The sequence below is a fragment of the Siniperca chuatsi genome, linkage group LG11, assembly GCF_020085105.1.
Source record: "Siniperca chuatsi isolate FFG_IHB_CAS linkage group LG11, ASM2008510v1, whole genome shotgun sequence".
NCBI lineage: Eukaryota > Metazoa > Chordata > Actinopteri > Centrarchiformes > Sinipercidae > Siniperca > Siniperca chuatsi.
In genome coordinates, this window is record NC_058052.1 from 8,975,232 (window position 1) to 9,507,694 (window position 532,463).

Sequence of the window (532,463 nt, forward strand, 5' to 3'; positions counted from 1 at the left end):
GGAGGGAAGCGTGTCGTGAACTCTGCGGCTCTAAGCCCAGGGCTCTGGCAGTGGCGGCCTGTGATGCAGCCACAAATTCAAACCGGGTCCCCCGGTCTGGAACATCCTGCTGGTGTGTCTCTTGCTTAGATGGGAATAGCACCCAGATGTTCGTATGTATTATAATGCTTTGGTTTACTCGCAAGTCATGGTATCGATTTTCTCCCTTTCCTTGCTGATATATTCATCTCAAAGGTAACCTAAATGCACCTTCAGGCCCCCATGAATCATTACTTCCTGTATTTCCTGCTACTACTTTCATAGTTCTGCTTCTCTTTTTCACTTCAACTCAGAATGCAGAGATGCTTCATTGGTGCGAATAATTTTGCCAAAGGGGTTTACACCATGGAAATATTATGTTACTGTACTGCATAGCAATTATTTCTGTGTCAAGCTCCCAGGAAATAGCGTTGGTCTATGAAGCGATTTTGGTGTAGTGGCCACACTCTGTCTTGCAGGATCACATGATGCACACTGGCCCAAAAAAACTTTATTTTCCCATACACAAATGTGAAGGATACAGGGTACACATAAAAATTGAGAGAGCAGGTAAAGGTGGAAAAACAGGGCTTTTATTCACCCAAAGTAATACAAAAATTTAAGATGGGTAACAAAACCAAGCAAAAGTGATACAAAAAAATATAACTGTGTATAAAGTTAACAGAACTGCTCTACATTCCAAACACAGCTCAACTAAACAGAACTTAGTTAAACCATAGTGACTGCTCCTATAACCAAGAGACAATGTCTCTTTCTCCTACTGCAGGATTACATTTAATCTATGCTGGCCAGTCCATAGTTAATGGCAGGGGAGAGAAGACATTCCTAAGGGGTGGCGTAGATGGAGTAGCTCCTGAGAACACCCCTCTGGCTGTGTCCGAATGGCACAGTCCAATTATCCAACTCCATCTACTTAGGCTGGTGTGATGCAGCAGGTCACTCTTTTGCCATGTTGCAAGGAGGATGGTAGGCTCCAAGACACTGACAGGAAAGTTTTTATATATTTACACCTAAGTTAATTTAACTAAATTGTGTGCTCAGAAAAATAAAGTATGTGTCTTTCTGATGTTAAACAAAAAAACTGGAAAAACATCACCATTACCTTCATTATGCCTGGTTGATGGTGTGGGCTGGTAGTTGCAGCCACAACAGCAAACATTAGGAAAGGATGGGCTGTAAAATAATGAATACATTTTTCTGAGCGTTGCAAAAAAAAAAAAAAAAAAAAACGAATGACTTTGTTATCACAGGAAGTCAGCAGGTTCAGAAGGCAGAAGTCTCAAATGTGCATGCTGATTTGCCAGCATCAACTGGTTTGACGAGAGAGACTCGCATGCTCTATGGGGCCAGAAACATGGAAGCCTGAAAAACCTTTTTGTCGTATATGCCCAGTGAGCAACTTTCATAGGCATGAATGGGGCAACATTGGAAAGCAGTTTTCTTAATACACCCATGGTTTGTCTTCATTACTCTATTTCTCTTCAATCCACAAGTGCATACAGTATATTAATTTGCTTCTTACTGTTTCACACTTGTATATCTCAGCAGATGAGTAGGCTTTAAAGTTTATCGTTGGAGCCAACCTACAGCACAATACTGTACAGCTACTACAATGTTATTTTCTGTATGCATTGGTTTAAACAAAACATTTTTTCACCCGTGTTTCATGTCCCCACACACACTATTGCATTTCCTGCAGCAAGAAGACACTGGTCACTGTAGTTTTCAATAAACAAGGTGGTCTTTGACAAGTTCAGCTCAGAAAATGCTTGTAATAGAAGTTAAAGAGAACAATTTAAAGAAATCACAAATGTTATAGTATCCCTTTCATCACTATAATAACAGTTCAAACATTCCTTCAAAATGAATAGTTTAATATCTCCATATGCAAGTACTCAGTGACATCTGTCCCTGCCACTTTTAATGAATATGGATTTAATTTTACAACAGGATCAATATTTAAGTTTTCCTGTTTCTCTGAATGTGCTTCGTTTGTTTAGCACGCCTGTAAAGTTTAAATATTTTGTCAACAGCAGGGTGGTAAATGGTTTCATTTTGAAACATTCTGCGGGATATATGAGGAATGTTGACGAGAGAGGAAGAAGAGAAGCAGAAAGATTTATGAAGCCCCCCCTAAAAGTCAATATGGGTTTCAAGTTACATCTATGGCGCAGTGGAGATTTATGTTTAATAAGCTTCAGGTGTTGGCTGGCTTGGGTTTGGACTAAGGAGGGCAGGTGGGGGTTGGATTGCTCGCGGGGAGTGGAGTGGGTGACTGTTTCTCACACACACACAAATTCTGCTCTCAGCCCATTTTTGCTGTCAAAGTCTTTACCGATGCTTCAATTTGCACGGCTGCCTTGCGTCTGGAAAAACAGAGCTACCTTTGTGCCCACCTCTCAAATGGTTTCATGTGGCCGTCCGCAGCACCCGTATGACAACACACAGCCCATCAGGGGTGAGCAGAGACAAATGGAAAAGCTAATATACGACTAATAACCAAAGAAGGGGAGGAATGTGCAGGAGAGGTCAGAGGGGAGATTGACAGCAGGTATTAACCTCCTTCTCCTTCCATCTTTCGCTTTCTGCTGTGTGTTTATGTGAGTGACAGGCACTTTGTGCAGGTAGGAGCATGAAACAAAGGTCAGTCTGTATGTAGAAGGTGTGCCCCCTCCACCAACTCTACCCTGTAGCTGTGGAGGCAGGCACGATGGAGAAGAGAGGATCCCAAGAGCATCACGAGGTGTGTGATGGTGGTGTCAATGGGGTGTTTGGCACCTACACAAAGATGTATTTTACCAAGACTCCTTTTCCACCTCCACCCACATCTGTTTGGTCTTGCCCTCAGACCCCCCCACACACCCTCTATTCTTCCCCAAGCCCCTCATAGATCCTACCTGTCATCTATAAGCCAATTCTAAATCATCACTGCGAGCATTCCTCCTGACACCTGAAAGTGTCTCGACAAGACGGACCAAAAATGCATCTGGCTATGATACTTCTGAGTATGTGTGAATGTGAAATGGAAACGTGAAATTCAATAGCAGAGAATGAACTTGCCTATGGCTGTAGAGCCTCCCACCCTCCCTGCTGCTCTCAATTTTATTTCCCAAAGAGAACCAGCTGTAGTTATATAGAAATTCTCTATCTTAAGAAATATGTCTCTCATTCTCCTTTTCCCACTTAATCTCACATTCTTGTCTTTTGTCTTTCTGTGAGGGTAAACATTAGTTTAATTAAAGCCATTGTGAGGACTGAATTGGGCCACCCACAGCAACAGGTCATTAAGGTTGCAAAGCTGAAAATGAGACAAATTAAAAGTAGTCTCTACGGTAAAGAAGTAAATTGAAGAAAACAACTTAATTGTGTTTCTCCTTGGTTCTTCACCTAATCTGAGGTAGCAGTATCTTCTCGTTCACTCTGTATTTAAAGAAAGGCACAACAAATCAATTGTGTTTGTCAAAAAAAAGCATCAGTTGTTTTGCTTCACAAAATATATAGCTTTTCAATGCCACATGTTTTTCATGGAGAGGACCAATGGTATGTAGTGTTCATATGCTATCTTGGTATTGTTTAACAGGGGGGTTGAGGTGGGCTGGGAAGTGATAATTGCAGGTTTTGTACACAAAGTCACAGCACAGGGAAAAAAGAAAAGCCTGTTGATTCGACTAGTTCATCCTGTGGTGGTGTTATTGTATGTTGTGTAAAATGGCACAAGTGGTTCTTATTCAGCGGACACACGCTGGAGGGCCCTGCCTTTCTCCTCGGAACAATGGCCCACAATTCCCTGGGCAGTTCTCAGGTGGATCGCCTTACCCATACTGCCTTGGTGGCTCACCTGAAGACCGGCATGTTCATAAACACAAGCAAAGACACATTCACAAAACACCTGAGAGTGACTTCACACTACTTGTAAATTGGGGTTTAAGCTGCTATAACAACTGGAAACCCCCATTCTTGAATACATGCATACACATGCTAGCAATTATGAGACATTAGCAACACACTTTCAGTGCATGGAAGCAGTGCATCCAACTGTGTCAAGGGAGAACTGTACACTGTCACCCAAGCTGCTGCTGTAGAGTTGCTTTCCACTCTCCAAGCCAATCGACGGCTTTCCCTCCCGGCTAACTGTCCACGTGCTCACTCAGCTGAACTCTCGGATTCCTGGAGAAGATTGAAACATGACGCTTTCCCAAGACAACACGGCAACCCAAAACTAAACACACATCACATATACACTCATTATCAAGTTACACCACTGGTTTCTGCAAACAGCCACACCACCAAACGACTATATGGGAACACACAGACACACACATGCACACTCAGACACTGTGTTTGTTGACAATTAGCTTGGTATGTGGCTTTTTCACATGTCAGTGGAATATATTCAATACAAGATGTGCTGCTTTTCATCACATCAACCCAGCAAATGTTTGGAGTGATTATTCTTGGCATCTAACAGTCAGCATGCCCATTCAAGCACTTCGCCTTCCCCTGACCTTTATTGGTTTAACATCAGGGCTTGGCAAGAAACGTGGACTTGTACCCTCCACACATTATAAACATAATTTTAAGGGGATTTTATTAGGCTGGTCTGTCTATTTTGGCCTGTATCGCCAAACAGTTTCTGTACAGCTCAGAGACATCTTCCTCATGTACAGACACAGATAATTATCCACAGATCCACACAAGCTGAACTGTCAGAGTCTCTGCCAGCCGGAATTTACTGCTCACTGTGGCTCCAGAAACAAAGATGTACAGGAATCAAAGGAATAAAAGAAAGAAAATGTGTCAATGTGGAGGGGCTGAGTACGTTTTATGTCAATGATCAGATGTATTCTGGCAATAATCATTTATATTATATTGTTCTATTTTACTATTACCATTTTATTATTCTATTATTCCAATCTGTTCTATTCTATAATATTATAAATTACATTTGGTCTCATATTTGGCCCTCAGGACTTATTTATCTTAAAACAAGACACAGTTTGGAAAATTAGGTGAGAAAATTTGAAAAAAATTCTCTAATTTTCTCAAAATTTTCTAGGATGCCTAGTGTCTTGTAACAAAAAAAGGATATGGCAGATTGCTGCACTAGAAACAAGAAAATGGCACGACTGGATAATTCTTATAATCATAATGTTAAAATAATGTCTAACATCACATTTCTTCTAAACAAAGTGAATGCCTCACAACAAATAGTAGTTTGTAAGTAGTAGTAATCAGGAAGTATTAAGCAAGATAAAAGAGAGAAAAGGGTTGAACCAATAATAAAGAAAATCTCTATATAAAAGTGAGCTTCTAAGAAAATAAGCTTATTTGCTTTCTTGTTGAGAGTTAATTCTCGGCAAGAAAGCAAATAAGCCTATTTCCCAAAATGTCCAGTTATTCCTTTAAGAACTGGCTTAAAACATGGTATTGATTTCGTTAGCTTAACTTCCTCAGGCATCTTATCTCTAGTTGTTCATACAACTTGCTTTATTACCCAAGGGTGAGGAGCCTTTTTGGTTCAGTTCCCTAAGCTGTGGAACTTCCTGCCTGGACAGACACATTCTCAAGTACACTTGAAAGGGACTGCACAAATATCCTGCACAATACAAAGGTGTTTGAGCTGCTAAAACAACCCCATTCTTGAAAACATTCATGCACATGCTAGCAATTATGAGACATTAGCAGCACACTTTTAGTGTATGGAAGCAGTGCATTCAACTGTGTCCAGGGGAAACTGTACACTGTCACCCAAGCTGCTTTTCATTCTCAGGCAGGTAGGTCTGTTGAAACAAGATGATTTGTATTAGAATAAAATCTCACTCCAGTAGAATTTTACCTTGATTTAAGAACACACGATTTTGGGACTCAATCAAAATCACTTAGTGGTAATAAGTAGATTATGTGGAGGGGGGGATGATGAGTAATGTACATGCACATTAATGTAGAATGTATAATCAATATTATGTTTTAATATATAGCTGAAGAAAAAGGTTTGGTATGTGAAAGTGGATACAACTGGTAAAACATGCACAATAGAAGGAGAGGGATCAGGGGTATTACAGTCCAGATATCCCACCATGTGGACCAGTTTAAAGAAGACGAGGGGATTTGTTTCAAAGTCCTACACACAGCATCCAACAGAGCTGATTTACAAGCAGTCTGAACTGACATTAAAACTAAAGACAGTGTGATGAATCAAATTTCTACTAATGTCTCAATGTCTGGCCGAATTCAACAAAAGCGAGTGTGTGTGTGTGTGTGTGTGTGTACTTATGAGAAACAGTTTGAGCTTTTAAAGCTTCAGAATGGGGATGTTTCTGTAAAGTGATGTCATTTTGGCTAAAGTTTATGATTTCATTTACTGTAGAATTACAATATGGTTTGGGTACTTACTGCATATTCATATTTACAAAGATAGCCATAAAAAGTTACTATTAATTCTAACAATAAATTGTGACATAAGCATTCACACTACAACTGTGTGTGTTTTCCGCAGAAAAACCTGCAGTGGAGTACTGAATGCCCCCACCTCCTAGTTTCTGCCAAGGTTGTGTCTTCGCTGATGACAGAAAAGTTCAGGGAGGCTGATTTTTCCCCCCGACTTTCACAGATGTGTGAAGTGTTGTTATCTTAAGCAGGGTTTTTTGCCACCCCTGTTTTTGAATAGGCTGTGATACTGTAGTATTAAAGACATCGCAAAACAAAGAAAAATGGACAACAACGTCTATTCAGTGACTGGTCAGTATGGATACTTACAACTTTCATTGAAGGGCTTATTCTGAGACTTTATCAAAATAATCACAATTAAACAAAACTCATAGCTGTAGGTGTAATCTGTTATGTTTATATTATTATTGCTTTTGATTTGATGTATTCAAAAAATTTTTGTTATCTGTATAGTATGTTTCTGCATCATCCTAAAGGTCTTATTGTGAAGGTTTATTTGCAGTTATGTAGTGGTCTAGGGTTAGGGTTTTGAGGTGAGGGACTGAATGTAGTAAATGGACCTCACATGTGTAGAAAAATGTATGTACGCATGTGTGTGTAGAGAGAGAGAGAAAAAAGACAGATTACAGAACATCAGCAAGATTTACTATTTCTAAACATTTTGGACGTCTCCAGACACTCTGGAGTTGATGGATCTGAACAAGCAGGGATTTGGACTGATACTTGATTCTGTCTGGAGTCTGTTTCAGCACTCCAATTCACCTCATCACTCCCACAGCACCAAGATCTCATTCACCTTTGAACTCCAAAGAAACCCCCTCGGTGACTCCCAAGAGCTTAACAGTTGCCCGTTTCCAACCAGGTGCAAAGCTCCGCTTTCTTCCATCTGTAAGTGTGGCGTTGTGGCCGATGACGTAAAAGTTTGGTGTTTTCTTGAATCCAGCCAGAAAGTGGACAGAGATAAGGAACAGAGTGAGAGAAAGAAGATAGAAGATTGGAGGAGGCAAGGTTCCAAGCAAAAGAAAGATTAAATGAGCAGGAAAATAGATGAGAGGAAGTGAAGGAGGTTGGAAAAGGTGTAGGAAACACGAGGGACAGTGCATTAGTCACAGGGTAACTTTAGCTCGCTTTGTGGCTGAACGGAGAGAGATTTCTCATCAGTGATTTGGCTGGAGTAGACTCCAGAAACACTATACATGCCAGACGTGTCATTTGTCCATCTCTCTTCTTTTATGTCTCTGTTTCTGTGTTTCTATAAGCTGTCTCCACCCAAAAAGATCAGTGCAGGGCAACAAACATTTTTCTGCCTGGGTTGTGAATTAATTGAGACAGATCACGTGTTTGATTGATTTAACCACTTCACCTCTACTTACTTTGCTCAGTATTAGTCTGTACATTGTCTTCTTGCTGTTGAAAATGCTTATTATTGCAGGTTGTATTTAAAGCCACCAACCATTTTAAATCATACCATAAGTTTAAAGTTAAATTAATTTCAAGACTTCTAAATAGCAAATGGTTGCATTATTACAATTAAAATTAACTTGTAGAGCAAGTTATTTTTTGTAAGTGTTTTATTATTATGATATTGGTATTGTTGTGCAGTTACCAACAGGGCAAATTATACATGGTCCTTGACCATGTTTCTGCTTGCAATGAATTATCCCTCTAAGATAAGGAGACATAGCATGTTGATTTACATGGAATGAATGAAAAGCAAAGTAGGTTATCAACCTAAAAACATGTGGAATGCTTTGAAAAATGGTCTGCAGCAGGTTAAAAGCTAAAATCTCCACTGGTGGGGGCCTTCAACAGAATCAGACATTCACTGGTGGGTCCAGTATATTGTCATGTTTGTGTATTGATATACTGTTACTGTTATGTCTGCAGACTGGGCCTGTTGGGGTTTCTCTCTTCTTCTGTTATTGCAGTGAGGGGCTGCAGTTGGGTGAGTGTAGTGGAGGTGTGTGTGCAAGTATGTGTGGGGTTTGTGTTGTACATTGTATGTGTTTAGATGTGACCTCATTAATTAAAGGACATTGAAAATCAAAGTGTCTGTCTCTTTCTGTTTTTCAGTCACTCTCTGTCCTGTTTACCTCTCTCCCTCTGCCTGAATCTCCTCATCACAGTCTCTCACAATCTCAGGGTGCTAGATTGGTGTGAAATGTGTTTCTCTGAGTGGAAACTTCCTGTTTGTTCATGTGGATGTATGTGCGCTTATGTGAGTGTGTGTGTGTGTGTGTGTGTGTGTGTGTGTGTATCCTTGTGTTTTGTGTGTGAGTTTTTCCCCTGTGACTCCATAGTCCAGAATAACTGTCATCACACGGCCATAAAGCAGATGCCTGTTGCCCCATGTGACCCAAACAGACCCATAGAGGCGATTAACTCGGACCACCATCCATACAGATCAACACACTGTCACACACACTGGCGTCAAACCCTGAATTTCCTCAATATTGTCGGTTTCTTCTCCCCATCACTTGTTTGTTCCTCTCATAACACAAAGTGAAGTGTGTGGAGAAAGATGGAAAAAAAACTTTCTTTGAAGTACAGTAATGGCTTTGCAGCACGCAGGTAGTCATGACATGGAGTATTATTTGACGTAGCATTGTAGTGCATTCTGTGGTGTGTCTGATATATTGTCAAGCTGGCTTGGGGGAAACACACCAGTATCCCTGTGACATGCCATTTAACTGCAATTTAAAAAAGCAACTTCAAATGCAAAACTTGGCCATGTCAGAGGTCTGACATAGTGTCTAATTGTATGGTAAGAATACATAGCGGACATAACAACACTACCTGGATGAAATCAAATTTGCTTTAGCCTGATTGGAGGACAGACAGACCACATCAGGACAATTGGCATTGCGCCAAGTAAGTCGTTGCTCATTGAAAAGTACACGAAACAAATGTACCTATTTGAAATTTACTTGGCACTATCTGGGACTATTTCTTTGATAAAATGTAAAAACTGTTCACAGTGAGCTCTGTGGATTTTCCTAACTAGACTGTTTCTGTAAAGACAAATTGGTGTTGAATTTTTCTAAATGCATTTTTTCAATTCTTTGAGCGCTTAAAAAAATCTATTGGGCTAACAGCAGAAATCTCAGAGACATCTTAAAGGAATAGTCATTTTGGGAAACACGCTCACTAGCTTTTTTGCCAAGAGTTAGTTGCGAAGATCAATGCCACTCTCATGTCTGTACCCCAAATATGAAGCCACACCCAGCAGCCGCTTAGCTTAGCTTAGCATGAAGGCACTTGGGTTTTTGTACGGATTGTACAGATAGTGCTGGTGAGCTTATTTTGTTACCTTCGGATAGAGCCAGGCTAGCTGTGTCCCCTTGTTTCCAGCCTTTATGCTAAGCTAAGCTAAGCTAATTGGCTGCTGGCTGTAGCTTCATATTCAATATACAGACATGAGAGTGGTATTAATCTTCTCATCTAACTCTTCCCTTCTCAAAATGTTATCACTATTTTGATAAAAGCAGGGCATATAAAGCTGAAAATGCTAGCTAAAAAAATATTGAGATTAGGTGAGAAAATATGTTATCATGATTTGGGTGAAGGGACTCTTTAAAATGGTAAACACAACAATTCAGTGACAATTCAATACAATGACAATTCTCCCGCCAATTCTTCCAAGTCTCCCTCTTCCTCCTGAGCACTTTTACTCAGTAGGAAAGTATTGTTCTTCTTTTGGTGTGTGTTTACTGGTGAGGCTGCATGTGTAGTCTTGCAGGATGACTTAATGCCATCACTGGGTGTTCTCATTATGTCTTGGTGCTGGCGAGCCTGGCGGGCTTTTCAGAGTGTCTCTGCTCTAGGACTTTTTGGCAGGTCCCAAACAGCAGAGAGAGACAAGGCTCCACTCTCAGGAAGACACACATGCTGCAGGGCAGAATTAAAGATAATAAATAAACCACTTGGAGGAGCTTCACTCAAGTTGTTCTTTTTATAGCAGTGTCCCAGCCTGGCAGGGTCATTATCCCACCCTGCAGTGGATGTGTGCAGCACCTATTCAGTGTTAATCTTCTCTGTTTGTCCTCCAACAAGTTGGAACACCTCAGTCTGCTGTGTGTGTGTCTTTTGGGTGCTAACAAAGGTTGTTCCAAGGAGTTGAGTAACAGAGTTTCTCCCCCAGATGCAGCAGTGAGCAGGTGTGGAGTTGAATTCTTCACTCCTGCCTCCACACTGACTAATCCTCTTCTCGTCCCAGTGGCTGAAGAAGCATTTTTATTGTAACAAATAACTCCTTTACTTTCAAAACACCTTCATCATTGAGCTGAAGGTGGTAAATTTGTCCTGGCTCGTGCTCAAAAATAGGTCATAGGTTGCCCCTTTTATTAGTTTTCCAGCATTTAAAATAAAGAATATGCAGCTTCTTGCTACATTTTTGTTTTGTGGCAGTTTTTTATTACTGCTGCTGTAACTGATGGGAAGGTGAGCCATCATGTGCCTACTTGTTGAGAAATAATATGAAAGCTGTGAGGTAATGTGAGAGGAAAAAGCAATAAAATACATTAAAGTAAGTGTTGTTGTAACTTTAACAACTACACCTGTTATGAAACGACTTTGAAAAGCAGGCTGCAGCAGGGTAAGACTGCATAAAACTCTGTTTTTCAGTGACACCATCTCAGTGTTAACATTATGACAGATGTCAGAATAAAAGACAAAACATGCAACAACTGCACTTTCAAACACGGTCATATGCCCATGATGGCTTTTTTTACACACCTTAAACCACAAAATACTCTTTGCATTACTCCTGACATTTTCCCTCCATTGGTTTCAGTTTATGTTTATTATCACCCTGAAAAATCAATTTGCAGATACTTGAAACTTGTTTTAGATGGTTATTGCAACCCAAAAAACTCACTTGCAGGTGTACAATAGACACTTGACAGTTGGTTGCCAAACACTAACTGTAGCAGAATCGTGCTCCCATGAGTTCCCTTGGCTCTGAGACACATACTGAGACAACGCTTGTAGGTTACATGCTTTATTGTTTCCTTTTACACACAAGTTTTCACCCAGCATCAGCAGTTCATCCTGACCGCCTCTGCTTGCCCGGCTACGACGCTGGTTCAGCTGCTTCCTCGTCTCGGCCAGCCTCCCTGGCTGGTTGTCGTGGATTGGGTGTGTGTGTCCCAGGGCCACCATGCTACTGTGTATTTAAGGAGAGCATAATTAATCAACCAGTTTCAGCTGTGACAATTACCTCTCCCTGACTGCTCACCTGAGCCACTCCCCCACCTCTCCCTCTGCAGCTGACAGCTACCCATGCCCACCTCTGCACTAACCTTTTGAATCTAAGGTATGATCATAATCACATTACTCACACTCTTTAATGTACATTTTTACTACTTAATGGTTGTTGTTCAGGTTTTAGTTTCTTGCTCGTGAATGCAGCGCTCATTGGCCATACACAAAAACGATAAAGGCAACAAAATATTTACTGTGAAAGATCATCTTTTAACATGTATGATTTGGTTCTGTAACGTCAAATCTCTGACTCACAATAATCACTCTAGTTGGAATTCACCTGCCACTTGTGCTTATATGGCCGACAGCGGCAGTAACTCTTGCTGGATTATGACTGTTTCAGGTGAGAGGACGATCTGATCGTCCACCCCTCCCCTCCTCTCACAGTGAGCTGCCAAGCAGTCAATAAAGCAGCCCGACCTTTCCTCACTACACCCTCGGGTGAGAGTGATCTGCTGTGCAGGCTAGTAAAAATGTTTTTCTGTCCCTCTCACTCTCTACTTTTCTCCCTCTCCATCCCTCTCCACCTCCTCTTGTCTGTTATTATCATCAGCCAGGTACCTCTGACTCACACAGAGGGACATGCCTTTCATCAAGAGCACTTGGCATAAGCGTGTGTGTTAAATGTAGTGCATTGTATCCTAATGTCTGGTGTCAGAAGTGTGTGGATGTGGACATGGCTTGGCTGTAAACAACTTTAGGCTACTGTTCTGCAGACAATCTGTATGCCTAGCATGTTCAAGACCACTACTTACTTTCTGCCACATGATGCAGCAGCTGAGTATCAACAAGACTCTGTACTGTTCAAATAGTGTTACCCACCACTGCAGTCCAGGACACTGCAGCACACTGAGACTAACCATTTAGCAACACATCCATCACTGTGCTGCAAAGCCACAGAGTTAAACAAATCGTTTTGGTTTTCTTCTCTAAGCTCTGTTTTCCTCTCGTTTGCCTTGTTGGCTTCATAAGCTACTCACATCACCTGCTTTCTGATCTCACACAACAGCATCCTGACAGGAAACAGCAACGACTATATTCCACATATCTTCAGTTGTCACAGGATTTGGTGATTTATAGAGATACTGTAAATTTTAACTGGCACAGTGGTGGGAAAGGGGTTCTCTGATCTCAATCGCCCTCAGAGAAGAGGGCTTTAAATTGATGAATTCCAAAATGAAACCACACAAAACCCAATAATATTAAACAATGGGAAAACATGCAGGCCTGCGAGTTCATGCACACAACCCTACTGAGAGTTGCTAAACCACTTGCAGAAATATGAGTGATGATCCACACTCATAAACTACACTGTTATCAATTAGTGCAGCTGGTTTGGAGCATCATGACAACACAGGCCGGCGTAAATCATGTGTGTGAGAGAGTGTGTGTGTGTGTGTTTAGTGGGATCAGTAAGAGTTTTGTTCGCCAGAATCAGCCTTCATGTGGATAGGCTCTCCTCTTGGTATACCAAAGCTCCCTCAGCAAAAGTGCTGTTTGTCAAATGAGAGACTTCCACTGTGGGTTAACTGGAAACATCAGGGCTCCGGTCAGAGTTTCAAGAGACACGGAGACGTTGCTTTCTGGGAGACAAAACAAAAAACATGTCCTGGGAGTGAAAGGGCATTCATTGAAGCAGCACGGGAGGAATACATGCAGGTTTTACACGATTGTTTGAAGGCGGTGAAGTGGTGAAGTGAATAAAGCTTTCCTCCAATCAGGCTGTTGTTGGTTTAACTTAACTCAATCCAGCCGTCAACCCTTTATCAAGATTAAAGATCAAGTTTCCGTGTTCACAGGCAGCTTGACCTCTTTGTCTTCATCTACTCAAGAACTTCTTCCTCTTCTGCTCCCTCTCAAGTGGCCAGCAGCCTAGTTTCTGGGATTTAATTCTCACAAGGGCACAAAATTCACTTGAAAACACAAGCTGAACTCTGAAACGTGTTATTGTGCTTTTGTGTGTCACTGAGCACAGAGATGTTTGCCTTTAGGCCTGAAAGGACATAATACAAAGGAATGCAAAGTGAGGCCACACCATGGCACGCATTACTGTCTTGTGGCCAGCCCAGGGCGGTGTGCACACAAACACCTTGCCAACACCTTGTAATGAAACTGATGACGAAGCGCTTGGCCGACACAACAGGAACTAGGCACTTTTTAAAAAAATCATGAATTCATCCTGATTATGCACAAGACAAGGGAGAAAGGCTGATTTCATACAGTAAATGGGTGGCAGTGGCTACAGTGCAGGTGTTAGCATTTTAGTGGCTGACTTTAAATACAGTGTTTGTGTGACATGTGTGTGATCTCACAGCATGAGGTAATGGGCATGGAGAGGTCAAAGCCGAAACACAAAAAGTGGAGTAAGTGAATAACTATAACATCACTTTACTACAGACCCATATACTATAAAGACAGGAATACAGATGCAAACATTGCAAAAACACAGAAACTTAACTATGGGACAGATTTCTTTGCACACACGCACTCACACAGAGAATTTCACACTTTGATTTGTGACCTAATACCTGCAAAACTTATGGCACTACCACCAGGCTCAGCTGTACTTTGTGTTTAGTGCTAATAAGCAAATGTTAGCATGCTAACGTGCTAAACTAAGATGGTGAAAATGGAGAACATTATCTACTTTTATCACAATATCATCAAAGCATTGCCGTTTAAGTACAGCCTCAGAGCCGCTAGCATGGCAGTAGACTAAGTCTTGTTTTTTGTGAATCCAAGCTAACTACAAGCTCCGTTCCTCCACATAGGCATGCCAAACTTTTTTTATTTTAATCTATTGGATAGGACAATATGGAGGCAGACAGGAAACAAGGGAAGAGAGAGGGGTATGACATGCAACACAGGTCCCCGGCTTGCAGTTATGTGGTATGTGCCTTAACCATGCGGCTATCAGGACGCCCCAGGAGCAACAAACTTTTTAGAGCCACATTTTAAGCCCACAGGTGGTAAGTATTTGATACTGAAAAGATACATTTTCAGTGGAGTATTCCTTTAATATGCAGAAGAGATGTTCTGTGACAGAGAAAAAAGTTTCTCTACTTTCTCCTTCAGTTTACTTTTTGAACCAAAAACGCTGAATTAATTTGATCTCACGCTCTTAACTTGCCGTGTCGGCTCAGTCACATTCATGTGTCCAATCCATGCCATTTTAATGTGACTTTACATCACTGAGCTTTATTGTTTAACAGCATCCAGCTTAGCAGATGTTTAATATAACCATTCTTGCCTTCTCTCTCTGCAGCTACATATCAATATGCCGCAGAGACAGCCAGCTCTGAACAGGTGTTCCTGCTCATGCTTGTGAGATCATGGCTTGAGAGGGAGACATTACAGCGTTGAATAGCGAAGATGGTGTCTTTCTTCCACACTCCTCCTCCTCATCCTTCATCCCTCGCTTTCTCCATCTGGAGTTCTATCTGTAACCCATCTTCTATCCATTACCACATCATCCATCAACAATAATGCCAAACAGTGTCTGTCTTTTCCCTTGTAATGCAAACCTAGCAATACTACTGCTCTGACATCCTCGCTGCACATACACAGAAACACACACATTGCCTCGCTCACTGTCACCAAATCCATCAACCAAGTTATTTTCATGTTAATCACAGAGCCTTTATTGCCTCTGCTGCCCTCCTTACCCCCGACCAACCTGCCCACTCACCTTGCTGCCTGCTCTGAAAAGCTCTGATTGTCACATAATTTTCGGGTGCCTTTGGGTGACTGTGGGACTGCATTGTTAACCTTCAGTTCCTGAGACAGGATCCATCCAGCCACCCAGTCAGTTGCTTATCTGATACAATGGACCATTGATCACCTTTTAACCTTTCAATGAATCAACTCTCTGTTAGTTAAGTGGAGAATCGTCCACTTGGTAACCTAAAACTAACCTAATATATTGCTGCTTCAGGTTCACTGGACCTCCGCTTGTTGGTGTACTCCTGTTTCAGACAGCATCTGTGTATAATGCAAGGTGGATCAGATTCAACTGTGAATAAAATGGGATGTTGCATTTGATTTGAGTTGCGTTGATGCATGTCCTGTGCATGAGTTCAGACGTGTAGCAGTATATACTGTATGGCAGCACTTTAGCTGATCATCCCATCAAAGCGACGAAGCCAGTGACGTCACCTGAAAATAAACAGAAGATGTCAATTTCTTCTAAATTCTAAACTCTATTTTATAAACCATTCTGTTTAAGAAATCCCCCCAACTATTCCGATCCAACCCGTCTCATCCTGAGAAGCCATCATAAACCTGATGAATGACTTTTCATCTGGGCTGTAAATATTTATCCATTGCACAAATCCAAATTCCATTAGGGGAATAAACATAAATATATTTCTTTCTTAAACAGGCATATATGAAATTAAACAATGTAATGCTGACAAAGAGTTCAACTAAGTGCCACCATATGGTCAATGGTGGCTCTCAGAGCTGCATTGTTATTTGTGTGCGCAGTCTGTTTCTGACAACAGCTTGGCTCTCATCAGCCCTTCATCTCTAAACACACTGCATGTGGTGCTCCCACCAATGTGCCCCAGCTAAACCCCAAACACAGGAATGGTTTGTAATTTGTCATGACTGTGTCAGAAATGTACTGATGTGTTTGGGGTTGTGTAGAAGATCTATTGAAGGGAGGAGCCGATGAATCAGTTGGTTTGTTGTGGATGTCAGTGATACAACAAATGGTTCACACACACTTACATGACGTCCACATCCCTTTGTAACTAGGTTTACGTTAGCACTAAGAACCACAGGCCCGAAGGGTTCCAAGAAGTGGTGGAGCGGAGGATAGTGGACTTTTTGTTTGTGTTTGGCAAATTATTTCTCTCTTCTAATGATGTGCATCATTTTCATATAAATGAATGTCAATTTTGCAACTCTATGACCAATTTATGTAACACAGCTGTGGTTCAAGCTATACCCTTTTCTTGAAAGTTTGACATTGTCCGTTTTGGTTCTTAGAACTTCATCTGGTGAGTGGGAAATAATTTTTCTGCAGCAATAACAAGAAAAGGAGAAAAGAAAGTCCAAGGAAGAAGATGTCACAGTACTAGCCACCATATCTGATAGATAATTGTCATATAATGTAGTACAAAATACTGCAGAAATCACTGTGTTGCAACAAATATATTACCTGTTAAAAAAATGTTTGAAGCACCAATTCCTGCATCAAGTTCAAATATTCCCAGACTGATCTTCAGTGGCTTTCCAAGGACCCTGTGTGTATAAGTATACCTCGGGGAGCTCTGCAGAGGAGGCAGGGGGATGTGGCCCACACCACATGCTCCCATTTGTGCGTTAGGGAGCTCATTAGCCACCACTCGGTCCATTACTGGTTCCGGACCTCGTGGCACCAAACTGTCTGCACTCTAAGAGGGTGGAGGTTGGAGGGTGAAGGCTAGAAGTTGGTCCCCTGTGCTCCCCTAAGCCTGAGCAGATAGCATCACGCCAAGAACAGCAGCAGTTAGACCCAGAAACCTAACCACCACCGCCACCCCACCCCCCGACTTAATTAGGCCATAATTTTACTGTATGCCACAGTGTGGCGATATCTGCTGTGTGGGGAGAGGGAGGTGGGGTGAACAAGGGTTTAACAGTGGTTCCAAAAGTCCCATTAAAGGATTTCAGCAGCTTTCCTGGGCTCAAATTGTCATTCTTTCACCCACAAACGTTGTGTTTCAGTGCAGGTCAGCATTCCTTAATACGATCAGTGGTTTTAGATCAATAACTGTTTGAAAGTGGCACCCCAACAATGTAATTCTTAAATTGAAAATATGGTTTTGCCATCAGCTTGGAGAAAGTGCTTAATGGCTTCCCCCCACAGCAGTACACTGAGGTGAGCCGTACCGCTTCAAGAATGTGAAAATGGGTAAATAGATTACCATCTCGTACTATTTTCATTGGAGCCCTTCCAGCTGGCTTATTACTGAAAGAAACAATGTGTCCAGTGTGTAAGTATTGCCTCGTCAAAGTTTGGGCAGCAGGGTGACAAATGTTTGCACACACATATACTTTTCACACTTTCGCACATCGGACCGCTCTATTCACACTCACACAACTGAAAATACACAAGCACACATGTGGGGTTTGTGCACACGCTGACAAGACTGCCATTTCGTTATATCTTGTCAGTGTTACTCAGCAGTTTATTTCTCCAACTGTTCCTCAATCTGGCAAAACGCAGATAGGTAAAAGAACCCAAAACCTCACACCTAAAAGAGGAATGTTTTTCTGACCAATGGGGGAAAAAAGCTGTTTTGCCCTATAATTCTTTCAGACACAGCTAAAACCACAATCAAGCACACCAGTCCCACTTTTGGTCAAAATGGTGTATTTTAATGAAGCCACATAATTAACAATGCATATATTATACCATAGTAAATGGGCTAGGCTAACCTCTACAGTTAATGGTTTTTATACTCTGCACATTCTTTCATGGAAGGAATGGAACAGGGTGCTAATAAAGCGCCAAGAATTACATTCAGTCTCCCAAATCCTCTCTCTCTCTCTCTCTCTCTCACCACTCTCTGTACTGTACAGTATCCTCTCTCCCTCATCACACATCTGAGTCAATCAGTCTTTGTCCTCGACTTTGTGGTTCACAATTGAAATTCGTACAAGCATGCATGCATGTGTCTGTATTCAAACTGTGTGTGCGTATGTTACTATTTGCGCTGTGTTAAACAAAACATGCTGGTCTCTTTTATTGCTTACACATATTTCACAACTTTTCCTGCCCTGGAGCCAGAGGAAGACCAAACATCCTCCATCGTAAATTTTCTTCCCAAGCACAACCTGGAGAGTATGCCATACAGGAAACCATACACACACATGCATAAGCACACACACACACAGGGAGAGAGAGCATCATATATCACAAGCACAAATAAAGATTTTCATTTCAACAGAGAATATTTACCATTTTAACACCTATTCAAATAAAAGGATTCCAATCACAACATGGTTGTTTAAAAAGTTATTTAAAACAAACTCAATTGATTACCTTATCCAGATAAAGCATTTTAGCCCATCGCTCCTCATATGAATAAACATCATATCAATCACAGTGGATGGCGTGATGTTTGTGACTGCCCCTCTTCACTTCACCGGGCTAATGGGAAATCAAATCTGGGGAATGTCTTTTGCTCATTGCTCATCTTCAGGACACCTGCCCAATTAAATGGATTCAATTTATCAGTCATGATTCATCCCCAACACAAACTCATATTTACCTCAACTGTGATTGATGAGGATCATTATGATGATTCAATTTGGTCCAAATGTGTTCGTATGACAGCCCTCTTTTTCTTCACAAAGGGTCTCTGTCTCTCCCTCTGTGGCTCTGCACTGTAAATGAATTTATATGTCTGTATGTGTGGGTGAAGACAAAAAAGACAAAAAACGGGAGTTGTTAGTTTTTATTGTAGGTAGGTAGTGTGTACATGTGTGCAGTATCAGTATCATGTGTGGTGTGTATTTGCCATTAAGGAAATGGACTCCATTTTCTGTGGTCTCGCATGTTTCGTGATTTTGGTTTTGGACTCAAGGCAGTGACCGATGACTGGACACTCTTGGGAACTTGTGGTCAGCTATTTTGTTACACATACAAGTTTTTAGCTTTCTCACACCAAGGCATTGGTGAGGAGCCAGGACAGCGTGTGTTTGTATTGTCCAGTGTTTATTTGGTTTCTGTTTTGAGTGGGTATGTAGATGTCCATGATTAAAATGCAAGGGGTAGGGGAAAAATTTTTATTTCCGTCCAAAGTTGAGTAACACACTATTTGCTTTTGTGACAACATTCATGTTGGGAAAGGCAGTTTAAGCAGTGGAGTCATTGCTCGCTGTTCATTACGTTCATTTTAGCTTGTTTATTTGTCCTGGGAAAAGACATAAAACTGGTCAGACTGACGCCTGAGACAAAAGACAAGGGGGCAGCCCCATCTATGCTGGTGCTACAGAGATGGTCGAAACACATACACAGAACCATACATAAACTGTATTTACACATATTCCCTTATTACTGCCGTTGTGTTAAAACCTTGCATCTCCAAAACCTTTCAGGAACTCGGGAAGCAGCCTTGTTTTAAGCTTGCCTGCAATCTCGAGATCATCCAGTAGCTTTGTGAAAGACTGGGTAATGTTCTCCTAAAGACAAGCATGGTATCTTTCAACAAGTTTAAACATAAAAATGGATGCAAAAGGTTTTGGTCTTGCAACTACAATGTACATTACACATACGCATGCCACGTATGCATGCAAATGTACAGATAGAAATACAGATCTCTACACATACAGTTACATACATACAATAATATATACTGAATAATTTGAGTAATGCATGTGATGTGATATGAAATCAGATTGTCAGATTGTTTTTATTGTTGCATTCCATCTACAGAGTTGTCTCCCCACAGCCACATATAAATTAGAGAAGTGCTGTTGCCAGAGAGTATAAATCCCCCCAGCTGAGCACTAATTGCATGATTTAAAGCATAGCTGTGAACACCTTGGAGAGGCCCCGCATTGGCTTTGTTTGGACATTATACAGGCAGACCTTCACAGGGACCGGAAGACAGAAAGTGGGGGGAGGAGGAGGAGCTGGTGAAGGAGGGGGTATAAAGAAGTTACAGTTGCTGATATGAGACCTCAGTGCTAATGGGTAGCACCTACCTGATTAGATTACCATACGACCAAAGCCCCTCCTTTCCTTTTTCTCCTTTCTGTCATGTGGATTTCCCAGTCAGTCCCTCATGCCGATTTCTTTTAACAGTTATATTATATTGCACGTCATATAAATGACTGCAGTAGCACATGCTGTCCTGTGTTGTGTGACCTGCAGAGCAAGTGGAAACCATTTCAGAGCCACAGGTGAATTCACTCTCATTTCTATGGTGTTAAACTGATAAGACTGTTGCCTTCCCTCTGGTCTGGCCTGGCAAGTGTATGTGACTGTAACAAAGACCTCAAGATAGTCATTCATTTTTGGGAATAGTCACACTGGTTGAGTTTGATTTATGGTCACAATTATATAGAGGGGCAGAGTTGCATGTATTTTTTATCAAATTTAGAATGAGCTAAATACAAAATATTAGGTGTATAATCTTTTTGCCCTTTATGCTCTAGTAGCTCTACTTTGCATTTCTTGGCAAACTGCCACTGAAGTTCTTTGACTTTGCCATTCTGTAAGCCTATACTTGTAGAAAGAGGACAAAAGAGAAGGAAAAAAACAGGAATAGGAGAATAAGTCAGATTAAAGAGTTTCCCAGTTTGCAAGCTGAAGTTCTCTGGAGATACTCTCTTGTCACTAGCACTAAGTGCTGGTCCTGGAGGAGTTCTAAAGCTCCCACAATCCACCTCACCACACTCATAGCCATGAGGCCTGGGAAGACCATAAAGCCTTTTTACAAGGTGACATGACATAAAAACGCAGGGAGAACAGAGAAAGAAGGGGGTAATATCCAGGAAAAAAGACTAAAACCTTTTTCATTTGCTCTCTTTCTTTCTCTATTGTTTGCACTAGTGCTTTCTCATTGGGTATGTGTGTGTGTGGAGGGGGGGGGGTGTCTGAGAATGAATATATGTTTTCACATGTGTGTTTGAAGCTGCGTGGCTGGCTAGAATGGGTGGGCTGGTGAGCCGTTCCTTGTCTGCCATCACCCATGTCCACTTACACACCCTCTGGGCCTCAGTGGGAATGAAGAGGGGATTATGGTTCTGACTGATCCTGGAGGGGCACGCACTTAACACTACTGTAAACAACAGGGCCATTTGAGTGGTTCACACCAAGCTGAACTTTGGAGGTGAAAGCTGGGGGACACAATCTGACTGCATATAGAGGCTTGTGGTGGTCTTATGAAGATTACTGATAAGTAGAAAAGCAGTGGTGTTGAGGAGAAAGAGCATCCTTTGTTCATCTGTAGTTTTGCTGATTTTCATGCTTTAAAGTTAGAGTGCGGGACTTTTACATATAAATGAACGTCCATTACATTCAAGCCCTTGCCAAATGAATTCACACAATGTTGATTAAGCCTATCAGGGCCAGGTAAATCTCTCCAAGACATGACGCAACTCTCTCTCTACATGGCTCTGGGACAACTGTAGCGACGGAGTAGGCTACAGCAACTCTCCTTCTTGGAGAGCGCTGAGAGAAGAGAAGGGACTGAGGGCAGACATAGATGCCACATTACTGCTCTTGGACAGGTTGGTACAATATTTGGAGTAGGCTATGTAGCTATTACATTTACTCTACCTAAAAAATAGATTTTTGTCTTGGATCTATGGAAATTTCTCTGTATTTTTGTAACTATTTCTGAACACGAGTCTGGGGCGAACACACTGAAGGCATACATCATAAGCACGGGTTGACAGCGTTTGTGTAATTACTCTCACTGCCAGAAGGAGAGACAAACGTTCCGCACTCCAGTTTTAAAGAATAATTGCAGTTTAATACAACTTGGGTCTTGTTTCTCGTATTTTTGGTCATCATTTGTCTCAGTGCAGATAATATTGTACTCACCAAAGTGATTGCTGAGATCTGGGAAAATGACATTGCTACAACAAGCCCCAGTCACATGGGGCAAGAAACATGACTGGTTAGATTATCAGATGGCTTGTAAACAAGCCACAACGTTTAGCTAAATTATCTTTAACCACTTTATTTGGAGGTAAAACCACAGGTGAGTACTAAATGTTGGTGAAATCCCTCAACTGCACCGCAAAACTATGGTAAGTACAGAAGGTCAAAGTTGAAGCAAGAAGTTGCCCCATAAACGGTGATGGGAGACTCTTGAGGATCACATGACCGTCAGTACGCCAGCAGTTTAGCTTGCTAGCAGTGGTGCTAGAATCTCAGTCGGTCTCGTGACTCTCACCTTGCAGGTTGTGGCGGTCCCTCCCAAACTGTGATGGATATTTACAATGTACCGTTTGGGTAATATTTTCCTGTTTGCCTTAATTTTCTCTTCCAAATACATTTGGCTAACCTGGGGGTTCGTCTGAAAACCCGTCTGATCGTCTGACTGCTCATGTTTCTTGCCCAATCAGACTTCTTTTTAGTGATTCCCAGTTCTCAGCAATTAACTTGGTGACTACATCATTGACTATATCATTCATATTTATAGCATGATGGCCGTAACTAGAAAAACAATGCCCAAGTTGCAAAAAGAAAATGTCCTTTAATAATTGAATAACTTTAAAATTGTACTGTGTGTGTCTCCAAAGGATGAGAAAATAATTTTGATATGATAGTTATGACATGATAGTTCCAGCTGTGCTTGGGATTGCTTGGAGGTTTGTGACTCAACTCCAAAGCCTCAGAGAGATGATGATTTTTGAATATATTGATCGATCACTGGGTTACATTGTCCAGGCCTATCGATGTGACTTGCTTGTTTTTTGTTTTGCATCAAATTCTCTGAAGTGGTCTCTGCAGGGCCTGGGCTTTTGCTCTTTTGTTTGTTTTCTCTCCCTTTCGATTAGGGAGGCCTCAAGGATTCAACATAATGGCCTCACTAGGATGAATGGGATAAAACAGGGCCCGTTCCAGGAGAAGGAGAGCTAGAGATGGGGCTTACTGATGTTTTTGCGTGACAGAGGTTCATATAAAAAGATTTTGGTCCATAATTTGCTTAGCTTGGGCCAGCTCCAGAAAGGCAGAGGAATTTTATTCTGTTGCAGGAGTTGGGGGATGGGGAAGTACAGAAACCTGCCCCACTAAAACAACCGGCACAATATGGTTCACATTTTTCTCCCTCATACTAAATGTACCATGAATTATCTTGCTTTCCAGTTGAAAGGGAAAACTTTGATGTAGCAGTGTGGCTGAAACGCAGCATTGAGCTCTACAGTATATGCAATCCACAGACCAAATTTGAATCTATGGGTTTGACTGCCAGGCCTCTCACTCTGCCACTCCACATGTCTCACTCCTTCTTCAGACCTACGTCTCCTGCACTATATATGTCTGGATCCAAAAGGTAAACAAACCCCATGAGTCAGGAGTCTGCCTCTTAATTGTGTTTGCAGCACCACGTAGTGTGTTGATCATTCCCATTTGTCTCTGCTGATGACAGCCAGGGCACAGACTTCAATGAACATAATCACTTTTGATGACAATGACTCATCTCACACCATTTATTCTTTTTTTCCTTCTTTTCATCAATTGTCAAGGCATTCTACACGGGCAGCCAAATGCAACCTGAGCAGGTTTCTGAGTGCAATTCAAACATCATTATCATCATCATAATCATCCAATACAATCATCAACAAGCCAGATCACATTCACGGATTTGTTTTAGAGATCTGTGCGGTGAGGTTTCTGAAGTAGTTTTGTGCTGTACTCTGCTGCTCAGTGTGAGGCCACTCTTCTGCTCTCCCATGAGAATGATCTTCAGAGTTAAGGCTCTGGAGCCAAGGAATTTTAGCAAAGCACCAATCGTTTATTTTTGCAGCCCTCTGTGGTGTGTCTCAGCCTAGCCTAACCAGCTCAGCCCAGCCTGGCTCTGTGCAGCTCACGGAGCAGTTCAGGAAGGGCCCGTCACTCCAGATGGTAGTTCAGTCCCTGCCAGCGAGAGGGTCTGAAGGCCTGGCTGCTAGCCTAGAACCACAACCTCTGACAGGCTAAAGCCTCTGGCCCTTCTAAACCAGCACAAAGCGCCTTTTCAGGGGCCCTCTCTCCTTTTCTCCCCCCTCTCACTGCTCAGCCAGGGGCCAGCCACCTCGTTGAGCCTGGGAGGGAGTGTATTCACCGCAGAAATTAGCTGAGGTTCAACCTACGGATTCATATGGTCTCAGCTGGGACAGATGGAGAAGACCAGACAGACTTTAATCAGTTCATAGGCCGTGTATACATAATATCAGAATATAGACAAGTTCAGTGTGCAGAGGAGGTAGAAGCACAGCAGCAATGCATTATTGATCAGCATCATATTGATCCAGGACACAGAGTGAGACTTACTGCAGCAGCTTTAACTCACTCAAGAACCCAAACTCTTTCCTGGAAAATGTGAGAAATGGACAAATGTTTCGGGCCTAGAGGAGATGGATGGTAACCTGCGAGTGAACCCAAAACTCACAGTGCGTCTGAGTTTAAGCCTGCAGCACACCTTGAACTGTTTGCCCTTCTCTGTGCATGTACGAACTCCCATAACCGCAACACTCTGCCCACACCCGTTATTGTCTCTGAATGAAAAAAGTAACAATCCATAATGTTGCAACACTTTACTATTAGCAGGTGGCGGCAAACCTGAAAAGAGAAGGCGCAGAGAGGCATAGAGGCAAGAAGCTGTAGAACTAAAGGGCTTTGAGGTAAGTGATTAAGTCAGGAACTATAATTATCCCATCTTGCCTGGGCAGGACAGAGCGGGCTCTTGTTGTTTCTGAGCAGACAGGCAGGTATAGAGGCACGTCACTCACTGCACACTTTTATTTAATGACCTCCTTACTGTAGAGAATTAGAAAAGAGAGAGAGAAGTTTCCGTTTACCTGCCCCCAAACTTTCAGCAGCACACAATCATTCGAGCCATTCAAGTTAGAGGGGGGGTGGCGTGAGTGACCAGGGGAAAAAAGAGTGAGGGAGGAAAAGTAGGGAGACGCAAACACAGGCAGAGAAAGAACCAACAAAATGTTGAAAGCATATTTGAAATTGACAAATTGAGTAGAGGGGGGTGAAGGGAAATGAGCTGTGTTGGCATTCAGAGAAACAGTGGACTTCTTGTTAGCTGGAAAGAGTGATGCAGGTGAAAAGGGGAGGAGGGTCTTGGTGATGGTGATTTATTTCCCATGTGATTTATATCCCCTGTCTGTCACCATGGCATTGTCATGGTGATCATTCGTCATTTAGATTGTGAAAACAGTCCACCTGACAAAGGTAGGCGCCAACGTTTGCAGCTGAGTATGTATAAACTTTACTCCTGAACTCCTGGTGGGAAATTTTATTCAGTACGTATAACGTCACTTAAGCCTAGAAATGTTGGGAGAACATTGCGTTATGGTAGATGAAAATATTCATCTTATTCAGAATGACTAGAAGTTAAATATTAAAATTTTAATGGCTCCTAAGGAAGCAGTTTTGGCTCTGACTCATGCATTTGACAATTCTCTCTTCTACGTTCACTTTTGGAGACCAAAACAATCCTAACCTCCCTTTTCAATCAATCCTAACCTCCCTTCTTCCACTTCCTGCTCTTCTTCCCCTTCCTCCTCTTCCTCCTCCTGCTCCCCTTGCCCCAGCGCCAGTGTGTGTGTGTGTGGACTCCTGGGAGCCATAGCTCTGACGAACTGCCCTCCTGCACAGTTTCAATTAAACATCATTTATGGGCACTCTTTTTTTTTTTTTTTACAAGCGTTTTTTTATTGGCCTGGGCCTGTGTTTACTCATGACAGTAACAGTGCTGGAGTGGTTAACTGTCCTGTGTGTACATTGCAATATATCTCCATCCAGTCTGTCTCCTGACACGGAGGCCAGAGGAAGCAACAGACTCTTTACTGTCTACGACGCACTAACAGCCACCTTTCTGTCCTCCTGTCAGTAATATACTGCACTTCCAGTTCAGCTGAACTTGTGTGAGGGAGGAACTGAAGTATGTCTCTATACTTTACCTCTGATTTTGTTGTTTGCTATTATCTACTTTTTTCAGACACATTTAATATGTGTATAGTACAGTACAGTAACTCCAAGAAACATAATAATGTAAATAAACTGTAGAGAATCTCTGCTGTGACTCTGGTCACACAGCTGTCAGCGAAGCATGAGAGAAAAACAGATAAAACAGAATACATGAATTAATAACTTCTATCATGAAATGAAGCCCACTGTATGTGAATATAAACTTTGAATATAAATGGTGTCATGGAATCAACTTAAGGCATAAAGAAATTTTATAACTGCAAATAAAAAAATTCAACTAAAGGGGCACTACACCAATTTTACATGTCAAAATCAATTTGTAAATCACATGGAGTAGTTTTCAGCTTGTGAAAACAGTTGTATAACGTTTTCTGTGGCTCTGAAGGAGCTTTCTAAAGAGATTTACTCAAGTGACATCACCTGAGTTTCTCGGTCAGGGCTTGTGGAGACTGCAATTTTTTAATGGAAAGGCTGTGTTACAAACTGGGGAAGGTTTAAAAGACGTTGGTGTTTACCAGGCAGGGAGGACCTAACGATAGGCACTATTGCGTCGCACTGTGGGAAATGTTTTGGGTTTAACCTATATTATTATATCTCGACCTCTGCTGCATTCATTTTGACCGCTCTATAACTTTATGAAAGTGCAATTCTAAATTGCTGGTGTGCTCTTTTAAGCTCAGTTTCTTATAAAACACTGCCTTAGTCACGTGCTCGGTCATAAGCCCAAATAAATCTTTGCTACATGAGGCATGATTTGTTTGTGCAGAGAATAAAAATCTTGCCATTGGAAAACCCATGTTTGACACCTTGGCAGGACAGCATTAGCATGCGTCAGGGTTTATGGCTTTTGATGTCACCAGTGACATCATCACTGCAAGACAAGACATGGGGGAATAGGGCTGACCGATGGGGTGAGTGTTGTGATTGGCATCACTGGGCAGGGAACATTATGACTAAGCTCATTTATAGAACACACCCAGAGCTGTAAAACATGCCATGTTAGCCCAATGTAACAAACCTCACCAGTTTAGAGTGCAAAATAATTTTGCAATGTGAAATTCTGTATGTATAGATCAACACTAGCACTATTTCCTAGTGTGTGCAATGTTTAACCTACTTAAATCTGACTAAACACTATCAAGTGGAGCACATTATTCCCGTCTCCTGTTTAGTCGACAAACAAAAGCAGTCTAAACTCTACTCAAAGATGTTAGTTCTTGAGTTCTGGCAATTCTACCCTGTTATCCTCCTCTAAACAATTTAGTTTCAGTTCTTCTTTTTCCACTGATTACACTCCAAGAGCTGTTACCTCAGACCTTTAGACATAGCAAAGTCAGCATATAAACTAACTGGAAGTGGAATCTGTGAATTACAACTGCTCAGACACAATTGCGCCATTAGTGAATGTTTAGAAGATCCCACAGGGCAACAAACCACACACATCCTCGCTCACACATGCACAACAGTCCACACACAAACACACACTCGACTTGTTTATCCTTCCATGCAGAACCAGACACGGTGCCTTGCAAGCCCTTAATCAAACACAAGTAGACCCCTCCCTCTCATGACCACTGACCTAGCGATGAACCATTCATTATCTGCTATTCAATGCAAATGGTAGGTTGAGGAGCGCAGCCTTGACAGATGCATACTGACCCCATTGGTCAATGGCAAAGAGTTTAGAGAAATATCTGCTTCAAATGCAGGAAATACAATAATAAGATTGACATGGGGGGTGAGATTTTGGCTCCCTAGTAGCCTCACTTATTGGACAAAACTGGTTTGGTGAGGGGAGACAGTTATGTTAAGGATTAAGCCGTGGGTATAGCGGTCACTTGGCCGCTAGCTTAAACTTTAAGTCACCCTCTAAGTACGCCCACCAGCCTCCCACAGTCTGACCCCTCCTCCTTTCTCGGGGTTGGTGGGGTCTTATCTCCAGTGAATGTGGGCTCCTCTGGCTTCACACAAAGCCTTATGTTGACATTCCAGAGGGCCGAGCCTTGTGCAAACACACCAGGCCCCACCAGATGGCTAGGCGAGGGAGGACAGGGCTGGGACGAAGGACGCAGAGGAGGACTAGGAAGGACGAGAAGAAACGAGAAAATCACCACCAAAATGTCAGGCTACCCTGGCAATTCATCACACACTGCCAGATGGCTTCTGATCCTATCCTCTGACAAATCTGTCAAATGTTTCTTGTTAAAATAGCTGACATTTGTCCCTCACATTCAATTCAATACATACACTACTGAACAAAAAGTGTTCTACTTGTATCCTCCAGCTAGTACCCCATCTCCCTAAAGTGATTCAAAGCTAATATTTGAGGGTCACTGGGTTAATCTTGAGGGCTTTAGGAAACCATGGAGTAAAAAGCTCTCCAAATGAAAAACTCATTTAGGGCTTTGACTGAGCGTGGTGGGCCGTGTTTATCAGTGGAGGGCAAAAAATGATCACTGCTCCATGAGTCCTTGGGGCATATGTGTAGGAGTAAAAAATATCAGAATGCATTCACATTGAAGTAAATATATACCAATAAAAGTTATGCAAAACTATGTCAGAACATGTGCAATCATACATTTTAAATTTTAATTTTAATGGATGAGGGAACTGTGCAGCATAGAAAGAAGGTTCATGGATTGTGCAATACAGTGTAACCACATTCATAGGGTGATCTAAATTCATGTTGTAAATTGAAGTAATAATATGTTGTGTTTTGCTGGAGTAAAACTCACTGAGGGTTGTCTGTTTTAAATCAGTTGTTATTTGATGACCGAGCTCATAGGTAACCCATCTATTTATTTACCGCTACATCATTATCAATATGTAAACAGAACTGACAATTTATCTCTTGAAAGAACTAGCTTTTAGTTAAGAGCCATTGCGTCACATTACTGACATCAGATAAAGCGTATTTGTCTCACATAAATGCAATGGCAGCTCAGAGGGCATTTTGTCAAGATGGAACAAACTAATACTCTATGTGGTCTCCCTGGAGTTTATCCCTCCCTGGTCCCTGTCTGTCTGTGTGTGCCATCAGCCTACAGCACAATAGACAGCCGCTCTGATAAAAGTGTGCAATAGCCAGTGTGGATATCCGGCTGCCTTTCTCTCTGCTTACCCTGACCCCCCCTTAATGAGGGCATATGGTGCTGTGGTTTATCCTGCCACTCTTTCTTTCCAATCCCCCTCCAATCCTCTAGGGCTGTAACTGCTTTCTTCCCCCTTATTCTATGGAAAAAGAGGAATGTTTTCTGACTGACTTTTCCCTCCAAGCCCCTTTCAGGTTCCAGAGACATGAGGGGACACGTCTATTGGAGGAAGACTAGGAACTGGTGTGTGGGTATGTTTATTCAGAACAAGTTCAAACCTGGTAATAGAGGGGATCAAGATTTATGTTAAAGAACACTTTTTTTAAGTTAATACTCACCTTGCCAAGAACCCATATTGCTGCTCCCAGTTTGCCTGTTTTAGTGTACATAGTGGTAGTGCTCTGTCAATTTGTCCACTTTGGTCCAGAATTAACTATCTCATCAACTATTGGATGGATTGTACAGTCAAGACATTCATGGTGCCCAGAGCATGAACCCTGCTTACTTTGGAAATCCCTTGACTTTTTATCTAGTGCCACCCACAGGTCAAACTTCTTACTTACCAGTGAAATATCTCAGCATCCACTACATAGACTGCCACAAAATTTTGTACAGACATTCATGGTTCCCAGATGATGTATTGTAATGATTTTCATGAAATTTGATATGGACATTCACGTTCCCCACAGGATGAATTGTAAATACTTTGGTGATACCTTAACTTTTCATCAGGTCAGAATTTTAATTTGTGCAGAACTTTTGTTTATGACCAAATCCCTTTAAGATTAATAACATTCCCATCATCCCCTGTACTTGTGTTTAGTGCTAATTAACAAATGTTAACATGCTAACACACTAAACTAAGATGCTGAACATTACTTGCTAAACATCAGCATGTTAGCATTGTCATTGTGAGCATGTTAGCATGCTGTCGTTAACATTTAGCTTAAAGCACCGCTGCCTAAGTACAGCTTCACAGAGCTGCTAGCATGGCAGCAGACTTGTTAATTCTATGCCTCTTATTACATGAACCTGCAACAGAGAAATATTTATAATGACTACTGATATGAATTATATCAATACAGCTGTTGTTTCAGAAGCTCTTCCTAATGCCATGACCTGTTAGCTCTATCATTGTCGGACTATGTTTTGAGAACATTCTTGCTGTGTAGTTGATAAGCAACCCCCATTACTAATTACGACCACATCCACGGCTGCCACTATCAATCACACTCGCTAATAGATCAACTTTGATTAGCTTACATCAAATCAGATAAATAAACTACTCACTCTGTTGAATTGAATCTGTTCTGATAAGCGAGAAAAGGGAAATCAATCAGCTAACAGAGCACCTGTTAGTCTGCCAGGAGGCTAACAAAGACTCTTTATCTGATCAATTCAGACATATCGAGACACAGAGACACACTATCATGACAATGATGAGTTCCCTGTTCATTGACAAAATTGCTTTGACCACTGGCATAAACTCGGTATCTAACTTTGATCCCATTTACTCTGTGTTTATGCTGAGCTTAGCAGTTTTGCACAAAGCCTTGGCCTATCAGGACAACTGAAGAAAAACATTACGCCACTCTTATCAGAATAAACTAGTCTGAAATACAGAAAAACGTCCTCTTCCCACTTATTGAGCCCCTGCAGTTTTGTCCAGTTTCTCTGAATTAATTGCAGATACGATGGAAAATCCCTCTCCTGGCATATAAGTAAAGAATCAAAACATACAAAGCATTCTAGTAATGACAGCTAAACCATCTCCGCCCATATCAGATAATGAGAAATTTAGCTCAGAGGAATGTGCAGTTTAATGATAACAAATTCTTCCAACTTAGAAAAATAAACAATTGCAGCCACAGTTATCTCTGCCATTCACTGCAAAAATGCACAACTTCATACTTACTTCAACTTTAATACCCAACAAAGTCAAAGATCAGGACAAAAATATATTTTTCCATCATTTATTTCGCAAATGTGGCATGAACACTTGCATAAGAACATCTTAAAGTTGGTCCAGTAGAAAAAGACAAAAAACACTTGAATGATTTAATACTTTGTTTTTCAGCTTTCAATTGTGTCAAGTAAATTTGGAGTCTATATTTAGTCTAAAAGAGGGAGCGGATTGCAAGTAGGTATTTCCAAAATCTTTTTCTTTCAATCATATATAAATATCCAGAAATCAATCTCGTTTCCTAAAGCAAAGCTAAGAAAGAGTAAAATGACTGGATAGAAATGGCATCAACATCTACATAAGAAAGGGATTAGCTGACTATAAAATGTACAGTTTTTAAAATTTAACTTAATATTCACATTCATATATAAAACTTACAAAACATGGATCTTTCAAACCCACTGAAAATAGCTTTTTTTCTGTTACTGCTGAAAGATCATTTTAAATTACCATACATTTAATGGATTATTTATGTATTATCAGCATCATTAATGTCATAATTTTTGCCATATTGTTTTTGTTCTTTTTTCCAGACTTTTTTGATTCATCTCAAAAAAAACATAAGTCAATAAATTAACATGCTACCTCAGTCCCTGAAAGCCAATACTCAACTGTGTTACTGAGTGAGAGTAAGACAGGTGTTTGTGTATATTAAAGTGTGTATCCATGTCTGTATGTGTGAGTTTGTGTGTGAAAAGAAATATAGGACACATAACCGTTAGCATACCTGCCTCAAACTCAAAGTAGGGTAGGGAGGGTTGGGGTTATTTCGGAGACCATACAAAAAATAATTCATTGTAAATATATAATATATATTTATACATATTTGAATATATTTACAAATATACCCAGCACTATACATTCTACTGTGTATTTTTTTTTCTCCAGAATAATTGGGAAGGTTTATCAAGAGAACTGAAAAAGAAATGCATCAATATTACAAAATAAACAGGAGAGCAGTTTCTATATGTGCTCTCCTTCTATTCCTCTGTTTTGTTAGTTGAAGCTCTGCCTCTCAGTTATTTTCCTATTTGTCCTCCTCTTCTAGTCCCTTGTTTTTTAAGTTCACATCGGTCCATACATTCCTCCAGGAGCAGTCTTGGAATGCCAGCCACTGGAATGGGATCACCAAACAAGTAACGTTGTGAATTGTATAAAAAAAAAAAATCCTCTGGGTACAAACATGAGAACCAAAAGAAAATTCTGTGTGTTTATATGAAGGGAGAGGAGGAGGAGGGTCCCCAGGGAACGTCAATTCATTCAGTCAGTAAAAAACAGCTTCTGTAGCGTCCCTGTCCTCTCCTTTAAGACCTCATGTGAGCACGTAGTGTATGTAGTGTGTGTGCATGGCAGTATGAGTGTGTGACAGCAGCGCTGCCACCAGCCCAGTCCCGTCTGGGTCCATTAGTCCACTGGGAGCCAGAGGGGTGTTGGGGGGGCAGGAGGTTGGGAGGATTTCGGAGAGGGTGTCTGTGCTACGTGTGTTTTGGGACGTTGAGGGGTAAGACTGGGGCAGGTCTAGATGGGAGAGAGGGCGAGTGGGGGCTCATGTTTTGACGTTTCCATTGATGTGCTGGTACTTGGGGAGGCAGGGCTCGTCCGGTAAGGGGTCGTGGGAAAACACAGAGTCATCACCGGAGGAGCAGGAGCTGCGAGTGTCGGGGAAGCTGGGGGAATACTGCTCTGCTGGGGCGCACAGGTCCAGATACTCCTGTAGACACAGACAACGGAAAGAGAGGGTTGGGTGAGATAATTTACAGACACAAGCTCATATGTTACAAAAGGGACAGACGCTTTGCAAGAGTGAGAGGCGAAAGACCTAGAACAAACAGGATAACATACATGTAGTGCTGAAACCCAGTCAAAAAGAACAGGGATTTTCCAGAAGAGGGTGAGAGAGGTGGCGGAGGAGAGTATCACCTTCATTATGATATTTATCTAAACCATACCAAATCACCCTGAAAGGATTTATGAAACAGAACCAAAGAAATAATCTTAAACTGGATACTGTATGAAAATATTTGCAGGAATAGTAGGTAATAAATTGAATGTTGGACTGCTTGCTGATCCAGTGGAGCTTGAAGATAAGAGGGTTGACCTAGTTGTGGTTTTGGTCCACTTTAAAATGGTTTAATGTGGTTGGGAAGTTGGGGAAAAGGGGATACATTTAGACCAGAGATGTGGCACCGTAGCCTTTACAGCCTCCTTTCACATCACTCTCAAGTTCAGTCCAATCGAATCTGACATCTGACACTGAAACACCCAACATAAACACTATAAGATGGCTGGAAAAAATAAAGAAGCTGGCAAAACACAAGGCGCACCCCCTTCCCAAACAAAATGAAGATGAAGAAAAATGAAAACCCCAAGAAATCCTGTTATTAATTTTTCTCGGTCCAGTGTTGTGAAGTTGTTTTGGTCTTGGTCTTGGCTGAGGCACCCTTTTTTCCCCTTCTGCTTGTCTTTCATGGCTGTTATTGGGACTAGTTGTGAGGAGGAAGAGTTCTTGGGGTTTTCTAGAAAATGAGTGCTGGCTTCCATTTTCCCAGCTCAACACGAGAAGGCTCACATTACTAAAGACCTCCACATCTGCCAGCGGTTTGGGGCAGAGGGAAAGGAGAAGGGGGGGCAAGAAAAAGGCGCTTTATTACATTTCAGAAGTTCAAACTCAAAGTTGGGCTTTTTTGGCATAAATTCATGAAGTTCCAGCTCCAAAGTAGACGAGTCTTGACAGCTTTCCATCGACGGCCTCTTTTCAGGTCGGCACGCGGATATCACATCAGACAGGAAGGGGAATGGAAAGAAACGCAGGCTATTATAAGGAGCAAGGCATGGATGTGATGATTGGGCAACTTCACTGGGCCGTAGCGGCCATGTTGGGCCTGGATCAAATCATCCGGCCATTTTTTCGGTCACCATTTAGGCCTTGTGTCAGCAACGTGGCTGCTAATGCTCCTAAAGCTTTCAGCAACATTCTGCTGAACCCTGCATGCACTGGCAAGAGTGTGATTTAGTTTGGATTGAGAAACATGTTACTGTGTGTAGGAATGTATCATATTATTCTATTTTATTGTTATGAAATACTGGACTCCTATTTGCCAGGAAATTATAGGGTTAGTGTAGCACGAATTCTGACCACCCTGACTCCAGGAACTTTATGGAATAAGTGTGAAGAAAGAGCTGCACTCACCTCATTGGTGTTGAGGGTGAGGATGCGATCCAGATCCTCTACTAGCTGCTTGAAGGTGGGTCTCTGGGATGAAATGGCATGCCAGCAGTCTTTCATCATCATGTACCTGAAAGAAAATTAGAATCTGGTTATTAAAAAAGAAGAGTGGATTAAGGGAGACAGAAAAAAGTAATTCAGGGAAGTGTTGGAGGCATTATTTAGTCTGTCCAAGCTCCAGCTGTGCCACTCCTCATCTACCTTGTGTTCAAGTTTAAAAATTTGCCAGCTGAAATGATTTATGCCTCTGGACTCTGGTGTCTCTATATCAAAGCATAAATCAAAACACCAGAGTGTTCTCTGACACCATCTCATTTTAAAATTTGAAATTTATTTCGGCCTGCAATCAATAACAGAAACAATAAGTCGATAACAGAGGCAATTTTTATGACCTGCTGCTGATCACAAACATGTCTCCCAGTGTTTTGGACTTTTTAAATACTATAATGTGTGTGTGTCATGCACTGCTATTGTGTCCGTCTGGCACCGTAGCAGAGCTATGCCATTGTCCGCTGACTGCAGAGGGCTCATTGTGAATGAGGACACCAATAGCAGCCAGTCACAGCTGTGCAGAGGCCCGACAAAGTGGACACAGAGCCCGGGTGTCATGGATCTGATGGAGACTGGGATGGCATTAGAGTCTGTGTGAGCTAGTGTGTATCTGGGAGACAGTGTGGGTTTGGGAGGATGTAAGTTTGGGAGAAAAAAGCAAAGCTAAGACTCTTACAGCTCGTTGGTGCAGTTGCCAGGCTTGTCCATGCGATGTCCCTCTTTGAGCAACTTGAAGAGCTCTTCAACAGGAATGCCAGGGTAGGGGGAGCCCCCTAGGGTGAAGATCTCCCACATCAGCACCCCAAATGACCAGCTGATAAGACAGAAAAACACCGATACACATTATGAATATAGTCAAGAATGACAATGAAACAGCAGTATTCATCTGTAAATACTGTTCAAGAGCTATCAGTCTTTTTAAATAACATTAGGCCCAATGAGTGTCACTTTCCTACAGATAATTTACATAGAGTCGCTAAGCCAAAGTTTGGAAACAACTTCAACAGTGTGACTGCAGTGGTGTCAATGCCCTCTTTCTGCCGTCCGGTGGCTTGTGGTGCGAACCCGCTCCCAGTGCCACTCTGGCCCTGATCTCAATGATGGCTTTTGTGCCCGACTGGCCCGTCACACAGGCTGGCATTGTCCAGTCACACCACACCAAAACAAACAGTGGACCACCCACAGCACACAAAAGAGGAGGGAGAGGTCCAGAGATTGCTAGTGACTATTAACTATTAACTACTTCCTCATCCTAGTGCCCGGTCGTTAAGTATCAATGATTCCATGCCGCAGCTCTCCATCACTATCACGCTGCATGTTTATTTTAGAGACTGTGGATCCACGGCATCTCCAATCAATGAATCATTCTTGCACTGACAGCATGCTTGATTCACAGGCAGACACGCTTACAAACACTGATGAGCACGTACGCATTCAGGCAGCATGTTAATGGTCCCACCAGGCAAGTAGGCACGGACAGGCAGGTTTGGCGTTTATCAGTTCCTCCATCTGTTTACACAACCAGCCGTGGGTTCGCTCTCTCCTCTATCACTGCGTTGAATCTCTTCACTTGTTGAAACACTCATCTCTCCTTTCTGTGCTACTTTGTAATCGTCTCTCAGTGCTTGTCAACCTGTTGCTCTGTGCAGGTTCGTGTCCAACGGCAACCAACCTTGACTCACCAAATAAACACGCAAACCAACATGCTCCGGGTCACTGACTGGCATTTGGCCTTACTAGAGTGTACTTATGTATTCCAACCGACTAGATACATAAACTACACTTGAACAAATCAACCAATCAGTATGAAAGTGGCTCTGTACTAGCAAGCTTCATATTCTGGAGTCGTATTCATGGCTCATTACATTCATATCTTAGTTATGTTCTCTGATGCTGATATCGATTGAAAGAAACATGAATATAAATGTCGGAGTCAATACATGTACATGCATCAGTGGATCTGATCAAAATGTGAAGATTCAAGGCTCTGTAGTGTGGCATAGGAGCAAGCGCTAAAGGAATACATTTGTTCTTCTTCTTCTTCTTCTTTCTTTCTTTTTTTGTATTATTTGGTCAGGGGGAGGGGTCAGATCCCCCACATTTCCTCCACCAGGTCTGGCAATGATACAGTCTCTCTGGGCTTGAGCCACAACTCTTTACCCTTACCTAAGCCAGCCAGAGCCGAGTCCCCTGGGCCCATTTGTCAAAACAACAAGGAGAGAGTTTCATTGGAATTCATGTATTCATTTAATCTGATGTCATGTATGGATCGCATACGCGTCCCTCCCCAACGCCTCTTTTCATCTTCCTGTTCCCTTCATACGCTATGTGAAAAAGCCAATTACTAAAAGTGAGTGATGAAACGTAATTAGCAGTGAGCTGACAGAAAGGAATACAGTCGCCACTTCATGCCTGCACCACCCCCATTCAGCCCCCTGTACTCCCCCAGGTTATTGACTGGTGCTGCACCATGAAACATGAAGGGCATCATGTGCACGCACACATATTATTTATGTGCACACACAAGTACACACACAAACATGGACAGCAGAAAGACTCGCTATCCAAGTGCTTAACTGGATAAGAGCTATGTTTAGTGTGCTACTGGTGTATGACTCACAGACGCACACAAAATCTCCTTTCCTAGGGGTCAGCATGCAAGGCATTTACCTAATTGCCACATACACTTTCTGGCGCCCGTGTCTGGAGCAGAAACTTCAAACAACGCTGTCAGAACACATGAGACTCAAACACCAAAAAGAGAAGGATGCTCTTCCTTTGTTCTGTTTTTAGAATGAGTACTCTGGAACTTAAAAAGAGAGCCCGAGACGGGTCAGCAATTCACATACCAGATGAATGAAAATAAGAACAGTGGGGCGAAAGGAGGAGGAGGAGGAGGGGGGTTATACTGATCATGGAGCAACTCGAAAACGATGAGCCACATGTTCAAAGTGTTGCTGAATGAGGAGAGGAGAGTGAAGAGGGGATGACAGGGTGTTAAAGGAGGAGGGTGTAGGAGGATGAGGCCCGCACTGGAGGGCCGCAGCATTGTTGCGTTCAGACATGTGTGGAGGCCCAAAAGGAGGGGAGACTTCCGAGCTGAGCCGGAGAAGCGAGGGGTGAGTTGGTGGGGGAGGAGGCGCTGGTGGGCTCCGGGCTCCTTCCAGGGCCCTTTGAAGCCGGTCAGATTAGTAACACGGCATTGGCTACAAGTCTAGCGTGAAATCCTCACTTTTGCCACAGACCAGCCAGTGCTGGACCCCTATAGGCAGCCACCCCCCACCTAACACTCACCAGCACTGCACCAAAACACCTCACCCACTCCCTGCTCCTATACTCCTGAAAAACAACCATCTGAATCTGACAGCTAGGCTCAAACTTAAATCTTAAATATAGTAGTGTTCGTGTGTTTTACCGTATGAGTTGGTTTACTTGATTCACTGATGTGTGTAAATGGATTTTCTATCATGTATTTGTGGTTGTGGGACACAAAAGCAGCTTGTTATATACTTACACATCACTCTGGTGTGTGTAGACCCGGTCGAACAGCGCCTCTGGAGCCATCCATTTTACCGGGAGACGACCCTGAGGACACACACACAGCTGAGAGGTCAAACAAAATCTACACACAACTCACTCCTGGATTTCTTAATTTCTGGCCTGATAAGCATGTTTGAATTCATTCACTCTCTGGGAGATCTCATTACTCCTGGAAAGGCTGATATGTGAAAGCAGCCTGGGGAATAGAGCACTAGAGCGAGTGTCTGGGAGGAGGATTTCCCAGAGGAACATTTACATTGTTAAAGCAATACTGCTGATAAACAGGATCACAGATAAAGGAGACAGTTTATCTCTGTGGGCCATTAAAACACTGGCCGGGGAGCTAAGCATAGTTGACAAGGCAACCTTGGTCAATATCTGTGTGTTAGAGGAATGGCAAGAATAATCTCATCAGACACTCTGAATTACTAAATAGAGGGATAGCACCTAAATAAGTCCTTATGAAATGCATGTTTACTAATACCAAAATAAGAAATATGCAAGAAAAATGGTAATAAACGCATAATGTATATCAAAAAATTGTATTGTAGGTTTTCATTCATTACATAATACAATAATAAGGCCACTTTAAATTATTCCGTTCCTATCAGATTAAAGAAAAAAGAAACAGAAATAAAACTAATTTTGCACTACAATGATGGCTCTGTCTAGATTGGTTTAACGCAAGTGATAATCATTGTCGCTGCTGTCATTGTCTTCATCATTACCATCAACATCATAGCATATTGTTGTTGTTGTTGACAGCTAGTTCTCAGCATGATTGTGCATGCGATGAAAAGCCATCCATGCATACTAAATGAGGATGTGCAGGCAATACTGCCCTGCGGTGGGAAAGAAAGACACCACTGGGCCACTATGGAGATGTCAATTATGTTTAAGCCGCTCCCCTCTCCCTCTCAATCTGTCTCTCTTTCTGGCTAATTGTATAAGTGTCTATGGAACTAAAGGAACAAGAGACTGAGGGATAAACAAGGCAGAGTCTCCAGAAGCACTACATTCACAGGCTGCCTGGGAACCTGCAGCTTCTGCCAAGACACCAGCAGAGGGAAAGAGTGAAATAGAAAGATGAGGGAAGGGAGGGAATTAGAGAAATGAGAGAGACGGGTGGACTAATGTCACACTGCGGCTCTCAGAAACATTCCACTCCCTTAAAGCACACATCCCTCAATGTGCAGCATGCAGGTTGAGGACTCACATTGGTCGTCTTTTTATAGTAGTCGATGTTATGGACATCCCTGGCCAGGCCAAAGTCAGCGATCTTCATGACGTTGCTCTCTGTGACCAGGACGTTCCTGGCTGCCAGGTCTCTGTGTATACACTGGAATGGAGAGAGTGAGGAATGGGGGGGGGGGAGGTCACAGAGGGGAAAAAGAGAGGGGGAAAGAAGAATAAGACAGTTACCTCATTCCATAAATAAATCAACTGAAACAGGTGTGTACTTAATTTGGAATGGTGTTAAAATGTTTGTGGTGCATGTAATCATCGAGAAATCTCCTGCACAGAGGTAGCACTTGACTGCGTAACTTGACACCACAATGACTGCGCCATGAACACATCCGGATAAGTAAAAAATTTCTCACATAATTGCCACATATATGGCCGAGGTTGTTTCTGTGCATCAGTGGCATGTGTAAGCATGTACGTGTGTGGGTGTGAGACAGTATGCTCTGTCACATTCCAACAGTGAGCGGGAGCGTGAGGCTGCCTTTGGCCAGCATGGCTGTACCCCCATTGTGAAAACCTCACAATTCTTCTACACAGAGGAGCTTTTGTCGTGGAATGGGAGACAATGCAGGGATTGGGCATGGGGTCAGAAGAGTGTTTTTAGGAGACAATATTCCCACAGTGACGCACAAGCAAGCTTCCTACGTAAAAACCTTCCTGGATACAGCACAACATGTGAGTTTGTGTGTGTCCTCCTCTTACCTTCTGAGATGCTAGGTACTCCATGCCCCGTGCCACCTGATAAGTGCAGGAGACCAGATCTTTGAAAGTAAGCTGTTCGTCTGAGACACGGGCGATGTCATAGGAGTATTCCATGCCGGGCGGCCGGCGGGCTCGGAGATACTCCCTAAGGTTGCCTTTGGAGGCGTACTCCACTATCACATAGAGGGGTCCTGCAGCGGAGAAAAGACCCACATTACCTCTTCAACATGGTCATAAATGATTCCCTTTGAGAGAAAGTGACACTGAACAAAAATCAGAGTGCATTTTTAATGGAATACAGTACATAAAGATGAGGCACCTCGTTTGAATGTTAAGAATTAAAATTAAATAATATAAATAATATTAAATAATATAATAATAATTAAAATTTCTGTTATGAAACACGAGGAAGTCTGTATGGAAAACACCTTCCAAATGGCCAGACTGTCCAGTGCTGCATCCCAGCATTTATGTACATTTTGTGAATAATTTTCCACAGGGACTGAAAGGTTGTGCTTAGGTGTGAAAGGGGGCATAACTGCAAGTGTACTGCATATTATTCCTTTTCATTTTCACACAATCATGGCTCCAGTGAGCTTCATGAATAGCTCTGAGGAAAAAAACTTTCTTAGTGTGCTCAGCTTCATCCACTCTTCCCATCCAATTAAAACCCAACCTCTCCATATGACATACAAATGGCTTCTAGCTAGCTCCAAAAAGGTAGAGCACCTTGTCCTACACTACCTGGCTGACGTGGTCTGATGAAACATTTTATGAATTTGTTTGAAGTGTACAGCAACCTTTATTACAGCATTATACACCAAGTTAACAAGGCAGATCAAGCTGCCTCGGCAGCACCTTAAAAACACAATATGACACTGAATACTAAACCAACAATACCTTGCCATCTTCTAAGTGTATTACTTGCAAAAAAAACATGTGTGATTCCCTTCTTTAGGTGGTACTTTATGATGTTGTGTCCCGTCCTACTCACCGTCTTGTGTACAGGCCCCCAAAAGATTAATGATGTTCTTATGTTTGCCAATCATCTTCATCATTTCCATCTCTGACACCAAGTCAGACAGGTCTTTCTCTGTGGCGTCATCTATTAACAGAAGAAGTTGGATTGGAGGTTGTCAGGAAAATACACCCTAGTCCTGTCTTCCCTTTAACCCTTGACTAAGGACTCAGTAGCTACTCTGTGTGACAACACCTTGTTTTGTAGGTGCTTTTGATTAAGTGCAGCTGACAGACAATGTGGGCTAAAATTACGGCAGTGAGGGAAGCGCCTCACACAGACTACAGAGGCATCCTTTCAGTGCCAGGGGGAGGGAGGGGGAGGAATTAAAGACGTTCAATCTGGATTCATTATCTGCTGCACAGGCTCCTTTTTCATGGGACGGATTGAGCCAGTAGTGGTATCCAGACTGGCATTGCCTGCATTCCTCTGCACCATTGCCTTACCTGGAGTCGTTATCAAGGTTGCTCCACTAGCCTGCTGCTGTACCTGATCTAACTGCCCTCCCCCAACCCCAAAGCAACCCAGTGCCCCTTCCTGCTGCTTTCATTAATCATAGCAGCGCTGCTAGTGTGACTTGCCTCTTTGTGTGGGTGCTAACTGAGCTCCAACCAGCTGCTGCTCTGGGGTCAGGTATGTGACCGCCCCTAACCCTTACCTGTCCAACCCACCTCCCCCTAGCCGTCACTCAGCAACCACCAATAACGAATAATAATGACAGCCCCGGGCTCCGCCTTGCACCTTTGCTGAACCCTCACTGGAGCATAAATCACCTATAAAATGTACTCAGGTTGCCCACAAGACATAATGAAGCAGTGTACATCTTATCCCAGAGGTCAGACGTTTACCATTACAACTTCACTGTGATTGTGCAGTAGCAGGAGACCCACTTACCTTTCAGCATCTTGACAGCAACAGTTACAGCCTCCTTGGGTTTGTCCTTATCGATGCCCAGGGCCTCTGCCATTACAACTTGGCCGAAGCAACCTTCACCTAGGGGCTTGCCCAGGGTCAATCTGCAGCCACCAGACAGCAAACACAGAGGGGGACACAAGAAAACAGACAGAAAGCTGTTTAGCTGCTGAAACAAACTAAAACTCATCAACCTGATCTGACTGTGGCATCAATTCACTCCCTATGCAGAAGAAAGCAGGTTAGACAGAGTGTGAGAGCGAGAGAGGGAATGAAACCAGGCACCCAGCCAGTTTCTCAACCTCACCCTGTGTTTTGTTTTGTTTTTTTACTAGATCTCTCTCTCTGCTTCAATCAGATTGTGTCTGTGTGAGTGCTTTATTGGCGCGGTGACTGTAGCCCGTGCCAGGGCAGTAGGTAGGAAGGCAGACAAGGCAACGATAATCACCTGATAAAGCCAGGGAGAGGCACTCATTTCTAAACTGTTTACCCTGCCTTGGCATGTTCCAATATACACTCTTTACAAGTCATTACACAGGGCTTAGCTTAGCCCTGACACATTAGCCTGTGACAGATGGAATGCTGGTTTTGCGTTGCCATACAGGTGGGCCTCATTATAATACCAGATGGAAATTTACTATTTTATTGTAAGCCATGTCACAATGGCTGGTGTGTTAAACTTTATGTCCAAACTATATTACACTGATTGATATAGTGAAAAAATTATACTCAAGTACAAGCTCTTTCACAGCTATCGGTCAGAGCCACAGCACCTATCTGACCCCTGAACTAGCTACTAACTACCTTGGTGCGTTTACATTTGATTGACAGGTGTAGGCCCCACCCCATAAGGCCCAGTGTCCTGGCTATGTAAACATTCTTTGCAAAGCCTAGGGCTTGAGGCCGGCGCCCTGCCATAGTAACACAATCCCCTATCTGTCCACACACTGGCCACGCTCAATGGCAACCATTCTGTCCATCCAGCCACACATAATCAATGTTATTTTTCCTCCACGCAAACCGCAAACGTTAGCATTCCTCAGCTTTCTGCAATCCCAACATGATCCCTGAGGCACTGGGAGGACAGGCGAGGGCTAAAGACCCAAACAGAGAGGCACACAGAGATTTATTCAGCCTAGACAAAACATCCCATTTGGTGGGTTCACCAATTAAAATCTAAATTTTTCACCAGAATAACAGATGAGTGATGACAGAATTTATGATCCAAGCTCTTTTTACAACCATTTTAACAAAAGACAGGCCTTCATGTTTATGGTTCGGGATTTTTCCTTTTCTTTCAAAACCAGAGGCCTCAAGTGGTTATTAAACTATTCTAACCTTTGCTGTCCTATTAAATCCACCCTAAAGCTTATCACTGGCCACTGCAACTGTGACTAACCGAGACCTCAGCGGTGCTAATTCCTCTTGTATGAAACCAAGCAAACACTCCTAGCCCAAACATGCAGATGAAAGCCGCGAGTGCTAACCAGTAATTAGCACAGCTCCATTCCTTACCATCAGAAGCATGTGTGTGGCTATGTGTGAGTGAGAGTGTGACGTAGCAGCAGCTGTACTGATGAGGCAAAGGGGCAGGGAGCCAAGTTCAGGTCATTTTACTACTGCACCAACAGATGAATCAGTAGCCTTTATCTCAGCCACCACAACCATTATTCACCAGTTAGTCATTATTGCCTGCTGTCTATCAGTGTTAATAGCACTCTTTCACATAGAACAATAGTTATCTAATCATTTGACAGTCGAGATACAATCAGACAGATGCTCATTGTGTCGCAATCTTGGTGTTATCAGCTACTGTAATGCACCCTGTTAGCTAAAGATGGTTGAAGAGACAATGATCGCGCTGAAAGTTGTCATGCATACTGTCAAACAGGTACTGTATGCAGGCCTTCATTTCTGAGTGTGTTATTAAGAATACCCCCTTCAGATAAAAGTGGCACTGCATAGCAGATCGACATTTTAAAGGTTTTTTTATGCTTTATGCAGGAGCTGAATACTAATATTTACATTCGGCCAAGTTGTAACCATTTTGCATTTTGCAAAATGGTAGGACTTGCAATAATTTCTATTTTCAATGTAACCAGCAGAATCACTAAATCATATTACCTTCAAAAAAGTCTGCCATATAGTTTCACTTGTTTCTGATACAAAATACCTTCTGAATAAATAACACCAGTGTGCACACGACACTGTCAGACAGGATGGTGGATGTCACAGGAGAAGGCAGCAAGTGATCATGCACATGAGAAACAGACAGCCCTCACCTGTCCCGGGAAAACTCCCAGCGTGGATCCTCAGGAAGGTCATACTCAGGGATTGGCTCATCATGCGCAGAGCTCCGCCGTGTTGTGATGCGTACCAGCGGCGTACTGGAGTTCATGGAAGAGCTTGAGTCTGCCGACACCTATAGGAGGAAAGAGATTGGCTGATCACCGCAGTCTGGGTTCATAGGTCAGATAAAGCTCCTAGGCATCACTAGAGGAGTCCGAGTAAATGTCTGATTGACTGTGGTACTTTTATTGAAAATACCACAAATGTTGGTAGGTATGGCACATTAATATGAATATATCCTTAATTTCAGAGATCATTAAGAAGTGAGCAACAACAGTAATTCTCCATCCTAACTCCTCTCTCCATCCTAACCTTACCTTGACACAGGAATCAGGCTCTCCGCAGAATGTAATCCAGCACTTTTTGTACCTTTTGGAGCGTACCATTTGGTTTCCCTTGAGGGAAAAGCATGGCTCACACAGAAAAAACTCTGGCTGTAGTTTCAGGCAGCAGTGCTAACTTGCTCAGAAATGCATTCCTTCTAAATGAGGCTGGAGGTACATTGTTTAAAATACCATAACAGTAATTACTATGGTGTGTGGATTCCTTTTTGAATACAAAATTCAATGAATAAGTACTTTGAAAAATTAACCGTGCATCATACATTTTTCAGCCTTAGCCACCTACGTATATTTATTTATGAAATTAATCTAGAGTGTGTTGTCTGTCATTGTATTTCTGCAGCATGTCTGCAGTGTGTGATTTTTCTCCTCTAGGGGTGTTAGATGCCATTAGAACTCTTTATCTACTTTCTGTTACCTGGCGGCGCAGAGGGATCTGCTTGCTCAGTTTGTGGACTGCCGGTTGGCCCCCAAAGTCGGGTTTCTTTGCAGTGTTCCTCATTCGGCAAACCACCACAATGCCCACCATGCAGGCGATGAGGAAGACTCCCGCGCAGTATATTGCAATCTCCACATAGTCTGGGGAAAGGGGCCCGGGGGTTTTCTCGAGGGCTGAGGAAAATAAAGGGTGAGGTCAGGTGAAGAAAGCTAGAGGAAGACTCTCACTGATCACCCTCACACACACGTATGGGTGACACACAAGCACGTTCTCCATTTGAACAGACACACATGGGTATCAGACAGGCAAACACAGAGACAGATTCTCCGGAGATGACTCATGCGTAAATGTTATCACAATCGGCAGGCAAACTAAACAGAAATGATTTTGCAGCATCCTCCTCTCTCTCTTCTTCCCAGGATACCAGCACACCTATTTTTTTTTCTTTTAATCTAACAGGTCTTTACAGGGCTTAACAGTCTCAACAGGTTTTAAATCTTGACTCAGCCAGTACAACCAGGCCTGCATATGTCTGCATTCTGTGCTAATGTTGGAGACACGCGAGCACAAACACAAACACACACCCACGGACGATGGAACAATAAGCGCTTCACTTCAGATAGCAAACAAGGGAGAGCGGTGTCCTTCGTGGTTGTATATGGCCTGAACTTCCTGTCGAGGAAATGGGCTGAGTTTGTGTCTGTGTGTGTGTGTGTATGTGTGTGTGTGCGTGTGTGTGTGTGTGTGTGCTATAGAAATGGACTGTTCCATAATGCATAGCCCTCCAGACCACAAACAAGGCTCTTGTGCAGCACAGCCAACCAAGCAGCCCGTCAGCCAGCTGGAGGTGAAGCTATATGTAGGAACCTTTCTCCTGTCTGCCATGTATCTGCTGGTCCAAAAACCACAGCGCAAACACAGAAGCCACAGCCTCGAAGGCGCCATCAGTGCTGAAAGAGCACATCAAGTGCAATAAATATTACATATTACTCAAAGAGGAAATGGCCCGCCTGTGATCATTATACTATATTGTTTACAGACAAAACAAAACCATCATCTGGTTCCGACATTAAGGGAGGGTTGATAACGGTTGTCTGTTTAGGGCTGCAGACAGTCAACTACTCTTATCGATCATATTTAATGCCCACCCTACTTTCAGCTAGAACTTGAGCAGAAACATTTGTCTGTTTAGCCCGGAGTGAACTTGTGCACTGACACTAAGTTTTATGTATTTGATCTTCACTGTGCATAATTACAGGCTAGACATACAGCAATGGAAAAAAATAGGATAAATCGAGTTGATAAATGAGAACACACAAGAGGACAAACATTCACATGCACAAGTCATTCACTGTGTAGAAGCGGAGAGGTTTGGCCCTGATAATTGAGAAAGTCAAGCCAACTTGAAGCGAGTGTTGAGCTTTACCTTTCCATCTTTATTTCAAGGAGAAATAAGGATCTTAAAAGAAGCCAATTATCAGAGCCAGGAAAGGGGTGGAGAACATTTTAAGGCGTAAGTGAAACACGTGGAGAGAAAAAACAGATTTATTTGACATGCAAGCTTAGAATCAAAATGTGGCACTGAAAGACTTTCCGCAAGGAGCAGGAGGGAGATGTAACAGAAGGAAAAGAGAAAGCGGGCAACAAACCCTCCCCTCCTTTTGGAGTCTGGAGACACTCGAGCTGCTCTGGGAGATTCACTTCCGTCTCAGAGTTATAATAACTCGTCGGCAAACTACCCCGATATCTGCTCTGAGCTTTCAACAGCTCTCCAATGCAGATAATATTATAGAATATATGCTCCCTGCGCTTACGTTACATTGTCTTGGATGTTGACCAGGCTGGTTCATCGCAGTAATCTAATATTTGAGCTGTATGCCTCGGACTCCGGAGGGAGGACTTGCCTTCCACAGAGGTCATTGAAATGACATAATCCAACCATTTTAGAAAAGGCTGGGAGAGAAAAAGAAAAAGAAAAAGAGAGGACAGTATATTGTGTATATACCTGGAAGCACCGTCAACCAAGCAGTGTGATAGGAGATCCCAATAGAATTACCCGCCAAGCACGTATACTCCCCAGCATCTTCAAATGTTACATTGGGCAAGTAGAGAACTTCTATCTCCTTATCTGTAGTGTTAACACCTGCGGTCTGGGGAGAAGGAAAAGCAGAGGAAGAGGAAAAGGGGGAGGTGGAAAAGAAGAAAGAGAGGGTCAAAGATAAGTGCAGAGGGGGAATGGAAATCAGAAATGGGGAGGACAAGTCACAGAGAAAGGGGAGAACAGAGAGAGATAAAAAATGAGACCCAAAACACCAAGAGAGAAATAAGAGGAGCTGGATGGCATCCATCGTTGAGGTCCCATCTACAGCAAAGGATGTTGGGACTTTCCATGGGTGAGGAAGAGGAGGCCTCATAAACAAAGACATGGATAGAGCCCAGTATGCCACCAAAACATGAGAAAATAGAACCAATACACCAAAAATAAAAACACAAAAGGTTCCCGTCACCAACAGAACCTGCTAATAGAGGCCAGTCTAATCCACACATTGGACACATGCACAAACAAACACAAAGAGCATGGAGAACACTGCACTGCAATACCATACACCATCTTGACACAGCTTGCAAGAGAGAAAGAGATGTGAAAAAATGTGAGAAGTGCACAAGCTGTGAAAATTTCAGTGTCTAGGTATGCAGGTCCAACCAGTGCTTCCATGGCTGCACCTGTCTCAGCAGTGGAGGCAGCAGCTGAAACACATGGGTCTAACATTAGGGGAGAGAAGGTCTGTGAGCCCCAGGGACACCAAGAGACCACCATCAGGACCACCACAGCAGGGACCCAGTTCAGGAAACCACACCAGGGGGAGGGAGATAGGTAGGTGGGGTCAGGTCTCAAGGGTTACCTGGGATGACAGTCAGCCAGCCTGACTGGTTGGCCTCGCCTATATAATTGGAGACTTTACAGATATACTCTCCAGCATCCCCCTCCGTCACGTTGGGGAGAGTGAGAATCTCCACGTCTGAGCTGTTAATGCCTGAACGCTGCAATCCACACATACACATACTTAGACATGAACATGTAAAATCAGAAAAATAAGTAGAATTAATCACACAGACATCATGACTAAAGCTGTATTTGGATCTGCAGGAGAGAGCAGGAATCACCACCAAGAGCCAGCATGGAAAAAGACCTATCAGTTCATAAGGAAGGAAATATAATGATTAGCTCCTTATATGACTTTTGAAATTCATCTGAAACACCTGCAACCACTGGCAAAACACCAAGAGAAAAAGAGAAAAAGATTTGCCTCTAATCAAGGGAATAAAATCTAAAAGAGGAAGTGCAGGAATGTACCTTTAACACTCGGACATAGGGGTGTCCGTCGGGGCCATAGCGACTGCCATTCTGAGTAATGTGCTTCAACCACTGGATGTGAGGTTGGGCGTCGCTGTAGACCTTGCAGACGAAGCGCGCGTCCTCCCCAACGTTTACAGTGGTGTTGGCTGGGAGACCAGCCTGGAGAATAGGCCGGTGAGGGGACCGTTCTGTTGAGAGGGAGGGAAATGTTAGTTTTAGGAGGCTGGTTTATTACTTAACAGATACGTTGACCAACAGGGAAGTGTCTCAAAAACTCGGTATTTCCCTTTCCGAGTTTATCTTTGCAAAAGCAGAACTTCACGTACTGTGAATGTTTCCCAGCAACCGTGAGAGGTAAAATCATGACTGCGCTGCTTCTTTCTTATCTTAGCATTTAGAGGCTTCACACAAAACAAAGAGGCGGATGCATTTATCACTAAAAGATAAAGAACTCAGGTGGAGGAGGACCTCCGTAAAGTAGGGTGTATATATATTGCATGTGAGTAGTGGGTTAAGCAAAGCTTTGTGCCAGTCTTGGAAAGTGAAACACCTTCATAGCACCCCCACATCTCCAGCTATCTGCATTCTTTTACAAGCAAACACTTGGCCTGTGAATACAAACAGAGCGAGACCTGTTGAACAATGCCCCCTTTCAAACACTACCCGTCCTTCACAACCACAGTGAGGAGCCCACCAACCCCCACACTGACAGCAACCACCCGCTGCCACCACACACACACACACACACACACACACACACACACACACACACACACACAAACACACACACACACACACACACGAAATGACATCACTCAGCCTGGGTTGCTGCATTGCCTTTCCAAAACAAAGCCTTAAGGTAGGTGCAGTGAATTTGTTTTATGTGTGTGTTTGTGAGTGTGTGTGTGTGTGTGTGTGTAAGGTCGGGGGTGGGTCGGGGAGATGGTCAGAGAGTGAGGCTGTGTGATGAAGGGTGGAGGCTGGGTTTAAGAAGGAGGGCTAAAAAAGGGGGGAAGAATTAGCAGGGTGAGTGAAGGGAAGATGGATGGAGAGTGCAGAAACTAGGCAGAGACTTTTTCGTCTGCCTGCCTGTCTTCCTGCTCCATCTTTCTGAAATCTGTCAGATCAGATGATTCCCACCCCTCCTTCATCTCTACCCATCTCCCTCCTCCTTCCTGCACATTCCTAGGACTCGCCTTGTTTATTGTCTCTCTTTCTCCCCCCCTCCTTTTCTCTCCTCCATCTTTCACAGGCCTTCTCACCCTCTCAATCTTTCCCGAACAGAGAAAAGTGATCGTCTTAAATCTAACAGTCCGTCGCCAAACGCTCTCTTTGTAAAACCTACCAAACAGAATACTGTCTGGCATGATATATATTTACTAAAACAGGAAAAAGGGAAAAAGCAGTCATGCAGAGAGAGACATGTTGGCAAGCCAAAAAACTTTTGGAGCTGTCATTTTTTAAAAATTAATTCTAACCTTCATTATAATCCATCCAAATGTCAGCTGGAGCATTTAGAGCTGCATAGCCGACAACTCAGACCAAATGACAGAATGAGTGTGCAGTGCGAGAAAATAGGCCACATCATGATTATGGAGAAACCCCAAAACAATAAAAGTTTGTCGAGCAGTTCCTGCTTAAATTAGATCAAGGACTATCGTGTGTACGTGTGTGTGTGTGTGTGTGTGTGTGTGTGTGTGTGTGTGTGTGTGTGGGCATGGGCATGGGCAAGTGCAGAGAAGCTCCTTTATGGCCCATCAACCTCACACAAGAAAGCTATACTTAGGGAAAGACATGAAGGAAGATGGGATATGAAATAGTAGTCCTCTCTGTCTGCAGCATGAAATGAGGGAATGGCGACAGAAAAAGTTAACGGGTGGTTTCCATGTATCCAGTGGTGGAATGTAGCAAAGTACATTTACTCAACTACTATACTTAAGTACAATTTTTAGGGACTTGCACTTCACTTGAGTGTTTCCATTTTATGGTGCTTTATACTTAACTCCACTACATTTCAGAGGAAAATTTTGTACTTGTACGACCATTAGGTTGGGAACCACTGGACTAAGCTCTATATAAAGTAGTTAAAACTAGCTCCACCTCGAGCAGCTACGACATGCTGCTTATACATTAATGTGTCAATATTGACATTCTAACAATGTCATATAAATTAAAATATCAATCATAGAGGACATTTTACTGCAGAATGAGTACTTTTACTTTGCTACTTTTAAGATATATTTTGCTGATGATACCTGTACTTTTACTTAAGTAAGGTTCTATATGAAGGACTTGTGACAGAGTATTTTGACATTGTTGTATTAGTACTTTTAGCTAAGTAAAAAGAGTACTTTCTCCAAACTGCATCTGCAACTGTATCAAATAAAAAAGAAAGAGCAGACCCTGCTGTGCCTTATTATGTTTTGCTTTGACCGATATATAGTGACCCGTTTCAAAACTGAATCCATTTATCAATTAAGTCATTAGTGGAGAAATTTGATGGCAGCAGTGGTGGGATAGAGGCAGAAAGAAGCGTGAGGAGACGGACCAGGGGCATTCCATGGTGTCCCATGCGAGACCGGTGAACTCTGGGTAACCTGGCGGCTTGGCACACAGGGCCCTAAGGGTCAGGGAGGAGTAGAGGCACAGGAAGAGCGCGGCACGGCACAAGATGGCATGGGGCTACCAACAAAGTGCCGCATTGCCACTGGGTGCCACAGTTCTGATTGAAAGAACTGGCGTTTGTTTTGACTCCTCATTTGTGTCTACTCGTGGATGTTCAACTGCGGCCCTTTCTCCAGAGGCCAGTTTGAACCAGAAAAGGCTGGTTTCTCTTGGTTTCAATAGCTGATCCTGCAGGTCATTTGGGCAAAAAACAAAAAAGGCTGATAAGAACAGTCTTCTCTGTCTCTGTATCCCCTCCTTTTCTCTTTCTCCCCCTCTCCTCCCTCTGTCCACCCCACTATAATGGAGGAAAATGAAGCAAGAGGTTGCAGGGGGCAGTGGCTGTGGAGCCAGACGTGGAGGGGGTTTACTGCTCTGCAATAAAACAGAACAAAAAACTGAAATATGCAGCCTGAAGGAGAGCTTTACCTAACTCCAGAGGGGAGCAGAACAGGGGGCCGGAGTTGGGAAGCGTGTGTGTGTGTGTGAGTGGACCTTCATGTGTTTGTGTGCATGTGCCTGTACGCTCATTGTGCAAAAACCCTCAGGTATTCAATCTCCATCTGATATAATGAAAATAATACTCCTTATTACCATGGAGACGCTAATCAAAACACAAGTGTGTAATTACAGTAGGTCTGCTTAGGACAATGGAGACAGTAGGAGAATAATTCTACATACAGACATTGAAGCACGGAGTGACCGGTGGCCCCTAAATGCTCTTCTGTGAATCAAACTGCTGCAGCTGCATGTCTGTCCGGGTTATCTGTGGATTATTGACTGGCCTTTAGAAGAATAACTGTGTCAGATAAACTTTGATGTGTACTGATTGCTTGTATAGCGGTTCGAGTGACGCCAAAGGAGAGCGGGTTTGCATCAAATTAAGGGCAAAGTTGCTGTATGCTCTCAGACAAACACACATGCACACATTGATCTACTATCTTTATTCGCCTCTCCTTGTTGTCCCCGCTATTTATCGATTCCGCAAACTGAGCAGAAAAACACTCTTTGCTGTCTGCGCTCCAAAGGTCATAGTGAGGGGTTGACTGAGCTGGGTCTGAACTCGCTGTAATAACGCTGAGGCCAGCACTCTGTCCTCAGAGTGACACTAAATGATCATCCGCTACTGGTTTAAGTCCCCATCATACCTCAGCTGACCTTAAAGGGTCAGTTCACCCAAATCACACAAAAAACATCTGTCCCTGTCTGATATTGCGCCATGCAGATAGTTTCTGTTTTATTAGTCAAGGTTGTGGTGCTCAAATCATGGAAAATTGCATTTGGAAAACCAACAACGTGTGTTTTTACACACATTTAATCAGGATATTCCACAGACTTCATTGTTAGCAATTTTCTGAATAAAAAGTAGTTCCAGTGAAAAATATTTTTGTGATTTGGGTGAAGTGACCCTTTAAATCGATCTTTAAAAATAATTATTTGAGTGAAGATGGGGGATGGGTGACAAAATAACCACCAAGTTGGTGTTACAAATATATTAAAACAACTACAATATGTCATAAGACATAATAAGAAGAATAAAGAATTACAAAATTATATAAATAAATAGAAACTACATTCAAACTGTTGACACGTGCATCTTTAGCTTCCATACACTTGGCAGCAGTCCTTGACCTGCACCTGCATCTAGAGTGCACCTGGGCAATCAAACAGCACACACACACACACACACACACACACACGCACGCACATACACACTATTCTCACCGTGAGAACTCTTTCTGGCCTCCCCCATCCTCTACCTCTCCCTCCCTCTATCCCTCCACTCCACCTTTGTTGGCCTCACAGGTGTACTCTGAGTCTGAGTGTGTGTGTGTGTGTGTATGTGCATGTTTTGTGCATGCATGGTACTGACCTACTACATCCAGGGTGTATGTGTGGTTGATGGATCCAAACTCATTCTCCACCAGACAGGTGTAGTTGCCCTTGTCCGACGGCACCACGCTCTCCATGATCAGGGTCCAGTGCTGGCTACGCACCTGGGTACAAGAGGCAGGGGTTTCTTGTTATGAGTGGACAGAAACACAGACACATTCACTGATACACATGCCAATAAACGTGCAAATACAGAGAAATGACAGACATAATAGCTAGCGCTACATGAGAAAGATGACAGAGGGGATTTGGTTGGAAGAATGAAAGATGAAAGCTGATGCTGTGTGCTGGAAAACAATATTGAGGCTGATGACAGGCTGATTCCACCAGAATGACTCCACAGCATCAGAATATTGTCTTTATTCCAGTTACATCAACTGCTGGGAAAAATATCCCAATTTCTTTTATATTATTAGTTTTTGGTCATATGGGGAGTTCTGAAAAGTAGATGTCACAGAGAACTGGATAAAACAGAATTGGATACAATTTTTACAAAGGTAAAAAATAAATTCAAATACACCACCACCACCCCCCCACCCCCATACTTCCTTGTAGTCTTCTAATTCTTCTGTCAGTCACTGTTATCTTGGATAGTAAACCCCACCCTTATAGTCTAAGCACAGCTATTCATAATTATTGGCAAAAATAGTTTCACCGCAGGTGTGAGCTAACATAGTGTTTCCGTCTGCACACTGAAGAGAGACTGTAGCTACTGCTTGTACAGGCTTACATTTCACACAATGGAGATATTATGCCACAGGGCTGGGCTCAGGTACAGGCTTTGTCCAATATTTGTTGACAAAAAGAAAGAAATAAGCTGCCCACAGTGTATCTGACAGCCTGACTGTATCATTTCCGTCACGTCGTGGCTGTTTTTTGTCTACGCTGTAATGAGCCTGCTGAAAGCCAAAGGGAAGCGACATTAGCAGCTACATCAACATAATCTGCTCCTAAACTTTCCTGGCAGGGAGATGTGTTTCCTCATAAACTGTCAGTCATTAACCAGGAGCCTTAGACTCGTTCAGCATCACCGGATCTTTTCTTAAATTTATTTCACAACTGTCTGTTTAAACAGTTATTCCAATCTATCAGTACAGCTCTAGTATATACAGAAAATGCTGCTTGTTTTCAGAGACAAAGAGAGGAATTTAGGAGCAAACATAACTAAACTGTAATCCAAATAGATTCCGTCACAGTGGAGGAATTCTTCGCATTAAGACTAGATGTAGCCGTTTTCAGGTTTTTTTATACAAAGAGGAAATAAAACACAGCAACACTAGCTTTACTTTCCCATGACATACAGAATCAGGTATTTTCAGCACATATATATCAACTCAGACTGTTTTATTTCCCGAAACGTGACTAGGGCAAGAGACAGTTTCACAAGTTAAACAAAGCTTTTTTGTTGGAAACAGTGTACTATGCATAGAAAGTCATACTCATTTAAGTCTACTATTGAAATGGAATTAAAGTTATGACCACTTTTCTTTATGCAGAATGTTATAAACAGAGAGAGAGTTAGTAAGCTGCACAGCACGTCAAGCTCCTTCAGTTTAAATTTTAACCAGCTCAGCAACAGTGTTTGTGAATCGCATTTCATAACAATAGAATCACATGCTAGATTCACATAGTAGTTTCTGACCAAAGCCAGTGGGACCTGTTCTCCCTGATTGAGTTACCTCAGCATTCTCAACTCATTTCAACCCTGACACTACCTACTTTCTCTATACCTTACTGTCTGGGGGCATTTAACCCTTAAGTCCCGGGCTTAAGTTTCTAATTGTTGGGGGTAAAGAACCATTTCGAGTTACAGTGAGAGGCTCTGCAAAGTATCCTGGTGAGAGGAGGCGCACGGATGAGCAATTCCAATTTCACACCAGAAACCCTGCCCTCGTTTCCTCTGTCTACTCTCCTCCCGTCTCTCCACTGAAGGGTGGAAAGGGGGTGAAAGGACAGCCAGGGAATGATTGGAAGTAGGAGGCTTGACGTCCCTTGTAAATACATTCACAAAATGGCCAGAAGTACTGTAGCACAGAAAGCAGTAAAAAAAAAAGCAAGAGAAGGCAGAGAGTTGACATTTGCAATAAAAAGTATGATGTATTACTGTTTATCCTACCTTATACCCTCCCATGCGGTCCTCTTGGCGGAAAGGCCTGCTGTTTTTAAGCCAGCGCAGCTTGGGCCGGGGGTTGCCTCCTGCAGCACAGCGGAACTTGACTGTGTTGGCAGCTGGCACCGCATGCAGCTTCTTCTCCATCTTTGCTGACAAGGTCCAATATGGAGCGCCTACAACCAAAGAACAGTTGGTCTTCAGTCAGGGTGAGATTTCCTAATCATGTCCTCAGCATTAACAGTTTGCAGTTTGGCTTCAGGGCCTTGGACTGGCTAAGACAGATATACATGGAAGCGTGACCGCAGAGGCAAACCTGAACCATTCCTAACACCCCCCACCCGCCTCTGGCAACACTGACTGACCTGCCGTCTGCATAACACAACCCAGAGCTCCACACTCACACAGTTAAATAAAAACACACACTTTCCCTGTAGGCTCGGCGGGGTGTTGCAAAGGGGGAAAAAACATCAGCTCTGAGGGGAGAATGTGCCTGGGCGTTGCCAAGAGGGTAACTAGACCATCACATTCAATTTCATCTCATTCCACTTAGCAGCTTTTTTTCTCCCTCCACTTCCTCCAATTACCATAGCTCCCCTGTTTATCTGCCTGTCACTTGGCTAGATATGGACGGCAGGGCCAGGGATGCTTATCACCCTTGGAAAATCATTATGTGCCGTCAGGGGAGAAAATGAATGTCACGTTTAACGAAGGATTTCAGAGTTCTCCACGCACACTTTTGTCCAGATTTTATCAACGCCAAACTGTTACCATTTTTCCTACTGAAATCTGTCACCATTTTTCCTACTGAAATCTGTCACCTTCCTTGTGTTTTGTCCATTCCCTGGTTCCCTCTTTTCTCCCAATTTCTGTCTCTCAGTCAGCTGGATTTTCCTCAGAGCCCCCCACCCGCCCTTTCTCTCTGCACCTGGGAGCGTGATTGCCTAAGCAGATGGGGCTCAGAGGGGAAGAGGAACTCAAAGTCAAACAACAACCCAAACAGTCTTCCACACAATCACTTCCTCTCCATATAGCAGGCGTACAAGCAACAGAAGGAATACCCATAGATAAGACCCCTACTGACTTTCGTATGACCCTCAAAGATAAGTTTACATCCCAGGAGAATATTTGCTTCCAGTGCCCTCCCTCCACTCTATCCCGCCCGTCCAATCTGCATACTATCAGACACCTCCCATCATTTTCTCTGGCACGCACAACCGGACAAGTCGCGCATACTTGGATAGTAAAGTCAGTAAACAGTGCTCTTCCTTCATGAATGGATGCATATGGTGCTTGCTCAAACTATAATTAGGCATTCCCCTTTCTTCTTCTTCCTTCTCACTCTCACTATCTGTGCTTCTCTTCCTGCATCTTCACCTCGCAGTCCCCTCCACACAGAGACAGATTAGGTGGAGACCATTGCGAGGCTGTCTCTCTCCAAAACGACCTCTGACCCCAAACTGGCAGCCAGGTTGGAGGATGAGGTTGGGACATGAAAGGTGAGCAGTGCAGTTTCCCATGCTCTCCTTCAAACGAGACAACCCTCAGACCTCCCTCCAGATGAAGCCAAACTCTCACTGGCCCAACTGCTGTGGACTCCAGGAACCCCCGCCTCCCCCAAAGCCCCGTGCATCCGGATCCCCACTCACGGCTGTTTATCCTAAGCTGGCCTGGGGTGAGCTGAGGTTATCTAACTCCTTCACTATGAGTCAAGATTCCTCCGGAGAGCTAAATCCATCAGTGACCCAAAGTGGTATTTCAACATTGAAACGATTTCTTGTTAAACTGTGATATCCTCCTCTTTACCATGTATCTGTGCAAGCTAAACAAGGCAACTTTGTACAGTGGATTATGACGGCCACTGTTGGGGAAACAATGGGAGTTTCAAGAATACAGTTTCAAGAGTATTGGTCCTGTGAAAACCATGTATCTCCAAAATGTTCCAAAAAACTTTTCATGAGGAGGGAAACCCTTGTTTTCAGCTTTTTTTGCTAATCCAAAGGGTTTTTAAATTGTTTGAAAAGCTTAAGAAGTAGGATAATTTTCTCCACCCCCAAACGATCACTCGATTGTTTTTTCTGAAAAATTTAAAAGCACCAAATTTGGAGATACATGGTTTTCTTTGAACAGCGACAACTATGCTAATGAAGTTATAACAAGCTTATAATGACCTATAACTTTAGATCCTGCATGTCCCTCATTTTGACATGTAAGCCGATAGACTACTCTCACCTTTAAAGCCCCTGAAAAAATTACATATTCATAACTAAATACATAACTTTCAGTAAAAAAAACTTTTTAAAGTTATTTTATATATAATCATTATTGGCCTGGCAACATAAACTAACAACCCCACAACTGTCACCAAATTTTGATTCAAGGATTGTTAAATCTTGATTGGTTTATGTGGCATCAACTTTTTACTTTATTGAGTCCCACTTCAAACAAGTGAGTTGAGCTCAGACAAAATAAAAATACAGAAACCGCTGTTGTGAAATAGCAAAACTGTTCAAACTTAGAGAGAAAATTGATCCATGTAGAAAATCATTACCCATTGTAAGAAGCTGATTGAGTAAATAGGTTTTTAGGACCTTTAAAATGTTTTTGTCAAAACTTTTTTCATAACATTATGACTTTTTTCTTGTAACCATAAAACTTTATTTCCATAAAATTTGGACTTCTTTCTAGAAATTATGACTTCATTCTCATACTACAATATTTTTCTCATAAACGTACAACTTTATTCTTGTAATATGACTTTTTTCCCACAACATTATGACTTTATTTTAGAAATCTCTCATTTGTTTTCCAACAGTGGCCATAATCTTCAACATAAAGTTGCACACTGGAGGACCCAAATACAGTTTATCTTTTGAATAGATAGATTTATCACTTCAGTACCCATAACATATAACAGGACATCAGCAAAGAGTTAACAATTTTCATTAACAGGAGACAAACTGTTCTCTCTGAGCTGCGCACGAGTGCTCTAGCTGCATGCTTTATGTTTCAAAGTGTTCTGTCACTTTTATTCCTGACTTCAATTATGCTGGTGAGATAACTCTATTCTTCCATGAAAATCCTGACATGTGCAGCTTTAACTAAAGGGGAGCCACAATGACAATGAGTGATGATGTAAACAATAATGAGTAAAGTCGTCAACTGGACAACATCAGGACTGAATGCGGAAAGCAAAGGTCCACGTTGCTCTTTAACTTCATCATGACATCAGTGTTACCCTCCACCACTACCCCCACCCTCACCCTTCCCCTAAACACAGCTCCCCTCACAGATCCCTGCAGAGGCTCGTCCATGTCTCCTCCAATAACACCACCCACTGCTGATGATGGACAAACACTCTGGACTCTCTCCCTTTTTAGCTTTTTTCACCGGCTTATGTTGTTCAATCTTCTATACAAAGTCAAATCAAAACGCTCTGCTTTTGCGGTGGCCTGATGCCCAACCCATTCTGAGCGCTCCAGAAGAAAAAGAAAAGCCACGAATATAAAGCTACACCCCGCACTCTCCGCTCTCATTCCCTCCCACGCCTACATGCACCCTCCTCCCTTGCTCCAGTCCTCGGCCCTCAGCCAAGGCTCCACGCCATGCTCAGAGAAGTGTTGGTACTGATCCAACAAACTCCCCCTCCTCTCCCTGCCTATTTTCCCTCTCCTCTTCTTCCCCCTTTCTTTTAATAATAATCTCGGTTTTGAATTTTCAGAAACACACACAGCGAGAAAATGCAACTGTACTGCCAGAACAGCTTTCTCTTTGTTTTCAAACAGCTTATTACCACCAGAATGCCTGGATCTTTTCCCTCTCCCCCATTTTTTTCCTCTTGCTGAGTTCCTCTCTCTCCCCCATATTTAATGGATTTCAGGCAATTACAGTCAGCCCAAAAGTGGAGGAGGAGGACTCACGGTGAGACACAATGCGTGTGGAGAATTTTAACAAGATGTGGAAGCCCTCATCTTTTTTGCTTCAGTGAGCGTATGTGTATGTGAATGCATGTATGTGTGCACGTGGCTACATAAACACATTACTACCCCAGATACTCACCAACGCTTACACAAACTTGGGTAAAAACTTTCTCTTTCTTACACACATGCACACACACACACACACAGACACACACACACACACACACAAGCCCATCAGGTGGGTAACTGGGTCCAGATGGGAGTCTTTCATAATGGATGAGCCCAGCTGACCGACTGGCTGGCTGGCTCCACGAGGCCTCACTACCTGAGGGACACTAGCTAAAGGAATGTCAGGAATCTCTGTATTCCCTGGAGACACACACACACACACACACACACACTATACAACACACACTCCAAAATCTCAAAATAAAGTATAGACCTAGACAGGAATGTGAAGGTATAGAATAGCAATAGAGATGTGGGTGCAGGGCAGAGCTGAGAGTTTTGGCATTGCTAACAGCTGTCTCCTCCCGATCCTGAAAGAATAGAGACCATCCACTTTCTCTCCTGCCTGAATCATAATCTGAACTGTGCTAATAAACAATGACAATGGTAAGAAGATTAATTCACTTAGGGATTAAGTCTTTGTAAGTGTTTGGCTATCACAATCAGCATTCCAGACTTGACATTCTGTTAATTATTCTTTTGGACCAGGATATGACTTAAAACAAAGGAGGTATGTAAGATTTTTAGAGTTTCTAAGCTTCTTAAGCTTTAGATATGGGGAGATGTGTGACTTTAAAATGTAATTTTTTTAGGTTTTATCTTCAGTGTGACATCGCTGCTGCTTTCACGGAAATCTTACCTATGAGAAACTATTCGCATTGTGATGTAGCATCACTGAATCATCATACATGAAACAACTAGAACACCATCACAACATGCTGACCATATAAAGTGAAGGCACACAGGCAAGTTTACACTGTGCGGCTACATATTTATTTGCTTTTATTTCTAAAATGCTACTGTATAACTGTGGTTATTTTCTGTAGAATGAGGGTCATGCATTTATTACTTTTACTCAGGGAAGGTGCTGAAAAAATAGCAGTAGCTGCTAGGAGAATGAGGGTTGAGTTTACTATAGAAACAACATTTAACAGACAGAGAAAGTGACTGTGGAGAGAAAACAGGGTCAGATCAGTGCACCCGCAGGCTTCTACTGTCCGCTTAATGTGCCTTGCTAAAGGGCGCCTAATCTTTGGGAGTTGGTGAGGAAGGGTAGTGCATCATTGACTCATTCATCCCTCCTTTCGTTCCTCCCATACTCACTTATCTGCTCTCCGTCCGCCCCAGCGTCCTCCGATCGCTCTGTATCGTCTTCATCATCCCCCGACGAGATGGCATCTGCACAGAGTAACCACGGTTACTGCCACCCTCTCGCAACCCGCATACACACACATACACTATTGCATGCAGAAATTTTCATGCAGTCGCTATCTCGTAAATTTGCACACACAAATTTGTGAAGAAAATAGAGTGGAGCCCTTTTTAGACAAATCTGGTCATGTGCTGCTGTAGTTGTACATACACACACACACACACACACACTAGACCCCAGAGTTGTTCAGAAAGAACAAAATTCAGGCTGTTCATCCCTGGCCATATCTTCTCCATGGCCACTTCCTGGACTCAACCAAGCTCATACCAACCCTAACTTTCCGAACTCCCTGTCCCATCCTGACTGTCTTCTCCCTGACTCACCTGTGACATTCACTATGAAGCAGACCGTGTCTTTGCCCACACTGGTGCAGGTGTACAGGCCCGAATCCTTGGCCGTGGCATCACGGATCTGCAGCACCTCCTGCTCTATCAGCGTGCGGTTGTTGGTGCCCAGAGAGCTGCCGTCTTTGGTCCAGGTGATGGTCCCAGTCGACGGCAGAGGGCAGCTTAGCTTCAGCACCTCCCCAGGGTGCACTGAGCACACCGTGGGCTTAGAAATTTGGTATTTGTTGGATGCGTCTGCAGAGCGAATGGGGTTGGATTGGAGGAGGAAGAGGGTGCAGAAGAAGGAGGAAAGAAATGTGGGAGAGGAAGAAACAAGCCATAGTTTAAGAATCAAAAACACCACATAACCCCTAATGGATGCACTTAAATCAACAGGAAGAGCAATACAGAAAAGAGTAGGCCCATTTTTTAAACCATCACACCAACATGTCGTTACCACAAACTCACAGTCACTGAGCTCTTCATTTGAAATGGAGCCCTTAGAAAATACCACTATTCTGTCATCAAGTGTGCAGTGTGATTGGCATTTATAGATTCAGAGCATGCAGTTACGGCCATAGGAGAATGTGTACAGAAAAAAAAACAACAATTGATGCTTTGCGAGCAGGTGAGAATTGGATATTACTGTGTTGAGAGACAGCCCCCCAACCCCCGCCACCACCACCCATCCCTTTTAGCATAGATGCCAAGCAGTCAGTGTGTGTGGGTGAGTAGGAGCAGTACAAACAGATCTCTGCAGCATAAAAAAAAGTAATAAAACTCCAGCACGTCTGCCCATCAGAGAGGAAAGCAGCCAGAAAGGTCTAGGACGGAAGCAGTTGTCAGGCAGGGGAAAGGAGAAGGGGGTGGGGGGGGCGCTCTGACTTTTGGCATTTCTCTGGTTTTGACTATGCACCTAAGCTCCGAAAACCTTGATCTGGCTGTAGTCTGACTCTTCTGTTTTCCATCTCTCTCTTCTTCGTTCTCTAGCATAACACGGCCATGGAGGATCTACAACACCCTGCACAGATTCTGCCGGCCAAGGCAGAGAGCAAGAAACTCTGCACGACTCCAAAGTGCATAAAACCTTCACTTCTGGGAGAAAATCCAAGTCCGCCTGTGAGTGCATGTGTGTACACCGTGTCCTCTGACTTGTACAACTGCACAGGGAGAACGAGGTGAATGTTCCATATATGAAAGGGAATTCGGAGCATCCGTGGCTGAGACTGCATTTCTACATCAGGACGGATCCATGCAAACTCTAGACTGTGACTGAATGTTGAGCAAAAGGTGGAAAACCTGCCTGAAATACAAGCTGGCTTCTGCCATATTTATATCGAAGCCAATTCCAGTCACCCTGAGGCTCTTGCAGCAAGCACACACAAACACACACACACACACAAACACACACATTCATGCACAAACGTGTACATTCACTAAGCTCAAACATACATAGATCTTGACACTCTGTGCAACCATCCACAGTGAGAAAACACTGGAAGAAATTCCGAGTTATCTTTATTGCAGTACAAAAATGTCCATAACTGTGTGTGTGCGTGTTTCTTCAGAGGGAACTGAAGAAAAGGGGCAAACAAAAAAGAGGTATTAAAAAGATTTGAAGCGGGAAAGTAGCAACATTGGAAAAGCATCCAAGCCAGTGATGAAGGTATATGTAGTGACTGAAGGCTGATAGGTGTAATTATAGAGGCAGTGGCACTCCCAGCCTTTCCTGTACCTCAATACACCTTTTCAACAACATTACACCCCTATTATGTGTGTGTTAAATGTAAAGTATACACACACACTCCCCTCGACAGGAAAGGAAAGTCATTCCGCCACAATCCAGTGGTCGAGGCATGTGTGCAAGCCTCTAAACGTTCCCCTTAGGCAAGTAGACACACAAAGGTACAGTTCCTGTATTGTCTTTTTTTTCTCTCTCTCTTTCCGGAAATAATTAACCCCTCCTTCGCCCCCCAGGACTGAATGTGTGGTCTGATAAGAGGTGGAGCACCTGTGCTGATTGATGGGAGCTGTCTCCGCTACCTTTTTACGACATGGTTTTCCACACCGGAGGCTACTGCCTTTGCTTTGACATTATTTCTCGCTTCAGCTCTTCCTTCATTGTTTATTTTAGGATTTTAGAAATTTAGAGATGTCGTAACTACCAGGACACAAAGCAGTGTAGGTATCTCCTGGGAAGCTAGCAGGTATGGACAACTTCAAGATGGTGGGCCCCTCAATGAGGCTAATGTAGCAACGCAACACCTGGAACGTACACACACACACACACACACAGACACACATACACACAGGCTGCATTGTCTGTCAGCACAGTGAAGAGAAAGGGAAGGCACTGCTTCATAGAAAGATGACACTCATACAGACGCATGGATGTGTGTGAGTGTGTGTTACACTACAAGGAGACGGAAGGAGAGATGGAAGGAGGTAAAATAAGTACAGAGGAGAGGAAAGGAAAGGAATCTCTCCAAATGGTACGTCTGATTAAAGAAAGCACACGTGTTAGTTCCTTCATTATTTTCTTATCTCTGCTGTGTTCATCTGTCCCCCTCCATCAACTCCTCCCCTTCCTGCTGCTCCTTCGTTTCACTCTTTCACCTTCCCTTCAGCTTTGCCTTCTCCTTCCCCCACACATCTTCACACCCGCTCCCACCCTGCTGACCCTGCTGACCTAACCCTGACCCTTCCCAAACCTGTTGACACCTCTGGCATGCCTGATTTTTCATGGGAACCTGTGTCATGTACACACACGTGCAAACAGGCACACACACACACAGTAAACCTAAAGGAACTTTATACACACTTGAGAAAATACAGAGTTGCACCTTAATAAATGCATGTATAATACCGTGCACAAATCAAGAGGCCTCGACACACACTTACACACACATCTTGCTCCACTTGAGTCCAGGGATGCATGCTGGGTTGAAGAGTTGAAACACTTCACTGCAGATTTTTCCTCTCTGCAAAGTTTCATCCCCCTCTGCACCACAGGAGGGGGCGGGAAGCCTCTCTATCTCACACTCACACGCACAGACACACACTTTTGCTCTATTTCTATCAAACAGCTTTCTCCTCTTCCCTCCCTCCCTCCATCATCACTATCATTTTGCCTCTCTTCTGCTGAAGCACATCTCCATTTCAAAACCCATCTCTCTCTCTTTCTCTGACAGCTATTACAAGTGTCTATCAGGTGTGATAGATTCAGGCTGTCCACTCCTTGCTATCTCTTCGTCCTCATTCGCACCGTCTTGGCTGGCAATAATTAGTCTTGCAGCCTGAGTGTCTGCGGCAAAACGCAGCAAGCAATTCTCACCAACGTCCCCCAGACGTCTGCTCGCCCGTCTGTCTGTCAGCCAAGCAGCGATGCTGGCAAAGTGGCAAGGTTTACGATTTTTTTACGTGAATGATCTTATGAATTTACTTCTGCAGAGAGGCACATTCGGCTGCAAGTCTACTCTAGCCATCTCCTCCCCGTCGCGTTCTGCACAACGGGATAGGTGGACTAAATGAAATGACTGCCATTTCGGAGGCACGCACTCAGCACGCATGCAGACCAACAGGCACACACACAGACACACACACACACAGCCAAATCACATTATCTCTGCTGCCTTTCTTATCCCTCCTTTTTTCCTCTCCTCTTTCCTCGGTATCCTCCTCACGCAGTCAAATCCCAGGACTTTTCTCCCCTTTTTTGTCTCTCCCTCTTTTCTGATGTCCGTGTCCTTTCACATTCAAATCCCTCCTTAGCTTTTTTACAATGACAAAAGAGCAGCTCTATGAACTGGCTCCTGCTGGCGTCCATGGCAACAGCCCCTCCAGTTCGCCCACCCCTTCACCCCTCATCAAGGCATTCCATGAACCCCATCCGACCCCTTTAACCCACTGGCTACCCCTTATCTTCAAAATCTTCTTAGGTGGAGGTCTAGTGACCCTCCAAGTAGACCTTCCCTCTACTTTGCTCTGGCTTCTAGAGATTCATCTTGAGAATTTAATACTAAATCATCTGAACATATAAACTAAGGCTGCAACTAATGATTATTTTCATTATCGATTAATCTGCCGATACTTTTTTCAATTAATTGTTTAGTCTATGGCTTGACAAAAAACAGTGAAAAAATACCCATCACAACAACAAAGTGACATCTTCAGATGTTTTGTTTTGTTCAACCAACAGTCCAACACCCAAAGATATTCAGTTTACAATCATATAAAACAGAGAAAAGCAGCAAATCCTCACATTGAAAGCTGGAACCAGAGAACCAGAAAACATTTGACATTCTTTTCATTATTTCTTACTTGAAAAATGACTGAAAAGATCACTTTATTATCAAAAATGTAATTTAATTGAATCGTTACAGTTCTAATATACACATTTGCATTATAAGTGACACTTTTCCCAGAAAAGTGAGCAGACAGGAGCCTCAGTTCCTTGCACAAAAACACATTGAAGGATGATGTAAGGCTGATGCAGGAATCAAATCTGTGACTTTTTAGATCTAATATAAAAGCACCAAAACTACTCTAAGCAATATATACAGCAGGTGCAACATTATCTAGTTAACATGCATCCTAATTGAAAATGGTAACAAATCTGCAGCTTCACAGAATTAGACAAGAAATTCCTTTATGCATTTCATGATTTTGTTTTTATTTTAATTGGGAAATCGCATCACTATTTTTCGTCAGTGTCTAGTCTCTTAACCAATATATTTTTTATTTTATTAAGTGGTTTTAGTCAGTGTTTTTCCTCCTTTTTCCTACTGCATCCCATCAATGCTGGCTCAGATTCCTCTAAGCCTCCTGCCGTACACCGGACAGTCCACTGAGACCTGAGGCACAAGCTGGCACAGGCAGCAGCTCTTCCCAGCCTCTTATCAGACAGGTGTGAGATTGAGCGGTGGAGCGACAAGGTATTTTCTGGCACATCAGCCAAGGCAAATAACAGTCCACAGACACACATACACTCACAACCACCAACACACTCAAACCTTCAAGATTAACACCAGCCTACGGCAGGCTAATAAAAGTCATTGTGTGAAGGCCGTATATTCTGCCCAACTGCCCCCCGGGCACACCACCGGCCGACACACTGCGTTTGTTTAGAGTTCAGTTCCATTGCCATCGCCAGTCACACACACACACACACACACTCTATGCCATTAATCCTCCAGCTGACACTTTTATACTTTTACAGCCGTACAGCCTACTGTGTAGATAGCACAGTATTACAGATAGGTAATAAGCCAGCAACTCCTTGACATTTTCACCATCACACACAGAATCACACACTGACATATAACTACCAACAGTCTACTGAAAACTATGATCTTAATTAGCAGTCTATAATCACCACGACTGTTAATGAAATAAAGGCAATTGCTACTCTGTTTAACATAAGCTGACTCTGTACCTTATTAAAGAAGGTACAGCATACAGGTGGAAATTTGATTAAGAGTAGAAATCATGCAGCAAATAAATATAGAAATGTGCCAAGAGAGCAAATATGTTCCTACTGTACCCAAAAACTCTTTGAGAAATAAAACGTGTCTTTTGTTGACAAGCATCCATCCTTTTTGAGCATGAAAGACTCATCCTTGACACATAAGGTAGCCTTTCTTTATTTAACCACTCAGCTGTTTTGAAGTTTGCCTCCATGCTGATCTGAGCATTTTTTGAAGAACAGAGTTTGGCAGGGAGTACACGAAAGTACAGCCAAACCATGAGGTGACTTTTGTCAGCCTGCGTTCCAATGTGCCTGGTGCCACGCTTCTTCCACATTATATGCAAAGAGGGGCCTGAACAGACCACAGAGCAGAGAATATCTATGTTAAAGACACACATACACACACACCTTCTGTGTTTGGTAGCATTGTTATTCAGCTCAGTCAGAGTATTTTAATCACTGTGCAAACGGAGACTGTAAACGGTGTCTGGACAAGGTAAACACTCCCATAGATACTGACGTGGCTACAAGGACAACAATAGGCCTGTTGTGGAGGCCTTAACTGGTGTGCTCGCTCTACTTCTACTGTTACAGCAGCCACAGGTAAACAAACTAGCAAGGCCACCAGGAGTGCAGGCGTGGGCTCTATAGAGACAACATCGATATGCAATCTGATGAATCTACAGCAATTACAGCTCCCACACACACAGGGAGCGGTGCGGCCGAGACTGCAGGGCAGAAAGGGGGGTGGAAATCCTAAACATCTCTGTAGGGGGGTGTTATTAGGACAGAGAGGGTGGGACCAGCCAATCTGTCTCTCTACATCGACGCCCTACAGGTGACACCAGTGCAGCCCATCAGGAGACCACAACAAACTGGAGCTGCGAACACGCTGATTCAATCACACACAGCTGCGTACAAATCTGTGTTTGCCATGTGCAGCAGAGAAAGTGATTCGGGATCAGATAAGCAGGCCAGGTTCTCTGCGCCCCCTGTTGATCCCTCATCATGTGACCCCACAGGTCTAGCGACTTAATCTCCAGTCACATGACTTCACCGCTTCACCAGAGAAGTCAAATATGCACAAATCCTCTTAAACCTTTCCTGGAGGATTGTATAACTCTGGAAAACTCTCCCTGTCTCCCTCCCTCTGTCCTCTCTGTGGCCATGTAGCGTAGCGTCCGGCCCTATGGGGCTCTGAACCCACCGGCTTGGAGCCAAACAGTCTGCGACAGAACAACAAAAACATCAACAGGAGAGGCGAGCTCAGGCGGCCTCTCATCAAGGTAGCTAAGAATGATACTTGACCTCTAGGGCAAAGGGCAAGACAAGGTACAGTGAACAGAGTGTATGTGTGTGTGTAGAGAAAGAGAGATGGGGGAGTTGGCTTAAAAAAGTGATGCTCTGTTGTTGGCCTAACTTACAATTAGCATGCATTTTAAAGCCCGAGAACAAAAGGCTTTGGAATGTGAGTTACCATCCATCACATAATTAGCTAGTCTCTGACCAGACTGAGAGGCTGGAGACAGAAAATGGAGAAGCTTCAAAAGAAAATTTTTAAAACAATAAAGCTGTCTGCACTATAGAAGAGGACTGCCTTTCACAAAAGGTTTCTCAAAAGTTTTTTGTTTTGCCAATAAAAAATATGGCTTTCAAATATTTAAAATGACAAACTTTGCAGAAAACGCAGCACAGGCAGAAACAAAGCAAAGCCCTGAACTCTGTATCTTAATTTCTCCCTTTCCCTCCCTCTTTGTGCTTCTTCCCAGGCAAGCAGGGCATGAGAGAAATGCCAGCATAAACACTGTCCCACCCTCCTTCACAGATCCCACTTGTCCTCCCACACGGGGTCACAAACCTGCCTTTAACACTCAAGTATACCACAGACATCGGCAAGAGAAATACAACAAAAACGTGTGAGTCACACGCCACACTGTGAGGAAAACAAAAGGGTTGCCATGCCGGGGTTAGTTGTTCCCCTTCTGTTTATTTATTTGAATCCCCCCTAAAATCTTACACGAACTCCATTGTTTTTACTTGTTAGATTTTTCATGAAGTTTAAATGGATAGAAGGGCTCAAAAAAACAGTTTTCTCTGCGAGAAATTTCAAATACTTTCAAATACTAACTTGTAAGTGTGCAAGTAACAGTGGAAACAACTTCAAATCAGAAAATTCATTCCCATGTTATTTTGTTACTGTTATAACTTCAGTGGATGAAACTGTTGAAATCTAAATATCCCTGTTTTGCTGGAGGCCAAATCGTGGATTTTTATCCATTGATGTTTAAGTTAGATAAGGACAAGAATTCTACGGAAAGGATGCAAAAGTTAACCAAAACTCTAAAAGTCAGGTTTAAGGGGGGGATACAAACTTGACAGATCTACACCTGCTCTCTAAAAACAAACCAAACAAATGTTTTTTTCCCCTGCTCCACCTCCCAGGCCCTTCTTTTCTGTGACTTTCCTTCCCCTGCTGTTTACCTTCAGGTTCCAGAGTGGCCTCCTCCTCCTTGGTGGCGGTGAGTGGCGGCCGGGCCACGCTGACGGTCAGCAGGGACAGCAGGACGGCGGCCAGCAGCCAGGCCCACGAGGCCATCCCGTTAGTGGGGGCCAGCGCTCCCCATACCCCCCTTCTCCACCTCCCCCTGGACACTGATCCCATCTGAGGGAGTCCGCCCAACCATCAACTGCTGCCGGGTCGGCCTGTCACTCAGTGGAATTCACCCAATCACCTGGGCTGAGAGGTGAATGAGAGAGAGAGAGAGAGAGAGAGAGAGAGAGAGAGAGAGAGAGAGAGAGAGAGAGAGAGAAGGAGGAAGGGAAGGTGGTGGCAGAGTGATGATTGAAGTGTGAACAGAAAGGGAGTGAGAAGAGAAAAAATAGAGAAAATATGTTAGTGTGGAATAATAACTCATACTTCAAAGACTTTGTTTCTGCACCATTTTTCCTCTGACTTTTTTTTTTTTGACAAAGTGAGACAGAAGAATGAAGCGAGAGAAAGCAACAGAGACACAGTGTTTCAAAATGCTGTCAAACAAGCCATGCCACAGACATACCGAAGCTGTGAGGCACCAGCAGTCAACACACAACCAACCTGCATCTACCTTTACTTCTCATCTATAATCATATGCAATGAAATATGTTTTAGAGAAGCCAATTAAAATACATTGTAGCTCTGTAAGTCTTAGTATTCACAGTCTAACCAGTTTGGTGTTTCCCTGAGTCAGTCACACAACTGCAATATAGCTGAAAGATCAGACTTTTTGTGCCTTTATTAAAATGGAATTTCACACAAATCTGATGTGGAGAAATGTTTACTCTCCACATATTCTCCTCTATCGTTTTACCATGCTGCTTCTATTTTTCCCAACAAATTAATAATTAAATATATTCTTAACTGATGAGTCACAATATGTTTTGAAAATATCTCTGGCACAGGACAGACAACACATCAGCCAATATGGCACCAATTAGGTTTAGTTGGACATCGTTTATTCCCGTGCGCAAACAGATGCGCCAAACCTGTTGCCCATGCTGCTGCATCTGTGTTAATTTTATTCGTAAGGGGCTCTTATTGCGTCTCCGTGACTTGATTATGAAACCAGTAAGGCTTTAATTGAAATGCAATATTGCAATATTGGGACACACACACACACCAATCTGTTTAACCAGACATCTGCGGTTCAACCGCGCTGAAGTGTCTCTGGAGGTTTGGTGAAGTCACGCTTCCCTGCGCTCCTTCTGCTCCAGCTGGACGGATCGATTGGTTTAACCCGCAAAGACACATGTAGTTTGACTTTTAGAGAGCCAACCTGAAAACGTGCAACCAGATTTATCTTTGATTCGCCCCTCGGGGGCCGCACGGTGGACGCGCACATGCTGTCTGGATGATTTGTGAATTTATCCCGCCATCCTAACTTTATTAGAGAAATGCACCGATTTGATTTGTGCAATTAAAGCGAATAATTCTGCATCGTTACAGCTCAGGCGTATGAATTATTAATGAACTGTAAACCAATCAGTGCACCAATCAAACACCGGGCTTCCCGCTGTCTAAAAACTTCAGCAGGACGAATAGAGACCAGAATTACCCAGAAACCTCCATTCGTTTTACTTCATTTAAAAATGTGTAATGTCTGGAGCACGATAAAGAAAATTATTATTATTATTCTGCAGTTATCAAATGTAACCACACTTAAAGAACCGAAAGGGTGAAAGGAAAAAATAAAATCTGAAAACACACAAAACTAAACTGAAAAAAAAAAGATTTTAAGAGTTGATCTAATGTGCTCTCCATGAAAAATCTTGTTCTTTATGCATGTTGCTGACGACATGACATTTGGACACATGAGGGACTTTTCTCCATACATGACCACAGCCTTCATTTAAACCGGGCTTTGAATGAAATGTCTTGGCATTGATTGAATTCCTATTGAAATTCAAATCAGTTGGCTTTGCCACAATGGGGGCTCATTTGGAGCTGCTCAGTGATTTAGGGCTCCGGCACCAAGCAGTGAAAAAACAACTGCGGTCACGGGATAATTGGCACCATAAATGCAATGTAGAAAATTAAGCAAAGTAATAAATAACCAGGACACTTGTTAATGGGCCTTAAAGTGATGATGCAAGGTGCTGTATAGTTCTAAAATAAACAAGGATATGTTTCACTGAATTAACTTTAGTGAAGGATAGCAGAACACAACATATAAATAACGTGCATTGCATTATTTTGTTGGGTGTAAATTTAAGAAAATCTCAAATAACAAACTTTATGGAGAACTTTGAATATTTTATAGACTTCTGAAAAGTCTCGAAAAAGGAATTACTGGCTAGAAAACGCTGTAAATTGAACTATAAGAAGAAAAGTGTTCTCTTTTTTTGTCATGCAGCCGTAAGAAAACCAAATAGTACAAACCAAGAAAAAAGCGCAAAGCATTTCTACTCTCACGAAGCCTGTTTAACATGACAGCCGAAACCTTGACAGATGAGACTCTGAGGAAGCTTTAGACGTAAACAGAAAATATTTACCAGGGAGGAATAAAATCGTGGAGATCTCTGTTTTGGCATGCACAGATAAGGGAGGAGAGAGCATGAGCTGAATCCAAAGGGAGGAATGTCTCCAACTCCTCAATGCACCAAAAAAAAAAAAATCTGCGAGGCGCTGCCTTTTTCAGTTTACTATTCCACAGTCAGCCGGCATCAACTCAGATCAGAAGATATATTCCAAACGCGACTGGCAGCGTAGTCCAATGCCATGCAAAGAAATCCGAGTTTACACGCGTTATCCTTCCAAAACAGCCCGGAAAACCATACCGCTGTCCCCCCCCGAAACTTTCCTCCCCCGTCACCAAGTTTCTTCTAGGGCGCAAAACATGCCCAGTGTTCCCGAGCAGCGCACTTGTCAACTAAATAGAAAGTTTGCAGCTACAAAGGGAGGTGGAACGGGGTGTAAAAGGTAGGCTACAAGTGGATAGTTGTCCGATGCAAAATGTCATAAAATCCATCAATGTGCGTTCCCCTAGTGAAAAGAGCGTCTTTCGCGTCTGTTTCTATTTTTCCGCCGACAGTCCTCGCACTGTTTCTCAGACGCTTTGTCAGGTTTACAAGCTTTTTTCTCCTCCTTGCGTCTCTACACACTGCCCTCCTCCTTCACTCCAGTGGGTGTCATTCCCCCCGCGAGCACCCCCGGTGTAATTCGAGCCGCTTCCTGGCCGCAGTGTCTTTGGGCCCTGCCTTCCTCCGCCCATCAAACTGCAGCGCTGCTTGTCTGCTGCCTGCCTGCCCGCCCTGCGCTCAACTTGCTCAAACTGGGTCCAATGCGAGGGCCCCTGCTCCGCTCCGGAGCTGTCAGACCGCAGTAACAACGCCCCTCAGTGGCCGAGGCATGACATCTGCGGGAGGAGACGCACAGAACACACCACACACACACACACACACACACACACACACACACAGACCCACAAAGCATCCATACAGTAGGCCTATATTTCAGAATATTTAGATGTTGCAGTGGTGGAAGAAGTATTCAGAAGTAAAAGTAGAATGTAAAATATCGTCCTGCATTTAAATACTAAAGTTTTATCAGCAAACTGAACTTTGCATAGAAAACATATAATCAGCTTCTAAAATATGAAATACTGTAAGTGAAGTACTAGAACATCAAAATTGTTCTTAGATAAAGTATCTGAGTGAATATTTTCCACCACTGAGATGCTGCATGAGGTTTGACCAATACGATTTCAGAATCAGAATCAGAAATACTTTATTGATCCCCGAAGGGAAACTCTTTGTTACAGCAGCTCGCCTTCACGTCAGTGCACACAGGAGAAAGTACTAGCAAAAAAATATAATACAATACACTATAAAAACAGGTCAGAAAATAAATTACGTACCAGGTGGGTATAAGTATAAAATAAAATAAGTGTGAAGTACCAAGTGGGTTTACCGGTTGATGATGATAATGCGGTATAATAATACAATGTAATAATATAAGTAATTTATGTAGCACCTTTACAGAAAGTCAGCTCGTGTCTTGCTCAAGGACACTTTGGCAAGCCCACTAACTACTAACATGTCATCTGCCACACGCTTTTACAAGAAGGGCAGCTGGTCAGTGAACTCTGTCTTTTTTTATAGCAATATGCACATGGAAATGCATCAAAATGTAAAAAAATGAAAGCAAGGTGTCATATATTTAGTATTTGTATTTAATGTGGAATAATGCCTTTGCATGATGGGGAATATACACATTTGGATAAAGAGTGACTTACACACAGTGGCGCAATGTCAGATTTTGAGGAACTTGTACTTTACTTGGGTGTTTCCGTTTGATGCTACTTTACTTCTACAGGTTCCAGGTCTTCTGCAGGTTAATTTGACACACAACACATGTGATCAGCTTATAAAGTATGATATAGTACCTAACAGTAGATTAAATAGTCTTGACCAGTTACACCCTTAAAATGCTGCCTACATTCTAATGCATCAGTGATAATAATCCAATAATATAATATAATAATATAGCACTACAAAACACTGAAAGTGGCCCTATGTCAGCATAATGAGTACTTTTAATTTTGGTACTTTCTATAAATTTTTCTGTCAATACTTTCATACTGCAGATGAAAGTTTTGAATGTAGGACTTTTGCTTGTAATGGAGTATTTTTACAACATGGTATTGTTATTTTATCTTACGTTTGGATCTGAATACTTCTTCACCACTGCTTACACATGAACAGTATATATTCATTAAATATCAAATAACAAACATTATATTATATGCATCCAGTATTGCAAAGTAGATTACAATGACAACATGAAAGCAAAGAGCAAAGAAAAGAAAAAAGCTAAGGTTAAAGAGAGAGGTAGACAGATTTTTTTCTATGATACGGTGCAGTGTTGCAGAATTAGGAGTAACTGAAGTTCATAACTTTTCTACAAATGAACAGATCAGTCCATACCCAGAGAGAGACTGAAGGCTGGCCCCCTGTAGCTCGTCCCCCACTGCTTCAAGCTGTCTCCTGCATTGGTTCAGGCGTTCAAGTGCTCTGAAAGAGACACAGGGGAGGGTGGAAGACTCTAATCTCCGCAGACTTTTTATTTTTGTCTCACTTCCACTGCTGAAGCCCTCTTTTTTTAAACAAGGGAGGGAAAACTCTTCCATTCATTTTGAAAAGAGGCACTAACAAGGCTTTTTTTTTTAGAGGCAAAGGTTTGGCCTGTGAATGGAGAGTTCTACGTCTGTTTTTCTCTCCTCTCCCATCTCTGCCTCCACCAGTAAAGCCATCAGATAACAGTGGATCTGACAGGTTGGCCAGAAATAAAGAGGGAGCGAGAGGTGAGGAAGGAGAGTTTGACTCATTTTTCAAGAGAGGCACAAAATACCCCCCACTGTTTCTCCCTCTCTGTGTGTCTCTTTCCTCCCACTGCATAAGTCTATTTACAATCGCCCAATTTATTTTCTACTGCTCAGGCATCCCACATTTGAAAGAAACCTCATCAAGCAGTCTCATGGGTCTTTGACTGAGAACTGGATGGACTCAATGCCCTTGCGCTGTGGTATCCGTCAACCTGTCATTGTCCCTCTTCATCTCCAATCTTTTCTTCAGTCCTATTTCTTCCTTAATCCCTCCTGCGCCAGCAGCCACAGCGTTTTGAATTAGGGAACAGAGAAAGAGGAGAAGAAAGTGACAAGCTAATAGCTCGCCATCAGCATCTTAGATGAACATATTGATTCCTTGTCATTGGTGATAGAAATCATCAGAAGGGTAGCTTATTGGAGAAGTTCTTCAATAACCGCGTGTTTTATGGTGCAAATTCCTCTTACTGCTGTGACAATTGAAGCTGACTGATGTCTGAGGCAGAGCCACTCACCGGTCATTAAGCATGCCTCCTACTGCTATGCAAATTTAAGATGCTGTTGAAGTGAGCTAATCAACAACTAGCCTTTACTTCCCTTTGTCCATGGACCGGCTAATTGGTTCACATAAAGTCCCCCTACAATACAAAATGTGTTTTGCTTATTGTTCACTTCACGTGGATGTTTGACCTTCACTGTACGAAATGATGTATGCGCAGAGTTTGACACTAGAAGACTGTTTTCACAGTCATCTGCCGATGAGGGAAAGTTTCTCTGTGCTCACCTTTAAGACGTGTACGTACAAACATGGTTTTGTGACATCACAACTAGTTTGGAAGCCAATCGGGCTCCAGTATGCAACTTGTACAAGTGTGATGTGGAGACTTGAAAAACATACACTTTTCAGTGAAGTAGGGGACATCTTGCATCCAGCAATTAAACTTTTGAAAGGAAAAATATTTGCACATTCAGACACAAATTATTATTCAAAGAAGAGTATTTTTCTATGTATAAACATGTCTGGAGGGGACCTTTATGCCTCATCACTTTATAGTGATAATATTTTACTTGGTGCCAGTCTACCTTTGGCTCTATGGATGGCAATGTCAGTCTGTTGGTTGGTCTGCCAACCACTTTGGTTCAAACTGAAATATCTCAACAACTATTGGACGAATTGAAATGAAATTTTGTACGGACATTCGTGGTGCCCTGAGGATGCATCTTAATGACTTTGGTGATCCCTTGACTTTTCCTCTAGCGCTATAATCAGGTCAAAAGTTGAATTTGTCCAATCCCTTCTTCTGTTTATGAACAAATACCTGTGAAACTAATGTAATTCCCATCAGCCTCAGCCATACGTTGTGTTTAGTGCTCATTAGCAAATGTTAGCATGCTAACACTTTAAACTAAGATAGTGAATATGGAACATTATACCTGCTTAACATCAGCCGCACGCTTAGTCCTGTTTCTTATTCTGATGTTATCAGAATCGGAATCAGAATCAGAAATACTTTATTGATCCCCGACGGGAAACTCTTTCATTACAGCTGCTCATTATCACGTCAGTGCACACAGGTATAGAAGTACTAAGCAAATCAAAATATAATACGCTATAATACAGCTAAGATAAATTAAGTACAAAGTGGATATAAGTATAAAATTAAAATAAGTGTAAAGTACAAAGTGGATTTACCGGTTGATGATAAGTATGTACGGTATAATAATACAATGTGATAATATCAGTAATAAGTAGTAGTGCATGTACTGTCAAGTTAAGTGTAGCTTATTAAGATTATTATGAGACGGTGGCTATTGCTCAGCAGTAATGGAAGTATGCATAAATATCAATAAATTAAACTGAAAACTGCACAGCAGTATTAAACATAGAATACGGCACAATTATTTCAAGTATTGCAGTGATGTTAATGAGCCAATGTCCAGTTTAATGACTTACAGGGAGGAGTTAAAGAGTTTGATGGCCACAGGCAGGAATGACTTCCCGTGGCGCTCTGTGGTGCATTTTGGGGGATGAGTCTTTTGCTGAAGGTACTCCTTTGTTTGACAAGCACGTCATGGAGTGGGTGGGAGACACTGTCCAAGATGGCGTGTAGTTTGGCCAGCATCCTCCTCTCTGACACCACCGACAGAGAGTCCAGCTCCACCCCCACAATGTCACAGGCCTTACGGATCAGTTTGAAGTTATGAAGGTGTTTCTAACTTTTCTATTCCAGCTCACGGAGGGTCATGTCTCAGACAAGTCTATTTTAAGCAGCCGCAGTCACCGCAACAATCGTTCTCAAATCCCAACAGTGCTATATTAGTGATAACATAGGCAATGGTTGTGGTGTACGCCTCTATTGGAGTCAATCAACCATTACACAGTGCTTTTTTACTGCAGTGGCACATAGAGCATCCACTCCCTTACAGTGAACAGAGCCAGAATGACGAAACCCCTCCCTCTGTATCTCTGAATGCTATAGAAGCCTAACAGGGATATTCACTGTTTAGACTCACTGAGTACAAAACAGACTTGTTCTCCTTTGGAAGATCATTCTTTCTTCTTCCTTGAGGGTGCTGCTGTTAATCATGACTGGCAGTGATATGTTATTATAACTTTACTATGCCAAATCCTAGAGAGACCCCTCCTTTTTCTCCCAATATATCACTGACACTGTATAGTTAAAACAACAAATGTGGGTGAGTCATATCCTGTGCAAAATATGAAACAAATGCATAGAGCTGTGTGTGGTGGGGGAGGGGAGAGATTGGCGAGAGAAGTATGAAGTAGACGCACGCCTCAGGGTCTAATTTGAACCATATACTGTAGCTTCTCCGCAGGCCATGTGGCGATGTAAGAGGACCCTGACAGAAAGTACGAGAGGAAAGTTTAGGTGTTAGAGAGAGAGGGGCAGGAGTCAGTAGTAGCAGTACAAGAAATGTATTTGAAAATGGCTAATTATTCTGAGCAAAACCTCTTATTCTCATCATGTGGGCACTCTGGACATCTCCTCCATCTAGGAGGCCAGCTCTTACTGCTGAACCCTCCCACTCCGCCCAACATAAGCAATCTCACACAGCGGAGTCCCTCTGCTTTTAGCTCAGGAGGCATCGCCCCATAAGTCAGCGGGTCTTCCTCCTCACTGTCACTGATACGGCGTAATAACCTCATTCATACAGTCGGGCCTCCGCTGTCCTCTCCTCCCCCTCAGCAGGTAACAGAGAGCAGGGATAAAGGGAGTGGATGGAGGAGGAGTGGAGGCTCAATCATCCAGATTCCTCACATGTTTCCACCTCAGTACTCCAGAGTGTTTGAAATAGCTGGGATGCCTGCAGATTGAGCTTGCAGTGGAGCTCAGCTGAAAGGGGAGCACAAGGAGAAGGGGGGGAAGTTGATGTTTCCAGCTTGAAATTGGGAGTTTGGTAGTTTCAACTCCCGTAAGCTGCAATGGGAAACAGCAAACAGCATCATGTGAAGCAGAAACATGGTGCCCACTGCAGTTTTGCAGTATAACTCCTGATCAAAATGTCTGCTTTCCCTCCCACCTGACTGGCACCATTACTTCTAATAAAAATAACACAGGGCATTTTCCAGGGAGAAACACAGAGAAATGCTGAGTGGAACTGACAACTTTATACCTCGATATAAAATGAAGAATGAATAGATCTTTTTCCAGGCATTTTAACAGAGAAAAGGATTTGTCTCTCCCTCTTCTCCCTCTGTCTTTGTCCATGTCTCTCTTTTTATTTCACCCTTCCTTTCTCCCTTTTTTCCATGGTTCAACAGTCAACACAACACATAAGCATTATGCTCACACACACACACATACATACAAACACATTACACAGCTCATTTGGTTCAGAGAATAGGTCACTTCAGTCATTCTGGATATGACTCATACTTCAGCATGTGCTGACACAAGTTTGGTTTGTTTTTGTCCTCAAGCTAACAGTACATTAAGAATTACCTACAATAGCTCAATATTCCTCTTCAGTCAACCTACACATCCTGACTATGAGTTGTAAGACTTACATCATTGCAAAGCCAGAGATTCATTAGCTCACAGTGACTCAGGGCTCAGTGTTACTACCAGCCGTAAAGAGCTTGGACAGAAAAGATATTTAGTTAGTCCTTGTGTCGCTGTTGAAAGTCTTGAGTAGTGAAAGGTTATTTTTTTAAATCTTACAAAAAGTGAACAAATAGCCACCTATTTGTTACTGATGCTATTTCAAACTCTTCTTAAATCAAGTGACAATAACTATGAAATGTCTTAAAATGAACCTATGGAACACAAGTGACAATTACATAATAATGATAAATGCTAAAACTTAGTATAACAGTACCGCAAGTAGAGAAAATAAGCCATCAAGTCAGTAAACTACCTCATTAATATCCATTTTATAGAAACATCTACCCAAAGTTTGCTAACATTAGCTACCATACTGGTCATACCTGACCAAGTAAGGATGTAGCCACAAAACCTTTGAGCAATGGTACGTTTTTATTGCTTATGATTCATTCTTTTCATTTTTAGGAGCAAGAAAGTGTTATTTCTTCTTTAAACATTACATAATCTTGTTTTAAAGCAAAAGTTTGTCATTTTGGGAAATACACTTATTCGCTTTCTAGCTGAGAGATGAGAAGATTGATACCACTTTTACATCTATATGAAGCTACAGCCAGCAGCTGGCTGGCTTAGTATAAAAACTGGAAACAGGGGTAAACAGCTAGCCTGGTTCTATCCAAAGGTAGCAAAATCTGTCTACCAGCACCTCTAAAGCTCATTAACTAAAACTGAGGTGTATAAATGTCAGTTCGCCATTTTACTGGGGGTTGGGTGCTGGGCTACTTCTTGACGTATTGAACATAGAAATAGGAGAGTGGTGTTGATGTTCTTATCTAACTCTCTGCCAGAAAACAAATAAGACTATTACCCAAAATTTCAATTCCTTTAAAATGCAGGTTCTTAATTTTAAAAAGTCCATATAAAAGTTTGAAAGAATTTACTATCACCATTGAAATAAAACAAATTTCACTTGTTTAACAGTGTGAAAAATAAGACTTAAATGCTTAGTGTTAGATTACTTGTTTGAATGTATACAATTTGCAACCTGGTCCTGCTTCCCTGTTGTCGGAGGGAGTTAGACATTAGCGGTGACTGCAGTGATCCTTGTGGTTCCTCTGACCGGAGCAGCAGGATGTCAGGTTAAACATTACCTGGTGTACAGTGCCGAACTGTTCCCCACAACCACCAGCAGCGCTGAGTGACAACTCACTCGCTTTGTAGTACATATAATCTGCTGCTCTTACCAACAGCACTATCCGCTGCTATGAGAACTGATGCTATCTTTGACGATGTCCTCATGGACTCTCTCTTTAAGGCAGAGGGGTGTCTGAAAGACTTTCACTGCATTTTGAAGACAGGTGTTTTCTATTGTGAGTCTTTACGCCATTTGAAGATGAGCACTGCCTGTAATCTGGCTGATCTTTAGAAAACATTCAATGTCGCAGACAGTGATACAGTAAGGACTAAAGAAGGCTGAAGAAACAAACCAAAAGTATTTAGGGTCTCTCTGGAGTGCCCACCTCAGCGAGAGTCATACATTCCCAGCATACACATAGCTTTCATTGTGATTATAGATTGAGGGAGGCCCAGGGAATAAATCACAAGGTCAGTGAATGGGCTGTCTGACCTTTAACCCCCGGGCCGAGAAAAGACTCTGCTCTGTGTCCTGATGTCATCAGCAAGTCATTACCGCCAAGGCTCTCAACACCTCTACCATCCCACCCTAACTCACACTGCTGAGCTGCTATTGGACAAGCCCCCTGGCCACAGCACCTAAATCACTGTAGAGCGGCAGTTATAGACTTGACCTTGGCTTAGTGCTGTTTTCCATTCCCTGCTCCCACATTTAACTCTGTTTATTGTTTCTCTGTATCCCTACTTACTGCTCTGTCCAGTGGCAGAAGCACAAGAAATAGTAAGTTATGGGAGCAGTAAACAATATTGCTCCAACATGTTTTATTTGGTCCTGTTAGTTACATCTAACAACTGTAGCCTTAGTAGAGTTCCTAATTATTCTGAAAATATGTCCACTGGCATGACTTGTTCTTCTTTGTGCTAATATGGGTATGGGCAACTGTTTATCCATGTTTAGACATGTGTCAGTGGTCCTTTATGGCGAGGCATGTTTGCCCTTGTGTGGTTGACATAGTTTGTTAAAACGAGACTGAGGCATTGAGGCAAAGCATATGTTTTCTTAAGGGGCGATGAGGTGAGCTGAGGTTAACTATTTTGACCGTGAACGCCAATCTGAGGCCTAATTTGAGCTGAGCAGTCTCGTGAGAAGTCACCTCTTCACCAGGGCCCTGACCTTTCACCCCCTCAAGCTGCTTCTGCACTACATCCAGAGAGATAGATAAAGTAAGAAAGGGAAAGTGACTGAGAAATATGTCTTATTAAACATCTCTACACCCTGCATCCTGACAAATAACCCTTATGCACACGTGACAGTACCACAACTATCATAATACAAGTTTTAAAAAGCACAAACTTAGATTTCCACTATTTTTTCTCTGTGTGCACTTGTGCACACAGTTTTCCCCACTGTTTAGGGTTTCCCGTACTCAGTAACAGAGGAGCGACTGTGAGCGAGCTGGCTTGACTCAAGACTTCAGGTTGCAGCATGCCCACCTCCAGAGCACAGACTGACAGATTTACATTGCTGTCTACCACATTGTTCTGCACTTGCAAGTCCTAATCATGCTGTTGAGCAATGGCATCCCTGAAAAACCCATCTCTCAGCGTCTACCAGTTTCTATTTCTCCCGCCCTCTTGCCCACGGCAATGGCAGAAACACTGAGCTGTGCAAAGCAGGGCAGATTAAAAACTCCTACAAGGCCTGTAAAATAACCAAGTACTTATGAAGGCACCTGGATATACTCCTCTGCAGAACTGAATGCCCCTCAAGACAAAAGACCTATTGACTAATTCATTTATATAAAAGATTATGCCTACACCAACCTTGGAGGCTTGCCGGGGAAAAGTCTTTACAATTCTTTCTTCATGTAAACAGACATGTATGCCTGAACATGTGGCGACTAATGTATACTTCATTCTCGTTGAAAAACTGCACCGTACAAATAAATTAATCAAGCTGAGTGCTACACTTACTTTCAAAGCTCTTAGCAGTTTGGGTGCCCCGTTAGTGCATATTCCATCAATCATGGTCAAATCACTCTGGAAAAATGGGACGAGGCCAACATTCAGAACTGTTCCAACAGAGCAGCATTTTAGCAAAGAATGATGGAATTGTAAATGTGGTTTGTGTTGAAAAGTACAGTATGGATAGAGAGCAGCAAAGAAATACATCTGTGAGTTGAAATGTAATGTAATGTCTCTAAGTAAAGGATTTAGTTTAGTTTAGTTTAATTTGTGTCACTTTCTAATGAGATATTATAAGGTGGTTCCCATTTTGTAACTAATGGCATTATTAATGGTTCATAAATCATTTATAAATGCCTTTCAGATTAGTAATAAGCCATTTGAAAGAACACATTTTTGTAAAAAAAAAAAAAAAAAAAAAGTTTAGCAGTTGTATATCCTCTTTCATAATAATTTCCTAATTTCCTTTGTCTTCTTAGTTAGCTACTTAATTAATCACCCCTCCAATTGACTGTTTAACCACTTGGCCTCTGGAAAAGACTTGCACTTTCTAACTTCAGTTATCAGTTATAAATGAAGTAATACGTTACTTATATGAACTTATAACTTCAGTTATAAGTTATAGCTTACAACTGCAGACTTGATTGACTATAGTTTTGGAAGAACCCTTTATTAATGACTACCTCACTTTCTAAAGCCAACAGTTCTGCATTTATAAATGTAAAATGAATAAATGAAATTGCAGAAAGTAAGTGGCTGAATGCACCTTTACAGAGCTAGCTTTAAAAAACAAGTTGTGCAGGAAGAGGACATGCACCAGCAAAATGGATTTTTTTATTACATAGGGCAACACAAAAGTCCTTATTAATGGCTTATTGCTGATCTGTAAACATTATTAAACTATTTATTAATCATTAATAAAGCCATTAGTTACAACTTTTACTTACAACATTTTATATAGATGACATACTGTAAATAAAGTATGTCTCATAGAAAATGGTAATGTTTAGTTTGGGCTATAGTCCCTTTAATAGCATATACACATACATGAATATACACAAACCATGTATAGATAATAGGATAATTCTAAGAGTTTTAACAAAATCATTTTCTTGTATATTTTTAATGTACTGGTTAGTTGCCCCCTACGCATGCTACAGTTGAAAAGGTAAACTGTCAATATAAACAACCTGTAATAAAATGTATGTATTCTTGTAACAAGATGACATGCCTCATCAGCCTGGAAAAGCCACAAATAATCCATCATCCTGTGGTATCGGAGTGTTTCCTGTAATTAAATGTACAAGCAGTGCAGTGCATCAGTGTGGGAAAACCTCAGCTTGTATTTACTGTAACAGTGAAAGTCAAGGAGACACACCTTGTAAACTGATCCCTGAGAATCCTGATGTTCACACTGAACGCCACTCCCCTGTCTCTTCCCCCGGCTGCACAGCTAAGCTTGGGTAAAGTTGTAGGAGAACGCTCCCCCACTCCAAACACACACAAACACCCATCTCAGCCCCGGCCCGGCCTCTCTCTCCCTTGCCTGTGCTACCCAGCACGAGCTGTCACTCCTTTAGTATGTCACCGTAATTCACAGTGACAACAAACAACTGGCCATGCTACACACTACTAGCTGTGTGTGTGTGTGTGTATGTGTGTGTGTGTGTTGGGGGGGGGGGCAGAGAGAACAGAAAGAGAGCATAGGGTAGAAAGACTACAAGGAAAGGGTCAAAGGGGAGGGGAAGCTATTGTCATGTATATAAACCCATTATCTGTCATATTTGTTCAAAATCCATTTTAATATTTCCTTCCACATTATGATGTCCTGCTGCGTTGCTGCAGTGGAAGAGTAATCTGTTGTTATTCCAAAAAACCACAATGAGGCCGACAATCAATATAGTCCTGTCAGAGGGGTTGATAGGTAGAGGAATAGTAGGCTGGTGACCTCTGACCCCGAAGCATAGGAAAAAGACAGAGGTGGAGTGAGTGGGGGGGCAGTTTGAGTTTCACACCCCTTCTCAAATGCAACGCTTAGTTCGAGGTTTTGTACAAGTGTGAGGGCATTTTCTTTCCCTGAGAGACCTTAAGTACTTAAAAAGTGGACAAAAAAGCCAGGGAGGGAAATGGAGGGAAATAGGAGCAAAGGGAAGAATACCAATAAGTAGAGAAATAGGAATGAAATGGAAACAGGAGGTTAGGGGGAAGGCTAGGCGAAAAGAGAGGGAGAAAGAGAAAAAAGGAACATGACACAAGGTTCAGCTGAAGACAAGGCATAAATCAAAGATGGCGTGAAAACATGGCACCTTTGGGCTCTCTGTTTTGCTTTTCAACCGAGGAGCCAAAATGTTCTCTAGCAGAGCACAGCCACTTCTGAGGCTTGATGTGCTAATAGTACTAATCAGTTGTTGTTCATCTAGCATTACTCAGAAGAGATAATCAATCACTTTGTAAACATTAACCAGGGTGCAGAGAGCTGGACGGTGAGAAACTCTTTCAGGGAAAGAGAAGGAATTCACTCACACACGGCATGACAAACAGGGCAACTTCTCAACCAAATTACCCAGAACTGCAAACAGTGACTGGAGAAAGTCCTTACTGTTTCTATCAGTTTAAAAGGAAGTTCCCACAGAATGTGAGGAAATTACCAAATATTTACAAGGTGTGTAACATGTTTTGGTCATGCAACCCTTATCTGTTCAGTTTCTCAAGTATATTCAGTGAATATGATGGCATGAATTTCAGATGTCACAGTAAAACATATTTATTTGAACAAGACTTTTGACTCCACTATTTATTAAAAAAACATTTCGCTTAAACAAATAAAGCATTGTGATATAGTAGTTCTTAGACTCCAATACTATAAAGAGTTTCCCCTCAGGGATCAATAAAGTATTTCTGATTTTGATTCTAATAATAATAACATTTTCATTTAATCAAATGTGTTTTCCTTTATTTTTCCGGTTATTCTGCCTTGATTCAAACATGTTTTCACAAAACGTCCTAAAATTGAAACATAATTTATTTTTTAAGCTCAGGCAGATTTTTTCACTTCTTATAAGAGCAACAAGTTCTTAAGAAATTGATGATTTGTTAAGATTGGATGTCTTGTAAATTCTAACATTTTTATGCACTAAAAAGAAATGATCTTTACCAATGATAACTCATTCAGTGGTAAACTTCCTCCTCAGTATGCTCTTACAGCAGTTGTGCATGGGGTGGTGGCATGTGTGCCATGTGTATTTCTTTGGATGTCCTCTGTTTCCGACCATCACAGTTCCCAGTCAGTCTAGACAGGGAACTTGTTTATTCAACTGCAACAGCACAGAGATGCATACAAGCAAATTCTCCCATCTGTAACATTTTTTCCTGTGGTCAGCAGTGACAGTCAGCTGCCCACAATGATTTTGAATAGAAAGGATGTTTAGAGCTGTTTAGATGTGGTTATTGTTATTGATTTGTGGAACATCAGATATGTACTTCCTTTAAGACAAGTGTCTGTGTGCCAGTTTGTATGTGTGCACAGTCTGTATGTTCATAACTGACAGTGTATATTATGCATGCTACACAGTAGAGTTCTGCTGAAACTGAAGAGATTGCACAATAGAGAAGTTAAAAAAAGAAACAGAGTATAGTATATTTTAGAGTAAAGTAGGGTAGAATATAGTACAGTAGAGTAGAGCAGAAAGTAGCAGCGTAAATGCAATAAAGTAGAGTCAGTCTAGCATGTAACAGTGCAGAAGAGTAGAGTACAGTAGAGTGCAAAAAGTATAGTAGAGTACAAGACAGCACAATTGAATAGAGTAAGGGAGGGTAGAATAGAGGAGTAGCGCAGAGTAGAATCAAGTAAATAAGTAAGTACAGTAGTAAGGAATAAAGTGCGGGTGTGAGTAAAGAAGGCGGTAAAGTAGAGTAGAGTACAGTACAGTACAGTAGTAAAGAATAAAGTGTGGGAGGGTGGGTGTGCGTAAAGAGGGCAGAAAAGTAAAGTAGAGTAGAATACAGTAGAGTAGAGAAGAGTAAGCTAGTATACAGTAAAGTAGTACACAGTGGAGTAGAGTAGTGTACAGTAGAGTAGAGTAGAATAGTACACAGTAGAGTAGAGTAGAGTAGTATACAGTATAGTAGAGTAGTGTACAGTAGAGTAGAGTAGTGTACAGTAGAGTAGAGTAGTATACAGTATAGTAGAGTAGTGTACAGTAGAGTAGAGTAGTGTACAGTAGAGTAGAGTAGTATACAGTATAGTAGAGTAGTGTACAGTATAGTAGAGTAGTGTACAGTAGAGTAGTGTACAGTATAGTAGAGTAGTGTACAGTATAGTAGAGTAGTGTATAGTAGAGTAGTGTACAGTATAGTAGAGTAGTGTACAGTATAGTAGAGTAGTGTATAGTAGAGTAGTGTACAGTAGAGTAGAGTAGTATACAGTATAGTAGAGTAGTGTACAGTATAGTAGAGTAGTGTACAGTATAATAGAGTAGTGTACAGTAGAGTAGTGTACAGTAGAGTAGAGTAGTATACAGTATAGTAGAGTAGTGTACAGTATAGTAGAGTAGTGTACAGTATAATAGAGTAGTGTACAGTAGAGTAGTGTACAGTAGAGTAGAGTAGTATACAGTATAGTAGAGTAGTGTACAGTAGAGTAGTGTACAGTAGAGTAGAGTAGTATACAGTATAGTAGAGTAGTGTACAGTAGAGTAGTGTACAGTAGAGTAGAGTAGTTCACAGTATAGTAGAGTAGTGTACAGTAGAGTAGTGTACAGTAGAGTAGAGTAGTATACAGTATAATAGAGTAGTGTACAGTAGAGTAGTGTACAGTAGAGTAGAGTAGTTCACAGTATAGTAGTGTAGAGTAGAGTAGAGTATAGTAGAGTAGAGTAGTATACAGTATAGTAGAGTAGTTCACAGTAGAGTAGAGTAGTGTACAGTAGAGTAGAGTAGAGTAGTTCACAGTAGAGTAGAGTAGTGTACAGTAGAGTAGTTCACAGTATAGTAGAGTAGTGTAGAGTAGAGTAGAGTATAGTAGAGTATAGTAGAGTAGAGTAGTATACAGTATAGTAGAGTAGTTCACAGTAGAGTAGAGTAGTGTACAGTAGAGTAGAGTAGAGTAGTTCACAGTAGAGTAGAGTAGTGTACAGTAGAGTAGTTCACAGTAGAGTAGAGTAGTGTAGAGTGGGCCATGTCTCTATTATTCCCAGAAGTCAGTGGATCACGCAGTCTTCAGAGAAAACAAACAGAGAACACATTGATGACAGATGAGTTGATTTAATTTCTTCTGCCTCACGCTAGAAGATGGACAGCGAGCGAGCAGCCACCATCTGGGTGTCAGGCTGCTTGTCTGTCTGCCTATGGTGTGGGGGTCTGTCGGGGGGTGTCGGGCCATGTGTCCCCTCTGAGGGGGGCACAGGGGTCCTGGTGGGTCTTGTAGCCTGTGACCATGATGCCTGTTCCCGTGACCCAGAGCACCACCCCTCACCCCAAACGAGACGCACGCATCCAAACACACATGCGCACAATACCAGGTCAATGGCCACTTTGGCCACCCAATCCATTAACACTCTGTTAGCTTTTATATGAGCTTACAATGTCATGAAAAGCACATGTCCAAAGGTTGCAATATAATGGAAAAGCTGGTGACCAGATTCACACTCGGGGTCTGGTAAAAGTTAGCAATGCCAAAATACTGTTCAACCACTAAACAGGACAAAATTAGCAATTTGCTCTGTTCATCAATGCTCCCTTTCTTATTTTACAGCCTTAGTTTGAGGTTTTCAGCTTTTAGAATCCTATAAATCTATGTTAAAACATAATCTTCCCTACCTGCATATGTAGGTCCCATCTTAAAACATAGAAACCCATAATCACTGGTGTTTCAAGCTGGATGAGATGAAGAACTGATTCCATTCTCTCCTGCAAGCAATGAGGCTCTACCAAAGAAAGCCCCAAAACACACCACAGACTTCCCATCCCAAACATACACACATGTAATGCACATTTCAGCAATTAAGACATGTAGAAAAGATGATGCAGCTACAGTTTAATAGGACATCATACTGTATTTTACTGTAAAATCCACTTTACCTTTTTCACCAGAATCACAATAAGAATACAGTCTCAGTCAATGTGTTCTCTCTGTTTTTACAGATTTGTCTGTACATTTTCCGTTGAGGTAGTATTTTTGTGTTTTTGCCAGACTATATAAAATAAAAAAGGGAGTCTGACACAAGCAAGTGAAGGTTAAGGACTATATGAAGTTACAAAAGAAAGCTTAAAACCATTCCACTTCTTAAAAATCAGTAACAATGCCAACAGCACTCTGCACCACTCCAAGACATATATGAAGCAAACAACATGCACAGTACAGTTGTAATTGGGCTTAAGAGTATAAGAGCGGGTGTGGGCCCATCTGCCCCTGGTATCCTGCTGCTGGCGTGGAGTCTGAATAGACCGGCGGCTGAGCTAAGAGAGCTGTGAGCACATGGCCTCCATGGCTAATCTGCTAATGTATTCCAGAGGTCAGGAGGGTTTCGCACCAAATCAATGGAGGGATTTACACAGCTTTCCCCTGGAATGTGCTCCATCCGCACTCTGCTTCGGGGAAAACATCCACCTCTGCTTTGCCAGGCCGTCCAATTTTCCGCAGCATTTAACCACAAAAGAGGAAGAGCGAATTTGAAACAAAACAGAGAGGTGCAGTGAAGCACTCTCTTACCCATCCCTTCTCTTTTACATGTCCACCACAAGTCAGCAGCTCAGTTTGCTGCAGAGATGTTTTGGTGCCCCTGGCTCTTTGTCCAACCATATGCAACCCCTTTGGTATTTAAGAGTTCACTGACACAGAGATGACTGAGCAGAAAGATAGCACCAAGCTTTTACATACGGGGGGAAAGGTGAAAGGACAGCAGGAAAGGAAGAAATAAAGAATGCATAAGAGCGGGGCGCCCCGGTAGCTCACCCGGAAGAGCATGCACCGCAAGTACAAGGCTGAGTCCTTACCACAGAGGCGGGCCTCGAATCCAACCTGCGGCCCTTTGCTCATGTCATCCCCTCTCTCTCCCACATTTCCTGTATCTCTTCAGCTGCTCCTATCAAATAAATCTGTTATTTGAACTGTGTATCCTCTCTAATCCAAACTGACTATAGAGACGCCTCAGTACCTTAAAGGAAAGTGAAGAAGCAGAGCTTTGATATATCTGTTGGAAACCCAAGACCAACTGAGAAAATCTGTGTACCATCAGTAACTACAGTACGTGTAAGTATGTACAATTTAGTTAGATTGCTATATAGATATTGTGTGACCCTCCTTCATTCCTGCAACACTCCCTCTCTTCCATCAGGCTGTGGCTGTAAATAAAAATGTGTTTGCAGTCAGTTGCCTGGTTAGACAAGTGTTAAAAAACATTCAAGACCCGGTTTCCTATAAAGGCAGAAGTCTTTATATGGTTTTTGGAGATGAGATGACACCCTTAAATGGTATTTCTGTTGCAGAATCAAATATCTAGATGAGGGGTTGTGAGAAATAATTTTTAAAAATGGCATTCAGTTTCAGTCAGTTATTTAAGGTAAATCCTGGGCCTGTAAAACAGAGCCGTGACCCTGAAACAGATGCCTACGGCGATCACTGCACAAAGAAAAAAAGGGGGGGGGGGGGGGCAAATAGTAGGGAGGGAGAGTGGCTCACTCTACAGCCTAGCACTCACAGTTTCTGATATGAGATCATGGGAGATATTTCCATCTCCTTATCTGTAGTGGGTCTGTCTGTGTTTTATGCGAACGTGTCATGTGCGTCAGGTCTTATGTGCGTAGGAATGCACCTGGGTTATGCGGCGCTCGATCCCTCCTCTCCTCTCTGTCTCTGGCTGTTGGACCGGGCCCGGCTCAGGTCATAAATAAGCCCGCCTGGATAGAGGAGGACGCCCGAACCCAGACACAAAGACGCAGAGTACAGGGGCCCTGGCCTTAAATCCAGACAGCCCAGCTTGGACCAAACCAACCTAGACACACACAGAGAGAGAGAGAGAGAGGGAGGGAGAGAGAACCAGGGCAGCTCACTTTCACTGCCCTTAAACTCAATTATAGAGGTCACAGGTCAGCTTCATATAAATGTGTTTCAGTTCCATTCGCTTTGAAAGGGAGATTGATGTTCAGCTCTACAGGGACTTCTTACATTATTATTCTTTCACATATCTGTCTCCCGGTGAGATATGTAACTCCCACATGGAAGGTTGATAAAAGGAAGAGTTGTATGTGAATAGTGGCTTTAGAGTGTATAGATCTCTGGGAGGGATGATCCATAAAGGCAGATACGGATTAAGATCTTTGCCCGATATTGCATTTGTTTTAATCTGACAAGCATAAGCCTCACACTTGACACTCTGCATTACATGTAACATCATCATTTCTCTTAAATCATACAGCAAGTATCACATACTTTTCTGAAACTCTTCAAAACTTATTCTCTCCCCTTCTCTTGTCAAACCTCCCCCTCCCTCTTACTAACTTTGGCCGTCCTTCTCTATCATCGAGCTGATCTGTCTGCGACTGCTCGCTTCACTGCTGCAATGCTACATGATCTGTTTACCAATACTGTACTTAGCTGCCGGGTAGAGGGAGAGAAACGACAAAAGTCTGCTGTGAGGGGATCGGAATTGCCTCACACAGAACCTCAAGTTCAGTATCTGACTACAGCACGCAGACGACTTGGCGGTCTCAGGAGAAGGAACATTTGAACACATAGTAGAATTTATTTGTCATTTAATCTACACAAGAGTAGTTTGAAAGAATTGTTTGACATGCTGGGAAATACGCTTATTTGCTTTCTCGCCTAGAGCTAGATGAGAGGATCATTACCACTCTCATGTCTGTACAGTAAATCTAAAGCCAACGCCAGCGGCTGGTTAGCTTAGCACAAAGACTGGAAACAGGGGGAAACAGCTGGCCTGGCTCTATCCAAAGGTAACAAAATGAAGGAGTTCAGTATATGTATGAACAAATCTCTAACAACAAACCTTCAAACTGAACTTACTATACTGAATCACCATGGTTACTGACCAAATCAGTAGCTTTTAGCAGTGTAGCTCCTCTCACTGGTGACTGAAAACACCTTTTTTTTTTGTTGTTGTTCTTCAGTTTTTGTATGGAATAAACAAATGAGTTACAGTGTTAATTAGTGAGATTTAGAGGTGCTGGAAGATTAATTTTGTTACCTTTGGACATAGCCAGACTAGCTGTTCAACTGTTTCCAGTCTTTGTGCTAAGCTAAGCTAACAAGCTGAATAAGCATATGTCAAACTATTCCTTTAAGCTGTTGCTTTAAGTTGTTCAGTATATGAATTTCTACATTTTAGAGGTTAAACTGAGAGAAGGATGCGCTTTATCCTCCTGTCTGAATCTCCATCCCAACCCACCCACAATTCCCCCTTGCTCATCTTCCCCCCCTCCACATGACTCAGCCCCACCCTGCCTCTTGTCCCGGGCCCCATCCTCCTCATTGACTTGATCTCTCCATTTATCTGCCAGAGAGTTTCCTGTGTACGGGGTGATGGGGGGTCAGCAGTTTGATGAACCCATAAAAGGCCCCCAAGTTAGCCCATGAAGGCCCTGGATGGCCTCTGTCACTCGTTCCCACAGCCCGCCTGTCTGTCAGCCCCTCTGACTGACAAGCCCTGTCACCCCACACCCTGACGCTCACACCCATTCCAACTACATCCACCCCCCCAAAAACCACACACATAAAACAATCATTCAGTCTGGCCTGCCATTCATTAATATGACAGACAAAAGCTTCGACCTCACACTCTTGGCCCTTGTCAGTCCACAAGTGGGGGGTGAGGGGAGGAGAGAGTGTGGGCACGGTGCCCAGTGACTCCACCTCATCCAGTCATGAACAGGGTCTCTTTCTGTCTTTTCCTCTGGCCCTCCACTCTTTGAAAAGGAAGAATACACCATGCTAAATCTGTCCACAAGGGATGGTGGGCGGTGTTAAAAGACTGACACTGATGCCACCCTCCCCCTGGCACAATGACACAGATGCTCCTGGCAGGAGGCTAGGAGCACAGCCCCGTGTCCTACAACATCACAGGATATTTAGTATTTGGTAGCAATTTGGCTACTGAGTATCAGGCTCAGATGTGTTTTTATACTTTTCAGTTGTTATTAACCAACACAAGTTGGTTTCAGTAATGACTCAAGGGACAGATTGAAGATCACACAAGGGAGCTGACATTCCCAACATAGATTCCCTTCTATATTTTGAAACCAGGACATCTCTGTCTGAAGGCAACCCTTTAACTCACCATTTAAACTTTGTGTATTTTCCAGGCCACCCTCTGTGTGTCTGTAAACTTCACAGTATCACCAAGCGCTGTTATTCAAGGAAGAAAGGACATGCATGGGTCAAAGAAATCACTTAGTCTTTTTGGGATTGGAGGTTTGTGAATTGAGATTACTGAAGCATTTATAGTCTCACTGTGCAATGCCAAAACTTTTTCTGGAAATTAACTGTTTTTTGTTTATGGTTAGGTTACCTTATTATAACTGCTGATATTTTCAATCTTACCTTGTTCCCAAAAGGAGACAGTTACCAGAAATGTTCTCTATCTCTCCATCTGTCCAGGTCTGCACCATACACCATGTAGGTTCTTGACCGCAACCCCATATCTCACCCCTACATTGAGGGCTGGGGCTGGGTATCCCAGCCAGCAAAGCCCGGTCCTGTCTCCAGACACACATCAGTGTGATGGAAAGTCGCCTTAACAGGCCAGGAACTCAGCTCACCCTGTCTAAAGCCAGCTGCTTTAAAGAACCAAAGGAGAATTAAGAGGAAACTTATGGGAGGGAGAGAGGAGGCTTTCTGTCAGAAGATGAGATAATCTGAAGGGGCAGCCTCACACACACACTCATACACACACAGGTTAATGCAGTGGAAAAACCACGGCAAGAAAAATGTATTTGGAAGAGTCGCATGGGGTGTTATCTTAAAATGATAATGAATATGTCTTTCCCTGCGAATGAGAGCGAGTTTCAGTGTCTAGTTTGTGATGTTAATTTCCACAGAGACGACAACCTGGTTCCAGTGTGGTGACCAGGGATAATGCAGGTCATGCATGACTGTTTCTGTCTTTTTCTGTCTTTGTATCTCACTCCATCTGTCCGTCTATCCAGCGACACCAGTTATTATTATCATTATTGTTTGTATTGAAAAAAAGGAGTCTATAAAACAAAATGTAAAATACAAAATCTTTAATCTAATTTGCATTCTGCTGCTGTTTTTTTTTAAATTGTTTGTAAGTCCAGGGGGCACAAAAAATCTGTTTGCCTTCATCCATTTCTCAACTTTGTACCACAGCCATACACCCAACCCGACGCTCTTCTCCTCCTCCCTCCTCACTTCTAGCTGCTGTATCCTGTGTGGTGAAGCTGGCACCAGGCTTTGAGAGCTTTCCTGCACAGACGTTTTTGATTCAAGCGCTGAAGTTTCTTGGGTTCTCTACATGTGTGGCGTAGACCATCTTCTTCCCTGCTCTGTTTACTGAACAGTAAAACCCAGCGGCCACAGACCGACGGGGCTCACTCTGAGGCTCCTCATTCCCACCAGAAAGGAACCCATTTCATGAAGAATAATACTAATAATGTGACCAGAGCCCAAAACACTTCCTTTACCGCAGCATTGCAGATCAGGTTTTTGTTATATTATTCTTCATATTGCAGTATTGGCTGCCAGAGTGCCTCATGAACAGTAACCCCAAATAATCTAGTGCTTTTTCAAAGTGATGCACTTGAGAATCTTTCTCAGTCCAAGCTCACACCAACAGTAGCATTTATTCTAACCCCAAACAGGCTGAAACAGTCCCTCTATGCAGGATGCTGGGGTCTGTAAATGAATTAGAACTGCCTTGAAAATATCCTTGGGTGATCAGACGATAGAGGGAACAAAGAGAGAGAGAGACGAGTGAGACGACAAGGACAGGAGACGATGAGAAGCAGAAAATTAGCGAAGAGAAGTATAGGATGTAGTGGGTGAGAGAAATAGAGTGAAAGAGATGAAGAGAGGAAGAAAAAGAGGAAGGAAAGGCCTGGTTTTCTTTTCCCTAACTCTGGATTCCTGGGTAATGACCGGGCTGTAATGGTACTGAGCCTCAATTGGCCAAATGAAACAAGAGGCCCAGCCAGCCCGTTGATGTTTATTTCTCTCCATTTTTCATCTTTTCCTTTTTTTCATTTGTGATAAATATATATATATATATATATATATATATATATATATATATATATATATATACAGAATCTGCATTTAATTTGTATGGCAGCCCACTGTTTTCTTCCCTTTTCTCATCTGCTACCCGCTATTTTTTCTTGCACATTGAGCAAAGTCCTCTGGCAAAAGCAGGGATTTGTGGCTTGCTAACCAGCGGAGGGGATATTTTCTGAGAAATCCCCTCTGCCAGCAGCTTTCTTCATCACGGCTTCATATGCTGACCTGAGCAAACGCCTTTTGAATCACTGCTGAAAGAGACTTTGGTCCATGCTTTCTTTGTTTAGCAGTGACCTAGAGTTGGTAGAACAGTGTCAAAGAAAAGAATTATGAAATATTTCTATTTAATGTAGCTGTATTTTGACTTGAATGAGTGCTGATGTGAAGAAATGGACAGTGAATCCCCAATCATGCATCAGCAAAGTCAGCAATAAACCTGCGGAGAACACTTTAAGCCTGCACACTCACGCACATTCAACAACCCCAACAACTGTGGAACAGTTCTGTGAGACTGATCAGCTCTGCGAGCCACCGATGGGCCCCGATCCAGCGGCCACAGTGGCTGGATGAGAGCAGGCCAGGCTGCATGCCACGGGGGATTTCTGGGATCAGTGAATCTCTCCTTCTATCTCCGTATGGCTCAGAGGCTCCGGCTTTTGGAGCGAGCATGATTTCTGGCCACGGTCCTTATTTGGTTCGATTTATGGGCGCCATGTAGCGACCGCAAAGTCAAAACCCAGACATGAATTCTCTCTCTGCGTACACTGTCCAAGCAAACCACATCAACCAAAGTATTTAATACAACTGTGGTTTATAGTGATGTTTTGGCTGTTACCTGAACTCACAGCACATGGCATTTTAAATAGATTGGCATAGTTTCACATCATTCTCCAGCAAGTTTTTGAGGATACACTTACAAAATAATTTACCGAATTTATTATGTAGAAACTTAAAATAATAATAAACTCTACTCACAATGGTGGGTAAATATTCCCTTCGCAGAGTCTTTACATCCTAACTGTGGCAGCTATGAACACACCACCACTTATGCTATTTAATTTCATAAAGATGGTCATCAAACTTTATATGCAGCTCATGAGAAATGCTGTTACACCTTTTTCCCAACTGAAGTCTTTTCCAGACTCCATTTGAGAAATGCACTGTGCTCCTCTACCCCATCCATCCCCCTTTCCTCATCCATCCACACATGGCAGCTCCACCAGCAGCCGCACCCTCGCACGGTTGTCCCGAGCCAGGCAGTTTGATGGCCTGTGCCCACTTTTTGCCAGAAATAAAAATATTTGTTCAGTTAAGTGTTTCTGCAAATGGCTTAACGGTCTCATGGGCTGTTGGGCAAATGGAGTTCAGGTGGTCTGGTCCTTAAAGATGGACTGATTTCAGTTCGGGCATCTGATTTCTCAAAGAAAGACATCAGTTTCGCCTTCCAGGCATGATTCCTGGATACATCGAGGGTAGCAGAAGCTGGCTGAGGTTTCATCCTTGAAACCAAATAGTGGACCCATGGCATGCAGCGCCTCCCCTCTGAACCCTTAGCTCCTCGGCCCGTAGCCTTTATCAGTCTTGTACGGACGTCTGACTGCACCAGTTGAGCTGAGACAAGGCGCATGAAACATTTCTGACATTTCTCGAATGTGTGGCTAATCAGGAATGGCTACTCAAGTGTGGAGGATTCTCTAACTGGGGGAGATGGGGAGAAAAAAGGGGGAGGTGATGCTGTACAGCTGTATAATAATTTGGGGGTAGAACACACATTTCTGCACATGATCTGCCGGTGATTTATATATTTTGATAGGTTTGTAGGCTGTTCACTTCAATATAATTTTATGAAAATATGAGTGTATGGGTCAACCATGCTGTGAGTACATAAATCCTCGTAACTGTATTATTTCTAGTGATATGGTGTAACAAAACCCTTTTTAGCCACTTTGACAATTAAGAACCTACTTTATTAGTACCTAGTTGAAACCTAATCACAAAAACAATTGTTACTAGTGGAAGAAATGGATTATAAAGATATTATAGGCTATTAGGAGTAAAGATTGTACTCTTTACTGGTTAAATTTGAGGGCCAACTGCATTTGGAGCATGAGACGAGGTGTGAGTAAAGGAGGAAAGTGAGATGCTGAGTGAATACTTGAATGCTTGTTGCTTTTACAGTGAAAGTAGTTATAGAAATTTCATCTACCTGGAAATTTGGTCTACTGTCTACTATGACACCTCTGCAAGAAAAACACCATTGACGACACAGTGAGGGAAAACAGTGTCAAAAGGATCCAGTTTTGCTGCTAGGACTTCTCTCGCACCGCTGGAGTTGTGTGGCCTGCGTAGGCCATAAATATCAGCATTTTTATAATCTTAATTATACAGAAATTTTTCTGTTCTCCTCCACGAGCCAGCTCCCCCTCAGACCCAGCAGGTTGCCGTGACGATGCCAAGCACTCCCCTCCACAACAACAGCAGCATTCAACAGGCAAAGATTTAGAGCTCTGCAAATATTGGCTGCACTGGCTTTCATGGGCCAAGAATGGGAGAGATAGAACTTTAGGAGGGGGTTGGTGTTGGTTGTGATTCTTACCTCTACCTGTTTTCTAAACTTCTGGAAAATATATTTCCCACATCCAATAGAAACTGGAGGGGACAGGAGACAGGGAGAGGGACATTTCCATAGTGGAGATAAATGAGATTGAGGCTAAAGAAGCAGCAGGTAGAGAGCAAGCGAAATAAGATTTAGATCCCCCAGGAGAGACAGCGCACATATTGAAAGGTGGATCAACTCCCACCACCGCCCGAAAGCTTTACTCTATTCATACTGACACATTAGTATTCTAATGCCAGTGGGAATATGTATGACCGCCTCAAAGAGAGAGATGCACAGGCCTGTGCCAGAGTAGCAGGAGAAAAGACAAAGAAAGGAGAGCGACATTAGTGACAAGAGAGACATTAATGTGGTAAAGACCTGTAGGGAGAGAGAAGGGAGGGAGAGGAGAGAAGCGCTAACACATAGAGGGGGTTTATATGATGATGACATTTATCTCTCTGCAGTCATTTTCTGTGTCTCCATGCCTACGCAGCAGCACTTTAAGGCCAGAGGGGCTCTCTTCTTATGCCTGTGCACTCTGGTTCAACTTTATAGTCAGACAATGAATTGATAATGATGAAGTGCAGTACAGCTTTTATTCTACAAAATAGATTTTATCATGTGTTTTTTATGTAAAATCTTAATCTGAAAAGCAACTAGTAATCATACCTGTCAAATAAATGTAGTGGCATACAGTATACAAGAACAACATTTCTCTCTGAATTATAAGTAGAATAAAGTAACATAAAATGGAAATGTTAATTTATATTAATGAGTAAAGAAAAAGTACCTCAAAATTATACTTATGCAAAGTACGTGAGTAAATGTACTTAGTTACAGTCCACCACTGGCGGTGAAAGGTAAGTATTCCCAATAGAAATAAAATGCACATTACATTTTAAGATAACAGAAAACAGCTGATTTACTGTTTGAGGCTCCTGTCCAGCCATGTAGTAGAAAATAAGGGAGCAAAATTCAGTCATTGATCACCACAAAGCATGCAACCATTAATATAAATCAAATGTATTTATGCTTCTTCCTTTCCCTTGTATTTCCTTATGAATTGTAAATCACTTTGACAGTAGCATCACACATTTAAGATTCAAGAACTTTATTATAGTCACATGTGCATGTAGGATGTGCAGTGAAATGAAAATGAATGCAATGAATGTAAACTATTTTGCAAATATATCAACTGAGCTTAAATAGTTTACTCTTGACTACATGCCTGCATCAGTACACTTCAGAATGACTAAACATATGTACACAACAACCTGATCCTTGTGAATGTTTTCACCATGTCCAACAGCGAGTTGGATCAACTTGAAGCCCCATGTCAAAATGCATTTTCTATGCTCCCTTAATAACTCAGGCTAATCACTTTAGCATTGTCTCTAGGGGCACAATGCCTCCCCTCATGTTCTGTATCCTAGCGAGGGGGCTAGGGAGCGGTCTGGTGACGGTGTGTTGAATTTGGGTGACAGGGCCCCAGTGGGAGTGGGCGCCCCCCTGTCCCTTAGATAATCCCCAAGAGAAAGGGCCTGCATTTAGGGTGCGATACGCTTAATCCGGGGGGGCCTTGTTCACAAAGGAGCCCAGCACTTCCTCTGGCCTGGGAGCTTCCGCTGGTCCGGGGGGCCTGGCGTGGGTGTCAGTACAAACATGCGCCAATAATACACGTCCGCATTACAGTGGAACAAACAACAGACATATAGAAACACACACACACACACACACACATACATGCAATGGTGGACAGAGGAGTGACCATGGGAGAATCAAAAAAACAAACTTGTAAATTTACACTGTCCTTATGGGGAGCCAATCCAAACAAGCAGCCCACGCACACAAGGGCTAGCAAGTAAACACAGTGCGCACACACACAAACACACATAAAAACACACACACATACTACATACTGTGGGCAGAGGCAGTGTTTACATTCTGCCCCCGGGTATGATGAAATGAACCTTGTGTGTTCTGTAGAAAGATTAGCTCAGTGAAGAACTAAAAAAGAGAGAGATCAAACAGCTTACTGCCTACAGATAAATTCATATTTACAAACAGGAAGACAGTGTCATGTAATAGCCTCTTCAGATGCAACACGGAGTCCCGGCTTTACTCATACATACAGTAGATGTGATCAGGGGATGCTGGTGGATGACGCATACACTTCAACTCCATCCCCTGGCAGCATTTGTGTTCCTACGGTAAGGGAAAATGAAGATTTAAAAAAGATAAAATCTGCAAAACTGTTCTTTTCCTAAACACATTTTTCCCTCTTATTTACCACAAAAGCAAATAATACTCACTAAGGCAGCATGTAACATTTAGAGACATTTACGTAAACAGCTGAGGGATATTATTCCATATTTCTCTGACATGATTCCACACGCAAGTTTGGATTAGACGTGGAAAAAGAGAAAACGACAGGCATGGTGTCTCATTTTCCTCATTTTCAGACTTTTCCTTCCCATACCATTTCACGCTGACACATCCTCTTTCCTCTGTGGGTCCCCTGGCATTTTCATCTGGCTACAAGCTACAGCAGATAGCAGTAAGTGCAGAGGAGGAGGAACATTTTGTTGTGTAACAGAACAGAGATACAAATACTTATTTACTTGAGCTTAAACTGACATTTAAACTGCTGCCACTGCTTACACAACCACTGACACTTCAACTAATTCTGGCACTAGAACTTCAACTGAAATTTCAGTTGCTTTCATCTTTTATATCTCAACCAACATTTTAAGTTCTTTCATCCTTTCCTCTTTAAATAACAGCTTATGGGCTTTCATGGCTTACACATTGACTGACATTTCAACTGCTTTCATCTCTTACTCTTCAGCTGACTCTTCAACTACTTTCAGTGCTTACACACAAACTCTTAATTCAACAGCCTACAAGCCTTAAAATTGAAACTAAATTTGCAAATGATTTCACTAATTACACTTCAACTGATTTCACATGCTTATGGCTCTGAAAATTCAACACTCCTTAACTGACATTTCAACTTCTTTAAGTGCTTCAACTGCGACTCACATACAACATGTCACATGCAAATAATTAACATTTTATATTATATGTTGTGTGCAGTTTTGAGTGTAAGCAAGCACACTTAAATTATCTTGAAAACTTAGCCGTCTCTGGTTCTAAATGTTATCTTACTACAGGGTCATACTCTCCTTTCCCAGCTTATTGGCAGTCTCTTTATTTTCCAGTGTGACAAACTCCACCCATTTGGCACAAACACAGCCTAAAATAAACCATAGAGTATTTAAACCATCTCTGTGACTCAGGTCTGACATGAAGATAAAGCCTTCTCTGCAGGCCCCTTTATTCTCTGAATGCTGACCTTTGGCTGAACGGTATTTCAGCAGCAGTGCGTGGTCAGTACAGACCTCATACTTAATAAGAATTATGAGCAGTGACACAATTATATATCAGCGTAATGTCCAAACCCTGCCATGCTGTGTCTTGCAGCATTATGGACTCATTATAAAATAGCCAACCGGTCCAGGCCACTTGTTTTGACAGAAAGAGGTCCACCACAGCACTGGCACATGTCCTTATGTGTGGCGTCCACCAAGACTAACTACTTGTGACAGTGCCAGGAGTGTGTGTGTATGTGTGTGTATGTGTGTGTCTGTCTGTGTGAGTGCACATTAAGTCTGAGGGGAAGCATGCCTAATGTGGGAGAGAAACAGTGAATCCAACATGGCCACTAGCCAGCATCAGTGTTCCCTTCTTGGAGAAATGGCCTGTCAATCCATCCTAATTCCAGAGGACACAGGCTGCTTTTAAACCCAGGTTGAGTTTAAACTGGAGAGACTGACTCTCTCTCAACTGTTTTCTCAGGATTGGGTGCAGACAGGCAGGCTGGCAAAATGTGTGGCAGGCCACACCGGAGAGCAGAGCTGCTGCACAAATACAAGTCTAGTCCAGGGTCAAGATGACAGGTTACACTTTTCGCTCAGTTAGTTGCATGACTGTGTCTCTAGGTAAGCATCCAGAAGAACAGGATACTCACCTGGCATGGTTAGAGATATCACACACACAACATGGCTAACCATCTCAGAAATACATTTATGTGTTCAGGAGGATTTAAAAAAGTATATTTACTGGGCATTGTTAATGTTGAGATCATGGTGGAAGAAAATGGCAGTGGGATCATCATCTATGTTGAGTTTCACCTGCAAACTTTACACCATTGTTAATGTTTGTTCAGAGATTCTAATGTTGAGCATGCAGTTGACAAAGAAGCTATTATCGAATACTTTCATTTTATGCTGTCATCACAAGAACAAATTACAAATATTGTGAAGGTATGTACTGCATTGCCATAGAAGTTCCTATTGCGCTGTAACCTTGGATTGTAAGACAAGTCAACTAAAAAAACATCTTAATTTGATTACTATCAAGGCAAGATTTGAAGTTATAAGGGCCGTCTTTTATATGATTTCTAAGTGGATTTATCAGTGATGAACATCATAGATTTGAGAGAACCTGGAAAGAGTGAGTCACACTGAGCGTGTGTTTGATGTTTGATTTCTAAATTGCGTCAAGCTGGTTCAAAGATATAGTAAATACGTAAATTCTATACAGTCTGAGAGTACTGTAAGTCCCAAAAAGGCACATCAGGTACAACATTTAGACATCTAGAGTTCCTTTGGAGCTAACAATAATACAAGGGTATCCATTAAATAGCTAGCTTAACTAAATTTAGCTAGTTACATGGAGGCTGCAAAGACGGATCTCTGATGGCATTGAGACATCCGCTGCCCGGTACTTCTTCTCCGATTAAAATTAGCTGAAATCATCCAAAGCACGTTAAAACCACCAACATTTACTGTAACTACTTAACTGAGAAGTAGCATTAAGATCCTGAGCTGCTGCCCTGAACACCGTAGCTTGTGTAGTTAAAAGCAAATATATTTAAGACCTGAAGCCTGCCTGCTGACACCAGCTCAGCCGAGCCCTGCCCTGGCTGAGGGCTGGACTGCTGTTGACACTCTGTTGGGGGGTGAGAGGCCATTCGCATTTGTGTTCTGCCAACTCATACATCTAACGCCTGTTGCTTGGCTCAATTCAACAAGTCCAACTCCAGCACTTATCTCTGTGTGTGCATATGTTTTTTTTGGAGGCGTAAGCTTACTACTGTATGTGTAAAAATGTACACAGTTTGTGCCAGCATGAGGACTCTTGATGAATTATTGTTCCCAATATCCCGCTGCCAGTGGATTCAAGGTTGTGTTTGATAGTTAGCATGCAAAGGAAAGTCACAAAGTTCAAGCAGGGAATATACAACCCCTTTATTTAGTTTAACCAAAAATAACAGTGTCAATATTAAAAGAAAAGCAAATAAAGCTATAAATAAAACAGACAAAAACATTGAAAACAGTGAGTTTTTTGCTTCACATAAACCCAGTGGAAAAAAAATGTTGTGGTGTACTGACGTTTTGGGATATAATGTAAGCAACTGAAAACCACCTTCAAAAATCACTGAACATTCAAAGGAGAACATGCTCTTCAAGATCCTGACATAAGTCTAAACCTGTGTCAGTTCAGAGGAGAGCTGTCGCCTGTGCGTAGCTAGATGCTCTTTTATGACATCATTATTTAAGCAAACAGGATTGAGGATGGCGCAAAAAAAAATCAAAGCGATGAATATATGATATCAAAATAACGTTCAAGGGACTGGTCCCTTTAGGGAGTCAAATTAAACAAAAAGATGCACAAGAATTGATGGTGCAGTATTAATTGATGAATGAAATTTTACTTGTAAAATAAATATTAATGAGACATAACTGATGAATGAGGCTGATGGGTGAATGGATATATATATACACAGTAGATAGTGAGTGGCATTGTTCCAGCCGGTGTAGAGCTAAGCATGGTGAGACTACGGGGAGAGGCAGCAGAAAGCACTTTCACAGACAGTGAGGAGACACACAGACGTACAGAAACAGAAACAGACTGCTGGGAAGTGCGTATTTACGTATATTAAAAAGGTGCAGTGGTGTGATGCTGTATGTTTAGGCGCGGTAGAGCAAGATCCTTTCAGCACAGTCCTGGCCAACCAAGCTGGCATACTGCTGCACCTCCGTCTCGTCGTTGGAGCCTTTGCGTTTGCGGGAGTAGGCTGCATAGGGCATGACGGTCCGTCTGTATAGCACCAGAGCTCGGCCCACATCCTTCAGCACCCGAGCATCTCCTACGATACAAACAGGCACACATGAGAACATAATAAGGACCAGTGTAGACACATCAAGAACAATAAACATTGTCCTTATTTTCCCCTCATTCTTATTAACCTCTGAGTGACTTGGCAAGGATACACCATTATTCCGAGAAGCTGTTGGAGGAGCAGAAAGCATTTTCCCCCCACAGCACTAATTCCCCTATGCCCTAAACCTGGAGTCATGGTGGTGCGTGAGCAGGCTAGTTAGCTGGCCTTGTTTAACGGGGGCCTTGCTCCCTGCTGGCTTGCCAAACCCAGCATTTCATCAGGTCCTGTGTCATACACTGCCAGCTCCCATTAGACCAGTGAAAACACTGCTAATCTCAAAAGTGTGCGTGTTCAGCAGCTAAGAATGGTCCTCTGGAGAGTCGGATGGAAAAAGGGTAAACCCCCACCCCACCCCCCCCCAAAAAACGATGACCCTTGCTCTGACACTAAAACCACTGCCTCTAGGAGTGAGAGATTGGGCCAAGCTGCCCACAGCTGGCGCCAAGAGGACATGTAAGGGGTACCACAGCAGGGAGTATCAACTGAGCCAACCTAACCCAAACATACTGCACATAATGTGTGAATGCAAGTGGGTCTCAAAATCCATCGTGCACTAATCACCTTCCCACTTGATTTGCTGTCATTCACTGGAACTTCAATAAGTATCTTATGTCACCCTCTCCTCACATCCCTGCTCTACTCACTCTAATTGCCCTGTTAAAATGCTTTTGTCCCTCTCCTTAGCTCTTAGCTAAGTCTTCTCCAAGCATTTTGCTGTTTCACCAATTGCAAAATGCCTAAAGTGTCAAATTTTATTGTGCCTTCTGAAATGCACATCCCCTACACATTCTACACACAATATTTCATCCAATCGGCCTGTCCTGTCTGGAGCAATCCTGGTCTGGCCTAGCTGAGAGGAAGCAGATGAAAATAAACTTCAGGCCAGGCTGTGGAGTAGAGTAGCATGCCAGGCCCATGGCGACACATCAGTCAAACAGGAGCGAGTTAGATTTGGTATTAATAGAGCTCACAGCCTCCCACTCGCCACTACCGCTCCCCCTGACAATACCCATGTGGCTCACAGCTGAGCACCCAGGTGCCCCGAGTGATGTGAGTGCACATATTTCTGTCTAATTCCCAAAATATTCACCATAGCACTGCCAAATCGCACCTGATAAACTGGAAAAACAAGACAATAGAGAGAAAAACTGCAAAACTGTGATGTAATGCCACAGACAAAGGTCTTTTCTCTTGTGCCAGATGTTAAAAGGGATCCCCAGTTTACAAAGGCACTCTGGACTGGATCTTGGCTGGATGTGATCAGAAACTTGATACATGCAATATGAGTCAACCAACTTTGCTGATGTGGTCAGTTAAAATGTTACAGGCCTCAAATATCACTGAAATAGACAATGACTAAATCAGGACAGAAGCATCAAAGGAACATTTTGAGATTCCACCAAATGGACTCAAGAATGAGAGAATGGTGACAAGGGTTTAGGTAGACATAAAGTAAGTAAATGTCCCAACTATTCATGCCATACCACTATGGCATCAAACTTGAACAGACACTACCTAAAAAGCAAGCCAGAGGAAAGAAGAGAGCTGAGTATAAACATAACCCCCCGAGGCTCCTTAGCGCTCACTCCCCCATCTCCATAAAGATATTTTCATATTTCAACTTTTTTTCCCCAACCCACACTGTGGATTCATCTTTTATTTATTAGCCTCATTTCCCTGCTCAGTAATGCCCTAACCACTGTGTCTTTCCCCTTCTCTAAAAACTGCTGAGTCACATAACAGAAGAATGTTTGAGACAAACTTTTAAATGAAGAAAATCAGCAGTATGTTGAGTCTCACCATGTGGGGAAATGGGTTTTAAAAGATGTAAACATGTTATGTAACTTCCACATGACCATAATTTTGGTCCATGAAGAATGAATGCGTCCTGATGGGATGAAAGCAAAAATATTTAAACGTTCGATGCTTCTTTAATAACTTAAGCTGCCTTCAGCATTGTCTCTCTAAGCACTATGTGCCTCCTCATGTTCTTCATCAGTGTGACAGCCCACTTACACAACAGTTACACAAAGTTACACTTTGTCAACTCAAATGTGTGACACTGGTTTAAAGCACCACTGTCCCCTTGTTCACGACTTAATATCTTCACATTTTACAGAGCAAAATGGATAGCAGCATGCAGCTTTAAGATGGTCTATTAACCTCAACAGTAATACTGAGCAGAGGCCCTATCTCTCTTTCTTACTCAAGGCAATCCAAACATCCGCTCCTCACATAAACAACTTTCATTTGGTCTTCACTCACACCGTCCTCCATCAATGTCCCCTCCTCATTTTGAGTAGCTCCAGACCCTGTTCCCATCAGGCCCACCGGACATTCAGTGACACGCCGCTCTGAGGTCACAGCTCCTCGGGGTCGGGGTTCAAGGGTCGGGGGGAAGAGGAGTGGTGAGGGTCGGTCGGGGAGTGAGAGGGTCAGGGCCAAGGCTAGGGTCCTTGACACCTCGCCACGCTCCTCTCTCTCTTCCCATCCATCTCAAACTTTCGAAACACTGCTTAACACCAGACACTGGTCAAAGGCCGGCCATCAGGTTATGACCACTTCCTATGACCCAATGTTGCAAATTCAAAATAGGGCTTACTTATGAAAAGAAAAAGGCCAAAACGGAGGTGTAGTAAATAGACTGCTCTTTGACTGGAAGACCTGGGTTCAAGCCCCTGTGTTAGCACACATCCGTCCAGCTGAAAGCGAGACCGAGTCTCTGTCGCTGACCATGAATTTTTAAAGCACCAAGAGAATTCCCCTGGATTATAAAAGGATATTATCAATTGTTATTAAAATTAGGGAACGGTTCTTCCACAGCGGTAAATGTGCAGCAGATCTGGGAAAAAACACTAACTGCATTACAAACACAACAACACAGAGGGGAGAGATTTCTGTCTCCCCTCCACTCTGAATGGGAACATTAGTGCAGGACAGGCTAAGGAGCAGAAAGCCTGGTGAAGAGCAGAGCAAAGTGGCTCTGACAGTGAGACAAGATATGAAAGTGTACACTGTAAAAGATAGAAATATAGTGGAGAAGGCAGGGGGCTTGGGGGTTATAGGTGGGTGCTGTCAGACACTGTCTTCTCCACCTAATGTTTTGGCTTCACTTTGCATGGCTGAAAGCACAGGTACTGTAGATCTCACAGTCAATCAGCTTGATGAGAAATTAATGTGTGTATTCCTATGAGACATGAAAGAGAGACCAACAGAATGAGAATATTCTATTTCAACAGTTTAGATATTTTAATAAATGCAACTTAGTGTAGTGTGTGTATGCAATATGTAACTTTGTGCGTCTGTGTTAGTGCCTGCTGGATGCACTTAAGGTCCAGGGGGGTAACTACTTCTGTCACACATTTTTGCAAGTGTTTATCCTGCTGAGCTGGTACTACCCCTACTTTTCTTCTCTGTCAAGCAAACACTGATTATGAGTGCGAGAGATAGTACATATGCACTATGTAGAATGTGTGTGTCTATGTGTGAGTGTGGCCCTAGGGCCCTTGATGTGTCAGCAACAGGCATGTAATCAGTGTGAGCCTCCTTTGGATAGAGTTTTTGTAAACTTTAGATTAGCTGTCTTTACGCACCTCATTAGGACAGCTCTGTAACCCGGTCACACTTACAATCTGAACGCACAACCAGCACCCCAATTCTCATACACCCCTGGGTGAGGCTTGGAGTTCGAGGCAGGGCCTTACAACAAGCCTGAGTTGAAATTAATGGGGAATGCTGGAGGTTTTGGTGAAAACTGAAATTTCTTAAACATCATTTTCTGTCAACTTGTGTGTTTATCTTTACACATTTTTTGACCAAAAACGTTTGTTCACAGTTCTCACTTTCAAGAATGGAAAGTTGTATTGTCACCCTGTACACTTTTCAGGACTTGACAACCAACCCAAAGGTAGTTGATATAAATTATATATTCTGTTGAATATTTGTTGTTAGTGAACAGAACAAAGTGGATAAATTAGGAGGTTGTCCATTGAACCAACTGCTGTTGACAGTCAGCTGCTACACTGGCATATTGGATATCTACTGACACATAGCAAAGTCAAGAGTAGACCAACAAAATAGTGTGGCACATATTTCATGCAAGTATAGTGAGCAATAAGGCCAAAGTACAAAATGTCATAATCACAGCACACCACAGCAGCTATATAAATGGGACTACAATAGATAGTTACTTCCTAAAAGATACATAGGAGATTCCCCTGGATTACATGCAGTCAGGACTTCCCCGGGACTTAAAAACAGATTGCAACACTTTATTTAGGCCAAAAACAAGCCACACATTGACAAACTGCCAATTAGGACTGTGCCACAGGCCTCAACAGTGTGCCATGCTGCTAACCTGACGATGACGCAGAGCAGGCTGACCTGGTGACTGACCACTGGGTGTATCAAGAAAGAAACCTCCACACCACCACTAGTCTGGCACCCCACAGCTTGGCAACAGACCTGAGAGCTAACCATCAAGACAGCTAACACTGAAATGTAGTGACACTGTGTTTGGACAACTGGGCCTGAAATAATGTCTAGACTCATCCAAGAACAACAGTCCATGTAGGAATGGAGGCACCGCAAGAGCCACAGACACACAAACATACTCTGGCCACAGTGAAAATCGCTAACTCTGAGACTGCCACTTTGTCCTCAGTAATTTGTGCCTACTCAGGGATTAGTGGTATGACTGACAAGAAATGGTCAGACCTACGACTGGCTAAGCTGTTAATGGCAATGTTGTAAATGACCAGCCTACTAACGGTCTTTTAAATGCCCTTATTTGTCCTGGGTGTGGTGCTTTCACCACTACTTGTGTCACTAACCAAAGCTAGCCAGGAAACCTTATTTCCTCAAGTCATGTGTTAAGATTTTGATTCTTTAGAGATGGTGCACTCAATGCCCACAAACCTTCCTTCATCACGCAATCTGACCCCTGGTATAGGGTACAGGGGAAAGGGGCATCCATGCCAGAGAACATTTTGTTCTTTCAGGTTCATCATTTGCGTTTTTACCTCTCTGCATGGCACCAAGTCCAAGTATGACCTCACTACAACAAACTCTTAAGCTGTCTCTCCACATTCATATATTGCTCTTTTCTCCTCCACCACCCTAAATCAATCAATCTCTCATTTTATTGTACTTCTTTCTCTTCTAGTGCCAGCATACAGCCACCAGCCTCCCTCCCTTTCTCTTCCCATCTCTATAAAATCATTTTTATCATGCCCACTCCCTCAATCTATTCTTCTATTACTCCCTCTCTTACCCTCCATCCATCAGTCCCAGTCTACTTGACAATCAAATTCTTGTCCTCTTACATCTCCTATTACTGTCTATCAGTGGCTCTTTCCTGTTTGGTGCCTGTTTGGTGATGCAGATTAATGGGGAAGAGAAAACGGGCCCCTGTACACTCAACCACTAACGTTACTAGCACTTGGAATATCCACAGCATGTGTATGTATGTACGCATGTCTAAACCCATGCACAATGTGCACTCATATCAACAATCTCCAGTGATTTAAGAAATAAGGAGACAGAAAATGTATCGGTCTCTCTGCCTATGCACCTATGCAGAAAATCATTCAAAACTTTCAAACTCACTTACACTCTATTAAACACTCTCCCTGGCCCCCATCTCTCACCCCACCAGTCCAGGCAATGGGCGTCTGCCAGTCTACCTTCTGCATGTGGTTTATTATTGCTGATATCACTATTCATCTAATGACAGCACTGGCTCTGCTCTGACCATGCTGAAGGATCATGGGGAGAAAAGTCTGTGTGATCAGAGCTGCCAGCCCTCCGTTTACCCCTGTTCAGTGAATGCACGCTGCCTTGGAGCAAGCCCTCAGTTTTCAATATACCATCACAGTGAAACCGGATCAGATGTTAACACAAGGTTCGTGGGCTCATCCAAAACAGCGCGTACGAAAAACTGGAGGATCCAAGACCAAGCTCACAGCGACAGGTCAGTATGTCAGCGATGTTAGAAATGTATGCAATTGTATGAGGATAAATGCAGAAAAATGCTGTTTCCGCCAGTTTCATACATTAAATGCCCTAAATGAATAATGATAAAACAATAGAGTGGAGTGTTGCATAGTCTAACCTGCATCAGGATCCTGGTTGAAACGAGCATAGCGGGAGTTCTCCAGCTGGGGTACGCATCGCTCTATTGGTACCCAGACAAAGGTTTCTGGGCACAGGAGGTCTGAAGGCCGGTACTGCCCCTGGGAAATGAAAAGAGAGGGTTACACCTCCTGCTAAAACAATTTATTATTTATTATCCTTTAATTGATCAACAGAAAATGTCAACAATCTTGAAAACTGATTCATTATTTAAAAGGAAAAAATACCAAATATCTTCTTATTACAGCTTCTAGCTTTTTTTTTTTAATATTGCCATATTTTTTTTTTCTGTTCGTCAGACACAACAAGCAATTTGAAGACATTGTCTTGGTTTTTCAACATTATTATATTACTATTTTCTTACATTTTTTAGACAAATTTATTACTCTGCAAACATTACTGACAGATCGATAACAAAAATAATAATTTGTTGCAGTCCTAGTAACACCATTTTCACACTACACTAGTGATCCTTTAGAGTTAAAGGTTTGATAAGTTGCAAGCTGACCTCAGGATCAGGATCAGGATCAGGGTTGAGACCTGAATCAAACCCTGCTTTGTTAAAGTTCTTTGTTTGAGCCATGCTTCTCTGTCAGGAGTGTTATGTTGTCCGCATATTGTAATGTGCGCTTGTGAAATAGGTCAAATACAGACTTGTACCCAACATTTTGGATGGAAAGTAAACAAAGCTGAACAAAAACAGCTGCAGGGCAAAGAAAAAAAAAAGAGTGAGGGGTTGAATGAACAGAAAGGAGGGGGAGAAAGAGCCTCCATTATCAGAGACCTGTGTTCTATCACATGGCTCCAAACAAACACAAACTGCCGAGATAGCTCTGTAAACAAGCAGGCGCCTGCAACAGGCCCGCTGCACCATCTCAACACACACAATAATATTTAGAGGTTTTGAGACATTAAACTGAAGGACAAAGACTCTGCCATTTCATGAACACACTTTTTTATAAACAACTGAGGTCAAAAAGTGCTGGATGCTTAAACTTAGAACAAAAAGAAAAAACACAGATGTCATTACGAACTCATAATAAGCAAGACAAAGGAAATACCATTCCTGGAAAATGCTGTTGCTATACAAGCGCTCTGACCACGACCCATCTGTCAGTGGGCCTATGTGGAAAATATGCTGCCTGTTTTTACATGCAGGATAGGATGCCATAAGAATGAACTAGGCTGCTTTACAGCCCTGAAAAATGAAAAACAGCAGAATTTGGGAAATACACTCAGTCAGGCTTTCCCCTCAAGGCGGGGTCTTCATCTGTAGCCACCCTTTTGCTCTGCCACACAATTAGGTAAAGGGGCACAAGAGAAAGGCCAAAATGAATGTGTCACTAATTTCATACAGTTGTGCAAAAAGTGTACAGGCCAAGACTGCGGTACAGGCTGTAAGGGGAAAAAGCAATGCAGAGTGAAGCAAAAGACACTAACATGCTTTAAGTGCTTCTGCTAACAGATGGATGGTGGTGGAATGCTATGCATCTGTAGCTGCAATGGACACACACATTGATCGGATGCTCTCCATGTCCCAACGACCTACAGCCTGTCAGCACAGTCAGCCTGACACTCTCACACTCTGCCTCACCTCTATAGACTCCTTCAACACCGCAGTGGGACACACCTCTATATGCATAACACACACACCTGCACGGCAGTAGACACAGTGAGACATACATGCTTCCTGCTATATGCCTCTGCATCCTGACATTGCACGTCAACTCAACCTGGATGCATAGAGAGAGGGTGGAAGGGAGAAACAGAGGTGTGAATGGAGTAGCTAGCCTTTAAATAGAGAGAGTGAGAGAGATAAAACAATAATGAAAACATGCAAGGACAGACCTTTGGATAAGCTATTGTTCCATGAAGAAAAGCAGTTACGTTTTTGTGTGTTTGTACTTTGTATCAGTGTGTATTTGTAAAATACATAAAATGGATTCCTGATTTCTAAAGGCCTTTGTTTTGAGTCCACAGTCCAAAATGATATATCTAGTCCTTTGCTGTAAAGTTTCAACAGAAAGAGAGGCCTATGTAACCAAAATGACAGGCAGAGTCTGGTCATGGCACAGGCACAGTTCCTCAATTCTCCCCCTGAAAAGAGAAAAGGATGAAGAGAAGGATGGAGGCGTATGAGATGACACAGCTATTAGTGGTCTGGACAGAGGAGAGAAAAGAAAGAAGAGGGGGAAGAAAAGCATGGTTTACCACAACCTATCTGTCAGCTTCTTTTCTTTATTGGACTGAAAGTGAAGACTGAGCTCACCACTGACTTTCTTCCCCAGGTTGGCCCTGTAAATCACAGCTACCCCTGCAACTCTCTTGGCTCTTCTTCAGCCCAGTGTTTTCTGCTTTTGCGTCAGCTTGCTCACAATATCCATCTCTTTATCTAACAGTTACTTATACCAACAGAGAATGCAGTAATGGTTTCCTGAAACGTAGATCCTTGAGAGAGAAGACTGATGTGCAGAATCAAACAGCCAATCTAATAGCTGGAAGTGAAACGGCCTATTCCTACAAATCAAGTTCCTGAGTGGCTGTTAGTTCAGCAAGTGGCGTAAAGAGGCCATAGGAAGCGATAGTGACGCTTTCCAGACGAAGAACATCTTTTTGGTTTGGTCCTCCTCTCTTCAGTGGCTCTGTTACTCCCTTTCTAAATGCTCAAAGCCTCCCACACAAACCAATCTGTCACCATCCCTCCAGCCTTCCCTCCTTTCTGTGCTCGCATGTTCAGACGGATATGGAGGTGATGCCGATGACTGACAACCTCTGAAAGGCTCGTTTAGAGAGACAGAAAGAGAGATGGGGATGAAAAACAAGTGGAGAGAGAAGAAGACATGTACAAACTTCAGCAGATAGACTTGGCTGCCGTCAGAGGTGTTAGAAATTAGATGGAGATAGGAGGGAGACAGGGAGCGACGAGAGAAAATTAGGTGCAGATGAGTAAAAGGATGGTATTTAACGTCACTGAGACATGGACTGAGGCAAGCTGATGGAAGTGATAGGAGCAGTCTGAGTGCCAGGACGAAGGGGCCCAGCACTGAGAGAGGATGTTGGAAGCTGGGGATGAAGAGGAGGGCTTGGAAAGAGACCGAAATGGGGGAAGAGCTAAGTAGACAGAGGGTGAGACGGAGACGAGAGGAAAAACAGACAGATCAGAAGAAAAATAAAGAGCTGCATTCGATAGTAGCCACATAAAGGGGGAGAAACTTAACAAAATGGAAACTGTACATTTACAAGTGAGAGAATGCACTCAAGACATTTGAATCTATTGTTTTGCTGTGCGTCTGTTAATTAATGCGCAGAGGTCACTGTTTATAGGAATGCAATCTTCTTCGGTGCAGGTTTCCCAATGAACTGAACTTTAACAAGACAGAGGGGGAAATTACTCAACCTCATTTGAATAGCAAGCTGCCCCAGTGTAAACAATTACACAACCTCAATCATCAGAAGTAAATAAACATATATATCCACAGGGCTTGACATGCAGTTTCACAATACTTTGCAGATCTATTATCACTCTGAGCCCCTCTGTGAAACAGCATCACTCATTCTTTTTAGGCCACACAGACTTTACACACACACAGATAGCAGGGGCCCTGCTGTCAGAGTGAACTTTATTACCAACTCACCAATTCAAACATAACTGTCACCTTGTTCCTCTCCTTCATTGTGCACCTTTTCCCCCATTTCAGTCTTGTTTTCTCACACACCTCAAGATAGGGAGCGATGCCCCGGGCCCATACCTATGATTTATATGTAAAGCAATTAATCAGACACATAAATCGAGTGCTTCACTGCAGCCAAGGAATCCTCATGAAAACCTACACCTCTTTTGCCTTCTGCTTCTTTTCTTCCTCCCTGCCTGACTATGAGTTTGGTATGTCTAGAGTTGAAACAATTTTCATCAACCGAGAGGCCGTGAGCCAAATGCGTCTCTCACATCTCAAGTTCGTCCAAAACGGTGGACAGATAAAAACACCAATTCACATCAAATTCAAATTCTGACTCAGTTTATTACCAGTTAAATAGTTTATTAAAACTTTAATATTTTGCTACTGTAAAAACGTGCGTCAGGCCAGTTTTGATCAGAACACATGCTCTGGAGCAAGGAAGTGAAGTGTTTGATGCTTCTGGCGACAACAAAATGGGTTTGTATAGCGCAAACAGAGGAAGAACTCTGCAGTTAGCATGAGTAGCATGTAAATGTTTAATCGATTAATCTGAAAACTAAATCAGCAACTCTCTAATCACTATTTTGATAATCGATTACGTCATTTAATTCCAAATATTTTTCTGGTTTCATCTTCTCAAATGTGAGGATTTGCTGCTTTTCAGTTTTATATCATTGTATATTGAATATCTTTGAAAAGAAAAGTCTACTTGAGCTTTAGGAAATTGTGTTGAGCATTTTTCACTTTATTCTGACATTACAATACATTGAGAAAATAGAACATGTATGAGGATCTAAGGCCAGCAGAATTATATCACTTTAAACACTTTTTTTTAGAATTTATAATCCTAACTTGATGTCTTGCATATCATTATTCTTACCCTTCGTTCTTATGCTCCTTTTTGTGTTTTCCTCTGCTTTCTATTACTTTTCTGACATTGTCTTTTATTATTACTCCCAATATTATAAAATGCACCAATATGCTAATATGAGAGGAAATCTAAGATACTATCACATCTTGCATTAGAGGGAGACTTTTTGAGGATGAGGTCACTCATTGCTTCGCAGTTGCTTCGCAGTGTCATGGTTCAAAGTGATCCTGTTTCAGGCTTGGTGGAGGAAAGACCAGAAGACAGGAGGTGAACTTGGTGTCCTAGTAAGAGGGGTTCCCTGCCTCCATCTGCATTGCTTTACACCACATCTGCTGCACATTTCCTGCACATATCTCCAGTTGAGTTTTCACCCACCCTACCCTTAGCTGAGGTGTCTCTTTATGTGTGTGTGCAGAAGTCAGGCACTGTGCAGAATGTCTGAATGCAGTCTCAATGAATCTATTCTTCTTAACAGTATCAGTACAGCTCAAATCTCTACAGGAAAGAGCATTAAGTTATACAGTAATCTGCTGGTCCACTAAACACCTACTTGAGTAGACAGAGCGGCTCCAAGAGTGTGATGTAAGGCTGGTCGCAGAATAGATGAGGTCACTAATGTTAGACCTTGCTCTGTTTGTCTCTGGCAAAAGATATATCATCCAAAAATAACATGCAATACAAGAAGGAGCCGGTGTTATACTATAGGAGGTTGAGCATGAACACAATTGCGAATGGGATATTAATTCTGGATTACGCATATGTCAAGCACGCTCCACAGAACATGGACATTTGACCGAAACAGACAAATATGGCCACCCTGTCACATTTGTGGTCTCTTCACAGTACGTTATTCAGCTGGTTGTCACCCAGGGCAAGTCTGAACTCGGAGGGTATACAAAAGAGGCCTAGTGTGACCCAGAGTCAAGCTGACCTAACCTAGGCTGGCCCAGGCCAGCACTCTGACCCAGGGTCACATTCAGTCAATCTTCGTCAAAAACCAATAAACACAGGCCCTGATCCCTACATCCGTAGTCTCTCTCAAACATACAGCTCTCACAATACACCCCCTCTATCGTCCTAAGACTGTTGAAATACATACATTGATTCTGCCCAGACAAGGGGGCATGGCCGGGGGCCTCTAGCTGCTGATGGACACACGTAAACAGCGCAGCTCACACAAACACACATGCAACTAGACAAATAACACCAAAACGCAAGCAGGCTGGACAGAGAGACAGCACCAATGAAAGACATGTCCAAACAAGCTGTGTCTCAGAATAGTGGCCCACACAGATGCACTTTCACCACAGTCTGTGACAATGTGTACGTGTGCGTGCGTGTGTGTGAGTGTCTGTGTTGAGGTCTGTGTGTGAGTGACCTGAACATGTCTGGGGTCTGCGTTTGGGGAGATTTACGCTAACTGCTGCTGTTTAAACACTCGGGGGCCCACCAAGGCCTTTTCACCCTACTCAACACATTACCACAGGACGACCTTCAAATAAAGCATCCAGGCTTGGGCCCCTAGACTATCCCCTCCACCCACCCCACTCTGTCCCAGCACTCCCTCGCCTGGCTATGCGTCATGGCTCCACGGATGACAGGTTAATGAGGAGAAAATATTTTTACAGGATCGCATTTCGACGGAGCCCTGAGAACCAATGGCAGCGCTTTTATGGGCATCAGCTCACAGACCGGGCACTTTATCTCTCTATCTCCTCTGGTCTTCATGGGCAGGCGAGCTGTTACGCCTGTCTTACACAGACCACAGCTTACTGACTTGCAGTCGGAGCCGCAGCCCCTAATCTTAAAACCCCACCTCAAACCTCTGCAAGACCAAACCTGAAGCCCTCCACCCACACTCTATATAAATGTCTAACTGCATTTATGAAGCAAGCTCATTCTGTCCAGTAGTGCTTATCAAAGAGCTGAATGCATTCCCTCACCAAAAAGAAACCAGGCGTTTCAGACAAAGCGGCGCAGCTGCAGCAGGTTTGAAAATAAATAGTGGCAAAAGTTAATGGCAAAGCAAACACCTCAGGCTGGCAGCTAGAGGGCTCTGGATCTGTTCAGCATGACACCATCTCCAAACTCTCATTTGCGCCCTTGTGACCTTCACACCTTCCCCTCGCTCCTACCCCTCCTGCCACCCGCAGCCCCCCAACTCCGTCCTTCCACACACAGTAAGACTGAATCGTCTGACCTGACCTCTTGAACTCTGCTCCCTCAGACCCTCACCCTGTCAGCGCTCCTCCTAGGGGGTGCCAAGCAGTGGCTGCCCCCAGACTGTGCTGTAACCTGTTAATGATTTGTTAAAAACACAACCATGGCAGGACACAAGGGGGGGAAAAAAGAAATGATAAGGCATAAAAGAGAAGAGAAATTATCAAAAACTTTAAACAAATGTTTCTGCTGAGAGGTGCACTGTTGGTGGTCTCCTGTCGAGCTAAATCAAACAAAACTGTTTCTGTCAGAAAGGCTCCCATTTAAGACAGGGGGAGGGGGGAGAGCTGGAAGGCAGCAAAAGGGGTACGCTTTAGCTTATAAATTTCACAGAGAGTGAAAATGGCCATTAACATGAAGATTGTTGGAAGGTAATGCAACTGGCATAGTAGAAAAATACCTTCTAAAAACCAACTGAATATTTCTTCTTCTAAGAAAAATAACACAGGGCAAAAAGAAAGAGACGGCTAAAGAAATAAAACTATTATGGTAAACATAAGAAAGGCCGTCAGTTTCAACATGGAACACTGCACTCACCACAGTAACTTTATACTACCTTTATCTGAGCAGTCATGCTTTGCACATCTTAGCATGCAGTTATGACAATTGTAGAAACAGGAACCTCAGCCCTGCAAAAGTACACATCACTCCTGCCTGCTAGCCCAATAATAACATCAGACTAAATGAACAATTGTGACGCCATGTTTTATCTCTGCATGAAATCAGTTGAAAGTTTGTTCAGTCTGATCCCTTCTCTCTCTATCAATCTTTCATCCCAACCAGCATGGTGGCTGGTTACTTGAACTGTTTGCTGAAAGAAGAACGGAAACAAAAAGAGGGAAAGAAAGAGGAAAAAGAAGTGGCTGTACTGTGCCTGGACCTGCAGGACCGGTGAAGCGTAAACCCAGAGTTCCACACAAACATCGCCATTCACTGTAAACCTTTTCAATACAACTCATCAAAATCTATCAAATAATAAATATAATAAATAAAACTTTATTTATAGAGCACTTATCAAAACAAAGTACAAAGTGCTTCACAACAAGAGAAATAAAATACCACAGTGAATGATGAAATATAAAGAAATAAAATACATAAAATGCACAAAAGCAATAAAATAAACAGCCAGTTCAGGTAAAATCAGGATATGCTTTCAGAGAAAAATGTGTTTTGAGAAGAGACTTAAATGAAAACACTGAGTCAGACAACCTAATTTCTTCGGGCAGGTTGTTCCAGAGGTTCGGGGCCCTGATAGCAAAAGCTCTGTCCCCCTTAGTTTTCATCCTGGAATCAGGAACAGACAGAAGACCCTTGCCCGAAGATCTCAAACTACGTGAAGGTTCATAAGGAATTACAAGATCTAAAATATAGTCTGGAGCCAGGCCATGAAGAGCCTTAAAAGTAGTCAACAAGATCTTAAAATCAATCCTAAAACAAACAGGGAGCCAATGTAAAGAGGCTAAAACAAGTGTGATGCGATCGTACCTCTTGGTCCTGGTTAACAGCCTAGCAGCTGAGTTCTGTACACTGCAGTCGTGTCAAAGTTTTTTGATTAAGACAAGTGAACAGGCTGTTACAATAATCGAGGTATGAGGAGATAAAAGCATGTACAACAGTTTCTGCATCAGTAAGATTTAAAATAGACCGGATTTTTGCAATGTTTCTGAGGTGATAGAAACATGATTGGACAAGCTTAGTGATATGTTGCTCACAAAGCGTATAAAGTTTATCAAAGGGTTATAAAGTTTATGCCAAAAGCAAAACATAAACAAAATACATAAAAAAAGGAATGCCCTCATGAACAAATCTAACAAATAAAAAATAATAAAATTTTCTGTGTACTGTAGTATGGCACGCATAGGCGGATGGGGGCCTCTGTGAGAAATACCCACCTCTAGATGCCTCAAACTCACTCACTGTCACTCTTAATCTTCCCAGATGTACAACAAGTGACACACAGAATGTGAGGTCACACACGTACACATAACATACTGTCTGAATGGGCCCCTTGAGTGAAAATAACATGAATACAGAGTCCTGATAGATGTGGCTTGGAGCCTTTTTGCATGTCATAACCTGCAGCTGCGTACCTGGAGAGGAGACTGTTTTAGGGAGAGATTCATTACATTAATATACACAACTGGATATTGATGGCACTGCATTGATTCAGAAAGTTTTGCTTGTTTGTTTTTGGGCCACCAATTAAATCACTGAGAAAAGGAATGAAGGGTATGAGAGACCTTTAGTATTGATCACTAGTCAATAAAAAAACATCTCTGTGTGCAGGTGTGTATCAGTGTGTCCTGAGAAAAGGAGGTCCGATGTACATGCCTAAGCTGCGAGGCACTTTGTCATGTCTAACTGATGTCATGAGAACTAAGCTTGTGCAGCAGGTGACAGAAAAGCCTGCAGGCACACACTGATTAAGGCAAACATTAGCATTGCAGAAACTGACTTGAAACCAACATCAAATTCTTTCATCAGCCGTATCCTATCATACTCTTCCACACAGTGGCTGACACCTGGATAGATTCATTTCAGGTCCACTGAATTCAAAAGCTTTGGCCATGTGGAAAACTGCTGGCTGCTGCTAAAGAACTGACCGGCTCTCTGACAGTGTTTGTTGTTTGTGGGCGAGGAGGAGTTGGACTGAAAGGGAACGGAGGTGCAGCTGCCGCGAAAGGGCTCTTTAAAAGTCAGTGAAGTACCGCCGGGAAACGAATAACCCTTTTCATCTTGCCTCCTTTTCTCATTTGGCACACATTTTGTCACTCCTTTTTTCCCTCTCCATCTGTCCTCTTCCTCCTCCTTTCACTCATTTTGCTCACTCCTTCTGTCTTCTTCTCTGTGGAAAATGTAATGGTTTCCTGGGCTCAGAGTGAGACATTCTTTCACTGTGAACAATAATAACAAGAGTAAGAGCCACTTCATCTACCTCTCTCACTCCCTCACCAACTGGGAACAACTGGGTATTCTGTCTGTGTGTGTATTCTGTAAGAGTGTGTGTGTGTGTGTGTGTGTGTGTGTGTGTGTATGTGCATGTATGCCACACTTGAAAAGTGCTTGATCTGTTAAGACCAGGTACTGCAGACTGGTAAAGCCAAGTGGCTGACCGCCTTGTTTGTCATCATCAAAGTCTGCTTATTCAGTACTTAAAATTAATCGACACGAACAAGTGCTCACACATACCTCTGCAAAGTAATGAAAAATCACTACAACATGGCATGGATCTTTTATTCCTTATTCTGTCCAAAATAAAATCTATCAAATTTATCAAATGAAAGCTAATGAAAGTCTGAGTGCATTGTGCAAGCTGCTGAAGCTGGATGGTGAAGTTAGAGGACAAGGGAATAAAATATGGTGAGGAAAATGTGAGTTGAAATGCAGGGTAAGGCACTTGTTTCTGGTTTTAACAGATAAACATGCTAATGCAGATCATATAAAGAGTTGAAATCAACCTCAGGTACTATATAAAAAAAAAAAATTTAGAAACTATGGCTGCCTCTAGATATAGGCCTATTGCAAAATATCTTGCCAGAATACTTACTTACTTACTAATTACTTACTGAGTATGCAGTGACCAGTGATGTTGCTAGGTACGTGTCCTACGTCTCTGACGCATAAAAATCCTAAAGGACGCAGTAAACTCACTATTGATGCCTCCAGGGGACGCACCCTATTTTTTACCTGACAATAGTACATTGTGAACAACAAATACGTGTTGAAATCATGGAAATAAATTAACAAAACCATGTTGTCATATAACTTGGTGTAATTTATTATCAGGCTGCAGCCTCTCACCTGCTCTCTGTGTCGGGGGTGAGCGCACACACAAACAAACACACACACACACACAGAGCACAGTCAGATCAGACAGGCTGCGGTGGAGATTACTCGAGTTGACGACAACTACGCTCGTTACTGTAAGTGCAATAAAACCTTAGTGAGGAAAAAGCCAATACTTTATCAATACACCTGTTCAACAAGCATAAACATGTTATCATGTAGAAAGTGATATTTTAATTTAATCGGCTCTGTCCGCTGTCTGATCCACCGCCACTGTGTTTTACACAACTTTTTTTGTTAGGGAAGCCCCAAGAAATGTGTGTGCACTCTTGTCACCGAGTATCCTCTGAAGGTTGCAGTACTCAGATGTACACTTTCAGTGTTTGTTCACATTTGACCACAATCTAACCAAACAAGCTACAAATATGCTGTTTGACATACCAAGCTAACATCAACATGCCACAGAATTTAGCTCTCTAAGCCACAAAGTCTCAGTTACTCTGTCTCAAGTCACGAGAGCAGTACATTCAGATTACTTTTAGCTACACATGAGAGGAAATGTGAAAAAAGAAGAGTGGCAGAAGGGCCAAGACCTTTGGCCTCATTTAGCCTCCAAAAGCTTCACCTTCTGCTCTCTACAGCTCAACATCAGAGGGCCAGGGAGGGCCAAAGGACCAGGGACAGGAGCCAGGGGCAGGATGTCACGTCTAACCCTGAACCCACCAACCAAACCAGCAAGGCTCTGTGGGACGCTCCGTCCCAGCTTTGAGAACAAAGGAGAGGGTCTGACACTGGCCAGGCAGCCCCCTGTTCCTGGCTGGACTCCAAGTCTTCTAGGACCCTTTAAGGTTGCTCTACAGGACCATGTCCAGGCTTTGGCACTGCTAAGGAGTTTTAAACCCATCACACATGGAGCTGTTCCCCTGGGCATGCAGAGATGTGACCTGGCAGAAAGGACTCAGAACTCAAGAATACTCCAAAATGGAAACACAGATAAGAGTCAGTCCACTCTTAGACTGTAGCCTTACACAGCCAAATCCTTCACACGCATGCAGCAGGAGGATATGAGGAGGCAGGACAGACAAAAGAACAGCTCAGGTAGAGGCTTAAGAAAGTGTTACCTTACTACTACTTTTAAAAACTCTCCAGTACGTCTATGAACAGTATATAGAGTCACCATAAAAAGTCAGTGTCAGTTACATAAACAATGCAATTCCATTGCTCCTCAGGGAATGAAAGTACTGTTTGAACAATCAATCATGTTAAATTCCACAGAAAGGAAACTGGTTTTAGATTGTTTTAGTATTCCTCTCAGCATGTTGAGGTGAGTAAGGAAATCTAGGCTTCCACTGAAATTCATGGAGCCATGTCCACCACATTAGTTCCCACCAGTTCTCGAGTTGAAAGTTTACCTTGCACACGTTTATTGTTGTCACCATTTGGTGAGGACAGTGGCATTTATGATAATGATAGACCAGTTTGAAAAGTGTGGCTGGATACTGACCACACTAATATAATGTACTGATTTGATTGAGGGTCATAAATGCTACATGCTGCCATATTGAGCCCCCTAACCAAATCATTATTTTATAGTCAAGCAGTTGCTGACAGCAGAAGCTCAAAAATACAACACCTGCATTAGGTAAATGGAAGCATTAAACAAAATATCAATATATTTTATATTATTTAAGTACTTTTATTTATCCAAAATTTACAAATATTTCCAAGATGCTCAGATTTTGGGTGTGAAAAGCACCGCCTCAGCATGCACAAAAGGCCCCAATGGAGGGGCAGAAATGGAGTTTTAAATGTATCCACACTAGTGTGTACACAGTCTCAGAGTGATGGGTACAGAGAGTTCCCTGAAGAAGTGGCAAAGGGAGAGGAGGGGGTGGGTGGGGTAGGTGGGTAAAATGGAGAGAGGGAGTGGTGTTCAAGAGGTTTGAGTGGTGTCCAGCAGGGTTCAAGGGCTGGTGTTTTGGTCCTTAAAGAGGCAAGCAGCAGGACTGAGATCCAGAAACCAGTGAACCTCCAACACAATAACAGTGGAGTTTAGGGGCTCGCCATCTTAGCCACTTGAACAATTCCACAGTATGTCTGTGCATTAATGAACTACTTCGGCTCATATGCAAATCAGACAAAGGAATGAGACACTGTGCATGTGCTGAGTATGTGTTTGAGCGCGGGTGTGTTTCTGTGGGAGTGTGAGATCCCAAAGGTGGGAACTGGGCAACCTTCTCACCCTTGTTCTGTGTTCCTCCCCAAGGATAAAATAGGAAGAGTGGGAAGGTTGTGAACAAGACACTGCAATGGCAAACACACAAGATATGGGGATTGGGGGAGTAAATACCACTGCAGGGGGGGTTTGGTGCTGTGGTAACAGCGTTCTCAGACAAACAGCGTGATCAAGATTCAACACACAGACACATAAACAGAGTAAACACACTCACATGCATTCCATACACAGACTCCCAAACTGAGAAAATGGGCAAAGCACAATGCAAACCGCAAAACAAGATGTAAATGGATTAAAAGATGTGGCACTTTGCCATAATCCCCAACAAGACATCAGTCTCCCATGGACAAGAACAAGCTCTGGGAACATCTGAATGAAATAACAGAGAAATGGAGGAATTAGTTGATGAATGAGAGAATGAAGGGATGAATGGTAAATCTTGGCCAAACCGATGGACTTGGAAAGGCTGCTTTCTTTCACCATCCTCCCGAAACTATAGATCTTAAAGTGGTGTTTGGTGTGAATGTGAGCATGTTTGTGAGTAGTGGCTCCTGTGTGCATGTGCGTGCACATATATTATGCATTTGTGTAAATGTTTCCACAGTACATCTAGTGTACTTGTATAAAAATATGCATATATCTGTGCATGTGCACAACTGCCGTCACCAGTGTGACCTTTCTCTCAACCTTTAATGTCTTCAGCAGCCTTGTCCTCTATTCCTTGCCTGTACCTCCCCTCTATCTCATTTTCTCTCACACTGTCTATGTCTGTACTGGTATTCACTTAATCAAATTTACTTACATTTCTCCTTGTTTTTATCCCTCCTAACTTGAGCTTTACTGCGTATGAATCAGCTGTGAAGGTTATTATAATACTCTCTTCCATGTGCATTTGAATATATAATGCATTTGCATCTTCATGTTATCTTGACAGCAACAAAGGATCTCTGACCAGGGCATCCCTGATCTACCTTTGGATTGATACAAACAATTTATCTTTAAGGTAAAGCATCCATCTTTAACCCACTGCTGAACCATTGAATCAACTATTTCCTCCTAATCCTTGATATGTGTCACAAAAGTGACACTGCCACATCAACCTGATGTGCCCATAAAACAGCTGACCTTTACTGCTTTACCGTCCTCCACACATGATAACAGTACAGGACAGATATCTTGATCTCTCATATACAGAGAGATGAGAGGTTGTGGAAGTGAGGCTCAGTGTGAAACATTAAAACACCAAAGAGATAGAGCAGAAACATTTGTCTACTGCAAAATGGGCTTGCACATTAAAATGGCATTTTGGGGAGCATGGCAAAAACTCCTAATGCTGTACATCCATTAAAACTGGTTATCATTAACAGTTTACAGAAATTAAAACTTTAATACGGAGAGGAGGAACACAAATTTAGCAGTGTGGCCACCAGGTTACTTAAGGGAGCAGACAGCAGAGGTAAAGGCAAGGGCCAGTGTATTAAATCAGAGCAAATGTATGCATGGTGTATGTGATATTGCATTTACACTGTTAGGAATATATGTTTAACTCAGACTAGGACCATCTAGTGTTACAGTCTTCTCACTGTTGAGAAGATTAAAATATAATACTATTATAATACCATGTAAAAAAAAATGCTTACGGTGATACGGAAATGAATTTCAATGTAGAAAACATACTGATCAAAGTATCAAACATGTAGGTATACAATTCAGTTTAATCCTTTTAGCATGTGGTTGCTTATGACAACATCAAAGTTATTTGAGCTATTCATATGGAGATGCTGTATATATAAAGGTGAAAAACATGAGAAACGTGTTGTATATGTTAATGTGAGACAATGCATACCTTATACCACATCTTGGGACAGGAGTGAATGTAAAAGCCCAGGTAGTAGTAGGACAGCTTGGGGGACTGTTTCTGCAGCTGCCTGGTGAACGCGATCTCCCTGTGGAAGGAAACACACAGACATGCCTTTTCAGAGAGGTACTGTAAGAAAAGTTTATGCTAAGTACTTTGCATTGTGTTTTAGCTACAAATGTATGTGCATGCAGTTAGACTTTGTACGTTAAAGGGACAGCAAAACAAATGACACACGCCAAAGTTGATTAGAGGTGGTTTTCATCACTGAAAACAATAAGCCAGACAAGTAAAGAGTAATTTAGAATATATCAATTAATATTACAATACCTGTGGTGTACACCAACTAACTTAAAATGTGTTTTTCTTACAGGTTAGTATATCAACAGCATATAAATGAGGGCATTAAGAAATAAAATTGGTACTAGCAGCTCTGACTAGAGCAGTGCCTAAGCTGAGGAAGTAAACACCCACACTCAAAAAGGCAGCTTTTCTTGGTCTCATTTCATTACACAAAAACAACTGCCTTCTCTCTATCAGCATTGAGCCCTCGAGCAGAAAAGAAGGTGGTGAAAAAAAGAGGGAGAGAGCGTGTAAAATAAAGATTTAAAACTTGGAAGATTTATACAGCTTCTTCAAATACAGTAAATGTCTTGCCTGCTTTATTTTTCCCCAATAGTTTCTTCCTTAATTGCATCCTTTTTCTAAAAGCCTATGTTCCCCTTTCCCTTTGCAGTTTCCTTCACTATTCCATAACTAAATTCCAGCTCCTCTTTCTTCTCCCTTTTTGTTTCACTCTTCCTTCCACCTTCTGTGTTTCACCCGCTTAAATGAAGGGTGAGAATTCCCTTTCTTACAATACTTAAGAGAGAGAGAAAGAGGCCTTAACATAAAATAGATGCACTGAAAAATAAGACATGGGACAAAGCAGGCCAAGGCAGGGAGGGGGAGAGATAGGGAGAGAGAGAGCAGGAGGAGAATATAAAAGAGGAGGGTCAAGAAAGAGAAAGGGAGGGAGAAGAGAGGCAACTAGAGCGATGTGCTAGAAGGTCACCCGCTTGCTGCCAGGTTCCTGGGTTCCCATCCCCTCTCCACAAAAGCGCCCGGCAGGCCTGAATTGGGGGAGGGGGGGTCAAGGGAGGCGAGGGGCCCATTCACAAAAAGCCCTGTGCCCCCCCTCACTTGAGGCCTTCACACCCCCATGGCAGCAGCTTGAGTCCGCCATTATCCCCTCTTCAGCCATCTGACACTCCAGCACAAGCCAATTATCAAGCCCTCTGCCCTCTGCTCAGCTTCCCTCATACGGATGTGCATATACACACACACCCAGACACAAAGGGCCCATAACAGTGCATACCAAAAGGTGCTTACTGCAGCCTCGCATGCATGCAGAAACATTTCATTACCAAACACTACAAGAATAGTGAAATAGTGAAATATATATATATAAATTTTAAAAAAAACTAGGGATGTCCCGAGCCGGTCAGCAGGATTAAGAATTGGGCCAATCCAGGCCTTATATGATGGATCAGTATTGGCTACGTAAAGTCTGAACCATTTCCACCCAAATTTGTTTGCTCCAGCACAGCAGCTGTCAAAAATGCTCCATCGGGATCCCTCAAAAATTTTAACTGTACAAAGTTGTGAGCGAGTTAAAGGCAAGTGAACTGAACAAAATAAACAAACAGCAGCCTGCAGTTTCAATCAATTATATGAGAGCATGCGGCAAGCAAGCCATGTGTACAGAGCCTCTATGCGTTTAAAACATTTTTTGCTTTGCATCTGCTACATTTTGCAGGTGTAAAACACCTCTAAAGTGTTGCTGTTGTTTACTCTACATTTGAACTTAAACAGCATTCTTTTCCTTAAAAATTAGGCACAACACTATGGGAAACTATACAAAATATTACTTAAAAAAAATCATTAATAGAAAGTAATGCAGTTTATATTTATTTTAAAAGCTGATCTATCCAAAATCTAAATAGTTACTTATACTTATTCTAATGTAGGCTTACTGTAGACTATATGTCCATCCTGCCATTTTATTATGTACAGAAAACTATACATGTATATCAAAAAAATATTGGATCAGCAAATACTGAATATTTAGGACATGGATTAGGATCGGGAGCAGCACAACATAATCAGGACACCCCCATAAGAAAGTGATCCAGGTTGGACACCAGCTGTGTTTCCTACACACAGTGCCTCAGTGCCTCAGGCACCTCATTATGTACCTCTTTTCTTCTCCTCCTCCTCCTTCTGTCCTAGGGCCTCTGGCAGAGGGAGCTACACTCCTGCAAGAAATTTCTCAACATCCCCCTCTCCTGTTTCTACTGCTGAATCACACGTATACACAGATACTGATGTACAGAGGACCTGAGGTGCTGTACTTGTTTTTGTACTTTTGTAATGCCTAACGTACATATTTAACCACCATTTATGTAACATAATACAAACTTTACATCTGTTTTCCCAGATGATGACCGGGCAAGTATGTCCACACATCAGGGTTCCCACTGAAGCACTCATTCCAAAACTTTCTCCTGTCTTTCCATAACTTTTCCGTGACTTTTCATTAGTAGGAAAAAGCTATGTTCTGCTACATGCATTACATGTAATTCCTCCTTTAAATGCTGTTTTTTTTTAAGGAGTGTACTTTTACATGGCTGAACATCCCGGGGGGTATACATACATTCTGTACACTAAGTTTTTGACAGAGTCAGCCTGGCCAAGCAGACTAGGGAGTGTCCAGACCTGATCAAAGGCCTGGGCTCTGGTGTCTGTAAACAAGCGGGAGGATTTTAGTCCTGCTGGCTCCCTTCTCCAAGGCCTCCTCCACACACCGAGCACTCTGTGTTACTCTTGGAGTCAGACTCTTAAAATAATAAGTGATGGGGAACTGTGTGCTTATGATGACCAGGGTGTTCCCTCTATATGAGCAGAGCCTGTCTGTCCTAACTGCTGGGCTGACTTTGTGTGTGATTACACGAACACACATGAATGAGCACTCACAACTCACATACTAACACCTGTACACGCCAACTTTGAAGCCGAGATCTCCCACATCTGTGCAGAAATATTTTGAAAAAGCCTTTCTCACATTATTGGGTTACATTTTACAGGAAACGCCAGATATGTGCACCCATAGCGTATGTGTGTGTTCTCTTATTTCATCTTGGCAGAAAGAACTGTCGTCAGCTGAACCGCAAACAGAGCGCTGTCTCAACCAATCATGTGCGAAGAAAAAGGTATTTTTCCCGACCTACAGTATTATGGCACTTAAAGTATACAGTTCTAAGGAAAGATAAAATTTGGAAGGAGCTGAAAAAGATCAAGAGTCAGGGAGAGAGCAGGTTAAGAGGAGGGCAAATGTGAGGGAATGAAAAGGTTGAAAGAATAAAAGTGAGAACAAAGAAGGGAATGGTCACCAGTGAGCAGCATAACAATTCCTCTCTTGAAAAGAGCTACATGTTGCATTTGACAAATCATTACCCTAGTCTTTTTTGGACATAGTATAATTACTGTAAATAATTTGGATATTGCTAAAGCTTTACTGCCCTCTACATCAAAATTTGCATTGTGTACTATTGGGTTACATTTGACAGGAAATCTGCTGCAAAAAAAAGGGGAAGGAAGCAACAAAAATATGGTCCTGTTTTAGGAAACAAAAGCACTGACACTATCCCTGACATGCCATAGGGGCTACCAATCATCGCCACGATCATCTAATATACTTACAACTTAAAGGAAGGCTTTCAAAACAACACAAAAGAGATGATGTGGCTTGTCTAAGTTCTGGCAACCAACCTGAGAGCAGAGTAGGAGCCCAGAGACAGTGAGGCAAAGTCTGGGTGGTAGTACAGGTAGACAGAGGACACACAGGTAGGCAGGATATCGATCACCCCCACCGCAACGATGCGCCCGTCCAGCCAGTATTGCTGGTGGAAGGAGCCGTAGCCCACCTCGGGCCCATCTGGAGAATATTCCGCCTGGGGAGAGGCAGAAAGAGAAAAACTATAAGAGAAGTGGTCACTGGTCAAAACAATAGTAATACTCTTGTGTGCAATATAGTTTGTATGTTAAATATATAAATCACAGTGGAATGAGAATGTGGTATTTAATAGGACTGTTTTTACTTTCTTGCACAGATCTACTTTCTCTGTCTTATACACACACACACACACACACACACACACCTGTATGATGGTGTATTATAACCCAGGTTTTTCCCTGCCAGGCCTCACACATTATGAGTGGGGGTGTACAGTAGCCTCATGTTCAGCCTGCTAATGGCTCCCAAATGTGAAGCGAGATCGGGAGGGGCTGGCCACAGAAACACTCCAAGAGAGGGCTTTTTAATAAAAGACCCTGCATGAGCAAAATCCATTTCACCAGGCAGTGGTGGAGTGTTGCCAAGCTTTCTCCTATATGTCTGTGTCTGCTCTCTCCATGTGGCACGAAAGAATGTGGGTGTAGGTGTACACCCGTGTGTTTGAATCGACCCCATTAATAAAACAGTAAAGTGTTTGACACACATTGCGTTTCTCATAGGGATCCACATGCTGTGTTTTTCAATCAAGTCACTTGACTGCTTTTCTTACGGAGGCTTAAGACTAGAGGCTTGGGGTTAGGGTTAAAAGTCATATTAAGCCAGGGTATTGGTTTGTGTGTGTGTGTGTGTGTGTGTGTGTCTTTCTTCAGTGCACGAGTAACAGGATCCTTCTCCTTCACCAACATTCATCTGGACCCAGTTAAGTAGCGCAGACGCCGCTAGTTATCACAACACAGAGAGCTAGCTTGCTAATCCATCGTGCCACTTGGCCCACACCCACACCCAAATTAAAACTGACCAAACAGAAACAAGTCACATACACATACACATACACACACACACACGCTCCCTGCAGCTCTGTGACCCCAGAGGGCTTAACATCACCTATGGGGTGACTGTGTGCCACATTCCATCTCAGCACCACGTAAGGTTTTCTTAGAGCTGGTAGTTAAAATAATATGTCTCTAGCTCAGGCCCTTGGACACTCAGATCTGATTACCTGTCTGACACAATGTATACCAGAGTCCATTTATCTTTGTGTGTGTGTATGGGGGGGGGTTGTTGGGTGGGAAGGGAAGAATAAATTGTCTAAATACTACACATTAGCTGGGACTGACTGGCAGGAAGGAATAAAGGAGGGAAGAATCAAGAAAAAAAAAAGAACAGTTATTTGGAGGGTAGCTGGGGCTGTTGAAAGGTGACAGGCACCACATCTGGAGCAAGCACTATACTCTATGTGGCTCTCTGTGTGTGTGTCTCTGAGGTTGGGGGAACTGTCCGTCTGTGTAAGCAGGCAGCCTGTTATTTCTTGGCACCAGTTTCCCCAGAAACACTGGAGGCTTTGTTAGAGGCCGCTCTGTGTCATTTAAAAGTTGCAAATAAAAGAAAATAGCGAGAGTTGATCAGTGTGTGCGTAAGAGAGGGACATTTTTATTACCGCACCTCAAGTATTCATGCTTGAGGACAATTGCATGAATGTGAATGCCAGTGCAATAGAAGTAATGGCTGTCTGAGTTTATGTGTTTGTTTATAAGTTCATGTTCAAGGCTGATCTTGTCTGACTGACCTGTGCCTCACCTCAGACGACAGCTTAATGGCTGTGTCCTTGCCACTGTGACAACAATCTAAACATTCTCTGGAACACTTCAAACCACCCCAGAGCTGCCCCTGCAGCCCCAAATCGCTCTCATATGGCCTGAATACAGGGCCATGACAGCAGTGTGCTTGACAAAGTGGGGTGGTCTGAGATGGGAGAGAAAGGAACAGACCGTACTTGAAAATACAGCTAACTCAGTATTGATGCTACTAATCTCTCTTTAGTCCTGCAGCAATAATATGAAGACTAACAGCTCTGAGCTCAGTTGTACCTAAATATAATAAAATATCTTGCTGAATGAGTTCATGACTGTATACCAACAAAAACAGTTTGTATTAAGTTTTAATATTAAACATACTTACATGATGCTGTTCCGAATTTTTATAATAAAGGGTGCAACATTTTTCACATGATGTAATAATACTGACAACATCTCCAAACAATAAACAAATTATTATTGTATGTGGCTAAAAAGGCAGTAGACCAATTTGTGGCCCATAGGATTCTGCTACATTAAAGTTAGATGTACAGGTACACATAACATTCTGCAGTGTACTGAAAGTCCCAATTTGGACATTCAGTGTGATCTGATCAAAGCACTTTGGAACATTGTTTTCCAATAACAGAATGGACAATGGCTTGGCTTGTGCTTAGAGAGTTTGGATGTGACATATTAGCTGAAAAACAGACTTTGGAAATAGCTTTGAGTTTATTCCATTTCCTCACAACAATCAGTGAATTACACAATATAAGTGGGATGAGCACGGTTTCATTTACAATTCTTGCTTTTTTTTGTCCCCTGGGTATTGATTTTTATTTCATGTGTTCTTATTTATTATGTTTATTTGTACTCTTCTTTATTTTCTTGCATTTGATTTATTATGTATTTATTACATATTTATTATTTATTTATTTACTATTAAAAACACATGTGGTTTCTTATTTCAATTGTGTTGGACATGTTTATTACTGTTAATTGCTGTGGATAAATAGCACATTCAGTATATTAATTGATGGGTTGCCAAATAATTGCTTTTGGGTGGAAATCAAATCAGTGGAGGATGAGTGTTTAACATGTTACCGCTTGTTTTTTCTTCTTAACCTCAACTCTGCAAATCCGCAGCACTGAGTTGTTAGACCTACTGTAGCAATGATGCTGTTATGATTCTGGTACTGACCAACAACAGATGTCAAACAAACACATTTTAAACTCACTCTCTCTCTCCCTCTCCCCCTTTTGCACTCACAAATGTGCATCCACACACAACTGCAAACATACACAAGAGCAAGTCCTGCAAGCAGGCTACAGGTGTAGCATAGCTCACATCATGAGCACCCATTATTGTCAGTATGCAAAAATACTCATTTCTCCCACGCTGTAAAGGACAAAGTGAAATTTACTACTTTTTCAGAACTGTTCTGTTGTTTTACAGTCGATACAGCTGGTAGACTTTTCTTACAACTGAGGCATGTACAGTGGGGTCTGTGTGTTCACTACTATGGTATGTCAGCTGGTGCATTCCCTGCTGATGTGTATCTCTGTTTCTTTACATGAAGAAAATTCTCATTCTCTTCCTCTCAGGGAGAGAGTTTATGTTTATTATGTTGTTTATGTTTTTATTTCACACATGCTTTGGCTATGTTAATGCCTGTTTCCCATGCCAATAATGCCCCATTGAACTGAACTGAAAGAAAAAGAGAGACCAAATCACAGGAGAGATAGCGAGAAAGTTTGAGAGAGGTAGCCATAAAAAAAAAAAAATAGTGACTAATTGGCCCACACCCCTGTTAATGAGTGTTTGCCCCTTGGTTAGACACATTAGGAGGCTGTAAAGAAAAAGAAATTGAAACAGAATGAGTGCATGAACCCCACCCAGCCCATAAAAACCTAGAGTTTCTCCAGCACATCCTACTTAACTCACCAAGGTCAAGTGCGGTGACAGACACCTGCCTGACTGCTGCTCATCATGTTTGCAGGTACTGATGTGCCACTGTTTATCAGACAGCACAACATGTCTGTTTGTGTGCGTAAATGTAATTTTTTTTTTTTTTTTAAACAGAGGTATCAGTGACAGCTGATGTTAATTACCTCTGAGTTTCAGCACGAATCCTCTGCAATTTTGGTGAAATGGAACACAGCAACAAACAAACAAGTCAGACAACCTGGGTCCTAATTGGCTGCAGTTGGATTTGTAAGTATGCTGTTTGCATACATTTGTATAAACGCAGTCTTACATGTGAACTGATGAACCACACAGTATGCAGGTCCATGTGGTGAGTGTCTGTGTGTGTATTTTAATAGCACTTTGATTGGAGACAGATGGAGGCCAACACGCAGAGGTAGCGCAGAGAGCCGTGCATAATAACTCTGAAATGGAGAGCATTTGGAGAGAGACAGGAGAAGACAGGGAGGGAGATCAGAGAAAGAAATAAAAACAAGTTGGCTGAGAGGAGGCCAAATGAATGGAGACGGCCCCCTAAACCAGTCCGAGAAGAGGGGACAGCAAAGGCAGGAAGATATGTGAGGCTGTGTGCCACAGTATGTGTGTGCACACATGTGTGTATGTGCGCAAAACTGTGTAATTCAGTGTGCCTGGCTGCCAGCCTTGACGAGGTGATAAAAGCTTGTTTCCTATAAACACTAATGATGTTCATTAGAGATGACCTGAGGGGTCCCACGGTGCAACACAGAGTGACTGTGTTTGTGTGTCTCTGTGTCAGTCAGTTTGTGTGTGCTTCTGGACCTCAGTCCTATTAAAGTGGCTGTTATAAGTGCCCATCCTGGGTCTAATTGCTGGTGTAATTGTCCTGACCCAACAGGTCCACTGGTGTTTCTGAAGGCTGTAGCTCACCAGGCCTGCTAAGTGCTCAGTGATGCCTGGCTGCACCAACTTTCCATGGTGCTTAAATGATTATTTCTTTTTGCTAACTAGACTGATTGCCATCTGTTCGGCACCAAATTGATGCCCACGAAGCTGCCAGAATCAGCCTGTAATCTGTAGCACACCACACAAAGTGAAGAGCAGTGGTATGTCCCATTCTGTCAAGACTAGAGGAAATGACTGGTCTGAAGACCTTGTGTTGAACACAGTCACAACGCAATCTGGACACCACATTTCACTGTTTTGCTCCCTCAACACCCCCTTTCACTTAAAAAGGGCTAAATTAAAACCCCTCCAATATGAAACAAAAACCCCTTCCTGAATCCCTTTATCTCCCCAGTTGGGGAGCTCTTGAAGAAAGAGAGCAAAGGTAAGTATGGGCTGGATGAGGGGAACTAGTGTACTAGTGTTTTGAGTGTGTTTGATGAAGAACTAAATACTGAAACGCTGGACATTTTTCAGATCATTATCATCATCATCATCTTCATGACAGTAATTTCAAAAGGAAGACCTTGTCTTGGTTGGGGCAAATCATTACAGGTAACACATATGGATAGAGACATTTAAAATGGGCTTTATTAAACTGTCAACAGGCCAAAGGAAATACATACCTCTAGTGGTGAATCACAGAGAAATCTCCGGAACTGTGGAAGAAAGGAAGGGGGGGATGGGACAGAGAGAAAAACAGTTAGTTCTCTGGGTCACCAACTCTTTTGAAAAGGCATAAATGAAAACCACACACATTTCCATTGTTGTCCTATATAGTTTATCCCTCCCTGTTTTCTCCTTACTCAGGTGTCACATATCAAATGCAGCCCCCCATTCACAAAGGGGCATAAAAGGGAAGACTGTATTTACACAAATGAAAACATTTAGCCTATCAACTCGAGCTCACAGTCCAGGGAGGACATAGTGATAGCTTAAATAATCAGCATTGCTGATGTCAAAACAGCCTCTCTCTGAACACACTTTAAAATGCACATCAGATATCAATTACTGGAGGACTTTATGTCTGTGGAAACATTAAAATCTTTCCTCCATTCTCTCTACTATTTCCTGTGCTCCTTCTTTAGCACCAGGGTTGAGAGCAGTGTGTCTACAGACGAGCCGACTCGCAGGACTGGAGGACAAAACGTAGCATGCTTCCGTGTTTAAGGCCAAAACCATTCTATAATGAGAACCAGCATAGCCACAGTGGAGCAGTGATGGACAGCTTTTGGTTTACTCAGTCTATCTCACCCTCATGCACCACACCACAGTTTCAAGTTCATATTTCACAAGGAAATGCTACAATCCAGCTGTGCCGTTCATTTGTAGATACGTTCAACTTTGGTTCCACTGTCTGGTGAGCAGAACAGGGGTCTAGAATAGCACTACAGTATCATAAACATAAGATAGAGAGGTTCCAGACAGGACTAAATAAACAAGGAGGGAATATGAATTATGTAAAACGACTCATAAAATAGGAGGTTACATAATGACACTCCTTATTAACCAATGGCTGCCAGGGTTTTTTTCTTGTTTTCCCTCACTCAAACCCTGACTCTCAACTAGTGTTTGACTTATATGGGGTTCTATATTAGATAAAACTGATTCAGAGGGCTTTTTCCTGGAATAGTGTTCTTGTCAGGCTGGAATACAGGATTTTGGAAACTAAAAACCACCAGTTAAAGGTGGTCAAGCAGATTTAACTGCTATTTCATGTGCTGACACCACTGAAGCTGTTGTCATTGACAGCGTATTGGAAAATTTGACCTGTTGAGATTTGTAATGAAAGGCCTGTATTTGCCCAGAATATTGTCAAACCAATATATCAATCTAATTGACTCTTCCTGAAGAATGCAAGAATAAACCAAAGCCAATAAAAATCGACAGGCTCACTTGCTTCTCTCACACTCCTGATTTAATTTCTGTCATGCCTGCTGGTACTTGGAATAGGACTAGTCTCTCAGAGTTTCTGTCAATAAATGGATGAATTCAAGTTACCTTGTACATACAACATACTGGGAGGGATTTTAGTATTTCCTTCTTATTAAAACCAATTTGCTCTACGAGTTACTGGAAATTCCCGCAAGCACACCAACATCCTCTGTTTGTGTGTGAGTGTGTCTGTGCACAGCAGTACAGTTAGTAATAGTGATGACTGCTGAAGACATGGTTCACTGGGTGGGACAGTCCTGGCTTAGGTGCAATGCAAAATCCTGCCAGTAGCCTGAACTCATCCAAAAGAGTGTGTGTTTCTCCGTTTGTCTGCCACAGCTGATGTGTGTGTTGGTGACATTAATGCAGTGTTCTCCAACACGGGGGATGTTTTGGCAGAGAGAGGCTAAAGAATGATGCGCTGTCGTCTGTCATTTCTATTACACCTTTGCCTGAAGCAAACTGTTTTCACTTCCTTTCAAACTCGCCCACTTGAGTTGGATTCTAGTCATAAAAATGACTTAATCCACAAAATATTAGTTAAGTTCCAGTCAGAAAAATAAGTGAATCTATAAAATCTGAGGATCAAGCAAGAAAGCAGCTAGTGTACAGAACTCAAAGCAAAAGAACTAAAAAACAATGCATGCAGTTCTTGATGAGAGGTGTTGTTGTGAGCTATAAAAGTCTTACAAACTGCTCCCTGCAGTGCTGAATACTACAACAAGATGGAACACACTGCCTTTACCCTCGACTCAACCTCACACCAGGATGGAGAGGAGCAGAGAGGATAAGGGGATGGACAAAAATGCTCAGACACAGAACAAATATGAATGACGGTTCTCTACCTACAACTGCACTTATGTCATTTTAACTTCACATTCTCCTGCACAAGGCTGTTAGGCCAACCGTAGCTGCAAAATCTTGACATGCAGTTACATATAATCCATGAGCCTACATCTACATCCCAGAAAGAATGTCAAATTTTAAACTTTTGGCAGTAGTAAAATAATGGTAACTCACTGCATGCAATTATACATATCCTTTCATTTACATGTATTTAAATTCACCTGCTAATCAGAAGAGTATTTTGTACAAATTTGACATTTTCCATGACCAATGTGGAAATTGTAGTGACTACATCTGTTTGATCTTTGCCCATGCAAAAAAAATGCTTATCAAGTTCCCCACCTGTGTAACCATACCAGTAAAGTGTAATTTTCCACTCCTAACTTCGCAGTGACTACTGCTTTCCCAGTCAACAAATTACCAACAGCAAAGCTTCCCAATGTGCGATATTGCTGAAGGGCACAAATGAAACTTTTGTTTAAAACTCACAAAAAAACTAAATAGTTTACCAACAGAACAACAGCTGCAGTTATTAGATGACATCATTTATGGAAGCCATGCTACGACACTGGCTGCTGTGTGTGTGGAACTGTGAATCTCCAATCTCCTTGTAGTAAAATGCTGTATTATTTGATTAGAAAAGTGTGTGAACTTTTACGCATTAGAGTGCAATGCATGCAAATGCATACTTGGATGTGTGTCACGATGAGTTCTGATAGCTCTTAGCACCTCCCTTCCTCAGTCCCTCTCCTCCACCTTTACCAGGTACTCATCAGGGGGCTGCTGGGTAACCATACCAAATGGAATGAGCAGTGGAGCACAGCAGCTTTCCACTGCTGCATCAACCCTCCTCTGCTGGGTGAGGCCGCTCTCCTGGAGCCTGGCAGGGTTGACCCTTTTCTAGCCACTGACAAACAACAGACCACATGGCCCTGCCAGGCTGACACAGACACACAATCAAACTAACAGACAATCTCATTCACAGACGCAGACTCTGCACGAGATAGACAGCCTAATGTGTAGGTTCAGTCACTCAGGCATGAAGACAGCAAACATGTGAATACAATCTCAGCTTCCTCTCTCTCTCTCTATCTCTAATACAACAACACATATGCCTGTAATGGGAGCCGTGTCCAGAGTAACGTCTGGAACGTTCTCATCCACAACACATGGAGTTCATCACTTCCTCTCTTAACTCTCCCTTTCCTATAGTAAACACTCATCTGTGTACAATTAGGAGGGCAAGCAGCCGTCTCAAACACACACACACACACACACACACACACACAAGCTGTTGCGTCTTCACTCACACACATACAGTACTTATAAACACACACATCTGCTTAAGCCTAATTGCTACCTAGACCTCTCGTCATTGTGCTCTTTACTCGCTCAAATTGCTGTTCTTATTTGAGCGACAAGGTGCCTGTATTCACTCTCTCTCATATTAAAAAACAATAAAAACAACCAAAATGCCATTTCTTTCTCTCTTCACCTAACTTTTGCTGACTAGATCATTGCTAAACCTAGCTGCAATGCACAGGTCAATGGGTAAAAAACAAAAGATGTAGCACTGTGACATAACAGGAAGTAGATCTATAATGGTAAACATGCTGCTTATAGAAGGTTTTACTGAACCTCGCATTATTGTGCATTAACCTAATCTGAGCCAAAAGTTATTTTCGTCATTCAATTCTTCCAGTTTTACCGATAAATTTTATTGCCATTTCTCAGCATTTCCATATACTCCCCCCCCCCCCCCCAAAGCGTCCTGGTTAAGGTCCTGGCCATCAAGAAGAGTAAATACAGATTTAACAGGATTTGTTTTCCTGAAAATGAATGCCACATGTGCAGGAACTCAGAGTCACGGCTCAGCACAACAGTTAAGACCAGTAAGTGTGAGTTAGAGAGTGTGTGTGTGTGTGCGCGCGTGTGTGTATGCGTGTGTCTAAATAACTGCAAGTACGTGCTTCAACTCTGTCAGGAAACCATGATTGGATGTGGAAGAAATAATGTCTGGCTCCTTTCTACTCATGGTATGACAGGAAATGCATACATCCTTAAACAAACAAAGTCATTCCCCTCTAGGACATCATACTGTCTAATGGCAGTACAATTTTGGCAGGGTAGTTCAACTTGCACACACACACACACAATCTCTCCTATCGCCTGGCTCTGAGCCAGGCTGACGGTATTCCGCATTGTGTCCCTAGGTAATGCTTTAATGGATTAATAAATACCTCCACAAATACTAAATCACCAAACTTCCTAGGTAGCAGCAGCAGGCATAGAATGGCACGGCACCAAAATGTGCCATCACCACATCAACAATGTGTTTCCCATTTCTTTATGAATGCCACAGGACAATGGGGGGCTCTGAGCTTCTGGGAAGAGAACAGGCGAGTTAACCAGGAGCTTGACGGGCAAGAAAATAAAATCAGCTGTGTTTAGTACTGTGGGCTCAGGAGTGGTTGTCACAGCAGTGAGTCCAACTAAGAGGAATATAATAAAGTCAAATTTGTGGGAACAATTAGAGATGACCGTGTATAAATTGACTTCAGTGGGATGAGACAAACAAAGGAGAGGACAGCATGGCATCTCCAGTGCTGGTGTTAGTGTGATACAACAGAACAGCTTATTTATAGAGGCTGATACCAGGAGGATAGAAAACTTGTGCGGTTTATGTCTGTCACTGGTATTGACTAGGGGTGTAAGCGGTATGTGTATTCATCCCGAACCGTTTGGTACAGGACGTTTGGTTTGGTATGCGGTATTCCTTGGATCAGTACACCCTGTGACCCAAACTATTACTGTCAAAATAGTCTATTTATGTCGACTACAAGCCCGCGCAGAACAGAAATTCTGAAGTTTTACCCGGAACGCTTTGGCAGCACCCCAGTTGCTGTCTACCAGCAGTAGCATGATGCTAGTCAGCTTAGCCCGGTTAGTCAAGCTTATGTAGTGTCGCTGCCTCCGAATGGCAAACACAAATGAGAGACCAGAGCTGGAGGATCCCCTGTGACATTTAGATCCACTGTTTGGGAGCATTATGGTTTCCCGTTAGTTATGATGGGCCGACATTGTTCATTGTCGGGTATGTCTGTGGAAACATTTCAAACATGTAATTTACGACAGCATCACCCGAATGTGTTGATTAGCAGAACGAGACAAAACCAGGCTGGAAGGCGAGTTCTTCTCCCCGCAGCGTTCAGGCAGCCTCTCACTGCAGACTCAGACCGTGCCAAAGTAATAACTAATGCTATAGGAGTATTTATTGCTGCAGATATGCGACCATACTCGGTCATTGAGAATACCGAATTTAAGCATATGCTCAAAGTGCTTGAGCCCGCTACAGTGTGCCTTCACGTGTGCATTTCAGTCAGTCCGTTGCGCTGCTCTATATAAACCAGCGCAAGCTGTAGTTGTTCAGGAATTATCAACAGGTCAGAGTCTTACGATGGAGCATTACTTACATTTGTGTTATTTGTTATTTATACCAAACTGTGAATTTTGAGTACCATAACACCCCTTGTGTCGACCTCTAGAATATCTCCATGTAGCACAGAAAATGCGTGCATACGAATTGTACATATCATCTTAATTAAACCCTGTCAAAATGAATATATAATTTTGTTACAATGTAGAGTCCAGTCATTTCTCTATACCACTCCCTAAGGCAGAGATGTCAGGGTGAATTACAATGAATGGGCTCACCTTTAAGACAAATTAACCCAACCTTAATTCACTCTGTGCTTTTACACTGCACTACATTCAGTCAGTATCCAACCTGGAAAGTCCATCAATAAAAAAAAAAACTTTTATATTTTCTGGCAACCCAACAGACAGCAGAGTTTTTAGATGTTATTCCTCTAGTTCTTGAACCCATCTGATCCCAGTACAGTTATAAACCTGACTTGAAGCTGTGCACACAAACACACACAAACACACGTTCCCTTTAATAGAGCTAGTGTTATGGCACTAGGAAAGAATCTGCCACAGTCTGCCCAATCTGACAGCTTTTATTATTTATTAATTACCTTACTTTTACAAGCTGGAGAATTCAGTAATTTACTGAGGCCTGCTGGCAGGAGGGTGGAGGAGGAGGTTGTTTTTCCAGCCCTGAGGGACAAAAGGCCCTCTCAGGTTAGTGAGAATGTCCAGCAGTTCTGCACCTTGACTTAACTTTATTTTCTCCTTTTTTATTTATATATAAAGTGGAGAAACTGAGGTGTGTATACATTTTTATAATATTATTTACTGTGTTTTATAAATTAATTTTTTAACTTTATGAATTTATACTTGGTTACTGTTTCCCATTCATTACTGGACATTACTTCTCATTCACTGCATAAACTAGTGAACTTTCTCTTTCTTTTATAGAGAGAATGTTTACATATTCAAAGAATAACAGAAAAAAACATTTTAATCAGTATAATTATTTATCGAGGACCAGGCTACAATTCTACCAATTGTGTTTACAATGCTTATGTAATGGACCGTAGGATCAACTGATCCAGGTGCAAAGACTGCGACTCCGAAAGAAAATAATTTTCAGATTGGGCAACAAATAGTGATTATTTTCATTATCACTTAATCTGTCAATTATTTTAACAATTACACGATTGTTCATTTAGTCTACAAAATCCCAGAAAATTGTGAAAAATGGCCATTACAATTACCCAAAGTCCAAGGTGATGTCTGTAAAGTGCTTGTTTTATCTAACAGTCCAAAATACAAGAGGAAATCAGGAAGAAGCTGGAACAAGCTTGTGCAGTAGTGGCCTACAATAGGTGCGGAATGATAATCATGCAGTACCTCACTCTCACTACAATCGCTGGGGTCATCACCATGAATGGCCATCTGGTAGCGGGCGTACAGAGCCACCGACTGCTGATAGGACGCTGTGAATTGAGGGTCCTCAAAGCTGACCGGCACTAGCCTCACCTTCAAGCACAGGGTGTGGAGGGGGAGGAGCAATAAGGTGGAGGGAGGTTTTATAAGGGTTGACAATGAATACAAGGACGGTGAGTAGTTAGAAAAAGAACTAAAAAAAGAAGAAGAGGAAGCATGGGTGCTTTGGGGGAATGAACAGTGTAGGATTGAACAATAGAGGTTTTAAACAGTGTTATACAAGTGCTTTGGCATGTTAGGGTTCACATCAGTCTCCTAGTCCTCGAGGCAAGCTGGTAACACAGCACGTCTGTTTTGAGTTTCAGACTTGATTTAGTGATTTTATCAGATAGTTGCGCAAAAAGGACACATGAATGTGAGAAAACAATGGGATTCTAGGAGACTGAAAGTGTGTTTTCAAAATAATAAGATGTCGGGCAACTTGAGGATGAGGCTAGTGCACTGCCCAGCTTTATACCACAGATCGCACAGAGAGGATTGGTAATTCAAGATTCAACACTGTCAGTGCGTGTAAGGTCCGGAGCAGCAGAAATCCAAAATTGTGTCTGAATGGATCATCTCAGCTAGACACATACAGACTCTTCCAACACTGCAGACTCCTCTCAAGAAGGTAAACAAGGTTGAAGAGACTGCACGCACGAAGTAAATTAAAATCTCATTACCACTGCTTAATGATGAGAAAATGAGATCCCAGTTCAGACATAAGGAACTATCGTGAGGGTAGGGTGATGGGGGGGGGCACAGACGAGGTAAATGTGTGAAGGTCGAGAGGGTTCAGCTGACGAACTGCCCCCCAAAAGTGAAACAGCTCAAGACTAACAACCTGGCTGGCCGACCCGGGGCCAACCCAGACACCTGGAGAAACACTGCTCTCAACCGTGGCGTATGGAAACATTTTCCCCTCTATTTCCGCTCCCTTTGACTCTTATACACATACACTCTCTTTAATACCAACACCTTAATTCACTTTTTTCCCCCCATTCATACAGACATTTTGGTTTTCTTCAACTGGCTTCCTATTTCCAGAGAGTGATGTTGCAAAGTTTAAGTGAAAATTATTTATTAATTACAATCTATTTTCAGTCTCATACAGTTTGAAGATATCTACAGTACAGTCCTGACTTTTTTGTTCATTATGATTTACACTATGAAATTAGTCAAATCTTCAAAAAAGTTAAAAAGTGTAAATAATACCCATTACACATTTAAAGTACAAACTTAATTATTTATTGTTACTCAATTATTAACAATTACTAATAAACAGAGACATTCTGCAAAAACTACTACCTGTGTTCTATTTGTTTGAAATATAAAATCACATAAAGAAATTGAGGTAATGATAAATCTTAGTCTATTATATGATATAAAACTTAAACAAAAGGACCAATATAACATATTCATAAGAGATTAGAGCAAGATAAAAATCCTTTTGATGCCTCTGTAGATACCCAAACTGGTCGACCCTCTCCCTCCCTCCCCAGGTACCCCTAGAGCAGGTTGACCTATGCCCCCCACCCTCTGACCTGGCTCTCGGAGGGTTTATCAGGAGGGTCCTTGTGTATGGCCATCTGGTAGAGTTTGTACACCTGGTAGGAGGCATCGAAAGAGGCTTTGAACTGCGGGCTAGGGGGATTGGAGCGCACTAGCCTCACCTTCAAAAAGAATACGGGCAGACAAAGGTTAACATCAAAATGGGTAAAGGTACTGAGAATAACATAAGTGGTGATTAAAATCTTTAAAAAGGAAGATATTATCACAAATCAAAGAGAGAAAAAGTGTGAAAAGAGTGTGAAGGGAGAGAGAGACTGACACACACACCCTCTCCTGGCTGGGTGACACGCCTTTTAGATTTGAAACCAAATAAAATGAATACATTTCCTGTTGTGAAAGTTTTGTTATTCTTCTTTATTAAATGGCCTTGTTTTCACCATTGACAGCTGTTGTTCACCATAGCTGTAGCTTGAAGGGAAAATAAGAACAATACAAAGAGGGTGTGTTGTGTCCATCTCCATCGTGACACAAAAATGTCAGGTGTCACTCAAGATAACAAAGAATGTAACATACATTTGCTGTGATAGAAAACTGTTAAGAACTCGTAGAAGTCCTCAAAAAGAAGAAATAACCATTAGCCTATTTACTTTCTATTTACTGTTCATAATGTGTATATGAGCCCGTTTCCAGTGCTTCACCATGTCGTCTGAGAGTTTTATTCTTGATCCTGATCATACCGAACAGAAATTAGAGTGTGCGGATACTTTTTATCATGTCTGAATGAACAGAAGATTCAGATTAAGGTCAACTAATCTTTTTTGAAGAATTTATGCTCCTTTTGTTGCTCTTTAATATTTGTGTTAAAATTCTTGATACTTTTTGATGACTTGTCGCGTGTCTATATTTGTGTATAGTAGAGCTAGACCAGTAAATTGGCCAGGCCGATATATCCGCCGATATTAGCTTATTGCAGATACATCAGTAACGGTGTATATGTGGGCCGATAATTAATAAGAAATGCAGCATAGAAATGGCAAACTAGGCTTGATGTAATTTAGAAACAGTGTCACCTTTACATAGCTTGTCCACCAGAGAGCACTGATAGGTTGATTTTTGCAAAATGTCCCACTCCATATGTATCTTGGTCACAATTATTTTAATAAACAAATCTAAGGGGTCCATATCATTTCAAAATATAAAATTAATTAATTAATCCATACATACAAATGAGAGATATATACTTTATAAGTGCTATAAATCAATCTGAGCAGGAAAATCACGAGAAGCCTGTGAGTGTTTCTAATGTCACACAAACTAAAAAGAATTCACCTTCCATCCCTGTTTAATTAACTGTCTCTTCGTTTGGAAGCTTTTGTTGGCCACAGAGGCTGTGCCATATGAATCCCCTGGACGGACAGGATAGAGGAACTGAACCTGGGGTTTGTTTGAGTTGGACCCAAGTGGGTTTCTCTCATATGACCACTTGGCATCTATCCTTTAGTCAAACAGAGACGTTGGACCTCTTACATAAAAAGGACAACGCTGAAGTTCGGTCTTTTTAATTTTGTTCTAAATCTAGAGATATATTTTGATAGGCTGAAATCCTTTTGGTGAACCAACACTGCAGCAGATAGTGGACAGCATGGAAATGAAATTTTTAACAATTCTCATAACAGTCTTGAAATTTAACACCAACAGTCTAATACTTGACTGCTTTAAGAATGTTCAAATAAGCCACATAATACCAGTGGCTTTTGTTTAACTTTAATTAAAATAAAAAAATCATGTTTTTTTTAAAGCTTTAACTGAAAGATATGTTGCTCTGAACCTGGATCTTCAAGACCTCACAGTACAGCAATATAAAGTAATATAATACAGGAGACAACGATTTGCCAAACCATTCCAAGTTAGCAATAGGAGAGTTAGAAGTAAGGCTATGAAAATATGAGAAAAGTGTGGAGACAGTAGACAAGACTCTTGAGGGGAATAATGAGTGAACAGTTCCACACTTTCCTAAGGTGCTCTGAATCATGTTCTCACACTGACCCCTGGCTGTGGCTCTTGAAACCACAGCAGCATTTAAGGCCAGAGCAGAGGTAACTAACGGACTATACATACGGTACATCTTAACTTGTCTTCCCTGTCACTGTGACTTATATTTTTGCTATGCATTTCAATTACTTCAAAAGTAATAAGCTTCTCCAAGGTCACAGACGATGGAGAGAAATGTCAATGGAGCAGTTTCCCAGTAAGCAAAGGTGAGCTTATGACAATACCAAAGCAAAGAGATGCTTAGTCACCAAATCTCTCGGTTTCCATTTCCTGTTATTTTCAAAAATATCATATGTAACCTGCAGAGCATACTCTGAAATCTGGCACAGCCTTGTCACATGTTATAAACAGCTAAATGGGTCAAATAGAGGCATCTCTCAATTATTTGACTTGTAAAACATATAATTAACCTTCCTTTGCAAAGGATGACCTTGTGTTCATGCCCACTTAGCGAAATTGAACAATAATTGCAGGCAAACTAATTAATCCAATTGAAAAGAGCTGACTGGGAGGAGGTCTTGCCGGTCTAGTCTCAGGGGGTATATAGACAAGAGACAGAAACTGCCTGGTTCATCACTGCATCTGTCTCAAATCTTGGTCAAGACCAAGAATGACGTTACTCTACCAACCTCAGCTTGAGGCCTTCGCCAGGGATCTTTCTACATTGTTCTGCCCCTTGCCAAAAGTTCATTTCCATGTCCTCTCATACCGGCTGAGCTGGGAGCTGTGGTTTTAATGTCATCAGCAGGGTAACGCGACCCAGTTTGTGCGGTGTGTCTGTCATTTGGTTGAATTCTAACTGGGAAGAGGTGGTTTTTCCACTCTGCTCTGGCCAGCTATCCTCTCCACACACATAAACACATGGTGAAGTCACTGGAGCTGGGGAAGAGGGCTCTATGAAACCAAAGTTTCAAGCTAACTGAATCCAAACATTATGGAGAGAGAAAGCTCAACCAAAAACACTATTTCTTTATGATAGCTGGAATCATCACAATAGGCTAATGTTTATTCCAAGTCACATAAAAAGAGAAAAGAAAGTACCTACTCTATATTTCTGCTCACCTCAAGGCAATGAGAAGAGTTGTCAGGCAATAACTCATTGATGAAATCTTCCAGGGGTTTGGGTTGGTTTGTCTGGGTGGGAGTGGGTGGGGTAGGAGAGACAATGGAAGAGACCCCAGCAGCATCATGTCTCATCTGCTCTTTCTGAAGACGTCGCTCCTTCCTTAAGTCTTTGGCCTTCCGACATGGCGGCCGGCTAGCATCAGCTCCCACCCCTGCACCCCAGAGCAAAGAGAAGAATGGCAGAATTGTCAACAAAACACCATTCTTAATCTATTTTCATGCAAAAGACATGGCATTGCATTTTCAAAGCATTTCCAGGTGAGAATATACAGAAGAAAAAAGAGGCAGTTATAAGAAATAACTCAACTATTTCTTTTTGGATGCGGACAACAAGCTTAGCTTCTATGCTGCCCTCGGAATAAGACTTATCACAGAAGAAAGAAAGGTTGTGACTTCAAGTTGCTGGTTTCGATGAGTCAAATTTGGGGCAGATTTTGTGAGTATTAGACCATGTTTCTTCCCTGCCCCTCTGGGCAACTGGGCTGCCATGTTTACTTTAGTGTACCCCCTGCCTAGGAAGCGAGTTACAACAGAGAGCCCTATGGAAGTCATTTTCTTGTTTCCCTGCTTCAATAGTCTTTACATTGCATCTTTGCTTAGGAGGCTATAAAACAATATGGTCTGTGTTAGTTAAGCCTAAGTGGTTAGCAGCTAGCTGGCGTGTATTTATAAAGGAACACGAGAAGCAAAAGACATAATGAATCCAAGGGTGTTTTTGTTGTCTAATAATGAAGAAACAAAGATAACAGATCTTGGTTAGCTGGTGTAGACATAAGAATGAGTTGCTCTGAGTAGCCCATTCCTGAGGTTGTTACTAACAGAACACACACACACACACACACATACATATACACTTTCTCTGTTTTTCTCTCTCAACAAGACTAAAATGAACATTCTCTGAAGCAACTGAATATCTCCCTGTTTCCCTCTCTCTGTCCCCCTTCTCCTCCTCCTCCTCCTCCTCCTCCTCCTCCTCCACCACCACCTCCTGGGCTCTTGCCAAGCCCTCCAGCTCTCCGGGCATCCCATGTCAACAGTTTACACGCCCACATCCTGTTTGGAGCAATAAGGAAACGAGAGCCATTTCCTGCTTGTCCTGTTGCCAGCCGCCACCATCAGCTCACTTACTAACTTTCCCCTCCGTTAACGTCACAAAGATGAGGGACACCTGGTATTGACAAGGGGAGAGGAAAACTGTGGCACTGGTCAAAGTTCACTGGCAGCGTTCAGCTTCAGCTGACTCAAGCTACTTTTTCTACTGTAAGGTACAGCTTCTGTCCTGTGAATAGGAAAAATGTAAGTTTATGCAGATTCTGGCTTATTTCATGTTTTATCGTAAAATCATGACTGTAATTTCTAATGTATAGGGTGAACTAAAAACTTGAGGACTACAACAACAGCAAAATATTCTAGTATAATGTAACTAAATTTCAATCCAGCTGTGACTTAAGTTTTGTATCTATAACTGCTGTGTTCTTGTGAACAATTTGTTTCACATTAGCACACGAATCTTACTAGTTACTAGATGGAAAATTACCTGGTCCGTGTATCATCTCAATGTCCCTGTTTGCTGTATTAGTCTTTGATGGTGGACTGGATGACTGGAAGCACTAAAGGGGGGAAGAATTTCTGAGCAAGCCTTCTGATATAAACATACAACCCTGGGAGTTATAGCGACAAGGTCAAGGCAGACTGGTCACACAAACAGGAATTAGAGTCTGAACTGTGTTCATCACACTCACTCAACCAAAACCCGTTATGGACGATCACTCTGTCCATGAGCCTGTCTTCCCTCTAATTACACACAAACTTTCTCTCTCTGTCTCACACACACACAGAAACAGGCACTCCTGAGGACAGCGTATGCCGTATGCAGACGTGGTGAAGATAAAGTCTGACAGATCAGTTCCTGTGGAAGACAGTTGCTCCCGCTCCAGCAGTTAGCACTTCATAAAAGCTATGAAACTCTCCCTCCCCGCTTCCCCAAACACACATACAACTCTCAAAATCAGCATAAACTGTCTAGAATTGTGACATACTGCTTTCTTGCATGTAAACATGTAGCGACACAAAATGTATTTACTGTGGGAGGAGGATGTTATCTGAGCAGCCACTAAAATATTAACATGAGGGTATGCCTTGTCATTTTATACGAAGTATACTCCGGGAAACTGTAATGTGTACGACTTTCTGTTAACTCTGCCTACTTAAAAAACACTGTACTGCTTTCTACAATACAGTATACTGCCTCCTGCTTTTAACAAATGCACAGATTTGGGCCATCAGCCATCATGCCACCACTTTAATACCATAATCTGCACAGGTACACTGATGAACACTATTCTTTCATGGAAATGGTGTAAACCCTAACTTGCCAAAACCCTAGTAAATTACTTTGTAATAAAATAATTTTAAATTATTATTTTGTTGTTTCAGCTTACATTTCATTACTGACTGTCTCCCTGGACTTTACTGCAATACTGTCTTCTGAATTGATAAAAGACTTAATTTCAAACTGGAATACAAATCAGGGATGCACCGATATCGGTATCGACTGATATTCGCCTTGTTGACTGCTATTGGCTAGGGGTGGGCAGTATACCAGTTTCGTCACCGGTCACCGGTTTCACTTTCTGCCACGGCATGGATTTTGCAATACGAGACATGGAAGGTAACGTTACGAGCAAAGCATGCCAATTTCTCTGTTGTTGGCTGCAAAAACCAACACAAGTGTCTTCATCTACTCGCATCATCCGAGGAAGTAAGACCCAGTGGATTAACTTTATTTTTGATGGAAATGTCCCCACAACAACTGGAAAACTCATATGTGTGCACTACGTTAACCATTTTACTGCAGACTGCTTTAGCTTTGACTGCTGTAAGTTACAAAGCAGGCTTCGCTTCAAAACTGAAGCTTGAGGATGGATCGGTACCGACTTAAAACTTGGAAGCTGTAAGTTTTGCCATTTTTATGTTGTTTAACTGTTTATTTTGCAGGTTAGCCTGTTGGCATTAGCATGTTGCGGGGCTAATGTGGCTGGCTTTGTTACACAAAAGACCCATCTGCTCTCGCCGGTGTTATGTCCCAACTGGTTTTCAAACTAACTGGTTCCCGTACACATGCATGCGTTGTGTTCACCGAACAGCAGATTACATTTCTTTTTTCATAGGTGGCTGTGATGTAGTGCTCACTTATACAAATCATATTTGCCACAGTAGATATGAGATGCGACTTGAAAATCGTCAGTAATATGTTTGCGAATGTGTGACAAATCTGGTGAGAGGGAGACCACAAGTGCTGCTGTATGTGTGTGTGTTGCTGCCGTATGTAAATGTACTTGATAGATATGCCCTGTGGTACACTGACTATTGTACTTATAATATACTTTGGGTTTTCTGCCAAATAAATGCTGTTGAGATGCCTAATCCTGCAACTTGTCTAACTCTGAGAATGAATCACACTACATTTACTAATTAACCTACATTATGGGGCAGGCTACTCCTCCCAAAACACATGTAGGCCTATACCTCATTTCATTCCTATTTGGAGCCAATAAACATATAACATCTTTTTTCTGTCTTAAGATATGTGCCCTTTTATTATCAATAAAGTGAAAATTGGAAAAATCATGTTTTGAGTGGAGTATCCCTTTTACTTTTGTAGTACTGTGATATAATACCGTCACCATAAAAAAACAACAACAAAAAAATACAGTGATATAAATTTTAGGTTATATCGCCCACTCCTACTATCAGCAAATAAGATGACATTCACCGATGGCAGTGGCCGATGTTTATCTGTTGTGTCGCATTACAAGTGGCAAAATTTTGTGTTGGTTATTCGTATTTGTTGTATAGCAGGCTAGAAAGGCTTAGGAAGCAGTTTTTTGCTTTTGTTTTTTAAAAAGAACGTTTTTCATGTGAAAGAAGGTTATATTAAAGGTTGTTTCCTAAATTTGTATGATTCAATTTATGCTCTTTCAAAGACAGTGTAATGAAGGGCTGAATGACTTTCAAACAGTTCCGTTATTTTTTTATAATGAAGTTTTCTTTGTTTCCCTGGCACAAAAGGAGGAATTATAATAACAAAAACAAAATAAACAAACAACAAAAAACATCAGCAATCGACCAAATTGTTATTGTTAAACATCGGTATCGGCCCAGAATTTCACAACTGGTGCATCCCTAATACAAATACATGTATGCAGGTTTCACTATAGTGATTCCCTAAAAAGCAGACCCTAGCAGAGCTTTGCACAACGCAGCATTCCATATATACTCTTGTATCTGTTTACCTCTGGCTTTGCATACGCTATATGGCAGATGGGGAGTCATGTTTTCTCAAGCTAGAACTGGAACCTGCCCAAATCTATAAAGCGCTCCAGTCATAAAACTAGAGGAAAGATTTGTCCAGGTGTTTTCTGTTGGAGGTGAATAAGGGGGGAGTGGAGAAGCACTGGCCCAACATAGTAAATCCTCCTTGCTTCCTCTTTGCTAGACTCCTGAAAAGGCTTGTTATTTCTGACAGTCTGAGGAAGAAGAGTGTGGTGCTGACACAGGTGTTAAGAGCAGAAGAACACTGGCACCGTTGAAAGGTTTCTCTTTATGTTTATGTCTGCATCTGGATCGACCAGTGCCAATATCAAGCTTTCCTGCTCCAATGTACGTCCTTGCCTTTTGATTAATGAGCGTGGGGCCTGTTCTCATAAGATGTTTGAGAGAGAAAAAAGTGGTTGAGGCCTGAAACATGAACTGTTACAGTTGTTAGAAGTGCTGCTTCCTGTGTCTAATAGGAGTTTATTATCTCTTCACTATGAGTGTTATTTATTCATTACTGTGAGTTGGCTGTGAGGACATCCTGTACTGGAGAGGATGGAGGAGAACATGACAGATAAGCCCCAAAGTTGCTGCACAGCGGAGTCTATTACAAGGTGAACAGTGACACCCTCTGGCAAGCAATGGTGCTTTATCTATTGTAGAACACCACAGTGGCACTCTTACAATCGATTGTAGTGAATCGTCAAAAAGCTACCGTCACTACCTTTAAAGTCATCCCTACTGCAGTTTCAAAGAATACCAGACATCCAAAATAAATAATAAAACAGAAAACAGCAGCAAACAACTTTATGGGAGATAACCAATCATCATTCAGGGGTCCCATGTAAAGCCCCGGCTGGCTAGTTGAATAGTTTAAAGTGACTACTCAGTTCTGGCATTAACCTTTTCCAAAAAAGTACATTCTGTTGCCTTTTGACACATGCTCCAATGAAATACTTATAACTACACTACTTGTTGACATTGACTAAAAAATCCATCTGTTGACACAAAGATGTCTTGTAGCCATTCTCTTTGCCCTAAACCACTTATTAGCTGGCTGATGTGTGCAGCTGCTGTAATGTCACTTTCACACTAAGGTTGCATGAGCAGGTGTACATTTGGCATAAGCTATCCAAGTTAATGGATTCATGTAGGTGTCCAACTAATGATTCTTTTCATTATCGATTAAACTGACGATTCTTTTCTTGACAAATCTTTTTCTATAAAACGTAAGAAAATGGTGAAAGTGCATGTTATAATTTCCCAGAGCCCAAGGAGATTTTTCCAAATTGCTTGTTTTATTTGACCAAAAGTGTAAAATCCAAAAACTGAAAAAACAATTTCGATCGACTAATCGTTGTAGTTCTAGATTTATGATTCAAGTTCTTTGAGACAAACAAAACAAGTTTTTAGTTAAATAAACAAAAACACATTACGAGGTGTCTTAATTAAGGAAAATAATAGTAATAGGTAATGTGTTACATAATAACGAGTAGCTGTAATTACTTTACAAATAAGTAACTAGTATTTTATTACTCTAATGTCAGTAACAGTAAGATCAACACTTATCGTTGATGAGTATTATCAGTCATTTGAAAGGGAATCAGATTTCTTACCTGGTTTAGGAGCTGTGGCTGTTGTTCTTCCATCCGGAACAGAAACTGGATCCTTTCTTGATGTTTCTGAGCAGGTAGGTGCAGCTTCTGCTACCTCCTTCTGAACTTCTGTGACAGCAGGACATTCTGCTACTTCCTTCTGAATGTCTGTGACAGCAGCACACTTCACTTCTGAGTGACAGACTTTACTCGGATCCCGTGGACGTGCTTCTTCACACACTGAGTCCATTGGCTCCCCTAAAAGGCACAAAATCAATATTGCTTACACCACATCCTGTGTACTACAGAGCCACAGTGCCAACACTGTTTTCAGTTTGAGCCCATCTCTAACTGTAGTTTCAACCACGCATTCTGATGCATTTGCAGTCCAATAGTCTAACTGCTTACAGGTGACTGACTGCTGTTTTTTCATGCATGTACTATATATCAATACAGAGACATTTATTAGATAATACACATGCATTAATACCTATTATACAAAAATAAATATGCTCTCACCATCATCCTGTCCTTTTGGCAATTCTCCTTTGGAAATGAATTTGCTAATTTTCTTCAGGATTTTCTTGTGGGATTTGGAAGGCTGGAATTTCAGTGCATGACATCTTGACAGAGAGCACAAATGTAAAGGTTTGGTTAGAACAACATATATGTGTATATATTTCTGCTGTTAAATCACCTATTAAATATTTGTACAACATATCTATGATGTCTATCAAACTACCATGGGTCATCCTTATGTTTTTCTGGTCTTGTCGGTTCTGAAGATAAGATGAAGCATGAATCATAGGAAAACATTCCGATGGGTAAAATATCATTACCTGATGGTATACTGTGGACAGCATGTCTTGTTCATTATGGGCTTATAGACATATTTCCCACTTCTGAAAAGGAAAGAAAGGATAGCCTTCACTAAAATACATTATCAATTATTTGAAATATCCAAAATGATATTTCTCTAACTACATTAATGACAAAAGTCAAAAGGTCCATATGTAATTAAGCAGGGATTATGTGAAGGTAGGAGACAGCTACTTCACCTCCTCCATCCTCGGTCTATGAGGTCCTGGTAGTCCTGTACAGTCATGGTGTGAGACCACATCCCTGTAGAAACAAAAGGAACATCATAACTTTAAAACATTTAATTGATTTCATATGACATTTTATACTATACTTTTGAAATGGAAAGAAACATCCATCAGATCATGCTCTCTAATGCCTAACTTGAAGGAAATTATGTTAGAAACATGTAGAAAAGGGTCTTGAATTAACCCAGCTCTTTTCAGAACGGAATGGATGATGATAAAGCTCAATTAAAGCATAAAAGAGACAATTAGACATATTCATTTTTTAGCCTGAAATAGGAGGCATGTACACAAGTAAGGAATGGTTTGTCAAGGAGCTGCTCAGAGTCTGGTGGGCGGTTCACATTTTTCTTTCAGCTTAAAGCACAGTGTGCCCCAAAGTACATTCCCACAGTGCTTTAAGCCCCCAATGGTAACACACAAATGTATTATTTGTATCCATAGCAGCTTGGATCCTACTTCCCAGAACTGAGGTCTGAGTTCCCCGTTTCAACTCCTGATCTTCTCATCTGCATCCGTATAAACAGTTTGCACACGAACACACACCAAAAGCTAAGTCTATCACAAGACCGCTATCAGTTTACATCTAAAACAACCGAGGGAATTCACTGTATACGAGTTCACACAACACATACTAAGTTTGCAACTGAGTATAATGTTCCATGTCCCAGGAGACTGGTGTTTAGCCAGAGTCCACAGAGACAACACAGTGTGATCCAACAGAGCAACACCACAACACTGAAGAAGGAAATGACTGGAGCTAGTTCTAAGGCCTGCAGATACAGCAGCAAGACTGCAGGTTTTCTTTAAGACTTGCTTGTCAATACATGTCAGTAAAATAATAGATTATATGGGCAATTTGAAGGTTTAAACCACGTTTAAAATGTAAACTGTTAAGCTGTTATTCTCCAACTGAAGACACAGAACAGAAAAGAAAAAGGCTTACAGAATGAAAGGAGAACTTCATGTATTTTTCAGTGATAACACTGGCATGAACAAGAATGAAATCAACCCAAGAAAATACATAACATATATCTCTAATTTAAGATCCTCTGGGAGTTATGTTTTAATACCATAAATGTATGGCCTCACCATACATTTAGAAAGTAATCTCTCAGGGGTTTCTGCCCTATGGCCCCATTTTCATGTCCCAAAATTCTCATGACCTTAGCAATTACAGAGCTGTCAAATTGTCATATGAATTTGAGTGTGGAATACTAATTTTAGTATTCTATTTTAAAAAAACATTGAGTAGGCTTCAGATGAATTATAATGTATGATCAATTTAAAACCGGGCATATAAATGTATGTATAATATGTAAATGTCGGGACAGGCCAGGGCCAATTAAAGGTGGGGTATGTGATTCTGGAGGATGTGACTAACGTTAGCTAGGCTGTGGGTTAGCAAACTGTGCTAGAGTTGCTGTTGCAAAGCTAACAGCCAGAGAGGACGAGACGGTTTCCCAGAGCCAGCACACCAGATCCAGACAGCGATACTCACAACTCTCCTGCTACTATAGCTAACATCACAACAACAGCACATCTTGGCAAACTAGAAAGTAAGCTTTATGTCCGTGGGCAAGTCATTTAACTTTAGAGACACTCAAATCATGGTTGGAATAGTGTTGTGTGACTCGGTCCGAGCCACTTTGTTTGTTTCCCATTTACAGAGCCAGGGCTGTGTACAAACACCGGAGGTTTTTTTCAGCGCACACTGAACGACAGCTAGCGGACCGTGAGGAGATATTCGTTGAATTTGACAAAAAGACGTGTATTGGATTAATTGTATACCCACACACAAAAGCCACAAACCTGAAAAAGCCTGATAACTAGTTAGCCAGGAAGTCCGAAGTTTAAAAAGGTTATAGTTCTAGAGAAGAAATGAATCATGCCATGTGAGCTGCATGTGAGAGAAACAGCTGCTGTCATCATGGCACAACAGGAGTGCCTTTCCATCATTCACACCTGATCCATTTGCCTCCACTGAGGCATGACAGACACAGTAACACAGAGGACGGCAGATGTTGTACTATGTAGTGTGGGTTCGCATTTGCTTTGCATATAAAAACACTGCTGATAACATCACTGTACCAATCCCATAGAGGAAAACATTATCTTATTGAGCACCTGCTTGGAAAGTTTATAGTATAACAGAAACACTGCTCAGATATCTGATAATCACTCCGGTGAGCTGTAGACTGTTCCACGTCTTCTCAGGAAAACACAAGCACTACAGGAAGAATATAACGCGACAAATTATAGAGGAAGAACTACTTGAAAATCAGTAAAGTGTTTGGGTTTTTTGTGTTTTTTTTGCCACAGCCTGAAAATAATCAACTGGACCTTGGTGGCCTGAAATATAGTTGTAAGTCCAGTACACTTTAATTTAATCTGCATTCATACAAGGCATCTATAACCTTTTAACACTGTTACTAATGACTTACAAGAATTACACAGGGAGTTTTCCTTCCTCCCCAGAACCTGCCATGCCCACATGATGTAACATATCCAGATTACCTTACCTTAGTTTACAACAGCTCTCGTCTGTGGGCTCTTAGCCCAAACGCTCATTGACTGCATTAGGAACTGCCTCAACCCTAATTATAGTCAACCTGCCTCACCTCCACTGAATGACACCGTTCTGTCCCACACAGAAAATCCCTTCCCATCTTCTTACACAGTTTTTTTATAGCTCTGTATCAAAGTCAGAACTTCCAAAAATGCACAGTTACATTAACCTTGGTTGCCTTTAAAAGCCTCTTGACGCAACATACAGTACGGCATCTTTTAGTACCCTTGAAGCTCTGCTCAATTGTCCACTTTCACTTTCAAGAGAACGTTTATAAACTTTCATGGCATGTGACTGTCTAGTCTGTGTCACACTTCCTGTGAACAGATTCATGGAAGGAATGTTCCTGGCACTGCAGGATTTTTGTGGGCTAATGAAACTCTACCTCTAAATTAACCTAATATACCAAGCCTCCCTTACTTTTTAGTAAGTATACAGTTATACAGCAGGCAGCGGGTGGAAAGGCTCCTTCCTGGTTTGTCGCTGTCCAAGAATGCAAGACTCAAAAATATAGTCTTAGAACTTTCACTGATTTTTACTAGTTTCCCACCAATTGCCAAATAGCCCTTTATATAATCAAAGTTATGTGCTTGTGCAAGTCTCACATTTACTTGAAAAACTTCCTGACAAACACGTGTAAACAAACAATTTTGTTGTTTCCACTTAATTTGTGATTAGGCATTTGAAGTGGTTTGCTAAGTAGGAGTGTGGCGATATACCGGTATTGACGATAATTGTGCTATTTAAAAATGAAAAATTGAAATCATGTTAATACACATGACAATATCATGTGAATAATCCAGTGCCTCTTAAATCATTTCCGTTTCTTTCCGTTCTGCTTTATCATAGTAGGTGGCGATAATGCACCTTAAAGGGCCAGTTCATCCCAAAATCAAAAATATATTTTTTTTCCTGTTACCTGTAGTGCTATTTATCCATTTAGATTGTTTTAGTGTGACCTGCCGAGTTTTAAAAGGTATCGGCTGTAGAGATGTCTAAAAATGCAGACTGGTACCTTTAAAACGCGGCAACTCACACCAAAACAACCTAGATGGATAAATGGCACTACAAGTAACAGGAAAAATATGTATTTTAGATTTTGGGGTGAACTGTCCCTTTAATGCTGGTTGCCACCCTCCATAAAACATTTTAAAAAACGAAGATGAAGCAACTAGCTAGCTAACTTTTTTTAATTTTCTATAGATATTGCAATTTTATCGTTAATTCCAATCGTGTAATGCAAGTGTGATATCGTGACAGCCCTAATGCTAAGTAAAAAGTGGTGGCATTACATATGAAAATTCGACATTTTGAGGATTAGGAGAAAATATTAACAGAAACTGGCATAAATAAATGCTCGATCCACTGACTGTTTTTGTGTCCTTGTTTCTTTATATTATCACTTTAAACAAACGAATTCAGAGTTCACTTGGAAGTGCGCCTCTGTCTCATGTTTAGGCTCATCTTATATTATAAGCCACATTGACTGTTACACCTGAAAAAATTACAGCCAACACTAAAAAAAAAAAGTATGATAAAGTACTGTAGCTAATGCACCATTCACTAGATGACAATTAGACGATTATCATATTATGTGACTTGACAAGTCGCATATGTGCTCTTACTGACCATCAGATCTGTGCCCTCCACATCAAAATATGTAAATACACGATAACACACCCTGTATTCCCGCATCTCTTTTTACCTGACACGCAAAGGCCTCTAGTTCCAGTGGCACGGCAATGACAGACCACATGAGAGAGACGGCTGCACTTTCGCTTGTGAGTGGTCCCCTGTCCTGCTCTGCTTACTGGCTGTTCGTTAGCTAGCTCGATGCTAGTAGAGATGTTAACAAGTCTACGGCTAAGCTGCTAATGTTACAGCGTTATTCTTGAGTATAACATTATTGAATAGTAATTCAATAACACCAGCCCATTCTTGCTTAATTATCTTAACTCATTATATTTTACGACAGTCTTGGGTTTGTCTCCCACGATGAAAGAGTTGGGCTATAAGATGCTAAGGGCTAAAAACTGATTTAATAACCTGAACACTATCCAAGTAAAGTTAGGTTAACGCTAACTAATGTGTGCACTCAGTAGAATGTAACGTTATTGGTCTTGCAATGTAAGTACAGCAAACATAACTTTAAATAAAAAAAATACTGACATTGGGATTACAGTGCCACATTAGCTAGCCCTCTAACCAGTTAACGTACTATTCCAGCAAGTAGACGGAGCTATGTCGTTAGCATAAACCAGTTCAACGATACCTACTGGCTGTTTCTTCGCTACTTCATTAGCTTACCATGAGAAAAGTTTCCCTTTTCATTTTTACAGTAACCACACCGGTAACCGTCATCCCCGCCGAAATATTCTACTATCGTGTAAGACTTGTTTCCAGCCATCTTTAATATCGAGACAGATAACAGCTGAGCTTGCCCGGTGTCCGGGTTCGGGCAAGCACTGCTGGATGTCACCCCGCCCACACCCAATACGTCACCAGTGCTGCGTGAAGACAAGCGGGAGCTTTGAAAGTGCTTAACATCCAGACCGCTCATATCTACGAAGCTTTGTGCTGTAGATTTGATTTGGTTTAATTAGAATGTATTAATCTTCAAGAACTAAATGAACCACTGTATTGTTTACATATGTCTTCAATCATTGTGCAGTGCTGAATTGAGCAACTGTGTAATAACTAAAATCAGCCTATACACTCAATGCATTTGTGGGACATTATGATGCAGATTTTTTTCATTATTACATTTGTGACAGATAAAACAACATCATGAGCAAAGAACTGTACAGCATATTTATTACATCATCTGTGCAAAGAGGAAGGACAGCAAAATAAATCTGAACTAAGATCCTGCACAAACAACACTTAACAGTAAATTACAAAAAGACCAAGGGAGTTTGTACGTAGAAAAATAAGTTAGAAAAATCAGATTGGCCAATGATTAATTTTTTCTTCTACCATAAAAATGACCTTCGACAAAGAGCTTTGTCCGTTTATACTTTATGTTTCAACGGTCACATACACATAACGGAATTTGTTTATTTTTTATTTTTACCAGAATACATTTCCCTCTCGCCAGCCATGTAACAGACAGTCATGTTCACAAAACCAGGAACTTGGTTGTCCAGTAAAAGTAGCCTCTGTTCTGCAAGCATGTGTCCTTCACCAACATAGTGGAGTGATACTGACAGACACTAAACTTTAAATTAACTCTGCAGACATCAGTTATCTTGACTCCTGTTGATGGCTCTTTGGTTTGACACCTAACTAAAGCTCCCCTGGGGGACGGGGATGTTTTCATGAAGGTATTTCATACTGCCTTGCTCGGAGAAGTCAGCCACAGTGTGCCCTTCGCCTCGAAGGACCCATTTGGTGGTCAGAAGCCCCTCTAAACCCACTGGACCTCTGGCATGTATACGTGCCGTACTGATACCAACCTCAGCTCCTGCAAAATAAGCAAAAGTAACTCTTCTGCCCCATTTTCAAGACAGTGGTAGGTTAGATGCATTTACAAAAGGATGTATATTCTCATATTTTTCTCAGATGGCATTAAGAAGTAAAACCATGCCTGTAACTATACATACCTAGGCCAAAGCGGTAGCCATCGGCAAAGCGAGAGCTGGAGTTCCAGAATACACAGGCGCTGTCCACCTGTTGCAGAAACTGTTCAGCTGTCTCTTCATTTTCTGTAACAATGACATCGGTGTGGGAGCTGCCATATTTGTGGATATGGTCCACAGCCTCCTGCATGCTGTCTACCACCTCAATGCAGCACTCCAGGTCCCCATACTCTGTCCTCAGGGACTTCACCTCAGATGGGCTGAAAGTTAAATAGGATGCAAACCGGGGGCCTGCATGGATCTTCACCTGGGAGAAAGCCACAGCACAATGATTTAATCAATGAAATAATCAAACAAAAATTAACAAAAGCAATTATACTATATTGACCTGAATTAAGTACCAAATGACCTCTCCAGAAAGTTTGTTCCTGTTTCTGGAGCTCAAACCTTCATAAAAATAACCATATAGTTTAATGCTATGTGTAATACTTGTGCCAAAATTATGGAGTGCATGTTTCTTACATGTTCTGTTCTCAGCATATCGATGATCTGGTCAAATATGGGAGTTCGCAGCAAATCTCTGTGAATAAGGAGGGTCTCCATGGCATTGCAGGCCGCAGGGTAGTCACATTTGGAGTCTCTGACTAGAATTAAACATAAGTTAGTATATTCACCCAGCAGTTCTGGGTCACCCCAACAAGTTAATAAACACAACTCTTGGGCAACATGTAAAATCAATTACAGCTGCTAGTTGTACTCAAAACATGAAAACAAGATATTTTCGAGTTCTACAACCTGCAGAACACTGCGACCAAACCATAGCAGAAATGCAATCATCAAAATTCAACTTTCACAGCTACTGTACACACAGGAACCACATACCAACATTAATCGCTTTGTCTATGCTGGCATCATTGTCTATGTAGACGTGACAGACGCCCTCACTGTGGCCCAGTACAGGAATACCCTTTGCTGCCCTCTGGATGTCCCGGACCAGCTGGGACGAGCCCCTTGGAATGATCAGGTCAATCAACTTGTCTAGTCTGCACAGATCCTCAACTTCTTCACGTGTGCTCACCTACACATCAAGGAAAATTTTTTGCATATCACAGAATATCTGAGTTCAACTTGTAATCATGTAAAAAAAAAACAAAAAAAAAAACACAGTGTTTAGATAACATAATGCTTTCAGTTTTTACCAGTTGAACAGCATCTGCCACTCCATGAATGGAAAGTGCTTCCTGAGTGAGTTGATGTAGAATTTTATTGGTGTTGGAAGCTTCTTTACCCCCCTTCAGTAGCAAAGCATTTCCACTGGCAATAGCCAGAGCTGACACCTGAAACACAATATTAAATACATGAAAATGTGAGTTTATCTTTCAATGACAAAGATGTAAAAAGTCTCCCAGACCAGCAGCTAATGGTGATTAAGTCTACAAGCTGGGCGTTGGGGTTGACTGACCTGTGGGAGACAATCAGGACGTGACTCAAAGATGACCAGCAGGACACCGATGGGGACAGTAATCTGCTCCAGCTCTAGGTTGTTGGCCACCCTGGTCCTCCTCAGCACCCGACCCACGCTATCCCTGGAGGACACAGCAAGCTGACGGAGGCCAATGGCAAGGCTGTTCAGCTTAGCAGTTGACAGACTCAGGCGATTGATCAGAGGCTGGGAGAAACGACCTGAGGAAATAGAATAAACAAATAACACTGACAATGTAATACTCCATGCAGAGAAAATCTTTTTGCTTTCAGCATGCAGAGGCATTGTAAAGCAAGAGTGAGAACTTTGCTCATGCAGTTAAAAATAAGTCTCCCTACGCTATGCTGCCTTACAACACAGGGCACAGAATGACTCCCACCAAACTTGTAAATTTACAAGTACTATGCATTCATAAGCCTCTTACTGACACCATGGCTGATGCACATCAGAGCTAAGATAAATGCCAACCAAAGCCAACAAATAGATGATTCAAACATCCTTCATATGCCAGTTTCCCTTAGTGGAAGTGCTATAGACGAGTGATAACCACTGGCAGAGCATGGCATTTGAGTCAGACGATTGCATGCAGCTGTGGATTAACATCAGTGTATCTTCTCTGTGCCTCTGTACCTGATGCTGTTGCTAACTCCATGTCTCTCTTGTTGGCACTGAGAATCTCATCTTTCTTCTCTGTAAGTAGCTCAGCAAGACAGCAGATGATCTCCCCTCTCTGGAAAAACAAACACCCCCCCCGGATGTGATTAACAAATACCAGGATCAGGAGTAATTAAAGATATTACCAGTACAATGCAAAACGTAATGAGTTTGGCGACCCCTTGCATCCTGTTGTCAAAATTATTAATTTTTTCCCTGTTTTATTGTTGATAGGTTTTTAAATGTATTATGTATGCAGAGTGTTAACCAAGAGATGCTCTCTCCCTATTGTAATCTTGTCATTTAAATTAATTTAGGAGTGATATAATGAGGAGGTCAACATAATGTATTTAGGGGACTTAATATTAAGATTCAGGAAAACTTATTGGATTATATCTTAATATATCAGTGCTAAATAAATTGCAATAAATACCATTCTATTGTGTCATATATGATTCTACTGCAAACAAGCCTGAAAACTATTTGGTCCCTGTGAGAAAATTGTCCTCATATACTACTACACTTAGTACAGTTAGCCACAGCACACTGGCAGAGCAAAAAACTCACCTGTTCTGGGTGCAGGGAGGCCAGAGCCCTGCCTGCGTGCCGGGCCATCTCTGTCTGCTGCTCCACAGTTGGACCTGGTGATAATAATACATGCATCAAATATAAAAACACAAACACAACAAGTGGGTAAAATATTCTGTCCAGATGGTTGTACCCAGTACCTGCAGGTTTCACTTCAGAGAAGAAGGTGCCAACTTTCTTCCCTTCCACAATGTCTGTGATTACGTGGCCTGTGACTTTAGGATTTGTGCCGTTGGCAATGACAACAGACGTGCCACCCTGTAGTGCCCAAAGGGCTGCTTTCACCTGATTCAGACAACATGGTTAAGTATAATGCAACTTTTCCATCATTCAACCAACTCAGTCCTTTTTACACTTTGAGATAACATCATCTGTCATGCTTACCTTGGCTTCCATACCACCAATGCCGACTCTGGACTTACTCCCATACGTGATTGACTGCTGGTCTCCAGGATAGAATATATCAATGAGCTTGGCATCATCTGTTCCTGGGGGACTGTCGTACAAGCCTGTGGAATAGATTTTTAGGGTTAATCAGAATCAGAACTAAAGCAGTCACATATTTATTGATATCTCTTGATCAAGAAAAACCTGACCAAGAGGCCAGACAGTATACAGTTTCTATTAATAGTTAACTCTTCGAAGTAAGATGTTCAAGAATAAAAGCAATGCACCATATTATTGCCTAAAAGCTCCAAAAGCACGAGATCCTACTAGGGCTGGGCGCTATGGCCAAAAAATAAAATCTTGATTTTTTTCTAAACTTTTCACGATTCACGCTTTTAATCTAGATTCTTCTTGTTTTTCACTAAACAAACTAAAAAGACCAAGATATAATTCAAATGAGTGTCTTCCTTATTAAAAATTTAAAAAATGAATGAGATCATCTACACATTTTGTGTAGATGAGTGACTTGAGTGGATTGGGGCTTGTTTTACAAGTGCTTAGTTGCTGTATTTCCCTGCATTATAACATTCGTAGTTTAAATCTTGATTTTACAATCCAGCCGTTTTTTTGCATTGATTTAAAACGGAAATTCGATGTAATCGTTTTATCGCCCAGCTCTAGATCCTACATTCCCCATGATGTACAGTAGCTCAATAGCATCTTTCATTAGCTTCCCTCTGCCTTCCAAATACCCACTTCTTTGAAACCCCACACTTCCAGTTTGTTACAGAACTGTCTTCACAGGCTAAGTAGTACTCCTCATGATGAGTAAGCTGAACTTTATGCGTAAAATCAGTAGAGTAGCCCTTTAAGTAATTTTGTATTATGTATAATTACCAAACAATTGTTTGTTACAGTTTCTCAAATACACACATTTGCATTTTCTCTACTTCATATCACTGCAAACTAAATATTCTTGGCGGTTTGGTTGGTGGGACAAAATAAACTATTTACAGATATCACTTTGGGTTTGGGGTAATTTACGATGGGTATTGAATTGACGATGAAAAATAACCCTTAGCTGCAGCCCTCTCAAAACATTTTATAACACAAAGAGAACTAGTGTTAATGCATACATGGAAAGTAAATCATAATCATCAAGTTAGTGGTTATTTCTGTACCTTCAACATCAGACAGGGCAATAAGGAGGTCTGCTTTCATTTCAACAGCCAGCCGTGCAGCCAAGCTGTCATTATCTTTGATGCTTATTACCTGAAATACAAACAGAAATGTCATTAGGCCAAAAGCAAAATCTCACATTATACTGTAGAATAGTCAGAATCAGTTGCTACCATGCAACAAAAGCATCCCAGTCCCATTCAGTTGCAAAGCAAACACGTTCATCTCTTTCCAAAAGGAGATAACACAAGCAGGTCTGTGCATAATCAAAAATGGGAGAAAATATAAGTCTTATAAATAAGACAACCATTACTTGAATCAGTAATGAACATTTAAAGCAGCCTTTAGCCAAGAAGTTATACATTAGTGAGGATGGAAATGTAAGTGAAAAGAAACACATCTTTCATTTATGCATGATTTAAGCAATCCACCATCACAATTCTGGAGCACATTTAGCATTCCCAGCATGCCCTACACACAGTACCCACATTTACCCCCTGCAAGTCACTGTTGGGAACAGGGGGCGGAACAACAGCATCATTTGTGTTGATGATAGGAACTATGTTCATCCGCAGCAGTTCATGCAGCGTGCTGTTCAGGTTGCGACGCTTCTGCTCATCATGAAAATCCAGGTTGGTGACCAGAATCTACAGAAGTGGACAGAAATGTAGAGAATTGAGTGACATTTAACTAATTTGCTGTCAGCGTTTTATTCTGTGACAAAAGTCGGGTACATACTTGTGCAGTGCAGGTGCTGTACTGGGTGAACATAGCTTCATACAACGCCATCAGACCGCTCTGTCCAGCAGCTGCACATGCCCTTGCCTCCAAAACTGGAACTGACTGAAAAACAGAGAGATTTCACTAAAGTTAACAAGACTGTGAAGAAAATAAAGAAAAATGTTTATCTAACATTTAAACATATCTCAAAGAGTGGACTAAAATTCCCAGTGTTCAAGACCATTATTCACCATTTCTTTGAGTTGGTTCTGTCCAGAATGCAAGGCTTGCCTGACGCTCTGAGACAGCAGGATCTCATGTCTCAGTCTCTGCTTCCCAAACGCCACAGCACCACTGGTGACAATCATCATCTCCCTCCCTTGATTCTGCAGCACAGCCACCTGACAAGACACACAAAGATCACTCCTCAGTCCAGTTCATTATTAAGTCTTCCTTGAGCCCACATAATATTATGCTCACACTTACACACACATCATCAACAGAGTTCCTCTCTGGTCTGCATCAACAATATTAATGTGTACCTGCTCTACTATTGAGGCCAGTCGTCCCAGTGCCAGACCGCACTCATCCCGTGTCACCACAGCACTCCCCAGCTTCACTACAATGCGTTTGGCCTGCTTTAACTCACTGCGGTGGGCAAAAGACTTCCCATGGAGACGTGGGCGCAGGACTGCAGAGAATAACAAAGTAACTTTTTATTACACATCAGCATGCACCAAAGAGTATTATAGCATACAGATCAAAAAGATGGTGAGAATAGTGCCCCCCTTCAGGTATGACAAAGATGTTGGCTGGTTACTTACATTTAGCCTGGGAAAACGTTCTGATGGAAACTGGACAGACATTTGACTGCCGGATTCTGGATGGCAGGCGAGAGCACAAGGCCAGCCTGGCAAACATGGCACTCACACTTGAGGACAGCTGTGATGACAATACAAACCAGTGCCAGGTTACTGTAACAGTGCAATAACCTCATCTGAGATAAGCAGCTTTTGGATATGACAGACAGGCTGCATGGTTGGCTATTTACACCATGGTTTAAAATCTAATGAAGATAAAATATCAAAACAAAAAACCAAAATGATTTAACATCATTCATTTGAACATTATTTTAGTCTCACTGGAAAGCTCTGCACCATGTGTCATGAGGTTATCAGCATTGTGTTGGTAACGTGACACAATGACCAAGTGAACATGATGTTTGGATTAGTTAGTATTTGCCATGTGAAATACAGGGGATAGGTGCTGTTCACACAAATAAACTCTAACATATGTGAAGCCACTGAAGTTGTACAAGTTAGATAATAAGGCTAACAGATAGTAGCTAGCTACGTGTCTAGCGTTACTGTTGTCAAAACGTACCTGGGGCTAGCTGACGTTAGCTAGCTTTACCTACTGTGAGCTACCTCACTGCCTAGCTTCGACAAAATGGACAGAAGAAATTTTGTACAAAATAACTCCTTACCTGACAATGTGAAAACCTAGAAAACCACCCACAACTACACTTGAGTGCACTGCAGAAGACACGTAGTCAGCCGGACTGGCGGTGCTTTGCTGCCACATCCACAGCCCACGTTGGTTGGGAAGTGCTGTAACTGAGCTATGCGCGAACGACGTGTACGCAGGATACCCGGATACGTTCATGTAGTAAGAAATGGACTTACAGTAAGAAAATCGGTCTTTACGTACGCAGAAATAGTACTTTTGATGGGTGGACACTTATGTAGCTATGGGAAGTACAAGCACAGAGATAGAAGGTAACAATACACAACACTGGCAGTTCATATTTGAAATTTAGTTTTAGTTTTTATTCACATTGGGAAAACAAACTGACAACAGCAATAGCTGTAAATACCCAAATACAAATAGTTGCGGATAGCCTATCGTAAAAGACATATATAAATTATTAATTACTGTTGTTGCATGATTTAACGTTACATGTTTTATAATGAAAATAATGATTCGATTATATCTCAAACACAATGAATTTATCCGAATGAATTAAATTAAATTCAATGTCACATATTTGTTTAATAAAATTAACTATCACTGAATATTACTTTAGGCACATTTTGTACAAAATAATCTCTAATTTAACTTGTCATGCCATGACATCCGAGCAAACTCCATTTGCTGATGAAGACCTTGAGATGCTGTTGAAAGCTAGTAAGTGGGCCTTTAATTAAGATTATTCTTTTGCAAACTGCTGTTCCCAAAGTCAAGAAGGAACTTTCACACTAAAATGAATTCATTTAGTTTGATTCGATTTTAAATGGTAGGCTACTGCGTTTAGGACAAATAACTGGTAATTTAATTCACTTAATCCAGTTTGTTGGAAATGTGCCATTCAATTGTGTTGTCTCCTGAGAGTCAATGGCTTGAAACAGTTACTGGAAGAACTCATCTTTAGTAATCTGACACTAAAGCACATGAGTCGCGCGTGCATGCCAAGAGAGGCCTGTGAAACATTCATGAGCAGGAAGGCCAGGAGCACAGTGCACACTGAGCTGCCATAACAGGTGCAAGTAGAGCTATGGGGACTGTTGAGGAAACTTTAAAGTGTCCCGTCTGCCAGGACTTCTACACAGATCCTGTGACGCTGCCATGCAGACATGACTTCTGTCTCACCTGTATCCAGGCTGTCTGGGGAACAGATGGGTCTGATGAGGGTCCTTTCTTCTGTCCAGAGTGTCAGATATTCCTCCCCTCTGGCCTCACCCTGGAGATAAACACCAGCCTTCAGACCAAAGTAAAGGACTTCACCACTAACAGGCCATCAACAGCAGGTCTACAGACAACAACACCAAGCAGGGCAACCAAATCATCTTCAACTATCCACTGTGACCACTGCATAGAGACACCATCAGTGGCCATAAGGACCTGTCTGACCTGTGATGCTTCACTCTGCCAGGCTCACGCCCTGCTGCACCAGCAGAGGTCTGCTCTGAGGGAGCACACACTCGTCGAGGTGACGGGGGATCTGCTGTCTCTGAAGTGCAGGGAGCACCGCGATGAGCTGAAGCTCTTCTGTATGGAGGAAAGGGTCCCTGTGTGCTGTTTGTGTGTTCTGGTCGGCATGCACAAGAACCACAAAGTGTTTCAACTCCATGAAGCCTGCGCAGACTTCAAGGTGATTATTAGTATTGTTTTGTCATTTGCTAGAGTGTTTTATTTTTTTCTTGTAAATGTCTTGATCATTGCTTTATGTCTCTGTCGGGGTATTTATGTTCTATAGGCCTGTTGTATTTCTGTCTTTAGAGCATGTTAGAGACCACTATGAACCAACTGCTGAAGAGGAGAGGTGAAGCAGAACATGCCATCACAGACTTGGAGTTACTGTACACGCAAACAGTGGTACAGTCAATGTGAAATACCCCTTTTTAATCATCTATTTTTCATTCACAGAGTCCCTTCTTGTATGTATTTAAATAATGTTTTTTTTTATTTCCTAGAAGTCTGCTGCAGATTTCAGAGAGAGAGTCTCAGACAAGTACAGCAGGATCCGTGTTGTGCTGGATGGTGATGAGCGTCTGATGATGCAAATTATAGATGCAGAGGAGACGCATATGACAGAGTGGCTGGAGGCCCATAGGGGCATCATGGAGGCTCATATCAAAGAGATAGACAGCCTCAGAGCCTCCAGCAAATCACTTCTCCAAGAAACAAATGATCTGCGATTCCTACAGGTAGTTTGAATGATACCTGATATTATGACAGTGTGTTATTGTGATCATGTGAACTTCTTGTACAAATGCAGCTAAAATGTTTTTGCGATTGCAATACATACAGTAGAACATGACGTGTTTATTTTCAACAGCAAATCACAGCACAGAATCTTTGGTGAGTATATTGTCACTATTTTTTTCTATCCTAATTGCGTAATTCTTTTGGTATATAATATTTGCCTTCTAATGGTTTTCGGTTTTTATTGTAGCGACCCTTTGGATTTAGCACCAATCCAGGAAGTAGACAGAGATCTGTGTGACCCTGAGAAGCTAAGAACAGTAGAGAGGCTGGTGGATGACCTCTCAGTGGCTCTTTCCCAACACTTTCCACGAATGTGGTCATGTTAGTACGGAATACAATGTTTTACAATCTAATATCAATCCCCACTATCTCGGTAGTTGTGTTCTGAATGTAGATTTTTATTTCCAGATCTAAGTTCTCCTGCTCTGGACTCCAACACAGCCCATCCGAAACTGGAAATATCCCAGGACAGGAAACAAGTGTACTGGAGAAGGCAGCCAGTCAGTGAAGCTCTGAGCCCTCAGCCATATGACTCCCAGTACAGTGTCCTGGCTCAGGAGAGTTTTACTGCTGGCCGGCACTACTGGGAGGTCATTGTCCAGGAGAAACCTTACTGGCTAATAGGTGTGACCACTGGGCCAGTCAATAAAAAAGATGGCCCAAGTTCCAAGAGTTCCTCCAGGCTGGGTGTGAACAACACATCCTGGTGCATCTACCATGGAGATGGACAGTACCTGGCATGTCATGATACCCAGGAGAAGCAGCTGTCAGTGGGAAAAAGAGTTAGAAAGCTGGGCATACTGGCAAATCTCCAGAAGGGGGAGCTGTCATTCTATGATGCTGATGCTACGATCCTGCTTCACTCTTTCTGTGTGCAGTGCACAGAGCCTCTCTACCCCATGTTAAATCCATGCATTGATGTGAATGGACTGAACAGGCAGCCTCTTACCTTGTTTTGGATTAAGGACCCGTGGGATTGGCATGTAAACACAAATGGGGGTAAAAAGTAAACTTAGAGGACAAAATTAAATGATGTTCATTGATCATACTCTATATTTCTTCTCTACAAATGTTGTCCCATGTTTAGTCAATTTTTGGAAGCTGTAAAATATGTGTGGCTGTCTAATTATATGACAAAAACTATGATCAAGGAATTTACCTACCACTGTATTTAAAGAGAAGTTATAGCTAGAGCTAAAATAGATGACGAGCATACATTTCTCATTACAAGCAGCAATGGGAGAGAGAGCAAGGCTTAAAATACTTTGTTATGGTGTTCTGATATTATATTATTGTGATCCTATCATGCTGATGTTTTATAGAAAGCTGTTAAGTATGGAAAAATAGCTGAGAAGATATTTTAACTTTTTTAGTCTATAGTCGTATAGTGGTTTCTGTGTTACCTTTTCAGTGTCTGCAGTTGTCATGTACAGTAAATATTGTGGTATCAGGTGCATCTTCAAACAGTGCCTTTGTTCCTTGGTAAAGTCTATCTGTTCGGTTAGCAGCTCAGAAGCTCTCATGTTTGACTTGATGTAGTTCAGGAAGTAAATGACCCATCTGTAAACTACTGGCTTGTTCTTTGTACAACTGTCCCCTCAGCTCACCAGACCATGGAGGACATGCATGCTTTCATTCTCACATGTCAGTGGCCCTACAGAGTTGCTGCCCTGCAGCAAACAAAATACCCAGTGAGGCCAAATAACATGAACAGTGACACTGTAAGTCTACAGAGCACAAGAGACTTAGCTCGTACACTCGTATTATTCGTACAGTATGGTTTTCCTCTGTGTATATAAATACCTACTTTCCAAAGAGAGCTGAAAATCCATATCCACCTGTCACCCAGGACATTTTCAAAGACCTTAAAGCTGGAGCACATTTTGTGGCTCATCAACAGAACATAGAACAATAGACAAATCAGCTTTTAAAAAATGATGGGAAAATGTAACCCTATTTGATTTTGAGCTGTAATTTTGTGTTTATTAAGGGGAGACTCTACAGGCGAAAACCAAGGAAACATGACATTTAGATGTACAGTACATTTCAGGTTTTTCTGTTCTAGGCCATTTGTTACAGGGAAAAACACATTAAACTGAAATGACACTGCACATTTACTCAACGACAACACAATTCGATTTTTTTTTTAAATGCTTTGTCAGTTTTTTTAATGGTTGAATTAAGTAGCATTTGAATTTAAAATGATGTTGTAGACCTGAAAAGCAAAATACCAGGTACAACTGTACAAAACCCAAAAGCTAAATCATGATGACTTAGACTTGCTCCATACATAACCAAGTCCTTGCCTATACTGAGGTTGCTTTTGGAGATGCTGCTTGCATCTTTGACTTGATCCACTGCAGGAAGTGAGTGACCCGTGTGTAGACTCCAGGCTTGTTCTGCCTTCCACATTTGTCTCCCCAGCTCACCAGACCATAAATTACATGGCTATCGTTCGGCTTACAAGTCAGTGGTCCTCCAGAGTCACCCTGAAACAAGAGAAAACAGCTGACCAGATAGCAAATGCACTGCTGCATACAGCTATTTTAAGAACTAACCTCAGATAATCAAATAATGACCTTAGTCATGCAGATATTTTGAATAATAGCATTCATTTAACTGGTTAGTTTCCTCTACTAACCTGGCAGGAATCCACCCCTCCCTGTAGGTGGCCAGCACAGAACATAGTATTATCCAGGATTCTGCCATAAACAGTGGGTTCAGAGCACTTTTTCTGGTTGATCAGCAGTACATTGGCCTCCAGCAGGTGGTTGGAACCATAACTAGCTGCAGAGATGAGGTGGCAAAATTATATTTAACCAATATAACAACAAATGCAACAAAGCTGTTTTTATTTTCAGTGGTTGTATGCAAATAAGATTAAAAAGATTCAGGGTCTACAGGGTCCTTTAAACTAAGAAACATTCAACCCTGAAGCGCCTCTAAAAAACAAAAGATCTGAATGAAAATGACGGCTTTTATTTTGTAGCTGAATATGCGAAAGTGGTCTTACACTGCTCAGTGGCACCCCATCCAGAAATGGTACACTCTATCCCATCAGGCAGTTGGCCATCAGGCAGACAGGCTGTCTTCACAAACTGGGTCTCAGTGGCACAAACTCCATCAGTGCCATTCAGCCTCAACAAGGCTTTGGAAACGCAGTTTGGGTAAACATCACAACAAAATAAAAAATGAAATGATAAAGTACTTAACTTCTTGTATTTTTACATCACAATCTCATTACTTCTACTTTTTACTATTTTTATAGTTTAATGCTGTACATTTCATCATTCGTATTACAAATGGTACTATTTGACTCTCTCCCTAATTGTTGACACTCTCACCAATCCTTAATTAATTAAAAAGGATCAAGATACAGAGGTAAGATGCCATCAGTAAGATCTTTGATTTAGATATTACATTTTGATATTGCTGGTAACATCAGTGCTTATTTTATTTAAATGAGAGAGAGAGATGGATCACCTATGTCATTGTAAACAGCTTCAGGAGTCTCCCTGTAGTTCTCATGTAAAATAGCTTCTTCAACATGTATGGTTTGCTCTGTGGGTTCCTCCATATTCAGTGACAGACTCCCCATAACCACCTGCATGTCCTTCGTTTGATCACTGTTCAAACACAAACAACACACACGATTAAGTCCACATGTGAACGCTATTCCACAATCAGTGTTTTGTGTTTTTTCAGATTTGTAGTCATTATGATTGTGCTTACATGCAGTGTCCAGCTGTCAGTACCCAGCAGCTCGCGATGAGAACTCCTCCACAGATGTGTCTGAATGGCTGGTTGGAGTTCTTTGGTCTCACTTGCAAGGACACCTGCCAGGGTACAGCCCCGGGAGCGACCTTCAGACCCCCAAAGATTCGGGTAATGACCTTTTTTGGCTGAGGCTTCCCACAGGTGGAGAACTGTGGCGGTGGAGCAGTGGCACCGGAGATGGGAGGAACAGAAGTGGGTGTAGAAGAAAGTTGTGGAGCCTGGCTGGGCTTCTCAGTCGTTGGGGGTTTGGTAGTTATTGGCTTGGGGATTGCTGTAGGTTCAGGTTTTGTAGGTTGGGGCTTGGGGATTGCTGTAGGTTCAGGTTTTGTAGGCTGGGGCTTGGGGATTGCTGTAGGTTCAGGTTTTGTAGGCTGGGGCTTGGGGATTGCTGTAGGTTCAGGTTTTGTAGGCTGGGGCTTGGGGATTACTGTAGGTTCAGGTTTTGTAGGCTGGGGCTTGGGGATTGCTGTAGGTTCAGGTTCTGTAGGTTGGGGCTTGGGAGCAGTGGGGTCAGGGTCTGTAGGGACAATTTCAGATGGCGCCACACCTGAAAACACACTCAAGAAGATAACAAGGAAATAACAACTGTTTTTGTTCACCACACTCATAATCAGGAAGTTGTCTGAAGCTTTAAAGCCGACCTGTTGGTTTAGGACACTTTGTCACATCACAGTAGTCCCACAGCAACTTGCAGCCTCTTCTGAAGAAACACCAGGGCTTACGATCTCCGTCTGGGTTTCTGTGTTATAGAAAATGTGTAAATGAGTGTCCTCTTGTAGATGTCCTCTGCTATTTGAATGCACTTATTTATTTTCTCTTGACCTGCAGAAGTTGTGAGGCCCAAGTCCATCTTTGTCCTCGAAGGAGTTGAAGGGATCAACTCCTTTCTCCAAGATGAAGTGAGAGTTCCAGAAGAGGCATTCATCGCCATCATCTGTCTCACTCATATTGCCACGATATGACTCTCCATCATCCACATAGCAGTCACCTGGGCCTAAGAAATATACCACATTCAGTCAGTATATGAGTAATGATGATGCATATATTTGACTGGGAAAGGGAAAACAATAATGTAGGGTGTAGTATTTACCAACATGGCAGAAACGTCCTCTGTACCCTGAAGGGCACTGGCAGTCAAAGTCATTACCATCCTTGATGCATATTCCACCATTCCTACATGGATTAGGCTCACAAACTGAAACTTTGGAGAAAAACAGTTAACAATGAAAGCTTGCTTTCAGGAACTGCAGAAACTTGTGGAAAAGAGGTATTCTGTCTTGTTTGGACAAAGAAATACTCCTTACAACTTGTGCAATCTGGAGGCTGGAAGGGCTCCTTGCATTTGCACTCATAGAACGGGAAAGTTGAGGTCAGCACACATTCACCACGCCCGCATTTACCTCTCGTACAAATTTTAGGACCTGAGATCATAACATAATAGTTTTGATTCATTTTTGCTCATTATATATTGTGCATATATGACCAATCTGCAATCCAACCACAGCATGGGAAAAAGGGAATTATTTTCAAACCTCTCTCGCATCTCTTTCCCTTGTAAGGTTTGGGACAATCACATTCGAATTTGCCCTTGCTTTTCTGCTCACACACTCCATTGTTCTGGCAAGGGTTTGGGTTGCATTGGCCTGAGAAATGAGAAAAGTCAAGACGGGGAAGCTTTAAATTAGAGCTTTCCAATGTAATATGGCCTTTTAGGTGACACGAAACCTTGCAACATCACACAGATTGGTATAAATACTTTGACAGAATACCTGAGTGTCAACTCTCTCACCTTCTAGCTTTTGAAGGTCAAAAAGCCAGCCATCGTTATCATGATCATCATCATCGTCATCATCACCAGTTCTGTTTATGATCTTAAAGAAGAAGTCTAAAAAAATGTTTCCTTTATTAGATATGAAGCTTAAAGTCTTCCTCTCTCTCTTACCCTATAAAACTAGATATTTACAGTGAAGCACTGTGAGGACTTACAGGATACTAAATGTCAAATATTGTTCTATTTATAATATGTTATAAAAGAAATAAAAAGAAGCACTTACCCTCAATTATGTCCTTAAATCGTCCTCTTATTTTGCCAGGTTTAGGTTGCCCACATCCCCTATCCCCATGATGCTCAGGTCTCCCATGCCCATGATGCTCAGGTCTCTCATGCCCATGATGCTCAGGTCTCCCATGCCCATGATGCTCAGGTTTCCCATGCCCATGATGCTCAGGTCTCCCATGCCCACGATGCTCAGGTCTCCCATGCCCACGATGCTCAGATGTCCCATGCTCAGGATCCTGATGTTTCTTGTGATTTTTATTTGCCAGCTGAATAATAATTTGACAGCACCACATGACAGAAGAATGTTTAAGTGAATTCATCTTTTTAAACAGAAACATGGACAACAAGCGCAACTGCATTTTATTCACAGCAGAATGCATTATCAAACATTGCAACAGTGTAAACAAGAGCCAATACATTTGCTTATTGCGGCACAATTGCTGTATAATATATAGAGTGAATACATACTTCAGCAGGTATGAGGAGCACCGCTAGGAAGAGCCAAAAGAAGAGGAGCTTTAGGTTCATGATGGAAGTGGACAACCAGGAGAGTAAAATGAGAGTGCGTTGTCTAGCACATCACTCACACTTTTCTAAACATTTGTGTAAGTACACTAACCTTTGATTCGCCGGGGGTGTCTGGCATCCATCCCTGTTGTTGAGTCAGTTTTATTTACTTTAGTTGTGCTCTTGGATAGGGTTTTTTTTTAGGACTAACAGGCAGAACAGTGCTCATGTTACCAAAAACTTATAATGAACAAATAAATGTTGCTAAATCAAAATCACTGTCTCTGCCACCCTTGAAACATTTTTCATATTGAAATTCATTCAAATGAATTTTGATCAAATAGGATAAGTGTGCGCTCAGATGCGACACAAGGGCTCAGAGAGCATATTTGCAAAGTCAATTGTTTGTTTGAATGTAGACTTTGGATCCACCTGCACTAGCTGCATATCAGGATACATTACTGTGTGCTTTTTTAGATTTCTTTATACATTTACAAAATCAAGTGCAATACTTATAGCATGATTGTATGCTGAGTCAAATATACCTTCCAAGTAAAACTGAAACCTTTTTTTAAACAAGACTTTGTCATAAAAAGAGAATATGTAAACTCAATATGCATAAAACACTGTTTTCATGGTCCCTTTTCTTAGTTTAATGAGCTTAGAGATGGGCCTCACTGCTTCTAATATTTCTGTACATTCATCTGACAGTTTAATACACATATACAGTACAGGCACTGATCGAAATGTGTAGTGTTCACATTTAACATGATTCCTTGTAAGGAACTATCTTTCTACTAGAAGTTTTTATCACATTGTGCCTCTATGTAATCTGAAATACATTACATTATTTCAAAGAGGAGCAATTCTGTATTAGCAAGGGTGCCACAATATGAAACCCTTTATAAAGGCTTTATTAATGGTTAATAAAGAATATAGCATGATACTTGCTTTCTCTTTTTAGCAAACCCTTTCATTAAGAAGATACTCCTGGACCTTAGTGGGAAAGGTTTGCAGAGCATCTGGTCCAAAATCCAATCCAATCCAGACAGATATTTCACAACCTGGCAACTTGTTCTTATTGCTCTTTTGACTTTATAAAGCATTAGTAGATGATTTTTAGCCATAGCAATGTCGTCTGCTGTTATGGTCCAGACTGAAATATCTCAAATCTTAGATGGATAGGCATGAAATTTTGTACAGATATTCATAGTGCACAGAAGATGAATCTGACTTTTACTATAGTGCCACCGTGAGGTTGTCATTTGTGGTTTTAAGTGAAATGTCTCAACATCTATTGGAGAGCTTGCCATAAAATTTGGTAGAACCATTCATGTCCCCGTCAGGATGAATTGTAATAACTTTGGTGCTCCACTGACTTCTCGTTGCACCATCATCAGGTCAAATTTTTAATATGTTCAATACTTTGGTTTATGACCAAATACCTGAAAAACTAATGACATTCTCATCAGCCTCAGTTGTACTTTGTGTTTAGTGCTGTGAATGTTAGCATGCTGATGTTAGCATTTAGCTCAAAGCACCACTGTGCATACAGCCTCTCAGAGCAGCATGGCTGTAGACTCAGTCTTGTTTAATTATTAACAAAGCCATTAGTTACAACCTATAAACCTTTAAAATTGGTGCATTATTAGAAAGTAGTGCCTCAGCAAGGAATTACTAAAAGCTTTTCTGTGGAGTTACTAATCAGAGATCACTGGTAGGATACAGAGCATTACAGATTACAATAGGCTTAGCATTGGTGCCATTGTGGTCATGACCAGGACAGAGGGCCAGGTGGAGGCAGTCTGAGAAGGTTCCTGTACAGAAGGAGAACAGCGGCATCATGTTGTCTGCCTCAAGAAACGTCACCAATCCTGCAGGGAAACTACACAAAACACCAATCCGACAGAAGCATTTTGTGAAAGGCAGCTGATGGGGCACCCCTCCGTGCCAGGCTGTATACTCCCCATCAAAGAACTCCACACACCAGGACTCGTCCCCCCGGCCCAGCCAGCAGTCCTCAGTGGTGCCCTTGCGGGGAATGGTGGGATAGGTGACACCCAGCTCCCAGTAAGTCTTCCCAGTCACATCAATCTCCCAGTAATGGCGACCAAAACTGAGGCCTTGCAAGCTGATAACATTGAGGGTGGTGTCAAAGCGTCCAGGGAGGTCAGGAAGTTGCTGCCAGGTGTCTGTGTAGGTGGCACTGTCACCTTGGGGGGAGATGATCAGCTTTGGGTGGGCCGTCTCTGGATCCAGACACACCTCACTGGAATCTGGAGACATATTTAACACATTTTATACAGGAAAATCTACATGTCAAAGAGGTCAAGTTGTGGTTATAAACACTATAGAAATAATGTGTGAACTGACAACTCTTGATGAGTTTCTTGATTATAGGGGTCTGTGAGGAGATAAGCAGAAGCATGTTGTTGGTGAGGCTGAGGATCTGGTCAGCTTTAACTTCGTCCAGGCTCACACTGCTCGGGTCTGTCCTGTTTAGCAGATCCATCACTCTGTAGGAGGCAGACCATAGTGAGAAATATCAGCTGCTGCTTCACTGCTTCATACTGAAGCTGTTGGGTTTTTTTTTAATTGAATTATGATGATCCATACCTGTCCACTGTCTCCACATCTTGCTGCTCAGGGAATGAAAAGAAAGACTGAAGAAAAGCAGAAAAATCAAGATTAAATGAACTTTGAAAGCAAAACGTTTTATATTGCATAACATTTTTAGTTCCCATATGCAAATGAGAAGGTATTCAAATCACATTTGGTTCACTGGATTTTACCACCATCAAGATAATCACCATTGTATCAGGCTCTGTGTCAGTCTGCTCCAGTGCTACAGTGAGTCTGGCCAGGCTCTGCTCTATCTCCTGGATTAGAGAACAGTTCCTTTCCATCAGCCCATCCAGGGCAGAGACAGCAGCCCGCTCCTCCATGTCCAGGTGGGACAGGGTAATCCTTAGGTCCTCGTCCAGGATGGACTGGATCTCCTGATATTTCCGTATGATGCACTCCCTTATCACTGAGGATGTTTTCTGAGTCAGGCAGAATCATTTATCAGTTTATTACACTGCCTGATCACAGGTGTAATTATAGTGTTGGTGTTTTTGTTACAGGATAACTGATGGAATGTTTAATTTTCAAATTTAATGTCACAATAAAGACAGAAAGATTTCATGTTGTGGCAAAATGTAATGTGGCTAGCCTGAACACAACTTACTGTGAGTTCTGATTGCCGTGCTGCCAGTTTTTTCAGTCTGTATTTCACGGCTTCCCTTTGCTTCTTTAGACACTCTTGGTGCTTTTCTAATGTCTCCTGTAGAAAGGGTTGCACAGACATTCAGCACAGCTCACTTCAACACCAGTCATGTTGTTTGTGGTGAAGTGCAGCTGCAGAAGCAGAAGCAGTTTATTATGAGACTTGATGTAGATAGCAACAAAGATTGACTGCCAGGAGTGTGTTTACTGTAACAACCATCTTGTCTTCAGTCTTTCTCTTCGACTGTTTATTAAAAGGCATACCATATGTTCTGTATTATGAGACTGTATTTTTAAATGGTACAGTTTCCTGTAGCAGCACTGAAGGCTTTGCTGTTCTGCTGCCACCTAATTAAAATGAAAATTATGCCCACTGATCTCCTCATTGCCATTACATGTCTGCAGTGTTGTGACCCAAGAGGCAGGCATCTGTCTTCCATATTCCCAGTGTCAGTGTGTGTCAGTGCTGCCTTCTCCAGGAGAAAAATTATGATTGTTGTGTCCACAATGATTAACATTTGCCCTGTAATAATTCCCCCTGTGAATGAATGAGGCCACGGCAGTGATGCAAAAAGTGAAAAAAGTGATGCATTGCATAATAGTGACACTATTTGACTTGTGCAGTTCATATTACAGAGCTAACATGGTCAAAGGAGAACATTTTTGTCATGACATTTTAAGGACTATACTGGCATGTTTGTGCATTTTTTACTACAAAGCACACCATGGTTTTCTACATTGTTAAAGTCCCCCTTCACCCACAGATACATTTTGCTTATTGTTACCTCACTTAGATGCTTCACTGTGCAGAATGATGTATGTGCAGAGTTTGACACTAGAAGGCTGTTTTGACGGTCCTCTGGTGAAGGAGGAAAGTTTCTCTGTGCTCGACCTAAATCTCAGTTTTAGATGCGTACGTACAAGCAGGTTTTTGTGACATCACAACTTGTTTGGAAGCCAATCCAATATGGTCCAGTATGCATCTTATGCAACTGTGATGTAAAAACTCGAAACCTCCAGTGCACATACACTGAAAATGGATTTTTCAGTGAAGGAGACATCTTCTGTGTAGTTAATTTGTCAAATGAACAATATTTGGATATTTATTATTTATATCTGGATTTTTCAGTGAGGGAGAAGGAGTAGATGTAATTTTAAGTATTTGTAACTGGTTTATTGAACTTTTTTGTGGAAAAACCATATCAGACAAACATTATTATTCCCAGCAGATTATTTTATATGTCCTAAAACAAGTCTGGAGAGGATCTTTAACTGTTTCTCCCGCCATCCAGGGAGCCACTGTTTAGTTAATTTCAGTATAGTATGAAAACTTTAAACATGCTTGAGGTAAGTTAACCATTTAATTGAAAATTAGTTTTGTCAGTTACATTATCATTGTGGGGTAAGTAAGTCAATATCAAGCATTGTCTTGAAAAGTCTTCAGAGTAATGCTTTACAGTAATGTTTAGGTGAGAGGCTCTGGCATTTGATATTTAATAAGAGTTAGCAGCTTTACAGCACTGCTTTCATGAATATAATGTTGCCATGTTGTTGGAAACAAAAACCCAGAGGATAAACAATAGGAAAACATGGATAATATAACCAGGAAAAAATGAATTTGGTAGTTTCTTGCATTAAAGAGGTTGCTGCAGCCAAGTCTCAGATGACTTCCCAATTGCACTTGAATGCATCAGTCTGGAGGAGGGGTTCAAATTATCATTGTTTGCAGCTGCATTAACACACAAAAATAACCAACAAAACAAAATGCTATTTAATGTTCACAGTGATGCATTATCTTTCTCAAGCAAGATTCAAATATTTGTGTGTTATATGAATTAAGACAAATAGCTGTTTGGAATGAAGGAAAACCTTATTAGTGTTTGTGAAGAAGGTCAATAGACTCCATCATCGGATTGGTCCCATAAAAGTCAACCAGTCCTCAGGCTACCTCTCATCCTGTGTAACATCACTGAGCCGGTGTGTTTATTGGTGAAATACAGAGAAGAAAACAGAGAACAGAAAAGAGGCAGTGGGTACCTTTGGTATAGCCGAGGATCATATGGTTCATGGTGATTTAAAGCTTTATTGGCTTAGATTTCAATACAACAAATGGCAGTGTGGGTTTTCATTTATAAAACAGTACTTTCAAATACAGTTGCTTCTTACATTAGGTGTTTTATCTATTTGTTGGTTACTGTATGTTGGATACGGCATTAAAATATATTAAGATTTGTACTTCCAATACATGTAAAGGGAAAGAGTCTGGCCATGTTTATGAGAGCCTGAGAAGAGAGACATTTTCTTTTTGTCAGGGTCAGATGAATGTTTGGCATGTACAGTAGGCAGGGGCAGGAGACTGACGATGTGTAGGTGCTTGGATGATTCATTTCCATGTAGATCCGGTAAAACAGTTGATGGGTCAGCTGACTGCTTTCCCAGTGGATTTTTTGTTTAATTCAAAGACTCACTGAGCCGATTCTTGCAAACTTTGGACTAAAACTGTTTCAGCCCAAGCGAAGGAAAGCTGACACATGTTCAAGCTACGAGCATGGACATTTCGTAATGGCGTCATGAGGTTCTACTGTACTTACAAAGTTCCACAGGAATCAACAGCAACAAATAGTAGGAAGAAACAAGCAAGAAAGAAAGGAATGCAGTTCACCTCAAAGCAAAGCAAGAAGTAAAACAAGCGCAGTCAAACCAAATAACATGACCCTATTTATCATTCATTCTCATTCTTTGCCATTTTTGAACATGGAAGAGATTCCCATTCCTTTTTTCCTGTGCAAGTCTGACTGGACAAATCATTCAGCTCACAGTCTCAGGAAGCATCAGAGCAAAAATAGTCCATTTCACTGCTTCCTTGATTATGCCAGGATAAAACAAAAAACCAGAAGAAAAGGAAAGAAACCAAAACCTACATCTAGATTACAGTTGTTGTGTGCTATCTGGATGAATGTACAGTATGTACATGCTGCTCTGAGTGCTAGAAGAGCTTGGCCTTCTTTTTCATGTCGTTGCGTTTCCACAGGGGAAGCCTGTCAAACTCCTGGATCTCCATTCCAAAGATGTCAAAGAACGTTTCAGGTGCTAAGTGGCGCTAGAATTGAGAACAAAGGTGGAGAAAACAAAGGAGGGGAGGGGGGTGTTCGTGGTTAGCACCGAAGCCGTAAAAAGGGTCACTGCAAAAATGACAAGGAGCAATGGATACTGCACATTCCTTGCTACAATTGTATTTGTGTAACATGTTATTTACACAAAGTAGAGAAATCCAGTATCAATTGCGGACACTCAGGTGGAAAACTGATACCTCCAGTCTGGTTCTGTCCACATCCCTGGGCAGTTTAGCTCTCCCTCTACTGGTTATCATGAGCATGTCATAGGGATACACCTTCAGAAGGAGACACTTGTCAGTGAACAGGTCAAAACCACAAGCTAGAGTTAAGCTTCAGAAACTTGTAAACCATTTTTATCAAACAAAACTGTAAAATTTGGATATTTTTGCAGTTCTGACTGTGGCAGAGGGAACACTGGGTGGGAGAACAGGTATGTGACAGGAGGCCGACTAGGAGTGAGAGCTGTTTTTTAGGTTGTCGGGGAAATGCAGGGTGCTATGGTGTGCACACTTTTTTTGGTGTAGAAACGTGCACTAGATTATGTAAGGGCAAAAACATGAAAACACAGTTATGTAACGGGCGGTATTTTTAGAGTAATTTAATGCAAACTAAAAAAAGAACTAACACCAGTAATGTAGGCCAAGTAAATCCACATGGGAATGATTGTCCTGGAAAACTGAGGTGCTTCTACTTTTCTAAATAACTAATCCCATTTGTACAAGAAAAAACTGGCAAATGATAGTTGTTAATTTAGCTGAATACTCAATAATAAGCAACTACAAGTTCTTTGAGGCCTCTGACCAACTCATATCCACACAGTAATATACAATCTCTTATATACTATGCAGTATATAGTGATATGAGTTGTTTGGATGACAGTCTGGGCGTTGGATTCTTCACTGTATGGTGCATACAGTATCCAGCCACTTTAAGTCAAAGCTATGTGCAGATGAGCATGGAGAAGCCAGCATGCTAAGCGCTAGAGTGACTCGGCAGCTCCTGAAGCAGCATGCTAAATCAGGGACCCGGCTAATGTGAGTCTTTCACCTCCAGTAAAAATCTCTTTTAGTTCCCTATTTCTTCCACCAATGTCCCCACACGACGAGGGTAAATACAACATGCTAATTGTTTCATTTCATCCTCCTCTTTTGGGCTGGTCTCTTTTTCTTAGTGGAATTGCCAAGTTTAGACTATCTCTAAATTAGTTGCAAAATGTATCCTTGTTTACAAGTTAAAATGCACTTCGGTGAGTGAACAATGTATACATTTTGTAACATATTTCAGTGTAGATTACAATGTTGTCATCAGTGCAAAAAGAAGAAGATACTTGCTTTTGGTTCCAACATATTAGGCATAGATACTCCCCTGTCCATCCTTGCAAGTGCTGCACGGCCATCCTTAATGTGCTAAAGAATAGAACATACACAAATGTAATATAGTGGAAGGGGACTGCAGGGTTAATGGCAATGAATATGTCCACTAATGACAGTGGGCACAGTTTTCACTGGATGGAGCAAGTAGCTTGGATACTGTTCAGTATCTTAATTAGTATTCAAGATGGGCAGTTGTTTGAAACTGAATGTCTCTGTAGTTTTTTTTTCCATTGTGAATATATTTAAATGTGCCATTTAGCTTGAGTCATAACATTGGTAAACAACACACAAAACAAGACATGAGGCGATGATTGTACATTGCATTTACAGTACACTGGTTCAGCTATTGGGCAGTGCATGTTTGGGCATTTGAAATCATTGCACTACATGCCCTGTAGCTGACATTAATCCAACAGTGATGCAAGCATGTAGCAGGAGTGGGCGGTGTGCATTCAGGGCAAAGTGTCTCTTGCAACCCATTGAGCAAGCAAATATATGATGCAAGGTGAGGAAGCATGCCTTGTGAAAAAGCAGATGAGACACATACCTGAAACTCTGCAGGACAACATGGGACAGAAAATGAGACTCACAGTTAATGGTTTTGCTGTCAAATCCCTTGCCAGGCTACTATCTACAACACTGCTGTCCCTGATGACACATTGTGTGAATCATTATGCAAATATTTCAAAATGCATGTTCATTTATGTACACATAGCAAGCCATTTTTGAATACTGATGCTGAATAGCTCTGGTGAAATTGGCAAGAGATTTCCATGGTGGCCACATTTTGGTAGCAGCTCTCACCTCTGCCTCCTCCACACATGTCACCATAGCTGTTGTACTGGGTGAAATCTGTTGACTGGGGCTGTGGGGAACACAGAAAACAGTACATGAACATTAACATATGGACATTTTGTTGATGATTTAGGACCAGAAAGGGATTTAGTTATAATTACTATGTATAAAACATGTACATAATTAGTGTTTCTGGCATTTGGTGCCAAGATATAATGCACTTAACATGCAATTTCTGCTTCTTCTTAACATTTTTCTGATTGTCATCCATCTGCATTTAGCTGTCTGTGTTACATAATCAACAGCAAACATGTTAGTATGAGTGAGCTCTCACCCGATGTAGCCCATTCCTTCCATAGCCAGGCAGAGAGTTAGTTTTGGTTGGAGAAGTTGGATCTGAAACATAAATGTTATTATATATATTTGGTTTGAGATTGAAAAAGATGTTGACCCAAATCAGGAACATTTACATCAACAGAGAAATGTAAGCAATGTCATAATCTAGACGTTAAAGTAAAACAAATGCAAAGATCTACAAGTGTTATATAGCACAGACCTTGTGTTACAGTACATTGCTGACAACTCGAGAGCATATTAGCTGATGAAGCTGCTCTGTACCTGCGTCACAGTTGGTCTGTTTGGGGTCGTAGCGCTGAGCAGAGAGGCTACGTGCGTGACGCTCCCTGATCTGTTCTTTTTCCATCTCTTCCTTCAGAATGAGCTTTCCCAAACCAGACTGAATCTACACACACACACACACACACACACACACACACACACACATTCAACTAATTTACAGTATATCCACAGATAATATCAATCCTTGACACAATGCATGTATGGCTTTCATCTGATTCATGGAGGATATATCACAAATACAAGAACCAGTGTGTGTTCATGTTGGTATTAGTTGCTCTTAAGTTGAAGAGTCAAGATGATCTCACTGACCTTGCTGAGATGTTCCTCCTGGAGCTGCTTTCTTTTTAAGGCCTCTTCCTCCTCCTCTTCTCTGGATCGTCTCCTCCCTTCTGAACCTACGGGTGCCGTACACAAGCACAAAAAGTCAGACAAAACACATACATATGCACCCATAAAGACACACACACACACACACGCACACACATCTTTCTGGAGGACACCATGCTGCTCATGTACTTGTATAGTACAACCAGATGAAATGCTTCATCCACAGTACAGTTTTTGAGAAAGACAGAAAGAAATGGCTGTTTAATTTGGCTGTAGAGCAGTGAGGAATACACAGTAAATGAGTAATAGGTGGACGGAAGAACACAAATGTGAGACAGAGTTGACGAGACAGACAAACAGAGGGACTTATTATTTGGCTACATTGACATGATGAATGTTTACACTTCATCATTCATGTCAAGATTTTACTGGATGTTAAATACACAGAACAGCACAATGTAAGACAGACAGACAAAAGTCAGTTTGAAGTCATTCTCAGTTATCTCTGTCCAAGTCATTTGTGGCACTATTGTGTATAGCAAGTGCACCCACCATGTGCAGCAAGTGAATGTAAAATGGTGAAACTGATGCTACCTCAAGCAGAAAATAATATGGCAGCAACAGAAACCAAACAACGCTTCTGCTTTGTGCAAGCAAAACTTAAAGACAAATACTGTAATGCCTGAATAACAGCGTGAGCTCTGAAAGAAGCAGGGATGCAGTTAAGCTTTTGGGGCAGCTAGAAGGGAGAAACAAGAAGAGTTAGGTTGTCGTGAGGTGTCTATTGTACCACTAGAAGGTAGCAGTGCAAGCATGCCCATCAGGAACCTACTGTACCTAATACAGTGAGAGAGTAGGGCCAACGGTTGCCCTCACTCCGTGAGCTGTCATCTGGAGAGGGAGCATGGGCTGCGGGGAAGGTGGCGGATCTGATGATGTCATCAGCAGACTTGATTTGGTGTGCTATGGCAGCTGTATCTAGGTTGGTAACCATGGGAACTGATCTATCAGCGTCTGGGTCACAGTCTCAACCACAGGTAAACATCTTAGCACCATATGATCGTCAGGCTCAAGGATCATTTAATCCTGGGTCATTCCGTCTACAATGCAAAAAATGCCTTTCCTAACAAGTCACTGAATATTGATAAAACCTTAAATCTAATCTTCTGAAATAAGTGGTGAGGAACTGCCAGTGGGTAAGAGTCAGTGTGGTTTTAAGGACGTTTCAAGGATGATTTTAGTGACATCTTGCACAAGCAAGATTGCACCTGTTCTGAGAAACATCACTTAATTGAAGAAAAGTCTTAAAACCAGCTGGCGTGCATTGTAGGCCTACACAAGTGAAATTTGCTCTTTCACTTCTTTTTTCAGATCCATTTTAGAGCGAGACTAAGCAACTTTTGACAAGAAATAACACATTCTTCATTCTTGAGTTCATAAGCAATAAAACGCACCCTTGGTCAATTCACTACGCTCAGGGGTTTTGCTGCCTGACCTGTAGTGGTTAATGTTAGCTAAAGTTAGCAAACTTCAGATAAATATTACAGTGTAACTGACATTACTGAGTCAGTTCGCTGACTTTCACTCTTTTCTTCTTGTGCTACTGTTACATTACCTTCTAGTCTGTCACAGATGAACATTTCAATGATTTTATCACAAAAGTAAAACAAGTAAACATATCGTAGCTAGCCAGAAGACATGTTGTGGTGCCATTTCTCTTTCTCTTAGTCAGGTTGACTTTAACGCAAATTACTCATTATATTGTCATTGTCACAAGTCAGCAACAGTTACATAGTCTTGCTTTAAGAATAGACTGACTATAACATTACTACTGTGACTTGTTAAGTTGGACAAAGTGCAGTGTAAAGCTACCGGTCAGACAGAAGAGGATTGGAGACAGACTTCAAACAGTGCTCATACACTGACACTGGGGGTGACTACATGGTTAGATGAATAGCCTACACAGTTTCAGTTGATTAACAAAAGCATTTTCAGTAAAGAGTCCAGCTCAGTAACATAATTACCTAGAGCAATGGTTCCCAACCTTTTTGGTCTAAGGTAGGCTACCCCCACAGCCCTTGGTTTGGTCAGCAATCGTACTACCACTTGGAGTGAAGCTGAATGTTCCAACCATTTATCCATTACTTTTAGCTACCTGTTTAGACTTATGTGTTCGCTTGCTAACTAGTTTTCACCCACTCTTACATAATTGCAAAAGGTAGTGTTCGGGTGTTATAGCTGCATTAATATATGGATATATTCTTTTAATCAAATCATAATTTCTATTTTTTCAATTTATTTGAGCTCCTTCGAAATCTTTCCACGTACCTGGGGTACAAGTAGGCCTACCCCTGGTTGGGAATCACTGACCAGTATTACTCTGAATTAGTACTCAGACAGACATTTTCCCCTTCTCTTCTTACAGTAAAACAGGCTCTACTATAAGATGAAAGGTACCGTGTTGTTTGTAGATGGGTGGTTTTCTGTAGATGTTGCTCCCCTGATCTGAAAACATTCAAATACAGACAGAAAATACATTTACGGAGTATACAGTGCATCTATTATACAAATTAAAAATGTATTGAAAACAACTCAACACCAAGCGATGACGCATAGGGATTACATTGAATTTCGCCCTTTTTCCTGTGATACATCTGTATAGTTGTGAAAGAAGAGTGGAAAAAGCAAAAGCTGATCCCAAATGGAGTATAATGACAGATAGATAGATAGATAGATAGATAGATAGATAGATAGATAGATAGATAGATAGATAGATAGATAGATAGATAGATAGATAGATAGATAGATAGATAGATAGATAGATAGATAGATAGATAGATAGATAGAAAGAAAGAAAGTAGGGACGAGCAGTGACAGGGTGCGCTCCAGCTCCTACCTGGGAGGTGGAAATGTTTAGGGGTCTGAGAGAGAGGCGGGGTGACCGGCCGGCTGTCGGGCCTGAGCGGGAGGGGGGAGCTCCGGCCACTCGGCGGGTCAGTGCCTCCAGTGAGAAGAACCAAGAACAGAACATGAGCAGGGATACTAAAGGGGAACCACAGTCTGAACGGTGCAACACACAGGGACCAACGGGACCAGTTGAAGTCACTTTGAGCGAATGGGAGACATTCTGGTTGGTTTGGATAAATGCAGTTAATGGAGCTGTATACTATGTGCAAGATGAAGGTACAAAAGCGGATCAAACTAGCAGAGTTTAAAATAGCGAGATCAAATGTTTGGGAGATATGTTATGAGTCATGAAGTATAATGTCTGTTAGCTTGTTGTGTAATATGAATTCACAGTTCAATAAGAGTTAAGAAGTTAATACCTCCCAGCATGCAATGGCAAACCTATATTGCAAAACCTTACTTTTTATCTCAGCCTTACAGTTTATTTGGGTCTGGAGACTTATTCTGACAAGGCAAAAATGTCATCCATCATCCAACATTCGGGGAACTGCCAGTTTGGATATTGGATTTGGATTACTAGTATCTCTCAAGTGCATGCAAAGCTGCAAAACACATACACAAAGAGCCTGTCAGCTACTTTGGCAGCTACTTTAGTCAAAGGTGAATAAATGCATGCTAGTTAGTGAAGAATCAGTGCCTTGCCTGCATGGCTTTGACCAAGACATGGGTTTGACCATTCGGGATGGCAGTTATAGTCTAATGAGAAATGGCCATGGATCAAGAATGACAGATGGGGCATTGACGGGAGGTGGCATCCCAGGCGACGATGGCGATGATGTGTTGCCTTGGGGGGGGGGGGGGCAGCGGAGAAGAGTGGAGTGGGGCCCTTACCTTGGCTATGGGGGAGGAAGTGGTGTCTGAAAGGGGAGGTGGGGCGGGAGTCACTATTTCTGGAGCCCACACTGTTACTGCACAGGGAGGAGCAGAGCTTCTGCATGCCTGTCAGAGCCTCTGCAGGGAGGGAGGGTGCGGGACAGGGGACAAAACCCCAGGACCAGGCAGCAGAGGTGGACAATTTGGGGAGGAGATAGAAGGTGAGAAGTTGAGGGACAAAAGAAAAGGAAGATATACAGGAATCAAATGTCGAAAAGAGGAAATAAAAGACACCCATAGTGAGAGGTAAGGAGTATTCAAGATGAACAGTAAGAAACAAGGAAGACCATTACATTTTAAAATAAAACTTTTTAATGGAAATACTAGTAAACTCAAGAGAAATTGTGTTGTTAAAGGTGCAAAATTGACTTTAATGTTGTTATTCTGCAAAAGGAGGTATTGTCCATCATGTCAAAGTATTACAAGAAAAAAAAACAATAACATAACAACCCAAAGTCAATTTTAGTGAAGTTCCCCTTTAAAGTTGTAAATAGATCAGAAGATCTAGCTAAGAGAACCTTAAGGTGGATGGCTCAGTGAACTCATCCTAAGACCAGTAAAGATCTCATCGATCCACTTTATAAAAACCCTGGAATCACTGATTTTCAGCATACATGTGCAAACACAGACGCACATACACAAATGGTCTTTTTAAGTACTCACCTGGCCTGTGAAAATGCTGTGGTGATCGTGACAAAGTGGGGGTGTAACCATGGCGATTATAAACTGGTGATCCTATGGAGCCCTGACTGGTGGACCTTTGGAGAATGCGTTCCCTCCTGTCGTAAGATCCCTGACACAGGCACACACGGGTTATTACACAAACTGCTGGGATTGATGAGAATAGAATAGAATATATTATACACGCATTTACATCGCCTTCAGGGGACAGTGAATTTGACAAAATTATATGCTCACCTCACCGGGTGGGGTTGGCGACATGTTTCTTGAGGACTAAAAAAAAAAAAAAAATATCAAACAAGTCTGAATTATAACTTTGTTTCTCAGACCTTCTTTGAAAACAAGACAGTTTATCTAGATAATATTAGACTGCTCCACAGAGGCAAAATGAGCCCAGACAGCCAGACATAAATATCTATCTGCTGATTTTCCACATTTTTGCAAGCTGTGTACCTACAACGTACATGGTCTCTTTTTTATGTGATGCACACATCTGTTTCTTCCTTTGCAATTTAGGATAATTTATCATCATCAGCATACGGTGATGTATCTTACCTTGTCATCGGGCAAGGGGGAACGCTCTCTCCTGGCAGTGTGGAGCTGCGAGGGACACAGGAGTTCAGTACTGCATAAAAGCTTTTATTAAAGCATGAAAAATATCACAAAATCAGTAAAGACTCCTTTGTGTTAATGGGGGTTTTTTGATGAGGAAAAGTCCTACTAGAGGAAAACCACAGCAAAACAGGGGATAATTTGAGGAATATTTCTCTTAATGCACAGTACTGTGTGTGCATAAAGATGATGTGCATGCTGGAAAAGATGCATGCGGTCTGTGTGTTTACCTCTCCCACACTCTCTTGTCTCTCCTCTCTCTCATCCAGGGAGGTGGTGTACAAAGGTTCATAGGTAATAAGATCAGGGCGCTCAATGTCATAAATGGCTTTGACTTTTGGAATGGCAGCTAGGTCTCTGTAATCAAGGATCTCATTGTCTACTTTTGCCTAGGGAGACAAATAAAGACAAACATGCATACACACACAAGGGTAAATTAAGATTACTACTGTAAACAATGCTATTACCGAACAAGGTGCAACTGTCAAAAGGGACTGTTATAAAAAGGGAATTTCTGACAAGAGAGAAACGCTGTCTGTATCAAAACAATCTATTTAGACATATTACTTCATAACATTTCTTACATAGATCGTGTGACCCGGTGAGCCAGGTATGCTTGAACCAGGTCTGGAACAAATACTCTCGGATGACGACCTCGTAGGCTGTGAGAAGACACACAAGTGGCTGTTAGTCACAAGGTCTGTCAGGCAGTCAGTCTCCCATGATCCACAGCCCCCTGCCATCTGCTAATCACCGTGATTTTTACCCAAAACACTCCAACATTACACCGTTTGGCCTTACTGTATGAGCGATGAGAGGGAATTGCAAACCCTGTATATACGTTTCGTTAATCACATGAAGTACTTTGAAATACTAACATGTCATCTCATGATTAGGTCATTCATTTGCAAATTTGCAAAGTGAATGAGTGCTTTAGCGCTGTGATTTTATGCTCTTAAGAACCTCATGCCTGTTTATGGGAAATGAACAGTTTGGATAGCAGCAGCAGGTCTGAATGTAGCGTAATTAAATGAGCTTTTCACCTAATGGGTAAATGGGGTTTCGAAAAGACAAATTAGTCGTCTGTGATAGCGTGTCAGCTCGTCCAAATGTGTGTGCATCTTTGTCTCATGCACCTTTGATATGAGCTAAGGTGTTAAAAGACAAGACTGAATGGCTCAGTATGACACACAAAGAGGGCACTGCAGGCTGCCTCCAGCAGAGGGCAGCATACAGTGCATCGTGTCCTATGTACATGGTGGAACACAGGATGATGCCATCTCATAGCCAATAGCGAATACAGTACCTGCCTTTCTGTTTTTTGGAGGAATAAGAGGGACGGAGGCAATAGCTGTGGAGGAAGGGAGAGGGGGGTTCACAGGACATCACACAGGGGTTGTGCCTCTCCAGTCCGACTCACAGTTCACACATACATCAAGGCGAACATGTCAACATGTAAATACGCACATGAACGAATATTTATACACACATGCACACATGCAAAGGCACACAACACCACCTCAATAGGCAAGTTATCATTATTATTCAACCACAGTAGGTTAAAGTTTAACAGTTCAGCAAGGGAGCGGTAACAGCCTGTGCAGAATCCCTTGTTACATATTCCGAATTCCTGTCTTTTCCGGTTAAACATTGTCATGAGACACGAACAGAAAGGTGATTTCAGTCAAGACAAAGTCATGGACAATGGCGTCAGTGACGCCCAAATTCCTACCCGCTCCCTGTGTCTCTCCTCTGTTCTAGTGGTGTTCTTGCAGCCAGGATGCCAGACTGTTGATCCTGAGGAGGAAGACAGAGAGATACATTTTGAACAACATGCGGAAATAAACTATATTCACATTATTGAAATATGTGGTTTATTTGCATATATGACTAAATTCTGGATATACATGCAGATGGGTGACAAATCAAAGGACTTAATTAAAGGCTGTCTAACACACACCTGGTAGAGAGTAGATAGGAAAAATTTAACTACGCAAAAGAAAGTTCAAATTCCTGCGCACTGTCAACACTGGGTTTACTGAAAATGCAACATTTCGGTCACATACCTTCATCAGGCATCAAACTCACAATATCAAACAACATCATCTTTACACTAGAGCCACAGGCAGCAACAACTAATCAAAAAGGAGTCAAATTAAAAATACCTGAGACAATTACACCATCAAAAAATGTATTACTAATTATAATCACTTGCCAGTCCAGTATTTTTTTATTTCCATTTTTCCTGTTTGTTTATTTATCAATTATTAATGATTTAATTGTCTCAGGTGTTTTGTGATTTACTCCTTTTTGACTGGTTGTTGCAGCCTGTGGCTCTAGTATAAAGGTTTCATATTTTGAGTTTGATGCCTGATGAAGGTCTGTGACTAAAATGCTGCATTTTCAATACACTTAGTGTTGACATTGTGCAGGAATATTTTTTTTATTTGTCAAACTTTCTTTGACAAATCAAAGGAAAAACCTACAAAAACGATCACATAACAATAGCAGATGCTTCCACACAAGGGGGTCACTGAATGGTGTATTGAGTATGAAAACGATGTGAATCATAAGCTATGGCCTTCGCAGTCACCAGCTCTCAACCCAACTGAACACCTATGGGAGATTTTGGAGTGACGTGTTAGACAACGCTCTCCACCACCATCACCACCATCAAAACACCAAATGAGGGAATATCTTTTGAAAGAATGGTGTTCATCTCTTTAGCAGTTTCAGAGACTTATAGATGGAGCTGGATTAATGCTGTTCTGTCCACTTGTGGTGGCCCATTACTTTACTAAGATGGCTTTTCAGTTCACTTCACTTTCTTTGCCATGTGGCCAGAGTCAGTGGAATTTGTTTTCAGTATAGCATCAAAATAAATGCTCAGTACACAGTGTCAGTATATATACATATATATACATACACAGTATATGTCGTAAAATATGCCATTAATCCCCACGCCAATGGGTTTAAAAAGGTTTTTAAATAGGTTTCATCGCCCTAGGCCATACTCAGCCTACAGAGAAGCATGCAATTCTTCAGTTTCTGTTAAAAAATAACCAAAAGTGGAGTAACAAAGTTTTCATGTGACAATGACAATACGGGTAGGTCTGCTCACCTTGTAGATACATCTCTTCTCCTTCTGTGAACATCTGATTGCACCTGCTGCATCTCGCACAGCTGGGGTGGTAGTGCTTATCTCCTGCCTGGAAAACACAGGGCGCACATAACAGACTTGACATTGCAGGAAAATGAAGATCAGTGAAGCCTGCAGTAAAGCGAGTGAAGCGGAGCTGTGACTTCAAGGAAATAAACCCAGACTCTACTCTCTGTTAGTGCAAGGGATAGTTTCATCAGATCCTGTGTACTGGTAACCGATCTCCCTTCCTTCAAGAACAAGTGTGAAATTGTGGCACTGGGCAGCCGTTAGTGAATACGTTCCCCTGAATCTGGTCTGCAGGCTTCCTGCAAATAAGGTATATCTCAACAGTTCGTGTGGGAATGTGAAATCATTTAATGTATTCCAGTCATATTCTCTTTCAGTAAGAACTTCGAAAAAATGGTAAGATTGTTCTGTTCATGACCACCATGACATCTGCCTGTTTGACACAGTCAACCAGCCTTCAGATATCTGAGTGTTCCTCTTTGTGATAACCAGCACAATGCAATCCAATAAAATGATCTGAAACTAGAGCGCCTGAATTTCCATCTACACTGATGTGGCACTTTGCATGCAGAGTGCGCCATTGGGTGATAAAAACCCAAATGAAATTCTGCCTGCTGTATAACAGCCCTCAGTAACATTTCAGCTGGCAAGTGGCCACTCAGAGATATGGAGCCAATGACTAATATTTGCATTTTCCATTTTACTATATCAAAAAGTCAACAGAATGACTATAGCAGACACTTCATAGCACCTCCTACCCAATACTCTCCTCACGTACACTGTAAAACTGAATACCTCTCTCAAGGATAATAAAGGTACTTATGCTATATGTGTAGTATGCCATTAAATACTCTCCCTTTTTCTCTCCACTTTTAATAGCTGCATTAATTACATCTGCTTTAATAAGCCATTCACATTGCACTCCCAGAGGAGCAGACAATATGCAAACCCAACGATGGCTACACGGTATTTGACCTGGGTCTTGGGTCAGTGATCAGACAGACTGCTATGGCTTTGGCCCCACTGATCCATTGGCAGCAGCTCAGGGGTGAGATGCTGAGGCCTTTTCCTATTGTCATAAAGGCCTGCCTTAGTGCTGGATTACTGTAAGCCTAGCTGGCTGGCTAGCAGTGACATTTTCATACCATCAAATGACACATAACTCAGTGTCTGATTGGATCACTGTCTGCAGAACAGACAGGCTAGCACTTGTTCAAGAGACCAGTGAACAGAGAGAGTGTCAATGGCAGAGGTGCTGCTAATATTTTATATAAACTCGGCTCAGACAACGTTAATAACGCTCAAACAAGAGTTTTATAACAGTTGCATGACATACAGTATAAATGAATAATGATCACTTCTTAAATGTCGGATAACATTGGGTGTTTTATGTAATATTTATATAATTTGCGGCAAAGCAAGCTTCTATGAGTGTGCAAGCATGTGTATTTAGACAGAGTTAAAAAGACCTAAAAATCTGCTAAGAATTAATCTTTTAGTTGAATACAGTCATGTCAAGAGTCTATTTGGCTCTGTGATGAAGAGATTACACCGGAGATTATCGAACTACATTTCACAATTCCACTCCAATGCAACATCCTCTGTCTGTACGGGAAGCAGAATTTAGATGTTGCCAGCAACTCAAAATGTGTTAACTATGAACTTCTATGTACAATATGTAACTCCACATAATGCAAACATTCATTTGAAACGTTAGGTATACTTTCCAAATGTATCTTCTGTGACTGTAGTTCTTAAATAAACCTTAAGGACTCAAATTAAAGTGAAGGTATTAGTTCCCTTAGAATTTTTTCAAACTTACCTTCAGCAGGATTCAAATGAAATCCGGTTGCAATATTAATTAAGTCTGTTTACAGAAGCATATTATACATTCCACATCAGATAGCTGGCTGCACAGACAGACATCTGCCTGTACAAGGGAGCCAATCAGAGGGAGGCAGTTGAAGAATGTGATGTGTGCATGTGTCTGTGTCTTACCTCTAGCACCTTCCCTGTGATGAACTGATGACACGCCTCACACTGAACTCCAAAATGGATCTGGTAGTCCTTCTCACAGTAGGGGGCGCCATCCCTGAGAGGAGAGAGGCAAATCTAAACACCAGGGGACTTGACAGTGAAATATCATATTGTGTGTGAACCTTATGCAGGCCTGAATTTGACCCAAGTAGCCTGTAATTATAGTACAGATCTGAGCTGCTTACTTGCTGATGTACTCCCCGGTCAGCACTTTGCTGCAGGCCTTACACTTAAAGCAGCCCAGATGCCACTGTCTGTCCAGTGCTAGAAGAGCCTGTCCGTTCTTAATGTCTCGACCACATCCTGCACAATCTGTGAAAAGCAAAAGTGGCATGGCTTAAAAATGCATAAAGTGTTCTCACAGCAAAAACTATAAGAAAATACAAAAAGAGAGCAAGAAAATACCTACAGAGTGAATTTATGCTCGCTTGAAGGTTTGTTTCATGTAAAAACACAGCCTTTAATGGGCTTACAATATTAACCGGGGGGTAAATTATTGCATGCAATGAGTGAGACAGCTTGTCAGTTATGACCCAAGACACTAGATGGTGATAGAGGGTAACCAGCAATGTTCTGACAGCTGCCTCGTTCTATCATCCACATCTCACTTACCATGGCTCTAAAAGCTCCATCCATATCCAAGTAGGATCCTGAGGCTCAAAAATTGTAAGAGGTTGGTTTCTAAAAGAACAATCATCTTGTCATCTCATCTTTAATGAACACAGGATGAAAGCAACGCAGAGCTCACTGCAACCACAGGGGACGATAACTACGTAAGGCATAATGAGGTTGCGATGAAGACGTGAGGAGAATCAGCATGCCTTATTTATAGGTGACCTTGTCTAAAAGCTCTTCAAATGCCAACAGAGAGACCAGTGGGGGTGAGAGAGAGAGAGAGAGAGAGAGAGAGAGAGAGAGAGAGAGAGAACAGGAAGAAGAGGAGAGGAAAGAGAAAGAGGGGGAGGATGAGAAGACTTGGAAGAAGAGGGGTTTGAGGGCTGCACATTCTCTGTTCCACAGGAAAGGAAATGCATGGCCATGCATTATTTAGCAAGGCCTTGCTTGGTGGTATTTATAAAGGAGCATGGCTGGTCAAACACAAGGCTGTTTCACGAGAAGAAGAGAGGCGGAAGAACTCCCTGAATGATACCCCTACATCATTCAGTCTTCAAGCATAACTGGGTTGCAGGAGAGCTCCTTACAAAGTATCTTCTGCTATACTTTACTGTTACGTGGAACTGTTGAGTAGTACCAGCTACAAACTGTTTTACACACTTACTTAACCCCTTAACATTTTTCCTTTTTTATTTCCCCCTAAAGGAATAGTTTAATATTTTGAGAAATATGCTTATTCGACAGTACATGCACCTCCGCTTATTAATATTATTTATTACATAAGTAGTTACATTGTACTTTAGACTGTACTTTCATCATCAACCAGTAAACCCACTTGGTACTTGACACTTAGTTTATCTTATACTTATACCGACATGATACTTAATTTATTTCTGACCTGTTTTATAGTGTTTATAGTGTATCATATCGTTTTCTAGTACTTTCTCCTGTGTGCACTGACGTAAAGACGAGCTACTGTAACAAAGAGTTTCCCTACGGGGATCAATGAAGTATTTCTGATTCTGATTCTGATATTCGCTATCTTAGCGAAGAGTTAGAGGATAAGAATGATACCACTTGTCTGTTCAATATGAAGCTACAGCCAGAAGTCATTTAGCTTAGCTTAGTTTAGCTTAGCTTAGCTTAGCTTAGCGGCAGCTGGAAACAAGGGGAAACAGCCTGGCTCAGTTTTCAAAATCTGCCTACCAGCACCCACTAAACCTGAAGACCTAAAACATTATATCTTGTTTGTTTAATCCATACAAAAATCAAAGTGATGAAGTAAAAACGACAAGTTGTAGGTTTGCTAAACTAAGCTAACAGCTGCTGGCTTAAGCTTCATATTTACCGTACAGAATGGTATCAGCCTTCTCAGCTAACTCTTAATGTTCACAATTAAATATTTATAAAAGTTTTAAAGCCTAGATTTGAACATTTTGGTTGGTGTTTAATTAAATTTATGCTAATAATGTGTGGGCAAGATGACTGATGTAGACCTGAAAATTATTCGTCACAGCACAAATATCACAGCTAAAATGACAACAGCGACATTAAATGTCATGCATGAATCATACCTGAAAGCTCTTTTTTCCAGACTTTTTGTTTTTCTAAAACTTTTTTAATTCCTTCAAGTAATCCACTTTCACTTTGAATCCTACTGCAAACTTCCCAATTCTGTGTGGAAGCCAAAATAGCATCATGTGAAAGCGAATGCCTTCCTGTGCATTAAACCTGTGTGCATGTGTTTAATAGACAATGGCTACTTACTGCTGGAGCCCAGGATGTCCTTTGGTCCTGGAGACATGGGCTCGACACAGTATTGACACAGACAGTCCTTCCCGTTAAAGGTCACCCTGTCCCCAGCAGGGAACGGTCGTCTGGAGGCAAAGTGACATCAACAATTGGTCAACAAGACATGAGAACTGTGGCCCCGTGGTAAGCATAAGAGTTTATTAGCTGTGGCTTGCAGGCTGTCTGATTGGGCTTAAGATGACAGGACCTGATGATGTGGATGTGTGTCAACACAGTGTTCCCGAGGAGGCCATTTAATCAGGATGTGAGTATCACTGTATTGAGAAGCTGTACACAAATGCAAGGTAACTCTACAGAGCGGCATTTGTGGAGATTTTGGTCAGAATCGATAGATATAATGGAAACCAATGAGCAAATTCAGGTCAAAGTCAGTTAAAAATATGTTTTAAGCAAAGATTTCTTACTACATTTCTTCCTATTAAAATATTATAGACCTATGAGACTTTCCAAGCCTCTTTAAATGGCTTTTCTCCCTACGTTTTGCCCTGTGTTGGTCAGACTTTTGTACAAAGAGTTTTCCAAACCTACAGATGAATGCCTGTATATTTTGTGATGTAATTATAGTATTTCTACAATTCAAAAGAGTTAAGTGTCGCTGGGTTTCTCTGTGGTTTATCAGCTAATGTAAAATGAGTCGGTGTCTCTTACTTGCAGATGGTGCAGACAAAGCAGGTAGGGTGGTAGGTCTTGCCCAGGGCAGTGACCACTTCCCCCTCCACAAAGTCCCCACAGCCATTGCAGCGGGTGCCGTGCATGCGTTGGTAGTCCAGCGTGCACAGATACTCTCCATTCTTCATGAAGAAGCCCCCCTGGGCGAGGTCACAGCCGCACACTATACAGGTCACACACATTGGCACTCTGCAAGTCAGTTCATTTAGTGCTCTGCCCATATAACACATAAAGCATCCAACAATCGAGCTGCCCAGCTCCTCCACGCATCAATGGCTTTGTTAAGACTTGCTAGTCTGTGTAATCCTGAGAGGTTCACTGACTGCACGAAATGGATGCTGACTTAAAAATCTGTGAAAAATAGATTTTAACAGCTCTGTCCGTTGCAATGTGAAGCGTAACGTAAAATCCTTTCATCAGCGGTGTTCACAGTCAGGAGAAAAAAAAACCTGAACCTTCTCCCTTTGGTGGAACTGTGCACTGAGGGCTCGTGCTGATTAATCAGCACTACTACTGCAAGGTCTTTTCATTGTCAGTGTGGAGGTAGACTGCTCAATGCAACAACAATTCTACAATTGTCTAGCCCAGGAAATGGTCTTGATCTGTTTCTGAAGATAACTGGCTCAAAATACTCTATACTACACTGTCAGTGTCCAAGCTTCCTTCCATTCAAATATAACCTTGTAATCTACACAAACATGAAAGACTGGCAAAGGAAGAAATACCATTTAGGGAACAATTGAGAGTTTGGGATATTTTAATGTTGGTGTGAAGCTGTTATTGGGTTTTACTACTGATCAAATGAAAGATTGACCATATCGGAGGAAATACGGCATTCAAAAATTTTAATGTGGAATACTACAATGGCTTTAATCCCTGCGATATCAAGCGGAGACGCTCAGGGTGGCTTAAGATTGGTGGCTTTTCACTTTTCAGCTGGTCCATCGTGAAACACGGCAGTTTTTAACTTGATAAGCTTTGACCATCACCTGTGTGTGATATGTTCAAATCCAGAAAGCCACGCTAGCAGCTCTGTGAGGCTCTAATATAAGGCTCATCAGTGCGTTGAGCTAAATGCTAGTGACAGCATGCTAACAAGCTCACAATGACAAACCTCATGGTGGCGCTAGAGGAAAAGTCAGGGTATCTAAAATGTCATTAAAGTGACATTAGTCATTGCACTAGCAAACAAGCAGAAAACATTAGTAATAACATTTATAATAATATAATGAATGCATACGCTGTGTAAACTCCACATATGGTTTGTATGATCACTATTCAGAAATAAGGCGTGTCTGTATATACAGTATTTCAACCACATAATGATCACATGAGCCATGTATTCCACTATTCCAGCACCACAGAGTGAGCCTGGGAATTTAATAGCCTTTTAGAAATGCCACAGCTAAGAGGGAAAATATTTTGATGTTTGAGATGACCGCACCTAATCATTCTTATGCAATGAGCCACGCTAAATCCTGGGGATGAATGGGAGCGAGTGAGGGAGAGAATCAGATTTAATTGCATTAGGGCTCAGGGGTGATGAGATTAGCTTGTAAGCTAACTGAGTCGAGAGAAAACCAGCAGTGGGGATTTTTTCTTAATAACCTTTGAGTGTCAATAAGATCAGTCAACCTGGCATGACCACAACTGACAATTATCATTAGATTTCCTACAGTGGAAGACTGACAACAGCACACATACATTTAGAGCAAGGACTAGGACTGTGTGTCTCTTGGCTATTAAAGCTGTCCTTGTGTCATTTTTGACAATTGCTAACACACACACACACACACACACACACACTTGTAGTACCACCGACTCTCTAAAGGCATGTATATCCACTTGTAAAGAACAGAATTAGGTACTAATCTCAGTGTTTGCTTGTGTTATTCTTGGCCCTTGGTGAACTAAGCTAACTCTATAACAGTGTTCCAGTCACAGATTAACTACAAGGGCTTCAGCGGGGCAGGTTCAGCCTACAGGAGTGAGACTGCTTGGTCAGCTGTGGGCGGCTACATCGTAATCGTGCCAGAATGCCAGAAATCCATCAGTAATAAGGCTAAACGCACAAGGATTTGCACTGTCACTTGTCATAGCAGCCTGGATGGTACTTTAATTGGAGCATGTAGGTCTGAGAAATGAAGATGTGTCATGCCGCTATGTATTCCCCTCGTTAGAGGAGGATGGAAAGGACACTGTGGCCTTTAGGGACTTGTACTGCTCCTATCCAACTTTGCGTGATTGGGATGCTTTTAGGGCCAGTCATGGAAATAGAACAATTTGTTCAGTTGCACTTTTGTCTGTTTACCTAAAGTGCCATAAGACATATGGCCCTTCTATACCTGTGAACTATCATACAACATCACAGGGGAGAATCATATTTTAAAAAACACAACTGTAGTCAGCATAGGCAGCATTAGGCAGCATGTACTGAATGAAAGGAAGCAAATGTCCTACTATTGTGACTGTATCAAATTAGCTATGAATTTTAAAACTTCACACCTTAGCTGCCAATTTTCACACAACTCCCACAGCCTTCTTCTCCTATTCAGACACAAATACTCATCTAAGCTGTCTGAGGGCTCATTTTCAAAATTGTAAACAAATAACTTATTTACCAAAGGCTGGTCTTTTTGATCATAATATCAGAGTTGACTCACATGGAGTAAGGCTGAGCCAAATCAGAAGCAGTAAATAGTGAAACCCATTCAACACATGTTTATTAAATTTATGAAATGCCCAATCACCAATTTGCAAATAAGTGTCTGTATTGAAATTCTTGAAAATTGGTTGTTTCATGATTATTTTCATTAATCAGCTGTTACTGTACCTTTACAGGTGAAGCACTTGAGGTGGAAGTGCTTGTTCTGCACCCGCAGCACCTCGCCCTTACATGGCTCCGCACACTTGTAGCACTTAATCAGGGGCTTCTCTGTGGAGTGGTGGTGTGTGTCCTGCGCATGAGCCACTGCAAGAGAGGAGACATTAACATTACGATTGAGCTGAATTGTTGGTGAGTCATCGTGGTCGCTGCATGTGGTAGTCAGTGCAGTTTTTGTAAGTTTTTTTTGTGTGTGTGTTGTGTTCATCTGAGGACACGCTCTGCACAAGAACCTGAATCTGCAGCATCACACAAACATCACAGACAAAGACCAGCTGCTGAGAGCCTGTCAGGGTAAAAAAAGAACAACATTGAGCAGGACAGCACAACTTGGGGTTCACAGCCCAGATAGGCGCCCTAGAGAGCAACGACCTAAATATAGTCTGTCTTGATCAGTAGAGGATGGAGAGTCAAAATGCTGAGTGGGCAGGGCATGGTAAATGGCTAAAAGGATATTGATAAAATCAGTTTCACTATTGAGTTTAGTGCACTTTTATCCTCAAAGGAAAATATCATGGGCCATTTGCTGTCTATGCCTAGCTTATGTTCCCAGAAATGAATTTGCAGTGCATGCTATATATGGTTTCTTTTTGCCATGTTTAAAAGGTACGTTTTAGCGTCAAACAGCATGAGATTAACTCATGCTAACAAAGACATTGAACAAAACAACATGAAAGCGACAAATACGTTTTAAAGCTACTTTTTGGGCTTGTGAAGAGTTCCATTCTTCCCTGTGTATGTCAAGTGTTTGACAGTAAGCAGAGCATGGCACTCAGCCCAGGCAACAATAAAACAGAGCAGGCTTAATATTTGCTGTGATTGAATATCTCACCACACACACTGTGGAAGTTGCAAATTAGTGAATGAACAAAATAGCAGTTGTTAAGGCAGAAAAATGTGCCTTCATATTTCCAACTGCACTGCCTGTGTGCAGATACAAGGAAAACAAGAATAAGCATAAGGTAAGAATGTGGAGTAGATAGGCAACTTTGAACAAGACTAAGTCACAGCCACAGCTGTTAACATTCTGATGTTTAGCAGGTGTGATGTTTACTGTGTTAGCAATCTTCGTTTAGTGTGTTATCATGCTAATGTTAGAAAATTACCATTAAACACAAAGTACAGCGAGTCTGATAGAAATGTCATCAGTCAAAAACTAAATGGACAAATTCAAATTTTGACCTGATGATTGCGCTATATGAAAAGTAACGGGATCACCAAAGTGTTTTCAATTCATCCTGAGGGGAGCAATCCATCCAATAGTTGTCGAGACAAATCACACAAAGCCACAAATGTCAACCTAATGGTGGTGCTGGAGAAAAAGGGGACCACCAAAGTCATTAGGATCCATCGTGTGGGAACCATGAATGTCTGTACCAAATTCCATAGCAATCCATCAAATAGTTGTTGAGATAGTTCAGTCAGAACCAAAGTAGGGGACCAACAGACTGACATTGCTATCCCTAAAGCAACGCTTGTGCTGCTAACATGACTACAAATGGTACTAAAATAGCCTACTTTTGATGGCAACATTAAAATTACTCTAGTTACAAGACTAGCGTGCATAGATCTTAATCTGAGTGAAGATTTAGACATCACTTTCTTAATGTGACGTATTGTGACAGTCCTCATAATTATATAAGACAGAGAAGCTATAATCAACTTGCTTTATCTCTACAAGCAGTATCCAGTGTTATCTTTAGATCCATGATATGTCAGCCTGTGGCCCTCCTCAGTAAAAAGTTTGGGCGTCCCTGACACGGGCAGACATAAATCCAGCGCTACTGTAAGGGATGTAAATACTGCTGCAGTGCTGCACTGCACACCGCTTATCAGCTATTCTGAAACCAGCAGATTATTTCACATTCAGGAGCATTAACTAGCAAGGCTGCCTCTTTCTTTCATCCTCTCATTTCTCTCTCTTTTTCAAACAAAGATATGCACACACAAACATGCACACACACACACACACACACTAAGAATACACATGAAAGGATCTTTGCTCTTTCTGCTCTGCAATGAATCATTAGTCTGCAAGGCTAAAATAAGACACCACCAAAGGCACAGAAATAGCATCATGACCAATCGATGGTCTACCAAAGAGACTCTGGATTATTGATGACTTGGCCTACCTTGCATCCCACTTCTACAGCAAGAGAGCCCAGTCTTCAGAACATTGTTTTCTTAATGAGACATTTTGATTCATCCTCTAGGGGCAGTCTAAAATGTCCTATGCCAATTCTTATGGATACAATTCACAGAGCATCAGTCTATTCATAATTTGGATTGAAAGGGAACTGAGAGAAGTTGCGATTTGTGAACAGTGGAAGAAGAAGATGGGATAACTGGAGGGAGGATGGAAAGAATCTGGGTACGATGGGATGGAGGGTGGAGGATCTGTCTCCCAGGTGTCTCTGATTTGATGACATTCAGCAGGACAATGAGTCATCTCTGGGTGAGCCAAACTACTGTGACAGTGAACTGAGTCTCAGCAGCGCTGTGTTTGACATCGCACCTCCATAGAAAAACACAGGCCATCTGGGTAACTGCACTCTGCAAAACTATCCAATGTACCAAGTCATTTTAAACCTAATGCACACTATTCATCCTGGAACAACTTAAAGGGGAAAAAATCCAGTTTCTTACAACTTGGTTCTAATTTCTTTTATTTTGTTTGGCCATATCAGTAATGATAACACTGTACTCATTAAAGTAATTGCTAAGATTTGGAAACCCAGACATCACTACAACAAAGTCGGACAGGGCGACACGTATGAGCTGTCAGATGATCAGACTTGTTGTTTATCATTAACCACTGTATTTGGAGTGGTGAGAGAGTGAGCACACTCGAAATGTTGATAATTATCCATCAAATTGTGTGTAACCACAACTACAGTAAGTACAGAAGGTCAAAGCTGAACCAGGAAATTGGTCTGTAAATTGTGATGGAAGATTACACTGGAAATTTTGGGTTGTAATTTTACCATTCCCCTGTGCTTTTGCTTTCAAATAAGTTTGGCTAACCTGAGAGTTTGTTAACAACCTACCCGAATGTCTGACTGCTTGTGTTTCTTACCCCGTCTGTTGGGGATGTCGCCACATTCCCAGATCCCTGCAATTAGGCTACTTCGGTGAGTACAATGTTATTATTACTGATAGGAATGATGGCCAAAACTACAAAATAAATAAGAACAGGTATATCCTTTAGACTTGTTTCTAGCATAGTTTCAAATTCAAAAAAAGTTTTAATATTCTTGAAATAAGACAAAATATAATCAAGAAAATTCATGAAAAGTTAAACCTGCATTAATTGATTTTTTAAACACATGGGAGCAGCACAACAAGTTGTAAACATAACATTGACATATTACTTTATGGAGTTAATATAGTGCACGTGTTGCAAACAATTTCTTAGTGACATTAGCATTGATTTGGACAGTGTTGGGGAAGTTACTTGAAAACTGTAATCAATTACTCATTAAACATTCCTTATTCAAAAAGTAATTAAATTACTTTAATAATTACTCAGCAGTGAAAATAATGCGTTACATTACTCTTTACTTTACTTTCGTTGCTCAGCCCAGCTCCATCAAAGGCGCCTTTAAACAACTTCATATCCGCCACACTAAATAAATATATCTGGCTACTATTTTCACCAGCTAGTCGCCAAGTTTGTGTGTCTGTAATTTGGTGCTGGGTTGGTAGCATAAAGAGGGGTTTTAGAGCTTTTTTGTTAAAAACAGCTGCCTATACATGCAGATAAGGGCGGTGAGAGTGAACCAAAATGCTTGCAGGCCGTAAAAACCAACTAAAAAGTTCCATAGAGCTGAGGGGAACTGCAGAGAGAGGTGGTGATAATTCTCTCCTTTCACAACACACGTCATTTTATCCAATGTTAATATAAAAATACTGATTAGAGCACCTTTAAAGTATATATATATATTTCGTTGTCAGTCTGTCTTTGAGCCTGTTTGTATTGCCGACCGCTTACTATTTTTACATTTCATAGAGTGTTGTGTTGTCAGCAGGGACAGAGCAGCATGGAAAAGTCAACACTGCTAACGTCATAACAGGTTGACAAAAATCCAAGACAGATGTTTGAAACTCATGCACAGAGGATCTAAAAAATGAGGTTTGGATGGGAATCTATGAGCGCTGTGTGTTTTTCCAGCTTAACCCCACCTCTTCCACTGTAAAGTGCTGTGTTTGCCTCAGCAGCAGCTGCACAGAGGGAGACTGTGGCAAAAGCAAGCTGAGATGGGTACTTTACATAGTGTTTCATAAAAATTAAGGAAGCCAACATAAACAGGGCTGCTAAATTTGCTGAAAGGATTCAAATCGAATCATTTATAGGATTTGTTTGGACATAAAATCCATTAGTGAGATCTCTTTCAAATGTTTAGCAAGCCCCCACACTTATGACTCTATGTCTACAAAAGCATGACTTCAAGAAATTCAATAACATGGATTTTAAATAAATCCACTAGTGAATCTTTAGGGGTTCTTGCCATAGCAGCAAAATGGCACATGATTTTCTTGAAAGAATATTATATAATGCTATAAATAAGTAAGAACGCGGTAGCAACCTCAGCACTGAGCAACTTACTGTGAAATATACAGTCGTACAAATTTTCCGACTGCTGCTTACATTCCTCATTCTGGGCTGGATGTGTTGGCTGTGCTGACAGAGTGATCTGTCCTGCCTCATCACCAGGGGATAAAGTGACTGATATGAGCCTAAACACACAATGAAAACACACACGCGCACACACACAACCATGGTGCTGAGGGAACAATAACCAGCGGAGCATCCCAAAGCCAGGCGCAGAGGAAAGGGGGCTGCTCTCTCCACCACTATACCCCCCCCCCATTTAAGCAGAGCCTAGCTGCGTTGGCAATAATAAAGGCTGCAGATGATACTCTGGAGGGAAGTGAAGAAGGCCATCTTGAATCCCCTGAGGACAGATTTTCCCGTAACACGTGCACAAGCCACGCTGGTAAATAACAATAGGGTGGGGTTATTGACAGAGAGAGTGGGACTTGCTGAGGAAGCTTCAGACTTTGTTGCCTTCATTTCCTACCATGAACCCAGAGGAATGTAAAGCAATGGTAGTGGTCTGGAAATGCACTGGGAAAAGGGGAATATAATTAAACAAGACAGGAAAAGATCTAATAAAATATTCAGTCGCTCACCGCCTTTGTTACTGTAAAAGTCACAGACATAAGAGTTTCCAGTACAGATAGCCCCAAAGGAGTGTGTGTGTGTGTGTGTGTGTGTGTGTGTGTGTGTGTGTGTGTGTGTGTGTGTGCGTGCATGTGCCTTATTGTGTAATGTGTACAAGTGTGTGCGTGTTACAAAGAGAGACAGAGGGATAGATGAAAAGAGTGGCAAAAGCATCTCTGCTCCTGGCATCCATGCAAATACTTCTGTCCCCAGATGTGTCTGGCAAAATATACACACACACACACACGCATGCACACACTTTTTACTCCGATATGCATCCAATCAAATCAGTTTGGGATAGAATATTCCAAGGGGACTGACCCATGATGAATATCAAAGGGCACAAATATGCCCACCATGAAATCCCAACATGTGATCGGATGAGTATGTGTGTGTGTGTGTGTGTGTGTGTGTGTGTGTGTGTGTGTGTTGTTTGGGGAGGGCGTGCGGAGCTCTTCATCACCCAGACATAACAAGGAGCTCTTAACCCTCCCCTCCATGAATATGTATGGCTGTATTCACTCACTGCCTCCCCGCCCCTCTTCCCTACCACCAGCGTCCCAGACAAAGCACTTCAAACACGGGCACAAATTGCTGGGGGACCCCTATCGGCCTCCACCAGGCCCCCCAAACTTGAATAACTAATCCTCAGGGACCTAGGTTTGGAATAATGACCTGTTCTGAATGGTTGAACGCCACAGTGAGGAGCGTTTGTTGTTGGGTAGGTACATAATAATAATACGCTGATAAACAGAGAGAGGGACTTCCAGTCCAGCCACTTATCTGAGAGGAGACAATGGTGGCTTCATGAACTGCAGAAGCCATTGTGTTTGTAGAGCTGATGAAGGCCTTGGCTCTTTGCCTCTGAATGACGGCCCATTATGGCCCTCACAAACCTGTGTCGTATTTCCTGTGATAATCAAACCGATTGATGCCGGACAGAGAGTCTGTTTGTTGACTGGCACATTGTATACGGCTACAGTCTGTGTTTTTTTCATGTGATACTCATGTCGCTGTTGTTATTTTAGCCTGTATATTTTAGGTCAGTGACTGTCTGTCCCTGGCCGACCACTTATCTCGTCTGTATATTCCGGTCCTGTGTGCCAGCTGTACAAACACCGTGTGTCTATGAGAGTGTGTGTTGCACTGATGTCTGTGAAAGGGTTTAGCTCCTCTTTCAGGGGGCAGACACTGGCAAGCGTCAAAGATGAGGCACCACTGCAGTTGTCTGCAGCACTGCGAAATCACGGGAGGCAGCTACAGAGGCACATGACATTAGACTTTCGTGTCAAAAGAAAATTTTCAGATTGTGAATGCTGAGAGTTCTGGGAGTTGGTGGTTCTTTGCACGAGGCAGGTGACGTATATGTGATGACGATCATCTCATCTCACAGAGTCAGCAGGACTTCTTACGCAATTTAACGCAGAGAGCAGGAGAAAGAGAATAAATGAATCAACTGCTTGTACAAATGTGCACAAATCTCAGAAGCACATGTAGATCAAGGTAAAAAAGATGAGACTGCCTTGGGTGCACATGGTACCAATAAATTACAAACTATGTAAAGGGTATTCTTGGCTTTGAAAATAGGACAACCGCCTGCAAGCTGACAAAACGCTAACACTGCAATCCTTTTATTATGATTTATCATTCTGAGCATACAGTATAATTCAATATTTGGTCAGCTGTGCATCCTGGTGGTACAGAGCCCACCTGGCCTCAGACAGGTTGCATGATGAGATCCCTGGAGAATACATGATGAAATCTTAGGTCGCAAAAGCACTTCGGTTTAGAGGAATGAAAAACTAGAGGCCTCTAAATGTGGACGATAAACCCAGACAAGCCTCCTGCCACCATCAAATACCAAGAGTTGGCAGGCGAGGTAGCGGGTTAAGTCTACGGAAAACTTTCAGAGGGATTGTGGGAGATGAACATGTGGCAGCCAGAGGTTACGGGTGTTCTGCCGGCAAGGGGGACTCGATGGCAAAGGCCTTTTCTTTGTGGCCAGTCGAATCCACATCAAGAGAACAGCTCCAGAGCCGGACGCCGCCTCCAGCCACCAGTGTGCTGTCAGATACATAAACAAACCTACACACTCATATCTGTCAAAAAAATCTGTAAACATGTTTTCTTTTGGTGATAGAAATAGTTTCAGACAAAACATAAAAATATCACATGCCCACACATAGAAGCCAAACTCGTAGCCAAAGTCTACACAAGCTGGAAGATTAAATCATAAAACATCCACTGAACCACAGGAGTAATACATCAAGCTGGTTAACTTGAGACACTATTAAGGGACTTGGAGTATAATGATGACGTATAATGACTTATTATTGTGATTAATTTTCTTTCATAATCAGGTCCAGTCCGGTTGAATTTAATGTGGAAAACGGTGATGTAATAGTTTGCATTTTGGAAAAATTAATAGATTCAGCATATGCAAGTTACATGCTTGTTAATTAAATATTTGTCCTTCATTTTTTTAAGTGGTTGAAAAAGTCAAATTGTTGTCATTGCTTCTTTTTTTGAATATAAACAGGACATTTTACTATAGAAAATTGTGCCTATGTAGCTGCTTGCTGTGAGTCATACTGCCAAACAATGGTCAACCTCCCGACCACATGCCCAAGTAAACTGCCGGGAATGTTAATATCTCTGGAACATGCCCCCTGACTTCACCTGATTCATCCCACACAGCTGGGCGACCTCAGTTATAGGTGGAAACAATCATCTTTTTCTTTCAACAGGACACTATGAATGAGGCCACAGCTGACAACAATGGAGTGTACCTTTTAGATGGTCACCATGGCAACGGCTGCAGACAGAGCGTGAGAGAGAGAGAGAGAGAGACAGCGAGTGCAGGTCCATCGCTCTGCGCAGTGTGGATCCCTACACTAGTGCTCCACTTTTTCTCTCTACATGTTACCTTTTTATTCAGCATGCATGAAAAGACGGACTGTTCTATCCTAGAACTATCTGCACGTTATTGCCCTGAACGTTTTACATTTGGTGCCAAGCTCCTATACAACAAGCCAGATGCTTTGCTCCAGCATACATTTACATAAAGACTGACGCTGCCAAATTAAGCCGACTCCAACCCAAGCATCAGCTGCTAGAGAGTACTGAGAAGGGCGTAGCATGTTCAAGTCTTTAACTAGAGAGAATATGTTGATATGTTGCACATTTATACTGTGTCATCAGTGCAGCACACACCCACATAAAGAAAACCATGTCCACATTACCGTGACTATATCATACCCACACATCTAAAAATAATCAAATCAGAGACTAACAAATCAGTCAAACAGCGAGACACAGCAGTGCAAATCCAACTGGACATGCTGCACAGCTACACACACTGCAGGCAGCACGACAAGCAAAACAAATCCCCTAAAAACACACACATTGACACACACACACACACACACACACACTCTCTAAACCATGACCACTGGAATACCTTTTTCTTTGACCATGACCATGAATCCAGGTAAATCTGCACCAGAAAAGGCTCTGGGTATCGATCACCAGCAACACAGGAGCTGCTAGTTCCTTTTTTTTAGTCAAGACTGAAGAGCAAGAAAGAGAGCCGAGACACCAACGAGAGAAAGAGAGAGAGAGCGAGAGAGAGAGAGAGAGAGAGAGAGAGAGAGGTGTAGGCGCTGCTAAGCTCTCCTCCTGAAAACACTGCTACAGCGTGGGGTTTGCCTCCCGACTGCCTGTTTTCCTCCCTCCCTCTCCTCTTCCTCTGCCCACTCCTCCTCCTCCTCCTCCTCCCTCTTCCCCTTCTGCTCCCTCTCAGCCACTCTGTTGTGTCAGCCGCCTCCTCATTGCAGCAACCAGGTGGCTGCCGCTGCTGCTTCTGTGTGACCAAAAACAGTAACCCCAAATTCCCATTACAGACCCCCTTAAGCACACACACACACACTAGAGTAATAATGCAGGAACACACACATCACATGCTATTAAAGACACACATGCATGTAAAGATAAACTGTGACACAGACTGTTGAGGCATAAGGATCACCATATACATAAAAAATCTGTCTTTTTCTGTAGTAACAGCTTGTCCTCACAGCACATCAGCTTGACATCCGTTGCAAACTGTGTGGTATGATGTGAATTCATGACACCCTAAAAATGAACATAAACTCTATTCCAGGTGTAAAAACTTCAACAAACTGAATTTTGCTGGGAACAACTCTTCACCACATCACTGTACAGTATAACACTCACCTCAACAAAGACTTTGTATCACTACAACAGGGCTGCGCTGAAAGATTGGTTCAGTTAAACAAAACTTAGTGCATTTGACAAATGGACTTAAAGCCTCAAAATCATAAAATAAGGGCCAAAGGAATAAAAGACTGACTTCTTGGAAATGTCGATATTTCATGACAGTAACTGGAGGTGGTTGTAGCACCAAGCACCAAAATTAATAATTGAAATAAAATAAAAGAATAAAAGTATTAATACATTATCCACAGTTCAAAAAATGTTGCCTAAATGCGCTTTTTGAGAATACTATCTACAGTACAGTAATGATAGAAAATAGGGGTTATCTAATCAGATCCAATCAACACTTTCAACCTGATAATATACAGTAAAGCCAGGCTCACCTTGAGTGACAACCTAAGTTGTGAATAATCGCACCGCTTCCAGCAGGCCATGTACTGTATGAGGACTTCATGCGAGGGCAAGAAGAGGGCCATTTAAGGTCGAAGGTCACACTTACAGTGCTCTCTAGCATGAGCTTTGTATTAATATCTTTAGTGGATCCTCTGGAATCCAATTACAGAGAGAACGGGAGAGCATGTTCCCGGCTGAGCCTGGTGAACACACCAGCTCTTATATCATCTGCCGGTGAAATGACCGTATGGAAGAGTGACATTTCTTGTCAACCCTACTAACAAAACAAAACTGAGAGTAAAGACTTTTTGTACGTGATTCGTCGCTTTGTTTTTTTTGGTGCTTGTTATTTGTGCTGTCTTAGTATTATAACCGCACTGCTTATATGCTAAAGCTCATCCATCTGCTCCCCACATATACAAAATGTATGGAATTATTTACAAATAGTATTTCACTCAAGGCTGACTAACTAACCAGTAACACCTCACTATAGCTGAGGGGGAGGAACAGTTTTGCATCAGCACCAGCTCTATAATTGCTGATGCAGGCAGCCCATTATGCATTCAGAATGCATTCATCCACTGCAGTGGCAACTGTGCCACCTGCTGGATACCCAGCAACATGCATCAGCCTCCACAGGGGCGTTTTCTTCTCATCGGGCGATGGAGACATGCCAGTGAGGCAAATGGTAAAAATAGTTAGCAGACATTTCTGCAGCACTCCACCCTTTTTTATTATCAAGGGAGAGAAACATGTAATGAGTTTGCGAAGACCAAAGATTTGAGTGGCTATTTAATCAGACCTGTTTTCCAACTGTTAGCTGTTAAAAAAGCCATCTCCTTAAGAAGATTAGAGGTTTACAGTGTGGCTACTAGCTGCTAAATGCAACACAAAGATGTCCTGTTATTGTGTCTTCTCATAATGCTTTAATGGACCTATTATCATCTCGCTTCTGTAGGAGCTGCTGGACATTCATGCTACATAAGGCTTGCCAAGAGCAATTCCTGAGTAGCAAAGCCTATTATCCATGGATGAAAGGTTTCTACTGTATTTGGCTCACCTGTGGATGATCCATGTCTGACTGTCCATTAATAACCTGGCCAGGGAACTATACACTGCACAGCCTTCACATCAGTGCAGATTAAGCACTGTTATCACATAGCGTGTGCATTTCATTGACAGTAATAAATGCCATTTGATTTACAGTCATAGACTATTGCCTTGAGTAGTTAAGCCAGACTGACATTATAGTGCAAGAGGTCACATTTACAGTAAATAACAGTGGTTTGTGTGGAGTTATCCTTGGGATTAAAGCTAGGATTGTAGGATGCCAGACAACCACACACACACACACACAAATGCATACAGAACATACATGTGCTTCATGTTAGCTACACACCCTATGCACTGGATGACGATTTGCTGATTTTTACAAATCCAACACACACATAGCATGACAGAAAATATTAATAAACAGGATGAACCCCACAACTCTTTTGGAGCATTGACAGACCTGCCTATCTGTCTCTGGATAATGACAAGCACTTAACCAGCTTGTTTCTATTTTAAAATGGGTTACAAAACAGTGAGAACCTTTTGAACAGCAATCCTGTGCAACCAGGTTCACTTCTTCAAAGCGTATTTCACCCATGCTACATTAACATTCCTGTGTTGTAGCTACCCTGAATACACAGAAATATGTTTTCTCTACAACGTTCATTTAACATTTCTTTCTTTTTGTAAGTATTTCGACAATTTACAAACATGTAAACCACATTTGTTAATCTACAATCCACAAGAATATTCTTTGAGGTATCATCGATCACTTAGTGACCTCTGGATAACATCGCACTCAACTAGTAAAATAAAGCAGCATTGTTTATAGTGTAGAAACAGTGAACACAATGTTTCAGCTTTGTTGGTTTACAGTTCAACACTAGAGAGGTTTCAGAAAAGCTTAAGGGTGAATAAAATGATGACTATTGTGTCTTTGTGAGTTTGAAAGTTTTGCAACAATGTTTTTTCCAGACATTGGGTCTCAGAAAAGTCATGGAAAAAAAAAATTAGATATTAGTTCTCACTGAAGAAATGAAATGGCTAACATAAGCCTTGAGCGCTGTGATCTTTGCTCTAGGGTCAGCTGGCAGAGACAAACCTTCTTTTAACCTGGGCAATTAGTCAAAATCAAACTTTAACTCCAAAACAGAAGGAGTTTCTGCTGTCTCGGGTATTTGCAAACAGCTAAGTCCCAAGCAATGATGATTTTACTACTGTGCCTGGCACGCAGTCAGAGAATACATAAGGTCTGGAAATCTCGATTTGTCCTCATGCCCATGTTGTAATCCTGATATAAGCCACCATGTCGCTTCCTCATGTACTGTTGCTTGGCAAAATGCAGCAGGTCTGCCCTTGCATATGGGTTTGCATTATATAACTATGGAGAGGACGGTGATTAATTTCACATTTGCAGTAACACTTTCTGGCGTTGGGGAGTTATGGTTGCGTAACTTGTGCAAAGGTCAGATGTGAAAAGGTGTAATTACTCACTGCCATCCAATTAAAATACAATAATCACTGAGCAACATCTAATCAAGTCACTTTCCAGACACCTACTCACAAAGTACAAAGCAGAGCAGTCAAACTGCAATACAGGACTAAAACAACAGCCCCTCGTGGTATTAACAAACAACTGTTGAAGGGGGGAAAGCAGATGACAGGGAAAGAAATAATACAATTAAATGTTACTTCAATCAAGCATGTCTAAAAGTAGAACAATGTACTTGCTAAATTCATGCAAGAACATTTTTGCATTTTAATGGTCAGTTTTTATTACTCATTGATTAGGCAATCATCATTAAAGCTGACTGGTGTTACAGTTACAAGTCAGCCGCAGCTTGGATGGATGGCTGTAATGAGAGATGGGTGAATCTTTTTTTTTTTCATAAAGATAGATCTAGATACATCTTTTCCCCTGTCCTACCTGTAGCGACATCATTCAGCCTCTCACTCAGATAATAGTCATTTGGGTCGAGGTAGGGCAGCTGCTCCATGTATTGTTTAGGAATGAGGTACAGGACCTCAGCCACATGCCCATCCTCGATGATGGACATGCGCTTGACCGAGCTCTTGCGTTTCACCCGGACGCGGTCGACACTGTGGCTGCGGCTGGAGCTGCACAGCTTGCCCAGGCTGTTGAGATTGGGCAGAGTGGGCATGGTGCCCTGCTCCCCTTCAACTGTCCCAGAGAGAAGAGTGAAGCACTGCAGGTAGACGTCGGCCAGGGTCGGGCTCAGACCCGTTCTAAAATCCAATCGCCATTGGACATCAAGAACGCGGGGTGTTCATAGAGGTACAAAGCGGAAACAAAGGAGCCAGCGCTTGATAGGCGACTTCACAGCAGCGCATCATAAAATCATGGCAATATCCAGTGAGGCCTCCAGTGGAAACTCCTCCTGTTAGGATCCCTGCACCTGTCACTTCAGAAAGGCAATGGATGTAAGAAGTGGAGTGCTGATATCCACCTTGAGGTGGAGACGCTAAACAGCAGGCAGCAGGTATGTCAAAGCACTCCGCTGCAGGTAGAGCAGAGTGGGAAACAGGGAAAGAAGCTTACACTTTGAATGTCTTCAGCCCAACCAGCCTGGTGCCTTAAGCAGCTTAGGGCTGACGTCGAGCCTATGATTATCTTCTGGGTGGGGTTAGGTAGCTCTACATCAGGTTGGCCCAGTGTACGGTGGGAGTATCTACACCTGATGTGACTCATGTGCACCCCAGTCACTGCTCTGCTTATTCACATCTGTCCAAAGAGCTGAGATTCTGTCAGACCTTCCTAAAATAAAAATACATTGTTTTCAGTGTGCTACATTTTTGGTCAAAGTAAGCCCTCTCTGAGAAAGCATTTTAGATGCATCTAAATTCCATTCTGTTCATAAAGTGTGCTTTTGTGTGAATGTACTTTGCTTTAAGGTGGGTTCATGTACAGTATGGAGTAAATGGACGCATATCAGTGTATAGCATCACAGTGATCCAAGACATACTTAGGTAGATTGCCTTGGGAGTCTGCCAGTCCTTTACAAGGTCAACAACCAGCAAGGTCATTCCAACAGCCAACAATGCACTGACCCGCTGTTAATCATCAGCAGGATCCTTCACAATAAAAGATGAAGAGGAAATGCCAGCAGTGGCTCTCCATTATCCGGTGAAATTGTCGGGTATAGGATTTTGGAAGATGTAACTTAGTAAGAAGGCATGTTCTGAGTTTTTAATCTTCAAACCATCTAATGTTGGGACAAATTTGTTTCTGCAATGAGTTCCAGAATGTTTTCTTGACAAGCCAAATCTGTATAACCAACATCTAGCTATTGAATTTTTACAAGCACTCTTTCTTGAGTCAAAGATGCATTCACCTTCCTTGGAAATGTGAGTTCGCCATGAAATAAATTTTGAGTCATCAACATGTCCTGGCGGGAGGTGTAAAGATAGATGATGGAGGGAGAATCTGAGCAAACTCCACAAAAACAAGATAACCCCACAGTGCTCTGATATGTTGTAAAACAACTGAAAACATTTTGATATTTTGAAACCTTAAAAAATTGCGCCGCTAAGACAGGACTGTCTCTTACATACAGATTAACAACTAAAAGCAGAAAAGAAGAAAAACCTTCCATGACATCTGATATTCATCGAACAGATATAGCTAATCACAGCTATCTACTTTCTCCCACCAAAATTAAATAAATCATTGAGGTACGTAGGCATCATAAAAAAAAAGAACAGCAGACAATGACAAAGCACAAAATATCCCTTTAGTCTGGAGATGTCGGGCTTGGCCTGCACTTCAAATTTAATGACTTTCCTCTTTGTCTGAGAGGGTGCACAGAATCAGGATGGCTAGAGCTTGGCTGGCTGAGTTATCTACTATTTACATCAATACAGTATTTAACTCATTTGACTTAATTCAGGTTTCCGCTTACAAGCACACCTTCATCCTCCCATTCAGAAAGCCGGAGTTTCGTTTCAGAGAAAAGAGAGAAGTGTGATAGTGAGGCATAAGCAAGAAGACGCACACTCTTACACCCACGCATGCAGACACCTGAGAGTAACTAAGGACATGCTATTCTGCTGCAGTGAGGCACTGCCCTCCAATTGTCATCCGCTCTGTGGTAGCTTTGACACAACTACCCACACGCTCGCAAATCAACACATACATGTTTAGAAAACAAGGCTGCTGTCGCTGCGCACAGACAAATCTGCATCGCTCACAAAATACATCCCAATCATTTTCATAGCCTCTGCCGTTTCTGCATCTTGCTCCACGCTAGAAGAAACACACCCCCCCCTCCTCTTTATCCGTTTCTCCCTGTCTTACCATCCAGTCCGAAGCAGGAGGTGATTCTTTGGGCGTAGTTGCAGAGCCCATCGTAGCCAGGCTCCTGCCACACTGTATCCCTCTCCCCCATCTCTACAAACTCACACACACACCGTCCTGTCCGGCAGCGCTTTTACTCCTTCCCCTGCTCATCAATTATTCAGGCTTTTGCCAGGACACATGCATGCGCACGCACACCAACCCTCATATTCACACATACAGTATATATAAACACACACACACACACACACAAGACAGAGAAAAGTGCTGATGCAGAGGGTCGTGCCGTCGGAGCATGAGCAGCCCTCTCCAGTGGTCGGATAAGGATGAGGCATCAGATTATGTTACTGCAGAATGCAGCCATGCCTCCTTTTTCATCTACCATTGATCATCCAGATTACACTGCAGTGTAACAGGTACGGTGTGCAGGATGTGCTAACCCTGCTCAAGGAAAAAGCGAGGCAGAGAAGGAGGTCAGAGCAGGGCAAAACTGGAGATGTACCAGGAGTCAGGGGGAGGACTTTCTTTGCTGCTAGTCACTTAAAGCTATCCAGACATCCAAATGCAATGATTACTTTCAGATGTGATTACTGGAAAAAAGCACAACAAGGGACAAAACAGGGAAGCATGGCCCCCAAAGTGAAGTTATCCCCAATTTCTTTACGCTGACATAACTCTTTATGACTTACATTCACCCTACAACTTATAATAAGTAGTAGTGATTTGCAAAGTTACATGAAAATAAGTTATAAATTAATATAATAATGTTTGGCTGCATATTGATTGTTATCACCGTCCTAAACATACTTTTGTTTTAACAATGAAACCTCGTAAACTCTGATTCATGTTGCTGAGATTTAGTTGAAAAAGTCATTAGGAAGAGGGGAAACACCTAAAATACATGAATTCAGCACACTTTACTACTTCACTACAATGCCTTCAAAAAGGTCCATAAAATCATACAATATATGAAATATGACATGCCAACTTATGCAACAGCCCAAGAGTAGCAGAAACTGAATGAACAACGTTGGCCCGCACATGTGAGAACTCTGCCGTCCAACATGTTGTTTTAAGATTCTGCGGTGGAGCTGAGACAAATGTCTTAAATGGACCAAGATGAAGAGTAAATTGACCCACGCATGAATAGCCAACCTAAGCAGTAGAGCAGAACAGCAAACTATAAAAATAAATGAAGAGATTATGCTAAATGGCATAACTGTCCTAGGTTTTAAGGTGATTTCCCAGACCAAGAGGGAGAATGTACTGTAGATGGAGGAATTCGATAAGAAACGCCCTCAAATGCCACTACAGAGGTGACCTTGAACAATGCACTTATCCTTCAGTAGCTCTGGTCGAATTGCTCAATAGCCAATGGTAAGCAGCTCACTGGTTGGAATGAATGTGAAAGCGTTTCTTGAAATAATATACAGTATGTGCTCTGTCAACATCCCTCGGATAATGGCTTTATAAAAAATAAATAAATAATAGTTTTTTGGTTTTTTTAAAATCATGTTTAGAGATTCTAGACAAAAGAAAACAGCACAGGAAATATGATGACAGTGAAAGGCCCAGATTGAGCATTCTGCCCCCAAGGGTGTATTACAGGGCGGGGTGGCTAATGGAAGGACATCACTACCAAGGTAAAAGCTGACGGCCTTGTGCTGATAACAGGGGTGGGGGGGCGACTGCAAGACTGAGAGCACAGTAATGGCTGATGCTTGCTGGACACCCAAGGGAGGGGCTGGTAATCATAAATGTATACTGGGAGGGAAAAGTGTAGTCATTTGAGACATTTTTGTAACTTCCTGTTTCGCTGGGAAGGAAAATGTTTCAATTCGCTAACGTGTTTTACACCCTGCCTATAGATTTCTGGATGGTAGAATATATAGAATAATACAACCGGAGGTCAACGATGAAGGCTGAGGCTGCAACTATATATTGATACCTTGAACATAAAGGGGGCTCAGGGATAATGAACATTCATTCCAGTAATCCACATTAGGGCTGCGACTAGGAATTATTTTCATTTTTAAATAATCCGCCGATTATTTTCTCGATTAATAGTTTCCTCTATAAAGTGTCAGAAAATCATCCATTTCTAAAGCCCAATTTGATGTCTTCTGATTGCTTGTTTTGGCCAACCAACAGTCCACAACCCAGAGATATTAACTTTATTATCACATATGACCAAGACAAGCCGCAAATGCTCACAGTTGGGAAGCTGGAAATGTTTGGCATTTTGCTTGAAAAATGACTTTCAATTGATCGATGATCAAAATAGTTACCCATTCATTTTCTGTCAATCCATTAATCAATTAGACGCCATTTAAAACATGGCAAAAATCACTCAAAATACATTCTGACTGCCCAAAACATATTGGGACGTGCATGCAAATTCTCTTCAAAGTATGGGAAGAAGATACAGTATATTTCCACAAATATTCTGAATTATTATCTACAGAAAAATACTTCTGAAACATGGTGTTTGTGTCAATGTGCCTGATTTATTCTGTGATAATAAATAAATAACCTACATAGACCCTAACCAACACAGAGATAATTGGCACTTCACAATCGTACAACAGTAGGGTGCAGGGCAGTTAATTCTCATGAATAATGATTGGCTGTTTGCAGGGGTTTAAGCTGCTAATCAGATCTATGTACCACAGGGGGGCTGTCAAGCGGTGGGCTCTGAGCTCCATCGATCGCCACCACAGTGATACACAGGCTCGGGCATACAGAGCCGGAAGGAGAGTGACATACTGTACAGCTTGAGCTTCTTTAGAAAAGGTTGATGTTTTACCCAATAACAGGATCAGGCCCATCATGATGAATCCAACTGCGGATTTGACATAATAACCTTGAGGTCATGTTAATATTGCAACTGCTGCTTCTATCCAGCTCTCAATCAGGCAGTCAGACCATCTGATCACAACCTATAGCAGGAACAGCTGGAGGCTCTTTATCTCTTCTGCCAGAGAGCACAGTCGCCTGACACAAATCCAGGACAGCACAAAGGTCCACCTGATGGGAACGAAAAACAAGTCCCTGCCTGCACTGTTTGCAGGTATCAGCTGTTTCATGCTCAGCAAGAAATGAAAACATCTTCAGAACTCAGACAGGTTGAGATTGTTGCACCAAATGTAAATATAGTTTACATTTTTGTTGCTTTTTTTCCAAAAAAAAAGATAGTACTTTTAGTCACCTCACCAGCTTACCCTCAAATTTCACTACATTGTATCACAACCAGTCAATTAAGAATACACACCACTTGCTACCAGTCCTCCATCAAGAGCTTTAATTAAGGCAACAATTAGGGTGTGTGCAGCCTTCAACTTTAACTGATGTGTATCATCCCTGATTAAAGATAATGTCAAATGTCAAAGGAAACAGCTTTTTTTTTTAAAGTGTGATCTATTTATAGGTTGTACCAGAGTGCAAAGTGTTCATATTAACAAAATAAGTTGTAGGCTGTCTACAAAGGGCTGCAGCAGTGGAAGCTGTAGTTTCAGTTATGCACCGGTGTAACCTACTTACAACAACAACGGTGTCATTATCACAGCTTCACTCTCCCGAAATACGACGCAAATGGGCTCTCTTACCCATTGCATCCATCCTTGAACCAAGACCCTCCTCCTCCCCCAAAATAAGAGACTTTTTTTCCTCTATATGTACTGTTATGAAGGCTTCTGCGGCAAAAGATACTCACCTCTAGCAGACATGCCCGGTAGGTAGAGCCTCTCTTTCTTTGCCGAGATTAACAGGAGGAGATGCCCCGGCGTAGCTTTGAAGGAGGGAAAAGGGCCGGTTGACAGACTGATATTATCTGTACTTTAAGTTTTTGGCTGTCATTTAGTGGCATTAAGCGCAGGGAAACAGACAGCCTGCGATTTGGTAGACTAGACTAGACTGCGCGATGGAGAGAGCACTTTCCAGCGACAGGGCGTGTCCTGGAACAGACAGCATCCTTCTTATTTTCCAACAAGTTTATGTCCATATTTGAACATAATATCACCGAATTACGGAGCTATAAATTAAATCATTCTTGAAATTCCTTGCCTGCAATCTGCTGTCGGGTCACCTAAACGTTACACCGGCTAGCCTACTTTATGTCTGGGATGACTGTGCTGTTCTGGACGTGGTAGTTGGGCTAAATCATAAAGTTGACAGGCACTCTGGAGCAATGACTGTTGTTTTTCATTTCCCCCCACTAATCCAGCTACTTTAAGGAAAATATTAGGCAATTTTTTCATCACGTGGACTCCTCAACTTTATCCCCAAAGCAGTGAGACTTTAAGCAAGCATAACCTCAGCAGCACCAAATGGGAAAACACTGCAATCATGTGGGAGCATAATCAATTGATTTAACAGCTTTTCCATATAACCTATATTGCTTGGTAATCCCATACTTGCTTTTATATTGAAGTGGGCTCATTGATTGTTGTTTCGAAGCTGAAAATATTGATCATTGTCCCTCATTGAATGTATTGGTTGCTGTCTTCATTTGTATGCATCGATCGTTGTCATTAATTATAAACCTGTGTCTTGTATGCCTGCGCCCCCTGGTGGATTAAAACAGTGGCGTTTGGCGAGGGAAGTGCCACCGTGTCCAAAGTGAGCGGTCTTGAGTCTATAGACGTCTTGTTTACAGTGGTTGTGTCAGGCCTGTGAAGTCCTGTTGGGGCAAGGAACGTGTTACGGTTTTATTGCTTACATTTATTCTTTCGTTACAAGGGTCATTATATGAAACCTCCAATCTGGATCGAGGCGGTAGCAACAGGAAGAAGAAGATAGAGGAATTCTCTAAGTCTTCTCGGGAGAAACTAGTCCAGTCGAAGAACAAAATGTTCTCCAAATTTACGTCCATTCTCCAGCACGCTGTGGAAGCGGTGAGTTGTTTATTTTATTTTTACTCAAAGACATATATTTATCCGTCGGCTTGCTTGTGGGTATTGTCTATTTTGGTTGAAAGGGGCCTTTGGTCGCCCAGACAACATATCACGTCAGCATTAGGGATACGTTGCTAACTAATTAGCCTAAGCTAATGTTAGCGTTTTGTGTTTGTGGTGTCATTTCGTTTGTTCTTGTTAGCAATAGTATACCTGTGGGTGTGCTTATTGTCTGTTCGTTTATGTTACTAAGTAACATATTTCCTTATTGTCATTTCCTATATTGCAGCAAGGTATCTGTGTTAAAGGTAGTTTGGCAAGCTGAGCTAGTTAGCCGCTAATGTGAGCTCATAACAGCCTCAAGAAGCTAAGCTAATGCCGTAGCTGGCTATCTCGTTTCAAACAGCAGCCTTATGTCGAAATGATTGGACAGCCTTGTTTGATGTTGCGCAAACGTTTTGGCGTTAATATTAACGGGATAGTCTGCGGCTTATCTCGCACAGCTTTTTTGAAAAGCATGATGTTAAACGTTAGCCAGCCAGCTAACGGTAGCGTTAATTAGCTGGAAACCAGCAGTAACCTGCCTGAAACCTGTTCTCAAGCTGCTTCATGCGGGTTTCAAACAATAGACGTTTGTCAGGTAACCCGCACGATTACTTTTGACCTCAGGCGTAGATGTGAGTTAATAGGGAAACGTCTAATATTAGCTTGTTAATGTATTATTCTGCCGCGTGTTTGTGTGTGAGGATACGATCCATGACAAGTGTAAACCTTTATGTCACTCGAAAATGAAAGTTTTACCCTATTATTAAACATTTTGAAACTGCTGCACACAATGATCAGAGTCATTTTGTAGTGGCACAGTGGATCCATTTAACCACTGTAAAGACATTTATTGAAAACTATAAGATTATGCTAGTGGACACACATTATTGTAGAACAAACCAATCTTCTCAGTCTCTGCTTGAACTCAGTTTGAAAGTGAATGTAACATGTCTACATGTTGCCATGATAATTAGTGGTGTCTCTCTGGGCCACCAGTATAAACATACAGTATGCTTATGTTTGCCATTTTTCTTTTTCAGCTTGCCCCTTCGCTGCCGTTGCAGGAGGACTTTGTCTATCACTGGAAGGCCATTACACATTATTACATTGAGACTTCTGGTAAGAAAAGTCTAAAAGAATAAGTTAACAGCTGTTATGGTCATGATATCATCAGATGTAGACTATTTGTTGCAGGTTGCCTTCAAAGTTGTTGTCCTTTTGTACCGATGACGCTATTCTAAAGTTTGAGTACAATGGCAGGAAACAAGGCTTTGTTATAAGTTGTTAATACTGTATGTAACAGTATTATAGTTACAGACAATGATGTAGTCACTGTTGATTAATTGACTTATCATAGTCAATATTCATTATTTTAAAAGATAAGTTACATTACAACTTACCAGATCCAAAAGAATTGCCTTAAACTTGCTTTATTTAAAAGCATGCACATGGCAGCATTTTTACGCTTTAACCAGCTAACATTTCATATTCTTTCTAAACTATTAGAATTAATTGATAATCATATTTTCTGTGTGTCAACTAATTAATCACCTGCTCATGTAGCACCAGTGTATATAAAATGAACACAGGCAGTGCAAAGGGAATAGTTATGAAGAAAATCCAAATGAAAGGGCGGAATTGTGAAGTATGCTGGGAATGCCATGCTGGTTGAGTTTGCAAAAGACTTCAACAACTCTGTCTGGACCAAAGCAGCTCCAGACTATGAGAGCATTTCTTTCGTGTTTGCCTGTTGGATCTGCACAAGTAGAACTCCTACGCTGTGTCTGTGTCAGGTTGCATCTAATGTACTTGGTGGTTAAACCCAGTCATGTAAACTTTTGACAACTTCTGCTCGAACTACTGATGTCTAGTCTTTGTTTATTTTGGGCCAGGAATGTCTCCTCCTATTCTTCACTCTAAGCAACAGCTTCTTTGCAGCTGTTCTCCTAGGTAGGCCAGTTTAACAAAATGTACTCAACAGCTGATGGTGGATTATCTGTGCTTCGAGTATTATGTAGCTGAGCTTGTTTTCAGGAGCATTTAATCACTGGTTTTGCAGACTTGTGACTTAAATGAACTTGATCTTTTATTCTAAGGGCACTTGTAAGCAGCATGACCTTCATCTGTCCACATTATTACTAATTTAAGGAATGACTTGATCATTTTGATGAAAGCTGTTGTGCTGATTTATCTTACAAATTAACCTTTATTTCACAGTGGTTACTGGCCTTTTTTTGGCATTGTGTGCTTAGTTACATTCAGCATGACATACATATGTGTATCCTAACTTGTTATTGATTTAATGGACATACACCTGTTAACTAGTGCATAATTGGTGACAAACAAGGATGGCATACTTAGGCCACTCTTTTAACACTGTATTATTTCACTCTCATAACTGACCTGGACTTCAGTTTTGAAATCCTGTTGCTTTGAATAGTCATTTGATTGAAAAAGAAAAAGCTAATTGAAATTTGAAATATTTCATTTCAGTGTTTTATGCAACATTAATTCACTTGATGTGGCCCGCCATGCACAATATTGCCTTATTTATTACTATTTGTCATTTTCTGGGTTAAGCTTATTGATGTGCAAACAGACTGTTGGCAGAAACTCCCCATTTTCTGCATGTGCTTCACAATAAATGTGTGTACTTGTAAAACCAGTGATAGGATGTTATTGTGAAGCCCCCCTAGGAAAGTGTTTACAATGCCAGCTAGATTAGCTAGCGCTACCAAAAAAAAGAAATATTCTCTCTTGCAAATGTTAGAGTATCAGAATATAACATGGACTGCGTTACATCTTATAAACAACAATGAACTTTTTGCCACCGGATTAAAGCAAACGCTATGCAAGAGCTATCTAGTTTAACAGTTGTGCTTTTGTTTGTGAACCGAAAGGAAAACCTTGCAGAGGGGAAGTGGTTAGCTGAAGGATGCAAACCTCAGATTTCCGAAATGCGTTGAAGATGAGCAAGGCCTTGTCCTTTATGTTTATACCTTAGCAGTTCTGACCTGTTTCTGTGTTTTCCTGTTAGATGACAAAGCCCCAGTTACAGACACCAACATCCCATCCCACCTGGAACAGATGCTGGACATCCTGACCCAGGAGGAAGGGGAGAGGGAGTCTGGAGAGACAGGACCCTGCATGGAGTACCTCCTACATCATAAGATCCTGGAGACTCTCTACACCTTGGGCAAGGCAGATGTAAGGCAGTCATGCTTTGGTAACTACATGAATGATACCTCCAGGAAATACATATCATGATATGGGGGTGCATATATATATATAATTACATTACATACATATACACACACACACTGAGTGTGCAGTCAGCTGCAGTACGACAGTGAATTCAAAAGCTAACAAGTGATTGTATGTGAATGCACGATTTTGGTAGGCTCTTCACTGAATCTGCACTGTGAGCTGCATTTCCACGGTGTGGACTCTATTTTGGTCGACCACCCAAATAAATTCTAATATATTCTGTTTGTATGTTTTCCCATCAGTGTCCTCCCGGGATGAAGCAGCAGGTGCTTACCTTCTACACAAAGCTGCTAGCACACATTCGTCAACCTCTCCTGCCACACATCAATGTCCACAGACCTGTACTGGTGAGAAGTGTTGCAGTCTGGATTTCAGTATATATAAGTCCTTTTCCTCAAAATGGTCCGCTAACCGACAGGTTATGTAACTTTTATTTCTGTGTCTGTGACATTCCTCTGTCAGAAACTGATCCGCCTGTGTGGGGAGGTGCTGGCTGCTCCTACAGAAAATGAAGAGATTCAGTTCCTTTGTATAGTCTGTGCCAAACTGAAGCAGGATCCATACCTTGTGAACTTCTTCCTTGAAGTGAGTTGCTATGACACCAGGGAGAAAAAAAGTTGAGCAGCACATTCATAAATATTTATCTGTATATATTACTAACAAAGGTAAGAGCCTTACAGGATTTTTAAGCATAGAGTTCAGATAATAGCTCTTATTTGTGATGCTATTTGCAGAAGTCAAAGAGACCTGAGACAAAGACTCCTGGAGGGACAGATGTGGTGAAAGAGAATGTGTTGGCTCCAGACACTGGTCAGTCTCTGGCAGAGGAACAGGCTGACCGCCCAGAGGAGCCACAGGCTGCAGCGGCTGCCTCCACCTCTAGTCCAACCACGAACAATAATAACAACAACAATTACAATCTCGTCACCTCCCTGCTTAACCTCACAAAGAGCCCTGTAAGTAAATCCCCATGCAAGGAATTTTGGGTGATTTACTGTAAGTTACGTATGTAATGTCTTTTTCTTCATTTGAGTTGAAAGTTTGTATTTACAAGTTGTATCTGTTTCTCCCCTACTCAGGATGGCAGGATAGTGGTGAAAGCATGTGAGGGCCTGATGCTGCTGGTCAGTTTACCAGAGCCTGCAGCTGCCAAGTGTTTAACTGAAAACACTGAGCTCTGTGAGCTTCTGACTGACAGGCTGGTCTCCTTCTATAAAGCCCTACCACAGTCCATAGACCCCTTGGACATTGAGACAGTGGAGTCAGTCAACTGGGGGTAAATTTCTTTCCAGTATTGACTTGTAACACCACTTGGATACAATTCAGTTGTGTCATCATCTGAAGTTTTGGTTTAATGTGACTTAGCAGGTAGCCCTTAAATAGCATCCTCTGTGAAATGCTATTTTCAGTGGAGTTGCATCAGACCTTTAATATTTTCCCTTTTTTGCCTTCTCTCTCACTTTCAGTCTGGATGTATATAACCTGAAGGAGGATGCTGCTGTCTTCACAGGGAAGAGGGCTCTCATTTCCTTCCTGTCCTGGCTAGATTACTGTGACCAGCTCATCAAGGAGGCTCAGAAGGTCCTTAACCAATGCTGACTCACTGTGTTTTGATGTGTCATATTGTAGTCAGAATAGACAGAATAAAAGAACTTCTCTCCAAAGAAGTTGTTTTTGTGTCTGAAAGCCACAAAAGTCTGAACTACATTTTTGTTTTTCTTCACTGTCTTCCAGTCAGCAGCCGCAGTGATGGCAAAAGCAGTGAGAGAAAGATTCTTTGTGTCTGTTATGGAACCGCAGCTTATGCAGACGTAGGTTTAACTTTGAATCATCAATCAATCATCCTTTTATTGGAATTCTCATTCTTGTCTTAGTATGTTATGTGTCATGAATGCTCAGTAACACGTGGTGTGTTTGTGGGTGCACATAGGTCCGAGGTGGGCATCCTGACCTCCACAGCCCTGCTGAACAGGATCATCAGGCAGGTGACTTCAAATGCTCTGCTGCAGGAGATGGTTTACTTCCTGCTAGGAGAGGAGAGCGAGCCAGAGACTCCAACTACTATTGCACAGAATCCACTCAGACACAGACTCATCGAGCACTGCGACCACCTGTCAGACGAGGTTCTTATCACATAATTGTTATTATTCCGGATGTACCTGGTTCTGGCTGATCAGACTCATTCAGGCCTTTTTATTACACCCTTTCCTCATCACATTAATGTGCCTTCAAAAATGAAAATCATGTATCCATTTTTCTTTTACTCGTTCGATATTCAAAAGTACAAATGGCCATCTGCCCTTCAAGTATTCTGAGTTCCAGTGAATCATATGATTAACCAAAAGCACATGAATTTTAATTAGTATCTAACAGAGCCATTGCACACATTTTAATCATACAAAAGAGAGATGAGTCATCTCTGATGTTTGAAACAGCCACTGCCTTCTTCATGTCAGTGAGCAAATACTTGGCATGTTGCTCTGGGTTTAAAGTGGGAGCTAAGCCTCATTCCTTCTTCTGCGTCCCCAGATCAGCATCATGACACTGCGGCTATTTGAGCAGCTGATCCAGAAACCCAACCAGCACATCCTCCACAACTTGGTGCTGCGTAGCCTGGAAGAGAGGAACTACCTAGAGAACAAACCGCAGGAGGAGCGGGAGCCCCTGGAGAACGGGCAGCCTCATGATGCCGTGTAAGGACCTGCGTCTGACCTTTGACGTCCCTGAGCTGCGAAAAATCATCTGCACAAACACACACCAGTGGAAATAAAGTGAATGCATAAACTAGCTGTGTTTTTCAGCTGTGCCACCAATTCAACTAAACCGTTCCTTATTGTGTGTTTCAATTCGTTGGGATCTTTTTAAACCATGGTTATTAGGAAATGCATGTCAGCCACTGATAACCTTAAATAATCAGTTCTGGGATATTGATACATAACGAGCAATAGCTTGCTTGTTTATTGATGTTTTATATGGCTTATTAGCTTTCATGCAAAGGAATTAGGTCACCAAATGCAGCACTTTAATACTGTGTAATGGTATGACATGATCATATTGTTTGCGTGGGGTGAGGTTGAGATGAGTTCACAGAAGAATGTCAGTGACGTGTATATCTACAGACATACAGTAATATACTTCCATATATATAACATGCTTCTATCCAAGTAAAACTGCATCTCTATGTAGACATTCATTCACTTCCCACATTACACAACAGAACTGGAAGGTGCCATGCAAGCCTAAAGAGCCCTAAAAAGCTATCATCCCATAGCAGGCCACATATTTCCCCATTGTAACTACACACAAGAACAATGACAAAGTGGACTTCTCACTTTTTTCATACCAGAATGGAAATTAAAATAGTGTACACTATTACAACCAGTGGGTCAGAATTTCCTCAGTCATGCATCGTGTTGAGAGATGCATAAATCCTTCAGCAAAAACTAGATGAAAAATGAACATCTTTTGTTACCACTTCAGTAGCACTGATCAAAATCCGATCATGTTTTCATAAATATATATACATTTTACTGAACATGTTCTTTCTACAGAGACCTTGAGGAGGATCCACTGTTTGGTGATGAACCCTCTCCAGACAGCCGGCTGTCTGGTTCTGATTGGCTCAGCTCCTCTCCACCACAGAGTCCTGACCACTCAAAGCCTGACGGGAAGACGGAGGTCCACAAGATTGTCAACAGGTACACCGTCTGCTCACGATACAACATATACTATGTGGAGTTCCTCTGTCTTTAAAAAAAAACAAAAAACTAACTTTAATTATTAAATTCTGTTGCCTGCAGTTTCCTGTGTTTGGTGCCCGATGAGGCAAAGTCATCGTATCATGTTGAAGGCACAGGCTATGACACCTACCTCAGAGATGCACACAGACAGGTATGGCTCATTCTGGCATTCAGTATTTTTAAGGCTTGAGATACACTGGACAAAGTAAGCAGTAAGGTGAGAATTCTGGTGTTTCTTCCTAGGTCTTTCATCAGTAGTCTAATTAGGTAGTGTTGCTCATCACTTTTCTTATGTGTCACTAGTAGAATACATACCAAGTGTAGATGAAATTGTTCTCCTCAGTTCAGGGACTTTTGTGGGGTCTGCCAGCGGTGGGACTGGAGAGGAAATCCAAAGCCTTTTGAGAAGTGTAACTTGGACATCCCATTCTTCGAGGGCCACTTCCTCAAGGTTCTCTTCGACAGGATGGGCCGCATCCTAGATCAGGTCAGTTTGATCCACCATATAATAAACATCTGTAGTAATACTGGCATCATTCAGAATAATTGCATGCTTTAGAGGTTTAAATATCTGTTGCCTTGTTTAAGCTCCATTAGTCCACAAGTCTGAATAGCAATGTATCCTTTGGAAATCACAAATGCAGCTTTGGTTGTGATCACCACTTGAATCTAAAAAGTGAAGGTGAAACGGCCTCTTAGTTGATGGAAATACACACCTAATAAATTACAAAATAATCTTAAATGGCAAGTTTGCAAGGCAAGGTAAACTGGTTAATCTAGCTTGTTATGTACAACCAGATTCCAGTGAATAAATTAAGCTTTGTGCATCCATATCGGCATAAACTGTTATTTAAGGTCAAACTAAGTCAGAGCCATCATTTCTGTTTTTATTGATTCTTACAAAAAACCCTTATTTGTTTTTTTTTTAAAGGAGCAGATAAGTTTTTCACTCAGATGTTCCTATGCACTCAAAAGTTATTTCTTGCTGCAAGAGAACACTGTAAACTGCAATTTAGCGTAAATGAGGTCCTCTAATGGAAAGGGAAGAGAAATTGGGAGAAAATGCAAATGAGCAGCTGATTATTGAGAGGCCTTCTATTTTTTTGAAAAATAAAAACACAAAAATAATGAGCTCTCGCCATCAACTCATTTGACAAATGATGTTAGATGGGAATTGTGAAGATGACTAATAGAGATTCAGAAGCGAACTGCACTTTTTGGCAGCTCATAGTAGCATTTAGGAAATCAAATCTAAAAGGCAGCGCTGTAATAGAGCTTCTGACTACTGTGACACTTTGTGTTATTTATTCATAGCAGTTCTACACATACATTGTAGAACTTCCAGGACATCTTCAGTTCACTCTAATCACCCGTTAATTTCCTGTGAAGTTTTATATCTGATACCCTCTTTGTCCTCCAGCCCTACGATGTCAACCTGCAGGTGACTGCTGTGCTGTCCAAGCTGTCTTTGTTACCACACCCCCACTTGCATGAGTACCTGCTGGACCCTTATATCAACCTGGCCCCTGGGTGCAGGTCTCTGTTCTCTGTCATCGTCAGGGTAAGACTCCTTTCTAGATTACACAGTGGTTATCTTATTCATCATTGATAGCAGACATGTCCAAAGCCTAAAATCACTGTTTTGGGTACTTGCTGGACATCCAGCTGGCAAGGGATTTCTCCCTTGACTGTTGTGTGTAGTATCTTGAAGTGTTTGATATTGAATTTTAATAAATAATCATGTTCACAATTGTTTGCCTTTATCTTACACCTGTGGTATTTTTAGTAGTGTTTCCCGTGCTGTTGCACTTGCTATGAATCTTGTGAACATGCTGCTACTCAACCTGCTTCTTACTGGAAGAACTGCACCTCTGTCCCTATTTTGTTGTGTGAATCAGTCCAACTACTTTCCTTTGAAATCTATCCCAGTAACACACAGTGTAAAAGGCAGTTTAGACGCTGGTGGAAGCAGCTAATTTTCTTGTGGATGGTCTTTGTTTGTGGTAATGTCTCCAATGAGTGTAGTAATGATTTACTGCACCTTTTACCCAGGGATGGAAGCAGTGCTGTTGTGTTTTGGTAATCGCTTTGTGTTCTTTTGTGTGTTAGGTGGTGGGAGATCTCATGTTGAGGATTCAGCGCATCCCAGACTTCACACCCAAACTGCTGCTCGTGAGGAAGAGATTATTAGGTCTAGAGCCAGAGGGCATCACGTACGTACTTCCACGTGGATCTGTGCTCTTATCATCTGAGTTGACTTTTGGAATGCACTTCTCACCTTTCTGTCTATTCTCCCCGTAGTATCGACCACATGACTCTGCTGGAGGGGGTGATCGTGCTGGAGGAGTTCTGCAAAGAGCTGGCAGCCATCGCCTTCGTCAAATACCACGCAGCTGCCTCCTCCTCGCCGTAATCTTCCTGCTGTTCATCCATTTGCCTCGGCCAGGCAGACAGGTCAGGATTAAACTGGGCCTTTGGGGTGTGCTGGTACCGGTGGCACAGGGTCGGCAAAACATTACCACTAACTGCTCATCCCTGCAGGACTGTTAAAGCCCACACGGACGGGTTTCATCGCTCCCCCTCTTCTGGCCTCTCGGGCTCCACCATAAAAAGTCTTTGGTCTTGTTTCTGAGCAGGTCAGAGCACAGACACTGCCCAGCCAGCAGAGGAATAAGAGGAGGAGGATAGAGGTCAAGGTGCAGAGAGATGGTCACTGGACTTTTTCAGCCTCTGCATTTTCTCTCACTCCCCCCATCTTTTCTTTCTCACCAGCCAAAAGATGATAGCCCTGTAATTATTATTTCAAGGAGAAAAGATGTTTGTCTATTTATTTTCTGTCCCAATCTCACCCATTTGTAAATGTCATTGCCTTAATGTGGAATCACACCTTTCAGTTACAGAAGATTGTTTCCTTTTGAAACATTTTTATCTTAACTCCTCACATGTTGTCTGTTTGAAGACAAGAGGCTGTAGAGAACAATGCCCACTACCTTTAACCCCTATATATACACCTGTAGTTACATACATATTGAACTGCAGTATTTACGATACTGCACTCGTATTTTATATGCCAAGTCCTCTTATTTATTTGTTTGCTTTCAGGTTGCCTTTTTAAACTAATGTCATATTAAGATAAAATTAATTTAAAACAGTCATCGTAACCTGACTAAGCAGATGCTGTTTACTTTCCTCGTCTTTTCTCAGTTTGTGCTTGTGCTCTCAAAGCTCATCTGCAATCACCCAAAGATGTAACCTTCCATCACATTTTGTCAAATGAAATGGTGATTTAGCAAATTATGTGAATTTGCACACTGATCTCATTGCATTGCACTTGTTACATTATTCAAGTTCATTCATGCCTTTTTTTTGGTTGGCTTTTTTTGAAATGTCAAGTTGATATTTGTGGAAAGAGACATCTTGTTTTTGATTCCAAGTTAGTTCTTGTTCTGAAATGTTGTTCTCCAGATCCAGTGTTGCATTTCTCACGCACCAGTGTTTATTTTATCCAAGAGATACTGTGTTATTGTGTTTTACACAATTTATAATTCTCAAAATGTGTTTATTCTATTGATGGGACGGATAAAGAGGAGCAAACCTCTTGATTTTATTGACCAGTGTCTTAAATACATCATTGACTTTGGACATACTGTAGCTTCCAGCAAAGGTTTCCAACCTTTATTGGATTTTGATCCCTAAAACAAAGCTATGTCTATTTGGTTGTATATGTCTGCAACAGTTCAACCAATATGTGATTCTAATTTCTTACTTCTAACTTTTTATGGAAATTATCCAGTAATTCATAAGAAAAAAAGCGAAGATTAGAAGAAAATGTGGGAAAAGAAACATGTTTTGTAGCAAAAATAGATCCTCCGATATTGATTATCATCTCGCGACCCCTTAAATTTATCTCATGACCTTTTGGAGGGGTCCAGACCCCCAGTATGGAAATCGCTGGCTAACAGTATCCTAAGAGATCCGAGTTCCTCCGTAGGTTATCATGACTTCCTATGAGGTGTTGCGTTTACTAGCAGTATTATGCTACCTTTTCATCCTGATCTTGAATGATCACAGTGCTGTGCATTGTTGGAACGGGTTGTTTGGTTGTATCAGTGAATCAGTGATTCAATAAGTTTGAATAAGTCAAAATCAATATGCTACATAATATAACGTTGGTTCTTGTGTTATGTTCCCAGTGTGAATGTTTCCATGATTGGAAAGTGTGTTTGGCGAGGAGTTTGTTTATGTGTGAGTGTAATGACTTATTATTGCAGCAGAGAATGGACAGTCATTCATTGAAGCCATGAGTCTTGAGCTGTGTTTTTTTCCCCCCTCTTCTCACCTCAAACCCATCACTCAAGCACCTAAATTACATTATGCAACTGCTTGCATGGAATCAGATTTGCACATTGTCTTTCTTCATCCTTGTTCATAATGTAAATATACGCAGAAAAAAGCTTTTTGGTCCCCCCCCACAAATGTTTTGATTCATAAACCAAAAAAAAAAATCTAGGATGTACCAGGAGCAACATTTCTATTTTAATGGGAACCTTTTTTTAAAATGTCAATCATGCACATTTTTAAATCAACTCTTTCCAACTTGTTCTGTACATTTGTATATTGTATGTGTACAATAGCAATAGAGATATACTACCTGGCGTAAATGCATGCTTATACATTATTTTTCATTGTTTAAAGAAAGTAAAAAGGCAGTCCAGCCATCTGTGATGATTTCTTAGCTGTCAGCACTTTGTTCTTTGAAGACACTGACATGATATGATGCCTTACTTCACACTGCGGATCTCTGAGGACTCCTAGAATCGATGTGTAAGGGGTTTCTGCTTCACTACGGTCTGTTGTGATACTTTTATGCCTATCTCTTGTGTTACATAGACTTTGTTTGGTTTGTGAAGATGTACAGGACTCTCAGTATAGTCAAAAATCGGATGCCAATGGATTTATTTTCTTGTGTCAGCTTAGACCAATCACTGTATGATATTGCTGCATTTCTTTATGTTCATCGCTGCTTTCCTCTGGTGTGAAGTGGGATGAGTCTCATTATACTTCTTCTATCTCATGGCCAGTTTGGTTTTGTGATTGTGCAATGCATAATTGAAACATTAAGGTAAGGTGCATGCTCACTCCTCCTGCCTCACGGAGTAATTTTAAGTGATCACTGCAGTCTCTTGTTCTCTCAGATGCACTGGCTCATTAATTCCTCATAAGCCATCTTCATTTCAACAGCCTTGTGTTTCATTCAGGACAATATGGTTTTGTTTAACATTCTCCGTCCCAATAAAATAAAATAAAAAAGTGGTCGTTCTGTGAACAGTTCATTGTGTTTCATCTTGTTTTTATTACAAAATGTCTGTACAACAAAACAAAAATGCACAAAATAACCATTTCTTTCAACGACAAGGTGAAAACCACAAAATATGTCCAATAAAACCCCTTTTTAAAATAATATTTCTGAAAAACCACCAGATATTATGGGGGGAATTGAATGTCTTTAACCTGTAATTTTCTTATGGAAACAGGCCTGCAGGATGACATGACATTATGTACAGCAACAGACCAGAGAACATGGAGCATGAAAATTACCTCTTGCCAGTGAATAACTGAACAGCAGTCAGCTTGTGTACTTTATCTGCTGTCAAATTCTCTTTGACTCCAATCCAGCCTACACTCAATCAGCTAATTCTGTAGAAATGAGTCAAAAATCTCACTCTTTGGGCACAGCAGAGGATTGTATGACCAAAGTCATGTGAGGTGGTCTGGAAATAAGTAAATCCTACATTTCCCCTTGCCTTGCAGTGATTTATAAATCAGCCATGGAAAAAGAGGCACTATGGTGCAGAAAGAAGGCCCTTTCTAATAACTCTTAACGATTGCTGAGGTACATACCCAGATTGCAGTCAGCTAGGGTCTTACAGTTCTAGTTAAAGGTGTATATTAACATTTTAAAGCACCTAAAGTCACTTTTCCAAATCGAGATTGTTGTTCTTACAAAAATATTCATACTCATTACTGTTGTAATATTACAGCATTGAGACTGCAATGAAAACAAGTGCTTCCCTACAAGGAAACACTAATGCTTTGATTGCAGTATTGAAATGGAACTGCCAAGTCTATACAGTGTCTCATTAAAACAAGAGATTTGTGTCCAATGCCCCTGACTCAAGTCAGTAGTAGCATCACATAATTAAAGTTCTGCAGTCTAGTGGAGGCAAATCAGAGCGACAGGTTTACAATGGATCGCTTTTTAAAACAAATTAGACAACAAAGTTCATTTTTTTATCTGCTGTCATGAAAACCTGTTTGGCACTCTCAGGTTTGTTACCCATAGAAGGATCAAATCAACTATTTAAAAATAAATGCCACAAACTTAAATATCACTTCACTCACTGAGGATAGTAACTGTGCGTGACAGTTCAGTTTTGAAAATGTCAATTGTATTTCTGTGTGAACACAGATGAAAATATAAATGGCATTTTGCTTAAGGCTGAGGTAAAGAAAATAATTTCCATCAGATTGTCATAATTTTAACAATTTCTACACTCAAGAAAGTGCCAGATCAGGGCTTCATTAGGAAACCTCACTCACAGAACTGATGTCACACTGAATGAACATGCCATCGGCTCACTGAAATCTTCCCAGCTAAGGTAAAGAATATTTTAACAGTAAACCATAAATATCTTATGTTTTACATTTTGTGACCCAGCTACTTGATCCTGTTTGAGGGACAGTCCTACAAATGTCACAAATCAAAAAATATAGAAAAACATCCAGCGTTCCTTCTCCATCTTGTAGCGATAACTCCCAACAGCATGACAGTATATCAACATATGATGGCATATTAAATTAATTTACATATACATGTAAATCATTAATTTTCTTTATGCAAATCATTTTCATGTACATACAAAACCACTACGTAAAAAACAACTACATGCCGTTGCACAAACTAAACCAGGCTAAAAATACAAGTATCAATTTAGAAAAAAAAAATATATGTATAACTATGTACATTTCCAAATGTCTCTTTTTTTTAAGTCAATAAGCGTCTCCCCGCCCATTTACAAACACCAGATATGCTCGCACACACAGACACACGCTTGTGCACAAGTTGCTCACACTGGAACATTCAGACAAACAAATGTCTCTTTGGCTGGTGTGAAGCTGTGGCACCTTGCAGTGTGTGTGTACATGTAAATTACACATTTGCAAAGAAACACACGCACACACAAAAAAATAACACCATCTAACGGCATAGAAAATAGGTTCCGATGATGGATGTAGTGATATATTTCCTATGCATTTGCGACTATATATATATATATATATATATATATTTATATACCAAAAAGATACTGTATAAGGGTCAGCCACACACATGCCCTTGAGTGCGTGTATATATATGTACTTTAAAGTCACATTCAGAAGTGTAATGTGAAACTCTGTAGGAAGGCATCAATAAATAGACGTCTGTCTGTGTGTGTCCCTGGGTCAGCCATGTTAAACATCTGTCAGTCGCTCTTTGAGTTCTGTGCTGTGTCCAGGTTGACCACCTGGAGCTCCGTCAGGTTACTGCTGCTGCCGCTCGATTGCTGGCCAATCACCATCTGGAACACAACACAGCTACGTCAGAAGACAGTAAAGACAGCCAATCACATCACACAACACCTAGCACGGCTGGAAATCCTGCTACGCTGCATGCTGTTTATCATGGAGTGGTGTAATACTGTAATAGATGCTTCTGTAATATTTAAGTTATTTTTTCTATGAAATCATGTTCTGTAGAGTGCAATTTAGACTATTAGGATAGATGTTTTTTTTTGTTTTTGTTTTTTTTAAAAAGAGCACACCAAACATAATCTGAAGTTTTATAGGATCTTTCCAGTTGCATATAATCAAAATATCAATTTACATAAATTAATTCCCCTCTGAACTTTATAAAGTAAATTCAAAAAAATTCTAGTTCTGATTTTCATGCACTGCTACAGTGGTGTTTTGTTAAGTCTATTGCATGTGTATTTTGCTGAAAAATCACAGGTAAAAACAAGCTGCCAGCTGATCATTCACATTCATACAAAGAGGCAACAGGTGACAACCCTGTGGCCTCTGTGTGCCAGTGCTCTGTTAGGATGCATTAGTGCGGTCACGTGGCATGCTGGTTGCATAGGGAATATGAGAGTTTCACTTGTAAAATGCAGATCTTGCCGTACTGGGTGTAGCTGCACCGCTGAGACGGGGATCTGCACCGTGCCTGGAGGTGCTGTGAGGAACACCTGAGGGACAGCACCTGGGAAAAACATAAATAGACATGGTTTTTCATCGGCAAACTCTCTAACATTATGTGTATTTGAATTTATTTACAATTAATCCACATTTGTCACCCAGTAAAAGATGTGTGTGTGTGTGTTCGGCCTGTTCAGCATCTCACCTGGGTCTTGGGCCTGTGTGTGTGACACCTGCATGGCTGAGGTGCCCTGGGAGAAGGCGTTGAGCACCGCCAGCCCCCCATCAGTCAGCCCCGGCGTGGAGGCGTACATCACTGTGTGGGGGCTGGGGTACATCATGTGACCCGCCACAGACGTTGGCACTGACGAGGTGACGATGGTTGCTGGGAGACTCACCGTCGCTGGAAGGAGAGCACGGGCGGGAGGAGGAGGGAGAGAAAGCACATGTCACACTGAGGGCAAGAGGTGTGTACACATGTTGGCCAGCAGATGGCGCTTAGCGTCTATTTAAATTCAACTGCTAATTCCTACTTACACAGTGAGTAGTGGCACAATAACACTGTCCTCCAGGACACAACTCATTCCAACAGGAGCAGAATGAAAAACAAAACAGTGCAAGCAAGACAAATACAACACAATGTCATTTTAAAGGATTTTCTTGTAAAAATCTAATGTCAAGTTGCAAGTGGGACAGCAACGCACAAGAGGACCCTATTCCCACTCAATGAGATGCTGAATATTTGTATTTTTAGGCCAAACTACAATTATGATGGTGGGTTTGTACACAAGTGAAACTTCATAAATGCTACTGTATGTCATTAGTACATGAAGTTTGGATACTGCACTTGAAATTTTCCAGTAACCTTTTTCCACCATCTGAAGCACCAATGTGCATTTTTTTTTTAAAAAAGGAGCTGGTTCTCTTAAAAAACAAACAAAAAATCTCTTCCGGGGAGGTGTTTAGGAAACTTTAATCCGGCCTGAAGGAGACAGGACAACAGGAGACACACACCCGTCTTTCTTCAGAAAGGGGATTTGACCTACCCGTGGAGTTTGATGAGGTGTGGGACATTTCGGGGCTGCTGTCGCTGTTGGAGGTGGATTGGGTGTTGTGGACCTGGATAGCCTGGAGCTGCTGGGGAACCCCCGCTCCTGGAGACACACAGAGGGAATACAGCCACTACAGTAAGTCATCAAACACCCCACACAGGGAATAGTAGTTGCAGTAGGAGTATGGGGAGTGGCATATGGCAGCACTGGTAGTACTATTAGCTGAGGTGGAAGGCGTCGTTAGCATTAGTAATCCTAGCATTAGGTGCGTGATTATTGGTCATAGCAGAAGAAGTAGCATTAGCAGTACTAGCAGCAGCAGATTTATGATGATATGATTATTAGTATAAGCAGGCACAGTCGTGGCAGCATGCAGAGCAGGTCACCTGTGAGGGAGACAGCAGCAGGGAAACGGAAGACAGCCTGCTGTCCCTGCTGTGGCTGCGGGGCGGTGGCCAGGGCCTGACCATGCTGCCCCTGGAGGGCCAGGGAGTGCTGCTGCAGCTGGCTCAGAGGAATGGTGGGGGTGCCTGGGGGGAGAGGAGTGCCTGCTGGAGGGGCACACACACACACACACACGGGGGAATAAGACTAAATGCGAAAGGATAGTACAGTTTGAAAAAGTGCTAATAACTTATTCAGCCAGAGTACCTTTCTACAAATGCCTACAACCTTCAGTTGGCCAAAACTTATATAAAATGGCAACAGATGTGCCCCTGTTTAGCTCGGGATGCAAGGTTCACAAAAATGTTTTTTTTTCCATTTATTGATGTTCTATTCAATCAAAACAAACAATCCATCTAATTCTAGATAATTGGCTAGATAACATGACTGCTGCGCAACAAAGCAAGCAGCAATACCAGTGATTTTAATTTTAAGTAAGAGATATTAGTTGCTACTACTAGGTCCCCTGTGGAGGTTTCTTGTAAACAAACAAAAGTTATGTTTACTCTCTGGGTTTCTCATCAGAACACATTGTGTGTAACATTGAGCTCTCACCAACATGTTGAGTGCATTTTCTTCCTCAAAAACATTTGCAAAGCCACTTTTCTAAATATTTAAAATTGTGCATGGTTTACATCCATGTTTACATGAACATTCATCCATGTGTTCTTCCTTTGCTTTGTTGGCGGGTTACCGACACCACTGTCAATCAGCGGAATAGCCTGAAACAGACAGCAGGATGTGAATCGTGCTGCCTGTTGTGTGCACCCTTGTCCATGTGCACAATATAAACAAAACGGGGACCCACTTGCTTCCTAGAGCTACTAATGGTCAAAAACTCCACTCCAGTCCACTACTTTTAAGTGTAACACTGTAAAAAAAAAAATAACGCTAATGTTCAATAACATGGTTGCTAAATCAAGTGACACATACTGTATTAAGTGGTGATTTAAGTGGTTGGCTAGCACAATGACATTTTAGTTTACTTTAAAGCACTCAAACACATGTGTTCAAGTAATTTCTAAGAGAACATGAATCTGATCATGATCAGATTTGCAGATCATGAATCTGCAAATCTGTTAACATATAATATTTAAATACTTCCTAACTGATGAAGTAAGATGTGAGCCCTTTTGTGAACCCCAATTTCTTTTCAAACGTTGCATGATGTTTCTTTCTTAAAAAAAATAAATAAATAAAAAAAATAAAAAAACGACATGTCTCCTTTCAGAATATGACTCTGGAGTTACACCCTCACATTTGGTCATATGCTCCATAGACAATTGCTGCAGTAAAGTGGGCAGACCCTGTCAAGCTGTCAACTGAGGAGGTTTTGGTGTGGGAGGGTGTGTTGTTCCACCTGGCACTGCTGCTATTTGCCAGACAGGTGGTGAAGAGGAGAGAGGGCGTGAGCAAGCAGAAGAGAGGGAGAGGGTGGAAAGAGAGGGAGGGTGAGAGAGAAGGTTGCAGAAGGAAGAGAAAGATAGAGAAAGAAGAGGGGGGAGGCAGAGACACTGCCTGGCTGTCCTTTTAGCTGTCAGTCAAAACAACATACAGGACCCATTAGTGGGTCTATCTGTTCAGCTGTGGCAGAGCGCAGACAACCAACACACTGCAACAACTAGCTACTGCCATTACTGCCAGTGCCTGGAAAATACAACACTGACAAGCACTGGGCCTGTTCAGCTTCACAGTTAAAACATAGACTCTTGTCTACATGATAACAACAACAACATACACCGTAGAAGAGGTTGCACCATCAGCATTTCAGTGTCAACCAGCCTTTTCAAATTGCTCATGTCATGGACAAATAAATGTTCCAGAGCACTGAGCTTCTTTTACAGATGAGATAATATGAATTTATCGTGAAATTCAAATATTTGTCATGTCTTTGGGGGAATAGTGACCTCTTGGCGTCCCCAGGTCCCACTTCGAGACCCACAGATGTAGAGCCAGTATTTCTCAGCACACACACACACACAATGAAAAGGGAGTGTAATGAATAATTACTGTGGAAAGCCAATTTAGAAACACTTTAGGGATCCCCAAATCAGAGCCTGCTGCCCTTAAATCCTCATCGAGTTGATGCGGTAGAGATCCCCTGTGTTTCAGAGTGTGTCTGTGAAGTCCCCCTTAATGAAGGGTCATGTCTAGTTCAGGACCACTCTGTCACAAAGCTCCGGCTCCACAAAGTACACCTCAATTATAATTTCAGCACAAGCCACCGATCCTTCATTGAATATTCATGACTAATTAAGGGCTGTGTTCGTCAGTCCTCATTGCCAGGTCTATTGTGTCCCTCTCACCTAATTATTCCTGTCCCCAAGTGACAGTCAAAGGCAGGCCCAGTCGCCAATAGACATGGCTTCCCTGGATACTGGGGGCTTTGTAAAACCCAAGGGTGTTGAGTGTTGGCGACTGGCTATGAAAGGCTGTTGTGTGATGTAAACAGCTCGAAGACAGAGAGGAACGACCACTGGCTGAGGTCATGGCTCAGTGCCATTCAAATTCTAATCAGCTAATAAGCTAGACAACACGGTGACATTAACAAAACATAAAGGCCTGCAGAAGTGTCAATTTGATTCTAAAGGATGAGGTTAAGACAAACAAACCATAAAGAAAATAAAAAATGTTACAGCTCTGGATGTTGCGGTAAAGACACCCCATGTTTTCCTCTCCTACATACCGGGCATGAAAGTGAAACCGCTGGGCAGCTGCATGACCCCCGTGGAGGCGGCGGTCTTGAGGACGGTACCGTTGGCGCTGACGTTACTGCTGGCCGAGACCGGCGCCAGGTAGTTGGTGATGGGAAACGAAGGTCCACTGCTCACCTGCATGGTGGTGGAGGTGGTGGGTACTGTGGACTGGGCACTGCTGGTAGTGCCTGGTAGGCTGGCTACCGTGAACGTCGGCTTCAGTGTATCCTGTGGGAGAAAGCAAACACTGTGAGTAGGGAGACAGGGGACAGTCATTTGATTAAATTAAATTAGTATTGGATTCTGTTAAGGGAGAAGAAGACTGAGTTGAAGAACTGAGTGACTTGCAAGAGATAGTTTATAAAAAAAATAATGGTGAAAATCGAAGCAGCAGAAGTTGAGATATCTACAATACTAGGTTTGAAACGTCTCATCCCTAGTATGGGTCTAAAAAACACTGGCTCCTACAATTCCCATAATGCAACTCAATAGTGTCTTTTCAGGCCTTCGCTAACTATTAAATGCCAATGTCCTTTAATCCCCACATCTACAGTTTGTAAAACTTTCTGTTAAGAATTTGAATTCTCAATCCAAATCCAAGATAACCCCGATGACATCATCATCGGTTATCTTGGTGAGTGAACTGAACTTGATGTGTAAAATTGCTTAAAAGAGTGCCCCTTTAAAAAGGTTTTATTTTTAACTACCTGGAAGTTAGTAGCTAGTATTTCAAACTGATGCACTAGTACTTGCTCTCCTCTGCTATAACCCATTTATTCCACTGACTGCAAAAGCAACATCAGAAGAGTTTCATATGAGGACACCTAAAACAACACCATTAATGGGGCTTTTCCTCTTTAAGCAGCTGAAAGCAGGGTAGGCAGGAGGAGGAGGCTTTAATACTTATACACTGTAGTATTTTCAGGGATCAATGGATGGGTGACAAAAACCAGAGTGGGATTTAATAGACTGAGGGCAAATGGCCTAAACAAGGTAGAGAAACAGGCTGGGACCCCTTTAATTGCATCCATATGTAAAATACTAAGCAGTGCAAGGAGCGTTTCTCTGAGCTGTGCCATTCTTAAGTCTTAAAAGAGCAATAAGTTGCATTTAAGTTGGAGAAAGAATCTCCCAGTTGTCAACACTAAATGTAGGAAATCAAATCCTATTAAAATGCTACTCCGGAATACATAATGCCCACGAGGGAAAAAGATATATAAAATCATACCAGTTGTGTAGGAACATAACTGTGTACAAACATCCTTTCTGCACTCATTTTGTTGAGTTACTATGACAACTGACCATAACCAACATGACATCTGAGTAAAAAGCGTAGAAATCAGGCAGATGAGACGCTCACATAACCATAAGATCAAAGGAGATGAGACGTAGCATTGTATCGTACGCTAATGGGATCCATTGAACAGCAGAGCAGGATGTGTTGGTGAGTGGGCTGCATGATAAGAGCAGGATAGGCGTAGGCCGGGACTATAAAGCACATCTAAACCTACCATGCCTGTTTCTACACACTTACACAAACACTTATCACTTGATACTAATAATCTGTAATAGTAGAATGGCAATAAGCCTACACATTGGAAGGCATGTAAGAGTATGCATTTTCCTGTGGGTTCAATGTTCTTTGAGGGTTTGATTAAAACATAGATACAGAGACGTTGCTGAGACACATCAATAGAGGCAGAATATTCTCTACTGGTTTATGTTAATAAGGAGTGTGATCACAAGCAGGGAAACAATGGGAAATGTGGCAAGGCAAGAGGAAGGGTCCTTCAAGAATGAATGGGAGCTGCAAGTCCAACAAGCATACATATGCTGTGTCCCAGTTCAATAACTTGATCTTCTGATTCTCCACATACTTAAGAGTACAGATTGTCAGAATTCAAAGGCTCCTCCAAATGTGGCCAAGAAATAAAGCTTTCTTTTCCCCGAATTTGGAGGAGGACACAACCAGTCTGTCCTTTGCAGTCCTCAGTATCCCATAGTGCATTGTGAACTCTTCAATCCCTGGTTCGAGGGTCCGGCCAGGGACCTTTGGTGAATGTCATCGTAGTAGTCATGGTTATCATAGTTTAATAGTCAGGGGAGTACAACTCTGTGAAAACAGCTGTATAATGTCCTCCAAGAAAATAGATAACCCTGATGATGTCATCAGACCCTGATGATGCACAGATAACCCTGATGATGGGCTTGAGCTTTGAGACTGCGATTTTTTAAACAGAAAGTCTGTGTTACAAACTGAAGGTGTGGAGTTTGAAAGACGTGGGCAGGGAAGGTATAGTAAAAATAAGATGCTGTTTGCATTATGGGAACTGTAGGATATGGTCTTATAGGGGCTTGACCCATACTAGTGACTAAAAGTCTACTACTTGGCCTTTCTGCTGGTTTGATTTTGACGATTCCTTTTAAAATCTGTCTCTTCTGACTCTCCCAACTTCATAGAAGTGCAATACTTAATCACGAGTACCCCTTTAATAACTGGGCGATGCAGAGAGTTGTCCATCATGTATTGAAGTGAAATCCCGCACTATAAACTCTAGTACCATGGAGTTTGGGAACCCAGTTTCCTCAGTGGTATTTACACTTTGTCAACCAATTGAGGGCAAGTTCCTGGTGACAAACTTAGAAATATTTGATGTTACAAGTTGAAAACCATTCGAGGCTAAACCATATTATTTGGCGAGAAGGCGCAGGCTCAGCCTAGACATCAGGTCCTCCGAAGGAAATACCTTTACAGGCCTTGTCCTTTGGAGGATCCAGCCTCGGAATAGGGACAAAGCGTTTGTGTCATAGCATGCACTCTACACAGTGCAGCAGTACAGAACAGATGAGGTGAGTGAATAATACAGGTTTAGTATCTGGAAACACAGCCATGTGTCACAATAGGCTTACAACGAGCAAGCAAGTGACTGTGGTGTGTTGCTGCCTATAAGTCTTAAATTCTGAAAAGGCACATTCATTATTAATAACAAAAGGTAGTGTAGAAGCAGGCTAGGCCAACCTCTCTTAGCAAAGCACTATTGGTTTTTATATGTGACTGATTACATGGGTGAGAGGTGGAGGATCCAGCATGGACTCCACTGATAAGGCCGTCCAGCCACACATTACCATGCAAACATGTAGCTGGAGCTACTGTAAGGATTGACTCCCAGTCCCAGCCACATTACAGTCTGCTCACACCTTAATATTAAAGATAATCTGCTAGTATGGCTCACTGCAATGACTAAACAAAAGTTTTTCTTATAATTATTTTTATTTGCCGAGTTAAAAACTCAGAGGATTAACAAATAATCAAGGGTGTTGCAGTTAACTCAGTCTTCTGGGCCTCATGACGTACAGATGGCTAAGCAGGTGGTGTCTTATACAAGACTGAATCCACATGAGTATACAAAACCAATACTACACTGTGCTGAGAAGTTAGTTAGTTGGTCTGCAGCTCAGTTCCAGGGCCTGCTGAGGGGCTCTGACAGTCCAAGGTCCTTTAGTTAAACAGCAGCTGGAAAGTCAAAAGGGGGAGGGCCACATAGAGGACTCAGTTGTTCTGCCCTTTCAACCAAAAAGGAAAACTGAACAATAACGATCCATCATCCATCCACTGAAAATCTATGGCCTGTCTGTTACCACGTCTTCAATTTCCTCGGAGACTTTCCAATTTTGGAAAGGTAATAGTTTCATTAATGTTTACTAAAACTAAACAAGACAAATGGTAATAACTCACTCTACATTAGTGTAGGGGTTACAGATATTACTGTACGTCATGACAACTGGTAAAAAAAAAAAAAAAAAAAAATCTTTAAGATGAGAACTCAGAACAAAAATCAAGCCATCAGTTCTACTTGATATTGGAGATAGTATGTCAAGAAAGCTAACAGTTTGTTTTTTGTGTTTCTCTTTTTTCTCTTACAAGGTCTGAACCGGTCTGAACTGGGGCTAACTAATGTCACAGGTCTTGTCCTTGCCCACTTTCTTAAATTACTTATTTCTTGTCTTTTTTCCTTCTCTTTCATTTCTTTTGTACTGTCCGTAGTACAAAATGTACAATTGTGGCAGGATGAATGAAACAAGTGACCAATCTGATAACTTGTAATGTCAAAACCTGCAATAAAGTAATAAAAAAAAGAAAGCTAACAGTGGTGTGGTAGCAAGTAGCACTTTTAGCCACAGTAGTAGCAGAGAGTGTGTGTTGGTGTGTGGCAAGCAAATCAGTGTCAGACCTGTGTGAGGTTCGGGACAGGGGACAGGGGACAGGGGACAGGGGACAGGATAGGGGCGAGAGTGCAAACAGCTGAGGGTACAGACAGCTGGCGGGAAACCTGAGCTTCTCTGAGGGGGAATTAACCCTCTCCAGGCCAGCTGAGGCAGCAGGAGGCCATGTGTAAAGACAGCCGCCATCTGACTGTTGGGAGTTCTCACCATTGGGGCCATACAAGAACAACTGAATTTCTGTAACCGACCGAGATGCTTCACCTCGTACTATTTATTTTTAAAAATTAAAATAAATTATAAGATAACATGGCTCACTAAAAAGGGACAAGGTCACTTTGCTCCAGCTTTTCTATATTACACTGCTCAGTGAAAAAAATAAATGGCTGCTCTTGCTTTGCCGTCAGGTCTCTACCCAGATCCAACAAGGACAGAGTTTGGCTTCAGAAAGTGTAAGCTGATTGATCATCCAGGTTTTAACCTATGTGGTAATCTAAGAGTCTAGTCAAACTGCCAATATCCCTGTGACCTACATAGAGAGCTTCACCTGACCTACTGCTTTGTTTCACCATCTCCATGCGTCTCCTGTTCAACTGGCCGGTCTATAAACAGCAATGGCTTTTAGTTCAGAGTCAAGGGAATGCATAGTAAACATAGGTCACAGTGGTGTGATATATTCTTTCAGACCAGAAGTGAGAGCAGTGTGATGTAGCCAAAGCCTCAGCACTGTCATTTCCTCCTTAAGTCCTGTCCATCTCCTGCTCATTCTAATACACTTATATACAGATACATCATACCATCATTCCATCACTAAAAATGGCCCCCTCTACTGCAATATTCAAAACGTACAGGAAGTCTCAATAGTTTATATATAATACAATATATTAGAGCTGAGACAATTAGTTGATTAATCAGTTGTTCTTAATTTGCAGCTATTTGGATAATGAAAGTCTTATTTAAAGCAAAAGTGCCAAACTTTAACTAGTTCTAGCTTCTTAATTGGGAGGATTTGCTGCTTTTCTTTGTCTTATGTTATATTAAACTGAATATTTTTTGTGTAAGTTAAAGACATCACCTTAGGTTCTGGGAAGTAGTGATGAGTAAATAATTCTATATTACTCCATACTTCATTCTACTTGAGGATACTAGTTGAATTATGGCCATAACATTTTTTTATAAGACTGAAAGCAAATGGTGAAGAGATTTTCTTTCACAAATACAAAAGTTAGTTTGAATTTAAATTTTAAGTTGTATACCAGATTCCCTTTTTACCATTTGTTTTCAAATCAACCTCACTACTGCTCTCCTCACTTTGGGGAAAAAAAAAAAAAAAAAAAACAACAACGAGGGCCCAACCTGGGGAAATGCGCCACTTAATATAATGAGGTACCATAATGTAACAAATAAAGTCACAATTTATAGTCAAGCAAATGGAGGGCTGAGTTGTCTGGAATAAGCAATGAATCCTCTGTACTCAGACTGCGCAGCCACTGAGAGCACCCTCCATAACATGCTAAGTAATCCATTTTTCAAGAGAGGGACAATATTTTACACAAGTAACAGAGAGATCTCAAGTATAATACATTCTGCCCCTCCTATATCCACGATGAACATATGAGAAATCCTAATATAAAAAAGGATCAGGAGACAGAACTCAAGAAAAGCAAATCATGAGAGACACCAGCAATCTTATATACACACTCACTCTTTGGTTAGGTGGTGGTGCTGCCAAATTTCCAAGTTTTTCTGTGTTCTTGGGGGTTCTATATATGGTAAAAGAGTAAAAGCCTCCACTGCCCTCCTTACATTCAAAGACATCATACGAAAGACCCTGTTTTAAAGGACGAGGAAATGAGAGAGTAATTAAAAAGAGAAGGACACAAATGATTCCCTATTCTTGAGAGATTAATCATTCCAAATTAAAGGTGACAACTGGCAGGCTAGGCCAGTGTTGGTTGGAGAGCCCATTGTGCAGTTTACTGGTGCCTGGTCCTCGTCTAATCTCCCATTTGCTGGCTCCCATCTCCCAGTCTGTCACCCTGCCAGCAACATGGAATTTGCAGCTCCATTTGGGACTGCTAAAAAAGGCAAGGCAGCCCAAGTGGAGGAGGTGCAGCCAATGGCGGCTGACCTGTCCAGTTGCTTGCTGTAAAATGAGGGGGTGGAAGAGGGGGTTGGGGGGACATAACGTTGCTTTCCTCCCTTCTAACGCAGCCAACATGCTGCTCTTCCTCTGACACCACCACCTCTCTCTTCATGCAGTCTGTTTAATAGCAGCCTTGTGATAAGAGCACCTATCTGAGTAAATTAACTTTCCATTATCCCAGTGATTCTCTCGTGTCACCTACTTCAAGACACTGCTCTGCCCCAACAGCAGCATTTAGACCGGAAGACAGAAGACAATTGCAAAAAGCGAAATACTTGAATCTTTTCAAGTATGGGTCCTCATTTAAGACCATGAATTAATTATCAAATAACTTTCATTTCTCTAGGGAGACTAGTTTAAATTCATACACATTTATATGCGTGCAATATGTTGAATAAAGAGGCTGTCAAGTCGGTCGTCTAAACAGCCACAATGCAGGGAAAACAAACATGTCAGCTGTTGGTTGAGACAGTGGCCTCAGTCTGGAAGTTTTCAGTGGCAAAGACAATGTGATCTGTCCTAACGAGCAGAGCATCAAATAAACTTCAGCAGGATTACAACAGCAATAGCACTGACAGCCAGAGTAGCAGGGAAGAGAGAGAGAGAAAGAGAGAGAAAGAGAGAGAGAGAGAGAGAGAGAGAGAGAAAGAGAGAAAGAGAGAGAGAGAAAGAGAGAGAGAGAAAGAGAGAGAGAGAGAGAGAGAGAGAGAAAGAGAGAAAGAAAGAGAGAGAGAGAGAGAGAAAGAGAGAAAATGAGGGAGGGAAGAGGAGGGGAAAACCAGAGGAGACTTTGATACTGAGAAATCTATCCTAAGCTAGATCCTCTACACAAACATGAGTTGTGGGATTTGCCATCCCATTCCAAAAATAACCCAAAAAGCATAAAAACATCTGTACTGCAGGCATGTCTGATATTAAGATGCAGCCACAGAAGCCGTAAACAATCCAAAGATCTGCTGGGGGATGCAACAATAATGACAAATTTTTCCCTTGACCTACCTCATTCACCACTACGTCAGACATTGCATTTCCCAGAATGCCTTTCTACAGCTCTTAGAGAACAGTGTTGAACTTGTTGCCTTCGGCTGTTGGTTTTACGTACTTAATGTGTGCTCAGAGAGCAATAGCAATAGAAAAGCCAGGGTTTACCAGACCAAGTGAGTCACGCACCTTAAACCTAATGTCTTATCATCTACACACTGCATTCTGTTCCACTAAAGACACACACTCTCTCTCTCTCAAGAGTAATACATTGATTCTTCATTCTGATACAAGTCTCTCACTGCTAAATTACATCATGCAAGCTCGGTTTTCAGTACCAGATTTAGGTCTGGTGGCATTGACCCAAGAATCAGTTCAGCCCAGCTAGACATGCATCAGACCAATCAGCAGATGATGAGATGATGATGATAATAATGTGACTCACAGCCTTTTCAAAGTCTCAAATTTTAACAAGCACTCACACAAAGCTATCGACTATGAAAGCAAGAAGTTGTGGGGTGATACGAAGCATGGTCTTTGAAACGGCATGACCCATTACTCGCCTTAAAAATGTATCTAGAGACTAATTTTGGTCACTAGCTCAGCAGAAATTTGATAACATTTCCAGAGCAGCCGGCATGTGTTTTCACACTGACGTTCAGAAGGAAACTGTCAATTGTTTATTGGACAGCCTATGTGAAATTCATCCATGATGTTACATGTTGAATATTGTGGGATGGCTTTGTTAGGCTTTTATTTTGGTAGACTAGCACCAAAACATTTAATATTTATTAAAGATGCACAGATCCAATCCACCAGAATGGTATCGGCACCGATACTGACATTATTAAGCAGATTGAATATTGGCTGATCCACATTAAATACTTCATTGTGTGTTTTAGTTATCATTTACATTCCTTCAGTCACGGTGGGCTACTGACTCAATTTATATGCTAGGTATAGGATCGTCACTCTGTATTGGCAGATACCCTGAGTTTAGGTATCATAATCAGTAACGGCAGAGAAAATGTTGGATTGGTGGATCTCTAATAAAACATTTTAAACCACTGAAAAATTCTACGTCAATCAAACGCCACTATACCAGTGCTTGGGCCCATTTTCCATGATAAGAAAAAAAAAGTACACAACTAAATAACAAAAAAGGATGCAAAGTTACATCACCAATTGCTGTTGATATTTTAAAATCTTTCCATTTCTCAGGAGTTTTCTTTGAATGCAGCGAGAGTAATATAGGGAACACATTTTTTACACCAGAATTTCTAGTGTCACGTGATTTTATGAGCAATGCTTACAGCACTAAATCACGTCTCACTTATCTTCTAAGCCTCTCTCTTTTGCTTCTCCAAAATCTCCTCCACTTCCCCCGCCAGCCTCTGAACTGTTTAGACTAGCTTGGACTGTATGTATGACATACTATCTTAATGAATAGTGTCCAGACGCTGCAGAGGTGCACGCAGCGACCTCAGACCTACTGCACAGAAACGATCCCTCGAAATCGAGGCCTCCGTATCCACCTGCCATGTCCTAACCATAACAGCGCTGACACGGATCAAACAGTGACCATTTGTAGCGTGTCCATCTGTGAGCGGTGGTCACAGGGCCAATGCTGGTCTCCCACACTCATAATTGCAGCGGGGAAAGCGGCAGCCACCTAAATAGATGTCACATGAAACTGGACGTAAAATATCGCTCAAATGTTTCTATTCCACCTGCTCATATCTACATCCATACCTCTCCTCCATATCACTAAATGAGTGGGGGGGGGGGGGAAATCACAGGACTCCAAAGACAGCTGCAGCTTATAAGGAATGTGAGGGGCCTCAGCCAAGAGAACAGGCAGGGAAACCATACCATATATGGCAACAGAGGCAGAATCTAATTTTTATCAATGAGCAGAGCGGGCATGAGAGTGGCTTAACATGCAAAGGTTGATCTCCCATCCTTGACGGTGTATGGTACGTGTTAGTGCCTTGTGAAAACAGCACGCAGGCAAACAGGCCTGGAAGTGTCCGTCTTCAGGGGGGCGTACTTAAGCCGTGTAAACAGTGGAGAGAATTTCGGCTTCCAGCACGTGATTGCACCAAGGTGTGGAGAGTCAAGCGATAAATTCATCAGCAGACACACTTAACTTCAAAATCTCAAAGACCCGAAGTTTAAGAACACTTGCAGTACTGCAGTGGGAAATTTTTAAAAAAGTGGGCTTTTCATTAGGGATGAGAATAGGTCATGCAACCAACTAATTATTATGGAGGATTTCAGAGTAGAAATGCATCTTTTATCATTTATCTTATCATTTTCATCCTAAACTCAATATATTTCTGTCATGGCAATTTTTAGAAGGTTAACAAGTTTGAAAACTGCACAAAACGTGTGATATTCTGTTATTCTCAGAAGTTCTGTTTAACCGTCTGTTTCATCCATGAAGACAAGACAGCTCCATCCCAAAATCAAAGATAAACACCAAAGTCCTCCATATAGCAGGCTGCATGTTTCTCATCCTAACACAACCCAGACCTGCTATGATTTATCTTTCAGAGTGTTACGAGGCTTTCCTGGAGGAGAGGTCAGAAAGGTAAAGTGTAGACAGCTCCCTTTAGTAAGTGGGATAATACTCTACATATTATCTGGCTCTCCCTTCAGTCTAGAGCTCTTTGAACTACTGAGACTTTTTGGTTTAATTAAAAAAAAAAAGAAAAAAAAAAGACTTTGTGCTCAGAACCAAACCACAAGCCCAAAACAGAGGCCTCACATATAACAGGCAAAAGTTCAAAACTGTGTTTACAATAGGACAAAGATTATTTTCCACAACTGCTAGTGGGTTTGATTTATTTGCTCTCCTCGTGTGCTTATCTAGCCTTTTTTGGAGAGATTTCCCACTATATCCATTAATGACTCTGTATGGTGCTTTATCAGTTCTTAAAAAAAAAAAAAAAATTATTAGCACTGCAATTCATGTCTCCATTAGAAAGCAAGCAGTCAGTGAGTCACAAAGACTTCAACACGAGTACCATTGTTGCTGAAAGCAGGGGAAATGGGTTGTGGGGAAAGTTACAGCGTTCAATTTTGGGGATTCACAGCTGCGGCCTCACTACGATCTTCGCAAAACAGGTGGAGTGTATTCTTAAATTTCTGTCTTGACCACCTGGAGAACCGGCCTACAACAGCTGACCTTTCCACTTTTTGATTCTCACCTTTGTGTCGCCCATGCTCTCCGACTCAGACACCTGGTAGGTGAGGTCCGTCTCCTCAAAGCCCGTGGCACTCATGCGCTGGTCCATGGAGGGGTCAGAGCGTGGTGGCGAGTCCGGCGAGTTGAGGCATGTTTGGATCAGGGCTTTGCCCGTTTCACTTGTGATCATGGGTTGGAGTTTACGGGTCGCAAAAGTGTAGACGTGACCCGTTTCACTGGCCACAAGCAGCAGAACCTGGGTTCCCGTCAGGGTGGAGAGTTCATAGGCCTTGGAAAGAGACAGAAGAAAATTCAAGTATCTGACAGAGAGGACAGGCTAAGAGTCAGGCTAGAATTCAAACATCAGAAAAAGATATAGTTCACCAAATTGGGGCTTGGATTACCTTCATCTCATAGACAAAGTAATCTCTACTAGAAAGGTAATATAAGAGATTCCAAAGGTGAACATCTGGGGGAAAAAATAAAAATAACCTAGCCAAGAAAACAGTAGAATCTAAAAAATAACCCTGTAGTGAACTCTGATGTATAGCACAAATGAAGCTAAAATAACATGAGATAAGACTCCCAGAATAGAGTGTGTGATATAGCTGAGACTGATTGCAGCAGGGAACTGGCTTGCATGGGCAGGGGGAGTAGTAGTAACCCAGTCTTGACGAAGGACATGAGGACTCATTCTAAACACGCTGTGAAACCTGAGGCCGCCATCGCCGTCTGCCGCCTCGTCATTCATTATACAGCATGCAGACACTCACATTCAAACTAGCCGCTGTAAAGGAAAAGCACAATGAGATTCAACTCCATCCGACACACACACACACACACACACACAACCAAATACACACCTAGGCTGCACTCAGAGTGAACTCCTGAGAACGCCTTTTTATCTAAATGAGTCATAAGTTATGTGGAGGATGCTTTTGGAGCTGTGAAGGCACAGTGCCATTACCATCACCTTGGTGAACACAGTACAGACAGAGATGCTGATAGATGTGCCATTGTAAGCTGGAGTGCAATACTCCGTCAGGCAGAGCAAGGAGGAGGAGACGAATCACATTCAAATTTAAAAGGATTTTATTGAGCTGATATAAAACCATGCATTCACGCTGGTCTACTCCATCACACTCTAACACAGTGTTCATTATGGGCCGTATCAGTCCAAGCCTCGATATCTGGGCGCATGCTGAAGCTGATCGTATCATTGCCTTTTGTGTGCAATAATATGATGACAGAGCACAGAAAGGCTAATGACGACCAGCTGCTGCTATAGTGGCTCAATGCTACACCGCACTTGTTTCACCCGAGCGCTTCAAACCTTAATTATGTTAAGGTTTTTGGTGTGTGTGTGTGTGTGTGTGTGTGTGTGTGTGTGTGTGTGTGTGTGTGTGTGTGTATTGAAGAACAGTGTTAAAAAAGGATTCTCTGGCTGGTTGTACAATTCACCTACAACTACACTGCTCCAGTCATCCTCTTCCACTAACATCTCCCCTGACTGACTCTGCAGCAGCTACAGAGGGGTCTCGAACAACAGAACCCGATGTTTGGCCGACATCCAAGGCAGAAAAGGACTAATTTGTCAACTTAAGTGTGCTAGGTGGCAGCACAAACTAGACCTACAAAATGCTTTAATAAGTTTCCTTGCTCTGCTGATTTTCTCATAAATATTCATGACGGCAGGCTGTTATTGGTTCCTCTGTCACACAAAACATCCTAGTCAAGCCTATATATCAAATAAAGAAGGAACATAAGTTATACAAACACGGACATATGTAGTTGTGTAATTCATCTGAAGATGTCACCTTGGGCTGTGGGAAATTGTGGCTGACTGCAACTAATGATGATTTTTTGGAATAATCCTTCAATTTTTCTAATTGCTTGTTTTGTCTGACCAACTGTCCAATACACTATATTTAAAAATGATATAAAAAAAAACAAAACAACAAAAACCAGCAAGTCTTCACATTAAAGAGCTGGAGCCAGTGAATGTTTAACAAACAATGAATCAATCATCCACATTTTTGCTGAATAATAATAATAATAATAATATCTATCAATCTACTACTCAATTAATTTACTAATTGTTTCAGCACTAGACATGATAGCAGGAAAAGCCCAGGTGTAAATAATATTGATAATGGCTGCATTCCATCTAGGTGAGCCAGTTTCAGAGCCCCGGTATTGTGCATTTTGGCTGGGCTTATTGAGGCAACTAAATGGAATGGAGCCACAATTTATGTTATTAGTAACACCGGTGCTTTTCCTGCTAGGACAAGTCAAAATGTCTGCCGTGAAAACAGCCCAGTGAGCATGGTTAAAGAAAGAGCAAAAATGAAGACATGCCCTTTACTGGAGAAATAATGGGAACCACCAAAAAAAAAGAAAAAAAAGAACCACAAGTATTAACTGAGTGGCGCAAATTGAGGCGTCAAGTCGTATTGTGAAATAGTTTACATGCATGTAACCTAAAGCATAAATGGGACGACAACAAAAAGGCAATGCTTCAATATGAAACTAGGCTCATACTAGAAACCAGTTTGAGACCAGTCTACTATGAATCTTCCCACTCCACCCACCTGTCAATTTCTGTGATGGCTGACATAGTGTAGGCAACATTTTCAAAAATCTCCATCCGCACAGTGTGTCAAATAGTGTTCATGCTGCCAAGAGCCTACATAAAGACACCTCAGTTTCCACGACAACAGTTTGGGATAATAAAAAGAGGAATACAGCAGAGTACACAGTACAGCCACTTCAAAGTAACATGAGGACAAATGAAAACTCTTGTACTTCAATAAAGCATGGCTTACAAGTGTTTAAAGTCCTAACGAAAAATGGCCATTTCTACAGCAAAACAACTGCTGTGCTTCTGGTCACCAGCTGACCTTGTCTCCAAATAATTAACTTTAGAAAATTCCACATAGCAATACTTTATCATAGCTGTGGATTTCCAGTGAAATACAGCTTTGGTACTAAACATAGTAAAACAGTAATGGAGGCAATTCTCACTACCATGGAGCAACTTCTGTCATCTTTAATGTCAACTGCTAATGTGCCAGATCCAACTAACAAAACTGAAACCAAGACAAGTCATCACTGGATGAGGCTGAACGCTTGTATCAAAACGTACAATGCATGCACAGACAATCCCCAGCGTCTCTCTTCTGTTTGAGTGCTCTTTGACTGTCCTCTGATCTGTTTCCCTGGGGTATAGTCAGCTGTTGGCACCTACAGGCCCGCTGCTGCTCACCACCGCATGGCTGCCGCCTGCAAGCAAACGCCTGCTTCACAGTGGCAGAGAGAACAGCCTGTGCACTGAGGGCCACTGATGGGAACGACTTCCAACAGTTCTAGGCCTGTCTGTCTGTCTGTGTATGAAGGTGTATGGGTATGTGTGGATGAATGAGTGTCAGTTTATCTGGAAATCTGTGTGTGTGTGTCTGTCAGGCCTTGTGTGTGTGTCTGTCAGGCCTTGTGTGTGTGTGTGTGTGTGTGTGTGTTAGCTGGGGTGGGCATGGTCATAAATAGAATTGTCATTTGCTCAAGTCTATTTCAAACCCATTGCCTATCATGAATGTTCTGACTTCCTTACATCCATGAGTCAGTTTGTGATACAGTTGTTTGTTTTTTATAAGAAAGAAATTGATATTAGATTTACTGCAAGTCAACTGCCTCTAGATATAATGTAGGCCCACTACTGACAACATTTCATGTCTTTATTGTGGTTTAGAATTACCAATGCAGCACTTTCCCAGTGGTGTTATGATTGTACAGGTTATTAACCTCATTGTTACTTCCATGAATGAATGAATGAATGAATACATATCACTCACTCATATATATATATATATATATATATATATATATATATATATATATATATATATATCAAGCAACATCTGAGTGACACTCAAATCAAATGTTATTGTAGCTGGATGAGATCCAAATCACCTGACTCACCTTTTTCATAATACCCGTCTTCCTCTTGCTGAAAGTGGTGTAACGTCTCAACTTGTTGTCAATAAATTCCATCTTTATCTTGACGCGACCACGTGTCTTCTTCCCCGGCTTTGCCCCGGCGACCCCTCCGGGCACCATGCCGTAACCTCCGGGAGGTACTCCCACCTCCTGCCCCGTCACCGCTGCCTCCATCTCCGCTCTCTCCCGCTTCACCCCTCTCCTGCTGTCCCCGAGTGAACCCACTGGGTCATCATCGTCTCCGGAGTCCGAGTCATTATCCGAGCCGCTGCACAGAGGAGCACTCTCTCTGTCCGGGTCGAACCTGGTTCCTTGAGCCAACACAACTGCCGTGTTTAACCCCACCATGTTGCCCTGGATGGCGGTCTGCAGTGGGGTCACCCCGGTACCGTTCCCCGGTCTCACACCTCTTGGACCCCCTGGACCGTTAGCCCCCAGCATCCCGACGGCGCCTCTTTCCCCCTGTCGCCCGGCAGCACCGACGCTCTCGCTGACACCCGGTAAAGCTTGCCCTGTTCTGACCAAAACGGGACGGATCCCGCTGCCGACAACCCCCGAACCGTGTCCTGTGGTACCTCTGCCTGAAGCTGACCCGTTTCCAGATGGTGCCGATCCAACCCGGCTCGGTAACATTCTATTTACTGGACCGAGTCTCTAAACGCCAGCCAAACAAGCTGGAGTGCGTTGTTTCGTAAAGGACTGATAAGACGCAAACACGCCTGGGCAACAAAATGTAAACAAACCAGGTCAGTTTATGGTTTGGAGACTCCAGGAAATTACCGAGACAAACTTTCGAAAGTGATGCTGCCCCCAAGACCCTTCAACCCCGGCTCAGTTTGGTTCACCCTCCTCCTCTATTTCCAAAACTCGGAGCACTTTCTCAAAAAGGAAAACGCGAAGAGCGCCCTCGATATCGCTCCGCCATGTCACGTAGTCCGCATTGTGAACCGAAAATAACGCTAGAGTCGGCCTGTTAGCATCCATATGCTCATTTCTACCCGCACCAATAACGCAATATTTATCTCTTCATGGTTCAGGGACATATAAAAACATCTCATTTTAGAACAGCATTTACGACAGCGGAGTGATATTACAACACAGGAACTACGTCCCTCCTTATAAAGAGATACAATGTTTCCTTATTTGGTGCTGTCTCTCCTTATTTGGTGAGTCACAGCGTCGCCTATCGATTGGCTGAGGATTATCTGAGTAGCGCTCGCATTGGTCAACAAGGCATGCTCATTGGAATAAATACCAAAATGGTTGCGCTACCGACAACGTCACCGCGGACAGACAGAGGCACCAAAATAACAAAACAAACTTTTTATTCCCCACAGGTTGTACTATGTCATACCACAAACATTTTTCCCCCCACAAAGTGTTTATGCCAGGATATCTCTTTATTTAGCCTATCTGTGTTGGCTTAACGACTTGAACTGATTCTGTCAGAGGAATTGCTTTTTGAGTTCAGATGAGATTTCGTACAGTATTGTATTACTGTTGGTGGATATATATACGTTTAGATAAATTCAGGCAGTCAGATGTGCAATAGGCGACTTCAGGTCCCAAATTATTACAACACATGTATAGGTTCTTATTTTATTTTTGTTCGTGTATTGTATACTCATCTCTTCCCCCCCAAAAAAAATATAGTAGAATATACTCTCCTATACACACTAATTACCTTGAAGACTAGGCCTGCATCACACTAACTTTGACAAGAATTGCAACACCACTGTTCACTGTGCTGGCAATCTGAGTAAGGTCTATAAGTATTTGTAATTACTATTTTAAGAAACTTGTATGCAAGTTGCATTCAACATATTGCTGTGCCACATACCTATTGTAACCGTTCACAATAGGACTTTTTCACAGCAGACATTGTAACTTGTCATAGTAAGAAAAGCACAGGTGTCAATCAACTGTCATGATGGCTCCATCCTATCCAAGTGTTCCAATAAGTCATCACAGTATGACTGCCAGTATGTAGGCCTATTATACCAGGACCCTGAAACTGAAGCAGCTAAATGGAATTCAGCCATCATCAACTGTATTATTTACACCTGTGCTACTGTGAAACGTCAAAATGTCTTCTGTGGAAAAGGACCATCACGGGAAAATCTGTCAAAAGGTGTTTGAAATGATGCGGTACACCCCACCCATCTGGTACTCCAGGCAGGTTATAACAAATGCCACATATTATGTTATTTGAAAATGGTTTCTCACACAAGATTTGTTGGCAAGATGCTAGGGGATTTTTGTTTAAATTTATGGGCTTTTACTACCATGAGAGCTCCCTGAGGTGTAAACGACACACAATATCACTATTATTGAATGATTTGAAGTTTCATGAACCTCATTAAGACTTATTCTGTTTGTCAAATAAGTATGCAAAATTTAACAATAAACACTGAATGACAAAAATACATCCAACATACCAAACACTTTAAAGGGGATATGTAAGTGTGTTATGAATTGACTTTGAAGATATGAAAAGCTGTTTTCCCATGGTTCTGTGTGCAAATCTGAAGTTGAGCCTCTTTATCCATTACTATGTACTCAGAGCAGACCACTGAGCTCCCACATAGGCTACAATGCAAGCAAACCTCTCATAGTCAAAGTCTGACCCATGTCGTCTCAGGATGAACTCAAATATCTACAGTGAACTGCTGAAGTCGCCTGTGGGCACCAAATAAAATGCAACTTTTCAAATAAGTACGTATTTATCAGATCAAAAGGAGAACATTATCACTAATCCAAGACAAAATGGACTCTTACTCATATGGGAATCCTCTTTTGCAGCTATAAAAGGCCATGTTAGCGTGTTCAACTCTAAACATAATTATATGGAAAAAAATATTTGGCAAGCTTTTAGGGTCAGGTTTAAGAAGACCTACAGAAAATACACACCTCCCTCTAGTGGTTAATGAGAGAACTTTTTGGATTAACAGTAAAATCGAAAGACTGACTGTAGGTGCGTTTACAAGACCGGTGGTTTTACATATTACAGCCCATTAAATATAAACTGCATATACTTTTTATTACTCCTGACCCTCTTCAAAGGAATACAATAAGTATTCACAGGCAGCTGTTATTTACATACAGTATGAAAATCAACTTGCAGAGACTTGCTTGAAGTAAGTAATCTGCCTCAGTGAATATTTCGTCATCTTTATTATTTTTACTGAACATTTTATTGTGTGGTATTGGACTAAAAAGTATGTTCAATGTGATTTTATCTCATGCAAGGTTAAATCACTTGAAAGTTGATTTTCAAACCAAACTAAAAAGGAAGAACCCCCCTCAAAAAAACAGGATATTTTGGAAACCGTCACAGATGGGGTTCTTGAATATGTGCTGCTATCAGTATTAATCACAACACATTGGGTAAAAACACTGTGAACCTTTATTGACAGCAGCATGTATACTTTTGTATATATCTGATTACTGTGAACGTTTGCTGAAGCAGATTAAAAACAAAGAGGTCTAGGTGTGAGTGCCTAGCATTCATAAAAACAAAACATTACACTAAAAACACCGTATAAAAACAAGTTCATAAACAAAGGCCATTGCATTTGATTAGATAATGTAAAAAAAGAGGGAAACAGTTAAGATAATCCTTCATTTACCAGGCACTTAATGAGTACTGGTGACCAGCAGTCACTCTTTTGACCTACTTTGTACTTTGTGTTAGCATATTCAGCTGGTTACCAGACTGAATGCACATTGAGATGACCATGAGAATGAATACATAGCATCAGAAGTACCTTCCTATTATAAACATAGTTAAAAAAGACAGGACCTTCATCATAAATAAACAGGCACCTGCATGTCCTACTACACAACGTGATAGAGATAAAGAGGGATATTCTTTTAAGTGAAGTTAGTGCATGACTTCTACATTATGTACACATTGCCTGGTGTGATGGTCCACTTTGCAGCATTGCACAAAACAACTGGACCGGGAGGGAAACTGTGATTGGCCCTCTGAAGAAATTACGTCGCAGGTTAAACACAGTGATAGGCTGCATCCCTGCAACTGACACAACATAATCATGTTAATGTGGTATAATGAGTATTCTTACCCATAGGTGGTGACCAATAAGCACCTCAAAGTTAATACAAGAACAGAACACACTCATAAAAACATACAAAGCCCACACTGGCACAATCTCATCTATTCAATATATTCCTTGGCTATAAACTTGATCTTTTTTTGTTTAATGTTCCTGAAGTGTTACCATAACACGGATTACTTTTTCCACAAGTTTCCTCACGTCGCAAATCATGAGCGTAACAGACGACGAACCTTCATGCAAAAACCCATTCCACTTCTTCTTTGAAAGTACACTGTAGCATGGGAACAGATCAGTTGCATGCACAAACACACACACACACACACACACTTGGAGGATGGTGGTTCGTCCTTGGTGGACAGAGTAGCTAGGCGTCTCCTTCAGGATTAGGGTGGTGGACTCAGGATGCAGCTGACTGGATTTTAACAGACCAGTTGAAACAGTCTCACTCAACACACTCTTAAGTGGTTGATAGAATATTTAAGAAACTTCAACATTCCACTGAAGTCACATTATATCCCACTGTCCCTTCAATATTCTTTCTAGTTTAATGAGAAAACACTGAAGACTTGACAGCAGTGAATCTAAATTTCAGGGGTTTTCCAAAACAATATCTATTGATCTGAGCCGGTGAAAGCACTGTATCTAACATCCCTACAAATCAGTTGGAGGTCTGGGTGAGTGTGAGTGTGTGTGTGTGTGTGTGTGTGTGCGTGTGTGGAGGGGTAGAGGCACTGAGGTTGTGAGGCTCCGTGAAACAAAGTGTCTCTGGGACAGAGGGGCCGCAGACAGGCAGGCAGGGTCACAGTTGAACCACAGACAGGGACTCGAGGGGGAGGGTCATCCATGCTGCGGTTAAGGCAAACGTAAACTCCGGGCACTGCTCACAAGAAGCCATTCACACAAACGTGAGTGCGTTTCCACTGATATAGCAACCCACACGCCCACCGTCTGAAATGCATATATAAAAAGTGTTTTCTCCTCAACCCTCTTCCCTGAAATGTGAGAGACTAATAATCCAGCATTCCTGTCTTTATTTTAGGGGAAGGGGGTTGGTCAAAGTTTCCCTCTGATGTGGGGTTATGGTCGTCTCAGACTTTGCTGTCAGAGGGCAGCTCTCCCAGGGTGTGGACGATTTCAGTGAAGGAGGGACGCTCTTTGAGGCTTAGCGCCCAGCAGCGGGCCATGAGCTTGTAGATTTTGGAAGGACAGCCGTCTGGAATGGGCAGCTTCAGCTTCCCTGTCTGCAGAGCTAGAGATGGGCAGAGACAGGGAGGTTAAACCAAATCAGAAACATGGACAAACATGTGGTTGTTGAATGACAAATTCCATGTTGTGATTGACTTCCCTAAAGAACTGATTACATACCACCACTCTAATTTACATTTACCTGCCCATTCAAGCAAATCTAATGACCAATAGGGACCTTCTCATCTTGTGTGCTGAAACAGGACCTGGATTAAAAATAAGGCGCTAAAGCATCATACTGACCTTCCAGCACCTCATCATCGCTGAGTTTGGTGTATGGCATTTCCCCATGGCTGAACACTTCCCACATCAACACTCCAAAGGCCCACACATCAGACTTGGTGGAGAAGTCATCCTCAAACACAGACTCTGCTGGGAGCCAGCGCAGCGGAATCCATGCCTGTCTGTAGTGGAAGTACTCACTACATACATGTACACAAGAGAAATGACAAGGAGAAACAACTAAAATTAGACAGATGAACAGAGATGTCTCAGAATTCTAATCAAGCCATTCATTGTAGTTGCTGATTAAAGTGGGTGATTATTGTTAAATCAGGTTTTCTGACAGACCTGTTGTAGACGTCCTTGCTGAGGCTGAGCGACGACACTTTCACGCGCCTCTGACTGTTGATCAGGCAGTTTCGGGCGGCTAGGTCTTTGTGAACGAAACGGTGATTGGACAGATGCTCCATCCCATGAGCCACCTGGGCACAGATGGAAACCTGAGGGGAAAGAGAAAAATACAGAACAAAAAAAACAAAACAAAAACAAAAACGTCAAAGTAAAGTCGTTTTGATAATACATCTAGAGCAGATGACAGCAGAAATGACCAAGGTTTTCCTTGGTTGCATGAGTTAGTCTGAAATAGTTCGACACAGCCTCACAGTGACAACAAGACTCCTGGAGTCACTGGCCAAGAAATTATCCAGCAAATAACCCCCAGTAAAACCACGGCTTCTAATTTCTACATTTCGGCTTTGGTACAGATTAAATAAAGAAGATATAATGTGTTAAATATTGAGCTTTAGAGGTGCTGCTAGGTGGATTTTACATTTGGACAGAGCCAGGTTAGATGTTTCCCCATGTTCAGTCTTTATGCTAAGCTACACTAACCGTCTCCTGGCTGCAACTTCATATTTAGCATACAGACATGACAGTGGTATTGATCCTCTTATCTAACTCTCGGCAAGACAGCAAATAAGTATTTTCCAAAATGTCTAAATATTGCTTTAAGGGAACATGATCTCGCAATGAATGGGAACGGCACAATTTGCACAAAAACATAAACAATCTTTATATTCTTAAGCTGGCATCCATTTCCATGTTTTATTTTATTTTTTGCATGGTCGATGGTGTGCAGGTTGCTGTGAGTTGTCAATCATGGTACAACATTCAACACTTACTTTGGTCTTAGTGCTGATAGGCTGAGATTTGATCTTGTCATCTTTGCTTTTGGAAATTCTCAGGAACTGCTTTAGGTCTCCCTGGTATGATAAAAAAAAGAGAGCATTATATCAGGTAAAAACCCATATACATTTCTTCAATCCTTGTGTGTGTGTGTGTGTGTGTGTGTGCTTCTATTTCTGTGTGATTACCAGGTCATAGTACTCTAGGATCATGTAGTGGGGCTCTGCCTCCCTACACAGGCCCAACAGGCGGACGACGTTGGGGTGGCTGAGCTTGGCAAACATTTCAGCTTCGCGGCGGAAGTCGAGCTGGAGCTGTTCATCTCTGCTCTGCAGGCTCTTCACCAACACCACCGTCTCCTCCTCGCTCTCCTCGATACCCTTAGCTTTGCATAGCAGCACCTCACCAAACTCCCCTTTACCTGAATGAACATTCGCACACCACAGAGCAAATGTCAATGTCAAAATCAATGTCATATATCTTGTTTTGTTAGGTGAAAGCACTATTATGTTACAGCTTTAAGATCAGGTCACTTTCAATTAAAGCAGAGCACAAGGACATTCATTCTCAGTTAATACATGCAAAAGAGAAATGTTTAATTAGTCTACCTAAAGTAGTGATGGTTTGTAGGTTTGCTCGAGGAAAGTGGAGCTTATCATTGTTGACATGGCTGTGGCGTTTCTCGGTTGTTGCCATGGTGCCCATGTTGGTGAGTGCCACTTCTTCCTGGATCTCTGCGGTGGTGTGGCCGTTTTGTTGAATAGCCCCTCCTGATAAACACAACACATATCCCACAGGGTCAAAGGTCACAGACATAGTGCAAATCTCAATGGGTATTAAAGGGCACTGTAAATGTGACACGTGTATCCAAATAGCATAAAATGTATTCATCATTGTCTTGGGAAGAAAAACGGCACAAACAAAACCAATACTTGTTGCTCTGCTCGGCCAAATTGAAGACAAGTGACAATGAGGACGGTTAACAAAGAACAAGTTCACATTAAATGTGGAGAAAACAGGGTGCCTGCACATATCCCCCTATTGCTCTGTTCCAATTCCATACTACGTACTAACTGTGTACAGTATTTACTATATAATAATCTTTATAGTATAGAGTTTTTGCAGTTAGTAGTTGTGCTGTCGAACATAAGTCAAACTGCAACTTTGGAATGTTACTACCAACTTCATAATGGCAAAGCAAAATGTTTTTCCAAAAATTTTGTTGTAATTTCTTATGTAATTCATTTTTCTGAGGTTGACCATTATGTGGTTACCATTATATTAGTTTTTTCCAGCTGGGAGCAGCTCCTCCATTTCCTTGTATACAACAACACATCAAAAAAAACTTGAACTTGTGGCATTTTACATGTTAAATGCAATACCCAGGACGAACACAAGATGGTAGCAAATATCCTGACCAAAAATTCAAAAACATTCTCCATCAAACATTCATACCATTGAGACACTCCATCTCTGGCTCCTCTCCATCCTGGCCTTTCTGCAGTCTTTTGGCGTTGCGTCTCTTTTTGCAGTAGAACATGAGTCCCAGCACTACAATGATGTAAGCCACGGCTGCTCCCACCGACAGACCGATGGTTTGGATCATCTTGTAAGGAGCCTTGTCCCCATCTTCATCAAAGGGATGCACTGGTTTGTCTGTTGGGCACAGGCAGAAATTATGGTTAACTAAAAGGATGTGTTATCTTCAACACATCCAAGTCTTAAATCAACATCACATATAGTGTTACATCTTTCAGTACAATTTGTTGTTTTAGCGTCAGTTTTAGAATAAAGGGTGTGCAAATTAAAATTTTAAATGTATCCCCCCACCCAAGACTAGCTATTTGAAAATAAGAGTTGTAGGAGTGAACATGCAAATATACAGATGTGGTTTACTGTATAACAAATCCACTACAGTTATGATTTGATAGAGTTACACCCATGCAACACCTGTTAGAAAGCTGTCACACACTACTCTGCCCAATAAAAGCAAATGGCAAGCCTGTATCTGTTTTATATATTAAAAAAGGTACTTGCATTGAATGTTTACACACAGTGCTCTGGCTTTGTTGGGCCGTGCTGTCACGCTGACCCTGACAAGCTACGATAAACATCTAAATTCAATTGTCTCCTACTCTGAACTAATCCGTAATACCATCCTGCTACTTTGGAAGAAAATAAGTTGATGTGGGACACTAATGCAAGTGTGTGACTGTAATTTTCAGCTTCAGTCAGCACACAAGGAGCCACCGAGTGTGAAGCGTTATTAGATCTAACGTCTGCCCAATCCCATCACCTCAGTGACAGCTGTGGCTGTGGTTATTAACCTGTCGAGATGGATGACAGGCAGAGGGTGAAGGTTTAATTAATGCCTTCATCCTTTACATGTGATTGCGGCTTTACGCCCCATGTGTGCACCATTGTTCCTGATAAAGGAAGCCTGTGTAAATATGTTGTGTGTGTGTGTGTGTGTGTGTGCGTGTGTGTGTGTGTTAAACTCACCCACTACATACAGCTGAGCCACACGGTCTTTGATGCTGCAGCTGTTTCCAGCCACACATGTGTATCTGCCGGTGTCATCTGTAGTGACATCTGTAATCACCAAGGAGCCATTGGGCATCTTCTGGAACCTGGAAGAAAGAAGGGACGGGACAGATGAGGGTGGAGGTCCAGAATTCACAGCAAACAAGAGGGAACGAGGCCAGAAAGAAGGGCCAGCCAGGCCTCATAGAACAAGATTCACTCACTGAATGCATATGTAACTTTTGTCAGTGATGACACTTGTACTATGTTGGCATTGAATCTCAAATAAGTAATTTCAGACTGAGTCAGAGGTAGTGAAAATTCGACTGTTACATTATTATAACACGTTCAATTCTGCCCGCTTTAAAGTTCATTCTCTTTACATGTAGTATGTACAGTATATACTAATGTATTGAAGATAATTTACAGTCCACTTCACATAAACTGGCCTCATGCAAGAACATTTTCGTATTCTTATACTAAATCTCTCTTACTTTTTTCTGAGGTTTGCTCGTACGAGTGTTCCAAGTCGAATTCAGCAAACCCTCTTAACTGCACATAAATTGCTCGTTTGAACCTGATGAATGCCACCTATTCAGGAGCAGGTAGCTGTGTTTGAGATTTGATCATTAGCATAATCAACACCGTTAGAATTGCTATATAAGGCTGCCTTTTCCGCTTACGTTTGTGGGCAAGTTTCATTCACAAAAAATGTCACTTAAGTGTAAAGAGAAGAACTTCACACCGCGGAGCCCACTGTTGGAGATCGGGAAACGAAAACAGAATTTTTATTATTTAATTATTTAATATTGTGACAGAAATAAAGAAGGAATGGTTTGACATGAAGTTAGATACTGAAAAATGTCAACAAAGCAGATAAGACGGGAGGCGCTTCAGGGGACGGATGGATGACAGAATATTATACTGTACACGTATGTGATGCTACACTGTCAGGTGTTATAATGGCGGGTGTTCACCTGGACAGCGACCCTGAGGAGCTGTTGAAGTGAGAGAAATTTTCTGACTAGTGACATGCATAAGTGGCCATGCCAAAATATGCCAATAAATCTAAAAAAACAAAACAAACAAACAAACAAAAAAAGCTCTCAGTAAATCAGCAAGCCACAATGATGATATGGTGAACAGAATATTGAATACATTCAGATTTGTGTTTTTTTCTCCCTGTGAAGAGAGGCAGACCACTCATGAATTGTGTTCATACTTAAGAGAAAGTACAAGAACATTTGTGAATGTGACAACTTCTCTTAAATCACTCTTACGTGCCACTTAAGAACAAATCTGTTTGTACGAGAAGTTCTTGCATGAGGCCCATTGTATTCAGGTGTGTAATACTATATTAGCACAAGCTAAATCTATAATGAATGCACACAGATCAAACTGCAATCAATCCTGTTTGGAACCTGTAATCACAAACTGTAATCCATGATGGTTGAGCTGTCTAAAAGACAAGATTAAAAAGGCACAGGGGTGTCTCATTTACCTCCTGTTCTTACTGATGTCCAGCGTCTTGTCTTTGACCATCCAGTGGATGTGAGGCTCGGGGTCGCCGGTGGCCTGACAGTGCAGGATGGCTGTGTGACCTTGATACACCGTTGTATTCTCTGGTTCCACCTTAAAGCGAATGTACACTATATGTGCACAAACGTACATTCACACATGGACACATGCACACGCTCATTAATATAACACTTACACCACAACCAGGCAATAACATTTCCTTTACAGACTGTGGTGATTGTGGTTAACATCAGTTACACTCTACAACCCAAATGCAATTTATTACTGTCCAATCAAAAGGCCACCAAGTACACAATAAATGCTGCTGTTTGCCACTTGATGAGAATGATCAATGACTGTCTCCTCATTAAATCACCCTCAAATGTACTGACACCACAAGTACTTTCAATGTGGGACTGATGGTTAATATGGTGACGTGACCCTTTCTTTCATAATTCCCTGCTTTCAGGATGATGAGTGAGCGGTTTACCGGCCACAGTGAGAGTCACCAGGGCTTTGATCTCCCCCTGGAGACTGTTGGAGGCGATGCATGTGTAGTTGCCGGCGTCGCTGCGGGTGACTTTGGTGAAGTGGAGCTGGCCGTTCCTCTGCTCCACACGAGGCGGCAGCTCTCCTCCGTCTGCAGGGGGAGACAGAGAGACGCACAGGGACAAGGGGGGATTAGGGGGGCTGAGCCTGGTACTGCATGTGGAATTCAAGTGGTTAAATTGACTCCCTCATGCCAAATGCAGATGAAGGGGGGAAATGATCCATGATGATGAATCTTCCTCACTCTGTTTATTGAAGATTCTGTGCATGTTTCTACATATTCTTGTGGAAACTGCATTTGTCATCATTTGCATTTTTCATGCATAAAAATGTGTTAAACAGTTATTCCTTATCTGATTTAAGACATTTTGAGCTGAAGTTAAGCCAGCGGCGTGCACACCTGCTTTGGTCCAGCGAATGGTGGGACTCTCTCTGCCTTTAGCTGAGCACTGGATGGTGATCTTGTTATCCAGCTCCAGGCACTGAGCAGGCTGGGGGGTCGGGGTGAACTTCAGCTTCTCTGAAACACAAGTCAAAACACCACACACATATTACACACGTGGTAAACATGGGGGGGGCACATGTCAAAGCCTCTTTTGTGCAACTCACACTGCAGCTGAAATGACACGAAAGCTGACGCGAATCATGTTCAGACACATTCAGGGAAATGTGGCTTCGTGCACACACAGAACTGATGAGTATAAAAACTGAGGTCTATCAGAGGCTGAGATCATATAAACAGAGAGATTGGCCAGACAAAACAGCGACATGTCAGGCCATCTATCACAGTAATCCTATAGAAGCAGAGCTGCGCTGATAGGAATTTATCATGGAGATAATGTGTTAAAAATGGAGGCTAGAATAAAGCTGCCGGGCATGAGTCATATTTTTACACCTCTGTGGGTGTCCTGCAGGATGCCCAGAGACACAACATGGACATGCTCTTCTTATTTTAGGAAACACACACATTCACACTCACAAGCCTGCAGGCACGACCACATTTGTTTTATATTTTCTCTCAACGCTGTGTTATTCATAATACCCTGGATTGGGTATTCAGGGTATAATACTCGTTATGTACTCGTACATTATCTTTCAATCTTTCATCTGTCAGTCAGGGGAATAACTTCAAATACATGCTCAGTAAGAAAAGTATAATCTACTGTATATACTGATCAACTGAGTGATTCCCTCACAGCTCACCAAGCACAATAACTCTAGCTTGCCCAGACAGTCGGCCTCCTGCAGTCTTGGTTTCACAGCCGTACATTTGTCCGTCGTAAACCTCCACATTGTTGATCCTGAGGGTGCCGTTAGGGAAGAGCTTAAAACGAGAGTCCTAGAAGAAAAGAGAGAAGTAGAATACATAGAATGCATGTCAGAAGAAGACACTAATAACTTTGTGTGTCTGTGTTATTGTTGTGTTTGATAACTGACCTCTGGTGTGATCATGATGTTGTTGCGGAGCCAGGTGACCTCAGGTTCAGGGTTGGCCTGAGCGTGACAGTGAAGGTAACCTGGTTTACCCTCCTCTAAGTGGCTGTCCTGAGGCCTCATCACCCACACTGGGGCAGCTGTGGACACACACACACACACACACACGCACACGCACACGCACACGCACACACACACACACACAAAATGTTAGTGAGCTTGGCCCATTGGTCAGTCTAAACATAGACGGCATTAACAATCCCTGTGTATCTTGTAGATGGTCCCAGTGTTCCCACCATCATCATGACATTAAAGACTTCCTGTAATATGAAAGAGTGCTTCAATGACCTATACTATAAGTTAGCACTAATTGGCTTGCTAATGTTCCATTTCAGCTTACGTTGTGCTCACTATGTTTGGAGTTGCTATGGGGGGGACTAAAACACAACAAATTGTGGCATTTTATTACATTATGCTATATTCATATATTATGATAATAAAAGAATTCACCCTGTTTCCTAAGTGCCCTGCATAGGAAATATCTTTTATGTTTTGATCTTTTTTTTGACAGTAAAAACTGACTACTAGCAGTTCTTTCAGTCATTTAATCAGATTTTTCTCTGTCTGTTTTAAGTTATTTCATACTGTACTGATTCACAAGAGATAGATTTGAAAAAGGAATAGTCAAAATTGAAGCAGTAGAGGCAGAGATATCCCCACTTTCTTATTTCTAGTATGGGTAAAGCTCAGGAAGCACTAGATCCTACACTTCCCATAATGTAATGTGATAGTATCTTTCAATAGATAACCCCTGCCTCATAAACGCACACTTCTGCTAAACCCCACGCATCCAGTTTGTAATGCAGGCTTGATGATGACATCATCAGGCTTATTTTGTCAAACTGTATAAGACTTTATACAACATTATTCGACTGTTTTCACAGGAGTTGTACTCCTTGTGACGAGTAAACCGAACTTAAATGTGTAAAATTGGTGACCTGTCCCTTTAAAGCTGTCTGCGTATGACTCACTGGCCACAGTGAAGGTGACTTCCTGTATCCTGCGTCCTGCCTTGTTCTGGGCCACACAGGTGTAGGTGCCTGAATCTCCCTCCTCTGTGGGACTGAAGACCAGATCCAGGCCATCCTGGTACACTCTGCCCTCTGTGGGCACCCGCTGACCTCCTCTCTCCCACCAGACCTCGGGGTCAGGTCTGCCACGGGGGGCATGACAGGCTACCCGCTGCAGGGTGTCCGCTGTGAAAACCTTCGACGCCTTGGCCACCATGTCGTCTATCTCTGTAGCGGAAAGCAGAGAGAGCGAGAAAAGAAGCAGCAATTTGAATGCTGAAATTGATTTCCATTTACACAAGACCCCTGATAATCATCCATCTGTCTTCAAAGCCAGTGAAGCATTACTTATTTTGAATTTCATTAGTAGCCCTGAGCACACTTAATTCCAACTCACAGTTATGTTCACAGATTTCATGTCTTGTAAGGAAAAGTCATCTGATTTGTAGTGCGGGCCACAGTAATTAGCGAACAAAGCGCACAGTAGGAAAACTGAGAATATCTGTTGTATGAAAATTAACTAGGGCCTATGTGAGGTGGGTCATATCAAAACTGGCAGCCCCTAGACAGGAAGTGGAATGTGATCTGTGGTACAAAGACTCACAAGACCTCCCACTACTGTGTGGTTTAATACTGTGTGTCCCAAATGGAAGTCATTAGTACTTTATTGGCCGACAACGCTCTGAAAGCTGGTCAGTGGCTACGACCTTCTACGAGTCTAAGATCTAAATCAATTAATAAGAACAGAAGAAAACACACATTTTTCAGCAGATGAAAGAGAAGTTGAGCCGGGGGGGCAGTGAAATGAATGAGGTGGAGCTACGATGGAGTGACTGTTTAAACTTGTCCCTAAATACTGAATTCTACTGTGACACAATCCCCTATAATGCCTGCAGGGATTACCATCAGATTAAGCGAATTAAGGTATTTAAATGGAGCTGTGGTTCACTGGGTTAAAACTGCACATACAGTTGTACCACGTTAATCCAAAACCCTGGGGAGAAGGGCTGTTCGAGAGGAATAAAGTACTTGGGTCTCTGAAATGCACAGAAATTCCAGCCCTGAGCTTATTCAAAATATTTGACTTGCATGCACTTGCATTTCAAAATGCTGGCTGATTAGTAAGATGAGAAGATACTACAGCTTGTTCCTGCTTTAAGCTCAAGCAGCCCTTTTAAAAGTGGTTTAAAGAAGTTCTCTTTGGAGTCATGGTTAGACAGGAAAAGGAGGCGCTGTTGTGTGTAATATTAAAACAACTTTGATGTGTCTGGACTTGTATATTACATCGTTTTCCCTGCATATATCAGAACCTAACCTTTATCCACAACCACAAACTCATATTTGTTATGGTTCTGATGTTTTGTTTTCATTTTAAAGTGACCCACTGATGTGGTAGCCTGCCCATTTGGAAGTAGTCATTTCTGACAAGTACATTTCGACTGATGTTGGATGAAAATCACGGGGGCAGGTCTAATGACATTAAACATTTCACAACCTCATAATTACACTGCTTGTTAGCCAGTCTGAGTCATACTGGTATGTTACCTAATGTTACTTTTGCCGCTTGTTCAGCCAGGTGCTGTTACACTTTGCCAAGCTTGTTTAACAAGCTTCCTCCAAACAGCTGTACTGTTGGAGGAAATAATATGGAGGGGAAGCAGGAAAATGCTCCAGTGCAGTGTGTGTAGTGGATACAGCTGGGCCGGATGTCAATAAGAGAATGTGATTATCACTGGAGAGATCTGGCTCTAAGTGAAAGAGCCAGAGGAAGAAGGGAGGGGAGAGCAGAATGAGATGAAGGGCAGGATAAATATGTAACCCAAATGCCCCTCTCACTCTCAGATTACAGAATCACAGGTGTTTATCTCTCACCAGTTCAACAACTGCAAATATGTGTGTGTGCGTGTACCAGCTATGAGGAGGGAGGCCTCCAGTGTAACATGGGACCCTCTGAGGCCACGGCCAACACACTTATAGGTCCCTGTGCTCCTGGGCTTGACCTGGGTGATCAGCAGTGTGCCGTTGGAGAACAGGATCAGACTGTGAAGAAGAAACAGATCAAACAGTTTACACTTCCGGCTTTGCTCATTTATACTGTCTCAACATCACTGACCAACAAACAATGTGTCTCATGTTATTTGCACATGAAAGCACTCTAACAGTCTAGCATGTCACAGAAATGTTGTGTAAATGAAGTGTAACTCACCACACCAGTTCTCACTCAGATGGCATCTGAAAATAATTTTCAGCATTTGTTTTGGCCTGCCTAGACGCTCTGCCACACTGGGCACTCAATAGAATGAGTGTCAGAAAGTTTTGGCCATTTTAACAAAGGCCTACTTTTTTGTGTTTAGCATGTTACCTTATGCTATCTGCCGATATTGCCCTGATTCACTGAACCCACGCCATCTGCTGCTCCAAATAGGTTAAATGCTTTCCCCCCCACAGAACACAAAGAAAAGTGTCCTACATAGTGAGTTAATTTTAACAAAACTTGTGCTTTATGAGGCCTATCCAGACGGCTGGCCACTGGCCTCTGGCAGGCTGAAGGGAGTATCAGTGCCAGTGATGGACAGGATGAGAAGTAATTAAAGGCTGACCTTAAGTCAGCTTCAGGGAAGACAGATAAGGAGCGGCATATCCCACACAGCCAAGAAATCAGTTCCACAGACCAGACAACTCATCAGAGCTATATGACAAAGTCATTATAAAGCTCATGGGAAAAGTGAATATGTAAAGCAGAGAGGAATAAGTAAAGGCACTGCTGGATGCATTTAGGATGCTGTGTAATTCTTGAGAAGAGTTTTCCAAAAACAGGATTCATCCAAGACACTGGATTCCCTCAGGAGAGGTGATATTTCTGTGTCATCTCTTCTCTTCTTCTCTGTTCAATAGTGGCAGGGAAATGAGCTTTGGGAGCTTGTGTATGTTTCCACCCGAGAGATGGAGAACAAGTCAGTGGAACATTACTTCACTCCGAGGAAATGGTCTAAAATAACCACAAAACAAAATGAACAAAGAGAGGGTTTTTTTTAAGGTAATCATCTTTATAGCTACATGGGATCCTACTGAAGAATTGGTGTGGTTTCACATTTTTGGTTTGACCCATGGGGCAGAATTTCTTCTGTCTGCAAAAAAAGCCTTGAGCTTATGCTGGTATATTTTCCCTTAGTTTCACACTTTCAAACACAATCAACATCAAATATTCACACATAATCTAGAGAGGGGTTGTCTAAACAGTGCAGGTGCAAAACAGATGATATCCCCTGCAGAGTGCTGCATTCCTCTGGCATTATATCAGCCCAGATCAATAAACACAAACACACAGAACACCAGGCTGCCTTGGAATACCTTAACCACAAAGAGGTCAGATTTTTAAAGAAATAGTCTGCGTGGTGTGTGTTTTTATTCACGCTATATTACCCATCCCTCTGCAATCCTGGTGCTGAGTCATCACTTCCTAGGTGACCAAACCCACCTCTGACAAGCTCATTACACAAGTGACTATTGATTTTGGAGTCCTTCACCTCCCTCGCTCACGGAACACAATAATCACTTTAAAATCGAAAACCAGGCTCTCACTCTCCACGTGGAACAGGATGCCTACAATGTTACTATGCATAAGCATGAGGTGCTATGAAACCTGAGGGTATAAATGGCGCTTGGTATAGAAATTGGGTATAATCTAGTGCTTATATGTTTATAGGGGACATGCTGGTAAGCTGATTGTAGCTTGAGGGGTTTTTCCGCTTAGTGCGTAAACACTGGAGAGCTGAAAAGCTCTTTGTGATAGGCTGGAGACAAAGGCTGTGTTCAAGTGATGTACAGTAGACTGCAGTGAAACTTTACAGCGCTCTGTTCCAGTAATAACATTCCTTAATGTGCAGTTCGTCTTGAGCGTGAGTTGTAACAGCATACAGAGAGCTGAGAGCCCAACGCAAAGGTCCCACCTCATTGGGTTCAAAGGAATACCCAACTGCGGCCGAAGCTTAATGGAGGAGTTAGATGTATGACGAGAAAGAAAAGAGCGATGCAGAGGGGAGGATTTAGCTCTCAACATACCGAGACTTGTTTGCCAGCAGCTCATTTTCGTGGTACCACTCCAACGTGGGGGCCGGCACGGCGGTAAACTGGCAGTGGAATGCGGCCTCCTCGTTCCTCAACACCACCTGGTCCGCAGGAGTGACCACCGGCCGCGGAAAACTCTTATCTGTTAGAGAGGTAGACAAACATCTGCATGATTACATCTGCAGGCATCAGACCATCAAGTTCTATTTGCGTGGATGCTCGAGCATCGCACCTAGCTTCTCTGGGCTTTATTAAAAGCTGCCAACAGCAGCGTAAGGCTGGTGAGCAAGCTGCCTTCAGGTGGTGGTGTGTGTCAACACCTCAGGGGCCCCCGGGGAGACATAATGAGGTCAGTGAACAGACCCTGCAGCTTATCTGGACCATCATCTCCTCCTTTTTAATTACCTCCTGGATCGTAGAATCACATACAGGAGATCATCTCTCTCTTCTCTGTGATGATCAAAGTCACGCTATTCCAAGAAATTGGGGTTAGAAGGACTTAAGTGAGGTCTGATATAGAAACAAGACAAATCTGTACCTGAATGATCAATTAGATCATTTAAACGGTAAACAATGAATAAAACTGCACTCAAAATCAAATCCTGTAACTGCATGAGAGCAGCGACGATTAATTGATTAGGTGTCAACTATTAAATGAATCGCCAACTATTTTGATCAGTTTAAGTAATTATTTAAGAAAAAGAAAGTCAAAATTCTCTGATTCCAGATTGTTAAATATGAATATTTTCTGGTTTCTTTACTCCTCTATGACAGTAAACTGAATATCTTGGGGTTGTGGACAAAACAAGACATTTGAGAACGTCATCTTGGGCTTTGGGAAACACTGATCGACATTTTAATGGGACATTTTCCCCCATTTTCTGACATTTTATGGACCAAACAACTAATCAATTAATCGAGAAAATAATCAACAGATTAATCAACAATGAAAATAATCGTTAGTAGCAGCGCTAAACTGTATAATATTTTCCTTGTATTCACATTCTTTTGACCCTTTCTGTCCTGCCAGCCGCCCTTTAACCCCCCTGCTTTGGCTAACAGTGGACTAGGCTGCTCTGACCTGCCAAAACCAGAGATTTGGTACAGTACAACCAGGAGGAGTAATTACCACACAAAGTTTAGGAAATTGTTATACTGTGAATACAAAGCTGAAGGGCGTTGAGCTCAATAAAGAAAAGGGAACATGAAAATACCTTTAATCCAGGTTAACGTGTGAGTATTTCAAATCTGAAAAGCTAATGGAGGTATGGTGCCAGTAGCAGTATTAGGATATGGCTACTGGTTGGTGTCAAGAAAAAGAAAGGCGTGCACTCAGAGCACAACCTGGCCCACCCAGGAAGTCAGTGGGGAGGCCTCATCTTAAAGAGCTATGACCATGCATTGAAAACCTGTCGAAATCTGTCAGCCTTTCTTTAAGGTGAAGCCCTATAGAAGACAAGAGGGTGGCAACATGGTAACTGGAAACTCAACAATTATCCATTCTTCCTTCACCCAGGTGCTAACCTAGCGTGTCTGTGTGTGTTGCAGGTGGCTAATTAGAGTGGAACAGGGCATCAGGTTTCTCGCACACATGTGCTGCTGTATGTACAGTACTAGCTCTGGGGTGTACTGAGGGAATAATACACAGGAGGGGCACGCACACACACACACACACACACACACACACAGTAAACAACAAAAGTCATGTTGAGAGCTTGCAGAAAAACAAATGATCTCCCTATACAACACAGTATACCAAACTGTATGTGAAAGCTACAGGTACGCAGTCAGATCAACAGAACGACGCTGCTGCTGAGGGAGCTGATGTTATTGTTTGCTCGGTAGATGTTTATGATGTTGTTTCTGTCTGCGTGGGTGGCAGAGGGGGAAGGTGCTAACACACTCTCTGGTAATCACATTAGGAACTCCATCACTTTCTCTTCCTGCTCTCTCTCATCACTAATGGCCTATATACCCCCTCTCAAAACACCATCATGCAAGCACACACACACACCTATAATGTTGAGAGTGAAGTTGCTGTTGCTGCAGACGTGCCCGGCTGCATTCTTGGCACAGCAGTAGTACAGGCCGTTGTCGTCCGGACTGGCACTCTTGAAGGTGAGTGTCCTCTCCTTGCTGTTGATCTGATGGCTCTTCTCTGTCAGCTTTGCCCCGTCCTTGAACCACTGGCACGTCGGTCTGAGAGGGAGAAGAGGAACAAAGAGTATAGGCATGAGAGAGGTTTAAGAGAAGTAAAGACAAAAATGAGGAAGAGTTGGGATTGATGAAGACAAAAAAAGAAGAGATACAAAGGTGAGGAGAGCGGGAAAGAAGAAGAATAGTAAAAGAAGAACATGAGGGCATGAGAGAGGCCAACAAGGACAGAAGAATATTTTTTCAGTACAGTCCTTAACATGATCCTTAACCCTGTGAGCTCTGAACTTGAGGTGACGGGGGAGGAGACTCACCGTGGGTGTCCATCAATATGACAGCGCAACGTGACCGGCGCAGAGCTCTCGATCTCCCCTTCTGAGACGGGCTCCTTTAAAGTCACACCACCACTTTCTAACCCTGTAGAAGAAAAAAAACAGAGGAGACTGTAAGTAGGGGGGAGGGATGGAGCATAGGAGGATGGGAGGAACAATTGAGGAGAACGACAGGAGGAAAAATTGAGTTAAGTGGTCGTCCTGTCATATGTCCTTGCGGGACACACAGCGATGCTAATGGGGGCAGCAGGGAGTCAGGCACATCCCTGTGACAGCACTATGACTCAGAAACGGAGACAGAGCAGAGAGCTACCACATCACTGGGTCAGCTTACTTCGGCACACCACTGTCCTGCACTCACAGGAGCGAGCTGGGCCTTTACAGTGCTTTTTATGGACATTTAATGGACAGTTCATTGACTTACTCTGTTAAAAGGGCTACTCTGTTGTCAGAGCAGCCCATAAAAACAGGCAGAAAGGAAAAGAGCAACTAGGCAACAATGAACATGTTTTGACTTTTGGCCACAGCACCTCCTAGTTATTATTTTGAAATGGAACAGTACATCCTTCAAAACCTCTTAAAACCTGATCAGGTGTTTCTACATGACTGCACCATGGGAGGAGCTAATGCCACAACAAGTGATGAGAGGCATCACTCACACAAGTAACATGAAACCTGATCAATGGTGTCTGAGTGACAGATGAATGAGAGAACAAATGAAGAAAACAGATGGTGGGAAATTGATCCACAGTCGTCCCCTGAATGCATCATGGTGCAGTGAGAAATGAGGGAAACTGTGTGGTTTTACCATTAAGGGTTTGACCCAGTACACTGGGATATATATATATCAACTACATATGTCAAGAAATCGTCACAGCAGCAAATCATTCCTACATTCTCCTAAAAGAAGGGTAACATATGATCATTTTTCAGTGCATGAGACTAGTATATATATCTTATGATGTACTGAGGCATCATCCCTCTTTCAATAAAAAGGACTGTGAGCTGTAAGCTAAGCCCCTTTGGTGTAGCCAGAAATTCAGTGTCAGCTTGAACTGATGGAGACACCGCTACTGACAAAATCACTGTCTGCTGCTGAGCTAAATGCTCACTAAAGTCTACTCGATGAATAAAGAAATTTGTCTCCTTTGGTGAATGACAACTTGGCTGTAACACAGCCTTAGTGTACCTTGCTGGAATTCCCCTTCCCTTGCTGTTGGTGTTGATTACACAAATTCATGTTTACACTGAATGAGAACCAGGGCTAATTGTTATTTATGCGATGATATATAAGCTGTGGTTGTATGACATGCAGTCACTGTACGCCCGGCGTTGTTACTGGGTGCATATATCCATTCACTGCTAGAGCATGTTTGTTTGGGTTGCCCTGGTTTTTGCATAAGGGGTTTGTGTGTTTGAGAATGTTGTGTGTGTATTAGTGTAAGACATTCCATCATGCTGAGCTCCATTCCTATGGCCTGTGGCTGAATACTGTGGCTGCATCTCTGCTGCTGTTTGGATCATCTATGAAATATGCATGGCATGAGCCTCCACCTGAGACAGTGGGGGAGAGAGAGAGAGAGAGAGAGAGAGAGAGAGAGAGAGAGAGAGAAACGCAGCACCACTGTGAGGTCAGAGGGGGCGCAAGAGGAAGACCTGTCACAATGAATTACACAGGAACCTGGCAGTGCTCTGCACCCCGGGGGATCACAGGAAACAGTCTCTACAGTAACATGGCCTCCATCCCTCTTGATTATATCCCCATCTGTGCCAGGCACTGTTCATTAGCTTCCTCCTAACACAGATGCCCCAATGACTGTGAGTGTGTGTTTATGTGTCTGTTAGAGATAAGTGTTTATGTATGTATGTGGTGGTGAGGAGTGAAACAACTGATGATGCTGTGCCCTAAGCATAAATGCATGCGTGCAAATGTACTCAAATGTCTGACAGTTCTGCAGAGGATGCTAATTGTTTGTGTATCTCAGTCAAGGCCGTTCCGGTCAATAGTTCCAGTAGCTTAGTGAGGAGGAGGAGGTGATGAAGGCCACCCCAGCTATGGGGACCTGGGGCCAGACACTCAGACAGACCTGTTATTAGTGCACTGGAAGCATAAGGGGCCGACAAAACCAGAAGGGGAAACAGTGAGTCACTGAGGAGGAGGAGAGGGTAAGAAAAAGTTTGATGGAACAACAAGTTTCGTCTGCAGTACGACTGACATTTGACAAACAAAATCAAAGAATTTGTTTCAACATGCCTGGAGTAACAGGTGGGTGTTTCCAGTATCAAACTGTCTCAAACGTGAATTTTAAAGTCATATTCTGTGCTGCTTTCATAAGAGTCCATGCGTGTTGTTCTGCTGTCTATCTGCCAATTGAAAAAAAAAAACAACAAAAAAATAAAACAGTATAGTGATTCAACCTAACCTCTCACTGTCTGGTATGTCTTCCTTGGGAAAAATCCTCTGACACCTTTTTACATTTGTAAAAACTCTTTTACATACAAGAGCAAAAAGAAGTGGATAGTTAGAGTGAGCAGTCAGAAACCATGGCTGAAGAGACAAAGAAAATACCTACATAAAATAGGAAAAAGTCAACTCTGTGACCCAATAATCATTGGAACAATGAGCACACACAGTGCCTTGTGACTGTCTAAAGTTTCTACCACTCCTGACCTATTTGGTTCTCCAGCAGGTTAAAACCAATTCTTGGTCATTTAATTTCCAATTTGACCCGGATTTTCTGACAGTCACACATTCTAACCCTTTACTCTGATCATAGCTCCATTCACAGTTCAGGTTTCTCCAGCTGTCCACTCGACAAACAGAAAGCGCACTTTCATAACCTATTAGTGGCAAATACTTCCCTGTAATCCCTCTCAGAATGTATGACTAAGTGTTGGAGCAGGCCTGGCAGCTAACGCCATAATTAGGGGCGTATAATTATTATGTTGGAGGCAGAACAGGAAGCTCTATCAACACAGGGATGATAACAGATGAATTGTGAGGATATTGTCAAGACAGATGCTTGGACCATTCATCCCTCACAGTGCCAAAAGGCAGTTGTATGGGTGTATGTTTGTCTGATTCACTCAATGAGCTGATTTGTTGCCATGGAGAAGGGTTTCTGCAACAGAAGCAGGTGGATTGCGTTATTCAGGGGAGTGCTGGGGATATGATTTGAATGACAGCACCATATGGGTATGGAAATAACTAAAACATGTGGCAGAGTGGCTTCATATTGTAAACTTTGTAAAAAAAAAAAAAAGTGCCCTAGGGCAGTTCTAGGAAAAGCGTGACGGACTCAGCTTGCTGATTTAGACGAGGTGTCAGATTTTATCAGCTGTGGCTGACAGAGGTCAACAGGCCAGGCTGCAAACCTGCGGCAACTCAGAGAGATCCTGCTGCTGTGACACGGCAGAAAGAGGAGGGATGAAGAAAGAGAGAAAAAAGACACTGACACTGGAGCAAAGTCACTCTGCAGGGTCATTAAGCACGAGGAGCTGCATTTTGTCACAAAGAATTACGGATGTGAAAGAGTGAAGCTGTACTGGCGATCAGTCAGGATGCTCTAAAATGCATCTGCTGAACAAATGTAGGTTAAGGACACGTGCTGTGTGATTAAACCAAGATGGCGTGTGTGTGTGTGTGTGTGTGTGTGTGTGTGTGTGTGTGTGTACTTGTGTGCAAGTGGCTCTGAGATTTGAAAGATTAAATACGCAGGAAAATGCGCCTGCTTGCCTGTGTTTTTACTGTACGTTTCCCTTCTTCCTACAATCTACGTCACCGATTTCCAAATCACCGTCCAGTCTGCATCTTGTTCCCGAGAGTCAAGCGAAGCGTTGCCTGCAGGACCGACAAACATGTTGACAATAGTGATGCCTGAGCCTGACCCCTCTGCTGGACGCGGTCTCGCCATGGAGACCCAGTGACTGGGCGGGACAAAAGGATGAAGGGGGGCTAAAACCTCTATTAGTGAAAACAGAGGGGGGATAATTACTCTGAATAACTCAACTGGCAGGATTTGCCCACCCACCATTGAGAGCAAGATAAATTAACTCTCTCTCTCTGCAGAGGGCGGGAGGGCGGGGGAGGGGGAACAATCTGGTCTGGTACAGTCCATGTACAGTACATATGGAATAACCCCCGCCCCCCCTTACAACCCACATTTACTACTACGCACGCAAACTAGCATACACATGAGCGAACGCTCATGCAGGGTTAACGCCAGAGGGGGTCTTTACTTTTAAGCTGCGTGCGGGAGGCTTTATCGCCCGTTAAATGCATGCTGGGCAAATATGAGAACATCTGTCATAACATGGTCCGATCCACCTAAAGTGATCCAGATATGGATCCAGCCAACCTGCGCATTATGACAGAGATATAAATGTGTTGATATACACAGACAGATGTAACATACAAAAGTGATTATGGATGATTTATTACTGTATGCTACCTCACCTTGTGTGTTTGATTCAGAAAATTATGTGCTGTCGGTGGTTTCTTATCTGACGTCATGCCTGAGGAGTCCACTCATGTTGCTGTGTTAAACTGATACAAAGCTATTGATCTTACAATTTCTAGCAGGATGTTAATGTGTAGCGCATTGATAACACTACATCCATTAATATCTGCCTCTCAGCTATATATATCTGCTGCTCATATCTGAAAAAGGAGAAATGTGTTGTCAGTTTAACTTATATCCCTGTCCTCACAGAGGATTTGCTACAAGCCTCTTCAAGCGGCCAATTTCAAAGGCCTCCTTGAAAGGCTACTTCATATGACGCCCTGTCAACACCCTCTGAGACAGATGGAGAATCCATGCATGCAAACATGTACGCTCATTAACACCTGCAAATAAGGAAATATCATGTACATTTGTTATTTTAGATCCAGTTACAAAACAGCAAGCCGGTTTGTTAATACGGCTTGCATATACTGGTCAACTTATTGAGTTTCAAAGGGCCACATTTAAGATGAGAAGAAGTGTATGCCTTGCAACAATGTTGATGATCAAGTCACACCTTATTTTATATCTAACCACCATATTTTGACACTCTTTTTCTCTAAATGTCTATTTGTGTGAGAGCAATGCACACCTACACTGATCAAAAAATTTAAAATTAATACCTTACTTGCAATAAAAATATGCCTCTCTTTTCCAATGCATAGGAATATTAATGAGCTGGCAGATAATAGAGTTTATTCTGGGTCATGATGGTAGCTCTTAAGAACTGGTGCTTCATGTCTAACTTGTTTTTTTCCTTTTTAATCTGTGGGAGTATGTCAGTTGAGCTTTATTGACACACTACATCATGTTAATTGCAACACATAAAAGCAGTTCCCTTCAGATCAGACATGGTTTGGAAAACTAATGTGCTTCTTTGGTCTATCTGGCTAAAACCTTAAACATTTAGAGTCGGTGTTCAACATCACAGTCCACAAATATCCACTGGTGGAGAGATATCATAGAGCAGGGGTTAAACCTCTGCTCTCTCCCTCTGTCTGTCCCTCTCAGTTTGCTACTAGGCGGTCTGGAAACTCATCTGCTCTTGTAATCAGCCTTTGAACAAGTAACTTCACCGCAAAGAAAAACCTCCCGGCTGAATGTAGCTAGAGAGGACAACATATTCCAGATGGAGCCATTTTTCACCCTGCTTTGCTTTTTGTTTTCTACTGCCATCAGTACAAACTCAGTGTTTGTAAGACACAAAGGCTTTTCAGTAACGACTGGTACCTGAGGGCCTTCCACAATACATGAACAAGGTTGTTATTTATCCCAAATGGGGCTGTGCAAAATTCCCATGGCTTCCTCTGAAACTTAAGAGGGTCATTGAGGTCTGGTTATGGGGCTAAATAACAAAATTAAGATACTAGTGTGGCTCCCTTTAATGGGACAAAACATTTAGAAAGTGATGGAGTGAAAAGCCTGACATGAATAAAAAGCTGGAGCAAGGAAGGCAGTGTTCATCTAAACCTAAATAATTATACAGCTAGAAAGTAAATTACACTGCTCAGTAATTTCCAGACAAAAGCCTTTTGATAGTATATGGGAAAAAGAGTGTTGCACAACGGAGAAAAGAAAATATACAAGCAACAAGAAACACATGCTCGGTGGCACACGTATCCAGTTTCCTTTGGAGAGAGGGAGAGGAAGCCACAAAGAACAAGGCAACAAGGTGGAAACATTCCTTCAGCTCATACTACCTGTCATCTTATACTGTGACTTTTGTTTTGTTTTTTTGATCCAGAAACTGAATGCACACCCTTGTTGCCATTATGAAACCCTGTCAGCTGGCAATTTTCACTCGAGAGGTTTTTTTAAGAAAGAGGGTGAGAACGGCTTGAAATGAAACACTCACACTTGATATTGAAAGAGGCATTGGTGGAGTGGAGCACCTCTCCTGTGGCCGTGTTTTGTGCGACGCACTCAAAGTTTCCTGCGTCCAGCCGCCGATCCACAGCGGTGAATTTGAGGTTGCTGCCCTCCTGGAAGCGCCTCTCGCCATTTTCCAGGGCCTGGCCGTTGTGAAGCCAGCTGTAACTGATGTCGGTCGGATCACTGACCTCGCAGCGAAGCATGGCGCTGCGGCCGTGCAAGGCATCCTGGGACGTGGGCTCCTTGGTGAACTGTATGGCAGCAGCCTGGATGGACAGAACTGGAATTGGAGAGAGAGAAAGAGGGAAAGTAAATGATAGCGGATTAGAATGGGGCTGCTGTTAACATTTTATTGCTTTTTCCGTTCATTAAGTGTATGCCATAGCAACCACTTAGTCCTGTGGAGGAATGTGATGCTTAGACAATACTGGCTAGCTGTGAATTATTTTGTCGTAAAATTATCAGACCCAACACGGAGAAAATACCTTTTCCCGTTAGTGAAGCTGTGACTCGAGTGGGTGATCTAACAGTCACACACACTCACAAACACACACACACACACACACACGCACACACACGCACACACACGCACACACACACACACACACACACACGCGCGCCTCACAGTCATGTGCCATCAGTTCAGGAAGACACGTCTCTCAAACAAGACATGATGTGTTGCACACACATTCTCACGCACACTTAAATCTTTCATTTCCCCTCACGATTCTGTGTACAAGCCTTGTGTGAGAGACATGTTTTCTGCTCCATTTACCCGCATCTCAGTGGAGAAAATGACAAGAGTGTGACTTGGACTAAGGCTAGAAGAATACTTCACAGTCACAGTCATTTTGATATGCTACAATTATAAGCGATCACAATACACAAGAAAAAAAATTAACACAGAAGAATGGAGTCACAGTGCGATTAGAGGTGCACGTGCATATCTAATTCATTTCAGATTTTATTTCTGTCTCAGTTTGGTCTTGGTTCCTCATAACAACGTTTTTTTGTTTTGTTTGTTTCCCATTTTTTAATGCCAGTCATGGAACAACTGGAACTTGAAAGAGCATTACTACTGCAGTAGTATGTGGCAACAGAGCTATGATCAACACCCATCTACTAATTAATTAATCTTCATATTTTATGATTTTTAACAGACTCCTGAAACACAAATGTTTTCTTTGCCAGTTTTTACACTTGCTTATTCCAGCTCACTGTAATATAGTCATACACCTCCACCTGATAATTCTTGTGTCTACCTCCTGTTGAAGGACCAAAAAAAGATAACATATCATATATTAGGTTTTATTTCAGTTGATTGAAATGTCTTTCATGGCAAGCTGCACTCATGATTGTTGCTAATTAGAAAAATGTTGGTGAGACTAGGGAAGGAGTCTACTCCAGCTGCACTCTGTCATCCTGTATGAAAAACTACCACAATGAACTACTCATCAATGACCATCTCCACAGTGTGTCAAGTCAGGCCCTCATGTGCTCTGCGTAACACAATGTTATCATACCTGATGTCAAGGTTTGTTATCATAAGGAGCGGTCCACCGCTAGAGTCGCTTAAGCATACCTACACCTGCGTAATGGTGTGTGTGCTTGCGTGTGTGTGGAGGTCTTCATAGCCTCTTGCAGGACTGGAGCCAAGTAAAAAAGGGGATCTTTCAATAATGTTAAATCAAGGAGCCTGTTGAAGATGAGCCAAGGTAATTCCTCCGTCTTTGACCCTCCTCATCCCACCGCTCCTGTCCTTCTCCTGCGTGTTCATCTCTTCATCGGGCTCACCTTTGTCTCAGCTGCAGGTGGCTCGAGCTGACAGACAGGCAGGCAGGCAGAAAAAGATGCAGCAAGGCAGAAAGGCTGGTCAAACATGACAGCTAGAGAGGCTGTGGATAGTTTAGCCTTAAATGCCCCTTTACCTTAAATTCTCCAGCAAGAAATACAATTTTTACGCATCTTTTCAAAGTAAAGAATATCAGCTGTATCTATATCATGTTAGCTGAAGATGTGGACCGCTGTGAGTAATGTCAGCAAGAATAAGATACAGAAATACCATCTATCTTACATGATAAGTCTGACAAGGTCACTGCATTTGTTGGACGCTGGAGTGAGCTGAGAAAAGGGTACGGTACAAATGTTCCCTGTGACCGACAGCTATGACATTAACATCAAACCAATCAAAGGAGTTAGTGCAGTACTTCTCTAAAGCCCAGAGAAAAAACAACCAAATGACAGACCATCACCATCTCTGCTGCCCAACATGTGCCCTTTTTTTGAGAATGTCCTGTTGGACCTTGGCTCTGACTGCTCTTTATAAACCACTTTTATATGGATGCACTTATTGTTGGATCTAGATCTATGTGAGCAAATTTTATAAAAAACAAAACTCAGTTTTGGTCACACAATTTTCAACTTGGTAAAACGAGAAAATGACACTCCAGTGTTATTACTTTCAGTCCACCATACATTTGTATTTAATTTCCCCAAGTCTGGCAGCCAGGTGGATCGATGGCTTCTTTGGAGAATTTAGGGTTTTTTTTTCGTGGAGACACTGTATTAGAGGTCACATCGCAGTGGCCTCTCTTTCAGCTGAAAATACAATGTGGGAGAGACATTTACAGGCTCCAGGAGAGACACCCGCTGCCAGATGATTGGCTTTTATTTTACTATATCAGGATAAATTCCTCACTTGGGATGAAACGTCACCTCAATAGATTTTATATCCAATCGTGCCTCATCTTATTCTCATTTCTTTCATGCTCTGTCTCAGCATGGGTCGGTCTTGTAGACTGGAGTTGCAGCCTAACTCACAATGACCAGAAGTGGGTTAGGGTTAGTTAAAATTAACTGACAAAAATGTGGATGCTCGACACATCAAGCAAAAATACCAAACATTAGCTTGTTCCAGCTTCTCAAATGTGAGGATTTGCTGTTTTTCTCTGTTCTATATCATTGTAAATTAAATATATTTAAGTTTTGGACAGTTGGTTAAACCAAACAAGCAACTTAAAGATGTAACATTGGGCTCTGAGAACGTTTGATGGACATTTCACTATTTTCTGAGATTCCATAGACCAAAGAATGAATCTATCCATAGAAAGAAATGTGTCAAGACATTTACTTATTATGGACATAATAGTTAGTTCATATATCATTCCTCTACTATCTGAACTGACCTCTGGTACGATTGCTTTACATGATTTATTGCACAAAGGACTGTTACATCTTCTCTTCTGTATAAGCAAGTGGTCTCTAACAATCCTCCTGAGAGGCTGTGAATTTGTTCCATCTGTGTAAAACTGGGATAAAATGTAGCAGGTGGGTTGGAAACAATAGCAGAGCCATCCCCAACATCCACCTCAAACAATCTATCAAGTAATGTTCACAGACAGCGTGCTGCCTCCATGCCAAGCTGTAGCTGGGGTGTGAGGTAGCGTGCCAACTTCCATCACACTGAGCCTCGTCTGTGTACAGTGATGTTACGAGCTTTGGTGGAGGATATGGCATGCAGACTGCAGTTGATGGTTTCATTTGAGATGTATGTTGACATTGTGTGTGTGCGTGTTAGATAGGGAATGACTTCTGGGAAAAGTCCCAGCAGAGACAGCACATACAGATTAGGTGTTTTCACATACCACAGGGTGACAGACAAGAGAGAGGGTAGAGTGAGGCACAGTCTATCACATCTCAGGAAATCTGCCAAGTTTGCTGTACTGTTCAAACAGGGGAAGGCATCGTGACCTACATCTCTCAAACACACTGCAGCCCTGCCTCTCTAACGCTCATACACAGACACAAGTACAGACTTCAAGGGTGCACACACACACGAAGCACACAATCATATACACGAAGCCGCAGCTGCCACCCCATATCCCCTCTACCACCATGAGGTTGGCACACTGCAACACAAATACTACTAACGTTGTGTCTGACCAAATCAATGCAGTTAATTTAGGTCGTGCTTTTCACCGAGTCACACGAGGGCTGAAGGAAAGGGGAATGCTTGGCTCTGCACAGAGAGACATTTCAAAGAGATAAGCAGGGAAAATGCTATCTAAACTCCCACTGAGGGTCCTTCAAAGTGAGAGTGGTTGAAATGGAGAGTTACAGATAAAGGAGAAACAAACAGCGTGTTTGTTTCTCTGTGGAACACAGGGCGGGAATTGTTCTTATGACAAAAACTCTTAAATGCAAAGACTGAGGTAATGAAAATTGTGCATGTTAAACTGACTAATCCTGTCTACAACTGAGTGAACCACAGAACAAAGAAAAACAGTGAAGTAGAATAAATCATTAAAGGTACCCTGTGGAGTTTTTGACCACTAGTAGTGCTAATGATCAGTTGTTTTTTTAGGAGTAGTTCCAGGTTTTGTTTTGTTTGCATACAGGCAACGCGAGATGCATTCCTCACACCGGTTTCACGCTATTCTGTTGACCGACAGTTGGTGGCGGTAACATGCAACGAAGCGTAGCAATGTGCCATTAAAGACGGTGAAGAAGAAGACTGCAAGCTAGCAAACATGGATATTAACATTGCAGGATTTAAAACTAATACAATTCAGCTTTACAAATGTTTTGTGAGGAAGGACATGCATTCAAAATGTTTAACCAATTAATATTTTCATTATTGACTCATTGGCAGATTCATTTTAGGATTAATAGTTTAGTCTATAAAATCTGCTGGAACCAGTAAATGTACAGCATTTTTGCTTGATGAATGACTTAATCGATAACAGTCTTGATAATTGATTAATCATTGAAGTTTCTGTTGACTGACTATTCAATTAATTTAAAATGCAGTCTTTTTTTAAACCAGAAAGCTTCATAACAGGGAAGGAATATGATGTCTTAATCAAATCAATCAATCAAAGCTGTACAAAACTGTGCTAGGCGCAAGCACTTCTCCTGGGAGCCTCCATGTCTTCACCGATTAAGAAAAACAGAAAACAAAAATGAGTCCTGGCTCTGATAGCAATCAATATGCGCTTACCAGGAAAAGCTTACAATAGATAAGCTAATGCAACCGGATGAGCAGAGATCGTCATGAAATATTTATAGCTCTTCATTTTCAAAATAGTTTGAGTTTCCCTGGATTTCGGTCAAGGTATCTGGAAAAAAGTTGGAAGAGACTGAAAGTAGGTTAAAGATGGAGGGGGAACTGCTGAGAGGGGTAAAATATCTGCACACAGGGATTCTCCTCTTCAGCTCGCTGCACTGCCGACCCCATTAAGCCTGGCTCCGCTGTCAGGGCTGTCAGGTAGAAGTCGCCTTAAAGTCGGCCTGACAGCCAGAACCCACCATAATGGGCTCATCAGCAACCCACGCCTCCATTCTCTCTTTCTCAACTTTGTCTGCTGGCACAGGCTGGCAGAGGTGGCCAAGTTGAATCAATTTTCAGGAAAAACTACATTGTGTCACCATATCAGCATAAAGCAGAATGCAAGATGCAGAAATGGAGTCTAAGAAAGAGGGTATCTGGGTAATTCGGATAGGGAGTGTGTGTGCATTATCTATGGACATTAAAATTAAATCAATATCCAAATTTAAAAAAATGATAACTGACGTTATCTTATCAGTGAAGATCTTGTAACCAGGATGGTGTGTATCCAGGAGGCCATCACACATGACAGTGTTATCTTTGAAACTGTTGCAGGGTGACGACAACCAGGGGTGACACACAGGACTGAGACTGCAAGAGGTCAAAAGGGGAAGACACCCGCACATGCACTGACACAAACAGCAGCACCCACAAATACTTGGCACCAGACACGCCAGTTGTGGGAGCTGAAATAGCCCGTATGTGTGTGGTTTAACAGCTTCTCAGTGGACCGTGTCGAAGCGAGACAGCTCCTCTGAAATGTTTTAGAGTGAGAGGACAGCAGAGGAGTCCTGGAGTCGCACAAATGAGCGTTGCTGACGGAGCGTGAGACAGCGATTGGAGCGTTCAACATGACCGCTATTAGATGTTTATCTCAAAAGACACCTTGGCCACAGTGACGCCCAATTCCCAGAATTTCACACATTAAATTGCTGCAGATATCCATTGAAACATTGTCAAACACTCTTTGTTTAAAAATGTCCATTCCAGAGTTTAAAGTCTGTGATGTATGAAAAAAAGCACTTTGGAAAGTCATCTCCGTCTCCTCTGCCACCGTTAATGAAGACACGACTACCATCCATGATCACTCTATTTTCATTACTCTCTCCTCTCCCCAGCCACAAAATCTACATAACCTAATTAAGGATAAGAGCAGCGAGACTCGAGATAACATCAGCCCTCTCAAACTGCACACACTGACAACAAACAGTGCAACTTCAAAAGAGTACCAAAAGGAAATGGCACAGACACGATTAGAGTGCCTCTGATTGGATCAATTATTAACAAACTCCAAGAGTTCACATAAGATCTGAAATAGAGCTTTGCATGATTTGGAAGCAGAATGAAACATAATTTAACTTATTTAGTTAATGGCAATCAGGAGGTCAGACAAGGGCCTACACAATGAGTACAGACTGGAAAAACATGTCATACATTTTTCAAGATGCAAAGGATGGGTAGACAGGGAACATTGATGCAGACTACTCTCTCTTTAAAAGCCTCTATTTTAGCAGCTGCTGTGCCGTCAGCTCCTTACATGGTCCAGTCAACTTTTTGAGGAAAACATTAAGATTCAAAGTCAGAGTGGATCTTCCTCTCACATCTTTAGGGTCAGGACCTAAAGAGGTCAACTTTAAAGTGCTCCATTACACAGGTCAGGCATGCCAGGGACACACACACACACAAAAAACATAGATCAGATTTTAATTTCTAGCAATTCAGCAACCGCTGCTAATTCCTGCTGCTTAACTGGAATGCCAGGCTAATAAGATTGCCTGGTCAGATTCTTTGTCTTGTTCTTTGATCTGATTATTCCTGATCTAAAATCAAGAAACTTTTCTAACTAATTTTGTTTAAGCAAAAGTCTTTATTTAAGATAAAGATGCTTTGAGCAGTGTGGCATAAGTATCAGTACATAAACTTGTGTCCCATTCTCACCGATATAAAAAAATTGAAACAACTGAATATTATCAAAATAGTTCTGATGAAGACTATATCAAATGCTAATGCTAAAATTCTAGATACTGTTTGCAGACCCCATTAAACCCTTATTAGTTGTAAACAGGGGTGCAATGAATTTCATGTCGAACACATAGTACCTCTTTCTTTTCTATGTACTCGATATCATTAGTAGTAACCAGTAATAACCATTTGACAGCCAAATACTTTTAATGTTATAGAACAATTAATCATATCTTGATGAAATCTTAGAGGTGACAGCTTGGATGAGTGTCATGTTGGCATTTGCAGAGAGAGGCAGACAACCATCTGTAACAGTGCAAGCAAGTGTGTTTCTAAAAGCTGAAATAAAACCGCAGATAAAAAAACGTAATAGCTTTGTCCTCAGTTGTGTTTGTGGACCAAGACAGGGAGATAAATTGGGGTGGGAATGAAGGGCAAAGTCATGGGGAAGCACTGAAGCCCACTGACAGAGCTGTCATTGCCTGTCAACAAATTACCAGATGTATGTGTATGTGTGTGTGTGTGTGTGTGTGTGTGTGTGTTACAGTTTTCCCACTGACTGAGTTGCCTCCCCTGACTGCCTCCTTGAAAACTGGTTCTGGCAGAAGATCTTCCTTAAAACTGACAGTGTTATGGTCTCATAAACACAGTGGAAAAAACAAAAAGAGCATAAAACAGGTAAGATTTATTAAGACTGTGACATCATGACAAATTGCAATTAAAATTCCATCTAAAAACAAAAAATATAGAGATAAATGGTGTTACTGATAAGCGTGCCTGCATGAGTGTCTCAGAGAAAACAAATGCATGCAGCGCACTGTTGGAGAATGTGTATCATGGTAAAAAAAAAATTAAGATTGATTTTGTAGTATTAAAAGTGTAACAAAAGATATAGAATATAGAGTCTATAAACAAAGCACTGTAAACAGAAAAGTAGAAGCTAATCTCAGATACTGATGTCAAATTGAGTTTATTTTGCTAAAAGTGCATTTAACGATCTCTTGGTCAGTATTTTTAACAATGCTGTGTCAGCAATAGTTTTGTATCTCCAACATGAATTACACAGAGAAACCACCAGTGCATGAATCTGAAATGCAGCCCAAACAAAGAAGTCAGGTTGCCTTATATAACTTGACAGCAGAGATGTTAACAGGACAGAATCTCTCTGTCTAACCATTGTCACGGGAGTGACAGTGTGGTTCACCACAGACTGATCCCATTATTGACCTCTGTCGGCTTTTGTAGACTTCAAAAGGTGACTTTGTCCTGGAATTACATGACATTGACAATAGTTTGACATTTTTGGAAAACACTTATTCGCTTTCTTGCTGTAAGTTAGATGAGAAAATCGATACCACTCTCATGTCTCATGTATGCTAAATATGAAGCTGCGGCCAGCATCTGGTTAGCTTAGCTTACAATAAACAACAGCTAGCCTGTCCAAAAGTAATAAAATCAGTACATCTAAAAAAGCACAAATTAATGTTACAATGTTACAGTATATGTAGTTTGTTTAATCTGTACAAAATCAAAGTGCAAAAACGTCAGGTTGTGGTTTTACGTTGGGTTATGTGCTGGACTATTTCTTGGCGGAGCGCTGTAACATCCTGAAGTCTATGCTGGTTGCCTGGCAACCTCTCAGTGACAACAAGAATCCAGGAAGTTAGAAATAGTCATCTCACTCTCGGCAAGAAAGTTAACTGCCATATTTACCAAAATGTTGAACTATTCCTTTATAGCATTAAGTGACCTTTAAAATTGGTGGAGATTCATTTTGTGTTGATCAACTAATGCAATAAATTGTTTCAGCACTAATCCAGTCCATGAAATCTTGCAGTGTACAATGCAGGGTCTCCTTTCAGGGTTTTATAAATGATATCAGAGCCTCATACATGGTAACTTTCAGGTGTGAACAAATAGACAATGTTCATCCCCAGCCATTACAGAGGCACCGCCACTCTATCAAGCTGAAATGGATCAAAGCAATACAAAAGAACGAGTCCCTGCTGTCTCTTTCCATTACATCCAAAAAACTGACCTGCAGGCAGTATTTAATTCTCTGTGGGGCATACATCAGCAGAGCACACCTCTGTGTTCATTCCACTGCTTCTAATTGAAAACCATGTTCAAAGCAGCAGAGCCGGGCTGCTTTTTACCAGCAACACTGGTATGTACACCCGCTGCCTTAATTCAATCACTGCTCTTATTGTACCAGGTAATTGCTCTGTGGAGGGGTTCTCACTCTGCAAAGCGACTTGCCCATGTGCAAAGAGAGGGCCAGGCTCATTATAACAAACCGATCACTATCACTTTATGCCTGTTTCTCTCCATCTTATCACTGACAGCAGGGAGCGAGGTCTGCACCAACTAGACAAAGACCCACCTCCCCAGCTTATTATCAGGCAACATTGGCATGGCAACTGGCATACAACCTCTCCAGGTGGAACAGACTACACCATCCATTTGCTTCACTCCTCCCTCAAACAGTCATCCATGACACCTTAGTGGAGTTTCTGGTGCGATCCCCCTTTTGACAATTCTTAAAATTAGCTCTTTCATCAGAAACATGACACTGACTGCATCATAGCTGTGTGTTTTGGATCATAGAAATTCATTTTCCCAAGAAAACTACTTGACATGGCATTTTGACAGAAGTATGTCACCTCTCCTATGCCTTTATGAAATGCCCTCTCATCCCTCCTAACGAGCCACTGCTTGCCAAAACACCTCTGCCTTTGAAATGAAGAAGTGCTCCATATGGTCTCTATGACAGGAAAAATAATAAAAACACTCATGTAAGCTCTTAATAAGAGCACCAGGAGGCGGTCAACAGCATCAAAGTGTTGGCTCAGCCCCACCCAAATGCTCCTTCAAGTCTGTTTAATAGGCCACCCATCCTAGGCCATAAGTCGTACTAGGAGGCCTGCAGCGGGCTTCAGGCTGGGACTGATGACTGGGATTGGTCTGGCCCTGGGGAACACTAGTAGGGATCTCTATTATATAGCTATCAGGAAAAAGATAGATAATCATGTCTCATAGTTTAAGCAGGAAAAATATACTGGACTGAATAATTTGTATCAGATAACTGATTTTTTTGTGTTTGGATTGCTTTTCTAAATAGCTCACAAATACAAATAATTCTATTCACAAAAATCTACTTTGATAGATTTTGTACACTTATTACATTTTTTGTTTTAATTTCATTTGTATCATATCACCAGTTTGTAGAAGTAGGGTTAACTCTCCTTTTTTATCTATCTGCTGAGATTATTTCACTTTAAAGCAGAGCATTACCGTGGCATCACAGTGTCATGCTATTCCATATTATCGTATGATGTATAAATGGCAGTTCACGGAGTGTGATCTGCTTGCTTTACGACAGATGGAGCTTCAGTACACGAAGAAGCCTTTCAGAGAAGATATGAGCCACATCTCTCATCACCCCCTGCTGCTCTGTCCCTCTACACCAGGCTTCATATCTGTCATGCTGTATCTAAAATAGAGACATCTGAGTATGGCCAGCTCTCACCAATTTTCAACACCCACTCATAAAAGGCTGACTGTTGAAACACAGGCAGCCTAATGCATCTCTGTGTAACTCACGCACGCCGAGGACAGAACATGAGCCGACAAGGAGGGAGGGAAAGAAGGAAAGAGAAGAATAGAGGAAAGAAAGAAGCACTGAGAAGAGGTTGTACAATTTGTCTGGAAAGCCCAAACGATGACGATGAAAAACCTTTGCAGCGTCCACAGATCTGATCCTGGCCATGAAACGGACCATGGGTATTATTACCCATGGTGCACAGCAATCTGGAGCCACAGCCGTCCCCTGCAGCTGTGCGCTCTCACGAGACAGAGTGAATATGAGAGCAATTATTAGATTAAGACGGATTAGGCTTTGCCCAGGTAAGGCAGGTTGTGTTGTTCCTGTCTCTTTGGTCCTGAAAAACTGGGCACTAATCCAGTAATGACACCACTTTTAGAGGGAAAACTAAAGAGTGCAGCAGTGGAGAATAAAGGCCGCCATTTCTTGTGCGTATGTTTAGTTTAGTTACACACACACACACACACACACACAAAGGCTCTACACACAGCCGACATGAAAGCCTAATGCAAACTGTTTACACAAGTAAGTGCTATAACTACCCTGCAAAGGGCAGGAGCAAAAATTAACAGAGGATTTAGTATCAAACTAAATATAAAGAACAGTAATGTCAAACATCTGGGGTCACACTCTACAATATTTTTCCAGCATTATGAGCCAAAGATGGAAGATTAAGTCACAGTGGAACAGAGGAGCTCAGCAGTTTGCAGCCAGGCTAATCACACAAGTCTGATAGATTATTCAGACTAAAAAGTCTGCTTTTTAAGTGGGAGTTAGAGAACTGAAGCTGGCTGCAAGGTTAAATCTTCCTCTGCAGGCCTATAGACGCCGCCTCAGCGGAGTAATATGACAGATATGAGATAAAGCAGAGGAAAGAAGTGGGATGCTGTTTCCAAGTATCTTGCTTTCTGAAATATGATCTGTGAGGATGAACACGTTGGATGGATTAAACAGAAAGAGGGGAAAAATACCTCCACTGCACAACCCAAAGCCAAACATGCAAACTTGGGACGGAAACCTCAGAGAGTACAGCAATCACAGGACAATATGTCTCCAGAGTGACAGGAGCTGCTTTTCGCATCAGTGGAAGTAATAAATGGTGGTTCCCTCACTGGCTCTGGCAGCAGATGGGCGCTGAGTCCTTGGCTGCCAGTGCCTGCCTCTTCTCTGCAGGCGGCTCTGGCTAATGCCTGCACCTCGGCTATGTCCAGACATGAGTGCCAACCAGGAATGTGGTGGCACTCTAAAATCCCCTGGCAAAGTACCCAGCATGGAGGGAAGTGAGCCGACATAAGAGGGAAGGAAGAGAAGAAGACTTTCAGAATAAAAGGGCAGAAAAAAGGACAAGAGGGAGGCCTGAACGCTTGGTTCAGTCATTCTGATGATAGCTTAAGCTTTGTTTATACTCGCACAAGCCTCCGCAGAGCTGCAAGCATACACAGAGGCGTTTATGCTCAACGCGCTGTCTGTTGCAGGCGGCGTACAAACAAAATATCAAGTGAATAAACAAGAAGTCAGCAAGTGTTACTGGAAGAATGTCATTGTTCAACATCATGGTGATCCCTCATATTTTTCCACACTTTCCTATAACATGACTTATCTTTTGCCAGTGTGGTGGTGGCGATCTCTCTCACTGAATTGAGAATCATTTGGATGTCCCTGTGGTCTCTCAAAGAAGGGTGGTAGATGTGTTTGTAAAGGCGAACCTGCTTGGCCAGCCTATGTTTGGCGTCCATGTTGAAATGAAAGCACACCGTGTGCCTGGGGTGCCTAGTTAGAAAAATTCAGAGGTGCACGACCAAGCGCCGCGACTCTTTGCGAAAGACGCAATTATGTCATTTTTGGCCTGCGGACCTTTGCGTCGGGGACACTGCGGCGAGCAGAAACCAAGCTTTATATTATGCCCAGAGTCATTCAGGCTTTTAGCTTCATAAAGGCTGTAAAAGAGAGTCTGCTACAGTCATTATCTCACACTGAGGACAGGAGATAAACCAATATACTTGAATATTACAATTTTATTCTAGGTCAATCCAATCCCACGTTTCTGCTACATCCAACTGCTAATATATTTAAGCAGGGTAATTAAAAATTAGGTTTAAAATGTTATTCCTCTGTCAGGGCAGTATCAATTTCATGATCTAATGAGACAGGTTACAATGGCAAGAAGATGGAATACTTAATGTATGGATGAAAATGCCCATTCTTAAGAGTCAGAGTCTTTCAGTCACTCAATGGGGCTCCAGAGTACAATAAGGACTCCATTAAACCTCAGTTTCTCTCTCATTATGTCTTGCTGTCTCTCTCCATCACACTATAACAGTCCATCAACCATTGGCCTTGGAAAGTGTGTTTTTAAAAGCTTCCTGAATCCCTCTGGTAAAAACAATCTGCAATATCCTCTGTGAACAGTATTTATTCTTTTTGTTCTAGTGAATGCACCCTGAGGCCAGGTCCATGACTGAAGCTGACAAACGACAGAAACAACACCAGTCCTTTGACATACAAGTTCATGAAAGCAAGGCAAGAAGGCAGTGTGTATCTACCATCCTCATTTCATTTAGAAAAACGGATTTAAGACATGGGTGGCCTCCTGGCGGCTAGCTTCTCTATATCTACCTCTCCCTCCCTTCCTCCCACACGCAAACACACACAGATGTTGATGCTGGCAGGAGGGAATCAAACAAACCTAGCAACCAGGTTGTTTCCACGACCAGTCGGCTCTGTGGTGTAGGTTTCCTAGCAGAGCTTGGCTGGCTCTGCAGAGTGAGCTCAGTGTAGTCACCACAGTTTAATTAGTCACAACCTTTCTGGACAGACGTCTACTGTAACTGCAGTCACTGGAGTCTCTCCTTCTGTAAGAAAGGTCCCTGTGACTGTGGACCACATAGGTGTGAGTGTGTGTTTTTATGGTTCTATTGACTCTATCAACACCAGAGCAGAAAGTTTCAGTGGGAACACTGCACACATGTAGTCTTAAGATGAGTAAAGATGCCTTAGCTTTATTTTCTACAGTGATCATTAGATGTGTGATCATTTAACATGTTTCAGGTTTATGCAGCAGGATAACAGAATCAACAACAACAGAAAGCACAAGGTATCCGCTCACTGGATTACAGCTCCCACATCATCTTTATATTTATTGTACTGGGATTATTACTTTATCCACAACAGGAAACATTTCGACCCAACAGCTGTCTCAAAATCAACACAACAAATTGGCTATGTCTAAAACTAAAAGTAAATATGGATATTTTTCTGTTTTTTAATTAATGCTACATATTTTGAACATAGCAACCAGCTACAATACACTGCATTAACTTATCAAAGCAATCTAATATAAGAAAGGCAATGCTAAAGCAGCAGCAAAGAAACATACCACAGCATCCCTAATTCAAAACACACAACCAGGTCCAAAAAAAAATCTAGCTAAGAGCAGACATGACACACAAGGAACTAATTGTACACTTTATGAGAATGTGTGTCATCTAAAGAAAATCTGACATCAAAAGCATCCCATTATGAAAGTTAAAGAGCTAGTGAGTGTGTCGTTCCAACACTGTTCCTGATGTTTTTCATGCATCTGTAACCCAAATGATTATAATTAGGTTGTATTATCTTTTAATTAAGGAAGGCACTCTGTGCCATCATGTTTGCAAGCCAGCAGGTGGTCCATTTGCACAGCCATGAAGAGCAAGGAAAGGAGGGACGGGATAACCTATTTCTGTACTTTACTGTATTTTTGGTCTACTTCACCCTGTTCAGATTCGGTATTTTCTATACACATACTCCAGTCCAGTTTGAGTCTAAATCCAGATGAGACAGACTGCAGTTCACACCTGGCATCAGAATCTGTTTGAAATGTCTAATGAATGACCATCTGTTTGATGTAATTTATTTTATAAATGTACTGGAAAAAACCCACCCTGTCTTTTACAGCACTGCAGCACTCAGGTATGGAGTGCAAAATGTTCTGCAAGTTGTTTGGCATATAAACAGTATTTGGGAGGTTTGTCATGCTATACACACAGCTCACTATTACTATAAGCAGTTCAAATGTCACTAGAGTGATCTGATCATAATATCCTTAAAGTGTTTTTAAGTGTATTGACAGTTAGATTTAGACCTGTCCATTTGTGAGTGGATCATTCAAGCTGTATTTTAGTGCCAAGTGTTAACAGGACCTTAGAGACTGCCCAGCATTATGACACTGTTCTTAAGGACAGACACTTGTGGTTATGTATGCATACCTGCAAAGATATCCATTAAAGCAAGTTTTTTTTTTCTTTTTTCTTACACACTTAGTGTATGCATTGCTGTGTGAATCTTTTTATGCAGTAAGTGTTTGAGAAAACCATTAGGAGATATTTGTCTTTGGGATTTAAATGCAATTCTGTTTGTATTTACATTTGCCATACAGTGTAGTATATCAAAAGGACATTGCCGCATAAGTGCCACTTTCAAATCTCATGGGATGACTTTTTGTGCGCTGTAGGGGGTTCATGACATTTGCAGCGCCATTTGCAGCGCCTCCGATTATTTAAATAACAGAAGAATGGGCAGGATGTGGCAGACCCCCAGTGAGGCTCAGCATTTAGCTTTGAAAGCAATGTTTGCATTAGCATAGAGAGAGCTGCATCTACTTTAAACCTCAGTGCTGAAGAGAGAAGAAGTGGGAGGAAAAAGAGCAATTAGGGAGGGGAAAAAATATCCCCCACAAATGCTTAATGTCTCCTTTTTTGTCAAATGAATATCTGATTTAATGGCCCCGTGTTTAATCTATGTTCCATTTAGTTGTAAATCGTTAACAGACTATCAGGTGAGTTCTGGCTATAGCACAGGGATACATACTGATGAAGGATAGCTAACTGATGCAAGTACTGAGCAGAGCACAGATGAATCAAATTAAGGGATAACAATGAAGAATAATCTTTCAAAGAGACAGATCTTGCCACATTTCCATCAAAATAATAGTCTGCTAGCCTTGAAAAAAATTACTCCAACTTTCAAAATCAAAGTAATTCCTGAATATGAGTGTCTGAGTCATGCTTTTGTTGCAAATTTTAATTTTACACAACCGGGCAGCTTTATTTAAGCACTGTGACATACAGCCACCATTATTATGGACAATCACACAGCTACTCACTGGCTGTGTTACTTGGCAACACATGCCACTTGTCATGTTTCCACCCACTCAGGTTGAGCTGAACACAGTCAAGGTGATTATGTTGTTTCTATGAACAATTGAACAGCTCAGCGCTCATCCTTCACACCTCTGTGTTGAGAAAAGCGCTTTGTATTCACACTGCAAGCATGAAAGAAATAAGGCAACACTGGCTGTATCAACTAAAACTGGATTACTGTAGGTGCACCACATAATATGCACTGTAGATTAGGGGTCTCTGGACAGGAAATTAAATGTTTGGTCTCTCCACATCGTGGCTATGTGGAGTGTTTGTCCAGGTACAGCACCTGTTGATAGGCATCTAGGCACTAACACAGCGAAAGCGAGGATCTGAGATAGGACAGGAAGACAGACTTCCTTAGGGATAAGTGTGACCGATAAACGCCAACACAAAGGGGTTTAAGACTGGATAAATGTACGACCTTCCTGATCAAACAACTTAAAGGCTCCAAGCTATCAGCTGGCTTTCACCTTCATATACTGCAAAAAAGCTACCAACAACCTAAAGGACCTAAAGAACCTAGTCTTACTTAAACAATAGGCAGTTTTCTGTGTCTGCTGTACTGGTAAAGGAATCCCTTAAAATAATCATAATCATCTATGGAAAACCATCTTGATTACGATTTATCCTAATTCCCTGACATTCTTTCCATTATGCCTTTCCAGGAACCTAACCCCGATGGAGTGGGTCGATGTGAAGTGGGGCATTTGTCTTTCTAGAGAATACACTTCAGAGCAGAAATGCAGCTGGTATCCATCGCTACATCTGCTCTACAAATGTCCGTGTTGAATGTGTGTGCTGACATTGGATGAAATAGAGTTATTGAGACAGGGAAAGAGGGAAGTAAAGCTTAAGAGAAAAAAAATGGAGATTGTGTTTGAAGCATATCAACATTTCTTTTTATTTGCCTTTGAGCTTTCCATTCTGCGGGTTCGGCCATGACTGGGATGCTGGTTGTGTTCAGGGGCGATCTGGGTAGTTTCCTGGGGATCAAATTCTCTCATCTGGATGGTCCGTTTCTGCTCAGGGCTCTGGTCTAATGAGGATGCCAGTGTATGGAGTTACAGACCAGCGGTGATCCTGACCTGCCAACTCAAGCTCCATCCCCCTCTATGCTCCAGGCTCAGTGGAGATTCACGGTTCCTTTTCAGAAGAGTCACTGGCCTGAAGAAAAATAACTTAGTTCACTTGTTTACGATATCACTATTTGGTGACTATTTGTAGTCTAGAAAGATATTCAGCGCTGGTAATGACAATCTCTGGGAAGCAGTCCAAGCACAGAGTGACCTGTCCACACAGCAGAATGGACAAACTTGCATAGATGTGAAGTGGGCATTCACCCATAACAATGGCTAGGACTACAGGGATAGTTTGTGCACACCATGAAAACAACAACCTAAAAAAGACCCTGCCAAAAAAAGACATGCCTTCAAACAAAAACACTTATTCTTCAATAGCATGGTTCTTAAAAATGAAATGAGAAATATCAGCATCAACTAGAATTCAATACAAGACCAATTTTGCCAGTGACATGAATATGTAATGTAAGAGGGACACAGAGAGCTCCCATTTTTACTGAAATATCTGAGAGATATGAAAAAACAACTTACATTTGTGCAAAACAAACACCAACCAAAATGTACTCATTCAAATATTAATCTTGACTAATGTTTTACTCTTGATACCTGAGTTAACAAAGCAGTCCATGGTTAATGGACTTTGATGGTTTTTGTTTTTCAAGCTGGATACAAAATAAAAGCTGTGAAATTGCTATTTTCCAAAAGAATCCATTTTAGTTTTTTTTCCTTCTTCTCCATCACTGCTAGCCAGCCGACTATTTTTTTCAATGTTTGTATTTAGTTTGCTCTGTGATCTTTCTGGAGCACACCAGAATGAAATGAGTAATTCAAGACAGATGATGAAACCAGCTGTGTTTCTTGAGCTTATCACCCTCTTTTTTTCATTGCAACTGTTAGCTCTGCTGTGTTCCTCACAATACTATTGCAACAATTTCCCTATTCAGGTTATGATGAAATACTTTTATGAAATTAGTTCATGTGACAAATAAACCATCACTCTTTATACGGCCCTAAAACTTTATATAAGCATAACATGCTGCTTTTTATGGTACTACTGAAGGATGTGTACTAGCCTTAATGTAGATATCTAATGTTAATTGTCTAATTGTTAAAGCAATACTAACCCATGATATGAGGGAAGCCCTATAGTCCGATGTCTCTGACAAGACATTTAATGCACAACTTACTTTCTCTCTCCTCTCATAATGGAGATGCTTTCTCCTCTTGAGTACGGGAAGCACTCCTCTTTGTAGCACTTCCTGAATGCTAAGGAGAGTGAGTTTGCTCTGGCAAACAGTCACAAGTCCACACTACACAGTAAATAAAATGGGAAATCAACTGTAAAAAGTGAACCAAAATATATCATGTCAGAAGACCGTAGACTTACATGAATGTGTTTCTCCAAAACCTAGATAAACCTCATAGCTATATACCACTTCTCATACATATCTATATGCAACTCTCCAAGATGCAACCTTAACCGTGAACCTTGTTTGTTTATTGATTTATTTTATATTTGCACTCTTTCCTGCTTTGTACTGCAACTGCTGCAAAACAATTTTCCTCGGCACAAATATCTTATATATATCTAATATATTATCTCAAAAGTCTTCAATCTGTCATGCCACCGAGAGATGAACATTTGACTTTTCTTTGGTATATAAAACTCTCAGCAGCACAATAAAATCAATAAAATAAAGATCATTTAAGCAAACTATTTAAGAATAACACTGAATTAAACTTGAATAGTTTGTGGACTTATTACCTAAGGACAGATTCTAACTTTAAACATTAAATCGTTTCTCCACCATTTACAGAATGGGAGGGTTATGAGTTATTCATTCTTCAGTAAACACACACACACACACACACACACACACACACACACACACACACACAAGACAACAACAAACTGTACTGGTTTTCCTCTCCCCTTCAATGTAAACAACATTGGTAACCAGTGAGGCCTGACTGGCACAATGGCCTCCCTCCAAGCGTACTGTCACTCAGACTCTGGGGAGAGACACCTCACTGCAGGAGGTGGCGCGACCCCCTGAGACTTAACAAAATGACACCTACACACACACACACACACACACACACACACACACAGAATCACAGACATACAATTATACGCTCTAAGGCCACTAATTGGCTTGCTTGGCTGTGTGTGAATACTAACTGGGTGCGGGGCAGCAGCTGTTGTTATAGGCAATTCTCTCAGAGGTAAAGAGGGGAGGAAGACAAGAAGAAGAGGAAGAGAGAGTGTGTGCCTGCGTGTTTGGAATAAAGAGTCTAGTCTCATGCTGTGTTGTCCCCCATGCCGACAGCCAATTACCTGTGTGTGAAGATGGAGCCCTCCCTGTCTTTCTGTCAGAGCCTGTCTCGTCTTAAAGCACGATTGGACAATGCTGTTTCCTGTCTGAGTTCTCCCGCCTGCCTGAGAGACCACGGTAAGGCTGCTATCCCATAATCGTTGGCATCCTTACCCACCCCACACTGGCCACATCAGTGCTCTACTGGTGCCCTTTCAGATATTTTTGTTCCCTCGGCCCTTTAGTCATTTTACATTTCCCTCTACAGAGAAGACGCAGCTTGCACTATATAAGGATTTAGTGTTTCCCAACTTATGCATGTTGAAAAGAAAAACAATAATTCACACTTTTTATATTATTATGCAGGAATTGTCCCCACAAAACCTATTAGCAGAGGTGTTAATTGAATTAGCTATCAACAACTTCAGTGCAACGAGTGTCAGCATTCAAAACCAACACTAGTTTGAGTAACTTGAGAACAGAACACTACAGAATGGAACAGGATATAATAGAAAGTGCATCTTCAGAAAGCCTCAAATCAAAACATGGACTCATTCATTGATTGGGATTTTACTGTTTTACGCGTTTTCCTGTGTATTTTCGCAGTTAATTCAGAAAAAACATATTCCCCTTAATAGACATCATAGATGTAGAAATTGAAGTTAGTATTTAAGCTATTTCCCTAAAGTCACATGTAGATAATCCAGTCTAGTCAGTCTCTCATCATTAGTCTATAAATAAACACAAGGAAGACCTAAGACATTTTCCTTTCCGAATCTGAAATGTTATATGAATTATTAAGAGTGTAACATTATATATAACAGTTCTATATTACAACTAAGTCAGCACTTCTCTTCAAGAGTATTAGGATCTTGCTGATTGATGATTGGTTTGCTTAAAAAGGTTAAGCAGCCAGGCGATACTGAAGCTACAAGTCTTACTGTGAAGCAAACTGCTGGACATTTCCCATGACCTCAAAGTAAATGTGTTTGGTTTGCAGAAAGAAAGAAGTGGAAATGTATTTAAGCTTACCTTTGATGGAAATGGCCACAGTCACATCCAAGCAGACATGAGGAGAAACGGAAAGAAAACAAGAATGTTAGCCATGGGCTCGACATAAACACAGATAACGACACAAACAGGAGAGGGTTTCTTTCTGCCAGCATCACTTCTGTTATTTTGAAGAATGACCTTAAGGCAACATGAACATTTCTATCTTTGAAAGAGGTTTCTTCTTCTTTCTCACAAAATGCATCATTGCATTGATAGTGAGATGCCTCCTGGCACTTAAACCCCTGTACATCTGAATTGAGTGCAGGACAAGATAAATCAATCCAGCTGTAAACATGAATCTATGTATTCATCCTTCATATATTTCCCCCAAACTATATGGCCATGATGGATTTACGGTTCATATTCACTGGCGGTACAAACCTCACCAGCAACAGCAGGAGAGGTCTCGTGTGCCAAAACAAAAGGCTTCTGGGTAAAGCTTTCATCCAGGAAAGAGCGGTTCAGGTCAACACATCTTCCTCTCTCGCTGCCTCAAAGGAACGATATATGAAAAGGTACACCAACTACATTTTCTAAAAGCCCCCATGAGCAGTGCAACACAAATCTATTTTTTTCCCTTCACTGGCTCCCTGTCCCCATTTATCTTCCCACTGTTTTGGGCTCATCTTGGCTCAGTCTGAACGCCACAGGAGGGGAGAGAGGAGAGAAGGAAAAGCTAAATAACAGATAGTACATCGAAAAGCGGGAGAGGGGTAGATATCCATTTTGCAGTGTCTTAAAGATCAGACCTTTGGCACCATGGGAGACCCCTCGCCCTCCTGCTCACCTCCTGAACCTTACTGACACGCTCAGAACACATTGCTTTATTGCCTGTAAAATAGACACACTGGCCTATTTATAAGAGGATTAAGTAAAGAAAGAAAGACAGCAGGAGGGTGTTCTGTCTCTGCCAGCACTCCCAGCCTGAGGGGGAGGACCCATTACAAGGACAATACAGCACATACATGTAGCCTGATATGATCTGCGGCTCAACGCAGAGCTTGTCCAAGGTGAATGCTTCCAGGACACCGTGTGATTAGGAGGTATATGTGTTTGCTCTATGACTTAGGCAAATGGGTCAAGTTCAACTTCAACGGTGGCTGAGGGGTTAAGGCACCAACCATGAACCACAACGTCCTGTCATCTTTCTACTGTCCGCTCTCAAATAAAAAGATACAAAATGTCCCCCTCAAAAAAACTTGGGTGGACTGTGATATGCAAATTTCTGCTGTCGATGTGATGATGTTGGGGAATGGACAGCTGGAGAGGCCAAAATGGAGGAAGCTATCATAGGTTATTAGCTTTGTAGTACTGTAGTTTGCTAACTCGCCCTGCGAGCAGTCACTGTCACCAAGCTTCTAGAACCACAAATTTTGTGAAGACGCACTAATGAATTTCGTTGGGCCACTTTCTTGTGTGACCGGGCCTTGTGACTGAGCTGAAATATTACAGCAAAGTTTCTGAATGTTGCTTAATAGACTACAAGTTCTCCCTGCTGTTACCTTACAAAGGACAAAAAGGCCACGTGAAACTCCAATTAACAAACCAAAGTTAAGTAGCATGAGCATAACTCATTTGACTACCTCAAGTTCATCTTTAAACATCCTCAAAAGAAGGATGTCCAATAAATCTAAGAGAGATTCTAAAAGGTGTAAAGGAAACCTTCGCTGTTAAGCATCATCTGTAACTGTCCCACCCCCCACCCGAGTATCAGTAGCACAAAGAGCAGCTCTGCCTCTCCTTCACATCAATGGTGACTGCGGCCTCCAGACCAAGTGATTTAATGATTTTTCTCAGGCTTCAGAGGCTGGGCGAGCTTCAGTAACAGATCCTACCCTTGCCTTTTAAATTGCCTGTTGCTACCAAAAGATCTCTTTCCCAACAGAATTCCCCAAAAAAAAAAAAACAGTGATGCTTTACTGGCAAATGCCAAACAATAACAGACTGTGTTACGCAGTTAAAACAGGAGTATATGCATGTCTAATTTCAGCCCCCCGCCCCACCCCTTTTAGGCATCCAGTAACAGTCTGGTCTATCTTTCCATCTGGCCTAAACCCAGAAGCCAGGCTATAGGGCTAATACAGCCTTGGTCCAGTTCTCGGGTGTCAGCTCTATTGACTTGAAGCTGGAGGGACGGGGCACTGTAGTGAGTAAAACCCCTCTTTCAAACTCTGAAACTCACCCAGGACCGATGGGACAGCAGTGAGGAGAGAAAAAACGCTGGGCTAGGGATCGATCACTCCTTGTAGACTTCAACACACAGGCTGTTTGTTTCCATTCTCCATTTCAGAGTATGTATTGATCCACAGCCCTGTGCAGCTCAAGGTCTTGTCTAAGGGAGGACCCAGACATGCCCTCGTAATGGGCTGAAAGGCTTACACAAGGAGGGGATGTGAGCTGCTTTATAAAGAAATGGAAAGACTTCTCCTTTGGTTATTAGAGAAACCTTCAGGTCATCAATTGTATCATATAATTAGATTCTACAAGTACAAATGAGAACTTCTATTATTATAATAAACCTATATATCGTTTGTAATAGGACTACATTTTTAGGGAGGTGGAGGTTTGTATGTAACAGAACGACTGGTGGGTGTGGGCAATTTGAGGCACCCAGAGCATCCCATATGCATCTGTCTGTCCAGACAGCATCACCCAACCGGCGTTTCCACGGCAACCATGGCAGGACAGTGATCCTCCTGGGAGAAAATGCCTCACCAGTGGTCAAAGGTCAATTAAGGGTAATTTATTTTCGCTGAGAGAAGTGATGATCCTCCTATCTTCAAGCAGCCATCCTCCCAGTATGCTGGTGATATTCATCCACCAGTGACCAATGTCTTTGGCTTCTGTATTTTTTTGTTTTATACTGACTTGATAAAAATTTTGCTTTAGTGGGTATTTGTCACATTTCCATCAGATAACATGATTCTGGTTTTCCCTTTTCCCCCCCAAAAGCAATCTTAAAAATACTCTGTAGTACAAACTCTTTGTTAAACCAGAGCAAAAAAGGGCAGTTTTTTTACGCTGTTTGCCCTCAATCTCCCCAGAGGCATGAATGCTTCTTTACCCTTTTTGTGACAACAGCACTGGAAGGACAATCTAACCTCAATCTAACGTTTGGTGACCTGAATAAGCCTGAAGTCAACACGATGCCCAGAAGCCATTTCACATAACAGAAATCTAAGGCAATATCAACTGTATGGATGTTAAGTGTTCACCCGCCCAGCCCTGCCCCATTCAGACGCTCCACTCCAAGGGTTAAAAGGCCATGGTGTCAGTGAGGGCCAACAGTAAGACGGTTCGATGCCACATGAATGTTAAGGATGCTTTTGACAAAGCTGCAGCAGTAAATTGACCTAAACCCCCGGGCCAAGGAGCCAACAGCAGACCAGCTCAGTGGGCGACCTGTCCCCATGGCTTATTAAATGCCTGCACTCAACAACACATCAACCGAAATCACAACAGGCACAAATATTTCTGTACAACCCACAATGCAATCCACCAGCATCAGGAGATACTATACAGCTAATTCAGGCAAATGACATTTACTGAAGAGTTATTTAGATGCTATCAGTGGCTCGGGTCTTTGTGCTAAGGGGATTAGCGCCACCGTGCCCAGCGCTGAAAGGCGTCTTTGTGGCTGTAGTCTTTAGCGGGATGGGAGAGCGGCTCAGATGCCTGCGTGGAGGGTGTCAGTTATCAGGGATCCTGCCATGCCTTGCTAATCTCTGGCCCCGCAGAGTTCCTGAACCCCAGCCAGCGTGTCCTACGCCAGCCTCTAGAGTTCCCTCAAACCAGAGGGACAATGATAGGTATTCACTGGGAGACTGTCAAGCTCCTCTCCTTGAGTGAGCAGCGTAAGGGCAGGCTACAGGATGAGGGATCTAAAGCACAACTACTGCTTTAGCCACCAGGAGCACTCAACAGAGACAAGCTTCAGTATATAGGCACAGTGCACCCACACATGCACAAACCACTGAGGTAATAAAACCATGATGAATGTTTCACTGAGAAGGTGTCTTTCATTTATTTGCCTCCAGTGATCTGCTGCATGGCATTGTGAGGACGTTCTCTACATTTCTTCAATTTCTCTGCCACAGAAACCAGACCTGTTAACTGTGTTTACTGTTTGTGAAAAGAAAGGGTGAGGAGGTGAGATTACAGTGGACATGATGACTGCAAAACTGCATTAGTCGACTGAACATGCACAAGCTAATCTACTTTACATCATGACTGAGAAGCTCTAGGTATATTGTAATTTGATTTGACTTCTATTCAGACTGCTAAAATGTTATTACAAAACAATTCTTGATGCATCTTGATGTATCTTAATTTCTGATTTCCATAGCATGTCTTTCTTCTTTTCACAATCCAACCGGTTTAATCTTAAAAAACAAGATTTAAACTATTAACTTATTAAACTTTTAAACACTATTTGTTACTTTTACATTGTAGCGTCTTGTACTGTGCATACTCTTCAATAAATTATTCATAAAGCACTATTTTAAAATTCTGATTAAGGAGTTGTTGCACTGATGTCGAATTGCACACAATGCTTCTAAAAATCAATTATTGTCCCCACCTCAACTTTACATATAGTAATTTGAGTTTCAAAAGAACTGCGCGTGAACTTCGCATTAGAAAAAATATCTCTGTATGAGAAGTCAAAATTCCACATTTACTTTAAGTAACAGCTTAATCAGTGTTCTGCCTACGGTATCTATTCAAAAGTAATGCAAAACTCCTGCAGGGTACACTGGTTAATGAAAAAGTAGGTCACAGAAATACAGTACCATATGTTCCCCAAAGATCAGCACTGTTTCACACTCCCAAACACTCATGTGTGTTATCTCTGATGTTTTAATTAAATGTAGATGAGTAGGAAGAAGGGAAAGATATGCAACACAGCTGAAATTCTCTTTCCAGGCATCCTGGAGTTTTAAGAGTTTGGATGGTTGGAACGGGGTGAAAAGGGTTGTGTGGGTACAGAGGGAGGAGGATAGAAGAGGGAGTAAAGGAAAGAAAGAAGGGAGCGGTGGATTACTGCGAAGAGATGATTCATTGAAATGTTGAATTAATTTGTGGCTGTCAGTTTCTCTTTCACAGTGTGGTGTTCAGGGTGTGGGGTGTCTGCCCCCACCATTCCCTGGATTCCACCTCTTCCTCCACATGCCTTGGCCCAGCACAGCTTGGCTCTCCTCAGACCTTTATGGCCTCCTTTCCACTCCACTGGGAAGCAGACATGCAGAGGACTATCGTAAATGCTTGGCTGCAAAACTTCACAGACTAGCGTCTCATCTCCTCCTCTTCAGGTCTCCCATTGTTCCCATAACCTGGTTTTAGTGTCTGGCATGATGTGCCCCGACCCTCCCAGTATCGGCTCAATCCTGGTTCGGCACACATCATCTACCTCTTTCAAAGATGTACAGAGCTGATTGTGGTCCAGGGTTTGTTACAGTAAACCAAGTCCGTGAAGGCATGTATCCAATCGCCCCAACAGTTCTCTGGCTTCAAAAAAGAGCAGAAGCCAGGCAGAGGATCAAGAAGCTCACTGCAACAACTGGGCTATAAAGTAAGTTCAGGCTCTGTGCTAACTGCTCTGAGGAAGTGCTCAAAGGTAAAATACTGCAGAGTAAACACATATAGTTGAAGGCCTAGACAGATTCAGCTGTAATTTAACTGCAGAAGCACGGGGATCACAAAGCTTATTGGTCTTGACAGCACTGAAGAAATGGAAGTCTTTCTCACTGAGCAAGCGTTGGGGGAGCGACATGGTCAGGCAATCAGGGACAGCACGTCTATGGCACGTCAACAACAATCCCCGACACACACACCTTCTTTTGGCACTGCAGCGGAATGCAGCCGCTAACAGCTCAGACCCATCTCTGGGCTCACTGAGCAGCTAAGTACAATGTATCTTTTCAAAGGAGACGCTCAGATGAAAGAAGCCAAGTTAATTGCCTTGGCTACAATGGAAACCTCCCTGTAAGGCCGTCCCATTTCCCGTGGCAATTAGGGTTCACTTCCCCCCACGTACCCGTGAACAAGCCGTGGGGTTGACACTCGTGGGACCAGATTCCACTTGTCATCTGCTAGTCGTCTATAGAGCATGTAGGACATGATAGATTGGTTCCTGGGTGCTGTCACTACATAGATGTAACAGGAAAGAAGGGAGGCCAATATTTTTAACAAAGAAGGCTTGGCAGTACTTGACGAGCTGATATTGAAATATATCACTATTAGAGAAATAACTTAACTTCAACTTCAATAACTTCAACTTCAGTAACTCATTCATTTATTAAAATGTACTCAATCATTAATTTGGACAACACCATTTTGTAAAACAATACTGAAAGTTGATATACAATTACACTGGTGGTGTGGCACACAAATTAAATACTTTCTCTGTCCTTATCCGGAGCATGTATAATCTTGTCATTTGCCCATGTCCATGAGAGTCTTCAAAATGTATGACCACATGGACTTGGATAATATCAGGGCCTTTAGCTGTGAATTGGGAGTACAGACAGCAGTGCTGGGCAGGGAACACAGAAGAGAAACTCCAGGGATGTCATTCATCTTATCAAGATTAACTTGTAATAAGTGAGCAAAGTTTCCTATGAGAATGTAATAATTGTCCTACTGCAAAAGAAGGAGGTCTAACACTAAAAACAAAAGTCATAGGAAAGAAGAAAATGTCTTAAAGGAAGGTTTAAAGTGAGAAGTATAACAACAAAGATGTGGAATGTGGATGTGTTTGGAGCCTGATACCAGCAAGTTTATCTAAGATTTCTGACGCAGTTTCAGATGACTCAGAGTGGTTGTAGACCAAGGGCATCATGTGCCTTTGCTTCTCTGTCTAACTGTGAACAACGAACCACTATGAACAATAATTATATGGTGAGAACGCTGGTTAACCAACTACAGTGGTAAGGCAGCAGACGTGGAGTTTTTTTCGATGATTAAAGCAGAATAATTAGCTCTAATTACTTCCTGCTTTACACACCATCTCCTGCAGGTCATGCACACCGAGAATGAACAATGTTTTGCTTTTCCCAGGATTTAGGCTGAGGGGGGAATGGGGTGGGAGTGAGGGGGTTGAGGAAGAAGACTGGGGGCTGAGTTGAGTTTCTGCTTACTAGACTCTTCAAAACACAAGCATGGATGTAGGATCTGGAAAGATGAGATCTGGAGAACACAGTTTTAGTAAGAGCTAAGGTGAGAGATAGAGATATGGTGCAAGTATGGGTGTGTGAAACGTGCACGTACGCAGGAATTACATACACTGGTACACAGAGGGTTTGTTTGTCAGATTAAAATAAGAAGGAATTGAGTGACAAAACCACTTATTAGGGGCTCATTTGTATGTACATCACAGCCTCTCTTTGTATTGGAGTAAGATGTGTTGAGGCGCGCTCCTCTGCTCCTCAATGAGAGAGTGACAGCCCTGCAAAACCCAGCCCCCCTTTAAAGCCCTTGAATGAGCTCTCTACAGTGGTTCCGCTAAAATCCTGCTCTGCATTAGTATGGGTAACAGCTCGCTCAGAGTGGGATGGGCAACACACATGGCATGGACAAAACGCCACAGAGAAAAGGGATTGGCAAGCACTAATGAAAAGTTTTAATTTAACAGCTGCACCCTAGCAATCGGCATAATTTTTCACTACAGACATAAAATTAAGCTGTAGCTGTGATTACATAATCAGATCACATTACCAGTACTGATCACTGATGATTAGCAAGAGAACATTGAGTGGTGCAACAACACCTCTTGATGCTTAATTGGAATATTTATGCATGAGGATGTTCTGCCCAACAGATTGTGTTGCTATGTGAATAATGTGAATTAGTAGAGACTAATGTATGACCAGCTATTATTATTAGTACCATCCTATCTTAATGGTACTATTTTTTTAGCTACCCTAGCGTTTGGGCTTTAAGGATGGCAATGGTCATTGGTCATTCGGTCTGTTGACCACTTTGGTACAGTCTGGTATTTGAACAAATGTTAGATGGATTGAATGACATTTTGTACAGACAGCCATGGTGCCCAGAGGATAAATCCTAATGACATTGGTGAACCCCTGACTTTTCCTCTAAGGCCACCATTAGGTTAACATTTGCTGTAACATTTGGTACAGACATTCATGTTCCACTCAGAATGAACTGTAATAACTGCGGTGATCCCTTCACTTTACATCTAGCACCATTATCAGGTCTAACTTTCTATTTGTCCAAACTTGTTTGTGACCAAATACCTGCAAAACTAATGACATTCCCATCAGCCTCAGCTGTTCTTTGTTTTTGGTGCTAATTAGCAAATGGTAGCATGCTAACATGCCAAAACAAAGATGGTGAACAAGGTAACCTTAATACCTGCTAAACATCAGCATGTTAGTATTGTCAATATGAGCACATAAGCATAATGATGTTAGCATTTCACTCAAGTCACTGCTGTGCCTAAGTACAGTTTCACAGAGCTGCTAGAATGGCTATACACTCTTAGTCTCGTTAAAACATCAGTATAACAAATACACTAACTGCAACTAATTATTCATTATGGATTAATTTACAAAGTTGAAATGTGTAAAAATCAATTCCCATCATAAGCTCCCAGAGCCCAAGATGACATCTCCAGATTGCAGTTTTGTCTGAGCAGAACCTAAACATATTCATTTATTTTTTTGTTTTAGAACTAGTTTAATTAGTAATGTTCCACTTCTAATAAATTTCATAATGCACTGATCCTGCAGTGATGATCCCCTGCCACATTTGTGTTTAGTCCTGCAAGATCCCTTCCTGTAGCTGCCCAGGTGAGTCAAGGTCCACTACAGAGCTCGAGGATTCTTGCTGACTCCCTGTTGGTCTCACTGGCTGATCAAAGCCTTCTACGAGATCTCAGACTGTGTATTCTTCTGACCTCATGGCTAATATTAACAAGCCCAGGAAACCACACTCCCACTGGCAGGAATGTCTGACACACATTGTCTGATTCTCCCACAGCTCTCCCAGATCTCCCAGCTGTATCGGCCACATGTTAAGTGTTTCACTCTGTTTGTGTTTAGCTGAAATGCAGGGGGTAAACATTTAGAATGCTCTTAACTATGACAAAAAAACCCAGTCATGGTTTTTTGGAAAAGGCATTAAAATTAAGCTCATTGAATCCTGTGAGTCACACTCATCCTTGCCAAACTGACATGCATTTCCAAAGAACTTATCCGTCATGCATGTAGTGCATGCAGGGTCACAGTGAAATCAAACAAGAGCTATTCTATGCATGTATGTGCATGCAGGGATCACTAAAGGCAGAGGAGTCCAGGACACTCTGACACTGAGAGCGACGGTAATGAGCCAACACAATCTCCTCACCAGTCATCCACATCCATCAGTGACACACGGGGAGCAGATTAGATGGACTGCATCCATCACCTGACATTACACACTACTCCTGCAGGCTTTATTCCAAGGAAACAAGATCTGGAGCGCTCTGTGTATATGCCAGTGTTTTTGTCAATTTGAAAGGAAGTGTTTTAGTACAGAGTGCAGCTGTGGGCACAGCAGGGTTTGTACCAGTGTGCCAGAGGGATGCACTAAGGTGAGATCTGTGACTTGTGAAAAGTGACGCTGGGTACCCAAGCTCCTGCTGTGGGCAAATCCCCACTTCCCCACCTGGCATAACCAACCTCACATATACACAAACACCCAAATACATATCACACCTAAGGACACCAGGAACAAGGTGAAGGAAGAGATGAGCCAAAAGAGGGCTGTGTTAAATCCAGATCCCAGGACACGCACGGTCAGCATTTCCTTAGCAGCACAAGTCATTTAAACAAGCATACAAAGAGACCCACAGCAGAGGGATCTCATCATAAAGGTTAGCTTCAACATATCTCGCCTACTAGCACTAATGGACTACTTGGGCTCCAAACATTAGGTCTTTAAAAAGGTGCTACGAGTACATTTCTGGACTGAGATATGAGGCTCTTATGTGCCTGGAATTTCCAGTTCTTCATAACATACAGTGACTGGTTGAAAGAAGAGAGGGAATTTTTTCTTGCTCTTTAATCTGTGTCATGTCTTTCGATAAGTCAGGCTAATTTCTAAAGGGGACTTTTACCACACAGAATGGCTGCAGTGTTTTACAGACAACAAAGGAACAAAATTAGTCATAAATTCAAGTGAAAACCACTCATTTCAAGCTCAACAGCTGTTTTATCTTGTGACAGTGACCAACTAAACAGCCTAAAATAAGTATATCAACTCTACGTTCAAAATTTCCCACATTAAAGCTCATAGTGCAGTTGCTTGCTGGAAATCACTGACCCTAAACCCAAACAAAGAAACACACCACAATAAGTGGTTTTCTGAAAATTAAAGTACGAGATCAAACAGGTGATTTTATAATATAAGCTCCACATGTATATGGGGGGAAAAAGTAGTTTGTGATTCATTGCCTCTTGATAATATCAAATGTTTGAACACTGGACACGGACGAACAGGTCTTGATGTTGAAATATACTGATTGGACTATCCTTGACCATAGCTCTAATTAAATGGTAATCCCTTTTAACAGACAGCAACAGCTACTCAAATCATTTTATGCCTCCATGTCACCCAGAGGCATGCCCCTGTAACATAAAGCTTTCTCTCTTCCCTCCACCCTTCCCTTTCTCCCCTGTTGAAAGTCAGAGCCCCTGAGAAGCTGGCAGTGGCTGCAGAGAGGCAGCTCACATTTCAAGACAAAGCCCGATCCTCTGTCAGAAAGGAGACACTTTCCAAACCGGGCCTACTATTTATCACCAAGAACCTGTTTTTCTGCCTGCTCCCTGTCTCACACCTCTGTGCTGAAAAGCTGCCCGATGAAGTCGCCTTTCGACAGGGAGAGACTAACGGACTAACGTCAGGGATCGAGCTCATCTGAACGTTACGGTTTCTGTGCACGATCGCACAATAAGTAGATGCCACCTAAATTACCTCTGCTCTGTCTGCTTTGCCTTGAGAATGATGCATTTTGTTGACAGTGTGGACAAAAAAAAAATCTATTACACTATGTGAAGGTATGCAAGGTGACGCAGACTTTGTTTGAGTTTCACACAAACAGAAAGAGAGGGGTCGAGGAGCCATTGATAGCCACTGCGTCAGCACAGTGTTGGTTTATTAAAGTTGGGATAAACTGTATTTTCTGTGTAGACTTTTGCCTCGTAGCACAAAGAACACAAGAATTTACAACCTGTGAGTTATCAACATTGCAACAGTCCAGCTTTTGACTGAGTAAACAGACAATGTAGAGCAGCTGAGGCTGTTTAGAGAAAAGTGACAATTTGTCAGGATTTAAAACCTTGTTAAATACACAACATGGCTGCAGCTGGTTAAGATGGAGTTTCCTGTGTGAAATTACATGGTGGGGATAATCAGATAATGACCCTGTAAGGAGCAGATTTGCCTTGTTTAAAAGGTGAGAGGTCATGTTATACAGAAGTCCCAGTGTTTCAGGACCTGAGGTTAAAACACGTCTTGACCTTTGATCATAAAGCTCCAACTCTGCCCGACGTGTTTGACACCCAGGGTCCGGATTATAGCTACAGAGACTATGGCTTACAACGGAGGGTCAGAATAGCTGTTTTCTAACGTGCAGTAACAAAGAGCCACTGATCCCAGTAACTGAACTTCACTCTTGAAAGTCTGAAGGCACACCCATATTCCCTGCACTGCTATGAATCCATGAAAATACTTTTCTGACAAGTCTACCACTTATAGCTTAAATGAAGAAAAATATCAGAGCTCTGTAACTTAATACTCTGCTGTCTGCAGTAGCAAATATATTCTTTGACCACAACCCACATCTTCCCAGTAGCATATAAAATGCAAACCTCTTGAAAAATCTAACAGCTTCACTCAACAAACAACTTACAAGCTAAAGCAAACATTAAATGTAAAGGGGGGAAAAAAATCTACAGGCTGGCCGAAAAAAGGTATAAGTAGATTTTTGTTTATTTTGCAGAGCGAGCCATTATTTCATTTAGATTAGCATGGTTCTGATGGAAAGCTGCCAAAAGAAACAGCACACTTGCGCTCTGTCTCCTCAAATACCTTCAGTCAACCTATATTTCAGATTCATGCTGCCACCTGCTCGTCGCTAAGTGTGTTAAGCAAATTAAAAGGAAAGGGCATTACTAGCAATGTACCGTTGGTTACAGGGCTGAGAAGTAGTGAACGGTCTCTTGTTGTCTCTCAAACGAGGATAACAATGTTAAACTGCAGAAGAGCGAGGTCTGATAAGAGCATGTGCTGCAAGCCTCAAATCACATGAAAATTGTTAGCGCAGAATTTTCCCCAGGATTCACTCATTCATCATTTCTACAAGACGTCTGTGTAGAAATACTCTCACTGAACCGAGTCAAAAGAAACAAACAGAGCCTTAAAAAACTAAAAACACAGACGTTTCAGTTACAAACTGGAAAATCAATGAAAGCCTCACATTTAATAGCTTGACGCTTCTTATGGAACTGGTCTTCGTCATTTAGTAATATTCCATCATAAAACACTGAAAATAGGCCATTGTTTATGGCATGTACTGAGTAGTCGTTACATTTAACAAGGTCTAAAACAAAAAAAGCATTTTCACCAAATAAGAAGCATATGGTTTCACATTCAATTACAGCTATTTTCTCTCCGGCTCGCATTTAACAAGAACCACTTGTTCTCCACTGCACAACTTCTAGAGGAATCATCTCGCCACATGGCTCAGGGAGACCTCAGGAACTAGCCACCTAAAAGCAGCCCTCATTCATAAAAACAGACCTTAAAAGGGACATCAGACACACCACAAGATCCTGTACAGCGTTTTCCTTGCAGGCATATATACAGAAAAAGTCATGTTGAAGAGTGACTCACTACGGGGGCAGTCAATCATATTCGGCTCATAAAAACTGTAAAAACGGCAACATGTCACTACTAAATGTAACTGTCAGCAAGCTATAAACAATATGTGCAAGTGTCAGTTTACAATTACTATAGTACAATTACTATATCTAATTGAGAAATCTTGAAAATAGGGTTAATCCCAGATGTGCGTATGAAGTAAACTAATCTCAAATTCATGTTCTTCATACACATGGAACTCAAATGTGCTCTGAAAGCCAAGACATGGCCTAAGACTCTGGAAAGCCAAAGTAGTATTAGCAGGACTCTGCACACTATACTATATGAATGGTGACTTATGGTGTATGTAGGTTTTATGCAGGCTTAGAAAAAACTGCAGGAAATTATAGGAACACTGCTATTGTTTTAAGTTGAGTTGCTAGAATATTTAGTGGTATCCTCTTTTTTAATTATAACAAGCACACAGCTCATGAAGTCTCTTGTAAAAAGCCCAATTAGTACTATAATTTATGATCCTGTAACCACAAAGCAGTAAGGTTTACGATGATTTCAGGGTGACTGTCAGAGGGAGTAAATATGAAGCTTCCCATCCTCACAGTTTGTTAAATGTACTTCTGTCAAAATCCCCGTCAACCACCTCCACCCACCAGGCTGGGTTTGCTAGGATCAGATGCAGCATCAAAGGCCGATTCATAATAGTTTAGAGTGGTATTTAATAAATCAATCTGGGAGCATGGTAGGACAGGCCCTGGCTCTCTAACATCACCTGACTCGCGGAGAAAATCAGATCAGGATCACAGGATCAAGTTGGTGAGTGCCAGCGCAGAGACAGCACGTCTGGGGGAACTGGAACAGAGTTCAGGAGGACCAAGAGGACGATCGCCTTACTGGACAACAGAGTGACTGGGAGAAGTCTGTCAGTTTCTCCCCAAACGCACACATGCATTTCTTCAGGGAGGTGATCAAGTTAGCGCCACCACAGTTTTAGTGTTCAGTGTTTTGCTCCAGGACAGTCCTGTGCCAAGTGAAAAGTGCTGTCCTTGAGCAAAGCAAGAACAATCACCCTCCATTCTTCAGTTCACAGCTGGAATGAGTTGTTGCATCATTTTTCCTCTTTAGAAAATCTGTAAAAAGTCTATTCAAGTACCTATTGTCAGAAATGTAACCTTTAAGGAAACAATGTGTGAAAAAAAGTGTATCTGGAGCAAATGGATCCTAGGTGTACATCTGACCTTTAATCATTCATTACACTTTTAAGGCTGAGAAGGTTCTGCTTGCGAGCTCACACTTCCATCTGTAGTGGAAGTGTGAGCTCCATCTGTAGTGGCTTAAAACATGGGTCTCTTCCTCACTTTGAATCAGGTTAATGCTTGTTAAGAGTTTATCTGCACTGAAACCTGAGCAGGTCTTTGCGGGGGTGACCTCAGCTTCTCTCTGAACCTTTAACCTCACTCCCTCTCTCCCTCTTGGTCTGATGTCCTCCAGCTGCCCAAATTACCCATACTTGCGCCTGAAAGTCTTCATTAGGAAATTTTTAGAAGGACGGTAAACCACTGTCCGACTTTTATGGACTAACCCACCAACAGCACACTGCTGTAAAAGTTACTTTGATATGCAGTCTGCAGCCAACTTTCACTCCTGTGACATGAAAAAGGAGGAGGCAGCTCATGCCCGACTTGTAGGCTAGGTGTAAATTTGTGACTGCTAAGTTTTCTTGTGAGGGAATATAAAAAACTTCCTCTCCTGATTTAAAACTCCTTAGATTTAAAAAGCAACACTCCTGTCTTCGAGTTAATGTTTGTGCCTTTATCTGCTTCCCAATATTTCATAACATAACGTCAAAAAGCGACAATTAAATCATGAATCTTACGCTTTATGACGATGCTGTCTTGGGCATTTTATAGTTGTTCATAGTACGCCAAATGTGGTCTCACTACATGTAAAAACAAAGCCATGGGCACTGGTTATTTTTCCTTCCTTCCATACACATTTACGTAATATAGTCAACTTTCCAAAGTAAACCAATCATTTACCAGAATTAAAAAGGTACAAAGTAATGACTTGAGGAAATGCACAGACTGAAGAGAATCCCAAACGCAACCTCAAAGTAACACATTTCTTAAAAAATAACTAATGTGAGTGTGAGTTTGTGAAGTGAAGAGTGTTTACAGAGGGAAACGAGGTGCAGGGCCAACAGCTCTGGGAGGCTCGGGCCTGTTGTATGGCATAAATACACTCAGCATAGTCTCTCACCATTTCCTTGCACTGGAGAACTCGTTCATGCTTAATGCCTTTTGAACAACCACAGAGTTTTAGGAAGAGTTACAGTGCCAGAAAAAAAGATCAAACAAAGAGGGAGGGGTGGAGGAAAAGCTGCAGGACATCCAACTCTTTCTCTTGTAAGAGATGGGAAACGTTTGTGCGGGTGTCTATGAATAGTAGTGCTTGTTTAATTCATGACTAGCCTCCTTTCTGCGAGGTTTTGTCATGTTCAGCCCCGACTGGCTGAAAATCTGAAGACTTGCTTTTCTAATAAGTGGCCCTGATGTAAGGATAACTGCTGTTTTCATCAGGTGATGTTCTCACTCTTTAAGATTTAAGGGAATAATATGAAAGCTTTCAAAGTAGATTACCTAAGTGAAAAAGTGCAGCAGTTTCCCCTTAAGGTGTAGTATTAACCACTGTTAATTAGCCATGGTTGCGAGATTTTTACGATATCCAAAAAGGAACACACGACAGGAAACACTACAGCTACCATTTGACACATCTTTCTGTTTGACACATTATTTTCCTGTTTGACTTGTGCGTGTGAGGAATGCAGCAAGGAGTATTTGATTGTCACTTGACGACACACATACAGTTTGAATATGACATTTTTTGAAAGCAGACAGAGGGGTGGGAACGTTAGCTGTTCCAGAGTCAGAGTAGTTTTCTCCCTTCAAAGCTCACCACCGTCGATGTGAATGTTGAAAGAGTGCGAGGGAGGAATAGAAAAGGAGAGCGAGGAAGCGAGAGCAAGACAGAGGTGCACCCGGGGCTCGTGTGTCATCTGACCTCATTTTAAGATGGACCTGTGAGGTTGTAGGGAAGGCAGGGGTGTAGCTTTCACTGCAACCTTTTCTTTGCTGCCTCCAAAATGACAGGACGGGAGGGCAAACACAAAGGCAGAGTAAGACGTCTGCCTGGAAACCATCCACAGAGAGATGAAAGAGCCCCGGTGAAGTCATGGTGCAAAAACGCAACGAGCAGAAATACACAGCTCCATCTCTGAATAATGGCCGAGGGTATTTTACCAAAAGACAGAGCTTTCTGTAAGTTGTCAACTGCAAAGCATGTTTAAAAGATTATTTGAATACTTATGATTTCAATAAGTAACTGTGCATTGCATTTCTTTGTACAATTTAATGTTCTCATCTGTTACAGACAGGCATCATGGGCTTTGCATTTTCTCATACAGCAATTAACTCGTTTAAAGCCACCTACATAAAGTATCGGGTCTGCGTTGTTGTCTGGTTTCCTACAGAGTCCATCAATAAGGATACATACCAGGACAATTAAAGTACTCGCCATAAAAATACAGTGTACCACACTAACACAGGCACATGCAGAAAATAGCCTTTCGTGCGTGGCGTCACTCTGCGTTTACATATTTTTTCAATTCCAGAGGCAGTGAAAGCCCTGTGTGTTTAGCAGCTTGTGGGCCCCCATCTGCACCAGAGGAAGTCAACAGCCAAACAGCCGCCCACCTTCTCCTGCCACGGCTGTTGTCCAGACCCTCAGGGAGAGTGCAGCCTTTGCCCTCCATCCTGACCACACACACACACACACACACATACACACAAGACCCCCAGCCGCACAGTTCACATTGAGGAAAGACAGGACCGTGGCCCTCTGTCTGGGTTCCAAACTGAATGAGGACACAAAGCAGTGTTGAAAGCTGTAGCGTGGAACAGGGAGGATGCTGCGGAGATCCTCATCCTCTCTGACGTAACGCCAGGAGGAAACAACCACAACAAAACATCTACTTCCTCTGCTTTCTGGCACAGGAGGGGCAGCCGGGGACCATTGTCGATTGTCAGACACAACACGGGAATTTCTATCTGTCATCACCTCAGCAGATAAGGACAGGAAACACTGTCCTGGGCTCCCCAATCAACAAGGCTGTGTTAGCTGGCTGCACCTGCACAGAGCAGCCTATTGTAGTGGTGTGTATTATTCTTGTATTATTTGGTGTGTTTGTCCTCTGTGGAGATCGTCCAATGTGGGGTTTTTGAGAGTAAATACTGATTTTGTTGATTGAGGCTGGTAATAGCTGATACTGATAACCGTGACTGGAATCAATTTTGCATTCCACCCACAGATAACTAAAGTAAGAACTAAAGTAATACCTGGCATTAATAATTTACACTGGTCACAATAATCAGTGCATGTGTTTTGTATGAATTTGTTACTGTGCTTGTCTTTAATGCCATTTTAGGGATTCCTAAATTTTGGTTAGCAGAGTACTGCGCACTGCAATATTAGGCTTTAGAGCTAATTTTTGACATACTTGATAGTAAAGTAGTCGGACAAAACAAAAGATCTGATGAGGTCACCTTGGGATATGGGAAATTATAACGAGGAAGTTTTCTTTATTTTCTGACATTTTATAGACAAAATAATTAATCAATTTATCAAGAAAATAATTACCAGATTGATTGATAATGAAAATAATCAGTAATTGCAGCCCTATTGGTTTAATAAGCCGAATGTTATAGTTTAAAAAAAAGTAATAATTTCTACTGATATTAGAAGAGATGCTCTTTATTTCAGGGGAGGTGGGCCACTATAAAATGCTCTGGAAAACACTAATTTCTTGTAGAAACTGGTACAAAGTTATCTTAAAACTTGTTCACTCATTAAAATTAAGCAAGTTTGTAATTCAACAGGGTAGACTGCAGGCATACACTGTATGTAAGCAATGCATTCAAGTGTTATGATCTCAAAAAGTTGCCTACCAGTGATTTATTTATAGAAAACTTTTATTCACATTTAGTGTTTGCCAGTTGGTGTTTTCCAGCCTGTGCAGATATGGGCCATTTTCATGTTAAAAAAAAAAAAACACCCTAAAAATACAACGATCAAGTTTGCCCCTCAAGACTTTTATTCTTGGCAGAGTGGAAAATCCTTTTAAAAACAGCTTTTAGACCGTGCAGCACTAAAATTCTCCATGGAAACCCAAAATAATCATTTTTAATGCCTTCCACAGCCAGACTAGTTTTGACCAAGAATACTGTACAACACACACACACACACACACACACAATGAAATCAGTTGTCATTAAACACCAAGAGCAGCCGCTTACATTCTATCAGTCTCCCCAATAAAAGCTACAGTAGTGTGGAAGGATGGAGGGAATATTGCAAGACAAACAGGAAGCAGCTTCCTGTAGCAGATGTTACTAGACTAACCTGTGACCTCTTGTTGCACCGGTGAAAACAACTCATCAAACACACCGACAGAAACATTTTCTCCTGACACAACAGCTAGCTGTAAGACATTAAAAAAAGCTCTGGAGGTATTTTGGTCAGAAATGGGCACAGGACACAAGCCAGAGCCCTGATACTGAGTGAAGAACCAGACTCCTTTGTGTCAGTACAGACTTGAGAGAGAAAGACAACTTGTTTGGATATAAAGACAACTTCCCTACAGCAGCTGTCGGACAGAATTTAACACAACCGTGGGCTCATTTCAGCTCCCTTCCCAGCAGGAGAATCGCTTCCCAAACACTGAGCAAAGAGGTGCAGTTTTACCAAAACCTACTCATGCAGCAAACCTACTGAGTTAGTCTGCCTCTGCTGTGCCATCCCTCTGTCAGAACTGATTAAAAAAACAGTGAAGTCTGGCTTAACGCAGACTCAGAGGGAGGTTCAGATAGAGGACAGCAGAAAGAAGGACGGGGGTTTAAAGGGAGTCAGTAGTTGGCATAGTTTGTGAAACTGGAACGAACAAAGTGAAAAGGAGCAGAGGAAGGTGAAATGGAGTGCGAGTACAACAGCAGCAGCAGAGAGGGAACAAGATGAAGCTGGAGAGGCTGGTGAGGTTGTTTAACATAATTAAAACCACAGAAAATAACGATGCTGGCTGTGTAATGAGCTTCCCTCTCTGCCGTGGTAATTACTGTCTACTAATACAGAACAATGCTGGCCATAATGTGCTAATGCTGCTGGGTGTACTGGCTGCAGGAGAGGAGATGTATAACCGTCAAATATGGCTGGGTAACAGACCTCGGGTCAGCAGAGGTTTCACTAGGTGATTATGTAGTCAAAAATGAATCTATTGAATGACCGGCTTCACTTTTAGCTGCTGCTGGAGATATACAGTACATTCAAGTTCTGGACCCATTTTGTTATAACGAATCACACATTAAATTTGGTTCCATTTTGTACACTCTTCTCACTGCTGCGTTGTTATGAATTGGTTATACTTCATGCTAGCATGGCACAAACTTAAAGAGGCCACAGAAAGGGTGATGACCAAAGCTCAGAGAATGACTGCTGCGATCAAACTGTAATATAAGAATTTACAAGAAACTTTTGTGGTGAAAAGAAAAAAGAAACAAAGAGAAGAAAGGAGATGGAATAACCGTCAGCTCACCCAAACCACAAGAAATTATATTAAGTTTAGCTAGAACACTGGCTGGAGGTTGAAGATGTAAACAAGGGTAATGACCTGATTAAAAAAAGAAGGTTTTCCACAAGGCCACACATGCAAACTTGATAATTCAGACTAACTACAGATGGCATGGCAGTGGTAAGCGCAAAGAATTTGACCAGTTCGGTTAGCGAGGCTGCGGACATTGTGGAGTCCAATACCAGAGCAGGGATTTGATTTTTTTCTGCTGGTGATCCCAGAAGTACAAACATCAACCAGTAAGAAACTATAAAGTATACTGACCACTTAAGAGTGGAAAAGTGGCCTCAAAGTTACTGATAAATGATAATATGGTCTCAGTAAAATATGTTCAGCTTACACAGACACACACTGATCAAGATTCACAGTATGCAGGATGTATCAGCCACCCCGGTTTGTCAATCACATAAAGTCCACATTTTCTCTGGGCTGCTTGCTAAACACAAAGAAACCTCCAATATTGAGCTGTTTTCTCCTCAAATCTTTCAGGGACAATTTCATACAAAATCCATAGAAATACTGCTGTGATGGGATATTTTTCTTTGTGAGAACAACTGAAAAGATACAACTGTCTCCTCCAAGGCCTGGGAGAACACCATAGTAGTATGGCACTTGGTTCACATCCACAATGTATGAGCGTGGATTCAAAGGAACCGGAAGCTCTACAACATTCACAGGCTCCTGATAAAGCCACCAGCTTAAGTCATACATTATCCTGGCTCCATCGTAGAGAGTGAGCCCCAGCTCCACAGATTTAGTAAGGAACCAGGACCAGGAGGTTACCACTGTACAGAAATGGCCCTCATGTGGCCTTTGAGCTCTGCTGGAACCCACAGCGGAAAGACGAAACACAGCACAACGAGGAGTACCGCCAAACACAGAGAGCAAACAGAGAACAAGTAAGCTGGATGATACAGTAAATCAGCACAGATACGAAGACATGCAAACTAGTGAAGGTAAATATATTCTCTCCAAACAACAACTGGGCCCTCTGCAGGGTCAGTTGTAGCCAGCTGACCCCCATTCATTAGAAGATCAAACACAGTTGAAGGCCCTTCCCATTAAACACCAGTAGCTTTTTAAGCCTGTTTAAATCTGCTGGTGTGGCGGGGAGGAGCTGAGGGCTGATTGAGAGCTGCCTGATGTCACTCTGCCTGTGGCCCGTTGCTATGATGAGTTCATTCAGCCTCGGGACACAAAGAGTTAATGGCTGCTGGGATTATGCAATGGCATGCCAGACGCCTTTCTCCTCTCCTGCCCTCCTCCCCTTCAAACGGAGCTGAAGCCAAATTAGGCATTCCTGCACGTTTCGATCAGATGCATTTGAATGCAGTGGCAGCGCTGCACATGCTTTGGCACCGACATGGGAACAAAACAGGGATTTTGTTTCACTCTGAAGGCGAGCTTCCCCTCACCAGGGCCTCACACCTGCCCTGCGGGCAGAAGCTGTCGTAAGGATTTACAACTGTCGGAGTGGGAGATATCTGCAGTGTCAAACCAATAAAAACATCTGTATTCATCATTTTAAAAGTGAACATGAAACCATAGGTTATCACTAACAACAGATAAGTGATCCAGCAACAGCAGATTAGACAGGCTTGAAGTTAAAGACAGACAGCAAATGTCAGCAACTGCATCTGATAAGAGAACAATAATGTCACATTACTGAAGGATCACTGCGACTTCGGTGGTTTTAGGCCATTTCAGGTTTCAAAATCATTTTAAATCATTGAGCGGAAGTGTTTTATGGTAATACTGAATTTACAGGATTTTTGTATCAGTGTGAAGAACATTGATTTGACATGTATTTAATTCTAACATTTCACATTATTTAATGTATAAACAGTTTCACAATAGAGTGTTTACAAAATCTACTACATCACAATACTATATCACTATATAAAATGATATATACACACTGTGATGAAGACTTTATCTATATCGCCCGCCACAGCCCGTGACTTTATTTTATTTCAGCCTAATCGTTCTGTATTTCTGTGGGTCTCAGGTCTTTGTGCCAATATGTGTAATACCTGAGTGGATCCCAACGGACTCGCTATCATCCCTGATAATGTGGTGCGTCATAATCATTGCAGGAGGAAAAATGTGGGGTTTTTTGACAAGATAAACAAGGTGACATGAGAACTGCAAGGGAAAATGTATTGCTACTATTTTTGATGCTACTGCTCGTTAATTGCCAGTATTGTTGTTTTTTCTCTATTCGATCTGTTGGGATCGACAGCATTTTGGATTATCCCCAAGTCTTTTCAGATCCGATTTGACGGTCTTTTGGTCCCTTTCAGATTGGGTCTCTAACTGTTAAAACTCTAACTGTGGGTTTGGGCAGGTTTTCCAAGATTTTGGACCCATAAAGATTTCCAACTTAAATATTGAAAACATGTTACTTAAATGTAGTAAAATAAGACATTTTAATAAGTAAAGCTAAATCTTGAACATGTATTGCTTGTTTTAATACAACTGAGCACTATGGCTGCAACTAACAATTATTTTTATTATCGATTAATCAATCATTTGTTTTGTCAATAAAATGGCAGAGAATAGTTAAAAATGTCACTTGATTTCCCAGATTTCTTCAGATGTCTTGTTTTGTCCAACCAACAGTCCAAAACCCAAAGATATTCAGTTTACTGTGATGTATGACAAAGGAAAGTGTCAAATCCTCTCATATAAGAAGCTGGAAGTAGGAAATGTTTGGCATTTTTGCTTAAAAAATAACAAATAATTATCAAAATAGTTGTAGATTAATTTTCTTTCGTTTGACTAATCGATTAATCGACTAATGGCTGCAGCTCTACTCACCACTGTATGCGGTTTGAATTATTAGCTGTCTTAAGACATTTATTTCAAAAATAAATGTTTAGTTTGGGATCATTTGTGTTTTGCAATGCTCAGAAGTGAATTTCGGTACTTAAGCCTTGGTAAATTACAAAGCTCCTCTAGCATACTATCCCAGTGAAGCATGACAGCGAGTAATTGGAAACACCATAGAACAAAAAAATAAATAAAACTTTGCTGAGCGTAACACAACAAAGCCAGCAGCAATGGTGGATCGGGGTGCAGGCTAACCGCTCCTCCAGTCCAGACAGGAGACAGAGCTGTGCAGGCAGGCACCAAGTCAATAAACAACAGGGATGCCTCCAGACAGGACTGGCAACCACGAGGGCAAAAGATCAACTAGGAAAGGAAAGAAGGAAAGAGAGATGTTCAAGGCCCGACTCCAATCACAACCACACGATCCAACAGCAGAGCCAGCAAAACCACAAACATATGAGCCAACACACAGAGCAGTGGTCATTATGAACTGTGGTTATTTTTGCGGTCCAACCAAAGAACATCAGAGAGATTCGGTCTTCCTGCACAAAACAGCAGATACGCTTCCGACACACACGTACCAAACATTTAATGTCAAAGCTTGGAAAATTTTAGCCGACACAACATCTTATAAGCTATCGTATCCATCTTTCTTTCATCAATCTCTCCCTCGGGCGGGTGAGAGTGTTGTTGTTGGCAACCATTGATCCATAACTTCAAAATGATTCCAATCAACACATTTTTTGAAACGCCGGCAAGAAACTAAAAATAAAATGAAGCTAAAATGAAGCATTGTTCCCTTGTTGCTCCACCAATTTATTTGACTCATAAGAAAAATAAGCGTAGTGAAGGCAATTAGAACAAGAAGGAAGATCGGGTCTTTTCAAATCCCAATTTATGTAACCTTGCATCCCTCTGTTCCCATCCTTCTGTGCTCCTAAACTACTTGTTTTGACATTAAAAAAGATAAGATGTGGGTGAAGGCATCAAGATAACATTATCTGCCAAATCGGACATCTTTGCTAGGACAATCCTCACGTTTGATTCAAATTTGAGGACACAATAAGTACGTGCATTTATGACAGCGTTGCATTTTCAATTTGGCCAGACATGCAAGTTCACTGCAGGCTCCTTACTCCTGTACTCCTCCAAAAATCAATCCACACCTTTAAACATGGCAGACCGATATCAATGTTGGGGTCATTGGCTGGAGGACAGAGGAGACAAGGGCGCATCGATTGAGAACTGACCCCAAGGACCCCAAATTTGAGATATTGGGTAGCCATGATTGTAACGTCTGAGCGAGTGCAAGAAGATCCTCCCCTGGGAGAAGAGTCCTCTATAATGGACAGAGTGCAAACTGCACATACCAACTGGGTGGAAAAGAGGACTCTCAAGTTCAAAGGCTTCACCTAAACCAGAACAAACATTGTCTGATAAATGACCAGAAAGAAGAGCCACGGAAGACCTTGAGAAATCCTCCCCCAGTCTCACAACTTGTGCTACCAGTCAAACTCTCTGATGTTGTACACAAACACACTGAGAGCCAGATCTTATTTTTAAACTCTATTCATCGGGCTTTTAATGCTCGATGCTTTGTTTTGATGTCACGCTCAGCTAGCTTTGGCTTTCCTTGAAACAGCCCCGGTAAATTATGACCAGCACTTTGGCCTCATATACAGTAAAGGTCTATAGGGGGGTGAGCTTAAAACATAACTTAGCTACATGTCTTCCAGAGTATGTCTACATACAGGAGTCAAAATGGCACTCAAAAAATCTTTTTAAAAAATATGTGTTTGTGTCATGTGTAAAAATAAATAAATAAAATCACGATACAAGTAAAATCTGATAGCGGGTAATATTAGATTATCGCCCAGCACTTACACAAACTATTAAAAATATTACAAATATTAAAGACACAAATTACTGCCTTACAAAAATTATATATTAGCTTAACAGAGCTGGATAAAAGATAAAGCAGGGCAGGGCTGTTGTAGTAGATTGCATTAGATTTTGGAATGGATTGCACAGAAGTTCATATAATAATATTCTACCCCCGTAGCACTGTAGTGAAATAACCAACAAGATCTCAGAATCAATTGGTGTGGTGGAAAAAAACAGGACAACAGGGCCCAGATCAAAAATATGTTGTAAGAAATAAATAATCAATCTTCCTGCCTTGTAATATAATAAAACTATATGATGTATGAATATGGTTACAGCGGTTTACTGCATCAACAGCTGTGCACGAAAGATACCAATTTCATGCTGAGCTCTGTATTGTAATCCATTCAAATGTGTTTGAATAAATTCCAATTTTGACGACTGCTGTCCACCACAGGATTGTAAACCGCTTTATGTACCTGAGAGTAAACAGACAAATTCCACTCACAATATATCCCTGTGTTTAGTTAGACGTCATCCTTTCATCCCCTCTGAATCTGAGTATTCAGAGAATCAGGACCAGTGTGCAGCCGAACAGCCTACGGGCAGAGTGGGCTTAATAAGGGCCAAGTGTATGGTTTTAAAATAGAGCAGCAGCAGGTGGGCACGCCAACAAAACAGCCCCTCAAAAAGCCCACATGGGATCTGCTCAGAGCCGCTCTGCAGACCCAGAGCTGAAACTGTACAAATGCCACAGTTTAGCTCTATGGACCTTCGAACAGAAGCAGTGGAACCACTGAGTAAAACACTGGTCAATTCCTGAATACAGGAGACCTTCTGCATAATACTGACTTCCTGTATCCCTAATACTTCTGGGCAAAGCACCATCCATTAGGTGACCGAACAACAAATCCATTACAAACCCAATAATATACACTGTTGTTTGCTACTCCTGCAGTTTAGCTACAGTGTCTTGTTTTACAGCGGGTTATGGATGCCGGAGAGAAGAAGTCTGGAGTTACAAGTGAATTCCATCAAGAAATTTGATTGCACACCTCTAAATCACCACGAGGTGAATATATTATTTTTTTCCAGTCATCCAAATTATTAATGCGCCAGGAGACCTGAAATGCAGATCTTCTCCAGCTGCACCATGACGGAGGGAGATCAAAGAGGAGGGTCTGAGAAGAGACGAGTGTGTGAGGTTGTTCCTTAAACATTTCGCATCTATCTCAGCTCCTCGGCAATATGCCCAGTCATTTCTTCACATAAATACTTCAGGAATGAGAACGGGGAATGAAAAACACACCACAAGACGAGGAGGAAGGGTAAAAGATAAGTAGGTAGGCGGATAGGAGGTGAGACGCTGCATTAACATTATGGACATTAACTCCATAAGTGGCTTTCATCTACTCTGAGAGCTGCATCAGAGGCATGGCGCTGGTCAGCCACAAATAGAAACCAGATCAAGATACAGAAAAGCAAAGAGTGGAATGGCAAAACAGAGCGATAACTGTAAACTAAAAATTTTTTTCAAGAGCTGGGCAAATATTTGAGCACAGTGACTGGATCCTGCAGATCAGACAACCCTCCAGAAACATGCCGTGTTTGGTGTAGACAGATTCATGTGGAAATAAAGCCACTAGAAAAACATCGTCTCAATCGCCGCCATTTCTGGCCTTTGCAGTGCTTTAACACATGCAGAAAGCCCTTTTTAAAACAGGATATTTCTAAAGCGGGCTCAAGCGCGAGGCTGTCATGACAGTACCTGGCTTGGCTCTATTCATGAATCTTAAAAACACAAACCCATAGCAGCCTCAGTCTCCCCTGCTGCCTGCACACAGAGGACACATTCATCCCAAAGTGGGCACCATGGGGAGACTGGAGGGGGGCGACAGACACTTCAACTTAAAGGAATTTTTCACTCTGACTATCGCGGCTGTGTTGAAGGCGCAGGGAAAACACAATCGGCGCTCGTCTACGTTTCAGTCTACATGTGGAGATCAGATAAAACGGACTCAGTTTTGACATGATGAGCGGTGAGTTAATGAGCCTGATCCTTGGCAGGATAAGAGCATTCCTTGCACAAACTGAGAAGGATCTTTATGTGGCCTTCTTCTCACTATGCAGCTGAGGTTATGAACTTTAAAAGGCTTCGACAATGTGGGAGGGCGTTGCGTCATGTTAATTTTTCTTTTTCTAGCTCATCTCTTTTGGATGAGAGTCAGGCAGAGCACTGCTCTCCACCCGTGCATATGAATGGCACCCATAAAGGCATGCCGAGCTGGGGCTCAGAGAGGCAGTTCAAACATGCAAACGGAGTTATGAATATGATAATCAGAAATGGCGTATCCAATGTGTTGTGTGAGGATGGAAGTATACTCCTGGGAATACACAATGACATGGCAGGGCTGCCTTCATAACCTACCATCATCCTCCCATTCCCCTGCTCCAGATGAGAAATGTAATTACTGTATAATTAGAGTAATATGCAAACAGACATGTTGTTGAATTGTGTAAAACAGAGCAACAATAAAGAGAGTCAAAGTCAAAATCTTTCCACTTGAGAGCACTGATATTCTTCTCATTCTAGCCATTTCGAAGGAAGAAGCTGGATTCATTTACAGATCTGCTGTTGTTATTTTTCCCCCCATACTGGGGCCAGTAGGGGAGGGGGAGGGGTGCCCCCTTCCTCCATTGACCCCCCAAACAAAATGTAGTTCAAACTCTTTACATTTTAACTTAATAGAAAGCGTTGCTATGAAGCATTGAATGAGAAAAGCAGTTGTAACCACGTCTTTCCCTCTCAGTAGTATGTCTGTTGTTTCTCTCACAATGCAGGCAGTTAGCCCAATGAACTAACTTGAACCAGCGACAGCAAATCCTTTAGAAAAGCATGGAGGTCAAAGTCGGGGTCCGCATCAATGACTTTCTGTAATTTGAACATTTTTTCTTGTTTTACAGCATCGAAATGAATAGAAATAAATAGAAATTTAGGTGTATTGTGTGTATGCAATGTACAGTAATGACCAACCTTGGAGGCAGATAATACCGACAGCGTACATCGTATCCACCGGTGATTTTCTCCTGTTGGTCACCGCGGGGTTTCTCCTGCCCTCCCTCCGCCGGGTCTCGCTCGCTTCTGGTAGATCCATGACCGTCCTGGTGCTCGACGGCTGCCCGGTGCTGTTCTTCGGTGGCTACGGGAGAGCCGTATGGCGAAAGGGGAGCGTCAACGTGTGCGTACAGGTAAAACTAACCCCGTTACCTGCGCAGGTCCCCGGGGAAGTCAGACGGCCCGCTCACCTGGTTGTTTTGGAACCTAGCAGGAACAAGGCAGACACATGTGGGGACGGACGCTTCGGTTTACAGGCCAGCCAGACAAACGACTTAACGGGTTCAGACTGAGAAGCCCCGCCGAAAGTTTGAAGCAAAGTTTAAACTTCCAGGCGGCTTACGGGACGGAGGGCTGGTGTGAATTTAGGCCGCAATGGTTCATTACAACCCGGTCTATGTAGCCGCCGTCTGCCTGCGTCCAGAACCGCCGACCGCCGGGCAAGTTGAGTCTTCAACAAGAGGGAGTTTCGCTCCGCAGTGTTTCCAAGTTGGCTTCCTCCCACTCGCCTGTGTGATTTTTTACACCCGCGTCAAGTGGGCCGAAACCATGCAAGTGAGTTCCTGTGTAGACTTTCAAAATAAATGTTATAAAGTGTGATTTTACTTAATGGAAAAATATTTTGTTCATTTATGTATTTATTTTACGGTCTTTTGATGCTGCGTAAAGACCGTAACCTACTAGAAAAAGCAAAGCTAACTTTTAACTTTACCCTATTTGAGCATACATTTCACTTAAATATTATTCCTATTTTCACACTATGTATATGTTTAGTATTATTCAGACATTTTTTCTTTGCCCTACTTGATTTTGCACATTTACACGTAGTAATTTCATGACTTTCATAAGCAAATAAGGTTTTATTCATATGTGATTCACTTATTTTTTGGTGTTGTAATATCATCTGAGGTCTTTTTAGTTCAACAGTATAGACACACCAACCCCTCAACAGCTTCCACTATTGTAGCTCCATACATACAGTACCAAAACAAATACGTTATTTTATTTTGAAATCAAAACATCCAACATCCTTTATCAATCTTAGTATCTCTAGTCACTTGACATGTATTCCCTCTTTCCCTACAGTGGAGCTTCCGGTGCCCGTACCTGACCTGGCATAAGGGATACAACACTGCGACCCCCTGGTTCAACCTGATCACTGTTTCCTTCAGATTAGATATTTTGGAAATTAACGACATTCTGTTACTATACAGATTAATTGCAAAATTATCCGATTTGGCCCTTAAGAAAAAAAATCCATTGTCAGTCCACAGTGAAATTAGTAAATTGGTTTCTCTATAATGTTATATGTATAACATCTCTAGTTTGCGCTGTAATTCCTGTATGGATGTTTATTATGCATGTAGGGACTAATAACTGTAATTGTAATTAATGTAGCATTGTTTCTGGAAAAGCGTTTTTTCAGGATGCTCTCTTAAGGCAGTTAAACCAGCAGGAAAGCACACTCCTATTAGTTAACACACTCTGTACATTTGGGAGTTTGACAGGTAATAAATGGCACAAACCCAGTGAGTCGTGCCCTTGCAAATACATCACTCTCAGCACAAGGGGAGGGCCCCTGCTGGCACCACTGGTAGTACTGTGTGTGGGACTGGTGCCATGTTGCTGGTCCAGCTGGCACCTAGATGGCTGATAGAAACATGCAGTCAACCAAGTTTAAGGATTAAAGGGTCAAACCAGTGTTACCCGATCATAGGAGGAGGGCTGCAGTGAGCGAGGCAGGCCTGAAGGACACACAGTTGTAAAAATGAAAATCAAAAACTTGGCCGCCACTTGCCTTATTCTCTGTGAATTCCTAATTTATGAGAGAACAGGAATGCTTCAGCAGGAAAAACCTGCATACTTCTTCCATTTGAAGTTTCTGAGGGCATGGTGTCAACTCTCATGCACTAATGAACTCTGACTACTCTGACTTGTTGTTTGCTTCCAAGACAACTGGGAGAAGGAGCCTGACAGCTCTCAGTAGAACAAAACCATCCTGGGATCAGTTAACGCAAAGTTCCGAGTTCCTAAAGGGTTGACGCTCCACATTAAAGCTCTGAAATACTGAGAGATTACCAGTGAGCAGAGAAACCCCCGGGCTGACTTCTACCAGGAGGAGGGAAAACTCTGGGCGACGCATCACATCTTGACAAGGCATCAGTGTTCACAGGGTTCCCACACTTACTTAAGACACTGGCATTTAAGATCTGGCTTGCTGGAATTTGCTGTGTTATTATCTGCAGGTTTAGGGACAGGGCAAGGCATGGTGTGGAAGCTTTTCAAATCCAGAAACTTATACACATTTTCAAGGACTGTAAGGAATCAACCACAAAAATAACAAAAACACAACTATGAATAGAAAATTGTTGGTTTTATTTCTGAATCAAGATCGGACAGTGGTTTAGGTGTGCTATTAGACAGTATTTATGACATATGGGATTGTTTAAGAATCAGATCAAAACAAATGCACATTCAACTCTTACCAACAATGACTGATTATGAACCTAAAGAAACTATTCCTGCTAATCTCCTGATGAATTCCATGACTTTGTGAATTTATAATCAGATTCTATTTAATACATTTATTACAAAGGACGGAAACAAAAACATGGACACGTATGTAAACCAAAAAAACAAAACATAATCAAGAATACTTATGAGACATTCCAGTTCTTTTGAGTAGCTTCACTAAAAAAAAAAAAAAAAAAAAAAAAAAAAAAAAAAATGCAATCAAAGACAGAAGACCCCCATCTGAGAATTGTGCAAAATCTATCATTATCACGTAGTAGAAATCTAGACATGTATCACACATCCTAATCACTGTAAACAACATTAGAAGACGTGCTCACAGTTGGCAGCTCAAACCCGCAGAGGTTGACTGAAATACAGAGAAACAGCCAGCCTGCAGATGAGTCTTGCATGGCACCAGAGATCATTCAGGATGACCAGGGTGAATTATGCAACCCAGTTCAGCCTGATATTGTTTTATATACAATTTAAACATTTTCATGGTTGTGTTTTTCAGCACTCTGAGACCATAAATGACTCAGAGATTGTTCCTGTGTTTTCTCTGCAATGGAAGAGAAACTGGTGCAGAAAAACACACTTGGATCTCAAAGCTGTAGGTTAAAGCAGCAGCCTGTTTAAATTTCAACTAGTTTTCCAAAACTCTGTATGAAAAAAGGTTATCCCTAACAAGTCACATGACTCAAATTATGTCAGTAGGATAAATATTTCACCCTGTCTCACAAAGCTTTAACCAACACCTCGCATTGCAAATAAATCTCAACAGGCAAATGTATAACCATTAAAATGATATTAAAATGATTTTTTTAACAGTGTAATCATGCCAACTTTACATTATGTCATTTCAAACCCAACAGACCTATTATATTTCTATTTTTTGGAGAAAACCAAAGTATCTTTTTTTTTTTTTTTACATGAAGAAAATAATCTAATCTGCACTAATAAAACAACCAATGGCACAGGAAGACACAAGTATCTCACATCAAAACAACATGAGGAGAATTATACCAGAACAGGTGACATTATGGCAACAGATGAAGTGAAAGTGCAGAGTCACAGTGATTTTGAATTAGGAGGATGAGGTATGTTTTCTTGGCCACATTTAGGAGGCACTGAGGTGAAACCAATATTAGGAACATGATGAGGAAAAAACACAGCAATCTGTCTCTGGAAGACAAAAGCAACAACTTGGATTTAAAAACAAACTGGAAAAAAAACACACCAGTTAGGTATGTATATGTTTTGATTTGACTGGAAATGTCTTTGGGTCTGAATCTTGGAGGAAATGGGTCTTTGGGTCAGATGCTGACAGGCAGAGAAAGGGCGTGTGGGAGGCTGAACGAGCCAAAGGAAGGAGCCTCTTTGGGTTGGTCAGCAGGTTAGCTGATAGAAAGCCACCTGCTGCTCAGTTTGCAGTGTAGAGATCCACAGTGCTGGAGCTCAGGCCCCGGCTCTCCCTGAAGTTACTGCCTCCCCGAGTCTGACAAAGAAAGAGAAGAAGCCAGAACAGACACAGAAGATGACGTGAAGGGAAGGATATGAAAGTTAAAACATAACATTTCCAACAATATAGCATCAATCTAATACAAATTAAAAGACAAGTTTTCCTCACCTGGAACGGGTCATCACTGGTTTTGTTCAGGTAATTCAAAGAAGCAGCTCGCTTCATGCTGTTGAACGAAAAGTAAGAAAATACTGTTCATACAGTATCTGAGATCAGGGTACAGGTACAAAATAACGATTACTCATGTAGCTTTCCAAACTACTATGGGGAAAAAGTCATTACCTGAGAATCCATTACACAGTCTGCTTCCCAAAGACATTACTTAGTACTTCAACAAGAAGTATAATTTACTTTAAATGCCTGCTATCCTATCGCATCATATCATTCTTCTGTTCTTACTTGGTGCTGCGAGGTTCAGGCGGTCCGTTGCCCTGCAGTTTCTTCACCAGCAGCTCGCTGCTGCGACGTAAAACGTCTCTGAGCTTCCCCAGAGAGCCACTGCGCTGGAGGGCTCCGCTGCCGTCCTGCAGACACACACAATCATCAACCCCTCCATTCCACTCTGAACATGTGTGGACAAGAACTCTCCTTTCTCTTAACATTTGCAGATGCATGTTTGCGTTTTGCATTAGTTGTTGTTGTTGCTGTTGTGTAGGCCAGCCCTGTCGTGGATGGCTGGTTGCAGCCAAACAGCATGATCATGAAGTCTCACAAAGAAAGGGGTCTATACATGAAATGACCATTTACCAATTAATTGGGTGATACGGAAATATTTAGCTAGATTTCTAAATGTGTGCAGTGTTATTGATAGCATGCAATGCTAGCATCATTTCATTTTCTGATAACTGACCTTTCAACATAATTTTCATCATTGTTATCATCATCCTGTAACCATCAAGCAAATGTACTTTTGGAAAGTTACACCATTAGAATCAACTGTGGTAAATCATTGTAGTCCAATGGTTGTGTTGTGTGTTGTTTTTCCATCTATAGTAACTAGAGCCTAATTGATTATTGAAAAATAATCAGCAACTATTCTGATAATCAATTGTCATTTTTTAAGCAAAAATGCCAAAACATTACTTAGTTTCAGCATCTTAATTGGGAGACTTTGCTGCTTTTCTGTCTTTCGTGAGAGTAAACTGAATATTTTGGAAAACGAGCAGTGTGAATGCGTCACTTCGGGCTTCAGGATAGTGCGACATTTGTCACTATATTCTGACTATTTTATAGACGAAATGATTAATTAATCAAGAAATTAACCAGCAGATTAATTGATAATGAAAATAATAAACCAACTTGAAGCTTCTTTTTGTTTTTACAGTGTGTTACAATAATCCATCCATCCATTCATTTTTAGATTAGTCTACCGTTTGTCACATACCAGCTACCCTACATAGTGTGTGTTTTAATTACAAACCAACCAGTAAACACAGTATGTGTTCCTTCCTCTGGCTTTGGCGGGACCCATAACGAAATATTGTATTAACAGTGTTTGATGTGTGATCATCATAATGCAATACAGGCTTATCACCAGCAGGGGGAACTATGGGTAAATCTGAGGATTTACATGTATTTGTCAAAGACTAAATATGTCTGCTCCACTGGGTGGCTCTGCAGCCGCCACTAGAGATGAAACATAAAAGAATCTCTGTTTCCACCGACGGCACATTAATACAGATGTCTCCATCCGATGCAGAGAAAAGACAAAACTTCACAAATGAAAAACTTTATTTGAGAATACCAACAAGTGTTGATGCAGTAATCTTCACAATGCATGGTAAATATAATGCAGTCCTACTTACTAAGATAGTGCTTATAGACCTTACCATTTATGTTCTTCCACTTTAGGAAACTGAAGTCACACTATATATGTCAAGAATAGACAGTTCAATAAATAAGCATTCCACTAACACAACAATATTGTCATAATTATGTGATGATCATAGTCAATTATTTTGTTCAGAGTTGCATTAGAAGTATAGGAGTACTCATTGGAAGGAATGAAGAATCAAGGCAAGTAGCATACCGAAAAGCTGTATAGTGAATGCACTTGTCAAATCTATAAATACAGCCTACAATTACACTTCCAAGATGTTAAAGTCATTTTACATTCAGTATGTTAAACATCTGAAATACCATGATGTTGAGGAAACACTCGCACTGTACTTCAGGTGTCTAAAAACATGATTCACCAAAGTGACAATGTTTACTTGCAAACAACTGTGTAAGAAAAAGGCAACACACTCCATTAAGCTTTGTGTTCAAAATACAGCCAGAGTGGACACTGTGACTGTACCACCAAAACATACACAAACACACACTAATACTACTGTGGAATCCAGGCTTCCTTTGAATTCTAACACTAGCTTCTACTCCTACACCAACAAATAAAGGCAATTCTGGGCATTTATGTCCTTTATTTTGAAATCTATTATTACCAATCTCTCAGGTGGCCAGTATCTGTGCTAGATGTTCCGGTTGGTCTCTGCTGCCATATTGTTCTTTACAGCATCAGCCAATGTTGCTGATTCCCTTTGTAAATGCAAGCTATTGTGTACATATTGTACCAGTGTAGAGCCTGTGCGAATACTCTATTAAACCAAGGATGCTGAAGCCAGCGAGAGCAACTTGAAAATAAATTACCATGGCAACAAGAGCTTGCTGTGATCTGACCAATTTACTGTCAGCTTTGGACTAACTGATGTTGGCCATTCTGGTCTTTCACAACAGGAAACACTATGGCACTGTTGACAAGTATTGCCTTAATATTCAGCCACAAAATAATCATCATTTAAAAAATGTAAACAAAACTATACAAAATTGAAATTAAAAGGAAATATCTATAAAAACAAAAATAGCAATGCTCCCTTCTCATTTTCAGCCAACTAGGCAGCAGAAGTTAAAAAGAAATTACATATTTTGATTAGCATGTAAAACTACACAGTACCATTTATTTCCAAACTGTTCAGGCATTTGATCTCATTATCACATTAGTTAAAAACAGAAAACATGTAATGGCAAAAAAACAAAACAAAAGATACTATCATAGCTAAATACAGGCACCAGTATGGAAGCTAGCTTTGAGGTCAACTTTCACTTATTGTAGAATCAGACTGCGAGTGCTCAAGGCAACAACAGTTCAGAGTGAGACCAATGCAGAGCAACTGTGGAAATGAATTATTTTGTAAAATATTGACTCTGTAGTGATTGTTTTATCTGATTGTGGGTTGTAGTGATGTCTGGAGCCAAGGCTGCCGTCAAAGGTGACACAGATCCTCAGAATCTTTCAGCATTTCAGTTTTGCCTTCTTCCAATAAAAAAACAACAACTTTCCTGCTCCTCTATCTAGCCAAATAAGTCTACTATGCACCTATGAAAAACTACAAATGGGTGTTGCAGAGAGGAAAAATGTGCGAGTGACTTCCTCACAGGGAAAAGATTTCACACACAGTGACTTTTTTTTTTATGTTAACTGAGAAAGAGTTGAATGAGTTGTAACGATTTCTGAAATGGTGGACGACACAGGGTTAGTGAGTGGAAAGGATAGAGAGAGGGAAAGAAAGAGAGGAAAAACAGAGCAGAGGTGAGAAGACCAAACGTCCCAGCAGTTGTCAGATGAAGAAGGGACAGAGGTGATAACCAGGAGGGGGGCTTTCTGAGTCTCTGCCGGAGGGGGCACCGGGAATGGTAGAGGAGCTGTTGGTTTGTTGGGACAGAGAAGGCCAGAGGGAGCGACAACACACATCCTTTTGCTATTGTGTTGGGGAAGGAGAGAAGGATGGAGGAATAATCTTGATGGCTTAGGCCTGATAAAAGAGAAAGAGAGAAACAGACAAAAACGGCACACATTGTAAGATTAAGAGCTCTGGGTTGGACTTCCTACACTAGACACCTACACATAAATCTGAGCTTCATTACTTTTCTACACTTCACTGCACTAGTCTAATGTTAACTGTCTATCCTGCACAAGGTTTACTAACCAGTTGAGGGTTCCTACACAAACAAGATGATCTGAACATCCAGCAGCACAGGAGCTGTGTTTCTCTATCTCAGGAGCTGCACTACAACAAGCAGGTCAGTGATGCAGTAAAGGTTGGTGGTTGCAGTCACCGTGACTCAGCTATTCTTTCCTCTCTGGGTACCAGGAAGCCTGAACTTGGCACAATGCACCCAGCCAGTGACTGTGCACAGCAGACGTGGGACATCTGCAAGCATCAGCACTGAAACGGGCATACTAATATAGCCATTAGACTGACATTGTGAATAATATCTTTATCTACAGCATTTTGAATCCAGAAACCCTGATAAAGAGATAAAACATTCCCTAAAGCAAAAGTTGTATCTGATGAATGATGAAAACATAATCTTAATCCTTCGATACTAGCCTCGGCCTGCTCTATTACCTTAAAAGATGACTAATTATCTAGCCTATTTATTACGTCACTATATACCAGCTGACCCAAGCGTATTGTGTGGAATGAGAGTTTAAGAGGGAGAGTACAATCCACTGAGTGAGAATAGGGAAATTTGATTGACAGGCTGATTGGTTGTCATGGCAAGAGTGATAAACAAGGAAGTAGGTTAGTGACACACAGAAAAGGCAAAGAATGAAATCTAGAAAACATGCAAAGTAACAGGCAGCACATTGCAGCGTCTAGTCGATGAGCACAAAGCACATTACAGACACACACATACTTGTAAGTCAAACCATGCATTTTAAAGAGCTGACAACAGTTATCTCTTCAGCGTTACTTCCTTGTACACCTCCACTTGTTCAACACAAACTAAGTAAATGAGCTCCTGTAAAGTGACACTTAAATTAGTCCCATCTAAATGATGCAATAATGAAACAGCGGGTATTTCAAAATACCTAATTTTGAAGTGAACTGGCAAGATCAGCTGTATGAGTGTGTAAACCACTCCTGTAGCCTCAGCGACATATCAGACTTTTTGAGAGCAGACATGTTTAGGCAAAGCTACACAGTAGGTGAGTGACAGTTCTGACGTGCCTATCACATCATCTCTCAGCAAATATCTACATGGAAGCAGACAGTATTTTACAAGCTTATTTTCTAAAACAAGACAGCCAAGTTGCAGTTACATACTGTATGTTTGCAGCTTTGTAAATGAATGGATTGATGGAAGCTGTTAAACAATCTTTTAGTCAAAAGCGCAAACGTTTTGTGACAAATTAGCTTTCAGAAACAATCTTTAAAAGCATGAGAATGTCATGAGTGCATTTTCCGTTTTGACTGTGTGAATTTCATTTCTAGTGCTATGGCCATGACGTGAATAATGAAATGCTAACACACACACCTAGCAGTCCTCTGCATGCCATCACATGTTTCGGAGACAAACAGGTGCACACTCTGATGAATACACATGCTGTTGTATTTGTTGGAGTGAATTTTAAAGCGGTTTTGAGTAGCTGTGTTATGCATATGAACATGTGTGTAGAGAAGCATTCACATTCATACAGCAAACAAAACCCCACCTTTCTACATAATGTTACTCAGAGAGAGCAGCAGACATCAGGGTTAACAGACATTTCTCATCCATGTGAAAACACAGTGAACACACATGGCCCATTAGTGTGCATGTTAAGGGTGAGCCCAGCAGGCTGGCATTGCTACATGCATGTTTGGACTGGGTTGGTGCGGTGAAGGGCGTGGCTGCACTTAAGTGGGGGGGGGAGGCACAGGCCCAGGCGAGGCATCTATGCTGGCACAATCCTGCCCTCTGGCTTATGTAAGCCTCACCAGAGGGCTTCTTCGAGCTGGGACACAGCTCTAGCAGTGCCTATTTAACTGCATACACTCACAGCTACATTGAATGTTGTGTTTTCAGCACCAACCTCTTTAATAAAGAGGCGAGGGGTGACAAGTCCAATAGGAAACACTGTGCAGAAATAAAGGCCCTGCGGTGAAATGACACTAACGACTGTTGAGACACAGCCAGAGTGGACTTTATAATGAGACATTAGTGGCAGGATGAACCATTACATATTAACTGCCCAGTTTACTGTGCAGACGAGGATATTGGTAACCCTGTCAATTGTGTTTAATGGTGGAAACATGAGACATTCTAATAGGGATTTAGACAGGCTGTATCTCAATGAGTCCCACTAGAGCAGATAAATATTTAATGTTGCCAGGGTGCCACAGAATGAGCTTGTGCCTTTTTGTTACCGCTCCACTTGTGCAGAAGTATTGCCAGCAAAACAACCAGTTATTAAAACAAGACAGTAGGACTTCATTGTCAAGCAATGAACAACAAAAACATGAACATCTAGTCCAAAGCAAACTCACATGCTGTCAAAAACAACAGGTCAGCATGCCAAGACACTCAATCAGCTTTACACTTTGCAAAAGGGATTTCCAGGTTAAACCTCATGAGAGGAACAAGGCATGTCTACAAGCCGTTGATGGACTGGTACAGATACAGTCCACTGAGCGCAGCCAAAACCAGAACTGGGAATGAGCAGTGATTTCACTGGTTATTTTTTTAAAAAGGTGGGCCTCAAAATCATTTTGTGTAGAAGCAGGTTGTGCAACGTGGACTTATAATAAGTCACGTCACTCATATTCAGCTTATGATGATGTGTAACACTGACATCATAAAACAGGTCACACAGGAATGACTAATTTGTGCTTTTGTGCAGTTTGACCACAGTGAAGAGAGGGCTTCCTGAGCTTCCTCTGAGGTGGATCATCTAGTGAGACTTCCTGACCGGCTCTGATAATTTAGGTACAGGAAGCCAGTTAAATGTAAAACCCTGCTTCCTAATCACTGGTCATCGCACTGCACTAATCTTACTGCACTAAAGAGTCCTCTTGAGTCACCTTTCAAGTCACATTAAAAGTCGGCATCTTTTATTTTGCATTCTATTCATTTGTCGGATGTTCTGTACCAGTCCACACGCTCTGTGGCATTACTAGCATCACCTTGTTCTTCCAGTGAGGTCACTGGCCGTGTTAACTTGACTATAGTGGATTTGTACTCACCCCGTTCCACTCGACGCCCATACTCACTTCCTCGCCGGTCTCAGAGCCGCTCTCATACTTAACGCTGGTCAGGCTGTCCCTGCTCCTCCGCCTGTCGCCCTCTGTATCCTTCAGGATCTCGACCACACGTGTCTGGTGGATTGGGTCGATGCCCTGATGGGAATAACACACAGGTACAACACAAACAAACAAACGTATCATAATTAGAACTAGCTCGGAGGAAGATATTAGCTTGTTGATATGGGTGAGAGTGCAAAGTTAAATGGAGGTTATTAAACAGATTTTATGTTTTCTGTCTCTTTTAATGCATTCACTGTCACAGAGTCAAGGGAACATTTTAAATTATTGTGAGATGGGAGTGATGTTAGGGGAGAGAGGTGGAGGTTCTATGGGGGCTATCAGTTAGAGGCAAACCACTTACTGTGTTGCTCTGGATCCATAGCGATGTAGAGAAAGGGAAAGAAATATTATGAGATTTGCTGTCCTAACATGGGGAACATATTTAAGAATTTACAAAAACAGGAACTGACAAGTTATCTGCATGCAGAAACAATTTCAGTTCAGGAAATGCTGCTGACCTGCTTGCGAGACCTCACGGCGCACTCTTCCAGGGTCTCAGCAGCCTCTAGCTTGCCCTGTCGGCGGTACAGAGCCCCCAGGTTCCTCAGGGTGGTGTTCACTGTAGGGCTGGACACAGAGACAGGGACGCCAATATTTACCCAAAGGTCATTTGAGGAATAATTTGGTCTGAGCAAATTGATGTGTTATGTACTATACTGCAGGAAAATACTAAAAAGACTGGAGGATTAAGAAAACAATTTGTAAACTAAGATTTAGTCACATTCCCAAAAAATAAAGAAAATACAGAAAAATAAAGTTTTTCTACAATATATTGACTTCACGCATTCATAAAACAATACATGGCCTTTTTCTAGTGTCTTTATTTATGACCAAGTTGTAAAAACACCCTTATCATGCTCTGCCTCACCTGTTGACTTTGCAGGCCTTGTACCAGCCTCCGTACTCCCCATATGGAGTGTTGTCTCTGTGCTTGCCCTGGAAGTAAATAAAGGAGAAGAGGAAGAAAAGAGTGTGAAGGGGAGTGGTGGTTTGAACTGGATCAGCAGCATTTTTTCCTGTGTTTACATATAACTATCATATTCTCACTGGGGCTTATAGTGTGTGTAAAGCGCCCGGAAAAAAAGGATTATATTACACTTTCCAGGAAGCGAAATAAACAGACCTGTTTTTCCATGTCACAACCCTGCATTTGACACGTTTCACTCATTTAATGTGCAGTATTTTCAATATCTGCTCTGCTTTTGCTCAGAATGACTTGAGGTTGATTACACAAAGCCCTCACCTTGCTCATCTCCTCTCTTTCCTCTGCATGCATCCAGATGGGCTTGTTTTCAGCTGCAGACAGACAGACAGGAGAGGTGGTCTACACACAGTACAACAGGACTGGAAAACAAATTAACTGCTTGACCTCAGGATGTTTCATTGAATCCATCATGAACTATTCATGATGCAGGCTGAGCTTGCCACATTCCCCTACTGACTAAATAAAATGAAATCAGCCACTCATCTTTTTTTGGATTGTTTCTGTGTATTTGGCTAAAGAATTACAAGAAGTGGCTGGTGAATTCTGAGATCTGCCACAGACACATCTAGATGAGAAATGAACCATAGTCTGTTTTGACCTTTAAATATGAAAACACTGGCTAAATGTTTAAGAGAGTTGTTAATAATAGAAAGACTGCTTCAGATAAAATATGTATATGATGAATAACATACAGTAACATGTCTTTGTTTTGAATTTAATCTTTTCATGAACATTTCTGCAAATTCTTCCACAAATAAATTAAGGAAAAAAATAAGAAATTACATAGCCATGCTATAGATTCATTAAATGTGCTTTTGAAACCCACAAACAGAAAATATAACTTCAAACCTTCAAATTAAAAGATATTTAACACTATTTGCGTCTGCTTGTGATAAAATATAAACCATTGTTTTTTTTTTATTGCCAGGGTCACAAATTGTTGGTGCTTAATGCTTCACCTTAACCTTCAACTCTCCAACAGGTTTAAAAGAAATATGAGCACTATTGTCAAGTTAAGTGACACATGATAAATAAACCCTCCAGAAAAATGTGAGATGCTTTTGCTTTTGTTCAAAAAGCGTTAGAGCAGTGCATTGTGTCCACTCCCCTTCATTCCTTTTTCAAAGCAGTCAATCTAATCCCTGGAGGAAAGCCAACAAAAAGCTCAGCTTAAACTAAAAGAAAAGAAAATTGCATGAGTTCATCTTTCAGACAAGTAAACTCTTTATTTCTTCAAAACGTTTGTTTAGATTCTTTGAGTCCTCTGAATGGTGAAGGTTGGCACCCTGCTTAGAACATCGTCCACTTTTTAGATCTGTCCATCACTGACCATGCTCGCTGGTGTGAGACAAACAGTAGATGGAAGATAAGACAATGGAAGAGGAAAGTTGAGAAAAAAATAAAAAATAATAATCTGTATATTCTGAGGGGCAGTTTAATGTAACCCACCACCAGTTTTCTTGGGATAACTGTATTAATTAATTGTGTTTCTAGGTTGATTGAAAAAAATAATCTCCACCACAGCCATATAGAAATAATGTTGTGCATGTGCTGCCATATACTGCACTGTACTATATATAAATAAAAAATACCATGAGGCCTTACCATCAACGGATCCAAACTCTTTCTCATGAGCACGAGTCAGAATCTCTTTGTACAGAATCTCAGCCTCCTTGTATTTCCCCTGTTTGAGAAAGCAGGACGCCTAAGGAAGAAAGAGAAGTGAAAGCACATTTTAGTGTTGGATCAAATGGGCCTATTGACTCACAATGAGCTCTCTGAGAGAGCAGGAGCAGTCCACTGTGACTCATGAAAAATTATATACTACGACAGAGCCTCCCTCAATGTCTCCATACAGACTCTCCATCAGTGCGACAGGACAGAAGCAGCATGGGGAGCCTTTGGAGAGCTACAAGAAGCAAGGCAGCAGACAAAGGACTACCAGCTTGGTACTCTGTAAGCAATGCTAATTGAAACAAAGATGTTCTATAAACACCTCTGAAGATGACAACACTTGTGCCGAAAGAGTAAAATGACATTCTATTCAACGTTCATTTTTAAAAAGAAAAAAATGGAGTCCATTTTGTAAAGCCAGGCACAGTGTAAACCGAAAAACATCAGTTGAATACAAGAAAATTTTAAATGACATGTCAAGTGGAAGCTTTGCAGGCGGAAATCAGCTAGAAGTGTACATGCTGAACACCCCCGCAGAGACCAAGCTCAGGCTGACAGAACAATTGAGTGATTCTGCTCACAATAAAACTACACTCTGCCTGTGTTTACCTTGGTAGATTCACAGCTCAACAGAGACTGTAATTCTTCGAAATTCTTTCGAAATAAAAAGTATATTACAGTGAAAGGAAGAGGGGAAAAAGCACAATGAAAGCTGCTGTAGTAGTGGTAACTTATCTCTCACCAGGTTGTTCTTGGTTTTGGCCACATTGGCATCATCTGGGCCCAGCCTACACTCGTAGATCTCCAGGGCACGGCAGTAGTAGTACTCTACCTCCTCGTACTTGCCCTGGTTCTGACAAAGCAGGGCCAGGTTGTTCAGCTGTTTGGCCACATCTGGGTGGTCCTTCCCCAGGACCTGATGGAGCAAGAAGCAAGTGTTTTGAATTAACATTTTAGTTTATGTCTCTGCCTCAGTGCACTTTGGCTTTCTCCATGCACCCCTCCCTTCTGTACATCTTGCTGCTTTCACGTCTGCCTGCTGCAGGCACTCAGGAGATCTTTTTTTTTTTCTGAACTCGAACCTGGGCCGCTGCAGTAAGGACTCAGCATTGATACGTGGTACACACTCTACCAGATGAGCTACCGGGGCGCGCGGCACTCAGGAGATCTAATAAAATCGATCAGGAAATCTGGCTGATCAATAGAGAGGTACAGAATAGAGCTTTGAGGCAAAGGGAGACTCATTGCACCCTACTGAGCTCTCTAGCTTTGTCATGTCTCCTATCTATCTCCTGCCTCACTCCCTAACACCTGCTACCCATTTTCAGCTGTGCTCTCAATTAAACTCTAATTCCCCTCCGACACGGGAATGCCCCCCTGTGGAAACTTCACAGACAATTTAAGAAAATCATTTGCTCTTTTCCCTATTTATAGTTGCTGGTGTTACAGTATCTCCAACTGACATTTTGGAAATATTATCACTGTTAATTAGTTTATTACAATGAGCTAATTGTTCACTGGTTTAGCCTTGAGATGAGGCCTCGATAGCAGTGCTGCGGACGGCTCTACTGGTGCAATCCAGGGATATGGCCTACCTTTTCTCTGATCTCCAGGGCCCTCTTACACAGAGGCTCAGCCTCCTTGTACTTCCCCCTCTTTCCATACAGCACAGCCAAGTTGTTCAGTGTTGCAGCAACCTGGACATACAGAAACAGAAAACTTGAATAAGAATTTAATTTACTGTTGTCTAATGACCCATCACAGTCATAACAATGCACATTGTTCAATCAAGCAGTCTTTTCAAAGCCACCTGAATTACACAGGATGGTACTAACCTGCCTTTGTGTTTCATCATTCTGTGTTGAGGATCAGACTGAGTGACAAGAGTAACAATATGAGGCAATCTGCAAAGCCCACAGAGCTACAGGGACTAGCACTGTGCTTTAATAGCTTCCTTTAGGCTTTACGAGGTGTTTTGGTGCCAGTGTAAATCGATTCTTACAAATCTGTTCACAAAGGCAATGAAATACGTAGTATATTTTAATGTTTTCCCATTGGTTGTTGAATTCAGATTTTGTGATTTGGTTCATGCTGGATGTATGAGCAGACACTGAGCAGTTGTGATTGATTACTTTCGAGCCTGCAGGCACATGGTTAAAAATCCATACTTTAATAGTGGAAAAAAATCCATAGAAACTGACTGAGTAGAACAGTAAATACAGTAGACTGTGCGGTTATTGCCTCCATGTTGACAGAGTCTTCGGGCGATTATGAACCAACACCGGATGACTAATCTGATCTATCTAATCATGGATGTGTCCACATGAAGATATGGTTGCCATGACAATGTTGGAGTCTTACAGCGGGATGGTCTTTGCCCAGGGTTTTCTCCCGGATGGACAGAGCATCATTGAGCAGATGGGCGGCCTCTTTGTATTTATTCTGATCCCTGGACGAGTGAGAGGGAGAGACAGGACAACGTGATGAGACTGAATTTTTCTCACTCTTCTGACAAAATTTGTGTAGAAAGAAGGGCATCATGACACAAAATTACTAATGACTAAATTAGGAAAAATAACAGCTCCCACATGGAGACATTTCTGACCTATAGACCAAGGCCAGGATGTTGAGCATGGTGGCCACGTCAGGATGGTCGTGTCCAGAGGTCTTCTCCAGGTCCTCCAAAGCCTGTTTGCAGAGGGGGACAGCCACCTCGTATCTGCCCTGGGAGGCATACTGGATCACCAGGTTGTGCAGGGTTCTCAGACGGGCTGGGATCTCGTAGCCTCCCTGCTGGGCTGCAGCCACGGCTGCACTGTTGTGTTGGTGCTGCACTGTGGGGGTACAGAGGCCACGCACAGGGCGAAGGTCAGCTTGGATGTCAACGGGAGAAAACTCTGACCTGATTATATCGCCAGATTTTCTTAACCGGGTGTGCTTATTAAGCTCTTTTAACAAGAATTATGGATTTTATCAAAAACAAAATACTTTAAGTGTAAAAGTTTCATTATTTTGACCACAACAAAAATGTTATGTATCATGCTTTAAAAGTCTCAATTGTTTACTGATTGCTATTCTAATAATGTAATAATCATCATCGTTTTAATCACATACTATAAATAATTATAAACATGTATTATTAGTACTTTACGCTAAATGATGATTGTATCATTTTGGAAGCAAACTCCTCTATCATAGAACAGCTATGTTATCAGGTTTTACAGTTACGGGTGAGTAGAACAATGTCATGCTGAAATCGCTGAATTTTGTTGTTCTTACTTCCTTGGCCATGCTCCTCCTCATCATTGGGGAAGAGGTCGTCCAGGGAGTCCTTCGGTGTCTCTCGGTCCTTCTCCTCCTGCTGAGAGGATGAAACAAACCTGCCAGTCAGATCCTCTAACAGACAGCAGGAATCAAGGACGACAATTAGGAATCATCCATATCAGATATGTGAAATGAACAATGACAGGTAACAGAAACAACACAGAAATGAAGAATGTCAAGCACATCCATCTGATCACCAAAGCAAGCGTGCATGAGATAATATCTGATTGCAAGCTTGATATTTATATAAGTATATCAGAGTGGAGAAATGCTGAGCATCAGAGATTTAGTTTTAAATATTTAAGCCAAGGGGTATAACATACAGTAATTATCAAAGATGGACAAAAAAAGTGATATAACCTTATTGTGTAGTTACATATATGCAATTGGTAGTATTAGACCATTTAGACTAATACATTTAATTCAACACTCTACATTAAAATCATACTTTATATCATGAGCTCTTTATTTTACCTTGACAGGATAAACTGGACTCATCCATATTCATCAAAAGATTTTAGTCCAAATGAAATGAAATGCATTTTTTGTCTGCTACAGCATACATATCTGCTCTGTAAATCACTTGTCCTGTGTTCTCCTTTGAAAAAAAAAAAAAAAAAAGAAACCAAAAGGGAGAAATTTATATTTTACATCTTTTGGTTTTTATGATGGCGTCCCCTAGTTTTGCATTAAATGAATGGGATACCGGTAGGCATCGGTCTATGTAGATGGAGACCTTATTTCAATACAGCCAATCAAACCTTGCATAAAGCAGTTACTTCAGCGTTCTATCATAGGCAGAGCAGACAGTCACACTGAGACAGACAGCAGCCTGCTACACAACACAAGACAGACTCTGAACAACAACCCACATTAGCTTTCCTGCTCAAGTCTCCTTCTCATCGAACATGAACACAGTGTTTTGTCCTGCACCATAGCTTGTTGAATGAGCGACCAAACAAAAATTAACTGGGTAAAAGTGCACTGCTAACGTCAGTTTTCAGGCTAGATAGCTAATTAGCTGCTCAGTTGCAGCAAATTAAACAGCATGCAGATGTATGCAAATGTAACATAGGTCTGTTTAGATGCTGCTGTGGTCCTCACTCTTCAAAATCACTGCTAACAACACACTGTCTACCCAGGACCTGTACCGTTTACTTGTATGTCTCTTGTTCCCTACTGGCACTCTGGCAGCCTGTCAGCTGCTGTCAGTCAAAAAAGAATTCGACACACCCTTCCAGCAGGCTGCGACAAAACGGATCATTTCTGATATTTCCCTAAAGATATTTTTTAGATTACAAAACTATTAACAATACATTTAAAAGACATGTTGATATTATTTTAGAGTGAAAAAAAACATGACTACATAGGATTTCAGTTGGACTTTAATGCAGCAGCCTGTTAAAAGGTGGTAGATAGATCTGCTTCCAAAAATAAGGAACCTTCAGGCTATTGGCAGGATGGGTTCATGTGGAGTTAAGCAGTTGGTGTTTATATTAAAGCCTCTTTTTGTGACTAAGAATAAGGTCAGAATATTCAGTGATTCATCCCCACCACCAGATCAATGAGGACCCGACCAGAAAGGCTCATTCCTGGAAGACCATACAATTCCTTATTTCTGTCACAAATGACAGCTGTGTTTTTTTTTCCCTGTATCGGATATCATTAACAGTTTGCTACCCTTTAGTTAAATCAGTAATGTTAAGGCAGATTCAAAATAAAATTGTTGCAAGTCGGTTCACAGCACAGGATTTGTATTAGTATTTTCTGACTATTTATGTCCCCTTTTGCTTGTGCTAACTAACAAGTCATCCTCATTTCACTGCATAGGCTAAATAATAAATTAAATTTGAATCCAGTCAATTGAACTCGTTAAAAAGGAACAAAATATTTTAAAGAATCCTGTTATGATGAGAACAATCTAACTACAACGCATAAAAATTGGCGGAATGAAACACCTCAAAATGTATCAACCCAAATCTCACAAAAATATATTAGTGAACAAATAATAAGCAATCTGTAGATGCATTTGTAATTGTAAGTGAGGGGCTTCAGTCTTGATATCAAGCTTACTGTCAGTGTACAGTACTTACAGTGGGTGAAACATCTTCATCATATTTTTTGAGCTGGTTCATGAACTCCAGGTGTTTCTTCTCCTCCTCCAACTGGGCCACGCTCTGCTCGCTCTTCTGCAGCTTCTGCTGGGTGTTGGCCAGCTCGTCCCGCAGCCACTGGTTTTCCTGGCAAAGCCTCCTCACCTGCGCACGCAGCTTCTGCTTCTCCGACTCCACCGCGTTCAGGTGGTTGGACAGGGCCATCATCACCTGGGACGGAGACAGCATTGAAGAGCAATGACATTTAACAAGGACAAACTGTTGCAGTGGCGAGGCAGGAGAGTGCGAACCGGGGCTGATTCTGAATGAATCATGATCACCACACAAGCTCATTATAGAATGAGGAAGCAGAAACACACAAAGTAGAAGACAGTAACACATGGCTGTGTGGGTTAAATAACACAGAGCCGATCGATTTAACTTTTTTTTACAGAACATATAATGCCGAAATCACGTAGATTGTAAGTTGCTAACTAGTTTGTGAAATGCATACTGGAAAGTTATTAAACAATGGCATCATTTTCACTTTTCAATATAACTAATATAACGTTAACCCTATCCCTGACAACCTCTATGTCACTCATGCTTATCACATCTATTTGCTCTGTTAGCCAGCTATAGTTTGTCAGTAAGAAAGCAGGCTTCTAAGTACCTTTCCATAGTCATATCAGTGCACAATCCACAGAGAAAAGGTCTATTTTCATTCCAGCTCAAAAATTCACCATATTGGCCGCCATATCGGTCTCAAAAATCCCATATTGGTCGGGCTCTAACAACACATTTACAAAATGTACTACATTGTGAACCATTCTCTCCTTTTCTGCCAATTCTAATATTAAAAACTGTGACCCACTTTATTTTACAGAACATTTTCTTTTTTTGCTCATATCATCCTAGTGACCAAACTATATCTACTTATTAAATAGGAAAATACTGTTTTGCCCCCCTCATACCTATACCACCCCGTCTTACCTGTGCTTCTCCCAGGCCCAGTTCAATCATCTCCACTGACTTGCGGAGCAGGTTGGACTTCTCGTGCACCAGGTTTGCCTCTTCATCCTTCTTTAGGCACTTGATGGTCTCCAGGAGGCTGTGGAGGATGGAGTTGTGCTCGTTCTTCAGGGCCTCCAGACCCTGGATCACCAGCTTTGTGTTGGAGATGATCTCCTCCTGAGAGAGCTTCTCGAGCTTCTCTTCCCGTGGATACACCATGGTGGACATCTTCTATGTAGCTCAGGGAAACCTGTACAGATTGAAAAAAAAAAAAAAAAAGGGAACCGGCTGTTACAACAGGCTGACTCACTGGACACCGTGTGAAAATTTAAACAGCAGCAGCTGCCACATTAAAAGGACATTTTCATAACAGTCTTCCAAAGATGCAGCTGTGCTTGTTTAACACTGAAATTCACAAAGCAGAACCTGAGAGCTCGACTGAACTGCAACTGTCATAACGTGTATCTTGTTACTTTTCCTCCATTTAACATGAAAGCAATCTTCAACTTAAAATGATCTTTCTCACTCTAAACCACCTAAGGCATTCTCGGCTGGAGTGCCATGACAGAAGCCACTCTCCATTCTCTGTTTATAGATATCAATGTCTGACAGTGTAGAGCCCCGCCCTTGATGCCGACAGACACCACGTCATCATTCCGTGCTCTGCTAATGAGATCGTAGCATGATCCACCAGTAATGTGACAGTCATAAAAGGGGAAATTAACTTGTGTTTTATCACTACAGGGGAGATGAGGGACTCAAATGTAATGAGTGAGATAGGTCAGCATTTCTTTGAGCTGTTAAATTAGACAAATACAGAATGTATGCAGTTCAACATGATAAGAAAGGAAGGTACTTAATATAAACATGAATTAAAACGACTATGCTCCAACAGAGTCTGGGTAAATTTCTCAGCTGCAAGTGTTGAATGAATAGCGACATACAAATTAAAGTCATGCATAGAATGCCTGCTTTATGCATAGCCAAGGGCCACAGGAACATATTATTCTGGTGGACAGACTGTTGGCACCTATAATAAGCTCTGGTTGGGAGTAGGGCTGCAGTTTGCAGTGTAACAGAGGGCACACAGATGCTGCAGTGTGGGTGCCTTCTGGTGCCAGCACTTTATCCAAACAGAGGCCTAGCTGGCTGCACGACTGGCTGAAGAGTCAAGGAGAGGATGACATGACAAAAGTAGCCTCAGTAATACAGCTTAACAGCTGGTCAAGTCACAGAAAAAAACTCAGTGTCAATAATATTGTGTTCTGCAGAAATGTCCGCCCTTTGGTGAGCGAATGGAACACGTGCTATTTTCCCCAACACAGCCTGAAGATAACCTATGACTCACTGAGCCACGTCACCGTTGGCTACATCATGCAAATGTCATGCAAAAAGTGGCCCTGCCCTTGCGACTGGGGTCCGGGCAATGTCGAGCTAGTGTATTCTGTATTTTAGCAGCAGCGAGGATAAGATGTTAACAATGAGGGGGCTTGCAGTAATGAACACCAGCTGAGAGCCATCTGCCAAGAGAAAAATATACTACACCATTAGAGAGCCACTCCCTGCTTTGCTACTTGCATTTCAGCAACATCTATTGAAGCAGAGCGCTGAAAAAATATAAAGACCAACAAAAGCCCTAAACAACTGCAATAAATAGCTATTTGCTTCGTAATGTGACAACAGAAGCAATGAAGACAGCTATGTTAAGTCCTGTTGTAGACACCTGGAATCAACGTATCTGCAAAACCTTTGAAAAGATTTTTCTTCAATGTTCAGTGAGAGCGATTGATTGCTGGGTTAAGAATCAAACTACTTTAGACATCACAACATGATCATAAATGGCTGCTAGGACTGCAACTAACAATTATTTGCATTATTGATTAATCTGTTGATTATTTTGAATTAATCGATTAGTTGTTTGTCTATCAAATGTCAGAAAATGGTTTTAAAAATGCTAATCACAAATTCTCAGCGCCCAAGGTGACCTCTTCAAATGTCTTTGTCCGACCAACAGTCAAAAACCAAAAGATATTTCATTTAATATAATAGAAGATTAAGTAAGCCAGAAAATGTACACATTGTAGAGAAGTCTGGCATTCTTTCTTAAAAATGCGCCAATGTCCTAAGACCTCTTCTTTCAGAAAATCCGTTTTTCTTTTGTATTTTCAGGGGACCTTGGCTCAGCTTTACAGCCGACACTTGCACTGGCAGGAACACCGATGATACGTCCAACTGGGGTTTGTTGCTAATTTCCAGTAATTACGTCCCTCCTGTGATGTTATGCATGTCACATCATGTAATCACAGCTGGGCTCTGCCGGGGCAGTGTTATTTATGATGCTAATATGTTTCATGATGGACACTAGACAAGCACACAGGGGCAGCTATAGCAGTCAACTAATGGCCAACTTGATGTCAGCCTGTGGAAATGAGCTTTAATCAGGATGACACTGGAGCCTGTGTACCACCAGCTGGGGGCTCTGGACGGCCAGGAGAGCAGGAGTAATCGATAATAAAAAGTGTCAGGTAACCAAACACTACGGAGTATATGGGCGGATACAGAGAAGGCATATGCATCTCTGCTGTCAGTTGAAAACCTCTCAACTTGAAAATGATACCGTTTTTCCTTTTCTCCAATGAAAAGCTTTACCATCCTCGGGTTCATGAACCCGCTTACTTAAATCCATTGAAGAAAAAAAACGCATAATGTTCAAAGGAAAAGTATCAATTGATTTTTCCTCTTTTCCAACAAAAAAAAGTTTTGGAGACAGAAGCTTTTCTGTTGAATTCCTGAAGCCTCAGTGTGGTGAAGGCAAAAGTGAAAGGTGAAGTAAGCCTAATGCAAAGCAGATAGCATCTAGGCTGTTACAACGCTGAAGCAGTGCTGACTGACTATTATTGAGCATATTAGATATGGCACCAAGAGGTGACACTGAGCATTTCTCATCTGCAATTGAGTACTTTATTGCACTTCATATACGATCATCTCTTTACTTTCATTTTACAGGAAAAAACAGAAGAGCAGTAAAAAGCAAATTTGCAGAGACAGCCAACCTCTTCAGAGAAGAGCAGAGTGACAGGATCCATTAAGCATTTTTCACCAGACATCACAAGACCCCATTCTAATAGTAACATGCACTCTTTCTAAACCACTTCAAGAGTTTTCAGATCAAATATATACCTACGTGGAAGTCTAGAAAAAGTGTGACCTTATATTTGCTGCTACTTTACAAATCTTTCAACACTAAAAAAAACATAACTGAGAAGTATTAAGATCAAACAAGCATACTCAAGATATATAAAAAACAGATGTGGTAAGAATTCATTAGTACAAAGTTTCCTGGAGGTTGTGTAGTAGTCATGATATGCACATATTTAGTAAGCTGAAAACAAAATGACCAGAGGGCTTACAGTCAGCGGTGCATGCATGCAGAACATTAAAATGTGCTAATGGTAAAGTTAGTCAGCAGGCAAGAAGTAACACGTTTTTGGGAGAAATTACATGAAAAAAAAAAATAGACCATAGCACAGATAACTGAAAGCAATTCTGTCCTGACAAAAAACTGACTCACTACTTAACATAAAAGTCTATTCAAATGCCACAAGCAAATCGAGCTGAACTCTCATTTGCATGGTCTGACTGTTTCGTCTAACATTTTGAGTTGAGGAGCATGCTATATGAGCATTATGCTGCAAAAAGGGATGAGCCCTGAGTAAAGTCAAGGTTGGGATTATAAAACTTTAACTTCGCAAGACATATCAGACGGATGAGGAGAAGTTTGCTTCATCAGAGCCTTCAGTGCGTTTCTCCATGATAAGGTCTGGTGCAAAAGCTTTTACCTGCTCTGAACAAGATATGAAATGATCTCTTTGAAAGATCAAGCATATTCACAGATCAGACAGCTTATTACCCTGTACAGTTACTCTGTGTCTCAGCAGTTTAACGCCTATGTGGATGAAAGGCCTGACTAGCTGGGTATACACAGTAGCTAACAAAGTGAAGAACTGCTTTCATGTCAGTCAGGGGAGAAACAAGCAGTTTCGCTTTGATAAAATACAAACAGCTGTATCAAGAACTTCTGCTTTCTTCAGATGGCTTAAGTTAATATTTTCCAAGTCTTTAAAGAGGTGAGATAAAGTCCAACAGGCCTGTTGTTTTTCCTTTAAAAACACTCCCCTTGAATTAATCTTTAACATTTACTTTTTGTGTTTCATACAAGTCATGTGCACATAAAACAAATGATAGCATCAAAAGGTTAAAATACAACAGGCTGACTAAATGAAATGACAGACTAGGTACCAGCTCTAATTCATGAGGTCCAGAATATGACTTCTCATACTGCTGAAATGGATGATTTTGGGACAGAAAATGCACTCACCATGTACATGTTACACATTACACTATACAGCACTTGATTTGGGCTTTTATCCTAATGCCCTCATGATCAGGTACAGGAATGACCAGGATCAAGTATTACTCAAGGTTCCGTAGCAGCGAGTTAGGTAGCTTGTAATCTCTATAAACAGATATCTGCATATGAATGCAGAATCTGTAGGCAAGGGACAAAATTTTGGTATTGGAAGCATTCTGGTTTCTGTTTGCAGTCCGTTTGTAGTCTAGCAGTATTGACCAATCACGTTTGAGCAGGCTTTGGCTGCTGCATTCAAATCGTCATCAGACAATAGCCGATCTGTTACGAGATTGCTACTCGGACTGTGAGCAATGACCAGCGCACAGAAGAGGAAGTCGTGGCCCAGAAATCCGATATCCGGATATTCACTGACTACACTGGAAGCCCAGAAACATTGGCCATTGCCCCCATGGGCTAATTTGTCGTCAGACGATAGCTGATGGGTTCCAAGATTGGGTAGCTAGTAAGAAGAAATGTTCACTTCTTAAAAACAAGCAAAAAGTAAACACAGGCACACGAGGAAACCATTTTCAACAAATCCCTCAGCCCGGAGCTACTTGACCTACCATTTTAATACATACGCAACACAGATAAGACATGGTGCATTAACAGATGTTCCTGCATCTCATTAAGTACAGATGGAGTATTTTACGAAATGTAGTTTCAGGTTGCATCTAAAACAAGTAGAGTGGCTTGTTTATAAAATATATAGGACACTTATAGTGAAACAACTTAATCTAAGCAAAGTGGGCATGGCTCTTCATTTTATTCATAAGGGAAAATTATGGGAAACAACTAACAAAATATGAAAAGGGGGCAAAATACACTGTCAAAGAATCTTTATATCCATCACAAAACCCACTAAATGTCTGCATCTATCATTCATGCTGGCAATGTTTTCAGCTGCTACAGCTTGCTGGACCAGAAAACTAACCTCAGTTTCAGTGGCAGATCAGAGCCTCATAGTTTGGCACGGAGAAAAGCTGACGAGATAATGACTCCTCCTCCAGCAATAGCACTACACGCCAGCAAAGTGCATCATAAAACTGCTGTTCTAATCCAAAGTGATCCTCTTTCAAATGAAAACGGAAACCTTCAGTGTGAAACAGAGGCAAATGAAAATAAAACAGGTCAGGAATAAGAGTGATGAGTGCCGATGGCGGGGAGAGGACGACGGGAGCTGCTTGCAGGACGATGATGACCTTCCCACTGCTCCGTCAGAACAACCAACATCAGCTCAGGGCGCACATCAAGAGACAGCCCCGCCCACAGCGGGAGGAGAGCAGAGGAGCAGGTCGGATGGGGGAGGGAACCATCCTGATCTAGACTCTGCTCCTCTATACTCAGACACAAAGGAATAGGTCTAATGAGATACAATGGAATAGACTCAATGACACTATTTACAGGCTCAAAAGGAGTTTCACATGCCACCAAGGCTGAGGGCACACAACACACGGCAAGGTTAAAGCCTACTGTCTTGTGGTACTATAAAGAATATGTGAAAAGTAATGATCAGATACCTATGGGAACGTCCATTCATACAGAAAAACTATCTCTTCAGTGATGTTCACAGGCTGAATAATACAGCAATGATCTGAGAACTATCTAGTTTCTGATAACATGATTAAATTGGATTTTCCTAATACAAGCACAAGTCAAATGCCTGTCAATAGATCACCTGTGCTCCATGCGCCTTATAAGAAAAATGTTTTATTATGTTTCCACATTTCAACTCGCCACCAGAGCTCGAATGCAGAGGACCTACACTGTCTGAAGCAATGCTTTTTTTCTTTTACATTATATAGGATAGACAAATTGTGAACCAAAAATATACAAGAATCTCGGGCCTAGGTACTTTTTCTAGGTACTTACTATGTCTGCAGTCACCTATTAGCAGCTTTAGCTGTTGCAGAAAAATCTTCAAACCTTATGACCAAAATCCTGTTTACTGATAAAAACAAATCTTTACAAAAACACCTGAATAGACAAGTCTTAATTTGGCATTGTTTTGATGAGGTATATCAGGAACTGAATTTTATGGACAAGTTAGATGACTCAACCTTGCAGGGGTATCAAAGGTCATATAATATTGCAGCAATCGTAGCACATCTAGCCCAGAAGCCAATATAAATGCCAAGAGGAGAGAACAGTGTTATGAAAGACAGGTCTGTGTTTAAAGGAACAACTTGGTGGACTCTGTATTGACTGGTTTATTTCCTTCTGAGCAGTGGAAATGTGGGCCATGTCCCTGTCATGTTTGCCCATCCAGAGCTTCACTTTTCATTAGTCTCCATCACAAGAGAGGCCTCAGACCTCACATTATCACATCTCCCTTCAGCAAATACCACCAATGCATGGATTTGGTTTTAAGTAAACCTACAGACAAAAGGTTTCAATGTTTGTCTTAGAACCTTATCGAAAGAATGACCTTTACTAAAAATCCTTAATGAGCAAATACAAAACATGGCTATGGAAAACAAGCTATGGAAACAGACCGTTTGAGAGAGGGTGTGGTGCTTGTTGGTATTATAATAATAAAATAATAGAATAGGAAATGGAAAAAGGCAAGACTGCAGTCGGTGCATCAGCAAGCCAGTGGCCGATCTCCCCAGGGACGTATTTCCTGTCTACTTGATGAAGTTTGACACCAACAGATCACTTTATCTTCCTCTGTTTCCAGCACAAACAGCAATACAACAAACACAGTGTCCGCATCACCACAAGACACAAAGGAGAGTCAGCCATCAGGGAGGGTGTGGCAGGGCCTGGGACAACCAGGAGGGAAGTGCCACCGACACTGGCCACAGTCATTCATCACTCCACTGAGACCAGCTGCCACAGGGCTGTTTTCCCAGTAATAGTTGTCTGAAAAATGTCTGCCTGAATTTTGCTACTGATGCAGGAAGAGATACCAGGTAGAGCATCTGCCTAACCTAAGGAGTTTAATTTAGAAAATGTGACACCTGTGTTTATAAAAACTGTTCTCTACACAGTTCTACAATGATGCAACGTTAGCAGTGTTGAAAAACAATGCTGGACATTGGATTTGATACCGTGGGAGCTGCATGTTAGTGACTCTGCACAACCTTAACGTGCTTGGAACACAAAAGGGGAGTCTTCTGAACATTTGCAACTTACTTCAAAACATAAAACAACAGCTCAAGTGGTCTATCATTTGACATGAGCGCTGCTCATGAAATTGTGAGTCATTAGACTGACAATTTCATTTTGTTATGCATTTCGCAGTTTACAACGGGGTTAGGGTTTTCTCCCTTAATCTACCAGGTTCTTAATTAACAAGAAGGGCAGATTTTAGCCGTTCTTTACTTCACTAGATTTATTATGATATTTTCTGGACGAATACTCATTAGTTTAGCTAATCTCGAAGCTTGTTTTTTGATCTGTTTAGCGCTCCGGTCAGAGCCTAGCTAGCATTAGCTAACCGGCTAGCATCACCACTCCCTAGTTGTTTGCGAGTTCACACTGTTTAAACCGCCGAGCTGATCATTTATATACACGTTATATTATGCTGATACTATTTAAATACACGGCCATATACAGGGTTAACACACGTATAATATTGTTAGTGAAAAATACAGCTACCACTTACCGAGAGCTAGGACTGACGGCTAGCTCAGCCCCTTTAAATCCAAAATGTCTCCAGCACAGAAAGATTCTCCCAGCAGCCTCTGCGGCGGAGTTGATGTGTAGTGACGTCATGTTTTGTTTTCGCCACCTTTCTTTGAAGAAATCATCTGCCAGATTATCTATCTATCTATCTATCTATCTATCTATCTATCTATCTATCTATCTATCTATTTGTAGTGGTATCCACAATCACAGATGTTTAGTTTACTATTTTTCAAAGATTATATATTTAACTTGGAAAATAAATGTGGTGAAGGGTACTGCGCACGTGGCAGAAGATGATGACTTTAACTTTAAAGTTTAATTCTAACTTTCAAAGAGCAACGACTACGCTATAGTGGCCCACACATTCCGCCACAGAAAAAAATACCAAAGAGTATATAGTGACATCTGGTGGTTAATTTGTGAACAGATGATAGTAATTCCACCAGTTCAATATAATTTAAATTCTCCAAATGTTTCTACAAACAGTTCATCCGAAAACAGATTTTCCTCTCTACTTTACCCAGGTGAACGTATTTCCTCTTTAGTGTTGTCTGATAGTATGAACATGTTGCCAGTATTATATTCATATTATGAAAAAACAGGAAAAATAGATTTACTCTGAAAATAAACCAAGAATATACTAATTGTGATGATGAACTCAGATAATATTACAACATAGAAGCTGTGTTTAGGTACAAACTAGAAAGAGAGCCTACAGTTAATTCTTGTGACATGTTCATTGATAGTCATCTCACCATACTTCTCACAACACACACACACACACTTGTATATAATATTAACCCGTATTATATTTATCTAAACGTTCTGTGAGAAGTGACAAAACGACAGTAATGAGTTTTGAAAGCTTCAATCAACATTTTTATTGTTCCTCAACCTGTAAAACCTGCACCTCTAAGCAATGGCTGCCATTGCGAAAAGAACACGACATGGTAGGAACATTTCGGTGAGTGGGAGACAAACAGTAAGTTGAATTAATTGTACAGCAATGGGAGGACAGAGAGCACATCCACACAGCTCCATTACTGTAAGAAGGCATTCTGCCACCTAGAGGCGAAATTGAAACTAGCTGTCAGAGAAGGAAGAAACCGGTAGATTTCGCTAATGTTACTGTATTTGTGGACATACATACCATGTAAGCTGTTAACACGGGAAGATGGATATATCAAAAAAATAGTCAACTTTAACTTTACAGTCCATAATAAACAAAGGAGAAACAGGAGCTCTCGGAGTTGTAGGGTACGTCATCAGCGCGCGACGTAGTGTGCAGGACTCTGAAGGACGCCGACGTGAAGCTTGGGATGAAATAAGTCAAATATAAAGGTTGGTGTAATGTTACTGTTATACTGGGTTATATCGCAAATTGGACATGAGATAAATGGCCAATTCGGCTTAGTTTATTGGCAGAAAACAAAAGGCAGGTGCAGTTATTGAGCCGGATTAACCTCACTTGGTAGATTCAGGCTAAGATAGCGATAGCTCACGTTTACTTGCCGTTTGCTGAGGTTACTGCAAAGTTCGGGTGATGACAGTATATGCACAATTGAGCCAGAAATACAACAGTAGATTACTTAAAACGTAGTAGGTTGTGTCGTTTTGCTGACCACTAATGGTTTGATTCCTTTAGATTTAGTTACAGTGAGTAAGAAGACTGATTAAAAGCAGGAGAAATTTTGTATCATACAGTTAAGCGAATGTTGCACGCCAGGTAGTGGGAAAAGAGATTAATTGAAGCCACAAAACTAACAGCTGTCAAACTGCCTTTCCTCTGCTCTTCAGCTCTGTCAGGAGGACGCTGTTATGATGGCGGTGTCGTGTCTAACTCGAGCTCTGCGCTCCCTGACTCTCTCCCAGCCTGCTCTGCTCTCCTCGCAGGTAAACATCCACTGCCTGTCACTCATACTGGAGATCTGAATCATCACAGCATCACAACTACCAAACAAGCTATATTGCTTTTTGTGTTGACAGGCAGTGGCACAGACTAAGCTGGGAACTCAGGTGCCCAGTACAGTCGGACAGTGCAGAGGCTTCCTCACCACAGCCTCCCTGGAGCAGAACAGGACATTTTGGAAGCAGAGGGAGAAGTACACCATCAGGCCTATAGGAATGAAAAAGACAGGAGGGCGAGATCACTCAGGTGCAGAGTGTGGTCATTGTAGCAGAATAGGATAAGTGGTTGTGTGTGTTTTACGAGCGAGGCTGGAGGAGGATAAGGTTGGCTTTTAATGTGCAGGATTTGCCCTTTGTTCCATTTTCACCAATAGATTAAAAGCGTACAAATCTCAAACAGAACTCAAAACAGTCTTTTGGCCTTCAGTGTCAAGGCCTTACTGGCATATGTGCTGGAGGTTTTAAAATAGACCTGGCCTTATGTGATCTGAACAGAGAAAAACAGTGAAACTGCCCTTTTTCCTGTTTTTACTAATTTAAAATCTGGCTCATTAACAGTCTGTAGGCTGTCGGTGTTTCTCTAGTCTAGGTTTGATTAGACTCAGTAAAACAGCTTTTGAAATAAACCTTATATACAGTAGTCTGTACAGAGGGAAAAACTGTGAAATTGTCCTAATGAAAAAAGATTTCACAAATCTTAAACAGGGTTTGAAATGGAGCTAAAACGGTTATTAGATTAATTGATTAGTCGATTGACAGAAAATTATTTTGATAATTGATTCATTTGAATTGGTTGGACAAAACAAGCAATTTGAAGATTTTACAGACATTTTACAGAGCAATTGGTGAATCGATTGATCGAGAAAATAATCGGAGGAATAATCGATAATGAATTGTTATGAATAATCGTTAGTTGCAGGCCTAGTTTAAATATGAAGTGCCTGTTTGATCGTGTTATGAGAATCACCTAAGAATAATTTTCCCTGAGGTTTCCACCTAACTCAGAAGTCAAGTTCAGCATCAGGGCTTACAGCACTTTGTGATGTATTTGCTTTCATTACAGCTGCTATACGAGTGAAAAGAGCTGCTCATCTTTGTTTCTGCCACACAGGAAGGATACGGACACATGGCATCGGCGGCGGCCATAAACAAAAATACCGATGGATAGACTTTAAGCGACTGCGCTATGAACCGAACAAAGAGGCCCAGCCTTTTGAAGAGAAGGTTGTTGAAGTGCGATACGACCCGTGCAGGTGAGATCAGCTTTCACCACACAGGACTTTGATTAACATGTATACTAAAGGTTATGAACATTCAGTCGGTCGTCACAATCTGTGTTGTCTACACAGGTCTGCTGACATTGCCCTTGTAGCTGGAGGCAACCGGAAAAGATGGATTATTGCTACAGAGAACATGCAGGCTGGGGACGTCATTAAAACGTCTGGAGTTATTGGACGCATGGCAGGTATAAGATCCACTCTGGTTCGTCATCCTCCAAACCTTCCCTCGAGATGATGGAAGTAAAGATTCGGTAGATTTCGGACAATCTGTATTTAAAGCAAAACTATACCGTATCCTTTTGTTTCACTGTACAGTCTCAGCCAATGAGGGTGATGCCCACCCACTGGGAGCCCTTCCTGTGGGGACACTGGTGAACAACCTGGAGATACAACCAGGGAAGGGATCCGAGTACATTCGTGCTGCAGGTAATCTATTATTTGCATGTGTTTCTTCTTAATATTTCTTAAATGCATGTTTAGATATAAAATAAAATGGTATGGTAAATCATAATTTCACAGAGTCCAAGGTGACATCTTGTTTTTTTAGAAGATCAGTCCAAACATCATGTAGAAATTACATTTGTTGTATTATGTACTTGCATTAAGATCTCTCATGTCACTGTGTGTCCTTGTGACAGTTTCATGATAGAGACTGATTGTTTCATCTGTTATCTGAATGTGCATTTGGAACAATAGCTGCTGTTAAATGTGGTTGCTCACAACAAGTCCTAAACTGAATGTTGTGGTTCATTTGGTTTGCAGGTACAAGTGGCGTTTTGCTCCGTAAAGTAAATGGAACAGCAATCATTCAGCTTCCTTCGAAGCAGCAGGTTCAGGTGAGGCTATCTGGATTAAGCTTCCACCTGCCATGTTAAAAACCATATTCTGTTCTGAACTGAATGTTGTCATCTCGACACACACAGGTACTGGAGACCTGCATGGTAACGGTGGGACGCGTGTCCAACATTGACCACAATAAACGGATCATTGGCAAAGCTGGTCGCAATCGCTGGCTTGGCATTCGCCCTTCGAGTGGCTTGTGGCAGAGAAAAGGAGGGTGGGCAGGACGCAAGATTAAACCGCTGCCTCCGATGAAGAGTTACGTCAACCTGCCCTCAATCTCAGCTAAATAACACGAGTCTGGACATGTTTGTGACTGAAGATTGTCGTCTCTTGCTTATAATCATCTTGTATTATTATTTTGGTCCTTGCGATGAAATCAAATCGATTATTTGGAGAGAATATATGAATAAAGACGAGCTCTTTCTACAGAAGATTAAAAATTTTATTAAACACAACTGCTTGTGAGAGCATGGAAAGAAACAAAACAATATAAAAATCCAAAACATATTTACATCTATAGTAAAACATGCAGAGTAACCCATATTTTTAGTGGTAAATTTAAAAATACTGTCATGTCATTTAAAATAGGGTTTGTGCAAAGACACTGGGTGGCATTTCAAGTAACAGGAGCAATGAGATGGCACGTTGTCATTGTAGTTTGACCATTAATGAGAAACATTAACACTGATGTTAAGAGTTAATTAGTTTTTTGCAGTGCTAAATAATGGTGACAAAGTGAGCATGCCTGCTCATTGATCCAGTCTTGTAAAACACCCCCATGCTACCTCTAGATTTAGGGAAAAAAAATAAAAAAAAATAAACTTGAGGTCAAACACTGAAATAGACTTGTCATTATGCCCGTTTAGTATTTAAAAGGCTAACTCACATGACAAATTCCCTCAAACAACTCTGCCCTGGCTAACACTTCACAGCCCGAGTTTACAAATATGTAAGGGCCAGTTGGTCTCCCAACTAAGAGAAGATAGTGAACCCTTCAAAAAGCAGGAGACAAGAAAACATGACTGTATAGTCACAGGCAGACACGTATGGTGGTAGCTGCAAAATAAGCTTTTCAACATCAAGTGGCAAAACATTAAGTAACAGACAGCCATGACGGTTTTTCAGACCTCATAGGGCGCTTGAACCCATCAACATAAACACAACATCTCTATGAAAAAGGGTCATTTTGAAAAAAAACAATAAGAACGGCCTTCTCTTGACTATAGGTAGTGGTTTACATTTCAAATATAACACCTCACCTCAAAACCAAAGTGTGTCCCAATTTGAGCAAAAATGTGTATAAAACCACATGAAAAGTGCATTACAAAGTGAGGGAAATGTATGAGAAATGACATACCTAATAGTGTTTGCATTGTACAAGTCAACCTCATAGTTATAAGTTCTGGAAATATATTTGGCATTTATGTCAAGAAATAAAGGTAAGCTATTTGTGCTTTCAATTTAGTGGAAGGGGATTTGCGATTCACAATAATACATCTTGTATATATTTATATACAATACTAAAAAAGCCAGCCTATCAAAGCTTTTTCACTTTATAAAAAGCAACAACAAACTCATACAGAAGGCCCTTTGTCCAAAGGTTTCCTATTGCAAAAGTTTCACGTAACACTATTCAGGGAGTACCATCAAACATAGCACACCTACACAGACACACATAGGCAGTGACTTAGACATCTGGCAAGACTCCATACACTTTTCATCCTATTTTAAAAGCAATTCATTACTACTCTGTAATTTTGCAGGCCTACACAATACTAAACGACCAACCTATCAGTATATTTTAGGTTAGGTACTACCTGCATGTCCAGCCACGGTAAAGCTGTATTAAAGGACACAACGGTAATCGCTTGGTTATGATGTGCACACGTCTTGTAAATGCTTAATGGGTTTACGTTTGGCCAAACGTGGAGCACTAACTGGTAAATTTGTCACAATTAATAACTCAGTAATCTTAATACTGATCTCCACAGGGACCACAAATGCATTAAAATGTACAATTGTAGTTTTCAGTTTGACATACCATGAAGTTTGGCCGAAACGAGCTCTACTGTAAAACAAACTTGACTTTGGCACATCACTGCACATCTGGAGAAATCCAGTATTTGCTAAATTGCTGCAGGTCTGTGAGACGTCCTCTCAGCTAAGCCAGTACATCAAGCTGAACACGCGGTGGCCATGTTTACCAAATAAATGCTGTTAAAACCTAAAATTACTCCAAGAAGGCCTGATTACAACACAGGTGGAAATATGCAGCTGGGAAACTGTGGAAAAACAATTCAGGACCTTGAAACAATAAGACAGTTCATACAGTCACAACTTAATTTGGCATTCAGCTGTTGATAGTTGAAATATGTTGTTTTGTGTGTCATGTTACCCTGCTTCTAAGTGGATGTTACTGTACAGTCTGACTGCACACTAACACAAATACAAAATCTTCAGCACTTACAATAACGAACTGATCTGATGAACTGCTTACATGTTACAAATGCGTCATAGCTACATTCATTATAGCTACCTTCAAAAATACCTTGCTTGAGTTGTTTTTTTAAATTTGCTTTAGGTACACAGTGTGCTTTAAAGCAACGAGGCAAAAAGAACTTTATATTCCTTTCTAGAAAAATGTAACTTTTTGAGAAAGTAAAGGGACGAGTAAGAAAACTGAGCACTGAGTTAGAAGAGAAGAATTCCATCTAGATTCACAGCAATATTCCAACTGTCAACAACAAACACAAACACGGTCTCAAACAATCTCACACACGCCACTGCACATCACCATCACACTCCTCCATTGTCTATAGAGTAACAATAAATGTAGGATTTCACAGAAATAATAAAATGTTAACAAAAACAAAGTGCAAACACAGCTGCCATTATCGAAATGTGGCAAATTGTCAAAAACCTCAAAATACATCCGAGGCGGTAGCACAAATCTTACAAAATAGTACTCATTCTTTTTGTAGTGTGTAAAAAACAACAACACCCAACAACATCAAAAACATCAAATTGACAACGTGAAATTTGTGTATGGAACACTTGGTTGTGAGTCAGTAAGATTTCCACAGGAAAACTATTACTGCCGGGGGCCTGTTGGCTTTTCCTCTAATTCTCTGTAGCCTCTCTGTGAGACAAGTGCAGCGGAGAGTCTGGTGGTGGTTGAGTGGATGGTGGCCAGGGTCACACAGGCTTAGTGTAACCAAAGATTCCCACCGGGAGGTGCTTGACATGTGTTGGCCACTGGGCAGCAAGCTGGAAAAACTTCACATCATTCCACTCCACTCCATCAATAGTGACTAAGGGCGAAAAGGGATGATAGTTAATGCACGAATAAATGAATAACATGTTAAAAATGTCATAATGGATGCTTCAGAATTTGCACTGACAGTTGTTAAGAGCAGATAATTCTTTCTTTTGGTGACTATTACTATTTAATATTGAGGAAAGTCCTGACATCAACACCAGATGGCAGTATAGCTTCAGCCGTGGGGTTGTGTTTGCACATCGGCCTCACCTCTCAGCATTGTGTGCTGGTGCTTGGCTGTGCAGATCAACCTGCTGATACCATCAATCACTTGGCTCTTAGAGTCCAGCTCTTTCTCCTTGGGCTTCTTGCTGAGAAAAATCACTGGAAAGGGAAACAGAGTGAGCCGAGGTATAAAAAAAAACACACACATTTTCTTCACACATAATTTTTTTGTACATAAAGGGGAACTCCAGTGATTTTACACATGAAAATGCGTTTAAAGTTGTAAAAGTTGTGTAAAGCCTTAACCCTAACCCTTCTCCAGTAAATATATATATATATATATATATATATATATATATATATATATATATATATATATATATATGTATAAATACCTTCCCCAACTCATCTGTCTTATGCATGGACTATTTTAGAACCAGAAAGATGGGGCATTGAGACTAAGAGCAGAGTAAAAAATATAATCCAGCTAAATATCAAGAATATTCATGTTCTGCTTACACATCAACCTATTAATGTGTTGTGATGACTAGGTACAATGTTGTCATTTACTTTGATTTCTGTGTGTGTGTGTGTCAGTCATATTTTCCAAAGTGTACCTTTCTTGTTCTTCTCCTTTGTGACTACAGTCATGGCCATGCTGGGTGGAGGGGTGAGTTCCCCTCCACAAGGCAGGCGGCTGACTTGCAGCGAACGGAAGTTACTCTTCAGGGTGTTTTTCAGGCCCACATCTCTCTTCTCTCCCTCTTTCTTCCTCTCTGGACCTTGCCACGTCCAGTAGTCCACCTGGAGCCCCATCACTTCACTGCCCGAACACGGAGAACTACAAAGGAAAACAGGAACACTGCTCAGAAACACTACTGCTCTTCACTTCGCTACTAAAATGCAACTCACAGTAAGAAAGAAAATATAGGATGTGGTTTTGTTGCTGATAATTATGTGTGTGTCTTGTCGTACCCAGCTCCAGAAAGGGCGGTGGACACAGAGGGAGACTGGGGGGGGGTGCCCCCAATCTCCTTCCCATACGGACCGGCCGATGGGGGTGTTGGGGAGGACAGGATGCTTGTGTTGACCCCCATCGCATCATCTGAGTCCACTGCAAGTTGGGGTGGGGTGGTTTAGTCTCATACACAAAGCTTCAAAGTAAATCTAAACTCAAAAAATGTGTATTGCTTGGCAATACATAAATTCTAGCCATAATCAAGTAAATGAAGTAAATAAGTGAAACACTATAGGGGTTTCTGGTTTCCTGACCTGGATCTGTATCCAGTGAGTGACATCTGTGTTTTGTTAGATTTCTCTCTCCACACATAGAATTAACAGTAAAATAAGTAAAACACACTAACCTGACAAAATACTACCACACCTTTAAAAAAAAAAGTGCCCTTCCTTACCTGAAGTTGAGAGGCTTTGCTCCACAATTCCAACTTTCACAACCTGCAAGAGTAAAAAAGGCTTCGGTGTGAAACTAAATTATACACAGAATGTGAACCTTTGTATAGGGGAAAAAATTCTTACCCCAATAAATGGCACAAATTTCTGACAGGAGTCCTCATCAGGGCTGTAAACAGAGAGAGAGAGAGTAAAGAGGCTGCGAGTATGACCAGAGGTGGGTTGTAACACTTCAACACTCCAGAGGTGCACATGAACACTCAATGGTCCTGGAGGGAAGATGGCTGTGGCATGGCCTGCACCATGTCCATCACAGCAGAAATGGCACATGACTGGCTTGAGTGGAATGGGATCATCTTGGGTTACGTTACAATGAGATGAATGAGAGGACTGCTCCTTACAACCAAAATGATTAGCCAGTACTCGGATAAGAGAGCTATTTTATACATGGGGCTAAAAGAGATAGTTTGGGCCCAGCCCTTTACACTTTTACTACTGGTTCAACAATACATGCCTATGCAAAGATAGGGTAAAACAGGACGGCAGTTATTGTCATTTAAAGTTTAATACACACTCAGGCCACAACGACAGATTCAAAGATGCACCCAATGATCCGGCAGGGAAGAGCTGAGCCAGTGTTATCTTTCTGCAAATGCCCTCGAACATGCAGCAACCAATGGTGCAACTCCTGAACTAGCCGGTGATTCTCTCCCAGTTTTTCATGAGCCCTCAAAACAGATCACACCCACAGCAAACAACAGAAGGACGAGGGACGCTGCCCCAACAATCTTACCACCTTGGGCGTCAGTGCTGTATTATATCATTATAATTCAGTGATGCTACATATTGCAAGGAAAAGATTTTGCAAAGCAACACCACCCCTGAACAAAATCCACCGAATTGCACCAGCTGTTCATAAATCCATTACTAACTTTGTGTGTCAAGTCCTTCATGAAATTAAGAAATGTCTTAGCAAGTAAAGACTTTAGTAACGTATATATCGTTGATAGGAAACAATCAAAAGCAATCAACAGTGTAAACAGGAAGTTTACACATCACTTGTAGCATCACCAGCTGTAACACAACTTCCAAAAATAACAATTATATGGGGGCAAACAATGTATTAAACTTAACTTCCAATCACCTTGTTATGTTTATATATGCATACATGGAGAAATATGAGTTTCAGAGTTAGTAATATCCATGTAGTTTAGAATGAATGTGGGAAATATCAGATTAACATTACCAATGTTAATGTCAGTTATTTCTTTTGACTGATACAGAAATATTTCTTCTCACAACCTCATAATAAACCTCATAATTATGTAGCCACTCCTAAGGGCAAACCAATACACGTCCTGAGATATGGGCAGCTCACTTTCAAATCAACATCAAGTCTGAAACAAAAATGTAACTGGTTTGCTTGTGGGCCATTCTAAATGACTTCCATTCATCTAACATTGCTTATGACACTGTTATCGCTGGATGTATGAGCCAGAAAAACATTCCACTTTGTGAATATTTGGGGTTGTTTTAAAGGTTGTTAGGCAAATCTTCACAGCAACAACACAGAGAACAGAGTAAGAATCAAAGTCACACTGAACCAAAGACACAAGTCAGGACAGAGTGCAAAGTGAAGTTACAGTGATTATCGAAAGTGAAAAGGGAAATGTTAAGACACAGCAAGGAGCTCAAGCCATATGGAGGAGAGAAAATAAGGAAGTCAAAACAAAAGACAAAAGAGTTGAATTAGATACCTGATGTAAAAATCAAAATACAAACTCCTTTTCCTTGAATGCAAATCAAAGGGGAAAGGGGGAAGAAGGTATGCAACAGTGTTAAAACTGTGTGTTGTATTTAGTTGCTTCTGACCAATAGGAAGTCACTCTTACAAAGAAGGGAAGCGTTGGGTCAAACCTCAGAAAGAAAACAAACAAATGCAGACAGAAATGCACTAAGTGCGTCTGTGTTTGTGACACGTCTGGGTTGATGTTGGACTTTGTAGAAGCAGAGGCCTGCACTGATGTGAAAATGTATCAAATTTAATAATCAGCCATAAACCTTTTATCAAACAGTGAACTTGAAATGGACCAGAGCCCACAGCTTGTGGACTTGTTTATATCAGAATAAACAGATGTGACTCTACAGTGAACTGCTTATCATTATTATCACACATCACAGCTACTTGTATGTGTGTGTGTGTTTAATACATGTGCCTGCTTGCATGCATATGCATTTACACATTTTCCTCATGCAGTTTAACTGATGATCAGTTGTAGCCTTATTTGTTCTAGGAAAAAAGACATACTGAACATTAATAACAGTACTCAAAGTCAGAGATCATTCCAACAGACATGCTCAAAAAGAGCACACAAAAAAGCACAAAAACATACATGCATACACACACAAACATATGCAGCACATGAGTATGCTCAAACTTAAATAATGAAAGTTACTTTACCTCTTCTGTTTGTAGGTGAGCATGGCCTCTGAGATGGGGAACTGGTGGGACACGTTGGCACCAGCCAGATACTGAACAACTCGTCCTGCTACATCTATGTTATCTGCAGGGAGCAGAGAGACAGGTTGTTATCAATATGCCTCTCCTGTTTCACATCTGACTAACAAGCTGCAAGACAACTGACGCAAATGCTAATTTTCTGATACAGCAGATCGCTGGAAGACTGTGCATCAATCATTTTCTTTCCACTGAACTAAGAAGATTGGGGGGGGAGGTTATTAAAACGTGGGTGAAGTCAGCCATACAACACACAAGACGAATTGTGTGTCAAACAGAAGGCCTGTGGGCCACATGCAGCCTGGCATACATTTTTGGCACCTTGAAATGTGGAAACACGGGCTGATTTTGAATGGTAATTTATTGTGACCTGTTGTCTCTCTGCAGTTTAAACTATTCTCCTTGTGTCATTCCTATCCAAACAACCGTTGTGATGGCAGCTAATGTCAAGGATAAAAGAAGTAAGGAAAAAGATGGAGGACCCAGTACTTTTTTACATCTGATTTTTTACATCCCTTTTGAGATGATTCAACATGGTGTATAGGGCTGTAACTCTTGCGCCTATGGGGTGTAAATTAAGTGAAATAATAGGTGGGGATAGGTGAGGATTATCAGGCTTGTTTGGGCAGAGCAAGTGAGAATTGAGGAAGAGGATGGGAATAGAAGCTTAAGCATGGACGCGCGTGTGAGCAAACAATTGTAAGACTTACAAACGGCAAGTGGGCGTAAAAATGAATTCAAATCTAATAGAAAAAGAGCTTTAAATTGTACAAAATAGTCCTAAAATAAACAGATTAATAATGCAGATCTTTTTTTTTTTCTCCTGCCTCTTGGATTAATCTTACATCTGATTATTTTAATGGTATATACTATATTGGCTGCAAATACATAGAAAGTAAAGAAAAAAACACAACACGATGTATGATCTCATGATGATGTATGTTTTCAAACAAGAATTTACTTTTTCAATATTACAATAAATTTTGACAACCTTTGAAGTAAATATCTGAGTCAGACAGGCGAGTGGTCTTCTTAAGCAGCAGCAGCAGCAGCAGACAGTTTACAGGAAGGCAGAGTGGTGCCATGATATAGAGCCATTTGCTACACTGCAGCAGGCTGTAGCTGTCTTTTGCAATTGGAAGAAATCTCTTCTTGCCATCCATCAGCCCCTGACCCATCCTCTGACCCCATTTCTTTCCCTTTCAAGTTGGCTGAACATTAGACATGCAGACTTGCTTTGTATCCAAACACCAGAGCTGTGCATCCTACCTGAGGTGGGCCGTTCCGTCCTGCAGAACAGCTCCCTCCATGCAGTGTCCATAAAGATGCTGTTGAACCTGCTGTCAAAGGAGGCCACATACTTTGCCAGGGGATGAGAACCTATGCAGGAGTGTAGAGAAAAACTTTATGTATAAAACAATACTAAAAATGTTAGGCTGGTATTTGTACTAATCCTGGATGACATACCTATGGGGATCACCAGGAAGCGTATGTAACTGAGCCAGTCAGGTGTCTTGTTGGCCAGCTGCTCCACAAAGAACCTCAGGATGGTGCTGAGGTAACTCTGGTCGCCTGCCACCGCCACCTTCATTGTCGGTGGTGTCTGTGCGTTGCAGTTACAGCTACAAGGGTTAAGATCAGGTGAGAAGGAATGAGTAATTAAGATAAAGAGAGTTCCAAATCATGAAAGAGAGGGTGTGTGGGAGAATCTGAAAGGAAGATTTATATCTAAACAGGGTTTTTCCTGGTTTAAAACCGGTTTTACCTTTTTGAGAGCCAGATTATGTAATATGTTATAATTTGTAATACTGGGTACTTGCAAGTATCTGCAAGACTTTCTCAAGTTAAACCGAATATTGCAGCAGCTTTTAGATCCTAATCCTACAATAACAAACATAAGACCAATTTCATCTTTAAAATGAGTCTGAAAGCTGTACAAAGCTGTTTTTTAAATTCAAAATGGTACATCTTACAAGTAATTACGTACTGTAAGATATTTAAGTCATTTTAAGGACTTTGTAGCTAAATGCTTCAGGATTTGAGACATTAAAGGTTCATGAAGTAAGATTATACTGCCCAATAGCAGAACGGGTGGGTGGGTTGGTGGGTATGTGGGTTTTAAAATGTCTATTTACTCTCAGTGACAACATCGGAAGAAAAACCTGCAGCCAGCTAAAGCAGCGACAGCACTGAGCGAGCATGTTAACATCAGAGATGTGCATGGCTCTACATTACACGGCCCCAGCTGGAGTAAACAGTTTGACTGAGGAGCAGGTGTGTAAAGAGTGGAACAGTTGCAGTTGGATTAAAAAGAAAACAGGTTTAACAGAAGCAGCATAGCAGACTGAGACAGCCTCGTCTCCCACTGACATGACTTCCGGAGGAGATGGCAGCTGAGCAGATGCATCCAAGAAAGAGAGAAGAAGGCTGAACTTCAGCTTTTCATGAGAAAACAGGTGCATTCTAGTAGAATGGGTTCACAGACAGAGAGCACTTCAGCAGCAAGAGCGATAGTGTCCTGGAATTCTCCGGCAGCGAGCCACCACAAACATAGTTTACTGAAGACTACTCCAAGATAACAAGCACACATTCTGACTGCTCGTGTCATTCAACCAATGCGTGTGTATGTATGTATGTATGTATGTATGTATGCGACTCACAATCTCTGGATGCGAGTAACGATGGTGTTGAAGGCAGCCTGAACATCGGCAGCAGAGCAGGTGGACACAATGGGCTGGCCCTGTTCATGGAGCAACTCGGATACATACTGCACAGAAACACACATGAGAGGGACACGATGAGTTAATGGAAATACAAGAGGCAGGGTTGATCGGGTTGGAAAGAAAGCAGGAAAAACATGCTACTGGAGTATACAGAGTGTACACTCCCAACAATATTGTTTTTGTATGTCGGCCTTTTTGCAATAATGTCAGGAAATGCTTGTAGCATGGCTAGCAAGTAAACCCTATCCTGCATGAGCCAAGTGTTTCTACTGCATATATGAAGAGATGAAGGGAAGGGAGTTTATGACTGAAGTGTTATGTATAGAAAAAACACACACCTGTCCTTGCCACTCCATGGTGTTGATGAGGATGATGCTCTCAGGTAGGCGTTCGTCAGAGATGAGGATCTGGTTCAGCTGGTCATACACAGACTTCCTGGGAACCTTTGAGACAAATGAGAAGCAGAGAATCTGAGACCGACACTAGCCAGCACGTTTTCACTGGACTAAAAACATGTGATATAAACAACACATTTGTGAGTTGTTTACCTGTGCTATGAGTCGTGAGTCTGGGGAGCACTCGCTCTCCATGCTGCTGGTCCTATCGCTCTGGGCCTTGGAGTTCTGTCTGTCTTTCATGGAGATGCTGCGAGGATGCCTCTGCAGCCTGTTCTCCACTTTACTGAGGAAGAGATGAAACAGAAGGAGCTCAAAATACATGACAGACAGAGCAAGGGACCTAATCAACTGGACACAGAAGTTAAGTACACACGACATATATTGCATGTCAGTCCGTCCTGGGAGAGGGGTCAAGTCAAGTCAATTTTATTTCCATAGCCCTATATCACAAATTACAATTTGCCTCAAGGGGCTTTACAATCTGTACAGCATACAACACCCTCTGTCCTTAGACCCTCGATTTGAATGAGGAAAAGCTACCCCCCAAAAAACCCTTTTAACGGGGGAAAAAAATGGAAGAAACCTCAGAAAGAGCAACAGAGGAGTGATCCTTCACTTATGTTTTATAATCTACATTTTGTCATCATAATTGTATAGTCATATATGACTTTCTGTGAATCTATTCTGTACACACAACATCTATTGCATGTCTGTCTGTCCTGGGAGAGGGATCCTTCTTCTGTTGCTCTTCCTGAGGTTTCTTCCATTAAAGCCCCTTGAGGCAAATTGTTATTTGTGATATTGGGCTATATAAATAAAACTGACTTGACTTAACAAAACTTTTCATAAAAACTGTTAAGGAAACACCCATTCCAAATTACACATTAAAAAAGATAAAAATCTAAGTTAACTTGTGTACATACATGATGACATGACACTATTTTGTGTGCATGTTTCCAGATGTAGCGATCAGCAGTGTACCTGGGAGACATGTGGTTTTGGGACTCTGTCTTGCAGAGTTTGCCAACAGTGCTGGTCATCCGTTCAGTGTTGACATCCCAGCTGCTCACCTCCCCCGGCCCTGGCCCGCTGTCGTCAGTCTCTGGCTCCTGAACCAAAAGGGGGGGAGCAAAGATGAGCCAAGAGGGCTGTAAGAGGACAATACTGATGTTTATCATACAGCACAGGCACCAGCATGTCCCATCAAACCACATCAATTTCTCTCTCAGGCACATTCTGGATTCTTTCTGTGTTTTTGTGTGTGGTGCCAGCATTTTAAGGGCAAGAGCTGAAAGAGATGAGTCAGGGAGGGAGGTAGAGAGGTGCTGGCATGGTGAATAATTGAGCTTAGCTGTTAAGGTTGGAGATAATGATGCGACCCCACCATGACAGACGAGATAAAACGTCATGGTCTCTTAGCAGGTGGCTGAGGATACACTGTTCCTGCACCTTAGATATTCTGTTTGAATTGGGTTAGTGGAGCGGTGTGCTGAGCCGGCTGCCCAGCACTCAGAGGGGAGCCGGGGTTAGACGAACAAGGTTAGACTGACCCGACAGCACAACGACAACAACAAACATAAACACCCCTCATCAATCAGGATTTATCCAGCATGGAGCTGCCTTGTCTGCTCTACTGATCCATAATGGATGACTGTGCTGTTTGGTTTGCCTGCCCTTGCACACTCCCTCCCTCTTTGCTTTTTCTTGGAAAACAACTAAGACTCATGGGAGGAAAAGGCAGTCAAGTGGAGAGGATAGGGTTGGAAAAGAAAAATCTGAGAAAGAGATGCTCAAGGGAGATTTAGTTTAGAAAAAAAAAAAAAGTACAACTACTCCAAAAACATACCCCAACAGTTGTATCTGTGATGCTGTCATCTTGATACCGGGCCCCTTGCACTTTACATCTGTCCACGGTCAGAAAGTCTCCACTCTGCAGGGTAAACACACATGAAGACACACATTAGATCATTTTTAACCATGAAGGTCAGTGACTTAAATGACTGGTGAATGGTGAATATAAATGACAAAATTTCACAGCTCCAAATGGGAGTGCTATGCTCCATCTGCACAGGTCAAGAATGACCACTCTTTTGACTAATTTCACAGTGGTAGCTCCACAGACAGTGGCAGAGCTGGCACATATTAATATCTCTAAAAGCTTCTATACGTTTCACTACAGCTGCCTACTAATACACAAAGCCCAAAAGAATAACTGAGACACTTGTGTGCTCAAGTTTGCTTGACTAAAAGTGTTTAAGTGAATCTTGTAACATCTAGTGTTATTCATTTCAATATTAGATCAAAGACTTTCCATTTTGCCTGCAAGACCTGTTTATGAAGTTCGACTAGAGACATTTATTGAGCAAAATGGAGGGGTATAGCAGTCTGAAATGCTGTGAGCTGTTTTATTACAGGATAAAATGGATTCCCAGATATTTATAAACAGCACTCCCTCTCTCGCCATCAGACTCAACATGTCTCTCTTTCTCTGCCCTTGTTGTTTCCAATGGGCCATAAATCTCTGAGTAGGAGTTCAGGGATTGCTCCATCCAATTGTCTCTCTGAGCATGGGAGCAAATTTGTGTCTGTGTGTGTTGATGGTGGTGGAGAGGTCATTTGGTGTCAGTCCCTATAAATACTGGAGGGCTGTAGGGGTGAAAAGGGTTAGGACTGTAGGCCCCCATCCTATTCTGCAGGGGTGGGAGCTGGTGGGCTGCATTGCGCTCATGCTCAGAATAACTTGCCTGTAGTATCATGGTCCTTGGGAATCCCTGAACCCCAATAAGCATAGAGGACTGCCAGACATTTAAACAGTGCCCAGGGGCAATTTATTTATATAACACAGTTTACAAAAAGAACCTCCAGCAATTGAGAGGCAGAACTTCATCGGTAAACAGTGGGGCTGAAAGGCATCAGACGTTTGTTAACAGAGTGCCTGGTGATCAACTTACAGGACATGACAGCTCTCTCTGCTGGCTTTTCTGGCTGTGTATGCTTCCAATTTCTGTCTGGGAGCTGGAGTGAGACATCCCTTCAAAAAACGGCCTGAAAACAGAAACAAAGATTTGAATTAGAGAAAACTAAAAACTTGGAAAAATGCTTTTCTTCACCTTTTTTTCTGGGCAGTTCCATTTGAGGGGCCAGTTGCAATTTATGGGAGGATGTCAACTATAGATATTTTGTAAATACTTTTCTATTTGCCAACAAATCTTATTTTCAATTTCACACTAAAACCATATACAGGTTGTGAACAGAAATAATTCAATATGTAGAAATATTAGGAAATTTATGAAAAAAATGGGCTTTGAGGAATGAGGCAGGAATGAGTACGGGCATACTTGAGTTTGGGCTTAGGTGTGCTCAGGACGCTCTCGTTGTCCTCCATCTCTGGACCACTGTCACTCTGGTTGTACACCTCCAGACTGTCATAGAGTAAATCCAGATCCTCCTCCACCTCCTGGGTCTGGTCGACTGGGTCAGAGTCCAGGACCTGCCGCACAGATAGACACATCATCAACACATCAGTACACTGTAATCAGGGATTTGTAATTATGGTCATGGATTAAATAACTGTAGGGAATGACTGGTGCTGTGCATTAGCTAATCACTTTCACAGTGTAGCTAATGGAGCTCAAAGAATGAACGAGAACACTGAAGGCTGTAAAATGAGAAAATCTATGCCATAAATACATCTCTGCCTTGGTCCTAAGCAGGCCAATTAAAAGGTAAGTGAGTGGTAGAGGAGAGCTAAGGTGCTGAGCCTTGATCTGCCAGCTGCACAGTGGGGATATATATCATAGGAACTGCACACAGGCAGGCTTGTGGACTAATCAGGTGATTAATGCCACTCCATAAGTGCAGAAGCTGGCAGGGAGCAGATAAACACAGTCTGTCCCCTCGCCTCCTCCTGGCTATGTATTTATAGAGCTGTAGCCCTGCACACTGCCCAACCACAAGGAAGGAATTAGAGACAGGGAACTTGATAAAAAGATCATCGAGCCACCTGGAGCTTCCAGAACCATCCAGCAAAGTACAACTCAGATGGCCAAGAGGCTCTTGTACTCATCACTAGGTTAAATCACTCACACAAGTCTCTTGGTCCCAATTTTTCAGGTTACATAAACCTAAAGGGATGATTAAAAGGTAGAGCAAATCCTCATCCACTCTGAAAACTTACATATTTAAAACTTGAACCTTTTTTTTTTCTCTTTTTTTTTAACCAAATCTTTGTTGTTGCAATCTATGGACTGGTTTTGACATCAGAAAGAAGAAGAAAGAGGTGAAACTAGGATATCTCAATTACTCCTATGGATTCTGATTGGTTAATTATGGTCATTAATAATGACTGGCTCGCTGTACATTATCCCTTACATAATGGCCTAACACAGATTATGTACTAATGGACATCTAGGGGTTGTTGCACACAAATGGTCGCCGTCCTGCTGATGACCTGATAACAAGCTATTATGTAGAATCCCCAGAAACATTTATTCAAAAGGACTTGAGAGAAGAAAAACACAAACATAAACAGGGCAAGCACATGAGCCTACATTTATCATTAGATTAAGTGGTAGAGAACAACATAATTAATGGATTCTGCATACGAATCACTGCTAACGGTGATGTATGAATCATACATCCATGAGCAAAGAGGTAATGCAGCCTAGCGCCATAATGATGCTTGTACCTCTGTTGTGGCAGTGATTTCTGTACAGGCGATTCTCCTCCATTCAGGAGTAAATAAGCAGTGATATACAGCAATATACTGTTTAGACAGTCAGTACTGAGATTATTTTCTCCTGCCCCAAGGGCAATTTAATAACTGATCCATTTCACAGCTGACTTACTAAAGCTTCGTAAAAGAAGGATTGAGGAAATTTCAGGCATGTGCACTGAGAAGGATGCTGTACCCCTCTAACATTCACCGCATCGTTTGCTTTGACATCGACCATGTTCTCCTAGGTGTCAATCAAAACAAAGGCAATTATTTTCACACTCACCTCATCTGTTACCTTGAACCTCTTCAGCAAGGCCACAAACTTCTGCTTAAAGTTAGGTTGCTGTAACAGAAAAAAAAAGCAATTATGAGAAAAAGAATCTCCTGAAAAGGAAATAACTGTCACGATTAAATATGCATGACAGCTGGGCTCTGGCTTATCAGTTCTTCAGTTCTCTCAGTTAACTGTCCAGTGGATTACTCATTCACAGCCAGTCTATGTAAAGACCATTAGAATCAGCACAGTGAACCCACGGTGTTCATTTACATGCTCATCCACGTCGTTCTAATGGCTTGAACAAATGGAACATAGTGTGTGCTTTCCCTTAAAAGCATGTATATCAGCAAACACAGGTCTTGAGTTATTCTCATAGTCAATGATTGGCAAGCATAAAACTCCATGTGTGGGAAAAGAAGGTGACTAACCCTGGTCATGGAAGTGGTTCGGATCATCTTCCTCCGGGGTTTCTTGGGCTTCCTGACCTCATCGTCTTCATCATAAAGATCCTGAAATACAGAGACGATGGATGAAATATCTGGGAATCTCAATATCAAAGTGCCCCTACATTTCTACCTGCATACATTTAAGATAAATGTAGAAAATACATTATAATAACAAAATATTAGTATAGTATATTCAGTATGACAAGTAGACTCTTTAATTTTGTTTAGCTACAAGAGACTTTATTTACTTAATTTCTTATATGTATTTAATTTCACTGGGTACTGCAGATTTGTTGGCGCCTAAGCATTTTCTGGCACTGACCTGGCCATGAACTGCGTCATCACTGGCTTCCTGCTCTGACGAGTAGCTGTCATCGTCCTCCTCAGAATAGTTATCCATGTCTGGGGAGCGGTCTGAGGTATTCAAGCACATAAACACACACAGAAATACATCAAAATACAGGGATACATGTCTAGGATTGTATTAGGCAGCATTAAATCTGCACAGCTTCAAATGTGCAAATTTCCCACAGACACATCTTTTTAAAACTTGCACTGAGAGGTGGTGACCTAAATGAGGCGAGCAGAATGCCAAGGTCACTGCCTTATTAGTGCTTTGATGACATTTCTTTTAGAATAAAGAATTCCTATAGGAAACAATTTATTCGGAGTGAAATCAAGCCTCCTGAACTCAATATGAAATCTGCTACTTAAAAAACAAAACATAAATGTTGTTCTTACACTGCCATTGGAAGGCAAAAAGTGATAAATAATTTTATTATAATGAAAATTATGCTTTCAGTATATTGAGTACTTTTCACAAATATCAGGGTGAGCCCCAACAGAATTGTCCCACTTGTGCGGATAGACTTGTTTAATTTCCTGTTCTATTGTACACAGTTCATCAGTAATTAACTGTTTTGACTACTTGGCAAGAATAATGAACAAAATATATGGTAATGCAGAAACATTTTCTGTGCACATAATTAAATGCTAAATTTGCTTCCTCAAATGTTATGAATCTCTTATTATATGCAAATTATATTGCAGAGCTCTTTTGTGATCCATGTCTCACATTCTGATTAAGTTTTAATGACATTTCAGTGGTTGAAACACTTCTATTGTTATTTTGTTTAATGGCAGATTTTGTGGGTTTTAACAGCCGCATCCTTAAGAGGCAGATTTTACTGCGTGTTTGACAGCTGAGGACAGATCAGGTGATGGAAGATCTTTTTTTCTTAACAGCTAATTCAGACTTCCTTTTGCCTGTGAAACATCCTGTTCTATCTTCTTAGATGGGATGGATGTTATTAAGAATCACTGCAGAGAGGAGAAAGATAAACATTTTTCCTTTCCTCAGAGTGACACTAGTTTAATACTTGGTGCATGAGATCATGGGTTATGTCTGAGCGGCCTCCTTAATAACATCCAGAACAGCGAGGTATCAGCATAGCAGGATGAAGGAGTGGAGTCCGAGCAGAGCCCAACATTTCTCCCCATCCAGAATTAGAACAGTGTAAGGTAATCTGATCAACTCTCAAATCAAGATTACAACCATAGCTGAAGAGAACGACATATCCTCGGTCATAGGTTGACTTTGCATTAATAGAGTTTATTCTGTCCTCGGGTTGGGAAATAGGAGCCATCGAAGGAGGGAAGAGAGAGGCCTGGGCAGGGAGGGCTGGCTGCAGGGTGAAGGCTGAAATTACAGACAGGATTTGGCCAGGCAGCAATGGTACAGGCCTGTCTAACAGACCCACATAGGGGGACGGGAGACGGCTGTGCCCACCTGAGGTTTTAGTCTTGCGGCCAGCCTGGCCGCTACCGTCCTCGTGGTCGATGGGCTGGCTGGACAGAGAGTACACGCTGATCTCCGCCACACGCACTGGCGCCTCCTTCACGTTGCTATGGAGACCAAGAATCTGTCCTCCGTCTGTCGGGTGTTGCATCACCTGGACATAGGAAGATTAACATTGTGGCCAACCATTGATTTTAAGAATCTGTTCAAATACAAAATGGGCAATAAACCAATTATTTATTCAAGACGCTTTAGTTTTATTTGAACCCTCCCCTGCAATGTTCCTGATGTTATCTTTTCTTGAATAAATACAACAGAACTTGATATATGGATTTAATCTGTCTAAACATCAAGTCCTCTTTAGCTGAGACGCCTTCATGTCTTGTACAATTCCTGCGTCTATCAAATCACTCTGTAGAGCCGTGTCGAAGCAACATGGAACAAATAATATTTCTTCAACAGGCAGGCTGGATGGAAGAATTTCATCTCTCTTTACTGAGCCAATACTGATCCAACAGAGATTGAGATGGCTTCTGTTACACATAGCTTTATGCTCGCAGAGATTTACAGACTGATTACAAGCTGACAGCTATCCTATCTCTAAATAACACAATGCTGCTTTACCATTGTGAATGTCTAAATGAGCCGAGGCAATTTGCTCATATCATCCAGTCAAACAGTATAACACAGTTTGCATAAACTGTTTTGAATCAGATGAGAAGGGATGAGCTTTCAGCTTTCATTCTAAGCTATATCTGGGGGGTACTTTCAATATTTCACTTGATGAATCGCTGCACAGGGAGTAGGCTCATTTTGCTCAAAACACTGGCAGGGGTGCACTTGAATGCTGCATAGCAAGTCCAATAAGTGACTTACTCACACATAATGCCTCGATAGATTCGGAATGAGGGCATGAGAGAGTTTACTCTACAGTAGATGACAACATAATTACATAGAAAAACATAGGATCCAATAATGGCCAATCTAGCTTTATTCATAGAAGTCTGTGGGTTGTTTCACTGCAGCAAGCACCAAAACAGCACAGCAGTAGAGTGGTATTTTAAAATGTAATAATGCATTGTCGTGTAGATGTCAGCCAATTTCTGTCCTGGGGCTAATGCTGGAAAGTAACTTTGAGCATGCATCAGCTGCTGTAATTAGAATCGGAGAAATGTTACCTGTGTTTCTCCATTCCAAATCAGTGTGACGCTCAATATCTTTGTCCAAATCTCAGTCTAATTATTGACCAAAGCATTTTAATTCATCTGTATCTGCTTTATAAAGCCCAATTTCCAATCATGTGTTTACTGTAATCCATAGTATATATATCATATATCAGCTCCTAGTCTATTATTTTTGCTTTGCATGGCTGAATGCACTGTTTTCAGAAAAGTGTATATGAAGTCAACTCTAGATGGCCCATAATCTCACACAGCAGTATGTGTGATGAGCATGAATCATCTGAAAAGATGTGTAACACAGGAGGCCCTCTCTCTGACAACCAAGACATGGTACACAGACACTAATAGCCATGTCAATCACTGTCAGAGAAGAGCAGAATGTAATCACAAGCTCAGAGCCAAGTGATGTGTTTCGAAAGAGAAATTAAACGGCTGACAATGAAACATAAAAAGGAAAAAATTGAAAGCAATGCACCAGTTGAGGCACTACGCAGTACCTCAGCCATATTGATAACTCCCACAGCTAAAGTTTTGTAGCCCAGGATGGTTCGATTCTTGTAGCGTTTCCTCCTCTGCAGCATGATCTGCAGTCTGTTGGCATCCCTCTTCAGAAAATGAGGGTACTGAAAATAACAAAAATAAAGTCAGATAAACAATGCAGGCCACATTATATATTAATCAGCCTTTAGATGAAAACCCGCAAGCAGACTTATTTCAACAGATTGTTTTTGTTACTCCATAAGAAAACCAATTCTTCAATGGTGACCTGCCATGTGCAACAACAGAAAAAAAAGTGTTTGTATTTAGCTTCTATTTCTACAAATTTTTTTAACCATACAACTGAAATAATAAAACAAGATTACGTGTATTCACTATCTGTTTATTTTAATTTTCATTTAATTCCTTCATCACAGCAAAAGATGTGTGTGAACTGATGGAGAGATACCACACACACCTGGTTCAAGTTTATGTAAAAAATACAGCCACTTTCACTACACTCAGATGCCAGCAATGAACCAACATGGTGGGTGTTAAATTCTACATTCTGACTGCCTGAACTATTAATAAAACTTTCTGTAGTCTGCCTGCTGGACTGTGGCTGACCTGTTGGTGAACCTTCATCAAGACTTTGCAACTCACGTCAGAACTAAATTTCTCTCTGAGACACAGTATTTCATCCTCACATTTGTTCTTTTTCTCCTTCTTGTCTGTTTCCTCTGGAGTCATATTGTCTCTGACTGCCAGAAGTTGATCTTCATATTGACTGTTCTTGCCTTCTTGGTCTAAAATATTGACACAATAACAGCTTGTAAGATCAAGTTTCACAAGTTGGTTGAACATCACTGCTGCAATATCTATGTACAGTACTACCCCCAATGTCTGTTTTCCACAACTTGTTCTGGCTTATTTCCCCTCTATAGCCATCTAGCTATTCCAGTCCACAAATAGTTGGCATGGACGCAGTGTCTATTATTTCAAATCTCAAACATTGTCATAAAAAAGTTCTGCTTCAGTGACTTCGGTAATGATCCATTTCTGTATGGAGTCACGATTGCACTTGCAAAAATGCTGTATTGAACACAGAGACAACAGTACTTCCTGTCCCCCTACAACAAGAGTTAACACATCCTCTGACCACAAACTAACATGACAAATTGTGGTAGAGGCTGATATTAAACAAATGAGCCTGATTTCATCTTCAAAAAATACTGTAAATGTAGGTATAAATACACATGGATATTTTGAACTTAACATTTTTGCTAGGGGGTTAAGAAGGGGCACCAGTGCAGATAAAGGCTTCAACACAATCTTGCCTGTCAAGTAACTGCCATATCAGAGTGAGATTTCACAGTACAGAGTATGGAAGCGTATACTCGACTATATTCAAATGATAATGTAAAATTGAAAATGAAAATGTAATTCCACAATAGCATTATAATTTTCCACATATGTATGCGTTATTAAAGAAAAATGAAAATGCAATAATCCAATTTTCATTTTCACATACTTTTGTGGGCGTTCTATTAAAATGAAAATGGAAAAGCTGTTTGACATTTAATTTTTTAGTTGCAACCCGCTGTACAGTGGACAATATTCAAATATTAATTCAAATTTGAAAATGAAAATAAAATATAAACAATGTAACCTGATTTTCCATTTATGCAAGCAATATTTAAGTCAAAATGAATGAATAAATGAAAATGAAAACTGCATTTGACATTTCATTTTCAAACACTTAACCTGCTATAGAGTGGACAGTATTCAAATGCAATAAGAAAAACAGCGTCCCCAGTCTATTGCATTTACATGACACCATGTTCTTTTGAGGTCAAAATGAAAATGAAATGTTCTAACAATGTGAAAATGAAAACAGCATTTGACATTTCTTTTTCAAAGACTTAACCTGCTGTACTGTGGACAGTATTCAAATGCAATAAACAGTATTGCATTTGAAACAAAATGTCAAATGCTGTTTCCATTTTCAAATTGTTAGAAAATGTCATTTTGACCCCAAACAAGCATGGTGATATGTAAATGTAAATGCAATTGACTGGGGGCTTTAAATGTCAAACAGCTTTTCCATTTTCATTTTTTATATAGTTATAAAATGCCCAAATAAGTATGTGAAAATGAAAATGGGATTATTGCATTTTAATTTTTACTCAAATAACACACATATGTCAAAAATTATGATGTTATTGTGGAATTACACTTTCATTTTCAAGTTTACATTATCATTTGAATATAGTCCAGTATACGCTTCCATATCAGAGTGCTTGCCTGTAGTGAGAATGTGAGCTCCAGATCTGTCTCCATCAGTCCACTGGGTGGGAGGACGTACTCATTTGATCTCAGAAGACGCTTAGAACCCTGGAAGACAAAGTAAAGCAAAGTTTCATTGTAAGCACACTTAATAAATGTTACATATAAGCAATTATACATCAGACACTTCCAGGTTTGAATGGGCAGCTAGCTTGAAATTGGCATACATCTAATTCTGGTATGAAAATGACAAAATAGTTTGTTTTAAGGGTGCAAACTCATTTAAATTTAATATGCTCCCTTTGGAATGAAAGAAAACCCCCCAAAATCCCTCATTTTATGTTATTTCTTAAGACTATATCTATCCAGACAACAGTGACTGAGTGTGCAAGCCTTATTCTAGTACCAGCCTGCTTCACATTCACACATTTATGCAGTATCACACCTTGAGGCAGCCTAGTACAAACAGTCCTCCACTCCTTCACTGTTCTAGAGAGCAGCGTTACCAGAACAAATGAAATAGGGATCAGATACCCTGCTCAGGGACATTTCAAGAGCTGGTGTTGAGAGTTTTCCCTACATCGGTTTCAAACCAGCAACAACCTAATCACAAGCTTCAAACTCTAAGCTACTGATACCCTCAACATCTTAGAAACAACTGGCTAGCATTCTTAATCATGCAATGAGAGGGATGTTTGCTCCACATGGAACTATCACTGTAACCTGAAAAAAGTTTATATATTAGAGAAGTGTATAGCGGTTATTAGGTTACATGTTGCCAAGGATCTCTATTAGAAATTAACAGCTACTGTTTCAAGTTGCTAATCGAAACTAAATTTAGTTTCATTATCTAATGCTTGCTATTCTGGTTGAGGAAGACTCATCATTTAAGCTAATTCTGGCAGCTGGCACAAAGTTGTTGTGGCTAAACTGCATAGGGATTTAAATGCCATGGGTTGTGCAAGTCTCTTCCAAATGTAAGGACACCGATCCACAGTGTGTCCTCGGAGGACCTGTCTCAGTACTTAGCATGGATTAAAGTCTATCATGTTCCTCATCAAGTTACAGTTTAATTCTTCAACCAAGCTTCTTTTTCTACCTCTTATCATTTTGAAACAGGGAATCAAAGTGTGAACGTGAGAACAGAAACAGCTTGTCAAGTCTCGGGTTTCATGATTTAATGTCAAGCTGTGAGTGCTGAAGACAGGCATCTGTTGTGTAATATATTTGGCAACTCATCAACTGCTGTAAAAATTTCATAAGTCCTCAAAGCTTAGTTCAGGTATCTGCTAAGCCTAACAATAGGATTAAGTAAGACTTGGTGAGCAGCATGGAGCAGTAAGGATATCCTGTATCTGGCTTAATACCCTGGGGAGAAACTCTTTAATAGTATGATGCAGTGGGTACGACATTGGATCTTAATGTCATCAGAGCTACTAAATCATGTAACAGATACCAAATGAAATGGTTGGGTGTGTGCTGAGGAATCATCACAGGATATCAGAGGGTGTTAGCTTTATTCAAGAATGCAGTGACGTTTCTGTAGGTACAACACATGCATGAGTACTTTAAATAACTTGTATACATAGCATCAAAGGCCCTGTTTACACCTGGTATTAACATGCCTCCTGGGTGATCCGATCATGAGTGGACAGCTCTAAGTACAGGTGTGAATGCAGCCAAGATGCACTGAGGACACACTGAGATCTGATCGCTCAGCAGTGTGCACGTGAATGTGTCCTGGGCCACATTGAAGGACCGCCCACTCAACTGACGTCCTCTGCATAAGCGGAAGTATGTACTCATTTTCACACCAACAACGTCATATTAAAGTGCAAAACAACAACAACAGACAAAATGGATTCTCGTGGATGGAGTACACACGAAACATGCTGTCTGATGTCCTCAGCTGTTCTGCCTCAACTCTCTATGATTTACGGACTTTCCTGATGGACAGATAGTTTTACTTGTTGCTAAAGTAACTGCTAACTGCTGCTAACTGCAGCTGCCGTTAGCTAGTTAGCCGTGCAGTTAGTGGTCCTATTAATGCTAGCTGACTCTGCCTGGACCGGGAGCTCAGAGGAGAGAGAGTGAGTGAGAGAGCATTGGTATTTAAACTGCTAGCACAGAAGCTTTGGACCGCTGGGAGGAGGAGGTTTAATAAAGCTAATAAAGCTTTATTTAAACTTTAAAGCTAGCTGAACGTCTATCTGAGCAAACTAGCTAACAGTAGCTACTTGGAGCTCTCCACTTGTGATTGGATCACCCAAGACGCATGTTAATGCCAGGTATAAACAGGGCCTAAATGACAATGCATGTTACAGTATATACAGGCACAATAAAGCAGAGCTTTGTAATTTCAGTATTTTTACTCTACTCTTAACTGTTTTTCCAAACAGTCTTTTTCAGTCTAATCACACCTGCCAACTCAGAGTGGATAGATGATAGAGAGGGCAGGTCGAGGAAAATCCACAAAAACTCAGTCAGGAAAACAAGGCCAACAAACAGCCAAAGGCCTTGTGAGCCACAGAGGGCAAGAGGATTGCGAGGGTCTGTCACAGCCATTGACTGTATATAAAGATGGACGACATGTATCCACTTCCTCCCACTGTACAAAAATGAAGCCAAAATATCCCGGATATGGGAGCTGCCATCTTGCACTGGTGATGTCATTTGGAGCCAGAATCTGCCCAGCAGTGATCAGGGTTGGAGCTGCGGTATCGAGGTCCCGCCCATACACCCAGTAGGTTGGATGCCAGTAACTGTTTTTTCATGTTGCTTTTTGTGGAACTTTATACTGCAGCACTAGCTCAGCTGGCGTTAGCTTTGTTGTGATACGGAAGCCCGCTCTCCGTGATCCTCACTGGTGTGTGTGTGTTGCTGCTGTATGTAAATTTACTTGATAGACAAACTTGATAGCTATGTGTGATAAAGAAATAGTCAAACTGCAGGAATTAATTTCTTGGCAACGTTGTGTAACTTGATTAGCGCCCATATAAGCTACCAGGTGCACTGTGGCCGATTTAGTTAATCTAGGGATAATGTGTCAACCACGGTTTTCTTTGGTTACAGGGCCTAGTATTTTCTCATCCCTAAATGAGTATTATGTCAATATTAAACAGATGTTTGCCTGATGATTCAATATCTGTTTCTTAGATTTAAAAAGAATCCTTATGAAATTATTTAGATCTTTCATATTTCATACAGTTGCACATATTGCATGAAGTTGAAAACTTCCAAGTCTACAAACCTGTTAAAATACACGCATGCAATACTCAGAGAACACATAACACTGTGTTCTAGCCTACCTCACAAAGTAAAGGAACGTTTTAAAAAGAACATGTACTACGCAGGGGATTTTTTTCTGTGCAATACTGCAAGTGGCCACTGGGCAAAATTGGAAGCAAGGCTGAGCAGCAGCGCCGTATCCAGGTCTTGTTATACAACCATGGTGTTTGCAGGTTAGCTAACTAGCAAGCTCCTCCATGCCATCCAGACAGATGCTACGGTGGTCACCAGGGGACAAAGTTTGCAAAAATGAATAGCAAAGACCTAAAAGACTGTTAACAGGATAACAAAGGCTTTCAAATTCAACTCTTGTTGATGTCGCCAAAGACTAATGTACAGGCATTTTGTGCTTGGAGTGAATTTTAGACTATGCCTACAGCATTCAATAAATAAATATTTAATACCTTCTCAAACAGAATTTAAGAATATTTAATACTTTTTAAGGCATTTTATTAGTAAATGTGAATTTAAGACATTTTAAGGACCCGCAGCCACCCTGTAATAAGCAATCCAGCCTAATGGCTCAATGTGTTCCAGAGAAGAACATGCTGACAGTACCCTTGACAGCAGCCGCAGCCCTTGTTTTGTATATAAAGAAAAAAACAGGGTAAATCTCTGTCTGAGTCTGATCTTGTCACTAACTTGAGCTCCACAATGAGGCCCTGTATGCACCCTTTTCTCATGCTCAGTGGCTGGTACAATGAATCAGGGCACAAAAGCTGAGCACTCTCAAACTGCCTGACATGCATTTACAATACAGAGCCTTGGCAAGGAAAGCTTGTACTGAATGTCCTTTGCCCCCCCCCCTTCTCTCGCCCTCTCTCCTCTGCTACAAGCTTCTCCACTGTGTTTCTGGGGCCAGATGGGGGGATGTTACGGGCCCTCTACTCTACCAAGCTCCACAAGCCTGTGGGAAAACAAGTTCAACTTATTTTTTTAAATAAGAAATCGGCGCCCGTTTGCAACGACAGGAAGTGATTTAGGGTCAGGACAAGAGCTCAATGTGCAATTGTACTAGTGAGATTTTAAAGGCGTTTTGAGGCTTCTGCTTTCACCCAACACACACCTATACAGACACACACACACACACACACACACACACACATATAATTGGATCATATCTGAGTGTACTGCAAATGGAAGTGCTTTGGACAGCGGCTTGCGCTGAAATGAAGATTGCACGCCTTCCCTATCATAATCCAGCTGACATCAATGTCTGGCTACAACCTCAGGCAACTGCACACAGAAAAGACAGGACACAAAATGCAGAAACATGTAGTGCACTTGCAGTAGCGTACCACATTGCAACCTGATGTGCAGAAAATATAGCAGCATTTTTTCTGAAGAAGCTACCTGAAGTGACCTAGCGGTCTCCAGAGTGAGAGACAGACGACTATCTCCCAGGGAACACAGAGCCTTCTGGAGACTAAACTGCAATCTCATCATCCCTACTGCTGTGGATTTGGGAGACCATCCAAATGGTTAGCCATTACAAGGGTTGTGCGTGCATGCAGGCCACTCAACCTGATGAGATCCAGAGAGAGAAAAGAGACGATCACTGTATGCTGAAAAGAGAACTGATGACATGCGGTAATGAGGCTTTGTCATTCACTGTCTGAAAACAAAACCCTGTTATTCCTCTATCATCTTCTCCAACTGTCTCTTTATCCCCTCAGCGTCACTGTTCTCCTTAACCAAACCTGCTGGAAATTGCATTTAATGCTCCAGTTCCGGAGCTGTGGTGAACAGAGCTTTGCTCGGCTGTCCTAAGGGCGGCTCAACAGAAATGGAGAGATTTCACGCTCCAGAGACAACGTAGCTCATGGATAAAGCCACACTTGGTTGGTTGCTTTCTTCTTCAGGATGACAATAAAGGGGGGATGATTTGTTTCTGTTCAAATAGAATTGCCCAGTACTGCATAAAATTTCTATTACATTTTATAATGAGGGGGACAATATTGAGAGTGGGACAAAAAAATGGTCAATTACTGAGGCATGAAAGCAGAGAGCTGTGACTATAGAAACAGTGAAGTTGCTAAAAAAGGGTTTGAAGTTTGACGGCTCTTAGCCAAACTGTGTAACAGCTATATACGTTGTAAAACCTTAATTTCATGCCCTTTTATGCTGAGTACTAATCATTGTCACAGACTTTACATAAAAAGCATTCTATGTATGTTATATGTGATTTAAAGGCAGTCTAACCACATGAAATCACACTAAAGTCAAATGCTGCAGAGATGGCAGTTGCTGCTACTCTAGTTGGTTTTTAGCAGAACTAGTTTATCTGGTGTTACTTTTTTCTCCACTATGATTAGATTTAGCTACTACCTTATTTATGTGCAGTATAACACAATTACTAAGATGTTGGGGCATCAAAATTGATTTATTCAAATGATTTCAATACTAGGAAACAGGCAAAAGTGGGTAAATTAGCTGTAGCTAAGGCTATCTTGTAAATTTTCCGTGCTGTTTTTACCCCCGAAATTACACATTCTATGGTATAATAATTTCTATGGTAAGGTCAGATGCCAAAAACTCAAGTTTGACCAAATATGTAGTTACTGCATTTTGGCTTGGTGGAGCAGAATTATGATAATTGCTTTTGCCGGGGTTCTTGCTATTTCATGTTTTATTCTTTTAACAATTGCCCAACACTCATGCATATCATAATCTACTGCTGGGAATCCTCATATCCACGGTATAAACACTTCCTCTTCATGCTGGGCACACAGTGTCAGTCATGGTGCAGATGGCATATTCCTACTTAGAGGTAGGTAAAGAAAAGCCCAGGATTTGTGTAGCAGAAAAGGAATGGTGCAAAATACAGCACCGTGTAAAGGCTACATATTAGTTTTCCTCTGATGTGTGGGTAATATAAAAGCTTTTGCTCAGACTTCTGTTGAGGTAGAACCAAATCTTTCAGGTACAACTAATAGACAAAGTTGGCTTCCTCCTCTCTTCTCATTTGAGGTGAGTCTAATTCTCACATTCTCTTCTTTGTGGATTTTCTGGGCAACTGCAAGTTGTTTGAAAGTTTGAATGACTTTTTCCTCTGAAAATTATTTACACATGGCCACCTCAGGGCAGTGTGTTTGTATGTGTGTCTGTGTACACTTAAAGTGTACCTTAGTTCTCTCTCAGGATCAACTGTTTCAGAAGCAGTGGACCATCATCTTTACAACCGCTACTAGGCTTACTGCTGAGTGTGTGTTTTAAAACTGCGAGGCCTGTCTGCTGACTAAAGGCAGGGTTCCAACAGCCACTACTGATGAGTCAAGTCTATGATCTTGACAGTTGGGGTGCAGTATATACAGCTGCTGTTTTGCCCTATTAACAAAAAAACAACAACCAAAAAACACTTTTTTTTTGGTGCTTTATTTTTCGCAAATATTTTGTTTCCTTTTCCTTCTCCGTCTCCCATACAAGTACATACACACAAAAATACACAGGCACGAAGACACTGACGGGGGCAAGACAATCACAAGTTAAAACAACCTATCCGACTCAGTCAAACAAAACATTATTCTGCGAGGGAGATACGCTGTCCCGCCTTTCTAAAAAGCTAACTCTGGGCTCTAGGAATACTTTGAATACCATATAAAGGGTCAGTTGAATGGGAACGTGTAGCTCCAGTGACCTCAAGTTATCTCCGCAGTCATCATCCCGCTACTCTGCAGTGTAGGAGTAAGCTGTAACTCTATCGCAGCAAGCAAACAAAATGTAAGCTTGTTTAGTGAGCAGCAAAGCTACAGTCCCTGTAAGATGAACTGGGTTCACACACACGCGCCAGTGCAGATGCTCACACATTGAAACATACACCATCTCCCTTCCTTACTGTTAACTGCTTTTTTTGCTATTAATTATGTAGATTTTGAGGTATCTATATATTGCAATATTGGTAAGACTTAAAATGTCAGTGTTAAGATTTTCACAATGTGATAACTTAAGGAGTATATATATTACTTTTTTTAATTTTATGTTGCAGATGTTCTTTTGTTATGCGTTTTTAATTCTTTTGAATTTGGCATTTAAATCATACGCGATGTGACCACCATACAAAATGTATGAGATAAATCTTTAATAACAAGCCTGAGATTAAGCAAAACGTTAGGACTGCATACCCGTAGTCAGAAAATGCATTAGCAATCAATGTAAGATGCACAATCTGTCTTTCTGTGCTAATGCTCCTGCTTAGAGTGGTAATGCTAGTCTGCCATTTAAAGCACCTGAGTGACTTACCAGGGCTTCCTGTGCAGCTAAAGAGGTTTTTATCAATTGGCAGGATTAGTAGCATGTCTTATCATCGTCTAGGCTTTGTGATTATGTTAAAAAAAATACAGTCCCAGCAAAGAACAGAGAAACAGTGAGTCCAAAACGTGGCACACTGCAATCAAATGTTTTACAATTGAGCCTGTTACTCTCATCACACATGGGAGATTAACCCACCCACCTGTATTTTGACAGCTATAGACAGGGAGTTCAGCTCTTTATCCAGTTCTTTAAGGACGACCAGCTTTTTCAGTGTGAGGCTGCAGAGCCTGTGGAAAAGAGAAAGAACAAGAGAGGGGCAGAGAAAAAAGAAACAGATTAGTGACATGACTAACACAATGTGAGCATACCTTCATGACACGCTGTTGCGTCTGGAGATGAAAAGCATGGCTGACAAAGCAGCATTCACTGCTGCCACATTTTATTTCTACTTGTGTCTTTATTCTTTCTTTGGTCTGCAGGTATGATAATAACAACAGGCAACACCCAGAAATTATAATGACTCCCAAGAAAGTGAGTGACCAATCAAGAGAGCAACTGCATAATCAAACCCTACTGTATTCAGCTTGGTGTTCCTCGTCATCAAGGAAAAATCTACAACTTGTTGAGAATGGGCGATGCACCAAACTGCTCCTAAATCAGGATTCATATTGTCAGTTTTACGAGCTAATTCTTCGTGGAAGGTGACATGGCAGAGATGCTTTGACAAGCCATAGTGCAGTAAAATGTCTTCAGTCAGCCCTGTTTTAGCGTACTGCTACACAGTAAAATGTTGAACATGGAGGCTCACGTGACTCACTGCCATCTGTTCATTATTAAATAAAACAAGTAAGAAACGTATACCTACATATGCCTATAAGGAAGTTAAATACATTTTTGACTGGCACACTGGGCTTCTTAATACTAGAGAGCTGTCACACTGGAAGACAACAGGTACAGTAAAATATACTGCATTTAATCAGAAAAAACATAGGTCAGAGGGCCTATCTGAAACAGAGGCAGATAAAAAAAAACTGAGCAATATAAGAAGGCTAAGACCAGACACAAGCTCAATTCCATGCTTCTTTCACGGGTCTACAACTATTTGTGACCTTTAAAAATCCCCCTTCTTTTCATCCGCAGTCCGCCCACAAAACCTTGCCTCTACAGCAAGACACTCCACAAAAAGTCAACAACTCCCAAGCCAAGCTTGCTAAAACTTCCTCCTGGCCCACTTTTCCCACTAGACCTGCTGCATTAAATTGTGATCAGTCTGAGCCAGAGTCAAAGGAGAGGAAGAAAGACAAAGCAAGCAAATAGCTATCCAGTCACCCACTTTCCTTGAGAGCCTCTCTGCAACATTCACTGACTTAATTCAGGCACTCCCTGCTAGGCAAGTATGATTCACAAAGACTCATCACGTTCAAGCACAAAGGAAATTGAAGTGTTGGAGACAACAGTGTGGTGGTCTGTTTAGAAATGAATATTGTGGGGCATAAAGAAGGCAAAATGGTTTGTATACGTCGTATGGAACATTGTCTTTTTCCACTGTTGACTGTATTTAAGTTCTTTGCATTCTAAAATTTTTCAAGTCTTAAAAAAAAGTGTAAAAAATTTGACTTGAATAGGTGTGTGTAAGTGTGTAAATGTTTACAGTGTAATGTTTCCAATGTTACAAATCTCTGACTTTTTATTTTCTGAACACACCTTTCATTATGCTTGTTTCAGAGATTCAACACATTCTTTTCAGAAATTCAGATCTTTCAGCTTTCCATGCTGGGATTTCTGTCGCTGTTTTAACGGCAGAGAGGATCAGAAATTCTCACAACAATGCAAACGGGCAGGGCAGGAACAAACAAATAGTCAACCAGTCAACCACCATGTGTTCCAACCAAATACAGCCAATTAACTAACAACGTGTTTTAATTGGTCAGACTTTACTATGGCAGCAGTGTTACTTTCATCATCGGCAAAAAGGACACTGATTAATAAGTTTGTTTATAGTTTTCATTAACAAATGTACAACACAGGATAGAGGGAAAACGAAGGAAGCTAGCCAAAGGTCATTAGATCCCAAGAGAGCTTTATCCAAGCGGCCAACAGAATCAGGGCTCCAGCGACCAAAAATCTGTGCGATTAAATATTTTCATTGGTTGCACTAGTGCGCCTGAAATTTAGCAGGTCTGATAAAAATTTTAAAAACGACAAAACTAGTGGACAATCTCCCCTCGCTCTACCCCTCTCGTGTGGTCTACTGACAACCGCACATGCTCTGCAGAGAAACAGAGAGTCTCCTGATTCTGATATTCCCCCCCTGGAGCCCTGAAAATATATATTTAATGATGACAATATAAGATTTTCAGGAATAGTTCAGGAATGGGCCAGGAACTTGGTGTTCCTGTGTAGAATCTCCCTTTGGCCCAAACAGGTGAAGACATAATTCTATGACATTTTACTGCAATCATTTGGGTGTAAACTGCCAATCCACTTGGCTGCACAATTACCTAAGTTACTTCATATGTTTTAGAATAACAAATGAAAATCAATTTAAGGCTGGAGTAAACTTTGTAGGTAGCCCATGGATCCACCTTGCCTTATGGTGAGGATGAGTCACCAGTCAGCCACAGTGTTCTGTCAGACAGAAAGCAGGGCTCTCACTCTCTCTCTCATACACATACATATATATTTCAACATGTAATTAGAAAGGCTGCAGGCGCTGAAGGGGTCACCTAGGGAACCAAGGATTTATTATTAGACAGGTATTATCTCCACTACTGCCTGCCACTGTGTTGTGTTGCAAGTGAAACTCGTGGCCATCTGTTCTGGCCTGTTGCCAGTCTGTCCCTGTGCTCCTACCCAGTGCCAGTTCACTTTGCCACCCAATCAGTGACTACAGCGACAGACCAGGTGTCGCACAAAAGCACTAATCATTGTGCTAGAGGCATTCACTGGGCCATGGATAATTCAGCTAGTTTTAGAAAGGATTGTCAGTATGTATATACTGTGCGTTTATTTGGGGGAGGGGACTGTTATTTGTGGTATGGTCTCCCCTCCGCTTAACAGACACTGGCACACACTCGAGATCAAAATATAGGGCTTGCAGCAGCCACTCGCACAAGACGCACTAATCCTCAATTTTAGGCATGTCATTCCCACATTCCCAGAGAGAGCCTGGGGTGGGATCACAGCATGCCAAACAGGACCAAAACACAACAGTGTTATCAATCCATATAGAAGACCGGGTGGGTGGAGAATCTATTCGGCAGTCTCCAGTTCAATATTTCTGTGAACAGGCGGTGGAAAGTACAGATAAGTCATATTTTCTGTCTGTTTCCCAGATGATAAGAGCCCATGGGGGAAATCCCTCTTTCAGTTTCACTTGCTTGCGCTGGTTAAGTCAACACATCGCCTGCCAAGCTCTTCTGATTGGGTCATCATTGTTATAGACTGAGCTTATTGATCGTCACATGCGCGCTACAATCCTGGTTATGGAGTCTTTTGCTGGTTTTGATCATACTCAGGAGTCAGGACACATCGATGAGGGGAGAGTAACTACAGCCTGGAAAATAACTGTAAAGCTGAATCAACACCTCTTTGAATATTTTAACCCCCTTGAGGGTAGAATTCAGTCTGTATTCGTTTTAGCTAAAGTAGATACACCTAATAAACTGCCACTTGAGTTCAGAGTAAACTTCATATTACTGTATTCATGATTAGAACATTATCTAAGTTTGATTGTCTGCATCTGTCAAGCCTTTCTGATAAGATGTTTTCATACAAACACACATACACACACACACACACACACACACACACACAGGATAGTGTGCATGTAAACATACTGACTAGGGCTGCAACTAACAATTATTTATCATTAATCGACTAATCGATTAATCTACCAATCATTTCAGCTCTAATGACTGTTGCTTAGATTGTGAACCAAGTAAACTGTCCTCGCTTCACTCAACTCACTTTTAACACTTCAACACGGTGAGGGGAATAATAATGTTAAGTTTAAATTGTGTCACAGGTAAACCAGGCCAAACCAACTCTGAGGCAATGCAGGAATCAGAATCATGTCCTACCGCAGGCTAATCACAGTAAAAGTGCAAATCTTTTTCTAGATGACAGCTTCCATTACCGACATGGACACATAAAACAGCACACAGTAGTGTTATATCATGTCAAAGTGAACAGTTATTGATTGCTCTGATGAACGGTGCGCAGTAGGTGCCTCAGCTAATAGGTTTAGCCTATATGGCATCACTCACAGCAGCATGAGTAGTGCTGCTCCATCTAAGCCCATTAGTGCGCCCAAGTCACTCACTGTACCGTCACTAACTGTTGACCTTTTCAGCCTCTAAAGTAAAGCAAGGCCATTAGATTACAAGGCCATTTCTCTCTTTTAGATTATACAGACTGCTCCAGTTTCATACCAATTACTTCGGAAATCAAAAGTATAGAGGTGGCAAATGCTTCTTTTTGTGTTAAGTGTGGGGAAAAAAGGCTTAGACACGCAACCACATCTATAGATCAAAGACTATAAATCTGCATTTCAAAGCTCTATAGTTGAACTGACAAATAAAAAAATTAATTAATTAACAAACAGTGAAGCCCTAATGACGAAATCAAAATAAAAATCACCAGGACTTTTAATCCACTCCTTATTATGTGTGCAAAGGCATAAAAAGCTGTGCCACATCAGTTAAGTTATGCAGCAATAAATACTGGTTTAAACACATCATCATTATTAGATGTTATTAGATGGAAAAGGAGCTGAGAGCTACTGTTGAAATCACTTATGTTATGAAAGATGGTCCGTCTGTGGCTACGCTCGAATCCTTTCACGTTTATATGTCCTGGACAAACAAAACAACTTATCAGGCAGTACACTCAAACAGCCGTGGTCAAATATTTGGTTTTAGATAAGAGGCCTGTGATTGTGGGTTATATGGCATGGTGCATTATCTTATCTTGGCTGCTTCATCCATTTTCTCTACAGCAATAATAAGAAGGGAGGGAAAAGTAACAAACCCTTAAAGTAGAGTAAAAGTTTAACACTTCATCACTTGAGTATGAAGCTTTATAGCTCGACTAAATCACCATTGACAAAGAGAGTCTAAAAAGAATGAATGACACAAGTGTGCAAATGCTCCAAATCACCAACATATCTCACACACATGTTTTACATCTGGATCAGGAAACAGTCATGTTGTCATGTCTCGACCAAGCCTCTCTCTCCCTTCCAGTGCAGACTGAATACCTTGGCCCACCTGTATTGAAGTGATGCTGGAACATCAGAGGAAACTAAATCAATTGTGGGAGGTGGATTAAAGGTGGACAGCAGGGTGGAAGTCAGGGAGCAGAGGACACACACAATTGGCACAGCGAATAATCCTTTTTGTTAGCCCCTTTCTGACCTCACCCTCCCCTGAGTCAGGCTGGCTTTCTTTAACACACAGATGGGGCCTCACACAGGTTTCTCTGGAGTCAGGTCTCAAAGAGAACTTCTGGCCCGACACCAAGCTTCAGCCACTCGCTGCTTTGAGTTTGGCTCTTTGGTAAAATGATATGTCTGTCTGGAGACTGCTTATGTGACAGTAGACTTATTTTATATTACACCGACATCAAAAGGTATTTAAAAAATCTACACCCCAAATCTGAAATCAACTCCTCTTAGCCTCAGCATTAGATACGAGAAAATGTGACTGGAAGAATATGAGGGAATAATCACTTAAGTTGAAGGCGAGAACATTGAGACCACAGAGTTTTCCCTCTGTTGATTCTTTGTTTTTGAAAAGTCATGACAAAGCCAGAACAAAAAAGGGCAATTCAAACAGATCTTTCTTCGTATTATAAGAAGGAAATCTTCAAGAGCTATACATATTTTAATGTTTCCACAATGATAATTCTTTGTGGAACTCAAACAGCTATAATTCAGTCAACAGTACTTTGGGGAAGAATAGTTTCAAAAAGTCTGGCTTTCTATATTGAAAAAAAGCTTCATCCATTACATGGATATCACAACATCCCTCAAGAGTGTTTCTTGTCTGGACTGGTGTCAACAAACAACACAAATCCTGTCTACATCAACATCCTTCAAAGCCATTAGTCCAAGATGTACATGTGGCTACTATCGCTATGCTATTTCTGGACCACTTTAGTGACAGCAACATCTCAAACAACTTGTGATAGAAACACCCTTAAGTTTAAGAGCCTACAAAGAGACAGTAGATACAGTAGTAATCCCATGCAATAGTTCCAAGAATGAAAAAAGATATGGCTGCTTACACAAAGTGAGTGCACGGTTATTTCTGCTTTGAATTAAAAGCAGCATCAACATTTATAGGGCACATAACATTTATAACGTGGACATGGGTCCTCATAGACTACAAATGAATGTGCACAGCACTGAGAGAGAGAGGCCATCAAACCCTCTGAATTGAACGATATGCTGCCTAAACAAAAACACACTTTTGTAATTATTTTCCCCTGGTCAGCATTCTAGTTGATGTTTTGCCAGTTCCATGCCCTCGGATCACTGCACAGCAATTGTCAGAGGCACAAAGCAGGGGGAAGTGGAGGGTGGAGGGTGAGTGATGTAACAGAGGGTTGAATGAAAAAGAGACTGTCTATGTTTGGTATGTGCTGGGGGGCTTCCAAGCTAGGAAAAAAAAAGACTTCAAGTCATGCTTTTAGTGCTTTCAATGTACTATTTCTCATATTCTCTGCTTGAGATGTGAAAGTCATGCTTTTTATAAAGTCATGCTTGAACATAAGGAAGCAGTGTATGGTACTGGCTTGTATGTGTGGGTGACTGACAAAACAAACAAACAAAAAAAACCTCTCTCCAGTCAAGGCCCTGGCTGAGGAAAGCCATAGCACTTTGTTCTTTCATAACACTATTATTTGTTCATGTCTAGTTGTATAATTTAGTCCAAATAAAGGGTACGCTAGTCTAAAAACTACTACTTCTGAATATTTTATTCTCCTACAAGAAAAACAGGGGCAAATCTATTCACGGTGAGGGCTAGCCTACGGAACTAGCGAGATTTGCTCAGGCAGCAATACACGCAAGTTTCTTTTTTTATTATTGTTTATATTTTATTCATAGCCTTCGAACCAAATTGCACACAAAGAGAAAAGGCATAAAACAAAGTCCTACATTCTCAAATCCATACCCACACCACCCACGTAAATGTTCTTTAATAAATTAATAATTTTTACATTTTTTGGTTTCAAATTCAGTTTTTAGACAAAGATGGTAAAGCAATGGATATTGCAAAGCACTATAGCTAGAGAGGAAACAGAGATGTAGTAAGGAGAATCATGGTAGGTAATTTGGAGGCAGCTAAATTAATTTTTGAATGCATTCTAAATCATGAGGGATGAAGACTAATCCAGAAGACTGACTGATCGGTTTTAACAAGTTCACACAGTAGGATGTGCCATAAGAGCTTAGTCTGCACATAGGCTTGCATGCAAAAGTTATTTTAGCCCCCAAATATCTATTTGTGTGTGCCAGATGGCCATATGCTGGTTGGGATTTAATTCCCTGAATGAAATCTTCTCAAGGCCACAGTGAAAGAGGAGGAAGAGGCTGTGACCAGGGTACACAAAGAAAACAAGAGGAAGCTATTAATTTGGCAAAGCCTGATTCCTGTGACTGTTCAGTTTATGTGTGAGACACAACCTAAGGATCACAATCGCAACAGAACTCAAAAGGTTAAAAGCAGCAAAATAAGATTGAAATCAAACAGACCTTTGGATAAGAAAGTAACCTTCATAGAATGGTTTGTGGTGTGCCAAAGAAGTCATGGGCTTGAGCCGTGCGTCTGACTTGTCTTGACTTTTTGATGTCAACACATTGCTGTATGTCAGAGGTCAGCCTTGAGACAGAAATTACAAATATATCCTTTAATCTTCTATCATTGTAACGATGAACATTTCACATCAGATATTAATTCTTTAAATGCAAAAAAACAAAAACAAAATGATGGTATGCACTTATTAATCAAAACACAATACAAAATATTTTGTAATGAGATGGCAGCTGAAGCCTGGCCAGAAGTCATGTGATTAAGCCAAACAGAGCCCTTACAATGTTATGCAGATATAGGCTTGAATATTTTGTGCCTCAAACACTAAACCCCTGCAGGCTTGATAGGTGGCTGTGAAAAGTTTCATCCTGCATGCAGCATAGAGCTTTACTCATCCTGAATTAATGTTAGTTACTATGGATTCTGATGTTGCCCAGTTTTTTATGGTAGTAAAAAATGTCAAACATCTAATGATACATCTCAAACTTGTCCCGTAGGATAGGGTGGGAGGTATTTCTTATTGGAAGTTCTTACATGCACTAAAAAAGCCTCCGCTCTCCATCTGTTTGCTCACTGTGTTCCAACAGCCATATTTTAGCCAAGCAACTTCCTTGTCAAACGTCACGCACCAATTCTGCATATCTTTGGATTGTTGGAGGAAACTTGAGCATCCAGAGGAAACACACACAGACACAGGAAGCAAACTCTACACACAGATTCAAAACCATGATGGTCAATTTTCAGTACTTTTTACAATTTAAACATTATAAAGATCTGTTGTTTAATTGAAAAGCTAATCCAAAGATGAATCAATAATAAAAAATCTAATAAAATAATTGTTGCAGCCCTATCATGAACCCCTAACGGGCCAAAGGCACTAAACTGTATAAAAAAAAATAAAAAAAAATAAAATAAATAAATGTACAAAAGGTGAAAAGAAGACTTTTATTGTATATATGGTGAGAATGGTGGAGGGCTGGCTGAAATTATTCCATCCGGCTCTGGTAATTAAGATGTAACCAGACTACATCCCTTTAGCTATTTATTAAAATCCCTCATTCAACACGTACTTTGTGTTAAGTCATTGCTAGGATGGATTTTAGCTTTGTTGGACCAGCAGGTGCAGAGACATGAGCTGCAATGGAGCGATTTGGTACAACGGGAAGGCAGGACAGGTGTCATCACTCAGGTATGAAACCACCCGAGGGATATGTTATGAAAAGAAAAATAGATTGGCGAGCAGATAAACCGGTTATTTCAGAGAATGCGAGAAAAGAGGATGTAATAGCTGCACTCCTATCTGTCATAATACTCTGTAATATGGTCTTTGTGAACTCTGTGGTCATGAGGTTCCCAGAGCTGTGGTAGAATCTGACTGTTGTCTGGATTACCAGCAATTTTTATGTAATACTACACAGGGCTGGTGCATTAGAGCTCAGTGCCAGATTTTATTTCCGTTTATATCCGTGAAGTGTGAATCAGAGGTTTGACCAGTATGCTCTTGTTTGTGTGGGTGGTTTGGTAGAATCCTTCAAAGACTTTTCTCTGATAATGAAGGGTGTGCTAGCAAGTTGTATATGTTTCCTATTGACAAATAAGGGGCAGAAAAAAGCCTTGTTTGAGGCAAGGCAAAAAAATGCAAAGCCTGCTGTTCAATGACACCAGGAAACGCAAGAATGGGGTGAACCTGTCCTTAAATTTTATCATCAAGTACACACTGTGAAAAATAGCTTCCAGTCCTACTGGCACCAAGCCAAATCAACAGACAACGTAGTCTTAAACGTAAGACACACATGATAAAAACAACCTGGTGACAAGATTTGAGTCAGCAATCACAGAGCACTATATTCATAGTTCAACATGGTCTCTCTCCTTTAAACAAATGCTTCCAGATGCCCAAGCGCTCACTGAGCTTTATCAGACTACTTTTAGCTTCTTTCTCAACTCTTCAACCTCTTTGCTACCAATTAAATATACAACCCCATGCTGCATTCATACCTCAGTGACCTGACAATCATTTTCAGGAACTCAGTACATGGCTGTCATCCTTTGTTGCCATTTTTGCAGTGCTAAACAGCTCTTTTGTTCAGCCCTGAACACAAACTGATGAGGTCAGCAGGCCCATGTTTGCAGTGACCATGCAAGACAAGATCAGACCGGACATGGCATGTTTACAGGCAAAATCAGAACCAAAGTAAGACTCCTTTACCAGATCAGCTACAGTACACCATAACAGTGGTAACATGACAGACGATATCTCCCTAGCATGCATAATGGTGAGATTATCGGTTAACTACTGTAACCTGCAGTACATCCTCTTAATAAGGGTAGATTTCGAGTTTATGCCTGCTGCATCCAATGACTTCATAATGAGTCGAAAGGAACCAGTCCAACAGATACAGGTGAATCCTGCGAGGATCAAAGGCTCAAGAGCAAAGCCTTGTTTAAAACAATCTCTCTGTCTAGCCTACTGACCAGGAAAATTCAAATACCTTAAAAGAAGAAAGCAATTGTTGAAAGAAAGTACCCTAGTGTGTTTAAAAATGACACAACTATTTATTTATAGGGTTATAAAGTCTAGACACACTGTTAATGTGACGGCAGTTTAATTTAAAAATTGCAGAACAGTTACTTTGTTGTCAGAAATGGATGAATAATGATGATACATAATGATCATTTTGCTTATCATTTTAGCTATTATTGTGCAGCCCAACTTACTAAATATTTGGAATTGCAAAACAGCATGAATAAATTAAAATGTGCACAGTATGTCAGAGTCCAGTATTTATAGCTTGGAGAGCTTATGTAAGCCTTTTCAAAAATCACTTAAGATGTTTCATCTTAGGCCTGATGAATGCGCTGGATTGTGCAGGGATGAAAATGCATGACCCCTGGGGGTTTTTACACATTAGAATCACATCTTGGCTAAAATCTAGTTGAAAAGATTAAAACATACTTATTGTTAGAAATCTAAGAGCCAGCCTTTGAGTTACACATTGCTGACATTTTTATCGAAAGGATCTATTTACTTTTACCATACATATGTCATACCGCCATATGGTGCCTCTGATTAGCATCAGACAGGATTAAGTCTGCCCTTTAACTCTTGCAACCATCACGATCATGTCTGTTTTTCTGCTCTCATCATTGATCAGAGATTTTACAAGAAATAGACCTGATACCCGCATCTGCCGGTAAACAAAGACAAAGAACTGTCATGGTTCTACTGTATCCTGTATAAATCAAGATTAGAAAAGATTACTTTAGGAAGCAATATAGAGCAAGGTTGTGTATTGTCAGTGCTAATGATGCTAACTGCACTGCAGCTGATAAACAAGCCTTCCACAACTGTACTCTGACTCAAAACTATTTTCTGCAATGTAGACAACACGTCCAGAAAGAAAGATTAAGGGCCACTATGAACTGGGAATTGTGCAATCAATAAATGTACAATGTTCAGCATCAGCAAATACGATTGCATTAAATTTTAAAATGAATTGAAAAAAATGCTCAAACTTCCTTCAAGAAGGGATACTTAATAAACAGGCAACGCATTGGCATGTGCATCTATTGTTGTAATATTTACCAATGCTGCTTATAAAACAACTGGTGCGTGTAATCATGCTGTTTTGGCACTATTACTTGAAATGAACAATGGCACCCAAAAGTGCTTTCTGACTACTCCTCCCAGTTCATTCCCCTGGCTTAACATGTCCAAGTGACTAATGTGCTGAATGTATCCAAGCTCCAGTTTCTCCAGAGTTTCTATATACAGACCTTGCTTTTCTCTGAATCCATGCAGTAGTAATTCTAACATCAGTGATGCTAAGGTGAGTCAAAATGGAAAGGTGAGGATCATTGGGCCAGAGAAATGACAAAACAGTATGCTGCCAAAAACAAACACACTTAAAAAATATGATGTGAAAAGAGTCTGACATCAACAGAGACATGATTCCTTAATCAGGACAGACAGAGAGGAAGATCATTTCTAAGTAAGTCTAAGAATAATTGATACAGACCTCGAGATGCAAAAGAGAGAATGTGCAATAGATCATTTCAAAAAGACAGCCTTTTCTCTTGCTTAATTTTAAAGACAGGCCCCACACTGAATGGGTAATGTCCATATAACAGCCAACCATTTTGGTTTGAGTCAAGCAATTCAATTAAATATTTCAATTCAATTTATTTATATAGCGCCAATTCATAACAGAAGTTATCGCATTGCACTTTTCCTATAGAGCAGGTCTAGACCATACTCTTTATAATATTAATTACAGAGACCCAACAAATCCCACCATGAGCAAGCATTTGGCGACAGTGGCAAGGAAAAACTTCCTTTAAGAGGCAGAAAGACTCAATGGCTGCAGTGTTAGGTTTTGAGAGAGAGAGAGAGAGGGAGAGAGAGAGAGAGAGAGAGAAAAGGGGGGGGGGGGTTGGGGTGTGAGGGTGGAGGGAGAGGGAGGCACAATGCAAAGACCACGTAGAATTTATTATTATTTTTTTTTAAATGGTAGAATAGTGATTGTAGTGTTAATATTAATAAATTAGTAATAGGAATGACAGCTATAGGAATAATAATGTCAGTATTAGTAACAGAGCCAACAACAACAACTGCACCAGCAGTTGTCGAGCAGGAACACGGGGGCAGCAGATGGCCCACAGCCACAGATCCAGTCTCTGCAGCTCCGGAGGTAGAAATACCTGCTGAAAGCGACAGATGATGAGCTGATGTTTCCTACTGAGAATCCCAGTATTTCTAATTATCCAAAGTTCTCTTGTACACCGCTTTGCAGCATGGCAGACTGAAACCCATTTAAAGCAGTAAAATTAACCCGAGTCCAGTCTTTCTCAAAATGTTTGCATACATTGGATACATTAAGGGGCCAGTATGCTCCGTCCGAAGTGCTTGTTGAATGGTCCAAAAGCTTCGGAAACCCCCCTCCCCACAAACAACCCTTTCCCACGTCAGATTAGGGGGTTCTACGTTCCACCATTTCAGTAAACTTTCCGAAACAGACGATCCTACATTCTCACCCACTTCACAACATGATTGGTCAGCTGTGCGGAGGTGAGAAAGGAGCCAGGCTTTGAACTCTCTAGCCTTGTTCTTTTTTCATTGTTGACACAACTATTTCTGTCACTGTACAGAAAGTACAACCAAGTGCAGGATGAGTTAGTATGAGTGTCTTCCAGAAGAGACCGTATGAAAATGTCTAAAGTAAGGTAAAGTAACTCCAGGTTACTGGTCCTTGACCAAATGTGTTTTTCCAATGGACATATCTATTGGATTTAATTTTAATCTAGAACTGGGTCTAATTTCTGTCCATCAAACTAGGGCTGCACGATATATGGTTTCAGCATCAACATTGCTATGTGCACATCTGCAATAATCACACGTTCTCATTTTCCATGACTAATCTACAAGAAAAGTCTGTCTGATATTACATTATTTAGTCCGATTTAAGGGTTCTTGGATAGACAGAGTTTGATCAGTTCCCAATGTGCTCAGATGAAGGGGTGCACTTCATCAATTTATCAAACAACCAACCAAAGCAGGCCCCACTCGTCGCCTACCACAACCTGAAAATGAGCAGTGCCTGTTTTGGTTGTTTGATAAACTGATCAAGTGCACCCCTTCACCAGAGCACATAGCAAACCGGTTGCTGTGCATGCAGAGTCTGAGTATCACTTGCCTGTAAACATGCACACGACGCAGCTACTGTCACAGATAATGTCGCCTAGGTGCTAGAGGCAGGCGTTCAATTATGCAAGGCGGCCTTTGAGTCCCACCACGCAGATTAAGCATACATTTGAACATTGTTAGAAATGGTAGCTTACATGTAAATAACACAACTGCTACACACAAGTCCATTTGTAAAGTTTATTAAGAAGCATGTGTTGTTTTCCCCAAATACCTCTGCACAGAAGACGAGAAGAGTGGCCCAATTTTAGTGCAGACTAATTGAGCAAAGGCCCACAGACCAAAAGAGGACTCCAGACAGTTCAGACTCTTTAATCTGTGATTAGACAAGTGGGCAGGGCATCCAGCTCAATGCTATTTGAGAGCTGACACTCTACGGACTGTTGTGTCCTCAACTAGACAGCAATGTCAAAAGTGTTGATTCTTTTCTTAGGATATTATTCAGCCAAGACAAGGGCAATATTTTCATTGGGTTGATGAGCACAGCAATGAGATTAAAGAAACGGTCTATGAGTAGGGTTGGCAGTAATTATGAGATTTTGTCACTAAAAAACATTTGACTCAGTGGGATAAATATAAGTATACATAGCTTTTTACCATTTAATTTTGAATAATTTAATAAATTTAAATTCCTGCAGAATAATTCCTGCAATCTTAACCCCTCCCTGTGTTTGTTTACAAAAGTAGACTGTGATAGAATATAGCACAGGATCTCTGACATTATGACAAAAGTTTCATGTTTTCAAATGGTCTGTCGTGTGCTCTCATTCATCCATGTCACAGTGTTTTGTCTGAAATAATGGTCTCTGTGTTGCTGCTGGCACATACAGCTCAGGAAATGCCTGCATGGGAGAGGTGGGAAATAAGTAGAGCAAGAACAAGAGAGAAATATGAGTTTAGAGACATGGTCCCCAATGTGCTTATTTTGACAAGATCCTCCCTGTGTCAGAAGGCAGTTTCCTTGCCTCACTTGTTGGATCAGGAAGTTGGATCTCTTCACTAGCAGAGACCCCAGTATCCACCCACACACGAATCTAGCCACTCTCATATTCTGAGGTCCAGGCAGGGGGAAACAAACCTTTCTTCCCTTTGTAAGGAATTCAACATGAGCATTCAGCACATTCACCGGTCGCTGTGAAGCTCTGTGCCGGTTCAGCAAAACATTTCAACAGTGTGGGCAATCCACAGCTCCAATCCTGCCCCCCTTCCCAGAGAGCAGGTTGTTGGTCAACAACAGAATACAAAAGGGGGCTGAGGGCAGAGCAAAGCAGCCTGGCCTCGGCTGCACCAGCAGCTTTCTAGTTGCCAGGAATGTAAAATGTTTCCCAAGGAAATTCCTCCTCCTCCAGGAAGACAGGGAAGGAAACCAAGAAAGTTTTGACACATTTCAGGCAGTGGGAGTGAGCATGAAAAAGAGGGGAGTGAAGGTGCTGATTGGTCTACTGTTAGCAAAGTGTGTGAACAGCATGGTGGAACATGTAGCCGAGTTGAGACTGATTTTTATCAAGGATACCATAAAACAAAGGGAACTACAACAGTTATTAGTTAATTTTTCCAAAACCTATTAATGTATTTTTAAAAAGTACCTACAAACATGTAAACATGTTTAGTTCATGAGCAACATTTACAACAGCTGGTCATTTTTCAATCAGCGTGTTCCAACTAAGGAACAGTAACTGGATTATTCTTGTACATATGCAATTCAGTGTTAAAAACTCATGTAAGACCAGAAAGGAACAGTATAGTCAGAATGTGACACGGTCATGGAGACTGGGCAGCTGTACAGTACAGTAACAGGGCCATTTCTGTGTCTACACATTCTGCATCAGATGTCAATATTGTTGGTGTACAAAGATTGTAAAAATGATGCAATTTGACAGAGTGCTGTGTCACAATCCTGAAGGGCACTGGAGATAGCTGATGGGCCTGGCTTATGATTGCAAAAGGAAGCAGAGGATTAAGCAGACAGTGTCTGTGTGCAGCATCAGATTACTAGCTCTTCTTTTCCTGTTATGAAATCAGATTACTGCAGCTCCCCTGCTAGGAGAAACAATATCCAAGCGTTGAGATGGAGGGGTTATTGAGGAGGTGAACGGAGAATGTAAGCTCATATTATCTGACAGACAGGCCTCCTTTATTTGTATCCTGATTTAATGGTTTCATCTTCGGTTTAAAAATTAACACACAGAGAATTAGACATTAAATCAAAGAGATTAAGGCCAGGGATGATATTGGAGATTGCACGCTAACAATTAAAACTTCAGAATATAACAAATTCTTATGGGCATCACAGCATAAGGGATATGCAAAGACTTAAGGCTGATGACTTCATCTCCACTGACCTAGAAGAAAGAAGACACAATAATGTTGCTCCTGTCCAGGCCTGAGTTTGTTTTTGCTTATCTTCTTTATTTGTCGACATACACAACACACATCAATTTGATACAATACACAGAATCGGGGCAGAAGAAACCAACATCTGACCAGAGCCTGCAAAGTACACTCAATTACTATCGAGATAAGACTCTGCCACTCACGGGAGAATAAGGTCATCTTGGGACTCACATAAATCAAACAGCCAGAAAGAAGGATGCTCTGCTCACCCGAGATAAACGTCAGAGGAAAAGAGGAAAGATGTTGTTTTGTAGCTTGTGGGGAAAAAAAAAAAACCCTTTAAGATATCTTCACATTTCTGAACCCATATAGTGAAACTTAAAAGACGGATACATATTTGGAGCAAAAACACCATGGAGTGAAAATGTCATGCAAAAATATTTCCAGATCTTGAAAACATTTTTCGTTCAGTGCCCCAAATAAGTAACATTAATAAATTGGTAACAGATGTCTACCATATAAACTTCCCTACCATTTTGGAAACAATTAAGCCTGGTGAGCTTGTATGGTAAACATGAACAAAATTGCTTGGTTGCTCTCATCATGTTAGTGATGTGGGTAAAGGTCACAACATTTGACCCCAAGTTGTAAAAGATAAACTTGGTAAGAAGCCAACCCTCTCTTGCTGCTACACATTCTTTATTGTTAGCAGATAAACATGGCACCATCTTGACCTCTGCATCAGTGTCATTCCTGCAAATACCACATCGTTCCCTCAACAAATGCCTGCCTTGCCATAGATATAGGCAGCCCATTTGGAATCCTGAGCAGGCCGCTAAACTCCTAGTATATACTGCAAAGTCATTAACTTTCACCATTTTTAATCTGTTGACAAAAGAGAGTTGACATGAGAGTTTTAGCTAAGTTTCTTTTTCTATGTAATCATGTGTTTAAGCGTTTTATTCCCACATCTGTCATGAGAGGGAACCAATACCTGTGAGAATAAAGCCATTCTAACTAAATGTGCACTGAAGCTAAGAGGTTTCAGAAATCAAGCTACCTTTGTATTTCACAGTATTATGTTTCAAAGTCAAATCAAGTCTACAGAAGTTACAATTGCCACCAAAGCAGTGAAACAATCTAGATCATCAACATGGCATTAAGCATGGATAAAACTTAATGGCATTTTCTTCTCAACTACCTCGAATATAAGAGTGCCTTTGTTTCACATTTAAGGGAACCCCATCAATCCTTGAATTAATCCTGTAATCAATATAGAATAGCATTTCAGGAGTCCCTTTGTACATTTTATCCTTTTACTGCTGAACAACAATACCAAAGCATTGGTCAGCTATTTGTTGAGTGTAAAATAGGGGAAAGGAGGGGTAAACCCTCTCTAAACCCAGAACACCCTCCAGACGTTTTGTGTTACTTTAGAAGACGGTTAACACACCAATACCGCATGGTATTAGAAACACTGGAGGGTGGCAGACTGGCAGAGCTGGAATAAAAACAAAGCTTGTCCAACTGTTCCAAAAGGCCTGTTAAGGATGGAGCTGCCACAACACTCTTCGGTCAGGTAAAAAACAGGCAAATACTGTATCACGCACAGCAATAAAATTGTATGTGCCACCTTATGGTTGCATTTCGATATAACAAGCAATTGATAATAGCAAATGCAAGAGGATCATTGTCCAAATAATAGATATAACAAATGTTTCTATTAGTCTAGCTTATGTAATAGTCAAGAAGTACATTAAAAAAAGGCAAAGAAAAGAAAAAAAGTTTGAAAATAGCTTCTTTAAGAAGTCTTTGAGTGGCCCAGTGCCATAGATGTGTCAGCAGCAAAACTGTAAGGAACCACAATCCCATGCTGAGAGGACCTACGAGAGCTGACAACATATTTTCCATTGTGAATAAAATATGTTCCCGTAAGCACGGCTTTCAGTAGGGCTGCAGGGCTTAGGAAGATTTTTAAAATATGGCGTCTTATTAACCAACAACAGCTGTGTATGATGTTTTAGAGTACCACAATAAAAAACAGTCAATTGCTAACAGTCCTATGCCCTCGTGTGAAACTGTGCCACTTAACTGGACACCCACATTTGCTAAAGGCTAGTGGAGGAGCAAACAGCTGCACACAAAATGGCCCAGCGCCTGAAAGAATGCAATGGCAGAATCCCCAAAACAGGCCTTGGGTTGGGCTCCATACAAGACCTTTCACACCAGTCTAGGATAAGCGGTCTAAAAACACATAAGGCAGAAATAGGATTGGCAAATTACTTTGCAAAATGATGTGATCGCTGAAACTCCAAGCCACCATGCCAAACAAAAATTACAACAAGACTTTTAGCCTAAATAAACAATTGTGTCATACATCATTATCTACCACAACTTAACTACTCCATTACATATCAGATCTAACAAATTATCCCAGACATCAACAAAGTCTTGTGTCAGGCAGCTACTGCAGTCTTATGCTGAACAATGACTGGTAAACCTTTACTCTATTCCTCATTAATAATTCATTAAAATCCTCATCCTTATCCATCTTTAATACAGCACCATGTATGTCACCCACTACAGAGAGAAAGCACATAGTGTAGAGGCAGAGACATGGGAAATCAATGCGCTGCTCTATAAATGCACTGACATGTTTCCTGCTTTTTCTGCTAGCCAGTAGTCTTAAAACTTAATGGATACAGTTATCAGAAGCATGCTCACTCAAGTCTTATGCCAGATAACAATACTTGTAGTTGCTTGCACAGTACATCAGTTTTATCCAAGAAACGAGCTCTAAACCCATAGGTATTTCATCGCAGACAAACGTCAATGATCTTAGGTTTTTGTCCTGGAAGATGTGAGATTAAGGTCATGAAATCTAATTGTCCTTTTAAGAACTTCAATAAAAAAATGGAATATTTTCAGAAATAGTACTACAATAAAAAAGGGTAGTGAGCTGTCGAATTAGAGGGCAATTCTGTCACTTCAAAGACTCTATTTATTGTCATTCTAGTTGGCTTCAAATCAGCTGAGTTTCCACAGACAATAGAGGAATAATATTCAAACAGAGATCTGAACGATCACCATCAATGTAAATGATCCATTTGTTCCACATGCTATGATTCCATTGACACTTGCATACTCATGCAGGCACTAAAGAGGCAGCAGGCAAACAAACACACACACACACACACACACACACACACACACACACACACACACACACACACGCATATCGACTGTGGAGGAAACCCTCCCCTTGCAAGCCCACTTCTCCCCCAATGAGTGGAGCAGATCTAGGTCAAAGCTGATTAATGTGCCTATAGCTCCCAAGAGGTTTTTGGTCAGGTGGCAGCAATGCCTGCTCAATGAATATTGCTGCAATACTGTAAATTAAATGGTGTCATCAGAATAACATCAAGACAATGCGAGCAGATTTGCATACACAAAAGTGACAATCAAAACAGTTTACTCTTTCCTTGTGCCAACTGCTGTGTCAACACTGTGAGTGGTTGTGTTTGTGATGGTCTTATGACTGTGTGCGGCCAGTTAGCCGACGCTGAGCTACACAAGGGTATCACATAAACATAAAACAGCCCACAACACATGAACGCGAAAAATATGTGGATTTCAAATGGCCAGCCAGCTGTTGAACTGCCCATTTGCTCAGACAGTTCATGACACAAAGTGCTGCTAAAGGATGAAAACGATGTCTCCTACTTATGAGACGAACGGCATCCATGTCACTGTATTTATAGATAGTTATGTTGCTATTTGGTGGCATGCATTCCGTAAATCAGTTCAAGCACAGGCCTACATGGACAAAGGAAAATGTAATATATGCAACGCTTTAACAACGTAGTCACAAAGCAGGGGGATAAGCAGCAGCAACCCTTCTGACCGATAAACTAGTTAGCTGAACTTTTGTTGTTAACGCTAGCTAGTTATCATAACGGTCGGAATAAAATTTAATGCACCAACTGTTAACAAAACAATTAAAACACTTGCACACCACGTCTAAGATATGTATGTAAATTAGACAATTTAGCACTGGCCATTTTAGCTGACTGCATCTTTATTTAGAAAAATAGGATTTTGAGTAAATGCTTTTAGCACGAAACATGACTCGAACACCAGTGCTATTTGCTAGGTAACATTAGCATTAGCCACATTGCTAGTTAGCTTGCTAGTAAGCAACCCAACACTGTTTTGGAAATGTGTGGCAGCTCGTCTCTCTCGCCAAACGTTACAGTCAACGAGGGCGTTGTTTGTCCGACGTTAGCCTAATATTTATCAAACGATATGGTGATTTGTAAACATTGTGGTTTGTGGAATTTTACGCTAACACAACTATGTTAACGTTACCTCGGAACGCAGCTTGGGGATGATCGGTCTATCTCCCAGGTCGCAAAGAGGTTCATGGGTACAGGCATGCTGCCGGAGCCCAGGACCACAGCCCCGGCTAACGCTCCGGTCGGGAGGGTTGTCGGTGCTGGTCCACCACCGCCACCGCTGCTCTGGTTCAGGAAAGCGGCCCGGACGCCTCCTCTCTCTACAGCCGCCGCCATCATCACCTCCACTGCCCGGGGAGCAGCTCTAGCTAAGTGTCGGACGAAAGCGGGAGCCGCTGAATTCTGCGCTGCCTGCTCCTGCTCCTCCAGACTCCCTGCTTCTCTACACTGACTGGAGATGCTGATAGGCGTGGCGGGGCATGCCACTACTGATAGGGGGCAGCACGTCCCTGCTTGTAGGGTGGGACATCTTTACTATAAACCAGGCAGGCCTCTAAGCATATTCATTTACCATGTTTACCTGGATGCACATATGACAGGAAAACTCTTTAGGAGTAGCTTTTATAGACAGTGATGTTACAGGAAAGAACCAGCTAGGTAATTAGCATTTACATCCGTGTTCATCTCCACTCTTCCATCATTCAGTTTGTTGGTTCTGTGAATTGTTTAATAAAGCAGAATGGGAATATAAATAATCAAATCAGATTTGCTTACACAGAAATGCTAGGGATCTGTGCTCTGTAGACCTGTAAGAACACACTTGTCTTCTAAAATTGAGAATCATTTTTTATATAGCTTAAAAAATTAACTCAAACATTTTTCAGACAAAAAGTTCTCACACAAATGAAGGTGTATCTATTAAAAATGAAAAGGATTTAAAATGCTGAGCATTTGTGCTATATAGCTGCTCCTGTTCCTTATTGCTCATAAATTTGCCATTTAGTTTTAAATGTGTCTGTAAATGCTAACTGCTGGCCAGTGTAACTGTAGTGGAAATGTACTGTACATGCTCTTCAGTGACTACTTTGACCCTGTTGTGTTTCAGTCAAAAAGGGAAGACCCCAAACAACTGTATTCCTAAAGGCTTTTTTCCCCTAAAAAATAAAAATATAGAGGTTGGTTCAATATCTCTACGCAAGAAAACCTTGGATATTTTTTGTGTGTGGTTGTGTTACTACTTACCATTAAATTGCAACTCCTAAAAAAAAAATCATATGTACATATCTGTTAATGTAAAAACCTTTCCACAGTAAACTTTCAAGTGGGCAGGACCTGCTCGGATAATAACTCCACGTTATTCACGATTTGTCATCAGTCTGTGATCACATAATGAAAACTAGTACTTGATACTAGATTCAGTCATTGTTCTCATAATGCAGGTGTTGTGAAACCCATTGACTGTAACTGTGACTAAGGACTAAAATAAAGCTGACTTGACTTGACATGCTCAGGAGGGTTGGGTAGCTTGTGTGACAGCCTGTTTAAACTGGAAAGAAACCCTTCCTGATTTTGTCAAACGTTTTGCACAACCAGTAGTCGGACCTAATGGCAATACATCATTTTAGCAAAACATTCTCTTCTTTCAAGTCATCATTGTTGGCAGCTTCGCCTTTGCGTCATAGACTTTTTCAACGGTTTGTTTAGACTTTCAATAGAGCAGTAAACCATTCATGCACCACAGCTCACATAGACACACAAAGGTGAAATACGCTATTTTTTGAAAATAAGATCAGCACTTTGTCTGACAATCTAATGGGATATATTATTGCCACTGCAAAACATGCGGTGAGTTTAAGAAATCTAATCTTTAATCATTGCTAGTTAACTCTGTGCACCTGACAGCACAACGTGAGGCAATGCGATTTTTATATATACAGCACTTTTTATATAAAGAGGAAAACAAATATGCTTTATATCAAATTGAAAAGATAGAAAGAAAGCAGGATGTTAGATAATCTGTTTTGTATGAATGAAAGTATTCGGGGGGGGGGGGGAGTGCCTGGATATGAAGACCAGAGTTTTTTTCAACATAAATCTGCAATGCATCTTGGCTTCCTTGTGATATTTATTATTTTATCACCATGTTCTGCCTTCTGAGTAATTTTGAGATGCTACCATCTCAAAAACAACCATAATGGATAAAAATGATTAGTGAATGAAGTTGTGGAGTGCATCGTCACCTAGTGTTTCAAAACAGCACTACAACAAAATGTCGACCATTAAACACTAACTTGCACGTTGTGATACATCCAATAGATGGCAGACTGTCTGCATTTATGGTAAGATATCATCAGATCAAGCTCTTGTCCTCCCTGCCTCTCTTTTCTTCTCTCTCTCTCTCTTGCTCTCTCTACCTTCCTGATTGAACCTCCTCCTATAAGTGTGAGTGGGTGGGTGCATATATTGTGACACTGTGACACCATTGATGTTTCCACAACACAACAGTCTGACATTTTATGAGCCAGCCTTTCGCCTTTATTGAATTCTGGAGAAGAGAATAAAATACCCAAGCATCAGTTCACTAACACCTGCTCTGTGGCAGCCATCCTAACACAAAATCAAAGAAATTGCTCGCATCCTAATCTCAGGTGGAGAAAGGTCTGGAGGCTGCTAGTGCTGATGTTTTTGGAAAGTTTCCAGGGCATTACCTGTTATTAAAGCCAGCTGACAGTCTTTGACAGAGACAGGAGAGAGAACATTGCAATGCATCTCTCTGACGTAAGCATATAGGCAACAAACAACACCATTTGCCCACATCATCCTTTAGGTAACAGCAGCTTATTCTTTCTCAGATATTTGACTGAAAACCACAGATCTTTCATAATGCCGGAGTGATGAAAAGCAAATGTGGTTTCCAAGAAGATCTTTATTGTTATGTGCGAGCTTTTGTTTTAGGCTTGTGACATTGTTTTGCGTGCCACCTCCACACCATCAAAGTCAGATATTTTTAATGAGCCTTTGATTACGAGCTAAAAACAGCACTTTTCTGAATCACTGCAGAGGGCTTTAAGCTTGCAGTCACGCATGTTTTTGTGTAAATTTAGAACTTCAAGGGCATCTGGTTTTTATAACGTTTGTGAAAACTTGGCAAAGTGAGTGTGATGATACCAGTGATACCAGGAAAGGGTCTGCTTTGCAAGAATTGACAGTGCCACCAGATATTTCTATTTCCACCACCGAATGGAGGAATAATAGGTAAATAGGAAATAAGTCTCCAATTCCTCCAATTTGGCAATGCAGTGCTAATGAATCAAATCTGATCATGTGGTCATTATTCTAGCAGAGAGAACATATTAGTATTGTCAATCTGTTCAGAGTTAAAATGCAGTTGGCCCCTATATGGACCATATTGACACATTAATAAGAAGTGTTTAGGGCCAGTTCAGAGGCACAGAAGAAATTACGTTAGCCATATGCTGACCCCTGAGGAGCTTAGTGGCATTGTGCTGCAGATGAGGGTGAATACTCTGCGTGGGCGTCGTATGATACTAGCGGCACAGAGACGGTTGATCTGAGTTGGTGCCTCCGGAGGCAGAATCAACATCTGCCTTCCTACTCACTTCATACTTTGAAGACATTTTCATTTTTTGACTTGAATTGCATCCATGCATATTTCAACTGTGTTTTGTTCAGTTTTGACTTTAAACCAATACATATTAACGTGCACATTCTCCTGTTAGTTTCATTGAGGTTGCTGCCTCTGTCAGCTCTCACTGAAGTGGTTAGTGTTCGTGAAGAGAAGCTGCAGTGAGAGAAAGGGGTTAACTTTCTGGTCTATCAAAGCCAGCCCATTTAACATGAGTTTAAAGGGGGTCTCATTCATCAGGGAAACTGTGCACAGTGTTACTGTTATGTTTCTCATTTCACACACACACACACACACACACATATTCCAGCCAGCTCCAGCCTCAGCTCAGAGTGATTGGTCTCTGGTGAGCAGTCAGACACAATTTAAAGGTCCTGTCTATTTGTAATATGCTGGAAAGATTGCCACATGCTCTGATACAGTAGAACAGATCAATCCAAGGCACATCTCTTTCTCCTTCAGAAGCTCTCTGTACCCTTCTCACTACACACTTCAAAACACTAAGGGCTGCAGATAAGCTGCTGATCTAATTAAGGTTTTGCAAGCCTAGCAAATTAAGGATATTATGTCTCATGGATTATAACCTTCGTTACGGCACAATCGATGTACAGTTTCCTGCATTTTGATTCATCTCAGGTATTATTATTATTTCTTTGTGTGCTTTGGGTTGTATCACTGATTAAATACTAATAGTATAAATGAGAGCAGCATACTGTAAGGGAGGTGAAATTGAAGCCCACTGAACATGTCTGTTCTGTAAACATCAAGAACAAAGTTTTACCTTCCAGCTGAAGTCCAACCCAAGTTACAAAGCTCATTCCACTCAACAACACCATAAAATCTCATTTGAATGTATTGTTAATGATGCCTTTAGTGAAATGGGGAAAAACTGGAAAGAACCACAGGACCACATCATTCCTCATCTAAATGACCAATGGGTTCAGTTGCTTCTAAGGTTTAAATCCTTATGGCCTTTCTTTGCTCCCATACAACAGTTATTACTTTATACAACAACAGTTAAAATTGTGTTGCTTGACTCAATGCAAAGACGTTCTTTATCTACGTAAATGGATACCCAGCGGCACAACTACTGGTGTATGGACGGTGTGGGTGTCTTCATGAGACAAATACATAAAATGTAAGATTCTTTGTTTGGGTACACATTTGTCTTCCCTCAGAAGAGGACATATGCCATCCAATCCAGAGCAGATCTTTATGATGTCACAAAAATCAAATATGCATTAATGCATAATTTCAGTTGTGGCTAAGCTGAGACACAGAGGAAAAGGGATGGATTCAAAACTCAGTTTCATTTCACCACTGAAATAATGTGAAAATCCCATTTGGAGGTTAGGACTGAAGAGATTCTTCAACACAATCATGTTACAAAGAAAGCATGGAAAGAATGCATCTGTGAATAGAGGTTTCTAAGAACTTAGTACATTTAATGTGTATTTGCACATGAATGACACTGACATTCCCATTCAACCTAGCCAACATGGTTTTTTGCTGCTTGTTTATGGAAACTCTTCTTACGCAGAGCGCATTAACATTATGAATTGAATATAATCACCCCTCTATTTTCTTTTTTCAGACATCTACAGATTTTCGCTAAAAGCAGTATACTCAAGAAACACAGATAGTGGAGAATGGTAGGAGAGGATAAAAGAAGAGAGACAGCCAAGGGAAATGAAAAAGTGATGGAATTTGTATTTGAACATACAGTATGCAAATCAGGAGAGTGATGATGTGCCGGCCTCGAATCTCATCTTGATCTCAGAGTACATGACCTCTGCATAAAGCACATTCATAATTCAAATCCATTCAGTGGTACCAGAGCAGCTCCGCTGATCTCTGAAGAATGTTCGAGCAGATTCCCCTGACACTCATTGTGTGGACTCTCTGGACAATGCAGACTAGAAAGACAAGAGAGAGCTATGAAATCCATTTGCATGAATGTCAGCCACAGAGAACAGAGACAAGCAGCCAAGACAAAAGCCCTGCAGGAGTCCCAAAGACCTACAGCATCTCCTGTGATGGCTGACCAGGTCTCACTGCACAACCAGGTAGCCTTACAAAAGGCAGCTCTGGACAAGAGCCAACATTAGGGGAAATGTTTTGCTGCCATTAAAAAGTGGAAGCAGGAAAAATGCACCTGGCAGCTTGCTCTCTTTCCTCCCCTGTCCTTAATGTGTTCAGATGGGAACCTTTGTTGAAAGGAATCATTTTGCATTTAGATTTCCCAGAGTAAAAAGAGGCGCAGGGGGGAAACTCCCTACTTGGCGACATGTTTCTCACAGAGAAAGCCTTTTAAGCTTTGCTGATTTTTGCTTTGGACTTGTAGCTGGTTTGCTAGTACATGTTTTCTCCACTATTAACCCAGATATCCAAAATGGCAGCCCCGAGGTATGTTTGATTGCTCTTCCCCAATCCTTTGAACTCCACTGCAATCAGACAACCCAAACTCCAGCTAGTTTTCGCCATGAAATTGAAAGGGTATCTGTCTATCACAGCATTCCCTGAAGTCACCTAACAAAAACCAAGTCTTTGTCCTGAAATGTCATCTTAGAACTGTGATGCCATTGGAGGCTATGCCTGCAACAGTATCTGCAGCTCCCTCTGTCAGACATGCAAATAATGTAGCCGTGTTTTTGCAGAGTGGAGTCTGTGTGTGCCCTTTTTCACTGCAAATTGTTTATCATGGCCATCCAAGCATAGGCTACAATACAAAACATGAGCTGTCAAGGCTAATCCAAGATCCGTTTCAGTCTTCTGTCCTGTTGAAATATTTCCTGTGATGACAGACAGATTTTCATCATTATACTGGGCTAACCATTTACTCAGAAAAATAGAACATTTGTTTTTCTTGCAGGTTTTTCATTTTTGTTTCCACTGACAGCATCTCAACCGTAATTATTTAAAATATCCATTACAAATGGTTTCAATGCCATATCTGATACTTCTGAAAAGAGCAATCTCCTTTAAACCTGTCAAAACCTTTTTTTTAAACAATAAAAGTACAGAGAGGTGAAAAGGCTAAAAAAGTAAAAACTTATCAGCTTATTTCAAAATGCATTGTAGTGGTAGGTTACAACTAGCCTTGTGAAGAGAATCTTCTTTATAGGCAGCACCACAACTTGACATTTCCATCTGGGCTGAAATCATTTGACATTTTCTGGCTTTGGAGAAATGTGCAGTCGGTTGCTAGATGGTTTACTTAACTTTAAATTTTTCATGTGTGTGCGAAAAGGTCTTAGCCTTTTGTCAGAAGATACCACAGGGGTGACACATGGGTGGGACCAAAATTCTTATCCAACACTAAAACCGTGAAAATCCCCGGTAGTGATACCTCTGCCTTGGTTTCAAAGTGTTTGTTGGTGGGAAGCCAGTGAGGGATCACATCTGCGTCACTCCAAGATTGTAGCATTAGTAATGACGATGACAAGGATGGTGATGCTGCTTTAACTACTACAACACTTATACTGATAATAATACTGCAATAATTCAAACACTGTAAAAAAACAAACAGACAACCTGCATGACTGGACCATGAAATTCCAAACAAATTTGCTTTGACGTGTGAATGGGTGTACTTGCTTCAGGCCCTCCAGCTCATCTGTCCATACTTATTGAACTGTGGTAAAAGGATGGATGGGCACTTCAAGGAAATAGCATAGCTGTGATGATGTCTGACAGGATGTTGCTGTTTTTCTAATACCAACCACCCACACTGTCCTGTAGATATGATACATTTATCCAGCCTGTCAGTTATGAAGTGAAAGTGCCACTGTTTCCCGAGAGCCAACGCAAGATGCTGGAACTTGTTGCCAGATAAAGTGGTCATTATATTGCTGGTCCTTGCTTTAAGTTGCCCTTCAGCAGGCACTGAGCTGTGACAGGAAGCATGCAGCACATCCTGAATGTCAGCAGGCCATGCTTTGACCTCACCTTTGTTCATAACTTGTCACAGATGTCCCTCACTGCTCTGCTTATGGACAGCACGGGAAACTGACATATCTGATTTTACCGACAGAGCAGAACAGGAAACAGGGAAAGGATCACTTTGCAAACTCTGCCCTCAGGGCCAAAACAGAAAAAACAGCACTGACTTTATGGTGTGCTTTAAATGGCAGAAGCTTTTTTCCTGACCCCTGTCAAAACTAAACGCTGTCAAAGTGAGGCTGTGTTTTGGTGTGTGACCTGTATACCCCTGACATTAGAATGTGAGAAAATAAAAGCAGCACATGTTTAACTAAGACTTATGTTATGGGGCATATGGCATATAAAGCTTGACATAAACTGCAAATATTTATTGTAACTGTCAAAGTAGATACAGTAAAACTGACAAGACAACCAGGCCATTGCTTTTACTTGACAAAGCATAATATGTGCCTCCAGAACGTGTTGCTGTGTCCTGATTGATTGATTACTTCAAGGCAAGGCAAGTTTATTCAGGAAAGATTTGACTCACACCGTGGGCCTAGACGCCTTCAATTACATTTGTCAAGATTTTTTTTATTTGAGAAAACTAACTACTTGCAGCGTACAGGATCCACACGTCTCTTGGCTCATTAAAATCACCATAGGCTTAAAATCCTTGGGCCAATTAATGAACTAAATCAGTTCATTTGTGTGATATTAGAAGGTGTGAGGAGTGAGCAGGAGATGACAGGAAGCTGATGGCATGTTATGTTATCACACAAGTCAGCATGTCCTATATCTGTGCAGTAATTATCAAAAGTTTCTGATAATTTAAGCAATATTGCTTCAGTGATGTACTGAGAGGGAACTATTCAAGAGGAACTTTTCATGAAGGCTGGATTACCAACAATTTATATATGCCATACTCAAGCACAAGAGAATTTGATTTTGGGCTTTAATAACATTTTGGGAAATGCACTTGTTTGCATTGTTGCAGAGAGTTAGATGAGAAGATTGATATCACTCTCATGTCTGTGCGTTAAATATCAGCACTTTGGTCAACTGTTGTTTTTTTAAAATGTGCTTTATAAATAAAGTTGGATTGGAAATATGAGGCTAGAGCCAGCAGCTGGTTAGCTTATCTTAGCATAAAGACTGGAAGCAGGGGGAAACGGCCAGCCTGGCCTAATGCAGCCGAAGATAAGTTTTCTATTAACATAATGAGGAAATGTTGTTAATGAACATTGCCTAAATCCATCCACAGACAGGAGACAGGATGTGAACCTCGGTCTCTGGAGTCAAAGTCTTGCGCTTTGTATGCCTACCCTCCAACCTGACAACCTCCCTGCGATTCCTGCGCGGTAGATAAATGCAGCGCTGCATTTACTCAAAGAAATGTTTGCTATGAACATAATCCAGGCAGCGATCACATTTGTCAGTAAAGTCTTGATCAGATACAGTATGGTTGCTTGTGTATAGCATAGGTTTTCAGTATGTTTTGTGTAATCCTGGTGTAAACTGGCCAAAAATCATATGCAGCAACTCACCACATTGTGACACATAGTTGACTATCACAGAAAACTGAAAGGTAAGGAACAGAGTAGACAAATCAAAGCACTCTTTCATCTGGAAAACACAATTTAGGTAGCTTCTCAGTGGGATGTTTGACCCAGATATGTGAACAGAATATCTGAAGCTGCAGGCTATGTAAAACATGGATCCAAAGTATACACATATTAAATCATATTCTGTTAATTCTACATACAGTAGCTGAACTAAAGTAACTCTGGATTTAAACATCAAGACACCCAGACAATCCATAAAAGGGTACAATGAAGCTTCAAGGTTGTAGCCTCTCCAGTTGGAGGCTGGATTCTGTTCCCATCAAGGGTAACAATCATTTTCTTGATTTATTTTGTGCAGATTTGGGTAGCTCTGACAGACAAAAGCTATGGAACAAAACTTTTTTTTGCTCACCGTCATGAATGTTTTTCTTTTTCGGTTGTATTTTTTCGTTGCCAGTATTTTTCTGTGTTTACCTACAATGCTGCTTAAAATGTTTTTTCAGCTGCAGGCAATAAATAAAGCAGACAGGCTCATGAAGAGCTGTGATCTATGAAAGAAGGAAAGTATTTTGGGGGTATTTTAGTGTGACAAAATACTGAATTGACTTTTCAAATTATTTTCTTATTTCTTGGAACTGTCATTGTTTGATTTTGGACCGAGAGAGAAATGACAGAGAATAGATTTATTTCAAAACAGACAGGTGAAACAGTTTCTTTCGTCCTATCAAACAACTATAAGGGAACAGCTACAATGTTAAGGTGGAATTTCAATATCAAGATTAGTTGCAAGATGGTTGCAGTAGGTACATATGACATTAGGTCATTATGTCTAATGGCTTGCATTATATGGAAAAATACAAATGTGAATACTGAAAGCCAGTTTGGCTCATCGGTAAATTCAGGTCATTTCAAGCCTGTATGGGAAACAGCTGTGCATGCTTACACAAAATGAGCCTTGTTAATTTTCTGGAGTTTGGGGTTTGAGAAGATTAAGAGTTTGTTTATATGTGGCTGTGCGGATGATTACTAGGATGGCTCTCACTGCCTGGGCCAAGGGATTAGAAACGCATAAGAAACTGAAATGTAAAATGGTCTGTTATCTCATGCCAGGGAGGAGTGTGGGGACCAGATGTTATCTTTATGTGGGTAATGGGTTATCACATCTTGGGGCACAGATTACAGATTTATTGTCCTTCTCTCCCTCTCTTAGATATTATTGAAGTTTTCATTATCTTGTCCACATACTGTCACCTCAATGACTCAGCTCCTTCTCCTCAGCCCGATGCATAGTCACAAAGCAGCTTAGTTCCCGTCACCTCATTTACCCTCTCACACCAATCTTAATAGCTCCTTATCACCATAAACATATCACTGAATTCCAGCTATGACTTTCTGGTTATTAACTTTCATACTGCAATGCTAAAGCTGATGGGAAGATGGGGAATTTATTTGGCCACAGTTTGAAGATTAGAAATGGTTAATGGTTATTTGGCTTTAGCTACTTTGAAGGAGATTCTAAATGGCTTGACAGATGCACTTCATCAAACAATGTGATGGATACCGAGTCAGATGTCAAAATATAACAAAGAATCTGCAAAGACAATCAACCAAGAAGCAGAATAAGGTCTAGTTCATTTAGCTAGTATCTACCCAAATGAGCATTTAACCACACTGACAAATACAAAAGAGGTTGAACATTATATTGACAAATGTGTACATTTTCATGCCTATTCACAACCATTAATACCTTAAATGATCGACTTATTTAATCAATATGAACTTCATCACAGCCTTTATTACTAAGCTGACTTTAAGTTGGTGTCGACTTTGTTTGCCTGTCCTTCCTCTAGCCACCAAGGAGGCACCAGGGAAATAAACTGCTTTTAAAATATATTCTGTGGGCCCATGTGAGCTGTCACATTATCATGCACATATGTAAGTGGGATCATGTCAAAGGAGTAGAGAGTCTGATATTTCTAGTTATGTAATCATCCCACAGCAAAGTCCAAAAGCATGCAGCTTTCTGAAAAAGTCAGTCCTATATATGTCGGACATTAAGTCCTGGATATCCCTAAAATTGGAGATAACATGTACAGTATATTGCTAGCAGCTCTGTGAGGATTTACTTGGACACAGTTGTACTTTGAGCTAAATGCTAATGCCAGCCTGCTAACATTCTCACAGTGCTTATGTTAACATGCTGCTGTTTACCATGTTCAGCATCTTAGTTTAGTTAGCATTCTGACATTTGCTATTCAGCACTAAACACAAAGTACAACTGAGGCTAATGGGAATGTCACTAGTTTTGAAGGTATTTGGTCATAAACCGAAGTATCACAAAAGTCAAGATATTTTACTTAAAAATACACCCCTCATGGTGGTGCTAGAGGAAAAGTCAGAGGATCACCAAAGTCAGTAGGATTCATCCTCTGGGGACTATGAATGTCTGTAGAAAATGTCATGTCAATTTTAGATATTTCAATGCAGGATACCAATGAGTGGATGGAAAAAATAAATCCATTAAAGCTGTCGTGCATGCTGAGTTGTATTCAGAGCTATATCTGCTGTTCAGAATGTTACCAAGCAGTTACATATACAATTGAAGAATTTTGCCAAGTAAAAATGTATTGGGAAAATGTGAGTATATCTAACTTTTTCTGAAGAAAACAAAATCAAAAACAATACAACAAAGAAGTAGTGTTCTAGTGGAGACCCCTGTAGAGGTGTGTGGATGAGATCTAATACACAGCATGTCCTGTCCATAAGATCTGACAAATGCACCATCACCTATTGATCCTCATACCGCACACACCCATCTGTCTAGCGATCCGTCCAGCAGAGCCTTGCTGTCATCTATTATTGAGGAGAAAGCCACAAGCTTAACACTTGAAGAACAGCCGATTTAACTCCGTTGTGTGAACTTGAGGCCAAATGCCTGACACTGAGTCAACATTTGCATTTATTTGATCTGAAACTTTTGTCATTAGAGTAGTTTCTTAAAGGGTTGAAAAGTTTTGTGACAGCGAACTAAACTGCGCTTCTAGTTCAAAGCTCACAGTGAGAAATACTTTGCCGTAAGACTTTTCAAGAGGCCTGTTATAAAGGTGCATTTATTTTACCAGAGCTTCACCAGATGCCCATGTTTTATACACCTGTTAAGAGTTTGTATAGGTGAATCAGAGGTAGAAATCATGATTAAAATATGGTGATTAGAAAATAGACTCTATGGTCAAGGCTTGAGTACCAACCAGTCTTTTATTATTTCAATTTATATTGTGTTCACTTGCATTCAAATGCATATTATATTATGCATATAAATAAATTTGTGCTTAATGGCCATCGATTTTACTCTTGAAGACTGGTTTATGCGTTAAGAGGAGTACAATTTGGCCTGTGAAAACAGTTGTATAATATCTTTTGTGGCTCTAGAGGGAGCTTTCTAAAGTCTGAAAAAATAACCCTGGTGATGTCATCAATGTAGGATCCAGCATTTTTGCAAAAAGTCTAGATATCTCGGCCTCTGTTGCACAGATTTTGACCATTGTTTCTTGTGAGTGGCCCAACTTAATGGAAGTGCAATACTAAATGCTGGAGTACCCCTTTAATCAAGTTACCACAAACTAATTAATAATAAATAACTATTACATACACAATGCACAGAAAGTGAGGGAAAGCGGCACCTGTCTGTCATTTTCGCTATTAAAATGTCCTACCCCTGACACAAACAAGCATAAAGACAGCACAGGTCATTCAAACATGCCTGGGCAAAACTGACTACTAGTTATAATGATGACAGTATTTTCAATTGCACGTGTTACAAAAAAAAGGCTGGGTGGCAGTGGGGTTGCTAAAAATTCAAAACATTTAAGCCAAGCAAAACATCATGGTAATAGATAAGCAGACCATGCAGTATATTGCATTGGCTTGCTGAACACACAGCCGTTTAACATGTCTTTGTACTAGGGACACACACACACACACACACACAGACATGGTAACAGGCTTACCAAAGCAATCTCATCCTTGTCCCTCTTTGCAGAGCTCTGAGTCTCGTGCTCATCTGTTCCTCTTACAGGGCCTGTACAACAGAGTGTGTAATTTGCCACGCGCTATGTAGCCCCTTTTTCTCTGTGGGATGTTTGTTATCCACATGAAGTCAGATATGTACAAATTTCAAAAGCAGTGGCAAAAACTCCATATACAGCAGGATCGATACAAACGGACTGTTATTAGATGTGATTTGTGGAGGTTGTTTGGGCACTTTTCATCAATCGGATAACTCCCTCTGCACAACACAGTAATGGATCTGAAATCACCAGCCTTTTCTCATTCCAGTCCATGATGCCATATTGGACTGCTGTGACCAACCCCTGTAGATATAAACTTCCCGCTCAGAGACAAACAAAATCTGCTTTGGTTCCACAGCTTCAGCAGACTGAATGTGCACATGTGATCCTTACAGTAATACAGACTGTATTTATTTGGCATCCAGCTGTGTGGTGCAGTGTGATGTTATCTTGGATTTGTACTGTGTATTATACAATATTTGCTTGTCCCAGTGAGGCCGGTGCTTTGGTTTTCCATTTGTTTTCTCAACCTCAAGAATTCAATTTATTGGAGCTGCATATTAAGGAGTGCAATCGTAGGCTCTGCACACACTCATAGCCTGACTGTCATGAGGACAGATGCTGGCTCAGACTATAAAGGTTCACACTACAATGGACACTATGGGTATTACATGTCATAGCACCTGTTCTGCTTTGGAAAGGAAAGGGAAGTGGAATGGGGAATGCTCTCATCCTGCCACCAGACTGTCACCAGGTATTTAGCCTGTGGAAACGTAAAACATTCTGTGTAATAACCTTTTCAATTACGACATCATTTTTCATGCTCAGTTTATTTCAAAGAAAGACAATATTAACACCGACACTTTTTTTCTAGTGTTCCACGACCGGGACGAAAACCACTCTGCTCCTCCTGAATCCGAGGTTCGACTATCGGACGAATTCTCCTCTCCAGTACCCTGGAATAGACCTTACCGGGGAGGCTGAGAAGTGTGATCCCTCTGTGATTGGAACACACCCTCCGGTCCCCCTTCTTATACAGAGGGACCACCACCCCGGTCTGCCAGTCCAGAGGCACTGTCCCAGACCGCCACGCGATGTTGCAGAGACGTGTCAGCCAAGACAGTCCCACAACATCCAGAGACTTAAGATACTCAGGACGGATCTCATCCACCCCCGAAGCCTTGCCACCAAGGAGCTTGCCAACAACCTCAGTGACTTCGCCAGGGTGATGTATGAGTCCGCCTCCGGTCCCCAGCCTCCGCTTCCTCTTCGGAAGACGTGACAGCGGGATTGAGGAGATCCTCAAAGTATTCCTTCCACCGTCCGACAACATCCCCAGTCGAGGTCAACAGCTCTCCACCCGCACCGTACAAGGTGTTGGTGAAGCACTGCTTCCCCCTCCTGAGCCGTCGGACGGTTTGCCAGAATTTCTTTGAGGCCGACCGATAGTCCTCCTCCATGGCCTCTCGAACCTCTCCCAGTCCTGAGTTTTTGCCTCTGTGACCGCACGGGCTGCAGCACGCTTAGCCTGCCGGTACCTGTCAGCTGCCTCGGGAGTCCCACGAGCCAACAAGGCCCGATAGGACTCCTTCTTCAGCCTGACGGCATCCCTTACTTCCGGCGCCCACCACCGTGTTCGGGATTGCCGCCGCGACAGGCACCAGAAACCTTGCGACCACAGCTACGAGCCGCCGCATCGACAATGGAGGTGGAAAACATGGTCCACTCGGACTCAATGTCCCCAACCTCCCGGGATCTGGGAGAAGCTCTCCCGGAGGTGTGAGTTGTAGACCCTGCTGACAGAGGGCTCCGCCAGACGCTCCCAGCAGACCCTCACGATACGCTTGGGCCTGCCAAGTCTGTCCGGCTTCCTCCCCGCCAGCGGATCCAACTCACCACCAGGTGGTGATCGGTTGACAGCTCCGCCCCTCTCTTTCACCCGAGTGTCCAAGACACGCGGCGGGAGGTCAGATGATACGACAACAAAGTCGATCATCGACCTCCGCCTAGGTGTCCTGGTGCCACTTGCACTGATGGACACCCTTGTGCTTGAACATGGTGTTAGTTATGGACAAACTGTAACTAGCACAGAAGTCCAACAACTGAACACCGCTCGGGTTCAGATCAGGGGCCGTTCCTTCCGATTACCCCTCTCCAGGTGTCACTGTCGTTGCCCACGTGGGCGTTGAAGTCCCCAGTAGAACAACGGAGTCCCCGGGTGGTGCACTGTCTAGTACCCCTCCCAGGGACTCCAAGAAGGCCTGGTACTCTGCACTGCTGTTCGGCCCGTAGGCCGCCACAACAGTGAGAGACCTGTCCCCACCCGGAGGCGGAGGGACGCGACCCTCTCGCTCACTGGGGTAAACTCCAACATGTGACGGCTGAGCTGTGGGGCTATGAGCAGGCCCACACCAGCCCGCCGCCTCTCCCCGCCGGCAACGCCAGAGAAATGGAGCGTCCAGCCCTCTCGAGAGACGGGGTTCCAGAGCCCAGGCTGTGCGTGGAGGCGAGGCCGACTATATCTAGCCGGTAACGCTCAACCTCCCGCACAAGCTCAGGCTCCTTCCCCAGCGAAGTGACATTCCATGTCCCTAGAGCCAGTTTCTGTGTCCGGAGATCTGGTCGCCGGCCCCTGCCTTCGACTGCCGCCCAGATCTCTCTGCACCGGCCCCTTACGGATCCTCCTGCGGGTGGTGGGTCCACGGGAGGACGGCCCCACGTCGCTCCTTCGGGCTGCACCAGGCGCTCGCCGTCGGGCACCCACCCCAGGCCTGGCTCCAGGGTTTTTCCGGAGGCCATGGTTCTTGACCGGAAAAAGGTGGTTTGCTCTCTTCGCGTGGGTGGGGAGTCCTTGCCCCAAGTGGAGGAGTTTAAGTATCTCGGGGTCTTGTTCACGAGTGAGGGACGGATGGAGCGTGAGATTGACAGGCGGATCGGTGCAGCGTCTGCAGTGATGCGGGCGCTGTATCGGACCGTTGTGGTAAAGAAGGAGCTGAGTCGAAAGACAAAGCTCTCGATTTACGGTCAATCTACGCTCCTGCCCTCACCTATGGTCATGAGCTTTGGGTAGTGACCGAAAGGACAAGATCGCGGATACAAGCGGCCGAAATGGGCTTCCTCCGCCCGAGTGGCTGGGCGCCCTTAGAGATAGGGTGAGGAGCTCAGTCACACGGGGAGCTCGAGTAGAGCCGCTGCTCCTCCACGTCGAGAGGAGCCAGCTGAGGTGGCTAGGGCATCTGATCCGGATGCCTCCTGGACGCCTCCTCGGGAGGTGTTCTGGGCATGTCCCACCGGGAGGCGGCCCCGGGGAAGACCCAGGACACGCTGGAGGGACTATGTCTCTCGGCTGGCCTGGGAACGCCTCGGGATCCCCCCGGAGGAGCTGGAGGAAGTGTCTGGGGCGAAGGAAGTCTGGGAGTCCCTGCTTAGACTGCTGCCCCCGCGACCCGGCCCCGGATAAGCGGAAGAAGATGGATGGATGGATGGATGGACTTTTTTTCTAGATAGAAAACATACATTGACACCAAGGTGACAAGTCAAGAGAGGAGACTGAGTTTGGCTACGTGAAATTCATTTCTCACATCACACACATTATAGACGCACAGAACCTTGGTCAATTGAATTCGCCGCACTTCAGTAATGAAAGGCAGTTTTTATTGAGCAATAAAATTATTTTAATATCAAATGTGGTTTATGTTGAAATTAACCTGAATTTTTTTTATTAAACCCTCTTTGATCTTGAATGTCTTCAAGCTCATAAGGGAGAACTTTGAGGTGAGAAAGGAGTGTTTCATCTATCAAAAGCTCAGCCTGTGTTTGTGCTGTAAGACAGTTTTATGATAGCAGGGCTCTTACTGTACCTTTTAAATAATAGTAATAGCTGAATACAACCGGATGCAAATGACAGTGTTTACAGGCCTGAACTATGAAACCCCACAAGGCAGATATCAAGTACGAACACGCTGCAGGGGCATCAAATACATAATCCTTTCTAACACATAAGATTACAATACTGAACAACAACAAGCTCAAACCCAATTCACAACACTGTAACTGAGCTGCTTCTTTATCTAAAGGCATCATAAAGTACTTGGTGTAAATGCAAGGAGAGTAAATTTAGAGTTACAAGATTTTCATGAAATCAAAATGATTTTATGGCCAGCAGTTTTTCTGCAATAGCCATTCAATGTATTTGCATTCAGTAATTATCTATATATAGTAGATTTTATTGTTAGTGGTGGAGTCCGCCATTCCCGCTCTGAATTGAAATTGCCTTCATACGCACAAGAAATTCACAGAAATGTAATCCAGTGTAATTGTATCAAATTGATAACAGCCTCACTGTTTACTGTTCATTCTCTTTACACCATATAAGAGCTGTATGAAGTTACTGCTAATGCAAACGAAACATCCTACTGCTGCTGTTTCACATTAAAAACATTCAACTGGCACAAAACGTTGTGGCTTTTATTGTCAAGCAGCCACAGGAAACACAATGTATTTGTCATTGCGGTTAGTGATAAGTGTGATCGTACATCAAAAATACATCTGCACAACAAGAAAATAGTCATTTTTGCCATTTTTTGACGGTGGAGCAGTTTTCAATATTACAGGGAGTACAGAAACAAGAAGGAGCAGCCTATGAACAGATACACCAGTTGCTCATCTGTTGTGTTTCTGACAAACTAGCTCCTCAAGAAGTGTTTGATGGCCCCAGAATTCAGGGACCTGTAGTATTACACCGCACGTACTCCAACCGCAGGTCTTGCCAAGTCAACCAGGAGAGAAATCCGAAGAATTACAACTTTAAAAGCTATTTCCATTGAGCATCATTATTTAAACACAACACAAACAATAGCTACAGTTTGATCCTATGAGGTGATAGGTGTCTAGTGATTGTTTACTTGTGAGCACCTTTTAAATCTAATCATATAGTCCAAGAATGCTTGCATGGCAGAAGGTTTTTATTGTTAAACAAATGATAAATCACATCTCTCTCTAACTGGCTGTCACTGTGTATTATCTGCATATTTCAGAAAAAAAACTTCTGTCCTGAATGATTATGAGACAATGAAAGTAAGCTGTCATTTGTAATCAAAGCAGGCTACACTAGCATCCTCTGCTAATGCAAAAAATGTTTTTGTTAACTTGTTTCCTGAGCCAACGGCCAACATTTCCAAACTTCAAAGAACTGTTTTCACGCCCACATTCTACTCTGAATCAAATAAGAGATAGAATATAATTGCCGCGTATGAATAATTCAGTTGTGGGATTTATGATAAGACAAAATTCTTATCGGGGCTTCCCCTCAAGGTCCTGCAGACTGCTTTTTCCATTTTGTATGGCTGGCTGCTCGTACAAGGTTCTGAGGTCTCAATCTTCTTACTCTCTTGCTTCCTCTGATGCCCACCAGGAGAACACAGTCATCAGAATTCACACTGACTGACACCAAGTCGCTGCCAACAAACAGGCTACTCTCCCTGCAACAATGTGGCTCTGTAGATTAAGACTTCACCCTTCAAACACATAACATGCAGGAGACGGTTTTTGCACCAATCCTTAAAATATAACACCATTCTATCCTTAATAAGCCATGTTTACAGTGATGAGGGCTGGGGGGTTGAAAGACTGCAAACAGAGAATGCAAAGTAGAAATGCAATTTACTTGATGCTGTTCTGAATAATTTTTATAACTGTACTGTAAGTAAGAGCAGGCAGAACATCAAGAGAGCAAGACGGGATAACAGTCAAGATTTCTTTTTTCTTTTTCTCTTTGAACGCATCTGTCCAGAAAATGGGGATCTGCTAAATCTTTAGCACTTTAAAGCACAACAAGAGTTCTCCCCTGTGTGCTCAGTTTTAGTAAGTGTTGAACCTGTAAAGTGATTTTTTTCCCCCTCCACTAAATCTATTGTTGTGAAGCCTATACTTCAGGGTTTAACAATGACCCCAACAAACTCTTCTTTTTCTTTGGCACTCTGTGACTGCTTGTGAGAGTTACCATACTTTGCAGCTTACTTTACTTCAGAGCTGTCTATCCTGAGCTTATATCAAAGGGATAGAGTTTCTTAACTGCTACCCAATTTTCTCAGAAAAATATCCTCCCCCTACTATTCTCTGTACCAAAAAGTCACCTCCAGATATATCTCATACACATCAAAAAATGGAGGCGTATTCCGTAAAGGAGGACAGGAACGACGTGCTATCGTTAAAGTGCATATGCCTATTTTGAATTGATAGATGGGACAGGTCTTCAAATTTAACATTCAGTACTTTCCCTTATACATCAAATCCATCCTTGTCATCTGAAAGTTTGTATTCCCCCAGCGATGATGGCCCATGGGTTCAGGGTACTCAGGAGATCATAGACAGAGCCAAGTCAAAGCTGGGTCTCACAATCCATTTTACTTTTGGCACCGTCTGTCAGACATCTTTGTTCTGATATGGAGGTGTGACCTCCCAGTTAAGTGCCTGAAATGACTGTGGGAGTCAGCGCTTTTAGAAGTCTTCCTCACATGATGGAGGGAGCTTTGAGGGCATCTGTTTTATGCGTAAGGTTGTCCCTTTTTTCAGCCACTGCCCCACATACACAGCTACACAGAGAAACTCACCACAAAGGACGTATGGATGATTGTTTGATGAAACCAGTCCCCTTCTCAGTGCAACCGTTGCAGTGGGGCCAATTGACCCCCTGAGGAGTCTGTAGTGATACTAACTGGTTAGATGCTTTGACAGCATTATCAATTACCTCAAGGCTAAGAATGCAGTGTGTTCTTTATTTTCCATAATACCTGCAGTTACAAAAAGGTGATATTGATTTTTTAGTCCTTGTAAACAGTAACAGTTGCTTCTTATTGATCATTTTTCAGGTAAAAGCTTATGCCGTGAAGGAATAAAGGAAGTTGTGTATTTTTCAAATGTGTTTCATCTGTATGTCAATAATTGATGTACATACACCTTTTACCAGGGCTTTGTCATTCTTGAGTGAAATGTTAATTAAAAAAAATATATCTTTTTGTCATGATGTGACACATTTATCCGTTAGTCCAATATTTTCAAAGGGACAGAAACGAACCCTGTCTCAGGCTCAAAAGTACAAGGTGAGATATCGGAATCAGTAGAGTATCTGGAACATTTTGTTCCTAGCAACAAATGATAAAATATTTGTAATTTCCCTCCGGAACAGCAAGTGCTTTCTGCCAGCCCTATCGGCAGAACAACATAATTTGCCTGTGCCTTCCAAAAGCATAACAAGGCTTAGGGAAAGATCATGGTTTAGGTTGAAACAACTACTTGGTTAAGGTTAGGGAAACATTGTGGTTTGGGTTGAATTGTGGTTTTGTGGCTCTATGACATCACACTACTTCCTCCTTTACTTGCAATGGACTAGAGTAATAATTCCTAGGGCCACTAGAGGTCTTTGTTACTTGAACATATGTCACTATTGGGCATTTGCTAAAACAATGTCATTTTTCTTAGGAGGACAGTCTCATAAATACAGATGTAGAAGAAGGTAGGGCAGGGTTTGTTTCTACTGGTGTAAAATCTGTTAAAATGCCTACTAAAAAACTGAACTTGTTTTCATTCAAGTTTCATTGAATCTGCTTTAAATCAAAATTTGCTTTGCCATCATGACAGTTAAAAAACTAATTTCTTACTTCACTTTAGAGCAGTGACGTCCCGTGCACATGCTCATGGGCCAACTCCAAAATGTCATTCCTTCCTGTTTGAGCTGATGCCATCTGGCTTTATTGTTTAGCTACGGAAAACACAATAACTGCTCTTCCTGGGGACCACATCAATGTATTTACAATACAATACAATAAAAGTGGTACTGTAGGTGGGCTAGCTGACCCTTCTAAGATGTCGAAGGGCTCCCAAGCAATGTCTCACCGAGGGCCCCAAAAAAGTCCTGCTTATATTCACCACAATGGGCAGTTCACAAAGGGTTTTCACACATTGCAGGGGGCATCAATATTACAGCAGGGGCAGCAATGTGTCAAACTCTTTGCCTTAGCCCCAGGTGGGCTCTTGTGCTCTGCAGACTGTCCCACACCAATAGACAGTTTAAGGCCGCCGTCAGACTCTATATGTCATACTGATGCTTCTCCTGCCCGAGGCCATGGAAGCAAATGCTGGCGTTCACTTTTAGCACTTCAAGGTCCTTTGGATTTCCCCTAAAAGTGAAGAGCTGGAAGCTCAAAGTGTTGACCTGTGTTGGTCCCTTGGTATACATTCGAAAGCACCTCCTGCCTACGCTGTGTAACCCTGTGACAGGCCTGCTCTGTGGTATTCTGGGCCAGAGGCCTTGACAGGGAAGGGCTTGATCTTCCGTGACATTGTAGCTTTCACTCTGGCTCAGGTACCGTACTGCTCACCTGACCTCTTTACACAGAAGACCGTAAGTCAAAATCCCAACTTTTCCCTCTCCAATTTTACAAAGACACAAGTCACATTCACAGCTTGTCACCTGACCTTTCTGTCTTTCATGCAACACCAGGGATGACGAGCTCCCTGCACCAGCTCAGCGATAACCACAAAAATTTCCTTGACTGCAGAAATCCCAATGAATTGAGACCACATAACAGAATAATAAGAGAAATACAACTCTGGATCACTCTTATCTTTTAAAACAAACGTAAATATACAGCAGTATTCAAGGAAATCGGTGGTTTATATAATAAAGAACCATTATCATGGCCACAAAATACATTTTAAACATCAAAAACACTCATTGCTTGTCAATAGAGATATGTTTCCATCATATAAAAAATAACCTTACATTAGCCAAGCTGGTTGAAATATTCAGGCCTTTGTGAAGTATTTCTTATATAAATGTTTTTAATTTATTTATTTTATGTGTAGTTAATTGCCTCATTCATCCTCAGTCGGTTCATCTTCATCATGAGCCTTTTTTAAATGACATTGAATCTGATCTCTCCAAAGAGTACATGTGGATAGAGAAATTCAAGTAGCATTTTCTTTTCTCCTGTCACAGGAAAGACTTGTGATCATTTTGCAATACCATAGAAACTTTTAATCATGTGGAGGTGAAGATGTCGGTGCTTAATTTTCCAGAGTGAATGTCTCAGGTGTGTAGGTTCAAAGACTTAGAACAAGAGGACTAAAAGAGATCTGCGCACAATGAAAGAAAGAAATCAAAATCAAAATCAAAAACAAAAATTCTGTTTACTTAGTTACAAAAGGTGCAAAAAATAAAGAAAAGGCTGTTTACATTAAAACAACAGCAGATTATATAACCCAGGACAATCGAGAGAAATGAGGAACCACTTTATTAAAATGCCAATGAAATTAAACAATAAATCCATTGGTGTTGTCCAGAGATTCAAACTCAGTTGAAGCTGAAAACAAACAAGCACAAACTTGGCAACCACTTGAAAGTTCTCTGTTAGTGGTCTACAACCATTTCTTTAATCTGCAACATCAAACTGTCTCCTCTAGACTTTATAGGCAAGCTTTCAACATTTTTTGTGATCAATTCTTGATATTGATGCTGATATTTCAGTCTTAGAGATAGTTTAAGACAAAAACAATATCAGTTTGATTCAACTTTAAACACTGCTGAACAATTTTAGTTAACCGCAGCGTCTTTACATGAAGCCATGTAATGACGAAGTATAATAAAAATATATAAACCCTAATGGCTACTGATGCTGCAATAAAAGACTCAAATCAATAAAGGGACACTTCTTGGAAGGAAACCAACACTCAACCCCATCGCTTGGCTCAAGTCGCTCTGGCACAAAAAATTATGAGCAGACAGCAGTCTAAAGAGAAAGCTAAGGTCACGTCCTATAAACAGTGTATTGGCTTGGTGAGCTGAATGCTTAAACCCATGGACTTGGACAGATAACAACTATAACTGGGTGGCCAGTTTAAGAGTCTACTGAGGCTTTTTAAATATACAAGTAATTAATACACAAGGGTTAATGATTATTATATAAAGGCTCACATTTATTTAAGCTGCCCCTACCCTTAAAATTCCCACACTTACCCCTTTCAACACACACACTGGCACACATACACTCAATTCCTAGCCATTAGAGAGGAAAGGAAAAAACTTCAAAAAGATTTAACACTTGGCATGAATTGTAAGTCTCGTATCTGGTCTGCAGGGAGCTGTATGACATGCAGCGTGAAAACTATTAGCATTTAAGGTGGCAAACACACAGATCACCGCTGTTGAACACGGTGGAAACGGATGAGCTCCCTGCATGTTAATGGAAGCTCAGCGAAGGATAAATAATTAAAGACAGCATTACATAATGAATGAACTTCCTTCAAATGAGCATTGTTGAGTGGCGGCGGGTTGAAGCAGGATAAGAGGCAAGAGCCCCGGGAGAGTTTGACAGTACAGGGCGCCCCATGGGACTGATATGGCCAAGTGTGCCCAGGGCCTCGTATCTCAGGCAGGAGATCAGAGAAACAAGTCTCTCAAATGAAGGAGGGCTGGCATGAGAAAGGGGGACAAGAGGGAGAGTAGAGAGAATGTGTGGTGGGGAAGGAAGGAGAGGAACGGCGCCATACAGAGGTGTTTTCAGAGGGATCTCTCTGCCTGGTGGCTGGTTGGTTTTTCATCCGAGTTTCTCACCTTGATTAACACTTCAGGAAATTAGCAGGGGATGTGTGCAGGGCCTTTGGGCAAAAGAGCCCCTCAGACACCAGACAGCATGGCTGAAATTTGAACTACGGGTGTAAAAAATGCTCCTGGTAAAATAGCGCTAAAAAAATTGGATATAAAAAAGCTTATTCCATAGCCACTATATTATAATTCTCCTGTATTTTTCAGAGGTGGGACGTAACAAAGTACTGTACTGAAGTAGAGTATTGATGTAATTGTGCTTTACATGACTATTTCCATTGTATGTCTATTTATACTTCTACTCCACTACATCTTAAAGGGACACATTGTACTTTTTATTGTACTGCAGTTATTGACAACTAATTACTACATTAAGATTTTACATACATTCGAATTGACAAGCTTGTAAAATATAATGCACTGTATTGGATTAAACTTCCCAACAGTACAGAGTAGTTAAAATTAGCATCACTTCCACCAGCTAAAACACTAAAAGGCTGTATACACTTTAATGCATTAGTAATAATAGTCCAATAATACATAGGCTAATAATGCATGTCTAACAATAATATACTCTGAAACAGGTCATTTGGCATTCTTACATTTTGCTGATGATACTTGTATACTTTTACATAGTATAATTTTACATGCTGGACTTTTATTTGTAATTAAGTACATTTTAAATTTCTACTTTTACTTGGAGCAGCAGAATAAGCTTTAAAAACAACATTGATATATTATCACCCTAAAAAGTATGGCTAAAGTGTTAGCAGAGGGTTGCTTATTTACACATCCAGCAGACACAGAGCAACATTTTAGCTCTGTTTTGGTCTCCACTCCTGAGAAAAACATCTGGCTCTTCTCCTGCAAAATGCTCAGCTATGTTCACCAGCTAGCTAGTTACTAACTTTGTCTGTTTGGCTGGTCAGGTAATGTACAGTGGGTTTATTAGAGTTTTTATGCTGAAAACAGCTGCTTTTGCAGCTGGAAAAGAAAACCTTAACAATGAGCTGAAAGACGCTAAAACGCTGAATAGAGCTGAGGCAAACTGCAGAGTTGGGTGATCCTCTGTGGGTTTGTTACTACAGTATGAGCGACCCCTTTCACATTACACATAGCCATTTGATCCATTGTTAACATAAAAATATGAATCAGTGCAGCTTTAGGTAAAAGATCTGAATACTTCTTCCACCATTAGTAGTTTTCTAGATAGACTTCACCGTGATGAAATCACTGTGTACAGTAAATGGTGGAATCACTTAAAATTAGCAGGTCCTCGGGGCAACAGAAACCCCAGAGAGACCAGACAGTGTGCTTGAAATTTGAATCATGGGTATAAATAATGCTCCTGGTACAATCACAATGGAAAATGGGATATGAAAAGCTTGTTCTATAGAAAACATATCATAATTCTCCCATTGTGTAGATTTTGAATACATCGCCTTGTACAGTAAATGGTGGATCCCCTGATTCCCATGTACAAAAATGGCTCCCATAGGTGAGACAATTTCCTGCGCTGACTGACAATATATTCAAGAATGATGCTGATGGTGGACAGGTTGGTATTATAGGTCGGACCAATCCTCTGTCACTGACAAGCTTTGTTGAGGTGTGCTTTCTACAAAGCATGCAGGTGTAATATAAAACATGACGGACATGACTCACGAGACACAGAGATCTACACTGAGACTGATGTTCACCACAAAACACAAGAATAACAGTGAAAATCAGGTCATGATAATTGTCAAAGGAGCTTATAGAAAGGCATGGCGCCAGTTTGTCAGCTTGTTTGTTTGCCTGAATTTTCTGATCATGTCTCTTTCATCGTCCTCTCATATTTTAATGTGTTTGATACTTAAAAAACAAGCTGTCCCTACAGATTCTGCACTGTGTGATTTCCAATATTTAAATCCTGCATCAACTTGATATTTTTTTTTCTTTTTCAGCAGGCTACTGGTTGACTTACTGGACTTGGACTTGTTTTATGTCCCTTTTTTAGTGTGCAGTTTCTTGCTGATGCTGCAGCTTCCAAGAAAGGCCTTCCAAAGAGGAGAAATAAAAGACTAGTTTATGCTATCCAAGAATCTCCCATATGCTCAATGTTACTCTTTAAAATGTGTTGATTTTTGCAGTATCCTAAAGAAATCTCTCTTTCTTCCTTTGAGGGATGTCTGCAGTTGCTTGTTTGTTCGGCCGGCCGGTTTGCAGAGGGATGAGACCATTTTCACAGCCTGAAAAACACTATTTGCCTTTTTATAATCAGGTGACACAACATGTTTTAATGCAATCAAATGGGTGAATGAACCCTCAACAGCCAGTAGAAGAGTGGCAGTCTTGCTTGAGCATCACATCATTTCTTTGTGATAATTTCACTGGTCAGAATGGAGTATTTAAAGTGCACGCCTGTGGTTAAGTTGTCAGGAAGTGGTTATTTTGCAGCCCGTGAGGTCCAAAGATATATACTGTATGTATAAATGCTTTTTACAGAGAATGGAGGATGAGTAGTTTCACTCTCAACAGTCAAATTATTGCTCCAATGCTTGGCAGGGCATGAATGCCTAATAAGAAGCAAAGCAAACTTCTAAAATGTTTTAGTGGAGCATTAATTGCTGCAGAACTGAAGAGGTGTGAGAACCAATCAAGGCTTATAAGTGAATCATACGAATGGTAAGAGGCAGTGGTTCCTCCAGAAAAGCAAAAGTATAGAAACCATTTAAAGACAGGGTCACGCCGATCCCCTGAAATCTAATTTCCTCAAAAGGGAATGTCAGAGTTCTGCTCGAAAAGCACTTTTTCTAATGAACCATAATTACCTTTCATCCACTTTCTTCCCCTCAATTCAGGTGTGGCTTACAATTTCATTTATTAAACCCTCACACTTTCATCCAGCATGCTATGTGTAATTTACTTTGACCTCTGCTCTGTAGAATAACCTTCAGTTTCATACATGCAACCATTAATCCTCTAATTTCCCAATGCCAGATACAGTGTGTGTGGCCACTCATGAAGCCAAGAAAAGTAAAAGGAGTGGTGGTGAAATAAATATACACCAACACTGTTTTATTTTAAGGCCAATGCGTCATGGTTTGAGGTTTGTGCGTCTCCACCCCGGTATTTGGATTTTCTGCCTGATTATTTACTTGATTATTTTGCCAGTTCCCTGACTGGATTTTTGTTTGTGTTGGACTGCATTCTAGATTTGGTCCATGGCGGTGCAGCATGGCGACCTCCATGGAAGGTGACCTGCTCCTTCCTGTAGATATAAACTGCTTATACTAAAGTAATAAACACAACAATTATTTTCAGGTGATTATACACTAATGAAAACATATTATTCCCTTTCTGCCAATTGCTTCTCCTAAATGTTACACACTGGACTTTTTTTTTAACAAATTAGATTTGATTAGAATTTTATTTAGTAAAATTTAGAGGTACTGGCAGATATATTTATATTTACTTAACTTCCGACAAAGCCAGACTAGCTGTTTATGTTAAGTTAAGCACCTGCTAATTCTAGCTTCATAAGAAGTGCACAAACATGAGTAACTCTTGGCAAGAATGCGAATAAGCTTATTTCCCAAAATGTGAAACAACTCCTTTTTTCAGCCAACCTATAATACTGGAAAGTATCAACATGTTTTCTAAACTGTTTTAAAATGGCGGATAACTTCACATGGAGTCCAATAGTTGGTTGGTTGGTTGGTTGGTTGGAGGAGCCCTAGGAGTATTGAGCTGGGACTGGAGAATCAGTCTGGCATACCTGCCAGCTGCACTGGGGGGAAATCAAATGATATTGTTCTGCACATCTCCTCTGCTTCGTTGGGAGCACAGCGAGGAGATTGTCTGTCTGCATTTCTTTGGCAGTGCCCTACTCATGCTGTGGCACATGACTGTTTCGTGCAACAACGTGGAGGATAGTCACAATAACGTGTGATGTGATTGGCAATTTGATTGCACGATTAGCCGTGTGCAGTCAGAATATATAAATATGTAAAGCCTCACAAATTGAGAATCACTAGACCAAGTGTGAAACTTCCTCTGACTAAATGTTGTTTGCAGTGCGTCAACTCTCTCAAACATCACAAAAAGGCTGGATGTCATTTGATTCCCACTGATTCTTTTGATGAGTTTTCAACCCCAAAACACACTCCCTCTAGTTTGACAAGCATTCCTGCACAGCTGGGATGTAAGCAAGTTACTGACTGAAATATTCTTCAGAAACAAGATGATTTACCATCACTATGTGGAATGATGCACAACATTAAATCTTTCTGGCACAAGGTTATGAATACATGGAAACATATTTTGCTCTACAGGTTTTACAAGAAAAACATACCTTTGTTGCTAAAAGGCTCAGACATGTAATCAGAATCAGAATCAGAAATACTTTATTGATCCCCGAGGGGAAACTCTTTTGTTACAGCAGTGCGCCTTTACGTCAGTGCACACAAGAACAGAAGTACTAGCAAAAAATATAATACCCAGATGTTGAAGGACCTCAGCCTCCTCAGAAAATAGAGGTGCCTGTACAGAGCTTGAGTGTTCTTAGCCCAGTCCAGTTTATTGTCCATGTGTACTCCCAGGTACTTGTAATCCTCTACCATGTCCACACTGACCCCCTGGATGGAAACCGGGGTCACTGGTGCCTTGGCCCTTCGTAGATCCACAACCAGCTCCTTAGACTTTGTCGCATTGAGCTGCAGATGGTTCTGCTCACACCATGAGACAAAGTTCCCCACCGCAGCCCTGTACTCAGTCTCATCACCACTGCTGATACATCCCACCACAGCAGAGTCATCAGAAAACTTCTGAAGGTGGCAGGACTCTGTGTGGTAGCTGAAGTCCGTGGTGTAGATGGTGAAGAGGAAGGGAGAGAGGACAGTCTCCAGAGGGGCCCCAGTGTTGCTGACCACGCTGTCCGACACATAGTGCTGCAGGCGCACGTGCTGTGGTCTGCCAGTCAGGTAGTCCACAATCCAGGACACGAGGGGGGCATCCACCTGTATCGCTGCCAGCTTCTCACCGAGCAGGGCTGGCCGGATGGTGTTGAAAGCACTGGAGAAGTCAAAAAACATGATCCTCACCGTGCTTGTCAGCTTGTCCAGGTGGGTGTGGATGCGGTTCAGCAGGAAGATGATGGCATCCTCAACTCCCAGCTGGGACTGGTAGGCGAACTGAAGGGGGTCTAGGAGGGGTCTGACCATGGGCTGCAGCTGTTCCAGCACCAGTCTCTCCAGGGTCTTCATTATGTGGGAGGTCAGTGCCACCGGTCTATAGTCCTTAGAGCCACTGGGACGCGGCGTCTTCGGCACAGGAACGAGGCAAGATGTCTTCCACAGAACAGGGACCCTTTGAAGACTCAGGCTCAGGTTGAAAACATGTTGAAGGACTCCACATAGCTGAGGGGCACAGGCTTTTAGCACCCTAGAAGATGAGGGAGGGGGGAGCAGTGGACACAGAGGAGTCTGAGGGCCGATATATGCGTCCTTAACGCTCAGAAATTAATGCATGCCTTATCTGACAACTGAAAAACTGACTTAGGTGAAAATGCAGCTGTAGTCTTGACAGCAACCCAAAAATCCAAACAGATTACAGATGTCCCTGGACCACTGCACTGTCTTCAAAATACGAATCAGATATGAGCCAGCGAGGCCTGAGATCTTTCAGCAGCACACGACAGTCAAAAGCAGTGAATGCAGTTTTGTATTCCTGTCTGACACAGCTAAAAATCTCTAATCAAATTACAGGTGCAATATGCAACTTTTAAAACTTAAAACAATAAATACATTGTAAATATACCCTGTGGGCAAAATCATATCTACAGTTTTCTGTTGTTTTTTGGGACCTTTTTTGGGATGGGGGGGTTGCATTCTGTGGGAATCCAAGCTCAATACCAGCATGAATATGAGAATTGCTTCAAGTACCGCAGATCATCATTCACCGACGGTGCCTGTGGTGTCTTTTATTGATGCCACTTATCTCAGCCTCAGGCTAGATGCATTCATAGGAGACAGCTCATCAAGATGAGTGACAAGTGTTAAGGCGGGACCTTGACCAACTGAGAGGGAGGAACTAAAGAAGATGCCTGGTGAGAAGTGTACTATAGCTTTTTGCAGGTGCTTTGAATGCCATTTTTATTTTTTGGGGTCTGAGATGCAAGCACAGACTATATATAGATGGACGTCATGACAGCTCCCCAAAAGTGAAGCCAAAACATCTCGATCACCCCCAGGTGACTGGCTATAGGTCATAAACCCCCACCCCCTCCATGATAGCAGATGGGACATGAGCCAAGCTAAACTCTTCTCCTAAAGATGGTTTCTGTCATTTTAAGTGGTTCTTATCACTCTGAGGTGTGGGGGGGGGGGTTTGTTTTGATGCAATTTGAAAAAGGGGGTTACACGTCATGATTGACAGCTGAGGCCGGCTCCAATTGAGTCGCAACAAACAGGACTTTGACGCAGGAGACCAGGGTTCGTGTCCCGTATGAAACAAAGTCAGCAATGAGTTAAAGGTTTTTTTGTTTGTTTGTTTTTAGTTAAATAATGTTATGTAGTTGACTTAAGTCACGTGATTTTTAAATTACTTGTGTAACTTATTTGAACCCAAACCATGAACTTTTCCTAAACCTAACCAAACTGCGATCGTTTCACAGCATTAATCCCGTGCCTTTCGTAATGTATTTAAGCCGTGCGCCTGTTGCTGGTACTTTCCAACAGTCGTGTCGAATTGGGAATCATTGACAATCGACATATTCTGTCATTTAGGCATGAGGATGTGTTTGGTATATCAATATCCAATTATTTAGTCAGTAGTGCCATTTCTAGTCTTGGCTGATTTGCAGCAGGACCTCATTTCAAGCAGCCACCTCTGCTTAAGAAAGAACTCACAGCGATGCAATGTGGTTGAAGATCCTATTAAGTCATGAAGAAATGGCATTTATTGAGAGGACCAGTGGGTAAAGGAAGAAATAAGCTAGAAGGGAAGGTAGAGGCACTGCTGCCTGTTATTTTTTTGTTAGTTAATGAGCATGTGGCTCTGGGTGGTCAAAGGGGGGCCAAGGCGTGAGCCACTGCATGCCGCAATATCCAGCAGATGCCTCAGCAATGACAGCTGGCGAAGCAAATGGTCCAGAGTGCAAACATTCAAGGTAATTATGGGGTAATTATCCAGCATTGCTGCCATATGGAAACCAACGGAGTTCCATACATCTTATTTTCATCCTGAGATGGATCAGTTATTCATATATTAGGGAGTGGCATCTTCAGACAATTTGTAGTCGTGAACTTGAAGAAAATAACCTCTGTAAATCCTATTTGGTGTAAAATCACCCAGAAAATTTGCACAAAGTTGAATTGAGTGTTGGTGGAAATCTTAACCTGGCCCCAAGCTTCATGCCCAGATAGATGAGTCAGTTATGCTAAATAGACTGCTCCCAGATGGACAAATTATTCATGTGAGCATTACGTTTTGTCACAGTGGGAGGATGTATGGAAGCAAATTAGGGTCATTTAATATTTTGAGCTTGTGAAATGATGTTCACACATTTCACAGCCTGCAGTTGTTTATCACCTTTTTGTGTGCATGTGGAGAAAAAAAAATTGCACGCATGTATGTTTGTGCACACATAATTTGCACATGTAAAAATTTTGCAGCTGTAGCAATATTTTGTATGTGTAATACAAATATTTTCAACAGTGAGGTCTCACACAGTCTGAGATGGACACACATGTGCTATCTTTGTATGTGACACTGAAAAACAGGGTCAAAATTTGTGGTTGTAACTTAACACCTCTGCTGACTAGCCAATCAGCATGTTTCCCACTGACCATCCAATCAGAGGAAGTCAAACTGTCCGATCATGGGGCAAAAGGTGGCTTCTGGTTACTTTGTCCATCTGTAGTATGCTGGAGTCAACATGGAGGTGCCCAAGGGAGAAGGGTCCAGTTTATTCTCAGTTCTTTTCTGGTTAGTAGCAGTGAGCCTCTCCTAACATTTTGAATGGTAGAAATACAGGTTGTGTGTGTGTTTGTTTTTTAGTTTAAAAAAAAAATACAGTAGAAGTGGTTTCTAACTCATACAGTGTGATGCAGGCACTGCAGTACAGATGCTTTATACACACAGACACACTTTGACATTTCTGGCTGCGACTCACAGCCAGATGAATTTTGCCATTTAACTTACTGCATTTTTTTGTGTCTTGTCTGTAGGCCTGCTAGTTTGAACCCACTGTTAGTTTGCACACACACTGACAGATGACACTAACACATTGGTTCCTCTCTTAAACAAAACATCAATCCAGCCCTGCGCTTTGGTAAGTAGAAATATTGTAACTTAAATTGACAACAGATATAACTTGACTATGAATAACTGTTTAGCATCCTTAGACCTTTTCATTTAGTTAAAAATGCCATTTACACTAGGCGATTCTTTTATGTGCTGTAAAGACTATTGCATATCTTTGAGTCCTAAGAGGCAATAAGTTACAGTATTTAAGGTATACAATTTGTTGCCTTGTTGACACCAAAGTCAGTATTGTCACACAACTAAGTTTCTTAAGGAACTTAAATTCAGTTATTTAAGACATTTTAACTTCCTGACAAATTCTGAATCTTGAATGACTTTGATCATAAAGGAAATTGTCCACCCTGAGAAGGACGTGGGATTTAAATGAGCTGTGAACTGAATCTGTTTCTTTCTCTTGCCCTCAACCCGCTCACCCTCCTTCCACTCCTCCCAACCTCCTCCCTTCCTATTTCTAACTGCAAAACATCACTGTTGGTGACTCTGTGGCGACTCAGCAGTAAGTTCACACAAATGAATGAAATGCTAGGCAGAATTACCACAGTTTGCCATGAAGATTTACCATTGAGTAGATACATTTCATGACACCAGTGTTTGACAAATCTAGCAACAACTGGAAATGCAGTATTAATAGGGGTATTTAGTGGTGGTGATTTTACACTCTGTTCATGTATAGACATTCAAAGCAGACACTTTTATTATTTTTTTAAATGCCATTTTAGCTTTGGGTAGAAGTTGCTTAATTGGATTTCTTATATTATATTTCTAATGTATGTTTCCATTTTGTCTTACAGGTGTCCTGCTGTCCATCTACTCCGCTCTATCAAAGTGACTCTGTCAATACTTTGATTCTGATTTTTATATATAAAGACATTTTAAGAAATAGAATTCAGGTTGCTGTCACTGACATAGTCATTTGTTTTACAAACACTAAATATACAAATACCATAGTTTTTAGTTAGTGTCAGTTAAGTACAACATTTGAGCATCAGTACAGTGCTTTAAAATACTATATACTGTCTGTCCCATATCTGAGATTGGACTTTGAAACTTGACGTTTCAAAACTTTCAGTAAATAGAAAATCGTTAGTTGTTGACTCTTGTACATTTAAATCTGCAAGTAATAGTAGCATTGAAATAGTATAGACGTGAACCCTTTTCTGTTTAATTTACCATTCTTAAGTGCTTTTGATTACTAAAAGCATCTGTCTTCTGATCCTGCTACGTAACAGTAATCTTTTATCATTAATATTGTGTTCAACATATTGGTTGTTTACAATAAAACATTACATTTGTAGTTTTGGAGCACAACAACAATGCCAAGGAAGGAGGTCAACATGATGCATCATGTGTACCAGAGGTATCATATGCTGACATTGTAAAGAGAGGACTTCACATTGCTCTTTATAATTACAATAATTGTCAAGTTTTGAAAATGAGAAAATATTTACATTTCTTTTGCACAGAATCACCTTTGGTCCAGGTGGGTTAATTAGCACGGAACATGCCAGTAAAGTTTTACATTGTAATTAACTAGACATATCAAGCTGTGCATGCACCCCGGAGTTACTTAACTTGCAACTCTAACGTTTGTTGTTGTGCCGCTTGAATAAGTAATGTTAATATTAAGGAAAGTAAGGCTATTCTTTAACAGGTGCTTCAAGACATAATGCTGCGGGTATTTAATGTGAGAAGGAAGGTAGTTAGCTAAAGGTCGAGAAGGTTCAGTTTCAATCCAACGTCTGTCACGTCTGCTGGAAAATAAACCAAGTGAACAGAAAAGTAACAATAGTAGGCTAATAATACAATCTTCAAATCTAAAAGGACAGTAGTGAACTGTCAATACAGCAAAATATTTGTTTCATCTGTCATACACCTCTTTCATGGGCTGATAAATGTCTTAAGAGAGCGCTGTTCACAGCTTTGTGGACATCTTGTCAAATGCACAGCCATAAAATTCAAGTTTCAAGCGTGCTGCAAGCTGTCCAGCAGTCAGCCATAACAGCAACCCGAGGAGACATGCAAAGGCATGATATGACATGGCATAAGTACAATTATTATAGTATAATGTATTTTTTGCTCATTAAAGTTATGTTGAGTAACAATAAACCGATACAAGGCAGGACCCCACACCAAGATTAGTATGGTGCCGACTCCAGAGGATCATGTACAAACAAATGACAGAATGGGGGTCGCACACTCACGCTCCGATCAGCATGATGACTTTGAATCCGAGCTGGAGTGTGCAACCCCCATTCTGTCATTTGTTTGCACATGATCCACAAACGTAAGCCAACAGACTGTAGCTTGCAAAGACATTAGCTAATATGCAAATTAAGTAACTCCTGGATGCATGCATAGCTGTCTTGATATATCAAGTAAATTACGATGTAAATGCCTTACTGGCATGTTCCGTGCTGATTAACCTACCTGGACCCCAGACGAGTTCGCCTCTGGCTCCTCCATGTTGACTCCAGCATACTACACATGGACGAAGTAACCAGAATGCGCTGGAATCTTTTGCCTGCTGATTGGATAGTTTGACTTCCTCTGATTGGATGTTTTTTTCAAAAGCACACAAAAGGTGAAATCATTTTCACAAGCTCAAAATATCAATGACCCTAATTTGCTTCCATAAAGATGCAGGATGTCCAGTCATGCTGACAGCAGGTTTGTAGCTTCCTCGATAGGACACAGTGAGGAACTGCAGCAGGGAAAACTAGAAAAACACTATGTTAAGAAAGAGTTTCTAATTATTTTTTACCATTTCCATCCGCAGACCACATGGAAATGACCACAATGTAATTAATAAGCCGTTCCATCTTGAAAACTTTTATTTACCTCTTCTCATCTCCTCCAGGCTCTTGTCTCATGTTTACCAATTAGTTTATTTTTTTTCACATCAAAAGTGGACATAATGAACATACCACATCAGTGGAGTGATTCATTTTTCACACTTCTAGCAACAAAACCTCCTGTGAGAACAGCTGTAGATGTAACCCCTATCATTGATCTTGCAAGGCGTAGCCGGAGCTCCCAGCTCGCTGAGTTTTTGATGTTTCTGCCGTCTCTCCACGCTGCTGCCTCACCCCCTGCCTGCAGGGCTGAGGAATCACCTGCTCCACTGAAACCAACACATAATCGCTTATCTACACTTGTCATGCTAGGCCCCGCTACCTTTGCAGCTATTTGTCTTTAGATCTTCTTGGATATCAGTTTTTTGAAGGCACTTGTTCACGCTCGCACAAACACACACAAACAAGGAGCATTCACGCTAGTGTGCCCACACACACTTAATGTAATATTCCTTAAGGCTTGAATCTGGGTGTTAAGATGCATGTGCTGCGTTAGGTGAATACAGAAAACACAAGACAGAAGTGATGTTGATTTCTCAGGCAAGAGAGCTAAGTGTTGCATTCTTTAAGAAGTAGTGGATCACCTCTCTGAAGGAGGTTTAAGGTTATGAAAGTACTGGAGTACAGAGTATCTGCAAACATTGGTGCTTGGAAAGTTGTTGTCAAAATGCACTTTACTCAGATTTGTGAATGTGTTTGCAAATGGTTCTCTTTGGAATTCCAAATTATTTGCCTCTTCACGTCATACTGCATGTTTTTCATATTTTTTTTTAATTTTTAGGACACACAGAGTTGTCAGTCATAGTAGGGAGAGAAGGTGCAATGCTCACTATCCAATAATAGATCCTCTATTCATTATTCAGAAGTATAAGTCAAACATGCGCAGATCAACAAGAATCCCTGAAAACGTCTTTAAGCGACCAACCAAGATCTAGATTCTTGCCCCTCTGGCAAGCATAAATAAACAGCTTACAATTTATTATTTAATCTTCATGAAAGCGCAGAGAGTTGCTTACTTGGGAAAGGTTTCTACAACATGGAACATGTGTGTGTAAAAATTGCTTATTTGTTCTTCGTAGGTCAGCAAAAGGCACATTAGATCAACAATCGGCACTGGGCTGATCCAAATGTAAAATGTTCGGAATGCTGAAGAATTACACCAACCATTCATGACTCTCTTCTCCTGCAAAGCTTTGATATATTGTTTTGAGCATTAGACTTATAAAAAAACTGCACTCCATGTTCTCTGAAGCTTTCTTTGTGTGCCTTCATCACAAGTACGCTGGAAGATACCAGCCTAGATTGATAACTGTTCATAAAGGATAGAGCCCGAAACTTGTTCACAGAGGGAGCCCTGGGAGAGGCCCCTATCTGATGAGTGAAAGAAAGGGGACAAGCAGAGCAACAGTGTGAGTGCAGATACTGCTGGAGATACTGCAGGGTTATTGATGTGCTGCAATAAAACAACAGGAGGCCTGTTAGTGCAAGCTTAAGAGCTTGTCTCCATCTCCTTAAGGCTGTCAATCATAACTACATTTATAGCCAATTAACAGTGGCTCAATGGATACTGTCACAGTTTTTACTCCCAAAATGCATATTTCTGGAAAAAGGCATTCCTTAAAAAGTTAATTTAAGCAAAAAATTTGCACATGAATAGAAATTGAGCTGTATGACTTGCTTGATGTGGATCTTCAGTACTGTCACTGTTCACTCCCTGGGAAAAGGCGTCTCACTTAATATGGGAAAACAGCAGTGAGGCCCTTGATCTTAAATTGTTAATAATTAAGTAATTCATTGTCATGCTACTCAGCTTTGCTGTAGTAATAGATTTTGGATCACTCGACTCACTCACAATGGTGGATGGCTGTCAGCAGGGTGTGAGATAAATTATAGGCTTATAGAAACTTTGAATTATAGGCGCATATATCGATCTTGACATGCTTTGTGCATCAGATAGGACTCAAAGTGCACATCAAACTGTACAAAAACCCTCACAGATATTAACAAAAGCATGGCATGGCAAACATGTTAGCAAACAGTTGCCTTTTCACACATCCAGCAGACTCAGAGCAATATTAGCATTGTTTTGGAGTAGTGTTTCTAGACACCTGAACAATGTAAGTACAATATTCACTCTCCAGCTCTGTTTTGGTTTCCACCAACCCTTGACAGAAATTTCAACGTTTTTAGCTGCTAAATGCTCCACTATGTTCACTAGCTAACTGCTAATTTTGCCTGTCTTTTGTTTGGTGCTGGGCAGGTAGCGTACAGTGAGTTTTTAGAACTTTTTCACTGAACAGCTACCTGCTACAACTGGAAACGACACTGACGAGAACCAAAACAGTAAAGTTGCCGGCCGTAAAAACAAAACAATGAGCTAAAAGAGGATAAAAGGCTCAGTAGAGCTGTGGGGAATTTCAGAGTTGGGTGATAATATTTTGTGTTCATCACTAGTGACCTTAATCATTTGACCCATTGTTGATATAAAAATATTGACCAGAGCAGCTTTAAAATTTTAGCCTTATATCCTCTGCTTAGAGGAAATCCAACCATTAAGTAATTGAAAAAATATGTACTGTACTACAGTAGATATGTTTGTAAAAAATAGTTTAGTGTCAATGTTACTTTCAGTCATATTACCTTTTAACATAATGGTTCTAAGCTGAAATACTGTCAAGGATACTGGATACCACTCCAGGTTTAATTGATGTGGTGTTTGTAGTGCCTTTAATTCTGCAGCTGTTCTCAGGGAGTGTCTTTGAATACTAAGTTATTAAAAAGTTATTAAAATTTAATGATCTATCTGGTGATGACTGGGTGACAGGAGAGTTACAATACCTTTTTACTAATTTACACTATGATTAAAATGTTGATTAAACAATGACTTTTTCTTTATCAGTTGACAAGTGTCTCTGTTTTGAATTAATGTGGATCAGGAGTCGAATTACCTCAATGGGAATTAATCAGAACTTACTTGGAGAAGACAAGAATCAATGATTCAGCCATTCTAGTCTAGGACCAGCCGGCTCTCTCTCCCAACACGTCAAATACGCTTTGTCAGTGGCTATATTCATCAAACTATGATGCTGAAGTGTAGTTTCTGGATGTAGCCGTCTAGCGTAAATTTTTGATGTACCGTCGAAGTCAGGTGACTAGTATAAAGAGTGAGAAGCCCACATAGGGAAGAGATGGGGTGGTTGGATGGGTCGAACACAGGACTTTCACCCAGGAGACCGCTGTTTGTTTCCCGTGAGAAACCCATACACGACTTCTTTTTAACTTACGTACCTAATGTAAATTATGTAACTTAACTTATGTTTAACGTACTTATTTGAACCCAAACCATGATCTTTTCCTAAACTTAACCAAGTAGTTCTGGTGCCTAAACCTAACCAAACTGCGACCACCTTATGTTAACCAGGTGTGACAATGTTTCTTAGCAAGCTTTATTTTGAAATTCTAACCGGGCGTTGCATATTTATTATTGCTAACTTGACCGCGGAGCCCTGCAGGTGCAAAACTGACACTAAGGGATATGTACAGCGTCATAGTTTGAAGCATATGGCCACTGACCAAGCGGCCATATTTGATGAGTTGGGAGTGAGAACGTGTTGCTAGGACTCACAATCTTTCCAAGCACAAAAGGGCACACATGGACATCTCCACTTTTTTCACAGCAACGTTGTTCAATTTAGTGGATGTAGTGATTCAAGCGAGATTGTGCTCTTTCTTTCTGCTATAACAAATAGTCGATTTTTCAGTTGTATTTTACTTACTCTCACTTGTTGGCAGAATATGTTAGGAATGCGGATACCATTTATTTCAAAATATTAAACATCGAAAGTGCTGTATCTCACTTTTTCTCTTTATCTTATTGGCACTGTGGCTCAGACCTTTAGTTTCTTGTATTGTCTCCAATAAAAAATATGTAACCACCCTCTACTGTTGCACTTCATATAATACTGAAAAGGGGCATTGAGATTTTTTTTTGACTTTTTGCAACAGCTGACAGTAAGAAATTGTCATCTTTCAGATGGTTTGGCTGCTTCTGATAATTTTTGTGACTGTAAAAAAAAACACAACAATCCAACAATCATGCCTACTTCACGCAGCAATTGTACAGGTGTGCAGAGGTGAGAGATTAAGCAGGGTTAATCTGCTCTCTCTCAAGTTCTCTTTCTTCATTAATCACACAACTATCACTTTTTATGTGTTAAACCAGAGAACACCATGGATGACTTTGAGGAGAGACTGCCAGAAAGAGTGTGCCCTTGTCCTAGTTTTAACAATTATTGCATCCCATCCCCTTTTTATGACAGGCTTTTTGCCCAACCTTCAAGTGCAGCCATTCGGATAAGGAATAAACACCTCTGCCTTTAGACGTAGTCGGACGATACGGCAAAGATATTGCATTCCTGTCTCGTAGACATTACGCTTACATACTACTATTGTGATTTTGAAAAAAAAAGAAAGAAACACTTTGGTTAAGGTTAGGGAAAGATTGTGGAACCACAGTCTTTCCCTAACCTTAACCAAAGTGTTTATTTTTTTTTGTGCCTAAACATGACCATGCTTTAGTAGCTAAGATATATTGTATTACAAGAATGATGTACATTCACTGAAACCTGTGGCTGATGTTATAGACTCAACACCAATGTATCCTACAGTCTGTGGCTAAGTGGTCAGACTGTGATGACATTTTCTGTTCTAGGTGTTGCCTATATATCATCTCTTTTGTATGGACTTGACTGGTGTGTGCTCAGGTCAGCCCAGGTTTATTATTATTTTTTTTTAGGCTCTCTTAGAAATCCAACAGAAATATGTAATGAAGATATAAATCATGATGTCAATGTTAAAAACTGCTCTAATGTTTTGGCTGATTTCAAGGCTTTTCAGCCTTGGAAACTGAAACATCTTGTCTCACCAGTTCCTTCCTTCCAGCACCGCACTCCCCTCGCATAATAGCTGAAAAATGTGATTAGGTTTACAAAATGGAGCATAACATTTGGAAAGTGCGAAATGTCAGCACCTGGCGGCGTGATCCTCGAGTCATTGATATTGATCAACACCACCGTCAGCTCCCTTGCAGATGGATGGTAGTCATTTAGCGCTTTGGGGCCAGTGAAAATCTTAGTTATTGCTCTTTTAAAACATGGCCATGTAATCCTGGGATCAGTCTGAGGCAGATTTCCCAGAGAATCAATGTGAGTGAGTGAGTGGATGTGACTGACAGTGAGTGAGATGTGGGTGAATTATGAAAGGAAAGGTTGGGAGTTAGAAGATGGGCTCTATGCAGGCCTCGACTCCTCTGTTTACTCGATGATAGACCGTGACTCGACGTGTCAGAGGGCTGGAGTAGGCAGGGTAATCGCTTCGACTTTTTCTCTGTTTATTCTGCCTTTGTTCACCTCTACGGTGATAAATCCCAACATAAATTCAGGTTTCTTTTTCTGACTAATATATTCAGCTATGTCATGAGTTAATCTATACCTATAATTTTTTTCCCCTCGTTTACATCTAGTACGTGCCTACCTAGCATACAGTAATGATTGTAGCCTTCAGTGCCATGCCTCGTTTTATAAGTTGTGTGTGTGTGTGTGTGTGTGAGAGAGAGATTGAGAGAGAATCACACACCCCTGTCACAACCACCAGCAGGACTTCTCTGACAAGGGCAGCAGCCTGTAATTTATTCTGATGGCTCCCCCCTCCCTCCACACAGCTCTGAAGGTCATCCCCCACACTGATAAGAAAGCTAAAAGAAAAGCATTTTCACAAGTGATAATCAACTGCGTATTCCTTCAAATGCCATGTCCGAGAAGTGACTGGCACAATTTCTCCGTAATACAAGCTGTCAGGTGGTTTTGTGTTGCTGGAGGGGGATTTGCGGCTGTAAGGTTTCATTCGCAGGGTGTCGGGCTGACAAACAGAATTGATTGAGTTTGTTTCAGCATAAGAGACGCCCAGAGAGCACCAAAATGAGCCATAAAAATTGATAAACAATGGCTGAAGAAAGGAGTTGGCATTTCACGAAACAGACAAATTCGCTGAAATATATCTCTGGCGATTCGCGGTGCAGTGTTTGTGTTTAAGTCGTTTGCAGGCCACACTCCCATGGTTAGTTTTATGGCTGATGTCACATTCATCCTCATTCTCACTGTATGCTTTTCGACAAGTTATGAGTTTCACTCAGACGTTACGCTAGCCTATCTAAATATTTATTTATATACTAGCTGTCTGGAGGAATGACAGTGTATTTGAAGTCTCCTCTGAAACAGTGCCAGTGCTTTCTCTGGACTGAGTTTATAGTGGTGAGAGAAGAAGACTCTCTCTTGCTGTCTCTCACAGCAAACATCCATGTGGATTCGATTCAGGATCGATTGCATGAAAACCACAAAGCAGCAAAGCAACTTCAAAGAGGAAGGCAGATGAGCTACGTTTGGAGAATATGAATAATAAAGAATCAAGGATGAAGACGAGTTGTGGGGTAAATTGATTGGATGCTGGGGATACCGAGAACATACAAGTTCCTCCAAGTGGTCGGATTATTTTGACTTCATACACATTTGCCTTTTAAAGTTGTTTTTAGAAACATTTCAGTTCCTTCAAGCTGCCTCAACGGATTATGAAAATGTTAAACTTTAAACCACCTCGGACTTGGTTTTGAAATGTTGTCTTCCCTTTAACATAATGTAATCTATATGTTCACTCCGACTGCTTAAAGCCCACTCCAGACTTGGAATGAGAATAGATGTGTTTTGGTTTATTTAGCTGCACTTTCACATGACTCTGCTTCAGGAAACTTTTTAAGGTTTCAAAAAATGAAAGTTCAGGACTGGAGCTCAGTTCATGCCGGCCCGCCTCGCCGATGTAACTATGGCGACATCAACACTGATAACAGCAAGTCCTCATACCTACAAGACAAAACAGGTAATTTGTCAGTGCGTTAGGCATAGCAATATGAATCCATGGCACTTAAATTTAAACAGCCGTGAACTTGTTTTAGTTGTTGTCATGTTTTTGTCTTAGAACTTGGACCCTTTCAGTGTATTTTCAGTTCATGAAAGTTAATTGTAACATTTTGGTTGCCTAAAAATGTCTTGTTCAGCATTCAGTTGGACATAAAGACACTCAAGGAGTTTCTTTGTTTTGTTTTTCGCTAGCCAAAATTAGCGTCCCAATTAATATCACAGTTAACGTGAATTATGTATGCACCCTGCTAACTTAGCTAGTGCTAGTGTTAGCTGGTAACTTGCATTTGCTATGCTCCCCAACTCAACCCCCTCGTCCAAATATTGACTTCCGGTCACTGTTTGCAAAAAAACAAGATGGCGACGGCCAAAATGCCAATCTCGAAGCTTTCAAATGGTAGTCCATAAACTAATGGGTGACATCACAGCGACTACGTCCACTTCTTTTACACAGTCTATGGCTGTTACTGACAATTTTCAATGAGTGCTTTGTAATGCTAGAAAGGTGCTAAATAAATAAAGTTTACATTTTAAGACTTTATCAGGGAATCAAAGACCTTGTTCTAGGGTTTCCATAAAGCTGGAAATGTTAAATACATCACTTCCTGTGTGCTTGAGGGATTTTTCCAGGAGACACCTTTGTGATACAGGAAGGTTACAACAGAAAATATGAAAGCTGATGGAAATGGTTGCAGGTTTATATCACAATAGTATGTTGCAGTATATCAGCAGGGGATAACAAGAAGCTAACAGATAATTTACAGTACTTTTATGGAAATGCCACAGATTAAGAACATTGCATCAAATGTTGCCTCTGTAGTGTAGTTATTCGGTGTTACATTGAATTATTTTACTTGAATCTTGATGAAAACCCGTGAGAGGTAGCTCACACATTGATCAGCACTTGCTTTTTGGTCATTAAGACTCTCAAGTGGCTTCCACTTATAGTTTTAAAGGCTAATCACTATTCATTCTGAGCTTATGTTGCAGTTATTTCAGCATGCAGGAGGACTTTTCATTCAGTTATCATTAACAAATTTGCACTAAATAATCTTTATTTCATTGATAGTAACACCTGGAATAAACTGTACAGTATGATCGATCAATCTGTTGACTTGCTGCTCAGCCTGCAGCCTGGTGAGACATTTCAAATAGACAGGAAACCTATGATATTTTTTAAAATGGTGCCAAAGATGATCATTTTATATTTTCGTTGGCACATAATGGAGGTTTTGAGTATGAAAGTAGCTTTTACCCAACCTTTTTCATATTTTGCTCCTAATCAAGGGGCTCCCTGGATGGCTACTTTCAAGTATATTTCAAGGGACTTTTTTCCCCTCGTAATTCAAAATTCACTGTGTAGCATTTTAATCAGAGTAAAGCTTGAAACTATAAAAGATGAATGTCCTAAATGATAAAGCAGTAAGGTATGGAGTAAATTACTGTTAAAATAGGTACAATACAGAGAATGAATCAAACAAATGAATGAAAGGCATATGAATGTTATGTTCTACCTAGAAAATGCAGCTCTCTATGGACCTTCACTGGTGCTTTACTTGTGTTGGCTGGCAACAAAAAATGTTTTAGTGAGATAGCAATCTTGAAAGTGATTTACTTGGACAAATAGTAAAGTGGAGTGGCAAAATTGGAAATGGATTGCATATAGATGATTATGCATCCTTTTGTGTATACACATACATGCATGCTTATACCTTTTAATGAAATGCCTACTGATATCATCAGAAGTGTAGGTGGAGTGATTTTACTAATCATGCACCAAATAAACATATAATCGGTGTGTTTTTTACAATTGCAGCTAGTGCTGGTTTATACAATGCAGGTACAATAGCCTGACTAAAATGCATACGTGAAGACACATTGTAGCAGGGCTCAAGCACTTTGACCATATGCTTAAATTCTGTATTCTCTACGACCCATAGACTGTAAAATAAACAAATAAAACAATTAGGTTATAGAAAGGACATTCAACGCTCTGAGCGGGCTGTGCTGTGATAAATATGGAACAACAATTATACGGGACCTGCAGTGCTTGAAGCTTCTGTCTTTAGCCTATATTCATTAGTATTAGTATTAGCCTGTGCTTTTGTACTGTTTTTGTTTAAATAAAATTGAGGCACACAATTCCGAGAAATGTGACAACAAAGACGTTTTGCCCTGAGGGATAATTCACAAGTGCTGTTAAAAACGGAAAAGTAGGCTACTTACATTCTTGACGGTAGAACTTCCCAAACCTAATAAAAAGAACAAAAGTAAAACTGATTGGTTGACTGGTTCAGCATTTTATTCCACTCTCAGTGTCAGGCCTTTTTATTCCCTGTCAGGCCTTAGGCCTTAAGGCCCACAGGTTATTTGCCAAGAACCTGGGCGACATGAGGGTATCTCCCAGAGCCCGAGGTATCCACCACATGAGAGGATTTTGTTGATCAGGTATTGGAGACTGTAGTTCATACATCGACATCTCTTCTTGAAGCAGCAGCGTGTTGTCCTGGTCTGGCCTGTCCGTGCAATACGTTTCTCAGAAGAGATCCCCCATAGCCGTTAGAGCGGGTTGTTGATCGTGGAGTTGTCTGGCACCGGGCTCGGTCTCACTGCATGTGCCTCCTGCCACATTTCATTTCTTTCATCTCCCTCAGTATAGCCACCTGCACCTCCCGTTTTTGTTCCTCTTTTAAATTAACGAGGCAAAGGAAGCGTGGATCCAGGTAACTAGCTTTGTCAGCAGCATAAAAGCCCTTTTCCTTGCTATAGCGCCTCTCCAGATTGGTGTTGATCTTTGTCTTCATTTCTGTCAAAGCAGGTGGTTCTGGTTTGCCTGCCGTTGGTTGAGAGAGCAGGACGTGTTTTAAAGGCAGTAGAGCCGACGCAGTTGGATATTTGTCAGTCGACAATGCTTCGGTTGCCACTTTGAAAGGTTTAAGAACCTCTTGCACCTGTAGTAAATAAATATGTGTTGATATTAGGACAGGTTTGCGTCTAGCCTAACATTCACACATAGTAAGTAAAAACAATATTACCTTAACTTAAAATTAGGGCCCACATTCTACCTTTTTTTATATTAGGACAGGTTTGCCTTTGTCTAGCCTATTACAATACAGTAACATTCACACAAAGTAAGTAAATAATAATGCCACAGGCAAGGCATTTCTGTGCTCACCTTTTCCATGAGGGACCATTCGCTTGTGGTCAGCTCCATTCTAGAAAGTTTTTTCTCAAAGATGACAGCAGACACAGCTGCTTGCTGCTCCGATGCCCGGCAGATCATGCTGGATGTACTGTTCCATCGCGTCCAACAGTTACTAATCAGCTTCTCCGTTATAAATTCTAAAAGTTGTTGTTTCTCCTGGAAGAGATAGCTGTCGGTGGTAGATTTGTTAAAATGGGATGCCGCCACTTTCAGCCTGCTCACAGGGGTTTCAGTGGCTCTGACTCCGAGTCCCTTACGCACAGCCAAGTTGACGGTGTGTGCCACACATGGTATATTCACTGTTCATTCACTGCATTGACGTAATTGGTAGCATTGTCCGTTGTAATGTCAGTCACAGATTCCCTTTTTATGCCGTAGATGTTCAAGATGTCTTGAATGCATTCGCCTACATTCTGTGCAGTGTGGCTCTTTTGTTTTGAGTACATAGTCGTGCATTTCCCAATTGTCTGAAATCCAGTGGGCAGTTACTGTGACATACAGTAGGATGCTGTTGCTAGGGAGGTCAATCCATCCGTGGTAAGAGCCACATCTTTAAGTAATTCCTTTACTTTGTCTGAGGTACTGTTGTACATTTCTACGTTTCTATTGGTTGACAGCCTTAGTCCGAATCTGTAGTGAGAGGCTGCCTGACCATTCACGCTCTAGAATTTCTGTTCCACGTGTGCTTGTTGTCAACATAAATAGACCATTTTGACAGTAATAGTTTGAGTCACAGGACGTACCGATCCGAGGAAGTCGCATACCGAACGTCCTGTACTGAACAGTTTGGGATGAATACATGTACCGCTTACACCCCTAGAAAAGAAACATCCTTTTTTAGCTAAAATAACTATGTAGACTCACTATCAAGTGTTGTGGCAAGTGAAAGCTTAGCAGAGAAATACAGCACAACCCACATGCCTCTCTTCCAGCCAAACATGCTGTTCCTCTCGGCCCTTGGTCTCCAATCGCTTCTCTCTACTACCTGTGATCTTCTCTAAGGCTTTCAGCAGGACAGCGTCAGATTATTTAGGATTGGCAGCGCCCTATGTTGGAGGCCATGTTTCACCTTCTCAAGGAAATGAATCCTGTAGAACTATTGATTAGTGTCTGATACTCAGAAACTTGTGCTCAAATCCTTAGAACTGCCTAACAGTGCCTTTTCAGGTACATTTCACATAAACCTTTACTCATGTCTTGTGAAGCTGAGGAGACTTTACAAAGGCTTTGCAGACTTCCATATTCTCCCCAGAACTTTCACATAAAGGAGCCCGTGGCATATCGTCACTGTGAATTGCATCTCAGCGCAGTTTTGTGGAGACCACTAGCTTGCACACGCCAAATCAATTCAAGCCTGTAAAATTGAAGCTGCTGGATTCCCGTCCAGTCCCAAGTGTCAGTGTGTCGGCCTCACCTCCATCCCTTTCCACAGCACAGCCAGCTCCTCATCTGCTCTAAGTGCTGTCATTACAAAACAGTCAATATACTGAAAATCCTGTACTTGGCTATTTGGAGCAACCTGGGGTATACCGATCAGTGGTAAAAAGCATGGCTATAAATTAATTTAGGTTCTTTGTGTCATAGATTAAGGAGGATTGGTTTGGAATACAATGAAGATATTGAGCTGAAGTGAGGAAAGGCATGCCCTCATGAATGTTAATTTCTTGACTCACATGTCTGTACAGCCTGTCAATGATAATGACTGTTCCTACATGGACAGCATCAGTGTGAAACTGTAATTATCTGTCAAACTTATTTCAAGGTCACATAGCCATTGATAACAGTTAACAAGTCCCAAGAATCACTCTGTCAGGAGAAAAAGCAAAGGAAATCACTGAAATGATTGATTCAAGACAGATGAAAAGCCGAACAAATGAGTGTAGCACAAAGGCGGACCCCCTCTGTAATTTCCAATCTGTTCCATGTCTCCTTCAAAACAAATACACACCAGAACTTCTGTTGCAAACATGTTGTCACACATCAACATACAAAGAGTTGTTACAAGTAAAGCACTGACTCAACATTAAACTATAAAAGAATATGTGTAAGTGATTATTTGTTTGTTGGCTGATGTTGTTTTCTATCTAGTTTGTTTTTCTTTTATTAATGACAAATGGAATATGCTGCATTCATACAATATTCAAAACCTCAACTTGCTTTTTTCACAAATGTTAGAACAATTATAATTTAAGTAATATAAGTTTTTTGGTTCATTGTTTTTTGTAACAAAACAGATGTAATGATGTTTTGGAACACAACAGATGTGGTCAAGTGTCATAAAGAAAAACCTGTTAACATAATAAACAATTAAATTGCGTTGTATTAATACTAGTGAATAATTTATATTGCATTCAAATTAGTAATAATGCAGTTTGTCTTCAGAATTTAAATTTAAATTTTGTATTCAGACTTTCAAGCTAACATTCAACTATGTACTGAACATGGTGAAAACATCTGTAAAACTTGAGAGACACCAAAATAATCTTTTTAAAATTAGTTTCAATTAATAAAACTATATATTTAGTTTAAGTTAATGACAGAAGATGAGTTGATTCCACTAAATTCCTGCATGTTTAACAGTGTACACTTCCCACTGAAACACCAAAACTATAAAATGGCCAATGGAATTCATGAGCTTCAGCAGATGGTATATTGAATTGGCTGGAGATTTGTGAGAGTTAATAAAATATCATCTGCATACATTTTGAAATCATACTGAAATATGTTAGTACCCTTGACAGTGTTTGCTGCTTGGCTTTAAGAGCACAAGCAAGGTTCTAAAGCTAAAATGAAAATAATTGGTGAAACTGGGCACCCTTGTCAAGTGGACCTAAATAGCTCAAATGGAGGAAATACAATTCCATCTTAACACAAGCAAGTGACAAGTGGTTTATAATAAAGTGACCTAATCCATTGCATATGTAGGTCGAAAGCCAAATTTAGACAGTGTGTAAACAATAAATAAATACACAAATTAATTAATTAATTATAAAATGAATAATTAAGTAGGGCCATTCTATTCTATCAAATGCTTTTTCATCATCCAGGATCAAAATAAGGTTTTAAAGTTTGTTGTATCAGTGCAGAGGTTCTTTGTAGACTCATTTCATAAATATAGATTAATATTCACTCCATCATTGTTTGTTTCTAGTATCTAGTTTCTAGACGCTTCAGAGAGTTGCACAGGATAATTTGAATAATACCTCATAGATCAGGGAACGAGCAATGCTCCATCCAAGCTGAAGGATGCCTCCTTAATTTGGAGGAAAATCATGTCTTTAGTGTGATAATGAAGATATTGACCAACTGGTAATGAACCAGATAACTGACACATCAGTAGATAAAGCAGAAGTGCTCAGCATTTACATACTAATTTATGCATTTATATACAAGAATAGGGATGTCTTGCTCAAAGCCTAAAACTACTCAATATTCATCACACATACTTTGCTTATTTCCATTTTCCCCTGCATTCATAAACAAACAAAAACAAGCTTAGTGCTAGTTTCAGGTTCACCGGCCGTTTTGCGTATGAAGCTGGCCAGTATAACAGCATAGAGTATCAAACCCAAGTAGACTTTGGAAGTGCACAGAGGGAGGAGGAGACAGAAACGGGATCATCTTTCATTCAGACCTATTTTCTCAGTGATCTTTTTGGGATCACACTGTCAGCGCTGCTCCAGTTTTCTGTTAGAAAAGTAAGTAAAAACTGTTTTCTATCCATAATGACTTCAGTTAAGATGTACCTTCTATCCACCTAAAGATAGATTAAACTTGATTTGTAAATTACAAAACTAAAGTGCGTGATAAAGCAGTGATCAAACTTCAACCCCCACTTTCTGCAAAATGTTATCCAATTTTTAGTGATATGCTAATTAGAGCTGCCTAGACAAATCACCAAAGAATGTCTAGAAAGTCATGTTCTTGTTGCATTTTAAAGAGTTCATCTTTTAAAGGAATAGTTCAACATTTAATGGCTCGTTGCCGAGAGTTTAGATTTTATATACGAAGCTACGGCAGCTGCTTCGTATTTATACCAGCAGCTGGTTAGCTTCGCTGAGCATGACTGCTAGCTTGGCTCTGTCCAAAGGTAACAAAATCTGCCAACCAGCTCCTTTAAAGTTCATTAATTTACATGTCATGTCTCGTTTGTTTAATGCGTACAGAAACAAAGTATAAAAACGACAAGTTGCGTTTTTATGGTGGTTATGGGCTGAACTATTTCTTGGCCGGGAGCAGTGACTTCCTGGGGTCTTCACTATTTGCCTGGCAACCTTGAGGTGACGAAAAAACTTTTGGTTTTACACTTCGGTTATTGTACGGATTTAACAAACAAGTTACATCTTGTTAATTAGTGAGCTGTATGCTTGTAGGAGCATATTTTTTCACTAACAGTGCAAGTTTCAGCTACAAAAGACATTGGAAAGTATCCAGTTAAAGTGTAAGAAAGGTTCATCCTTTGCAAAAGAAAAAAAATACATAATAAATGGTGTAACATGAACTGTACAGAGAAAGAGCAGATTTGAGGTTTAAGATTGGGTGTGATAAAAGCTTTAGGGTGCATAAAGAGGCTTGTGTTACAAAGCAAGCTTAAGATTGGCTGATGCCTTCGCTGATGTTGCCACTGATAATGATAATGTAAGACACCCACAGGGATGATCAGCTTTTGTCTTTGTAAATGTCGAGGACTTACTCAGACTGCAGTGGAGGGAAGTCAGAGTTTTCTAACACAGGCAGCGAACACACTTAAAACTAAGACAGGAATAGATGTTAACTGAATCTAACAAGAAGTTAGAAGTGTAGTGGATCTACTCTTGAAGTGAATGGAGCTCTTAAAGTGCAGCAAGCACAACTGATAATAGATAGAGGGATGTTGTAGGGCAAGAACAACAGGGTCATGCAGCCCTTGGTCTTGGCAGAGGTAAACCTCAAAGGAACAAAATAACAGCCCCAGAAAGTGGAAATTGATTGTAGAAAAAAAAAAATCCATTACCAAGAGAAGGTGGCAAAGTGCAAATTGAGCCAAAGCTGAACAGGGGCAAAGAGAGTTGAAAGTGTAGAAAACCACATGCTTAGTTGAAAAAAGGTTTGGCGTATGATTATTTGAGCAGAATACAATGTGCATCATCATAAATCCCAGCCAGTGGCTAGTTCGTCATCTGTGTTTCGATACAGCAACACAGACACACATCCTGTCAGGATGCAAAGTTAGTCTTTCTCTTAGTCTGAGGTTGACATGCTCTGTGGTGCACCCGATCATTTAAGTCCTTGGCTGCAGCAGCTGAGAGTAAACAAGCATAAACAAATTATTAACATGCAACAAATTGGCTTTGTATGTGAGGGTGAATATGGCAGAAAATAACTATTATTAAATATGAAAAGGTTAATCCGGCTGGGTGAGCATAGGGACTGAGATTAGCTCACGCAGGTCAGAAAATTACAGGGCTGCTCTCCAGTAAACACACCACTACAGCAGGTCAGTTAGTAGAAGACGGGGTAGCACATGAATGAAAGAGGCTTAAGGACTGTAAGGAAATGATTGGGCTGGGGAGGGGGGCTGAACCTTATCTTTCACTTAAAAAAAAAAAACTCCACCATTATTATGATTTTATTTGGAACTTCACCTTGGCTTACACTCCAAATATAGCAATTAATCATTAATATCCATTATTGTAGTCTGTGTTTCTGTGACAATAGTGACAACAGCTAGTTTTTTTGTCAAGTATGCTTTATTAAGGAAGGGTTTCAGGAAGGCAAGAGAATACCACAGATAATATGTATATATATATATATATATATATATATATATACACACTATACACTTAACACACCCTCCCTCCCTCCCTGCTCAGTATATGTCAATAAAAAGGCTGCGATGGAAAATAATAAAAACAAAAAGTGAAAAGTAATAATGGACAGTTGACAACACGAGAAGTATCCACTATGGGTTGTTTCTCAGGTAACAGATGAGGGGCAGCCCCTGGACCAGAGCCTCTGTATGAAGTGCCTGTTAACATTTCTTGTTGGAAAGTCACTCAAACAACTAGAAAAAGATGCAAAACGACCACAAAGAGATGCAGAACAACTCTTTCAGTCTGTAGTAATTTTTTGTCTTTGAGTCTGGGTGTCTTGCTTTCATGTAGGAGGGTTGGGGGGCTTTTACATGTCTGTGTCCAGGAGCCCATTGTCTCATAATCTGTCCATGGCTGTCAGCTATTTGGAGTTACAAATAGCAGCTATTTATTGACATAGATTCACATTAGAATATTTAAAGTTTGCTTGGTGTTTATTTATTACACTGAATAAACAATTTGAGTCTTAACACATTTTACAAATGTGCCCCTCTTCCGTAAAACTGTGCCCCAGTCTACCATCCCATTCAAGACTTTCTAAACCCACCCCAGTTCCCCTGCCCTCCCAAACCAATCCACCTTGCAATCAGCAAATACAAAAAAACATAACCCTCCCCCTTTTCTGACGCCCTTCCCTACCCTAATAATCTTTGTACAGGCCCTTAGATACATTGAAAGCAGAAGCTGATGAACCAGGGTATGCCCAGTGGGTGTTGTGAATCTGCAGCCACATGCACTCAGAGTTTACTCAAGAAGTTAGGGATTGCTGGCTCAGCTGGTGAGTCTTTCTCAAGAGAAACAAACTGCTTCAAATATGCAAATCTATCTCATGCCTAACACAGGAACTGTGTATCAAATATGGATGTGCATTATGGAAACAGTTTTATGTTTCTGATTCAGTTTACTCCTTTTCTGCCCATTTGAATTAAGCAGAGTTGGTACAGTTTCAAATCTGATAAAAACACAACTTCTTTCATATCATTCTGTGTTAGTTTGCTCATCTTGTTCCTATACATCTATCTATCCATCTTTATCAGCTTTTACTGTACATTTGAGCATGTGACCTTGTCCAATCTGTCCCAGAAGACCAATTTCTTTTCATTTTACAGTACATTTAAGTCCTAAGTGATCCACAGAGTTTGTTGCTGGAGAGGCATATGAGTTGGATTAGAGGGTGAGGAATGGAGCTCACCTATAAGGCTCCCTCCCTCAGCAGCAAGAGATGACTGGACATCATATGAGCTCATATTGATTTAGCAGCAGGCATACAGTATATCTCTTAGGAGCTGCTTTCGCTTTGAAAAATCATATATAATATGTGCACATTTAGGATTAACTGACACTGTTACTCATTGTGTGTGTTATTGAGGGGTTATAGGCTACTAAAGTATTGGTATTTCTTATTTCAAAATCAGAATAAGTCATGAATCAGAGATTTATATTCAGCAGAAACATGTCCAACCGTACACTTGATTGACAGAGGACTTGAAATTTCTCTACATTCAGCATTCAGTCACTATAGGCAGCAGCCAGCAGGCATCCCGACCTCATGCAGTGTGGCTGCAGCTATGATGAGTGCCCAGCAGTGTTTCTGTGAGGTACAGTAGCTTTAATGAGTAGGTTAAAATATGGAGGTTATGTGCATTGTATTGCAAGTTTGCACTCCAAAGAAAAGTCTTTTTATATAGAGGAGTTTGTCTCTGGTGTGTGTTCACAAAAACAAATCACAAATAAAGAGTCTAACAACACAAGAAAATAAAAGACAAAATAAATAAAGACAAAATCCAAAAGATGCCAAGCAATGCAAGAAAAGCACTGTTTTTTTAGTATAAGGTGTTTATGTGGCAGAAAATGCAAGACTGATAAACAGTGACAGAAACAAGATATCTGTTGAAGACTGTCAGTTGGCCTCTTATGGATCAATCCTTGAGTTCTTGTAGGGTTTTTTTCATCACAAAGCATAGACATTTATCAAATTTAACAGTGGCACTCAAATACCTTTTGCAATTATTAAACTCTGTGGTCAAGATGTAGAAGAAGAAGCGTATTGTAATAGCCATTCTCAGTATAAACAGAAAGACTGGTCATTTAAGTTTCAGTGTGCTTGCAACCCATCTGCTGTCCCCTGGAATGGCTTCAGCCCCAACTGACCAGTATCACAAAAAGGTGACACAGGCATTACCTGCTCTTGCTGACAGACCGTGACAGTGGCCATTATCAGCTCCCCTAGCAGTGTCTGAATAGCCAGGTTATTATCTGGTGGAGTTGGCTTTTGGCTGGAAGGAAAAAGGAATTTCAGACAGCTAGGGGAAAGACACACAGTTTTACACTTTCAATAGATCTGTAGCCAAGGGAGAAATTGTTGCAGTCAAGGCTACACGAGGCATGCAGTTAGTCTTATTTTCTCCAGAGTACTTACAGATTTACCAGTCTTTACCAGAAAATAGCTTAAATATGGGCAGTTTAAAAAACTCTCACAAGCCCATTTAAAGTTTTCTGGTGAAGGATGTTGAGTACAGTGCCCTTTCACAGGTAGAAAAAAGGAAAATAAAGGATATAAATGTTTAGGTGTCATTCCAATGATGCAAATTTTACTTGGCATGAAAACAAAAGATAAATATGATTCAAGACTACATAACTTTTGCTAACAGACACTGTAGCCACTAGCGACAATTATCATAATTGTAAATTATATAACGTAGTGTAACAAACAACAAACTTACTCAGTATTTGATAGCATTAGCTAACATTAGCCACCATAAGCTAATGGTCATATCAGACCAGGTGAAGCTGTAACGGCTAAACCCCTGAGTGTAATTAATTGAGAAAGGATGCATCTTATTGCTTATGAATTCATCTGTTTGTTTCCAAAAGGATGAATATGTTATTTAATTTTTCAAAAGTTACATAGTCTTGCTTTAAGGCTTTACTTTTTGATTGTGAACGTCGCTTTGATATGTTCTCAAAATGACATGTCATCTTTATTTTTTTATTCATTCTTTCATCATCATTCATTCATTCATTCATTCAACCTGAAAACACAAAAGTCTTATAAGGACAAAACAGTGAACAAGCCAATTGTGCTGCACATTTTTCCTTCCATCTTACCTGAGGCTCGTTTTAGCAGCTTTCTATTAAGCAATCTTTGAAAGTGTAGACCTCGATCTAAGATAAGACCACTTTATCAACTGCTTTCATCTCTATAAAGGACTTTTGACAGGAACTCCACAGGAATTCAAGCACAATGCTCAGACTCTCTTTTCTTTCCGCACATGGAGAAAACAAGCTGCACATTAGCTGTTTGTTTTGCAAATGTTGACTTCTTTTGTGCTTTGAAGATGCTTCAGTCATTTGTCAAGCTCAACCAACGCTTACGCTCCCAAACTGGAATTTTAACAGCACTATTGCCATGACCTGCATCACAATGAACCTTTATCTCAGTTTGTATAAAATTACGTTTATGTCTCTTTTTTACCAGTCTTTTTCATAGTAGAAGTATTTATTATTTTTATAAAACTGAATGTAATCTGATTATTGGAATCCCTTCACTCATCGACTCACAGTACTTGTAATACTAATCCTAATCCTGATCATTTACTCATGCATATCCATCATGTTCATTTAGACAAAGAAGTGCATTTTGAAGTTTTAATTGTTTAGGACAAAAGAATTAAGCATTTCAAATTATTGCACCTTTCAAAATTAAAGTCCTTGAACTTGGTAAATAACAGTAAGGATTATACAGTAATAGTCATGACTTCCCACTATTCCATGTTTGCTTGTGACCACAACAATCTTAAATGTTCCATTTCCCCTGATTGCTGATGACATCAATTCAAAACCAAAACAGTGTGACAAAAAATTATTTTGAGGGCTTTATATTACAGGTGCTTAAATTGCTTCTGTCTCTGGCTATTTCCTGGTAATGAGTATAAATGAATTGAAAAATGTAGATGGACCTGAACCGCCAGTGGAGAAATTGATTCCACAGTGGCTGACATGTCCATGCTTAAAACAGAGATGAAGTAAAGAAGGACTCTGGGGGAAGGACGCCCGCTCCGCCCTCCACGACCCCGCTGTGCAATTGCTGGATGCTTTTTGGATTATGGAATGACTGAGCACTCTTCATTTGATCTCCACTTTCTGCTATTTTATTCATTGTTTTGCCACTCTTCACTACAGCTCATTTTTAAAATATTCCATTTTCAAATTGGAATTATCAATATGCATTTCAGTCATGCTGATCTTAATGAATACTTGATTAATTACCCTTTACTTTGACGTATTGTGAATGTTTTTTATTTTTTCATCAAATTGCTTATGCATGAGTCAGACGTGCAGTAAATTGTTTCCATATTTCTTAAGTGCAGATTCTACTCAGTGAGACATATTGAACAATAATCGATGTGCTGTTAATCAAAATAAGTAATTTTCCATTATTTGTTGCCAGTGTGGAGAGGAGGGCCACTTCAGATGTGCATGCGGCAACATCCCACAAGTTACGCCAAATTGGATGTACTCCCATGAACTACTTACCTCCTTACATTTATTGTCAGTGAACAGAGTCAATTTTCACCCCCATCTGCGAAGATTTGTCTGGCCTTAATCTGACTCATTTATAGTCTTGTAAGAGCGAGGATTAATTTTGGCAGGCCACTCACATAAATGCTGCATAATTATTGTCATTCAAATACTTCATGTCTGACTTCTGAAGGGAAACCACTGGCTTAACCACACTGTCTGATCTGCCAGACACTGAAGGAGACATTTTAATGAAACAAGAGTGATGAGTATTAACATTAGTATTTATATTAGTAGTAAAAAAGGGGGCTTATTTTTATTGAAAAACAAGACATGATGCAGGGCCTCATTCTTTTTTAAGAGAGATGTAACACTGGTCATTTGTGACAGCATCCTAAAGTGTTTGACATAAAATCTTTCTATGTGTAATTTCTTCAAGCAAGAAAATGCCCCTCCAAGTCATATTTTTGTTACTTAATATACACCATACACCATAACATTTCACTTTAAGATGTCACAGAGAAATAGTTTCACAAAAGGATTTTGTATTTTAAAATCTTCTTATGAGGTTTATTTTAATCTTTGACAGCACTCCTCCAACAGTAGCACCAACACCGAACCCCATCATGTAAATACTGTGATATCCTGATTGTGGGCAATGGTTGGTAACCCGAGGAAGGTAGCATATAATTTCCTCTGATGGTGGTCAAAGAACTGTGGAGAGGACTCTGGCAAACGGCGGACGTTAATTTGAAGAAGTGAATGAATCTGAGCTTGTTGAACTGCACCTGCGCTTGTTATAATGACCTGATGAGGTGGTGGAGAAGACGTAGGGCACTGAGATGGCAACTGAAGGCAGACGAGAAAGGAACCATTTTTTACTTTTTACTATGAACACATCTCACTTTAAAAATTCACAAAACAAAACTCAAGAGTATCAAAAGATGTGAGTGGACATGTAGAGTCACTAGTTTGGTGTTTAATTGTGTGAAATAAAATGTTATTACATTATGTACACCAGTTTTAATGGTGTTGGTTCCCTCATCCAACACTTAGAGAATTAGCAGATGATGAGGAAGTGCTAAAAGCCACTCTGAAGTTGTGTGATTTAGATATGCTTAATGCACATTTACACTTGGCAGGAGGGGTTCTTCAGAGCAGAGGTGGGCCCATTATAGATCATGCATAACAAGAAGGCCTCTTTCAAGTTTCTCCAAAATTTCAGTCACTTTATCACTCCTCCCTCTCTCCAGGGACCGTGAGGATGTTAGTCTTCATATGGCACGAGTGCCAAACTAATTGCCAAAAGGAGCTATGCTAAAGAAGATGTCAAACTGCACATATTTTATGAAATACCTGCAAATCGCTTGCTGTAGATTATAAGGCAAATGTGAAACACTCACTTTAATCTAAAAGGATAGAGTGACTCAAAGCTATTTCTGACTCCTTGTTCTGTACAGCAAAACAAAAGCTCTGAATAAATGTATTCGGTGCTCTCCCTGTCTGCCTAAACACACACTGCTCTATGCTCTCTTTCTAAGAGCCAGGATGATGGCAGAGGAGAAGGCTTTTCATGCTGACTTTTCTACAACAACTCAACAACAACAAACAATATGTGAGAGCTAGGGAGTCCAGCCAGACAAAGAGCCGCCGTCTGCAGCTTGGGGCGGGAGGATCCTTCTCTTCAGGCCAGTTGATGCAACAAGAAAAGCCACTACAAAGTGTCAGCGAGGGAAACAGTGCCCTGGGGAGACTTGGATTGAGGACACGTTCAAACGCCTCTATTTCTTGGTGAAATACTCAAGTGAGGCAAACTCATGATATATCATGAAGCTTTTTTTTTTTTGATAAAATGAGACTGAAATTAGATTCTTTTTGGAGCTGGGGGGATCATGAAAAAAGGAAATGGTTTCTGTATTAACTGCAGGGCAGACTAGCCTGTGCTCCCCTTTGGCATCAATTCGGGCGTTAGAAACTCAAAAATGTAGGGCAGACCTCCTTTACAATTGGGCTAAAACGAGGTGTTCAAATACTGCTCTGATAACTGGTCTTTTCCTTTGTATCTCCTGCGTCTCCACCTAATGAAGCAGGACTAAATGTCTATTGCAAAACTCAGACACAAAAAAGCTGAAACAATAGCACCCTTCTCTTGCAAAAAACAGGGACAAAAACAGGCAAAAAACAGTTTAAGGAGAAATTGTATTAGTGAATAATTGTTCAGTCAGTCACTGCATGTAGTTTAAACACACCTACTCAAAGCAGGTTTCTCCTAACAGACTATCTCTCTCAGTCCAACTGGTCCTTCTCTTTTGTTCCATGTGTATCCATCTCATTTTCCCTTATCTAGCCAGCACCAAATGCCTCTGCCACAAGACAGAGGAGATTGTGATGGGTGGTCGAAATCGCTGCATTGGCCCAGCTTCCGTCTCATTTTCAATTCATTTAAATATGTGCTGGCGCTGCATCGTAGCCAGAAACCCCACTGGTTATGTTTATGGACGCCTCAGAGTGCTCGTGCCTTTGGGTGGCGTCCCTCTGCCTCTCACAGGACTGCGAGTACTGACTGACCCAAATACATTGTTTTGAGCAGCGGTGGCACATTTTCACTGAGAAAGTGATTCATGCATCATGAGCAACTCATTGCCAAATGGAATGGTTTACTTGTGAATCTCAATTGAAACAGTGCTCATGTTTGGTGTATCTTATTGTGATCTTATTCTGCTGGCTGGAGCAGACTCAAAGTGAAAGCATTCTTTGAATTTTTCTGTCCTTTAAAGATGCATCAGGTGCAATTTTCACATCTCATAGCACACAGTTGACCTACACATCTGCATGGGTCTCCAAAGGTTGCTAATTAACACCAGTAAATCTGTGGTAACCTGACCAGCTGCTGAGACCTGAAGATTGTTGCTGCTGAGGCTTTCAAATCTCACTCCCCAGCCTCTACTTCATTTTGGAACGAACCCCCTCTCCCCTATTCCCTCTCTCACAACTCCCTCGCTGGAATTACACAACACAAATTTCTGGCTTTCTGAAAACTCACTGACTACTCTGGAACCAAATCTCCCTGCCCATTGGAATTTCAAAGCACTCCCAATCTCTCTGCCCCACCATCTTGCATCTTCTCCTGCTTAACGATGGAGGAGGGTGCTACAGTACGAGCCAGCGAGCACATTTTCATTCTCAAGCCAAAAAAGCACATGAAAGAGAAATATTTAAGTATTTTGCATAGGGATATATCATCTCCTTGCTGTATTTCTGTTGCATGTCTGCCCTAGTTAGCTAGCTGACTTTATATTGTGAAAATATGACTTTATTGTTTTTAAAAATCACAAGCTAGAGTCCAGTTGATATTGATAACCATCATAGATTACCTAATGCCCCTTTGAATTAAATTTGGATCACCCATAAATCATTTCACTTATTGCACCGGTGAACAGGATTGAGTGTGGTCAGGAAGATGAATATTCATCTCCAAAAAGTGCACCCTCTTCTGTATCCCAGCAGGAGGTGTGGATTTATCACAGCTTCAGAGACAATGTACATTTGCTAATAAGGTTGGTAGTTCTCATTAATATTACATACGATAGATCATAAAAGATTCAGAAGAGAACTAGAAGTCTGTTTCAATTGACCACTAAACCTCTCCCCCGATCTGCGATTAGCTTAGCAGCTGTAAGGCAAGCAGGCCAGTCAAGCTTTGGATTTCACCGCATGATAAAATGGTGTGCATGGGTATATACTCTGTATATAAAGAGTTTGGAGGGATAGCGTTTTTTTTCTTAGCCTTCCAAAACCAAAACCACAAAAGAAATAGTGTGAGGACTGGACTGAACAGTGTATTTAGCTGCTCTAATGTAAGCTATGAGCGTTAGCATGTCCTTCTAACGACCACCTACAGTAGTCATCCTAAAAGTCTTTTCTCTTGTAACATTAAACATTAAGTTAATTAAGCCAAACAATGTTATGTTAAAAATAGCAGTCCTATCTTATCTTTATGCTTACCATACTTATAACACTAGGACTAACTACACTGCAGTACAAGAACAATTCTGTTTCTTTATTTTCATGTGTTATCCTGTACATGGATGATCAACTGGTGAAGATGCTAACTTTTAGCCTAGGACATGCAACTTTAGCCTCAGTCCTTTAGCACAATATCATGTTTGTAGCCATCAAACCCCTTTTACAGGGTTCTTGTTTTAAAACGAGTCATCTGGAAACATTAGAAAGTCAGCTGGTGACAGTGTTTCCAACCAACTCGTGGAGTTGGCGTTAAAATCGTAAAAAATCATCAACACATGTCATTTCAGCTGGTCACTGGCTTGAAATGAGAAGTGATCTGATATCTTTTTTTTTTCTTTTTTTTGTAAATTAATACAAGACAGAATAATAGGATGATCCTATAACATATTTGTTAAATCCAGAAATGTCATAACATTAAGAGCCAAGCATGGTGAGACTCTTGTGTGTTGTGCTGGTCGCCCTCCGCCCTCAGACTGCACATTTAAATCGTGGGAAAAGACATGCATGACAACAAACAAATAACATTTTTGAACAAAGCAGAAATATTTTTTGTTTCATATTATATCATACAAATTAAATTGAAATATGTGTTATTTTTGTTATACAACTAGGATAGTTATTCTTGACATATCCCACTTTTTAACCATCAGTATGACAGAATATTTCAATGTATTGCAGATGAAGAATCTTGCATATTTATTTCTTGCAACAAATAAGAAAGTAACTTAGCCAGTGACCAGCAGAAGTGGTACTAAATGAAGAGCCGTTTGGGAGCCGAAAGAGCCGGCTCTTATTGCTGAGCTCAGCCAAATGATCTGACTCAAGAAGCCGGAATTCCCATCACTGTGTAGCACCAGTAACAAGAGGGGCAGGGTTTTTGTCCTTCCTGCTAAAGACTGGTGGGTTACAGTACGGTTCAATTATAATCACATATCCTCAACATATACATTTCATCAAACCCCTTTTTCACATGAGCTGCACAGTAAACAGCTGAATCTTATTACAATCCTCTTCCAGCTGTTCCCAATGAAGAATTTTACTAAAACTTGATAACCTTGATGGTCTACAGATTTCTGTATCTCCAGTCAGTCAGCGTTGATTTACGACCTTGCTAATGTTCCTCCTCTACCTCAGCTCATTACTACTATGCATGGATTTTAGAACACATGTACAATGGTAAAAGCTATAATGATTATAAAACAAACCCATCTTCCACACACTGAGTGATTAATGGGCACTGTCAGTCATGGTGCAACATTAGTGCAGCCATTTACCAAGAGCTGCGTCTAATAAGAGCTCTGGAGACAAAAATGTACATATTAGAAACATGTTGTATTCCAGTCAGCCAGAGTTGTTTAAATGGCTAGTGTACATGCACTACACTGACGTGTAGACTATACCTGCCACATGATAGTTGATAATATTTTTATAACAATAGCAACACGCAAGATAAAGTTTCCCAAGTGGACTCAGCAAAGTTTATCTCACAAGTTTAACCTCTATATTCTCAGCAAACAAAGAAACAAACACTTGCACAGGCACTCACACACAATCCTGCCTCATTAAGCTAACTAAGCAGTCGTCCTCAGGAAGAAAGGTGAGCCAGGGCTGTACAGTTTCTGCCATTTATAAACTACTTCCCCAAATTAGCCAAGTCCCCTGTGAGAAGAGTTGGGAAACATGCCACTGAAAATGTACATGTGGATCGAGAAGCAGCCCAGCTTATTGCTTTGAAAAGAAAGAAACGCATAACTTGAATGTTCTGTGGTGCTGTTTTCTGTGAAGATAACATTATAATAGCCTCTTGTCCACAGTTGCCCTCAGAGCATAATGATGCAAGATGGTGCTCATCATTTGCTAACATGAAGCTGATGTTTTGGGTTTAGTTTTGTGATACTCAATTCTCAATGTTTTTTTTTTAAAAACTATGTTTTTTAGCTACAGGGCTTCTACTGTATCTAATGGTAGTCACCTCAGAGCTCATGCTTAAAAAATAACCAACATGACTATGCAGCAACGTGGAAAGAAAACAACTGATAAGTAACAGTGCTGCGTGCAAAATTACTTTAGCTCCAAATGACCTTCACAAAGAAGCAATGCACATGGAAGTGCTTTATCTTCTCTTTTAGTTATGATTGTGCACAGTTTAATTAAAACCATGCGTTTCTGTGTACACAAGCAACCTCAAGGAAGCATGCAAACATTCTTTATGGGTAAATGGTCACATCACAGTTGCTCTGTATTCAATTATTCAGAGTGAGGAAACCACAGAGACGCCTGCGCAAACAGAAAATTCATCAATGATTTCAAGTCTGATAAGGCCGTAGACAAATCACTACAGTGAGCCTATTAGAGCACACCTCCATTGGCTGTGCAGTATGTTGTTTATCTTTATATTTATGATAATACAGTAAATTTTTCTTTTTCAGCTCCATGTTGCATTCAAAAAGAAGACTCAAGAGTAGACAAAAATTCTGAATAGATACCTGTAACATCTTTCATTTTATGGAAAGAGTCACATTCATTGTAATTAATAATGACTGAGAACACAGTTTTAGTTTCTGTTTCATACAATCTATTTTGTTTTAGTCACTCAACATCATTCTGTGTTTGGCTGCAGAGTCAATCAAAATGTATTCCATGTATGGGTGGAGAGTAGACAGGTTATCAAAAAGCCTTTTAGGAGAATGTGCTGCTTAATTAGCTCATCAAAACACAACATCCCAGAGTGACACTAACTCCACTGCCACTATCATCTCAGTATTTACTGTAAATAAAGGAAATTGCCACTGGGAGAACGGAGAAGTATGAAAGCCCTCAGTTTGAGCACCAACAACAAGCACCAACAATATTCATAATGTTACAAATTCGTGTTTTGCCAGAGCTTGTATCAACATTAAAGATGCCATAAAAAAATACATATACTTACCAAAATATGTAGTATGTGCCGAGGGTTGTTCGCCACCAATGACTCAACATTACTTTTTTTGGCTTTTGAAACCCACTTTCTAGTCGGTTTTCAACCCAAACCTGACTGTCCATCGGGATTTCCAAACCCTCTCACCCCCCTGCTCGCCTTCTTGCATTTTCAGCTGCTCAGCCCTCGAAGGTGTTGCTATATGAGTCATTGAATGGCAACACTAAACAGTTTGTTCTCAAGACAAAAATAACAAAGCATCATTATAACAATATCATTTTGCATGGTGACATAGCTCTTCACTTGACAATTCTGTTGGACATCGCCTCTAATGAGCTCACTTGTAGTTACTGTGATGTGACTGATTATTGTGCTGCTTACAGGCCACCTTAAGCTTTGTCATTAATTGTGATTATTTAGTAAAAAGTGTTCTCTGATTGCTGATATGCGCTGGACAGGCTGCAGTGGGAAATAGTATTTACATGTGTATCATCTTGCATGTCCAAAGCAGTTTTTCAGACTAACTAAAAGGTATTATAAGCCATGAATGATGATGCATTGTACTTCATCACTTGAACTTTAGGTTTCAGGCTTTTAAGGGAATGAGTTAAATGCTTTTGCAAATAATTGTTAGTGTTTGTTTTGCTCTGTGTGGAGTAGTAAAGTGGACAGGTTTGTTAAGTCATAAGGCTTTTGAATGCATAAATGTATATTAAAATGTCTCTCAGTTGATTTCCTGATTGTGGTAATAATGTGGCAATCATTCTCTTCCTCTCTGTTGCACAGCCCACCCACATGGGACTCTGAACAATATCAATCAAATGCAAATACTCCAGGTCTGCTTTGTAGTCATCAATCCTCTGTAAAAGCTGTCGACGAGCCTTTGTCTCACATTTGACCTGATGTCGAGTCAAATATCGCAAAGATACCAGCATGCACTTCTTTACCTTCCTTGTTACAGACAATTAAATATCAAAGGTACAGGGGCTGAAGTGACCTGCACCTCCTCCAGCATGGGTGTCTGGTGGGCGGTAATGGGGCGGAGGGCAGTCTGCCCCCCCCCCCCCCGCCCTCTGATCTAATAGCCCCATGGGGAGCAGCTTAGCCCGTCCACTTCATGTTTTCCATTTGGTGGGTAGAGCCCTGATGGGGATGTTTAAGGATGAGATGCCTTAACGCCCCCATTTGTTTTCCTGTAGGTAATCGATGGCAGACTCAGGGTTACAGCTAATGTGATTTATGTGTCCTATTTCCACTGTTATGCTTCATGTACAAATTGTCTTTGGTGATGTAAATTCCCCAATCTTTTCACAACTTGCTGACACCGAATCCTGGCTGCCAAACCCAAGTAATTAATCCATGTTTGTGTCCATTGCCTCCCCCCTCCCCACTAACAACACCTGCAAATCATGACATGTTGAATGTTGTGGCACTGACACTTGATTGTTTGATTAGCACTCATCTCTCTGTATAATGATAAAAAATGCAGAGACAAGTCTCATGATAATTCTAATTGGCAGGTATTTCTATTTGGATTTTATGTGGCATAGCACAGTGAAATTAATCGTGCTTCACTCTTGACTTTAAGTAAATAATCTGCAGTCTAAACACAAAGGAAATCAAATCAGCCTATTCATTCAGTGATGCATACCCTTGTAATTATGCCCCTACCTGTGGCACTTAGGTGTACATTAATATCTCCTCTCAGCCTCGCTCTGGGGGAACTTCGATGCAATAAACATGGATTGTGTTAGAAAAGGGCATGATGTGTTTAAAAGTTGCACAAGAAAACGGGCATACAGTACTGTATTTGTAATAGACAGACAGTGATCTGATAAAAGCCTTGTAGACATTTGATTTCTTGCAAAAATATTGTATCAATTATAAAGATGTAAATAGGAGAAATGTATGGTCAGAGAGGTGCTACAAACAGAGGGAGAGGGTGAAAAGGCTACTGATTGAACCAGCAATTGCAATCAGCCAAAATGAGAAACGGCACTTGAAAGCCCCATTCTCTTACTACAATGATAAAATGTATTTTGTTTTTACTCCAGCAGCAATGTTTAGAAAACATATTCTATGCGTTATTTAAGCTCAGGTTCAAGGTGCAGCTTGCAGTGTTGAATTTCTCCCGTGATATCTTCTCTGGCAAGATGAGAAAACATGTTTCTCAAGCTGCTGCACTTGGTTGTCAAGGGAACATTTCTGAAAATGGAGTGTGCTCTGAGAAAGTATGCTCAAATGTTTGCATAAAGGGAAACACCACATTTAAGGGCGAAGAGATCCAATTGAGCATTTTATTTTTCAAAACAGAACCACTTCCACTGCAACTCTAAAAGCCAGGATGAGAACGCCACAGCATAGCCACTCTATGGCTTCCTTACTTCGAGTCCTCTGATTGTTTTCTGTAGATGCTTTATGTCATAGTGAATGTGGCTGGTGTTCTTTATCATCTGCTATCTGTTGTGTGTTAGTCTGCCTGGAGCTCAACAGTGATGATGCAGTGTCCCTTTCCAGGAGCCAAGGACAGTCCTCTGTAGGAGGCTGAGCAGAGCCTGTTGGACGAAGGAGAGATGGCAGAAGAGGACAGACAAGACTCCTGGATGTACTTCAGGTGGCTGAAATATCATAAATCATAAAATATAGCCTTGTGTCGGTATAACAGTGTAATTACTTGAATCAGGACTGAGAACTTTGATACAAACAAAAAACGTAAAACTGTGCATAAATCAGCTTCTAAATCTAAAAGAGACAATACCCTTAAGAGACAGTGATGTGATTTCCTCTATGCTCATGAATTATAAACACAGTGAAGGAAGACAAAAGGGGAAATGCTGAGCATGTATAAATGAAGATATTCGGCAGATTCAGAGTCCGAGCCCAGGTTAACTGCCCTTTTTAATGGAGAGGTTAACATAGTCTCGGACTCCACTGTATATTACAAAAGGCATGTAAATGAAGATATAAATTTTAGATTACTGGGTGAGATGTGGGAGGAATAACAAAGTGGATGATAGAGGTGCTGTATCAATCTCCCATACTAATTTTAGGGGGAGTGAAACTATTAAAAACAGACAAGCCATCCAACTTTTACATTTACAATTCAGGCGTTTAGCTGACACTGTTATGCAGAGTGACTTTGAGCAAACGAGTGAGCAGGTAGCCATTATTGGCCGAGCCACCTGTCACGGGGATCAGACCTGTGACCTTTCATTACACAATGATTTTTCTAACTGCCGGGCCACTGTCTCTAACAATCTGTTAAATGTGTTTCAGTAACATTTCAGCACCAGTTGGTATTGAATTGAAGGCTGCCATGTGTTTTATAACGACTGTCAAAATGTAAAAAAAATAAAATAAAATGTTGTGGAAGAAACACCAACAGTTTGCAAAGGAGGATATAATTCATCACTCAACTATGGTTGATGAATCCAGAGGAAATAGTCAATATGCTTCCATTATAAAGGCATGATAGCAGTCATAAACTACGATGGCCACTGTCAGCTGATCCACAGCTGGTAAATCTGTAACCATTTCCATTCATGACTGCAAAAATCTGCATGATTGATTGCAATTATGTTTCGTTGTCATTACACAGTTGGTGCAGCCACCCTACATAGAAAACCAATACATTTGACTTTTCAATAACAGCAATTCATGAAGTGAGTGGTAAATGGCTTCATACTGTAGTAATGAAAGCAGTTTGGTTCCTCTGAGGAAGGATTATCGCTAATTGGCCCAGCTGGATAAACAGAGCTAGCTGGTGTTAGCATACTGCATGGCAGAGCAAACACAGCAACCTTTTCCTACCTTTATACATTTTTGCATAAGTATTATCTCCCAGCCCCAGGCATTATTACATCTCAGAGGATAGAAATGTTCCCTTGACATTTAGTCTCTTGCTCTCTTTTTTTGTTCTCTTCTCATCATGTCACTCGGCCTCCTCATCTTGTTATTTTTTCTTTTCTCATTCGCTGTCCCCACATCTGTACCTCCTTTTACCCCTCATCTCTTTTGGTCTCTGGCCCCATCTCAGGCTCCTGATTCACTGCTCTGTCAGTAGATCAATAGAAAGGCTCTCTGTCAGGAGGAGCCACCCCGCCTCACCCCCATGTCTCCCCAGACTGCAGACACACAGCCTGCTGGGAAGCTGGCTTTCTCCATCCCATACTGGAGAGCATCTCCTCTCCCCCCCCCCAACCTTTTTCTCCTCTCTGGATCACTTTTCATCTCTGCACCTCGAACCCAATGGAGAGAAAAAAAAATGCATGGCGCCTTAATGGGCTTCTCAAAGAAAAAGGAAACCAGGGCTTTTTCTGGGAGCCAAAAAAGAAACAGCCCGAGAAAATAGGATATCAGCACAAGGCACAATGTGAAAAGAAGAGAGGGAGAGAAAAAAAAGCAGGGTGAGAGAGAGAAGTTGTGCATTCAGCTAAGCTGCAAAAGGCTGGCTCGTCTTCCCTCCGCCCCCCACCCCCACCCTGCCTTTCTCCACCCCCTGGAAAAGTGTTCTGTCTCTCTCTCTCTCTCTACCTCTTTTCTCTCTGCCTGGCTCTGCAGCTGTGGTCTGCTGAGCGTCACCTCCACACAGCAAGTGCCTTTACTTGAGCAGAAGAGGAAGAAGGAAGAGGAGGGTAGCTGCAAGAGAGAGAGAAAAAGAACCCCAGGAGTGTGTCTGAACGCACCAGAGGAGCATCTCTCTGACTTCGCAGAGAGGGCTGAGAAGTGCACAGAGACAGACGGGCAGAGGCAGGAGGCGTTGGAGTATCACAGCGCTGGTGGTGCTGGCAGAGCATGCTGAGTGGAGACAGGGGAATCCACTGGCGCTGTTGATCCTGGTGTCCCTGGCAGAAGCTGCTTGAGCAGGAGACAGAAAACGGCGCAGCAGCCAGGACTTTGCCGGGGGGGCAGCATTTTACAGCGACAACGAAGCGTGGAGACAGCTGAAACCTGCACACACACACACACACACACGCCGAAACACACGGGAAAACACACATGCACACAGCTGAGTGGGGAAGGATAGTCAGACACACACTGCATTTAAAAGATTAACTACAACCTTCTTCTTCTTCTGAAACACACAAACTTACACAGGAAAACAGATACTAAATGTTACATTTTCTTGCCTGTGGATGGTGGATGATGGAGAGGAAAACTTCTGGAAAGGAAATTCTCTTTTAAGCAGGACTTACTGCAGAGCATTTCACACTAAGAATAACTTCCTATTTTTGGGAGTTGGAGGTTTAAACCCCCTATCTAAGCACAACACAAAATAACCTCTATTCTTAGTTGCAGAAATTGAGAGCGGTCTTTGTGACCATTAAGATGCCTCGTCCTGATTCAGTCTTAGCAGTAAGTGGATTATGACGGCAATATTTTGGGATTTCTCTTTCGCTTGAAAAAAAAGAAAAAGAGAAATATATCCATGACTGGTGGATTTACATCTGTCAGAGAAGGAGAGGATCCCGTGCGTTTTCTCCTCTCTTCTCCTGTGGATTACAGATGGGCTTTGTGATCTCCCAGTGCAGTCTCATGGATGATCGCTCGCTGCCAGTCATTAGGATAAAGTACAAAGAGGGACACAAGTGAGTATTCAGCTGGATTTTTATTTCTGAAGGCTTAAGCTTGTATGGAAACAAGGGTGTCGGAAGTGAATCTGTAATGAGAACACATCGTAGCAGCTTTTTTCTCTTTTAATAACAGAACGTGGGACTCATTGATTAAACTGCTGTGTTGTGTGTAATGAATGATTATCAGGGTGTAAACGGTTGACACACATCCTGAGAATTATACATTTTTACAATAGTGAACCTCTATGTTTACAGACCATTTGCCAATGAACATAATTTACTTAATGAGGGGTACTGTCTACCCGGCAGGTGGCTTGGGCACGAGCGGAGATTGATTGAAGTGATCTGTGTGAATCCTATTAATGCATCCTGGATTCTGGCCAAGGCAGAAGCAGTGGAAGGGAACACCGCTGTCTAGCAGCACTATCTGATCTGCCCCCTCACTGGACAAACTGAGCACCCTCCGCACTCCCTCTTCAACAACACTCCTCCTCCTCCTCGTCTTCTCACCCAGGCAAGGATGGTACCTCCACCTCCCACCAACAAGCCACACGTGTGCCTTTCCACCATCCTGATCATGAGCAGCATGGCGCTGATTGACGCCTACCTGGTGGAGCAGAACCACGGACCACGCAAGATTGGCATCTGCATCATGGTGATGGTGGGAGACATCTGCTTCCTAATTGTCTTGCGTTACGTGGCGGTGTGGGTGGGTGCTGAGGTACGCACAGCTAAACGAGGCTACGCCATGATCCTCTGGTTCCTTTATATCTTTGTGCTGGAGATCAAGGTCTACTTTGTGTATCAAAACTACAAGGCAGACAGGAAGAGCCTGGATGCTCTCGCAAGGAAAGCGTTGACGTTGCTGCTGTCCATTTGCATCCCAGTGCTGTTTGTGGTGCTGGTTGCTATCGACCACATGGAGTATGTTCGCGCCTTCAAGAAGCGTGAGGAGATCCGTAATCGCCTCTTCTGGGTGGTGGTGGACTTGCTGGACATACTGGACATCCAAGCCAACCTGTGGGAGCCTCAAAAGAAGGGGCTTCCCTTGTGGGCAGAGGGCCTGATGTTCTTCTACTGCTACATCCTGCTGCTCGTGCTGCCCTGCGTGTCCTTGAGCGAGATCAGCATGCAGGGCATCAACATCGTGCCCCACAAGATGCTCCTGTACCCCATCCTCAGCCTGGTCACCATCAACATCATCACCCTCTTCATCCGCGGGGGGAACATGATTCTGTACAGGGACGCCAGGGTATCCGGGATCCTGATAGGAAAGAACGTCCTGGCCATCATCCTAAAGACCTGCAGCTTTGTGCAGTACAGGAGACAATTGCAGAACGCTTCTCCGGCCTTCGGGGTGGAGCTGCAGAAAAACTCGGCCCACGCTCGCCCTGCCCCCACTCCTCCTCAAGTGGTCATGCAGGACCAGACGCCCCTCCCCGAGGTGACGACGTGCGAGCACACATGACAGAATGGTGAGGTGAATCTTGGAAATGTCAATATGAATATACATGACCCTCAGGACGCTGGCAGGGCACAATGTTCCACACCTTTTAGGGCATGTGAACACTCATGTGAACACACGGGAGATCATGATCTCCACTGATGCTTAATGGCACACAGGACACTGCAGACGCTTAGCGAGGATAGAGCAGTGCTGTATCCAAAGCTGTCATGGTGCAAAATACAGTATCACTTGTGACTTTGTTAAAGCATTTCTCCCAATGAATTCAGTTAACTGTGTATTTTTTCTAATTAAGAAAAAAGAGAAAAAAAGGGCAACTACTGCAAGATTAGAGGATATATTTTTGAATTGTGTGTGTTGCATTCTAATCTTAAACTTAAGGGTCTGTGTGCTGTTGTGTGTATTTCTGTTGCTCGAATGTTCTTAGAAGTCGAGGGCTTTAACACAAAGTCAGAGGGAGCAAAGTAATGAAAATGAAAATAACAGTTAAAACTTTCTCTTGAGAGAAGTGTGTTTTTATATGTGATTCTTTGATAAAGTATTGTGTACAAGATAAAGGCTTTCCTGCTCTTTCACTGGCTGTAAAGGGGTTTTTCATGAAATCATTTAAAGTTATTGGACCAATTAAGTATATTTCACTTCTTAAATTCAGCAAATGTCCTTTAATTAACCTGGGTTACAAAAGAAAATAGACAATGATTTTTTTTTCACTCTGGTTCAATCTACAATTAGAGACTACTTAATTGCCGAAGTGGTGCCTTTGCAATGTCATTCATCTTGAGTGTGATTGTAGGCTGCTTATTTTGAGTGAAGAGGGGAACATTTGAAATAAATTCTCTGAGCAGTTATGAACAATTTGATCACTGCAAAGGGTGACTATGGTGCTGTAGTCATAGGAAAGAATACACAGCCAAGGGGCAACACTGCAGATGGATAAATGATTCCCAAATAAGGAAACCTGCTTAATATCCTCCTCAGGCGCTCAGTAACTATCTGTGCTTGTGCTTAGTGGCAGTGGCAGATCTTTGTAAGCACTATCATTTTGTTCTTCACACAAAAGGACAAAATGGATACTTTGGTCCAGTGATGTGAATCCAAACAACAGCCAAGAAAACATCATGTCTTCTAATATGACAAATCTCTTTCTGTCTCGAGCAATCTTTTTTCTCTCCATCACCACCAGTTGAGTCAGAGCTGGACTGTTTTGGGGCTTTTTTTGTTTTTAAGTAACAGAGACATTTTAGTATTTTCCTTAAAAATATACAACCTCAGAACGCAGAAAGCCGCTGAGAAATATATTTGGAGGATTTTAACTGGGTGGGCCATTGCTAACACAGCCAGAGACAAATTGAACAATGAGATCAGGTGGTCTGATATGACGCAGTGCAAAAAAGCAAATAATAATACTAGCACAGGTACCACAGTAAAAAAAAAAGAGCTACATTTTTACAATACGTTCCTTCTCTTGTTACTTTCCTTTGCATAATCTCTCTCTCACCAGTGATTGCTTGCATAATCTAAAGCAGACTGGCTGTCCATGTTTTTTAAAACCCTTAGAGTGCAGGAGCTGGTCCAACATTTTCTTCTGTGCAAGGCACAGCTACAGGAAAGAGGCTGTGGCACTAACCAGGCTATTACATTAAGACTATAGCCAGCATTATTTTTCGGTGTTGATGACTGGTAAAGTTACAACATCAGCAGTTTAGAGACTATAATAAACTATTGGATTGTATTGTTTTACAAAACTGTAGCAATGAGAGAAAAAAATCCATTCCTCAGAGTTATATTGAATGTGCTGAATGATGACTTCGGTTAGTGTGATGAACAATGAGGAAATGTTTCTGCTGAAATGTGCTGCATAGCAGCTTTGATTGTGTGGATGACAATGTAAAACTTTTGACAAAAACAACACAGTTCTAGTGTGCTCAAAAATCAATATAAAAAGGCACTCAATCATCTTCATTCAATCTTGACCCTGCATGTGTCTTCACATCTTAAAACCTACTGTGGGTACAAATAACACAACATACTACAAGACCATAGTTTATTCAGTTAAATAAAAGTCTACTCCCCTTTTTAAAGCAGACACAACATACAGGTAGTCCATGGATTTTAACTGCTGGAGATGTTGGTAAAAGCAGAAAATGTAGATAAACAAAATTCTTACCAGCAGCACTTGGTTTATATAAGGAACATGACTATTGCTGCCTAATTGCAAAATACATTCATATGCACAGATTCCCATTCAGTGTCAAAGAAGGTCTTATGTCTAGTCCAGCATACATTGTATGGAGGGCAGAGAAACACCATGGATAGGTCAGCAGTCCACTGCAGAGCTAACGAACAGACAAGCACGCTCTTTTTCACATTATTTGAGTATTTAGTTCAGTGACCTGCATGTATTTTGACTGTGAAAAAAGACCATCTATGGGAAACAAAGAACACGAGGAGCACATAATGCAAACTAATGCTAAGATTCAAACCCAGGTCCCACTTGCTGTGATGTGACAACTGAACCACTGTGACGCCCTGCAAAGCACATTCATTCTCATGTGCAGTTTAAATGTTTAAAAGTATAAAACAGGCATAAACAAAATGGTGCATTTGTATTTGAAGTTATGTATTTCCTGGATGCTGGGTGAGTTGCCATGAGTGTGACCAGATGATGCGCTACAGTCACACACCAAAACCAGATGGCTGAAAAAATAATGAACTCTTTCTGGCTTAATCCAAAAGCCTTTACTCGCTGTACAATATGTAGATTCTTTAGACTGTTAAATCAAACATGAGCAGAATATCAGGCACTGCACTGTATTTATTACTCTACTATTACTAGATCTGATGTTTACATGTAAATATCTAGCAAACAATATCAAATGGCATCACTGTTCATCAACATTTGGTTAATCTACATCTGCTTTTAGTATCAACAAAGCACATATTACTAGCATAAGTAGTGTTCATATCAGTATGTTTCTATCATGTACAAATGGCTTTAAGAACAAAAAGATGATCCACTCCTCTGGAAGCCACAAGTGTGCCTTTGGGCAGTCACCCAACCCTATCTACCCGCACCCTCCTACCTCACTGCACATCACCCTTACCGCACTGCCAGATCCTGAATGAATGTTGCATTCATCCAGATGACCATGTTTTTTTGCTTTGCACTCTCGAATGTTAATAAACCGGGAAGGCTGTTGGATGCACCTCCACACTTACCACATTAACACTGACAAAGCGGCCTGTGCCAAGCAAGCAAGACAAACGGCTGCAGTAAATTCACAGCTCGACCTTCGGCAGTCTTGGATGGCAACGGAGCCGAGAAACAAATGTATTTTTCATGGAAGGCATGTTAGAGCATGAGGAGAACAAACCAGTACAGAAAATTAATGTTCATCAAGTATTGATTCTCTTGTCTGGAGGGTAACTAATATTAGATTCAAAAAGACCACTCTCTAAAAACATATAACAATGGGGTTTTTTTTAGATGAAGCAGAGGAAAGCGTGCGATGCTGCTGGACTGAGTGTATTTGATGCTTCTCTGTAATGCTGTAACTTAAAGCACTGTGCGTCTTTCAAACAGTGGAGCAGTCAGTTCACATGATAATGAATGCTTTAATCTAAAATTTAGATGCTGCCCACATGAGCAAAGCACAGAAAGGTCAGAAAGTTATTCTGCAGAGTTTGAGAGTCATCTAATTCCTACTAAACATTCTATACGTACACAGATTTTACAGGGGCTTGCACATTAGCTCTGGGCAACATTTAACATCCTTGAACAATTTTGCTGAACAGTCGCAATTATCTATTCCTCAGTCAAAACACTTGTGCAACTTATCTTTTTCTTTAGCGCACTCAATCACCAAATTACAGCCAGTGTAATTACAAAACTGTTTCCTCACATATACCCTTTAGACATGCATGTATGCATTTTACGAGCGGAGCTCTGAGTGCAGAGTTGCTATTCGTGGCGCCCCTCTAACAGGGAAGGTGTCACTATCTTGCTCATGCACAGTTCAGCGAGGATTAACAACAGCTGTGAATTGTGAACTCGGCAGAAGATCAAGCCGGTGATTCGCAGCTACAGTATGATCTTTCTAATAATCAGGTCACTCTGCTGGACTGCCAGCAACTTTCGGGCGATCCAACAGGGAACCCAGGTGTCGGAGATGAGACCCAGTTGTAAATGTGAATTATGCAGAAGCTTTTCAATATTTAAACTTGTTGGCAGTTTCTTGAGATTTAGAATTTAAATCCAAGCCATTCTGCAAGTTTTCTATCAGGCGTTGTTGACCTATAAAACATTTAGATGGTTCTCCTGTTGCTTACAGGGCTTTTTCTCAGACACCCATTTATATGTAAAGGTATTAGTCAAGTCCCTAAAGACCAAAATGAACATTTGCTCTGTGTTATACCTATTGTTAAAGGAAACATTGATCACTACACATGTCTGTGACTCTGGTTTCATTTATATTGTACAGCATATGTTATTCACTAGGACATAAAAGGGAATATACAGCATAAAAAGACGATAAACTGGTTTTTCATTCCATGGTTCTTTGTTTAAGCTTCAGAATAAAACATTTCACCTTGGAAGGAGGCATATTGTCAGTTCCACTCCCTGCAGTTGGTCAAGTCCGCTCTACAACACCTGTCACTCATTTTGATGAGCTGTCTGCCTTGAAACAGCATATAGCCCAAGGCTGAGGGACCTGCCATCAAAAAAGTCACAACAGGAATTAATGAAACAGATGGTGGGTGCAGGGAAATTTTAAAAGGTAACAGCAATGATTTCTTACCTCTGCATTCTTACCATTGCAGCTATGACCTCCCTGTGCTACATGTCCGCAAACCTGCCCATGGCAAATTTTGGCCCAAGATGTCCTGGACTTCATTGAAAAGCCAGTTTCAGGCAAACAGAGATGGTACATTAAGGTTAGCTGAGCTAGTGCGTAGTAGTAGTTTGTTATGTTGATAGCTCTTGATAAGATTTGTAATACTGTTTTTTTTTTTTTTACAGGGCAGGGCCAGTGTTGGAGTGACTGTGCTATTTTTCATTCTAATGAGGCAAATCTAGCATTCTAATTACAGCCAGACAATTATGACCAAGCATTCATTGTTGGTTGGGGGCGGTTCAAAGCTGGGTCCTGAAAGATTAAAATGAGCTTCACAGAGGCGGTGCGATATTTCTTACAATGAATACTGGAGAATCCTGGGTAAAAGAACTGACAGTGTGTTGTGCAATAGTTATTATTTTGTTAAAAATGTTTGTTAATGTGCTCAGTTAAGTTTAAACTTTCACTGGTTAGAGATGTGGTGGTTTTAGGAATGTTAGTCATTGAGCATCTTCCCAAGAAAGGTTTAAATGTTTTTTGTTATACGTCAGATGTCAATCACTTGCGATGTTGAATGAGTCAGCATGCCTGTTTGGGAGGAGCTGGAGCTGGAGCTGTTTAATAAGATGAATAGTTCCATGATACAGAGAAGGCTGCACATTAAAATACATAAAAAATGTTGTATTCCCTTATAATGGGGAAAACGTGTTTAATTTTTGGTTTAATATTATGTTTATTTGTATTTGACAGCTTGTCAGCTTGCTGAAAAATCTACATCCACATGATCTGTAGACTGAGCTAATATCAGTACATAAATTATTGGTGAGAAAGCACCATATGTCAAACATCTCAACTATTCCTTTAAGACAGAAGCAGGGCTCCTGACTAACATTTTACATTAGTGGCGCTGGCGTTTCTTGGAGCCATTGTGCTTTTTAAACGTTTCAATTCAGCAAAAGCACTGTTCCCAGTAGTGATGTGCGGATCGCAGTCATATCCGCAGAGGCGGCGGGTGGGCCGGGTCATAAAAATTAACATTCTGATTAATAGCAGATGGGTTATGGCTGGGTGAAATAGGGCAACGGCAATATGGCCTACAGGGACCAGTAGAGGTGGAGAGAAATATTCATGCGGGTCTCTAAATCTAAAAAGAAAATAATTTGTTTGGGTGGGTGTCGGGTGGATGATTTGTGTACACATGGATTCGGATCACGTCAGAGCCGATCACACCACTGCACATCCAGTTGGTATTTGTTAAAAAATATTTTTATACATTCTTTTTTTAATAAAGACCTGGTAAATTTCAGACGCACCAGTGCGACCAAAGAAAATGTTTAGTCGCACTAGACAGATTTTTGGTCGAATTGTGCGACTGGAGCACTGAAAAGGAAAACCTAATTACATGTGTTAACACACTGAAAGAATCTCCATTTAATAAACATGCTGTCATTTAAAAACGTCAGCAAATATTTTGCTGACAGATATGTCTGTCTCAATATGAGCATGTTGTGCATTGGAATTTCACCGGTGTAAACATTTCTTTAGAGAAAAACACGAAAGGCCCTATCTAGCGCCAGTATTTGGTTTGTCCGTATAGGGCTACTGTAGAAACATGGCGGACTCTGTGGAAGAGGACCCGCTCCCTCTGTAGATATAAAGGGCTTATTCTAAGGTAATGAAAACACAACAATTCTCATTCTCAGGTGATTATACACTAATGAAAACATACTTATGAATATTATATTCGATTTCTGCCATATTCTGCCAATAGATCCCCCTAAATCTTACACACTGGTCCTTTAAATAGAACAGAGCCATTGTTAATGTAATTAGTAGCACCTGTGCTTTTCCTACTATGACAAGTCAAAATGACTGCTGTGAAAAAATCCTGTTTTATCAAATATGTAGTATCAGACAGAACATTCCTATTAAAATGTGTCTCCAAAATGTGTACTGTCGCCATTTTTTAATTAAAATTTCTTCAAATCTAGGGGATAAAACGTGGCCATTATGTTTTCAACCAACTCATGGAGCTAATGTTAGCTTAATTAGCTATCTAGCTAAAGGTGATAAAATTTCAGCCAGCAAAATCGATAGTTGCTGGCTATGTCTGAAATCAAGGACCCACTGTTTCAGAAAGTTAAGTATTTTGAGTGTATATCTTCCATTGTTATCATTATAAACTGCATGTGTGCCGTGCCAGAATGGAAAGGTTGACAGGTGTAGCAACATAACCATAGACTGTAAGGGTCACACTAGCACACTGACAATCTGTAGCAAAGGTTTCCTTTTATTTCTACAGATGGTGGAGCTCCCATATAGCCTCCTGTCTGAAATATAGACAGGTTGAGTTCAGTGATTGAAGCAAATAAAAGCCTGAGCTATTAATTGAAGTTTTATGGTATATTAGCCATCGTTGCTACTAGCTAGTCTGACCACCAGCTAGAAACTGGCGGGTGCGCCTCTGGTGGCTGACCGTGTTGCCAGGTTGGTTCAAAAACTTCATTATTAGCCAGAAAAGAATGTGAATATTGAAAAAAATAATAAAAACATATCCACACTATGACAAACCTGGTCAAAATTTTGTCAACCCACCCAAGCACATTTTTACCGACATAACCCATCTTGAAGCTGTCTGGCAACATTTCTTGGTCATAAAATTTTCCGCCCCAGATCCAGTTATTTTCAGTGTGCGGTGTCAACCAATCAGGGGCCCAGAGTAAAAGCCAAACATTTCAAATATGCCCTTCCGCACACAGACAAAGACTTTAGGCATTGCTTTTTCATTAGTCATCATCAGTAGGCGATTTGAGGGGGGATGGGGGGATGCCACCCCCATTTTTAGCAAAATGACCAAAATCTGTCCCCCCTTGTTAACCTGCTCAAAAGATGCTCTGTGCTTTGTCTCGAAGTGGTGCTTCACATTGTTGCTTTTAATAATCGCCACGATCTCGGAACATATGAGACATACTTGAACTGCCTGTGGGAAGATTGTAAGAGTCTGTCCATTTTGATTGAAGGCTCTGTTTCCACTGTCTACTTTTCTCTTTTTAGAGCACGGCATGTGAAATTCTTTCTCCGACTCCTTTCGTCTCTACTCTCCCTGTGTGTGTACCTCACTCACTGACTTGACTTGTCGGCCGCTAAACCAGTGCCATAATGGCTAGAAAAGCTGCGCTGGTTAAAGTAGAAACGTTCCATTAAAATGTAATATTTCTCAACAGTTTTTTTATATTCTCTACAGCAGATGAGGGGAAAGGGAAAGTGTGGCAGCAGCATGACAGCAGGCAGAGGCAGAAATTAACAGAACTTGGACCAAAAGTGCCATTTGAATGCTCATAACCTTTTTTCTTTTTGCTGTTGTCACTTGTTATTTTTTCAAATAAAACAAATCTTTGTGCCACAAATTGAGTGTTTATTTGAACATAACGTAATAATTCTAATTTCAGAGTTTAGTAAACGCCCCTAAAAATCAGTTCAAGGGGCAAAAAAAATGTAATGCACAAGGGAGTCCTCTTCGCCCTCCAGCCGGGGGGGATGGGGTCAGGGGTGTGCTCTTTCGGCCATCCCCCCTTTAAAAATGAACAAATCGTCCACTGGTCATTGCACATTTCTTGTATGATTTTGGAATTGCAGGAGCACCCCAGTGCCCATAATGGACCACACGCCACTGCCCGCACATAAACTTTACGGTTGAGACTCACGGCTCTCATCAAACCCTACAAGCTGTTTCCTCAAAGCACTTCAGATAAGCTGAGTATAGGTTACTTGCAGCAAAAAACAGCTGAAGCAAACTGGTGGCAGGTGAAGAAAGTCCATCTAAATCCAGATATTTTTCTCATGAGCTGGTGAAGACCAAAACAGATCTAAAAGGTCAGTGAATATTGGACAGCGCCTCAACCTCCATGCCCTTAATTTCCACTGCACCATATGAACTATGAAAAGACCATTATCTTATTTTTAAAGTCTGCAAGATTTTTTTTTTTTTTTTTTACGAAGGGTTGGTAAGCCACATGAAATCATAGAATTAGAGAGAATGAAAATGACTCTGAAATCAATAGAGGAGCAGTAATTCAGACAGTTTGGGCCTAATGCTTCTGTTCAACCAATAATTGTTAAAAACTGATTTCCAGCTCTCACCGGGACAGTCCTCCCCACCAATTAATCCACAAATATGTAGTGATGCCTATTCCACCCAGCCTGTGATTTGTAGAGGGGATTTTAGAAATAATAGAGCAAATGAAAATGGATGTTTTGTTGAATGTTGTTGTGCAGAGTATTTAAACATTTAATTCTCAAATTCATTTTAATAGCATATAATGTTGTAGTATAACATGGGTTATACTAAGCACTGAATGTGTTTATTTCCTTTGTCTCCAGGTAGAATGTGGTGTGAAATGTTTAGACCTAACTTAAAGCCCAAAGACAGAGAACCTCATCCAAAGCAGAAAGAGGACTGACTCGATCACTGTGTTTATAACTGCACAAATAGACAGGACCAGATGCTCTACAGTCCTACATCTGCTGCTTATTAATAATCAGGATAACCACATCACTCAAGACTGTTGTCCAAAAGTGGATGGATCCAATCTGCTTCATTGCTATAGGCTTCAGTAGATAAACATAAAACATATCTGCAAATGTCAACATAGGTCCACTTAGAGTTTGGGTGGTCCTTATTATAATAGCTCTGCTAACAAAACTCTGTCGATCCTTGGCTTTTAAGCAACAGTTACTAGCGCAAGTTAGTTTTCTTTGTTTCTGTGCCCCAGTATGCCCACTGAGAAAATGAGCATATCTGATATACCCAAATACATTTTTTCTTCCTTTCTGAAAAATGTTGACATTTTAAAAAATCGCCTTGACATTCTTTTTGACAGCAAAAAGGGAAGACTAACTGTGATTTGATTTCAGTTGGACTTTAACTGCAAACTTGAAGCAGCATCTTAGCTTAGCTTAGTATTGTTGTTACTAAAAGCTTAGGGACACTGCATCATTCACCCCGTGTGAGATGAGAGCTCTGTTTGACGAATGACCTGACTGACCTTGGCTTCTGATGAATCTTGTCATGTGAAATACTTTCAAATCAATTATCTTTTATTATTGCAGTGTCACACCTTTTCTATTAGATTTTATCAACAGTTAGGGACTCAAGGGGCTTAGGGTTAGTTTCAATACACTAGTTTCAATACACTATTGTGTAAGCACATGTGGGCTAATCCTTCCTATCAGTCTCAAATTAATTCCATTAGTTCAAGCATCACTTAATTCTTGTCTGAATTTTAAAGATGCAGAAAACAGAATATAACTGATAGTGGATACATTTTCTTTGTTTTCTTTTCCTTTATTGCAAAGTGTTCATCCAAGTGAGCAAAACACAGTAGAATAAATACAAATTCTTAACACAAAAAAATAGGAAGTTAAATAATATGTAAAGAAATTCTTAATAATAGCATTTCAAATAAAAAAAATTTAAAACTGAAAAAAGAACGTACCAGAATAAAAACACTTTACAACAGGAACGAGAACCACTTATAGCATCAGAGATCTCAAAATCATTCAAGTACCCCTTGAAGCTGACTTTATAGAATAACTACATAGCACATAGCCTATACTCGAAAGCAAAGTTGTTTACAGTAGTGCAAACATCTGTAAACTTTAAACAGTCTCAGAGGACAAGGCCTTTTGATGATGCAGACAGTTTTGACCCTTGTTAAAGAGATGTGGTAGGAGGCGGCTGATCATTAGAACAACTTTATTAATGTGAAGTCAAAGGTGTATCAGCTGGTTGTAAATGGCCATAATATATACTGCCAGACTGCCAGGGTGGTATAGATAAAGTGCCCTCTGGAGAGCGCTGGGACGGCTTGGGGAGAGAGAGAGGAAGACGGAGCAGCTTGCAGCTCAGTGAGGGATGTGGGGAGGAGAGGGAACGGGGGTTGCTGGGGTTCACAGAAGGCAGACCAAAGAACTTATATAGATGGAAGCAGTGAGCTGAGCTTTACTGTGGCCACCGGGATGGTGGTAACAGAAGGAGGATGAGTCACAAGCTCACCGAACAGGAATGACCCCTCTCGCAGAGATGTCTACTGGGAAATTGTTTAGCCAAGATAGCGAAGGGGGCAGGAGCCATTTGCCCGCTGCCACCAAACCTGACTCAGTATCGATGGCCATGTAGTGACATTCCCTAACCTTCTTTGTATCTGTGGACACAAGGGGGATTATTTATAAGCTTATTAAACCGTAAATTCTGAAACAGTGTTGTACAATGAGTAGGAGGCATATATTAAGCTTCCAAGTTGCCAAGCTGATAAAATAGTGTAGATGAAAGGAGGCAATCATGCACCTCATGCTTTGATGGGAAATATATATGCCAGATCACAGCAGGTGGTGTAAGTGAAGTCTTAATGTTCAGTATGATGTTAAGTTTTCGCCACAAACCATTCACTTCTAGCTTTGACACCTACATGACCTTGTAGGATTTAATCATTTGGTTTGACAATTCCTCCATGAACCCATGCTTGTGTAACCTAATTAGCAGCAGGAAAGTAGGAAATCAAGATGAAGCAGGGTGGATAGGGGGTGGGTATTATAATGTGATAGAGATAAGGTCAGAAACCAGAACCTCAGAGCTAATATGTAAAGAGGAAGAGACAGATGAGCTCTGAAAATAAATGAGGAGATTTTATGCAGATGATTTCTGAATTTCCATTAATGACCTTCCTCTGTTTAAGTGTGTCATTCTGGCAGCGGGATGTTTATTGGTTAATTATGGATTTATGAGTTGAGAGGTAGCGCTCACATGCTCACCCTCAACTTGTAGGTTGTCATACAAACAGGTGTTTAAAGGAATAGTTCAACATTTTGGGAAATGCACTTATTCGCTTTCTGTGGGGAAGTAACATGAAAAGATCAACATCCCTCTCAAATCTGTCCTTTAAATACAAAATGACAGCCAGCATCCAGCTAGCTTATGCTATGCATAAAGACTGGAAACGGGGAAACAGCTAGCCTGGCTCCAACCAATAGCCACAAAATCTGCCTACCAGAACTTCTAAAGTTCATTAATTAACACATTATATATTGTTTGTCTAATCCGTACAAAACACAATGTGAAAAATGAGAATTTACTGTTCATGTGCTCTTTCTTGGCTTTGTGCAGTTGCCAGGTAACCAGCGGCGCCAAGAAATAGTCCAGCACATAAACCCGTAACACTGCAACATGTCGTTTTTACACCTCGGTTTTTGCACAGATTAATCAAATGAGATATGATGTGTTAATTAATGCGCTTTAGAGCCAGGCTAGCTGTTGCCCTGTTTCCAGTTTTTATGCTAAGCTAAGTGAACTGGCTGCTGGCTGTAGCTTCACATTTAGCATGTAGACATGAGAGTGGTATTAATCTTCGCATTTGACCCTCTGCCAGAAAGCAAATGAGCACATTTCCCAGAACTATTTTTATTTAAGTTTGTAATAAACGAGACAAGCTGCTGAAACAGTAAGAATGGAAATTTAGAGAAACTTCCCCCTACAATAACCGTTATGAAGATTTACACATAATTATCTTGTGTGTGTCATTTGTTGCACTCAAGCAGCTACCTGACACTGTAAGTAAAATCTATTAAGCTTTACACTGTCTCTCAAAGGTGACACAGAATTATTTAGGAAACATATAGTAGCCTCAAGAAAAGGGTTATTTTGCACTAATAAGATTAAGTACAGAAAAGTCCCCAGCAGCAGCCTCAGTTCAGCTGCCAGCAGGTACCTCATGCCAACCATGCAGCACATAAGGTAATAAGCCACCATGACACTAAGCCTGTATTAAAAAAAGGATTGGCTTCAACGTTTCAGATATGAGAAATTAGCCTTGATGTGACAGATCATTGTCCAGATTGAGACTCATGTCAAATATATTTTTTTAGTCTATGTCAAAGGCCAGAATACTTTGGATAAACTACTGAATGATTATTTTAGCAGAAGAGATACAATGCTATGTTTGAATGTAAACGTTGGATACAGCATAGGAACTTATTTCTTGACTGGTGCACCATGCTCAGCTGGTGATTATGTGTGTAAAGTGAGCTCTGAGTGATCTCAATGTGGTATTTGGTAAATAAGGACTTCTTAACGGCTGTGTAATGTGGAAGGGAGGCTTTGTTGTTACAGTGATGACAGCCTCAGTAAGCAATGCTGGCATGATAACAAGTGTTCGTTACTGTTGGGAATTTCACAGGGAGGTTGAGCTCTTTTTTTGCCTATGTTTCTACCCTGTAGATGACCTATTTATCCGTGAGGTGCAATATTTGATCATACAACATATTTTAAAAACGGGATTCAACATTCAAGAACAGCAGAATGCTTGCTTAAAACAGTTTTTATCAATTGTATTTCATTACATAAAATTAAATGATACACTGAGAAAATCAGATACAGATAAGAATAAGACAAATAGTGTTGAAAAAATAATTGCAGCAAAGTGATTCCAGAAGCCAAATGAATTATATATATTTAATATAACTGGAAAAGATAAATATTGTAATATGTGATTATTGATTCCATTTAAGATTCAAACACGTTCTGTCTCATTAAAAAACTGTTAGACTTTTTAAGCTTTGCAGTAAGAGCACAATGATTAAAGGACAATAATTACACTGTTATAAATAAGGCTACATTTATAAAGCAATTACAAATTAATTAATAACTTAATACTGTGCAAATGTTGCTAATGCAATTTAACAATTTTGTAGTGAAGATTTGATGATGATTGTGACTGTAATGGTCCATTTTATGTGCAAGAAAGTTCTTCACTCAGCGCTACTCCTAATGCAACGCTTTTGAAAAATTCAAAGGGCAAGATCAGTCATGATAAATTCAGTGTGAAAATCTCTGGCCACAAGTCTTTCCTCCTTTTTGCTGTTTCTGGACTCGAGAAACTCTTGTGAAATAAGTGTTTTGGCATCAAAATGTAACAGGTTTCCCAATTTAAATAAAATAAAAATAACTGAAAAGCTTATTTTGTGTTCTGTGGCGGTGTGCACAGTCGAATTAATGGGTTGTGTATTCTGTGCCAAATTGTAGTTTAATGAGTTGAGTCACCCTGACTCTTTTGTGTATACAAGTCATTATCACTGACATTGATGTGCTTGTTAACTACTCCAGTATTGTCTCATGCAGTGTCCCGATTCTTTAAAGTGTGACCAAAGGCTCTCGTTGGTGTCTCCAACACTTCATCTGCATCCTGGCTTAGTATGAAGAACTTATTGAATAATCTGAATAAATAAGTGTCTGTCTGTGTCAAAATTATCTGTGTAGATTCAACAATGCCCACACAATGTGGAAACACTGCCCCACATCTGTGAGTTTGTGATGAAACAGAATTTTGTTAAAGGATTGTCTTCATGATTTTATGTGAAAATCTACTGTTTTGAAGTTTTCTACAGGAACCAGGCTGCATTCTACATCCAAACACACACATGCACACGCAGACACAAAGAACAGGTTCATTCAAACAAATAATTGTTTTCCCACACTGAAAGAAAAGCATCCATATTCCTCAGGGAGATGGGACTGCACAGAGTCTTTGTGCTTTCAGTCACGGATATTTATCCTTTCTACCAAAAACAATGGCCACCTGACCAGCAAGTCCTTCTGAACCTCTCTCTCTTCTTTGTCACCAATTCTCCCTCTCTTTCTGAGGCTTGGTCCAATATCCTCATGAGCAATCCTGGGCCAGAAATCATTTACTGGCAGTTGTTGCACAGCATCCAACATTGTCAACAGAAGGCAGGAGTTGGGACTCGGCGCTGGGCTGTGTGTTATAGCTGCCATAAGATTCTGAATCTGGAGGAGCTCCTGAGGTAGCTCTGTGTCTGAGGCGGGGTGGTGGGCAGCGCCGGCAGCCAGCTGTCTGTGTGATTTAACAGTGTGTGTAAATCAAGAGCGAGTCTCTGCTCGACCAGCCAGCCTCATTTCAATCTCTCTACAAATCACACCACGCAGGCAGCGTGAAGGGGGAGAGCTATAAAGGCACCCCAAAATAATCATCCTCCGCAACTCTCTTTCTCATGCTTTCATTTATTAAGTAGATGAGCAGAAATCTGACATCCATCATAAAAGACACTAAAAATATGGTTTGGTCTAGCCAGATAACATTAAGGTTTTGCTTGGTTAGTCATCTGTGCTTTTGTGTATGCAGGGTGTCACACACTGTCCTTCACATCCAATGCAGAAATGGTGGAGCGATATTTGAGGAGGATGTTTGCAAAATCAGAGAAACTATGTTACAGAACAGCAGCGAAGTTTCCACAAAGCCAGGCTTGGAAGAGACTTTTATTTATGATGTGTAAAAAGGGGTATTGAATTAGCATATCTCTTGCTGTCAGCCAACCTATGTTGAACTTGATATTAGAGAGAACCAATGCCAGGGAGCAAGCAACATGATGAATTCACTCCCCCGGTGAGGGAGTCACACGAGCACAACAGACTCTGAAGGCCACACGCGCTTTTGAAACCTCTCAAAGAGGCATAAAAGATGTTTAACTCCACTAGAGCCGCCACACAGACCTGGTGGTCAATACCAACAATGTCAGGTTTAAAAAATAATACTAGTAGTATTTTAAAAGCTCCTCATGTCCCTCTTGTTCCACATTACCAGTGATAAAGTTCCACAATACTGAAAGCTGTTTCACTGCAGTTTATCAGTGAACAAACATTATTCAAATAACGCAGAAAGCTCCATTTATTAGGAGTAAACACATTTTCAGTGGGCTGTTAGTGATAAATTCTAATAATTCTAACATGAAATATAACTGTGGTTTTCTTTGGCCACTAGCAAAGTCCAAACATTAAGTCAGAGTTCATCAGTATTCTTAAGGAACAGGCCCTGGCATTAATGAATTCAGGCAAGCATCCACTTTGTCAAATGGCTTTAATAGAGGGCTTCCCATTTTCATGAATGGTCTGTTATAGATTTATTCAGATGGGATTGAGATGGAGTTACTACGGTACTGCAAATCATCTGCACTGAGATGCTAAGATTGCTCTCTACTTGTCTTCTAAATTGTTTTTGGGGGCACTTAAGATGCGCCTGATCTGATGGTATTTACTTCTGTAAGATCACTGTATCATGACCATCCACGGGCACTTCAAGCGAACAAGTGTGCAAAGCAATTGAATCTATGTAGAAAATAAAATACACGTCTTAAGTGTATGGAAGTGGTGCACCCCTTTAACATTCTGAATCAGAACAAGGCGCCCTTGTTAAGAAGTGATCTGAATTTAAAAAAAAAGCATTGACAAAGACTTGTGCAACGTGACAGCTATTAACAGCATGCAGAGCAGTCATTATCCACACAAGCATGTCAAAGAATCAATTACAAATTGAATTAACAATGCATCTGTAGGTGTAGTTTTAACAAGAACGGGGTGGTGAATCCTTTTAGGCCCTGAGAGGTAATTCAAAACCACAGCCACCTGGAAATAATCCAAGACCATTTTTCATTCGGTGGCGCTCATACATGGCCATACATGGCCAAATCTAAGTGCAATATACATTAGCAAAGCTGCGCCAATGACGGGGACAATTCAATGACCTTTGGGAAAACTGCTGAGTTGCTGCTCCTGTATCACAACGTGATCATATCTCGACCAATCAGATGTCAGCTAACATAACACAGTGTCACCAATACATCATGTTTCTTGCAAATTAAATTCAGTTGCAAGAAATAGTTTATTATTACCCAGCGAATGGAGGATAATGTAAAGATTACATTAAAAAGAAATTGATATGGAAAACCATTGCGTATTTACAAATGAATCAGAGACTGAACAGCGTTAGCATTTATTCGTCATGTTTCAGGTGACCTCACCCTCCTCTAAGCTCTGTTTTGATCAACAACTCCTGAGGGAAATATCTGGCTCTTTAGCTGCTAAATGCTCCACTGTGTTAACCAGTTAGTACCCAATTTTGTCTGTATTTCATTTGGTGCTGAGCACATTGAGGTGCAGTGAGTTTCTAGAGCTTTTTTGCTGAACAGTGGCCTGCTGTTGCAGAAAACGAAGCTATGAGAGCAGTGAGAGTGAACCAAAACAGTAAAGACGCTCTGCAGAGTGAGGTGATAATTGTCACTACGAGCGATACCTTTAACATGCACCTAATAATTTCATCCACCGTTAATATAAAAACAGGATTATAGCAACTTTAAGTTTTGACCTGTATCCTCACAGAAAACAATGGTTAACCATTTACCATAATTTGAAATAGAAACAGTTCGCCTGCAGTCACAACAGTCTCCCCATACAAGTTCAGCCATCAGTTAAAAAGTCATACAGCGTTAGTGTTGACATGCCCACTACTCAGTGTGAGCATGTTTTGCTTTCACTATGTGAAGACTTTTGTGACATAACGGTGCTTTTCACAAAACCCCAAGTGCAATGAAAGGTAATAATGTGCTATTAAAATGCAGATTTCCACAGTACTTGACTTTGTGGCTCTCAGGAAAAAGACATTACATTACATCCAAATGGTTCCAGTGGAAACAGGGAATCTCAATTTCCCAGGAGCTCTGTCATAATTAATTTATTCGCTAACACCAAACAACAACATTAATTAGAAGAGTGCGACTCAGTACTATTTGGGGAAAAAAAAAGGTTTAAGCACCATTTTAGCAAAATGCTATAGGATAATGTTTTATTCATTTGCATACATACTAAATAGACAGCAAAGAGGTGGCAAGGGTAAAACTGCCAGCCACGAGGAGAATATGATTACGGCCACTTAAGAACAAGCTCACCATTATCACACAGGAATTGTAATCATTGGCCAACTTGCTTCCCTCTTCTCAAGCACTTTCTAATGCAAAAGCTCACCCACTGCACACACACAATTAGTCTACAAATTGAGATTCACAGATTGTTCTCAGTGGCCACTTTTGCAAAGCTAATGCCAGAATAAACAGCATAAACATACCATGTTTGGAAGCAGAAATTAAAATTCAGCTGCCAGAATGGCTCTGTCATCTCCATTTTAAAGAATATGCCTGACAAATTGTTTTCTTATGATATGTTATAATTGAGATGCTGTTGGTGGAGACAGAAGGAGCAACGACTGCAGGTCTTAGACAGCAGAGTTTGGCAAAATTGCCTTCAGTGAGTAGTTAAACTTTCATACACAAGCACTCAAGTGATAGCATGGAGGGGACATGTCCTGCATTGAGGCTTTTCAAGTGTTTGGGGAGATAAACACATTACTGTTCATTACATAACTAATTATATAACTAATTATGAAACTAACTATGAAACTAATTTAAACATAACATTAAAAACAATAACCATGTTACTTTTTTCAGTCTTGATGCTGCCTTCTCGGCCAAGAATTTCTGGAACAAGACATTTTAATCTCAACGAGACTTTTACATGGTTCAATTAAGGTTGAAAAAAATAAAGGAATCATAGCACAACTGATGATGTGATGAATCACCTGAGGTATCAAGCCTGACACTAAGGAGTACATCAGTTTATGGCCTCCAGTTGATGTAAATCAGAACATTTGCATGACACCACAACATATTTTTTCGGGTGAGAACAGTGGAATCCCTTCAAGCAACACGTCAGCACTGTTGCACACAAATCTGTCTGAAGGAGGTGAACTCTGGCTGACAAGTGACAGCCATGTCATGAATAAAACATCATGTGTGAATAGAAAATAAATTCTGAGAAATCTGAGAGGACATATTATCTGTCCTGAGTGAGTGATGCAACATGAAGGAATTCTTGGTGGTGTCCTAATCTTTCATTCCAAATACAAATTCTGTTTATTTATCACATATAGTTAATCCACTTTGCAGTCGAAATCCGCTAATTGGTCAGACATAGGAAGAGTCAACAGAGTCTGAGCCCTCCAGAGCTTTAAGTGAGGCCCTGTGATGTAAGGTAGCAGCTGACTGGAGGTAAATGAGCCTGTTCTCACCCTGCTGACATGGCTGGATCCCCTCCAGATAGCACAGCCTTGCACACAACTCCCTCTAACCAAGCTCTGACAGAGACGAATGTCCCAACATTAAGCGCCCTGCACCACTTTACATTTGACCATAACCTTGCTTTGTTTTCTCCCTTCAGTGATACGGTTTTACATTACTGCAACACGGGGCAAGAGGGATGGACACATCTCCTGCTTTCATATTCATTGGCTGTAAATATTTTAGGAGTCAGACCAAAGTAAACACTGGTCAATTCAACAGGGCATAGTCACACATTTGTCAGTGCTTCCTGTGTAATTATAGCTGAGGCTTTGCAGCCAAATTGAGCATTAAGAAAATGCATGAGGCAATGCTGGGTTTGTTTTTGATAAGCAGAAGCAGGGGGGGATTTATTTTGCCAAACATAAATGAGGAGAATACAAGTGTTTATTTAGCTTTCCCTGCTTTGTCTAATGATGATGTTTGTCCATACAGAGAACGGAAACAATAGCTCAAAGTAAAAGTGTAATTGAGGGGGTCCTTAGAATACATTTTGAATAGGACAATAGATTCAGAATCAGATCAGATTTCACTTGATATAATACAAAAATAATGTAATGTAATGTGATCTAGAGAAAAAGAACAGCAATGGTCATCCTAAAGTATAACAATAGCGAAATGTCTACTGTACTGCCAGTTTAAAAAGTACCAAGCAAGCCCCTACTAACTTATAATAAAACTTAATTTAGTAACACAATGTACTACAGCAGGAATGACACTGAAACATGAGACTGAGATGTTGAATTGAAAAACAACACTACCATGGCTTTAAGCACTCAAGAGGGAAAAAAGTCTTATCTGTTGTTTCCCCGGGCAAATTAATTAATCAACAGTTTAACAAGAAATATATCTCTGTGTTTTGTAACAATGTGTGTATCAATTTTGTGACAAATTCAATTTTAACTAGGTTGCTGTGGTGGAACACATCATCCTGATGATAAGTCTGCATCACTGAAATAAAAACAGCCTCCATCACTGTTCTGTAAGGCGAGGCAATTTCACCACAGGAAACTTGTACAATATAAAGATAATCACATTACTGCTCGGTAGGTTTTTATGTCAGTCAAGAAACTTGTATTACCACAGTTTCATAAGCACAAGATGGATTTGCTCTAAGGTTACTCAAATCATTGGTCTAAGCCATAATCAGCCGGTGAGAGAGGAGAGCCAATCAGGAAACACATTTCTCTCTATCATATTTGATGGAGAGTATACTTTGCAAAAGGCCAAAGTATTTGCATCTTTTCCATATTGGTGTGTTGTTAACTCTCATTTATACATTTACAGGGCTCTTTAAAAGCCAGCGGATGGTAGTTCAGTTACTGCTCCTGCTGTGGATTAGTAGGATGTTCTATGTTTTTGCACAGCAAACACATTAAGTTGACAATTTGATGGGTTTCAGGGGGTTAACATAAACATGGTTTCAGAGGTTTAAAATATGAGTGCATTGATGTATAGATAAGTCTTCAGAGGTTTGTTGCCATCAGCTGTGGCTGCAGTAGGTCACTAATGTTTGAAGCTTTTGAGGTTCAACTCATTAAAAAACAGGATTGGATGCATATGTACGTATGTGTAGAAGATTCTGACTAGTGAGGAATTTTTGATAAGATGGTTTCCAAGTTTGCTTTTGCTCTTTCGTAGTAACACATAGTCAAAGCCACAAGCTGATCTTTATTCAGTACCAAACTCTGGCTTGTTTCATTGATTTACACTAGAACAGTTGGACTATCGCTGTGTTAACAGAAAGTTCCTGTTTCTCTGGTCATTTATCTGAAGAGATAAGAACCGGACTAGAGTATGTTTGCAAAGTTGTCTTTATTTCTGTGTCTTCAGTAAATAAATTGGCTGCGACCACAATTGCAACCAGTTTTTTCTCACCTACACTATCATTACACACAAAATATCGGTTATATGCTAACGGCTCTGTGAAGCTGTACTAAAGGCCAATTCATGGGTGAGACCTTATGATGTCAATTTCATCACCTGCCCATGTCTGTGAAGTTGCTAGTTGAAAAGTAAGGAGATCACCAAAGTTATTACAATTAATTTTGACAGGTACATGAATATAATTTCAGAAAAAGAAGTCTGACTAACTCCATCCAAATGTGTTCAACTTCATAATGATAACAGCTCTGAAGCAGAAACGTGTGGTTATCACCAGAAATTCACCCTGGGTGCTGCCCTGGGCCTCCCATTATCTGTTGAAGAGCTGCAGAAAGTCCCTTTTGATGGTGTGGCAGACTGTCAGGTCTGGGCTCTATTGTCCAAGAGGATTGCTCTATCATGTGAGTTCTGAGGGACACATTTCCACTTTGAAAAATAAACCCAAACATTTTGGGAGAAAAAAACAACAACTTTGTATTCTCATGAAAGGCCTGAAATAGCTGTGTGTGCAGCTAATAGGTAGGATGCTAGGGACACATTTGCATTGGTCCCTTTCCTTCCACATTTTACCCTCACATCTCATCCAGCCAGTGGGATTGCAGGGGTTAAAGTTCTGCTCTTTTTTGATAACAAGTACCTTTTTCATTATATGATGTTATTGAGCAATAAATAATTGAAAATGGTCTCCAGCTATACCTTAACCCTCCATTCCAGTTATTTATTGCCTCAGACCCTGCACATCTCGCTGGGTTACCTTTGAACTGAGCCTCAGAAAGGCAGCCAAGTCTTGCATTCAAAGATGCCACTCACAGTACACATGCGAGCCTGGCCTGTGAGGTTACCTTGACAATTATTTGTTGACATCCTCATAAATATTCATAACCGGTGGGTGGACTTCTGTGTTGACGTTGCAATCATGCAAATTGCTCCTGCATCATGAATATCTATCAAATATATGGATCATTTACAGGCATTAATGAATGAATTTGCAGAGAATAAACAGATTACGGAGCTTGGGTAACATTATAAAATTACAAGCAAGAAGCGTCCCAAAACCCTTAATCACAGTTAGATCTCTGTGATAAGTTTGTGGCTGCAAAGTTATCTTTTATTTTGCAACCAGTTGCTCTTTATTAATCCCATTTGTGAGTTGTAAACACACTTTTATTGCATTCACCTATAAGCCACAAAGGGAGGAGGAAGAAGTAAATGTTTTGTGTCTTTGAAATTTGATAGGATTACTCTATTTCTCAATGACACTTCATTTAGAAACACATTTAGAGTATTTTTCAATTTTTCTCTCGTCTCCTTTCTCATCTCCCCATGCATGTAAATACAGCATATAAATGACAGGTGCATCCCAGGATATCAAACATGTCTGACTAATTCTGAATAATTTCCTGAGCTGGGTGACAAATTCTGCCTTCCTCCTGCACTACGCATAGCCGGTGAGCATAGGCATGCATACAAAGTAGGGTGGAGATTTAGCTTGGCTTGCCGTAGCGTGGCTCCCCGCCTCCCTGCAAACCGCCCCGCACTTCCCTCGATGGCTTCCTCTCGCTCCAGCTCCAGCTCTAGCTCTCTCTGACATAAAAGGGCATGTCCTTTGAGGTTTCTGCCTGCCCCTCTGTGTTTGCCAAGGCTACATGTCCCTGAGAGACACAGCACTTAAAAAAAAAAAAAAGCACAAAGAAAATTGTAAGAAGTGTGTGTTGATGTGGAAGAGACAGCATGGGATTACTAATCCTCCCACATTTCTGTGAACATCCAAGTGGGCCAACTTTTTAAATTTCACAAAAAACTGTCAGATTGGAAAGAAAATTAAGCTGCACTGCTCATGGTCAAGGCAGAATAAATCATAACTAGCTACAACAGAGTGCCTAGCTCCTTACTCATTACCCCACTTGGCCTTTCCATGAATTCAGCCGTCAGAGTTTTAGGGGAATCGCAAGCCTTACCTGAATAATTGATATAAAAACTCAGCTGGGAAAGAAAGTTCTGAGCTGGCAATCTGCAGCCCCTTATTGACAAGTTTGTGCACAGGTCCCGTGCCAAGTTCTGAATCAGTGCTGTGGGCCAAACTGAGGCCATGACTCACACTGTAGTTCATTCTCTCTCTACTCAGAGTGCTCAGAGTTTGCTCTGAGGCCTCCAAAGTGTTGCAAGAATAACTTTATAATGATAATGATAAGGTAATGTACTGTAAAAACAGTCATGAACTAAAGTAGTGCAGGGGCCGGCTCTGGGTTTAATGAGGGGGTTTACATCAGCTGTAGTTTCTAGATATTTTTATAAAAAGCAGGCAGTAAATGGTGTATGGTGACCTAAGACTTATGAGTTTCTAACAAATACAACTACAAAGTTCTCACATATACTGTATATACTGTGTAGCAGCGAGGCAATTTGTTTGCCACGTAGTTCTATTCAAAGAACATTCAAAAAGTAAAAATGCTCCTAATTATTTATTTAACAAATAATTTCCATAGAAAACTAATTCCATAATTTTACATAAATGAGAAACCACATTATATGAACATAAACATTGCACAGTTTATCAACTTAAATAAAGGATAAGAAGTTGCTTGCATAGGATTATAAGACATAGTGACAATAATCATAGTGTGTGTGATTGTGATTGTGTGTGTGTGTGTGTGTGTGTGTGTGTGTGTGTGTGTGTGAGAGAGAGAGAGAGAGAGAGAGAGAGAGAGAGAGAGATTTTGTTTTATTTCTGTTGTTTGATGCTTAATGCAGTTCTTCTGGGGTGCTTTTGTGTTTGCGATGCCTGTCGTGACTTTGTGCAGTACTTAGGTTGATTTAAATTATTAACAGTAACTAACTTTACATGGAGACGAATACATTTCGTAATAGATTCAGCCATTATGCAAAAATACTGTATAATTCAGACTGCTGTTGCTGGAGACATTAAAGGACCCTTGGACACATTCAGTTGTTTAATAATACATGAAGCAAACAAAAAAACTATTTGTAAAATGACAAAGGTTAAAAAATGTTGTGGTTAATGGTGATGTTTTTTTTCCACATTTTATGTCATCTCTATAGTTTGAGTGTCATATTTGTGGGCTATTCCTTCTGAATGTGACTCAAACTACATTTACTCCAGGATGCTATGAACTGTGAAGAGCTGCAAAAAACTAACAGGAGCCCACAGCTCATGAAAACAAAGCGAGTCCTCAGCTCCCTGCAGTCCAACTAGTCAAAACTCTCTTACCTCTGATCCTCTGCAGAGACTGGCAGATTGTAGGGTCTGAGTTGGGTAAAGATGCTACAAATAGAATATACTATGGTGAAAATATTTGTTCATATCAAAACGATTATACATGTGTTTTCTAGAGGTTCAGATGCCTTGGGTCAAATTCTGTCTCGGGCGCCGAAAACACTGTAACCAGCCTTGTTTGAAAGCCTACAGCAAAACTAAATGAATAAAGGGCAAACCCACAATCTGGAATGATGCTCATATTGATTTTTTCATGTGTTCTTTACCGATACATACACCAGAGAGCATCAAGCTTAGCTGGGATAAAGTTTTGTTTAAATTCTCCACAGTGCCAAGACCTCTAACCTGGCAGGAGGACAGGTCAACTCAAAGTTGCCCAATAACAAGCTCAATGTGAATTTTGCTTCCAGGTCCTGGTTTATTTCCAATTCTTGGGTTCACACCAAGCAAGGACAAAAAACACAGTAAAATTCCACCACCAAAATAAAGGTTTTTAATATTGCACCCAAAAATCTCATTAAAACTCAGTATTTTAGACAGGTTTACTGTGTCTCATTACTCTTGGTGTTCCTTTAAATGAACAACCTTTTTATTCAAGTAATAGTTTAAAGAATTGAATGTGTTTTTACTTGTTCTCCTGCTAGATTGATATCCTTCTTTGATATTCTTTTCATGCCATTAAAAACCAAATTACAAATCTTTATAATCAATTACAATGCTACCATAAGAGTATATTGAAAAGACAGATCACACTTTATATTCTTTATTATTTTTCTTTTGCTCATCATGACTTCATTATCTGTCTGCTCTTCGTGATTAGAATTTCATTCATTGATCACAAACCCCATTACAGTTCAACTGGTGATTGTGCATGTTAAATACTGTGTTAGACTGACATAGAATAAATAGACTTGATGCTAAACACATGTAAAATTATTTTGGTAAAAGAGGTGCATTAATGTTACCCAGACACTGCATCTCAGTTCTGTGTGAAATTTCCTTTCAACATGAAGGCTCGACACTTGATTTGATCGACGACATGTGAGGATTAGAAAACGTAATGGCTTCACTCTTGAGAATTGCAGGAAAACAGGCACCATGGGAACTGGAACAAGATTCAGAGAGGACAATGATAGCAGGGAAAAAGAGATGTGCGATGCATTTGACCTGAGTAGTGAAAGATTGAAGAAGATCACATGCTGGCAACTGAACTTTGGGTCTGTTACTGAGCTACAGAGATTCATCAGATGCTCTGCCATGCTCCGACTACAGCAGACATTGATGCTGCCCCAACATATTCATCCAAAACTCCTCAGGTATCATTTTCTTTTAAAAAAAATAATTAAAAAATGTATGTGGGTCCAAGCAGTTCTCAGCCAAAGCCAAACTGAAATTAAAATACATTTTTGCAAAGAAATCAGTATATACAGTATATCCTATCTGAGTTTTAACATGTACTTATTTGGTAAAAACTGTACTTGCCAAAAAGAAGATGAATTTGATGTATTTTTCCAACTGGCAATATCAGTACTGTAATTTGATTCCGTGGGTTGGCACTTAAAATAGTTCTTAATATCACTTCAGTTCCAATGGCCACACAGGCAATTATAAAGCGAGGGGGCTGACTTTGTTAGCTGACTTTTGAGCACTGCCTATGTTAATCAGTCATTCCGTACAATAGTTACTCTGCTTTGAAAGTCTGGTCATCACCACAACTGGACTCATGCAAGAGAGACAGCTAACGCTAGCTAGACACCTCCTTTGTGTAATGCAATACAAACACAACACTGTGTGAGTGTGCAGGAGCTGCTAATGTTTCAGCAGATGGTGAAATGACATGTATGATGTAATGTCTACTGGGAATCTTTGCTAACGTTAGCAAACTGAGCTAACTAGCCTTTACTTTCCATCAAGTTTGTATTTCAATCAGAAAGTGGAAGCTAGTTAGCCTACCTTGCCAGCTTCCGAGTCAAATACAAACTAGCACAAAATGTTGAATGTTGTAAAGGGAGAGACGGCTTAAATCCTGGTTAATAACCAACGCTATGCCCTGTTAAAAAACAGGGAAATAACGGCTTGTATCTTTGCATGATATATGATTAACACACTCCAGTCAGTATGGCAGTACGGACATTGATAGCACTCAAATGTCAGCGAGCCACTGCCATGGGAAACGCCCACCCACTCACCACAAATATGTCAAAATGGTTGTATCTTATTTTGAAAAATAGAAAAATATGCACAATACCTTTAGAATCATTATAGTTATTAATCATTATTTGTCATTATGGTATATTTCCTTACCTTATTTACTTAGTGGTAGAGGTTGAATAAATCACTGCCAAAGTGTAAGGCTCTCTTGAACAAAATGTGTCTGTATCTATAGTTCCCACTCAATCTCAGACTGATGATCATTTGATGCACAGACAAGAGGAGAAGGAGATAGAAAACAGTGAGCGCTAAAATGAGCTTGGCTTTTACAAGTATCATTTCAAAGCAGACTGGCGAGATGAACTCATTAGAGGGTGAAAATAGAACATCTTAAATGTTAATCGATGTTACAACAAAGGCTTCCTCTGCTGCGTGCCCGGACCGGAGGCACATGAGCAGTATTAAACCACTGTAACCATGGTAATGCACATTACCTGACAAGGTTAGTTGTGTTTGACAGGGCGGTGGGTGTTGCATTATGCAGACGTGAGGTTTTAAAGTTCTGCTGACAGTTGTGTTGAGGGCAGTGACAGTGACTGGTTGTGGCTGCCCTGACATCTTTATACGGGAATGGTGTCTGTTGTAAACACCACTCAGGCACATTTTTGCAGCGAGTACAGATTTGTAAATGCTGATACAAGCTGTGAAGTGCAAATGCCACAGTACATAAAGTGAAAAACATGTGTGATTAGAATTTGTCAATTTATTTAATGATTTGGTGCTGCATATGTACTGTGCTGTATGAGATTACAGTGGATCAGCAGTGCTGAGAGTCAGAAAAAAACTTTCCTTGGGGGATGATAAAGTATCACATCGCATTGATGAGCAAAACACAAATTGGGTCAATAATGTCAAATTGGAGTAGAGCAGCAGCACAATGAAAAAACTCTGTGATTCAATTTGGAAGATTTGGCACATTTATGTAACCCTAACAATTAGTTGCTTTAAGTTAGTTAATTTATAAAGCTGGATCATGACCCAAATTTTAAATGAGCATCTCTCTCATTTTCTGTGTTCCGGCTGCTCTGAGTGAAGCGTTCTAGTGACGGACGCCCATATATATAGTTTAATGGGGCTCTAAAGGAGTTAAAAGTAGAGATGGACATGATTAATTGATGTTTTGCGTAATAAAAATGGGTGATTAACTTGTTTTAATGGGTTTATCAAAGGCAGTGGGGAAAACAAAGAAAACAACCAGCCTAAAGTGTCATTTGGGTTGCACTGAGTGAATTATTTTAGTGCTTCCATTAAATTAAAGACACTTACGGGTTTTTTTTTTTTTTTACAGATAAGGTACTGCCTTTGATATTATTGTGCTGATTTTCTGCAAAGCTTCACTTGCTTTATTCAGCCTGCCAATTAGCTGTTAAACAGAACGCGGTTGCCCTTTTCTTCCTTAATTGATGTTAAAGGATTATTAGCATCACTGTTGCCTTTACAGCTAATTCGTTTTACGATAAATAGTTGTTAATATTAATAATTCTTATAAAGCCATTTATTGACCAACCTGTGAAAATGTTTTTTTCTGCTTTGTAGATTTTCAAACTTTCGTTAATGCTTTACTTTCATTTCATCTGACATTTCAATCTGTCACGTGTTCCTTATGTTAAGAAATAAATAAATAAATAAACCTATCACTGGTATTTCCTCTTCTACTGGGTAATCCAAACATCGAAATTGCATGTCAAAATAGAATCAGATATGTTACAGATGTTCTAAATCCAGACGTGCAATCTTGTAAACACACAAGGCCGCAGCCAGCAATGTTGTGCACCATGACTTATGGCTGTACGATAAACCATCCTTTAAAAAGAGGAATTTCAAGCAGACAGGCAGGGGATGTATGATAGATTAGTTGTGTCAGGTTTTGTATCAGCCATTTAAGTTGTCACCCTCCACAGCAAACAGCCTCGGAGGCAGACAAACCTCAGCAGATTTCGGCACCGTGAGCACTCTTGTTATTCTTATTCTTCTTATGCAGTAAAGCCAGTGAATATGATTGAGAGATTATAGATGAATGACAAAAGCAACATCTAGAGAATGGACTGCACATTGCAGATAACACATCATGTCCATTCCAGTGTACTCTTACGTATTTGTCCTTTTCCCACTAGATATTCATCAATATCAGCCATTCTTAATAAACCCATTCTGGATTTCTCATTGTCTCTCATTTGAGCCTTCCCTCTGGCGGCCCACCCATCTGCATCCCCCGCCACTCTAATGGTATTTTCTCATATCAACCAGCTTATCAAATCCAAATTCCAATGATGGATAAATCTACCTGAGCTGATGCGCTGGAGTGCTGCCTGCTGCTATCAATCAACGTGTTGCCAGGTGATTGTGTCCTGCTGGGATGTATGACATTATGAGGTCCATTTGGAGGCCCAGCTGAGTTACAATGGCTCCAATCGCTCAAAGTCAATTTTCAGCATTGGTCGCCTTTTCGTAATCTATGCTGTTCCTGGAAAAGCACAGTTTATCCCTCCTCATGTCTCTTATACATGTTGTGCCCTCCATGAAGAGCGAGCAATTGTCGCCCCTTATCCCCTGGGATGTGCTGTCCACTTTCCCCACGCGTTCCTTTAAGTGAGTGTGGAATCTATGATTGTATGTTTAAAAAACCACTTTTGCACACATGGATACGTTTTTTAAGTGACTATTGAAGAAAGCAAAATAACCATTCTGTGGGAGAAACATGCGGTTTACATGATTGCTCTATTTTCATGACTATTTCTGCTTGTTTTTCAAGGTGCTCCATCGACTGTAGATAACATCTGATAGCATCATGACACCGACCATTTTTGTAAACTGCAAAGAAAATTAAGTTAACATCTGCACCATGGGATGGATATGAAAAAGTAACTGAATAAAATCAACAAACTGTCACCTACATGCAAAACATTAATATTGGAGAGACTGGAAAATATTGTTAAGAAAGCTAGAGCAATAACATATTAGGCCTATAACAAAATAATAGCTGTTCTTTATAAAGAAACCTGAGGAAGAAAAAGTCAACAAGTTTTAAATAAATTCATTCAAGTAAGTTGCATCAGTGTGATACACCTTCACAGGCCTCCAGTGGATTTCAGGAATCTAATCTTTTCATGAGGAAGCCTCTCTGACTAAAGTAGGAACTTTTGTGAGTTTAGCTTTTCTCAAACCCATTTGGCCATTTAAAGTCCTGGTGCCTGACAAGAATCACCAGTAGCTACTTGGACATCATAAATTAAGGACACAGAATTGATATTTACTAATCGAACCTTAGAGCAGAGCTGGCAGGAAACATTCAATTACAAACTGCACCATTTACAACACTCACATCACAGGCACTAAGACTTATATACATTCATTATTGCTCTCCTTTTGCCCTTTACGAGTACCAGAATGTGGAGGGATTTTGAAGGATGATTTCTGCTTTGGATGAATTTTTCAGTTTGTGCTGATCTTATCCTTTGATTTTTTTTCTTGCAATTACATTGTTGGCAAAGAAGCACCTTGGGATGTTGATGTTAATTACCTAATTTATTAAAGTTCTCCTACTTTCCATGACATTCCTCAACACAATCAGTACATGGAGTAATGCAAGTCCGGTCCAAAATGATAAAGATAGCTTAACGATTCCTTTTTATTTTTATTCATACACTCTGTGCTGATATTTAAATCTGCACGCACTGGAATGTCCATTAACCGATTAAACACAGGGGATGCTAGGTGATAGCTCAGACCCTAAGCATGACTGAGAAACACAAATTAAATTATTTGTGCTTAAATTATGCAGCTCCAAGGCTAATGTGATTAATAATTGGACCACATAGCACACAAAATTTCACATTTAATTGCATTTACCCATTGACACCACAAGCACTGAACAACATCTTACAGTCTGATACAAAAGTAAGTACTTTATGCACAGCCTTGTCTTAGGTAGATTTTATACTGTATTCCTGGATGAAACCTATCTGAAACAGATAAGGTAAGGCTTAAAGGTCAGAGGCTGAAATTGCTTGGATACCAGCACTAAATAGTAACATTCAGAAAATATAGACACAAAAGAAAATGGGTTATTTATGACCCCTGCTCCCAGCACAATGAGCAGAGCACACACTGTAAGCGCATGAATATCTCAGGGCAGATAAACTTTACGCATAACGTAATCATGCTGTCCTGTTGATTAAATTAAGGACCTTAAGTCGTGTGTGAGAGTTGCGGCAGAAAGAGATTCTGAGTCACACAATCGATTTCCTTTGGCTTCTGAGGTCTAGAAAATGAAGCCATTTTGCCACTGTGGAGCATGGAGAGGTGGAGGGATATTGAGGGGGCTTTGGAGAGGGATGTAAATAAACACCGAGACAGAGAGACAGAGGAAGAAAAAGAGAGCTAGAGAGAGAGGAAAGAGGAGAGTATCTGAATGTTTCCAATGAGAAAGATAAGACTTAAGAGGTACTGAGAAATTGAGTCTAGCCTGTGTTGTAAAACGAGTTAGACACAGTGTCTCAAAAGCACATTGTATACTGTTGAGTTCACTGGTCTTCTAAATTGCTATTTATTATTGTAAATACAATATATTTTTTATTGCTCTTTTTTTTATACATTTTACTTCTACATTACAAGCAGGGATGTAGACGAGAAGATGTTTAATCGTCTTTTAAATTTAAATTCTTGTTTGTGTGTGAATTTAACAAATGAGATACATTGTGTTAATAAGTGAGCTTTAGAGGAGTTGGTAGGCAAATTTTATAACTTTGGTCCAAGCCAGGCTAGCTGTTTTACCATGTTTCTAGTCTTTATGCTAAGCTAACTGGCTCCCAGCTCCAGCTCCCTATTTAACATGAGGGATGGTATATCATGTTAAATTAGCTACCACTTATTTCTTATTTTCTTATCTATTTTGAGAGTTTCCAAGTTAGATTTATTAGATTGTTTTGCTCAGCGACCTTTTGCTGATAATCTAGTCATAATGTAATCAAAGATGTCTTATTTTTGTAATTCCATCTAGAGCAATGTTGTCATTTATTCAGTCGTAATCTAGTATGGTGATGGTTATTCCAAGTTGTTAATCAGAGAGGAAGAAAGCTGTGCAGCATCTAATTTAAAATTCTTTTTTTTTTCCAATAATAGAAGTTAAGTCTAAAGGGAGTTTATCACCTTCTGTTCAGTCCTCATTACTTAATTCTTGCTTCGACTGAAATCTCCCGTCATGGTCTGTGCTTTGAGTCTGGAGCCCTGCAATATTAGAAGAAGACCTACTGGAGTTCAAATAACAGCTTTAACCACCGCCCTCTCCTTGTTATAAGAATCTCTTTGTTTGCCTCACGAAAGCTTTCACATAGTCTTACTATCATTACTATCAACAATCATTTTCTTTTTGCCTTTAATTGATAAAGCAGTTGAAGAGAGACAGGAATGGGGAGAGGTTAGGACTCAGCCATGGGGTGCAGGCTGTACCAGGTGAGCTACTGGGGCGCCCCAGGTATTACAATTTAAAATTCAGTAATTGCATTACAGCAACGTGTATATAAGCCCCTCGTAATAAAAAGGCAGTGTACACAACAGGGTGGTTAAGGCACCACCATTTCCATTTAAATAAACGTTTTGCTACGTTTTGTCGAAGCTGAACGCAGCCCTGGTTTTGTTCGGAGTTGGAGGGTGTGTGAACCCTGCGGTTAAGCTAGCTGTTGTTTGTCAGTAAATACTTTCAAACTGTACGCTGACTGCTTGTTAAACTACAGTGTCTCGTTCGTTTCCTGTTTGTAAACTGATGAAATACAGAAGATGTTTGACTTGTAAATGTGGAGGCTTTGGAGTTATTGAAAGGCCCCTTTGACACAGCTGGGCTGAGTAACGAAAATAATGTAACGAGTACTGTAATTACGTTTGCTGTTGCATAATTAGTAAATTAATGTAATTACTTTTTCAGCAAGTAACAAGTGATTGGTAATTGATTATTAATTAATTGATTGATCTGTCCGCGGCACAGAACGAGTGGTTCGATGACTAGACAGGTTGTAAACAAGTTTTGCAAGATTATCTAAATCGCTATATTTGGAGGTAGCTGGCTGATCATGGGACTGCTTGTGGTTCCTGCTCCATTGGACTTTTTATCAATGTGGCTGTGTTCCCAGATCTCAGCTATAACTTGGTGAGCGCAATGTTATTGTTACTGATAGAAATGATGACCATAACTTTTTTTTAAATGAAATAAACTACTTCTACTTAAATCTTAAATAAAAGACTGGTAAACAACTGGAGGAAACAAAGTGAACATCCATGTCAGTGTCACCTGTTTAGAGAAGGGAGGACTGCAGCGCTGTTTTATGCTTTTTTAGATGCAGAGCACCTCATTAATTCAGCACTCACTCATAATTATTCACTCATTCAGTTATTTATTCATTCATTAAGTAAAGAGAGAAATCCTCTCTCTGAATATTTTCATAAACAAGAAGACTGGTCTGGTTGGTACAGTCTTTGGGAACATTAAGCTGAGCTTTTAGACTGTGCATCTTTTTATGAAGGTTCTTCTGTAAGATGAAAGGGCTCAGTGTATTAAAGACCTAAATCAGAAAATACATACAGTAGCTTGCAAAAGTATTCATACCCCTTGAACTTTTCCACATTGTTTCATGTTACAACCACAAACATAAATGTATTTTATTGGGATTTCATGTGATAGACCAACACAAAGTGGTGCATAATTGTGAACTGGAAGGGAAATGATACATGGTTTTCACAATTTTTTACAAATACAAATCTGAAAAGTGTATTAAAAGTGTATTATTAAAATTGTATAAAATGTATTCAGCCCCCCTGAGTCAATACTTTGGAGAACCACCTTTCGTTGCAATTACAGCTGCAAGTCTTTTGGGGTATGTCTCTACCAGCTTTGCACATCTAGAGACTGAAATTTTTGCCCATTCTTCTTTGCAAAATAGCTCAAGCTCAGTCAGATTGGATGGGGGGGAAAAATGTACAGATGTACTTAGTTTCTCTCAACCTGGCTGATTTCCTTCCACTCATTAGTGCTTTCTTAGTGCCTTTCACTTTTCTCCATTCTGGGAACAGCTGGAGATTGCTGCATGCAGCTGTGGGTTATGTGAGCAGTAATTGTTCTTCCCTTAGATTTGATCCATATCCTTTTTTATTTTGTTAGAAATCACGTGGAATCATGATTCCCATTTGCCAATCATTCTCTTCTTTATATGGGCGAAATGTCAATCAATTGCATACTGAATGATACATTTGACATAAAAAAAATACAACAACCATGAATGTAGCATCATTCTCATGTTACAAAGCTGCAGAATGCTCATATATAGCAGGCACATTTCTGCTTCACAATCAAACAAATAAATAAAAATCCACCAATGTTCACTGTAACTGTAAATGGATTAAGTTCTCTTCCATCCCCTGTGGCTTTTCCAGAGGCATGCTGGGAAAGAAAATCGCTGATTGAATTAAATTGAAACATAGGTTGAGGGAAATTGGGTTCATCAAAAAAGACAGATTTAACATTACAAACTGATAATATGTAACATTGTTAGAGTATCAAGGGAAAGCTTTAAAAAAAATTTGTTTCAGGTTGCTGTAGATGCATACTGGTGAAATGTGAAAGCCCCAACACACCAAGCAGACAGACAGCCATCAGGCGCCTTCTTCGAGCATCTTTGTTTTTGTCGTTGACTCTATAGTTTAGCAGTGATTTCAACCATTATGTGTGGTTTATACCTATTTCTTCTCTCTTATAGTCTGCAACACCAGGGCAGAGCAAAGCAATACACTGCATGAATATATACAGTATATGCCTACAGCATATAAGGAGACAATTTAAACAGACTCCCAGTGGCTTGAAAATAGTGGCTAATTTGTTGTGTTTGTCTTTCTGCAATTCTGGCTCTTCAGGTTTTCTTTTTTGATAACAAATACAGACTACTGGCCAATTATTTCCTCAGACATAGACCATACATGCACATTGCAATTTTGGCTTTGAAAATGAAAATGTATCTTTAAAATTAAAACAATAAGTTTAGCCCCTGTGGAAGCATGGCTGGATGGATCACTTTGGTGTAAATATTTCCGCATGCCGCCCTGTTTTGTTTCAATTCACATTTAAATGGTTTCCTCCATCTCTTTTTGGTCTCAGGCTTAATCAACAACAATAATCTCGGTATCAGATCATGTTGACATTATCAGGAGTTCCAGCAGTCCTTCTGTATGCAGCAAGCTTTTTGACATGTTTCTCAACAAACCAGGCTGTAAAAAATCTATTTGAAAAGTACATATTTCAAACTCTAGATAAAAACTTCTAAATTTCCTTTGACAAGAGGAACTGTCAAAGGAAATTTAGTAGATGGCAGGACTGTGTTGAAAATTCACACCATCCCTCAATACTACATTCTACATGCTGCAAAAGTTCATGTTTTCAATTATGGGCTATACAGTATTGTTTGAAACAAGCTTGAGACAGATGAGGCCGTGATCTGTTGTTGTAATTTGAATGGACTTGTCCAGTAGGTGAGTAAAATAATTTACTTCTAATGAACGAGATTGTAATAGTTTGCAAGAGCCTGTAACGTGAAAGCAGCAGCTGAATCTGCAGGCGATGTCCTCTGCGCACATCATCTGTGATGCAAAATACATGACCACACATCAGATTAAAGCTGGTAATACATAATTGATATCTAAGATAATTTTAGAAATGTTTTGATTTATTTTAAAGTCATGATCATCACATTAATTAATCTCCCTTAAGCTAATTCTAGGATTTAAGATTTTTTGAATTCTAGATGAATTCCTTTAATGGCAAGCATGTCAGATGTACAGCATGGATTAAAGTGTCAAGCAAGATATTTCTAGTGTGATATCATGTTAACATCTATCATATAATATCTGTAATAGAGAATATTTGCTTTGGCTTTTACTATAAGAAAGGTGAAATTTCTACATACAATATGTTTTTAAAAGATAAACTTTAAAATTTCATAATGTTTGGTAAATACAAACCTGGAGAAACACACGCAGATGACATATTGCATATACAGAGAAATATATTCACTGGCTTTACACGTGGATACATACAGAGATGTGTAAAGGAATTGTGAATCTGCACAGATTCCTCAGCATTCCTCTAGCAGGACAGATGTGCACATCAGGCCGGAGTAGTGCGCATACAGTGGATGATGCAGTGCAAGCTGGGACCAGCTGCCTTCTGTCTGACTGTGACTGTGGCCGATGTGGCAGGAAGCATTATGTAGCCACATGGCAGCTGCCACGAATGACCATCTGAAGTTCATCTTTGAACTAAAGGTACTGCGTCTCTGAATCAGCTCACGGGTCTGGAAGAAGGGAGGTGTTGCCCAAAGTGGAGTTTAGACTTTTTCTTTGCCTCAGTCTGCTTGCAATCCCCTTGCTACTTTTCCCCACACATGATCACTGTAGTGAATCAGTTCTTTTATAAAATATGGATTACATGGAAACAGATTATGTACAAATACACAAATCATGTGAAAATTGTAACTCTACAATAGGATCATAGGAACAGCTGTAAGGACTTGCATCAGGGTGATGTTGGGCAAGTATGCCACACTAAATATTTCGCAATGAAAAGAAAATAAACAAAATGATGTGAAACCATTCAGACATTCTGTAATATTCGTTTCACTCAAAAGAAGAAGTTAGACCCATATGCAGGAGACAGAAGATGACAGTCAAAATCACAAGGTCTTCACTTGAAAAGGTTGGAGGCAGACATACAAATTAACTTCTATGGAGCAAAATAAACAGAGGCAAGGCTCTAAAAAGTAAAAAGGCTAGAGACTTGAGAAACAGAGTGATGCAGTGTCATCAAGCAGAATCAAAAACAAGCAGTGACAAACAAAAAACTAGGACAAGATTGGGTTCAGGTGGTGCGGGGACTTCTTCTCCGTCCTCTGTGCTGCTGGTTAGCTCCACTCTCAGCTCATCCTCTGTTTTGGCTGACCCATGACAGATTCACACACATTGATAAATACTGTACATCAAAAACACTTACAAATATCCTTAGATCTGCATACAACTTCATTATAGTGTATAAGTCATTCAGTCAGTTTAATTTGGTACATAACATTTTTTAACATACTAATCAGAAAAGTTAATCAGTGGTGTTGCTGAATGTGACCTTTCCTTAATTCTTTTCCATATTTCCACTGAAATCACATTGTTGTTGTGAGTTACTGTGACCTTTTGGAATGCCACAGAAAAATGTTAACTAGTTTACAGCCAGACTCTGAAAGACCAGAACCACTGAATAATACAGACTGGTGAGGGACTTTTTTTCATTCACAGTCAAAAATAATTGGAAAATATTGAATTTTCAGTAATAATAAGAATAGAATTGACCTTATTTATGCACTTGTTGTATTAATGCACCAATGCACAGATGGACTGATCAAAATGTTACAAGGTTAATATTTTGGATTAGGTAATAGATAAAACATTAAGGAATGCAAAATAGCGTGTTAAAGCACATCCTGTAGTAGGCATAAAACAAAGTGCCAGAATGGAAAACATTTAATATTTCAGAAAATTCATCAAAATCTAATTTGAATAGTGACAGAGGAAGCAGATAATACAGAACCTCCCGGAGTGGATCACATTTTGGCAGGGTGTGACAACCTATGCTCATCTTTTGTGCTGCACATTATTTTTGTAGCATTTTAAAGGAATTTGTGGGCTGTGATTTTATTACTGCAGTCTAAGTTATTTGTCTTACATTCATGACCTTGTAATGTTACGGAATAATACATATGTAACCAGTCAAATGTTAAACTTTTAATAAAAGATGCAGCCTCCAATAGTACCGTGTTGCAGTCTTTGCTTCCTCTAAAGGGTTTTCTGGCCCTGTGCAATGTTGAAACTTTGGGATGAAATAAATCTAATCTCCAATATGATCATCAATTATATGTACCCTCCTTACACCAAAATCCCTCGGATCCAGCCATGTGGCAATGCACTCAAGTGTGAAATATGAGGCATTTCTGAGCCTTCCCACTTGTCATTACATTTAGAAGAAAGATTGTGAAGATTTGTGTCTCTATCCACTTCCATTGAGAGATAGACTTTTTCTTTCTTCGCAGTGAACAGTGCCCTTTAATTTGAGTAAAACAGACTCTGGACTGGTCCTGTGGATGACTCTTTGCCGTTGAACCTCTGCTGATTCAGATTGAAGTTATAATGTTATAAAGCTTAACTGATTGATCTAATCTGCTGACATCTTGGACCATCTATATCAAAAACTGTAGTTTGTACGGTGGCCCTGGGGGGTCAAAACAAAATGACATTTTACAAAACAAATGTTGTTTTGCTTTGTGAAATGTTGTGTTTTGACCCTCAGGGCCACCGTAAGTTTGTCCTGAGATGATGAGCTGAATCAGTTTAACACAGTAGTATTAACTAAGCACTATTCGAGGGCTTTGAGCCAGAGTACCTGGCATTTTGGGGTATTTTTCAATTGTATCTATGTTCAGTTGTAAATGAATGATGGTGTGTGGTGGCTGTGGCTCATGTTGTAAAGCAGGTCATCCACTAATCACAGGGTGGTTTGATCCCCGGCTCCTCCTGTACACATTGTACACCAAGTGTCCTTGGTGTGTCTGTGTGTGTTTTTTTTGGTCATATTTATTGACTGGATGTCACTCTACTGGCCACTACAGTCATGAGTGCTTGTCATGCACTCTATATTGCACAGCACTCGCTTGGTATGACCTTGGTTTTGTTTCCATTGAGTGTTGGCTTAATATAATGTATTATAATTATGATGAAGCTGCTGCCTCGGTTTTCTTTAAAATTAGGTTACTTGATGTGACCTGCAGATAAAATGAGGCATCTCATCACATAACCTTCCTTCATAAATAATGAAAGCATACTTATCTTACTACATTACGTTATCACATAACCAGTGCTATGTCCAATGATTCTTTCATCTCCAATTGTTAAGAGAGGAAGAGCACTTTCTGGTTGCACCCTGTAGAAACACCTGATGGCCAGCTGGGAGGAGAAGGAAGCCCGTGCAGCTCGTCTATAAAAACCCTCAATTAGCAGGAGGCAGCTGGGCAGGTGAGCTCTGCTGAAGCTCCTTTCTTGTTTTTCTGCCCTGCCTCTCATCAACCATCTGTGGTAAAATCGAACAAGAGGAGAGTGAGAAAGAAGGAAGAGAGCATCTCCACATCCAGGAAAAGAGTCAGACTGACCCAGCAGCATAAGAGAACAAAGCCCTACAAAACAAGCAATCCAGAGAGATAAGTCTATCTGCTGGAAAGAGGCCAAAGAAAAGCCCAGACGGCAGGAGTCCAACTCTTAGATGTTGTTGCAAAGAAACCTTTCGAGCCACAAATAAAATAAATTTTAAAAAAATATATTTTTTTAATTAATTGCATTTCTTACTTTACACCATTCTCGACATTCATCTACCCTGAGTGTATTAACCATTTCTGTACATTTTGTTAAGCATTGTTTACGGTCTTTTGTTTTTATTTTTGTATACAATAATGGTCACCAATGAAAGATCATCACATACTGTATTTTGTCCAGTTGTTTGAAGGAGACCTGATATGCAATGAGTGTTTGTTTCAATCCATATTTTGAGTCTGTTTGTTTCTGTATGAAGAACAAATAACAGTGGCATCTAAATGATTGCATCTGACATCATCATTACTGTGACACTGAAAAAAACATTTACTGCAGCAACAGTCAATGGGATTATGAGGTTGAAAGAACTTGACTTGGCACATGGGTTTTATGAATGGCATCGTAGTTGGTGGGTGAGGACAATACAGACACAACCACTTATTGATATTTTGGCACTGTACAGCAACTGGAGGTTACAGACATCAGCTATCCATACAATCATTGATTTTTAAGAGTCCAAAGAAGCAGTTTTGTACTGCAGTTTGTATCCTGGAGCCAAAACCGAGCCAGATGTTAGAGAATGTACTAGCTGGTTGCTGTATTGATGAAAGCATGTAAATCAAGGCAAAGGAGTTTAACACATTTGTCAAGTTTTTCTAGCTGCTCGGTTCTTAAGGGGTTGACTCACTGGACTTACTACAATGATCATAGTATTAGTTATAATTAGGTTAATAGCATAAATAACACAACAATAAACGAGTCTAGCTAAATGCTAACGTTGGAGTGCTAACATGCTGATGTTTAGAATGTTTAGCATGTTCACCATCGTTTAACGTGTTAGCATGCAAACATGTCCTAATTACCACTAAACACAAAGTACAACTGAGGCTGATGGGAATGTCATTAGTTTTGCAGGTATTTGGTCATAAACCATACTATTGGAAAAATTGAAATTTTGACCTGATGATGGTGCTAGACGCCAAAGATCACCAGAGTTATTGCGATTCATCCTGAGGGAAAACATCAGTGTGTGTACCAAATTTCGAAGCAATGCACCCAATAGTTGTTGAGACAATTCACTCAAAACCACAAGTCAACCTCATGGTGGCGCTAGATGAAAAGTCAGGGGATCGCCAAAATCATTACGATTCATTGTCTGGGGACCATGAATGTCTGTACAAAATGCTGAGCCAATCCATGTAGTAGATGTTGAGGCATTTCACAGGATAAGTAAAATCTTTGACCTGCTGGTGGTGCTAAATGAAAGTCTGCTGGCATGGCTAGAAATTATAATACTACTACCTGTACAGTCACTAGTAACATGGGTAAAATACATTGGGGTGCCCTTGATTTTTTCAGTGTCCCTCTAGATTCCTCTGCACATCCCTTTTTAACATGTTATTTGGCTCATTGTTGCTCAACAACCCTGTTGTGCTTTATATTATTGTTAACATTAACAGCTGATAACACCCTTTCTTCTTTCTTTACATGCCTGTATACATGATGGGCCAAGGGGCCAAGAAAAAAGAAGCTTAGAATCAGAAATACTTTATTGATCCCCTAGGGGAAACTCTTTCGTTACAGCTGCTCACTATCACGTCAGTGCACACAGGAATAGAAGCACTAAGCAAATCAAAATATAATACACTATAATACAGCTAAGATAAATTAAGTACACAATGGATATAAAGTATAAAAGCTAAAGTAAGCGTAAAGTACAAAAGTGGATTCACAGGTTGATAAGTATGGTACGGTTTAATACAATGTAATAATATAAGTACTAAGTAATAGTGCAATAATGAGTACTGTCAAGATAACTGCAGATAACTGCAGAACAACCATAAAGTTTCACTGCAAAACTTTCAAAGCTTTTCTGTTTTTTATTTTCTTGTATTTCCCTCATTCTGACTGTAACATGTAGGCAGGTGAATTAAATCAGATAGAGGAGAAACAAAATCTCTCACAGGTATTCAAGGGAAAGTTTTAAATGTCTGGTGCTAAACATGTTTTAATATGGGAATTTCATATTAGCATAAACATGACAGATGTCTTTCGGGACTCTGCACCACAAGAAAAATCCCATTTCTGAAAGATGGATTTAGTAATTAAGTTGGCAGATTATTAATTCCTCAGTTAATGTGAGATGCCCCTAATAAATGCAAATGGCAAAACAGCTAAAGACAACTGAAGGAATTAAAGGAGATTCACCAGAGGGCTTTCAAACACAGTGAGGCAGTGTGAAGAGTCTGCAGAGAGAAAATTGTTTTTCATGTTGGAGGCAAAGACTGAATTTGATTGGGTTATCTCCTTCTCACAGGGCATGACAACCTAGAAATCAATAGCAGTACACTGTAGACAATTTTAGTGAGCGACAGGGGCCAACAGCCGACAGGTGGATGAGAATGAATCATTTAATCAAGGCTGGAGTTTTACATTACAAGATAATGTCCATCCTGTATGCTACTGCACTGCTATCAGAAAACATCTGCCACTAAGACCCCCCCGGGCCACACTATGAATATTGTATTTCCGTAAGAAGCTAAACACAAAAAGACTGATGACAGCTTTAGTCACTGAAGCCAGTTTATTTAACCTTACAAAAGGGAGACCAAAGAAACACCTGGACACTGACAATGAATACAAACTGCACTCTTTCTCTTCCTCAACACTCCTGCATTGTTGCACCTGAGGCTAGAGGTATTGACTAGTGTCCAATTTAATTTTGTGAATCTTGATATGGCTGGTTGGTGAAACGGATAAATGTGTATATTCAGTCCACAGGAATCCAGCGTTGTTGCCTCAAACCCGACAGCTTCTGGGCTCTGTATCTTGTTGCTAAATAGTCTGACGGTCTAATCTGGACAGAGAAGAAAGGCTACAGGCAGGAGAACCCAGCATTAACTCAACATGCGTACTAGATATTTAGCTAGTCTGGTGCTTCTTATGGTGCTAAAAGATACTAATGCCACATTCATGTCATAAGGGATGGATGGCAGAGATGGGAAAGATTCCCCATGTTTACCTGTCCATGTTTGTTTCAGTCAGATATATGGAACTCTCAGAAAATTCAGAGTTACCCAGGGGTAATTAGGACATGGATGTTGACGTTTATGCTAGTTACAATTCGAAGTCAGTAATTACAGTTTCCACACAGACACTAATCTGATTTGTGACATCAACATGACAACTGTTGTAAACATAAATCGACTGAAATGTAATAGAGCTTAAAGCATGAAGAGTTGTAGAGCATCTTTGTCAAATTAGCCAAAATATTAATAATATCCACAAATACTTTAATTTACAGGCTGACAAGTACTCCCATGATGAGAAAACTGAGTTTAATGCATAAAATTAATATTTGAATATTTCACCCGTAATATGTACTGCATATTTATTATTATAAACTTTATCATGTTTGTCATGTCTTTTTTGATGTAGACGTTATTTTAAAATACTTATTTTAATTTTTTTACTTTCACCCAAATTAGTTCACTGTCAGACGACAACTTTTTTTGATTTGTGGATTCTTAATGTGTTGAGAAAAATGTCTTTTGCAAATTTTTTGGGCACAAAGCATTTGCATTTCAAGACACTGTGCTCATTTCACTACATTTCTAACCATACTCAAAAGCCTTTATGTTGCTTTCTCTGAATGTTCAACAAAAGCAAAAGCACAAGTTCACCCACGTCCTATAAATCCTAAGCTGTTTAGCCCGAACACTAAAACAATCCATTATTCTCTGCCCTTTTACACCTTGTTTCCTTGCAGCCTTCTTGTTACCAGCGGTTTCTAGATGCTAGTGCATTTTATTTATCACTGTTGGGGGTAAGACATGGAGCTTTGCAAAATGTTTGCTAAATCAGGGATGAAGGAAAGCAACAGTAAAGCCTCAGGGAATAAAAAATGTAACCAGTCAAGACCAGTCTGATACAGCTGCTCAAAATTGTATTCATACTGACATGTGTTTCATGTAACATGACAACTCTTAGAATTTTGTTAAAACAAATGTCAGTCTTGTACTTTAAGTCATGGCATGCTTCCAGTAGTCAGGACTGAGTTACAGTGACAGAAAATCCACTTTAAAGCAGGTATTATAGATAATTTCTGTGATCTGCGACACACTCCTGAACATCAATAACTTTCTCACAAAACAGAAAACCAGAGAATGAGCCCTGGGTCTTTTGTTTCAACATGGCTGCTCAATAACATAAATCTAAGCAGAGCTGAGCAGAACAAGATCAAAGGAATAAATAACGTAATGTATTCTATTGTTTCTACTCTGTTTTATGGAAGACTTTTAATGCAAGGTCTGGCAGTGTAAAGAGCTGCAAACACATTCAGTTCAGCCTCAGACATTCAGTAATGCCTTGAATTGTCTGTTATTATTGCCCTTGTCTTAATTATCTTTTATGTTAATCTGCCTGTGGCAATTTATAAGCCTTTTAAAATCATATTTGGCAAGAAATTTACCATTAAGTCTTATACAAGCTAGCACCATTTAACAAAATCATTTTTTTTTCAATTATAGATATAACTAATCTGGTGAAGTGATGCGATGCAGTAATTCCAGTGACGATCCAGTAATGAAACAAACCATTTGTAGTGTCACAGGGTGGAGTTCAGCTCTAGAAACATTGTAACGTAGCCACAGTTTGCACAGGGGCTGTATTGTTTATCTTCTTATGATTGCTTTCAGGACCACAGTCCACATTACTATCATGTTGCATGACAGTAATTACCATCATTATTGGGCCATGTTAATTCAACTGCCACGATCAAGAAAGTGGTGTAGCATTGAACACTGCTTGCCAAATATGTACTATTTTTGACCCTTTTTCAAAAGGGTCACAGTGGCTTTCCTTATGAAGTAATAATTGGTTACTGTTACATAGTGAAACATTAGGCTATTGTGAGAAATTTGACAATGCCCACAACCTGAGAGCCTGGCCTTGAGTGTAGTAAATTTGATATGAGTATGTTCCTGTGTGCCCATCTGAGAGTGGACTTTGTTTCCCTGTCCTGGTCTGGCCCCATTTAAACTCAGCCACTTCACCTGTCTTGGCCAGTCGCATAGCTGTTCGACCACAAAAAAGCTAATCGTAAATGCATCCAAGAAGCATTTGGGACAGATTGAAGTCCGATTGCTCATACCAGGTGGTGAGACGCATTCTAGCCAGATGTTGAAAAGGTGTAAAATGCATCCGTCTCTCTAACACACAAATTTAATCTTTGCTCCTCCCAAGTGTAATTATGTTAGAGATGGTAGAGAGAGTAGCCGTTTGGTTGGTAGGCCTAATCTGGCTTTGGCCAGCTCAATCTTCTCTTGATGTAGACAGTTTTACTTTACGGGTAAAAGGTGGATGGAAAAGTCCCAGACTGTTACAGAGTCCAAAACAACATATCCAACAATTCAGCCCTGCAGGGTCATCTCAGTGTGACACAACACCACACTTCCTATGCAAGCCCTAACTGGCATATTTCACAGAAGACATTTTGACATATCACAGTAGAAAAAGCACAGGTGTAAATAATAAAATCAATGATGGCTGAATTCCATTTAGCTGCTTCAGTTTCAGGATCCTGGTATTATGCATGCTGGCTCACTGTCACACTGTCATGGCTTAGACACCTGACAAAGAACAGAGCCATTGTTAATGTTATTAGTAATGCTTTTCCTACTATGACGAGTCAAAATAGCAACTGTGGTAATACCTTTACCAACAATTTTTCTTTGCATATTTAGCCCGGTAAATATTTCTGGACTATAATCCTGAACAGTTAAACACACGATACATAACTGACAGTGCTGCAAGGAAATGAAAAAGGAACAGATTTCTGCTTTTCTCATTGTTCCAAGTGTGATGAATACCAAGGAAATATTTTGCTACAAACACTTTTACCCTGACACATCCCTGCTGTGTGGGTTAAAATGTAATCGAGACATCAGCAGTATGTCCATGTGCTACATCCCTAAACTGTTTGTACACCATAGTGTTCCTGCTCTTCGGTCAGTGCTGCTGCTGTGCTTGCTGTGATGTTTCTCACATTCCAACAATATAAAGCAAATGAGTAAGTAAACAACCAACTTCACCTTAAAAATGATTCACCATGTTGTTCAGAACGACCTACAACTTTTTATAGAATTAAACTCTTAAAAGCTGTGAAGGTTTTTATTTTCACTCCTAGCTGTTAAGTTGTTGCTTAACAGTGGAGGCTGCAGCTGCCTGAAAGGTCTAAATGCTCCCTGACAGTCCTAGATAAATTCTTGTCTGAGCCAGCTTTGGGATTCTGTTGGGGACACTGGGAACCTAAAAACTGCAGCGAGGAAGTACAGCTTGTGATACATCACAAGGCAAACTGCCTGGCCAAGCTATAGCAGCGCACTCAATTTCAGGTTTTAGGTTTGTTATTCACAGCCTGCAGCACAAAAGAGAGTTAGGATGAGGGAGGATGTTCAACACAAGGCCTGGGGTGTTTCAGAGTGCAGCTACTCACCTGTCTTGAGTTGTTTCGTTCTTGAGATTGCCATACTTGTCAGCGCTGCTGCTGGAACTGAGAGAGCACTTCAGCCAGCAGACAACAGAGGTGGATCCACAGTCACCCATTAGGAACTGTGTTTCTGTGGCAGATTTATCAGGGACCTGTATGTGTACACTGAGCTGGCACCTGTAGAAACTACCTCCAGGACTCAATTACACATTCGTTCAGCTCACGGTGTGGTACTGAATAACCAAGAGCTGCAGCAAATCCTCAGGCGTTGGGAGGGAAGCCTTGGGCGATGCTGTTACAGTCCATTTGTCTGGTTGCTAATTATGTATTATCTATGCACAGTAATTATCAGAGAGGATCAGTGTTTTCAGTGTAAGTGGAGTGGAACATGTTGCCAAAAAGAGCTGCCACTCTACCGATGACAAAAAAATGCTTTTCAGTTCGTTTTTCTGAGTCACATGAACCAGTGTAAGGATTGTCTCAAACACTTTTTCTTTCCCAAAACTATTTTAATACGTTCTCTGAGAAACACTGGTGTAGGTGTTGGTATCTCCACCTTCTGTCTGTGTATTCAGGGTCCAAACCTGTGACTCAGAACAGGTTTGATGAGTCATCCACACACTAGTTTAGCTGTGAAATACCATTAAATGGCCTTTGACATTGTGTTAATATGAAAACCCACACACTGTTGCAGTACATACAGATATATCTCACATTAGTAAAGGATTTACAATAGCAGTGCAGTTTGATTGATGTCTAAAATTATAGATTCATGATAAGTCTGAATTAATGAATTAATAAAGAAAATGCATTAAATTATTTCCACCTGTTTTCAGTCTTTATGCTAAGCTAAGCTAACCAGCAGCTGGCTATAGCTACATATTTACCCTATAGTCATGAGAGTGGTGTTCATCTTCTCATCTAACTCTCTGCAAGAAGGTGAATATAAATAATGATAATAATAATAATAATAATAATAATAATAAAACTTTATTTATAGAGCACTTATCAAAACAAAGTACAAAGTGCTTCACAAAGAGAGAAATAAAATACCATAGTATAAAATAGAAAATAAATAAAATACATAAGAACAATAATAATAAACAGACAGCTCAGGTAAAATCAGGATATGCTTTCCAATAACAAGGTGTTTTGAGAAGAGACTTATAAAAGAAGATTATAAATAGAATATAAGATTAATTACTTTTTCAAGCGTCTCAGCCTTTACCTGCAGTGATGAGATTAAATAGCACCTTGCAAACACACCAGTTGCGGCTCTAAACTCTGCAGTCTTATTTTAACAAAAGAATCAGCTAAGTATATTTATCTTACAGTGACGTTCAGAATATGTCTGGGAGCCCAGTGAAGTCAGTGAAGCTCCTGTCAGCACCTGCACTTCTCAGATGGTGCTGCAAATAATTGACTCATGTCGCTGATGCTTCATACATCAGAGAGTTTAAGTGCCGCTATGACCTAAGCATCACTCACCCACCCACACGCGCATTATAAACAGACACCTGAAGATCCTGCAGTGAAAATACCTCCATGTGCAAAAAATAACACAATACCCTGATGTACTGTATGTCCCTGGAGAATGTCTGCATTACTGAATGGTTCACTGCATGTACTGCTTGTATATGACACTGCGTGGGCTGCATCTCAATGTTTTGAATGCTTAAAAACATTCAAAACACTAAAAGGAAAACATCCTTTTCATTCTTATTTAAAAATCTAAGACAAAATAACAATTGCAGTGATGAAACATTTGGATTTTTATGCCTTGAAGAAAATACAAGGCTTTTGTAATATTTTGGCCTTGAAAGCTACTTTATTTCAGGACATTTACTTTTGCTTGCATTACTGTAGAGCAGCCCTCTTTAAGCTGAGTGCTAATGGGTTATGGGTTTTTTTATTGCTAGACTTATAAATGGATAAATGGAGCAGGAACTACTGTTTACATTCAAGTTGTTCACTAGCCATTTAGCCATATAATGCAGCTCATTTTAATCAATTTATTATTCATGATCAGATCAAGACCTTGCAAGCTAAGCAAGGTCTTGCTTGCTAATGTAGAAGTTTTTTTTTAAAGGTAAAACAGATCAAAATGACGTACACCATTGCTGTCACACACAGTACAGCAAGCCACCAGGCCCAAGCTGCAGTCAGCCGGCTCCGTCCCCCTCAGTCTGTGAATCATGGATAACTTGCAGAGGTCACATCACGAATGCATGGAGAAACAATGATTCAAAGGGTGACAACATTTCATCAGAGGGCAATATTTTATATGGCGTATGACGTGATATTTCACACAGCCTGTCAGCCTTTCCTGGGGAAGCTTCAAACCCAGAATAAGCCATGCTCGCCTTTGGAGTTATTGATGAAGAACAACTTTAGAGAGATGGATTATCATAAATCAAATGAAACTGTCGGCACCCCGCCTGACCCTGATTCCTGCCACGCTGACTGGTTATTTCTCAATTGCAGTGTTGGGTCAGAACATGTCAGAACCCAGATTCAACACAGCTGTTTGATCTCATGAAACACATCGATTTCTCATCAGCTCGATTTTATCTTCGACGCAGACGCCAGTTGATCTGCAATGACTGGATTTGAAATAGGCATTTATGAGTTTCTAAAAAGCATAAGAGAAACATTTCTGTGTATGAAGTCCAACTAGATGCATGCTGCATTTTATTGATATCTTCACTGCAGTGTTTGGTGCTGCAGGATACATACAGTATAATCCTCCAACTAAGTTAAATCGTCTGCTTCATAATGGAGCTGCCAGAACATGTCAACAGACAGTGGCCCAATTTTATCTCAGCATTGCCAGTGGATCATTAACTTCTATCACTTTGCAAAAACTCTGCTGAAGTTGAATTGCAGTTTAAATGGCTGAAGGAATACTGTTACTGGCACTCCTCCTCACTTGAGACGTTTGTCATATTGAGGGAAAAGATTCTAATTTGTGTTTCACTTTCCTGAGAATGGCATTTCTCATTGAAACCAGGGGGCACAACGAAGTGCAAACTCCACCGTATTTTTCCATAAAATTTATCAACTGGCTGGTGAAGAAAAATATAAGCTATTGCATAGGTCCTGGGTTGTTCTCAGGTTACTGCTAGGTGCTAAAGAATTAGCAAAATTAGCAATAGGATGGGAGAATTAACTTAAAGCTGATATAATTAATATTTTCATATCATCTTTTAACTCATTGTTTTGGTTTTATGGCCCAGAACTTGGTTAACTTTCACTGCTCACATTGGCATCATTTTCAGACAAAGTAAACTCCTGTCTTCTGCCCAGTACCAAACACCACTATACAAAATCACGAACACGACTCTAAATGAATAATGATGTTGCGCCGTGTCTACTGAATGTTTTAACAGGCTAAATGTTCCTCATATTAACTTTATTCACTATATCTAACACAACTTTATTTTGATTTTTTGTTGAAGTTAGCTTGTTGGCCAAAAAAACAATGAATGCAGGTTTAACATTCAACTGTTAGCACTGTATTGTATTGTTTTGTAGCATACTGTAGCATCATCTTGCCCGTATTTGGGAGCATAATATGTGGTTAGCTAAAGACACGTTCACGTTTTCTTTAAAAGGCCACCCCAAACTAACACCTTTAGGTTGTCCAGAAATAGCCTGGAGATACAAACAAATGCAGATGTAGTAAAGCTGTTGGGTTCAGTATTAACTTGAATGTGTGATGTTATAAGACACACATCACATCAGACAGTAATCCTCCCATAATGATCCACAAGTGGATGGAGACGTGGGCAATATTTGCCTAATTGAAACTTAAATATGCTTTCACCTCATTAAAATGATGAAAACAAATATTAGTGAGCCTGAACAAATGCAGCTCGACTGAAGTTTATCATTCTAGGTGGGATTGCTTTTTTCTGTATACAGAGCAAGAGGCCATTATGTGGTTTAGTATTTACTTCAAAGGAAATATGTTACTTATAAGAAGCGACTGCAGCAACAAAAAAGGTGTTTTCTCAGTCGTGCACGTTGTCAAGAACCAGAAAATTAACAAGCCACTTCTTCTCTGAAGAGTATCATAGTTTTCCTGCAGTGCCAAAGCAGTCATTTAACATCATTACACACAAACCAAATGCAGCCATTATTATAGAAATTTCACTTTTGCCAAACGTGTAAGTGCTTCATTCAATATGGCAAAATACCTCACTCATTTGTGGTAGAGTTTTCTGTGAGGCAGTTTGAGGGAAGAGAAAAAGCAACAGTGCCTAATAAGGGAGCTTTGGCAGCTTTATAAAACAGCATCTCAAATGCACCAAGCTTACAGTATGTGACAGCCAGATTTATATGGCAAGGAGCCACACATATAAATTGATACTTTAGGTCTTTTTAAAAGTGTATTCATAACCCCTGAAGTCTGGTGTTGTTCAAGTATTACAGTATGTGCATGTGCTAATAAATGTTAATCACATTCATTGTTGTTTCACACTTCTTTTTCACTTTATGTATAAAGATATTAATCAAGATGTGATCAGGCCAGCCCACCAGAAGCAGAAACACTACAGTATATGGAGGGTATCTGAGAATCCTCTGGACAGGATTTTTAAAAACTGTTGATAATTCTTTATTTAATTCATACTCAATAACTGGGATCTTACATGTTAATAATGAAATATGTATGTTTAATACTGATCAAATCTTTGGATGAGCTTGTTTAGTGATTGCCATTTATTTTTCATATATTTTGGCAAGCATTTTAGTGTTGCATTATTTATTGGCCTCCTCATTGTTATTATTGCATGTAGAACTTACTACTCTATGTACATTTTGTTCGGTGCATTTATAGACCCTATTTTAATTTTTTTATTTATTCATTCATTTGGAGAATGTGGTCGTATGCAGCACTTTTCTCTGCACTTTTAATGCATCTGATGGTGCCTGTAATTTTCAGTAAAATATAACAAACCACAGTGCTTGCTGCTCTCTCAGCTGTTTGCTGGGTTCATTTCAGTTTGCCCAAAAATGCTGCCGGAGGGGGTCTAATTTGCGATGGCTGTAGCTTCAAAATCAATATTCTGTATGACCTTAAAAGCCCCAATTTTGTTTTCTTTCTTGCCATTTTTGTTTAGAGGGACAAAAAACCTTTTTACATTTTAGTGATATTTAATGCAGCAGAAATGTTTTTGTCTACAGGGTAAATTCAAAAAACGCAGACAGAAAGGCTTTACAGCTGTTAAGTAGATTTTAAATACATGATTAGCTGTCACATGCAGTCAGTCCATGTATTAAAAAGTCTGTCAGTCAATTTGACAGTGAAAAATGCCTTTGCTGCCATAACTTGTGTGACTGCTGTCTGTTGTCAGGATGACTGGATGGAAGATTAAAATATCTCTCTTTAGGATTTTATTGAGGCAGGAAAGTAAACAAACAAAAGCCTTGTGTGATTACCATTTTGTACCTCATTAGATGCAAAGGACTTATGGGTCTTTTACCAGACGTAGACTAGTGTCACAACATCAACAAAGTCAGTCTGAGATTAACAGATTAGAAACTTGGCTCTTGTGTTTCCTTTTGTGTCTGAAGTTCAGTTTTGTCTCCAGCAAATTCAGTTTGATCTTGAACTTAACTAACAATCAATCTCTCTTGTCAAAAAACAAGTTTATCCACACAGTATTTCAGAGCATTTTGTCCCAGGGTTCCCTGCCCCAGAAGCCCTGCAGCATTTAGGGTGAAGTGTGCTTATTCAAATTTTTGTCCTTGCCCTTGAGAGAGTGTCACCGGCAGTAACGCTTTATATTTGGTGAGGCTGACAGCACAGCGAGGGGAGGGAAGAGGGAGGGAGTCTGTTTTGAGAATTGCACGGCAACATTTGTTTGTAGAGGGGATGATTGGATAAGGCAGGGAATCCTCTAATGGTTTAAATGTCAACTGGTCAATAAAAGCCTGGCATCCCGTCACTTTTCATTTGTACTGAGACAGAGGATGCTATTAAAAATTGAAACTAAAATTACCAAACTGACATTTCCCCATTTACTCACTGTTGTTTCTCATGTCAGTTCTCCACTCTGTCCTCGAGTAACCGTGAATCAGCTCCCTTCAGATTCCTCAAAGCTGTTTGCCTGTAAATTCTTCTGACCTCGACAATAACATATTATTTCCACCAGAAGCACAGGATGATATTTATTTTTAAATATTACTACATGTCACACTGCACATATCTTATATCCCTGTTGATCGTATGGTTAGGTGGCATAGAAAGTAAACAACATAATTTGGATTCATAGACTAATCCTTGCATTCCACTAATGGCACAATTCACCCAGCCTGTCTCAACACACCGAACAAGGCATCCTGGCATGAATTCAAATCAGGTTAGTACACACGTGTGTTACATCTGAACAAAAGGCTGAAGGAAAAGCATGGGAACAAATTGAACACCTGATCTGTAAACGTTCAACAAAACAACCTACTTTAACATGAGAGACAGCTGTTTGTTTAACGTTTCCAACAGCCAGTCAATGTTGTTTTTTCAAATAGTATAACTTAGAAGTTCATTACTAAAATTTAGAGGTGCTGGTAGGCATATTTTTTTGAAGAGTCAGGGTAGCTGTTTGGTCCTGCTACCAGTCTTTATGCAAAGTTAAGCTGAGCTAATAACCTACGTTAGGAAATACGCATATACGCTTTTTTGCCACAAGTTAGATGAGAAGATTGATACCTCTCTCATGTCTGTACACTAAATATTAAGCTAGAGCCAGTCGCTGATTAGCTTAGCTTAGCATGAAGCAGAGGTTAAACAGCTGGCTTTGTTCTGTCTAAAGTTAAAAAAAATGCAGGCCAGCAGCTCTAAATTTTACTAATTAACCTGCTAATGTATTTCTTGTATATTTGACAAATAAATACAACAAGTTATGCTAAGATAAGCTAATGTCCTGCTGGCTCTATTTAGCGTAAAGACATGAAAGAGCTATCAGTCTTTTCCTCTAACTGACAACAAATCTAAGTTTAAAAAAGTTTGCTTACCAGCATCTCTAAATTTTAGTTAAGTTATATCTAATTTGTTTAATTTGTACATACAACAGAAATGTAAAAATGACAAAGTTATGCCAACCTAAGCTGATCACCTGCTGGCTGTAGATTCACATTTAGCAGACAGACAAGAGTGGTATCAATCGTCTCATCTAACTCTCTAAATATGTATCATAAGCATATTTCCCAAAATGTCAAAATATTCCATTAATGCTTGTGGAAAGGGTCATGTGGGCTGTGGTTGCCTGCAATAAAAGCAAAGATTTTGATAACATAGAAATGGTTTAAATTTTTATCATTTGAAAGTCAGGACACAACAAAAAGTGGTGTTAGAAATATTCAGTGTCCTACATTTTAGTTTTCTGGTGGACATGCTTCCAGAAAGCTTTCATCATAAAATTCTCAGGTGTGTTTTTTATTGCAGTTATATTTTTTTGAGCTTGGTGCAATCTGTAATAACAGCACTACCTGTGGGTATACAGTAAATAAATTACTTCCCAATTTTCAGGAAGAAGATGCTATTCTAAATGAGATGTGATAGTTCAGCATCAAGCCCTTCTCTGCAATAAAGAAAGCATGTACGCAGAATTCATAAAAATCTTCCTTAACAGACGCCACCACACATACAAGATTAAAACTGCCATCCGTCTGATAAGGAGAGTGAAGAGTCTTTCATTCCCAGTCTATCCTCCGAGGAGTTTGGATTTTCTGTGCAGCGCTCAAAATGGTAACAATGAATATGTTAGAGAGTTCAAATCAGGAAAATAATCCAGGCCATGAACATTCACGCAGGCTCGCTGCTATCTACTCTCAGGATTAAATCAAAGAATACAAGTAAACAAACAAACACACAAACCAGGGAGCCAAGATAAAGATTTCTGCTCAGCCAAAAAAAGGGGGAAAAAAGCAGCTTGTGTCTTCTGTTAATGAGCCATCCCAAGACAGGCTGCAGATAACACTGCTCTGCTGTCTGGTTACAGTCAACAGACCCAATTTCATCTGTGAATCTAGAGACAATGGCTTTTTGTTAAAAAGAAAGACAGAATGAGTGTTTTACTAAAAATCCACCACCAACCTCACCAAGAATTTACCAGTTCTTCCTGCTCCTATGCACACTTTTTTTTCACAGTTTGGCCCTCTTCGACTTTATTCAGTGTTGCTCATAATTATTACTGCATCACTGAAGAGAAGGACGTTGTGACTGGATTATTTTCTCTCTGATTTGGTTCTGTCACTGAGTGATTAAATTCTATCTGCAGTGTTACCTCAACTGAAACTGCTGAAAATTCACTTAAAATAAAAACTAATCTATAACTCTCAACTACTCAGCAATAGATACTTGCTAAGTGTTAACTTGATTGTTTCTGTAGTTCTTGTCTAATTTGGTACATTTCTGAGAGGCTGCAATTCAACCTATTTCGATCCCCTTGGCAGTGCTCTTTAAAAAAGTGCCTTTTCTATGTGTTACCTCATTTCACAAATTCAGAAAGGATTAGAATATTAATTAAGTTGCAGAGGGCACTGATGATACTAATTGATCCTCTTCTCTGGTTAAGTAATTACATTGATGCATTAGTATGTCTAAGTGACCTTTTGGCAGTTTTCTTATCTGTTCAGACTAATCTGAGTTGATGTCCCTTGAGTACTGATGAAACATCTGCTCCTCCAGCTCACTAAACAGAGAAAGTCTTCTAAGATGCATTTCTGCCTGTAGTATTAGTGTTATTAGTTGGAACTGCAATAATATTAATGTTTTTCAGAGCGTACAAGCACAGCTGTACAGTATATCCCAAAAATCTGGCAGCAAAAGAGCAAGGCATGGTTCACTGCAGCTGTCATATTTATCAAGTTTGGAAAATGTCTCCTTGCATATGCAATTTTTCAGTTTTTAGTGTCACTAAGTAGCCTGAAAACAAGCATCAGTACTGAAAACAGAGAATGTTTTTACAAATGTTCGCTTGTGGCAATACAAGTAAATCTGTTAAATTATTGGAACTTCTCATTTCTATGTTTTTCAACATTAATGACCATGTTAACTTCAACCGTAAAACTGTGAACCCTCAGTTTCTAACCCTCCAAACTTTCCCAATTAGCTGCTGTATCATACAGCAGCAACTTGTCTGGTTGATGTCACAGGATTTGCTTGTTTGGCCATGTGTGACCTGTCAAAACAAAATGTCTTGGGGTACGTGGGGGCCGCTGGGGCAGCTTAAACCACTGCATTGCCCTGGTTAATGGTTTCCAGTCTGTCTCTGTCTCCTTCATTACCCTCT

At 41.2% G+C, this 532,463-nt stretch overlaps 14 protein-coding genes and 2 long non-coding RNA genes across 57 annotated transcripts; 6 read left to right on the forward strand and 10 right to left on the reverse strand.

Annotated features, from left to right (window-relative positions):
• Positions 1 to 31,455: 31,455 nt before the first annotated feature.
• Positions 31,456 to 72,200, reverse strand: fgfr2 (fibroblast growth factor receptor 2). 5 transcript variants are annotated; one of them, XM_044214097.1, is made up of 18 exons: positions 71,490 to 72,200; positions 68,943 to 69,198; positions 60,992 to 61,249; positions 60,560 to 60,634; positions 55,314 to 55,483; positions 53,178 to 53,301; positions 48,638 to 48,828; positions 48,186 to 48,324; positions 45,256 to 45,455; positions 44,436 to 44,575; positions 42,136 to 42,257; positions 41,218 to 41,328; positions 40,224 to 40,414; positions 39,493 to 39,615; positions 38,251 to 38,321; positions 35,413 to 35,550; positions 34,650 to 34,755; positions 31,456 to 33,170 (listed from the first exon to the last, which is right to left on the reverse strand). In XM_044214097.1, the coding sequence occupies exons 2-18, from the start codon at positions 69,121 to 69,123 to the stop codon at positions 33,006 to 33,008; spliced, it is 2,505 nt and encodes an 834-aa protein (XP_044070032.1). In that variant the 5' UTR covers positions 69,124 to 69,198; positions 71,490 to 72,200; the 3' UTR covers positions 31,456 to 33,005. The 5 variants fall into 5 exon arrangements, with proteins under 5 accessions (XP_044070032.1, XP_044070031.1, XP_044070030.1 ...); XM_044214096.1 differs by lacking the exon at positions 48,186 to 48,324 and adding an exon at positions 47,288 to 47,432 and having other exon boundaries at positions 45,262 to 45,455; positions 71,490 to 72,197; XM_044214095.1 differs by lacking the exon at positions 48,186 to 48,324 and adding an exon at positions 47,288 to 47,432 and having other exon boundaries at positions 71,490 to 72,196.
• Positions 72,201 to 101,629: 29,429 nt separating this feature from the next.
• On the reverse strand, positions 101,630 to 156,438 carry LOC122884468 (arginyl-tRNA--protein transferase 1). 4 transcript variants are annotated; one of them, XM_044214435.1, is made up of 13 exons: positions 156,171 to 156,438; positions 151,250 to 151,313; positions 151,031 to 151,093; positions 150,711 to 150,814; positions 150,213 to 150,449; positions 144,217 to 144,431; positions 141,135 to 141,263; positions 139,516 to 139,644; positions 132,546 to 132,578; positions 127,212 to 127,393; positions 123,390 to 123,489; positions 108,734 to 108,854; positions 101,630 to 102,546 (listed from the first exon to the last, which is right to left on the reverse strand). In XM_044214435.1, exons 1-13 carry the CDS (start codon positions 156,421 to 156,423, stop codon positions 102,368 to 102,370), a joined length of 1,809 nt encoding a protein of 602 aa, XP_044070370.1. In that variant the 5' UTR covers positions 156,424 to 156,438; the 3' UTR covers positions 101,630 to 102,367. The 4 variants fall into 4 exon arrangements, with proteins under 4 accessions (XP_044070370.1, XP_044070367.1, XP_044070366.1 ...); XM_044214432.1 differs by lacking the exon at positions 141,135 to 141,263; XM_044214431.1 differs by lacking the exon at positions 139,516 to 139,644.
• On the forward strand, positions 145,350 to 147,705 carry LOC122884469. Its single transcript, XR_006379888.1, has 2 exons — positions 145,350 to 145,575; positions 146,118 to 147,705. It is a non-coding gene; the product is annotated as an uncharacterized LOC122884469 (long non-coding RNA).
• Positions 156,439 to 156,660: 222 nt separating the features above from the next.
• Positions 156,661 to 164,108, reverse strand: LOC122884466 (delta-1-pyrroline-5-carboxylate synthase-like). 3 transcript variants are annotated; one of them, XM_044214425.1, is made up of 17 exons: positions 163,939 to 164,108; positions 163,277 to 163,394; positions 162,995 to 163,143; positions 162,704 to 162,853; positions 162,471 to 162,575; positions 162,227 to 162,379; positions 161,735 to 161,825; positions 160,551 to 160,675; positions 160,307 to 160,451; positions 160,146 to 160,219; positions 159,555 to 159,654; positions 158,904 to 159,124; positions 158,641 to 158,778; positions 158,324 to 158,519; positions 157,964 to 158,085; positions 157,466 to 157,748; positions 156,661 to 157,326 (listed from the first exon to the last, which is right to left on the reverse strand). In XM_044214425.1, exons 2-17 carry the CDS (start codon positions 163,371 to 163,373, stop codon positions 157,145 to 157,147), a joined length of 2,331 nt encoding a protein of 776 aa, XP_044070360.1. In that variant the 5' UTR covers positions 163,374 to 163,394; positions 163,939 to 164,108; the 3' UTR covers positions 156,661 to 157,144. The 3 variants fall into 3 exon arrangements, with proteins under 3 accessions (XP_044070360.1, XP_044070358.1, XP_044070357.1); XM_044214423.1 differs by having other exon boundaries at positions 162,221 to 162,379; XM_044214422.1 differs by having other exon boundaries at positions 160,146 to 160,451; positions 162,221 to 162,379.
• Positions 164,095 to 167,955, forward strand: LOC122884467 (E3 ubiquitin-protein ligase Midline-1-like). Of its 5 annotated transcripts, XM_044214430.1 has the most exons (8): positions 164,217 to 164,230; positions 164,594 to 164,639; positions 165,161 to 165,603; positions 165,732 to 165,827; positions 165,926 to 166,159; positions 166,291 to 166,313; positions 166,408 to 166,541; positions 166,629 to 167,955. In XM_044214430.1, exons 2-8 carry the CDS (start codon positions 164,624 to 164,626, stop codon positions 167,228 to 167,230), a joined length of 1,548 nt encoding a protein of 515 aa, XP_044070365.1. In that variant the 5' UTR covers positions 164,217 to 164,230; positions 164,594 to 164,623; the 3' UTR covers positions 167,231 to 167,955. The 5 variants fall into 5 exon arrangements, with proteins under 5 accessions (XP_044070363.1, XP_044070365.1, XP_044070362.1 ...); XM_044214428.1 differs by lacking the exon at positions 164,594 to 164,639 and having other exon boundaries at positions 164,095 to 164,230; XM_044214427.1 differs by lacking the exon at positions 164,217 to 164,230 and having other exon boundaries at positions 164,245 to 164,639.
• A 221-nt stretch (positions 167,956 to 168,176) lies between these two features.
• On the reverse strand, positions 168,177 to 172,684 carry LOC122884470 (hyaluronan-binding protein 2-like). 2 transcript variants are annotated; one of them, XM_044214437.1, is made up of 13 exons: positions 172,525 to 172,684; positions 172,052 to 172,322; positions 171,787 to 171,882; positions 171,530 to 171,640; positions 171,302 to 171,418; positions 171,088 to 171,198; positions 170,820 to 170,991; positions 170,639 to 170,736; positions 169,953 to 170,514; positions 169,704 to 169,846; positions 169,234 to 169,368; positions 168,862 to 169,007; positions 168,177 to 168,709 (listed from the first exon to the last, which is right to left on the reverse strand). In XM_044214437.1, exons 1-13 carry the CDS (start codon positions 172,582 to 172,584, stop codon positions 168,527 to 168,529), a joined length of 2,205 nt encoding a protein of 734 aa, XP_044070372.1. In that variant the 5' UTR covers positions 172,585 to 172,684; the 3' UTR covers positions 168,177 to 168,526. The 2 variants fall into 2 exon arrangements, with proteins under 2 accessions (XP_044070372.1, XP_044070371.1); XM_044214436.1 differs by having other exon boundaries at positions 169,953 to 170,544.
• Positions 172,685 to 174,137: 1,453 nt separating this feature from the next.
• LOC122884471 (probable E3 ubiquitin-protein ligase TRIML1) lies at positions 174,138 to 176,651 on the reverse strand. Its single transcript, XM_044214438.1, has 5 exons — positions 175,793 to 176,651; positions 175,374 to 175,607; positions 175,180 to 175,226; positions 174,937 to 175,079; positions 174,138 to 174,839 (listed from the first exon to the last, which is right to left on the reverse strand). Exons 1-5 carry the CDS (start codon positions 175,910 to 175,912, stop codon positions 174,268 to 174,270), a joined length of 1,116 nt encoding a protein of 371 aa, XP_044070373.1. The 5' UTR covers positions 175,913 to 176,651; the 3' UTR covers positions 174,138 to 174,267.
• Positions 176,652 to 177,893: 1,242 nt separating this feature from the next.
• ablim1a (actin binding LIM protein 1a) lies at positions 177,894 to 217,584 on the reverse strand. Of its 11 annotated transcripts, XM_044214454.1 has the most exons (26): positions 211,233 to 211,819; positions 198,349 to 198,486; positions 195,495 to 195,678; positions 194,802 to 194,911; positions 192,605 to 192,731; positions 192,381 to 192,474; positions 190,335 to 190,422; positions 188,946 to 189,010; positions 188,520 to 188,564; positions 187,798 to 187,875; positions 187,444 to 187,602; positions 187,157 to 187,201; positions 186,839 to 186,874; positions 186,584 to 186,713; positions 185,879 to 185,998; positions 184,977 to 185,081; positions 184,538 to 184,585; positions 182,918 to 183,058; positions 182,063 to 182,148; positions 181,733 to 181,856; positions 181,449 to 181,510; positions 181,124 to 181,184; positions 180,867 to 180,874; positions 180,278 to 180,352; positions 179,141 to 179,221; positions 177,894 to 178,930 (listed from the first exon to the last, which is right to left on the reverse strand). In XM_044214454.1, the coding sequence occupies exons 1-26, from the start codon at positions 211,465 to 211,467 to the stop codon at positions 178,817 to 178,819; spliced, it is 2,559 nt and encodes an 852-aa protein (XP_044070389.1). In that variant the 5' UTR covers positions 211,468 to 211,819; the 3' UTR covers positions 177,894 to 178,816. The 11 variants fall into 11 exon arrangements, with proteins under 11 accessions (XP_044070389.1, XP_044070386.1, XP_044070383.1 ...); XM_044214451.1 differs by lacking the exons at positions 188,520 to 188,564; positions 211,233 to 211,819 and adding an exon at positions 217,333 to 217,584; XM_044214448.1 differs by lacking the exons at positions 188,520 to 188,564; positions 211,233 to 211,819 and adding an exon at positions 213,621 to 213,910.
• A 615-nt stretch (positions 217,585 to 218,199) lies between these two features.
• fhip2a (FHF complex subunit HOOK interacting protein 2) lies at positions 218,200 to 230,895 on the forward strand. 2 transcript variants are annotated; one of them, XM_044214456.1, is made up of 17 exons: positions 218,200 to 218,512; positions 219,598 to 219,676; positions 221,595 to 221,764; positions 222,067 to 222,171; positions 222,287 to 222,409; positions 222,559 to 222,780; positions 222,904 to 223,100; positions 223,291 to 223,405; positions 223,559 to 223,635; positions 223,755 to 223,947; positions 224,354 to 224,517; positions 225,376 to 225,522; positions 225,625 to 225,715; positions 225,908 to 226,051; positions 226,985 to 227,125; positions 227,674 to 227,777; positions 227,866 to 230,895. In XM_044214456.1, the coding sequence occupies exons 1-17, from the start codon at positions 218,468 to 218,470 to the stop codon at positions 227,975 to 227,977; spliced, it is 2,229 nt and encodes a 742-aa protein (XP_044070391.1). In that variant the 5' UTR covers positions 218,200 to 218,467; the 3' UTR covers positions 227,978 to 230,895. The 2 variants fall into 2 exon arrangements, with proteins under 2 accessions (XP_044070391.1, XP_044070392.1); XM_044214457.1 differs by lacking the exons at positions 218,200 to 218,512; positions 219,598 to 219,676 and having other exon boundaries at positions 221,642 to 221,783.
• A 2-nt stretch (positions 230,896 to 230,897) lies between these two features.
• Positions 230,898 to 253,575, reverse strand: srfb (serum response factor b). Of its 4 annotated transcripts, none has more exons than XM_044214471.1 (8): positions 252,505 to 253,575; positions 248,552 to 248,818; positions 237,982 to 238,219; positions 235,238 to 235,399; positions 234,846 to 234,953; positions 234,005 to 234,202; positions 233,787 to 233,863; positions 230,898 to 233,183 (listed from the first exon to the last, which is right to left on the reverse strand). In XM_044214471.1, the coding sequence occupies exons 1-8, from the start codon at positions 253,153 to 253,155 to the stop codon at positions 233,088 to 233,090; spliced, it is 1,797 nt and encodes a 598-aa protein (XP_044070406.1). In that variant the 5' UTR covers positions 253,156 to 253,575; the 3' UTR covers positions 230,898 to 233,087. The 4 variants fall into 4 exon arrangements, with proteins under 4 accessions (XP_044070406.1, XP_044070408.1, XP_044070405.1 ...); XM_044214473.1 differs by having other exon boundaries at positions 233,762 to 233,863; positions 235,238 to 235,402; XM_044214470.1 differs by having other exon boundaries at positions 235,238 to 235,402; positions 252,505 to 253,572.
• A 2,330-nt stretch (positions 253,576 to 255,905) lies between these two features.
• ptk7b (protein tyrosine kinase 7b) lies at positions 255,906 to 327,480 on the reverse strand. The gene is made up of 22 exons (XM_044214439.1): positions 327,308 to 327,480; positions 327,156 to 327,171; positions 326,884 to 327,049; positions 279,259 to 279,555; positions 272,884 to 272,986; positions 272,430 to 272,614; positions 270,410 to 270,557; positions 268,257 to 268,387; positions 266,309 to 266,575; positions 265,281 to 265,417; positions 265,047 to 265,182; positions 264,244 to 264,363; positions 263,785 to 263,934; positions 263,278 to 263,425; positions 261,756 to 261,883; positions 260,709 to 260,909; positions 259,862 to 260,023; positions 259,442 to 259,674; positions 259,250 to 259,330; positions 258,417 to 258,568; positions 258,090 to 258,268; positions 255,906 to 257,850 (listed from the first exon to the last, which is right to left on the reverse strand). The coding sequence occupies exons 1-22, from the start codon at positions 327,346 to 327,348 to the stop codon at positions 257,690 to 257,692; spliced, it is 3,342 nt and encodes a 1,113-aa protein (XP_044070374.1). The 5' UTR covers positions 327,349 to 327,480; the 3' UTR covers positions 255,906 to 257,689.
• On the forward strand, positions 327,396 to 330,712 carry LOC122884482. Its single transcript, XR_006379889.1, has 2 exons — positions 327,396 to 327,519; positions 328,051 to 330,712. It is a non-coding gene; the product is annotated as an uncharacterized LOC122884482 (long non-coding RNA).
• On the reverse strand, positions 329,318 to 355,390 carry klc1b (kinesin light chain 1b). Of its 11 annotated transcripts, none has more exons than XM_044214460.1 (17): positions 355,236 to 355,390; positions 347,194 to 347,464; positions 346,201 to 346,431; positions 344,063 to 344,141; positions 343,389 to 343,617; positions 343,145 to 343,232; positions 342,379 to 342,480; positions 341,526 to 341,699; positions 340,715 to 340,814; positions 339,368 to 339,420; positions 338,993 to 339,060; positions 338,583 to 338,691; positions 338,426 to 338,434; positions 338,005 to 338,157; positions 331,397 to 331,521; positions 331,106 to 331,163; positions 329,318 to 330,973 (listed from the first exon to the last, which is right to left on the reverse strand). In XM_044214460.1, the coding sequence occupies exons 2-17, from the start codon at positions 347,440 to 347,442 to the stop codon at positions 330,899 to 330,901; spliced, it is 1,902 nt and encodes a 633-aa protein (XP_044070395.1). In that variant the 5' UTR covers positions 347,443 to 347,464; positions 355,236 to 355,390; the 3' UTR covers positions 329,318 to 330,898. The 11 variants fall into 11 exon arrangements, with proteins under 11 accessions (XP_044070395.1, XP_044070393.1, XP_044070394.1 ...); XM_044214458.1 differs by having other exon boundaries at positions 344,063 to 344,144; XM_044214459.1 differs by lacking the exon at positions 355,236 to 355,390 and adding an exon at positions 352,560 to 352,844 and having other exon boundaries at positions 344,063 to 344,144.
• A 1,043-nt stretch (positions 355,391 to 356,433) lies between these two features.
• mrpl2 (mitochondrial ribosomal protein L2) lies at positions 356,434 to 359,744 on the forward strand. The gene is made up of 8 exons (XM_044214475.1): positions 356,434 to 356,599; positions 357,056 to 357,151; positions 357,245 to 357,413; positions 358,278 to 358,419; positions 358,516 to 358,631; positions 358,762 to 358,872; positions 359,209 to 359,282; positions 359,370 to 359,744. The coding sequence occupies exons 2-8, from the start codon at positions 357,077 to 357,079 to the stop codon at positions 359,577 to 359,579; spliced, it is 897 nt and encodes a 298-aa protein (XP_044070410.1). The 5' UTR covers positions 356,434 to 356,599; positions 357,056 to 357,076; the 3' UTR covers positions 359,580 to 359,744.
• On the reverse strand, positions 359,714 to 409,774 carry zmp:0000000755 (phosphofurin acidic cluster sorting protein 2). 4 transcript variants are annotated; one of them, XM_044214440.1, is made up of 25 exons: positions 408,764 to 409,774; positions 388,743 to 388,830; positions 381,023 to 381,112; positions 378,739 to 378,864; positions 377,052 to 377,214; positions 375,585 to 375,676; positions 375,245 to 375,325; positions 374,823 to 374,882; positions 373,161 to 373,312; positions 372,774 to 372,867; positions 371,669 to 371,752; positions 370,804 to 370,970; positions 369,973 to 370,105; positions 369,763 to 369,867; positions 369,362 to 369,468; positions 368,169 to 368,323; positions 367,971 to 368,081; positions 366,645 to 366,747; positions 365,941 to 365,973; positions 364,310 to 364,352; positions 364,186 to 364,228; positions 363,749 to 363,887; positions 363,391 to 363,614; positions 362,819 to 362,932; positions 359,714 to 362,600 (listed from the first exon to the last, which is right to left on the reverse strand). In XM_044214440.1, exons 1-25 carry the CDS (start codon positions 408,967 to 408,969, stop codon positions 362,485 to 362,487), a joined length of 2,829 nt encoding a protein of 942 aa, XP_044070375.1. In that variant the 5' UTR covers positions 408,970 to 409,774; the 3' UTR covers positions 359,714 to 362,484. The 4 variants fall into 4 exon arrangements, with proteins under 4 accessions (XP_044070375.1, XP_044070377.1, XP_044070376.1 ...); XM_044214442.1 differs by having other exon boundaries at positions 370,804 to 370,931; positions 408,764 to 409,771; XM_044214441.1 differs by lacking the exon at positions 365,941 to 365,973 and having other exon boundaries at positions 408,764 to 409,772.
• A 65,847-nt stretch (positions 409,775 to 475,621) lies between these two features.
• LOC122884800 (transmembrane protein 121) lies at positions 475,622 to 478,693 on the forward strand. Its single transcript, XM_044215184.1, has 2 exons — positions 475,622 to 476,668; positions 476,963 to 478,693. Exon 2 carries the CDS (start codon positions 477,174 to 477,176, stop codon positions 478,119 to 478,121), a length of 948 nt encoding a protein of 315 aa, XP_044071119.1. The 5' UTR covers positions 475,622 to 476,668; positions 476,963 to 477,173; the 3' UTR covers positions 478,122 to 478,693.
• Positions 478,694 to 532,463: the final 53,770 nt, after the last annotated feature.

Bases quoted from the DNA above. Each gene is read 5' to 3' on its own strand.
- fgfr2 (XM_044214095.1), bottom strand. From the start codon at position 69,123: ATGGGATCAGTGTCCAGGGGGAGGTGGAGAAGGGGGGTATGGGGAGCG. The intron at 48,829-53,177 runs GTCAGTACCATG...CCCTCTCAACAG, and splicing joins ATACACCCTGGATGTAGTAG to AACGGTCCCCTCACCGGCCT. The intron at 41,329-42,135 runs GTAAGTGGGTCT...TTCTGTTAATAG, and splicing joins TGCTGTCAAGATGCTGAAAG to ATGACGCCACAGAGAAAGAC.
- klc1b (XM_044214458.1), bottom strand. From the start codon at position 347,442: ATGTCCACCATGGTGTATCCACGGGAAGAGAAGCTCGAGAAGCTCTCT. The intron at 344,145-346,200 runs GTAAGTACTGTA...TCATCCTCTCAG, and splicing joins ATGAAGATGTTTCACCCACT to CAGGAGGAGAAGGACCGAGA. The intron at 331,164-331,396 runs GTAAGAACAGAA...TTCGTTCAACAG, and splicing joins CCTGAACCTCGCAGCACCAA to CATGAAGCGAGCTGCTTCTT.
- srfb (XM_044214470.1), bottom strand. From the start codon at position 253,155: ATGTTACCGAGCCGGGTTGGATCGGCACCATCTGGAAACGGGTCAGCT. The intron at 238,220-248,551 runs GTGAGAATCAAA...TTTCTCCCACAG, and splicing joins AGAGCATGGGCGACACAAAG to GATACACTGAAGCCGACGTT. The intron at 234,954-235,237 runs GTGACCTGCTCT...GTGTGTCTCCAG, and splicing joins TGCTGCTGTCTCCCTCACAG to GAGCGGGGGTTCCCCAGCAG.
- LOC122884471 (XM_044214438.1), bottom strand. From the start codon at position 175,912: ATGTCTGTGCAACCCTTTCTACAGGAGACATTAGAAAAGCACCAAGAG. The intron at 175,227-175,373 runs GTGATTATCTTG...GCTTTTCTTCAG, and splicing joins ACACAGAGCCTGATACAATG to TCTTTCTTTTCATTCCCTGA. The intron at 175,080-175,179 runs GTATGGATCATC...TGCCTCCTACAG, and splicing joins GATGTGGAGACAGTGGACAG to AGTGATGGATCTGCTAAACA.
- fhip2a (XM_044214456.1), top strand. From the start codon at position 218,468: ATGTTCTCCAAATTTACGTCCATTCTCCAGCACGCTGTGGAAGCG. The intron at 223,406-223,558 runs GTCCTTAACCAA...ACTGTCTTCCAG, and splicing joins TCATCAAGGAGGCTCAGAAG to TCAGCAGCCGCAGTGATGGC. The intron at 223,636-223,754 runs GTAGGTTTAACT...GGGTGCACATAG, and splicing joins GAACCGCAGCTTATGCAGAC to GTCCGAGGTGGGCATCCTGA.
- LOC122884800 (XM_044215184.1), top strand. From the start codon at position 477,174: ATGGTACCTCCACCTCCCACCAACAAGCCACACGTGTGCCTTTCCACC.
- ptk7b (XM_044214439.1), bottom strand. From the start codon at position 327,348: ATGAACCATTGCGGCCTAAATTCACACCAGCCCTCCGTCCC. The intron at 263,426-263,784 runs GTAAACCGCTCA...GTGCACATATAG, and splicing joins GGTGACTCTCACTGTGGCCG to TGTACATTCGCTTTAAGGTG. The intron at 257,851-258,089 runs GTCAGTATGATG...GCCCATCTCTAG, and splicing joins CGATGATGAGGTGCTGGAAG to CTCTGCAGACAGGGAAGCTG.
- ablim1a (XM_044214454.1), bottom strand. From the start codon at position 211,467: ATGCCCACTCTGCCCAATCTCAACAGCCTGGGCAAGCTGTGCAGCTCC. The intron at 194,912-195,494 runs GTAAGAGACACC...CTTTGCCTCCAG, and splicing joins TTTGTCTGCACCATCTGCAA to ACGACCGTTCCCTGCTGGGG. The intron at 183,059-184,537 runs GTACCTTTCATC...TTACCAACCTAG, and splicing joins ACCCATCTACAAACAACACG to ATACAGCTGCCATAGCACAC.
- LOC122884468 (XM_044214435.1), bottom strand. From the start codon at position 156,423: ATGAGCGGTCTGGATGTTAAGCACTTTCAAAGCTCCCGCTTGTCTTCA. The intron at 141,264-144,216 runs GTGAGCAGAAAT...TTCTTTTTGAAG, and splicing joins ACTCTTCTCATTGCCTTGAG to GTGAGGCTAGTGCGCTCCAA. The intron at 123,490-127,211 runs GTTGGTTGCCAG...TTCCTTCCACAG, and splicing joins GGCTCCTACTCTGCTCTCAG to GGAGATCGCGTTCACCAGGC.
- LOC122884467 (XM_044214426.1), top strand. From the start codon at position 165,007: ATGGGGACTGTTGAGGAAACTTTAAAGTGTCCCGTCTGCCAGGACTTC. The intron at 165,828-165,925 runs GTACAGTCAATG...TTTATTTCCTAG, and splicing joins TACTGTACACGCAAACAGTG to AAGTCTGCTGCAGATTTCAG. The intron at 166,542-166,628 runs GTTAGTACGGAA...TTTTATTTCCAG, and splicing joins CTTTCCACGAATGTGGTCAT to ATCTAAGTTCTCCTGCTCTG.
- LOC122884470 (XM_044214436.1), bottom strand. From the start codon at position 172,584: ATGAACCTAAAGCTCCTCTTCTTTTGGCTCTTCCTAGCGGTGCTCCTC. The intron at 169,008-169,233 runs GTAAGACCACTT...TCATCTCTGCAG, and splicing joins ATGGGGTGCCACTGAGCAGT to CTAGTTATGGTTCCAACCAC. The intron at 168,710-168,861 runs GTTAGTAGAGGA...CTCTTGTTTCAG, and splicing joins GAGGGGTGGATTCCTGCCAG to GGTGACTCTGGAGGACCACT.
- LOC122884466 (XM_044214422.1), bottom strand. From the start codon at position 163,373: ATGTTTGCCAGGCTGGCCTTGTGCTCTCGCCTGCCATCCAGAATCCGG. The intron at 162,854-162,994 runs GTACACATTAAT...GTGTCTTGTCAG, and splicing joins TGGCCTCAATAGTAGAGCAG to GTGGCTGTGCTGCAGAATCA. The intron at 158,779-158,903 runs GTCAGTCAACCC...ATTGTGTTTCAG, and splicing joins GTCCTGATTGTCTCCCACAG to GTGTCAGCTCTGGCTATTGC.
- mrpl2 (XM_044214475.1), top strand. From the start codon at position 357,077: ATGATGGCGGTGTCGTGTCTAACTCGAGCTCTGCGCTCCCTGACTCTC. The intron at 358,873-359,208 runs GTAATCTATTAT...TTTGGTTTGCAG, and splicing joins CGAGTACATTCGTGCTGCAG to GTACAAGTGGCGTTTTGCTC. The intron at 359,283-359,369 runs GTGAGGCTATCT...CGACACACACAG, and splicing joins CTTCGAAGCAGCAGGTTCAG to GTACTGGAGACCTGCATGGT.
- zmp:0000000755 (XM_044214440.1), bottom strand. From the start codon at position 408,969: ATGATGGCGGCGGCTGTAGAGAGAGGAGGCGTCCGGGCCGCTTTCCTG. The intron at 369,868-369,972 runs GTAAACAACTCA...TTTGTCTCAAAG, and splicing joins ACTCACGACTCATAGCACAG to GTTCCCAGGAAGTCTGTGTA. The intron at 364,229-364,309 runs GTAAGAATTTTT...TTACTCTTGCAG, and splicing joins AATTTGTGCCATTTATTGGG to GTTGTGAAAGTTGGAATTGT.